Source organism: Strix uralensis, chromosome 17 (genome assembly GCF_047716275.1).
Source record: "Strix uralensis isolate ZFMK-TIS-50842 chromosome 17, bStrUra1, whole genome shotgun sequence".
Lineage (NCBI taxonomy): Eukaryota > Metazoa > Chordata > Aves > Strigiformes > Strigidae > Strix > Strix uralensis.
This window is the reverse complement of record NC_133988.1, coordinates 782,965-1,355,507: the sequence shown is the minus strand read 5'-3', so window position 1 is coordinate 1,355,507 and position 572,543 is coordinate 782,965. Positions and strand designations below refer to the sequence as shown.

The 572,543-nt window shown below is 47.5% G+C and overlaps 7 protein-coding genes, 2 long non-coding RNA genes and 3 pseudogenes across 11 annotated transcripts; 6 read left to right on the top strand and 6 right to left on the bottom strand.

The window, feature by feature from the left end:
• Positions 1 to 69,157: 69,157 nt before the first annotated feature.
• Positions 69,158 to 102,872, bottom strand: LOC141951433 (uncharacterized; annotated as a pseudogene).
• A 54,853-nt stretch (positions 102,873 to 157,725) lies between these two features.
• On the top strand, positions 157,726 to 201,278 carry LOC141951362 (serine-rich coiled-coil domain-containing protein 1-like). The gene is given in 10 exon segments (XM_074887474.1): positions 157,726 to 157,939; positions 157,942 to 158,130; positions 158,133 to 158,177; positions 158,180 to 158,485; positions 158,488 to 158,601; positions 158,604 to 158,627; positions 158,630 to 159,034; positions 161,679 to 161,849; positions 195,125 to 195,324; positions 201,158 to 201,278. Coding segments are annotated over 8 exon segments (1,341 nt in total). The 3' UTR covers positions 161,723 to 161,849; positions 195,125 to 195,324; positions 201,158 to 201,278.
• A 4,795-nt stretch (positions 201,279 to 206,073) lies between these two features.
• Positions 206,074 to 213,628, top strand: LOC141951363 (acrosin-like). Of its 3 annotated transcripts, XM_074887476.1 has the most exons (6): positions 206,074 to 206,265; positions 210,728 to 211,112; positions 211,427 to 211,624; positions 211,960 to 212,225; positions 212,487 to 212,632; positions 213,109 to 213,628. In XM_074887476.1, exons 2-6 carry the CDS (start codon positions 211,027 to 211,029, stop codon positions 213,463 to 213,465), a joined length of 1,053 nt encoding a protein of 350 aa, XP_074743577.1. In that variant the 5' UTR covers positions 206,074 to 206,265; positions 210,728 to 211,026; the 3' UTR covers positions 213,466 to 213,628. The 3 variants fall into 3 exon arrangements, with proteins under 3 accessions (XP_074743577.1, XP_074743579.1, XP_074743576.1); XM_074887478.1 differs by lacking the exon at positions 210,728 to 211,112 and having other exon boundaries at positions 206,075 to 206,265; XM_074887475.1 differs by lacking the exon at positions 206,074 to 206,265 and having other exon boundaries at positions 210,445 to 211,112.
• Positions 213,629 to 215,380: 1,752 nt separating this feature from the next.
• On the top strand, positions 215,381 to 230,075 carry LOC141951432 (acrosin-like). Its single transcript, XM_074887652.1, has 6 exons — positions 215,381 to 215,511; positions 227,461 to 227,553; positions 227,866 to 228,063; positions 228,399 to 228,664; positions 228,926 to 229,071; positions 229,556 to 230,075. Exons 1-6 carry the CDS (start codon positions 215,381 to 215,383, stop codon positions 229,910 to 229,912), a joined length of 1,191 nt encoding a protein of 396 aa, XP_074743753.1. The 3' UTR covers positions 229,913 to 230,075.
• Positions 230,076 to 231,827: 1,752 nt separating this feature from the next.
• LOC141951431 (acrosin-like) lies at positions 231,828 to 246,524 on the top strand. Its single transcript, XM_074887651.1, has 6 exons — positions 231,828 to 231,958; positions 243,910 to 244,002; positions 244,315 to 244,512; positions 244,848 to 245,113; positions 245,375 to 245,520; positions 246,005 to 246,524. Exons 1-6 carry the CDS (start codon positions 231,828 to 231,830, stop codon positions 246,359 to 246,361), a joined length of 1,191 nt encoding a protein of 396 aa, XP_074743752.1. The 3' UTR covers positions 246,362 to 246,524.
• Positions 246,525 to 270,290: 23,766 nt separating this feature from the next.
• Positions 270,291 to 274,220, bottom strand: LOC141951430 (E3 ubiquitin-protein ligase RBBP6-like). The gene is made up of 3 exons (XM_074887650.1): positions 274,055 to 274,220; positions 270,999 to 271,098; positions 270,291 to 270,375 (listed from the first exon to the last, which is right to left on the bottom strand). Exons 1-3 carry the CDS (start codon positions 274,218 to 274,220, stop codon positions 270,291 to 270,293), a joined length of 351 nt encoding a protein of 116 aa, XP_074743751.1.
• LOC141951429 (hydrocephalus-inducing protein homolog) lies at positions 274,219 to 398,135 on the top strand. The gene is made up of 61 exons (XM_074887648.1): positions 274,219 to 274,272; positions 274,577 to 274,690; positions 275,513 to 275,577; positions 279,205 to 279,220; positions 279,444 to 279,587; positions 299,971 to 300,096; positions 301,750 to 301,869; positions 304,119 to 304,253; positions 311,071 to 311,270; positions 317,123 to 317,247; positions 326,891 to 327,084; positions 329,805 to 329,930; positions 333,261 to 333,360; positions 334,520 to 334,638; positions 336,647 to 336,870; positions 341,176 to 341,243; positions 343,192 to 343,427; positions 344,253 to 344,353; positions 345,606 to 345,741; positions 346,242 to 346,406; positions 348,733 to 348,885; positions 350,159 to 350,397; positions 352,559 to 352,814; positions 354,674 to 354,817; positions 356,563 to 356,706; positions 357,560 to 357,873; positions 365,428 to 365,455; positions 365,489 to 365,620; positions 366,614 to 366,730; positions 367,430 to 367,639; positions 368,494 to 368,631; positions 370,316 to 370,493; positions 371,008 to 371,135; positions 371,809 to 371,942; positions 372,973 to 373,109; positions 373,959 to 374,086; positions 374,205 to 374,396; positions 374,787 to 374,936; positions 376,017 to 376,256; positions 376,475 to 376,643; positions 378,015 to 378,185; positions 378,819 to 379,019; positions 379,675 to 379,705; positions 380,160 to 380,286; positions 380,896 to 380,985; positions 381,287 to 381,470; positions 381,949 to 382,090; positions 383,371 to 383,536; positions 384,292 to 384,561; positions 384,968 to 385,067; positions 386,014 to 386,209; positions 386,831 to 386,898; positions 388,956 to 389,162; positions 389,296 to 389,448; positions 390,772 to 390,908; positions 391,263 to 391,709; positions 391,830 to 391,910; positions 392,198 to 392,845; positions 393,801 to 393,967; positions 396,602 to 396,685; positions 397,811 to 398,135. Exons 1-61 carry the CDS (start codon positions 274,219 to 274,221, stop codon positions 398,133 to 398,135), a joined length of 9,894 nt encoding a protein of 3,297 aa, XP_074743749.1.
• Positions 398,136 to 398,272: 137 nt separating this feature from the next.
• Positions 398,273 to 424,491, bottom strand: LOC141951428 (uncharacterized; annotated as a pseudogene).
• Positions 424,492 to 424,504: 13 nt separating this feature from the next.
• On the bottom strand, positions 424,505 to 426,470 carry LOC141951070 (uncharacterized). The gene is made up of 3 exons (XR_012631264.1): positions 426,384 to 426,470; positions 424,980 to 425,192; positions 424,505 to 424,534 (listed from the first exon to the last, which is right to left on the bottom strand). It is a non-coding gene; the product is annotated as an uncharacterized LOC141951070 (long non-coding RNA).
• Positions 426,471 to 438,468: 11,998 nt separating this feature from the next.
• LOC141951427 (serine/threonine-protein kinase pim-1-like) lies at positions 438,469 to 441,142 on the bottom strand (annotated as a pseudogene).
• A 6,071-nt stretch (positions 441,143 to 447,213) lies between these two features.
• On the bottom strand, positions 447,214 to 452,190 carry LOC141951421 (coiled-coil domain-containing protein 183-like). The gene is made up of 13 exons (XM_074887644.1): positions 452,070 to 452,190; positions 451,849 to 451,985; positions 450,993 to 451,160; positions 450,759 to 450,863; positions 450,445 to 450,567; positions 449,938 to 450,051; positions 449,736 to 449,796; positions 449,553 to 449,653; positions 449,126 to 449,286; positions 448,580 to 448,739; positions 448,319 to 448,444; positions 447,982 to 448,066; positions 447,214 to 447,323 (listed from the first exon to the last, which is right to left on the bottom strand). Exons 1-13 carry the CDS (start codon positions 452,188 to 452,190, stop codon positions 447,214 to 447,216), a joined length of 1,572 nt encoding a protein of 523 aa, XP_074743745.1.
• Positions 452,191 to 532,365: 80,175 nt separating this feature from the next.
• Positions 532,366 to 537,743, top strand: LOC141951229 (uncharacterized). The gene is made up of 3 exons (XR_012631299.1): positions 532,366 to 532,436; positions 533,948 to 534,095; positions 536,910 to 537,743. It is a non-coding gene; the product is annotated as an uncharacterized LOC141951229 (long non-coding RNA).
• Positions 537,744 to 572,543: the final 34,800 nt, after the last annotated feature.

The window sequence follows — 572,543 nt, the reverse complement described above, 5'->3', positions numbered from 1 at the left end:
GAAAGGGTTGTCAAGCATGGGCTTGGTAGTGCTAGGTTTACGGTTGGACTCAATGACCTTAAGGGTCTTTTCCAACCTAAATGATTCTGTGACTCTTAAAATTTTGTGCTGTCAAGCCAGAGAAACCAGCGTGTGTGTGGTGTGCGGGCTGCACACCCTCTGTTCAGTGAGCCATGGGGAAAACATGCAGCAAGGCAGTAAGTACCAGAGAAAACCATGCGAGGCGCTGAGCACAGGGTGTCCAGGGCACTGTGTGCTGCTTTCCCTTTTCTCTCTCTGTAAAGGGTTATCTCAGCTGCCTCTCATCTCTTCTCATTGTGGTTCTCCATGTTCTTCTCTTATTTTCTCCACTTGGAAGTGGGGATTAGGGCCACTTACTCCTATTTTCCCCTTCCCTCTGTTCATCCATTCTCTCCTTGGACAACTGGATTCTGAGCAATAAATCCCTGTAGTGTTTTTATCCTGGACACAGCCAGTATGGGGTGTGCTGGTGGAAGGGGCCTGTCCTGGCACCAGTGGGATACAGAAGAGCCATTTCTATTAAAAAGCAGAGCAAGGCTTTGTGTCCTTATTTTCCATCCTCGGGTTTTCCAGTTTTTACCCAAATCCACCAGGTTCTGTTTATTGTCACCTGGAACATTTGCTGAATTTTCTACATTGATCAGACTCGGAGTTGCAGAAAGCTGTTGCAAACAAAACCCCACTGTCACGCTGACAGTGAAAACTCACTTCTCTCAGGCAGCAATAAAAAAGAGGTGACAGAGCTGAGTGCACTGAACATGCACCCATATATACACATGTAACTGTAATTACTGGTATCATTGAAGTGATAGGAATAAAGACCTAGTTAGCAGTGGAGCAGGATCATTAACATAAAAACTACAAGCACAAAAACACACTGAAATGACAAATACAAGGAAGCCGTATGAGATTTGCATTAAATTAGTGACTGAGTGTGAGATGCTATTTAAATGGCAGGTGACTAGAAAATATCTTTCCCTTTTAGTATAAGAGGCTGAAATGTTCATTTTCATGGTAAACAGTAACTACACATTGATTTCTAGCATCTCTGCGAATAGCACTCACAGTACGTGGGGTTGAAGTCACAGAAATCAGAGGACTGGCTTGCCCTACATGTCTCTGAAACTAAGCAGCACAGCTTGAAATTCTTTCATACACTTGTTAAAAAAACTGCAGTGACAACAAGAAAACCAACCACCCTGTGTCTGGGGGTGGTAAATCAATTCACATACAATTATTTGGGAAAGTGATCTGATGAATTATTTCAAACCAGAAACATGTGTGAGGAGGAACATCAGGAGCTTGCAGTGAGCTGAACGTGCCCACTGACTGCTCTGTCACTTGGCAGCACCCTCTACTTCTGCAGAGCAGAGGAACGGGATCATACCTCACTGTTGGATCAAGACAGCAGCCAGAGCCAGTGGAAGAAAGATCTGAGCTCCTTCCTTGGGGGTTTTTCAGACTTTCCTCATACCTCCATCATCTCCACCATAGTCCTACAGTGTCCCCCACCTGCACCTTTTTCTCTATAGGCTGTAGACACGGAATCATAGAATTATTGAGGTTGGAAAAGACCCATAAGAGTGTCGAGTTCAATTGTAAACCTAACACCACCACATCCACCACTGAACCAGGTCCCAGGTGCCAGGTCTGCAAGTCTTTTACATACCTCCAGGCGTGGTGACTCAACCACTTCCCTGGGCAGCCTGTTGCAGCACTTGATAATCACAGATGAAAGTATTAACACAGAAATGGTTTTAGCAGCAAGTGAAGATTTATTAAGGACTAACAGCACTTACTAATTAACAAATTCAAAGATTTACAGAATAATTCAGTAAAATAGGTTATAATTAAAATACCAACTTAACTAGAGATTCAAAGATGACAAGATTCACTCTAACTTACTGTGAGAGACTGAAATGTCCTATGACTGTCTCAAAGCTTGCTTGTGTCTGTGCAAACCTCCAAGAGAAGCTGCTGCGGCCTGTGAATTGGTCTGGGGGATGTCTCCCAGAGAAGCGGGAGTGTATTGAAGGATGCACCGCCCCACTTCTTTGCAGTTGCATTGTCAGACTCGGTAGACAAGCCTCAAAGGGGCAGAGGTGTGCTGAGCTGGCCCCATCCTGTAGCTGTTTGTGGCTCTATTGTGTAGGCCAGACCCCATGCCTGCATGGCTAATGAACTGACAAGAGGCAAATGTTCCTGTCCTGAAGCCAGATGCAACAAAACCTGTGGGGCCAGAGAAAAACAAACTAAAGGTGAGCAGATATGCTAATCAGCAGATAGGATGAACTTAAAAAGACAGCAGAAAATTTTGCTGAGTGTGCATCTACCATCAAAGCCAGATCTGTGTGCACCCACCACCGAAGAACTGAAGACTGAGGACCAACGGGACGCTGCTGGATCCATGGTGGTGACTATTCTTGCAGCCCTATCCCGCATCCTTGCAGCCCTATCCCGCATCCTTGCTTTATTTCTGCCATTTCCTTCCATTCTGTCCTATCGCTACCCCTGTTCACTTCTTTAATAATAAAAACCTGTTTTGGGTATATACGGCATTTGGCCTCATTTGTGTCTTAATCTTGCTCTTGGGATCATATCGAAACCTCCCCCGATATTGGATCAGGACACTTACATGGTACCTTAAATCAATATATACATGCACGCATATTCACAAACACAAAATGTACAGGCAGAAATACTTGGGTCTGTAAAATAAGTGTGTACGCACACTTGTGAAAATAACTGTGTATGCCCAAAGACATTAGCAAGTAGAGAGAGAGAGTGGGTGAAAGAGAAGCTAGCTCAAAGTTAAAATTACCCTTTTCTTGAGTTTGGAGTAAATACAATGCAGCGACATCCCTCAACGGGCAATAATTGAGGCTTGAGGGGATTGACTTCGCCCTGGGCTCCTGTCGGCTCTAATGGCAGATGTTACCTCGAGGAGCTGATACCTGAGAGGCATCCCAGCTCAGGGGAGATGCTGGTCAGAGACCAGCTGCCATCCAGGAGAGCTCAGAGGGTCTCACCTGGGGTCCTGGGCAAGAACTTGCTGGGTGTGCAATTCTCTTATTGTTCTCCCAGGCCCTTAGGAGGTGAGGGGCTGTGTTTTAACGCTCTGTTTAGTGCCATCAGCAGGACTTAACTCCTCAGGTTGGTCTGTGGCCCAGGAGTGGGGGAGGAATCACACTAATCCCCAAGTGGCAGAGGAGCGGGGAGAGGGGGGAATTGCACCACCACAGTGAAGTTCAGGACATCTGAGGAGGCTGAAGAGCAGACACAGCCAAGGCCTTGGTGACTGGCATGAAGCACCAGTGGCAAGCAGAAGACAGAGCTGAGGAGAGGGAGAGGAAAGCGGGGTTGCGGTAGCCCCAGAGGTGTGTGTGGAAGCACCAGTGCTGCGGGGTAGATGTCCAATCACCGAGTGGTGGGCTGTGACATCAGCAGGCGATGGACTGTGACCTCACACCCCTCGAAGCTTTGGGCACCGGCAGAGCCTGGCCCAGTTTGGCTTGAGCCTGGACTCTGGCAGCAAGCCTGAGAGGTCTGAAGGGCCGAGCGAGGCTGATACCAGTGCTGGGTGGTGCTTTGGGGGCTGCCGTCAGCAGCTCTCGGTGCCCATCCCTGAGCCATCCCCTGTGTTTCCCTGGCCCTGCCTGGGTCAGGCAGCCGGGCACCGCCAGGCGCACTTGCACCAGCGGAGGTGAGCTGTGCGGGGAAGCGTCCCCCCCAGGGCAGCCCTGGGGCGGGTGATTGGGCTTGGGGAGCCAGGAGGGTGTCCTTCGCCAGGGGCCTGGGCATTTCTTCCTCCCCTCCCCTCCCCTCCCCTCCCCTCCCCTCCCCTCCCCTCCCCTCCCCTCCCCTCCCCTCCCCTCCCTTCCCCTCCCCGGGACAGCCAGTGACCGGGGCCACTCTCACTTTTGCAGCACGTGACACCCTTTGGTGGCGCTGGCACCAGCAAGAGGGAGCAGCTCCTCGTCCTCAGCACTCCCCAACCTGCTGCGGCACGAGAACATGGCCTCGGAGACAGAGGAGATCTGCCCCATCTGCTGCGACACTCGAGGTGATGTCGCTTATGCGATGCCCTGTTGCCACTGGTTCTGCCTGGGCTGCATCCTGCGCTGGATACAGATGAAACCAGAGTGCCCACTCTGCAGAGGACTGGTGGACTTTGTGCAGTTTTCTGGGCAGGGAAGATCTGGTGGCCACCAGTATGGCATGACACTCCTCGAAGTGTCTCCAGAAGGCAGCAGCCAGGCAGGCCCAGCTCCCAGCCACCGGGCCGAGAACCGCCCCCGTCACCCCACGGCGTCCCCTCCATCTTCTCCGCAGGGGACACTGTCCCCACACGAGCAGGGGGCTGCAGAGCCAGAGGCTGTGGGTGGCCTCCTGCCCGAGGTCTGGGCAGAACTTTTCCAGAGACAAGCGCGTCTCCTTGATCCCGTGCTGGCCTGGCTGCGGCAGGAGCTGTGGATGATACACGAGCCAATGTGGTGGCACACACGTCGTGCAACGGGCAACATTGTGCACGCCCTGTGCGTCAGCGGCCCGGTGGAGGAGGCCCTGGTCCGGGTGCTGCAGCCGGGCCTTGGGGAACGCGCAGCACCTCTGGCCCACGGCATCATCAACATCATCGCGAGCCAGTGCAGCGAGGAGGCCTGGAGGCTGCTGCGCTCCCCGACTGTGGGGGCAGAGGACAACAGACCTGTGGCCAACTCCAGCCCCGTCTTCTTCAGCTGCAGCTGTTCCTGGTGCAGGACTGGCAACACCTCCTCCAGCAGCCATGACAGCTCTAACAGGGAGGAGGAAGCCAGCACATTGGAGGCCACCCTCCACAGGGGTCAAGGCCGCCCCCCATCTGTGCCTGTCCTGGCAGAACAGGAGCAGCCCCAGGAGGAGTCAGGGGAGGTGGTGGCAGCAGGTCCCTCTGCCCGGGGCTGCAGCCACAGCCCCTGCGCTCCCAGGCAGCGCAGCAACTGCTCCAGTGGGAGGCCCAGGCGCGCCCCCAAGAAGAGGGCCCCCGGCCCCCAGGACTCTCCCCAGCCCTGCAAGAGGCCGCCCCGCCGGCAGCACTAGCAGGGCTGCAGCAGGGCTTTATTAACTAGAAAATAAATTCCTGTTTCCCTGACCCTGTCTCTGGGTGCTGCTTTCTCCCCCTTTTCCTGGTGCCTTTCCCTGACAGTTCTTACACCTTCACGGGATTTTAATCTATTACAGTTATGAAGACTTTCTTTTAGAAGGAGCTGTGAGCAGTGGCACGTTCAAGTGCTGGCCTGTGGAGATTCCGGAGGAGTTGTTTGGCCCATCTTTTCACTCCTGGGAACCACGCACCTCTGAGACACAGAGGATGGGATACAGCTTTGACAAATCCTGGGAAAGGAGAACAAGAAAATACTTGTGAATTTATGTCCGCTGGGGTTTCTTCTGCCCCTCCAAGAAATATTTGTTTGGATACAATTTTGGCAGCAGTAGTTTGTGGTATTTTGCACTTATCACTTGTACAACTCTTACGATCAACCAAAAAGCATCTTTTTCAGTTCTGCTTATGTAAAGCTGTCTATTTAAAAACAGAGGAATGCAAGATATTACAAAGAAATGCTGAATGTAAAAGGAAGCAAAGCAAACCCTCAGCCCTCAAGGAGAAAGGCAATAACTGATATTAAGTCCTTTTTAAAATGCTGATTAGGTTTCAAGGTGATACTCTATCCATATGTACAATTGTATGTGCGTAGTAACCGCTGAATAATTACATGATCAATTATCAATTTCTATGTGTACATTTTTGTCACTATCTTATGATAGCATGCAGGGCCTTTTTAAGTTGAGGCAAACTGTAAACTTCACTGAGGGTTTAACGTATAAGCTACTTTGTTTTACCGAAATAACTGAGAGAACAAAGCTCACAGCAGTTTCAGATTTATGGCAGAACTTGGTTGCTATTGATAGAACTTAAGGTAAACAAAGCACAGTGAATTAGAGAAGTTCTAGTCCCACAAAAGACACATCGCTCGGCCTCCCGATGCCCGGGCATTACAGAGCTCCGTGGGCGAGATGCCGGCAGAGGGGAACGGGGCCAGGGAAAAAGCGCTTCGGGTCAGAGCGGGGCTGTGCACGCCCACAGCTCTTTGGGCAGCTCCATTCGAGCTCCAGTGCTTGGGGGGGGCCTCGGAGCCCCTGTCGCAATCCCCCTGCAGAGCACGACCTGTTCTGGCCACGTCCAGACCTTGTGTCTTCCCAGTCACAGCAGTCAAGAATAGAAGGACAAAGTGCTGCCACCGAGCTCTCTTGTGGACCCTCTCTACCTCCTTTCCTTCCTCGTTGTCTCTTCGTTGGCAGAAAAGCCCCTCAGGTCTCCCCGGTTCCCCTGCCTGCCTCCGAGAGGACAGCTGCTCCCTCCTGGAAGGAGTCAACTTTCATGCTGCACTGAGGCCTCTCGGGAAGGCCCTTAACGCACACACCATAAGACCACCAGCAGTTTGCCTGAAGAGCAGAGGATTGTTCAGATCTGTACAGCACCCCACGGGATTTCCTTCCCGCTTCGGTCACCATCATTCTTTGATTCAGCCTTCTAGCTCGCCACCAGCTTCCACAGAGCTGTTCAGCAGTGACTCTGCAACCAAATCCTTTCCCCTCCCTGCACTAGAAGGGTACTTGCAGGTCTCCAACAGGAGGGAAATCCTTCCGGACGATGGACATTGCCCAGGCCCCTTGTCACCCTCCCGTAGAGCACGTGTGATTTTTTTTCTCTCAGAGGTGTATGAGGGGACTCCGGCCCTCAGTCACAGGTACTGCCCTGGGTCCCTGAGCTCTGTGGAGTAAATTCCCTACCAGGAGTTTGCAGTCTCTGCGCAAAAGGATTTCTTGGCTTATACTGCAAGGAGGAAGCTTCAGTTGGTACAGCAGCAATCATGGTGGGCAACGGGACCCAGAATTGGGCAAGGGGAGTGCCCTGTGGCTACTGTTGCAAGACAATCTACAGCAATCTTCATGTCACAACTCCGGAGGTGACACTGAGCGGAACTTGTAAAGAAAAGTAGCTTTGCCACTGGTGTGAACTTTCCCTGGGGAGACTGAGCCGGCTGCGGGGCCAGCGAGGCCTGAAGCACACGGCCATGGCGCTGGGCAGCCGGCCAAGGCCAGCCCGCAAGGAGGGAGGGCTGGGCAAGGGGCTGCCAGGCCCCGGGGGGAAGAAAACGCTCTGGGCCCAGTCCCTAAAGCTGCCCCTCGAGAAAGGGAGAGGAGGAGGAAGCCGACAAATGAGCATGGAGTCTCCCAGGGCAGACGTTAACTGCTAAATTTATTGTGCTGATGGAGCGGGATCAGGGCCAGCACGTGGGGACGGCGCACGGCTGCTCCTGCATCTGCGTCCACGCCGGCTGTAGGGCGTTTGGGCCCGATGTTCCACGCGGGAGCGGTCTCGCATCCGCACGGGCCCACGGCGGCTGGAGCAGCTGCCACTCTCGGGTGCTGGAGAGTTGCAGGAGGACCCCGATGGCAGATGGCTGGCGGTGCTGAGACTGCTGCTCTCAGGTACCGGGGAGCCGTGGGACGTCCCCAGCACTGCCTGACCAGGGGTGCTGCTCTCAGCACTTGGTGCTGGTGTGCAGCTCCTCCCCCGGTGCCTCCTGGGCCGGCTGTAGGGCGTCTGGGCCCGACGTTGGACCCGGGAGCGGTGTCGCATGTGGATGGGCCCAGGTGGGCTGGAGCATATGCTGCCCTCAAGCACCGGGGAGTTGTGGGACGGCCCTGATGCTGCCTGGCTGCCAGTGCTGGGGCTGCTGGTCTCCAGTTCCGGGGATCCGTGGGTTGGCCCAAATGCTGTGTGGCTGCCAGTGCTGGGGCTGCTGGTCTCTGGTGCTGGCGAGCCATGGGACAGTCCCAATCCTGACTGACTGCTGGTGCCAGGGCTGCTGGTCTCTGGTGCCAGCGAGTCCTGGGATGGTCCCGATCCTGACTGGCTGCCGGTATTGGGGCTGCTGGTGTCTGGTGCTGGTGAGCCATGGGACAGCCCAAGTCCTGACTGACTGCTGGTGCCAGGGCTGCTGGTCTCTGGTGCCAGCGAGTCCTGGGATGGTCCCGATCCTGACTGGCTGCCGGTGCTGGGGCTGCTGGTGTCTGGTGCTGGTGAGCCATGGGACAGCCCCGATCCTGAAGAGCTGCTGGTGCTGGGGCTCCTGGTCTCTGGTGCCAGCGAGTCCTGGGATGGTCCCGATCCTGACTGGCTACTGGTTCCAGGACTGCTGGTCTCCAGTGCCGGCGTGTCGTGGGATGGTCCCGATCCTGAGTGGCTACCAGTGCCAGGGCCAGCAATCTCTGAGCTGTCACTGGAGGCTGTAAGGGGAAGTAGGAAGGTCACGGGCATGACCCCCAGGTTCAGGGCAGGAGAGGCCAGAGCAGTGCCCCCAGCCCTCCTGGAGGAGAGAGGCTCTGCCAAGCCCAACCTGGGCACCCGCTGCCAGACCTTGGCCTCAGCCCAGGGGCACTTGGGTGCTTTGCCTCTTACCAGTGCCCTGGCCAGCACAGCTCTCACACTCCCAGCTGGCCGTGATGGTCCTTGAGTCACAGCAGCGCCGGTGGGTGCCCATGGCAGCGCAGGAGCTGCACAGCAGCAGTTGCCAGGACCTGGGGAAGCAAAGGGGTTCATGGCTGTGAGGACAAAGTGACCGCAGCACGGGATTGTGCAGCACAGTTCCTGTTCTCAGTCCTTCTGCTTTGAGCTCTTGGTGAGACAGAGTCCGGGGTGCCGCTTTGGCAACTTACCCCTGTTCCTCTGCCTGCTCCCTGCCTCTGGGACAAAGGCACTCCCGGGCATCGCAGCGTCGGTGCCTCTCGATGAGTGCTCTGTCTGCCTGCCAGTTGTCCCATGATGGCAATCTGATGGAGAAAGGGAAATCGCTGAGCCCCTGCTGCTCTGGCATAAGGCTGATGCAGAGCACCCCTGCTCCTCCCCCCTGCCCGGTTTACAGCTCCTCCAGGAAGCTGAAGTCCAGGCTGATGGGACAGCAGAGGGCCAGGGACTGCAGGGGCAGCCCCTGGCATGTCCCAGGGCTTGCAGCCTCCTGTCCTGTGAGCCAGGCAGGACACCAACCTCAAGGGTATTCGGATGCCCATGGTGAGCATTTCTGGCAGAAACTCATCCCTGTCTCTGCAGAGGGGGCACTGGAAGAAAATACCAGCACACGCAGCCTGGCCCTGCAGTGGAAACATAAGGAGCAAGAGTGAGGCCCTCTTGCTGCCCAGTGCCTGCCGTGCCCTGGGGGCGAGGGAACGGCTCCTACCTGGATGCAGCCCCTATGGAACCAGGCGTGTTTGCAGGCAGGGCACACCATGGTGCGGTAGGACTTTCTGTCCTCCACAGGCTCCAGGCAGATGAGGCAGTTGGTGTCGTTCTCTGGAGCTGCCTCCACCTCCTGCTCTGGGCGGTGCTCCCTGCAGAAGGACCTGGGGGGAAGAGGGAAGGGATGGGTAAGGTGGGAAGGGATGGGTGAGGTGGGAAGTGCTGGGTCCTTCCCCAGTGGGGGCGAGGAGGGCAGAGGTACCACCTGTAGTGAGGAAGGTACTGGGTGACGCATTCACCCTCCACGGCACAGGGAAGATGGAAGCTGCGGTCGCAGCCCTCCTGGAAGCAGGTGATGGTGGCCCCGCTCTCACCACAGACGAAGCATTGCTGGAAAGAGCAGAGCATCCCCCGTCAGCGGCAGCCTCAGCGCCTCCCAGCCAGCCCCACACCTCCGGGGCAGGGCGCAGGATGTGGCCGCTGCTGGGCCACAGCCCACAGATCCACCCGGCGCACGAGGCTCCTGGGCTGGATACAGTCTCTGTGGAGCTGCTGGGAGCAAGGCTTTTGTCTCAGAGCTGCTTGGAAGGGCTGGGATTTCTTTCCTGGGGTCTGGGCTAAGCTCCTCCAAACTTCCTCTGACACAAATCTCCCTGATCTTGTCAGGACCTCACCTTCTGCGCTGCCCGCTTGACTGTGCGGCGAATGTCCTCAGGGAGAAATCCCATGAGTCCTAATTCCTTGTTCTGCTGCTGAAAAAGCTGGTTGGCAAAAAGCTGCAGAAGAGACGAGGAGCTGATGAGGAGAGTGTGGCTGGGAGTGCCTGTGGGCAAGCTGGAGGGAGCCTCGGGGCACTCACCAGGCAAAACAGATGGGCACAGAGCCCTTGCTTCTCCAGTTTGTGCCCGCAGAGATCCGGGTCCGCCACTGCCCGGCCACACAGCACGCACGCTGGAGGGGAGAGAGCAAATGCCAGTGGGAATGAGCACCTCTGCTGGGCCGGGGGAAAAGTCCCTGAGGGATTGTCCCCAGGGGCCTGCTCTGTCCCTGAGGGGCTGGGGGCCGTGGCGAGGAAGGGGCACTGCAGGCACTGCCTCCCCCTGCCGCCACACTCGGCCCCACGCTGACCGCCCTGACAGCCCCTCTGTTGTGCTGCAGGAGGGAAACTTTGCTCTCACCCTGCCCCATTGCGTTGGGGGCCTCTTGTTTCCTTGCAGAAATGGTGCACCGGGGTGTCTCTCCCAGATGCTCCTCGGCTGACTCTGAGGGAGAAGCGGGATGCGGGTCAGCTCTCAGCACAGCCCCAGCACCCCGAGGCGTGGGACCCCCCCTCCTCCCTCGGCAGCCCCCCGCAAGCCCCATCCCTCCCCTGCCCTCTCCTCACCTCCCCAGGTTGCACTGACCACGGCCTGAGCCCAGCGATCCTTTTTATAGGCTTGTCCCTGTGGGTCACAGTGGCCATTGTGACATCAGCACCCCCAAATATGGGCAGGGACGCCCTTGATCTCCTGCCATCTCCTTGGAGACGGCCACTGCCTCACAGTGCCAAGTTGGGGGCCTGAGCCTTCGGCAGGGCTGAAAAAACTGACCCCCCCCCACTGTACCTCAAACGCTTTCCTCCACTTTTGAGGATGGCGCAGAGACCCCCCAAGCACCCCAGGGTGGCCTGGGAGGAGACATTGGGTCTCAGGGAGAGCAGCTCTCTGCTGGAGCCCTACATGGTGTCCCCGGTCCAGCCGCTGTGGATCGGTGAGTGAGGGGGGCCGACGCCAGGACCCCATTTCCCCCATTTCAAGCTCTTGTCACCCTTTGGGAGGCTCGTTGGCCAAGATAGCTGTTGTCTTACCAACTCTTCCATGTTTCCATGTAGATGAGATGCTGCTGGAGGAGAATCCAGAGGAATCAGGGTGGGATCCTGAGAGCACCTGGTTGCTTTCTTCACTTCGCAGAACCATCATGACAATGGTAACAAGCTCCCCCCTCACCAGGACCCTTGTCCGTGGCATCTGCTTGTGCAAGCAAAGGGACCCAGAGGTGGTTGAGCTGCTCAGCCAAGCTCAGCGTGACACATCTTCCACCCCCCCGGTCCTTCCTCCCATAGGCGTTTGGGGAAGATCTTCTGCCTTCTCAGAAGATGGACATTCTCCTTGTGGCCATTGAGGCCTTGACGGCAGAAAACGTCCATGACAGGCAGATGGGCAGCGGCATTGTGGACATAGCCATGAAAGCCCCTGCGTCCTGGCTGAGGGATGTAAGTGCCCCGTGGCTGGATTGTCCTTCCATGTCAAGATGTGTCAAGTCTTGTTCTTCCCTCCTGCCCTATCTTGGCGCTCTTGGGCACCTGAAACCATGTCAAGGCAGCAGGCAGGGATGGGAAGGGCAGCACCATCCTCACCTGTGTCCGCCCCAGGTGCCAAAACTCCTGAGGTTCATCCACAAAAACGTGGAGCACATCTGTGCGGAGCCAGCCCGGCGCAGCCTGGACTCGCTGCTGCTGCTGCTGACCAGGTGGAGCCCCAGGGAGGTGGTCAGGACCCTGCTGGACATCTCTCCAATGTGTGACAGGTACCGACCCTGGCAGCCTTGGGGGCTTGTTCCCCATGGGGAGAGTGGCCCAGAGACACTCTGGCTGCCAGACCCACGGAAAACTGCAGGATATCCCCGAGGAGCAGGGCTCTCCATCTCACCACGCTTCCAATGCTTCAGCCAGAGCTGGCCAAAGCAGAGCCCCTGCCCCATGGGGAACAGCTCCTCAAGCTTCTCCTGCCTCCCTGCGCACCCCAAAATGAGGGGGGTGGGCAGGGCCGGGGTCTGGAGGAGCTGGCCCCTGGGCACGGTGCCGAGGCAGCTCTGCTGACCGAGTTTCTTCTGGCTCGGCAGCGCTGCTGTTGCCATGTGGGAGGTGATGATCTCCGTGCGCTGGGCTTTGCGGAGAGTCTTGTCAGAGCTGCTTGGCGTGCTGCAGGACTGCCAGCTGCACAAGGTGTTCAGCTCCGCTGCAGAGGACTCCTGTATCTACTCCTTGACTGTGAGTGACCATGCTCAGCCCCAGCGCTCTGCCTTCCTCCTCTTCCTCCTCCTCCCAGACCCCCATGCCACACGCTCAGGCCCTACCGATGCTGCTTTAGCCCCACCAAGCCTGTCCCAGCACAGGCAGCACTCTGCCTTCTGCCCTGCCTGCATCCCCCTGCCTGGCACTGGCCCTGGGACAGAGACGTGGGGACTCTGAGGTGGCTTCAAGGGGAGAGGAGACCCTTGTCATGGGCTGTGCTGGGACAGGGGAGGGAGCCCTTCAGCTCTGCTGGTCTCTCACCGCTGTCTCTATTTTAGGTGCTGGTCTTCTCTGAGATTGATGACAAGGAGTTTGCTGACCTGTACAAGGCCCAGAGGTACCTGAGGCATCCCAGCCCAGTGATGCTCTCGCTGGTGCTCACGGGCCTTGTCATACTCTCGAAAAAACCCAAAATGGTGAGCAGGGGGTCGGCAAGGGGAGCCACGTTGGTAGCCAGGGCCTGGGAGATGTGGTGGCTTGGCCCTGGCTGGGAGGATGTGGGGTGACAGCTCCAAGCACCCACCCTTCTCTGGAGGGGGCTGGGGGGTGCCCGGGGGGGGGGATCTTTCACCGCTTCACAAAAAGCAACCAGTGTGTTTCGTACAGGCCAGGAAAATGCCAGTGCTGCTGCCAGACATCATAGAGACCCTGCCGGCTGCCAACACCAATGTCACGGTGAAGGCCCTGGTGGTCATCACCAATGTGATTTGTCTCATGAAGTGGGAAGAGGCCAACCGCATCACTCTGAGGCTGGTGGAGAAACTCCTGCCGCTCTTTGATGATGTAAGGCTGCTGTGGTTGCCTGAGCTGAGGCAATGGGTGAAGGACCTTCAGCCCCAGCCCTGTGGGCAGCATTTGGGCAGGGGAATCCCCCTGGCTCCTCTTGCGTGGTCTTTCGGGGCTCTTCCCACTCCTCTTCCGTGGCCTTTCAAGGCTCCGGGGCCGTTGAGCCGCAGCTGCAGATCTGGCCAATGGCTCCTGCATTCAGGATCCGACCCTGGAGCATCTCCTCTCCCCCCAGCCACGCTAACGCCCCTGCTCCCTGTGGGCAAGGAGCAGCTGGTGCTGAGCTCCCTCTGTCCTCCTCCCTGCCAGGAGTCCAGCCAGGTGCGGGAGCTCTCCATCCGCCTCTTCAAAGAAGTGATGAAGACCGTGGTGGGGAGAAACACAAGAAAAATGGTGAAGAAAATGAAGAGTGTCCTGCTCCCACTGTTATTCCATATGAGTGACCAGAACGAGAGTGTGGCAAAGGTGCAGTGACCAGCGATTGGTGTCGTGGGGAAGGGCGTGCTGACACTACGGGGGTGGCCTGCGAGTGAGGGACAGTGGGATTGTGTGTCACCACAGGGTCCCACTGCACTGGTCCCACCGCCGCTGCCCTCCTTCCTCCCTGCTGCAGAGCTGGAGGGAGAGGTGGGGACCTCACAGCCCACAAGAAAGGTTCCTGGGGCCCCAGCACTAGCAGGGATGGAGAACCTGGCACAGACATTTCTGTGGCCTGTGGCCACCGAGCACATGAGTCCCTATGGGCTTTGTGTGCTTTGAGCCCCAATCCCTGTCCCCCAGGGTGTCGGGGCCAGCTCCCAGAACGCAGGATGGCCCCAGGAATGAAGGGGGATCAAATCCCATGATCACCCCATCCCCCCAGCGTGGAGCCAGGCCCAGAGGAGGAGGATGCCAGGTCTCCTTCCCTGGGCTCTGGTGCCATCTCCCAGCCTCTGCTTTTCTCCGCAGGCTTCCCGGGACACTCTCCGTGCCTGTGCAGACTTCCTGGGGTGGAGGAGGCTCATCTCCCTGGTCGACACAGGGCAGACACATCTGATGAGAGAGTACTTGGTGAGGACAACCCCCAAATGCCCTGGCCGGGCTGGACGAGGGCCGCCCACCGTGCCCCTGGGGACGGCTGTGCCGCTCTGCATCGCTGCCCTGCTCCAGCCCGGCTGCTCCAGCTGCATCCTCCTTCCCTGCCCTCAAGCACGCAGCCCCCAAGGGCTCTTCTCCAGGAGACCCCTGCCCATCTGGGCCCTGGCAGTGGTATGCAGGGGTCTCAGCACCCCCAGCCCCCTCTACCTGTGGCTCTCTCTGGTCCTCAGCCCCACGGGGCTCCTGGCTGGGAGACGGGAATCACTGGGAGGGAACAGGGGTGCTGGCAGGAGGGACTGGTCCGGATGGCTGCGGAGGGTCTGTACCAGCCCCGTGCCCTTGTGCTCCCTCAGATAGCGCACAAGAGTAGCGGGGTGGAAAAATATCTGAACCAGAGCCTGCTGTACCTGGAGAACCCTCAGGCCACTGTGCGAGAGGCAGCTGTCAGGTTCATTGGTGAGTCCCCGGGGACCCATTTCTGGCCACCCGGCCCCAGCCCCCACTGGTGGGCTCGCCGGGGGTCTTGCTGGGTCCCACTGCCCTCGGGTGCTGTCCTTCCTGGAGGTCAGCCCTGCCGAAGGGGAGCAGAGCTCTGACATTAGCTCTGTGCCCCAGGTCTTGCTGCACGGCGTGTGAGGATCCTAAGCCACGAGAGGCTGGAGGAGATCTGTCACGGTGAGTAGAGGCAGTGCTGTGCTGGCTGGGGCTGGTGGGGCAGGGGACAGAGCCTGGGCACCTGGGGGTCTCTGCAGGCAGTCCCCTGGGGGTTCACGTCTGCTCTGTTTCCTTCTCTTGAAGTCCTCCAGCCCTTGGAGAAAGATGCTGAAGCCTCCGTCAGCTCCCTGGCAGCTCAGACCATCCTCATCCTGACATCTCTAGGGCAGAAGCCAAGGTCAGGATGGAGCCTGCGGTCACTGTGGTGCTGGCCCTGCTGAGCCTTGGAGAGATTAAATTCTTCTCAGGAAAATGGCCATATTTGAATACATTTTTTCTTTTCATGACAATGTATGGTCATTGTTATTATTTTAGTTCAGTTATTAAACTGTTCTTACCTCAACCCAGCACTTTCCTCACTTTTACCCTTCCAATTCTCTTCTCCCATCCTGCTGAGGGGGGGGGGGGGATGGTGCTTAGTTGCCAACTGGGGTTAAACCACAACACCAAGGGGCAATTTTGCCTTCTCGAAAAAAAATAAATCACTTTAGGTACCAGCAGTAGCGTTCCCTTACTGGGTGCAAGACAGCAATAGAGAATTAATAGAATCAGAGAATCAGAATAATTCTGGTTGGAAAAAACGTTTTAAGGTCAACGAGTCCGGCCGTTAACCCAACACTGGTGAGCCCACCACTAAGCCACATCCCTAAGCGCCACATCTACACGTCTTTTAAATACCCCCAGGGCTGGTGACTCCACCACTTCCCTGGGCAGTGGGTTCCAGTGCTTGACAACCTTTGCAGTGAAGAAATTTTTCCCGGTTTTAGCTCTGGTGTCCAGAGAACACAATACCAGGGGGGTGAAAGAAGTATCTGACTAGGGACAGAAAGAGGGTGAAAGAGAGGGGGAAGGACCAACAGCAGAAGGACCCTGCCCTGCCGGGGGTCTCTCCTTCCCCCCACAGCTTCTCCCCCCAGTGCCGTGGGCAGCTCCCCGGGCAGGCTGAGTGCTGACCCTGGCCAGCGTCAGAGTCCCTGCCCCTCACACAGCCCCTGGGTGCAGGGACCCTGCTCTGAAGGACAGCCCTGGGCACCCCTGGCTGCACCCCCAGCTGCACCCCCTGCAGCCGTCCCCTGGAGAAGGCAGCCGCCATGGCCTGTCCCTCTGACAGTGCAGCAGGGAAGCCCTGCTCGAGAGCACGTCCTCTTCTCCACAGGAGGGAGATTCCTGGGGCTGTGCCAGCTTCACCAGATCCCTCCACCACCTGCAGCTGCACCGCCCTGCACCCAGAGACTGACTGTGTCAAGAGCCGCAACAATTTCTCCTCCAGTGAGCTCTCAGTGTTCTCCCACTCCTGTCTGCCTTCCCCTCTCTGTGCCCCACTCCTCTGCCCTCTGTGCCTGCAGGCAGTGCCCTCAGCCCTGCTGCCCTTTGCAGAGGAGCTGCTCCTGGGCAGAGCTGGCTCTCTGCCGCGCTGACCACTTGCCTTCAGCTCCCTCCGTCCCAGGAGCCGGCCCAGCTCCGCAGTAGAGGACCAGCCCAAGGCATTTTAATGACCCCTCGGGTGGGTTTGGTGCCGAGTACATGAAACTCAGACAGCGATAAGAAGTTGAAGACACCTCTCAAGGAGTCAAAGTCAGAGGCAAACGCCAAAGTTTCTTGGACCGTTAATGGGTCCCACTAGAGACAGCACTGACAAAGCCTCCCTAGGGGCTGGGCAGAGCAGAAGACTCCTTGAAGAGGTGACACGTAAACAAAGACCAGGAGCCTGCTGGGGCTCCCAGTGCCCCCAAAACTCAGCACAGAGTCAGGGGGTGTCCCAGGTTTGGCACCACTGGGGATTCCCAGGACCTCCGAGCTCTCACCTTTGTAGCTGTTATTAAGGAAACCTGTAACTCTTGTTGTTGCTGCACCTCCAGAGCCCTAAGATCTTCATTTTGTAAAGCTGTCAATCACACCAAGAAGAGCAGGTTTCTGATAGGAAAAAGCCTTGTTGTGAAAGTACAACTGAAAAATCCGTTATTCTCCCGGCACCAGGGCAATGTCTGAGGTCCCAGTGCAGCAGGGGGGTGAAGACAGTGGTCTTTACGTAGGATTTATTACAGAATCCAGAATCACAGAATTATCTAGGTTGGAAAGGACCTTGAAGATCTAGTCCAACCGTTAACCTAGCATTGACAGTTCCCAACTACACCAGATCCCTCAGTGCTGGGTCAACCCGACTCTTAAACACCTCCAGGGATGGGGACTCCACCACCTCCCTGGGCAGCCCATTCCAATGCCTGACTACCCGTTCTGGAAAGAAACGCTTCCTAATATCCAGTCTAAACCTGCCCTGGCGCAACTTGAGGCCATTCCCTCTTGTCCTATCGCTTGTTCCTTGGTTCAAGAGGCTCATCCCCAGCTCTCTGCACCCTCCTTTCAGGGAGTTGTAGAGGGCCATGAGGTCTCCCCTCAGCCTCCTATTCTTCAGACTAAACCCCCCCAGTTCCCTCAGCTGCTCCCCATCAGACCTGTGCTCCAGACCCTTCACCAGCTTCGTTGCCCTTCTCTGGACACGCTCGAGTCATTCAATGGCCTTTTTGGAGTGAGGGGCCCAAAACTGAACACAGTCATCGAGGTGCGGCCTCACCAGTGCTGAGTACAGGGGCAAGATCCCTTCCCTGTCCCTGCTGGCCACACTATGACTGATACAAGCCAGGATGCCATTGGCCTTCTTGGCCACCTGGGCACACTGCTGGCTCCTGTTCAGCCAGCTGTCAATCAACACCCCCAGGTCCCTCTCTTGGCAGAGGTGCAGCATTGTGCAGCCTCTGGATGGGAGCTGGCAAGTTCACAACAGCTCTGCGCTGGGCTAACCACAGTGCAGAGCTGTTGTGAACTTGCCAGCTCCCACCCAGAGGCTGTACAATGCTGCACCTCTGCTAATAAATCCTGCGTAAAGACCACTGTCATAACTCCCCGAGGGGTGAGGGGATGTTAGCCCAGATGTGTCACTGCTGAGCATGGCCATCCTCTGTCCACAATATACACAAGCCCCAGACTGAGAACTCATCGCTTACACCTAAGAACACATGAAAACTTCAGGTTAGTCCATCAGTTAGAAGTTAATCTGCACACAGTTAGTGGCACAGACACAAGTTCAGTGTAAAGGCAGGTAAATCTATAATAACTGGGATCTAAATCCCAGTTAGGTTTATCCCAGGCATATAATGACAGAGCAGCACACACACACCAGGACTTGCAATCCTCAAGCTGTACCCCTGTAATTAACTACCGCAACTTCCTGACATAGTGGGGCTTTAAGTAAGAGCTTTTGAAAAAGTTATCCTTTGACTGAGTGAAGTCTTACCCTAACACGTCTCTAAATGGTGCTATTTTTGGAATGAGAAATGTCACTTCTTTCCCAAAACAGGCCCATCTGAAACTGGTCCTCAGGCAGTGACACATTAGAAGAAAAGCTCTTTTCTCCCTGGGTTTAGCTGGTGTGATAAGTTGCTCAGATTCAGTTTGACCATGTAATTTGCGGACAATTGTTTGAATGGCTTAATACGTTGTGAATCAAAAGAAGAAATTCTACTGTAGGTAATTAAGATGGAATGGGTAATTATTTTTCTCTGTCTGTAAGTTCACTTTCTGAAGAAGGAAGGAGAAAACTGAGCTTTCAAATCCCTCTATTCTTTTTGCCGCAGAAGTAGTCCTCATTTGCACCCACAAATGTTCGCACGTACTTATTTGTATCTTCCCTGGCCAGGCATAGAGTCACTTTGAAAACTGAGCCCACCTAATGAGAGGAGGAAAACAGGAGCTGGTGCTGATCAGAAAACATGCAGCTGCTCTACTGTATCTTTCTTCTACAGGTTTCTCCAAGTACTTGACAAATTTTAAGATCAACAGCAAGAAATGCTAAGGGGCAGGTAGCTGTTGTAAACCATTTTTAAATGTGGGACTTAAAATTTGCCCTGAAAGGCAAAAATTACTTAAGGCACTTGGCTGATGATCAGAGGGTACAAATCAGAAGCCTTAAATACCCAGCCTGTACAAAGCAGCTCTTCCAGCTGGTTATTCCTGACATGTCAGCGACACGTTTGACTGCACTGGTGTCTCTTTATTTGCTCATTTTCTGTAACCTCAGCCTGCCAAACCGTGCATCTGTTTGGGCTGCTGTCAATCACACGTCAGTTTTTATTTTACTTGGCTCAAATCAAAGCTGGTGTTTTGAGAAGAGGTGGGGGGAGAGCACCTGTCAAAGCACTGAAGGCGAGAGAGAAAGGCAGAGACCTAAGAGGTGGGGGAGAAATGGGTTATTTATTATCCATGAAAATGATGCAATATTGTGCGGGGATGCAAAGAGCAGAGAAGTGCAGTGAGAGCGGCGCTGTACTTTTGGGGTGACTTGCTTGTGCCGTTTTAGGAGGTGCAGAAGAGGTGGGGGGCTGAGCTTCAGACTGCAGCGGCGCAAGGAGGTCTAAGCAGAAGGTCAAGGAATAACAATGTAGAAAGGCCAAGGAAAATCCCCCATCTCATTCCCCTTGACAAGCCACTGCTTCGCAGGTGTGAGACTGAAATGTCCTATGACTGTCTCAAAGCTTGCTTGTGTCTGTGCAAACCTCCAAGAGAAGCTGCTGCGGCCTGTGAATTGGTCTGGGGGATGTCTCCCAGAGAAGCGGGAGTGTATTGAAGGATGCACCCCCCCACTTCTTTGCAGTTGCATTGTCCGGACTCTTTAGACAAGCCTCAAAGGGGCAGAGGTGTGCTGAGCTGGCCCCATCCTGTAGCTGTTTGTGGCTCTATTGTGTAGGCCAGACCCCATGCCTGCATGGCTAATGAACTGACAAGAGGCAAATGTTCCTGTCCTGAAGCCAGATGCAACAAAACCTGTGGGACCAGAGAAAAACAAACTCAAGGTGAGCAGATATGCTAATCAGCGGATACGATGAACTTAAAAAGACAGCAGAAAATTTTGCTGAGTGTGCATCTACCATCAAAGCCAGATCTGTGTGCACCTACCACCGAAGAACTGAAGACTGAGGACCAACGGGACGCTGCTGGATCCATGGTGGTGACTATTCTTGCAGCCCTATCCCGCATCCTTGCAGCCCTATCCCGCATCCTTGCTTTATTTCTGCCATTTCCTTCCATTCTGTCCTATCGCTACCCCTGTTCACTTTAATAATAAAAACCTGTTTTGGGTATATACGGCATTTGGCCTCATTTGTGTCTTAATCTCGCTCTTGGGATCATATCGAAACCTCCCCCAACATTGGATCGGGACAGCAGGTCGAATTCAGGGGACGTGAGGATGGTTGTGCTCCCGTGCCCAGAGCTGCTATGCACTGGTCCCCTCTGGCTGGTGCACTGGGGACTCCACAAACACAGCCCAATCTGGGGGCACAGGCTGAAATGGGGGGGGGGGGGTGGGTGCTGGTGTATGAACCGATGCACTGATGTGCCACAGGATGGTGATCCCTTCATGGAGGGAGAGTCGCTGGAAGTGTCTCATTTTACTGGGGTGACACCAGAGCCCCAGATCCACGCTGGCTGCGAGCAGTTTCCATGGCAGTTTATATGAGCTAAAAAAGCCCCCCCCACATCTTGTATTGACTTTGGACTCAGGTGACTTTTCTCCTAATAGGGATTTTTAAACCTGTGTAGGAATTATTTTGCTCACTCTTGAGAGACTTCACAATTTCTCATTCATTGTTTTCAATTCTGAGATGGGATTTTTTCCCCATATTTTGTGTAAAATTCTGAGGAGATGCAATAGCTTTGGAGATTGCTCAAACCTTTTGGGTTTAATGACTGAAATGTCTCCCTCCTGTTTTACTTTTTAAAACTGAGTACCATTTTAATACCAATAATAATAATAAAAAAAAGCTAAAATGAAAATTCACTTCAAATGGAAAATCAAAACAGTTCACTCTGTGTTTTTTTCAGATAAAGTGTGATTGAAGTCAACATGTTCTGAGCAACATCTCACTCATCATGAAATGGCATCTTCTGACAGGACATTTTTTCATAAAATGAGCACTCAGTCTGGGACTCCTGTATAAAGATATTAAATGTGAATATCTGGTGGATCTGAACGTAGAGAGAAGACACAAATTATAGCTAGCGTGGACCAATGATTATTCTTCTTTCCTATGTTAAAACAAAATAACTTATAATCATCCAGAGTAGCCGGAGTCTTCTGCTCAATATCTTCATGAACACAACAGATACAGTTAGAAAGCTGTAGCTGTCTCTTGAAAATAGGGGCAATGAACTGAAACAATTGAACAAAAATAGGTGCCAATAAGAGCTAAGAGACTACGCATTTTTTGGTTCAATGGTCAAATGGAAAAAAAAAATACATTTTGAGTTAACCTGAATTGAAAATTTTTCAATTTTTCCAGTGAAGCAAAAAATTGAAAAAATTAATAGCAGATTGCTTTTCCTTTTAAGCTTTTTTTATTTTCTGTTACATTTCTTTTTCAATGGCTTTTCGGGGAAGTTTCAGAGCCTATTTGATCAACCTCCAGTCTTGTAGTGGAAAAAACAAGTTTTGCCCAAAAGTATTTCATTCATTGCCAAGTGGTATGAGGAAAATTAAGTTAGACCTTCCAGAGGTGTGAATTGCATGAGCTGTGTTCAGAAAATAGTGTTGATTCATTTCAACTGAGAATCAGCCTCCCTATCCTTGAGGGGACCACGTTATTTTCTGCTCTGACACTCTCTGGCGATCGTTCACCAGCGCTGCTCTTCCCAGGGTGTCCTTGCAGACAATTAGTTTGAGGACAAGACTCTTCATTCTGGTTATTGGAGTTCCCAATGAGGTGGCTGTTTTGGGAAACAACTCACAATGGAAATAAACCCGACCAGATGCCAGAGCAGACACCAGGGAATTCTTTAACACTCATTTGTTTGTTGTTTTTTTTTTTCTTCTGCAAAAGAAGCAGATTTAGTTACACCAAAATGTTTGGTGAGTCCATGTTTATGTTACTGAATCTCCCACTTTAAAATATTCTGAAGCGTTTAGAAAGCATAGCTTTGATGTCCGCAGAGCTTTGCTTCTTCAAGTTTCCTTTCAGAAATTGTTTCACATTTACCTAATCTGTCATCAAAAGACTAGGAAGCAAACCAAAACATTCCTTTTCTAGATCACCATAAACCACATTTAATTCAGCATTTCGAGTGCACCAAACATGCAAAAATTTTGATCAAACCTTTAACCTGGTTATGAATCAGCTTTTTCTGAAGTTATGGAATACCTGACCAGCCAAAAGCAAACCCTGTTTTCCACCCAGCTCTGGCCATGGGAACCAGCAGGGCGAAGAGAATTTTGTTTGCTCACTCTAATCCCCGTGCCTAAATCTGCCTGCAGCCCAAACCCAGCTGCCAGGGGGAGAGGGCAAGAAGCCCTGGGGAGTTAATGTCCTCCAAATCTGCCTTCAAAGCCTTGCAGTTTTCCACCACTACCACACTGTTATCCCTTAGCTTAGGCTAGATTTTCTTGCTATCCAAAGAAGCACTCGAGCTTTCTGCAAATCCTGCCTGGCTTTGGTCTTCAGCGTCTCCAGCTCTCTGTGAGGGCCAGGATGGCTTCACGGGCCCCAGGAGATGGTGTGTCCTTCACGGCCCTTGACGGGGCTGAGGCACGAGGAGCTGCAGCTCAGCAGGGACATTTCGCAGTGGACCCCCATGACGCAGGGACACGCGGCAGCGTGACTTCACGGCAGCCCTTGCTCCTGTAACAGGCAGTTCTGTGGCTGCAGGCATGCCCAGATGCCACTAGAAGGATGAACAGTGCTGATTTTCACATAAAAATGTGTTTCCCCAGCAGACTTACTGAATGGCATTTGCCCAAATCCTCCCCCTCCCCCTGATCTCTTCTCCACCCCGACCTGCTCCACTCCCCCATAGCAACACATGGTTTCCTAGCAGATGACTCTCGAATGATGATAATTCACCTGGCATACAACTTATGGCTGAGTTTTATATTAAATGTTCTGTGTGGCCCGGAACATAATAGACTTTGTGAGGCTGACTTTGCAGGCTGACTTTGTTGTGAAAAAAAAAAACCCAACCAAAAGTCACCACTTTGAATTGCATGTGATGTGAGTGCTTTCTTCTCAGTAAATCAAGCTGTTATCTTTCCAAACTCCTTCTCAGCACCCTCCCTTCTTAAATCCTCCAGGCCGTCATCTTTTTGAATATGATATTCCTTAGGGTACATAATTATCGGGAAGTTGCGTACAGAGAGACCTTCTGATTCTGTACCTCGATGGGCTAGTGACATTTCCAAGGGAAACTTAGCTGAACACCACTGTTCTTTGACAAGTTTAATAAGATCTTTATTGTTTGTAAAATAGCCTGACCTTAGCTTTACCCTCACCACCAAGGGGAAGGGGAAGAGATAGCTGGATTATAACAACTCCATGAAATAAAACTAATAAAAATATACTTTAATGGAATCTGTGGGATAGAGAAGCCAAGGACTTGGGTGGTGGCTTCCTCCAATGCACTAGGTGTAGGGCAGGTTAGGAGTTTGGGTCTGGCCTGGCAGATGGTTCTGGGTTCCTCTGCCAGGCTGGGAATCATCTGCCCTAATTTAGGTGTCCAAAAATAAAGGATAAACTCTTAGCTAGTCACTCCAACCTTTCTTTACACTGAGTGGAGAGGAACTGAGACCTTCAAGGATTCATTCACCTCCCCTAATATTAATCAAAACGCTTTCTAGAGTACCTGGGACTGTGATGAAATGATGATAAATACTATGTATAGTTATAATCCAGTGTTTCCTCAGGAAGATGGGCTCAAGCTAGTTTGAGAAATGAGGTCCAGGACTCCTTAGAAATGAAGGCCCAGGTTTTCTTTGGAATGAGAGATAGGCTTTCTTAATATTCAGAGTCTGGATGAGGACTGGAGTCCAAAGACAGTAACATGAGACCAAATAGTCAAGGCACGGAAGTCCAGACTTGTTGAAAATTGGACCAAATAAAACTTGAGTCACTTGGCTGATACGTAATCAGGAACTGGGATCCAACTTATCTTGAAACTTATTCCAGAATTGCAACTTGAGCTCTGAAGCCTAATGTGTCTGGGAGTCCAAAGGAGTTAGGAGTTTTTTAGGTTTTTGAGTAGTTCACCCGATTTCAGGCTTTACAGCCCAGTTTTGCACTTAATGCTCTCCTGAGGTGGCTTCTTCAGCCACAGCTGACATTTGGAAGGATTTTAACTTGCTGCTTTACAGACTGTTTCTTGTTTTGTTTTTGGAGAGGTTTCCTCTTTATAGTATTTAGCATTTACATTGAAAATGGAAGGGGGAGTAAAAGCAGCATTTTGGATTCTCACAAACCAGATGCCTGAAACAAATCATTGCTTCATGGCCAGCTATTAGTGAGCAGGGCTGGATACAGAGACAGTGCAAAACTTCTAAGTCTCTTTGCTGCTCAAAACGTGTTTCTGAGGAGCTTCGCAGCTTTTATTGAGACCCACAGGGATGGGATAAAGTAGCAACAAGCAAGTCGTTGCCCAGCAGCAATCCCGAGAGCAGCAGGAGGCAGAGAAATGAAGAGGAACGGAAGATGTAGGCTCACAGCTCCGCCAGAACAGGCAGTTTTGACCGAGGTACTTGCAGAGAAGCAGAGAGGTGCCAGTCACCAGCATTTGCCATATCAGCTAAAGAGATATATGTCAAAACCAAAGGGGTGGGTGAGTCACATCTGCCTTGGGACCTGCTCTGTATCTGCTGCCATCAGAGGTGTTCTTTAATGACAGGGATAGCAGAGTAGAGATTAGGTTTATGGAGATTGTGCACTGTATAATGATGGGAAGAGATCCAGATATGCTGGAGAACATAGTCTGTGTGCAAGGCCAACATTACAAACTGGAGAATCAAGCTGAAAAACCTAGGATGTGATTGAATAAGGACAAGCATCAAGCCTGCACCTAGGAAGGGCAATCTGTTACTGTGGGATGGAGAACAGCTGGCCTGGCAGATGTTGCGCAGGAAGGGATGGGGAATTTGTAGCTGATGTAAAGCCACATATGATTCAGCCATGCCAGGCATAGAAAAAAAAGTGAATGTAATGGGAAGCATAAGTAACAATATCAGCCACAAGGCACATGGGTGATCCTTCCACCAATAAGGCCACATGTGCATCTAGCTTTTAATGCTGTACTTTAAGTGAACTATGGATTGACAGGAAGGCATTCAGAGGACAGCAACAGGGGTTATCAGCAACCCTCAAAACATGGCATAAAGGTAAAATGAATACATAGGAACTGTTTAACCTGAAGAAGAGATGGCAAAGGTACAATCTTCAAATATGAAAAAGCCAAAGAATAAGGGAAGAACTTATTCTTCATGCTCCTGGTGAACAAGTAAAGAAGAAATGGGCTTAAATTGCAGCAGGAAAGATTCAGGTGAGACATCAGAAAGACTGTCTTTAAAGCTGGTATTGTGGAGTGCTGGAGCTGATTGCCCAGGGAAGGTGCGGAGCTTCCACTGCCGAAAGGCTTCAGGAAGCTACACAATATCTGCCAGGAGTGGTTTAGGCAGCATTTTCTGGCTTGAGGCAGAGGAAAGACCCACCGACTTCCTGAGATCCTTCCCTGCCCCTTTTTCTTTCTTCCACTTTTAAGTTTCTGATATTTCCCAGCTCAGTAGGACTCTCAGACAAAGCACTGCTGTCAGAAAATAAGCTCTTCTCCCCTGTTTATCAGAGTGAGCAAGAAACCATGGCACTATCAGAATTTCAAATGTAATTTTACTCGGTGGTCAGGGCCTGAAATATCTGAGGCTTAAATATGGGCTCAAACCTAGTCATTTTGGTTTTCAAAATTGCCACAAATGCAGATGTCCCTGTGCTGTTAACTGCCCAGTAGAGAGTAACAGGTTTTGTTTAATTTGTGTGCTCTGATGCACAGTTCACACGACATGGTACAGTTCAGGTTAAACACCCAGAAACAGAGGTTACCCACTTCGAATCTGAGCAAAGAGTGGAGCTGTACCTTACTACTGAACTACTAATCTCTTTGTGGACATGAAAAGGATTTTTATTTTAGTTTTGAGATTTTTTTACATCTCTTTTTAACATACAGAGAGCTTCATTCTCTGTTTCCAATTCCTAACTCAGGTACAAACTATTGAAAAAAATGTGGCCAATGAAAGGAGCTCTCACAGCTTCAAAACTATTCCCAGTCCGACCTGGAAGGCCTATGAAACTCCAGGTTGGATAGAGCTCTCTCCCAAATGTTCACACCCTCCCTGTAGAAACATAAAGAATGGAGATCTGAGAGCTGTTCAGCAGATCCAGAGAGGATGTGAATCTGCTTCAGATCTTAGTTATTAGCCCTCAACTTCTAAAGCAAACTATGTGAATGCCTATTTTTAATCTTGGTGTTGCAGCTCTCAGTTTTTATGTTAAAAATGCCAATAAAGCTCATCCCAACAGCACTGGATGAATTTTGCAGAAATACATGGGATTTAGGATTTGAGATCCATGGGAAACACTGGTATTTCTGCCTTAATCTTTTTTCTGGCCATCAAAATAACCTAAAAATAATAGAAATATGATTACAAACACAATAAAAAGCTCAATCTGGAAGATTTCAAAAGTAATGAAAATTCTGACCCTATTCTTTTGCAGCAGTTAAAGCTGCTCACTCCACTCCTGTTGAGTCATTTTGTTTTGATGAAGGCAGACTGCTTCTCGTTCAGCCCATAACAGAAGGTTTAACATCTGAAATTCTACATGTTTCCAACAATAAAGGGATCCTAGAGAATAAAAGTTTAAAAGGAAATGAAAACAAAACCCAAAAGTTGTAATGAGCTGAAAGTCATTCCCAGAGCTGGCTGCTCCGAGAACCTGAATGTGGGCAGCAAAATATCCTCCCTGTTCAACACATTGCTGAAAGGCTGCAGGCTTCGGCTTAGGCCAGGTTTGCCATCAGTACATCACGCATTGATTAAACTTTAGAAGCCACTGCACAGGCTGAAGGTCAGGATCAGAGAGCTACAGCAAACAGCAGCGTCAGGGTCAGTGCTTTTGTGAGACATAGGGAGGCAGGCTGGAAACTGCATGAATGAGCTATTTGACCAGTTCTTCAGAAAACACCACCTATGCCCGGAACAAGAAGGCGGGAACCCACATTACAGCCAGGGCCACAAGAAGCTTATTGGCAAGTCTCCAATCTTCATGGGAGAGATGCAGTTCCTAGCAGCTCTCCTAAGGAGCTGTGGAAGATGCAGTTTCATTGTATCAGCACATTTAAAAATGTCAGTGCCAATTGGAATAAAATGCTACAGTGCTGTAACAGGCACAGTAGTAGTATAATAATAAAAGTAATATTATTATGGAGTTAAGTGCCTACATTAAGACACTGCACTCACAGGGCACAGCTGCTTGAGAAGCTTGTTTCTGCTCGTTGAGTGCCTTTCTTTGAGATGTTAATGCGGATGTGCTGTGCATGGCCCTCAGGGAGGTGTGGACAGTGCTCTGGAAGTGTTAAGTATCATTCTGTTTGTTTTCTGCCACCATCCAGCCCAAGGAATTTGTCATCTCTAGCCTGACCTTTCCTTCCCTGCCCCCACCAGCTTTTCAGGGAGTCTATTTCTCAGCCTCTGTGAACATAATCCCTGCCCCAGAGAGACGGTTCCCCATAGCTCTGGGAAAAGTAGCTTGTCTGTTCTGCATCATTGTCCACAATCCTCTGAAATTCACTGGAATAGCATGTCTGTGGCCAAAATGCATCCTCCTTCCTCCCTCTATGTACCCACTTCCAGGAAAGGAGCAGCAGATGTCCCACAGGCAGCGCTTTCTAGTCACAGCCCAGCTCAGCCCGTGGGCAGTGAGAGGTAGAAAAGAAAAACGGTTAGACTTTGTTTGTAATGCTTGGGGAGATGGACACAAACAGTATTTCTGTTTTAACATTCCCAATAGCTCCCAGGTGTTTTGGCAAAGCAATAGAGGTAGAGCTGAAGAAACAAAGGCAGCAAAATCTAAACCGAAAAAAGTGACTAGCACAAGGTGCAAAGAGATCGTAGCAGTTCTCCCATGTCCTGGTGTGGGAGAAACAGGACAACCACCGTCCATCCTGCAATCTCTACCTGTCAGACCAGCTCTTCTCTCTTCCACAGCTGTAGGTGGAACAAGAAAGGAAGGGGTTGGATGTTGGATGAGCAGCAGCAGAGGCATCTTAGCACTGCCAGCATTCGGCGTTGGAGCGGAGGCATTTGCTGGGTTTAGGGGGGTGGCCTGTATTCAGTACACAACACTTTCTCACCCAGCAAACTCACAATTTATTTGAGAGGATGCCTAGAAAAAAAAAAAAAGTATTCTTTGGTGTGGATATAATGCTAACAGGGCAGACAGCTTTGAAGGGAACATACAGGAGAAACATGTGTGAATATGTTTCACAGGGTTAAGCTGCAAACCCACACACTTCACCAGACAGATAGAAAAAGCACATGGGCTTTGTAGTGAAAAGGGACATGGAGCGTCCTGCTGACCCATGATGGAAAGACCATACTCAACAAGGGGGCTGACTTCTCTGCTATTAGCCCAGCACTTAAGGGCAGGATGCATCTATACTGCATCTCTTCTCCAGGTCAGCGAACTGCTGTTACATGCAAATGTGCCGAGGAAGAGGTCAGCAAAGGAGTAAGTACCAAAGGGCTGCAAGAGAAGGGAGGAGCAATCCAGCTGAATGTCAGGAGCCAAAATGAACCTCAAGTTTTCCAGGCAGAAGGGCTGGCAGCCTGAAAAATGATTCTTAGTTACACCTACAAGATCTGGTGCCAGACACGCAGCTGATGGGATGGCTGGGCACAAAGGAGTGAAATATCGACCGGTGGATTCTTCAAAGACGGGAATAGCAGAGGCCCATCAATCCAAGTCACCAAGGGAAGGAGAGTTATTGTCGTGCACACACTCTCGCTCACACACATACAGAGACTTGCAGTTGCTTTCCCAGTTTGGCTCTAGTCTTCCACTGACTCATAATCCAGCTACTCGATCATTTCTAAGTAAAGGGCTGTCAATGCATCCCACCAGCTTGATCAAAGAAATGCTTCAGTTCCAGATAATCCCACCAAACCTTTCTGTTCATGCAATGCTAAGATCAGGCTGTCTGTGTTCCCTCTGTAGGCACTGGAGCAAGAGATGAGTTTCCCCAGGGGCCAACTGCTCCTTTCCTAACAAAGGCGCTTCAGATATTGTGCTGAGCTGCCCTTGGCATGTCTGGATTTCCCTAGAGAGCCTAGCTGGCCAGCTGAGATGTGGACTTGAGTTGCAGCAGTTGATATTGCTCTTCAAGTGATGGCAGCGGTCCTCATTCAAGAAAATCTCTTTTTCCTGCTCTTTGCCTTTCAAAGTAGCTGCAGGAAAGAGAAATGTTGCTTTGGGGCTACTGCAGTGGCTGTCTCAGAAACCACGGATTCTCTTGGTAGATCTTCCATTGTCTTCTTTTTCTCTGTGTCTCTAGACCCTGCCATAACACAGCATGATGGATGTTCCCTTTTTGCCACCCTTCTTTTGTTTCCTCCATTTGGATGATATTAATGTAAGGCTTCCTCAATGTAACTGCAAAGTTAGAGGCTCTTTTCTAACATTTTGGATGTCACAGCTTTGCTTTGCTAGGATCTGTGATTTTCACAGAAGGTAGCTGTACACTGTCCAAGCACAACAGTCTCTAGTTACCTGCACCACCATCACTGCTCCAGGCCGGGTGTCCTTCTGGGCAAGAAGTCCCACTGTGCAGCAATTTTCCTGTGTTCTAAACATAAGTGTTATTCTAGTGGGATCAGCATACACATATCCTGAAGGGATGTTATCCTCATAAAACAGCTTTTTGATATAAAGTCATGGGAGCAGAATGCCCAAAGTCACCTGACCAATGTGGAGAACTCCACTGACACCAGCCAAATCCACAAGCCACCTTATTTCATTGATCTACAACACTTTCACTGCCAGAGACCTGCAAACGCTACCAAAATGGCAAGATCTGAGCTAAGAAAGACCCAAAGTGCTACTGTCCACCTGACGCCTCCATTGCCTTCTGCTCAGTGAAGGTATTCTGTACTTGTTCAAGCCTACAGAAGCAACAATCGTCCCCAGCCTCATGTCCTCGGACCAAATCTCCATTGGCTCAGCAGTTCAGCAAGGTAGCCACACTCCACTGCCGGGGGAACACGCTGCCATTTAAGACTTGCTGAGCAAGCCCTATAAAAATTAACGCATTTTTGATGGGGAGACAGTAGGGGATGATTAATGAACACAACCAGTGAAAGGGGGGAGGGGGGAATCAGGGGAATAGATTTGCTAAATTGACAGCATATGAGATGTTTGTTCCTGCCTGAAACAGCAAGATTGGCCAGTAACTTGGGTTCATCGAGAAGGCCACGGACCCGTGAATTGTACATCATCTATATTCAGATGTACAGGCTTGTAGGCTCTCTGGTCCAGTGAGCCCAGTAATGAAAGACTTTAGAGCTGCCCGAGATATAAGATCGAGTGCCCTGGTTGTTGTAGCCCTGATAAGATTTTAGATGAGAATTTATTTTGTTAATGACATTTTCAGTGCATAGCTCTCCTGCTCATTCAAGGGTTACCGTGTATGCTTTCTGCAGGAGTGAGAACTTCGAAGGATGTTCAGGAGAGACTTTTATCCCATGAGTAAAAACAGAATAACTGAACAAAGCAAGGGGGTATTTGTTATCATATCATTTGGCCCAAAGAAAGATACAGCATCATGCAAAGCTTGCCCAAAACATTTCTAGTGCTATCACATTATATCACATTATTATATATCACATTATATTATTAGGATATATATCACATTATATCACATTATTTTTTTGCTCAGAAAAGTTAAAAAGGAATCTGCTGAGGCACATATTTTTCCCTCTGCTGTATATTGCTCAAGTGGCTGAAAATTTTCTATCAAATCTTTTTCTCCCCATTTTAGGAACAGACATCTCTTTGGTGGTGAGTGTGTGCAGACCTGTGTTGTTGTTAAGCAGGGGAGCTCAGCTGCTAATTTGTTACTGCAGAGTGTTTCACAATCATGAGGAAAACCTTGTCAACACAAATCCTCACGACTGCTCACACCCCTTCCCCTTCCTCCCTCCAACGGAGGAGGTCCTTGTGTGATGAAGCACAGCCTGGGCCGTGCTGGTGATGGTCCTGGCCATGCTGAAGGCTGTGTGCTGCCTCCTTCCATCCCCATGCTGCATGTTAGTGCTGCTGTCCAATGTTTTCCTGTGTGTTCTGCATGGTTCAGAGGCCTGATAATGGTGCTGCTTGCTCACTCCTGAAAGCAGAACCGATTCCCCCAGGGATGAAAAATTCAAAAAGTAAAACCCACCAGATATTAAAATGTCTTCCACCAAGCAGATCCTTTCTTGACTCCTGGAGGATGGGAATCACTGTCATTTCCCCTGGCCCCATCTCTCGAAGACACCTACCTTCACCTACTGATCGTAGGTTGGGCAGACATTCACATCCACAGGAAGACACCTCTGGGAGGTCGATACTCAGGGGCTGGAGGACTACCCCCTTGCATCTCTTCTTGGCAGTGGCTTTCCTCATTCATTGGGTCTGACATCTGCTATTGATATCAATTATGATAATTAATGAAACATTTCACTGGCTGTGGCTGGCGTTCTGTCAGCAGTTTCCCACTGAAGTCTGGTTGATGGTATTAGTGGTAGCACAGAGGAGTTATTTAGGAAGCTGTACTGGATTAGGGGAGCAGTGGCATCAACAGATCTCATTGCCATTTGTGTTAGGACCTGCTGTGAAAATGCAGATGGGGAGGAGAAGGAACATGTAGAGACATGATGGATGGGGAAGCTGCACTAAAGGGAGGAGCTCTAAGGAAACAGTTTAAGGTCTTCCCCCTCCCTGTTCTACCTGTTTATGAAGTGTCTTACAAAAATTTCACAGTCTTAAGTCCTAGGATTTTCAAACAAGGCCAAGTTCTGGATTTTGATTTGTCTCATCATTGGGCACCTGGATTGCTCAGGCACCAAACTTTCCCCAAGGTGTCTGCCTACATCTTACCTGCACAGAAGCACCCTGGTGACCTAGCCTTGCAAAATCAAGATGCCCAGCTCTTCCTGCAGAGCGATAGACACTGGATGTGCACAGGAGGCATTCAAGGCTGTCCTGTTTTAGGAGGTGTCTAATCATTAGGCTAAGGACAGAGAATTGCATTTCTGCAGCAGAGTATACTTTGAAGTCCCTGGGGTGCTTTTGAGAATACTACACACCATTCCCTGCAGGTCTGTCAAAACTCCCAACCCATTTTTCTGCAGAGAAGCTTCCAGAGGAGACACTGTCCCTTGCCAGCACCACAGTTATTTGTTCCAGAATCTCAGCCAGGCCCTGAGCTGTCCTACTGCTCTTTATATGGCTGGTTTTATGGTCCTTGCAGAGGAGTAATGCACAGTGCAGGACTCCCCTGCATCTCTGAAGAGCTCCCTTGTAAGGAAAGGTTTCAAAAGTGTGCATCGTTCCTCTGGACTCATCCTGGTTAATCTCACTCTCCTATGAAGACAGCCTGCTAAACTGGGTTTGGAGATGTACCTGCCTCTCTGCACTGGGACAGTGGCCCAGAGTGACCGCCTCAGATGGAGACATTTGTGCTGTTGACAATGGGGGTGAAACAAACCCCACGCCTGATGAGGGGTTGTCCTGTGGGACCTGGGTGCAGAGCACTGGGAGCAGTAAGGCACTGCAAGGCTGTGCGTGAGCACTGGGAGGACGAGGTTCATTTATTATTGCTCAGATTATCTGTACAGACTTAGGTTTGGTGCTTTGGTTCCTCTAAAGATGCTCATCAGTTTGCTACTGTATATAAATGAAGAGATTCGGAAGGGGGTCCTCAGACATCAAGGGGTTATGAAGCTCCTTCCATGTCCAGTCAAGGCACTTGTGGGGTTCTCAGTTACGGTCTCCTTCTTGCTATATGAATGTTTGACATTTCATAAGCTGTTTTCTCCTGACAGGCTAATAGAGATAGTTCTGAGTCATTTCCCATGAGAAGTGAGGGAGAGTAGGGAGTCACAGGGGTTTCTGGCTTTTTTTTATGGAAATGTCTTGAAACATGCTAAAAAAAAAAAAAGCCTAAAATTTCAAGCTTGTAACTTCCTTTAAAACTCTCCTGTCCTCAAGACTTCACTGTTGTCTTAAAGTTCTTGTGACCTTTATTTTCTGTCTTTAGTTTCCTAAGTAATAAAACTGTAAGGAGCAATATGGGACCTGGGGGGCTTTTTTTTTCCCCACTTGAGACAGAATGGTATTTGAAGTCACAAGGTGAATGAAGCAAGATTTAAGCTGAAGAGAGTCTGTAGCAGTCCTGGAGCTGACTGATAGCAAAACAAGCAGTCAGTTATTAGAAGACACAAATCACTCTAAAAGATTAAGTACTGAAAATAATAGCCATGCAAACCTTGAAGGAAGGGATGTCAGAGGCAAAGGTCATTAATTGACTGGTGAGATTTTTGGCTACAAGTTACTGGGGAATTATCTTTCTTTTTTTTAAGCAAAGAAAAAAATATATTTGCCTCTATTATCAGTGGCAGTGGTGGTGTATGGTGATTGCTGTTGTTGACTGTTTCTGGGTTCAGCGTTAATTCACTATTCCAGTGGATCCAAAGTAATTATTCTTTCTTGTAATTTCTCTATTTTATTTTATTTATGCATTTGGCATTTCTGTAGTGCTCTTACTCTCTATCTGAACATGAAGCAAGATTAAAAATGATCAACAATTAAGAACTCCGGGAAATAAATGAAGCATATTGAATCTTACAAATTGCCTGTATATGCTCATCGGGTGAGGTGGATGAATGGATCAGGTATCCGGGTAGAAGAAGCATCTTTCAGTGCCCTGTCAGCACACGCAGCAAAACCCTTCACCTTGCCACCACATGGGAATAGTGAAGTCCCAGACAACACTAGAAAACACCCCGGGAGCCAGGCTGAAAAGAAACTAATGAAAAACTCATTTTCACAGTTATTTTTTAAAGTGTCTCTTGAAGTATGAGGCTTCGGAATGGCTTGGGAGTCACACCGACATGGATGTTTGAGGCGTCTCCCTGTTCTCACAGTGCTGTGAATCACACTCACCCTGTTTTGCTGAAGAAATGTAGCCCAAAATCATAGGACCTTGCAAAGCTTTGCTTAGCCTCTGTCCATCAATGCACAGGCATACAGCCATGGTGTATAAATAAGCACAAACATCTACATCCTCCAGACACCCGGAAATTCTTCAAAGGTCTTCTCTTAATTGTTCCCTTCTTATGACATAGTTCTTTGATTTCTGCATCATTTGTCCAAATAGAGATGATCCTTTTGATCCTTGAACCAGTAATTCTGCTCTACACCACACTACATGCTCCATTTTTCAGAAGGAAAGAGAAATATTAGACCAGGACCACTACCCATTGAGGTTAGTACCTTGTGCCGCTGTCGTGGTTTAACCCCAGCCAGCAACTAAGCCTCACACAGCCGCTTGCTCACTCCCCTCCGGTGGGATGGGAGAGAGAATGGGAAGAGTGAAAGTGAGAAAACTCATGGGTTTATATAAAGACAGTTTGATAGGTAAAGCAAAAGCCGCATGCAAGCAAAGCAAAAGAGGGAATTTGATCATTACTTCCCATTGCAGGCAGGTGCTCAGCCATCGCCAGGACAGCCGGGCTCCATCACACGTAACAGTGACTTGGGGAGACAAATGCCATCGCTCCGAACATCTCCCCCTTCTTTCTTCGTCCCCCAGCTTTATGTGCTGAGCATGAGGCCATGTGGGCTGGGACATCCCTGGGGTCAGTCGGGGTCAGCTGTCCCGGCTGTGCCCCCTCCCAGCTCCTTGTGCACCCCCAGCCACTCACTGGTGGGGTGGGGTGAGAGGCAGAAAAGTCCTTGGCTCTGTGTAAGCCCTGCTCAGCGATAACGAAAACATCCCTGTGCTATCAACACCGTTCTCAGCACACATCCAAAACACAGCCCCATACTAGCTACGATGGAGAAGATTAACGCTATCCCAGCCAAAAAGAGCACAGTGCACAGCCAGCATCCCCAGAAACTCCAGATGAAGACATTCAGGAAAACGAATCTACATTATATGCCAAATGCACGAGTTAAACTGCTTTAAACTCTTTTAAACTCTTCTGTATCAACCCTTTTATTCCGAGCTGAAGTGGCATAAATCACTGCAGCACACTCCAGTTCCAGAGGTTTTCTCTTCCCAGTGAAATTGCAGCAAACAGCATGAATTTCTAGGACACTAGCTGCTCTGTAGGGACTCTCCACAGTAAGGCCAAATATTGTGCTTTCACAGTAGAGTAAGCAGCAGAAAGTCACTCTAAAACACATCAAAAATAGCCACATGGAAAAGAAATGTATTATTTGTTCACCCCTTCCCATTCTCTGCATATCAGCCAGCCCAAGGACAAGTGAGCTAAATTTGGGCTGCTCTGCTGCTAAATATGAGTGTTTACACAATGATTTAATGCAGTTCAGCTAATCCACTTGAAATCCCCAACCTTAATTAGTTGCAATTATTAAATAGTGGATTAAATTTCTCAGCACCCCCTGTGGAGATGAACCTTACATGAAAAATCTTTCAGCTGCATCATGTTTGTTCTGCAAATGGCAAACACGAATTTGGGGAGGGAATTGACCAAAAGAAGTCGCAGAATCATAGACTGGTTTGGGGACCTTAAAGATCTTCCAGTCCCAACGCACCAGCCATGGGTAGGGACACCTTCCACTAGCCCAGGTTGCTCAAAGTCCTCCCAAACCTACTTCAGATGTTGGTAAGTAGCACATACTTCGAGATCCAGACAGGTTCTCAGGCTGGCTCCTACAATTTGTTCATATTCTGCTCACTGGGACTGATCGTTTTTCATTACACATTAGCAGTTATTACCTGCCCCACACTCCTTGAACGGGGTTTCCTACTGCTGGTGACAACACACTGACTTTTTCATTCTCCATATGTGCATCTTTGGATTTAATAAGACCTCACATCTCACTCCTGGTTACAATGTGTCATTAGCTGTAATTAGAAGTTAAAAATTAATCATTTTTCTCAGAAACGTGAACAATATAGGTATAATTTCACTCTCATTTTTCCTTTTTATACCACTCAAGGCTTAACCATTTGAATTAAAAAAATTACTTTTTGCTTCACTTCTCATTTAGTCCAATACTCCACTGGTAAAGAGAGAGGAAAAATAGAGAAAGGAAATAGAAACTTCAAAAAATCTTTGTTTTATTTCAATGCAAATCCACTTCAATCTAAATGTGGGTTTTTTTGTTTGTACTGAAACTGAAACTAACCCAGACACTTTTATGAAATATTGAAACACATGGATTACTACACATATTTTTTCTTCTAAAAATGCATATACTGTTTGTAATTCGATTTTTCATTGGTGAATCTTTCAAATCAAAGAAACTTGCCAGCTCCAGAGAGGCATGTGAACAGTAGTTACATATTCATTTATCGTTTCATGCTGTTTGAGCATGTGCTAAATACTTTATAGAACAAATAAAAGATAGGCAGAAATGTTTGCCCCAGAGAAAACAGGAAAAACCCAGGGATTTAAACCAGAATTCCATTCTGTCCCTGTTACAAAGTATTTCCAAACCAAGGCTCCTATCAGTGTGCACACGTTGAATATGAGGCAATTCCCATCAAAGAGAATAAGATCAAATTGCAACACTGGGGCCCATGTACTTGACAGTTATTAGTCCTTAGTCTGAAACATAAAGTATTTTCTATCCTTGCTAATACTGATAAAGTTGGTAATAGATTTGCTCAAATATTCTTCACTGAAAAAAAAATAAATATGGAGGTTGACTGGAGTGACTTCCTAAATCAAGTAGAACTAATTGAATTGTTTTGCCTGGGAAATGTGAAAGCATTTTTGAAAAAATAAAAACAAAAAATGATTTGCTTGTTTTGAATGAATTAAATGTTCCAAGAATGAATTTATTTTCAATTTAATTAAAAAAAAAAAAAAGAAGAAAAGAAAAGAAGATGAAGCAAGGCTGTCTTCTTGTGTTCTTCAGTAGTCTTTGAGGATCATTGCTGGAGAGTGTTGCTGGCACGGTCACAGCAGGGCTGAAGATGCTCCATTGTGGTTGCACTTCAGGTTGGAGATTGCATAAGAGAGCAGCTTTCTTCTCGCCCACAACAAGGATACTTTGGGCCCCTCACTCCAAAAAGGCCATTGAATTACTTGAGCGTGTCCAAAGAAGGACAACGAAGCTGGTGCAGGGTCTGGAGCACAGGTCTGATGGGGAGCAGCTGAGGGAACTGGGGGGGTTTAGTCTGGAGAAGAGGAGGCTGAGGGGAGACCTCATGGCCCTCTACAACTCCCTGAAAGGAGGGTGCAGAGAGGGGGGATGAGTCTCTTTAACCAAGTAGTAAGTGATAGGACAAGAGGGAATGGCCTCAAGTTGCGCCAGGGCAGGTGTAGACTGGATATTAGGAAGCGTTTCTTTCCAGAACGGGTAGTCAGGCGTTGGAATGGGCTGCCCAGGGAGGTGGTGGAGTCCCCATCCCTGGAGGGGTTGAAGAGTAAAGTTGACTTAGCGCTTAGGGATATGCTGTAGTTGGGAACTGTCAGTGTTAGGTCAGTGGTTGGACTGGATGATCTTCAAGGTCTTTTCCAGCCTAGACGATTCTGTGATTCTGTGATTCTGTGATACAGCATCAGTCATTACATTTTTTAAATATATATTATTCTTCCCCACTCATCCTTTTTGTTTCAGTTTCTGCATGAAAAAATGTAAAACATTTGAAAACGTTGTTAAGGGAGGAAAAGAAATCAATGTATATGACCTTCACTTGGCAGCCTTCAAAAGTGGTAAAAAGCATCAGAACCAGGAGGCCTTCAGTGTGTTTAGCTGTGATTTGTAGCTGATCTCCTCAACTCAACTACTCCATGAGTTTCATGCATAATGCAGCAGCAGTTTTGACTGAAGTCAAACAATCTGCTGACAGAATGTAGTGTCAGGCATCTGGGGAGATGTCTAATTAATTATTATAATTGACATCCACACCAGATGTCTGATATATGACGGTCTCTTTGTTGATAAAAGGTTTTGGTAATTCTGTTTGAACAGCATTTTCAGAACAATATGTTTTCCGTTTAGGTCACAAGGAAAAAAATATGATTTTTTTTTTTCAGGAAATTGAATCCTGTCAGATAGCAGCATTCTGTCGTCTTGCCTTCCAACTTCTAACCAGCCTTGAAAACGCATGGGATGAGGGATGCAATGGAAACGCATTCATCAGCACAGTGTTGACCACTGATCACAAGCACTTAGCTGGGAAGTGCAGGATCTGCCATCATCCTTTATTCTCTACAGTCACAAAGAAGAGTAGCTGACCTGACATCTGTAAACAAAATAATAAAAAAGTGAAAACCTCAATCGAAGAGCCACTCTCAAATGGAAAACCGATATGTTAGGCTAACAAAGAAGGTCAACAGCTCTTGAGTTCTTTCAAGTCATTATAATACTTCCAGAGCACCTCATATTGAGAAGGGACAAAGCACACTGTAACCTGAACCTTTTGGCCCCAAATTCAAACCAACTTTCAGCCCAGAAACTTTTAGTAGTAAGAAATAGCTTGCCTAGCTTTCTGCCTTGGTAACCCACATTCTTCTGCATATCTTTAATTTTCTTTTTGGCTTGGACCTGCTGAGAAAAGGTCTTCTTATGGCAAGGACACTCTGGATAGAAGCAGGAAGTATAAGTCCCTCAGAAAATCCAGTTTTATGAGCTTTCCAGAGTATCTGATGGATCTCAGAAGCTCCATTTCAGAAAATTAGCACCTTGCCTTAGGACATGGTTATGCCAACCAGATCTCTGAACTGTTTGAGGTTCATGCACTGCTAATTAACATACTTCAATAACAGAAACTTATCTTTTGCACATGATTTCTTCTACCATACCAGACAATTGATGATGCTCAGATGTTCCTCATGCTTCATGAGTTGGTAGGACCAGCTTCAGCCATCCCCAGAAGCTGTCTTGGGCTCAGACAAGAGGTGACCTTAAAGAAAGCAGAGAGACCACCTACTTCTTTCCATCACTTTAAACTGCTTCGTTTTCTTACAGCCTTATAATAGGTCTATGTGATTTGCGGGGGGGGGAGTGGGGCGGGAGTTAAAAAAGTTCTGCCTGTGCTTATTCCAGATGTGAGTCAGCTCTGATGCAGAAGTCGCAGATTGTCAGGCTAACATGGACCTGCACTTGAGTCAATAAGCACTAATCAGTTTTTAATCCATACTAACTAAAGTCTGGCGATCTGGATGCCTACTTCAATGTAAAGCTTCTTTAAAAAATAAGGCAGTTCACACCTGCACCGATTATTGCTTGCCCAATTCTGGGCACACCAATTATTGACAAAATTTTTGAATCCATCTGGTGGATTTGACCTAAGCTCAGTGTGAGAGCAAGGCATAGTCCGATGAGTGCTTGTAATACATTTGGAGCCATTTAAGAAGTTACCTGCTCTCAGCCCCAAATTGCAGCTGCCTAAGCTGGGACATTGTCTCCGACTCATCCCTTTGGTGCAAAGTATGACAGATTGACTTAAATTGCCTGTTAAAGTTCCCTATCTAGAAGTAACCAAATATGCTGCAGATATTTCAAGGTATTTTGATGCTCAAAGAAGCAAATGGGCTCTAGTCATCGTTTCAAAGTCTGCAAGTGCTAATTTGCATCCTAGAGTCCCAATTTCCTTTCCAGATGTGGCTCGCAGATGCAGGGGTATGCAGGCATCTGACCTCACATAGACACCTGAACAAGAAACGATTTAGTCGGAATTCAGGCACTTGGTATGGGGCTTCATTCTACCTTATTTCAATCATCTGGAATTTAAATGTCTTTTCTTAGCGATTTGTGGAGAGTCCCTTTACAGTTACTGAAGAGAGATTTATAGTTATTATGCTGTACAGTTATATATGTTGTCCCCTATTCTGCATAAGAGTTAAGTGCCTTGATAGTTTTGCATGTTTGTCCCTAAGGGTTTGCATCTCTTCTGGAAATAGCACACAGGCATCTATGTTACCTAGACTTGTGTATGTGTTTTCTGAGGGGGCCAAACTAGACCAAAGCTTAACATGAGAACAAAGCCCTAACATTAAACCAAAGCAAGAATTCACATCCCCCCCAGCATGAAGATGCTGAATTTCGAGTTGAAACAGCACCTTTATGCTGAGTTACTGGCATTGCCTTTGTTGTTTTACAGATACCCTTACTTCCTTAACAGAATAAAGGAAGATAAAGTGCTTGCATGGAGATGTATTCACTTCTGTTCTCTTGGTAGTGATTTGAAACCTTTCACTCCTGTGATGTTAATGTCACTTTTAATATTGCAAATTTGCTAAGGTGCCAAGCAAACAGCATTTAAATAATGTCTTTACAGGACCAGTGTGTGCATGAGTTTTTGGGCGAGGATGGCTGTGGCTTTTTTACCAGCATCCTTGCAAAGCACGTAGTCTGCAGCCTCTTGCTTTAATTTCTGATATAAATGTAAATGGTAATTTTAACATTTTAGATACTAACTTGATTTCACCTGATTTTGGCAAGACACGTGCCATGTTTTTTACAATTTAAAAATCAGGTTTGAAAATGTCAGCTTTCATGAGCAGGCGGGCTGTGTCATTTACAGCACACCGAAGGCATGCGGCAGATAAGGCGAAGCGGGGCTAAGGAGGCATTTAGAGATTATTTGCACCAGAGAAGGCTGCTGAGAGGGAACGGCTAAACTATAGGGAAACTAACTGCCTTAATATGAATATCTAAATGAAATGCTGTTAAACGGCTTCTGACACCACAACTGAATTGCACCTTGGCTACTAGCTGTGCTAAACATTTACTAGTTGGATGCAGCAGATAGCATTAAAGCCTGCAAGTCCCACTCCTGTCTCCATGTAAGAGGTCCACCCACAGTGACAGATAAGCATGGTCTGACCCCATTCGCCATCAGAAACTCCGCTAACATGCACGCAAGGATCGGCCTGAGCTCCTGAGCTCTCCCAGGGATTAAAGGCTCAGCATGTTCAATGCCAAGTCTTGTTTGTTCAGTTAGGATGGATCAAGCCTAGGAGGACTGAGCTCCTAACGCAAGCTGCTGACTTACTTACAGCAACTTATAGTATTATAGTATTTTTTGATATTGCTAAGAATCCTGCTGGCCCAGACTGTTCTGTGGAATTTTACCAAGGACTGCTGTGTCCATCAAAACAAAGCAGTTTACTGTGAAAATCTACCAAGAACTGCAGTGTTCAGCAAAATATCATGGTTTTGTCCTTGGGAAACAGATGTGCTCTGACTAGTTGGGTCTTGGTAATGAGTAAAGATGGTCATATACGGACGGTAGAAGTTCCATTGGTTCTCTTAGATAAGATAGAATGAGTAAACCGGCTGAAAACACTCTTGTTATTCAAGAAATTGGCCAGGAGAACCTGCGCATGCTCCGGGGAAAAGTACAAGGTGAGGAGGACTGTGAGCCTTCCTCCAACAGACCCCGGAGATGCCCCCCAGGAGGCAATGCGCAGGTGCAAAGAGAACATAAACTGCTGACACCAGCCTCTAGAGCTAACCCAGCCTCACTCATGCATATGTATGTGTGTGTTATGTAATCAATGAATATGTATATCCACACTCAGTAAGTTTCTGGTAAAATGTGCTGTTGGGGTGCAAGCTTTGTGGAGAAATCCCCTTGCACCCCGGCCGGAGTAAACATACCTGCTGTATAACTCTATTGGAGTTGTAGAGTCTATTTCCGCAAGTCAACCCCTACTAGGTCCTGCCCCTCCTTGTCACCATCTCCACCTGACTCGTCCTCAAGATGTGGGGGGACAGACAGGTTTGGGGAGGACCTACAGGATTGTGGGGGGGTGGGGGACACGGGGGTGTTTGGGTTGGACCTAGAGGAATGTTTAGAGATGGGGAGTATAGGGGAGTTTTGGTAGGACCTACAGGATGTGAGGGGGTGGGGAATATGGGGGGTTTGTGTAGGACCTACAGAACTGTGTAGGAGTGGGGTATATGGGGGTTTTTGGTAGGACCTACAGAAATGTGTGGGGTTGGGGCACACAGAGGGGTTTGGGTAGGACCTACAGAAATGCAGGTGGCACCAGTGCAGTGAAGGTAGAACCCAGCTCTTGGGGTCACCACCCCTGAGAGCCCTGTGCAGCCCAGGGACATGGAGGCTGCTGCAGGCACAGAGCAGGAGATGGGCTGGGGCAGCTCTTGGGCTGCGTGGGAGGGGCGGTCGCTGCAGGGAGTTGCAGAGGTTTGGGGTTTTTTCTTGTGGTGTGGGAACAGTTTCCGTGTGTTAGAGACACCCAGTGCCCCCTGCTTAGAGTGACAAGCGTTCTCCTTCCCATCAGCTCTTCAGTGATGCATCGAACCAGCAGCTGCTCACCAACAGAATTCAGATTTCCTGGGCCAGGTCGCGGGAGAACTGGAGGTAAGAAAGGCTCCACTTCCTGTGCTGCTCCGGGGTCATTCACAGCTCTGCTCTTTTTTCCCTCGGGGAAAGCAGAGCCTGGGGCAGAGGGTAAAACTCTGCAGGCGTGGGAAGCTTGGCCTTGTGCTGGTGACCCACGGGGTTTGTGTGCTGCTGGTGTCTGGGGTGGAAGGGCTGAGGTGGGGACCCTCTGAAGAGCCCACGCTGCCCCAGACCCAATCTGACAGACCCACAGCAGAGTGCAGCTGTTGCTTTCGTACTTCTCAGCAGCTCTTTGTCCTGCTCCTTCCCAGAGCTTTGACCTGCAGGAGGACAGTGACAGTCTGTCGGATGAAGAGGAGCTGCCCTGAAGAGAAGCCCCCGTCTGCCTCAGCCCTGCACCCTGGGACTGTTCTTCCCTCTGCTCTGGATCTCGGGGGCTACTCAGAGCTGCCCTTGGCAGAGTGAATCTTCTCAGGCCCCGAGAGCTCTGGTGATGTCGTTACTGCAGGTTTCTTCAAGACAAAGCTGGCCAGGAGAGAGAAGCCATGTTTGGACCTGCAGGGCAGGGTCCTGACAAGATGCTTTAATGGTACCTACTGGAGAGAACAGTCACTAAATAACTTCTTGTATAAAGCTTTGAGCTCGCATCCTGCTGCCCTTCTGTCAGCAGGCAGCCCAGTTACTGTCCAGTGCCAGCCCAGCTGCCAGCCCTCGCCATCGCCTTCACAGCCAGCGCTGCCTCTGCCCATCGTCTGCCTCTGCTTAACTTTATAACCTCTGCCCAGCTTATAAAGTTAAGATACACATAGAGAAATACAAGACTTCACCTGATTCTTTTTACTCAAAATGGAACCGTGCTAACAGAGTGTACTGGTTTGGCTGGGATAGTTAATTTCCTTCACAGTAGCTTGCATGGCGCTGTCTTTTGGATTTGTGACCACACCAGCGTGGATAACACTCCGATGCTGTAGCTGTTGCCGAGCGGCGCTTGCACAGCGGCCAGGCCTTCCCTGTGTCTCATGCTGCCCAGCCAGGGAGCAGGCTGGGGTGGTCAAGACTTTGGGAGGGGACCCAGCCAGAACAGCTGACCCCAAGTGACCAGAGGGATATTCCATACCATATGATGTCGTGATCAGCAATGAAAGCTGGGAAAGGAGGAGGAAGGAGGGGACGTTCAGAGTTACGGCGTTTGTCTTCCCAAGTCACCGTTATGTGTGATGGAGCCCTGCTCTCCTGGAGATGGCTGCCTGCCGACAGGGAGTGGTGAAGGAACTCCTTATTTCGTTTTGCTTGTGCGAGCGGCTTTTGATGTACCTATTAAACTGTCTCTGTCTCATCCCACGAGTTTCCACACTTTTACCCTTCCAATTCTCCTTCACCCCCTGCCACCCCCAACCAGGGGGGAGTGAGCGAGTGGCTGGGTGCTGCTGAGCACAGCACATTTCAATTATGTTGATCAAACTTTTAAGGCCAGTGTATTTCCTGCTTAATTTCAGTAGGATGTCAACATCTGATTAACATTGATACTGCATGTTCATCTCAAAATGAAAAATTCTAATTGAATTTGTTTGAAAAGTACCGAAACACTTAACTTTGGGGTGACGTGAGTGACTACATCTGTCAGACCCCTCACAAGGCCTTGTGGAAGTGTTAGTTCTCCCTCACGAATGTCCCACGCTACCTAACACTACAGCAGCACTGGAAAACCCAGACTGAGTTCTTTTCCACCCAAAATGAAACATTTATTTGGATTTTCATAAATATTTTAATGATGCTGGTGCATGGTAGGGAATGTGATATATCCACTCAGTGCCACGTTCTTTGGCTCAGGCGTCTATGAGGTTGTTTCAGAAATGTGTCCCATTATCTGACTCAATTCTTTCTGGCGTGCCATGCCGCCATCAGACTTTCTCCTCAAGGCTTAAAATGGTGTTCCAGGCAGTGGCATGGGACACGGCATGAGTTTCCAACCAACCAGTGGCTGCTTCCACCATTGTAAGCACATAGTGTTTGCCGTGCTAAGTTTGTGGGAGCGTGATATAATCAATGTGCCAGGCCTCCCCATATTTATATTTTGACCATCGTCCTCCATGCCAGATGGGCTTTAACCATTTGGTTGCTTGATCGTAGCACACGTCTCACATTCATGGATTACCTGTGCAATGGTGTCCATGGTTAAGTCCACCCCTTGGTCACGAGCCCATCTATATGTTGCATCTCTTCCCTGATGGCCTGAGGAGTCATGGGCCCAGCGAGCCATAAATTGTTCACCCTTATGTTGCCAGTCCAGATCTACTTGAGACACCTTGATCTTGGCAGCCTGATCCACCTGTTGGTTGTTCTGATGTTCTTCAGTGGCCCGGCTCTTGGGTACATGAGCGTCTACACGACGTACTTTCACAACCAGATTCTCTACTCGAGCAGCAATATCTTGCCATAATTCAGCAGCCCAGACGGGTTTGCCTCTGCGCTGCCAGTTGCTCCGTTTCCACTGCTGTAACGACTCCCACGGCGCATTTCCCACCATCCATGAGTCCGTTCAGAGGTAGAGCACCAGCCACTTTTCTCGCTCAGCGATATCCAAGGCCAGCTGGACAGCTTTCACCTCTGCGAACTGACTCGATTCACCTTCTCCTTCAGCAGCTTCAGTAACCCGTCATGTGGGGCTCCACACAGCTGCCTTCTACCTTCGATGTTTTCCCACAATGTGACAGGACCTGTCAGTAAACAGGACACATCGCTTCTCATTATCTGGTAGCTCAGTATATGGTGGGGCCTCTTCAGCACGTGCTACCTCTTCCTCTGGTGCCATTACAAAATCTTTGCCTTCTGGCCAGTTTGTGATCACTTCCAATATTTCTGGATGGCTGGGGCTCCCCATTCGAGCCCGTTGTGTGATTAATGCGACCCATTTACTCCATGTGGCATCAGTTGCACGGTGTGTAGAGGGGACACTCCCTTTGAACATCCAGCCCAGCACTGGCAGTCGGGGCGCCAGGAGGAGCTGTGCTTCAGTCCCGATCACCTCTGAAGCAGGTCGGACCCCTTCACATGCTGCCAGTATCTCCTTTTCAGTTGGAGTATAGCGGTCTTCTGATCCTCTGTATCCCCAACTCCAAAACCCCAGGGGTCGACCCCGACTCTCCCCTGATGCTCTCTGCCAGAGACTCCAGGTAGGGCCATTCTTCCTGGCTGCAGTGTAGAGCACATTTTTAATAATTTGCCCTACTGGCCTAAGGGCTACTGCATGAACTATTTCCTGCTTAATTTCCTCAAAAGCCTGTCACTGCTCCGGGGCCCATACAAAATCATTCTTTTTCCGAGTCACTTGATAGAGAAGGCTGACAATCTGACTGTAATTTGGAATGTGCAGTCTCCAGAAACACACAACACCCAAGAAAGCTTGTGTTTCCTTTCTGTTATTGGTGGGGACATAGCTGTTATTTTATTAATCACCTCCATTGGAATCTGACGGCGTCCATCTTGCCATTTGACTCCTAAAAACTGGATCTCTTGTGCAGGTCCCTTGACTTTACTATGCTTTATGGCAAAACCGGCTCTCAGAAGGATTTGGATTATTTTCTCCCCTTTCTCAAAAACTTCTTCTGCTGTATTACCCCAAATAATGATGTCATCAATGTACTGTAAATGTTCTGGGGCTTCTCCTTATTCCAGTGCAGCATGGATCAGTCCATGGCAGATGGTGGGGCTGTGTTTCCACCCCTGGGGCAGCCGATTCCAGGTGTGTTGGACACCCCTCCAGGTAAAAGCAAACTGTGGCCTGCACTCTGTTGCCAGAGGGATGGAGAGAAATGCATTGGCAATATCAATCGTGGCGTACCACTTGGCCACCTTCAACTCTAGTTCATATTGCAGTTCCAACATGTCTGGCACGGCAGCACTCAGTGGTGGCGTGACTTCGTTCAGGCCACGATAGTCCACTGTCAATCTCCACTCTCCATTAGACTTTCGCACTGGCCATATGGGGCTGTTAAAGGGGGAGCGCGTCTTGCTGATGACTCCTTGGCTCTCTAGCTGACAAATCAGTTTATGGATAGGAATTACAGAGTCTCATGTGGTGCGGTATTGCCGTCGGTGCACGGTTGTAGTGGCAGTTGGCACCCGTTGTTCTTCAACCCTCAGCAATCCCACAACAGAAGGATCTCTGATAGACCAGGCAACACAGACAGCTGTTTAATTTCTTCTGTTTCCAAGGCAGCTATATCAAAAGCCCACCAATACCCTTTTGGGTCCTTAAAATACCCTCTTTTGAGATAATCTATGCCAAGAATACATGGAGCATCTGGCCATCACAATGGGGTGTTTTTCCCACTCTTTTCCACTTAGGCTCACCTCGGCCTCCAATACAGTCAGCTGTTGAGACCCCCCTGTCACTCCTGAAATACAAATGAGTTCTGCTCCTTTAAAATTTGATGGCATCAGGGTGCATTGCGCACCAGTGTCCACTAGGGCCTTGTACTGCTGGGGGTCAGACGTGCCAGGCCATCGAATCCACAGAGTCCAGTAAACTTGGTTGTCCCTGTCCTCTGCCTGGCTGGAGGCAGGGCCGCTCTAATGTTGATCATAATACTCGCTAATGACAAATGGGTTAGTGTGGTGTGCACGGGTTTCAGCCTCATCTTGATCACTCACTTCTTGTGAATACAAGTCAGGAGTTCTTCTCATAGGATCATGAGCAAAGTTGACCTTTCTCCTCCGTTTGGGCTCTTGATTACTGGAAACCGGAGCAGCATTTCTCCTGAAAGGACCATGTTCTGTACTTGTTCTTCCTTCCAGCTCACATACCCGCTCTTCTAGGAGGTAGGTAGGTTTTCCATCCCATTTCTTCATGTCTTCTCCATGGTCATGCAGGCAATGCCACAGCTTCCCCCATGGTGTGTACCGGTGCTCTCGAGTAGAGAAACGATTGCTCCTAATAGCCAAGATTCTGGTCCGTGCAGGTGGGGAGTAGGACATGTTCTCCTTAAGTTGCTGGACATCTTGAGATAATTTGTTCACAGCTGCCATGATGGGGGAAGAGACACTTTCATCATATTGTTGTAGTCGGTGAGCCAGTTCATTCACTGTTGGTCCCTCTTCGTCTGTCCAGTCCGTTAGTGCTAATGAGCTGGCATATAAGGGTGTGCTCCGTGCAAAAGTCCTCCACATGGGCTGGGTGCATTGGACTTTATCTGGCTCTGTGGGTAGCCGTGCAGCTAGCTCCCTCAAGGATTGAATGCCTCTTTCCATAGTGGTCCACTTACTTGATCGACATGTCAAGTCGTCCTTGAAGGAATACCTCTCCCTCACATTTGACAGAAGTCACTTCTAAGTGACTAAGATTTTGTGTCTCCTTTCCACTGGCTTTGTCAATGCCCCCTTCCCTAGACAGGGATCCCAGCTGCCTCACCTCCCTGCCCTCTAGTTCCATGCCACTGGCCCCGCTATCCCAGCACTGGAGCAGCCAGGTAACGAGTTGCTCAGCTGGCTGGCGGCTGTAATCTTTTCTTATGTCTCGCAACTCACTCAAGGATAAGGATTGGGTGACTACCACTGGCTCGGCCTCCTCCTGCTCTCGTGATGGGCCTGGTTCATCATCACCCTGTACACTGCGAGGGGATTTTTTTGTGTATTTCTTCTTCTGTATGGGAACAACTGACACTGTTGTGGGTTGTTTCTCTGGTTCAGCTGCAGCGCCTGTCCCCGGGCTTGTAGTGGCTGCAGTTTCTGTTACTTGGTTAATCTTAAATAGTAACTTAACCATAAACAAAACCTGAACCACATGCAGGACAACACTAGCTCCAAACATCACAGCAAACATGTTTTTGTCAACATTCCAAAGATATTTGAACTCCCCAAATTTTTCAAACACAACTGTAAATAGCCCCAGGACCAATGACTGCACGCTATCATAGATGAGCATCACATAGTACAACAGAAACAAAACCTTAACCCACCTCTCACGGAAGGTGAGCAACAGCATGGGAAACATGTATTGCAAATGAGGTGATAAGAACTTAAGGAGCCAAGCAATCCACATTTTACCTGTTTTGTTATTATCTCAAACAAAAAGAAAAGCCTTGGTGCCCCATGCTGGGCACTAAAAACTGTGGAGGTTTGAACTCCAGATGCCATGTGGCTGGCTGTTCACCTCCCCCTCCCCCCTCTGGTAAGATAGGGGAGGGACAAAAGAAGAGAATTCATGGGTTGAATAAAAAGAGAGAATTTACTAAATATAACAAGAGAACAACAGTAACAATAGTGAGTCCAAAAAGAAATGGGTAAAACGCAGCAGTGGCTTACCAAGTGCGGCGACCGCCCCCGCCCCCTCCCCCAGCAACAACATGACCCAACGAGCAGACGGTGTGCACGAGAGAGGGAGAGAGACAGCCCGCCCACCTGGGCATGACATCACATGGTATGAAATACTGCAATAAAAACTAACTCCATCCTGGTCAAAACCAGGACAGAAGAGAAGGAGGAAGAGAATGAGACAAACAAGGAGGAGGACCAAGGTCCACCAAGGCCGGGTCATTCTAGACCAGGTATTAAAACCAGTTCTAAAAAGAACCCCAGAAGAGTCATTGTAGTGGGTATCTCTATTCTGAGGGGTGTTGAAGGCCCCATATGCAGACCAGACCCGCTTCATAGGGAAGTCTGCTGCCTCCCTGGGGCCCGCGTCAAGGACCTCAAGGCAAAACTCTCCGCTCTAGTGAGACCCAAGGACTACTACCCTCTCCTGGTTTTTCAGGTAGGTAGTGACGACATTAGCAGGAGAAGTCCTAAAGTGATGAACAGAGATTTCAGGGCCTTGGGAAAACTGATTAAGGGGTTGGGGGCACAAATTGTGTTCTCCTCCATCCCTTCAGTTGTGGGGATGGATGAAGAAGAATACTGGAGAACTCAACAGATGAACTTGTGGCTCCAAGACTGGTGTTACCGTCAGGGCTTTGGATTTTTCAATCCTGGATTGGCATACAGGGCACCAGACCTTTTGGCATTAGACGGAATGCACCTGTCCCAGAGGGGGAAGAGGATCTTGGGGCAGGAGTTAGCTGGGCTCATTGACAGAGCTTTAAACTAGATTTGAAGGGGGAAGGGGGCAAAACATCAGCCCATCTGAAGTGCATGTATACCAATGCACACAGCATGGGTAACAAACAGGAGGAGCTTGAAGCCATGATGAAACAGGAAAATTATGATGTCATGGCTATTACAGAAACATGGTGGGATGTCTCCCATGACTGGAGTGTGCCAATTGATGGCTACAAGCTCTTTAGGAGGGACAGACAAGGAAGGAGAGGCGGTGGGGTGGCGCTGTATGTTAGGGACTGTTATGATTGCCTTGAGCACAAGTGTAGTGAAGACAGGGTAGAGTGTCTTTGCGTTAGAATCAGGGGGAAGGCCAACAGGGCAGATGTTGTAGTTAGGCCACCCACCCATGACAGAGAGGTGGATGAAATTTTCTATAGGTGTTTAGGAGAAATCTCATGATCACTTGCCCTTGTTCTTGTGGGAGACTTTAACTTCCCAGACATCTGCTGGAAATACAACACAGCAGAGCGGGACCAGTCCCAGAGATTCCTGGAATGTGTGGGAGACAAATTCCTGACACAACAGGTGAGAGAACCAACCAGAGAAGGTGCCCTGCTGGATCTCTTCTTTGTCAACAGAGAAGGACTGGTGGATGATGTGGCGGTCGGAGGACGACTAGGGCACAGCGATCACGAAATAATAAGAGTTCTCTATTCTTAGAGAGGCCAGGAGAGGGCTAAGCAGAACTGACGTCCTGGACTTCAGAAGGGCTGACTTTGTCTTGTTTAGGCACCTGCTTGAAAGGATCCCTTGGGAGATGATCCTGAAGGGTATAGGGGTCCAGGAAGGCTGGGCACTCTTTAAGAAGGAAGTGTTAATGGCTCAGGAGCAGGCAGGCCCCAGGTGCTGTAAGAGAAGCCGGCGACAGAGAAGACCCCCCTGGCTGAACAGGGAGCTTTGGTTGCAACTCAGGGAGAAAAGGAGAGTTTACAGCCTTTGGAAGAAGGGACTAACCACTCACAGTGATTACAAAGAGGCTGTGAGGCTATGCAGGGCAGAAATCAGGAGGTCTAAAGCCCAGCTGGAAATTACCCTGGCTTCAGCAATCAAGGATAACAAGAAATGTTTCTATAAGTATGTCAGTAGCAAAAGAAAGACCAGGGAGAGTCTCCATCCCCTGCTAGATGCAGGAGGAAACATGGTAACAAGTGATGAGGAGAAGGCTGAGGTCCTTAATGCCTTCTTTGCCTCAGTCTTTAATAGCAAGACTAGTTGTATTGAGGGAATCCAGCCTCCTCAGCCAGAGGACAGAGACTGGGAGAACGACCCCCCTGCAATCCAGGAGACAGTCAGTGACCTACTGCATCACGTAGACACACACAAGTCTATGGGACCTGATGGGATACACCCGAGGGTGCTGAAGGAGCTGGCTGGGGTGCTCGCCAAGCCGCTTTCCATCATTTCCCAGCAGTCCTGGCTGACCGGGGAGGTCCCAACAGATTGGAAACTGGCCAATGTGACGCCCATCTATAAGAAGGGTCAGAAGGATGATCCAGGAAATTACAGGCCTGTCAGCTTGACGTTGGTGCCCGGGACGCTGATGGAGCAGCTCATCCAGAGTACCATCACACAGCACATGAGGGACAACCAGATGATCAGGCCCAGTCAGCATGGGTTTATGAAAGGCAGGTCCTGCTTGACAAACCTGATCTCCTTCTACGACAGGGTGACCTGCTTATTGGATGAGGGAAAGGCTGTGGATGTAGTTTACCTCGACTTCCGTAAGGCCTTTGACACCGTTTCCCACAGCCTTCTCCTGGCAAAACTGGCTGCTCGAGGCTTGGATGATCGCACGCTTTGCTGGGTAAAAAACTGGCTGGATGGCCGGGCCCAGAGAGTTGTGGTGAACGGAGTTAAATCCAGTTGGTGGTGGCCAGTCACGAGTGGTGTCCCCCAGGGCTCGGTTTTGGGGCCACTCCTGTTTAACATCTTTATTGATGATCTGGACGAGGGGATCGAGTGCACCCTCAGTAAGTTTGCCGACGACACCAAGTTGGGTGGGAGTGTTGATCTGCTCGAGGGTAGGGAGGCTCTGCAGAGAGACCTGGACAGGCTGGAGCGATGGGCTGAGGCCAACTGGATGAGCTTCAATAAGGCCAAATGCCGGGTGCTGCCCTTGGGCCACAACAACCCCCAGCAGCGCTACAGGCTTGGGGAGGAGTGGCTGGAGAGCTGCCAGTCAGAGAGGGACCTGGGGGTGTTGATTGACAGCCGGCTGAACAGGAGCCAGCAGTGTGCCCAGGTGGCCTAGAAGGCCAATGGCATCCTGGCTTGTATCAGAAATAGCGTGGCCAGCAGGGACAGAGAAGGGATCTTGCCCCTGTACTCGACACTGGTGAGGCCGCCCCTCGATGAGTGGGTTCAGTTTTGGGCCCCTCACTCCAAAAAGGCCATTGAATGACTCGAGCGTGTCCAGAGAAGGGCAACGGAGCTGGTGCAGGGTCTGGAGCACAGGTCTGATGGGGAGCGGCTGAGGGAACTGGGGGGGTTTAGTCTGGAGAAGAGGAGGCTGAGGGGAGACCTCGTGGCCCTCTACAACTCCCTGAAAGGAGGGTGCAGAGAGGGGGGATGAATCTCTTGACCCAAGGAACCAGCACCAGGACAAGAGAGAATGGCCTCAAGCTGCGCCAGGGCAGGGTCAGACTGGCTCTTAGGAAGGATTTCTTTGCAGAAGGGGTTGTTGGGCATTGGAATGGGCTGCCCAGGGCAGGGGGGTGTCCCCATCCCTGGAGGGGTTGAAGAGTCGGGTTGACCCAGCGCTGAGGGATCTGGTGGAGTTGGGATCTGTCAGTTTTAGGTCAATGGTTGGACTGGATGATCTTCAAGGTCTTTTCCAACCGAGGTGATTCTGTGATTCTGTGACTAGGAATTTGCCAAGTGAATTTAGTCCAGCAGGGTCCCATTCTGCACTTTTTATGCAGTTTGGCTAAATAGGCTGCAAAGTGGGTTAGTTTAAAACAAAGTAAAACATTTCCATGTCTCTGCACCTCCCAGATAAAATTCCTGGTGTGGAGACTGGCAATCTCGAGCAGTGCCTCGGCACCATCTCCTGGGGATTTTGCTGTTTTACGTGAGACATAGTAACTGCAGAAACCCAAGTAAGCATGTTTTACTAAAAATATTTTTCTTTTTCCTCTCTCACAGCACTAATCAAGTTTCATTAACATTCAAGTACTTACATTATCTATGGAAAGCTACCCTATTACTGAAAAATCACCCCAAAAATATTCTGCTCCCTTTTCTCACTCTCAACTCCAGAAACAGTTCCCCTCACTTTATGAGCTGTCTGATCAAATGGTGCCACTGTTCCTCCTTGTTTTCTTTTGTCAAAGAGAAAAGTTTGACCTATATGAAGTTGTGTCCTCATATTTTCTTTCCAGAAAACTTGATTATGGCTGTAACTGGAGTGCCATGAGCACAGCAAAAGAAAAAGTGTTCACCCCAAACAAGCTGAAGTTGAGTACGGAATAGTCTTTTCGAAATGAGGCTTAACCACTGGAAAAGTTGGGGCAGCTTGACACCAGAATAGGCTATTTTCTAGGAATTATCCCCAGCGTGATGTGCTCAAAAGGAACTCTTCAAAGCCAGTGGTGTTGCTGTACAAGGCACTTTGCAGGATTCAGGTGTTACATACGACAAAAGACTTTCCTTCCTTGTGTGGGAAAACAAAACACCAAAGAAGAGAGGCCAGGTCTTAAAAGACTGTTATTAAAGTTATAAGGTTATAAGCTTATTCTCTTGGGAAACAGAAACTTTAAGTATCAAAAGTTTTCAGTGCATAGAAGAGATTGATACTGAACTAGGTTGCCCTATTCCAGATAGTTTCAGAAACTAGATTTACTCAAATGTGGGGGGATGGGGGGGGGGGGGGGGGGCGCAAACCAGTGGAAGTCACTGTTGGTACCCCAGGAGACTTTCCTTTGTGGGATTTGAGTTCTCTCAGCGCACCAGCAGTGCACGACCCCACTCCATACACAGAAGCTTGTACTCCCCTCGTCAGCCAGCGCTGCAGCGATACACGCATCACACAACACCACTGGAGTACAACCTTCCTACGGCCAAGGAAGTTCTGAAGAGAACAAGAAAAGTTTAAGTATTACCAGATGTCTTCTCCATGTGAAAATATAGACCAAACTTCCATGAAATGGTGCTTGCCTTTGGTCTTTGCTACGTAAAGAGTTGAGCTCTCCTCCATTAATAGACTAACACTAATTCTCTGTGCTCTGAAAGCTGATTGATGAACTAAGGTAAGACTTACTAAGGTAAGACTAAAATAAAGAGTAGGCCTATTCATGCTCAGCTTTTAATCAGTTACAGTACTTACCAGAAAAAGTCAGAAGGCAAAAGGGAAATGATGTCCTAAACCACCATTTTGCTTCGCTGTCCAGAGGAGCTGAAAGAATGACAATACCAAGCCAGTCTCAGTATTGACCAGGAAAAAAATTATTTCCCATTACTTCCAAAGAACTGAAGGTGAACACCTTTATATGTGACAGTATCAAAAAAACCCCTCCTTGCTTGAATTCTTTTTTTTCCCTTCATATCACTCCCATGCTCTTCCTGCTCAGGAAATAATTGATAATCCTGACATAGACAAAGGTGGTACACAAAGTCTGACCCATTTTCTAGCCTACCAACACACAGGCTCAAACTCCAAGAGCTGCAGGAAGCACAGAAATCACCACCCCTTGACCAAAGCAAAAGGAACATGCTTCACTTCTGTACATATTCAAAATCAGTAACCACGGAGTTTGATAACCAAGTCTCCACCTCTGAAGGTGCAATTCTTGGAGTTGCAAAGGCTACCTTAGGGACAGAAAAACAGGGTAAGGGAAGCAGACAACACTTTTGTACATGTATATATAGCTACTCTAATGGCCAGATTATACTGAAAACATCCATTCAAATGACTTCCAGAAAAAACAGGTTGTCACACAGCCTCCAGCTAGCTCAGCAACACTGATAGAATTTTAGTAAATACAAGAATTTAGAAAAACTGGCAATACAGGTGGAAATACAGGGGCATCCCCGAGTGTCACATGGCTTGACTAAGTTGAGAGATTCTACTTCCTAGTTAGCTGCACAGATAACTAAACTAAAATTTACCAGTGATTGAAATAAACTGTTAAATGTTTTGTCACTTGTTATTTAGCAACAAAATCAGAAAGAAGCACAAGTTATTTAAAACTACGAAATATTGTATTTGATAGGGAGAAGAACTCTATCAATCAGCAATTTCAGAGATGTCGAATGGCTGAAGATATTGCTATTACTTCCACACATATGAATCAATAAAGAAATCCTACATGCAACAGTCAAGTAATTCAGCATTCTTCTAATCCTGCGCTTACCTTGCAAATGTTTTCTGGTGAAATAAGAGCTATAAGGCCATTTGATGATTTAATAAACAATCAAACTGTCATTCAAGGCAGCACGATGACATATGAATTTCACTGCAGGCAAGTGCCAGGTTATACACAATGGAAGGAACAATCCAGCTAAACAGGCACATGCTGATGGGTTCTAAAATTAACTGAAACTGTTCAGCAAGGGTCAAGATGAACAGCTGACTGAGAACATCTGCTAAAAATGGAGAAAACCAGACACAACGTTAAGAGAAAGACAAAGAATAAATATTCCAAGTACTGTCCTATTGTTTGACTGTTATACAACTTCACCTTGTATATATTTACTGTCTCCAGCTATGAGACTTCTGCAAAATGAGCAACTAGCACCTACATGAGGCAAGAATCTTCACTGCTGTGCTCTTCTATAGCCCTGAAAGAGATCAGTCCAGGTATCTGGACCACAGATAGCAGAAAATGGAAGATCTCAGGAAGGACAAAGAGGCTCAAAGTATAAAATCCTGACTGTAAAGAGATACTTAGTGATATTGCATTAATTCTTGTTTAGAATTACCTGATCATCACCTGGATTTTACATCTTTCTATTAGAATGAAAAGAGGGAAGAAAGAGGATGACAATACCAAGGATGACAAGGAAATCGAAGTTCTCCTTCACACAGACAGAAGATGAAGACAAAAAGTTGAAGCAATGGAAGAACTGAATGGTTTGTGGATCAGGCTCACTTTGCCACTTTCAAGTTAGAAAGAATAAAGTATCAATCTTTGTTGAAGAGTACAGGGGTAAACTCCATTTTTCCAGCCATGAAACTAGAGAAAAGACAGTATGAGAATCTGATCTTACAAGTCAGATCTACAGAACTGTGCATTATCCTTATGAAAAGACATTTCATGCTCAGACAATCTACTGGATAACAGCAGAGAAAACCATATCAGAGTTTGTTGCCACTGAATTGACTCACAGCACTGTTGTCACATTTAAGTTACTGTCACATAAAGATGAAAGGAAAACTACTTCTACTAAAAAGATTACTAATGACCATTTTTACATTGATATGCATTTTTAAAGGTATCACATTTGGTAAAGCTAAACTGCAACAGGTATTCAAAGTCCCTTTTTTTCCTCTCAAGAAAAACAACTTTAATCTCATGTTTGAGTCAATTCAATTCTTTTTTTCTTCAATCAAACAAAAGACAGAGAGCAGCAGTCCAAGAAAACAAACAGAAAACCCCACTTATAACTTAAATCATGGAATAATTTCAAAAGGACAGTAAAGTTGCAGCTGTACTATCAGAAATAAGCAGCACTTATCTGGCTGTATGAGCAAACTATCACTGCCTCTACAGACCAGCTGGTTGTTGCTGATGAACCAGTATGGCTTGGGGGGAGGGAACAAAAAAAAATAATCTCAGACTCGATGTTAACAGAGAACTTCTGAAAAATTTTTGTGGTCAAGACTATACCAAACCTCAGAAGGCAATCTTGTGAACAAGATATTCTTCCCATGGTGCTAAACACTATATATGTGCAAACAGACTGATAAGGAATTCTTTAAACAAAGATACTTACTGGGACTGTCTTGTTTCATCCATGCCAACAGCAGGTCCTTGTCAATGCAATTTCAGCTCTTCCTGAAAGATGATCAGGACTGTTCCTCAAACAGTGCAAAATCCTATGAAATACAGTCACTGCCTGTGACTTCAGTAAATGCTACGATGATGAAACCAACAGTGTTTTAAATGTTTACTCTGTCACTGATTATAAGCTGAAACCTTACTACATATAGCTGTTCTAGTTGAGCAGAACTGGATGGTTGGAATAAAATGTCAAATGTCTGAGAGTGGGTCACTTTAATAGCAGATTATAATTATTTATGGATATTATAATCCCCAAAGAAAGAATATTTGCTTATAAATTACTTTAGAAGAGTAAATAGAAGACAGTTAAAACCATACAAGTGATGAAAAACATCGTATTTCTCCACATAGTGCCAATTCCTTTTTTTGTCACTTCACAGAATTTGTCATATACTCATTTTTTTTTTCATTAGAAGTTATGGAAGGTATATTGGCCAGCTGAAAAAACAAACTTAAACCATTCCACACAGGCATAGTTCTTACTGCACAATGGATAAATTATGAACACTTCCAAAGACACCATTCCTAAAAAAAAAAAAAAAAAAAAAAAAAGATTCAGACACAAACTTCTTGAACAGTATTTCAGCTTTAATGGAACCAGAACCATAAACCATCAGAACAATTCTATACATCTAGATAAAGACTTCGGAGCATGACTAAGTACCTATTACTTCCTATAGACCTGAAACAATACAGCGTAAATATGTCTTAACTAGAAAATACAAACATGCTTTTGCAAGATTATATCGCTGTTTTTGAGCGTAGTTGTCACTTGAAGACTGGCTGATCACTTTCCTTCTCTTTTTTTCTATAAAGATCTGAAAAAGATGATATTTCAAGAGTTACTCAGCATTTCTTCAGGGACAAATGACATGTATTTCTAGACCCACGTAACCAATAACATGGTTTTTCCCAGAAGCTGTTTTCAGAATGAATTTTGCCTGTTATCAGGTCTCCAGAACAGAGACACCATTTTAGTGCATCATAATAAGCAACAAATGCTGGGAACATACAAAATTCCATTTTTTGCTGAAACAAATATCAAAGTCCAAAGAAAACAGTGATCTGAAAGCAGCTCTCACTTCTTATCTCTAATACTCATTTTGTGAAACAGGAAGTGTTCAGAAAACATATTTTTAGCTTAAATTTCTTTAGCTTTCTGAATTTCCCAGAATTCAGTCTTTAACTTTTCCTTTCACTTCCAAGCTCCTTAGCTTCTTTTGCCCTGCATTCCTGCCATTTTCTTCATCCTCCTGTGGACAGCATTTTGGTTACTGCTGCATCTATTCACACTGTTTACAGAAAAGTCAACAGAATAACTCAGTATGGGCAAATGCTCACCAGAGCAAATGAAAAAGGACTGGACAGAATAAAGAGATGTACTTCTAACAGCCAGAGCACGCTCAGCACTTTAGTTACTGACAAAACCATAAAGCTGGATTTCAGAAACAGTCCATCAAGCCCTGGCCTATAAGACTCTCTATAGGCTGGCTTAGACAGGGCAACGCAATTGAAGCACACGCAGAAGGCTATTTAAACTGTGCTTTGAAAAGCATGGGTGTATCCAAATCCTAAAGTAACCCTAATAGCAGCTGGGCAGAAAAGGAATCAGAAATTACCTCAGGTGCTCACTTGCCCTGCAAAGTTCACTGTACATGCAGACCTTTCTCTTCAGTGTTTCAATCAGGCTATTCCAAATCTATGGATTCCTTCATGGTCTCTATTTCTGTTACCCCTTCATGCTACTCTTAAACGAACACCAACTACTGGAAAAACAAATTAAGACTCAACTGCTGTACTAGAGGAAAAAGTAATAGTCCACAAGCCCAGCTAAGGTATCTAAGAATCCAAATGTGAAGCATCTCCGTGACTACTGTTGGGGTGATACAACAAGTCAGCAGTCACCCGCAGAGAAGAGAGGTGAGAAAACAGAGACAATTAAAGTAACGCATCGGGAAGAAAAGACCAAAAGGAATGGTCAGGTAGAATCAAGAAATAAGTCAGTACTTTCAAACCTCTTCTGCAGTTTGACTCGATCAGGTTTGTTCTGTCCCCCTGATAGTAGTTTATTTTAAGCCAAGATTACAGAAATAGATTACAGCGGACAGAACACTAACCCGCAATCACTTACCGAAGAATCAGGGACATCTAGAGGGCAAGAACTGTCAGATGAACACAGCTTTCTCTTAGCTCATTCTGGCTTGAGCTTCTTTCCTTTGGCACTTTCTGGTTCTGCAGACTTGGGAGAGCTTATTGTTGCCATCAGCTTCTTTGCTACAAGAAAAATTTTATTGTAAATCTTACTGGTTTATGAACCTCAAAATTAATGAATAAAGGTTTAATGAATAAAGGTTTATTAAAACCAGTTTAAAAATGAAACAGATGTAGTCTGAAATTGAAACATAAAAATTCAGAAGTGGTATGTATTTGACTACCACAGTCTTCTATATCCAGAAACAGTTTTCTATAGCTTCAAATGCAAAAGCTTGAAGGACACATTTAAATAGCACCAAAAAATCAATTGGGATTCAGATTTCACTGGATGCTAAATACAACAGGAATTGAAAACAGGGCTTAACTTCTTTGTACTGACAGAAGCACAAGGCTGAGTCAATTTCCTCTATGTACTTGTATAGTTTTATCAGACTAGTACCAGCTCTGTGAAGAGATGAGTGTGTGCATCTTATGAGCTAGAAGGAAAGAAGAGATCCCAAACAATACTAAGTTATGCAAAAAAGGGAAAAAACACAGGACATGGTAATAAAGGTTACAAATCAGACCTCATTTGCTCAAATTAAGTATTTTCAGGGTGAAATTTGGAGTAGTCTGAATTCGGCTTCCATTGATAATGACATGTTGTCCTCATGGAACCACTCTGACAAATGCGGAAAATTTTAAAAATCCCACTATCTTAATTTTAACTGTCCATGTTGAATAGTGACTGACCTTGTTTTAACCAGCCAAATAATAGTGTCTTTTAGAATTTAACACTGGTGATTCCTTGGGCCCTCTGCTAATTTTAATCTTTTTAAAAAAAAACCCCAGTAACTCAGAAATCATGTCTTACTGTAGGAAAGAATAAAAATATATTCTTCAATGGAAAGTCCTAGCAGTTGATTTTCCCAAGGCTATGCTTAAACTTAATGAAATCCATTAATTGCTTCATAGCCAGTTTATTGAAGTCTTCCACATATTTTCAGGAGATACCAGCTTTCAGACTCGGTAGAACTAATCTTCCTCTCCCACATACATACTTCAAAAAACATTAATGCAATTTCCACAGAAACAAAGCAGGAGGTGGGGGAGGGATTGCTTAGAGAACAAGGTCAGATCTGGGTTTGAATTCAACTCCTGAGTTTTTCAGATCAGCAGGTCAAGTTTCTGAAATTGCCTGTAACTGTTTTACTGTAAGCAAAACCAAAGTAACTCAGACATTTTGAGCTTAACATTGCTTTTAGGATCAATTTCTACGCACATATTCCACACTGCATCTTTCCGCTCTACCTGGCTCACCTTTCACACTTAACCTAAACTCTAGAACCATGTGGTCCTTGTAATCCAGTCGGCCTCTTCCACTCTGCAAGATTCAGCAGAGCAGGCCCCAGCTCCGACTCCATTATTTCATAAATGAGGAACAACTGGATGCAGCAGATGTGAGCTTTAACAGCACATACATTAACAGATTACAGTAGAAAAAAGCTATTCTACAATACCCAGATAACATGGAATAAGCCTTATTTATTCTGTACAAACCTTTAGAGTGAATAATAATAGGAGAACTTTGGAAAGAATCTCCAATTTTTTGTAGTGTTCCATCTTTATTTTTAGCTGACATTTTCCTTGAAGTAGATCCTTGCTTTCTTAAGGGGTATTCTTTTCTAAACAACTTTGTAGAAGACATCTGTACAGAAATACAAGATCATTGTTTAAGTTGAAAAATTGACTTATCTTCAAGTTTAATTCCATTTTATTTGACTTCAATGGTATTTTCAAGCTGACATTTTGAGCTTTGCTACTGATACCTCTGTTCATTATACTAATGATACTGCCACAGCAAGCAATGTAGACAACATTATTTTATACCCAAAAGAAAAAAAAATTATCAGTTTCACAGAATACATTTAAGGGGATGAGTAATATAGGAAACAAATAGTTTCTTTTAAAAAAATGATTCAAAGTTTTAGAGTATTTCATTAGATCAGCTGCTCTAGTTATAAAACAGAAGGAAAGCGATGGTGAAAATAAATCTTCTGTCCACCCTTTGAGCCTGCCCATGTTACTACTAAGGCCTAAAATCATATTTTTATAATTGTCATGCATATAGATGACACAAACCTTAGTTTTACTTCAAAAGGAATTGCCTATAACGTGACACATGCTATGAGTATGTTCAAACTAGTCTTCATAACTACTCAGCATGCAACATCCTTCCCTGGGAATCCCTGTACGCTGCAGCCAGTACACGTTCTGGGCAAATACAGACTGACTGTCCTTGGTTAGCTTAGAAAGTTTAGTAGGAAGACAACGTACGTGTTTAAGAATCCTATTAAAATACATAGATAAGGATTAAGATACTGCTGCATAGGAATGTTTGCTCCTTTCACAGGTCCACCTTTAAAGGTGGACCTGTGAAAGGAGAAACTAACTTCAAAATTGAACAAAACCAAACTATTTTCTTGTTGCTTGTAGAAGGTGAATTAGTCATAGCAGGTTTTGCATTTTTCTTGTTCTCACTTTTCACAAAATCCTAAGAAAATAAATATGACAAATTTTAACTAGGATTCTTCTGGAAAGAACAACAATTATCTGTATTAGAGAAGCAGCCACTGTTTAAATGCTAGGACTAACAGTAGGGAGGCATTGGCTAATACTGGATAGAGGTAACTCTTCAAATGTGAATGAAACGCTCAACAAACTTGTGGAAGGAAACTAGAAATGCCTGTGGTCAAACCATTCTGACATTTACTATTTTCTTCTCTCCATTATTTCCTATGCTTTTGTCTTTAAGAGATTTGACAAGCCAACACACAAATTGAAATTAATAAATCTAAGTGTAAATTCAGATTGATGGTGACAAGTATGAAAACCAGGTTGGTAGCACAGTGCCATTGCTAAGCTGTCTTGTAATGACATCTTTATCTTGTGGAGTGGTGCCAAGAGAGTTCAGATAACCAACAGCCATACCAACTGATAACAGCATCAGAACATGGAAAGAGGATTTTGTTCTTTAATTAGAAGGGAGTCTCTGCAAAAGATTTGGTTTTGTTTGTTTCTAAAAAACAAAGGGGTTTTTGTTTTATTTTTTAAAAACTTTGACATGAGCAGTATGTGGTTATTTTAGCACTACAGGTTTCCCCTCAGTCCTTAGTTTTAGTTTTAACAATGCTTTTCAGTTTTAGGAAATTTAAAAACCAAATTGTGTCTTCAGTAGACTTGTAACAGTTAAAGTTACTGAATCATTTTATAATCTATTTCTGTTTGGCATATGTAACATGAAGATAAATATTTAAGATAACATTCAGGTGAATAAAACAGCAATAAGATACTTTTAAAATTAGTTCCATGTTATTGAAAAATTACTTAGCTAAATGTTATCCCATCAGGGTATGAACATCTACACTATGAGAGGATTTATAAATGGATCAGTAAAAGAGTCTTCTCAAACCATGAGTGACTACGTTAGATGAAATATATCCATCTGTAGATAAGGTTCAGTACTTTTTCAGTGCCTTCAGAAGGATGATTATTTTTACACTGACTTTTCCAGCAGCCTAAGAGAATACTGCTCTCAAAGAAAATTGGTTCAAGACATAGGAAATTTAAATCAACTCTGGACATTATTCCAGACTGAAGTGTTCAATTCCAGATGAATTAACTTACACAGCTTTTAACAGCTACTTTTGCAATCCAAGTTTAACAAAATGAGTTTACTGAAGTACTGTTGAACACTAATCACTGAAGTGATCATTTCCCTCAACTATTTTACTAAGAGATTTAAAAAACATCACTTGAGAACACTTGAAGGAGAATGCTAGAAAAGCATCAGACACTTCACTCCCCAGCTGAGACAAACTCACTCAAAATGCAAATGATCCACAGGTCATCTCCCTTATACCCCCCTGTCAGCTGCAGAAGTCCTTAGAAGTACAGAGATTCATAAGCCCCACAAGTAGGATTACAAGTATGTAAGTACCACCACCATGAGGTGTCGGGGTTTCAGAGCCTTTGTAAGTGTCTTGGAGATAGCTGTGTTCGTGCTAGTGCTGCTAAAAGGCAGAGGAAAGAAACGTGCAGTTCAAGGAGGAGCAGAGAAGATTTTTACCAGCCTGAACTGCTGTGAAGCCTTAGTCTCACACATAAACACCCCAGCACACTAGGAAGGCTGGTGCATATATCCTAGCACAGCTGAAGGAATTAAAGAGGAATTAAGGTCTGCAGAAAACAGGGAGGTTCAGGTGCTCGTGCAATTAGTTCTGTATATTCCCTCTAAGTACAAAAAGATCAAAGAAAACACAGACTGGACAAAAAGTCAAAGGAAGTGCTCTTGAAAGTCTGAAATGCATTGATTAAGCCCAGGGGCTTAACTTGTAACTGCCTATTAGAAGAGATTATAATTGATACCAGTGGTTGCTTAAACCAAAAGAAGCAGTTCTAGTGAACTGGTCTGTAATCCTGCAGATCACAGCCAGAGACAGAAGCAAATAGTAAGAGCAAGGAGACAGAAATGTAAAAGGTAAAGAGGAAGTACCTATCAGGGACAAGCGTCCGGAGTCTGGATAAATTGAAATCTATGACTTTATTCAACATAGGCCAGAGATCCACCACCGGGCAGGAGGCGGGGCATGGGGGGGAAGAGGTTTAAATATTCTCTCTATGTATCCTTAGGATCTCGGTGAGAATCAAAAGCATAGGATTTTAACAAATGATCAGAGTAATAAATTGAAAAAGTGCACAACATATTTTGTCAGTTGGTCTAGGTCATACCTCATCCATCTCTTCACTCTTCCTTTTCTTTCTTGGCTTGAGCATTTTAACTGGAACTGGTAAAGTGCTGCCCTGGTGCTTCACCTCCATCTTACTGGGTTGCAGAGCTGTGAACTGCATTTCCATCTCTGGTTTTGGGAACTGACTAGTATTTCCATTTTCTGTGGACACTTCTGAAGAGTGAAGGACAATTGCTGAATGGTCCTGCAAATACATGGAAATTTTAAGAACACAAGTTTTAAAATAACTGAGTTAAAAAACCCATAATACATATCCTTCCCCAGTGGATTGCAAAGTAAGCATTCTATTTTCCAGCTGTTCACTTTCAGAACACTCCTAATTGAAGGAATCTACTTCAACCATAGCAGAGTTTAATGCTTACTTTCTAAATCTTTGTTACATTTAAAAAAATTAACGTTTCTATCCACAATCACAGAACTTGAACTCAGCCTGATACTTTGTTTCCAAGTCATTTTGCTCAAGGGCAGAGACAGTCACAGTTTTCACAAGTAGCAGTAGAAGAATTGACACGACTTTCATCTGAACTCTGCTGCTCCTTAGGAGCTAGGCAGTAGTGGGAGCTTTTGAGAGAAAAGTATAACCTTTCTCTAGCCTATCTTTAAGGAACTCTCCCTTCCCCTTCTACACCAGAGAAGCTGTGTAAGTAACAAGGTCCAACTAGCAAGCTACAAGCCAAATTCAACCTATGAGAGACTTCTACAGCACCACCTCTTCTCTGGAGGAAGAGCAGGCATTAAGGCAGCCCCTGCCCACAAGCTGAAAACCTTGTCTTGTACCTGCTCACAGCCAAACCGCACAGACTGCACAGGGAGGGGGGGACGGAAAAGTCAGTGTGCACAATTCTTCTTCCTCAGCAGCACTTACCTTCCACCATCCACCCAACCTGTTTTTCTTAGCAAAACCAGCAAGTGAGAGCTGTGGTCTTCCCAGCTCCTGCATCTCTGTGGCAGCAGTTTAGCTGCTGGCTAACATACAGGAATGGATTCAGCAGCTGTTTGAATGAAACCTGAAAGACAGGCTGCTGGGGTGGTTGGTGCTTAGAAATTGCAGGTGGCTGCTACTACTGCTGCTGGTGGGGTCCCAAACAGAGCAGCTGCTGTGGCTTCTTGAAGGGCACTCTCCTCCTCTCAAAAAGGAAAGTGATCAAAGCTCATGGAAAGCCCAAAGATAGTCACATTCTTCAACAGGCTCTGCTGGGATTCTGAGTGGGAATACAAGCACCACTGCTTTCCCAAGAATGGAGATGGCTAACACAAACATTTTTCTTTGTAACTGCTACTTCATGAGAGTTAGCAATTAAAAACTTACATAGGAATGGCTAGTGTCGTTAGCAAACAAAGCTACACACAAGAATCCCGCAGTGGAAGAAAGCAAATCCAATTTGCCCTGCTATTGCTTATCCATTTAAAAGGGTTTATTTATTTTTTTTCAAGTGACTTATCTAATAACCAGCCACTTCATAAGCATTGGTGAGAGGTAGGATTTCGAGAGCATGCAGCTGAAGTCAGATAGAGCTATTCATGTGATTATGTTACACATCTTTCATTTCTACCAAAAGCCACTAAATCAGGTGATCTGATCACCAAGAAAGGTATTTGCAGAATAAAACTTTAGAATTGTTCAGACAGCAGGATACATTTCCTTCCCTATTCTGCATTTAGCAAAACCCATACAACTGCATAAAATTTTTAAATTTCAGTTTTGTACCTACCTCACTTAATGAAGAGGCACTGCCAGGGCATCGAGATAATGAATAATTCCCTTTAACTTCATCATATCTAACTGGAATACTTTGTCCAAGTACAGGATTAGTCCTGCTTTGTTTTTCCATAAACTGTAAATATTTAGAATGAGAAAAGATTATGCTAAACTGTAAACCTCAAAATATTTTGATTTTTCTAAAGCTACAATACACAAGCTCACGTGCAGACAGCTAATGAACACTGGGCTGAGAGACAACACAAGCTGAAGGCAGTAACCTCAACTCACGATGCCATCATGAGATGTGCCTGCTGGGTCTCACCAACAGTCCGTCTAGTTCAATATTCTGCCCCAAGAGTGGCAAAGGGAGATGCTATTTAAGGATAATATGTGTGATCCTGGTCACCTTGTCATCTGTCCTCTCCATACTCTCCCAGTATTCTTAGCTGTTGCATTAGAATTGTCAGAGTCTACACCACGGCCTAACCCTCAAAGTATCCATTTAAAAATATATTTATGGATTTCTACTACAAAATTTTTCTAATCCCTGCTGACAGTACCTGTTGCCACCACCTCCAGAAGATTACTAGCTGCTTCATATAGGAATATGTTATTTTAACTGTCTTAAAATTATCTCCTATTAGTTTCATGAAGCGCTGTCCAGTTCTTGCAGGATTTTAGCAAGGACAGTTGTGCCTTCTGTCTACCCATCGCAGCCATGGTTTTGTAAACCTCAGCCCCACAACCCTCTGGTGGCCTTAACCTCTCCTAATCACAGTGCCAGCTTCTTAGCCTCTCCTCACAAGGCAGGAGACACACATTGTCTTGATCACCTTAGATTTTCTTCTATCTCCACTCTATCTTCCCTGAGAATTATTTGACTTCCCCCCAAAACTCTACCCCATTCACTTCACACCATAACAGTTTATCACATGATAATCCTGGTAGTAGCCTCTCCTTATTCATAACATCAAGTACTGTGGCTACTGGCTTGAGGTAAATACTTCAGCACCAACTGTTCACAACAATTCTTCTCTATAACTAATTTTTTAGCAAAAATAACTAATTTTATGGTGCTCTCTTAGCTGCCATTACAAAGCTGTATAAAGCAATAACCATTCTGAGAGCTCCTCTCTACTCCCTCACACATCACAAGCTTTATCTATACGGCACCAGCTGAACTGACGAAGGAGCAAGAACCTGGCCAGTCTTATTTGGCAGTAGACAGGAGAGAGATTAGAGATGAATTTTATCATTCAGTCCAGTTCTGCCCCAAGAGCAGAATCGCATCTTCTAGCAGCCAGGGGAGGGTCTGCTAGGAAATCCATGTTCAGCTCTATTACTTCATTACTAGTTAGCAATGGAGTCACAGAGCATTAATTCAGTTTAACAGGAAAACCACCTCATTAAATACTGCTCATGTACCACACAAAGGTTTGGTCAGAATCAGAAGGCTCAGTACAGGTGCGAGCCTTTTAATTTTTGTTCAGGAAATATGCAAAGTCGATCTTTTCTTTGTGTAAACTTCAAATATTGTTTTGTTTTTAAGTTAGATGCAAGATACTGTTCTGTTCTTGTGAACCCCATATGGGCTGGCAGCTCTAATTACAGAACCATCTCTATTACCACACTATAGGTGGTATCAGGAAAGTTGTTTGAGCTGAAATCCCCTTAGCACTGACATAACCAGAGATGACATCATAAATATTATGTCTTCAAATCTCTAGAACCTGGATTAGTTAACTAGTTTTTTCCCACAGGCACGTAAGTTTTATAGTGTATAGAGAGGTGGCATTCTATTAACTAAAGTACTTCTTTTTCTGAGGGGGAACTTGAAAGAGGGAGAGAGAAGAATGAACAAGAACTCAGAACTAATTGATATAGTTAAAGTACGAAGAACTACAGTAAGTAACTTTTGGGAGATTCCCCACGTTGCTGAAATATATAGTGAGAAAACAACAAAACAAAGAAGTTATTAACAACATATCATTAGTACATACTTTCTATAAATATAACAAACATACCTCTTTGTTTACAGACTGATCTATTTTATCTTGTCCTTCAGGTAAAGGTACTTCTGCCAAAGACTGAAGACTTTTATGGTTAACGCCTTGTTTCAATTCCTTTATAAAGTCATCTTTCTCAGCCAGCTGTTTTCTTAGTTCTTCTGTATCAGTTTCCTCATCCTAATAAACACAGCAAAAATTGCCACAAATTGCAGGATTGGCAAAAGAAATTAACATGTGCATGAGCATCATTACAATTACTCAGTAGCATCTTAGAACTGCAGGCTCAAACAGCCAGCTGTCCAACAAAAAGCCAACAACTTCATGTATGAGTGGCCTCTATTTAAAGTCACGAAAGGTCATAGAACAGCCTGGGAAGATGTCATGCAAAATTTTTATTTTACTCTACTTATGTAGGGCTATAAAAGTTCACCTCCCATTTGTTCATGAAGTTCTTGGTTCTGTGAAAAAGGCAGCAGATGTGATAGTTGTTTCAGATTTCCAGTCCAATCAAATTGCAATCAAATAATCAAATAGACTTGAGTGTTTATTTGAACTACGAAGTTTTTTGAAACTTCAGTTACTGTTACAAATTCAGTTTCAGAGAAGCACAAAGCTTTTTTTATATTAGCTGCAAACAATTTCAATATGTTTGAAATAGAGCCAAAATGTAGTATTTTGCAGAATTAGTGAATAACAAAAGAAAAACAACAGGAAACAACTACAAAAAAATCCCACAGAAACAAGAGAGAGAGAATGCGAGAGGACCTTTCCTGAATCCTTTACTGCAACTTGTTTCAGTTCTGCTATTTCTTTATCTTTTTGTACGGTGTTAGAAGCCAAAGTCTTGGGCTGTACTTCCAAAGCTTCTACTAATTGATCTCTTTCTTCACACCACTTTTGAAGATTGCTGGCCTTTTCTACCAGCTGTGCAGCAAGTCTTCCCTGAATAGGGGAAAGATAGGTTAGAATTGAACACCACTTCTACAAACCATCTGAACTGCTCTGACAGCTTAGTTTGGCATAGTCAGTACTATCTTATGGCCTTAGTAGACTTGAGAGCCTATGTAGATCTTAAAAAGCTCACACAGAACTAGTTTCACTACAAATATACAAAAGCAAACCATGCTTCAAATTAGAAGAAACTGTATCTAAATTTATACTCTTTGAGAAGAGAATTTTTGTCAAGAACCACCACTCCTGCTTGCCCACTTTCTGATTTTATTAGAAAGTCTCAGGCAAGCAAAGTCACAGACAAAGTGAAAGTAGTCCCAAGCTCCTAACACCCCCCTGTACTGACTGCAGGGCCAGAAGGTCATTGCTAACTACTTCTAGATGCAAGTACAGTTTTAGATGGTACAGATTCGTATAATAATTTCATATGCTTAGGAAATTACACCCTTGATACAGTCCAGTGACCAGGCAAGGTATCCACCTTGTTATTAACTATCAGTCACTCTACTTTGAAAGCGATATGGGAGCAAAACCACTAGCATTTTGACCCAGTATTTTTACTGGAAAGATCTAGAAAGAAGCTTTCTTTGTCAACTACTGCTTGCTTCTTCTCTTCCTTCTAAAGCCTCATAGGCTGTCCCCTCCCCCCCCCCCCTTTTTTTTTTTTCAGAAAAACCAAGCAGCAAATCTTGGTTTTCAAGGTATGTTTTCCCAGCTTCATTAAGTAGCAATTCACTTAAGCATAGGTTACGTATTGGTGTTTTACACACAAGATGAAGTTTGAAGAATTCACAGCAAGGCGGTGCTGGTGACAGGATAGAAAGGAACAGGCACTTTCACTTCCATTAGGTATGATGCTTTTTCATTTTGTGACACTCCTGTTCTTCCCTTTTCACATGGAGAAGATCTCATGTAGGCTTTGCCATGTGATAAATGAGGGGATTTGACAAAGGCCAGTTCCCCTCAAGCGCCCACACTGTTAACACCTGACACGAGATCTGCTCTGTACTAAAGACTCCGCTGAGACCTCCAGTCACTTACAATTTCTGCTTGTTGCTCTACACAACGTTTTCTGGCCTCTGAAAATTTTCTCATTTCTCTGTTGTGATGGCTCTCAGCTTCTTTCACTTGACTTATGAGTCTCATTTTTTCCTCCAGCCAGTTCCTTCTATCAGCTTGATACTTTGCCTCATTCTCCTATTTTAGTGGAACCAGAAATAAAGCCATAGGCAGAGATTAAGCAACACAAAAATCCAGATTACCATTAAACACATTACTTTCAAAAAGATAACAGAAATACTAGCACAGTTTTACTCCAGCATATTCCCAAGTGCAAGCATTACATTCTCATTTGTTCTTTTCCATTTAAAAAAATTGTTAGCAGTTTTCAGAACTTATTACTCGGACGGGCATGTCTTCAGGGAACAGACTTTTTTTCCTCTAAAACATGCTCTGGGTAAGTCACAAACACTATTAAAGTTACACCAAAGGTAATGGCAAAAAGACCCTTTTTACTTACAAATTCCCAATCTTTTATATTGCCTTGCAGGACATGTTAGGAAACCTACTTCAAGACTGAAAGGCAAAAAATGCAGCACAATTTGAATGGGAAACAGAGACAGTGTGTAACCAGGAATGTTACTTCAATCCACAGCAACTTTGCCTCCTTCTCTACCACAACCAAACCTCTTGTCAGACATTCTCCCACACAAGACAGGAGGCACCTGAAAAGCTGCCTGGGAAAAAAGTCTGCTTTCTAATCCAAGGAGAATGAAGAGGTGAACCCTCAGCCTAACAGGAAGGGCTTACAGGTCACACAGCAAGCACAAGATCTCTAAAGAGTCTGATTTATTTGCCCAAGCAACTGATGGGAAAAAGGTTTGAAACAATCCAGCTCCTGACATCTGTTCAAGACAATTTTAAGAGGAGTCCAGCTAGAGAAGCACCGTCCATGGCAGCACACCACAGCGAAGGGTGCACCCCACTGTGGGGCATCAGTGATGCTGTGTATTACACAGACACCCATCCAGACTTTGCTGCACTGACGCACTGCAGTTTTTAGAGGTTTCCTTCACCAGTGTAAGAACCGGCCACATCATGCCCTAGCTCTTGAAGATAGTGACACAAAAATAATTTAGACTCCTAAATGAAAGTTATGGTTTTAAACCTAAGTATGAATTACATCACCATGTTTTACCTTCAGTTGTTTTTGCAGCTTTATTAATTCCTCATTTTCATCTCTGTTTTTTCCGTGGCGTTGCTCATCTTTTGCTGCCAGTCACTATTGCTCTGGTTATTCAGCTCTCTGTATTTCTGCTTCCATGCTTCCAGTTCTAGTCAGTACACAAAATGAGGTTATATAACACACAGTTTAAATGTATATTTGACCACATTCACATCCTTCTACTGAAGTTACATGGATTTATCAGCTGTGACCACAAAGGGACAACAGAAGCCTTTACCTGTTAGAAGTTTGTTATGTCCTATATACAATTAACGCCTAAATAACACTCAACAAATCAAAACAGAGATTTAAAGCAGCTATATATATATACACAATACATCCAAAACAATTTTGCCTCCCTGTTCCCTTTGCATGGAGAGATTACCCCGAACTAATCTGTTGGTCTCTTCTAATTTGGCTTCAAGCACTTGACCTTGTTTAATCTGAGTCTGTTCTTGTTCTTCTAATGCCATCCGCAGATCTCCAATTAGTTTTTCCTTTGCACACTGTCCTGATTTGGGCCAGGACAGAGTCAGCTTTCCCTGGGCTGAGAGGGAGCACAGCTGGCGGGTGGTCCCAATGCTCACTGGAGTATTTCCCACCGGTGATGCCGTGCCCAGAGGGTACAGCTGGGCTGGGCTCTCTCTGCCACTGCTGGTTTTGGGTGCAGTCGGGTGCTGCTATGGGGTGGGGGGGGGCGGTTGCCACGCTTGGTAAGACACTGCTGCATTTTACCCATTTTTTTTGACTCACTATTGTTACTGTTGTTTTCTTGTTATATTTAGTAAATTTCTTTCTTTTTATTCAACCTACGAATTTTCTTCTTTTTGTCCCTCCCCTGTTTCACCGGGGAGGGGGGAGGTGAACGGCTGCCACGTGGCGACTGGCTGCCGGCTGAGCTCAAACCTCAACACACACAGATCTGAAAATAAATTTACAGATGAGCCCCCATCCTAGCTCCCACCATTCTCTCCCAAAGTGCCTTCATCACAAGTAATTTCCCCCATTGCCTGAGATCCAAAGCTCTATTAGAAAGAAATAGAGTATCTCTACAGAACTTTCCAAATCCAGAATTCTGAAGTGATTCCCATCAACTTGATTTAGGTGAGCATGTCAGTGTTAACGTCAGACTAAGGCTGGTATTAGATGAGAAACTAACTATTGTTCAACTGCTGAGTGTTTATCAAACCTGCAGAAACTGTTACTGTGCTAGTTCATGTGTCAGTGTTCGATGTTGTTACCATGGCCAGCTAAAGTGGCAAATAAACACCAATATCGAGTAAGTTAACACTGATACAGCAAATCCAGCCTTTCTTTGGGGCTTATGTTTCTTATTCTAAGACTGTTTCTTTGCTTTCAAATATTCCTGCTAATAATGATTCAATAAAAATTAGTTCCTGACTATAACATTTTAATGTCCAGGTTGGAGTTTCTCAGTATTTTAAAATATAAATATGCAAGACTCTCCAAATTAGTTAACATCACAACTCATTATGTTGCCATTCCACACCCAAAAAATGGCACAATAAGGGCTTTTTCTGACCTTTACACGCTTTCTCATACTGTTTGGAGATTTCTTCCAGCTTCTCATTATTCAGCTGCTCCTAAATATCACATTGAAAGCAAATTAAAGAAAACATGTCAAAAACATGTTGAAAGAAACAAATACACATGCTACATATTAGTAGCTTTTCATTCTGAGCCTCAATAAGTATTAAATATTTAAAGACAGTCAAGAATAAATAAGTTTTTCATATATTGAAAGGAGCATTCAAGCTGTCTAAAAAAGTGTTTAGAAGACATTACTCTAACAAAAGAAAAAAGTGTTTCCTGACACATGATCCCATCCACTCCTTGCTACTTCTCAAAGGATTATACACTGCATGTTGAGTAGGGAAAAGGTCCTGAAATGTCAGGCTACTGGGGAAGACATTAATACTTTTTTAAAGCTTAACTTTCAAGCCCGAACTCTTGCAATAGTCTTCTGGATTTTAAGTTCTTGCGATATCCCATGAGGTTCTAAGAAATCCTAGTGCTTCATAACTAAATACTAACAATCAACATTAGTAAAAGTTATTCCATTTTTTCATTTATTTTCCCCAAACTTAATAGAAAACATCTCAGATTTTAAAAAGTCTCTAGAAGTCTGTGCTTTCCTTTTCCAATTAATCCATCTTTTCCTCCCAGAGATGAGCATTTTCCAAAAGTCTGAATTCTGAGGCTTTGCAGTCAGCACAAACAACAACATACGGCTACTGTTGTTATGAAGATTACAAAGTCCTCCTCCATAACCAGGTTAGCTGACTTTTGACAAGCCTTTTTCAAGTGTATCAATAAAATTTACTCCCCCCCTTCAATATCAGTACTAATCCATGTTTTGACCTCCGGGCTTTAGCTCACAGCTCAATGGCAATGGAACTTTAGACTCACTCTCACTCTAAATGGATCGCTGAACGCAGCCTTGGTATGAACCACTTCTAACAGCTGGGGCTTGAGACTTGTGAAAACAGGTTTTACTAACAGAACCCCAAACACACTTGCAGAAGAAACATTTGGCCTGGGGTTACAAACCTCTTTGTGTACTTGCTGAATTTGTTTCTTGGCATCAGAAAGTTTCTCTTTCAAATCTGCATTTTCTTCCTCTTTCCTCTGCAAATCTTTTTTCAAGCTCTGTACAAGGGCAGAGCTCTCAGAAAGATCTTTACGTAGCCTTGTGTTAGAAATGAAGAGACATAAATAACATTAGTGTTACACATCTCAAAGAAACAGCTTTTACACATTAACTCAGGCTCTTTGATGGCTGGTTTTATTCATGAATAGAATCGCAGATCTATCAGCTAAATGACAAGTATTATAATTTTGGATTTCAGCTACTTATTATATGATCCTGAAGTAATAAACCACTCAGATTCACTCTTGAACAGTACAATCTTTTAAAATTCTTGTTTTTAAGCACAGTAGAGTAACCATTTCTACCATTAGGTGTCCTTACACAGTAACAAAAGGGACAAGGTTAATATCAATTAAGTATAAACTTGATATTTACATCCCAGACCTTGTAAGGATCAAAATAAATAAAAATCAAAAGAAAGTAGAAAAACCAATAACATTGTAACAAGTCCTGTTGTTATTAAGTGCTACAAAGTCATTAAGAAGTTTAATGGGTTTATTTTTAAATGGTCATATTTATTTTAAAAAGCTTACAGTAAGTTATCTTGGATTTTTACTTCGCAATTACCTAATAGAAGATATTCTTAAATTCCATAATTAACAATACAAAATAAGGTCTCACAAAAGGAAAACCTTTCAAAGTTTTACAAGCACAGGGTCAGGGATCCCCAGACTTTCATGCTAAATTGTATTTTAGAGCACATGCACGTGCCCACAGATATTGGAACTAAAGAAACCCCAGTCAGAAGGGCTACACAGCATCTTAAAGCCATTTTTACAGGATTGCAATTTCCTTGCCACATAGCAAATATAATCTCTCAGATACATTTAATCTCTTATTTCCTAAAGATTTAAAAAGTAGAGGGGGCTGGGGAAGTTCTACTCTCCTACACCCATTATTCCTTCAAGTTCTTACAGTATACTGTGTTCACCTAGAACAGCTATTACCAAAACCAGCTGTTTACTGTTTAATTACTAGGCTTTTTTTTACTTTCTTCTTTTCCTTTTTACCATTCAGTCCTTTCTAAAGAAATCATTGCCTGCTTTTATACGAGTTACAGGATATAACATTAAACTATGCCATTTCCTCCAAAAAGGGTATGTAACATAATACTATTAGAAATCCCCAAATAATTCATCATTTCCTGTTTCCCCCTACAATAGTTCTGCAGGATTTAGATCGATATTTCTGAAAGAATACACAAACAGGTGAGGAAAACAGAGCTAGCAAAATATGCAAATATAGAAATCAAGTAGTGGATTAAAAGTTCTTAAGCAGTTTGGTTAATAAAGTTGACAAACATGCAAATGGGTTATGTCACAATAAATGGATGTTCACAGAAGGTAGTTTTAACTTGAGTCTGTTCTCAAAGGGCTAGGAATTATCTCATTGTTTACTTACAATTCTATAGATTGTATTTGCTCATCCTCATTTTTCTCCCTTTCTTGAAGAGTGTGTTTCATGTTCTCCAAGCTGTTCATCAACTGCACAACCCCCTCCTTTACATTTGCTTCCTGATCATTTAATTCTTTCAGTTTTTTGTCTGAATTGGCACGTTCCTCTTGCAGAGCTACTGTATTACTTTCCAGATTTAAAATAATAGATTCTTTTTCTTTAAGTACTTCTTCTAACTTTGCTATGCTGTCATCTTTAGCTCTAAAAGCCTCCAAGAGGCATTCAAGCTCTCTTATTTTTCCCTTGGAGCTGGTAACTTCCTCTTCAAACACTGCAATTACTCTGTGATCTTCTGCAGCCTGTTTTCCAAAATCCTGGGTTTTCTTCTGGATGTGCTCTTGTAACTGGTTCATAAGAACTTTTTCATTTGTGGACTGATAATCTTGATTTGCAGTCTCATTTAACTTTATTTTTAGTTGATTATTATAATTCTCAGCATCATCAAGTCCCTTCTTTAAGTCTTCAACTTGTTGAAGTGGTTCTTGAATCTGCTGACTTTTTTGTGAAGAAGCTCTCTCCAGCTCATCTTTCTGAGAGTCTAAGGAATCCTTTAGATGAACTGAATCAATATCCGTAGTGTAAGACTCAAAGTGACATTTATACAACTCATCTACTTTGGACTGCATTGTTTTAATTAGCGGCACTTTATAAATTATATTTTGTTTAGCACCTTCTACTTCATTATTTAGCTGAATCATCTTTTCTTCTTGTTCCCTATTGATAGTTTCTGTTTGTCCAATTCAGAAACAATCTCCTGATGGTCAGCTCGACACTGCTGGAGTTCTGCACCTAAGCCAGAAGCCCTTTCTTCAGAGCAGAGAGCTGGAGATTCAAGGTTTTTATTTGCCCACTGAACTCCTTTTTGTTTTTTTCTCTTCTGCACTGTTCTTCAGGTGCAGCTAGCTGACCTTCCAAGGTTTCCGTTCTTTCCCTCAGTGCTAGTATTTCTGCATAGTTCTCAGTATTACTTGCTTTCACATATTCAGTTCTCTTTTGGTCCAGAGAGTCATCTTCCCAACTCTCCTTCATACCTCCTAAAAAACCAAAAAAACCAAACCAACAGTTCAGGATGATTAAAATCAATAGTACAAGTCACTAGCACTGCCAAATAGCAATTACTACACAGAAAATGGTCACCAGCTGAAAGCCACACCCTTATATCACATGGCTTTTTGAAGTCTTGAAGTAAAGCCCCTCGGAACAGTTTAAAATGCAGTAGGTGCCTCTTAGGCTTACAGACGTGGTTTGCAGCAAGAGGTGTTCAGGAGCCTTAAAGAACATTTTGCCATGGCTATATTCCAGCCTTCTGCTCTGCACCACTACAGAAAAATCTAGCTAGTTTTACTAATGTGTAGTAATATCTATGAGCTAGATAATGTTCACAGTTACGTCTAGTTTCCACTTTCACTGGTTCAACAATCCTTTTAATACAGCCAATCCCCCATTTTACATTTAGAAAAGCAATGGCATTGTACACTTCCCTGAGAATTTTCATTCATACTCAATATGCCCTTACTTTAAAAATTAAGCTAAAAATCCAGCACAAGTGTTTTGCTTAGTGTTTGGGACTTTCTTCTCTTTTTTCAGTTGGTTTCTAAACTAGATACAAGGAGAACTACTTATGCCCACACCTAATGTGTTGCATGTAAGGTTCTCCCAGAAAGATCTACAACATTCCATCACGATCCCAAATTTCCATAAATATTTTATTAGCTTAAGACTGTTTTTTCCCTGAAGTAAAATCATAGGCATTTCACCACCTTCAAACCTGACTCCAGCTGTATTTTACACAAGTGTTTTAGAATCCAACTGTGTCCATTTAGTAACATGCAGGTATGTTTTAGTATTAAAACCAAGCCTGACTATCACTACAGGATTAGGCCATCACAGCTCTGTACTCCAAAGTGATACTATAGATTTCTGTGAGTACTGCAACTTCAGTAAGGTAGAGTTTGGCAGTCATCTCCCTTTGGGAGCATTAAGCACACGGGTACCTGTGTATTGCATGGAAACATCCTCTGAACAGATCCAACAAGTTTATTATAGAGTCACTAACAAAAAGTCGTACTGAAGCATTAGAAATAGTGGTTTCCATCTCAATTCAGGTTTTGGTTTTTAATTATTTTTAGAGGGATCAAATTCTACAGGACACTTTTTTCCTCCTGCTTTTCTGTACCCTTTCTTTTCTGTTCTAATGAGATGTATCAAGTGTTCCTGCTAGGCCAGAGGAAACAGCAGCTTTACTCTGGCTTGTAAAGCCATGCTTCTAAATACTACAAGATTAAAAATTTGGAACTGGGAGATGGTTTTCTCTGAAAGCCTAGTTGTGTGGTCTCAAGAAAACACATCAGACAAAATACTACAAACTCCTAACACTGGACATGAATTTTATATACTTCACTAAAAGGGAGAGGTGCCGAGATGTCTTAAGACATATTTTGCCATCTAAGGTGCCAAGATACAAAAAGTTGCAGAGTTTTGCCCAACAGCTCTAGTGAGAAGGGTATGATCATTCATAAGAGGATTTAGAGGTGATCGAGATGCTTTGTACTGACAACCACAATCATGTAGCAAAGCAGGATAAATACTAGTGCAAGAAGATATGTGATATTCTGTGCAGAAGCTTCGTACGTAGGAAGTACTAAGAAAGGAAAAAATCCCATCCCAAAACATGGGAGGCAAGTCCTAGAGAAGAGTACAAAAACCTGAACCTCAAGACAAGATAACCTATCTTCTCACGAAATAAGCTTTGATCACAGGCCACTAGCATGTCTAAATTCTACAACAAAGCCATTGCAACGTACCTGCGCTCATTTTCCTATTGTACCAAGTATGTTTAACAAGAATGGTTAAATGTAAGTATATATAAGTTTCATCATTACGGAGCATCTAACAACTCAGTTTTTAAATTAGATGCCTTATATTCTCAACAGCCACAAATCAAACATATTTAACATGACTGAAGAGCCTGCTCTTCCCAATAAAAAGACAATCTCAGTGCTGTCATTGATTGGCACTGCTAACTAATTTCTTGTTTGAGAAGAGCTATCACTTCTCTATTTTTTGCTGCTTTAAACAAGTTTCAGTCATGAGATAAGAAACCTATTACTATATAGTATATCGAAGAGTCTACATCAGCTTCAGTTCTCACCCCCTTCCTGTAACATTTATATAGGTGGCACTATCAAATGGTCATGCTAGGATCCAGAATTCATCCCAACCAGAAAAGGTAGAGATAAATCAGAAATGCATCTGGTACAGACAGAAGCTTTTCTTAAGACAGACTTCAAATGACACGTATTTGAACAAGCTGCACAGACATCAGAAGTGCCCTACTGGATGACACACCATCAGTTGACCTTGACCTAGCCTATTATTTTGCCTCCTTCTGCTGCTGTTGGCAGGCCCAGCCACTTCCCACAAACCTTTTCTGACCTAAGACACCTGGGAATGTTGGAGGAACATGAGACAATCAGTCCCTGCCTGACCCTTTCAGTATCTGTGTATGATCCTGTTGGCTGTTAGCTTGTCTAACCACTCCTGGGATCTGAGAATTATCTGTCTCTCTCACCTTCTAGGGCAACAAATACTAGAAGTTCACTACCCATGGCATGAAGTGCTGTGTTCCATAAACTTAAACTGATCTTCTAGATTGAGCATTCCCTTGTTCTTTCACTGCAGTGATGAATGACAGTCCAGCATTCAGTTTATTCACCATCTGTATCCTCAGTTTTCTGTGATCATGTGAACTTGACAAGTCTCCTTTTAACATGTTTTATCCCTCTTTATGGAGATAGATATTTTCTGATCCCTATTTTTAACCTTATTCTCTTTTTCTATCCTATCCTCACCCAAACAATTGCCTGGAAGATCTTCTTACTTGCACCTATTCTGCAGGAAGAAGGCAAGAAAGTGAGGGATACAAAGGGAAGATCTTTCATTCTCCTTTGGCATATGCTTCCCATAGTCCTATGAGAGACTGGAGCCCAGCTCTGTCCTGAAGTCAAGTAAGAGACAGGCAGATCTTACAAATACCATTTTGCACAAGTCAGTCCCATATAGCTCAATCTCACCAAATAATAGACTTTAATGAAATGGATAACATAAGTAGTGGTGTCCTTTTAAGTTTCACCCTCATGCTTGAAGGTCGTCAGCTGTAGCTGGTTTATTCCCCTCATTCTAAAAAGACTGGTAAGCTCACAGATAAAGCAAGGAAAGCAAAAAAGATTGGAAGTGCAAATGTGAGACCTGCACAAAATATGTACCTGTGGACTTAAAATAATTTTACTTGATTCAAGTGAAAAGCTTTTCTCCTTTGCCAGCACTGTCACCTTGCCCAAAGCTGGTGAGTTCACAGCAGCATACAGCACGAAACCCCAAGTTTCACAGTCTGTGCTGTAGGACTGAACAATCAGTAACTCACTGACACCTTTGACGCCTGCGTAGGCAATTTTAAAAAACTTGAGTGGGGGATGCTGCTTTCCCAGAAGTCCACCAACAGCAAGTTTAGTCCAAAAACAACTGTTAAGAAATTGATTAAGAACTACAGCGGAGTCTGCAAGAACATTAACAGATGAGAAAAAGCAGCAGAAAGGAGAGTCTAAAAACTAACTTTTATTTTAAGCATTTAGGAGTGAGCAGTACAGGACCTTCTGCAAAAGATGATATTTACATACCAGTTACTTTGATTTACAGTTTAACACAGTAGATTTTCTCCTCACAACATAATGTTTACACTTCACAATTTTTCGCTTCTGTTCTGGAATAGTAAGCAAGTTTTTTTGGAAGGCCCCCTGTTGAGTGATGGTAGAAATTTTACCTTTCTCTGCAGGTGGCTCTTTTTCCACAATAGGCTTACTTTCAGAGCAATGTTTTCTTCCCACTTCCAATACAGTCTCCTCACAATCCTTGAATTGGCTGCTTTCAATCACTTTGTTAGAGTTCTTTTCTGTGAATTTTCTTTTCATGGTAGTTACAGTGTTGTCCTGTGTTAAAATAAGATCAATTACTTTGAAGTTTTACCAAGTGAGCACTTAAAAGCCTTAGTAATCTTTTAGATGCAAATATTTTTACAAATCTATCTGGGTAACCTGTATAAGGGGTTGTCAGAAGAACAAGTCAGTTACAGCTCAGTTACTCAAGCAAAAAGCAGGTACCCCTTCAGACAGTAATAAGCACAATGTTTTGCACTGTACAGAAAGTAGAGCAAGAGACTAGGAAACTACAAATGCAAAACGAGTTTACCACCTGAAGTATCCAGTGTCGAAAGAGTTGAGGAAATTAATGATTTGCTCAAAGGGCCAATGGTCAGCTCTACAAGTTCACAACTTTCTTCTCATAGTTGGTAGAGCTGGGAGTTTTAACCGCCTTCATCAAAGCCACAGATCATTTTTATCATGACAGATCTGATGCAATTTGAAAGCCCAGTCAGTTCTGTCATACATACTTTATATTTGTATATTTGACTAAGAATGAAGTTTCTTTACTCACAAGATGACACAAGTGCCAAGCCATGCTGGTTGCCAAGGACCAATCACTCATCTAAGTAAATAATTAAAAAAAAATAAATCTGTAGAACAGACCTGAGGTTTGTGGTCACGTTTTAAGTTTCATGCCACAGAGACTCGTCAAAACACTGGACAGAGCTGGAGCCTTTCTCTTGGCAGGAGCAGTGACAGGAAGCAGTCATCACAACTGCCATCACCCTGAGCATTCCTGCTACTGAAAAGCTCAGGTGCTCAGAGGCAGAGAGGGAACAGAAGATTAAGTATGGTCAAAGCCTTCAGTTCACATTGGAAGAGAAAAAGGGATCAGATGCTGCCTAAGTTTAATTTAAAATGTTCTCAGAACTACGTTTCAGGTTACTGGGCATCAGGCTCAAAAAACCACCTAACTGCATGTTTTGATTTTTTTCTAACCTGTATCCATGTAGCCCAGCTAGTCTTCTGGCATTCAGCAGCCAGCAGCAGACTAGCCAGCTGCAAGTTTTATTGATCCCATCAAAAGCAGAGATACCCTGGCCATCCACTCTTAGTTCAAACTCTGCTCAATACATTCACATTATTGCTCTCCCTTAAAAAGTTTGTGTGCATGGTGGTAGTAGGTGGAACACACTGATTTTTGTTGCCAATTTACACAATCACTGTCCTTCTCACTTTAACTTCTAACTTCAATTAAATTTGACCTTTTGCTGCAGCAAAACCTCCTTTCCTTCCTCTTCCATTCAGGCAAAAATAAAAAGACAGTGACATAATCCCTCTCTTCCCACTGCTAAAGTCCTCCCAGTTTGAGTGGCTTTTTTTTTTTCCTTTAGAGTGGCTCTTCACAGTCTCATTGACAGTCCTCCAATAATAACTCCAGACCGCTGCTTCCAGAAGTCTTATTTTCCACACACACCTCCACACACGTTCTGCTGCAACTTTAGTTTCAATGCCAACTTCACCTGCTGCCATTTCAAGAAAGTAGCAATTACTTACAGAAAATTTCAATTTTCCAAAATAGTCAAGTCCATTATAAGCACAGATTTAGATTTTTTTTGTAAACAGAAAATTAAGATGTCTAAGACTTACATAGTCTTTCATGTTTTTTTCTAAACAGGATATCAAATCCTGCAGTCTCATGGTAACATGATCTTTTTGCTCCACGATATCCATTAGTTCTTGAATCCTTTTATTCTGCGTATTCATTTTCTTAGAAAAGAAAGTAGTTCAGTCAGTGTTAAATTCTTGAACTATACGATGCATTTAGAAGCAAGATCAGTTAAGCTAAGCTTGATATAAAAAAGCTAGAGATGTACTACAACAGCATTTTAAGCCACTGAAATTTTGTATTAAAGCAAGTAATTCTGCACAAGGTTTTTTTTGAGAAAGTTACCTCAGTTGGTTCTTTATGCTGCTCAGCAGACTCATCCCATTTAATCATCTGCATTTCAAAGTCTGTAACAGGAAAAGAAGCCTGCATCAAATAAGCAGCCATTACACAGTTTACTCAGGAATCCATTTTTCCAGATCTTCTGGTACTTTAGTAGCTTTTGAATAGACTCATTTCTTTTTGTGTTGGCTTCTACTTGCAGGACACATTTCAAAAGTTCAGGTTGTTTTGAACAGAATTGGGCCCTGCAACCCATATAAAATACAGACCACGTCAAGAGACTTCTGCTGAAATCGTACTATGAGGTATTGCTGCTTTTGTCTATGAATGTTCCACAGAATACCTGAAACCACTGCATCAGCAAAATGTAAAGTGCTGGGATCACGATATAACCATGAAATCACGAATAAATAATGTTGATGTGTCACCCTACAATTCAGAAGTCTTCAACTGACAGTTTTAAGTTTTGTCTTAAAAATGAAATAATCAAGGCCTGTGGAATTGTTCAACCTGAACATACACAAAACAATTGATTATCACCTCTATGCATACGATTTGGTTCCAAAATCCTGCTCAACTGGATTTTACAATGCTCAACTACTATTTTACAGTAGTAATTTCTTTTTTCTGTCACATCACACACACATCCAGCTCACCTTTGGGTTTCTGTGTCAGCTGCTCTTCAGTTTTGATTAGCTGATTGGTTTTCTTTGTCAGTTTTTCTTTGGTCTGAGTTAGTTCAGTGGTAGTTTTGCTCAGCTGTTTTTCAAGCCAACCTGTGGCTTCCTGTGGGTCCTCTAGAGACACCACGTGTCTGTGTGTTTCTTCTGCCTGCTTTTTGATATCAACGACATCATCCTGCAGAGAATCAGTAACGCCCTCAAGATCAATGTAGGTGCCTGGCCCTATGCCATATTCTTCACTCTGAAAGATAATTTATATCCATTTAGAAATAGCAAATAATTACACAATACCCATTATTTCTACTGAAAATTTGGAAGACCATTATGTCCTCAAACATCTAAGCACAGTTAATTCTGACTTTAAAGCCCTCTTGTGGGTTCACAGGCAATTTAATTGCCAGTTTCTGTCTACCTTCACACAGAAGTCTCCAGCATCAAGTAACAGCTACTTTATTTTTAAAGCATTTAATGGCCCACCATCACACTCCCTTTTATATCACCACAAAAACATCCCCTCCAAATTTAATATAAAAGCTAGCATTTTTACCCAATGAGAACACTGAATGAACACAGCAAGCAAACAGTTTTAGAAGGAATACATCTGAAATTTTCAAATATCAGTAAAAGGTTGGGAGGTCAAATAAGTTTGTGGCAACTTATCAAATTAAGTTGTACTTAAAACATTGACTTTATATCTTTCCTCCTTGTTTTTTAAAAACAAATGGTTCCAAACTCAAAGAACCAGCCTCAACCTAAGAGTTTAGTTATGCTTAAGTGTATATACAATTCTCATTGCTTCAGTTGCAGCCACAACAGCCTTAAGAGGAAAAAAGTCTCTGGGACCACTCCAGTACAGTCCATATACAGGGCCTAAGAATTCAGCTTCAAATACCTTAAATAGGCACTTAATGCAACAGTTTATAGCAAAATTGCAGCTTTTCCCCCAGCTTCTTTGTACCAGTAATTTTCACTTTGTGTTGCAGAAATGCAGAAAACCCCAAAGATTCCTAAATGCATATCTGAGGCACAGCAACTACTCCTATTTAACATGATAAATGTATCTTGCTGAGGACACAGTCACACAGCATGCCATTCCTTGAAACCGTTCTTCTAATTCTTGAGACGTACCATCACTATAACAGGTGGTTAGTGAAAGGGATGTTATCAGGGGGATAAAAATACCAGAGGTCCAGCTTGTTCACTGCAAGGCTGATCCTTTAGTTTATTTTCTTCATCCATGTCTTCAAGATAACCATCTACAAGTTCCTTGAAGATTTCCAGGCGCATGTCAGCATCTTCTTCAAGCCGTTCTCGTTCGTAAGAAAGGCACTTACTATAGTAGGGAAAATAAGTCAGATAAAAGCTAGCTAGCAGGAGCTGCTAAGAAGTTATTAGTACAGCTGCCTATAAACAAAGATGGGTTTTTCTTTATTTTGGCAATAATAGAACAATACACAAAATGGTGTTGCTACACCAAAGCAGAAGTGTATTTCCTGCACACACACTCCTGAAGAATGAGGGGGAGACATATATACAGAGATTATGGCTGACACTTAACTACGAGCATTTTTTCTAAGCTTCTAGAGCCAGAATACCCATCCGAAGTATCACTAAGGCTGCAGTAACCAAAGAATTTGCAAGTGTCACTCTTTCTATAGACATCCTATCAAAGCTCTTCTGTTAGGGAGAGCACTGCAGGAACACTGCTGACAGATTACACACACCCCCCTCCACCCCCCCCAAATCAAAGCCTTTCCTACACAGTATTTTTCCTGAACTCATAGTCCAAACACAAACTGATCTATTAACAGAGGCAGGAAGTCTAGCAGAAGAGTGTGGTCTCTTATAGCCAAGAGACAGATTTAAGAAATAAGTGAATTGAATTTCATTGTTTTTAATCATTAACTTTAAAAACCACTCAAAGCTAACTTACTTGAAATATATTTCCAGCTCAGCAAAATATTGGGCAAATTCCTGCATCACCTCTTCACGAATTTGTAGTTCCAGCAGTAACTTATTCTTCTTTTCAGCAATAAGTTTGTTCTTCAACTCTTCTATGAGACTCAGCAGCATCTAGAATTACCATCAGTATTAAGTTTTTTATAAAGAAATGGTTTCCCAGAAGTGAGATTTTTCTCATTCCTCAAACACTACAACACCACTTTACTCTTCCACCTGACAAAAGCTCTTCCAGTTCTTTTATTAGCTGATTCATAAACAGGAAGATTTATGAGTAGAACAAAAGATCTCTTTGGTACTAACACAGCAATTTATAAGTTTGCACAGAGCAGAAATTTGTAAAGAACATCCATTTTATTACAAGAATTGTTGAAGTTGCTTAAACAGGCTTAAGCTCCACAGAATTTGGCTCTTGTTTTCCAGATGCTCATTTTTGGGGCAATATTAATGAAACTTCCATAAAACAGTTTCTAGTCCTCTGTTCCCTCCTGTCTTCCCTAGAAGTGACTGAATTTGCTTAAGTAACAGTTTTCAGCATTTTCTTGTGCATAGAATACAGAGGAACAGTCTGTATTGCTAAAAGCAGGTAATACTTGCTGTGCATTGACAGGAGGAGGAGAGAAAGCCAAATCTGCAATTCTTACTGCTTAGTCTGTATTTAGACACATTATAGAGTTTTCCTACAACAGGCACCACATGATGAGTAATCCCACTTTTAGTTCTTAATGCTGGATTTAGATAGAATAAGGGTGATCAGAAAAAAAAACCCCAAAAAAACCCAGGTGAGATGTTGAAAGAACGCAGAGGGAGCCCAGCCATCATTTAATGCACAAAGGCTCAACTTTATTAGTACTCACACTTCTTTTATATCTACAATAATTAGTTCATACATATTGCAAAAAGCGAGCTCCTTATAGGTTGCTAAGGTTAGATACCTTGGTTGCTAAGGTTAAATACCAATCCCACCCCTTATGATTTCTGCAAGGCCTTCTACATAGTCTTGCTTCTGTTCTTTGTTCTTCTTTGATACTTTTCGGTATTTTCCCATCACGTCGCCGTTGTCAGCAGTTCCTCGGTGCTGTGCCCTTTCTCACGTAGCCAGTTGTTAGCAAACTGCTCCACATCTCCCCCGTTTTCTTTTTGCACTTGTACTAAAAATATTGCAGAGGCAGTCTTCTGCAGGGCCCTTTGCAGAAGACTGACAATACATGGCAACATCAAAAGTACAACCACAATTACCAAGATCACTACCCCTATAGACTTGATCAGAGATATTAACCATCCTGAAAGTCCCCATTCTTTTAACCAGCTTTCAATCCCTAATCCATCTACTTGTTTCAAATTGTGCAGACCTTCTTGCAATTTCCTAATCTTTGCATGGACTGAAGAATAATTGTCTGTCAGGTTCATGCAACACATTCCTTCAAATTCCTCACATCCATGGCCTTGTGCTAAAAGCAAAAAATCAATAGCTGCTCTATCTTGTAATACTGCATGGTTAACACTTTCTACATCTGCTGTAAGCCGATCTAAAATTTCAGAAGTGCGATTAAGCTCATCTTTTGCCCAACATCCTATCTGCTTTGCTAAGTTCATGGCTTTATTAGCCGCTCCTCCTGGCAAAATAGTTGCAACTAACACCTGTGTAAATTCTGTCCAGAATCGTGGCTCTCCTATTCCACTACAATCTAATTCATGTATGGACCGCTGCGTCCTGGTTCTGTTAGTAAGTTTCATCAAGGCAGACATATCTGGGTGAAATAAACTTAGTCGTCCCAGGTAACAGGGACCTCCCTGTGGATGTATCGGTATACCATTCCAGGCTCTGTCACCACATATTAAAAAGATTCCTGTTGGTAGCTCTCTTGCTGTTGTTATGTTGCTACCATTACAGCTTGAATATAGTTGCTCATACACACTACCAGGGTCTAATGCTGAATCTAATGAAGCCCACATCTTCCTGTGTGTATTAAGGTGTTCCTGCCTTGGCAGAAAGCTGACCCATTTTCCAGTTCTTTCAGTTGTTATGCTAGCATTTGCACTTCCAAAAAGTTCTAATTCCTCAGGTGGGGATTCTAATGTTGTATTTAGTGATAATATAAGCTCACACTGATGTTTCCCATCATCCTCTGTATAAGCCGCACTGCATAGTGTCTGATTCACAACATAACTACAAAACTCTCCAGGTTTCCACACTGGAAGTCCAACCAAACAAGTACGGAATGGATGGTTGATACTTCCTAAAGCCAAACAGAGTGATGACTGTCCTGTCAAGTTGGCCAACGTTACCCACACATTTTCCCTTGGCTGACTAAACCTCATCAATGCATCTATTGCTCCACTTAGTGTGAGGAGGTAAAGACAAATTATACCTCTTTGTTTCATTGTTTTACCTTTTTCCCTATTGTTAGATATCGTCTCTGCATCTGTCCTAAGCAAACATGACTAACACTTGTCACCCTAACATTTAACCATTCAATAATTCCCCAAACATCTGACAGCGTTGCCCAGTAAAGTGAATGTCCGAGTAGACTCTCAATCCCCGCTAGAACCGGCTGAATCTTCAGTCGCTGTCGATGAGCTTGTCTCTCCTCTGGTGTCATTGGGAGGTGCGGCAGGTTTCGCCCATCTCGCTGGAACCCATACGGTGCCTGTTGGTGTAGAAACACAAAGATATCCCCTTCCCCATATTACTACTTTAGCTGGTCCTTTCCACAATCCATCTTTTGGATCCTTATAATTTACCCATATCTCTTTCCTTCCCTCACTTACTTTTGCCTTTTCATAATGTAGCATAGCTGGTGGTTGTTCTGCGTCTCCAAATATACACAAGTGATTCATTACAAATAATGTTTTTGCTAATCTTTCTTGTACATCCTGTATTTCCTGATATTTTGCTACATAACGTTTCAAGGTACTATTTGCTCTCTCAACTATGGCCTGTCCTGTGGGAGAATGCGGTATCCCTGTTACATGTTTCACTCCCCACTTGCTTAAAAATCTCTGCATTCGACTTCCAACATATGCTGGTCCATTGTCTGTCTTTATAGTATTCGGGACTCCCATTATTGCAAAACAACATGTTAAATGTCTGATTACCTGTGTGGCCTTTTCCCCACTCTGCGCGGAGGCCCATATATATTTGCTATAAGTATCTATAGTAACATGTACATATTTAAGTCTACCAAAGCTTTGTATGTGAGTCACATCCATTTGCCATACTTCATTAGATTTTGTCCCTCTAGGATTGACTCCTATTCCAATACCAACCCCTTTATTGTGAAAACTACAAACAGGGCATGTTTTTACTATGGCCGTTGCCTCCGCCATTGTGATGCCAAACTGTGTTTTTAGCCCTTTTGCATTCTGGTGGAATATGTCATGTGCTTCTTTTGCCAATTTGTCTTTCGGCATGGGAACATGTACAGCAGTGGATACTAATTTGTCTGCTCGAGCATTACCTTCCCCAAGTCCTATATCCCATTTATGACTCCTAACATGGATTACAGCATACGGTTGTTCCCTTATTTTTATGGCCCTCTGTAATTGTAAGAACAGCTCATAGAGACGCTTATTTTGTACTTCCCTGACTTCTGCATCTTCTATCCTTGCTACTATTCCTGCTACATACATAGAGTCAGTTACAATATTCAATGGCCCATTAAACTTAACCATCGCCCAAACTACTGCCAACAGTTCCAAAGTTTGTAGTGTGTCTTGTGCTGTGGCTTTTAATATCTCGTGTTTCCATGTATTATCTTCCTGCCACGTTATAGCTGCTGTCTGAGATTTCTTTCCTGCATCTGTATAAACTGTGATGGCATTCGGGATCAGCGCCTGTTGTCTTTTTGGCTGTTCAATCCAATGTAATTGCCCTAACCATCTCAAAGGTTCCATAGATAATTGATCAGTTGACAACATCATTGGCCCATTTAACATGGCTTCCTGCAATGCTGTGCTATTTGCCAGGTACCACTGCATGGTTTCCTTCTGCATTGGACAGTATATGAATTGAGGTTCTCTTCCACTTATTTGAATAACTCGCACACGACCTTTCTTTACTAAATTTGCTAGTGCCTCAATTTTTTGAAGTAGAGATTTTGATTGTTGTAATGCTGGCGTGATCCATTCTAGCACCCATGTCTCCCCCGTTTTCTTTTTAGACTGCGTAATAGCTCCGAGCAAATGCTGTGAACCCATCCACACAAGTATGTCCAGGGGGAGCTCAGCGTCTCTCCGACGCACTTGTCCAGAAGTAATACGGTCCATAATCTGTTGTAGCACTCGCTTCTGGTCTGCTGATAAAGACACCACCTGTGCAGGGTCATTTCCTTTTAACAGTGGTCGTAATTGTTGTAAAAGTTCGTTTGGGATGCCCACTATAGGTTTTAGCCATTGTAAATCTCCTAATAGCTTCTGAGCATCATGCAGTGTTGAAATTTCAGGATTAATTGTTAATTTTTGTGGTGTTACTATTTGTTTCATCAAAGACAATCCCAAATACTTCCATGGAGCTGTTTTTTGTATCTTTTCTGGTGCAATTACCAATCTTTGCTTTGCAAGGGTGTTTACAATTTCTTTTATCTGTGCTTCTGTAAATGGTTCTTTCTGTGCAAATAATATATCATCCATATAGTGATAAATTATAACATTAGTCCATTTTTGACGTAATGGCTGTAAGGCTGCATCTACAAAAATCTGACATAAAGTTGGACTATTTCTCATTCCTTGCGGTAAAACTGTCCATTCAAACCGTTGATCTGGCCCTTCTCTATTTATTGTTGGTAAAGTGAAAGCAAATCGGCGCATGTCCTTTTCATGAAGCGGAATCGTAAAGAAACAATCTTTTAAGTCCACAATCAATATAGGCCATTCATAAGGTAACATAGCTGGATTCGGCATACCTGGTTGTAAAGCCCCCATTGGTTCCATTTGTTTGTTTACTTCCCTAAGGTCATGCAAAAGTCGATATTTGCCTGATTTCTTCTTTATGACAAATATCGGAGTATTCCAAGGACTAGTAGATAATCTTAAATGTCCTTGCTGATATTGTTCTTGTACTAGCAAGTGTGCTTGCTCAAGACTTTCCCTTTTTAGTGGCCACTGCTTTACCCATATTGGATCGTCAGATGTCCAAGTTATAGGGATCGGGAAAGTCCAAGCAATGGCCATTAGGATAAATGGTGATCGTTTGTCAAAACTATTCCCATTTGTGCTAACACATCTCTTCCAATTAAACAATTTACCCCTGGAGGTAATTGCACTACAGCAAGCACTGCTGTGACTGTTTGTCCTTCAATTGTTAATTGCAGGGGCGGCGTTCGATTAGCTAAGGTTAAACCACCCACGCCAGTGATGGTAGTGGTATGCTCTTGTAACGGCCAGCCTTGTGGCCAAGAAGAAGGCGACAGTACGCTGGAATCTGCGCCTGTGTCTAACAACCCTTCCACAGTTATTGCGTTACCTTGAAATGACAGGTGAACAGTCTTTCTGGGTCTCGTACTCAGATCCAGTGTTAGCAGGGTCAGGCTTCCTGTAGATCCGAAGCCTTTGTTTCCGCGACTCTCCTCAGTTACTGGTCGTATTGTTTGAGTCACTTGTGGCAGGGGCACCAGCTGTGCAATCCGTTGTCCCTGTGCAATCTTTACTGGTGGATTCAGTGTATATGCCATAATATAGATTTCACCTTCATAATCTGCATCGATAACTCCCGGTAAAACAAATAGTCCACATTGTGATGCCGATGATCTTCCTAATAATAAAGCTCCCATGGCTCTCCCATTAATGATGATAGGTCCTCGTACGTTCGTAGATATTGTTTGAGGATTATTTGTTAACAGGATAACATCTACTGCTGCTGCCAGGTTCAACCCGAGACTTTCCCGGGTGGCGGGCTGAAGGACTGCGCTGCGGCTGCAACTTTCATCGTCGCGCGGCGGCCGGCGAACGCGCTCCGTGTGGAGTTTCCCGACCGTCTGTGGCAAGCCCCCTCATTATGGGAGTTGGATCGGCAAGTTTGACACCATACATTTCTGGCTGTACAACTCTTTCGTACATGCCCTGGAGCTCCACATCGGTAACACCGCAGCTGCCCCTTTTGAGGTGTTTTCACTCTAACTGCTGGCGAGGTCTGGAGAGGCGCAAGGGCTGCCATAACCTGACTTTGAGTAGCCTGAGCCTGTTCTTTCATTCCTTCCCCTAATTTCTTTATTGCCTCTACAAGAAAAGCCTGAGGTCCAGTGGGTATCGATGATGCCTTTTCAAGTGCCTCCTCTATAGTCCAATTTGCCCTTAATGTATTCAGTAAACTTTTTGTAGCAGGATTGCCATTTTGTGAAATACATTGTTTTAAGAGAGCACCCTGCATGTAGATAGGTACTCTTGCTCTTTCAATTGCATTCACCAACTTATCTACAAAACTGCCCAAAGTCTCTTCTCTCCCTTGCTTAATCCCCATATACATTGGAACTCCGCCTGGCTCTTTTACTTGCTCTATGGCTTCCCTCACTAACCTCATTGCCTCTCTCACCTTATCCGGACCGAGCAATGCTTGAGCTTCTACTCTAGCATAAGGTCCTAACCCCATTAATTCATCCATTGTAATCCCTTGTAATGGATCTCCTGCTTGCCGCTGTACCGCTACCGATTCTAATACTCTCGCTTGCCAATGCGCATTAAACAACAACCACTGACTAGGAGAGAAAATTAACTTTGCTATACCCCGACAATCTGCAGGCAAAAGAAGTTGAGTGCTCCAGAGATAATCTAACATTTGACGAACTGGTTCACCAGTAACACCATAAGAACTCACTGTAGAGCGCAATTGTGACAAAAGCTTCCAATCTAATGCCGTAACAGTAGCATTTATTCCACCAGCTGGGTTCGGCTGAAACTGAACTGGAAAAGCCATTGCTGTCGCCATCTGAGTCATCTCCTCATCCCCTTTTTCTAACCCCTCTCGTGCCAATGCATTCCAAGCCCGACACCTTTCTTTAGCGATCTCTATCCCCAGCCCATCTTCTGAGCCAGGAGTAGAATTCTCGCTTTCCGGCGTCACAGTGTGGCTGGACGCGTCAGGGCTACTCAGGGCGGGGGCGGGGGGAGCGGTAGGGAGAACTCGTTCTGAGCTTTCCTGTCCCGTCTCTTCGGAACGTAAAGGTGGTAAAACAAGCTCACGAAACGTAGGCGGTAATGGCCACCTAGTTTCCTCCTCCCCATATCTGGTGTTTTTCTCTTTTGCCGCAACTGCGCCCTGTGCAGCTCTTTTCTCAGCCTGATACCTTAGCAATTCATTATGAACCACCCTCCATAACTTTCCCAACTTTTTCGCTGTCTTATCATCGTTCAATGTTAATTCCCATAATTTATCTCCAAATTTTCGCCATTCCGATAACTCATGAACTACATGTGGATTAATAAAACAACCTTGCTCTACCCCATAAGCTAAAAGCCCCTGAAGATCCTTTTTTACATCTATTCCCTCAACCCGGCGTTGTGTCAGCCAGGATGCAAATAAATCATATGCTGCTTGCCTGTCCATACCTGAATTTTTTCCGTTGCAGCCTTTCCAGGTCTCGGCAGCACGTATCAGCAGGGTTCACCTCTTCTGACACCCAGGGCGCGGGCCTTTTCTCTTATTTCAGTAGCCTTTCGCCGTCCTCGCTGCTTAAGGACCTGAACCACTTTCTCTGGTCTTTATCCTTCGTGGTGCCTTATACGTCCTTTGGCACGTATCACGTCGGGGTCACCATTTGTTGAAAGAACGCAGAGGGAGCCCAGCCATCATTTAATGCACAGAGGCTCAACTTTATTAGTACTCACACTTCTTTTATATCTACAATAATTAGTTCATACATATTGCAAAAAGCGAGCTCCTTATAGGTTGCTAAGGTTAGATACCTTGGTTGCTAAGGTTAAATACCAATCCCACCCCTTATGATTTCTGCAAGGCCTTCTACATAGTCTTGCTTCTGTTCTTTGTTCTTCTTTGATACTTTTCGGTATTTTCCCATCACGTCGCCGTTGTCAGCAGTTCCTCGGTGCTGTGCCCTTTCTCACGTAGCCAGTTGTTAGCAAACTGCTCCACATCGAGAGATGGGGAAAACCAGAATAATACCTTGCTTCAAGACTCCATGCTACGCTAATTCTTAACACAGCCCTGGCACATACCATATACTCTTTTTTCCCAATAAGAGCTGTATTTTCTACATATTTCTGCACTACTTCTTCTCTTGACATATGCTGTTCCTCCCTGTCATTGTCATCTTCGATCACATCTTCTAAGCTCCTGCCCCATGGGGCAGTAACTCTTTTCCTTGAGATTGACATTTTAGTGTGACTAAGTAGTGATGATGTTGTTGCTGATTTCTGGCCAAACAACTGATCTTGGACAAGAACAGATGTGTCCATAGCTAAAACCTACCCAGAAAACAAAGAATAAAGTCTTCAGTATTTTTTAATCCTCTACTGGCACTTCCAAGATAGACCTGTTGCACTTCCCTAGAGGTCTCTGAGCACAGCACTCCCCCAGTCTATCCTCTGCTCAGAGTCACTACTCAGACCAGTTTCCAGCTAGAGTACAGAGGAGGCACTTTAGAGTCCAACCCTTCTTTTGACTGCAGGAACACCAAGTTTCAGTAGCTTGACAACCTACAAGAGGGTTGCCACCTCACGCACCAACAGATTTCTGTATTTCCTATACTCTGAGTTTCTAGTTGCATTACATGAATGCCATCCCACAAACTCTGTTTCTTGAGCAGTTCTATCACCCTCACAGTCTGCTCCTTTTAGTGTTGTACTTAACCTGCTTAGATGAGCCCACATTCTAAAGGCCTGGATCTCTTGTCCTTTGAACATATCTAACTGTCAACAGAAGTTTTCCATGGCTTCCATTAAGGCTGTAGCACTGATCCCCAACACTTTTGTCTTCCAACTCTGCCAGGGTTCTATCCCTGCACTTACTCCTACTCATTCTGCCTAACCTCCACCTTCCCACTGAAGCTCCTGAGGACATAAAGACGACCTTTCAAATTCTCTTTGATGCTCAACCTACATACCTCAGGTGAGCAATATTCCACATAAAGATAGCAGTAGTATATGGGGCAGCTAGACTTGCTCCTAGGTGAGAGCATGTTATGACTACAGAAGAAAAATTCACCCAGATCTCAGGGAATTTCTTCCAAATATAGCAAGTGTCTTGTCAGGCTGGATATTTTACGGGAATTATGGATTTTTAATAGAACATGTTCCCACTCCCACAAAAAAAAATATGTATGTCCCAACAAAGCCTTTTTAAAAGCTTTACAAGGAAATAAAGGCTGACTAGGAGCAATTAGAAAATATGATTGCAACATGAGACAGAAAAATCCAGTAACTAAATTCACATTCTTAGAAGTGACGGAACCTGCTCTTTAAAGGCAAATCAGAAGTACTGATCAAGATAAACTGCAACACACTTACTTTTTGTGCAGTGGCCGAGAACTTTAACACATGGAGTGTTTCATCATATGCTGAAGCTCACTGGCTTATGTTTACCATCACGTATACCTTCCCCTTTGCACTGAAGAATCCTTGAAGGAAATGAGTTAACTTACTCTCCCGAAAGGGTATGTGCTGCTGCGACCTTTAAAGACAAAAGAACAGATGACCAGATGCTTAATAATGTCCAGCCAGTGTAAGAGCTATCCAGCATGAAGACCTAAAAATATTTATTAAAGCAGTAGTCATTAAATCAATTAAAATTGTTTTGGACTAGAGGCAGCTGTTTGTAGAGAGACTGTGTGCTGTTGTGACTGTGGCTTTAGCCATCACCTCAGACAGGCTACAGCAATACAATCGGGGGGAGCACCTAAACTAAGGGAGTGCTCGACCTTTAGCCTTGGGCAGGTCACACAGCCTCATGCTACACCAAACTATACCCCAACCTCTCTCTTCCTTTCACCATTAATGAAGAGAACATGTCTAGTTCTAGGCATGCCGTATCCAACATCAACAGAGATCTCTCTCACTCAGTATCCGGCCTCTGAGAACGGACAATAGCAAGTGCCTAGGCAAGAAAATGAGCACACACCAAACACATGGAGATTATTCTTCAGAACTTTCTTCCTAATCTCCCAGCAGTTTGGCACTTGAATTTAACAGCTGGGGATGTAGTTTATGATGCTTATAGGAAATTTTATGAGAATTCCTAAAACATGACTGAACGCACACTTGCCACCAAATAGGTTGGCTGCATTTTGCACACATAACAGCTATTCAGTTATATGGACAGTGCTACAGAACTCAGGAAGGCAGCGACACTCCTACAGGAGTACATAGACAGCTCATAAGTAGCTTTGCTGCAGGACTGACAGTCCAAAATATTTTAAAGAAATGTACTGCTTCCTATTCAACTTGCAAGGGGCAGGTATTAACACTTAAGAGATCATGCTTCAGAACATTCCTTCTACATTGTTAAAATTCCAAGTTATTAGGATCAGAAAAAGACATTCTGAATACATTAACAGCCCTCTAAGCAGCTGCTAGTTTTAATGCATCCTTCCTATCTGGAAAGAACAGGAAAATAAGACAGACTGTAAATTCACAAAACATAATCAGGAACACACGCTAGCAAAGCTTTTTCATCTTAAGGTGTTACAGACTTTGAACAGGCGTCAGGAACAGTGTTACGGGGTAAGTGAATTTGGCAAAGCACATCAACCAGCAGACTGAGTTCATTTAACTTCTGGGACAGAAACAGATCTGCAAATGAGAACATGTGGAGAAAGCAGTTCCTAGACAGTTATATCCAGCTGTGACTATAGATCGTACTGTCTTTTAGAAAACTAACTTCTTGTATTATTTCACTCTTATTTAGATCCCCAAGCTAGGGCATAAATAGTAGGAAGGCTTTCTTTTGTCTGCATATGGTTAGCTGGATCAGGAGGAGTGTTAAAAGTTATGTCAGTATTTATTAAAAACAGACAATTTTTGTCAAACGGTGCACAGTTATGATAGCACAGCAATATTCTGCTGATGAAAAAAATGTTACACTAGAAGTATGTAGACAGAGTTAGTTCATAAGGAGTAATAAAAGGATAAAAATTTGACTCTTACTATGACACTAGTGAAAAGGGGGTTTTAAACTTATTCCAAAGTTTGTTTCTGTGATAAACCAAGCTCAGAGGAGTAAAGTTAAATTGCTAAAATATATGATAGCATGCTTAAAGGAGATTAGAGCAAAAGAGCAAAACAAGGAAAAGAGAAAAACAAGACAAGTTTAAGGTAACTCTGATAGATCAACAAGTCTACACATCGTTTCTGCCAAAAACTTAGTGTTAGCATTTCATATTTTAAACAATAGCTTTTAAACATTGGAGGCAGTACCTAAAAGTCACAACCAGTTTGCAATTCGTAAAGGACTTACTTTGACCGTTGACAACTCCTAAGTGCGTTAATACACTTGCCCAGAATCAGCAGAGAGGTGTTTGTATTTCCACTCTCTTTCAATCTGTGACCTTCACTGTGGGTCTTGGCATATCTTTCTGAACCAGCAAGATCACACATTGACAGTCTGAAAGCAGATAAGGAAAATTCCCTTTATTTACCTTAGAACATGCACAAATTATTCACTTTTAAAAACGATCACCTTTTTTAGAAGAAGAATTTATTGATCTTCATCTGCACAAACACTTCCATCCTTTTCAATGTTGTTTTCTCAATCAAATTTTACATGACTTCCTGACAAACCTTTTCCCAACACACCTCCTATTTCCCCTCCCCCCCACCATCTCTTCCCTCTGAGGACTCAGAGGAGTTCAGGTGTACAGCGGGCTGACAGAACCTTGTGCTGCACAGAGGGGACAAGGCACAGAACAGCCCTGCAGCCTGATGGCTGGAGGTAGAGGGCCAACAACTGTGTGATGGTAGGAACTGGGGAAACCACCACACAGGCATGAGTTTCTACCAGGAAGCACTGGGCATATAGTGCAGTACCAGTCCACCAACACAGACCATAACTGACAGTTCCCAGTACCAGCACACCAACACAGACCAGAACTGACAGTTCCCAGTACCAGCACACCAACACAGACCAGAACTGACAGTTCCCAGTACCAGCACACCAACACAGACCAGAACTGACAGTTCCCAGTACCAGCACACCAACACAGACCAGAACTGACAGTTCCCAGTACCAGCATACCAACACAGACCTGAACTGACAGTTCCCAGTACCAGTACACCAACACAGACCAGAACTGACAGTTCCATCACAAAGAAGAGAGGGTCTCTGCTCTGAACTTACTCATTGACTCGGGTCACTCGCGGTGCTCCTGAATCTTCAACTTTTAGTATCTTAACTGTGAATATGCTGTGACTAAAAGGAAAAGCTTAAATCAGCAGAGAAGTGATAAAGTAGACGAATACATTCAAAATATTTTTAGCCTCCACAACATCTGTTCAAAACACTGTTGAATCTGTCAACTTCTCTAAGCATATACTCTATCAGATACAAACTTCTAAAGAGATGCTTATGTAGCCTTTATTTTGCTTTCTCCTCAGACAGTTAGATGGAATAAAGCTAAGTGCTTTTGCTTGAAGGAGAGTATTTGATAAAACTGTTAGTTTTTGAACATGTTCATCTTACTGAAGGATTGAATCCTTTTGACTCAAAGCACTGGGTCACACAGTACTAAAGGATGCCAAACCTAGATATCTAGGCCCTGTTAAAGCCTCTTCCCCTCCCAAAAGCCACAACCCATATTTTAGTTCCCCCCTCCTCCCAGACACCATCCTATGCCCAATGTTATTCAGAAAGTTTCTCACCTTCTGCTGGAGAAAGTATTTAGTTTCTTGCTTGTGATACTCTGGTGTTTCAACCCCAGTTTTAGAAGTCTAAAAGCTTCTTTAGAATCAGAAATCTGAACCCACTGCAGATCTTTAGGAAAAACAAACATGGTCATCTTGTAAATATCATTATCAAAAAGAAAGAAGGGATTAGGGGATAACATATGCACACCAAGAACAATACGTTTACTTGAGACATAAGAACATTTTACTAAGCATGCTTCAGACAGAAATTATATGATGACAAAATCAAGATTCTTCCTTCCACGGGAAAGGAAGGGCACATCTATCTCATCATTTCATCCTGTTAGCACACAGAAATATGCTCCATCCAAATTAAGTGAGCAACCTCAGCCCGCGCTCTGAAAAGCCAAAGCACAGGGTCTAATATGAGCATAAAAGCCCTATGTCCATACTCATCAAGGCAGAACTCTACCTGGACAGCTTCTCTGGTTTAGCCTATGATTTTGAGGGCAGGGGGGAAAATCACCCAGACATCTTTCAGGGCTATCAAGTTAAAAAAAATCAGTGAAGAATTCTGTCTGCAGTATGATGACTGTATGTCATCTTGGTATGGGCTCGAGTAAATACCTACAGCCCTACTAATGGAACTTAGAATATGAACATCATGGCCTCTGTTAAACTAGAGGTCACCAAAATTGTACTAGCAAAAATACCAGCTGTGACCAAGAAAAATAAGAAAATCATCAGCTGGTTTTCCTGAATAACATCAGGAACAATCTTATACTTCCAAATGTTATAAAAAGAGATTATGCTGAAGCATAGCTCAAAGCAGATGATTTCCTACTTCATACATTTTCTAGTCTTTGAAGAAATGAAGGAGTTGGGTTTATCATCTGATTCAGCTTTTTGAATCTATACTTTGGCATATGAAAGATAAAAGGAGCAGGCCAAACACCTCCAAAAAAGCCTTTAATCTAGAATTGGTGTCTTGATTGTCCAAAGAACCTCTAACAAATCCAATAGGATTTGAAACCTGTTTTTCCCATGGCCAGAAACAAACACTGAACTGTTAGAGTTCTGCTACCCCCCCGCCTCCCCCAACCCACAACAAATTACATCACAGGCTTGATTAGAGTACTGTAAAATGTAATTTGCAGTCAGACTGAACTTTCTCATATATTCTCTGAAGTGTATCTCTACAGAAAATACTAAAAAATAGAACTGTTGAGCCAATTATAACTATAGGTAAGAATTTGGAGTCTTTTTTTAAGAAAATGGAAAAAACCAAAACACTAAAAAATTTGTCAATTGTTCTCAATATTTCTCCCATTTCAAAGAAATATCAAGGCAGTGGAGTGCACGCAGGCTTTTCAGAGTTACAGTTAAGAATAGAGAGAAAACACTATTAAAGGCACAGATACTTCTGTGATGCAAATTGTTGCCTTTTACACTCAAGGTGGACATTTCTAGTGCCACAGGGAATACAGTTTGGAGTTTTCTAATCTAGAAAGAAACATTATTACAGGAAGACTGACTTTTCAAATTACATGTTTGGCAATTTGCAATGTATTCTAATCACCTTTTACATAAGAACATCCCTTGATGTCTTGAGCAAGGCGTAGTGTTTTTCTTTTCTTGTCATTTGATACAGCAATCGATAGATCATAAAAACATTCATTGTAAATCTCACAAAATGAAACCCACAGAGAAAACTTCACGTCATTTTCCGCAGTTGTGCTAGACTGTTCTTCCAAATCTGCCAAGTACAAAATATTACAACTCAGTATAGACCTTGTAAAATGAACTTCATTCAAAAAATTAATAAGTGAAAACTGGTATTACAGCAGCCTTCTAAAAAGCACTTACCCCAGACAAAAGTCCTTTGGAATTTTTCTCCCCTTTCTTAAATATCTGGAAGTCACGTGCTTACCCTACATATCTGCCAGACACCTAATCTACCACTGCCTTTCCCACTTGCAAATTCTATCAAAACCATGCAGCTTTGTTAGAATTATTCAAGTCTCTTCAACGTCTTTAGAAGACAGAGAATCAAACTGACAAGTACATGACATTCTAACATTTTAAAGCAAACCTAGTATTTAGGTAGTTTTTGAATGGCAGAATTAGGTTTATCTGATTACATACAGGGTCAGGATACCACTAGAGACCACAGCATAAGTAGTACTACTCTCCCTTGCCATAGCTTCATCTCATTTAATGCCTTTCAGGTATACTTCTAACCATTGTATCCTTGTGTTTTCTGGCCAGATAACTTACTCACTGTCCAATTCACAGGCATATAAAAATGTCAAGTAGTCATTTTATTATTAACATAGGCCAGAAGTCAGTTGTTGACCTTAAGAAAGCTTCTTTGCCTGCTTTAATTGCAATTCTTTAATATAAAACATACCCTTACAACCAGCTGGTGCTTTGCTGTTAGTGCTCTCTCGACGGTCTCTCTGCAAAAATGAACAGAGACTTTAAGACACGTCGCTGGCAGGACATCACCAGTTACTGGTGTAACAGCTCCACTGGACAGCAACACAGTGTCGTTGCAATATGCCAATACAAAGATCCCGTATGACGGTTGTTGAATTCTCAAGTGAAACACAGTTCTATTAAAAGGAAGCAGAAACAATGCAGGCATGAAAAGAGTATGAAAAGCTCAGCGGAAAAAAAAAAACAAAACAAAAACCAACAAAAACCCCAAGCATACGTTTAAGGTATTTTTAAACTATATAAATGTCACACCTGCAATTCATTTTCTCTTTCTGACGATGTAAACGGCCTAATACGCAGGCAAATTTGCATGTGTTCCTTAGGCTCCAAACTGCTCCTCTTAAATTAAAAAAATTAAGGAAGTTAGAAATTTGACTAGATTCTTTGCTGGATAGCTAGCATGTTAAGACAGTTTTATTTTCACCAGGCTATTCTGAACAGACTTATTGGATGACAAGGGAAGCAAAAGTAATTCACTACATCAGTTTTCACAAGTGCTCAGGCCCCTGCAGAAGTTTGCTGTGATAACCTAAGAGTTCATAATCTTGCAGCATGTGTGTGTATATATATATACACACACACACATATATACAACATTAAGGCAATTAGAGATCAAGAATGAAACCCACAAAACCATTCTATGATTAAGCTGCTCCAAGCTGGCAATTAGCCTCATTCACAGAAGACTGATGCACCCAATGAAGTATCAATGCAGTGCCACACAACTTAGTCTAATCCTATCTATCTCTTCCAAATTAAAAACACACTAAAGATGCTTTTCATCTTCTCTGTAAAATTCTGATTATTCTTATTGATGCAAAGACTAAGCTTATTAAAAAATATCGAAACAATGCAAACATTAAAGCTTTCTTACCTGGCTTGTGTTTGAGCTTGCACAAACCAAAGAGAGATCTGTTTTAAAACCTTCCACGCTTCCTGGTGCTGTTCTCTGAAGTGGCTCAACACCAGCAGTATAGGATGGTCTGAAAAAGTCCTCCTTATCCAAATCTGGTTCCATCCTGTGAGATAAAATAAAACCCTTTTTTTGCTTTCTGATCACATAACATAAAGCTTCTGAAGTCTCTTATATAAGACAAGTCAATTTGAAACTGATAGCTGCAGTTTCTTTAAGGAGAAAGCTTTCTTTATCCTATTCAAAATTTACATAGCAAGTTTCTGATAGCTGCGGAGAGGCTCTGCAGTGGGGTTCACATCATGATGAAACAAGACCAGCCATCCTTCTTCCAATGCAAAGCAACTGTTTACCAGGGAAAAAGCCCTACACATATACCACAACCTTGGTAAAACCCATGTCTGACAAGGAAGATAGAATTAAAAAAAAAAACCCACCAAACAATCATATTGTTCCCCATCCACTTCTCCATCATCCCATCATAGTGGCCATTTAGAATAAAAGTTCATTGCAAGAGTAACCCAAACTTCATGGTTATCTCTGCAGGACCTGATAAATAAATTGGTATTATAAATATAACACAGTGTAGCTTAATACATGACAGAGTTCAGAGAAATTCTGAAGACTAGCAGATAGTTTTAGCTATTAAAGGGACACTAGAAAATTAGAAGACCTCATGCCAGAGTGCAAGCTAAAGAACTGCTTTTTAGTAATTTTTTCAGTCATTTTACAGATCAGCAATTCATTTATTAATCCAAAATTTAATGATTTTTGTGCATCTCAGAATCTGGGCAGTGAAAATTTGCTATAGAAAATGGAAGTAAATTGATCCAGTGTTGATAGCAGACAGGTAGATTTCAAAATAATCATTAAAAAGTGCATTTTATTTCAAAACATTAGTATATTTTGTCTGCACTCTCCAATTGCTTTTTCCTGTGATGTTACAGATGTGGCTTGGCAGCTTTTGTTATGGATTAAATTTAACTCCTTGGGCTCACAGACTATGACAGCAACTCCCTGGGCTCGTAGACTCACAGACTGTGGCAGCAAGCATCCCAGCAGTTGGACATCTACCACGTGGCCTCCTGCAGTTTTTAAGCTTTGGACAGGATGAGTCAATGGTCTTCTAGTACTACATTCCCATGTCTGTGCTACAGCCATGCAGACACATTTTGTCTCTAAATACTAAGGAGAACACACGGTGTTCATTAAAGCAGCAGACAGACCAGGGCTGGTTCAAAGCCCTTTTGCTCAGAAAAAGCATTGCCTATTAAGCAGCCGTAATATTTTTGTTCCCCGCAGCAAAGAACCTGAAAGATGCCAGCACTTTGGGGTCAGAACAGTTAACAGCTCAGCCTTCCCATCCAGCTTGTAAAAGGCAGATCCAGGACTTCATGAAGCCAGACAAACTTCACCAAGATGCAAATGAGGTAAAGCGATACATAAACTAAGCGGCAATGTTTAATCTACAGTTCTTATTTTTGTCAGACAACTATATGAAAACCAGGAACAACTTGGCCTGAAATACTGACAAAGCTTGAACAAACACTGAGCTGGGAATAAGCTACTGCTGGAAAGAAACATACCTGTGCTGTGCCGATCCAGGAGTGTTATTCATCAGCTACACAAGTCCCAGGGCAAAACTCTTACCAGACCTTGACAGGAAACATATTTGTTAGGTAACTGACAGTTTAATTGGTTTAAATAAGCTTATTTTAAAGTGTGATTTGTCAAGATTATGCTCTCACTCTGCTTTTTTACCCAAGGGGCCAAAGGCAAACATGAAGCTCTGCCAGCCAAGCTGGAATCCAAAGCATTCCTGCGAGCCCCGCACTCCGAGAAGTCAGGTCCCACCACTAACACAGGTCCCAGACAAGGTGCGACTGTCCGTCTGTCTGCACACTGTGTCGGTCACACAGCACCGTCATTCCCTGGGATGTGCTGGGGGAAACGGGCACACTGCCTGCCTGGGGCCACTCCAACGGACTTGTGTGCGGGGAGATGTCCCTGTAATTCTGCTCACGGTGCCAGCAGAGTTCGGAGCTGCAGACACCTTCCGAGGGGGATCCCGACTGGCAACACCAAGCCAAGCGTGTCACTGCACACACACAGCCTGCAGCGCTGCCAGGCAGCACAGGGGCTGGAAAGGCTCCAAACCTCACAGCCGGCAGCTTATAAAACCACAACGCATCAGCGCTTACACTGAAAGAGATTCAAACGGAGCCTGTTCCCTCTGCAGATGCCCGTCTCTCAGCACAAGGCTCCGCAGGTTTCCCGCTCTCACGGACACCGCCGCACGGCCTTGCCATGGCCCCGGCCGCTCCCCGCCGCCCCACAGCAGCACCGGAAAGTTTTCACCACCCCGCCCCCCTCCACAACCTTTCCCCCCCCCCCCCCCCCATAACGCCGGGAGTAACCGCGGCCGCTGTGGGGAGAGGCGGGGGAAGAGGCCTCAGCCCCGCCCGCCACGCAGAGCCCCCAGCACCGCTCCCAGCTCCGCCACCCCCAGGCCGCAACCGCCGCCTCCTTCCCTCCTCCAGCGAGGGCCCGGCAGCCCCGCAACGCCTTCCCGGAGAGCCCCCGCCAGGCCGGGCCAGCCCCGGCACCCACCTCCGCCAGGCGAGGGCCGCGCCGCCGAGCTGCCGCCGAGCTGCCGCCGAGCTGCCCTGTCAACCGCCGCCGCTCCCCAACGGAACCAACGGGCACGGCCGCGGCTTCTCCCCATCGGAGCAACGGCGGAGCGCGGTGAGAGGCGGGGCGGGGCCACGCGGCGGGGCCGGGCCGGGGCGGGGCTGGGCCGGGCCGGTCCGGGGGTAGGTTTCCTGTCAGGAGGCGGCTGCGCTTCGCCCCGGGGCAGTGCTGCCCGGCGCGGGGCTGTCTCCGAGGCTTCTGTGCCGCAGCCCCCGGAGCCCCCAGGGCCCGCCCCCGCAGCGGCAGCACCACCTCGAGTGCCCCGGGAAGGCGCCCTGGCCCCGCCGGGCCCGCCCCGCGGCCTGCCCTCCCCTGCCCGCCTCGCCGCCGGCAGTGCCCGGGCGCTGGGCCCGCCGCTCCGGCAGAGGGGCGCTGTCAGTCCGGGCCGGGCGATGCTCCGGGGTCACAGCGTCCAGGAGCGTCCCCAGCCCCCGCCGGCGGACAACGAGCGGAGCCGGGCACTGGAGGAGCCCGGGCAGGTAACGCGGCCCCGGCCCGGGCGGTGCCGCCGTGCTGAGGAGCCGGGCCGGGCCGCGGCGGCTGGCGGGGGAGGGCGGGGGTGCGGGCGGCGCGGGGGCCGCGCTCCGGGAGCGGCGGGGACGAGCGAGCGCGGCCGGCGCGGGGCGGCGGCGGTAGCGCCTTGGCGGCGGGGCGGGCAGGGCCTCGGTGCCCGCAGGGGTCCCTCGGGGGCCGGCCCGGCCCGGGGCAGAGGCGGCGCCGGCGGGGCCGCGGTGCTGGGGGGGCGCCGGGGCACAGCGAGGGAGCCGGTCGCGCGGCGGCCGCCCCGCTCCCGGGGAGTGAGCTCCGGCCTCGCTGCTGCCGCGGCAGGGGCGGGAGAGCAGAGGCTGTTCGGGGCGTTTCTCCGCCCTGTCTGTGCGGGGCTTTTCCCCTCCGGTGGTCACGGAGCGATCGGCACTGACCCTGCGGGGAGCGGGGGGCTCAGAATGGGGCTGGGGGGGCCGAGGCACCGGCTGTCCTGGGCGGCCTCTGCCCGGCGGGGTTGGGGGCAGGAGCTGCAGGACTGCCCGTGGTTTCCAACAGCAGGCATGGAGAGAAGCTGCAGTACACTTTATTTTCTTACTGCGCACCTTTAGAGCTGCTGGAACTAGAAGGGAGACTCAGAATCTCCTCTGACCCTCTGCTCCGCCCGCGGGGGTTTTCTATCTGGGATAGATTGCACTGGAGGTGTTAAACTCTCCTGGGCACGGGGGTGGGGAGCGAGGCAAGGTCTGCTGGGTGCTTCAAACAAGTCCTCTTGCTCATACTTCAGAAGGAGAGAGAGGAACCTGTTGTAAAAGCAGCTGAGGAATTCATAGAAGTAAAATATTAATGACCTGGAAAAGCTCAGAGAGCAATGATGTTGCGCCTGATCATTCAGGAGGGTTCTTGTCCTCTACAGCTCCTCACTGTGTGTGTTTCTGTAGGACAAATGCAGTTGGTATGAAGGACAGCAGTATTTGTATTTATCTAGCTAGAAGTAGTGATAGCACATAAAATATTTCTGTGTTGTTCATTATCTCTGCAGCGGCTGCTTTAGCCATGATTTTTGAGGCTGATGTAGGACAGAGAATTATTGCAGAAACAGTAACAAATATTTCAAGAATGTTTTCTTAGCAATGGAAATGGGAAGGGCTGACTCAGACCTGGAATAGCCCAGAGGAATGAGGAGCCTTAGAAAAGTCCCCTTAGAGGCGTGATGATGGCTCTTTTCACCCGAAGCTGGTATTCATCTCGGGTATCCCAAACGGAGAGCAACATCCCCTCAACAGGCAGCACTGTCTGGGGAGAGGGTAACACACGGCTGTGCAGGGTCTACTGAGAGCATCTTGTACACACAAGGGATATTTTCTGCACATTGGGGTTCCTTTACCCAATTTTAGTTTTACCCAGTTTTAGTGTGGACTGCAGCGATCCCTGGAGTTTGAAGAACTCCCTGAGTTTGACCTGGAGGATGCCAAAGGCAGTAGCAGCTCTCTGCAGCAGTGAGGTGAGGGAATGGAGTTCCATGGGAAAGGTGTCTGTCAGCCCACAGGGTGAAGTCCTGTGCCCTGGCTGAGGCCCTGCAGGACTGTTGGAATAGCTGGGGCACGTTGGCTTGAGCCAGGCCTGTGTGGGGAGAGCTTGGGGCAGCCTGAGAGGGGATGGACGTGGGGAGCTGGACCAGGAGGAGGACCCGGGACAGAGCACAGGGCACGCACCGGGGCTGGGTTACAGGAGAGAGCGTTGGGGATTTCAGTCTGTTAGTCACAGAAGATGCTGAAAAAGCATCTTGTATCTCCAGATGTCAGCGTGTGTGTGTGTGTGAGCATGGTCTGTCATGCTGCGTCAGCTTCTGGAGATGTCCTGATAGAAGGAGCTGTGTGTTCACCAGGTGTTACAGAGCTTTGAGGCGTGGTGGAGAAGTGAAAGCTGCACAGTTGTTTTTCTGGGGTTGATTAATACAAGTAAAGCACAAGATGAAACAGCGTTTGTGTGTCAGTGAAAGTATTAATGGAAAAAAAACCTGATAGACACTGCAGGTCAAACCAATGAGCAGTGCATGCTTTGTTTTTGGAGTAACTACCAGCTTGCTAGGGGGAAGAACTGAACTCTATCCTCTGTCTTGCAGAAGTTCCTGCTTGTTATAAGGTTCAGTGCTCCAGGTCTTTCCCTTACGAAGCAGTTTTGTGGCACTTGGAGGGGCTCGTCGGGGGGGGGGGGTGGGGAACAAAAGGAAACGTGCACATAAATAATGGCAAGTAGGGGCTGGGTTTGCAGCTTCATTGATTTGGCAGTTTTCTGCAGTAATAGTAAACTTGGGTTGCCTTGATAAAGTAAATATGCTTTTGTATTAGACTTCAGCTGTTGGACGTGCTGGCTGTGTGCCACGGCAGAACTTGTGAGCACTTGAGATGTGCGGTGTGATTTGTGCTTGTGACAGTTGATGTGAACTCCTGTGTTTCAGCAAGGGCCTTTAACACTGAGGTTGTGGAAGGTGCAGCCATAGATGTTACATGCAATTGTATTAAACCCCTGTCGCTGTTCACTAGTTAAACACGTGGTTACTTGTACTTACTGCTTTTGCCTTGTTCTCCCTGCACTGCATGGCAGAGGGTATTGCTGGGGTAATATAAACCCACACACCCTCTGACTGAAGACTATAGTATCATTTTTTCATTGTATGGCGAAAAAATGTTAACATTTCCTACAAAGTCTACTGCTTTTACCTGAAACATGATCTGTCCTGTACAGGATAGTTGTTTTATAGTAAAATACAGTGATAGTGTAAGGGAAAAGAAACCACAGGCAAGCAATAAGTAAAAGCAGAGAAGTCCTGGATGTGGAAAAAGCAAGAAGTTTTTACAATGAGCACTGTAATCTGTTGCATGCATTTTATAATTCTGCAGAAAAACTAAAAAAAAAGAAAAAAAGACCCCAAATACACCATTGAGGTGCATTATAAGGTCTGAATGATGATGTTCTAAGTTGCCTATAGACAGCACTATTTTTTTGCCCTGGGTGTTGCTGTGTAAGCCCCTGTGAGTGCTGAGATATGAATGTGTGATTATTTCCTTCATAGGTGGGAAATGGACTCAGTGTTGTGGTGAAGTCACAGCTGGTTTGTGCTAGAGAAAGGCCGTTGAACTGGAATATGCATCGCAAGTCCCACAGTCTTATCTCAGTGACTTAACTGTGTCAGTGTGGGTTTTTTTATAGTTTGGCGTAGATGTGGAAACTTCCTGCACACCCAGTTGCAGGGTTTGGGTGTAAAGTTATGCAGCATTTTCTCTGTAAAGACTAATACTAGCAGATTATTTTTTCAGTCTAGGAGAAAAAGCTTTTCCTGGATCTTCTTTGGCGTTAAGTTTGAGAGAAAGCAGTTCAACACTCCAGAATGTAAAGTCACTTTTACATTATTTAAGGAAATACCACTTAATTTTGTATAATGCTCCAGCATACAGGAATTTGAGACCCAGCTGGGTCAGTAATGCTTCTGAGGGTCACAGCTGTCTGCCAGTGTGAGGAACCACCTGTGACAGGCTGGGAGGAAGCTTTAAAAAATACTCTTTGCCTGTACATTTTGGTAGTGCGAATCACTGCTTGTGAAAATATATTGACTGGTTCCAGTGCATTTCCAGCTCCAGCTTTCTTCTCTGTTTTTGTTTCCTTCACTCTTGTTTTCTGGGCTCTTCTCTGTTTCTTTGCTGTGCCATCTTGATGGGATCTCTTCAAATGTTTTCATGTGAAAGTAGCAGCTCTCAAGTGATTTACTGATTTTGTATAGTACAGTGAGATGTAGATTTGGGTGAAAGGACAGAAGTATTCAACAGGCTCCTCATCTCTGTGCTGCTTGTGCCATCGTGGTTTGAAGCAGAACCTCTGCAGCAATGACATTTGTGCAGATGATGTTCCCCTGCCATCGTTAGCCGTGCCAGCAGACCTGGGACCCGAGAGAGATGAAGGCACCTGGTAGGGGCAGAAGGCAGTGGGAGGGGTGTGCTGTGCTGGGGTGTGACGGCAGCTTCTGCCCCTCTGCCAGTAGCCAAATAAACCCGCACTGGGGGCTTTGAATTTTGTCAGTGTACTGGGTGACAGTTCCACATTCTACAGTGTCTTCTTGCTCTATTTAGTGCAGTGCCAATCCAGGGGGTGTATTTCTGAACTATCCCGGCTCATTTATTTATTTATTCATTTATTTAAAGTGTTTGGCATTCATTTTTTACTATATGACTGGTGAGTAGAGAGAAGAGCGAAGTTTTCTATGAATTCTTGGAGAAGTTTTGGCCATTTAAGCCTGTGACAGAACTGCTACTGATTTGAATAGGAGCCTTGGTGACTGTTTTAATCAGGTTTTATAACCTTAAAATATGCAGGCTGGATTCTTGATGACCAGCTGAACATGTTGTGGCACACGTACAATGGAAACGGAATAACAGTCCTGCCAAAAATAAGATTGCCTTTCATTTTCTTTATTAACTGTTACCATACTTTAGTCTGTGCAAGAAAAATAATATTTATTCTGCTGTTAACACAGAAATTTTAAATAAGAACCTAATCTATATACTTAAAGGATGAAAGTGCTAACAAGCTGATTTAATTTGCAGTATTCAGAAATACTAATAAGCTGCCTTGGTAAGCAGATTCTTCCAGTGATATATTAATGTTTTTTCTCTTGATATTGCTGAAGGGAGGTGACTGGCAGAAAATGGCAATAGGGAAAATGATGTGGCTTTCTACATATGAATTTAAAGTGATGCTGCAAGTCGATATACATTCTTTCAGATTTGCAGACCTCTCAAATACCTTGAGAGCAGATGGTGCCTTCAGCTGTGGGTGCAGTTCCCCAGTACAAAAGGAGATGTGTTTAAGGAATGTGGGGTGCGAAGGGGGCGCAAGGCTCTGCCTCAGTGGAAGTAGCAAAATAACCTGGTTTTGTTTTGTGGGACTTCTCCAGGGGTTTGTAGCTATAGTTAGTGCAGCGATTGTACTGCAGGTAGAAGACTCAAGCATCACAATTTGTTAGTGTTTTGAACCTATTTTTTTTTTTTTTTTTAACGTAGCAGCTATAGGCTCTGTGAGAAATGTTGGCCCTGTAAGCCAGTGGCAAAACTGCTGCTGATTTTAATGAGGTCTTGCTTATATCCTTAAATAATATTTTAGTATCTGTTTGCTTTGTACAGCATTTATTTTCATCAGGGAATGATTTTCAGAAGTTACTGAGCATGTACTGTTTTGATGGTTTTTGTTACATCATTAAATTCTCGGTACCTCTAAAAATTAGGTTATCAATTTTTTTTCTTACAATGAGTTGAGAGTCTGGAAGAATAGGAATAGGAGCTTTAGAATGGTCAAGACACTGCAAATAAAATTGATGTCAGTTCAGTGTATCTGAAAATAAAGTGTTCTGTACATATGGGCATCTATTCAATACTAATGATAATTATGTAAGGGCACAATATCAGGTGGTAAACAAGGCATTTAGAGTTTTGATGAAGTCCAGCTGGAGCAGAGGTTAAAAAGACCAGGGATGTTAAAGTGATTGCCTGGATTTTAGATTTTCAGAAGTTTACGAATAATGGGAAAGTAGAGGAAGAATATAAGATTTGGGAAAACTGTTTCAAAATAAAATTGAGAAGAGAGTTGTGGAAAACGTGCATGTGGAGTAGATAGGGACGAAGTAAAAGGAATATAGAGAAATTAGCTGTTAAGAGCTGACACCAGAAATGGCTTCTTTTTATCTGCTAATCTTTATTTTATAGTGAGCAAACTCTGGGGCATCTGCTGAGATGAGGAAGAAAAAGACGTAGAGGGGAGGTGGTGGGGAATGAAAGAAAAATCAGCTGTTAAGCCTTTGTTCTACTCCACCACACAAGGGCTGCTAGAAGAAATTCAGGGATCAGTCACATTAGGCACAAGGTAGTCTCGATCCTCTCTAAATCCTCATTTTAAAATTAACATCCCGATCTTGGTCAAATATGTTTTTGGTGGCTGACTGTCTGTGGCAGGTCTCAGCAAATTTCACACCAGTCTTTAGTACTTGCTTATGGCCCTTAAACAGGGTCTAATGTGCAGTTGTTTATTAATGATAGATTTTGTTACAGATTAAACTTTTATCGGGCAGAAATCGGAACCAGAAGCTACAAGGCTGTTTCAGACTGTCAGATCTGCAGCTCTGCTATGCTTTAACGTACAGAAAAGTTAGTTGGAACTTTTTTCATTTAGCGTTTGACATGAGCTAGGAGCATGCAAACAGCCACCTTAGGTGGTGTAGCTAAAGGCCTAATAACTTGATTATCCCTCTGAATCTTCTTTGTCAAGAGACACATCATTTATACCTGTAACGGTTTCAAATTAAGAGTGTTAGCAGATGAAGACAACTAGGGTGTAATAAGACTTGAATGAAGTTTTTAGCTAACCCACCCAGTGAGTTGCTTACAGGGATACATAGTATTCCCTAGACACTGTAAGGATCAACTTTCTGGGGTAAATACTGCGTACATGCTGTGTACATACATACATGTGTAAAATTCAAATGTCCTTTGTGACAGTCAGAAGGTAAGCTGTGGTGCTTTCGGTTGAAAGCTGCGCTCTGTTCTGGATGTAGAACAGGAACAGTGAATGCTTCAGAACAAAGAATTTCTTTCATCTACTTGCTCTAGTACAGTAAAATGCAAACATAAGTTCACAGCTTTTAAAATATACTATCAGATCTCTAAATGCTTAATAACCAGAGGGGAGAAAATAACAAAACAAAAAACTCCTGCTCACCCTGGTTTTAAGGAGGTTAATATGTTGTGGGCGAGATGTTTCTGAAAACTGTGTATTGGCAATTGTGTTGTAGCCTTAGTGCAAGAAGGCCTTAGGGTGATACTGTTCACTAAAGGGTGAGCAAGAAGTGACTGTGGGAAAAGGGTGTCAGAACTCTAGAGTTTGTTTTCTCATGCTTTCATTTGATTTTGGTTGAGATTCTACAGTGTAGCAATTTTATTTTGATTCTATATGCTTTGAAAATAGTCAAGGGAAGAAGAAGTATGTCTAAAGGAATCAATTCTCTACTCATATTAATGATTCTTTTTTTTCCTTATAGTTTGCAATTGCCCAGGACAGACTTCCAAAATGCTGAAGATGAACACCAGAGAAATTGTAAAACTCCTACACAGCACTATATCTTTATGCAGCATTTTCTAAATATAGGCTAAGTCCTTGTCTTAAAGAGTTTGTACAGTTAAAACAAGACTTGACATGACACAGAACAGCTTGAGAGAGGCATGAGAGCTATTGGTGAGGAACTGTGAGGAGCTGAACAACTGTTTCAGGTCAGGGATTTGAGGGAGGCTTGAAAGGGCAGTGAAGATGGCCCACTTCCCCAGTTCAAATAAAAAAAAAAAGGTACAGGAGCTTGAACTCCTTTTGTTGCCCAGGCTTTTGTTTCTGGTTTTCAGAAACCACTGTTTTTTTATAATTTAGATGGTGAAAACAGTAACTATATGAAATCTATGGAGATTTTTTTAGTAGTAAATAATGAAGGAATTAAAAGCTGTTTACAAATATATGCTTCTAGGTCTGGATCCTCAGCTAGTGTTACAGTGCTGCTGCCTTCAGTGGAGCTAAATGCCCCCATTGCTTGTAGCTTCCTTTGAGCCTTGTGTGTGTTGGGCTGAGCAGTGCTGAGGGAAGGAAGGGTGGGATGGGCAGGCAGTGCAATAGGTTTTCAACTACAGTGCCTTTAGCATTTCTCCCTTGGTATATTGTTGGTCTCCTCCATTCCTCTTGAAACTGTTTTTCTGTCTTGGAAGTCAGAAATGAAGCTTGCAAACCCTTGGTAAATTGTGTTGCTCAGAGGACAGATGAAAACACAATATGGTGAAAAGAGCTTATGCTGATTTCCTATGGAAACAAGACTTGCTGTCCTATGTCCTGGTGTACTGTTTGTATATTAATCTGCACCAGATATTTTTGAAGTTGTTGGTTACTTTTGCAGTATTTGTCAAAGGAATGGAAGTCTTAAAAAAAAAAAAAAAAATTATTAAGTTTTGAGAAATTGGAGGAGAGAGACTCCTGTACGGTCTCTGGCTGAGAGAAAAGCTGCCTGGTGAGCTCATTCTATCATCAGTGTCAAAGAGGCAACCTAGAAGAGCTTTGTGTGTGTCCTGGCTGCTGGGAGCGCTTAGACATTAAAATGAACTAACCACAACATGCAAATCTGTAGGTAACTAGGCCTTGTTAGATCTGGTGTATAATTGTATGTGAGAAAAAGCCTGAGTAATTATTCTAAATTTTTTCTTTTTTGTGGTATTCTGGTTTGTTTTGGTTTTGTTTGGTTTTTTCTTTCTTTTGTTGTTCTTTTGTTGGGTTTTTTTTTTTTTTGGAACGGTCTTCCTCCCTCCCCCTGGGTTATTTTTCTATTACCTTTTCTAAAAGCATAGGGTGGAGCACTCATTCAGGGTGTTGGGCTGATGAGAATTGATTTGTTTAAGCCCATAGGCTGTATCCATTTACACCACCTGAAGATCTGGCTTTGTGTTTAATCCTTACCTACCTGAAGTCCTCAAGGAGGCATGTTGTGGATATGGAGCTTTTGTGAAACTCGGCTTTTGACTGAAAAGGTAACAGGTATCGTATATTTGAGTTAGTCTGTTTTCATTGACATCCAACAAACCGATCAGCACAAGCAAAGAAGGCCAGACTTCTTTTTTTTGTGTGGTGTCAGAAAAGGATGGGGAAAGCCCAAACAAACCCTACTGTCAGGGTGCAGATTAATTGTTTTTGCTTTGAACTAATGCCCCTGAGTGCTTGGAAGAACATAAGCCGTGCCACTTAGTGAGCTGTGTGTTGGGCTGCCCACAGTGTACCTGACGGAAAGATCCTGGTTCCAGGCACCAGCTGAAGAGGAGAAGCTGCTGAACTGTGCTCTGTTGCCATTCAACATTTCCCGGGTACCTCTGGCTTTAGGAGGTGAGTTAAAAGTAGAGAAGTAGGAGAAAACTTCAGAGGCAGGCATCTGTTTTTGTGTGCAATAGCAAAACCCCTACCAATGAGTAGTGTGTACAAAATCCAAATATTTGTATTCAGGAGTGGGCAGTCCCACAGAAGTGTTTTAAGTGGCTTGTTGCTCTAGTGGCAATGAACTTAGAAATAAAGCAAGAGAGTCTTTGTGTCAAGAGAGGCTTAACAGACATATGGAATGATAAGTTTCAGTACTTCAGGCTTCTGAGATTTAGAAAACTTCCTACATTTCTGAGCTGTAGCTGATCACAATTTCCTGTGGGGAACATGCAGAATAAATATTAAAGAGAGTAAAAAATAATGATATGGTGTGAGAGTTTGGCACAGTAACAGCAGCAAAACCCTCCTCCTGTGGTTGTTTATTTTGGAAAACAGTTCGGACAGGGCACTACAGTGATTATTCAGAGCGTGTTTCTCTATAAAACCGGGTTTGGTTTGCTCTGTCAGACAGGTGGCATTGCCATGCTCCTGTAAAACCGTTTGCTGAGCTTGTGTGCAGAAAATGCCCCTGTCTGTTGGAATGAACATTTCCCCTGAGACAAACTGGTCTGGGGGTGCAGCAGAGTGACTCGGTGTGAAGCATCCTTCTGAAGCTGGGATTCTTGCTTTTACACTGTGTTAGTTTTGCCTTTGTTCATGTTAGTTGTGCTTCAGTCAGTGCTGGTTGTGCTTCAGTTGGGCTCTGGTTACTGTCTGTGTGTATTAGAAAAACCTTTTATAATTTATCAATTATGAATGATTGTTATTCAGGAAGGTTGTTTTGTGGGCTACTTTATTATCTTGAATATCGCAGACCTGTAATGCTTGGGGAGTTAACAGAGGGGTTTAATGACTCTGTGGCAATAGGAACAGTTACAGGAATGGTGGGAAGAATCCTTGAATGTATTATTTTTATTTCCCTGGAGTTAATCTTCACATATCAAAGTAAATTAACCAGAATATGCTGCTTAGATGTCTTCTGGATTCCCAAGTCAAAAGCCATTCTGAACAAGATGTGATTCTCTCTATTCCCTGTCCTACAACCCTTACTCACAGTGTGCTCCTAGTGAAGTCAGTGTCACTGAACAAAGTGATATTCTACAGATGTTTGGGGTGTTAAGGGAAAGATGCCAGTTACTGTGATATGTAGAGGTGAAATTATTTTAGGAGATATTTTGCCGTGAGGTTTTTTTTCCTCTCTTAACTAGGTTTTTGCCATTTGTTACTTAATGCATGAAGAATGAAGAGGTGTTTCTCCTGGAACGAATGCTAGGTCATAGCCTGTCATATCATTCTGGGAAGATTTTTATAAAGGGTGCAATGTTTTGTCATGAATCTAGTTTTCAAAATCGGTTGAAGACCTCTGAAGACATGTGCTGTGCTCTTAGAATGGAGTATTTGCGTGCCTCGCTTTGTCCATTTAATGCCCTGAGGGTTTTCCTACTGAGTGGCTTTACTGGGGTGTCACGGTCCACTCGGTGGACTCGTGATGGTTCGTTTGCGACGATCTCGAAAGTGCAAAATTAAGGTGACCAACACCAAAGGGGATAGCAGTAATCAAACAGTGAAACTTTATTGGGTTGCCTGTGAAGAGGCACGCGATAGTTAGAGATGGGTGAAAGAAAGGAGAAAAGTAAAGTTAAGTTTAGAGAGAAGAGGGAGAGAGGTTATAGCTACCAGCTCTGATCTCACGATGTCCTAACGGTCCCGGGTCCAGCTGATGCTGCGTCGTCGATCATCGTGGTCCTTGGTGGGGAAGCTTCCAATTTTCATTGTCCAGAAGTCATCTTTTATGCTCAGTAACACACCTTGCTCCACCTCTGCCTCAGGGGTCTCCGCCCTTCTCAGAATTCAATTATCTCATCTCCACCCTTCTCGAACAAGGCCATCGCGCGTGTGCAGGGGGGAGTGTCTGAGGTGTGGTCAGTCTTGGAGGCGGGTAACCTTCAAGCAGGAGGTGGATTTTGGTATTATAATGAAGCAAAGTTCATCTGAGGTTCATGATTTCTTCATCGGTGTTATGGCAACAGTCGCGATCCATCTTTTTGACAATGGCTATGCAATTATCACTAACCGCTCTGGCTAGGCCCAGGTACCGAACAATAGCACAACACTCTTTGTACTGCACGGCTCAGGCACCAAAGAACAGCACTGCACTGCCTGCACCACACGGGTCAGTGCTCAGGAGAACAGCACAGCACTGGCTGTGCCACACAGTTCTGCATTCAGGAGCCTTTGCACCACATTCCGTTCCAGGGGTCGGCAACTGCACTCCGAACAGGCCGTTGTCGGGTACCTCACTGTCCATGTCCCTGATGACAATGTTGAGACAATGCTGATCTTCTGACCGACTCTTACACCACCCCGTGGCTCAACATGGTCGTCAGGACATCGGGATCGCATGGTAGTAGCACAGTAGAGGGAGGAAGAAAGAAATCAAAAGAAAGGGAGAGAGACAGAGAGAGAAGAAAGAAGGGAAATAACAGTGATCAAACAGTAAATTTATGAAATAATTACAATCAAAGCTATTTATATAAAAAAAGAATTAATGGGGTTTTAAAACATCAATTGTTTTGGGGATATCCACATTGGATGGGACATCAAACATAGTGTGTGTGTTCAATACAGACATCAAACGTGTTAACCGATTCATCATTCTCCAGGTTATGACATACAATACTGCTGACAAAACCAAACTTGATCAAAACCAGTATCAAGAGAACCACGATGGGGTGACACAACTTGTTCAGGATGCCTGTAGCAGTAGGCGACCATCCGAAAAGTGTGTCCCACCATCTATGTTCTGCATCCTTTTGCACTCTTTCCAAAACTCAGTGTATTTCTTTTACATTGTGATGAACAGTTATTAAGGTTTTCTGTCCGTTTTCCCTAATTTTTTCCAAAATCTCAATCAAATCTTTGTGTTGTAGTAACTGCTTTACCAAAGTGAGATTCATTCCAATGGGTGTAGGCAGCAATTCATGAATCAACGTGTAATTAGATTGCAAAAGTTGGTAAGATGTGACCGGGGCCGAATAAGAAAAGTCACACCCAATAATCTCAGTAAAATTACAAACACAGAAATTTGAATGATTTTTAGTTTCTACAACTACCTTGTCCACGGATAAAAAATCACAAACAGTCCTCAAACATACACAGCCTTTGCCAATGTATATGAGTACTGTTTCAGGGTTTTCATTAGGATGAATCTCAAAATGACAAATATTTTGTTCAGTATCTAAACAAATATCTTGAGCCTCAATTGCATTGCCTTCACAGATAAATCCTTGTTGTTCTCGCACAATGCAATATTCCAAATTGACAGTTTGCCATTTTTCATCCACCTTTTGGGCCCATACTCTATGCTCAAAAGGACAGAGTATAGCTCCGTTGTGGTTCAACGCTAATGCAAGGACGGGATAAATTGGGTATAGGGTAGCATTATATATAGTAAGCACAAAGGTTGTAGCTGTGTTTGTGATGGGGTCATAGGTAAAGTTTACCAGATTCCACCAGGATTGGAGTTTCTTCTCAAAATCAGTGGCACTGTCCCAAATTATTTTCCGAATTTCAGTGGGGAGTGCCTTCTTCACCTTCTCTTATAATTGAGACGGCTACTGACTGCATCCATACTTGAGCCTGGATACAGCTGAGAGCCAAAGAGAGGTTATTCTGGATCACCCCAAGTACATCTGCAATCAATTCATGATCCTTTACATTTACCTTTTCCCACTTTGGTAATATATTTGACAACAGCCACTGGTTAGTCCCCAAAGCCAATAAAGATGTTCACAAGGGCTGTTGTAAGTTAGCCAAATCACTAATTGAGGTAGCCAATTTGTTCATTATTACCTCTGAATCGATACTATTTAAAACTCCCAATCCTGTTCCCAAAACACTGGTTAGGTCTCTCCATGTTCTTCTTGTGGAAAGAGTTCGTTTTTGCAGCCAGGTTGTCCATCCCTCGTAAGAAGCCTTTAGGAAGGGTGAGCAAGCTGGTTCAATGTCCAAAACATTGTTTTGCATCAGCAATTCAACTCGCTTGAGAGACCATGCCGGGTTAAACAACATTTGTTGTTGGCCTGTATTCCTGATTACATGTGGTCCAATTCCAAAGGTTTTTGGGCTAAGCGCAATAGTTGGTTGGGTAGTAGGTATTACATCTATTTTGAGTTTTCCCCAATATTTAGTGTTATTTTTACCACACATAACTTTATGGGCGTACTGTACAGCAGTCAAATTTAGCCAACAATCTAAGTTTTAATTTTTACATAACAAAATAGGGTCATGTGGTCCAGTTCCATAACTGTTTGTGGGTTCAATGTGGGATTCAGTGATCAATCTGCATCTTATTGGGATGTTATCCCCTTGTACCACCATACTACAGTGGCTAAGTTTGGGAGACGGTCTTTGGGATACTGTCCTAGAGTGCTAGTATGCTTGATGGTAGCTTGGGACCATGGCCATTCTGTATTCTTTTGGTTACAGGTTAGTGGTAAGATGCAGAAAAGTACTACCAATCCAATTAAGTGATTCATGTTATTCTTGGTGTCCCTCGGAGTTCTTCTGCAAGAATAAAACAGAACTTGCCTCTCTGAGGCAAAAATTAAAACCAGACAGAAAATTAGAATGATGGAATTATCCAGCGAGTACTTATCCAATGCTCCTTCCCTAGGGCATTGGAGGCTAACCTCCCACTCATTGTGCTCCCAGAAAGGGAGCCATTCAGTACATCCTTTAAACACTGCATGGGAATCAGTGTATATGTGGACAGGGGGAGTGGTTTGTGCTTTGTGCTGGAAAACACTCCATACTGCAATTAATTCTCCTCTCTGGGCACTCCCTTCTCCCTCTGTTATTATCTGTTCATCAGTAGCAGTGTGGAGAGCTACTGTCCGGTATTGCCACACTTTTCCTTCTCGCTTTGCAGAAGCATCGGTAAACCAAACATTCACTGACTGATCGTGAAAGAAAGGAGGGGCCACCCGAATAACTGAGATAGGTTTGTCTTGGCTGCTGTCCAGGCTCTCTGTTTCTTGGACAGCTAAGTTTTTTAAAGCTCCTTCAGTCACTGGGAAAAGGTTACAATAGTGTTCAATCTGGGAATACCACTTTCGTACTGAGGCTCTCTGGGCCACCCCGTCAGGAGGGGGGGTCCCGCTAGTGACTGCTTTAATAACTTTAAACGGGCCTCTTAGCACGATTGGTTGTTGACGTGTGATCATCTCCACTTCTTGTGAGGGCTTTTGGATCTTTTCTAGGGGAGTTTGCAAACCCAAGTTCTCCAAATGAGAGATTATGTTCTGTTGGGTTGCTATGCCTTCAGCTTTTGGTAGTTTCTCCAGTTTTTGGGCCAAAGCATGGTGAGATAGTGTAGGGGAATGTTTGTATTCCTGAGGCAGATGGATAAAGGTAAATTGTTGACCCTCCCATGTAAAAACAAAACGATCTCTGTCTTCTGGTCGCAAAGGTATCATGAAAAACATATCTTTAACATCTATGATTGCCATGATTGGATGAGCTTTCTCCTGAATTGTTATTACCAGTTCAGCCATGTTAGGGACTCAAATTAGGTGGTCAAATTAGATGGAAATTGAAATCATATCCTGGCTGGAGATGGAACAGAATATATTTCATATTTGTTTGTCTAGGAGTAGGTGCATACAGAGATGAATTTCAGTGTACTCCTCAAGCTGTTCACTATGTTGTGCTGATCTCTGCAGCTCCGTCTGATTGCCAAGGGAAAATAAGCCACGGGTAGGTGTCCCAATCCAATGTTGGGGGAGGTTTCGATACAATCCCAAGAGCGAGATTAAGACACAAACAAGGTCAAATGCCGTATACCCAAAACAGGTTTTTTATTATTAAAGAAGTGAAGGGGGGTAGCGATAGGACAGAATGGAAGGAAAAGGCAGAAATAAAGCAAGGATGCGGGATAGGGCTGCAAGAATAGACACCACCATGGATCCAGCGGCGTCCCGTTGGTCCTCAGTCTTCAGTTCTTCGGTGGTGGGTGCACACGGATCTGGCTTCCGTGGTAGATGCACACAGAGAAAATTTTCTGCTGTCTTTTTAAGTTCATTGTATCGGCTGATTAACATATCTGCTCACCTTTATTTTTTTTTTTTTTTTCCCTCTGGTCCCACAGGTTTTGTTGCATCTGGCTTCAGGGCAGGAACGTTTGCCTCTTGTCAGTTCATTAGCCATGCAGGCATGGGGTCTGGCCTACACAATAGAGCCACAAACAGCTACAGGATGGGGCCAGCTCAGCACACCTCTGCCCCTTTGAGGCTTGTCTACCGAGTCTGACAATGCAACCGCAAAGAAGTGGGGGGTGCATCCTTCAATACACTCCCGCTTCTCTGGGAGACATCCCCCAGACCAATTCACAGGCCGCAGCAGCTTCTCTTGGAGGTTTGCACAGACACAAGCAAGCTTTGAGACAGTCATAGGACATTTCAGTCTCTCACAGTAGGCTTTAAAAGTTTCTGCCGTCGGTGCTGGTGCGACCCTTGGTTCACCGTAAGGATGTGTTGGAGCAGCTTGACAGGGTCGCTGTGCATTGCAGCCTTTGCTGCTGCTTTCCCCTTCTGTCTCTGGTTTGCGATCTGTCTGTTCAGATGGAGCAGCGTGTGGGTCTTCCCTTTCACCAGAACAACCCCAGTCCGGAGATCCTTTGCTTTGGTTGCTCAGCCAAGCAGCTTTGGATTCAGGACCTTCTTTTTTCTCCTGTACCTGAACCAGCAGCTTGCGCAGCAGAGTTTTCCCAGGGAGCAGGTCTCCAGGTCTGTCCCAGCCAGAGGAGCTGTGTGCTTTCCAGCCCGTCCCTCCTTGGGACCCTTGTGCTGGCAGGCTGGTGTCACCCTGTGTGCCTCATTAGCTGCCGGCGTCTCCAGCCCCCCTGGCAGTGGCTGCACCCCTCAGCCAGCGCTGGGCTGTGCTCGGCCTTCACCTCCCCCGACACTGCCCTGCTCTGGCTGCTGGGCAGATCTTGCCAGGGTCGGGACCACAGGAGGAGGGGGTGGCACACCCTGCTCGCAAGGCAAGAGCTTTCTGGCAGCTCCTGGCCATCCTGCGTTCTGGTGCGGAGGAGTTCCTGCAGCTGGAAGGGATGGGATTGCCTGGGATTGCTGGGCAGGAGCAGGCTGTCAGCTCGGGGAGAGCTGAGGAAGGCGACAGCTCCCAGCAGGGTTTTCCATGCTGAAGTGCCTCAGGCATCTCAATCCCATTTTGTCAGTGTCCTGAATGTCATAATATGTCGTTGCAGCTAGTCATGACCTCCTGGGGCTTTTGAGAAAATACTGTCATTACTGAAGAGCTGGGTTAATCCCTCCCTAAATCAATAAGTAATTCAGGCTGTTACTGTGGTTTCAACACTCTTCCCTAGAAAGCACAGACCGAGCGAGTGATGGAGCTCAAGAGAATAATCTACAGGTACAAAATCTGAGAACTAATCCCTGAATTTTTAAATAGTGAATAATTTATTAAGATTTTAAAATATTTAAAGTGTATTTAAAACACCATTTCAGCAACTCTCCCTTCTTTGGACTTTTCTTTCTAATTTTTTTGGTTCAGGATAGAAGTTTCAGGTATCCTGTTATTCCCCCCCACAGGCTGTACGGAAATGAAGTGTTAGTTCAAGACATGAACTTGGTGATGTCACTGCTTGGGTGAGTAAGGCACAGATACCTAAAATATTTTAAATTTCATGGTGGCAACCACTTAAATGTGTGGATTTAAGAGAGAAGGCTGTAGTTAATGTGAATTACTCACACAGCTTGATGGAAGAAATGAGTGCTCTCAGGAAATGCAGTTATCAAGTTTTAAAGATTTTTGTTTTGAAGGATTTTTGCCTCCCCAATATATACATTCTCTAGATCAGTTGTGATGTAAAAAATGCAGTCAAAATAATAGTTGGTTTTTGTGCTTAAAATACATTATCTGTGTTTATTGGTTGTCATTGGCAGTGACACATGGAATGAGGTGTAGCCAGTTTTAAAAAAATAATGCTTTCCAACATGGTCTTCGTGCAGTGGGTGTGTAAACTGGAAGCTTGATGCCAAAGTATGTGGTGAACGTTAAAGTCTGTGTGTTTTCAAGGGAATGCAGGAGAAGTTTATGGAAGTGAAATCCAAGGAGTGTTACCAAGTCTACAGAAATTCTGATGGGAAAATGGTAGGACAGGGAAGGATATTTCTGGGGGGCAGTACCTTATGCTCTTGCTGGACATAAGATTTTGCCCTGCCTGAGCCCAGTGTGCGGGCTGGCTGCATTTTAGGAGTGGCCACGCCAGATCAAAGTTCTGCAGTCACAAAGCATCCTCAAATTAAAATTGATTACAGTTGTGGAAATTAAGAACTGGAATTCTTTGTGAGAGCTGGTTATGGCCGCAGTGCCCAAGATAATACAAATTGCATGAGCTGACAATCTTATCCCGTGAGCTGAGGGAATGCTGCTGATCTTCTCTTTGGTTTTTGAACTTTGATAATCCACTGTCCCACACGGCCAAACAAGGGAGATCTTGTTTTCTGTGTATCAAACAATGGCAACAATTTCTTGGCAGCTGAATTAATTTCAGATTCTGTAACATGACTTCAGATTAACATTAGATTTCTCATGTCTAATGGTATTCTAGCCTCTCAACTCTATTCATAGGAAGAAAAAATCCCGAGGTGTTTGTGTTTTAAATTTGATTTCCCCTGCATTCTTACATAGCATGTGTATGTCCCAGACCCCTTCACAGATAACGATGTGAAAAGCACTGTGGCCATGACTAGCATCACTTCTTTTCAAAAATCAGTTCTTAAACTTTCTGATTCTAGATGAACAAAAAGGTTGTTAGTGTATACGTAATAAGAGGAATTCCATTTCCAAGACTGATCTGTTCTGTATGATAAGATGAAGTCACTCATACAGCGTTCATTTTAATAAGCTAAATGAAACATTGCAGGAGTAGGAAGCAAAGATTTAGGTCACCCCTAAAATACATGAAAAGAAAAGTGACTTACTGAGGTAGTGGGTAACCAATCCCCATTTCACATCGGGGATGAGGCTACAATATGTCTCTGCGTGGGGGAGCACTGAGCAGAAATAAAGGAGGTGTTTTTCCTGCTGTGTATTTCGTTAGTGAGACTGCTTGCTGGGATGAGTCAGGTTGGTTTCGTACATTGAAAAATAGGATGTCAGCTTGTGGAAGTTTTAAAGAAAATGAAGGAAACTTATTCAAGAGTCAGAAAATGTTTTAACCTGGGGAGTTAAAAAAGGTCTGCTTGTTTGAGTTAACAGGAAGAAAAAAGGAACTTGATAAATATAAATAAAAATACGGAAATGTATGTGCAGGTAAGAGGAAGCTTCTTGAAATAGGGTGGTGTTTAGTTAGTAGTTGGAAGTACAAGAGTTTGTATAAAATCTGAAATCTGAATATGAAGGAACTAATTTGTGTGGACTGTTCTATGGGAGGTCTGAAGCAGTGCTCGTCTTGGTGACTCTGTCCCTAAAATCTGTGAACAGAGCTATTTCTGGGATGCATGCTATCACATGGTAAACTTTATTTTAAGATTCTGTGATGGATGGATTAAATAAGCAATCACTTTCAAAGAGTCCGCAGACCAGGTATCTTCTGTTTAACACTAAAATATGTTTAATATGGAAGCATTTGCACTGCTCATGCTGATTATTCTGTCCATTAATTTAATTTTTTTCACAGCTTGGAGTAGGAAAATGATCTAGCCTCTTCATCTTCATGTTCTTGCATATTAGGACTGACTTAAGAAAGCTGATGGAGAGAGTTTAATTAATTTAATTGGTTTCCATGGGACTTAAAAAAATAAATTTAGATAGAGTTCATTTTCTCATAGCAGACTGTTCTGTGTAAGCCTATATATTGAATGAAACTTGTCTTAAAATCTGTTGGAGGAACTTATTTTGATGTGGCCTAAGGGGTAAGATGGCTCAAGTTTTTAGGCTAAAAAGAGGGATCCAGGACCTGAAAAGTGCTTCCTCCATCCTTGGCAGCAGCTGAGGTGCCCCGGGCCACTGCCCAAGTGTCCTCTGGGTTGTCTCCAGGCAGTGCTGGAGAGGGGTTCAGCTGCGGGGCTGCGGCCGCTGCTGGCACAGCTGTCCTGGGTCTGCTCCGGGGACGGCTGGAGGGGTGTCCCCGTGCCCCTGTGCCACAGGCTGTCCTCTGCAGGGCCCCATGGCCAGCCAGTGCTTCTCCTGTGCCTGGGGGATTCCTAAAACCCTGTACTTCCGTTGGGGGAGAGTGCACTTAGAGTCGTGCTGTCCTGAGAATGCTGAGTGAAAAACAGCAGGTGTTTTTCTAACTCAGAAATTGAGCGATTATGGATTTTGCTAACCAGAAATTTGTGTTTCTTCCCCCCACCCCCCCAGCTATGAGGGCAGCTGCTTTCCTTGTTCCCTGCTGGCCTTTTGCCTCTTCCACCCGTGGGTGCCTGCGGTTCCAGTCGCTCCCTGTCCTGTGTCCGCAGCCTGGTCGGGAGGAGCATCACAGACCCTGGCTTGGCTCTGCTTAGGCTTTGCTGGACAAGCCTGGGGTTAGACAGAGCTTCACACTGAATTCACATTGTCGTTATGAAAACGTGCAGCTCATTGGTTCTTCCAGCTAACTGAAGTGAAGGCTGGGTGGCATCTGTTTCATAAAGTCCATCATCATCTGGAGATGAAAGGGGGAAATATTTATACTCTCCTGTATCCCAGTGCATTGGCTTAGTATTTCTGTGGGCGTTCGATGCTGACCTGGAGGTTTATAAGAGAATTTATGCCGCCAGTACATGACTTGAAACTGTTATGAACACGTTTCCATATTGAAGTTTTCTTGGACTCTGGTGGATATCTGAATACCTTACCATAGATTTGAACCCACAGAAAATGAAAGTGAGCTTTACCAGTTTTTTGTCTGAGCTGCCCAGTACAAAGACCCTAACTTAACCAGGTTTCTCTCATTTATTTCCACCATGATTCTCTGTATTTTTAGGACTTCAGTGTATGATATTCTTTCTTTCTTTCTTGGAAACAGTACTTCTGCAAAGAAATCTTTATGCCAAGTTATATTCAAACACATTGACATTTCAAGAGGAAAACAAACTGAAAACGTCTGTAGATAGTTGAGGCGTAGGGTATGTTGTCCCTCGCTGTGCCACAGCTGGATCCTTCAGAAGATTGTTGTGGTCGCATCTCATGGGGTGAAGTGTAGGAAGCACGTGTGGCACGTTTCTTGGCTGACTATGAACTTCTGACTTTCTTGTGTATAGCACAGTCCTAATGCTTTTTTAATATAGGTTTTGCGTGAGTGAGAGTTGATTTTATACTACAGTATCGTAGTGTCATAAGGTATAATTATCAAGCTATAATTAAACTGCTACTGAGTTATATAGTTCAGGGTGATAGGTTATTTCCTTTTGGATTGAGGCCGTTTCTTTCATGTGGTTTCCACGTCTCTGATTTCTTGTTCTTCAAAATATGATTAAAGACTCAGCAGACCTACACAGCTAATGACACAGTGGGAAGTTCAGTATTTTAATGACTTAGAGGCATAAAGCCCCCCCTCCATGTTTATTTCTTCATTAAAAATGTTATTTAATAATCTATGCTAATGAAATATGACAAAAATGAAACCAGAAAATACAGCATCTGTGGCAAAGCTGAAGCTCGGCTGTCCAGGCCATTGCGACTCCAGGGTGTGTTCACAGGCGGTGCTCTGTGCATCAGCTGAACTGCCGGGATGCTGTAACAGGCTGTAGGGGGAGCTCTGGCTCTGACTGAGAGCTGGGCATAAGAGTTGGGGTGGCTGAAGGGTTTGGGGGGGGTGCCCTGTTCTAAGGACTGTCCTTGTTTCTGTCCAGGCAGCTGTAGCAGATGCATTCCCGGACTGGTTTGGATCAACCGCTTCAATACCATATTCCAGTTGGGTTACAGCAAAAGATACGAGGGATCCTCAGCACACTGGTGGTGCCTGTATCAGAAATGGAAACGTGCCCTCAGGGAAAACGTGGATGATGAGTGATAGAGGTAGAGAGGGACAGCAGTGAGGGCTTGTGAGGAGGGAATGGGGAAATCTGGTGTCAAGGAGAGAGTGATGTGCAGGGTGTGTGCCAGGAGGAGCTTGGCGGTGTGTCAGAGGATGGCAGCTGGGCTGCTGACCTTGGGTGATGCTCCGTTTGCCATCTGACAGCTGGACAGCTGCAGCTCTTTGCAGTGACCTGTTCGGCCAGGGACCAGGAGAGGCTTTCAGAGAAGAGGCAGCAGCACCACTGCTAGATGGACAGTCTGACAGTGAGTGCTGCTTTGCTGCTTTTGTTTTTCTGAAAAAGTTTCTGAGCAAATGTGACATACACTGTGTTTGTGCATATATGCTCTGTAAAACGTACATATTTACATCAGCTTCCATCCTTTTGCATACATGATTTCTATGATAAAGGTGTTTGCTACTGCCTGGTGAAAATACTTGTGTGACCCCTTTGACTAAATGTTGGTTTTGGCAAGAGATTTATGCAGTAATGATGACCTTAGAAATTGGTTTAAATTTATTTGATTTTTTTTTTTTAATTTATATTTCCCTGTGAACTATGGTGTAAGTAAAAGTAAGGTGGATTAAAATTTAAGATCAAATCTGTTCTGCTATAAGAATATGTAATGCTTTATTAAAACTAATAGCATATATTTTTCAACTACTTTAAAACCATTTCTATCTCCTTACCACAGCAATAACATTTAGTGCTTACACAGTGCTTGGCCTTTCCAGAAATACTTTACAGATATTAATTAATTGTTTTCTGAGGTTGAAAAAGCCACCCAGTGCAGAATGTGGGCAGGAGCAATGGGGACGGCCAGGCCAGGAGAGCAGAGTGGGCCTTGCTACAACTCGTTATTTCGTGTTGTAAAGATATTGTCAGAGGTGCCAGCCGTCTTTCGTCGTCCATCCCTCCTGATAGCTCTTACCTTGAGGAGTCCACCCTGCGTATTTCTTAACAAATCTCTGACAGTACACCATGAAGTTTTGCCTCCTGTGTACTTTTAGGCCCTCTGAGGTTTTCACTGGAAAACAGCAGATACAGCTATGTTCTCTTAGTATGCCTCAGATGAGGAGTGATTAGCATTTGTGTGGTACCTTCCAGAGAGTGATCTCGGAGTCTAACAAAGTTGGCATGTCCTCATTTTGCAGATATATAAAAAATTAAAGCTCAGAGAAGACAGAATTGGAAATAGCGTATTGGTCACCTGGCAAATAGCTTCTCCTAAAGTGAATGAATAAGATTGTCTTAATATGGAAAGCAGAAATGCTTTGAATTATGAAAAGGAACAAGATTACAGGATTTAAGAGGTGCAGTATATTTCACATCCTATGCTTAAGTCAGAGGAAAGGAAGAGCAAGTATCCATGCATGTCAAATTGGGTTCACAGCAAGAGAGTGCATACACCTGGGAATTGGTGTAGAGAAACAATTGCTACCATTGTTATTTAATTTCATTAGCAGATTGATTAGCAATGGCCAAGTGAGCTGAGTACCAACAGCAAACAATATTGTCAGACCACACCATCACCATTGCTGCGTGCACTTTAGTAGCCCTTTGTTTGTTGAAAGAACGCAGAGGGAGCCCAGCCATCATTTAATGCACAAAGGCTCAACTTTATTAGTACTCACACTTCTTTTATATCTACAATAATTAGTTCATACATATTGCAAAAAGCAAGCTCCTTATAGGTTGCTAAGGTTAGATACCTTGGTTGCTAAGGTTAAATACCAATCCCACCCCTTATGATTTCTGCAAGGCCTTCTACATAGTCTTGCTTCTGTTCTTTGTTCTTCTTTGATACTTTTCGGTATTTTCCCATCACGTCGCCGTTGTCAGCAGTTCCTCGGTGCTGTGCCCTTTCTCACGTAGCCAGTTGTTAGCAAACTGCTCCACATTTGTTAAACTTTGCCAGCAGAGGACCTGGCACAAATCTCTGCTTCAATCCCAGTTCTGTCCCCAAGCCCATTAACGTATGTTCCTCCCGAGCGCTTTAGGAGCACTCAGACACTTCTTCCCAGCGCTTCTTTCGCTGGGACGTTAGAATCAGGGCTGCTGCTGTGACAGATTCTCCTCACCTCCAGCTGCCAGCCGTAGGCACAGCTTTGGTGTTTGCTCCTCTGCCTTTGGTGTGGGGCAGGATAACCCTGTGTGCCCGGGGCTTCTGCAGCAGCTGCCTGGACCGCGGCTTTGCCAAGTTCAAGGGCACTTCTTGTGTGTCTTGGCCCATCCTGTCCAAGGAGAATAGGATGTCACTTCAGTGATCCCACAGGGGCTTGGGGTTGAAAAATCCTATAGGAAAGAGAAGAAGGTGTCAAGTAAGGGGGAGAAAGGCTGATCAAATCAGGAAAGAAGATTCATGTTCAAACGTCTCAGACTTTTTTTTTTCTTAACCTGGTATGAGGTTTTTGTAGAGCAATGTTTGCTACAGTTTCAGGAAATGGTATTGGCATTTAAATATTAAAAAAAAAAAGATTGATTTTTATTTAAAGTATTTTTTTTTACCTTCCAGAAACAGAAACTTCAGTTGATTATGATAAATGACTATTTCCAGAGAAGTCAAATGGACTCAGCTGAGATGAAAATTTTTTTTATTGTCTTTGTCAGATAAGAATAATCAGTCCAGTATGTCTTTGCCTCTTTGCTGTCTTTCACTGCACAACTTAGTAAAGGTTTGGACTTTCTTATTAGGCATTTTGCAAAGCAGGAACACAGATGTGGCTGAAATAGAGCAGTCTGTGGGCTGTTCATTCTCGTGTCCTGCCTCGCGCTGTAAAGAGTGGCAAGGGCTCTGGGAGGAGCTGCAGGTGTGACTCCTACAGAGGCACTGCTTTTATTCCGTGCGCTTCTGAGATCTGCTAAAGCACTGAAAGTTGAGGTTTAACAGAATATTGGAATAGGGTGTTGACATTAAATATTGTGGTCATCAGCATTGTCTTACCCATAAAATTGAACACAGTTTTTGATTCATTCCAAATTCTAGCCTTTGCAGTTGGTAATGGGCAAGGTATCTGCAATCCTTGGTACCCCTCCAACCATGAGAGCTGGGAACAGAAATCACTGTGTTGTAAAGCATCTAGGAATGTCCTAAAATCCCACGGAATTACAGATTTTGTTCACTATGTCAAGCATATTGATTACCCTTAATGGCAGAGGGATTTTTTTTTTTTTTAATTAAAAAGAGACAAGTAAACCCTGAGTGCATAATCAGCATAGAGTATCTTCTGTGTTGGGCTATTTGTGCTTTTGCTTCAAGAGGCAGCTGAGAATAGATGAATGTCTGTTAGAGGCACCTTGTTGTAGTAAAAATCATAACCACCCGGAAAGCTAATGTATAGGAACAGGTTAGTTGTAAGTAAAAGCTCACTTTGTCTTTTAGGTTTTAATATTAGTACACACCTTTGCTTAATTATTCTTTCAAAGTCTTCTCCGTTTTTGTGTGTGGAGCTTTCTCTATGACAGTTTATACTAATGTTTAAGAATTTTTCAGGGAAATAGGGCTGAAGCAGCTAATACAATTTTTTTTTTTTTTTAAAGACCAATCTGAATAGGTATAATTAAACATCTAGTTCATCACCTCAGTAGGCAGCAATTCCACTCATGTTCTTGTGTCTCATTGCACTGTCTGGTGACACGTGGTTAACATGTCAGCTGGACGTTTGATCTGATCTGGTCAGTGGTGAAGTTCCCAAGATTGCCAAGTTCCTGCACTGTTTATATGAATACCAGCAATCCAGTATCACACACAGGCCTATGCTTTTAGTCTTTTCTTGATACAGAGAAACAACTCTGCTTTGTTTTCTGTCTACTCATACTGAGAAACTTAGCTTGGAAACAGAATTTTTTTTTTTTTTTTTTTTTTTCTTGGCAGTTTAGATCTTGAAGGAATGGTAAATACTGTGATCAGAGCAGGAAGTCTGAATTCATCCAGGAAAAATAGTGAAGCTACTTTAACAATATCGCATAGCTTTGGAAAGAACAAAACCCAGGTGTGTTTATGTGTAGTGCTGGGTGTAACAGAATTCTAAGTGTGTATTTCCCACATCAGAAACATCTTTGACTTTTGCAGCTCTGGTATTAATGTTGGAAAAATACAAAGTAGAACTTCTGTGAGTTGTTGGAATAGGGGATAGTGTGCTCTTTGTTTATGCCACATCTTTTCCAGTAAAGAAGAGTAAGTCCAGTGTCTTAGCTGAGGTTGTGCAGGAGACTCCCATCATCAGGTTGTTTAGAATTTGGTGAGGATGGTTACTAAGCTTTCTGTGCAAACGTGCTCATCCCTTGGAAGTGATGTTGATGGCACAGGGGCTAGAGGATTCTCTCCTAACTGGATCAGAGGTTAAAATTACTGTGTGGTTGCCACACTGAGATACAACCCAGCATTTGAACAGTAACAACTGTAATGCTGTAGGAGTTCATCTGCAGGAAGAAAGCCTGCCTGCCTTGGAGTGGCTCCTGTGACATCTGAATTCAGCATGAAGGAATTGCCACTTGGGGAAAATGAACTGGCTTCCAGAAAATGGGTACAGCTGGTAAAAACTCTGCCTAACATTGGTTAGATCCGAATCTGTTACGGTAAAACTGCAATTTACAGTGAGGGAGGCAAGAACAAGGGTTTGAAAGATCTTGCTTAGCTTGTGCTTCAGGTGAAATTAAAATCAGATGATAACCCTTCCCTTTTCTTTTCCTCCTAAAGTATCTGGTATTGTGCTTTTCTTTAAAAGATATTAAAAAAAAAAAATCAAGCGAAATTGTGGCTTGAAAATTGGCATGAAGTTCTCTGTGTGTTATTTACACAGAAATAGCCTCCTAAAGGAAGCCTTATGGCTTTCTACCAGGGATTGTATTTCCTTGTATTTGGTAATTGTAATGTTGTTAATTGAAATATTTTATTTTAATAATCTTACCTAAAATACTTTGCTCTGTGTGTGTGTAACAATTACAGATTTTATGCAATGGGCTATGTTACATTTTGTTACATTTTGGCAAAATGGTGAGTATGGATTTGTTTTTTTCACATTTTAGTGCGTTTTTAAAATTTTTCCTACTGGTGAAGGTCAGGTGGTTAGCTTAACGCTAACTAAGCTTAATATGGCCAAATGGAGGAATCTTCTGGGTTTAATCCCCTGACATGCTTCAGGAAACTTCTGGAATATTTCCTGCTACCCTCAAGATATGGTGGGCCACATTCCTCAGATTTCTAAAATAATCTCTGTGTGGCATTGCAGATGGAGAATAATTTGGGAATAGTTGAACAATCTCCTGGAAATGATGTCTTCTCCATAACCCTTCCTAATCTCCTGGGTGGTTAAATGCCGGCTACGGGGTTCCACCTCTCTGGGCCTATAATGCTTTATGATGACTGCGGTGTTGGAATAATTTTGATACTTTTCAGCCTGGAGAGCAATGGCAGTGAGTTTGCTGTGGGTGTTTTAGCTTTATTGAACTAAAGTGTGACTTAAGACAGGAATTTAGTGGGAAAGAGGGGGCTTCTTGTCATCTCTGCTGCACGTTTGAGGTGGTGTGGAGTGAGCAGTGGGTGAGAATGGCATTTCTGCTGATGTTACTGGTGAAAGGGGAGTGTGTGTAGTAGAAAACTTGTTCTGGGTTACATGTTTGGAGGAGAGAGCGGGGTTTTATGTGACAGCTGCCATCCTGGCTTACACGTGAGTGAGTGAACTGGTCCTGTGAGTTATACTGTGTACCTGCAGTTGTGGCAGATCCCGTTGGTACTGATTATCAGTGGGGATGGGACATGCTGACACCGGTTGGCTGCTTCTTCAGGGAAGGTGAGGTGTGATGTAGAGGCGCAGCTTTCCAACGTGTGTCTTCGGTTTCACAAGTAAAGGGATAAGTAGTCGTATTTCAGAATGTGTTTTGATTTTAAAGATGTGCATTTTTGAGGGGAAGAAGCATCCACATCATCTAACTTCAGTCACAGAACTTGGATTCTTGTGTTAGAAGTCTGTTTTTCCTTTATGGTCGGTGCAGACAGAGAGGCTTCTCTCTAAAGCAATTAAGAACATCTAAATTGGATTACTTCCCTGCTTTGCTCCCTGATGGAGCCCACTGTTCTTCATAGAAGGAGCTTAGGGAAGCTGGATTCGTAATATACTCTTAAGTCAGATATAGTGGAACTCCTCTAACCAACTTAATTACATATATTTGCATTATATGGTGGAAACCACCCAAAAATCAGTATTATCACACTAAGTCTTTCCTTTTCAGTTTAGAAAAACTTTTCCATAAAGCAGTGGTGATCAGCAGCAAGTATTGCAATTACTATGTAATGGTGCTTTCAGAATTTTTTAGGGTAACGTTATTGAAAGTAACAAGCTCCAGATGCCTTTGAACATCTCATTCAGGATGGGATCATGAAATACACTGTTGTGGTATGTGCTTGAAAATATTTATTATGACAAGGAGGCAAAAGGAACCTGGTCAGTTGTAAGGAATATGTGATTGTGTCTCCGCAAAAATGGTCTTAATGGCACCCATGACGCAGGTATTTCAGTTTTGGATGTTTTGCAGTTGAGAGGGAGTGATGGTCAGAGACACTTTTTGAAAAGATGATACGCATGCTTTTGTTTTTATATAAAATAACTAGTTGCCTGATTTCAGTAAAACTTCTCTAGTGTGTGGGTTTTAAGGATGTGTGTACAAGTGTTTGGGTCCGTCTGACTTACTAAGACATTAAAATGGCACCATTTATGGTGAATGGGAGAAGTGCTGCTTTTGGATCTCCATCCCTGACCAGCAGAATTGGCACACAACGTCAAGGATGACTGCAAGCCGCCAGGCTTTCTCCGTGGCTGACAGTTAAGCAGAATTTTTAATAGTTCTGTTGAGCTGTGTAGCATCACCAAAAGAGTTGCTCACTAAGCTGAAACAAAATGTACTGAAATGTAAAAATACATTCTTGGAACTTCTTGCTTCAGTGATTTTCATATGAAATAAGAAATGTTAAAAATCAGTCCCAAGTTGACAGTGTTTATACCATCTGCTGCTCTTGTTCCTCTCAGTAGCATATTCTTAGTGATCTTGATCCAACAGCGGGTGTTTTCCTGCCAAAGAAGTGTGCCGTGGAGAGCAGCAGAATGGCCAGAGACACTTGGGCTGGCGTTGGACAACAGGATTAAATGACAAAATGTCTGTGTAGTCTGTTTGGATTTATATCTCTTTATAATCCCATAATGAAAATAAAAGCAAATATATAAATCAGAGAGTGGTACATTGAGCTGACAACTGCGGCTTGTCAGAAAGGACATGAAATAAAATATTTTAATGAACTGTAACTCTTTCCTGGGAATATTTGGGTTTACAGTAGAGGCAAACATAAATAAAATATTCTTAGAGTAATAACCAGCGATTAGTAGGAGACTGTTAAAACAAGTTGGCAAGCTGTTTGATCTGTCAGTACCCATTTTTGGTACTGCTAACACCGGGTTCGTTTTGGAGAGCATGTTACACAGTTCTTTTAAATTACTGGGGACCATAATCTGCTGGATCGGGTGGTGAAACAGGGCGTAGGGTTGGGTTGCAGTGATGTTTTTGCAGAACACTTTGATGGAATCTGTTTATTTTTTTTTGACAAACAGTTTTAAGGATGTTTTCATCTGTTATTTGGAAACCAATTATTTTAGGATGAAATAAATTAATATATTTTTTAATATAAGTGAAGGCAGATTAGCAGTCCTTTCCGTCTTCAAATTTAAAACACTAGTATTTTCTTGCGAACAGGTATTTTCTGCAAATCACATTTTGACTTTGAAATGTATTACTTCGAGTATGTTTAAATGGAAATGTTCATCCCACATCTGTGGAGTATTCTTTTTTGTTCATTGTTCACAAAACCAGTCAGTCCAATCAGATTCAGTTGTACAGACTGCTCCTGATTTTATGCCAGTCTGTGAAGACAGACCAGGGGCTGACAGGGCTAATGACAGTCTCTTGTGCTCACTCATCCACAGACACTTGCATTTGCAAGTGTAAAACTCAAGCTGTTGTATGTGCAGCTCGTTGCACTCAATATAGATACATTTGCTCAGAAATATTAAAAACGTGCTAGAGATACTTGGGAAATTTAGAAAAAAAACAGGAGAAAGAACGCATTGCAAAATTACTTGGGTCTCACTGATTCTGTCTGGCAACTTTAAAAGCAAAAAGCATGGGCGGGCAGGGAGGATGAAAAGTGTGCAAGCTGTTTTTTCCTGCTTTTTGTTTGGAAATAGTAGAGTTTTGAAAAGCTGGCATCTTTTTTCCAGTGAGGCTTTTTTTTTAATAAGAGTCCCGCAATTTAAGACAGTGTAGTGTTTATTTCATTGTAGATTATCTGTCAATAAGAATTTGGAATGCTCCGTTTACTATTAATATGTACCAGTACAGATATTGCTTACAAAAAAAGATGATGAGTAGCATATTTAATTAAATCTAATGGGGTGATCATATCCTAGTAGTGTGTTTCCAGTTTAGCCTATTGTTAGGAGCTGTTTCACAAGTGTTTGCTCTCTGATGGAAGTTTTGAAATCCCTTTTACGCCTGTGTGAGAATGGTGTGTGAGGCCTCTGAACTGCTCTGCAGAGACAAGCAGGGAGATGAGTCCACTTCCCACAAGCACATTCTCTGTGCAGCACAGGACCAGCCTTCGCAGAGCAGCAACTAGATTCTGATAAAGCCTGAATTATACTGGGTGTGAATGTTTGTACCCTGAGGGCATCTGCCCATCCTGGAAGTGCAGTATCACATCACAGCTGTAAGCACACGTAGCCAGTATTGAGATGGAGAGAACTCTCAAAATGCGATTGAGGGTGGTTTGTAATGTCCTTATTGGGATCTATTTCTGAGTTACTTTTCTCATATTCATTTAGTTTAAAGCTGTGTCTATTAAACTAAGTTGCCTTTTCCTTAAATGCATTTTCACAGCTTCTTGGCTTCTTAAGACAAGAATGAGTGAAAGCCAGATGTCATGTCGTGACCTTCTAGCTGTCTGTGTAGTGCTCCAGATCAGTCATAAAGATGCGTCTGTTGTATCAAATAGATATTTAAAATGCAGTCTAAGCATAGGGATGCGATGGTGAAATGGTGCAGAATCGATAAAGCCAGCGACAGCTCTGGCTGTTGAGCTGCACTGTGCTGCAGCTCTGAGGTAGGAGAGAGCTGGGGTCCGAGTTTCCAGAGGAGAGATACTAGCGGGGTCGCTGTTAAAACATCCCCCTGCAGAGCCCAGCTTGTGTTGAAGATTCAGTTCGTTGCCCTGTAACCCCACAGCCACTCCTCTGCAGGATTCTCCCCCCTCAGCCGATGTCAGCTCTGCTTGGTACAACACCCCGAGCTGTGGGTGGGTCAGGGTGGCCAATGACACCAATTCGATAGCCCGCTGGGGGAAGCACCAGGCTTCTCAAGCACCACTACAATATTTTTATTTGTCTTGATACAGTTGAAAGGCAGATGTTTGAAAGCAAGATCCTCCAGTCCCTGCAATGCTTTGGTGGGGTTAAACCAACTCTGTTTTCAACTGGACAAGAAATGTCTTGGCGACAGGCACTTCAGTCATGGGCTAGAACCCTCCTTCAGAAAGAAGGGGAGTGTTAAAATTAAAGGCCCTGTCACAGTAGGAACCGTTTTTCTGTACAAAGAGGGAGTCTGGGAGGTGGAGTGTTGTTCCTCTGCTATTTCAAACACTCCCTGTCATTGAGGCACATTTTCAAAGGCGTCCATGGGCCTTATTTCAGTATTCGACAGCTGGTGCCTCCTGCATCGTGTTCAAAGAAAAATGGCTTCAGATGGGATAAACTTCTGTCTTCTTAATGAGAGGTGTGAAAAGTAGCTTGTAAACAGGATTGAACATGCCAAAAGAAATGCTTATAAGAATCTTCCCTTTTACTGCAGCCCCAGCATGCGTGCCTCTGTGTGTGTGTGAGGAGAGGCTGGGGGGGTGTAGGATGCAGCGTGCTGATAACAAGCTGTAGTGCTGCCAGAACCAAGGCAGCTGTTGGTGTACTGCTGTGGGATTGGGGTGTGTTTATTTCTTTAAAGTCTCATGAACAGCAGTTTGTAGTTGGCACCACCTGTCAGCTTTTCAGTGACCAGTATGAAATGAGCTGATGCTCCTGGTTTGTTTCTTTGGGTGGAGGTAAGCCTGAGGTATTTATCACCTCTGTTGGCATCTGCTCTTAATACCTGTTTAACAGAGCATCTTGTCTCAGGGACTTCTTTTCTAGTGCATATTAGGTGATGATTACTGGGAGTTCTGTGTTGATTGTTGGGAGTTCTGTGTTGTTACTTCATATCAAACTAGTTGTCAACAAAATACCTTTGAATATTGGAGCATTTTTAAGAAAGAAAAGAACGTGGTAGAATTTGTGTAGCTTTTTTTTTTTCTTCAAGCAATTGCAGTAGAAGCCCTAGAAGCATGGATCTAGAATAAAAAAAAAATAATCGTGTAAACATGTCAAAAAATGAAAGGCAAAGCATTGAAGAAGTGGTCATAGGACTCAGAACTGGCCTTGTTTTGGTTCTGTTGTTCTGACTTACCGAAAATATTCTGAAAATAAGTATTCGGAACAGTAAGTGGAAACATGCATATACTGATTATCCTTAAAGATTCTGTAAAACTGTACAGAAATTTTATTACAGCTGTGCTCATAGAACAGGAAGAGGAAGATGTATCCTCAGGCTATTTTCCTGCAATTTTGGAGCGTTTTTGCCAGACTTCCAACAGTAATGTGATAAAAGCTTCCAGACCTCTCTGTTTGAAAGAGCTCTGTCTTGGGTAATTTTCCTGCCATCCTCAGCATGGGCCAATGGGAGCTGGGGGGGCTGAAGCTTGGCAAGAGCATGTTTGGTTTTTTTTTTCCCCTGCAACTTTCTCTGTCAAATGGCCCTCGAGAAAAATAGCCTTCACTTGTGCCTTAGACCCAGAGCCAGCACATGATTCATCAAATGCATCTGTTATCTAAGTGCAGTGAAAGGTGGGGAAGGAGGGAAGAAAACAGGTGAAAAAAAATGGAGTTTATTTTTTGTGGGTTTTGTGGGGTTTTTGTTTGGTTTTGTTTTGGTGGTGGTGTGGGTGTGTTTTTTTTTTTTTTAATAACCAGTTAAGTTCTCTGATTTGATTTATCCTATGCCCAGATAGCACCCATGCCAGCAGGAAAGGGTGAGGGGGCGGTGAGGCCCCTGGGTGGGAGAGGAGGCCAGAGCCCACCTGGGGAGGCAGGAGGGGTTGAAGTGTCTCTCAGCTGTTGGCTGGGGGATTTGGCAGGCCTGACAGCAAACAGAAAGGGAAATCAATGTTGTGTTTTATTTCTACCCTTAAGAAAGGAAATATTTTAAAAGGAAAAAAAATCAAGAAAAATGATGAATGTATTTCTTTCAGTACTGAAAACAAGGAACAGATTCATACTGCTAGATTTGGTCTGCAATCACCCTTCCTTTACTTTTTGAATATTATTGAGGTACACATGGTTATGACTGAAAGCAGCATGTCTGGCAGCAGTGTGACAGCCGCAGGGATTTCCAGCTGGTGCCCCGGCTGAGTAGGTAAATGGCTTAGGATGCAGGTTGCACCCCCCTGCAGATGTTGTTCTGAGCCCTCTGCAGTTCCAGACTGCACTGCACTCTTCGTGCTGGTCTTAGAGCCCTTCCCTCAGCTGGGCTCGTGTGAAGGATTGCAGCAGAGGAGTGGGGGGCTCCATGGGAATTTCCTTTGCTGAGACATCAGGGCTGGTCTGACCTGTGCTGTTGTGGTTTAGGGCACTGCCAAGCACAGAAGTGTTCTTCTGCCTGGCTGGGGCATTCCTGCCAGGTAGAATTCCCATTTCTTAATTTGAAGGACTCTGTTTCAACAACCCAGTGAAGTTGTGTAAGATGTATTTAACACTTAATAAACAAGCCCTTGAGCTGGCTCATGTATTTTTCCAGTTAATTTAGTACTTTACTAAGCTCAGCTACACTGTTGGTTTCTAAATCTGGTGCATTCGGTGGCTTTTTTTGACCATACAGCACATTTGAAAAGGGTTTTACTAATTGCAGTTCAGTAGTTCAGACCCATTGTATGTTGAGATCACTCTAATTGCATTCTCAGAGCATACACAGAGCTTGATGGTGACACGATTTTTTTTGGTTGAAATTGGTACCTCCCATCTCATCCATGGAAATGCTTTCTATCTGAAACACAGCTGCATTATGATTTGCTATGATAAATGTTAATTGATAAATGAGAGTCAGTGTCTCTTGTTTGAACCTTATTACAGATTCCAAATTAAAACTCAGAAAGCATTTTTCTGGATGCATGAATGGTACAAGGTGTGGGGAAGAATAGGTTTTGGAAAATATGTAAAAGATCCCACAACTGGACAGGCATCATGTCCTTAGCACAGACTGATTCTTGCATTAATCATTAAAGCGAACACTAAAGTGACTCCCATGCTAATGGATTAAAGCAATGCACTTAACAATGTGTATTTCCTGCTCGTTGATGTATGAAAAATCTTTGTTTCCAGCTTTTGTGCACCTATCCAGAAAGGAGGTGATTGGTGTTCCTGCTACATGCAGTTTTGTTGCAGCTCAGAGCTGCAGCTGCCACAAGTTCAGCAAACAGAATCTCCAAGTAAAGATTAAAAGCAGTTTCCGTCTGTGGGAATACAGTAATTCCTGAACTGGGAGAGGTCTGGGGCCCAGTGCTGGTGACCAGATCTCAAAATCATTACACTTCAGCCAGCAGTGGGAGCTCTCTGGAGCTGATTTCTATTTGTGTTCATCTATTAGCTATTATGTGTAACTTCATTTTGCATGGATGATGTAGCTGATGCATGTGAGGTCCACAGTGCCTCACAGTCAGGTCTTACATGTTTACCCGCATTAGGAGAGTGGGAGTACAAATGCACCATGATCAATTTGAAGAGTTACGAAATGACACAGCAGCTCTGATCTGTCAGTCCAGTTCATGATTTCAGTCGTTGTCAGTGCAAGATCTGCTGGATTCATATAAAGGTGTATTTCAACACCAGGTTTATTTAGAAAGGGTAGGAAAGTGAATTTGTACTGATGTATATTCAAACTGTCCTGGCACCAGACTCTTCGGTTGATTTAACTCACCTTAATGCCATAATTCATTAGAACCAACTTCATGGATGTGTGTACAATAAGTGATGGTTTGTACTGAGAAGTGGAAAAGAGCAAGGGTTGTTTTCTGTTTCTTTAACATGTTACAGCACACACAGTTTTGCTAGTCTAGTTCTATGTACATATGGATCTATCTTAAGGTTAATTTTTTTGTGAGATGAACACCTGTAGTTCTGCATATTGGAGCCTGTTGACTTCAGAAAGTACAATTGCATGTGAAATTGTCACACAACCCTTTCCACTTAGTTCTGTTTAAGACTTTTGCAGTGAACAGGGTGCTTTATCCCAGCCTGTGTGATAGCAATGTTGGTTTGAGTTTAATAGGAATGTGTTTAGTACATGTGTTTAGAATGTAATAGGTGTGTTTTCATGGATGTTGACAGTGCTTACGTATTGTATAATGAGCATTGTCTGTTTTAAAGATTAGATAAGAGGATTGCTAGGTTTTAAGAATGGGGGGGAATTGTTTCTGTTACTATTTGGTGCATCAATGTCACTTCCTTATGCCTCTGCATTGTCTATGTTTCTCTGTTCTTACTCTCTTCATTTATTGTAGAATGTGCTTCTTCCAAAAATACTGAAGTCAGAGCCAAAAGAAGGAGTCTAATGTACAGTTAGACAGGGGGGGTTTGCAAGAAATAATTGATCTTTGGCTTCTAGATCTCTTAATCCTTGAGAGCTGTGGGAGTTGTACTGAGGTACTAAACCAAAAAGTGTGAGGTCTGAAATGTAATTGATGTTTAGTTTGGAGGCTGAACTATAAAACAAATTTTTTTAAAAATAAATGGCTCAGCCAAGGATTATTGCTTCAATATATATCAGACTGAAATAAACTAATTTAGCTTAAAAACTATTTTGTTAAGACACAAAATCAGTTTGTTTTATTCTAATTTTTGGTCATTGTTCAGTAAAAAGAAAAGCTTTAAGGTTCCCCTCCGTGTGCAGGAAAAGCCGGGACTGTTGGTACTTCCCTTCTCCCTCAGGTTCCTCGCTGACTTTGGTGAGGCAGGTGACTCTGGGATCCCTCACTGCACTGGGACAGCCTTCTCTTCCTTTTCTCTTGCTGAGTGCATATGTCTGTATTTGGTGCAGAATGGAATAGGAGGGGCTGCTGGGGAGAGTCCTCAGGCCCTTCACCCCCTGTCCGTGAGGCACTGCCTGGCAATCAGCCCTTGTGTCCCATCTCTGCCAGGAAGATGCAGAAGATGTGGAGAGGGAAAACGCAGCCTGCGCCTTCCCTGTCCCTGGCCGCCGGGTCAGACCCCTCTTGGTGGGCGATAGTTGTAGCCTTGCCAGGGGCAGCTGGTGCTTCACCCTGCCCTAAGGCCTTTCTGCCCGCCTGCCCCTTCTGTTCCTGGGTTACTTACCCCTGGAGGAGAACTGTACTCACAGGGAAGATGCTGCATGAAGAGCCAGAGGGCAGGGGCAGGAAGCTGACCATAGAGCAGGGGTGAGCGCTGTCAGGGTTGAAGGAGGTGGAAGGTCTGTGAGCTGAGCACTGCTTGCTGTTTTCCCTGCTAGGCAGCGGACAAGCTTTTTAAAAAGGATTTTACTGGATCCATTTTTACTTCAAAGGGTTACAGCCCACACAGCAAAGCAGTCACTAGTCAAAAAATTGTGTTCAGAAGACCACTTAGAATATGGAATTTAAGGGCATATGAATGAAAGACTAATAAAAATGAATGGATTGTGAGGATGTGGGCTTGGGCTGGAGGAGAAGGAATGGGCGTATGTGGCAGGTGAACAAGGAGGCGGTGGGTGATACGGAGCTGTGGATGAGGTTGTGCTGTTCTAATAATGCCTTCTGTGTCCTTACAATTGATCAAACTGCTGTGGATTTTAGAAGGTGACTCAGGCTTTGTTTCTGTGGTCTAGTCTGTACAGATGTACAAGTGCAGTGTTTGGTTAAATTTGTGCCAGCTCCATTTAAGTGCTGGGATCTGTCCATGGGCAGCTGACAGGAGGTGGATTGGAGATAGCTGAGCTTCAAACATAGAGTGAGGAAAACAGAATTCTGCCTCTGCACTGCTCTGCTAGCAGTAAGGCTTCTTCTCTCTCTCCAGTGCTGTACTCTTTGTTTCTTCTAATATTCCTCACTCTCCTCTCTGTAAGATCACTTTTGTCTGTAAAACTTATTTTCCCGTATCATCATCTTTTTTCCTCTTTTTTTTTCCCCAATCTTCTTCTTTTCCTCAGGGTTCTTGTAGGATTCTTAGCTGTAACCTTTCCTGCTACCTCTGCTGTTTTTGCTTGCTCTCTCGTGATCGATGACTGTGCTTCTGACCTTACTCTTTAATTTCTGCAAACCTGTGTGGCACCCCCCAGAAGTGCCTTTGAGTGGCTGGAGCTGAAACCTGGATGAACAGTTCTTACTTACCTGTTTGCCTTCGGGTGGCCATCATGAGACCGTAGTTGGTGGAACTTGGTCAAGAAACTCTGGTTTTCATTGTAAAGAACCCTAAATAATTACGTGTGCACACCAGTCTGTGTGGACCAGGAACGCAGCAGCATAATGTTCCATACCCTGCTGCTTCATTTATTTATATATTTTTAATTATATTTAAATTTAAAGGTCTGCTTCTAGGAATACTTTTTCCATGACTTTTTATATTCCAACTACACTAATTTATTTCTTCATATGCTGTCCTGTTCTGCTTAATTCTGTAGTAGAACTTATGACAGAAGCTTGCTTAAGAGAAATACAGGTAAGGCCGTGTAGTTCAAAAGTAGTTACTTGTTTTAAAAAAACTTGTAATTTGAACAAGTATCATCTGACAGTACGTACAGTAAAACTTTAAGGTAGTTTGCTCTTTCTCTTTGAAGTAGAGTAAGATTTTGCTTTAGGATATTGGCTTCTTTAGAGCAGTTGAGTACTTTTAGAAGTATTCAGTGTGCACATCTATATATTACTGAGAGTGTGAAGCAGTAATAGATTTATCAGCTGACTGATGCTGATTACAGACATCTCATTCTACAAATAATTTGTTTATTTTCTTTCAGGTAAAAAATGAAGATACAGTAATTTTTCACCTGGTTAAATCCACAGTGTATTAACTTTCTTTGCCAGTATGGATTTTCTGTATCAATATTGATTTTGAGAAGATAGACCTTTTATTTGCTCGTGGAAGAGGCCAAGCAGCACGTACTGACCCATTCCCTCATTCAGACTGCAGCTGGAATTTGGTAGTGAGGCTTGTAATGGACTAAATGAGCTGTCTGAACTTTGCACTCCCTGAATAAGATCCAGCAAGCTTTTTCCTAGTTTTTAGAAGAAAGAAAATGCTGAAAATTGAGATCTTCATGTACTTTGCTGTACAAGAAGTAAATTTAACTTAGGAGATCCACACATAGAGATGTACACACAGTTGCTGAAGTTTTACTCTTTATTTTTAACAATGAATGAATCTGATTGTGTAAATTCCCAAGTTTGTGGGAAATCCCAAATTCCAAAGTTGGAACCTGCTTTAAACTCTGACACTGTTTTGGTGTTTGACCATCAGCGAGAACCTTGTATAACTTTGTCTGAAGTTATCCTCCTGTAATGTCATTGTCTGTAGGGTGGGTGTGTGGCTCAGGTAACACCTACAAACCACCCAGGGTATTTGGATGAGGAAATTCTGAGAAGTCTTTGAATGATGATGATTTTACAAGGTAGTTTGTAAAATAACACTTTGAGGTTTGAGTGCTGTTTCTGTTTGTTTGCTTTTTCTTTGTCTCCTCTTGAAACATTTTTTTTAAATGGTGATAAAATGTGTGCCTCTGCCCTTGTGCAGTTTTTCTAAGTGTATGGGGTTTTGGTTTTTTTTTTTTTTTTTGGTAATAGTCTTTATTGGAGGTTCTTTGTTGCTTGCAAAGTTCATTCTGTATGTCAGTTGAATCTGAATTTAGTTGTAAAACATAAGGCCTTGGTTTGTTCCTGTAAATTGCTGCGTCATCTTGGTTGACTATACTATGAAATCTAGTATTTGGTGAACTCTGTAAGATAACTCTGCTTCAGAACAAGTAGAGAGAGAGAAAGTGTGGTGCCACTGGCTCCTTGTGGACAAGCCCTTTGGAAGCTGCACTTCTGCTTTAGTTCAGGGGGTGGTTAAAGCGCTACAGAGGCTCAGACAAGGCAAAGGCCTCCCAGGTTCTGCCACACAGTTCACACGATCTGCTACGCGCAGGGTTCTCCATCATGCAGTGATGCAGTGGGATATTCACATCAACAAGGCTTTATTAAAATACTTGTCATTTGAATCCAAAGGTAACAGAAAGACAACCTTCAGTTTTTTTCAGGAAAAGCCTGTGTGGTCATTTTATTATCAATTTAACATAGTCTTCTAAACCCAGACTCTGTTGTGGATTTAGTTTTAAGTTGATCTCTACTCAGTAAAATATTTAAACCTATGGTAGATTTTTGCTGCAAACAGTGGCTTAGGTGAGACTTTTCTTTTTCGTGGTTGTTCTCCATTATGAGAAAGTAGAGATGTAAAGGAAACTAGGGGTGTGTTACGTATTAAAGCATCCCTAACTGTCACACCACCCGGTGGGTCCCTTGTCTGCCTCCTGCGGTTCCAGGTTCTGAGGAGTACCAGGAATTTGGATGTTCAGATCATCTAACGTGGTAGGAAGGAGTACTTGAGTGTGTGTTTTATCTTTACCACTTACCTGGAGTAAAACAAGGAAATTTTTTTTTTTTTCGCTTGTTTGGGTTTATTTGAAGGAATAATGTAATTCTAGTAGTGAATCAAAGGCAATTTTTTTACCCATCCCCTGAAGCCGTAGTTATAGGCAAATAATATTGTTTTTATCTGAAGTGTGAACATGTGTACATTGTGAGTGGTACTGGTACAACGAAGTGTTGATTTCAACTATTTCACTTGTTCCGATTTCTGCTGGCATTTAGCTTGTGCCTTAAGTACTTACGGAGCAGCCTTTGATTATTTTCTAAAAAGGGTACTGTTATACTCTTAGAGACGAAGCATTGCAAGTATTAAGTGATTGTGAATGTAGTGTCAGAGGATTAAAGCCCGGAGCTCACTTTCCCTGTGCAGATACAGTGGTTCCTTGTTCTGGTCAGTGTGATGCTGTGGAAGAGACTGATCACTGCAATATCTCCCTGCACAAACTGCCCTGAGATCCTGCTGATGGCCAGGCTGCAGCATCAGGCTTCAAGTCTCTTGATGTGAGTCCTTCTGTTTAAACCCCTCAGGGAAGAAGTGTACCTGTGATAGTGCCTGGAAGAGTTAATTTGTTCAGTTTTGAAATTAGGGCAATTTTTCTCATTGTGCTACTTCCAAGAGCTGTTCTGTTGTTGGTTTACCTTTCATATATGGGAGCTTCTGCTTTTGAGAGGCAAAAAAGTTCACTAGGATTTAAAAAGATCAGTTTTTGTAACACTGATTTCTGATCAGGTGTGCATAGGGAGGTGGCCAAAGGTAATACCAGCAGTGGTGGCTCTGAAAATCTTGGAGTAAAAGGCCTTGTTCACATTTTTTTGTGTTTGATTAAACAGCTTAGAAGGATTTCCTGGTACAGTTATTTGGGTATTAACAAATGGTCAGGCTATTGTAATATGTGTGTTAAGCTCTCTCCAACGTTCAGGTGTAATCAGGATCTTGAAACTGGTATCAGCCCTCTCAGTGATTGGGCCGGGTATATTGGTGGAGTGACACTGAATGTCTGCAGGTGCCTGACTTGTCACACACACATGGCATCTCTGGGCATGCGAAGCAGGTAGAGTCTGCAGGTGTGCAAGGGTCAGCAGGTGTGTATTGTATGAAAAAGGACCCGTCAGTCACACAGTGTGTTCCCTGGGTTTCGATGAGAGCATTTCATTACACCAATGATCCTTCTCCCAGAGACAGAGAAGGTGAAGCACTGGGACACTGTTACCTGCCTAAAGTCACAAGAGACTGGGCAGGAGCTGCCTCTACATCTCATAAATCTCTTGTCCATTTTATGTCCACACAACCACAAGAAGACATTCGTATTGAATTATTGTCTTAAAAACTCTGAAAGTGCTGCTCTGTTGTTACAGGCATTGTATTTCAGAATTTCAGGGGTTTTTAAGCATTAAAATTCTCCATATTCAGAGAAAAGAGGAAAAACCCAGACCCCTTTTTTTCTTGCACCGAAAAAGGCTTTCACACCCAGATGCTAAATCCCGTCCCAGAGCAGATTTTACAGCTCAGTTATTAACCCCTGGAAAAGAATTCACACTGGGAGTGCTGACAGTTCCCTAATTACAGTGATTCCAATAGAACCCGTAATAATAAGGTAGCACCCAAGTTTGCTGAGCTGCTGTGTCAGCTGTCGAACCCAAACTCACAGAAATCTCTTTCTGAGTGGAAATGTGGGGTGATGCCATTCAGGGCTGGTTTGCATCTGCTGTTCTCGGTGAGCACGCTGGCTGATGTATGAAATGGTGTTTCCCTGCTGTTAGGGCTGCCTGGCCTGCTGCTGGAGGCGTGTCTGAACACAGCTGAGGTTATCTCTGCGCCTTTGAAACGAAACCCAGTGCATTCTTAGACTAGATAAACACCAGTGTTATTCTGGGCAATTGAGGAAGGATTAGCAGTGTTAAAAATGGTAATTTTTCTTTTTCCTTAAAAAGATCCTTAAGGCAAACTTCACTTTGAAGCAGCAGTATTTCAGTTACAGCAACACTTGCCCACATGGGGCGGGAAACTGATACACCAGTGACCCAATTTTTCAAGGTCTGTCCACTTTGCATTCTGCTGTGTCATAGTAGCTAAAGATTTTTCCAACTTGTTTACTTTAGACTACAGAAACTATTTAATGGAGTTGGACTTGGTGAGAGCAAGGGCCTTGAGGGGGCATTGCACGTGCGGTGCTGGAAGTTCCCCTGCGGAACAAATCCTTTCCCGGGTGAGCTGCCGTCCAGAAGTGAGCACTGGGTCACGCTGGGTGCTGTAGGCAGATCACAGTCTCTAGGAGCAGCTGATACTTGGACTCTTTTTCTGGGTTGTGAAAACACACTGCCAACACAACACCTGGTAGTGTCAAACCAAACATCTGAGCCTGGATCTTTCTAAGAATTGACCTGATTGAGCTGTAACTGGTAGTCTGGTGTGCTGCAAGACTTTTGGTGTAGGAGAAAGATAGGAAGGGTTGCTGCTAAAAACAAACATCTTCTGTGCTTGATTTTTAAAACATACTTTCAATATGGGATGAAAAAGTACATTTTTAGAGTAATTTTGTGTAGTAAACAGGGCATTTGAGATAATGGTCATGATAGTGTTGATGTGTCTCCAGGGAGCTAATCTTTAACATAACTGCTTCTCTGATGGCTGCTCAGACAATCACATTGATCACTTGAGTGCTGCTGAGACACAGACTGTGCTGCAAGCATTGATCCATGACAGCATGAGAATACTTTGGGTAAGTAGTCATGTATAAAATTAACTTCAGTTTTATTTTTCAAGTGATGTAATGTCAGGAAAATTAGAGAAGTCTTCACCCATAGCAAAAAAAATCAGTTTTATTTCATATTTATTGATTACAGTGTTTTAATTAGCATGACTTCATTTGTAAAAAATTAGCAAAATTATATTTTTTTCCTGAAAGTAAGCAGTTAAGTACTAACTGAAACATAGTTAAATTTCTTTGGCTCTCTTAGAGATGGAAGGACCAAGGTTTTTTTGCAGGTGGATTCATAAACATGGCTGTAATATCTAATAATGCAAAGTCTCTTTTCTTTTACGTTATAAATTAAGACAAATGCCAGTATCTGGTTTTGATGCTACTGGATGTCCTTTCCTGCTAACATTCATTTGGGGGAAAAACGACTGGAAAATGCTTAATAAAGCTTGAAGGCCTGAAGCCATAGGCTGGGGCTCTCCCAGACAGCTGCTGCTTCAGCTGCAGCCATTGAGAACCCTCCGCAGAGCCACCTCGGAAGGGCCAGGCGCTGCCTTGGGCTGGCAGCCGTTTTTAGGCTGTTCTAAAAGCCAGTGGGAGAGCAGTGCTTACCCTGGAGTCCAGGCTGGGAGCGCTGTGTGCAGGTCATTGCTGCTGACCTAAATCCCAGCCCTGGGGTTCAGTGCTGTGCGGTGTGTGTGCTGCACAGCTCAGGGGGCAGCAGGCAGTCACTGGTAGTGCTTTGGGACTGGTACCACCAAAACTGCAGGTCAGGGGGAGACACGAAGGGAAAAGCTCTGCTGTGCCCTGCAGCCACTTACAGCTGCTGTACAGTTTCCTTACTGTTTCTGTTTGCCATGTCCTGATGGCTGTGGTAGTATGGTGTGTGCTATTTAAAGCTGACTGATAAACCAGAACCAACCCCAGGTGTTGCAGAAACCCACTTCTCTTGTCCCTTAATCAGCAGACAAGCCATCGCCGTAATGTGGTGGGACAAAATTTCTTGTCCTTTCATGCTGCATCACAGAGAGAACAATGCAAGAATAGATCTCTCTCAGTTTTTTCAGTACTTCAAGCTAAAATGTCTCAGTTACTTTAAAATGTTCATTTTGAGATGTCAGTGATGATCCATGAGGCTGGGAAGATTCTTAATTTATGAAACCAGTTTGGCTGTCACATCTTACTTTTCAAACTTAATGGATTCAAATTCCAGATTATTTTTCCCTTGCATTCTGAGTCGCTCATTTTAGGTGGCTGAAAGAAAACTAGAAGAAAAGTATCAAAAATTATTAATGTCCAGGTGATAAGGATGTGTTCTTGCCCTTATCTCTTCTCGACACCCCTCACCACCTTTAGCCTCACTTTTTTCTGCTTTCCATGCTTCCAGTTTGAAACTGGGCTTTTTATCTTTTGGCCTGCATTTTCCTCCTGTTGCTCTTTGCTGTGCTCAGATCCTGGTTCTAAAGAGATGGTGAGTCTTATTTTCAGCACTCAATGACTGACAGTGGAATTTCTTTGATGAGGCAAATTGTGCCTGTAGAGTCTGTTCTTTGGCTCTGGCACCAGTACAAGCTTTCCAGAGGGCTCGCTGCTGAATGTGATGCTCATCTCTAGTCTAGACAAAACCTTGGCACCTTTGATTCATTTACTGTCTCTTTTACATTTCCTTCCCTATATAGCCAAACACAGATATTGCTTGGAGTCATGTTTAGAATATTTAGTACAAGCAATTAGAGAGCTTTTTGGCTACTGTCTTTTTATTTTTAGAATCTCTGTGAGGCAGAGTGAGGGAGTTACCTCTGGCGAGTGCAGCTGTCAGCATGTGTTTTAGATTCCATCTGTGGCAGAACTGAATTTCTGCATGGCTCACCAGACCAACCTGCAGCCAGAGGACTGGCTCTAAAGAAATCCATGCTTTTGGTTCCTGAGGTCTTTGACTCAGTTCTGAATATTCTGGCAGCCATAGCCACTGTTATACTAGCAAGTGCTGGTTTTGGGTCAAAAGATGTTGATGCATTTTATTGTCTTCTGTGTAACAGAAAAATCCAAACTATTGAGTAATTAATCTGTGTTTCAGGTAGAGTTCAGTGTTCCTGAACTTGTAAAGCATGGGCACGAAACAAAGCTTCTCCCCGTCCTGAAGTGCAGGTGATGTGCTCACACATTAACCTGAAATGATGGGTAGCTGGGCAAGCAGGGTACAACTGGGTGTAACTCAGCCTCCCTTGTGTAAAGGGGTGAGTTGGGCACTCTGTTATTGTGTGTCCTGTCCTGCCTGGGGCAGTTCTGATTGTGCATTGTGGGCTGTGTTTACAGATGAAGTTCCATACAACCCTTGGTGCTGAATCCTGTCAGGCTGACGTCGTTTCAGCTGCTGTCTGATGTTACCTCCTTGTGGCAACGCTGGGGCCATCCTCTCTTGGGGGCGTTGTAGCTGTGGGCACCTTGGTGCCATCACTGCACCTGGCCTGTTAAGCTCAGACGCTTCTCGGCACAATAAATGTTTCCTCCTTTCCTTGTAGGGAGGCTGTATATATTCTCAGAAGTAGGGGTTGATTTGACATTTTACTCACCAAATTAATAATTATAGCTTAATGAGTTACACTTTCCACTTGGCTTTTCCCATGCAATTTAAAGAGAGGTGATCAGAACAGGAGCTTGTCTGTGGGTTTTTATTTCTCTCAAGTATTTATACCTCCCTTAAATAAAGAGACAAAATAGTTCATGTAGGCCAAAACAGAGCATCAGGGAATTGTTGCCAGCTTCGGAAATGCTTCCTATTCCATATTGTGTTCCTGTACAGTCCGCTGCTAAATGGGGGAATGACTCAAGTAAGCATTCCTGGCCAACCTTACCAGCCTTACCCTCTCTCATTCAACAATATGAATTCACAGAATCACAGACTGGTTTGGGATGGAAGGGACCTTAAAGACCAACCAGTCCCACCCCCCCTGCCCCGGGCAGGGACACCTTCCACTAGCCCAGGTTGCCCAAAGCCCCGTCCAACCTGGCCTTGAACCCTTCCAGGGAGGGGGCAGCCACAGCTTCTCTGGGCAACCTGTGCCAGGGCCTCACCACCCTCACAGGGAAGAATTTCTTTGTTATATCTAAGGCTTCAAAATTCTACGCATGAACTTAAAATATCCATTAGGTTAAAATATTCCTGGTATAATGCATCATAATTCTCTAATAACGCAAGCAATACTTCCCTGCAACGTTCCATCTAGTGTCTCAAGCTGCTTTTAAATGACAAAACTACACTGCCTAAGTATGATCCCCACGTTAAATGAGAGGGATGAGTTCTCATGGGTCCCTTGGTCACAGAGCAGATCATTGCTAAGTATCTGGGTATTTATGTAGTACTTGAGGTAAATGGAAACTGTAATGTACCATCTTTTTGTAAACTTCTGGGTTGAACTTTGTTTTGAATCCTGACATTAACAGAAGTCTGTGTTGTTTTGTGACTACAAAGCTGTGAATTCCCAAAGAGTTGATTCCTAAATCCAGAGGAAAGCAAATGAAATTAGGTGTTTATTTTTCTAGGACTCCTATGAACTTATATGCTTTTTTAAATCTTGTTAGGCAGCTCTGAGTTTGCAGGCTGGTTTCTTCTTTCCCTTTCTGTGCTTGCTTTGTTGGCTTCAGTTTCATGCTTGGACCTTCTCAACCTTCATTTTTCAAAACCAAATGCAGGTCTTTACTATCTGTGTGTAAACTTTGCGCGTGTGGTTCTGGGCATTAGTGCTGTGGCACTTGATTTCCCTGGAGTGTGCTGTAGTCATTGCTGCAGGAATGTGAGCCGCCGTGTTTTGATGTTTGATTAACAACTCATGATCAGAATTTGAGTATATGAATATATTCACTTGTCTTGAGTTTTCTTCTCTGTCATTGTTTTTATTAGTAGGAAGATAGAAATGAGTCTGATAAATCTAGAAATAATTATATTTTCAATATAACAAAGGGGGAATTGCCTGAGCCTTTGCTAAGATTCATGGAAGTCTTAGGTAGAATGTGATAAGTATTATGATTTATTTCTAAATGTAGTATGATTGATTCCTAAAAATGTATTTTTCTTGTAAGTGGTGTCCATTGGAGTACATTAACATATAAAGAAACTAAAGCAATCAGTTTGCAGTTAAAATAGTAAAATTAGGCAGTATTAGGGGTGGTAATTATGAATGTATTTAATATTGAGCCCCACGAGGCACTCGTGTGGTAAAACCTGCAGGGGACAGGAATCATGTGGTTCCCTTTCATTAGAGTTTAGTGAGCTGTGAGTACCTTGCCTGGAGCAGTCAGACAGGATTATAAATTCATTTTGCACCACCAGACTTCTTCCAAGGGGTGAGTTGGGAACTGTTGTTCTCTAATGTTGGGCTTAGGGGAACTTGGAGAAGAGCCTCCTTGCTCCTGTTGCTGTTAATGATCTATTATTTCGTGGTAACTAGTCAACAGCTGCTACAGTGATCTACTACAGTTACCTTATTATTAACCAAAGACCAATCTGTAAATTAGTCTGCCCAACGTTAGGCAAAGCTTTCACTGTTTGCTTTCATGAATACTATTAGACACATTGATTTATTTTATTTTTAAAATCATTTCACTTATCTGGATCCCCCAGAAGAGTTTTCATTGCTCAGCCCTGTTCACTGTGAGGATGTAAGGTGGCCGTGGTCCCTCTGTCTCAGCACTCTGTGTTCAGCAGCGGCTCTAAGCAGACGGTTGGGGAGAAGCAGGAATGGAGCACAGGTATATGGATCTTCAGAGCTGCATGATTAATTTGTTGGAGTTTTATCAATTTTCATTATAATTCATTAAGGGATTTTGTACTTGGTCAGCATAAAGGTGCTAACAAAATCCTGCTTCCATCCACTTCAATTGGGAGTCTCTGTACTAGGAGTGATTAGATCCTACACATCCAAGTGTTGCTTTTGCAAGAGTTAAAGAAGAATTACAGGTGGGGTGACTGAGGCTTGTAGGGATGAAAGGCCAAATGGTTTAAATCAGCGTGAGTCACTTCAGTGGAGCCCATGAGTTTACACCAGATGAGGATTTGGTCCGTGTTAATGCAGTTAAGGTCACACATTCCGCCCGTGACAGAGGTGATCAGTGACCCCAGCCCTTGTTGTCACTGCGGTTGCCATGCACACATCAGAAACAGCACTTGAGACTGAAAAGCAGCCAGGCTGGAATATGTGCAGGAAGCTTTAGCATAAAAAATAAATTGTTGATGACGTGAAGTTGTGATTCTGGAAGATAAGAGGAACAGACCCAGGAGAGCACAGGACAAGTACTCGCAGCTCTGCTGGGACCATGCAGTGCTGAGCCAGCTGTGAGATGGTGCCTGAAGTGAGCAGAGGGACGCGTTTGGGGTGCACTGAGAGAGAGATTTTTAGAAGGAGCACATTAAAGCAGAACTTGAATCTGCACTGGCTGTGCAAATCAACTGGATCGTGCTTTAGAGCCACTTATGGTGTCTTGTGAGCCAGCAGAATATTTTAAGGAAGTTGTTTGGGGTTTTTTGGGGGGTGACCTGATAGAGATGCTTTGAATGCCTGTAGGAATTGTAGCCAATATTGGTGCTTTGCTTCATGCTACCAACACATTTTAAGCAGTGAACAGCACGCCGTGGGTCTGGAGCTAGGGCCGTGTTGTTTCCTGTATTTTCCTGGTGAGAACACCAGCTGGATTCCTCAGCGGTGATCTGTTCCACTCCAATTCCAGAACAAATGACTGTCAAGGAGTCTCTATCTCTCAATGTCCTGGGCTGAGGCAAATGCTAGATCTGCTGCTCTCCAGTGTGCAGATGAGCGAGTGCTCTAGTGGGCACATTACACCTATTTTTCATGCATAAAGAAAAAAGCAGATCCTTGAATACAGCTGAACGTCAAGTTGCTGTCTATAAATGAACACAGCCCATATTTATGACTAAATTCTACTATTTAGTGCGAAGACCAAGCAATTATTTTCCTTAAAGCCTTAATTGAACAAGATTTTCTGCTGTCTCTAAGCATCATAAAAACACAACCATGTGCATCATGAGTGGGGGTGAGAGGAGAGAAGGATGTGAGGGGAGATGGATGCCATTTGATCCTATTGAGTCCTCCCCAGTCACCAGACTACCACCGCCGTGTCCACCAAAGATGTCTCAACATCAGTCAATGTCTTTTTGTCCCGTTATGATATAATTTCCACGTGCACTCAGGGACCTGCGAAAGTCCAATTTACCTGTTAAAAGTGAATAATTCATTGCTGAAGCACGTTTGGGAAAGGTGATCGGGAGTGGATGCCATGACAGGTGAATCACAAAGCAAGCATATACTCTTGGGTACTTCTATTTCCAGGTTATTATTTATACTTGCAACTGTTTCTAATTAAACTGTGAGTGTTGTGAATGCCAGGTGTTGTAGAAATGCACTGTGCACTTCTCCACAATCTGGGTGATACAGGCGAGATACACGGTTTCTCCTCTGTTAAAAACCAACACAACCCACCAAAAACCAGTGACATGGACGTGCCTGCTGCTTCACTGGGGTGTGGTCATTGCCCTGTTTCTGACCTGTTTGTGTCTGATTGGTGACTAGGTGAGGGTTAGTTATTTCTCTTCTTCACACAGTCAGCTTTTTGCCAGTACAGGATCCCAGCTCTTACTGAAGAGTAACTGGCTGCTGGGTGTGTGTAAAGACTGCCAGGAAGTTTGGGTCACTCTGTCCTGGTGTTCTGTACATTATACAGAAGTGCTTTGATAACCTTTGGTGTGATATAGAGGCTTCTGGAGTAGGGAATAATTGTAATGTAGGTAGGGGAGAGCTGTGGCCTCTAGGTTTCTATAGACGAGTTTCCCTGGTTCTCTTAGTAAACCCCTAGTTTACCTGGTACAAGTGGGATAAATTTACACACCCAGTGATAATGACTGAAAGAATGAGTCCCGTGTGACCTGTCTCATGCTAACGTTTGTCTTCTGTCAAATTTAAAGTCAGAAGAGGATATATAGATAACTTATCGCTGGTTTTCTTCTTTGAATGTTTGTTACACTCCTCATCTCATCTCAGCCCTGGGAATGGCAGTTAAGGATTTATGAAATAGCTGTCTGCAACTGGTACAAGACCAGTCAGAATGGGAGATGGACTTTTGAGGGGTGTGTGTCTTCAGGTTTATTTATTGCAAATTTATCTGCCTGTTGCCTCTTATTTCCTGAAAGCACATGAGCATTTGAAAATAAAGATAGGCCTGGGCTGCAGGACACAGGGAACTGAAAGAAATCGCGTGTCTTGCCTTGGGATACCTCAGTGCTTGGATTCTGTGTTCTTTTTTTCCACGTATATAAAAGCTGTTTTGCTGAATTGGTTTTCAGTACAGAAGGAAAAAGTGTGTGGAGTTGTGTGTGTGTGCATGTGTAGACACACATCATTTTTTAAAGGTCTAGCTCCCTATGTTGGGTATTCTTCCTTTGTTTATAAAAACTGTTGAGAAAAGTTAAACTCCAGGCCAGTGCAGACATGGGATTAGTTTATAAAATCTCACACAGCGAATACAGCTGTGGCTGCTGTTCCACAAAAGAAATTCTTGAGCTCTGTACCTCACTGCAAGGGTTACATGCACAAGGAAAGAAAAGGGGAGAGTGTTACTCATAAAAGCAAATGGACCTGTTATGTATTAGAGGGAATTTCACTCATTTCCTTTGCAAAAACCAAATTGTTTCAGTATCAACAATCCCACCTTTCTTAGCTGGTGCCTTCTATTGTGCAGGCATTTGGGTTTGCAAGTATTTTCAGTAAGGCCCTGTTAATCCAGTTACATTATCCTTGATAACAACTAAAGCCCTAAGAATTTATATGCAGGTGTTTGTTTGCTTTTCATGTGGTTTTGTGGGTATTTGTAGTATCCTGGGGTAAATTTAATTTCTAAGTCTAGAGCCAGGTGGTGTATAGAGACTATGTCTGTCCTGTGGTCCTTGCCTCGGGCAGTAGGGTAGGGCTCACTTGAGGGGTGGAGTATGTTCACAGTAAAGATTCACGTGTTAGTCCTGTGTGTTTTGATTTATTATGTGGTTCCTGATTCAAAGCATTAAAGAAAATGTGTCATCTTCCTGAAACTATGAGTGCAGCCTAACAATCATACTGCTGTGGAGGAGAGAGGCAGGGAGCAGATGAGTATTGACGTTCTGCTCTGATAGAAAGTTGAGGCTTTTCAGCTGCATGTGGTGTCATCTCCCAGTTTAAACGTAGATAATTCAGTTTTGTTCTCTGTGTGGAAGATATTGTTTGATATTCTAGGACGTACATCTTTAAGGAGAACATCTTTTAGGAAAGCTTTGTTTAAAGAGTGTTGAGAGGTGGTCGCAGGTTGGTTATTTATAAAGGGAGTGTTTGTGCTGGCCTGTGCATTACAGTTCTCTGAATAAGTAGGTATTGGCTTTCGGTATGTACGTGTAATTATGATAATGGTAATATTCACAAAGAATTTCAAGTCCTAAATGTTGCCTCAAAGGCGATGAGAAATGCCAAAGGCACCGACTCGAAGTCACTGAACAAGCAGCTCCATGGCTCCATCTCCTGGAGTTCCCAACTGACAGCGAGTGTTGCTCCGGCACAGGGTGTGAGGAGCCACTTGGCAGAAGCTGAAATAACAAATACTGGGGTTTGTTTTCCAGCTGGTGCATTGGTGGAGTGGATTTCTCTGGAGACACTGCGGTAATAGTTTGACCATTTAACCTGTTTGAACACTTGCGGGGTTCTTTCTGTCGTTACAGTCACTGTCTGCAAGTTGAGCATTTTGTTTCTTTTGACATGATACAGTCATATATAAAATGTAGAGCTTGTTGTGTAATTCTCACCCTGTACATTTCTGTATTTTATATTCATACAACTGCTGTAGGCAAGATAAAGGCCTAATATTGTATAATTGGATGGTTCCTCCAAAGATCTCCTGTGTGGAAAGAATAAGGCCCAAGTATAAAAAAACTTGGCCTCTTTGTATTCTCCGGCAATTAAATACATGACTTTAAGTTATTTCTGAGATTAATTTGTGTTTTGTAACCTCTTGGTCCAGACGAGTGTGAAAGGAAACTATTTCCATGTGATCAACTTTTAAAATTGCTAATAAGAGAGAAAATGTTTTGTTTGTACTTTGCCTGTTTCTCATTTGCATTGATTCCAGCACAGGAGCTCTGGAACTGAGCTGTAGCCAAGCTCTGCAGGAAGAGCAGGTCCTGAAATAATCCACCATTACTCTGGCTGCAATTAAGTGTTTTCAAAATAGTTTACTCACTTTCCTTCAGTATATCAAACTCTGTCTTGTGTAATGCCAGATGAAAAAATGTGCATCAAAAATCCATTCCATAAAACGCAAAATCTGAATGTCTGTCTAATGCAGCATTGAGTGAAGACTTCAGTTTCAGCAATAACTGGATTTTAGAATTGAAAAGTATTACAAAGTATTGGTTTGTGTATTTGACCAAGATTCAGGTATCTGTACAGAATACTGTGTAGACTATTTTTTGACTGTTCACATTATATGATAATGATGCAAATTATATTTTGTCCTAAACAAGGAGCCTGATCTAATTGAAAGCCTTCTTAGACTCTCACTTTTCCTTGATCCTTCTTCTTTACTTGACTTCTTATTAGTATTCTAAAAACCTCATCATTTTAAGATAGAAGGGGCTTTTTCTTAGGTCCTAGATTGGCTGTAGGATCAGAGTTGTCCAATTTAAATTTGACAGGGTCATCTGGAATGGCATAATACCATTGCAGAGGTGTCTGCTGTTTCCTTTTTCCTCTGTTGCAGCTTTTGAGATGATGCCAGAAGGGATGAGGATGTTAGATACAGAAAATTGGTGGTTTCATAGGGGATATGTAGCTGAATTTCACTCTGTGAGGGTCACTGCTATACAGTGGTAAGCAGAAATAATTGTTAGATGTGAAGACTGAAAGGAAACACCTTCTATTTTGCTCATCTAATAGGACATACATGGCAGTTTATAACCCCTCTGCAATGTGTCAAAAAAATTAAAGATCTTATTTCATTAATTTCTGGGGGTACTTATATCTTGAAATATGTATTATTTTTTTCTGTGTTGCCAGCAGAATTGCCACTTGAAGTGCTAAACTTTGGCACTTTTACACTGCAAAATGTGCATATATATATATAAAATAAACAGTTTATGCAAATATTCAAAATATTAATAAAATATGGACAGTATTCAAATTATTCAAACTGTATATGCACATAAACATTCACATATGCATGTAGACATGGATGTGTACATGGATGTGTGTGTTGTCAGAAATGTCCTCCGATAGCTATTGCAGACCTAGAAGGAGCAGTATATTATAACTGGCTCCTATTTTATGGGTGAGGATTTCTGCTGCTTGGACAGTAGGAGGAATGTTGGCAGTTTATTTGTGCCCTTCCTTCAAGAGGCGAGGAAGGAGGAATGGCTGAATAAATGCCATTTGTTATCTGCAGTTAGAGGCAATGTCTTCTATTAAAACTTGTTACACCTGGAAGGCTAAGGCCGTGAATGTGCACAGGTCAGTTATTAGGAATAATCTCTATTATTGTTTAGACACAGCCTTTGTATTTCCAGTGGAAGTTACAATATGTGCTTTTTGCTCAGTTTTCTGCTTCCTTCTGCCCTCAACTCGGAAAATCTTGTAATTATAAACCCGGCTGGTTTGTTCTCCAGTGAACTGACAGCTGAGGTGTGGGTAGGAAGGGGAATAATGGGAGCAAATGTTTTGTCTGAGCAGAAAATGCCTGTAGTGATTTAATGTATTTTCAACATATTTGGCTCATCTACTGCAGCTGTAAAACTGCATTCTAAAGTGTGTTTTTCAGCAGTCATGATGTCTCCTTAACACGCCAGGAAAAGCCCTCCCCGTCTGTGTGTAACCCTGCGGGGGGTGCATGTCCGTCCCTGTCGGCACACCTGCAGGTGTGCGGTCACACAGGCAAAAACCCGACACACCAGGTCTGGGAGTGGTGAAAGAACCACGAGGGTTTGTAGGGGAGGGTGGAGAAGGCTGCAGGAGGCTTCCCAAGGCCTGTCTGGGCAGACTGAACTGTGGGCAGAGGAGGCAGCGGGTGCAGTGACCCCTGGGTGAGTTCCCAGGGCTCTGCTGCCCTGTGCCGCGGGCTCTGCTCCCGCTCTGGCAGCGGGTGGGTGCGAACCGCCCCAGGGCCAGGGCAGGGGAGCAGCTGCTGGGCATCAGCTCGGCTGCTGGGGGGGTTGTGCTGGGCATGCGGGGGGGTGCCTGGGCCAGCGCCTCTGGCCCACTCAGACTGAGCTCAGCTCGGGGGTTTAGTCTCAGGACCTGGGTGTGGGCTGGGTCGGGTTGGAGCTTGTTATCAGAGATCACCAGTGACTTCTAGGAATTAGTGGTTGTTCCTGAGCTGTTTCTCTCATCTTAAACTACAAAATGGCTTATTGATTCCTGGGGCTTGGGAATGTTGTGGCTGCTTGGCAGTGCATGTTCAGACTGTACCAGCTTTTTAACAAAAAAAAAGTTAACCGTGTAGAAAGTACAGTCCAATGTCTAGTCAGAAATAGTCTCTGAACTTACTTGTTACCCCTTTTTTTCACAGTAATATAACATCTATATAGTTTTATTACTCCTTAAATATTCTGTTCCCATTTTTATACACACTGTATAAATATATATATAAATATATATAGTTCATAGATATTTGTTGTAACCATATAACACACATTAAATTGCTCATTAGATGAATGAATTTGGTTTTGCACTTGATTTATCTAAACAAGGTTTGTACATGACCTGGTTTTTGTTCCTATGTGCTGAACACTTGCAGCTCACGAAGCTGCGCTCTGGCATTGTACCTACAGCCTCTCCTGTTCTTGTGACTATATATCACATGTTTTTATTGCTCCCTCAGTGGTCCTGTCTCTCACAGCAATAGTTTATTATAATCAGAACAAAAAGGAGGTAGAACCGGTATATATTTCAGAAAGATTAATTTTCTTCTAGTACATCTGCTGTGCTGATCAAAGTACGTTTTTTATGGCTTAAATATTTATAAAAAATGCCAAGTGTTTGTGTGTGAAACTTTTCGCTACTTTCAAAAAGCTGCAAAAATAGCTAATTAGAAGCAAGTAAGCTACAAGAGGATTTCAGAGAAGTGTTCAAATGAAACATTAAAGTTCACATCTAGAAACATGATCCCATATTTGACAATGAATTCCTAGAACTTAGAGTTCCTTAGGAAGAATTTTTGGTGGTGCGTATTTTAGCTGGACTGCAGTGCCAGCATTCTCTCTGCTGTAAGGTGACACATACAGCCTTTAGCAGGAACACAGAAAGGGGTTAAAAATCCATCTGAAAGTTCAGTGAAGATTGGAAAATTTAAATCCTCTTTTTTCTTGCAAAAAATCTGAGTATTTAGGAACACAAAATAATGTTTTGTTCTACTCAGATCATGAAAAATCAAGTCTAAGAGAGCTTACAGTTTATAAGACTTGTCCCAAGAACTTACAAAACAAGGACATTTGGGTGATACATTTGTGTATCTTTTGGCATGTGGATTTTATACTGTTACCCAGTGTCATCTCATTGTATAATATATCATACGTAATACTATATCTCTCATCTGTAGAATGTTTTCAGACACATCTTTGCTCAGCTGCTGGGTTTTCAGCGCTGCCTATTGAACATATCTTTGAAATTCTAAAAATCTTAAGTAATGCATACGCAGCAACTTGCAGCTGTACATAAAACTGATGTTGGCATCTCATGTATTTAGGCTGACTTAAAGTCCGTTCAAGTGGACTTTGAGGCTGTATCATTTATATATATATTTTTTCTTTTTTTTTTTTTTCCATCCCAGATTAGTTTATTGGCTGTGAAGAGCCACGGACACTTTGTGCCCTGATGGGGGACTCAGGATCCAGATGATCGACTCTGGTATCTCGGTTGCCAATATTCAGGAGAAGTATGAGCTGGAGACACGACTCCCTCCCTTCCTCACCCTCTTCTGCTGATGCCACTGGTATCCACACCCCCTCCCCATGCAGCACTAACTCCAGCTCAGGGAGCACAGGCAAGCGCCGGAGTATTTTCTGCACTCCTTCCATCAGCTTCCGTAACAGAGAGGGAGTGAGCAGAAGCCTGACTCGGCTGGTCAGAATGTCAACATCTCAAATGGTGCCCAGTCCTCTCGTGGCGTGTTTCAAAAACTGAGCTTAGAGGAACAGGTTAAAAGCAGAGGAAGGCATTCAGTTGGCTTTGGGAGCTCACGTAGCAAGAAGATAACAAGGTCTTTGACAGAGAATTTTGAAGAGGGAAGGAGCCCTCAGCTGATCAGAATGTCTTTATCAATTGCATAACTCTGGGAAAAGTGAGGGTGACGATCCAGGCTTTGCAGAGGCGCAGAGCCGGTACTCTGTCAAACAATCCACACGGAAACTTCTCCCTAAATCTTTTTCATCACACTACGGGTTTTCCAGACCAGTTCGGGAGAGTCAATCCGTTCCCTCTGTGCAGCAATCCAGGTGCTTGCTGGAGGTTAAATCGTACGCAGAAAGTGAACCTGTGATGGCCGAGGCCTCTCCTCCGTGCTCGGCCCAGATGACAGAGGGCATGGGAAGCTCCTTGCAGCCCCCGCTGCTCTCGGGGGACCTCACGGCTGCCCAGGCCCCTCCGGCTTTGTCGCCCTGACAGAGGATTCTGTTTCGGATGTCGATGCTCTGCCCAGCGGCGGGACTGGGGTGCTGCTCACAGAGGGGTTTGGCCACAAGGGCTCTACCTCTCGATCTTCTTTAATCCTGCTGCTGCTGCTGTGAGGAAATGGAGATTGTGGACAGTGCTGGCCATTCTGCTGGTGTATCTGCCGTGAGTCGTGCAAGCTCCTGTAGTGTTGAGTCTAATACCTCATTCAAAACCCCAGCTGCTAATCAAACAGAAGTGGTGTTGCAAGCCAATGAACTACACGTGAGTGATGCCAGGCACATAGGAGAAATTAACTTGGCAAATGCACGTTCAGAAACCTTTGCGTTACAGCGTAGAGAAGAACCAGGGACGCTGGCTTCAAAAGCACAGGGGTTGGGTGGGGGCAGAAATGAAAGCACGGCGTCCAGGCACACGAGAGAGACAATTCCTGGAATGGAGTCTAAGATTGTTCCATGTTCTGAACCCCAGTCCTGTAAAACACAACAGGGCTATGAAACAAACCCTTCTAAAGGTATGTTTTGTGGTCTTTTCATTGGGGGGGGTGGGGGTGGGGGGTGGTTTGCCTCAAGTTCTTCTGTAAGAATTGTTTGGTCATAAAGTGTTTTTGTAGAGCTACAAGTGCTAGCTAGGAAGTTCAAAAGTTACGCATTGTGTCCTCCTCCCAAAATTATAGGAATTAAACAAAAAGTCTATGATTTTTTTGAGCTCCCGTTTTACAGTTTGCTAACACCCCCCAGTGCTGTTCATAGCTATGCCTTCCTGTGGTGGAAAATGAATTCAGAGAGGGAGCACTGCTGCTCCTCTCTTGTTGAGGGCTGGAGCTGGGACTTTTGGGACATGCCTAGTTTGGACTTGAGCCAAATAGTTGCATTGTTTGAGATGGAAACATTGCCAGAGAAATGCACCTTCTTTTAGTCTGGTTATGAAAAATAACACAATTTATCTTGTATTGATCTGGGTTTTGAAATTTCCTGACTCTCTTGCTCTATTGAACTGATGGTCTAGAGTAGCTTGGAGTAGATGTTTCTGTGGCAGAGTGTGAGACGTCCTGTTTCTGCTTCCATCTGAAACAACATTGTGCAAGTTCTCATTATGTGTCATCTGTGAAACGGTAAGAGTTAATTACCATCTAAATTTCACACTGGATCTTTAGCTTATGAAGAGAAATTTGGAAATATTAACAAGATTAAGTGGAGAGGCTTTGCCTAGAAATCCCGGTCTGTAGAGATGCAGATGAACAAAGGCACCAGGCCCTTGAGTGAAGGACACATGTCAGAAGGCATTTATCTCTGACAGTTTATTTTCTCAAACCAACCTAAACACTGGTGCTTTCTTGTGTAATTCTGAGGCTGTATCTGGTGGGCCAGAACTTGTGAGTTAACAAGACTTCATTTCTAGTGTTTGTATTAAAAGATGAAGGAGTGTAAACTCATATGAATTCATACCCATCTTTTTGCTTGGACATTTATCCAGACATGCAGATTATAAGCAATCAAAAGCAATCTTGCTTTTTGAATTGTTTGTCGCTGCAAGGCTTGATTGGATATCTTGTACGTAAATGGCAATATAAAGTCAAATTAATTCACTAACTTAGCTTTCACCAGAAGGGACCTCTTTCCCTCAGAACCTTAGTCAAAATATTTCCCTTGGTGTCTGTTCGCAGTCCTGAGCACTTGGTTGGCTTCCTTGCAGCATTGACTCATCTGGGGTGAGCTCATCCTTTTGAACAGGAGTTACCAGAGGGTACTGCAGAGCAGCCAGGGAGCAGCTCGCAGAGATGGTTGGGAACACACCGGGCATTTGAAACTCCCCCGTTGGCAGTTGGATGTGCACTCTGGTTTTGGAAGGCAGCTCACCGGAGTTGGAACTGTGACAGAGGGATTTTTGTAAATGGGATTCATGTTCACAGAAACACTAGAGCTAATACATAATAGAGCTAATACGTAAAAGTTGATGATTAATTGTTACGGTTTTATAGTGCTGTTCAAAATGCAATTTTTTTTGACTTGTGTGATGAAGAATGTATTTAAAATTAGAAACTGGCCAAGCATACAAAAGGACCATTGAAAAAAGATAAAAAATCCTGCCATATGAAGTGAAAGAAATACAAGAAAAGCTTACATGGCATTCAGTAAGATATGGTTATAAGTAGTTTTATCTGTTACAAACCGACTGGCTTGGACATTTGGTTTTGCTAAAATAGTATTTAAAAACAGATGTGGATGCAAAATATTTGTGTGCATTTTTTAAAATAGATATTTTCTGTAGCAGGATTCATAGCTGATGTCTTTATAGATAGTATTGGAAATGTGACATTAATGTATGAGCAGGTTTGATGTCCCATATATTTCTTAGTATGGCTTTATGTATTTTTATGTGATACGGATTTTTTTGAAAAGTCTTAGAGAAAATGTCTGTTCTCTCACAAAAGGCAGAAGCTAAGATTTTCTGTGTTACATTTCTTATGCTATTATGTTTCTCTCTTTTCCTATCTCTAAATTTGCCCTAATACCTCCAAATGTAATTTTTCCTCCTCTTTCCTAGTGTGTTATTGTTTAATAGCAGTAATTGGGACTGGGATTCAGCCTGCTGGCTGCAGGCTGGGTTTGGGGGGTGTGGGTGCAGAGCTGAGCTGGGAAGGCCAAACAAACCAAAACCAATGTGCATCCCTGTCCTATGCAGTGATAACAAAGCTGTGACCTGGCCCTACAAAACCTGGACTTGCCTAGCTGTGACCTGGCCCTACAAAACCTGGACTTGCCTCTGGACACAGGGTGAGACAGGCTGGGTTGTGGCAGCAGTGGGCCAAGTGATAGTTTCTCTAGTGGATTTTAGAGTTTGGAAATGTCCTAGAATGAGGGAAGAAAGGAAAGGATGGAGCAAGGGTCCCTCTGGATTCTGTGAGGAGCCGTGGACTCGGCTGTAGCGTGCCGAGTGTGCTGGTCACTGGGGGCTGAGCAGTGGCGTGGTGGCCCAGGGGACAGTTTTATCTGGGTGAGCAGGATCTGCTTCCTGCAGAACATGCTCTGTGCCATCGCCTCTCAGCGTAAGCATTTCAAGCAAAGCAGTGTTCCCATTAAGAAAATATTTGTAGAGAGTAGTTCTTTGTAATGATTGCTGGTTCCTTCTCTATTTGTGGTTGACCTTGCCAACAGCTTCAGTCCATACCGAGAAGGCAGATTTGTTGAGAAATGACTGAGATCCCCTTCAGAAGGTACTGCTGGAGGCAGTCGGCTGGTCATAAAACCAAAGGATGGAAATGCAGAAGAGCTTAACAGCCTACGGAAGAGAGAGCAAGCTCATCCTCTTCAGAAGTGAACAGCATGGTGAGTTTTATTTCCATATGCCTAAGTTTTGTTTTTCTGTGATTGGTGTAACTGTAATGAGAAGCAGCAACTTTACAAGTAATGGATGATAATAAAGGGGGGAAAAAAACAACGAGCTGTCTCAGGCTTCCAAAATATGATCCAGGCTCAGCTACAGATATTAAAAAGCCTTTTTTTCAGGACATGATGTTGTGAAAAGGTTTGCATATGCATCTCTCTGAAGAGATTCTTGTCATGCTTTGCTGATTAGCCTGGGGGAGGGAGACTGCAGCAAAATTCAGTGTGACTATTTCTGAGGTTAAATACAGTGAGCTACTGTGTGGCAACACTTGGTTGTTACTGTGGTAGTTGCTTCATGAACTCATGTCTGGTATGAGGGAGATGAGATTTTGATCAGAAATTGGATAGAGAGGATGTTATCTGGAAGGAGGCTGGTTTGAAAGGTCTGAGCGATCCCTTTCGAAACTGGTGACGAGTTTGAATGCTTTCACTCTGAGCACAGGGTACGGAGGAGAGGAAAGGATCTCTTGGACCCTTGAGGGTCCCGAGGACTGGAACAGCTGAGACAGATCAGATAACTGCAGGAGAGGACTTCTGAAACCTCTTCTAGTGAAGCAATAGTAGAAGGAACTGACTGACTGACAAGTTTGTGTGTTCCTATAGCCAGTGAGAATAAACATTTCAAGGTGTGTGTAATTTATACTTACACATGTGCTCTCCAGTGAGTGAAGGAAAGGAAATAGTAAGATTGAACATCTACAGCAATGGCATCTGCTCTTTAGCTTATGGGAATCACTAAAACAACTTTTATGGACATTATTAGATCAAAATATTTTATTCATCATGCTAGCTGAAAAAAGGAGGATTCACTTTGTACTCATATCTGAAAACAGCTTTTCACAGAAAGCAAGAAGCTCCAAGTTTCTTACCCCTGCCTAGAGTTTCTAAACAGATGTGTAAACAAAGGGGCTTTTCTGTTTCAGGTTTATGTAATAGCTGTTATGTTACGATGATGCAAGACCAAACACACCCCCAAGAGACTCAGTGTGAGCACAACTGCTCTTTTGAAGAGAGAGTTTTTTCAGTTTTTCAGAGATGTGAAACTGGTTGGTTCAAACTGATGTTGGATTTCCAGTTACGTGCGCTTTTGGTGGAGTTTTACAGGCTAATGCCAAAACTCAACAACTCCTGCCATTGCTTAGACAACTTTTAGGAGTGTGTGCTGCTTTGGCTGCCCCTAAACGTGGAATCTTCTCTCTCAGCCGAGAAGTCAAGGAAGGCTAAAATTGTCTTCCTTTGTGAGATTTGCCCGTACGAGTTCCTGGTTGGTCATTTAAAAATAGCTTCCCAGAGAAGGAGCTAATTTAGTGTGAAATGCCCTTACGGAACCTGTGGTGGGAAACTGGGGTTTGGAAGTTCCTCAAGAGGATGTGAAGTCTGTGTTTTGCCTCAGTATATCTCACCCCTGAGTCTGAATGTGGCATCCAAATGTTCCTTTGTGGCTGGGCTCACAAATGCTGCTGTGGATGGCAGGAGAAAACGACATCAGCACTGAGCACATTCTGACTGTGTACGGCCGATGCACAGCAGGTTTTTCAGTGTGCCAGTGTCCTGAAGCAGTGCTCACTAAAAACTCACCTGACATGGAGTTACTTGATGTCTTTTACAGAAATGCTTGCCCGTACGCTCACTTTGTGTAACCTGGGCAGATTGGTTTACCTACACTTCAATGACAGGATTATTCTCCTCTTAGCAGTATCAGATTGTGCAGATTGATCAGTATTCACAGATGAATTTTATATTCCCTGAGAGGCAGGAGGCAAATTACTTTTAGGAAGGAAGCCTTACTGATTTCTAGATTGTTGCTAACTTGTCAGATAAAGTAGTACAGTACTGCAAAAATACTTCAAAAGAAACCCCTTGATTTTTTAATACTTTTTTTAATCCACTGGATTAATACACCCAGAGATAGAGCATAGAAATAAAGAGGTAGAATTGCTAAATAGTAGAAGAAACCTTTGTGCTATTCAAGCATATAGGTATAGGATGTTTCTCTGTTTCTGCAGGAAGTTCACATCTAAGTATCAGTGAATAACATTTTTCAAAGCCAGAAAGAACATGATGACATTTGAAGATGCTGTTTCATGTAGGCATGCACCGTGTTACGCAGGTGTAGTTCCTGCCCTAAGAAGCTGGTTAGCTGTGGCTCCAGCCAGTAAACCCGATTTGGGTTGTTAGAGCCAAGCTGTTAGGCAGGTCTCTGTGTTAATGTTAATACTAGGCTGGACTGATGCCATAGGGCTTCATTCTGTTTAGCCCTGTGTTAATGATGGGACTGTGTTAATGATGGGACTAGGAAGGGACAACACAGTAACAGCAGGAAGTCAGCAAAATGTGCATGGGGGTAGGTGGTGATTTGAGTCTCTTCATGTTTTGTGTATGAAATCCACAGGGTTTTTTTTCCAGTTCCATTAGCAAGATCGTCCACAAATTCACAAGTGCTTGCTCATGCTTATTGGTATTACAGTCACAGACCGAGAACTTTTACGTCAAGGTAACTGTGCATGCTTATGCGTGAAGGCAAAATATATCCCAATACATACGGATATCACCTTCTTCTGTTAAGAAAAAACGCTAGATAAAAGCTTTTTTAGTAAAGAGTGAGATATAAGAAGTAGTAAAACAACCAAAACCAACACTACACCCCCTTCCACACACACGCCTTCCACCCCCACCCACCCCCATCCAGAAAGCAAAAGAATAAAAGGAATTAAAAATGGAAGAAACGGAATGTTCATAATAATACGTATCTGAACAGTAAAAAGGCCCCTTCAAAATGCTTCCCACAAGCAATGTTTAGCACCCCAGTAACAGATTGTTACCAGTGAATGATCCTAATGAAGAATAAATACTGGGTAAAGAACTGGAGTTACTAAATGAGGTATTATTAAAAACCTCAACCTAGCTTTCTTGTGTACCTAAAAAAACCATTAGTCACTCCTCTGTGGCTACCCGTATTCATTTTGTTCACTTTTGAAAGGAGATGAACCCCCGGCATTCAAGGGCTGGCGAGTTGATGGGAGGTGGCCGAGGCTCCCTGGCAGGGCAGCGCTGCTGTTCAGTTGTGCTCCCAGGCACCCAGGGAGGGGCAGGAGCTGTGGATGCTGGTTTCTGGCATCATCCAGAGCTCGTGTGAGGAGCTTTGTGGTGTAGAAGATACCCTTTCCTCACAAACTGAAGAAGGTCCTCCAAGACCCTGTTTGCTTTCTTTTCCTTGTTGGCAAGCGGTGTGGGCGGCTTCTGCTGAGGGGCTGGCGGGAGTAAGGAGCCAGAAGAACGGAGGGGGTGCTGGGTTTTCACAGGAGGTGAGAAGAAGAAAAAAAAGATTAGCATCTGAGAAACTGTTCTTCCTCCTAAACAACTTGCTCAGCAGAATATTCTTGCATGATTGGCAGTGCTCTTTTTGAAGGCGATCGATAAAAGCTTGGCTGGGTGGATCTCCTAAATACTGAGAATGTGTATCAAACCTGCAAAGATGGTCAGCACCTCCCCCAAGAGCGGCATTAACTCCTTGAGAGGTGTGGGAAGCAATGATAATCTGGGCAGGAGCAATGCTCCTCATAAATGAGATTTAGGGAAATAAAAAAGTCTTTCAAAGTAACTCTGCAAACATGCCAATTCCGTAGTACTGTAAATAATGACCTGAAACAGCCCCTTGAGATGAACTGCTGAGGTTACTGCTGATGGGTGGTTTCCATCAGAATGGTTTCAAAGCCATCATTCCTGCAGTGACCGATTTCTGCCACAAGATGCCACCATTTCACTACAAATGGTGTCAGACTGTGGCACTCCAGTTACCACAAAAGGTGAAAGCTGAAGTTGAGGACAGGTTTTTGGGACAGTTTAATGTGGATTAGCCTGTGCAGTATAATAGACCCTTTTCAAATGAACGTGGTGATACTGATGCAGTTTAAAGAGATTTATATTGCTGTAGAAACTCTGGTCATGCAAACGTTCCAACTATGAAGTCATCAGTTACAACTTTAAACATTTAGACATAACATATAGACCAGTTAACTGCGTCTCAGCAGATGGATGGCGGCTGTGGCTGAGCTCTCTGCTCTCCAGCCAGGTGGTGCTTTTTTCCCGATGTGTAAGAGAGGCAAAAAGAAAGAAGGAAAATGCAAAGCGGCGTGGTGAAAGACCTGAATGACCTGAAATATGCAGCCCTACAAGACCAATGAAAAGAATGTAAACGTGGGTAGTTGAAATGTAGGAGAGAATTCGAATAACCACATTGAAAAAAATAGGATCTCTTGTATGTCACTACACGTTAAAAAAAAGTTCAGAGGACTGTTGGAGCTCCTAGAGCACACTGCCCAGCCTCAGGACGTGAGCTGCACTGTGCTGTGTGCACACGTGTGTTGTTACTCTGTCAGAAATACGGCTGCACACGTGCAGTGGAACGAGACTGCCCACTGACCTTTGGCTCTCTTGGATGTGTCTTTCTGTCCCTCTGCAATTGTTTACATGGAAAATAACTGCCTGTGTTTGTGAGTGCTCCCTTGCACACACCTGGCTATCAGCACATGTGCCATGTAACTAAAAGAAACCTTATTTTTCTGCTTTTTCCTGTCCTGGTGAACATGCCTCCTGTCCTTTGTCCTGCAGGACTGCATTTCTCTGGGCACTCTCTCGAGCACAGGTCTTTCTTCAGTTTCTCATACTTGAATCTTCTCTAAATGTTGCCTGTTTTTAATTTCTTAAATTCAGCTACAAGTTTCCATCTTTGCAGGTAAAAGTATTTGTTTGCCCTCAGTGCTGCATCATCCCCTTCTTTTGCCGAGAGCAGGGCAGCCTGGCCTGCTTGTGTCAGTCCAACGAGAGCTGCACAGCTGATTTTTCTGGATTGTTGCTCTGCCTGTGCCGTTTCTTTCTTTGCATCTTTCCCACGGCTCCAGTACATGAGATGAAACTGCTTGTTGCCAGTTAAAGGACTTCCATGGCCTAAGGCCATCCCGGCTTTTTCCCCCTCAGCTTTAACAGTGATACAAGTCTTCATTGCCTGCTTGTCAAACTGTCAAGTAGTTGCATTCCTGTTTGCTCCCGCGCTGCCTGTCATGCACTAGCGTAACGGCAGTTACCACAAAAGTCTCTTCATTTGCTTTCTCAAATTTAATCTTATTTTGTTTTGACTTGCCTACTAGTAAGAATACAATACCGAACTAAGATAACTTTTCAAGATGCGTGCTGGTACTGTATTACTGAGGTTTTCTTGCTTATCCATCCCATGCTGACACTTGGTGAAGTGCTAAGGCTTGGACAACAGGCCCAAGCCAGGGTTGACCTATAGATGAATCCTGTATATTTTATAACTGATAACCATTGTGCTAACAGGTCTTATACTAAGTTATAACAAACCACCTAGTCTGATGTAAAAGGTGGAAGTGTTGAAGCCTGAGCAACAGGCCCTGCACCGAAACTGTTAACTCAGTATGTAATCCCTAATGAAATCTGCATGGAGGATGGAGCTGTCTTGGATGTATCTCCGTTCCTTGTATGTGAATAGAACAAGAGAGTCATGGAGGCAGGTGCCTGTCCTCGAGGCCCGATGTGAGACCTTGTGCATAATCCGATCCGATAAGCAGAGAAATTCCCTTAGTTTCTTCCTTGAGCCCTGGCCGGGCTCTGGGGGAACCTAATGTGAAATTTAAACCAGATACTTCCGCTTAAAACAAAGGTGCCAGCTATTCTGGCTTGCTGATTTTTGGCATATAAGGCTGGACCCGCTCACAGCGACTTTGGGTGCCTCACCTATGGTGGACGCCCCACGTAGGATTTCCCACTCGCCGGGAAACGCTCAACAAATCCTCGCTGCACCCGGGGCTGCCCAGCGCCTGCGGGGCTGGATGGTGGGAACGGGTGTGAGTGGGGATGGATCTTTCTTAATCACTGTTCTCTCTCTCAGGTAGTAATGATGTGATGCATTACCCTGTATTTTCCTATTTGTTTAAGTGCACTGTTCTGTCTGTTCTTACTGTATTATTCTGTTATATTATTTAGTTATTTCTAGTAAAATACGCCTGCTCTTTTCACTCTGGTGTCTGAATTTAATTGATATCCCTGATCAGCAAAACACTTGGGCAAAATCTCCTTTTCCTCATGCTTGTACTATGCTTATTACGTGGGGATGCTCTGAGTATCTAACATCTCAGTAAGTATATTTACAATATAAATTAAGAAAAGTATATGCAAACTGCTGTTGGAACGGAGGGAAATATTCCGTGGGCTACTGCAGGGTTCGATATCATAAAGGGAGGGGTTGAATATGTCAGTTAAGCATGAAATTTGTAAAATTAATAAGTGACTACTTTAGTGTAGAGAGGGTTGTCTGAAACAGGGAAGACATAACAAAGGTAAATGGCACAGAAACAGTGAGATGCCAGCAAAAGAGATATTAACTGTAAGTGTTTGAGATTCCTGCTGTATCTCTGGAGGGTGCAGAAAGGCAAAACATAGGTCACTTGAATGGAAACGTGTTATGGCCCCTGCTTGGGATGTCTGTTTATGGTAATTATCTAATTAGCAGGTGGTGTCTAAATTTTACTTAGGTGTCCTGGATATCCTGTGTGAGCAGCTGTACCTGGGTTTTGATACCTCGGTGCTCTGGGGTGACTCAGCAATTAATAGTTGGGCTTCTGGTGTATTTCAGAAATTGTACTTGCAGTGATGGAACAGTTACCCAAACCACTGTGTCCAAATCTGTCCTTGGGTCTGATATTGTACATTATGCAGCAGTGTCCAAATCTGCAGCTCATGAAAGTGCGATCAGTGCTTCTCAAAGATGACTTTACTTTGGATGTTTCCTGAGTAATCTTATTACCAAGCACCAGTTCTAGCCTAGTTGCTACATGATGAAAGAAACAACGGGATCCTGTGCCCCCATGGGCTCCACTGAATGTACATGAAAAGGGCAAAAATGTTTTTTTATGTTCCTCTTCTCTGTGCTGAATAGTATGATATTTTGCTGGTGTCTGATGAAGCACTGATCACGGGTGCAACTGGGCTGACTGCTGGTGTAGAGAGGGTTGAAGTGATTTTCGTATTTGCTCCATGTTGCTGTAACATTATTTTCTTCTGCTCTTTTCTCCTTGAATATGGACTTGACCTTCCGCTTCATACCTTCTGAGAGTCTGTGCTGAGACCATTTGGAAGAGGAGATGTTTATGCAGTCTGTGGCCAACACATTAGGTGGCAGATGTTATTGAAAATACCTGTAGTAGTAATTTGGGCCTTATATTTTTAATTTAGCACGGAGAAAGTGCCTTTCACATACTACTAGCATAAAAAAAAATGGAAATGCCAATTGGGATTTCAGCATTTTGTCTGTGATTTTTAGGTCAAGTCGACTAGAAGCTTTTCAGCTAACCACCCTGTGGGAAATTAAAGTCTGTAGCGTAATATACATTTCTTAACATATTAGGAGCCTGTGAAAATCAGATTGCAGTTGTTAGGCACTTTGAATTAAGTCTTGAGATCAAGTAAGTAACGGAAATTAATTTAGATGTGACTTAATACTTATGCTATGATGTTCTGTGCACTTCTTTAAGGACACAACGATTATAGCCCGAAAAAGGGTAAACTGTTATTGTAACATTGCTGTAATTACTCTGATTGCCTAGAGTTGTGTTAATACAGGCAGAAGGTATGGTGAGTTATTGGCAATTTTAAATTGCAGAGAGGATGGATGTGTTGTTCCCTAGTGACAACAGGACAGAATTAGTTCTTTTAGTTATGTCGTGGGTTAACCCCAGCGGGCAGCTCATCCCCGTGCAGCCGCTCGCTTACAGCCTCCAGCAGGACGGGGAGGGGAATCAGAACGGGAACAGTGCGAGAACTCGAGGGTTGGGATAAAGGCAGTGTAACAGGTAAAGCAAAAGCTGTGCGCACAAGCACACACAAAAGGAATTCCTTCACCAGTTCCCGTCGGCAGGCGGGTGTTGGGCTGTTTCCAGGAAGGCAGGTCTCCATCACGGTGCTTGGGAGGACAGATGCCATAACTGCAAATAGCCCCCTTCTTCCTTCTTCCCCAGCTGTTACTGCTGAGCAGCACACGGTGTGGTGGGGGATACCCCTGGGGTCAGCTGGGGTCAGCTGTCCTGGCTGGGCCCCCTCAGCCTCTCAGTGGTGGGGCAGTGTGAGGGGCAGAAAAGGCCTCGACACTGTGCAAGCACTGCTCAGCGACAGCTCAAACATCCCTCCCTCTGCTCTCAGCACTGCTTGGGGCACAGATGCAAAACACAGCTCCGTGCAAACTACTAGGAAGACACTTAACTCTCTCCCAGCCAAAACCAGTACAAGCTGGGTGTCTGATATTTTCTTGTGAAGTTCTAATGTAAGAGTACTTGCTGTAAGTATTGTCTGAACTAATTTACAGGGACCAGAATTTTAAAACTACAGATAGGTGTCCTCCATAATGTTATGTTTATATTTTATTAATGTAGTACTTGGTGAGTGGAGAGCACTACTGCATGCAAATGCAAAATGTTAATCGACTTGATTCGCTGAGATTTTTGCATACTGCTCTTAGGCTGGAACGTTTAAAACTAAGCCTAATATGACATGATGAGCCTTGAGGGTGCCTTTTTATTACTCCAAGTAAATTAGACTTTTAAAATATGCTACAGCATTGATTTCCTGTTGTAAAATAGTGAAGTTAGTGGTTTCTGTAGCGGGAGGCCGTTGCTGGTTTGTAGAAAGTGGCAGAATTAAATTAATCTCATTCATTTTCCTTTTCCCTGGTGAAACATGACTTACATGATTCCAAGCATTGGTTACTCAAATGTATAAGGAAGACCTTTATATTCAGTGATATAGGCAGTGGGGATTTTACTCAAGTAGTGCACATTGATGTGGGTGAGCTGTGTGCTTGTGCTGTGCCATCGCCGATTGAAAAACCAAAGGCTTGGTTTGTGTGGTCAGTGTTGGCATTAAATCACCACTGCAGTACCAGTAGCCTTTTCTAAAAGTTCACAAAGGCATAGCTATCCACAGTCTTTTGTAATTTCTTAACTATTTGTGGTGGTTTAGGCTCTGCCGGGGTCCGAGACCACGCGGCCGCTGCCCCTCCCCTAGAAAGGGAGTGACATACAAAGCCCCGGGGCTGAGATAAGGAAAGGTTTAATACAACAGTGCGACAGCAACACAACAAACAGCAACAATAGCAATAACAGTAGCAGTGATAACCATGAACAGAGCAAGTTATGTACCGATACAGCAGTGAGAGGAACGGCTGCACAAACGCACGCGCTCACCGATTCCCCCGCGCTTGGGCGCCAGGAGGTGACGTCAGCATGGTATTGAATAACCCGGCTAGAGCTTCCCCCCCACTGCTGGGGAAACTTAACCCTATCCTGGCTAAACCAGGACACCCTCCCATTCCTCTCCTGCTTTTTTCAGTCGTCTTTTTTCCCTTAGAAGCTTCTTTCTCCTCCTAATTTCTATCACTGTTTCCAGCATCTTTCTCACATTTTTGCTACATCCATTTAAAGAGAAGCCCCAAATGTTAAATGAATCCCATATCTAAGCAATATTTACCGTACTGTTTGCCAGTGTAGTCTATTCCACTTACAATTTTTCCTCGTTAGTCAGTCAGTACTTTGCAACGAACAAAGGTTTTCACCACCTGCCCTTGAGTGCTCTCCGCAGTTTCTTGATGTGATTATATTTCTTTCTACTATTCATCACTGTTTTCAGTGTTTGTGTATTCACCACAACATCTCATTTCAGTGCATATTACGTTGCACTAAGTTCACCAGTGCGGAATTGAGCTGGTAATGGAGTTGTCCAGGGACCATACTATGAACTCTGTTTCCAGGCCCAGCGTCCAAGCCCAGCTCAGGCTCTCCTGGCTGTGCCCCAGCTGCCCTGCTGCAGCACAGCCCGTCCCTCTGCACATCCGAACTGCAGGCTGGGAACAGGACGGAGGGGCGGTGCTTCAGGGAAATAGTCGTCCAGCCAAGGCAGAGAGCGGCCTCCTGCCTTTGGTCTGTCCGCGAGTAGGCAACCAAGGCTCAGGACCGTTTATTTCCAGAATGATTGCTGGCTCGTTGAACAAAAGCTCCATTTCAAATATCCTACCACTATTTCTTATGTTTGAAAAATGCTAAAGACCTGTTTCTGGAGGATTAGCAATATGTTAATCTCCCTGTAGAAAGAATGAATTCTGTACGCTCACGGGATGTCTATACAAACTACTGAGGGGAAGAATTCAAAAAAAGGAAGAGCCTTAGGCTAAATTTGAAAAGATATTTAAATGCCATAACTAGTCTTCCTTGATCATTGTTAGTGGATCACAGAAGATAATAAAATACAGGTGAAGTTAAACTTAAATGGCAGAGAAACAGAAAAATCTGTTGGTCTGGAATTCTTTGATTTGATAATAACCTGAGACCTGTTGGATGTAAGACTTGAGATGGCAACGGATAAACCGGTGTAATCTCCGGAAGAGCCTCTGAGAAATACACCCTCTGACAGATGAATCAGGGCTTCAGGACAAGCTGTGGTAGACAATGTGGAAGTTGCAGCAGCCTCATGAGGGGGAAGGTGAGCACAGCACCAGGAGGAGGAGGAGAAAGCATCACGGGTGGCGACGACAGCAACGGCAGCCGCACTGGGTGTAAGGAGAGACTGAGACTTCTCATGCAGTTTTCATGGTTTTATTTTCCTTCTTTCATGATGAGGCTACTAACAAGCACCTCCAAGTCCCCTTGGGGGCTGGCGCGCACCCCAGCTGCTGGCCCGGCCCTGGTTTTGCCGGCTTCTGGCCACCCTAGCGTCGCCGGCGGCGTGGCCGCTTGTGGGCTGAAGAGTCCTGGGAGCAGCTGGCCTTCCTCTTGGGGCGGCGCCGGGGCCCCCCGGGTGAGGAGTCCGTGCCTTGGCCAGCAGCGGAGGGACCGGCCACCGCCTGCCCCAGCTCCTCACGGGGCTCCTCCTGCGCTCTGGGGTCGGGGGCAGGAGTGTCCCCTGGGGCGGCGGCAGGGCCAGGGGTGGCCGCAGGGCTGTGCTCCTGCTCCTCGGCAGCCTGGGAGTCGCGGGGCTCCAGCTGCTGCATGAAGCGCTCCCTGCACCGCTCTGCCACGACGGCGACCAGCTGGCGCACAAACGTCACCGTCCGGTGCTGCAGGAAGGTCTGCAGATTCCGCACCAAGGCCTCCTCGTCCGGCCCGTAGTGGCACAGATGTGCGATGATGTCGGCCTGTACCAAATCCACCAGCCAACAGCGCTCCCTGTACATCTCCAGGAGCTGCTGCCTCAGCCAGGGCATCAGGGGCTCCAGGATCTCCCTGCTGTGCCGGAAAGAGCCCGCCCAGACACGGGGCAGAAAGCCACCCACGGGCACTGGGTCCGCAGCCCGCTGCTCGTCCTGGTGGCTGGCAAGTGATGGACGGGAGGGGCGCCGCCGGAAAGACATGTCCAGAAAATCTTCCTCTGACCGCACAGAGTAGAGGATGTCCTTGACAGTCTGCCTGCAAAGGGGGCACGACGCTTTCCTCTTGGCCCACCGCACAATGCAGCCCAGGCAGAACTGGTGCAGACAGGGGTTCACGTAAGCGGCGCCATCTTGGGTCTCGCCGCAGATGGGGCAGCTCCACTCGCTCTCTTCAGCCATGTTGGCTTGTTGCGGCCGGCTGGGGAGAGCTGAGGACGAGGAGCTGCTCCCCCTCGCTGGCGTCACACGCTGCAAAATGGAGAAAGGCCCCGGTCACTCACTGTCCTGGCAAGGGGAGGAAGAAATGCCCAGGCCCGTGGCGAAGGACACCCTCCGGCTCCCCGAGCGCCTTCACCCACCCCGGGGGGACGCTCCCCCGCACAGCTCACCTCCGCTGCCGCGAGCGCGCCCGGCGGTGCCCGGCTGCCTGACCCAGGCAGGGCCGGGGAAACACAGGGGATGGCTCCGGGACGGGCACCGAGAGCTGCCGACGACAGCCCCCAAAGCACCACCCGGCACCCGGAGCAGCCTCGCTCAACCCTCCAGACCTCGCAGACACGCTCGGCAGGAGTCCAGGCAGGAGCCAGACTGGGCCAGGCGCAGGCAGAGGCTGCAGGGAGGGACGTGAGGTCACATTCCATCGCTCGCTGACGTCACAGCCCACCTCACGGTGACGTGACAGTGGGCCGCCTGTCTCCATGGCGCTTGCCTGTGTCGGGGCCTGACTGGCACCGGCACTTGTGCAGATGGAAAATGTAACCGTTCCCCTGTTCCTTGGACGTAGAAACGAGCCACTCTTCTATGGCTTGTACCTGTTCCATTGCAAGCACGTGTGGTCTAGAGAACACATAGCTGAAGCCCGGCAGATGAGAAGAAGCCGTCAGTAATCCATGTGAGGAAGCTCGAAAGCAGAGGCAGGGTTTGCACAGAAAATGCCCTGGTTATGGCAGAGACACAGTTCTCACTGTCAGAGATTTGTGGAGAGTTGCTCATTAGAGGGAACTGACGCCCAAAAAGGGTTTCTCCGCGTTCCTTTCCCTGGTCATCACATACAGCTTAAGTTAATTTTAAATGGCAGCACAATGGAAAATTCTGTTTGCCTGGAATTCCTCCATTTGATAAGCTGAGAGACGCGTTGAAGTAAGACTTGAGATGGCAATAGCTGGAATAGTAAAATCTCCTGAAAAACCTGTGAGAAATCGACTCTGACGAGTCGTGGCTTCAGGGGAAGCTGTGATGGACAATGCGGAAGTTTCAAAGCTGTTTATAAGAGGGTTTAGCACCAAGTATAGAAGAATAGTTTTTAAAGAAATGGTGGATTGGAAAAGGATTATTGGATTTGCAAAGTTATGCCAAGCTTTGAGGAACAGTTAAAGCCTGGCTTTAACACCCTGCTTTGTGCATTTCCAATCTCTGGCCCGTGGATCACCCCACCCACCTCCAGCTCGCAGAGGGAGAGATCCTGGTGCTCCTTTTTGGGGTAACACTGGCTGTGAAACCAGTGCTGGCACCTGTGAGATCTGAAAGCTTGCCACGGTACCACATTCAATAAAGAGATTAAAGTCTGTGTTTTACCAGACAGCAATGTTTTGGTGTACCATTTCCCCCACACCTCGAATTAACCCCCTCCAGAATTTGCTCTGCTTTCCTGCATTCTCTGCGTTGGTCACGATTTGCTCCTGTCCCAGAGCAGGCAGAAACACCCAGCAGAGACACAGTCCCGGTGCTGTGAGCTAACGGCATGCCAGCCGGGCCAGGAACGTTTGGATCACAGATTTCCCCGAACGGCCCGAGCCTCCGCTCCCTTCCTCCCCACGCGCTGCCCTCTGACCCACGCTCGCTGCTGCCGCGTCTCCCACACGTGGCGCTTGCCTCAGCTCAGCCACCTACGGCCGATTCGGCTTTCCCGTGTGGGCCAAAACGCAGCGCGCAGAGTAATGAGCTGAAGGACAGCACGAGTGTGTGCACCTGGAGTCGTGTGCCACAGCAGCTCTGAGCTGATATGGCAGCAGATGTCACAGCCTCCCCTGACATTCTTGGTCATTCCCAGGTATTGTATATTTGAGTTAGTCTGTTTTCATTGACATCCAAACCTATCAGCTCAAGCACAGAAGGCCAGACTTCTTTTTTTTGGTGTGGTGTCAGAAGAGGATGGGGAAAGCCCAAACAAACCCTACTGTCAGGGTGCAGATTAATTGTTTTTGCTTTGAACTAATGCACCTGAGTGCTTGGAAGAACATAAGCCGTGCCACTTAGTGAGCTGTTTGCGCTATTAAAGCATAAACCTTTGTGCTATTCAAGCATATAGGTATAGGATGTTTCTCTGTTTCTGCAGGAAGTTCACATCTAAGTATCAGTGAATAACATTTTTCAAAGCCAGAAAGAACATGATGACATTTGAAGATGCTGTTTCATGTAGGCATGCACCGTGTTACGCAGGTGTAGTTCCTGCCCTAAGAAGCTGGTTAGCTGTGGCTCCAGCCAGTAAACCCGATTTGGGTTGTTAGAGCCAAGCTGTTAGGCAGGTCTCTGTGTTAATGTTAATACTAGGCTGGACTGATGCCATAGGGCTTCATTCTGTTTAGCCCTGTGTTAATGATGGGACTGTGTTAATGATGGGACTAGGAAGGGACAACACAGTAACAGCAGGAAGTCAGCAAAATGTGCATGGGGGTAGGTGGTGATTTGAGTCTCTTCATGTTTTGTGTATGAAATCCACAGGGTTTTTTTTCCAGTTCCATTAGCAAGATCGTCCACAAATTCACAAGTGCTTGCTCATGCTTATTGGTATTACAGTCACAGACCGAGAACTTTTACGTCAAGGTAACTGTGCATGCTTATGCGTGAAGGCAAAATATATCCCAATACATACGGATATCACCTTCTTCTGTTAAGAAAAAACGCTAGATAAAAGCTTTTTTAGTAAAGAGTGAGATATAAGAAGTAGTAAAACAACCAAAACCAACACTACACCCCCTTCCACACACACGCCTTCCACCCCCACCCACCCCCATCCAGAAAGCAAAAGAATAAAAGGAATTAAAAATGGAAGAAACGGAATGTTCATAATAATACGTATCTGAACAGTAAAAAGGCCCCTTCAAAATGCTTCCCACAAGCAATGTTTAGCACCCCAGTAACAGATTGTTACCAGTGAATGATCCTAATGAAGAATAAATACTGGGTAAAGAACTGGAGTTACTAAATGAGGTATTATTAAAAACCTCAACCTAGCTTTCTTGTGTACCTAAAAAAACCATTAGTCACTCCTCTGTGGCTACCCGTATTCATTTTGTTCACTTTTGAAAGGAGATGAACCCCCGGCATTCAAGGGCTGGCGAGTTGATGGGAGGTGGCCGAGGCTCCCTGGCAGGGCAGCGCTGCTGTTCAGTTGTGCTCCCAGGCACCCAGGGAGGGGCAGGAGCTGTGGATGCTGGTTTCTGGCATCATCCAGAGCTCGTGTGAGGAGCTTTGTGGTGTAGAAGATACCCTTTCCTCACAAACTGAAGAAGGTCCTCCAAGACCCTGTTTGCTTTCTTTTCCTTGTTGGCAAGCGGTGTGGGCGGCTTCTGCTGAGGGGCTGGCGGGAGTAAGGAGCCAGAAGAACGGAGGGGGTGCTGGGTTTTCACAGGAGGTGAGAAGAAGAAAAAAAAGATTAGCATCTGAGAAACTGTTCTTCCTCCTAAACAACTTGCTCAGCAGAATATTCTTGCATGATTGGCAGTGCTCTTTTTGAAGGCGATCGATAAAAGCTTGGCTGGGTGGATCTCCTAAATACTGAGAATGTGTATCAAACCTGCAAAGATGGTCAGCACCTCCCCCAAGAGCGGCATTAACTCCTTGAGAGGTGTGGGAAGCAATGATAATCTGGGCAGGAGCAATGCTCCTCATAAATGAGATTTAGGGAAATAAAAAAGTCTTTCAAAGTAACTCTGCAAACATGCCAATTCCGTAGTACTGTAAATAATGACCTGAAACAGCCCCTTGAGATGAACTGCTGAGGTTACTGCTGATGGGTGGTTTCCATCAGAATGGTTTCAAAGCCATCATTCCTGCAGTGACCGATTTCTGCCACAAGATGCCACCATTTCACTACAAATGGTGTCAGACTGTGGCACTCCAGTTACCACAAAAGGTGAAAGCTGAAGTTGAGGACAGGTTTTTGGGACAGTTTAATGTGGATTAGCCTGTGCAGTATAATAGACCCTTTTCAAATGAACGTGGTGATACTGATGCAGTTTAAAGAGATTTATATTGCTGTAGAAACTCTGGTCATGCAAACGTTCCAACTATGAAGTCATCAGTTACAACTTTAAACATTTAGACATAACATATAGACCAGTTAACTGCGTCTCAGCAGATGGATGGCGGCTGTGGCTGAGCTCTCTGCTCTCCAGCCAGGTGGTGCTTTTTTCCCGATGTGTAAGAGAGGCAAAAAGAAAGAAGGAAAATGCAAAGCGGCGTGGTGAAAGACCTGAATGACCTGAAATATGCAGCCCTACAAGACCAATGAAAAGAATGTAAACGTGGGTAGTTGAAATGTAGGAGAGAATTCGAATAACCACATTGAAAAAAATAGGATCTCTTGTATGTCACTACACGTTAAAAAAAAGTTCAGAGGACTGTTGGAGCTCCTAGAGCACACTGCCCAGCCTCAGGACGTGAGCTGCACTGTGCTGTGTGCACACGTGTGTTGTTACTCTGTCAGAAATGCGGCTGCACACGTGCAGTGGAACGAGACTGCCCACTGACCTTTGGCTCTCTTGGATGTGTCTTTCTGTCCCTCTGCAATTGTTTACATGGAAAATAACTGCCTGTGTTTGTGAGTGCTCCCTTGCACACACCTGGCTATCAGCACATGTGCCATGTAACTAAAAGAAACCTTATTTTTCTGCTTTTTCCTGTCCTGGTGAACATGCCTCCTGTCCTTTGTCCTGCAGGACTGCATTTCTCTGGGCACTCTCTCGAGCACAGGTCTTTCTTCAGTTTCTCATACTTGAATCTTCTCTAAATGTTGCCTGTTTTTAATTTCTTAAATTCAGCTACAAGTTTCCATCTTTGCAGGTAAAAGTATTTGTTTGCCCTCAGTGCTGCATCATCCCCTTCTTTTGCCGAGAGCAGGGCAGCCTGGCCTGCTTGTGTCAGTCCAACGAGAGCTGCACAGCTGATTTTTCTGGATTGTTGCTCTGCCTGTGCCGTTTCTTTCTTTGCATCTTTCCCACGGCTCCAGTACATGAGATGAAACTGCTTGTTGCCAGTTAAAGGACTTCCATGGCCTAAGGCCATCCCGGCTTTTTCCCCCTCAGCTTTAACAGTGATACAAGTCTTCATTGCCTGCTTGTCAAACTGTCAAGTAGTTGCATTCCTGTTTGCTCCCGCGCTGCCTGTCATGCACTAGCGTAACGGCAGTTACCACAAAAGTCTCTTCATTTGCTTTCTCAAATTTAATCTTATTTTGTTTTGACTTGCCTACTAGTAAGAATACAATACCGAACTAAGATAACTTTTCAAGATGCGTGCTGGTACTGTATTACTGAGGTTTTCTTGCTTATCCATCCCATGCTGACACTTGGTGAAGTGCTAAGGCTTGGACAACAGGCCCAAGCCAGGGTTGACCTATAGATGAATCCTGTATATTTTATAACTGATAACCATTGTGCTAACAGGTCTTATACTAAGTTATAACAAACCACCTAGTCTGATGTAAAAGGTGGAAGTGTTGAAGCCTGAGCAACAGGCCCTGCACCGAAACTGTTAACTCAGTATGTAATCCCTAATGAAATCTGCATGGAGGATGGAGCTGTCTTGGATGTATCTCCGTTCCTTGTATGTGAATAGAACAAGAGAGTCATGGAGGCAGGTGCCTGTCCTCGAGGCCCGATGTGAGACCTTGTGCATAATCCGATCCGATAAGCAGAGAAATTCCCTTAGTTTCTTCCTTGAGCCCTGGCCGGGCTCTGGGGGAACCTAATGTGAAATTTAAACCAGATACTTCCGCTTAAAACAAAGGTGCCAGCTATTCTGGCTTGCTGATTTTTGGCATATAAGGCTGGACCCGCTCACAGCGACTTTGGGTGCCTCACCTATGGTGGACGCCCCACGTAGGATTTCCCACTCGCCGGGAAACGCTCAACAAATCCTCGCTGCACCCGGGGCTGCCCAGCGCCTGCGGGGCTGGATGGTGGGAACGGGTGTGAGTGGGGATGGATCTTTCTTAATCACTGTTCTCTCTCTCAGGTAGTAATGATGTGATGCATTACCCTGTATTTTCCTATTTGTTTAAGTGCACTGTTCTGTCTGTTCTTACTGTATTATTCTGTTATATTATTTAGTTATTTCTAGTAAAATACGCCTGCTCTTTTCACTCTGGTGTCTGAATTTAATTGATATCCCTGATCAGCAAAACACTTGGGCAAAATCTCCTTTTCCTCATGCTTGTACTATGCTTATTACGTGGGGATGCTCTGAGTATCTAACATCTCAGTAAGTATATTTACAATATAAATTAAGAAAAGTATATGCAAACTGCTGTTGGAACGGAGGGAAATATTCCGTGGGCTACTGCAGGGTTCGATATCATAAAGGGAGGGGTTGAATATGTCAGTTAAGCATGAAATTTGTAAAATTAATAAGTGACTACTTTAGTGTAGAGAGGGTTGTCTGAAACAGGGAAGACATAACAAAGGTAAATGGCACAGAAACAGTGAGATGCCAGCAAAAGAGATATTAACTGTAAGTGTTTGAGATTCCTGCTGTATCTCTGGAGGGTGCAGAAAGGCAAAACATAGGTCACTTGAATGGAAACGTGTTATGGCCCCTGCTTGGGATGTCTGTTTATGGTAATTATCTAATTAGCAGGTGGTGTCTAAATTTTACTTAGGTGTCCTGGATATCCTGTGTGAGCAGCTGTACCTGGGTTTTGATACCTCGGTGCTCTGGGGTGACTCAGCAATTAATAGTTGGGCTTCTGGTGTATTTCAGAAATTGTACTTGCAGTGATGGAACAGTTACCCAAACCACTGTGTCCAAATCTGTCCTTGGGTCTGATATTGTACATTATGCAGCAGTGTCCAAATCTGCAGCTCATGAAAGTGCGATCAGTGCTTCTCAAAGATGACTTTACTTTGGATGTTTCCTGAGTAATCTTATTACCAAGCACCAGTTCTAGCCTAGTTGCTACATGATGAAAGAAACAACGGGATCCTGTGCCCCCATGGGCTCCACTGAATGTACATGAAAAGGGCAAAAATGTTTTTTTATGTTCCTCTTCTCTGTGCTGAATAGTATGATATTTTGCTGGTGTCTGATGAAGCACTGATCACGGGTGCAACTGGGCTGACTGCTGGTGTAGAGAGGGTTGAAGTGATTTTCGTATTTGCTCCATGTTGCTGTAACATTATTTTCTTCTGCTCTTTTCTCCTTGAATATGGACTTGACCTTCCGCTTCATACCTTCTGAGAGTCTGTGCTGAGACCATTTGGAAGAGGAGATGTTTATGCAGTCTGTGGCCAACACATTAGGTGGCAGATGTTATTGAAAATACCTGTAGTAGTAATTTGGGCCTTATATTTTTAATTTAGCACGGAGAAAGTGCCTTTCACATACTACTAGCATAAAAAAAAATGGAAATGCCAATTGGGATTTCAGCATTTTGTCTGTGATTTTTAGGTCAAGTCGACTAGAAGCTTTTCAGCTAACCACCCTGTGGGAAATTAAAGTCTGTAGCGTAATATACATTTCTTAACATATTAGGAGCCTGTGAAAATCAGATTGCAGTTGTTAGGCACTTTGAATTAAGTCTTGAGATCAAGTAAGTAACGGAAATTAATTTAGATGTGACTTAATACTTATGCTATGATGTTCTGTGCACTTCTTTAAGGACACAACGATTATAGCCCGAAAAAGGGTAAACTGTTATTGTAACATTGCTGTAATTACTCTGATTGCCTAGAGTTGTGTTAATACAGGCAGAAGGTATGGTGAGTTATTGGCAATTTTAAATTGCAGAGAGGATGGATGTGTTGTTCCCTAGTGACAACAGGACAGAATTAGTTCTTTTAGTTATGTCGTGGGTTAACCCCAGCGGGCAGCTCATCCCCGTGCAGCCGCTCGCTTACAGCCTCCAGCAGGACGGGGAGGGGAATCAGAACGGGAACAGTGCGAGAACTCGAGGGTTGGGATAAAGGCAGTGTAACAGGTAAAGCAAAAGCTGTGCGCACAAGCACACACAAAAGGAATTCCTTCACCAGTTCCCGTCGGCAGGCGGGTGTTGGGCTGTTTCCAGGAAGGCAGGTCTCCATCACGGTGCTTGGGAGGACAGATGCCATAACTGCAAATAGCCCCCTTCTTCCTTCTTCCCCAGCTGTTACTGCTGAGCAGCACACGGTGTGGTGGGGGATACCCCTGGGGTCAGCTGGGGTCAGCTGTCCTGGCTGGGCCCCCTCAGCCTCTCAGTGGTGGGGCAGTGTGAGGGGCAGAAAAGGCCTCGACACTGTGCAAGCACTGCTCAGCGACAGCTCAAACATCCCTCCCTCTGCTCTCAGCACTGCTTGGGGCACAGATGCAAAACACAGCTCCGTGCAAACTACTAGGAAGACACTTAACTCTCTCCCAGCCAAAACCAGTACAAGCTGGGTGTCTGATATTTTCTTGTGAAGTTCTAATGTAAGAGTACTTGCTGTAAGTATTGTCTGAACTAATTTACAGGGACCAGAATTTTAAAACTACAGATAGGTGTCCTCCATAATGTTATGTTTATATTTTATTAATGTAGTACTTGGTGAGTGGAGAGCACTACTGCATGCAAATGCAAAATGTTAATCGACTTGATTCGCTGAGATTTTTGCATACTGCTCTTAGGCTGGAACGTTTAAAACTAAGCCTAATATGACATGATGAGCCTTGAGGGTGCCTTTTTATTACTCCAAGTAAATTAGACTTTTAAAATATGCTACAGCATTGATTTCCTGTTGTAAAATAGTGAAGTTAGTGGTTTCTGTAGCGGGAGGCCGTTGCTGGTTTGTAGAAAGTGGCAGAATTAAATTAATCTCATTCATTTTCCTTTTCCCTGGTGAAACATGACTTACATGATTCCAAGCATTGGTTACTCAAATGTATAAGGAAGACCTTTATATTCAGTGATATAGGCAGTGGGGATTTTACTCAAGTAGTGCACATTGATGTGGGTGAGCTGTGTGCTTGTGCTGTGCCATCGCCGATTGAAAAACCAAAGGCTTGGTTTGTGTGGTTAGTGTTGGCATTAAATCACCACTGCAGTACCAGTAGCCTTTTCTAAAAGTTCACAAAGGCATAGCTATCCACAGTCTTTTGTAATTTCCTAACTACTTGCCATAGGTGTCATACAGCCGGTGCTCCTGTACCTTTCTAGACAGCCATGTGTGTGCAGCTGGGGTTTGCAGTGAGTCCATCCGAGCCGGGGGACTGCTCGTGGTACCGGGTATTGAGCGCGGGGGGGTGTCACCCCCACATCAGGCTCCACGCTGCGCAGGGACTGTCCACAACTGCGGTGGTGGTTAGCTGTGTACCCAGACTGGCCTGCCACATCCATCATGTTCTTGCCGGAATGCTTGCAGAATAGTTTTGAATAATGTAGCTCCCCATAATTTTTGGAAGACAGCTGGAGCTTTAGCCATTTTGGATTTAATGCCTCAGCCTCCTCTGCAACGCAGTGATCCAAAGTATATGGAAAGCATTGTTATGTCACCCAGCATACTTCAGAATTGAAATGATTTGCCTTATTTTCAGGAAAAAAATGAATTAAAAGTGGAAATACAAAAGTGTACTTTAGCATCCATCTAAATATTGTTCAGCTCTTAAAAAACCAAGCACTTTCAGGGATAGGGCACATTTTGTTCAAACCTCAGACAATCTCTGCTAGAAGCTTTTAAAGTGTGTGCTTAATTCTGTGAATGTGGTAATACTTGCTTTGGTACTTGCTCAAGGTTTATGAATGAAAAGCAGTATGTGTGACTTGGCAAAATGACTTTTGACATGCTGGCAATGGCTCTTCTGTGCCCTGTCTATGTTTTCTTCTATCAGTGGTTGTTGAGAAGGAAGGGCCTGTTCTTGGTACAGCTTTGGTTAGTGTAACTGAAAGGAAGGAGCATGTGCAGTTCTGATGGAGTAGTGTCACTCTTATGATGTAACACTTGTGCATACCTAATAAAAACAGAAAAGTGGTTATTAAATAGATGGTCTTGATGTTTAAAACGTAATGCTGTGGTACAGTGTCTGCTGAGCACTGTACAGTGTCAGGAATGAGCAGGGAGAGGCACATCTTTGTGAAGTGGTTGGAAACTCTGGGCTCTGACCATTGGCATGGGTTTGCATTACGTAGTTTTTATTTACTGCACATCAGGGAGATCCAAAACATAATGCGTTTGGTCAGAGTGCTATATCACAACACAAATATTTGCTTTTTCACTGAAAAAAAAATATTTATTTCTTGGATAACTGTATGGGGTTTGCAAACTTCCTAGGGCAAGGTAGAAATAGTGTTTTGGTTTTTGAGATGGATGCACAGTTCAGACATAGTTATTTAGATGTCAGATTACAGTCATCATATCAGGTTTTGATCTTTTAGCAATATAATTACATCAGCTATAGTGCACTTTTTTTTGGAAAGTAAAAGGGATTTTTGTTGTATTTATTTTAAATTCAGATAGCCTGCAGATCAATTGCCATCAGTAGCCAGCCAAACTAAAGTGTTGGTGTAATGACCCAGTGATGGTAATTAGGTAGTTGCTGAGTTATTTTGAATGTGATGAACAAGATGTGTGAAGATTCTGTGGTGGGTTTGGAACTCCTCCTGTGTCTATTAACTAAATGTACTAATTTTTTTTGTTAATATTTTAATGGAGGGTAGGAGTGCTGATCTGAGCTGAAACCACTTCAGTGTTTTGTGGTGGCTTTTTTTGGTTTGTTTTGTCTTGGTTTTTTTTGTTTGTTTGTTGTTGGTTTTTTTTTTTCACCAGGAGTGGGACAAATGCAAATGGTATTAAAGAAAAAGTACAAAAAACTTCAGTGCTGGTAGTGGGTCATTACCACAGGTAGTTACAAACTGTAAAACAGAAAGAAATTTGCTTGCTTTTGAAATGTGAACCATCTTCTAAATGTAATAAGGGCACAGAGAAGTACGCTGTGTTGAGAAGTGACCCTACTTGTTTGGAGAGCAAAGCACGGAAAGGCAGCCCTGCAGCTGGGGGTCACCTGGGACCCACTGAAGCCAGGAGCAGGCTGTTGGGTGCTCGGCACGGGGGCTGCAGGGGCTGGTGGTGCTGGGGCCAGTCCTCCAGCCCAGGGGGGCTCTTGCCAGAGCCAGCAGGTTCTGCGGAGGGCAGCGTGCCTGGGCAGCGAGCTCTGGCCCAGCACTGCTCTGCTCTGGGCAGGGGGAGCTGCTTTTGTAGGACAGTGTCACTGGCACAGAGACTCAGACAGGACAGATGCACTTGCTGGGTGTTTTCCTGAGATTTCTGGCACAGCAGACTCCTGCTCCCAAGCAGAAGTTGTCTCCAAGAGTCTGACAAAGTGCCTGTGTAATCCGTTTGTGTTTGTCAGTGCAAGGAAAACAGATTTTTCAGTGTTTTTAATTTGCCTTTAAATAGAGAATAGGAAAAAAGGATCCTAACTATGTATTTTTTGTCAAGACAACAGCTTAGAACCAGAGAAGAGATACTTAGGTAATTTGAATGTTTTATTTTACTCATTAGTGTATCACTGGCAGCAAATTGTGTTTCTGTGTTTAAAAACAATGACATATTTTGTTTTTTAATAGGAAGTGGGCACGCAACTCCTTGAGCATTTTTGAAAGCTTCGCCATTCCCAAATGCCACCTTTAGAGATGTACACGTTACAGAACAGGTTAAACTGTCCCTTCAGTTTTCTGCTTGAAATGTGTCATAACAGTTCAGTTTATTTTGTTCAAAAGCTGTAAATATAAAGATTGTGATGGTAAGTAACAGAGCTTTGTCTCTCTGCCAAAAAGGCACTCAGTAGCGTCTTGCATTGTCACTACAGATTTTGGACAATAAGTTAATAAAAAAGTGAGCAGTACTAATAATGACCATAGCAAAAACTGATTAATAACACACTATAGAGATATCCTAATGGCAATTAAAGTGGGAAGTTCATGTTAGTTTTTAATTTTGCAAGGGAAAAAGACTCACTGAGTAAATGCTTGCTATTCCTCTATGAAACTTCTTGTGAAGGGAGAGCAGCACGAGCCAGAACTGTGGCCTGATTTCACATGTACATCCAACTTCCATCGTGGCTTTGAAGTGTAGAACAGAGAGTCACATGCAGCTGGTTTCTCCATAGCTAGAAAAGTTAGCAACAGAGGGATTTCTGTATTTTCAGAATGACCTTTTGTACTAAGCTACACATTTTCCCCAAAGCATTGTTTAATAGATCTGACACACTAATGGAGTAACTTAAGGTCTGCAGGGAAATGAAATAAAACTTGTCATCTTTTAAACTCTTTTAACCCTGATCTACAGCTTCTGAAAGAGCACTGGGGACGGGGGAAACGGATTTTTGTGGGCTTTGCAGTGAAAGAATAGGTAGCATTATCAAATGAAAAGAGCGTGTTTGTGTTAGTCAAAAATAACCATTGCATGCTTGTGGCTAGGTGTGTTCTTAGGAGCGTTGATGCTTAAGTCACTGAAAGGAAGGAGAAGAAGAATAACGACTAGAGAAGAAGTTAGTATTAAATTGGAATGAAACTAAACAGAAATCATAGGCTACTATAAAGTTAGTCCTCCAGCATTCTGGAGCCGTATTCTGGAAAAGTCCTACAAAACTAAGAGTCCAAGTGCTGTTTCTGTTCTGTTATTTATGTAAGTGAATGGTGTATCTTAATCCAAATTTAAATGAGGAAAAAAAACCACCAGAACTGCTACCAATTTAACTTTATCTTGAAAGTCTTAGTGTGCTTTACCTGAAAAGTTGAGTTGCGAAGGAGCCTGGCTGGTGAGCCGCAGGAGGCGTGTAACACTAGCTTCTGGCTGTGCTTCCTTCAGAACGTGTTTAAAACATGTCTGAGATACAGATGACTGGCCTGTGCTGTGTATTCTCAGTGGATCAAGGAGAATATTGTTTCCATAACAAATTAGTATTTTTGGCTTTTTTTTTGGTGTGAAGAGAGGTGAAGGACTGCTGTGTTCCAATGGTGGGTATAAGTTAGATTCCTTTCTGGCTGATACAGATTTTATTAATGATACGTACTTGTAAATCCTATTGGGTTAAATGGAGCAGTTAGAAGATCAGCATCACAGAACGTCACAGCCATAATTTAGATGCCAAGAGGTTTTTCCTTCATAAATAGACAAGAAGGGCAAAAGAGCAGTCCAGGGTCATGAAAGAATACTTTGAGTGAGATGCATTTACATGGTTATCATGGAGCAATTAGAATCAGAGTCTGTATCTTAATTTCCTTCTCTTTCATAGTTATAGTGTGATGTTGAGTTACAAATCCTTATTCATATTGGTATGCTCAGCCATCGTTTACTGAAAGAACCAGGACAGTAATTAAATTAGGCACACTGCCTTTCTTTATTCCTTTGATTTTATACATACATTGAAATGAAATGTCTTTTTTAATAATATCTGCAAGCAGAAAATAAATGTAATCATAAACATTGTGACAAAACAAAGCATAACATCCTATTTAAAACAATTCTGCATTTTTAGATAGCAAGGTTTAAGTAGGGTGCCAAGTGCTGTTTTTCTGTCCTGTTTTGTGAGTTTACAAAGATCTGGACTGGATGTCTTGCCAAAATGGAAATGTGATGAAAACTTGAGAGGAGCATGCTGTTTCTTCAAAGTTTTCCATGAGTACAGCCAAGAGATTTAGGGACTAAAAGGAGCAATTACGAGCTCACAATTATTCTGCAGAACATCCATAACTCAGTTTATTTAAAAACAACTGCACTTTCCATACAACTTCTGCAGTCATCCTGCTTCAAGGTCAGACTGAAACTGTATGTGTATAAAAAGTGTGAGTTAGTGATGGCTTTTGACATTTTGAAGTATTTATCTCTGGGTTCCTTGTAGCTCTACTCTTGGGTAAAGAAAGGAAGGGTAGTCTAGTAGTTAAAACTTGAGTCTAGGTCTCCCAGGTTGAGCTGGGTTCTTTGATGCAAATTTCCAGTGTTACCATAGTCTATAGTCACTTAATTGACTTGTAGTATGTAGGAACTGGTACTTCTGTCGTCACAGGGATTTGACATTAAAGTTTGAGAGATACGGAAGATACCGTTGGGATGGAGCTGCATTAATAACTAGAGTCATTACAGTCTTTAGGGGCCAGTTATGTTCTATTTTTGCTTCTTCATACATCGTTACTGGAAGTGGAGCAGACTGCAGCATTGCTGTTGCTGGTGTGTCTGCTCCTGTTACTGCTCCTGTTATTTTTGTCTTTCCTTCTGCTGAAAAAATGCCAAAGCAAAATACAAGTTTCTTTATAACAGGAGGAAAAAATACTGCAAAAGCCCACCATACTCATCAACTAAAGCCTGGGCTCAAAACTAAATTACTCTTTAAATCTTTACAAAATTGTACCTACTATCCATCAGTACTCAAAGATTGAGTCATACCTGCTGTAGTGTTTGAAAATATTAGTTAACTTTATAGTTGTGTGTCTTGTACCTGAGTCTCTTGTAATGAGAGAGCCTGTTGTCCCTTCTTTTGTTCCTGTGAGGATTCTGTCAAATACTTAATATTGTTTGGATTTTTTCGATTATTATTTCTGCTTTTACCTTCAACTTCCCTTGATGGGGGGGATGGAATTCACAAATAAATGCCATGCAGGTAAGTAAACCCTGACGGTTGTTGCAGCCTAGTTTCGTCTTTGGAAGGGCGGTCAGTAAGTCGTGAGTGCTTCGGAGGTAGGTCAGGGGTACGTGGGCTTCCTGAGAATGTTTTGGCTTCTCAGAGACCCCCTGAAGAATTCTGTGCTTTGGGTTGTACAGCTTAGCTAGTTTTCTGTAGTATGTTGTAAGAAGGAAATCATACACCTCTCTTTGCCAAAGGAACAATTTGAGATAAACTCTGAAAGGTGACCGTGAAGAAATTTTCTGGTTTTGCCTTCTGTATAAGGCTTATTTTAGGATTGTTCAGTCTGACCTGAAGTGAGTAATGCCCGGCCATCTCCTCACACACCTGATTTCAAAATTCTTCCATGCAACCCTTACTGTAGGGAGCAGCTTTAAAATGAAAGTTTGTCAACTGAGGCTTGGTGTTGGTTTTTTTTTTTTTTTTTTTTTTCCCCATTTCCATAATGTAACATCTTTATGAGAGAGAATCTACTTTCAGTTAAGATTTAAAGGGAAGTGTGGTTGCAGCTGAAAATACTCAGAATGGACTTTAGAGAACAAGCAACAAGCGGTCTGTTGCAGGATGGATAACATATCTACTGATGGATCTCCAGGTGGAGAGTTATGCACAAATTGATATTACACCAAATCTATGGGTATCCATATCATTTTCTTTTTTTCACAGAACTAAGCATTTACCAGTTTGCTATTTAAAGGGTTGTGGAACCATGCGTTAGCCTGTGAAAAGTTGATTGCCAGTGAAGGTTTCTCAACTTCCAAGAGCATAGAGATGAATGGGTAATTTGAGAGCTGCTTGAATCTTGCTCTATGAAAACTTTCTCTTTCACCACAAACAATGGTGAAATTTATGAATTCTTTCAGATTTGCACAAAAAAAGAAAAGCCAGTGTATTCCTGCAGGCAGTGTATTGCATACTGGGAAAAAGGGGCTGCAGTTAGTTATGATGAGTAGTGTGTTTCTAAGGTCACTTAAGCTGCATTTCTTTTCCAGTGCTTTTCCATCCCCTCTGTTTTCAAGCCTTGCAGCTGTGCTGTCCCTGAGGACACTTGTCTGTCTGCGATGCAGCTGCGAGGCTGGGGCAGAGGGAGGGCTGTGCAGGTGGCAGGGAGCCAGCCTGGCACAGGCACACTGAGCTCTAGATGTCCCTAACTCAGCAGGAGGTTGTTGGGCTGCAGGTGGCTTTGAGACATCTGCCTGAACGAGCACGTACGGGAATAAACGGGCAGGTACAAGCTGCAGGCAGACACATTACCCAGAGCCTGCAGGGTGGCTGTGTCGTCATGTGTGTTACTGTGGTTGCTCTGTCAGCTGGCACCTCTTCCATGCCAAACACGCCGTGCCTTTGCTTAGAGGTTTGCACATCAGTGCTGTGGCCCTGGCAGGTCTGATTCTCAGTGCTGTGATGTGAAGGGTCAGTACTGTTATCTGGAGGCTTGTTAGTACAGAAGAATTTAATACCTGGCATGGAAGGGGGGAAGCATTGCAGGGAAACACGGACAGGCAGGCTGAGTCCTTCCACCAGCATCCTGCTTCCTCTTAGCACTGTTCTTCTCATGACTTTGTTGGAGAGGCGGGGCTAGTGGATAGCTTTGAGCCAGCAGATGTTTCTGCACCCGGCCAGAGGTGCAAGATCTCTTTGGGCGTACCTGCTTTTTCATCTTTCACTTGCTGCTTAGATATAGTTTAACACTTTGTCCTATCCTCAAACAGCATGGATATAGAAAACTAAAGAGGAAATGCCCTGTGGTCCCTAGCTCCCCATGCTTGTGGAATAATCTGTTCCTCTGGAGGGACTGAGAAATTATTTAACATCATTAATATTTAGGGTTAAAATTATGTTGTCCTAGGGCAGTTCTCCAAACTACCCAAGTGACACAAGAGCTTAATCTCATTGAGGTAGGCTTTGCAGAGTACACCGGTGCCTTCAAAATGTGATTTATTCATATTAATTAGTGCTCTTTTTGGGGGTGGCAGAGGTAAATTGGTGCCCGTGAAGGGCAAAGTGCTGCTCTTCAAGTTTAGAGAGGCAGCAGAGCAACATGTGAACATCACCACAAATACAGTTAGGGTGAGAGAACCTCAAGAACACCGATGTCCAGTACTTTGTCCCTTGTCTTGCCCTTGAACTGGCGAGTGTATGGAGCAGGGAGCTCTGCCAGCGAGAGGTCCTCTGCACAGCTTCAGTGACACTCCGGTGGTTTCTGCTGCACTGGGGGTTGTGCAGGGCATGGGCAGAGGGATGCATGCTGCTCAGCGAGGAGCACGTGGGGATTTATACAGCAGAGTCAGAATTTTGTACGAATCAAAAATTTTGTCTCCTACTTGATGGAGTGTGGGCTAGCGAAGCACCAGAGTGCTGTAGCTCAGCTGGAAATGCATCAATAGCGCAGTCAGGAGGTGCACGGCACCTTGAAAACCCCTTAGCAAAGAGGCTTTGGGAAATGGTTCTGTAGACCCACCTGCGTTGGGCTTGCAGTGCCCTGCATGCAGAATACCTGTGTGTAGTTGTGGAAGGCTTACGAGTGCTGCCTTTGAACAGCCTCTGCCCCTCTGCTGCTCCATCATCTGCAGGGATGGTGGATCACCCAGTGAGCTGGGACGCAGGTACAAGCCCCTCTGTCAGGGCTGGGCAGTCCTCCTGCTGTGGAGTTGGTTTGAATCTGTTCTTCCCCGGGGTCAGTCTGACTTCAGCGAAGTCACTCCTGATTCAAGGGAGTAACATTGCGGCTAAGCCCTAAATCAAAGGACCATGTGAGTCGTTAGTGGCTGAAATGCCATGTGCCATGGAGCGCTTGCTTGAAAAATGAGCAGTTTCCTATTGTCTTGCCGTCATTTGGGAATGTGCCACAGGATTGGACTGTCAAAAAGTAAATAAATAGCTGACATGTCTCTGTTTATTGGCACTTGCCTTAGAAATAAGAAATGCTAATTTTTCTGTTGGGCAACATTTCCAATTAGTTACTCTTGCTGCTTCTGATGTACACATTTCTGTGTTAGGGCTTCAGCTGCACGGTGTGGGTGTTCTCGTGCCACCCTGTGTTCGGGTGTCCTTGCATTATGGTCTGACAGTCTCTGCCTAATTGGAAACCATTGTGGAACTGACTGGCAATAGACAGGAATACATTTGTGGGTGTCCTTTGGCTTATTAATAGATTATCTTAAAGGAAGAAGGAAGCAAGAAGCATATAAATACATAGCACAGCTTATTCTGTTTGTCCTCTCGCTCTTTTCGCTGTAGCAATACAATATATTCAAGCAATACAAGTTCAGTCTGTAAGGTTTGCCAGATTCATTACTGATGCTCAGTGGAGACTGAATTAATGCTCATTAATATGAAATATGGCAGGCCAATGAGTTATTGCATTACTGAAGTTAAAATTCAGTTGGGCGCTGTTAGATGTTTGGTAGCACACAGAAGCTATTCCAAGTATATTTTTAAGATGACTTTTGCGGGGAGGAGAGGGGCAGAAAATCAAGGCAAATGGCCCTGTGCAAAATGAACCTGGAGCAAAGTGACTGATTTCAAAGCCTCCTGTGAATTGGTGGCTGAGGAAGGCAGGAGAAGGGCCACCCCTTCTCATGGGAAGCTGTCTTCACCCTCCAGTCTCTCCTCTCTTTTCATGGCCCTTATTTGCCAGCCTTTATGATATCCTGGTTCCAGCAGGGAGCTTTCCCTGCTTGACTTGCTACGTTGCCTCGTGCTACAAGGATCTCTTCTTTGCAGTTGTCTGCTGCAAGGAGTTCAGTGAAGTGTTTAGGACTGGTTACGCAGCAAAACCGACACCTGCGTTTGCTGGTGTACTGGGCAGTTAGGGTTGCTGTCACTGTGACAGTAATTAATGTTAGCCTGAGTTTGCAAAGAGCCTGAAATGACACCTCTGAGACACAAGCAGTTCTGTAATTTCATTGGGTGTGAATTCAAATGCCAGTGGTGATACTTTGCAGGCCAGAGGTTGTAACTTATTGCTTCTCGAAGGTGAATAAGAGAAGAGGAACCATTGTACAGTGACAGGTGTTTTCCTTGAAACTGGGAGAGGAGTTGTAGGAAGGATGAAGTTGTATTTTCATGAAAATCTGTAGACTGAAGCTGGTGGGTCTAAAAACAATATTTAAAGCATGGAAGTGATGCAACCCCTCTCTCACCCAGGCATGCTGGTTTAGAAACCTGGTTTGAAACCGTCTAAGGGTTTGCAGTTGCAAAGTAAAACAAGGCTGTAAACGGTTCCAGCTGTACCCGCAGACTGTAAGCAAGTGCCTAGCAGAGCTGGTAACGCAGGGCAGTGCTGCAGTGGAGAACTGCAGCCTGTATCTCCTCCCGAGGGAGGGTGATTCAGCTTGCAAAAGCTCACAGGACTGTGGGTTCACAGCAGCCTGAACAGCCAGCTTCTGCCTGGCACCCCTCTTCCCTTGGCTTTCCCCCCGTTTGGCCCAAGGCTGTGTTCAGCTTGGTGCAAGGTCCCATTCTGGTGGGTCACAGAGTGTGGCTGGAGGGTCAGGGCACTCTGAAGAGCTGAGTCCAGCCTTGTACAGGATGCAGCGTCCCAGGGCGTCCCTGGAGAGGGGGCTCGGCACGCAACGTGAGTGTGCATGAATGGCGAGAGGCAACTTGCTCTCTCAAGGTCATGGTTGTCTCTGTGGCCAAATCCTCGTTGCTTTAGCCTTGCCTTCGTGTACCTGGAGAAGTCCCTTTCCTGGGGCAGGCAGTCCCAGTGCCCCTCCCGGCCCCAGAGCTGGGAAGGTGGCATGTGCTTGCTTCTGGGGGGGTTACACCTGGGGGAGGCATTTATTCCTTGGGCTCTTCTGTACATTGCTGTGGATCCACTTGCTCCTTAGCAATGACAGTGACTTGAAAATGGTTTCCTAATATTTCCCTTAAATACTTCCAACTGTTGAAGTTTCTTTTTTCTTTATCTCCCTGCTGATCTGAACTCCTTGCATCATCCTCTGTCAACCTGGCATCTGGGAGAGAGAAGTAAACATGGCATGCCAAGATGTAACAAGGCAGGCAGCTTTCAAGTAGATTTACAGTGCCTTTGTTACAGTAGTGTGGCCACAGTAACAACAACAACAAAGTAAATAGGATTCTTCATTTGCTAATGCAATGATCTGAGGACCTAAATAGTCCAGGATGTGAAGTACCCAGATAGTAGGTGCTTTAAATTCACATGGGCTGCCCGTACCTTTTATTTTAGATGGCTTAGGCTGCCGGATTGAGTACAAAATTGCTAATTCAGAAAGGCTTGCTGAAGATGAAACGCTCTCCTGAAATGTGATATTTAGTTCTGTAGGTCGTTTGCTGCAGTTTCCTTCCTGGTATTTTACTTTCCAAATACGAGAAGCAAAAGCCCTTCTGCAAGGTCCAGTGTGAATATTTGATATGTCTAGAGAGAAAGATCCTTCTTTATTCTTTCTACATCTTGGCTGTGACAACATCTGTTACAGCAACCTTAAACCCCAGCTGGTGGGTAGCGCTGGGTGTTAGTTGTGTTAAAGCAGTAGCTCTGTGTCTGTGCCTCCTCTGGCTGCCGTAGGGCCCTTCCAGGCTTGGAGGGGGGCGGGTGTGGGAGAGCAAGAAATCCCAAGCACAGAGGAATCTGAATCTGTTCTGGTTAAGAGAGTTTGTTGTGTGCAATTCCTAAATCAAATTATCTGCTTGCTGCTTCAACAATGATAAAAATATCAGAGGACTTCAAAGCACCGAGGAAAAAAGATCAGGACAGCAAGTGAGTGATAAGATGCAGAGCTTCCATCAACTCATGGCTAAGAGAGCTGCTGGAGGTAATGGCTCCTGGCCCTGCTGCAACAGTTTTACCGGTGATTTCAGCGGGGTCAAGGGGTTACTTGCAGCACTGCGATGCCACACCGTCCATCTGGAGATGGATCTGCTCCTCCCTACAGTAAAATGATTTTGGTGATTTGATTTGCCTTCCTACTGCTGAAGGCCAGACAGCTGGGGGGACTGTCTGTCTCTTTTGTGAACAAGCCTATGCTGGGGAGTAGCACAGCTGAGTTTGCTGTGGCAGGGCTGTCCCAGTGTCTCCCATCTGCAGCTCCTGCTACCACCTGCCTCAGTCAGGCATGCTAACAAGGCATCAACCCTGCAGCAGAGAGGAAGCAAAGCTATTTCCCACGTCCCCTGAGGCTAGGTGAGCTGGAAAGGGAACTGAGATTAGACACAGGAAGAACTCTTAAGTCTAGGGTAGAGCTGGAATAGGCTGCTGAGGGCAGGGGTGGAATTGTTAGTGCTTTTAAGTACTTGTCAGACATCTTGCAAGAATAGTTTGGGTGTAGAGCTGAGCCAGTTCTGGGGTGGGGAGATAGATCAGATAGCTTTTTAAGGGTGTGTGTCCCCAGCCTTGTCCCTATAATGCTCTGGGAAGGGGTGGGAAATACACACTTACCCTGCACTCACCTGACATTAGAACAATTCCTGTGTCCAGCTTGTTAAATATTTCACCGAAGACTGAGTGTTGGTCGTGCATGTAGCAAAGTCCTTTTGAAAATGCACCTGAGCGTCCCCTGGCCAGCGTCAGTGAGGTCGCTGCGTTGCTGGGATTGGAGTTAGTGCTGTGGCACAACTGGGTGCTTAGTGGAGCCTTTGATCATCTGCGGTGGTGATCGAAGCGGGTTCTTGTTACTGCTGTAATCCCTTCCATGAAATTGCTCTATTTTGGTGCCTCCGAATCAAAGTATCAGATAATTTTGTCTGGTTCTGCCAGCTTGCTGTGAAAGCAGGTGAATCAATGGGATTGTTTCTTCTTTGCAAGTTAACAGCCCTGTTCAAGTCACGCTGCAGGAATGAAAGGTCACTAAGGTAAAAAGTCCTTTGACATTGTTGGATGCTACTGTTAGAGTCACAGAAAACAGCAGTTTTTCTTCTGCCATGGGATGGTACTGAATGCACTGTGCTGAGATTGTTTCTTTCCCTGCAGGATTATTTCTACCAGCTCACCTGCATCACAGAAAGGGAAAAGTTTATTGTGCCAATCCGAGCTATTGGTGCCCGAGCTATCCTGGACTTCCCTGACCAGCTGAACTTCTCCGTCTGTCCAGTCAAGTACAGCTCCCAGAAAACTCTGCTGGTTCGCAACGTCGGTAACCGGGAGGCTCGCTACCGCATCAGCACTGAGAGGTAAAGGAGCTCGTCTTCTTTGTGCAAAACACTGTTGCATGATAATATGGCTGGTAAACAGTAACAACACGGAACCAGAGCATCTGAGCTGCTGTATTGCAGCCGTAGCTGGAAACGGGCAGGACACGTGGGGTTTGCTGTTGCTTATAGTGTTTAAGCATGACGCAACCTTTGATAAATCTCTGCGTGCTGCAGTGAGGTTTTGTACTGCAGGGGTGTCTCCGACACAGCATCTTGCAAGACTGGTTCTGTTAGATTGAAAGAGCAAGTGAAGGAAGGCAACCTGGCTGCCCGTGGGCTGTGTAAGATGCTGCGTGGCAGGAGACAGCTCTAGGAGCTCGGTTCCTGTAGACCAAACGCGGTGTTATGAAATGGGCAAGCTGTGAGCTGGTGAGAGAGACATTTAAGAATTTACCAGCAGCTGGGTCTTTATTTGCAAGTGCCATTAGAGATCGTAGATCAAAGCAATTGGTATTGAGGCCCTGACAGGAACACTGTGTGGTCCAGGAACTTTGTTTTCCAGTAGGTTTGGTCTGGTCCCTGGGACCAAATATTAAGTAGAATGAGCTTTTAGGTGGAGATGAGCAGACACTGGCTTCAAAACTGCACCACAGCCCCAAAGTAGCATGCTAATGAGGGCACAGGCAAAAGATGCAGCAAGTGTCTGGTGCATGGGTTGGGGGCCTTTTCTTCTAGACCTTTATGTCTCCCAGATTTCCTGGAGAGTGCTCGAATCTGTAGGGATCCAGCTCGCAACCTCCTGATCCTGAGTACCTTCTGAAACGGTTACATACCAGTGTCGGCCAAAGACACCCACGCTCTGGGAGGCTGCAAGCACGTGGTGTTCCGCTGGTCCCAAATCAAATGCCTGACATGAGTTGTGTTGTGGACAGCCTGTCCTGCTCCTTCTGGTCTCAGAAGACAGTCACTGGTTTCCCAGTTTGCTGAATGGGAGAGGGTGATGCAGCTGCAGGGAAACTGGTTCAGTTGGCTGGTAATTCGTGGTCCCGGAGGTCTTGGTGTAGGAGCTGAGGTCAAGAATGCAGCAAAGACCAGCGGTCTGACTTGGTGCACCTGAGTTGCTTCAACTTCTTCTCCAGGAAAACAGGGCTCGAAAGGCTGCTCTTTACTTTTCTCTTGTGAAACGTGAGGGTTCAAGAGGAGCTTCCACCAAAGCCTGGCAAGGTATTTAAGCAGGCTTCTAGGAGGCTATTTAAGGAGGCTGCTTCTTTTCCCTGTGGAAACACGTAGGCAGGAACTTGTAAATCACTGCACAGTTTTCCTCTGGGATCTCCAGATCTAGTTGTTGCCACCAAAATAATTACTCAGTAAAGTCTAGCATCTTTTTGCAATGTACTCTCCAACTCTTCTATTGAATGATACAGCACATGTCAAATCCTGCTTGATATGGATTTTAAGAGTTTCTGAACTTCAGCAATTAAATATTTCAGTCCTGATTTGCAATAAAGAAATGGGAAGCATTGCAAGCGTTTTATTTCAAACTGCACAAAAAATATTCTGAACAACTGGGTTGCATGTGTACAGGGATGGAAAGCTGGTATGATTTCCTTTGTCAGCTGAGGGCATCTGCCATCTCCTCCATTTCATTATGAACTTTTGACAGCCACTTTGAAATTTCAAACAGATGATTTAAACTTTGAATATAAGTAGCATTTTATTCCAATTAAGTTGCCCTGACTTTCATTCACTCTTAAAAGAGTATTTAAAAACACATGCTTGCATGTGAGAGGAGGAGGAGGAGGATGATTAGTGGAGTAGAAGGGAGTGAGAGATCTGTCTAAGCTTAGATCCATCAGGTGACCTCTGTATCCTTTATTCTTTATCTATACAATTTAAACTTCTGTTTTCTGGCCTGAGCATATTCAGGCTCTTGCCCATTCACAAGTCACCAGATGCCACCATTTACTAGTCCATCATGCTGCTCATATCATGTTTCCTTGCTGCTTTTCTCTGGATTTCCTTCTCTGTGGCATCAAGCATAACCCATCTGCTTTCACCTTCAGTGCATTTTTCAGCCCATCTCCAATCCTAACCTTTCCCTTCAGTACTGAGAGCTCAGCTCTTGCATCTGGTCACTTCCTGATGATGTTCCCTGCCAGTTACTCATTTATCTAAAGGCTTTGATGTTTTCTGTTGTGCATTTCCCTCCAGGGAAGAGCTCTTATTTGAAGCCATGGGACCTATTCAGCATCCTTCTGCTGTTCCTGTTCGGAGCTCTCCCTTGCCATGGTTTCTACCAGAAGCATGGCTGCATTTTGACCACTTTTCACGAAGGGAGAAAACCACCAAAGCACTCCCCGTTATGCAGTCTGGCTTTGTGCCTCTCCTCCCTCTGCATGTCCATACCCAGCTCTTAACTGCATAGCATGGTAATAAAAAATAATAATAGCATAAATAGAGAAAGTCTCTTCCTGTTGTCGCATTGTTAAGGCAGGGTAATGAGTTTCTGCTCCATGACATTCACAGAGATAAATGTCATTCCAGTACATTCCAGTTGAAAATGGTGTCTGGAAGCAGATCTCAGTGCAGCACTGCCTTTTCCTGGCTTTGCTGATGTTGTGCTGTGCCATGCTGTGGGGCTAGAGGGGATCAGTCTGAGATAAGATCCATTTAGGAATGTCTCCACCAAGCTCTGAAAGCTCAGGAAATTATCCTGCAAGGCACAGTGCCTCAAACCCCCTTGCATCCCTCCCTGTAGTACCCATACGCTGCATGGAGGCGTGAGATTGGCGAGTTACCATAGAACGTGCAAAGACCATCCAAGGACATGAAAGTAGAGCCTAGGTGCAGTGAAAGAGGGAAATACAGAGCTTGCGAGATGCTGACTCCACACAGGATTTTTCAGCACAGAGATGGAGTCTTGGATGCTTTGACTGTAGCAGACTGGGTTTACTGTAATAGTTATACTGCTTGACTTTGGCTGTTACACCATTACTAAAAGGATAATATATGCTAAGATTAAACGTCCTTTGGTTTTTTTCCTGCAAAAGATCTTAGTGGACAGAAGAGGCAATTCAATCACCAGTAATTTTACTTGGGTTTGGAGGTAGCTTGTAACGAAATCGATTCTCCCAAACTCAAATGATTGTATAATGCACCAGTAGACCAAAGAAAGGTTGGCTGCAGAAGATAAACACGCCACGGCACTTGAAGTGTACTGCAGCCTCCTTGCACACTGCATGTGCCAAAGGTGTGGTTGCAGGAGAACAGGCGGCCTGGTGGTTTGAGAGCCTGGGCCACAGAACTGCCAGCTTTGTTCACTTGTCAGTCGTGTTTCTCAATTCTGTCAGGAGTATTTGGCCTTTGGTATCATCACGGGATGCCCAACTGTCAAGATGGTGAAAGTAAGCAAGATGTAAATGCCAAAATATATCATTATGAAATTGCTTATGAATCTAGTGTTGCTTTCTTTCTGAAGGGCAATAACAGGCAAGATCTCGGCAAGTACTGATGGGCAGGTCTCTCCTAAATTGGTGTGACTAGATAAGTTTATACAAGCTGGGGACTGCAAGGTGCCATTGGGAGATCTGGACTTGTGAAAGTTTAGATGTTGTACAACAAAGCAAACCTACAAATGGACATAGTTAAAAAACATGTCAGAAGAAAACAAGATATTAAAAAACCTCCAAACCTTCTCTTTTGTGTCTTTCAGGAGCAGTAGTGATTCATGAGAAGGGTAGATCTAACAGGATGAGAATTATCCTAAAGAACAGCTCACACTTAATGGATAAAAAGCCAACGTCTATCCCACTAGTGTCATCTCTCGGCAGTGGTTTTCATTTGGCTATGACAATGTGTCAGGGAGGTCTCCTTAGCATCTCTTCTTATCCGTAGGCTGCAGACAACAGCTTAGTGACGGTGACTGAAATTCAGGGGAGTTTAACCATGGAGCTTGCATCTCTGGGTCTTGGAGAACCAGGTCCATGTGAGGGATAACGAGCTCCTGCTACAGCAGTAAGAGAGTTGTCTTGTGGGTACAGCATGGGTTGGGATGTAGGACATGCAGTGTCTGATTTGTGCTCCGTTCCTCAGTCCTGAGAACTGAGTCCTGAACTTGGTTGGATAATTTGAAAATTTCTGATCTTTATCTCTTCTGATAATTTGAAGAGATGAAGATATCTTCAGGAGTGTTATTCCCATCCTGTCCTATCCATCTGAGGGCAGGAGTATGTAGACATGGGGAAGGAGTAGGAAGGTGATGGGATGGGAGGTAGTGCTGAAGTGTTGCCTGGGTTCCCCCTTAACTGGCAGCTTTTCTGTTCTGGCAACATTTCTGAAAAAAAAAAAAAAGGGGAAAAACCCCAAAATCTCTGCCTTTCCCACACCAGGCAATGATCCCACACAAGCCCTGGCAGAGACCTGCAGCAGTCCTGGCATAACCATCAGTGCGGATGCAGGACCGTGTAGAACAGCCCAGTTCTGAGGGTGGTGGTGCCTTGTCTTTCCTTCTCTCTTTCCAGAGTCTCAGGTCCAGCACACAAACATTGCAGGCCCCGTGCTTCGGTGGCAATGCTCTCGCTGGTTGTAATGGGAACAGGTCAGGCCCCTAATTGCAGCGATATCTCCTTAATGAGCAGAAACTCCAGCAATTTCATCAGCTGTCACTACTTACATGAACAAAGTTCAGCTTGCACATGGCTCCAGTTGTTCTCAATATTTTTGTGTGTGTTGCATTCTCTAATCATGGTAAAACTCTCCAGAACATGTTTTTAAGGTGAAAAGTTGACCACCAGCAAAGCACTAAAACCAATAACTTTTGTTTTCTAAGTGGGGCTGTAGACGAGCCATGAAGCCCAGCTGCAGAAGCCTGTTTCACCTGACTTGTCCCTTTGCATTAAAGCACCGAGCTTTGTATCTGTCAGCCAAGAGCTGTTTACCTGGTGACAAATCATAATTGCTCATATTAAATCCAAAGTGCCCCAACACATTTTCATAATTATTTCCAGTGCATTGCACAGAATTTGCCTGGTGGGCCAAGCAAACAGTTATTGAGCTTGGATTACAACCCAGAGTCCCAGATTGCAGTGCTTGTGAATACACAGAAAACCTCCTGTTAAACTCACCTTGATGTGCTCCTGGTAATGGCACTTCATGTAGCCAGGGGTTTAATGGTTCAGGCTGTACATGGGATCCTCCTTCCGTGTCTTGTTTCCATGTTGTTGTATCGCTCTAATCTGTGTTTGCACTTATTCATCTTTTCCTGATTGTTCCTTAGAGCAGCTTTCATTGTAATGCCGATGAAACGTGCCCTTTCTTAGGTAAACTAGGATGTTTCCAAGGTAAAAAAATGAATTCTGCAAATTAAACCATAATTATTCTCTGGTCTTCCAGAAAGACACTTATTCTCCCTGTCTTGATTACTTGGCTGCAGTCTCACTGGGACAGGTAATGCCCTGACATTTGCATCTCTTGAGGTGGAGTTTATAGGTGGCAGGGAAAGACAGATTCCTGAGGAAGTCAGTGTCAAGTTGTGCAGGCAGATAGCTCTCACCCTCTCTGTGCTCCTCAAAACCCATCCTCTGGCTGTATTGCTAGCGGTCGGACTCCTGAGCCTCCCTGCAGAGAAGGGGATGCAGAGTATGGGGGAGATGAGGTCGTTTGACACCACAGGATGTTCGTAGAGCTGGATCTCTTCAGAAGTGAGAGTCAGTAGAGCCATTTCTGATCCTCTATGTTCTGGGTTTTTTCTGCTGACTGTGGCTTGTTTGCTTCTTGCTTGCACAAGTGAGCTGAAGTGGAATAGACTGCAAAAGGAGTATAGTCCCCGAATCGCCCACAGTAGCCCTGATGTGTCTCTGTCTCTGCGTTGCAGCCCCTTCTCTGTGGATCCCTCCATCGGGACTCTTGGGATCGGTGATGCCATGCAAGTAACAGTGGAGTTTCACCCGCTGAAGACCGGGGATCATTCCAGTTCCCTGGTAGTTCACTATGACACAGGTAAGTGCTGGGCGCTGCGTGGTGCACGCTCTCTGCATCCTTCAGAACAGAGCCCTTTCTAAGCAGAATAATGTTAAACTTGCTTTACAAACTACTTCTAAAAGCTTTTCTTTCAAAACCTCTGCACGTTTCAGTGCTTAGAAGGGAGCAGATAAGGGGCAAAGGCTGAGTCTGTTCTGTGTGTCCTGTGTGGCTGTGTGCTGGTCCATCCCTGGTGTCAGCACGGTGTTCTCCACCCAGCACACCCCCGTGACAGTCATCTACCATCATTTCCCGTTGTCGCAGCCACCTTAATTCCCTCTCCAGGTGTGCCTCCCCTGTCCTTTACCTCAGGGAAAAAGTGAGAAATAGTTGGTGTTTAGGGGGTTGTTAAAGTGGATCCCCTCAAGCAGGAATGAGATTTTTGGCAGGCTGTTTTGCTGGGAGTTGCTGAGTGGGGGAAGGAGGAACCTTGATTCTCCATTGCAGTGTGCACATGCAGGTGTGAAGTGTTATTCCTAGACAATGCTCTGTTTGAAGTGTAACGTGGGGAATGCATGTCTCTGTTGGACTCTCTCTAAATGCCCCCTGTCTCTTACACACCTCTGTCCCCTGGACTGCTTCTCCGTTGTCTTGCCACAGACCCTTTTTTTATGTTGCCCTCTACCCACCTACATCCCACACTTCACAGCATCAGGACTGAAGCAGCCAGGACTCGAGGGCTCTTGGGGTTTGGCAGGGAGTGCTCGCTGCCTCCCGAGATAGGTGTAAAATTTATACTAGGGTATGAGAAGCCAAGCTCAGGCCACAGAAATGCTGTCAGCTTTGTAAGTCACTTTAAGAGTAAGTCAGGAAAACTCAAGAGAAGGTGTGATGTTAAAATGCCTCTGTCTGCCTTGGTTCAGCAGAGGTATCTTGTGATGCTGGTCGAGACACTTCCTCAATGCCTGAATGCATTTGGTGTGCATTTTCTCTTGCCTGAAAGAGAGGTTTGTTTTGTCCCTGTTCCTGAACTTCGGTCCTGGGAAGTGTGATGTCCTCACCTGGGTGCTGCTGTGATGCTTTAGCCCAGCAACGAGCATTTTATTGTCTTGAGTTTGTAGAAGTTCTAGAAATGCTCCTGTACCTTCCAAATGCTCTTTGTAGGCTTCTGAGTTATCACAGCTTTGTTTAATATTTTTCAGTCAATGACACATTCACAGAGAATGGTTTGTGCTCGCTCAGAGAAGCTCATTGGTTTGGGTAACACTTTCTTGACAGAACTACTGAAATTTCAGATAGAGAAGGACAAAAGGTGCCTCATTTGTATGCATATAGGGAACCTATAGGATAAACTTCAGAGGATAGATCTTTTTCTGGGTTAGATCAGGGCTAACTACACTAGAGGTTAGGGCTGTGGGGTTTATACCATGTGAAATGAACAGTCCAAGTGAAGAATCCAGGGCCAGGATCTTCACAGCTTGCTTTGAAAACCTGAGTCTTGTTCTTACTGAAACACCTGATTCCTCCATGGTTAATCTTTGCAAAAGTGATTTTCATGAATAGGCCACAGGGACCAAACTATCTGCTGGCTCTGGGATGGGCAACCTCCCCCGGAACATGGTGCAGCCACCTGGGAGATGAAGGCAGGATTCGTTCCTGCCTGTCAGTGCAGCGCTGCAGTTATTTTTCAATAAACCACAGACTGAGAAGGAGAGCAAGGAATAATTAAGGGATTATCTCTCAAACTTTGAAAGCATACAAATAAGTAAAAGGCTGCTGGGATTAATTGCTGAAGTGAAACCAAAACATTTAATCAGTCTTAAAAGCTGCTTGTTGCAGGTGTAGTGCAGAGCAGCAGACAATGTTGCCCAACCCGGCGGGGCGAGCCCTGGCTGATTTGTCCTGCGCTAAGTCAGACTCCCTGTGACTCGCATACAAAAAGCAGCTGGGTTGCTCTTTCAGAGCCACCAACAGACTGTTTCTTATGAAACAGAGGCACTAAGAGCAAAATATCAGTGTAGGGTGTTGGGAGGCATTTTCCTTGCTTTACTGTGTGTCTGTATTGACTTGCTCACAAGTGGCAGCAGTTCTCAGTGAATCACACTGTTGTTAGTGTGACTGACGCAGGATCAGGTGCATGTTGCGTGGCTTTAGTTTTTGCTGAACTTGAGTCAAATCTGTCCCTAGCATTGCTTAAGCAGACATGGAGCTCTTCCCTTTGCCTGCTATTTGGTTGATTTGAATTGTGCGTCCTTTAGACTGTCCTGGTTAGGAGTACAGGTGTTGTCCCCTGGATAGACTGTCTATGTGGTGGTAGTTGTGTTGCTACAAACTTTAGAGATGAGTGTGAAGAAAATGTCTTTGCTGCTAAGAGCATAATGATTTACAATGAAAATTTGACCTTCACTGCTTTACATGTCCAAACTCCTCCATTTCCCCCATGTACATGGATCTGGGTGTGAAAAATCCCAGCTCATACTGAGATGAGGGTGACTTGGGATGTTCTGGGCTACAGCACATCCCTGTTCATCACCTTAACATCAGGTTATGGTATCAGAAGGGGTTTCTGAAGCCTGCATGCCAAGCACACATACGGGTTTGGAAGGGGTTCGGCACTCAGTGCCACTAAAAATCCTGTTGGTGGCTCGGCCCTTCCCAGATGACTTTTAGACCGCCCCATGTGGATGTGGAAAAATAAGTTTGTGAAGTCTAGTCTCAACCAAGTCAGTATTCATAAAGCTTAGATACTCTTTTAGCTCTCAAGCAGTGCTCAAGTGAGATGCCCAAGCTGGTTGCCCTGAGTGCTGCTGTTTGTACATCAGACCCGGTTTGCTGCAGTCGTGATGTTTATTGCAACCTGCCAGTGTAGCACCAGCTTGGCGTGGGAGGGTGAGCTTCGCTCAGGGGCACGTGGTTAAGGAGATGTGTGACAGCTTCCCAGAGCTGTGCCAGAGGTGCAAAACAAACTCAGCAGTCCCGTAGCACCCAGAAACAAGAACATCTGCGTCAGGCACTCCATGCGAGTAAGGGAGGCTGCCAGAGACAGGAGGTGCTGGAGAGATGCTGGGAGTTGTGGAAGGAGGATCGCTTCTCTGCTCAGAGCTCCCTAAATCCTGACTCACATTAGACTCCTGTCTCCGAGAAGTACCTACTGTGGTCTGATGGATGGTCTTCAAGGTGTAGGACCAGATACTGTGCTTGTATGTGGGTACCTGCAGTGCCCACTGGACCCTGTGGCAAGGTGCTAAAACGTGCTTCTAGTCCAGGGGATCTGTTGTGTGGTGCTGAAATTCCTCTGCACAGTTTTTCCCCATCAGTCACCACATCCCTTGGGATCTCTTTGTCAGCGCAGGAAACTTCAGTAATTAGCAAAGCCCCTCTGAGCTTGTACGTGGCTGACAGACTGTACTGAGATGCTTTTATTGCTGCCAGTAGTAAGAGTAATTACACAGGTCATTTCCCTTTGGTGGCTCTGCAAGACTAACCCAGAAGCAAAAGTCTGGGAGCAGGCTCTCGCCCTCTTTGAGGGGAGAGATCAGAGCCAGTACTCGTATGTGAATGTTAGGAGCCAGCATGTCCAAGAAGAGCCAGCCCTCAGGGAGGAATGTCTGCTCCATTACTGTCCTGTCTCCTCTTGGTGCAGAGCCCCAGAAAGCAGCTTCCCCAGAAGAGATGGGCACAGCAATAGTTCTCAGTGGCTTTAGTCCTGCTGGAAGCCTCTAGCCTCGTGCTAAAAGCCTGCTGAGGAACCACCTGGGTATTTGGAAGATTAATACCCTGTTTTCCATTGAATTCCTACACAATTTACGGGGAGGGCTGAGTTCCTGAGCAAAGCTCTCCTCAAGCAAGTCTCAGCTTGTTTGCTGTGGATCACAGACCCAGGCTCAGAACCTTCTTTGTGGCTCTGCGCACCTAGGGCAAGAAGGGAGCGCTCAGCTTCAGCTCCTGGATTAATTACTTCAAGGGCAGGTCGAAGATGTGGGCAGCATCTGCCTCCGGCTCTGTAGTTGTCAATCAGATTGAGTTTTCATGCACTGGGTTGGTTACTGTCCCCATGGGAAGTGGATGAAGTAATGTCTCCCCTCCTGAGCCCTGGGGAGCAAAACTCAATCTCTGCCAGAATCAGGTTATTCGTGTTTGGGAGAAGAGAGCAGCTAAATGTGTTTCTCCAGTGCAGCACAGTGGGAGCTGTAGATGATGTGGAGCTGAGCTTGCCCTGCCCTGGGTCAGGGAAGGCTCTGGCTGCCTCGTTCCCCTGCCTCCGAGCTTTGCTGGCTGGCCCTGACTGTAGGGGTTCCCCAGCATCGCTTCCCCCCATTGCTGCTGGCTGGATGTAGGGCAAAACGTCATCAGCCTCGTGTTACCAGCACTAGGCTGCAGCCTGGAGAAGCAAGCCCTGGCCTGAGAGGTCCCCTCACTGGCAGTGTCCCTCTAGTCTCTCTGGTGTCCCCTCCAGTCCTGCAGGCTGGCTGACAGCTGGGTGCTTAGGCTGGCTGTGCTAAGGGGTTGCTGCAGGGGATTTTGGTACTGAGCACCAGAGAGCTACCGTGAGGTGTGGTTGGGGTTGATCAGTACCTGCCTGTGTGGACTGCCTCTAGAGCTGCCAGCCCTCTGGGTGTCTGGAGTGAGCGTGATGAGCAGGTCGGTGATCCTCGCCATCCTCTCAGCCAGCTTGGATGCCTGTAGGATAGATACGATTTCCTTGGGGCAATGCAAGAAGAAAAAATAGCATTAAAATATTTCCTGGGTAGATCTCAGCTGAATGGGAATTGCTGTCCTTAGTGTGGCAGCAACGCTCAGGGTTACAGGGGGGTATCTGAGGTGGATCCAGGTCTTCACCCTACACAAGATGCCCTGAACCACTGCCCTGAGCAGCCTCTGCCCTTCTTGGTCTAACCACAGACGGCTTTTCTGTGCTGCAGCAGCCTCTGGAGCCATGAGTGGTAACTGCCAGCTTGAGAAAACACTGACATTTCATCTCCAATGGGGAAAATGGGGCATGAGATCACAGGAGAAATGAAGGTATGTGTACAAATGCTGCTGTGGAGCTCTTTAGTCACCTGTGCAATGACAGCGAGTTTGCAGTGATGTATTAGAGCTGTCTGGGTTTGGTGGAGGTGATGGGGGACTGCAGAACTGGGTGTGCTTGGCTGGCAGCAGGGGAAGCAAAGCCTGTGCATCTTGGCCACGGCGATAAACTGGAGTAGGGGCTGCATCGCATTGAAATGGGCCGGGGGAATTGTCAGCTGTGTTAGTGACAGCTCAGCTCCCGCCTGGATCAGCCTGGGCTTGCCAGGTGGGAATGTAAATGTGTCAGGATGCTGAATCCCTTTCCTCAGGTAAAATTGGTGCTGGGTTTGGCTGAACCGGCTTACTTCGGTGAATGAGGCCACCCATGCAAGGGCTTGGCGGTGTGTGAGTGTCACTGTACACACGCAGGAAACTCATGAAATCCCAGCCCTGGCTGTTTATTGGTGTTTGAGGCTGCACAAGTAACTGTAGCGTGGACGTGCCAGCACCTCTGAACATCTCAGCTACCCACAAGGATAAAGCATCCGAGAAAAGCACTGCCTTGCTGTGATAGTCATCTGTGGCTTTGTGTAGGCTTTGGAGAAAACAGCCACCTTTGTAGAGTTCTGTTCTCTTTCCTTTAAGAACCCCCTTTCGACCAAGGGTCTTGTCATCTGTCTTGCAAGGCTGGCATTGCAATCAGTGGCTTCCAGGAACTTGTTTGAAAATGAAATGAAAATCCTCTTGATGTAGTCTCTGGATCAAGCCTTTTCCTTTCTCTTTTTTCTCCTTTGTAATTCCACTGAGGCATGTGGACAGGCAGCAGGGTTTAACTGAGGTTTAGCCCTTGTGCTGCATTTTCCATTCCTGAGATCACTCAGACAAGTTGCTGAGTGTTCTCAGTTTGCACTGACTTCAGCCAGAATGGGGGAGGCTCAGTACTTGTCTGAGCAAACTCTCTACCTCGTTACATACTTGGGTCGTCCCTGTATTGTGCAGGATACCAGGGTGGGAATACCAAAACCATTTTCTGGTTTTAATCTTAGTCTTGTGCCAGTTACAGGGGCTCTGACGTTGCCGTGAGCAGCGTTAAGTTACTGTTGAGCTGAATTCACGGCAACAGACCGTGAGCTTCTGACAGCCACCGCTGTGTGCCACTGCCACTCCAGCCTGCAGTTGTTCATCTTCATGCACTTCTCCACTCCTTCCACAGCAGGCAGATTTATAGTAGCTGCTCACAAGTGCTAAGAGGTGGGGAAATCTTCCACTTCCGAAGCAGCAGCCCCTTTTGAATCCAAAGCTTCCCTGTAGTGCACTAACCGATGTAATTCTTTTTTATTTGTGTTTAGTGCTGGAGATGGTTAGAAACTTACATTGTTCTGTGAGTTTTTAAAGAAGATCCTGTTTCCCATATTCTCCTAAGGTGTAAGCCAGACTGATGCTGTACAAGAGGCTTCTCTAGATTTGCCTTGGGCTATCAGGCATTTAAAAACTTTGCAAAAGGATTTTTCTTTCTGCCTGTCGTAGGTGGTGAGTGCACCTTGTGCTTTTTTTCCTTTGCTTGTGAGAATTCCCAGCAGTGTGGATGGTTTCTGTCAGACTTTTATGTTCTTGTACATCTGCTTCAAAGTGGGTGGAGGGAGTCGTATATTGTAGGCAAAAAAAGTGTAAATAGGAGTTTGTGCAATTCTATGTTGTCTTTGCATCTTAATAGTAGCAGCACTGCAACAGAGCGAGGATTGGTAACTAATACTTTATACAACTGATTGGTTATAGGCTTTTATAGTTCAAATCACTTAGATTGATGGGTGAGTCTAGTTGGTCTCCAAAGTGTTTGTTTCTGTTAAAACAGCCAATAGGTAACAACTGTTTCCTGTCTTTGTTCCCCTTTTCTAGAACTGCTTGTAATAATGATTTTTTCTTACACTGTTTTAGATAAGGCCGTTCTGCTCCTTGCAGAGTATGGCCCCTCTCCAGGGCCTTGTGTTTCAAGAGAGATGATCTGTCACTTTGAGGGTAGATGAAGGGGAATTAAGTTTGTGCTTCATTTGCTTGAGGTTTCTTTGCACAGCTTTGTAGCTCCACAACTCCATAACACCCCTCCGAACAAAAACCCTGCTCCAGCAACCCATGGAGTTGGCTGTGTGGGCACAGACTGGGGTGTATGTACTAGGAGGGTCACTTGGAAGTTAAAAATCTCCTCTGGCTGTTTTGTTCATCCTCAGGCATGCACAGAAACAGACTTCTGCGTGACGCTGCATGCCCCATTTTTAGCACATGAAAGATTTCTGGAAGAACATGGTTTTCATCTCTTTGCAGGTCATCCTTGACCGCAGCTTGTCTACTCTATCATCAGTGGAAATCACTGACATGTTCTGAAGTGTCATTACCGGGGGATGTGTTTCAGGGCAGAACTGACCATTCATTAGCCTCCTTTCCTTGTGGATCGATCAGCATCTGCTGAGAAGCAGAAGAGCAGCTTGAAGGGTCACTGATTTATTAGGTGGTCTATTGGGCATGTCTTTGCCAGGCAATCGGAATGAAAGTTCCTGCACCATTTTCCCCATGGCCAAAAGCAATGTTTCAGCCAGTCAGGTACCCCAGCGTATCGTTACTGTAGTAGCAATAATGGTTAAAAATAGCCCGCGGCATCCTGGGTATGCGGCAGTGGTCTTTCATCATCCGACGGTTTCATCGTCCTTTTCAATACATTCTGCAAAGCTCCTTCATGCTGGGCAGGACAAAGCCTCCATGCTGGCTCCCAGATATTCCTGTGCCAGAGTATTTCATCCTGGAACGAGGCAAACAGCTCTTCCTAAGCACAGTGCAGAGGGGGTGATGGGGAATGCTGTGGGTGCTCGGTCACAGAAGGATGCACGGCGAGAGCCTGACTGCAAGGAGATGACTTAACGTGCAGGAGAGCTGTCTGAAGAGCCTGCAGCCTGTCCTGTGGAGCACTGCTGGCTGGTCACTGCTTTCCACCTCCCTTTTCATCCCATCTGTTGTCTTACGGCTCCTTGCAGGGCCTCTGGGGTAGGGACCCTCTTCTTGACCTGTGCTGTGTGGGCTCAGTGGGTGCTTTGCCGAGGCCGGGGCCACGCTGGGGACTCTGACCGTTACAGCAATACCTGTGGCCACAGTAATGACGAGGATGCTCTGAGCTTTGTTGTAGCCTGGGAATGGTTCTTTGGAAACACCTGTGTTAGCAGCAGCAGTGATTTAGTGGTGAGGTTTATAAACGAGGTCTGGAGTAAATAACGTGATGGTTTAATGATGTCTGAAGGCAGCTCCTGAACACCACCTCGGAGAAGCACTTACAAATGACTGTCGCTGCTCTGCGTTTTGCTCTAGGGCTGGAAATACAAGCGTGGGGACGGACAGACGGCCTTTCTCAGGCCGGCGGAGACTCGGCGCATCTTGTAGGTGAAGCCATTAGCTTCCCAACAGCGAAACAGCTCAGAGCAGTGCTCCTGACTCTGATCTAGTGGTAGCTCTGTGGGAGACGCAGCAAAAACCACATGGTGGGGGGGCTGGATCAGGCTGTAGGTGACTTCTCCAGCTTTCCAGAGGTCGCTTAGCCTGGTGAAGTGGCCCTCCTTCAGGCCAACTTTCAGAAACCGAAGCGGCCTTGAGTCCAGTTTGGGGCCCAGCCCTGGTGCCTCTGAAGCCGTGCTACACCTCAAGGGCCCTGAGAGCAGCTGTTCCACTTTCAGACGGAGCCTGCCCTGGCATCCTAGGGACCAGGCTGGGCACTCAGCTGTGTGCCTTATGTCTATCCACACAAGCCAGGATGCCAGCAGGGAGCTCCCACACCTTTCGTGAGCTTTGAGGCTGCCACTCTTCAAGCCACGGCCTCCAGGGACCCAGCCCTGCTCGGCAAAGGCAACGCAGGTGGCTGGCTCCTGCTTCTCTCCCGTGACTGCCCTGCACGGCCGCATGTGAGCACGGCTCCGCCATACAGCTGCAGAAGGCAGACTGACGAGCTGAGGCCGATCCAGGATTGACCAAAGCCATGGAGAATGGCATGTGGGGCTGAGAGCAGGAGCAGCCTTCTCTGTTTAGGGCTTGCAGTTGCCTGTCGTCGGCCATGTGTACCAGGTGCCACAACCGCCCTTGTCAATGCTGGCCCAGAACAGCAATAGAGCACACAGACAGCAAGGACAGGAAGCCTGCCAGAGGGGGTTGCTGGGGCTGACATGGCCAGTGTGGACAGCGCTGCATCTGTGCTGGAAAGTTGACACTGCTTGGGTCTGCTCGGTTTATTGCACTCGCACATCACTGCTTGCCTGCCGCGGCTGTAACCAGATCGGCTCTGCAACACCCAAAAGTGCGTACTGCCTGTAGTAGTCATGTTCTCTGGTGTATGTTTGTTGGGAAGGACCTGGTGGCAAAGGGCTGCAGAGAGCAGGGGGCAGTGAACTCCCCGAAGAGGCTGTGGTGCCACACTGGGTTTTTTCCTGCTTGCCGTTGGCAGGCGGTGCTGGGGGCTGACGCTGCTGCCTGCCACAGGGCCTGCACACCCCGTCCTGCAAGCCGAGCATTCAGCGGGGTCTGTTGGGGGTGTCCGATCCCAGCTTCTGCCTCCCCTCCTGCTTGGAAACCCCCATGTTGTGGCCCCCCCGCCCCTAGAGACCACCGTGCCCAGCCCCCGGAACCAGCGACACTGTGACATCAGCCCCGTTGCCAAGGGCACCACCGGCACCGCGAGCCCTGTGGGCACTCTGTCAGCTGCTGCACTGGTGGTGACAAGCCCTCGGTTCTGGCAGCTGGCACATGCCACTGGCAGCGATGCGTTTGCTCCCGCTCCTCATCCTGCTGGCCCTGTGCTGGCCTGTGCACGGCACCTGGGACAGCTGTGGGTAAGTGGGCCGAGGCTCTGGGAGGGAGCTTGGGCACCCTGATGGGGTTCCCTGGAGGGTGCCTGCTTGTCCCCCGTGGCCACACAACGGCTTCCCCAGCCCCATGCGGGAGCCTCGGCTCCTTGCAGCACCCGGGCTGCTGGCACAACTCGCCTGCGGGGCTAAAGCAGAAACGGGGGCGGCCGCCCACCCACCCCACGGGGCTCCGTGGCCTCACTGTCCATGCAGCACCTCGTGGGGAGGGCAGACGGCTGACCTTCAGCCGGGACAGCAGCGAGCCATAGAGCAGGATGGTGATGAGTTTCTGGTTACAGGACCTGCGGGCTGCGGCCCATGGCTGCTCACTCCGGCACCTCGCGCGTCGTGGGGGGCACAGACGCCCAGCCAGGGGCCTGGCCCTGGATCGTGAGCATCCAGGATCCCTACGCAGCAGGCACGGGGCACATATGCGGAGGGTCCCTCATCAGCCCGCAGTGGGTCCTCACAGCAGCCCACTGCTTCATCAAGGCCAGGTAAGGAGGGCCAGGAACGGGGATATCCCCCCAGCACTCGCGGGTGCCCCGTGCGCAGCACCACGTGCCACTCCCGTCCCCTTTTCTTGCGGTACACCCAGTGCCTGGGCACTGCAGAGCCCCGCTGAGAGGCTGCTCAGGAGAGGGCTGGGCTCCTGCCACGGCTTCCTACAGCCTCCAGCTCGACACGCCATGAGCCCAAGGCATGCAAGGGCAGTCGCAGCTTCCGTAGTGTGCTTTCCTCTCCCCCGTGTGAAGCATAGGGCAGGGAACTGCTGGGCTGCTGCAGCATGTGGCTCCTCTCCCTCTGAGCCCTCTCCCCATCTGCCTTCCAGGCACATCACCATGTGGCGCGTGGTGATCGGGGCCACCCAGTTGACTCATCTGGGCCCGGAGGCCCAAGTGCGCAACATTAAACGGCTTCTGGTTCACGAACACTACAGTAGTATCTCGGAGGAGAACGATATTGCGCTGCTGGAGTTGGACCAGCCTGTCCAGTGCAGCTACTACGTACAGCTCGCCTGCGTGCCCGACGCCTCCCTGCGAGTGTCCAAGCTGACGACCTGCTACGTTAGTGGCTGGGGGTCCACGACGGCGAGAGGTGAGTTCCCAAAAGTGCTCGTTTCCCGAGTGCGAGCTTGGCACACGGGGAAGGTGGGCTTGGCTTCCTGACAGCAGGGCTGAGAGCCAGAGTGTGGCTGCGGGGTCGTGTGCCCATAGAGACATGGGCCTGGCCCAGGGCCCATGGCCAGACAGAAGGGCAATGCCGGTGCAAAGCCAAGCCCCAGGGAAGGGCTCACCCAGACAGGGCAGGAGACCTGGCAATGAGCTGCTGGGTGTTAATTCCTTTCTGTGCTCACAGCCGCAGGATCAACGGATGTCCTGCAGGAGGCCAAGGTTCACCTCATCAACGTCCGCCTCTGCAACAGCAGCCGGTGGTACGCAGGGGCCGTCCACCCCCACAACCTGTGTGCTGGCTACCTGCAGGGCGGCATCGACACCTGCCAGGTAGGAGCCTGCGACAAGGCAGCGCCCAGCGGCACAGGCAGCCCCGGCACAGCCGCCCAGACACACCCCGGCACGGCCTTTGCCTGGCCAGTTGCCCTCCCACCACTGGGTCCCCACCGCTGTCAGGGCTCACCTCCCCTTCCCCAGCTGCAGGCCCTTGCCCAGGGTCCCACTTGTCCTGGGACTCTGCCCAGAAAGCCCATCCAGCGCTCCTGGCAGCCCCGAGGTCCAGATCCCAATCCCAAAACATCCCTCTTGCACACAGCCAGCATCGCTGTGCAGAGATGCGAGAGAGCCCTACCCCACAGGCTTACTACCCTCTCCCTGACAAGGTGCTGCAGGCCTCAGCACTGAGCAGAGCCTCTCTGTGCAGCGGATGCAGCCCTGGCAGGTGCTGGCAGAGAGAAGGAGCCAGCCCTAGTGCTGCCAGTGGCCACCTGACACCACCTGAACCCTCCCTCTCTCCTCTGCTGCAGGGTGACAGCGGTGGTCCTCTTGTCTGCAAAGATAAGAATGCTGACCACTTCTGGCTTGTTGGGGTGACCAGCTGGGGGAAAGGCTGCGCAAGAGCAAAACAGCCTGGAGTCTACACCTCCACTCAGCACTTTTATGATTGGATCCTGGTGCAGATGGGGCTGCACCCAGCAGCAACGGCTCCTCCAACGCCACGGCCAGTCTTCACATCAACACCCTTTCAGAAGCCGAGGCCAACAACGCAAGCGGGCAGCTCTACGCCCTGTCCATTTCCACTCCAGAAGCTGGCGGAATTCTTTAAGCTGCTGCAGGAGCTCCTGCAGGTCCTGTGGGGGAAAAAGGCTCCAGCAGCAGCATGAGCAGGACCCAGCTCAAGCTGCAGCGCACCGCGACCATCTGCTGGGGCACTGCCTGCTGATCCAAAGGCAGCCTCAGTGTCAAAGGCTGCTCGGTCCTGCCCACACACACAAATGCTCCAGTTGAGCATTCCAGTTGTTGAAATAAAGTTGCTGGTTTTCACCATGCTGCAGTCCAATTCAGTCTCCTGTGCAAGGCAAGGATTCCATGCCCGGCACCTGCAAAATGAGGCTGCAGGCAGCCAGGTCGGGCACAAAGGGAAAGAGTCACTCCGAAGGGCTGGTCAGAGGGGAGGGTGAGGGTGTGGTGGAAGAGGGGGGCGAAAGGTCTTGGGGACAGCAGTTGGAAACGCAAAGTGTCTTACGCCGGCTACTGGTGGGACTCTTGTGTGTGTGTGCGTGTGTGTGTGCGTGTGCACAATGCACCAGTGAACTTGAAACTGGACTCTCTTGTGACACAGGAGACACAGATCTGGAAAGACCCACGGTTTGCCCCGATGACTGGGTAAGGAGCTTGACATCCAGCCATGGATATTACATGGACTTAATTTCCATTCCGTTAGTTGAGGAATCTCTGCACGTGCTGTGCTTATGAATCGAGGGAGTGAAGGTGTGTTTCTGTTTCGCTAGTAAACATCCAATCCTGATCATCTGGAAAGGCAGAAAAGGACTGGCCTGTGCTCATGTTTATGTAAGCGGTGGGTACGAGTACATGGGCGCTGGTAAAGGCATCGCTCTGCCTGTGTCAATCTGTTTTGCCGTTCACATTAATTGTGTAACTCTGTGTGTGTGTTTGTTTACGCGCTCTTTGGACGCAGCAGAACGTGGGAACAGCAGCAGCCACATCCATCAGACTGGGACAGGAGAAGCCTCCGGGGTGTGAGAGTCCACCGGGTTCAGCTCTCGTGGACCTGAAAGGAGAAATCCCCCGTGTTCAGAAGTCTGCTGGATCTGGCTGCTCTGTAACAGAACGGGGAAGGGGGCCCAATGAAACTCTGCAGCAGAGACGATGGTGTGGACAGAGAGGCAGCAGTGCCTGGGCTGTGGAAGCAATGGGGAGGGCTGGCAGCTGGACTGGCACTGGACAGTCACTGGGCTGCCTGCTAACAAAAGGGCAGGAAGGATGCAAGCTCAAAGCTTTATAAAAAAAGTGATTTGGTGTTTGTTTTCTCCAGTAGGTACCATTAAAGCATCTGGGCAGGACCCTTCCCTGCAGGCCCAAGAGTGGCTTAGCTCTCCTGGCAAGCTTTGCCTTGAAGCAGCATGCAGTAACAGCTCAAAGTTTTGATAGCCAGCCAGCCTGTATGCTGGCACAGGAGGATGAGTCCAGATGATCCCCCTGTTCCCACAGAAGCCACAGCTGAAGTAGTTCACACTCCAGACGCTGGCCCGTGAGCCCTGCCCAGGCAGCCGCTCCCTACCTCTTTGGGAGAAGCTGGATTAACTGTTCTGCAGACTGGGCCTCTTCATTTCCTAGTCTGGGTGGAACACAGCAAACAAAGACAAGGCACAGGACTCTCCTGAGCAGTGTCCACTCACACATAGAACACTCAGAATTCACCTACACACAGGTTCTGTCTACAATACGGCTGTAACACCACATCCATATGCCTCAGTCCTCCGGCACAGTCCGTGCGATCCGTGCATTCAAGGCTGGCTTGACACATCCTACAGGAAAGGCTTTTATTAGGCAAGATCTATCATGCCCCAAACCACACCCCTGAACCAGATGAACTTCCCTAGACTGCAGTGGGAGCCCAGACACCTTCTTCAGGTGGACACACCTCGTCATAGCTGCCATGATTTCTACCATGAATGCCAGCAAGGAAGCCCATGTCTGACACTGTACTGATGGAGAACAGCAGGAGGCTGGTCCTGAGGGTATGTGTTCTCTCGCTGATGCTGAGCAGAAAGCATTATGCACTCTGACAGGATGCAGGAGACAGACCACAACCCAGATGACAACAATAATGAGTGCCTAGCTGTCGTTCCTGAGAGGAGGGAATCATCCAGTGATCCGCAGAGGAAGGTGAACAGCTTTGCCAGCAGGTCTGTTTAGACACTGTAGCCCAGAGAAGTACCACAGAACCCTGCAGGCCGAATTACCAATACAAAGGCAGTTACTGACTGTATGGGGGAGGGGAGCCACATAACAGGTTGTGCTCCTTTTCCATCAAGACATCCTGCAATTTTTATCTAGGTACTGCTCCAATCAGCTTTTGAGTTCTTGCTGGGGGAAATGGGCAGTGGGGTAAGGACAGAGTTGGAAGGACATCGCTTGAATAAAATTTAAATGGATCAAATCAGTATTTTTAATTGCTAGCAAAACAAAGAAAAGAACCTGTAAGACAGCATGCAAGGTCAGTAGAGGACCCAGCTATTCATCTGGCAAAATACAGCCCTGAAAGACTAATACTCAAGAACTCATCTGGACCTAACAGATGTATGACATTCCTTCTCAGCCAGGTCAGAATCCTGAGATGTTGAAAGAAGATATACTGGATATACTGAAAGAAGATATCACTGGAAGAGACAAGAAATACAAGGCAGAGTAATCATAAAAAGCACTATACAGGAGAAGTGTCAGCTGGGACCGTTATTTGTCAAACTCTACCAGATCACAGCTGTGACACTACCCTTAGCGTGACACAAGCAGGACCCTTATGGTAATAGGTGCATGGGTGCTCTGGAACCTCTCCTGCCCAGCCGTGTCCCAGAAGTCTGTACACACGAAAACCAAGCTTAGAACGACACAACTTCCCAAGCCCTGCGTTCCTCACAACTTAAAGCCAGGACGCAAAGTCCAGTCCACCTACTCAGGGTCACAAATTAGGTTTCACCTCACTGATCTGAAAGATTCCAGGGCTGAGATTATGCAAAACTAGGGCCTTTTCTTAGCTAGGCTTAGCTATGAGTAGTGCAGACACTGAACATCGCTATAAACATACTAGCAAAAGAGAAGTCATCAGTAGACATGACTTGTAAAGGATAGGAAGACAGAGCTCGTCAAAAGTGCAAAGAGTGATAACAATATACGATACTTTATCACTAGAGATGACAACAGGAAACAACATCTAAACGTCTTGAAACAGCTTGATTTCTGACACAGTGATAAATAGCCAGGTGCCTGCCATGGGAATTGTTCCCTCTCCTTTCACAGGCAGGAGTGGCCTTGGGAGGGGAAGCATTTCCTCCAAACTGCCCGGGCAGGGGAAGGGAAGGTGATCACTGCTGTAGGGCTCGTTCTCTTCAGATCTGATCAAAGCACACTGGGATTTTGACCATTTAATGTAAAGAGCTGTGAATCACGGTATTCTTCTTGTTGTGGTCCTCAGAATCCTGACACTGTGGTCAAACCAAGTTATATTTTCACCTTTCCCAGACTATTAACCCAATCCCAGAATATCGTCAGTGCAACAAACTCTGTATTACCTTATTCATTTAGACCCACAAGATGATATGGCTTAGAGACACAGAATCAATCCACAGAACAAAAAAACAGGCATTATGCGATGCTAATCCCCTTCAGCAAACAGCAGATTAAAAAACCTCCACAGAGTCCATGGCTGCTTTTTGTCCCTTCATGATTTTAGTAGATTTGTTTTCTTCCATTACAGATAGCAGACACTCTGTTCTACAAAGTGTCCCAAACACCCTACATTTTGGTGGGAGGGTTGCTGAGGGGATCAGGGATGAAGGACAGAAATCTACAGGCAGTGAAGCTTCATTAATTCCACTAATCACAGACCAATTTGTTTACAGGAAAGTTTTGTGGTTTGTTTGTTGTTTGCCTTACAAGGGTGAACAGCTGTCCTAATATCTTCTGTGTGTGGAGTAACAGAGGAGCAGCCACTACTGAGAGCGCTCTGCTCAGCCTCAATTCATGAATGGGAAAGTGATTCTGCATTCGACAGCAAGGATAAAACGGAATCCTGCTGTTCAGTGGGAGACAGAATCTAAGTATCCTGTAATATAGTTTGCTACATCACCACATGTCAGGCTTGACTTTCCTAATTTACACCAGTAAATTCTTACAGAAGAATAAATCTTTTCAACTCAAGGCTTCTGATTTACACCAGGGCAAATGGAAGTGCAGGAGGCCCTTCTTATCCTAATAAAATGTGTCAGCTACTGTTAAATGCAGTAATGGCAGATACAATAACATGTTAGTATTGTATCGCAAGATAACAATATCAGCACTGGATTGAAAGGGGAACTCAATTACTGTTTGTTGTTGTCATTTACACCACCATTCTCAAAAATCAATTAATTGGTTGCAGTGCTCTCCAATTCCAGCTGCTTTTTAATTAAAAGAATGAATCAAACCACTACTAAAAAGAAACCAGAAGCACCCACTTTGGGGAAAAAGTTTTCAAAGGATGGCTTTAACATACGCTATTGCGTTCAATTTTAGGTGATACAAGGCCACACAGAAGGTATAATTTCCTTCAGTAAAGTCACACCTGAAACTATATGGGGAGTGTTTTTTCTCCTTCCGTTCCCAGATTCTTCCATGGTACAAGGGTGTTTGGCCGCAGATACATAGTTTGTAGAAGACAGTGCCAACAAAACACCAATCACAATGCAAAGACCCCTTGTCTAAATGATTCTCATTAACATTTAAAAAAAAATTATTCCGTTTTTAAACAAAGACAGCCAGTTTAAAGGTGTTTGGGCTAGAGCTTTCAGCACTATTCTCATTTTCAAGCTGAAGTGCCCTCTGCTGGCCACGATTCCAGGTGCCTTTGCTCATACATTTCGTATGGAACTTTTTCTAAACATCAAACTTCGTTAGAAGAGGGCAGACTCCTATAACAATATATCATTTAACTGTTGAAAATGATTTTCCTTTTTACATCAACAGGATCTGCATTAGGGGAAATTATAAAGGGCATTTAAACTTTGCGCCAAGAATCGAAACTTCGTTGGCTTTGCTCAGGTGCTCTGATTCTGTGGATAGATGACAGGCAGGTGAATGAAGAAGAGAACAGCAAAACAGGTGGACCAGTGCTACAAACACAAAAGAGAAGATTAAGTGTGATGGAACAGAGACTGCAGAAGAGATTCAGCATGGAGATTCAAGAAGAGAGAGCATACAAAATCCATCCAGGAACTAAACCGTTAGGCAGCTACATCCTTCCTCTTCTCCATACTGCAAAATGTAGTTGCTAAAGGGTTTGTGCGGTTTTGGCTGTCACAGCATTCAGAACGACAAAGACAGACGGGCTAAACCCAAATATACAGGGGAAAAGACCCCCCAAACATTCAAAGAGGTTTTGGAAGAGAAAGTATATCCTGGATCAGTGGAGAAAGGGACAAAGAACACAAGTGACCTCAAATTCAGGTCCAAGATGCAACTAGGAGAAAAGAAAGTTAGATATCATTTGAAGGGGGAAAAAAAGAAATTAAAAAGTCAATAAAACCAGACTTTCCATTTGGTTAAATTAGATTTCAGCCCTGAACTTACCTAGGATGGTGAGGTCAGATTTCTCCACATCATTTCTCTGGTCAGCAGATGGGTAGGTCATCCTTTATTTCTCCTTCTGAACCTTCTCTCAATCTACAGATGCCTGTAGACTCGAGAGCTGCTTCCTCTGATTCCCTGACGCTTTGCAGCAATCTAGTTCTTCAGAGCTCAGCGGGGGTAACGGGAGACTTGTCTGTCTTTGAGGACGGAGGACAGCTTCAGCCAAAGAATGTTAGTTTTGTGAAGCAGCAGTAAACTCCTGAGAGGTACCTGCCTGGACCCGAGGAAGAACAAATTACTCCCGAGCTGTTCCATCTTTTCCTGCTCTTACCTTGCCATCCAGATGCTTCGTGAGGAAAACAACGCAGAGGAGACATGTTTTCTTTCCCTTATATACTACAAGCCAAAAATGTGCATTTTTTTTTAGGATAGGGTGTTTCTCTGGTAGAGATGAACAGCAGCACTGAGGCAGTAAGAAGGATCTGTAATGCTGAGAACCACAATTAAAACTTAAAACTGATCTCAGGCTGCCCCTATAAATCTTTCATCTTTCTTACCATTATCATTAGTTAGACTTGTATAATAAAACAAATATCATCTTTCAAAGGGCAGGTGGAGAAATCAGGTTTCATGCTTGCTAACTGAAAGACCTGATAAAGGAGACGAAGTATTAAGATGCATCCAGATCATTAAGTCTTTGTCTTCAAAGGATTTTCGTCATTAGCAAGTTACTTTTCATAGAATTTTTGGGTGCATGTTGAAAATATTTTATTGCCTTCACATTTAACATAAAGCTCAAACACTACAGAAAACTAATTTTCAGTGTTTCGCTAAATCTGAAGCAGTTTTAGGCTATTAGGATCAGTCTCCTAGTGCATTACATGAACTTTAATGTCATCAGTGAGAGGGGGGAGGGATAATCAGGCTTAATAGGCTTAGCCAAAATACAGCCACTGGCATTCAACCACATGCCGATAGTTGCCAGCTTTCTGGATCTCTGAGGCTACTGCACCATCTCCAACGCTACTGTACAATAAATCAACTTTTTAAAAATGTAGCCATAGAACCAAGGTCAAACTGATATCCCCATAGCTAAAATGACCTTGCAATAATCAAAAGATGAACAGGTACCCTTCATTTTTCTGCTGAATTTAGACATGCACATAAAAAGATACTCATTTTAGTTCTGCTTTTCTAGCAATAGGTGGCACTATCAAATGCCACTTTCATAATTATCTACTGTTGCACCATAGCATTCTATATTCCAGTGGAAGAACAGCAAGGAACATGGCTGAGGTTATTTTTCTTTCTGCTTCCCCTAAACAGAACAGCAAATGCACCTTGCAGTTGTTTTGTTTTCTGTTTTAAACTGTAATCATGCTCAAATACATTTTTACACCAGTTAGAAACTTGAGAGAAATATGTTATTGTTTTTTAGAGTATGCTACTTTAGACAAGTGGCAAGCAGATAAACACGCTCCATGCTCCACCAATCTCTATGCTAATATTAATATTTTTAAAAATCATGGTTTTAAAAATAGATGTTCTGTCAGCACCTTCAACCACCTTTTTGTGACCTGTTAAAGTACATAATATCACTACTTTTTCCCTCAATTTCCATATTTTCCCAGATTTGTAGATAATACACACGGTTCGCAAATAACACATCTTCTTAGCTTGCAAAATAAGCACTCTGCTACTCTTCCCCTTCAACTTGTTGACCACCTTTCTCTCTCTTCTTTCTCCAAACTCACCAGTTTCATTCTCTGTGCAACTGCCCGTGCTGCACCTTTCCTTCTCCTGCTCCAGGCATGCTGGCTCTGCAGGCCTGAGTTCAGAAAGATGCTTAACAGCTGCAGCACAGAGTCAGAACCCTGAGCTCAGTATTTTTGAGGCTGATCATGTACAAAACATTGTTTTGGAGATTTGCCACCTCTCCAGTGTAATTTTTGAAGCCCCAACTCTAATAGAACATGCTTCTCACCCGAGCTGTTTGCATAAGGGATAGACTTCATAAGAAAGAAAAGTATACCAGACTGTCTCTTTTGGATTTGAATTTCTTTTGTTTCAAAGTAAAATGCGCTGGAAGCCCAGAAAAAACTTCTGTTTGTCTCAAAGCAAGGAAAGAACTAAACAGCAAAGCTGTTTTCTGAAGTCTTTGGGTTATTATGGCAAAAGCATCAAATCGGTCTTAAAATTGCTACATGCCGTTAGGCAACCTTCTACTTTCTCCACAGATCAGCCACTTCCCTGCAATTTCACAGCACTGTCTAAGGCAAAGTGTGCCCAGACTGCACCGACAGTGAGCTGACACGACACACTTCATGTTCCATTGCCCACTGTCCTTAGCTGTTGGTGACTCAACTGCTGTTCCCACAGAATAACGACACGCTTGGCCTCTGCCTGTGACTCACGTGTTGCTACAGGGCTTCTTTTAACTGAAACACACAGCGTGTACTTTCTGTTTTGGAGCAACAGCCACACATGTGGTAGAGAACTTATTTACAATGCACACAGTGACAAACAGACGGCATCCTAGGAGGAAAAAAAAGGATTTCAATAGATTTTTAAAAAAGTTTTTAATTTACAGTGCAAGTTAAAGGATGCAAACCAAGCAATAAAGCAGATACAACTGACTGTTCTTTTAGAATTGAAAGAAACACTTAAGTGATATTTCTCATTAGCTACATCATTTAAGGTTCATCTTAATTTAGTCCATGGACTGCAAGATTAGAGGATCAATCTTGTCTCTGTTGGTGTAAATGGCCGTGTTTGCTGTGGCTTTGGTCAGTCAGGGTTATTCCTGACTCCAGTGATTTACATAACATCAGACAGAATGTTTTTCCTTTGTTGCCACAGCAATTCACCTGCTACAGGTTCTGCAGTTTTGGGGGAGGCGACTGCTCAAACATCCACTCAATTCCCCCAGAGCTCAGTGACATTGTTCAACAGCTCTGAAATACCGATTGGGTGAACCACGACACTCACGACTTTCTAACAGCAAAAAAATGCAGCGGCTTCCAAAGCACTGCACAAATGGAGAGTGGGAGCAGCGATCTGCACGGCAGCAGGTCTGATCCATGTACACACTGACATGATCAGGAAGTCTGTACAAAATGTGCCTGGAAGTCTTTTTGTAATGCTGATTTCAACTATAAACCTGTCCCTGTCGCTGCAGTATCGGGTGGATTCACGTTATGTTACCTTGTTTTCTGGGTGAAATTAGTATAAAGCAGCTGAAAGAGCTCAGACTATGATATGAATTAAACCCAGACTAACTCTATAGAAAATCTCACGAGATTCTCAGATCTCAGGCATAAACTACAGCACAGCTGCTGTGAAGTGCACACCACATACAGCACCAGGGCCACGCACACACGCCGACACAGCCAGTTCCTTCTGGAAGGAATCCCGCCAGCACAGACTGACGGCGGTGCGCGGTCGCTCCGTGTCAAAGGAAACCGAGCTGCCTACTAGGAAGTGTAATTTGGAGCAGTTGCAGTGTTGATGTGTTGAATCTTTTAGAAACTGGTAGGAGAAAAAGCCAACTGCTAACGAACCAACATAATATGAAGTAAACTAGGATAGGAAGCCAACTGATGATTTAAGCAATAGTTTTCCCAATACAATGTCATGCAAATGCCCTAGAACATAGCAAGGAATCTGCTTTGCTTTCAGAAAGAGCCAAATCCAGTGCCTTTGGTGTAAGAGGCAGCATTCATGTCTAAACTTAGGGCAAGAACATTCTTGCATTTGACAATGCCTTTCTAAGGTCTTGCTGTCATTAAAAAAGACAAATGAATAAAATAAGGCTTTCTGAAATTAGGGAATGCTAGATTATTTTTTATCTAGATTAACTCCCTTATCCCTTCCATGACACAGCTGCACAAATGCTTGTAGTGGCAGAAAGCAAAAGACTAAGATGAAAGGCCAGCTTGGAAAGCAGAGAGGAGAAGACAGATACTACCTTTTTGCAGTAGCAGCGCTGAAACTGTGGCCTGAGACATCTTGCTATTGAAAACTTCAAGTCCTTTTAATCTTGTGCAACATATCTGAAATCAGCCAGAGGTAATGCTGACTGTCCTTGAATTCATCCTGCATTATGCTTACAGAAGCTTAATTAAATTAGCTCTTTGGTGTGCACATGCTCATTACAACTGACTGTACTCTGTGTTTAAAAAACAAACCCAATAATCTTCCTTTGGAAACACATGCTTTCATCAGGTGCACAGGTGATAAATAAAGTAATTTTCAGCAGATTATTGACTTCAGGTTTCTAAGTCAGTTATGTAATTTAGAATTCCAAGCACATACACCAGTGCCCTGAAATCAATCCTGTGGGTCACCACTGTGTCTGTTACAATGCACACTCCCTTTTCGCTGATATACACCTCTGCACCTCCATCCCATCAGAGACAGGCAGCTTTTCACCTCCCCCAGTATAATGCACACGCATTGCCATACTATCAAACCCAAATCCAAGATTTGTTAAATACGCTTCTTTAAAAATCACTGAAACTCTTTCACATCCCATTTAATCTCTGCATTCTTCTTCTCTAAGGGTGAATATAACTTCCCAGTTTCCAGTAGTCTGGAGATAATTCTGGACAAGCCTCTAAGTAATTAGCTGGGGAGCAAACTTTCTTTTTCCATCAGCAATGCTAGTGAGAAAAAAAAAGAAAAATCCTGCGATGCTTTTTGTTAGCTGTAATGGTGGGAAAAGCTGAAAAATTTGTGGTGAGTGTTTGCATGTCAATTAGAATTAAGAAGAAAAACCAGATGATTAGTTATTATTCCTACTATATGTCTCCAAGGTAAATCTAAGCAACAGAAAATGAGAAGTGGAGACAAGATGACTTTAAGAACTGCCAGAAGTGTTTCACGTCCCAGTATACTCACTTGTTTATGGCTCCTTCAGTTCTGCAGGTCAAAGATTCCCAGAAACTTGTAAATCATACTTACCCTAAGTATTGCACATCCCTAAGTGACTACACACCTACAGCCTCTTTGCACTATTTGCTCGAGCCGGTGCTAAATACTCCACTCCTAGGCTAGCAGAAAAGGCAGGTATCTCCGTAGAAACCTGCAGCTTGCTGAAGTGTGTGTGCAGGTGGCACAGAAATATCTACTTCCCACAGGCACTTAACAAGAACATACTTGCTCAATAATTACACACAGTGTAATTTAATTACACACAATGTAATTTAATAAAATATTGCAGTCTGGTAAAGGAGAAGGAAGAGTGCTGAATTTCCCTTTCTTTCCTGATGGTTTGCAGGGAGCCCAGCACAGAGTACCAAGTGCTGAACACGGAACCTTCTGGATGATGCTGGAATTGCTTTCTGCACACGAGCTCTGCTCTCTGCCACGGGAATATCAATGGCAAGACAAATTGTTTTGACCAGCTGAAATAATCTAAGCTTTAATCAACAGTGGTGAAGGACAGTTATATGCTTTGCTTATCCTCGGCATAGTTTCGGGCAGTTTGGAAACAAGTGCTTAATATTAAACAATTCATTTCTTTCCAACAGTCACACAGAGATATTCCCAGAGTCTTATTACTTGAATTTACAGGCAGCAGTATTGCTGAGGTAAAGGACTTTACTCAGCCCCATGGAGTTACAGATGAGGACAGACACTGAAGACTCATCAAGGAAAGCTATTCATTAAAGTTTCAGTGTTTGTTTCACAGCGCCTCTGCCAGCGGTCATTTGTGCAGTGGGAGGTGGGGGGTTAATGCAGCCCCTGCCCCATGCGCCGATACTAATGAAAATTGTCTGGAAGCAACAATCAGCATGTTGATGGGGTGATTGCGCACCAGGTGAAAGAACCCAGTTTTGGGACAACAAACACACACGCACACCCTGACTGCACACCAACACACACACACACACACACACACACACACAGAGACACTCCCTGACTGCACACCAACACACACACTCCCATGGACGGCACTCCTCAGCCTCCTGCTGCCACTGCTCCCAGCCTCTTGCCGCTCCATCCCCTTCAGTTGCTCCACACTGGAACCCTGTCCCAAGCCCACCAGACCCCCCCCACCCCCAGCTAACCCAGCTCAGCCCTAGAGCTACCCTGCAGCTCTGTCCCAGTGACCCCTCTGGCTAACGGGGCGCTGGGGCAGCCAGCTGTGGGCTGGGGAGATGACCAGCCCTGCTTGGAGGGCAGCTCAGTGCAGCCTGGGCTCGGTGCTGGGTGTCCAAGCTGAGGCCTCTTGACAGAAACCCGGACTTGGTCAGGGTGGGACCGTGACACAGCATCATCTCCAGAGCCAGAACAGCTCCCTTCAAACCATGGTCCAGAAGAAGCAAAGGGTGTGCCCCAGTGCCCAGAGATGCCAGCTCAGCTGGAGGTGTGTGGTGCAGCCCTGGGTGGGAACAGAGCTGGGAGCTGCAGCACCATCACGTGCCAGGGGCCGGGAGCGCAGCAAGAGGGGGTTGGGATGGACGGTCCTGGCAGCTTCAGAGGCAGGACCTTGTGCAGCCAGTGCAGAACGGACACGTCTAGGTGGGAAGCAGCTCAGGGTGTGCATGCTTGAGCACGTCCAGGTCCTTCATGACTCTGGGAGGTGGAAATGTGGCCGGCGGTTGGCAGGCCTGGTCCTCTTGTAAGGTCTGTCAGGGGTGCTGGGGCTGATCAGTCAGGGGGGCTGCAAGCACACGCCATCCACAGGACTGAAAGGGTCTCTCTCTCCTCTTGCTCGGGAGCTAGGCCAGCTTCAAGTTCAGCAGGGAATGGCACACGCACGCAGCACTGCCACCCGTAGCTGGCCCTAGACACGGGGTGTTTCCAACTGACGGGTCCCTCTGACCTGTGTTCCCTTCTGCCATCGCTAGCAGCCAGGCCTCTGGAACCACCCCCGCCGGGTACAGAGTGGGGCCACGCAGAAAAGGATTTGGAACTCACGTGTGAGTAGCTCCTTGATCCCCCCTTCTCTCCATTTTCTGTGCTTATACATCCCCCTCATCTTCCCCGACTCCTCCCTTTCTCCGCCCTTATCTCCTCTCACACAAGGGACCCACCCCTGGTTGTTTTTCCCCCTTGCTCCCAGGTTTGCTCCATCTGTGAACACATTTGGTGTTTCAGGTGCTGTTAGTGAGGTCACCTTGGACTTCCATGGCATTCCTCATGCTGTTTCCTGGGTACTGCTGTCCCTGCCAGATTCCTCTCCCTAAAATGACCCCATCTCTTCCTTCAATTATCTGTGAACTGCGGCCATCTCCCACATCATTCCCCCTTAGCCACCTGCCAAATCTGGTGCTGGAAGAGCAGAGAATCCACGGAAGACAAGATGCCTTCTCTCAGGCCACCTTCTGCCTGCTCTGAGCAGATCTGGGGCACCACCTTCAGGCCAACTTTCAGAAACCGAAGCGGCCTTGAGTCCAGTTTGGGGCCCAGCCCTGGTGCCTCTGAAGCCGTGCTACACCTCAAGGGCCCTGAGAGCAGCTGTTCCACTTTCAGACGGAGCCTGCCCTGGCATCCTAGGGACCAGGCTGGGCACTCAGCTGTGTGCCTTATGTCTATCCACACAAGCCAGGATGCCAGCAGGGAGCTCCCACACCTTTCGTGAGCTTTGAGGCTGCCACTCTTCAAGCCACGGCCTCCAGGGACCCAGCCCTGCTCGGCAAAGGCAACGCAGGTGGCTGGCTCCTGCTTCTCTCCCGTGACTGCCCTGCACGGCCGCATGTGAGCACGGCTCCGCCATACAGCTGCAGAAGGCAGACTGACGAGCTGAGGCCGATCCAGGATTGACCAAAGCCATGGAGAATGGCATGTGGGGCTGAGAGCAGGAGCAGCCTTCTCTGTTTAGGGCTTGCAGTTGCCTGTCGTCGGCCATGTGTACCAGGTGCCACAACCGCCCTTGTCAATGCTGGCCCAGAACAGCAATAGAGCACACAGACAGCAAGGACAGGAAGCCTGCCAGAGGGGGTTGCTGGGGCTGACATGGCCAGTGTGGACAGCGCTGCATCTGTGCCGGAAAGTTGACACTGCTTGGGTCTGCTCGGTTTATTGCACTCGCACATCACTGCTTGCCTGCCGCGGCTGTAACCAGATCGGCTCTGCAACACCCAAAAGTGCGTACTGCCTGTAGTAGTCATGTTCTCTGGTGTATGTTTGTTGGGAAGGACCTGGTGGCAAAGGGCTGCAGAGAGCAGGGGGCAGTGAACTCCCCGAAGAGGCTGTGGTGCCACACTGGGTTTTTTCCTGCTCGCCATTGGCAGGCGGTGCTGGGGGCCGACGCTGCTGCCTGCCACAGGGCCTGCACACCCCGTCCCGCAAGCCGAGCATTCAGCGGGGTCTGTCGGGGGTGTCCGATCCCAGCTTCTGCCTCCCCTCCTGCTTGGAAACCCCCATGTTTTCCCCCCCCGCCCCTAGAGACCACCGTGCCCAGCCCCCAGAACCAGCGACACTGTGACATCAGCCCCGTTGCCAAGGGCACCACCGGCACCGCGAGCCCTGTGGGCACTCTGTCAGCTGCTGCACTGGTGGTGACAAGCCCTCGGTTCTGGCAGCTGGCACATGCCACTGGCAGCGATGCGTTTGCTCCCGCTCCTCATCCTGCTGGCCCTGTGCTGGCCTGCGCACGGCGCCTGGGACAGCTGTGGGTAAGTGGCCGAGGCTCTGGGAGGGAGCTTGGCAACCTGATGGGGTTCCCTGGAGGGTGCCTGCTTGTCCCCCGTGGCCACACCACGGCTTCCTCAGCCCCATGCGGGAGCCTCGGCTCCTCGCGGCACCCGGGCTGCTGGCACAACTCACCTGCGGGGCTAAAGCAGAAACGGGGGCGGCCGCCCACCCACCCCACGGGGCTCCGTGGCCTCACTGTCCATGCAGCACCTCGTGGGGAGGGCAGACGGCTGACCTTCAGCCGGGACAGCAGCGAGCCATAGAGCAGGATGGTGATGAGTTTCTGGTTACAGGACCTGCGGGCTGCGGCCCATGGCTGCTCACTCCGGCACCTCGCGCGTCGTGGGGGGCACAGACGCCCAGCCAGGGGCCTGGCCCTGGATCGTGAGCATCCAGGATCCCTACGCAGCAGGCACGGGGCACATATGCGGAGGGTCCCTCATCAGCCCGCAGTGGGTCCTCACAGCAGCCCACTGCTTCATCAAGGCCAGGTAAGGAGGGCCAGGAACGGGGATATCCCCCCAGCACTCGCGGGTGCCCCGTGCGCAGCACCACGTGCCACTCCCATCCCCTTTTCTTGCGGTACACCCAGTGCCTGGGCACTGCAGAGCCCCGCTGAGAGGCTGCTCAGGAGAGGGCTGGGCTCCTGCCACGGCTTCCTACAGCCTCCAGCTCGACACGCCATGAGCCCAAGGCATGCAGGGGCAGTCGCAGCTTCCGTAGTGTGCTTTCCTCTCCCCCATGTGAAGCAGGGGGCAGGGAACTGCTGGGCTGCTGCAGCATGTGGCTCCTCTCCCTCTGAGCCCTCTCCCCATCTGCCTTCCAGGCACATCACCATGTGGCGCGTGGTGATCGGGGCCACCCAGTTGACTCATCTGGGCCCGGAGGCCCAAGTGCGCAACATTAAACGGCTTCTGGTTCACGAACACTACAGTAGTATCTCGGAGGAGAACGATATTGCGCTGCTGGAGTTGGACCAGCCTGTCCAGTGCAGCTACTACGTACAGCTCGCCTGCGTGCCCGACGCCTCCCTGCGAGTGTCCAAGCTGACGACCTGCTACGTTAGTGGCTGGGGGTCCACGACGGCGAGAGGTGAGTTCCCAAAAGTGCTCATTTCCCGAGTGCGAGCTCGGCACACGGGGAAGGTGGGCTTGGCTTCCTGACAGCAGGGCTGAGAGCCAGAGTGTGGCTGCGGGGTCGTGTGCCCATAGAGACATGGGCCTGGCCCAGGGCCCATGGCCAGACAGAAGGGCAACGCTGGTGCAAAGCCAAGCCCCAGGGAAGGGCTCACCCAGACAGGGCAGGAGACCTGGCAATGAGCTGCTGGGTGTTAATTCCTTTCTGTGCTCACAGCCGCAGGATCAACGGATGTCCTGCAGGAGGCCAAGGTTCACCTCATCAACGTCCGCCTCTGCAACAGCAGCCGGTGGTACGCAGGGGCCGTCCACCCCCACAACCTGTGTGCTGGCTACCTGCAGGGCGGCATCGACACCTGCCAGGTAGGAGCCTGCGACAAGGCAGCGCCCAGCGGCACAGGCAGCCCCGGCACAGCCACCCAGACACACCCCGGCACGGCCTTTGCCTGGCCAGTCGCCCTCCCACCGCTGGGTCCCCACCGCTGGCAGGGCTCACCTCCCCTTCCCCAGCTGCAGGCCCTTGCCCAGGGCCCCACTGGTTCCAGAGGCCCAGGACTCTGCCCAGAAAGCCCATCCAGCGCTCCTGGCAGCCCCGAGGTCCAGATCCCAATCCCAAAACATCCCTCTTGCACACAGCCAGCATCGCTGTGCAGAGATGCGAGAGAGCCCTACCCCACAGGCTTACTACCCTCTCCCTGACAAGGTGCTGCAGGCCTCAGCACTGAGCGGAGCCTCTCTGTGCAGCGGATGCAGCCCTGGCAGGTGTTGGCAGAGAGAAGGAGCCAGCCCTAGTGCTGCCAGTGGCCACCTGACACCACCTGAACCCTCCCTCTCTCCTCTGCTGCAGGGTGACAGCGGTGGTCCTCTTGTCTGCAAAGATAAGAATGCTGACCACTTCTGGCTTGTTGGGGTGACCAGCTGGGGGAAAGGCTGCGCAAGAGCAAAACAGCCTGGAGTCTACACCTCCACTCAGCACTTTTATGACTGGATCCTGGTACAGATGGGGCTGCACCCAGCAGCAACGGCTCCTCCAACGCCACAGCCAGTCTTCACATCAACACCCTTTCAGAAGCCGAGGCCAACAACGCAAGCGGGCAGCTCTACGCCCTGTCCATTTCCACGCCAGAAGCTGGCGGAATTCTTTAAGCTGCTGCAGGAGCTCCTGCAGGTCCTGTGGGGGAAAAAGGCTCCAGCAGCAGCATGAGCAGGACCCAGCTCAAGCTGCAGCGCACCGCGACCATCTGCTGGGGCACTGCCTGCTGATCCAAAGGCAGCCTCAGTGTCAAAGGCTGCTCGGTCCTGCCCACACACACAAATGCTCCAGTTGAGCATTCCAGTTGTTGAAATAAAGTTGCTGGTTTTCACCATGCTGCAGTCCAATTCAGTCTCCTGTGCAAGGCAAGGATTCCATGCCCGGCACCTGCAAAATGAGGCTGCAGGCAGCCAGGTCGGGCACAAAGGGAAAGAGTCACTCCGAAGGGCTGGTCAGAGGGGAGGGTGAGGGTGTGGTGGAAGAGGGGGGCGAAAGGTCTTGGGGACAGCAGTTGGAAACGCAAAGTGTCTTACGCCGGCTACTGGTGGGACTCTTGTGTGTGTGTGCGTGTGTGTGTGCGTGTGCACAATGCACCAGTGAACTTGAAACTGGACTCTCTTGTGACACAGGAGACACAGATCTGGAAAGACCCACGGTTTGCCCCGATGACTGGGTAAGGAGCTTGACATCCAGCCATGGATATTACATGGACTTAATTTCCATTCCGTTAGTTGAGGAATCTCTGCACGTGCTGTGCTTATGAATCGAGGGAGTGAAGGTGTGTTTCTGTTTCGCTAGTAAACATCCAATCCTGATCATCTGGAAAGGCAGAAAAGGACTGGCCTGTGCTCATGTTTATGTAAGCGGTGGGTACGAGTACATGGGCGCTGGTAAAGGCATCGCTCTGCCTGTGTCAATCTGTTTTGCCGTTCACATTAATTGTGTAACTCTGTGTGTGTGTTTGTTTACGCGCTCTTTGGACGCAGCAGAACGTGGGAACAGCAGCAGCCACATCCATCAGACTGGGACAGGAGAAGCCTCCGGGGTGTGAGAGTCCACCGGGTTCAGCTCTCGTGGACCTGAAAGGAGAAATCCCCCGTGTTCAGAAGTCTGCTGGATCTGGCTGCTCTGTAACAGAACGGGGAAGGGGGCCCAATGAAACTCTGCAGCAGAGACGATGGTGTGGACAGAGAGGCAGCAGTGCCTGGGCTGTGGAAGCAATGGGGAGGGCTGGCAGCTGGACTGGCACTGGACAGTCACTGGGCTGCCTGCTAACAAAAGGGCAGGAAGGATGCAAGCTCAAAGCTTTATAAAAAAAGTGATTTGGTGTTTGTTTTCTCCAGTAGGTACCATTAAAGCATCTGGGCAGGACCCTTCCCTGCAGGCCCAAGAGTGGCTTAGCTCTCCTGGCAAGCTTTGCCTTGAAGCAGCATGCAGTAACAGCTCAAAGTTTTGATAGCCAGCCAGCCTGTATGCTGGCACAGGAGGATGAGTCCAGATGATCCCCCTGTTCCCACAGAAGCCACAGCTGAAGTAGTTCACACTCCAGACGCTGGCCCGTGAGCCCTGCCCAGGCAGCCGCTCCCTACCTCTTTGGGAGAAGCTGGATTAACTGTTCTGCAGACTGGGCCTCTTCATTTCCTAGTCTGGGTGGAACACAGCAAACAAAGACAAGGCACAGGACTCTCCTGAGCAGTGTCCACTCACACATAGAACACTCAGAATTCACCTACACACAGGTTCTGTCTACAATACGGCTGTAACACCACATCCATATGCCTCAGTCCTCCGGCACAGTCCGTGCGATCCGTGCATTCAAGGCTGGCTTGACACATCCTACAGGAAAGGCTTTTATTAGGCAAGATCTATCATGCCCCAAACCACACCCCTGAACCAGATGAACTTCCCTAGACTGCAGTGGGAGCCCAGACACCTTCTTCAGGTGGACACACCTCGTCATAGCTGCCATGATTTCTACCATGAATGCCAGCAAGGAAGCCCATGTCTGACACTGTACTGATGGAGAACAGCAGGAGGCTGGTCCTGAGGGTATGTGTTCTCTCGCTGATGCTGAGCAGAAAGCATTATGCACTCTGACAGGATGCAGGAGACAGACCACAACCCAGATGACAACAATAATGAGTGCCTAGCTGTCGTTCCTGAGAGGAGGGAATCATCCAGTGATCCGCAGAGGAAGGTGAACAGCTTTGCCAGCAGGTCTGTTTAGACACTGTAGCCCAGAGAAGTACCACAGAACCCTGCAGGCCGAATTACCAATACAAAGGCAGTTACTGACTGTATGGGGGAGGGGAGCCACATAACAGGTTGTGCTCCTTTTCCATCAAGACATCCTGCAATTTTTATCTAGGTACTGCTCCAATCAGCTTTTGAGTTCTTGCTGGGGGAAATGGGCAGTGGGGTAAGGACAGAGTTGGAAGGACATCGCTTGAATAAAATTTAAATGGATCAAATCAGTATTTTTAATTGCTAGCAAAACAAAGAAAAGAACCTGTAAGACAGCATGCAAGGTCAGTAGAGGACCCAGCTATTCATCTGGCAAAATACAGCCCTGAAAGACTAATACTCAAGAACTCATCTGGACCTAACAGATGTATGACATTCCTTCTCAGCCAGGTCAGAATCCTGAGATGTTGAAAGAAGATATACTGGATATACTGAAAGAAGATATCACTGGAAGAGACAAGAAATACAAGGCAGAGTGATCATAAAAAGTACTATACAGGAGAAGTGTCAGCTGGGACCCTTATTTGTCAAACTCCCCCAGATCACAGCTGTGACACTACCCTTACCGTGACACAAGCAGGACCCTTATGGTAATAGGTGCATGGGTGCTCTGGAACCTCTCCTGCCCAGCCGTGTCCCAGAAGTCTGTACACACAAAAAACAAGCTTAGAACGACACAACTTCCCAAGCCCTGCATTCCTCACAACTTAAAGCCAGGACGCAAAGTCCAGTCCACCTACTCAGGGTCACAAATTAGGTTTCACCTCACTGATCTGAAAGATTCCAGGGCTGAGATTATGCAAAACTAGGGCCTTTTCTTAGCTAGGCTTAGCTATGAGTAGTGCAGACACTGAACATCGCTATAAACATACTAGCAAAAGAGAAGTCATCAGTAGACATGACTTGTAAAGGATAGGAAGACAGAGCTCGTCAAAAGTGCAAAGAGTGATAACAATATACGATACTTTATCACTAGAGATGACAACAGGAAACAACATCTAAACGTCTTGAAACAGCTTGATTTCTGACACAGTGATAAATAGCCAGGTGCCTGCCATGGGAATTGTTCCCTCTCCTTTCACAGGCAGGAGTGGCCTTGGGAGGGGAAGCATTTCCTCCAAACTGCCCGGGCAGGGGAAGGGAAGGTGATCACTGCTGTAGGGCTCGTTCTCTTCAGATCTGATCAAAGCACACTGGGATTTTGACCATTTAATGTAAAGAGCTGTGAATCACGGTATTCTTCTTGTTGTGGTCCTCAGAATCCTGACACTGTGGTCAAACCAAGTTATATTTTCACCTTTCCCAGACTATTAACCCAATCCCAGAATATCGTCAGTGCAACAAACTCTGTATTACCTTATTCATTTAGACCCACAAGATGATATGGCTTAGAGACACAGAATCAATCCACAGAACAAAAAAACAGGCATTATGCGATGCTAATCCCCTTCAGCAAACAGCAGATTAAAAAACCTCCACAGAGTCCATGGCTGCTTTTTGTCCCTTCATGATTTTAGTAGATTTGTTTTCTTCCATTACAGATAGCAGACACTCTGTTCTACAAAGTGTCCCAAACACCCTACATTTTGGTGGGAGGGTTGCTGAGGGGATCAGGGATGAAGGACAGAAATCTACAGGCAGTGAAGCTTCATTAATTCCACTAATCACAGACCAATTTGTTTACAGGAAAGTTTTGTGGTTTGTTTGTTGTTTGCCTTACAAGGGTGAACAGCTGTCCTAATATCTTCTGTGTGTGGAGTAACAGAGGAGCAGCCACTACTGAGAGCGCTCTGCTCAGCCTCAATTCATGAATGGGAAAGTGATTCTGCATTCGACAGCAAGGATAAAACGGAATCCTGCTGTTCAGTGGGAGACAGAATCTAAGTATCCTGTAATATAGTTTGCTACATCACCACATGTCAGGCTTGACTTTCCTAATTTACACCAGTAAATTCTTACAGAAGAATAAATCTTTTCAACTCAAGGCTTCTGATTTACACCAGGGCAAATGGAAGTGCAGGAGGCCCTTCTTATCCTAATAAAATGTGTCAGCTACTGTTAAATGCAGTAATGGCAGATACAATAACATGTTAGTATTGTATCGCAAGATAACAATATCAGCACTGGATTGAAAGGGGAACTCAATTACTGTTTGTTGTTGTCATTTACACCACCATTCTCAAAAATCAATTAATTGGTTGCAGTGCTCTCCAATTCCAGCTGCTTTTTAATTAAAAGAATGAATCAAACCACTACTAAAAAGAAACCAGAAGCACCCACTTTGGGGAAAAAGTTTTCAAAGGATGGCTTTAACATACGCTATTGCGTTCAATTTTAGGTGATACAAGGCCACACAGAAGGTATCATTTCCTTCAGTAAAGTCACACCTGAAACTATATGGGGAGTGTTTTTTCTCCTTCCGTTCCCAGATTCTTCCATGGTACAAGGGTGTTTGGCCGCAGATACATAGTTTGTAGAAGACAGTGCCAACAAAACACCAATCACAATGCAAAGACCCCTTGTCTAAATGATTCTCATTAACATTTTAAAAAAAATTATTCCGTTTTTAAACAAAGACAGCCAGTTTAAAGGTGTTTGGGCTAGAGCTTTCAGCACTATTCTCATTTTCAAGCTGAAGTGCCCTCTGCTGGCCACGATTCCAGGTGCCTTTGCTCATACATTTCGTATGGAACTTTTTCTAAACATCAAACTTCGTTAGAAGAGGGCAGACTCCTATAACAATATATCATTTAACTGTTGAAAATGATTTTCCTTTTTACATCAACAGGATCTGCATTAGGGGAAATTATAAAGGGCATTTAAACTTTGCGCCAAGAATCGAAACTTCGTTGGCTTTGCTCAGGTGCTCTGATTCTGTGGATAGATGACAGGCAGGTGAATGAAGAAGAGAACAGCAAAACAGGTGGACCAGTGCTACAAACACAAAAGAGAAGATTAAGTGTGATGGAACAGAGACTGCAGAAGAGATTCAGCATGGAGATTCAAGAAGAGAGAGCATACAAAATCCATCCAGGAACTAAACCGTTAGGCAGCTACATCCTTCCTCTTCTCCATACTGCAAAATGTAGTTGCTAAAGGGTTTGTGCGGTTTTGGCTGTCACAGCATTCAGAACGACAAAGACAGACGGGCTAAACCCAAATATACAGGGGAAAAGACCCCCCAAACATTCAAAGAGGTTTTGGAAGAGAAAGTATATCCTGGATCAGTGGAGAAAGGGACAAAGAACACAAGTGACCTCAAATTCAGGTCCAAGATGCAACTAGGAGAAAAGAAAGTTAGATATCATTTGAAGGGGGAAAAAAAGAAATTAAAAAGTCAATAAAACCAGACTTTCCATTTGGTTAAATTAGATTTCAGCCCTGAACTTACCTAGGATGGTGAGGTCAGATTTCTCCACATCATTTCTCTGGTCAGCAGATGGGTAGGTCATCCTTTATTTCTCCTTCTGAACCTTCTCTCAATCTACAGATGCCTGTAGACTCGAGAGCTGCTTCCTCTGATTCCCTGACGCTTTGCAGCAATCTAGTTCTTCAGAGCTCAGCGGGGGTAACGGGAGACTTGTCTGTCTTTGAGGACGGAGGACAGCTTCAGCCAAAGAATGTTAGTTTTGTGAAGCAGCAGTAAACTCCTGAGAGGTACCTGCCTGGACCCGAGGAAGAACAAATTACTCCCGAGCTGTTCCATCTTTTCCTGCTCTTACCTTGCCATCCAGATGCTTCGTGAGGAAAACAACGCAGAGGAGACATGTTTTCTTTCCCTTATATACTACAAGCCAAAAATGTGCATTTTTTTTTAGGATAGGGTGTTTCTCTGGTAGAGATGAACAGCAGCACTGAGGCAGTAAGAAGGATCTGTAATGCTGAGAACCACAATTAAAACTTAAAACTGATCTCAGGCTGCCCCTATAAATCTTTCATCTTTCTTACCATTATCATTAGTTAGACTTGTATAATAAAACAAATATCATCTTTCAAAGGGCAGGTGGAGAAATCAGGTTTCATGCTTGCTAACTGAAAGACCTGATAAAGGAGACGAAGTATTAAGATGCATCCAGATCATTAAGTCTTTGTCTTCAAAGGATTTTCGTCATTAGCAAGTTACTTTTCATAGAATTTTTGGGTGCATGTTGAAAATATTTTATTGCCTTCACATTTAACATAAAGCTCAAACACTACAGAAAACTAATTTTCAGTGTTTCGCTAAATCTGAAGCAGTTTTAGGCTATTAGGATCAGTCTCCTAGTGCATTACATGAACTTTAATGTCATCAGTGAGAGGGGGGAGGGATAATCAGGCTTAATAGGCTTAGCCAAAATACAGCCACTGGCATTCAACCACATGCCGATAGTTGCCAGCTTTCTGGATCTCTGAGGCTACTGCACCATCTCCAACGCTACTGTACGATAAATCAACTTTTTAAAAATGTAGCCATAGAACCAAGGTCAAACTGATATCCCCATAGCTAAAATGACCTTGCAATAATCAAAAGATGAACAGGTACCCTTCATTTTTCTGCTGAATTTAGACATGCACATAAAAAGATACTCATTTTAGTTCTGCTTTTCTAGCAATAGGTGGCACTATCAAATGCCACTTTCATAATTATCTACTGTTGCACCATAGCATTCTATATTCCAGTGGAAGAACAGCAAGGAACATGGCTGAGGTTATTTTTCTTTCTGCTTCCCCTAAACAGAACAGCAAATGCACCTTGCAGTTGTTTTGTTTTCTGTTTTAAACTGTAATCATGCTCAAATACATTTTTACACCAGTTAGAAACTTGAGAGAAATATGTTATTGTTTTTTAGAGTATGCTACTTTAGACAAGTGGCAAGCAGATAAACACGCTCCATGCTCCACCAATCTCTATGCTAATATTCATATTTTTAAAAATCATGGTTTTAAAAACAGATGTTCTGTCAGCACCTTCAACCACCTTTTTGTGACCTGTTAAAGTACATAATATCACTACTTTTTCCCTCAATTTCCATATTTTCCCAGATTTGTAGATAATACACACGGTTCGCAAATAACACATCTTCTTAGCTTGCAAAATAAGCACTCTGCTACTCTTCCCCTTCAACTTGTTGACCACCTTTCTCTCTCTTCTTTCTCCAAACTCACCAGTTCCATTCTCTGTGCAACTGCCCGTGCTGCACCTTTCCTTCTCCTGCTCCAGGCATGCTGGCTCTGCAGGCCTGAGTTCAGAAAGATGCTTAACAGCTGCAGCACAGAGTCAGAACCCTGAGCTCAGTATTTTTGAGGCTGATCATGTACAAAACATTGTTCTGGAGATTTGCCACTTCTCCAGTGTAATTTTTGAAGCCCCAACTCTAATAGAACATGCTTCTCACCCGAGCTGTTTGCATAAGGGATAGACTTCATAAGAAAGAAAAGTATTCCAGACTAAGTCTCTTTTGGATTTGAATTTCTTTTGTTTCAAAGTAAAATGCGCTGGAAGCCCAGAAAAAACTTCTGTTTGTCTCAAAGCAAGGAAAGAACTAAACAGCAAAGCTGTTTTCTGAAGTCTTTGGGTTATTATGGCAAAAGCATCAAATCGGTCTTAAAATTGCTACATGCCGTTAGGCAACCTTCTACTTTCTCCACAGATCAGCCACTTCCCTGCAATTTCACAGCACTGTCTAAGGCAAAGTGTGCCCAGACTGCACCGACAGTGAGCTGACACGACACACTTCATGTTCCATTGCCCACTGTCCTTAGCTGTTGGTGACTCAACTGCTGTTCCCACAGAATAACGACACGCTTGGCCTCTGCCTGTGACTCACGTGTTGCTACAGGGCTTCTTTTAACTGAAACACACAGCGTGTACTTTCTGTTTTGGAGCAACAGCCACACATGTGGTAGAGAACTTATTTACAATGCACACAGTGACAAACAGACGGCATCCTAGGAGGAAAAAAAAGGATTTCAATAGATTTTTAAAAAAGTTTTTAATTTACAGTGCAAGTTAAAGGATGCAAACCAAGCAATAAAGCAGATACAACTGACTGTTCTTTTAGAATTGAAAGAAACACTTAAGTGATATTTCTCATTAGCTACATCATTTAAGGTTCATCTTAATTTAGTCCATGGACTGCAAGATTAGAGGATCAATCTTGTCTCTGTTGGTGTAAATGGCCGTGTTTGCTGTGGCTTTGGTCAGTCAGGGTTATTCCTGACTCCAGTGATTTACATAACATCAGACAGAATGTTTTTCCTTTGTTGCCACAGCAATTCACCTGCTACAGGTTCTGCAGTTTTGGGGGAGGCGACTGCTCAAACATCCACTCAATTCCCCCAGAGCTCAGTGACATTGTTCAACAGCTCTGAAATACCGATTGGGTGAACCACGACACTCACGACTTTCTAACAGCAAAAAAATGCAGCGGCTTCCAAAGCACTGCACAAATGGAGAGTGGGAGCAGCGATCTGCACGGCAGCAGGTCTGATCCATGTACACACTGACATGACCAGGAAGTCTGTACAAAATGTGCCTGGAAGTCTTTTTGTAATGCTGATTTCAACTATAAACCTGTCCCTGTCGCTGCAGTATCGGGTGGATTCACGTTATGTTACCTTGTTTTCTGGGTGAAATTAGTATAAAGCAGCTGAAAGAGCTCAGACTATGATATGAATTAAACCCAGACTAACTCTATAGAAAATCTCACGAGATTCTCAGATCTCAGGCATAAACTACAGCACAGCTGCTGTGAAGTGCACACCACATACAGCACCAGGGCCACGCACACACGCCGACACAGCCAGTTCCTTCTGGAAGGAATCCCGCCAGCACAGACTGACGGCGGTGCGCGGTCGCTCCGTGTCAAAGGAAACCGAGCTGCCTACTAGGAAGTGTAATTTGGAGCAGTTGCAGTGTTGATGTGTTGAATCTTTTAGAAACTGGTAGGAGAAAAAGCCAACTGCTAACGAACCAACATAATATGAAGTAAACTAGGATAGGAAGCCAACTGATGATTTAAGCAATAGTTTTCCCAATACAATGTCATGCAAATGCCCTAGAACATAGCAAGGAATCTGCTTTGCTTTCAGAAAGAGCCAAATCCAGTGCCTTTGGTGTAAGAGGCAGCATTCATGTCTAAACTTAGGGCAAGAACATTCTTGCATTTGACAATGCCTTTCTAAGGTCTTGCTGTCATTAAAAAAGACAAATGAATAAAATAAGGCTTTCTGAAATTAGGCAATGCTAGATTATTTTTTATCTAGATTAACTCCCTTATCCCTTCCATGACACAGCTGCACAAATGCTTGTAGTGGCAGAAAGCAAAAGACTAAGATGAAAGGCCAGCTTGGAAAGCAGAGAGGAGAAGACAGATACTACCTTTTTGCAGTAGCAGCGCTGAAACTGTGGCCTGAGACATCTTGCTATTGAAAACTTCAAGTCCTTTTAATCTTGTGCAACATATCTGAAATCAGCCAGAGGTAATGCTGACTGTCCTTGAATTCATCCTGCGTTATGCTTACAGAAGCTTAATTAAATTAGCTCTTTGGTGTGCACATGCTCATTACAACTGACTGTACTCTGTGTTTAAAAAACAAACCCAATAATCTTCCTTTGGAAACACATGCTTTCATCAGGTGCACAGGTGATAAATAAAGTAATTTTCAGCAGATTATTGACTTCAGGTTTCTAAGTCAGTTATGTAATTTAGAATTCCAAGCACATACACCAGTGCCCTGAAATCAATCCTGTGGGTCACCACTGTGTCTGTTACAATGCACACTCCCTTTTCGCTGATATACACCTCTGCACCTCCATCCCATCAGAGACAGGCAGCTTTTCACCTCCCCCAGTATAATGCACACGCATTGCCATACTATCAAACCCAAATCCAAGATTTGTTAAATACGCTTCTTTAAAAATCACTGAAACTCTTTCACATCCCATTTAATCTCTGCATTCTTCTTCTCTAAGGGTGAATATAACTTCCCAGTTTCCAGTAGTCTGGAGATAATTCTGGACAAGCCTCTAAGTAATTAGCTGGGGAGCAAACTTTCTTTTTCCATCAGCAATGCTAGTGAGAAAAAAAAAGAAAAATCCTGCGATGCTTTTTGTTAGCTGTAATGGTGGGAAAAGCTGAAAAATTTGTGGTGAGTGTTTGCATGTCAATTAGAATTAAGAAGAAAAACCAGATGATTAGTTATTATTCCTACTATATGTCTCCAAGGTAAATCTAAGCAACAGAAAATGAGAAGTGGAGACAAGATGACTTTAAGAACTGCCAGAAGTGTTTCACGTCCCAGTATACTCACTTGTTTATGGCTCCTTCAGTTCTGCAGGTCAAAGATTCCCAGAAACTTGTAAATCATACTTACCCTAAGTATTGCACATCCCTAAGTGACTACACACCTACAGCCTCTTTGCACTATTTGCTCGAGCCGGTGCTAAATACTCCACTCCTAGGCTAGCAGAAAAGGCAGGTATCTCCGTAGAAACCTGCAGCTTGCTGAAGTGTGTGTGCAGGTGGCACAGAAATATCTACTTCCCACAGGCACTTAACAAGAACATACTTGCTCAATAATTACACACAGTGTAATTTAATTACACACAATGTAATTTAATAAAATATTGCAGTCTGGTAAAGGAGAAGGAAGAGTGCTGAATTTCCCTTTCTTTCCTGATGGTTTGCAGGGAGCCCAGCACAGAGTACCAAGTGCTGAACACGGAACCTTCTGGATGATGCTGGAATTGCTTTCTGCACACGAGCTCTGCTCTCTGCCACGGGAATATCAATGGCAAGACAAATTGTTTTGACCAGCTGAAATAATCTAAGCTTTAATCAACAGTGGTGAAGGACAGTTATATGCTTTGCTTATCCTCGGCATAGTTTCGGGCAGTTTGGAAACAAGTGCTTAATATTAAACAATTCATTTCTTTCCAACAGTCACACAGAGATATTCCCAGAGTCTTATTACTTGAATTTACAGGCAGCAGTATTGCTGAGGTAAAGGACTTTACTCAGCCCCATGGAGTTACAGATGAGGACAGACACTGAAGACTCATCAAGGAAAGCTATTCATTAAAGTTTCAGTGTTTGTTTCACAGCGCCTCTGCCAGCGGTCATTTGTGCAGTGGGAGGTGGGGGGTTAATGCAGCCCCTGCCCCATGCGCCGATACTAATGAAAATTGTCTGGAAGCAACAATCAGCATGTTGATGGGGTGATTGCGCACCAGGTGAAAGAACCCAGTTTTGGGACAACAAACACACACGCACACCCTGACTGCACACCAACACACACACACACACACACACACACACACAGAGACACTCCCTGACTGCACACCAACACACACACTCCCATGGACGGCACTCCTCAGCCTCCTGCTGCCACTGCTCCCAGCCTCTTGCCGCTCCATCCCCTTCAGTTGCTCCACACTGGAACCCTGTCCCAAGCCCACCAGACCCCCCCCACCCCCAGCTAACCCAGCTCAGCCCTAGAGCTACCCTGCAGCTCTGTCCCAGTGACCCCTCTGGCTAACGGGGCGCTGGGGCAGCCAGCTGTGGGCTGGGGAGATGACCAGCCCTGCTTGGAGGGCAGCTCAGTGCAGCCTGGGCTCGGTGCTGGGTGTCCAAGCTGAGGCCTCTTGACAGAAACCCGGACTTGGTCAGGGTGGGACCGTGACACAGCATCATCTCCAGAGCCAGAACAGCTCCCTTCAAACCATGGTCCAGAAGAAGCAAAGGGCGTGCCCCAGTGCCCAGAGATGCCAGCTCAGCTGGAGGTGTGTGGTGCAGCCCTGGGTGGGAACAGAGCTGGGAGCTGCAGCACCATCACGTGCCAGGGGCCGGGAGCGCAGCAAGAGGGGGTTGGGATGGACGGTCCTGGCAGCTTCAGAGGCAGGACCTTGTGCAGCCAGTGCAGAACGGACACGTCTAGGTGGGAAGCAGCTCAGGGTGTGCATGCTTGAGCACGTCCAGGTCCTTCATGACTCCGGGAGGTGGAAATGTGGCCGGCGGTTGGCAGGCCTGGTCCTCTTGTAAGGTCTGTCAGGGGTGCTGGGGCTGATCAGTCAGGGGGGCTGCAAGCACACGCCATCCACAGGACTGAAAGGGTCTCTCTCTCCTCTTGCTCGGGAGCTAGGCCAGCTTCAAGTTCAGCAGGGAATGGCACACGCACGCAGCACTGCCACCCGTAGCTGGCCCTAGACACGGGGTGTTTCCAACTGACGGGTCCCTCTGACCTGTGTTCCCTTCTGCCATCGCTAGCAGCCAGGCCTCTGGAACCACCCCCGCCGGGTACAGAGTGGGGCCACGCAGAAAAGGATTTGGAACTCACGTGTGAGTAGCTCCTTGATCCCCCCTTCTCTCCATTTTCTGTGCTTATACATCCCCCTCATCTTCCCCGACTCCTCCCTTTCTCCGCCCTTATCTCCTCTCACACAAGGGACCCACCCCTGGTTGTTTTTCCCCCTTGCTCCCAGGTTTGCTCCATCTGTGAACACATTTGGTGTTTCAGGTGCTGTTAGTGAGGTCACCTTGGACTTCCATGGCATTCCTCATGCTGTTTCCTGGGTACTGCTGTCCCTGCCAGATTCCTCTCCCTAAAATGACCCCATCTCTTCCTTCAATTATCTGTGAACTGCGGCCATCTCCCACATCATTCCCCCTTAGCCACCTGCCAAATCTGGTGCTGGAAGAGCAGAGAATCCACGGAAGACAAGATGCCTTCTCTCAGGCCACCTTCTGCCTGCTCTGAGCAGATCTGGGGCACCACCTTCAGGCCAACTTTCAGAAACCGAAGCGGCCTTGAGTCCAGTTTGGGGCCCAGCCCTGGTGCCTCTGAAGCCGTGCTACACCTCAAGGGCCCTGAGAGCAGCTGTTCCACTTTCAGACGGAGCCTGCCCTGGCATCCTAGGGACCAGGCTGGGCACTCAGCTGTGTGCCTTATGTCTATCCACACAAGCCAGGATGCCAGCAGGGAGCTCCCACACCTTTCGTGAGCTTTGAGGCTGCCACTCTTCAAGCCACGGCCTCCAGGGACCCAGCCCTGCTCGGCAAAGGCAACGCAGGTGGCTGGCTCCTGCTTCTCTCCCGTGACTGCCCTGCACGGCCGCATGTGAGCACGGCTCCGCCATACAGCTGCAGAAGGCAGACTGACGAGCTGAGGCCGATCCAGGATTGACCAAAGCCATGGAGAATGGCATGTGGGGCTGAGAGCAGGAGCAGCCTTCTCTGTTTAGGGCTTGCAGTTGCCTGTCGTCGGCCATGTGTACCAGGTGCCACAACCGCCCTTGTCAATGCTGGCCCAGAACAGCAATAGAGCACACAGACAGCAAGGACAGGAAGCCTGCCAGAGGGGGTTGCTGGGGCTGACATGGCCAGTGTGGACAGCGCTGCATCTGTGCCGGAAAGTTGACACTGCTTGGGTCTGCTCGGTTTATTGCACTCGCACATCACTGCTTGCCTGCCGCGGCTGTAACCAGATCGGCTCTGCAACACCCAAAAGTGCGTACTGCCTGTAGTAGTCATGTTCTCTGGTGTATGTTTGTTGGGAAGGACCTGGTGGCAAAGGGCTGCAGAGAGCAGGGGGCAGTGAACTCCCCGAAGAGGCTGTGGTGCCACACTGGGTTTTTTCCTGCTCGCCATTGGCAGGCGGTGCTGGGGGCCGACGCTGCTGCCTGCCACAGGGCCTGCACACCCCGTCCCGCAAGCCGAGCATTCAGCGGGGTCTGTCGGGGGTGTCCGATCCCAGCTTCTGCCTCCCCTCCTGCTTGGAAACCCCCATGTTTTCCCCCCCCGCCCCTAGAGACCACCGTGCCCAGCCCCCAGAACCAGCGACACTGTGACATCAGCCCCGTTGCCAAGGGCACCACCGGCACCGCGAGCCCTGTGGGCACTCTGTCAGCTGCTGCACTGGTGGTGACAAGCCCTCGGTTCTGGCAGCTGGCACATGCCACTGGCAGCGATGCGTTTGCTCCCGCTCCTCATCCTGCTGGCCCTGTGCTGGCCTGCGCACGGCGCCTGGGACAGCTGTGGGTAAGTGGCCGAGGCTCTGGGAGGGAGCTTGGCAACCTGATGGGGTTCCCTGGAGGGTGCCTGCTTGTCCCCCGTGGCCACACCACGGCTTCCTCAGCCCCATGCGGGAGCCTCGGCTCCTCGCGGCACCCGGGCTGCTGGCACAACTCACCTGCGGGGCTAAAGCAGAAACGGGGGCGGCCGCCCACCCACCCCACGGGGCTCCGTGGCCTCACTGTCCATGCAGCACCTCGTGGGGAGGGCAGACGGCTGACCTTCAGCCGGGACAGCAGCGAGCCATAGAGCAGGACGGTGATGAGTTTCTGGTTACAGGACCTGCGGGCTGCGGCCCATGGCTGCTCACTCCGGCACCTCGCGCGTCGTGGGGGGCACAGACGCCCAGCCAGGGGCCTGGCCCTGGATCGTGAGCATCCAGGATCCCTACGCAGCAGGCACGGGGCACATATGCGGAGGGTCCCTCATCAGCCCGCAGTGGGTCCTCACAGCAGCCCACTGCTTCATCAAGGCCAGGTAAGGAGGGCCAGGAACGGGGATATCCCCCCAGCACTCGCGGGTGCCCCGTGCGCAGCACCACGTGCCACTCCCATCCCCTTTTCTTGCGGTACACCCAGTGCCTGGGCACTGCAGAGCCCCGCTGAGAGGCTGCTCAGGAGAGGGCTGGGCTCCTGCCACGGCTTCCTACAGCCTCCAGCTCGACACGCCATGAGCCCAAGGCATGCAGGGGCAGTCGCAGCTTCCGTAGTGTGCTTTCCTCTCCCCCATGTGAAGCAGGGGGCAGGGAACTGCTGGGCTGCTGCAGCATGTGGCTCCTCTCCCTCTGAGCCCTCTCCCCATCTGCCTTCCAGGCACATCACCATGTGGCGCGTGGTGATCGGGGCCACCCAGTTGACTCATCTGGGCCCGGAGGCCCAAGTGCGCAACATTAAACGGCTTCTGGTTCACGAACACTACAGTAGTATCTCGGAGGAGAACGATATTGCGCTGCTGGAGTTGGACCAGCCTGTCCAGTGCAGCTACTACGTACAGCTCGCCTGCGTGCCCGACGCCTCCCTGCGAGTGTCCAAGCTGACGACCTGCTACGTTAGTGGCTGGGGGTCCACGACGGCGAGAGGTGAGTTCCCAAAAGTGCTCATTTCCCGAGTGCGAGCTCGGCACACGGGGAAGGTGGGCTTGGCTTCCTGACAGCAGGGCTGAGAGCCAGAGTGCGGCTGTGGGGTCGTGTGCCCATAGAGACATGGGCCTGGCCCAGGGCCCATGGCCAGACAGAAGGGCAACGCCGGTGCAAAGCCAAGCCCCAGGGAAGGGCTCACCCAGACAGGGCAGGAGACCTGGCAATGAGCTGCTGGGTGTTAATTCCTTTCTGTGCTCACAGCCGCAGGATCAACGGATGTCCTGCAGGAGGCCAAGGTTCACCTCATCAACGTCCGCCTCTGCAACAGCAGCCGGTGGTACGCAGGGGCCGTCCACCCCCACAACCTGTGTGCTGGCTACCTGCAGGGCGGCATCGACACCTGCCAGGTAGGAGCCTGCGACAAGGCAGCGCCCAGCGGCACAGGCAGCCCTGGCACAGCCACCCAGACACACCCCGGCACGGCCTTTGCCTGGCCAGTCGCCCTCCCACCGCTGGGTCCCCACCGCTGGCAGGGCTCACCTCCCCTTCCCCAGCTGCAGGCCCTTGCCCAGGGCCCCACTGGTTCCAGAGGCCCGGGACTCTGCCCAGAAAGCCCATCCAGCGCTCCTGGCAGCCCCGAGGTCCAGATCCCAATCCCAAAACATCCCTCTTGCACACAGCCAGCATCGCTGTGCAGAGATGCGAGAGAGCCCTACCCCACAGGCTTACTACCCTCTCCCTGACAAGGTGCTGCAGGCCTCAGCACTGAGCGGAGCCTCTCTGTGCAGCGGATGCAGCCCTGGCAGGTGTTGGCAGAGAGAAGGAGCCAGCCCTAGTGCTGCCAGTGGCCACCTGACACCACCTGAACCCTCCCTCTCTCCTCTGCTGCAGGGTGACAGCGGTGGTCCTCTTGTCTGCAAAGATAAGAATGCTGACCACTTCTGGCTTGTTGGGGTGACCAGCTGGGGGAAAGGCTGCGCAAGAGCAAAACAGCCTGGAGTCTACACCTCCACTCAGCACTTTTATGACTGGATCCTGGTACAGATGGGGCTGCACCCAGCAGCAACGGCTCCTCCAACGCCACAGCCAGTCTTCACATCAACACCCTTTCAGAAGCCGAGGCCAACAACGCAAGCGGGCAGCTCTACGCCCTGTCCATTTCCACGCCAGAAGCTGGCGGAATTCTTTAAGCTGCTGCAGGAGCTCCTGCAGGTCCTGTGGGGGAAAAAGGCTCCAGCAGCAGCATGAGCAGGACCCAGCTCAAGCTGCAGCGCACCGCGACCATCTGCTGGGGCACTGCCTGCTGATCCAAAGGCAGCCTCAGTGTCAAAGGCTGCTCGGTCCTGCCCACACACACAAATGCTCCAGTTGAGCATTCCAGTTGTTGAAATAAAGTTGCTGGTTTTCACCATGCTGCAGTCCAATTCAGTCTCCTGTGCAAGGCAAGGATTCCATGCCCGGCACCTGCAAAATGAGGCTGCAGGCAGCCAGGTCGGGCACAAAGGGAAAGAGTCACTCCGAAGGGCTGGTCAGAGGGGAGGGTGAGGGTGTGGTGGAAGAGGGGGGCGAAAGGTCTTGGGGACAGCAGTTGGAAACGCAAAGTGTCTTACGCCGGCTACTGGTGGGACTCTTGTGTGTGTGTGCGTGTGCACAATGCACCAGTGAACTTGAAACTGGACTCTCTTGTGACACAGGAGACACAGATCTGGAAAGACCCACGGTTTGCCCCGATGACTGGGTAAGGAGCTTGACATCCAGCCATGGATATTACATGGACTTAATTTCCATTCCGTTAGTTGAGGAATCTCTGCACGTGCTGTGCTTATGAATCGAGGGAGTGAAGGTGTGTTTCTGTTTCGCTAGTAAACATCCAATCCTGATCATCTGGAAAGGCAGAAAAGGACTGGCCTGTGCTCATGTTTATGTAAGCGGTGGGTACGAGTACATGGGCGCTGGTAAAGGCATCGCTCTGCCTGTGTCAATCTGTTTTGCCGTTCACATTAATTGTGTAACTCTGTGTGTGTGTTTGTTTACGCGCTCTTTGGACGCAGCAGAACGTGGGAACAGCAGCAGCCACATCCATCAGACTGGGACAGGAGAAGCCTCCGGGGTGTGAGAGTCCACCGGGTTCAGCTCTCGTGGACCTGAAAGGAGAAATCCCCCGTGTTCAGAAGTCTGCTGGATCTGGCTGCTCTGTAACAGAACGGGGAAGGGGGCCCAATGAAACTCTGCAGCAGAGACGATGGTGTGGACAGAGAGGCAGCAGTGCCTGGGCTGTGGAAGCAATGGGGAGGGCTGGCAGCTGGACTGGCACTGGACAGTCACTGGGCTGCCTGCTAACAAAAGGGCAGGAAGGATGCAAGCTCAAAGCTTTATAAAAAAAGTGATTTGGTGTTTGTTTTCTCCAGTAGGTACCATTAAAGCATCTGGGCAGGACCCTTCCCTGCAGGCCCAAGAGTGGCTTAGCTCTCCTGGCAAGCTTTGCCTTGAAGCAGCATGCAGTAACAGCTCAAAGTTTTGATAGCCAGCCAGCCTGTATGCTGGCACAGGAGGATGAGTCCAGATGATCCCCCTGTTCCCACAGAAGCCACAGCTGAAGTAGTTCACACTCCAGACGCTGGCCCGTGAGCCCTGCCCAGGCAGCCGCTCCCTACCTCTTTGGGAGAAGCTGGATTAACTGTTCTGCAGACTGGGCCTCTTCATTTCCTAGTCTGGGTGGAACACAGCAAACAAAGACAAGGCACAGGACTCTCCTGAGCAGTGTCCACTCACACATAGAACACTCAGAATTCACCTACACACAGGTTCTGTCTACAATACGGCTGTAACACCACATCCATATGCCTCAGTCCTCCGGCACAGTCCGTGCGATCCGTGCATTCAAGGCTGGCTTGACACATCCTACAGGAAAGGCTTTTATTAGGCAAGATCTATCATGCCCCAAACCACACCCCTGAACCAGATGAACTTCCCTAGACTGCAGTGGGAGCCCAGACACCTTCTTCAGGTGGACACACCTCGTCATAGCTGCCATGATTTCTACCATGAATGCCAGCAAGGAAGCCCATGTCTGACACTGTACTGATGGAGAACAGCAGGAGGCTGGTCCTGAGGGTATGTGTTCTCTCGCTGATGCTGAGCAGAAAGCATTATGCACTCTGACAGGATGCAGGAGACAGACCACAACCCAGATGACAACAATAATGAGTGCCTAGCTGTCGTTCCTGAGAGGAGGGAATCATCCAGTGATCCGCAGAGGAAGGTGAACAGCTTTGCCAGCAGGTCTGTTTAGACACTGTAGCCCAGAGAAGTACCACAGAACCCTGCAGGCCGAATTACCAATACAAAGGCAGTTACTGACTGTATGGGGGAGGGGAGCCACATAACAGGTTGTGCTCCTTTTCCATCAAGACATCCTGCAATTTTTATCTAGGTACTGCTCCAATCAGCTTTTGAGTTCTTGCTGGGGGAAATGGGCAGTGGGGTAAGGACAGAGTTGGAAGGACATCGCTTGAATAAAATTTAAATGGATCAAATCAGTATTTTTAATTGCTAGCAAAACAAAGAAAAGAACCTGTAAGACAGCATGCAAGGTCAGTAGAGGACCCAGCTATTCATCTGGCAAAATACAGCCCTGAAAGACTAATACTCAAGAACTCATCTGGACCTAACAGATGTATGACATTCCTTCTCAGCCAGGTCAGAATCCTGAGATGTTGAAAGAAGATATACTGGATATACTGAAAGAAGATATCACTGGAAGAGACAAGAAATACAAGGCAGAGTAATCATAAAAAGCACTATACAGGAGAAGTGTCAGCTGGGACCGTTATTTGTCAAACTCTACCAGATCACAGCTGTGACACTACCCTTACCGTGACACAAGCAGGACCCTTATGGTAATAGGTGCATGGGTGCTCTGGAACCTCTCCTGCCCAGCCGTGTCCCAGAAGTCTGTACACACAAAAAACAAGCTTAGAACGACACAACTTCCCAAGCCCTGCGTTCCTCACAACTTAAAGCCAGGACGCAAAGTCCAGTCCACCTACTCAGGGTCACAAATTAGGTTTCACCTCACTGATCTGAAAGATTCCAGGGCTGAGATTATGCAAAACTAGGGCCTTTTCTTAGCTAGGCTTAGCTATGAGTAGTGCAGACACTGAACATCGCTATAAACATACTAGCAAAAGAGAAGTCATCAGTAGACATGACTTGTAAAGGATAGGAAGACAGAGCTCGTCAAAAGTGCAAAGAGTGATAACAATATACGATACTTTATCACTAGAGATGACAACAGGAAACAACATCTAAACGTCTTGAAACAGCTTGATTTCTGACACAGTGATAAATAGCCAGGTGCCTGCCATGGGAATTGTTCCCTCTCCTTTCACAGGCAGGAGTGGCCTTGGGAGGGGAAGCATTTCCTCCAAACTGCCCGGGCAGGGGAAGGGAAGGTGATCACTGCTGTAGGGCTCGTTCTCTTCAGATCTGATCAAAGCACACTGGGATTTTGACCATTTAATGTAAAGAGCTGTGAATCACGGTATTCTTCTTGTTGTGGTCCTCAGAATCCTGACACTGTGGTCAAACCAAGTTATATTTTCACCTTTCCCAGACTATTAACCCAATCCCAGAATATCGTCAGTGCAACAAACTCTGTATTACCTTATTCATTTAGACCCACAAGATGATATGGCTTAGAGACACAGAATCAATCCACAGAACAAAAAAACAGGCATTATGCGATGCTAATCCCCTTCAGCAAACAGCAGATTAAAAAACCTCCACAGAGTCCATGGCTGCTTTTTGTCCCTTCATGATTTTAGTAGATTTGTTTTCTTCCATTACAGATAGCAGACACTCTGTTCTACAAAGTGTCCCAAACACCCTACATTTTGGTGGGAGGGTTGCTGAGGGGATCAGGGATGAAGGACAGAAATCTACAGGCAGTGAAGCTTCATTAATTCCACTAATCACAGACCAATTTGTTTACAGGAAAGTTTTGTGGTTTGTTTGTTGTTTGCCTTACAAGGGTGAACAGCTGTCCTAATATCTTCTGTGTGTGGAGTAACAGAGGAGCAGCCACTACTGAGAGCGCTCTGCTCAGCCTCAATTCATGAATGGGAAAGTGATTCTGCATTCGACAGCAAGGATAAAACGGAATCCTGCTGTTCAGTGGGAGACAGAATCTAAGTATCCTGTAATATAGTTTGCTACATCACCACATGTCAGGCTTGACTTTCCTAATTTACACCAGTAAATTCTTACAGAAGAATAAATCTTTTCAACTCAAGGCTTCTGATTTACACCAGGGCAAATGGAAGTGCAGGAGGCCCTTCTTATCCTAATAAAATGTGTCAGCTACTGTTAAATGCAGTAATGGCAGATACAATAACATGTTAGTATTGTATCGCAAGATAACAATATCAGCACTGGATTGAAAGGGGAACTCAATTACTGTTTGTTGTTGTCATTTACACCACCATTCTCAAAAATCAATTAATTGGTTGCAGTGCTCTCCAATTCCAGCTGCTTTTTAATTAAAAGAATGAATCAAACCACTACTAAAAAGAAATCAGAAGCACCCACTTTGGGGAAAAAGTTTTCAAAGGATGGCTTTAACATACGCTATTGCGTTCAATTTTAGGTGATACAAGGCCACACAGAAGGTATAATTTCCTTCAGTAAAGTCACACCTGAAACTATATGGGGAGTGTTTTTTCTCCTTCCGTTCCCAGATTCTTCCATGGTACAAGGGTGTTTGGCCGCAGATACATAGTTTGTAGAAGACAGTGCCAACAAAACACCAATCACAATGCAAAGACCCCTTGTCTAAATGATTCTCATTAACATTTTAAAAAAAATTATTCCGTTTTTAAACAAAGACAGCCAGTTTAAAGGTGTTTGGGCTAGAGCTTTCAGCACTATTCTCATTTTCAAGCTGAAGTGCCCTCTGCTGGCCACGATTCCAGGTGCCTTTGCTCATACATTTCGTATGGAACTTTTTCTAAACATCAAACTTCGTTAGAAGAGGGCAGACTCCTATAACAATATATCATTTAACTGTTGAAAATGATTTTCCTTTTTACATCAACAGGATCTGCATTAGGGGAAATTATAAAGGGCATTTAAACTTTGCGCCAAGAATCGAAACTTCGTTGGCTTTGCTCAGGTGCTCTGATTCTGTGGATAGATGACAGGCAGGTGAATGAAGAAGAGAACAGCAAAACAGGTGGACCAGTGCTACAAACACAAAAGAGAAGATTAAGTGTGATGGAACAGAGACTGCAGAAGAGATTCAGCATGGAGATTCAAGAAGAGAGAGCATACAAAATCCATCCAGGAACTAAACCGTTAGGCAGCTACATCCTTCCTCTTCTCCATACTGCAAAATGTAGTTGCTAAAGGGTTTGTGCGGTTTTGGCTGTCACAGCATTCAGAACGACAAAGACAGACGGGCTAAACCCAAATATACAGGGGAAAAGACCCCCCAAACATTCAAAGAGGTTTTGGAAGAGAAAGTATATCCTGGATCAGTGGAGAAAGGGACAAAGAACACAAGTGACCTCAAATTCAGGTCCAAGATGCAACTAGGAGAAAAGAAAGTTAGATATCATTTGAAGGGGGAAAAAAAGAAATTAAAAAGTCAATAAAACCAGACTTTCCATTTGGTTAAATTAGATTTCAGCCCTGAACTTACCTAGGATGGTGAGGTCAGATTTCTCCACATCATTTCTCTGGTCAGCAGATGGGTAGGTCATCCTTTATTTCTCCTTCTGAACCTTCTCTCAATCTACAGATGCCTGTAGACTCGAGAGCTGCTTCCTCTGATTCCCTGACGCTTTGCAGCAATCTAGTTCTTCAGAGCTCAGCGGGGGTAACGGGAGACTTGTCTGTCTTTGAGGACGGAGGACAGCTTCAGCCAAAGAATGTTAGTTTTGTGAAGCAGCAGTAAACTCCTGAGAGGTACCTGCCTGGACCCGAGGAAGAACAAATTACTCCCGAGCTGTTCCATCTTTTCCTGCTCTTACCTTGCCATCCAGATGCTTCGTGAGGAAAACAACGCAGAGGAGACATGTTTTCTTTCCCTTATATACTACAAGCCAAAAATGTGCATTTTTTTTAGGATAGGGTGTTTCTCTGGTAGAGATGAACAGCAGCACTGAGGCAGTAAGAAGGATCTGTAATGCTGAGAACCACAATTAAAACTTAAAACTGATCTCAGGCTGCCCCTATAAATCTTTCATCTTTCTTACCATTATCATTAGTTAGACTTGTATAATAAAACAAATATCATCTTTCAAAGGGCAGGTGGAGAAATCAGGTTTCATGCTTGCTAACTGAAAGACCTGATAAAGGAGACGAAGTATTAAGATGCATCCAGATCATTAAGTCTTTGTCTTCAAAGGATTTTCGTCATTAGCAAGTTACTTTTCATAGAATTTTTGGGTGCATGTTGAAAATATTTTATTGCCTTCACATTTAACATAAAGCTCAAACACTACAGAAAACTAATTTTCAGTGTTTCGCTAAATCTGAAGCAGTTTTAGGCTATTAGGATCAGTCTCCTAGTGCATTACATGAACTTTAATGTCATCAGTGAGAGGGGGGAGGGATAATCAGGCTTAATAGGCTTAGCCAAAATACAGCCACTGGCATTCAACCACATGCCGATAGTTGCCAGCTTTCTGGATCTCTGAGGCTACTGCACCATCTCCAACGCTACTGTACGATAAATCAACTTTTTAAAAATGTAGCCATAGAACCAAGGTCAAACTGATATCCCCATAGCTAAAATGACCTTGCAATAATCAAAAGATGAACAGGTACCCTTCATTTTTCTGCTGAATTTAGACATGCACATAAAAAGATACTCATTTTAGTTCTGCTTTTCTAGCAATAGGTGGCACTATCAAATGCCACTTTCATAATTATCTACTGTTGCACCATAGCATTCTATATTCCAGTGGAAGAACAGCAAGGAACATGGCTGAGGTTATTTTTCTTTCTGCTTCCCCTAAACAGAACAGCAAATGCACCTTGCAGTTGTTTTGTTTTCTGTTTTAAACTGTAATCATGCTCAAATACATTTTTACACCAGTTAGAAACTTGAGAGAAATATGTTATTGTTTTTTAGAGTATGCTACTTTAGACAAGTGGCAAGCAGATAAACACGCTCCATGCTCCACCAATCTCTATGCTAATATTAATATTTTTAAAAATCATGGTTTTAAAAATAGATGTTCTGTCAGCACCTTCAACCACCTTTTTGTGACCTGTTAAAGTACATAATATCACTACTTTTTCCCTCAATTTCCATATTTTCCCAGATTTGTAGATAATACACACGGTTCGCAAATAACACATCTTCTTAGCTTGCAAAATAAGCACTCTGCTACTCTTCCCCTTCAACTTGTTGACCACCTTTCTCTCTCTTCTTTCTCCAAACTCACCAGTTCCATTCTCTGTGCAACTGCCCGTGCTGCACCTTTCCTTCTCCTGCTCCAGGCATGCTGGCTCTGCAGGCCTGAGTTCAGAAAGATGCTTAACAGCTGCAGCACAGAGTCAGAACCCTGAGCTCAGTATTTTTGAGGCTGATCATGTACAAAACATTGTTCTGGAGATTTGCCACTTCTCCAGTGTAATTTTTGAAGCCCCAACTCTAATAGAACATGCTTCTCACCCGAGCTGTTTGCATAAGGGATAGACTTCATAAGAAAGAAAAGTATTCCAGACTAAGTCTCTTTTGGATTTGAATTTCTTTTGTTTCAAAGTAAAATGCGCTGGAAGCCCAGAAAAAACTTCTGTTTGTCTCAAAGCAAGGAAAGAACTAAACAGCAAAGCTGTTTTCTGAAGTCTTTGGGTTATTATGGCAAAAGCATCAAATCGGTCTTAAAATTGCTACATGCCGTTAGGCAACCTTCTACTTTCTCCACAGATCAGCCACTTCCCTGCAATTTCACAGCACTGTCTAAGGCAAAGTGTGCCCAGACTGCACCGACAGTGAGCTGACACGACACACTTCATGTTCCATTGCCCACTGTCCTTAGCTGTTGGTGACTCAACTGCTGTTCCCACAGAATAACGACACGCTTGGCCTCTGCCTGTGACTCACGTGTTGCTACAGGGCTTCTTTTAACTGAAACACACAGCGTGTACTTTCTGTTTTGGAGCAACAGCCACACATGTAGTAGAGAACTTATTTACAATGCACACAGTGACAAACAGACGGCATCCTAGGAGGAAAAAAAAGGATTTCAATAGATTTTTTAAAAAGTTTTTAATTTACAGTGCAAGTTAAAGGATGCAAACCAAGCAATAAAGCAGATACAACTGACTGTTCTTTTAGAATTGAAAGAAACACTTAAGTGATATTTCTCATTAGCTACATCATTTAAGGTTCATCTTAATTTAGTCCATGGACTGCAAGATTAGAGGATCAATCTTGTCTCTGTTGGTGTAAATGGCCGTGTTTGCTGTGGCTTTGGTCAGTCAGGGTTATTCCTGACTCCAGTGATTTACATAACATCAGACAGAATGTTTTTCCTTTGTTGCCACAGCAATTCACCTGCTACAGGTTCTGCAGTTTTGGGGGAGGCGACTGCTCAAACATCCACTCAATTCCCCCAGAGCTCAGTGACATTGTTCAACAGCTCTGAAATACCGATTGGGTGAACCACGACACTCACGACTTTCTAACAGCAAAAAAATGCAGCGGCTTCCAAAGCACTGCACAAATGGAGAGTGGGAGCAGCGATCTGCACGGCAGCAGGTCTGATCCATGTACACACTGACATGATCAGGAAGTCTGTACAAAATGTGCCTGGAAGTCTTTTTGTAATGCTGATTTCAACTATAAACCTGTCCCTGTCGCTGCAGTATCGGGTGGATTCACGTTATGTTACCTTGTTTTCTGGGTGAAATTAGTATAAAGCAGCTGAAAGAGCTCAGACTATGATATGAATTAAACCCAGACTAACTCTATAGAAAATCTCACGAGATTCTCAGATCTCAGGCATAAACTACAGCACAGCTGCTGTGAAGTGCACACCACATACAGCACCAGGGCCACGCACACACGCCGACACAGCCAGTTCCTTCTGGAAGGAATCCCGCCAGCACAGACTGACGGCGGTGCGCGGTCGCTCCGTGTCAAAGGAAACCGAGCTGCCTACTAGGAAGTGTAATTTGGAGCAGTTGCAGTGTTGATGTGTTGAATCTTTTAGAAACTGGTAGGAGAAAAAGCCAACTGCTAACGAACCAACATAATATGAAGTAAACTAGGATAGGAAGCCAACTGATGATTTAAGCAATAGTTTTCCCAATACAATGTCATGCAAATGCCCTAGAACATAGCAAGGAATCTGCTTTGCTTTCAGAAAGAGCCAAATCCAGTGCCTTTGGTGTAAGAGGCAGCATTCATGTCTAAACTTAGGGCAAGAACATTCTTGCATTTGACAATGCCTTTCTAAGGTCTTGCTGTCATTAAAAAAGACAAATGAATAAAATAAGGCTTTCTGAAATTAGGCAATGCTAGATTATTTTTTATCTAGATTAACTCCCTTATCCCTTCCATGACACAGCTGCACAAATGCTTGTAGTGGCAGAAAGCAAAAGACTAAGATGAAAGGCCAGCTTGGAAAGCAGAGAGGAGAAGACAGATACTACCTTTTTGCAGTAGCAGCGCTGAAACTGTGGCCTGAGACATCTTGCTATTGAAAACTTCAAGTCCTTTTAATCTTGTGCAACATATCTGAAATCAGCCAGAGGTAATGCTGACTGTCCTTGAATTCATCCTGCATTATGCTTACAGAAGCTTAATTAAATTAGCTGTTTGGTGTGCACATGCTCATTACAACTGACTGTACTCTGTGTTTAAAAAACAAACCCAATAATCTTCCTTTGGAAACACATGCTTTCATCAGGTGCACAGGTGATAAATAAAGTAATTTTCAGCAGATTATTGACTTCAGGTTTGTCAGTCAGTTATGTAATTTAGAATTCCAAGCACATACACCAGTGCCCTGAAATCAATCCTGTGGGTCACCACTGTGTCTGTTACAATGCACACTCCCTTTTCGCTGATATACACCTCTGCACCTCCATCCCATCAGAGACAGGCAGCTTTTCACCTCCCCCAGTATAATGCACACGCATTGCCATACTATCAAACCCAAATCCAAGATTTGTTAAATACGCTTCTTTAAAAATCACTGAAACTCTTTCACATCCCATTTAATCTCTGCATTCTTCTTCTCTAAGGGTGAATATAACTTCCCAGTTTCCAGTAGTCTGGAGATAATTCTGGACAAGCCTCTAAGTAATTAGCTGGGGAGCAAACTTTCTTTTTCCATCAGCAATGCTAGTGAGAAAAAAAAAGAAAAATCCTGCGATGCTTTTTGTTAGCTGTAATGGTGGGAAAAGCTGAAAAATTTGTGGTGAGTGTTTGCATGTCAATTAGAATTAAGAAGAAAAACCAGATGATTAGTTATTATTCCTACTATATGTCTCCAAGGTAAATCTAAGCAACAGAAAATGAGAAGTGGAGACAAGATGACTTTAAGAACTGCCAGAAGTGTTTCACGTCCCAGTATACTCACTTGTTTATGGCTCCTTCAGTTCTGCAGGTCAAAGATTCCCAGAAACTTGTAAATCATACTTACCCTAAGTATTGCACATCCCTAAGTGACTACACACCTACAGCCTCTTTGCACTATTCGCTCGAGCCGGTGCTAAATACTCCACTCCTAGGCTAGCAGAAAAGGCAGGTATCTCCGTAGAAACCTGCAGCTTGCTGAAGTGTGTGTGCAGGTGGCACAGAAATATCTACTTCCCACAGGCACTTAACAAGAACATACTTGCTCAATAATTACACACAGTGTAATTTAATTACACACAATGTAATTTAATAAAATATTGCAGTCTGGTAAAGGAGAAGGAAGAGTGCTGAATTTCCCTTTCTTTCCTGATGGTTTGCAGGGAGCCCAGCACAGAGTACCAAGTGCTGAACACGGAACCTTCTGGATGATGCTGGAATTGCTTTCTGCACACGAGCTCTGCTCTCTGCCACGGGAATATCAATGGCAAGACAAATTGTTTTGACCAGCTGAAATAATCTAAGCTTTAATCAACAGTGGTGAAGGACAGTTACATGCTTTGCTTATCCTCGGCATAGTTTCGGGCAGTTTGGAAACAAGTGCTTAATATTAAACAATTAATTTCTTTCAAACGGTCACACAGAGATATTCCCAGAGTCTTATTACTTGAATTTACAGGCAGCAGTATTGCTGAGGTAAAGGACTTTACTCAGCCCCGTGGAGTTACAGATGAGGACAGACACTGAAGACTCATCAAGGAAAGCTATTCCTACTCTGATTTGATTCACATAAAACACCTGCTGCTGCAAAAGAGCTCTCACGACACCTTGTTGGTTTTGCTTACCCACTCACACAGCAGGTGCTGCTGATTTCCACGAGGATTGGACAGTGTCTCCTGTCACTAGACAGCAGTCCCTCTGGCTGATTGTAAACAAATGGTGCTGATGGGCTCTGAAGGAAGCTTCATTGGTCCTGTCCAGAGGAAGGTTTAAATCTTTTTGAAAAGTGTTTTCTAACATTGCTGAACTGTGTTAGCAAAACAAATTTGCTTGTCCTGGCCGCTCCACTAACTGCTTTCAGGGGCACATTCTCTTTCCACTGAACTCAAAACCAAAACTCTACTGTGTTCCGGGCATCAAGATTTAACTTTAAGTGTTTCCAACACTTGCCCCTTGTCAAAGAGAAACATCTGAGAAATGTGTTTCCTCCTCAGTGTCTACTCTGACATCTAAAAGAGTGAACACAACTTGATGTATTTGCTGGATAGCTGCCAATGTGTCAGAGGTGCATAAACTCGGTCCCAAACTTAATTCTTAATATAAATCAAAATCATTTGTATACTAGAACAGTTATGAAGTAGAAATTCAACCCTCAGAGCAGAGGTGGGTTTTGTTTCTCTGTCACTGAAGCTGAAGCTGGGAGGCAGTGAGAAACAAGGGAATTTTGTGAACACAGGATATTCAACCATATTGAGTAATTAGGCAATCAGATTATTCCTTATATTGCCTTGGCCCAGTGCAGGTATCTCTTGGAATGCCTCTAGAATGATCCAGAAGGGTAGTATCCCAGAAGAACAAACACAAGACGATCCTCAAGAATTTTCTTTACAGACTACCATCAATTTGAGTGTACTGACATTCCAGAAACATTGGTTATTGTCTAGCTGATTTCCAGTGATGTATTTCTATAAGAAATGTGTAATTCAGGGTTTTTATAAAACTGAAATACATTTTAAAAATAGGGTTTCTTAATAAAACACACACTTATTTGAGTTGAATTATATAATTGACTTCTTTAAATATAATCACTGGAATATTAAGCCATGATTGAAAAATCCAAAGCCCTGCCAGTAACACCAGTTCAGGGCCAAAGCAAGCGCACAGACCCAGATTTGCTGTTGGGCTGGACAGGCTGCAAGGCACTCGGGAAAGCCAGCAAGAGAATTCCCTTCCACCACCTTCTGTGTGCCTGCAAAGGACAAGTGTTTGGATTGTTCTGCTGGATGTGGCAAGAATGCTTGTTCAGGGCCAAGCACACGCAGAGCCCCAGGTTTGCTGTTGGGCTGGAGAGGCTGCAAAGCGCTCAGGAAAGCCAGGCAGAGAATACCCTATTCTCATGGACACAGGATTTCTTAAAACAAGCCCATTTATTGGATTTTGAGATGCAGAGGCTATACGAAGATGCAGAGGCTGCGTGGGAAGCGGGGACCTGGCTTCTGTTCGGCTCGTCACGGGGCAGAGGAGGAAGCACAGCACGTACTCCGGCAGGTGCTCCCCGGGGATGCAGGAGTGCCTCGCTGGCGGATCCCCCACGGTGCCCAGCTCTGGTGGAAGACATGCCCGAGGGGTGGTCTCAGGGGCACCAGCAGCAGGCAGTTGGTGATGTTGTTCTTGGGGGTGCTCAGGTGTTCGTAGGTGCCGCCCCATCCCTAGGCTGGACGCAGCCCTGTCAGAAAGGACTTCTTGGGAAGGGCTTGGCAGATGCAGCGGGGGTCCCCACTCGAGGGTTGGCTTGACCCAAGGTGTCATTGGGGTCTGCTTTGCCCTCCCAGTCATCCTCCTCTCCCTCCTCCTCAGCATCGCTGGAGCTTCCCCGCTGGCTGCCGCTGTCACAGTCAGCGCTCCTCCGCCTGCGCAGCCAGTAGAGATCAAGGAGCACGAGCAGGGTTTCGGCAGAGGCCCAAATCCACCAGTGCTGGCAGACAGCAAGGCGCACGCCTTCCGGAATGAGGCCGCATGACTCCTGGCTCCTCTGCTCCATCTGCTCCAATGAAATTCCTAGGAAAGCCACCAGTTTGCAGTCCAGGTTAACGTCTCCCTGTGTACCCACAGGAGATAAACAAAAGAGGAGGTGAAGACAATTTCTCTCCCATATCTCCTCCCAAGTGCTTTGAGGTAACGCTTACACTCAGCACAGGGAGACACAGAAAATCCAGGCACTAGACCTCTTCAGGTTCTGGCCTCCTCACAGCTGTCAGGAGGTGAAGGGTGTCACTGCAGAGAAGCTTCAGTGAAAGAGACACCTGCTCCTCAGCAACTGCTGCCAAATTGTAACTTTCAGTCAACTGTAATCTCTGCCATAGCTGAGCTAATGCCCTACATACAGAACTCCTCTCCCTGCTAATCCCTGGAATCATCCCATCCACCTGGAGAGGGCAGTGGAGATCCTCCTGATTCCTCTAGCCAGCCTGCTCCTCCATTAAGGACATGTAAAGCAGTTACCTGGAAAAGGAACGTCTGCGCTCTGCTCCTTTGGAGTATTTTAGATTCCATCCGTTCCTGAACCATCTGTAAACTCATCGAGTCTGGACTTCTTCTTTTCCCTGTTAAAATAAGTTTGACCTTTATTACAATTACAGCTTGACCTTTATCACAAAAAGACACCAAGAAACAAAACATGGCCAGTATGAGAAAATGCATACTGCTTGCAGATGCAAAGGTGGACATGCTATTTAAGCAAAACCAGTTTAGAATTCCTACAAGTCTTAGGGAAAGTTTTAGGATGACATTCGTCTTGTTTTAGTTTTGCATGTTTGCCGTCTGCACCCAGAAAGTCTATTGGAGCAAACACTCTGTCAGTTTTGCTGATGTCAGATGCACTCGAGTGTAACTGCCGTCCGACAGGCCATCGAAACACAAACATGAAAAACAGCCCAACTTCATTGGGCCAAACCCCCACTCTTCTTTAAGTCTCGTTGTTCTCTGTCAAACTCCTCCCTAGACAAGGGAGGCCAAAGGCACCCTGCTGTGTCAGAAATCGCAGCAGGACCAGGGGAGCGACGGTCCCCCTGTTCTCGGCTCTGGTGAGGCCGCTCCTCAAATACCGTGTTCAGTTTTGGGCCCCTCACTACAAGACAGACAGTGAGGGGCTGGAGTGCGTCCAGAGAAGGGCAACGAAGGTGGTGAAGGGTCTAGAGAGCAAGTCCTGTGAGGAGCGGCTGAGGGAACTGGGGGTGTTTAGCCTGGAGAGAAGGAGGCTGCGGGGAGACCTCATCACCCCCTACAGCTCCCTGAAAGGACGTTGTAGCAAGGTGGGTGTTGGTCTCTTTTCCCAAGTAACAAGCAATAGGAGGAGAAGCAGCGTCCTCCAGTTGCACCAGGGGAGGTTTAGATCAGCTGTTGGGGAACATTTCTCTACTGAAAGGGTTGTCAGCATTGGAACAGGCTGCCCAAGGAGGTGGTTGAGTCACCATCCACGGGTAGATGTGCTGCTGAGGGACATGGTTGAGTGGTGGACTTGGCAGTGTTGGGTTAACGGTTGGACTCGATGATCTTAAAGGTTTTTTCCCAACCTCAGTGTTTCTATGATTCTCCAAAGGAGGTGCTTGTGTCATTGGGATGGCATTTGAATGAGCCATTGGAACTGCTGCTGGTCCTCAAGCTGGTGACGTGTCTGCAGGAGCGGGGGGATATCCTGGAGGAGGGAGAGTGCACCCAGCAGATGGAGGCTGCCCAGGTGGAAACTGAGGAAGAAATGGTTGTGGTGGTACCCCCGGGGGAAGAGGAAGTGTGGGAGGTGGTGGAGGATACAAGGGAGGTGGAGGCACAGGCACAGAGAGCTGTGTTGATGCTGGTAGTGCTGGGGCCTGAGTCCTCTGGGTATGTTCACTGTGCGGGCGTCCTCGATTTGAGCTTCTAAAGAAACCCCAAAACACCAGTCACTGCTTGTTACACTCTGCCCTGATTTTAAAGAGGAAAGTGAATGGAGGAGGAGCGTGGTGGCAAGCACTTCTTGTTCTCAACTTAAGCATTTTTCTCCTGCTTTTTGTTCATTTGAGACTACGCTCATTTCTTGGTCCTCATACTTGCCTTCCACATCCTCACCCCCAACAAATCCCTCACTCTCCCCTTCTTATAGTCAGTTGGGCAACTGTGGCTGAGGCTGCCCGTGCTAAAAGAGACACGTGCCAAGCGCTCTTCTGCCACACCTTGACACGCTTAATACTTCACAGTTCTGATCTTCAAAGTACTGCACAGACATTTACTCATCTTCTCTCAAACTTCTTTTAACATCTTCCGCACACACTTCCTAGGTTGTTGCCTCATGGTGACGTCTTTGGCCCGTTCTTGGCCCTGAATTGTTAGGTTTTGCATACTGAACTTGAGGTTTTAGACAATCTGTGGGATGGACCCTGGTTTTTGTTTTGACTTATCTTTAAGATTTTATACACACAATGCACCCTTACAATCTATCTATAACACAGAGATACCAAAAGGAAGGACTAACGACGCTGCAATAAACCAAAAGAGACTCCTCTCTCTCCAACCGAGAGAAAGCAGCTTGGCTGCTTGAGGTGACTAAATAGTAAAGTAACAGCCTTGCCTTTTCCAATAGTTTGCTCAATCAGTATTATCTAAGTTGTTAAAAAAAGAATATTGGACGCTGATTTCTATTGGGAAATCAACTTCTTCAGCCCTATTCAGCCAATAATCAAGAGGGTGCCTTTCCATCTGATCCTTTAATTATGTTTCATTTATATATGTAATTATGATTTCCTCAGAAAGACTTCATTCTTCAGAGTCCTCTTTTCAATCATGTACTGCAGTTTTATTTTAAATAATCTTCCTGAGAGCACAGATCCCCTTTGTGAAGGCCAATTCAAATTAAGCCATTTAAAAATTAATTACCACATGTATTCTCCACAACGATCTGTGCATACTTATTCCCTTATAAATCAGCTGTTGTGTCCGTTATGTGTTACGGCCTCGTTTAACAGGTTACAAGCAGCAATATATTGAATTTCTGTAGCATACTTACACTTCCCAGTCTGGTCTGCCACTGGCCGAGCGAATTTTGCCAGCTCTCACTGGATGACCTTTTGGCATGGGGAGAGAAAAAAAAATCCCTTTCAGTTTACCTGAAGATAATTTTTTAAGAGAAATTTGTAAGTTACGGTTACTTACCAGTTGTGGGTATCGATCGTCCTTGGTACCCTAGAAGACTCGGCAATGCTGGCTGTCTCAGTCCAGGAACCTGATAGCCCTGGTGAATCAGTGCAAACAGTTGGAAAATAAGCTCTACTAAAATATGAGAATCACTGCATATGGTGGAAGAAAACCTACCTTCTCTTCCCACAAACCGTGCATTGGCAGGGGGGAAGATTGAGGACGTTCCGTGGCAGCCACCAGCGCGGCAGGAGTGGTCAGAGCCACGAGTGCTGGTGGAGGTGCTGGTGGCTGCTGCTGCTGCTGCTGTTGCCTCTGCTTATGGATCATCTGTGCATACCCAGTTCCATTTTTGAAGTTGTTCACAGCCTAGAGGCAGGAAAACATTTACAAAGAGGTAACATGAACCTTCAGTAGCTCGATGAACAAAAGCCTCCACAGAGTAAAATTACTTGTGTATTCCCGTATATACTCTCCATCCTAAAATAAACCAACATACGGATATATTCAGATTAGATGTAAGGAAGAAATTCTTCCCTGTGAGGGTGGTGAGGCCCTGGCACAGGTTGCCCAGAGAAGCTGTGGCTGCCCCCTCCCTGGAAGGGTTCAAGGCCAGGTTGGACGGGGCTTTGGTCAACCTGGGCTAGTGGAAGGTGTCCCTACCCCTGGCAGGGGGTGGCACTGGATGGGCTTTAAAGTCCCTTCCAAGCCAAACCCTTCTGTGATGCATGAACACATCCCATTAAACACCGGTGTTAACGACTGGTAACTCAGACTATCTGTGTGTAAAGCACTCCGGTGTTAACACTGAATTTAAACTGAGGCAATCCTGTTAAACACAAGTGTGACCTGAATTTGCCAGCTTGTCTCTCAAGAGTTGTCAGCTTCTGTAACAACAGGTCATGTATTTACAAAGTAAATTTAGCCTTATTCCATTCAGCCTTGATAAGCAGATGTAAATTAATATTTTCTTCCCTTTCAGCTGACTGACTGACTAGACTTTTCTTACAAACAGTTTATCTAAAAGTCACTGCATTACCTGGCGTAGGCACTTGTTGGCAACTAAAGTATCGGGAGAAACACCTGCTTGATGACATGTTGGGCATGTGTGTTCCTCACGTTCCAGTAATGCTGTTCTAATACCTGGGTATAATCAGAATCATCAAAATAGGTTTTAGCTAAACTAAGGAAATTGTTGGGGTTCTAATTAGTTATAAAAGCCCTTAGATGGTTAATGGGTGAATATGGTCCTGAATTGAGAGCATGAAGCTATAAATGCTCAGCAGTGTAAAAAATTTCTAGTATGCAGGAAATAGCTGCCCAGTTTTGATATTTCACTACTGTAACATTTGAAGACGTAGAGCAGGCCGTGTCTTGATGTTCTGACTAGTCTGTTCTCCACTGTCCAGCACAGTGAGAAGTCACCAACCTCAAGGTTCATGAATAAGACACATCTCCAAAAACCATTAGTAGGTTCAAGTTCTGATGGTTTTAACCAACTCTCCCGTGGAGAAGAATGTGGATTAAATGCCCAACGAGCCATTTGCTGCAGACCACAGTAAGTCACCAGCGTTGGCTCTATAGTTTTGTATGAGAGAAAGGACTGTGCACAAACTCAATGCATTTGATAACTAACACTGTAATCAGCTGCAGCATTACGCACTCTTCTTGTACTCATCCTTCCGCATGGAAAGAGGATTTAACTAGATGCATAAAGAGGGAAAAAAGCCTTCTGCCTTTGTTTTTTCATTTCTACAAGAAGAGTCCTTTCCTATTCAGGGTATACTGAAGTACTAAACAGAGCTGGTAACAAAGGAATTTTATGATCTCTCTGCTTTCAGAAGATCAGGTGTGATGTTTTGAATTAACAAACATGGGAGTAAAACTTACAGTCGTCACAGTAACTGTTTTGACAGCAGGGAATAATAACTGCATCGTCCATGATTCCTTTACAAATGGAACATAAGAGCTCCTCTGGAATAGGGTCGTATGAAGAAAAGGAGGAAGAGGATGGCTCCTTTGGTAAAAAGGGAGGCTTTTCCTTCTTTCCTCTGGCATAAGCTTCCCTGGAGGGGGGATGGGGAAGGAAAAAGAAAAAAAGTTAAAGATGGATAAAGGAGAACTTTCCCAAGCTTTGGATTTTATCCAATGAAGACAGTAGGTGGCATTCTCACTCCACATTAGTCTTCAAAATACAGGCATTTAGTTTAAACTACTTTTCTATAGCCAGAGCACAAGAAAAGGGAGGGGGGAACAATTTTCCTTCTGCAGAACTCTTCCATTCATTGGATCAACTAAGAAATTAGCTCAGACTAGAGAAATCATTTTCTGACAGCTAGAAACCAGGTGAAATGAATCCCACCTCTCCTTTGCCAGAGGGTAAATGTAAATTGCAGGCTCAGAATAAAGTCAGTCTCTGTGTAATTATGTTTTATAAATGCAAGAAGAAGTCTATGTTAGAGCTTCTGCAAAAGGAGATCCATGACGGAAGAACAGAGCTGCTACTGAGTGCATTTTAAAACAGCCACTCTTGTCAGCACACAGCAGGATTTTCTTAGTTTACAGCAACAGGAAAACATCCCTCTGCTTCACACATGGGATCTGATAAATGTCAGAGGGGGAGGGAATCTCAGTCCAACAGCTATTTGTTAAATTCTGCAAGAAGCCTTAGCAAGATAAAACAGAAGCAAAAGCAGCTTGCAAAAAGAATGACTCCACTGTAAACACGACTGAAATGTTTTGCAGAAATACGGATTCTTAGCATACCACAAGCTTAACCAACGTTCAGGGGCGTGAGCAGCAGCACTGCCCTATTTTAATATTAGACATCATCACAGGTTTTAAGGTTAAGATACAATGACAGTGCTTCTTCCCCCGTAATTACAGATGCTGGCCAGCTTGGTGGCATTGCCACTCAGACACTGACACGTGGCTTCTCTCCTTCACTTTTTGGTCAGACCAACTAATTCCATACTCACGCATTAATAATTGGTATTGCATATCTTCCAGTCTTTGTCAGCATTGCACCCTTTGTATTGGGATCTTCCACCTCCACCATGAAACTCCTGGGAATTCCTGTGCTCTTTTTAAGTCTGGGAACAGACTGAAAATTACTGTCCTGTTAAGAAAAGCAATGCAGACATAGCTCATCTTAAGACCCACACTTAAAATGACATTTCAACCACTATTTTGAGCAGTAAAAGCCTTTAATCCTCTCCTTTTACCTAGCCTAAGGGTTGCTCGACTGAAATACTCTTTTTCCTAAATGAATATAGCCAGGATGCTCCAAAGGCTCGAGCAGTGTTCTGAACTCAGTCGACATTCTTTGGCTCAACTTCAGGGTCCTTAAGGGTGAAATATCCCTCAGCTCCCCATCCCCTCAGAGGAGAGGCACAAACCCCCTCCTCCTCCAAAGCGCAGTTCAGAGGGAGAGCTTAATGCAGGGCTCTGGATCGGCCACTGGGGAAACTGATATTCACCACCTACAGGTGAAGGTTGAATTCAGAGCTGATGCACGTATGTTCAGTGAGTAACGTTAAATGGCATGAATACTCAACCAGAGACTTGTGTAATTATAACACGCAAATATTCAATAGATGGGGTCAAGAGAAACGTCATCTTTTTCTACAAGATACTGAAAACTGCAAACTGTCATTAAAAAGAGTTAAGACAAGAAAAATTTCCAGTAACATTGAAATATATAAAAATATACATTAAAGTTCGTAGAGAAAGATCTATGGACATATATAATGACTATGACCTCGAAGAAAGAAAATTTCCCATTGAAAATTCCAGCTTTCCCTGGAATTTTGAAGGGCTTTGCACCACTGCCATAGAACCTCTGTATTTCAGCCCAAGAGAAACAATTCCTAATAGGGGTATTCATGTAACTGCTGCGTAACTGCCAAGGTAAAACCATTAAAAACCAAGTGACACCAGAAGCCCCCCACAATCTTACCCCATTTGTTGGGCAGTTCTTTCTATAGTGGCCGGGTCTTCCGCAGCGAAAGCAAATATAGGATGGTGGAGGTGGACCCAAGGGTTTCTTCACGTAACTGAAAGGTTTTTGGGAAAAAAAGAAAATGGTATGTATGTGTCTCTCTTGTTCCAACAACCATCTCTACAATGTTTCCACAGTCTTCAAAGAACAGGTAGGACTTTGCCAACACTTACTTGATTGGATCGTACTGACGGCAAGACTGGATCATCATAGCTCGTATTTTATCTTCCTCAGAAGCGTTGGCTTCAGCCAGATTGCTGGTCTGTTTAACAGGTAATTATTGGACACGCACATTAGAAACACATTTAAGCTCCCCCAGCCAAAGACTCACCCAACCCTGCAAAAAGCAGCCCAGCAGTAGCTGAGGTTGCACGAAAGCAGCTGCTTCTATGAGCTAGAGTTGTCCCAGAGATGTTCTGGGGAGCCCTTACGCCATCACATGGTGTCTCTGTGCCTGTTAACCTGCTTGGAAGGAGCATTCTTGGGCACTCAAAACCTGAGGCTGTGTTTGTACCTTACATAAGGACTTGTGTAACCAATCCAAATGTCTTCCAAGCAGACTGAAGCTCTGCGTAGAAAAAATTACATTATCCAGTATTTTTAAAAGGATTCTTGACCTCCAGAGTATTTGAAGGAGAAAATCTCCGCTGTACATTTAATTGAGAGAGATGCATGCAAGTATCAGTATTTACATTTTGCAGCATTAAAAGGACATACAACTTAGGAGTCAGGGAAGTTGCTTTTGCTCACTGAAATTCAGCTTTAGACACAGAAGCATTCAGAGGAATCAAGCTTTTTATAATTCCTCAGCAAGACAAAAGATTCTTTCCAGCAGAAATTGGACCATGGTGTGCTGTAGGCAGCCCAAACTGCATGTCCCCTGCCTACTCGCTTCTTCACGGTAAGTGATTTAACTACGGTCAGCACAACCTGCAGGTTTTTTCCTGTTTGCTGTGCCCTTCTAACACACAAATTGTAGTAGAAACCTTATGCAGAACTAGACCTTCAAATTATCGAAGCCAGCTGATTTTTTGTAAGTAGCATTTGTTCAAATGTTCTCATTACACACTAGTCCGGATACCAGCAGGGTCGAAGGGAGGGATGTAAAGGATACGGACCTCCAAGCACCCATCATTCAGAGCAACCACTCATGGTTTTGATTTTATATGCATTCATTCGCAAAAGCAACCCATTAGTTTCAACAGTTTATTAAATGGCTGTTTTATAGACACAACAGTAACATAATCCAGATCAACATCTATGAAACCCCTTCCGTTACCATTTACAGAAAACTTTACAGATACTTGATCAATTTGTTTAAACCCAGACTGTTTACAAGACACATCCAACCCCCACAAACCATTACTAGGCACAGACCATAATTCAAATACGGAATTTCCTACAAGGTAATAATAAAGCAGAAAACTTTTCAACACATTGCCTCCATGCCAAGCCCGTCTGCACCGAGGAGGTTGGACTATATCAGTTTGGAGCTGCTTTACATTACGTTCCTGCATTTTTCTGAAATACGTACATTTTCTCAAAAGCTTAAATGTGTACAGCACTTGGACAGTTTTTCACATTTTAGAGTCAAACTTCACATGAGTTTACAGAACCAAGGACATGTTCAGGGACAGCGCTAATGGAGACCACTTTCTTCTGGTGACTGCCTTCCAAAGTAAGTTGGGCTATTTTCCCCCAAATGTACACAATTTAATTCTGCAGTGAGAGAGGGAAGAAGAGAGTGGGAAGAGATTTCTTGAACTCCAGCCTTTATTTTCAGAAGAAAGAACTAGCCCCTCTGCATGGCCCTGCCTTCTCTATTCTCTAAGACCAGTAATTTGACAGGCTCACACTACGCCTTTTCACAAAGTGCAACCACTAGTGCTTTCCCAGACAAAGTTACACATTGTTGAGGAAAAAATGCAAGCAGTTCCATAGCAAACCATGGCATTACAGCAGCTTCAGAAGGCCACCTCTGCTAATACACTGCACTAACACATTGGGATATTCCTGCAAACAATTAGGCACATTTACACAATTTACAGTCTGCGTTCAAACAAATTAGGGTGTGTTGTCCACTCTCCATAGACTACAAGTTATGAAACTGTGCAGCATTCAGAGAGTGGCTCTATAACTGCAGTGACTAGAAACTCAACAGTAGCCACGCAATTGTCCGTGTTACACAAACGCTTCTATTTTGGCTGTTGCAAACCCCCCCTGAAATGTCCATAACTTGCAGCCAGTTAAATTCTTCTGTGAAAATTGTGTCAGTCTCCAACACAAAATTAACACAAGGTCTGAGAAACAGTAAACAACTCCCGAAGTGCTGCTTCTTTATGTCTTGAAGATGAGCAATAGTGCAACATTACGTTGAGGGGCTCCCCTTCTATCCTCCCAAACTGGGAACTACTCTTTACGGGATACTATGGGAATATACACACATTTTAAAGTTAAAACCAATACTGTAAATTATTAAAAATTAAGTTTTGCTCACATTACAACAGTTATCCAGTTATACCTCACCGTACAAGATTTGAAAATATGAAGCAAGTGGGTTTTGTTGTTGTTGGTGGTGGGTTTTTTTAAGTCTTTGACAAGAATATACACATACCTTAATGAGCTGGGCCAGAGGAGTGGGTGCAGAAGAGTCCTCAATCTGTTCACAAAAAATTAAACACACATTCAAGTTGTAGGATCAGAACATAGCAAAAGTTAACCTCTACTGTAGCCTGAAAGTCTGCACTACATCCTCCGAGTGTCACGGAAAGAGACATGTCCAACCTAATGTAAGTGTATTGGTTCAAAACAAAGTCCACACCTATGACAGCTTCAGAGGGCCAACGTGGTTCATGAGAAGCAGCTAAACTCGGTGCGCTGGGTTTTAGATATTTGCATTTGCAGACAAACTATGAAACTAAACCGTTTCATCGGATAAAACGGAAAGATCAAATGCAGAACTTAGGAATGCCACTTCAGGTAGCAACAACATTTAAACTCACAGCAATCTGTTAGAGACTTTAAGTACTCAGAGGAGGCCAAACAATAGCACTTCAGTTATACAGCTTTAGGAACAAATACCCAAGTATTTCAGGACACGAAAAGGAATCTTAGCTGCACAGAACTGTCCTCAAAATGTATGGGATACGTTGATTTTGGGATTTGTTTGAACCGCCAAGTCAAAAGTAAGAAACAGTACCAAGAGCAACAACAACGGTTTCTCAGTGTGTTTTGATAACATCTTCCCAAACTGTTAGGCAGAGAAAATATTTAAAAACAAAAGCTAAGTGATACAATGTGAAAATGGCAAAAAATACACTCCAAACAGTTTTAATTGCAAGAAACAAAGAGCACATGACAGCCTATACAAACATACTAGCTCTAGACAGACAGATGTAGAACACAGCACCATTGAATTGTGCAAACCTTGAACCTACCTGATCTAAAAACAATCCTACGTTATCTGTACAACACAAAGTCATTCAGGAAATATTCCAGCATATTCAATACGAAACACAATGCATCACTAGGCACAAATACCAATATTCACATTAGAACTGTGCAAATGGTGGCATTACTCAGTTTTCACTGTGCTGTGAATCAAATACACGGTCTCTACAACATATACTATGTCTTACTGCAGAACAGATTAAGTTAATGTTTGGGAGATTAATACGAGGCTACGTTGTTTAGAATTAAGTGCAATGTGTAGAAAAAAAGTGTGAGGTTGTGTTTTTACATACCGCTTTTGGTGTTCCACTCACTGGCTCAGTTCGAGTTCTAGAGGAAGAAATAAAGGTGATGAGAACTTAGAACAAAGCACTTGTACCCAACCAAAAGCAGTGAAAACAGATTATAAAACCTGAACATCAAAACATTATGATCTGATAGTCTAGTGAATGTGGAAATGTATTTGTATACATAAACTGTTCTCTCTTGGCACATTCAGTGCAACTAAAAAAAAAAAAAATCCCATTTCTAGTTTGTCAGCAATTACTGTCCGACTTACAGCTCTAGAACACAACAGTGCCAGAGGAAGTCCTCAGATATTTTGTCTCTGCTGTGTAAGCATCAAAACGATGAAGTCTGTGCTACAGCTTTGTGCTCTTACATAACCAACCATCCAAACAGTGACCCTTGGTCTCTCCTCTGTAGCCAGTATGCCAGAAAGCCAGATTTGAGGCGTAAGAATACCTGCCATATCCCACCCCGCCTCCCCCACATGCAAGACACAGTCAAACACTGACAGACTCTTCTGAGAGGGGAACATGCGTATCTCTCTTTACTGTAAAAGCAATAAAAAGAAGAAAGATACACTTTGAATGCCTCTGTAAACTAATCTCCATTAAAAAAGTTAACACACTGCAACCCCTCACAGACTACAGTGCTTTATGGGTACTTACATAACTCGTGTTTTGCTGGTAGTTTTGACTCCTCTAACAGGGACTCTTCTAACAATCACGGAGGAGTTCTTAGGAATCAGGCTGTTATCATCTGTGTATTCTGAAAACAACACCAATACAGAAGAAAACATTAGTCAGTTCGTAAGAATGTATATTAATATGTAATTACATAGCACTTGAGAGAACCCCTTCACAGACAGAAAAGCAGAATTTTATATGTAACATGGCCCTTCTGTCATCTCAACACACTAACAGGACCTTTCAAGAAGTCTTCAGGTTTGAGAATCAAACACCAGCAGCAAAACCTTTTCCATTCTTTTCAAACACTTTGGATGCCAGCAGCAAAATGGTCTCAGAGGTCACTAAAGGAGAGTCTGCTCATGCCTGAGGTTCTTTCCTGACCTAGCTCAAGTTGCTTTTGCTTCTGTTAGGCTACAAACCCGAGAGATCTTTGGAGAGGAACAAACCACAGCAAAGTCTCACCTGCATAAACCAGAGTCTAAAGTCTGACCAGCTTGCCCTGCAACAAAGCAGGCGCTCGGCTAAAGCATGCAAACTCTGCGCCGCTGCTTTCCGAGCTGTTCACTAAAAACGATTCCCCTGTGCTGCGAGTGCTGGGGACTGACAGAACACAGAAGAGAGCCGCCAGCTCTCTGCTTCTCGGGGCTTCATCCATCGACAGCCACACTGTCAGCTGCTCAGGGCTGTACATGCGAATGCAAACGGAACTGGCAGGGCTAGAATTTGGATCACAGAAACCTGAGGGGTTTTTGAGCTTGCTTTCACACGTAGGGCAGAACTGGCTCCAACTAAAGTGGTGTCTCCTCTCTTAAGCTAATCATCTAGTTTGAAAAAGCCAAAGGGACGTGAATTCTTTCAATTCACTTTTTGCAGAGCAGAGAGACTCAAATGAAATTAATTACGAAGACAAGTCTTCCGAAAAGCCTTTTGAAAGTGTGTGCCTGAAGGTCTCCATGCTTTGCCTTGGCTCACACCGTGTCCGTCTGTTGAAGAGGAGGAGCTACCTGAGACACGTTGACTGAGTGAGCCTCAAATGTAAAGATCTCCCATGAGTGACCTCAAATGTAAAGACGTCTCCATGAGAAGTGTTTATGTATTGTACTTATGCAAGCTGGATATGACTAAATGTTTTAAAGCACTATCAGCAGCCATTCCCTGTAATCTGCCTACAGTCTTAACCATTAAAAGCCCTTACCTTTGCAGGCCGAATCAGAACAATGGCCCGAAAGCCAAAGTTGCTGTGAAAGTACTACTAATGACAAAACCCAAAGCTTTTACAGAAGTCATACCGTGAAACCAACGCCTAGAGCTCTGCTCAAATGGGGAATCTCACCATTACACAGCCACTGTCAGGAAAGGCCTGAGATGGGACTTTTTGATGTTGGAGGAGCTCAAACAGCACTGAGGCTGACAAGCAACGGGGAGATGATGCCAGCTGCAGCTCTGGAAGCCCAAAGCAGCTGTTTCCACCTGCTGAACGGAGTCATACAGAGTGTTCTTTCTGGTCCAGATCACAAACCACTGACTGAGATTTCAGAGGCACAGGATAAGTAACAGTGGCTCCACAAAAAGGCAGGAGTTTGCAACGCCTGTGCCCAGCTGAGGGTTGTGGTAGGTCTGCAGAGGATTGCAGGTGGCAGCACCTCTCCTCGAGGGAGGCTGTGTATATGAGGACAGCAACCAGTGCACTTATTCGCCAGTTCTGCAAGCCTGCAGAGGTCAGCTGGAACATGCACAACAGGTGTATGATGCAGAAAGAGGAATGGGTCCTCTTTTTGTATTTTATGACAATTCATTGACCATTAGAAGAGAAGCATTGACATCTGCCTTCTGAATAGACTGTCCTTGCATGCAGATATATATAGACAGAGAGAGGGATGTTTGTTTTCAGTGTACTTGTGAAGTGCACAGGGAGGAGACCTCCAGCCATCTAATACCAGACTGATAGAAAAATGAATTCCCCTTAGAAGTCAATCAGTACACATTTAAATGGATCAACTGAAAACTGAAGAGTGACAATAACCTGGTGAAGTAAAGGCTTTATTTGCACAGGACACTTATCACGGCACATATTTGTATGTGGGACTTGAAGCATCCCACCAGCTGGGTCACTGAGGCAGAGAATTTGTGGAAGAGGGTTTACAAACAGCGGAGTGCGCTGCTGAGGTAGTTCTGTGAAGGGACCTGACACCTGTTGGCTTTCATACATTTATTTTTCCTTCACGTCAATTAATTGAGTTCATTTTGGTGATGAAATCTGTGTCAATGATGAAATCTGGTGAAGTCAAACAATGTAGACTTAAAAGCTAACTTTTTTGGTTTTAAATAGGAAAGGACTAAAGCTGGAGCATTATTCCTGAAGTCCCTGGAAATGTCTGTTTGCTCGCTTTGAATTTAACAGCTGCCAGCTTAGTCTAACAGCTCTCAGACAAAACTGGCATCTGCCAGCAGGAGCCTGTTCCCCACAGGCAGCAACATCCCATGTAGCTGCGGGGCCTTGGCAACTACCAGTGTCACTCTGCCTCGCCACGACTCCACATCTGCAGATTGAGCAGTGACATCACGCTCAACAGGGCTTCTTTTCACGCTTGTCCAAGCAGAGCTCCGACAGAAATGTTCAACAAAGCTGGAGCCAACACCATTGTTGATTCCTACTCCCTTCTAGCACAAAACTTGTTTTACTGCCAGTGATGGCCAGTAAGTGGCTACTGGGCTTTTGCAAGCACTAGACGTTGCACATCGACCACATAGTCTTCTACGCCCAGATCCATGTCTAACAACAGATCGGAATGGCTCTGTGAGGTCCCCGCACAAGCCACAGCTACCGACGGTGGCCGAATCGCACTGTCCCTTCCCACCCCACTGAATCGCTGGCACCGCTTGCCCTCCTGGTTCCCCGCACGCCGGCGGGACGGGCCCCAGGCTGACTCACGCCGTGTGGGGACAAGCCACAGAGAGCAGAGTGTGGCCCCCGCAGGCTGCGGCCGCCACCAGCCGGGCAGTGCCCGAGGGCCCGTGCCCGCCGCCCCACGCACCTTCTCCGGTCTGGGCATTGGATATCTGCAGCTCGCAGTTGGTCACCTTCAGCTTCTGGTGGCTCATGATCTGGCGCTTCAGGTCGCCGAGGGAGATGTGGAGGCCGCTGAAGGTGACCGTGTCATAGTGCAGCAGGGAGAAGAACTTGTAATGCACGCACGGCATGGCTGATGTTCCACTCACTGGCTTGGTTCGAGTTGTAGAGGAAGAAATAAAGGTGATGAGAACTTAGAACAAAGCACTTGTACCCAACCAAAAGCAGTGAAAACAGATTATAAAACCTAAACACCAAAACATTACGTTCTGATATGTTCATTATGTTCTGATGGTAAGGACTTTGTGAGTCCCAGCTGGGAATGGCCTAACAGGCCCATGTGGGCCCAGGACTCAAAAGATGCTGCAAGTCCATCCCAGAGAATGGGATTTTGCCATCTACGTCCCAGTACAGGCATCCAGAAGGTAACTGCTGCCTTTATGACACTATTCAGCAAAAACGTTTATTTTGTTCGGTGCCTCCAAAGCTTACACCAAGCGAATACGGCCAGTGGGTTCCTCTCTCTCCGAGGGCCATCTATTCAGAAGATGAAAAGCCAGGAAAACAATCCCCCGTCTCCGCAAAAGGAGGCTGGTGCTGTGTGAGGAGCCAGGGCTCTGACACGTGTACATTGACCCTCCTGCTCCGAGGGGGAGCCGCTGCCCACGGCTGGGCCACCCGCCACCCCCCGCTGCGCCTCAGGGACTTCACCTCGAGGAACTGCTCTGGCTTCCACAGTTATTAACCTCAGCTACTACTGCCGTGCTTGTCAGAAACCATGCCGGGACACAACTACTGAACAAAACTGACCCGAGTCAGCAGGCAACATTTTGATGGGGCTTTGGAGCCCAACAATAATTAATTGGTCTCTTCCAACCCCACCAAACCCTTAAGCACACGTACTGTTTTACTCAGGTGATAACCACGGGAAGGAGAGGCCACAGTCTCTCCAAATCACCTCGTATCTTTGCTGAAAAATCTGTAGGACCCCTTCAGCCCTGGCCATCTGACCTCAGTGAGACCACCGCTCACCTTGCCCCATGGATGCACCGCTCACATTCACCTGGGTTTTCTTTCAAAAGCTTCACACTACTTCCTTTACTCTTTGTCTCACCTGACTGTTGAACCTTTGTCTACCCTCACTGTTTGGCTGCTCTGAAACTCACAACCTGCAGCTCTGAAGCCAGACAACAAGGGGAAGGCCTGAGGCCAGCGGCCCCGCTCCCAGCACACGCCGTCACTGCGGCGCAGGGGCCTGGGATGCACAGAGGAGCTGGGTTCAAGGTGCCGACCTGCGCCCAACGGCTCCCCCAGGCCAAACCCCGCACCCAGAACCACCGCTCTGCCCGCGACGAGCGCCGGGAAACACCTTCAGGGCTTCCAGCTGTTTGCGGTGCTCAATTCTGCGTCGTTATTCTTACAGAATCGAAAGGCCGGGGGCCGTGAAACGAGTGCGGCCGCCCAGTTCACCCAGTTCACGCGCAAGGGGTGACCCCGACTGCACCGCAGCCCCTGTGTCCCCTCTGCCACCACCCCCTGGGACCGCGTACGAGTGACAGTGACCAGATCGGCCCCTGGACCTCCCCCCTCTCCCCGGAGCCTGCCCAGACTGGCCCTGGACCCTCCGGAGGCCCCCCTTGAGCTCCTCCCGGCCCCCAGAGCCCACCTAGACCGGCCCTGGGCCCTCCGGAGCCCCCCTGAGCACCCCGCCCAGAGCCCCCCAAGCCCATCCCCGGGCCCCCCGGAGCCCCCCCCGGCCCCACTCACCGTGGCGGCGGGCAGCTCAGGTCGAAGAGCCGGTGCTCCGGGCGCGGCGAGGGGCAGCTCTGCCGAGGAGCCTGTCAGGTCTGGCTCTGGCTCTGGCCACACCTGGCAGCTGCTGGTGGCACTGGTCACCGTGTCCTGGTGCTGCTCGCTGTCTCCTCCTCCTCCCTGATCGCCTCCTCCTCACTGACTGCCTCCTCCTCCTCCTCACTACTCGTTACCTCTTCACTACTCGCCTCCTCTTCCTCCTCACTACTCGCCTCCTCCTCCTCAAATGATCGCCGCTGCCCTGGCACTGCTGGTTGCATCCCAGGCATTACTAGGACACAATGGGGGCGGGGCTTCGCTTGGCCAATGGCGGCAGTGCTGCCCTGGTTGCTAGGATACTGGGAAGGGGCGGGCCTTCGCTCGGCCAATAGCAGCAGTTCTGCTGCCCAGGTTGCTAGGAAACCGGGCAGGGGCGGGGCTTCGCTCGGCCAATGGTGGCAGTGCTGCTGCCCAGGTTGATAGGAGCCGGATGGGGGCGGGGCTTCGCTCGGCCAATGGCGGCAGTGCTGCCCAGCCTTCTTTCTGCCTTTGCTGACTGAAGAATCGCAGTGATGGACAAGGAGCCTGCTGAGGTCCTGACCAGACCGACCCTGACAAAGCCTGGCACTGCCACACAGTGAGAGAGCTGTAAACGTCATTCACAGGAAAAGCTGTGGGGAAAGTCACGAATCATCTCCCATTCTGCAAGCCAAATTCTTGGCTGTTTTCTCACTACTGCTGATTTAACTGTAAATTGCTTCAAAATAACACTTAAATTCTTAACTTTTCACACCAGTAAGCTTTTGGTGCCGTAAGAAAAGCATTGTGCTGAGAAGGCACTAGGAACGTACGGCAATATTTACATATATGCATTTTGTCTTCCCTTAAATGAAGTTATTTTGTAATTTGAAACCTTAGTGGAAGGATTTTTGCTTTTATCCTGATCAGACATTTAAGTGCCAGCCCCCTGCTACAGCTGCAGCAGAAGTATTCAAGCTGTTTCAGCACCAAATTAAACTTTCACTTTCCACTTGGCCGTTATTTATTCCTTCCTCTTTATTTTTATATTTAAACAAACAGTTGAAGTATTTGCTTACTGGGGAAAAACAGTGCTATCCTTCTCCTATTATGATAAGCTACTGATCTGAAGGGCAGAAGGATGAGACCCCCACGAAGTTATTTAGAAGAGTGGCAAGAATTTGAGAGTCATCAGTTGGATGTTCTTTGGCTGTCCAAAACTGAGGAGGGGGAAGAAGACCTACAGGGAGCTCAAGGGAAGCACAAGAGAGCATCTGGGAGCCAGCAGCGTGATGGGGCATAAGACAGCGCTGCACTGCCGTGTGTCAGGCACAGAGTTTTCAGGAACTGCAGAGGAGAGTTAATGCCACTGACGAGAGCACAGCTCGTCTGACGTGGTGGCCCTGCTGGTCCTTCACGTACCGAAAGATGAACTGTCCCTGGAAGAACTGGCGAGGACAGCTGTGGGGATCGCTGGGACATGAGAGATGGACATGCGTGCTGGCATCAGGAGTGCGGGATTTGCTTGGGCCAGAAAAGCAAGTGGGGGAAGAGTGGGGTGACTGCTTTACAGCAGAAGAGGGAAATAACACTTAGCGAGAACAGTTACTATCATTGAAGGGTGTGGGCACCTGAAAAAATGTGACTGCCTGACCCTGAGTAACTTTAAGCTGCAAACTGGAAGAAAACTTCTTAATGCTTAGAAGATCTGGGTTCTGTAAGAGCCTTCCAAGGGAAATAAAGAAAGGAGGAAGCAACCAGCCAACCCCTGACTGCTCACTATGGAGCTCAGTCACCTTTTGGTGGGCCTGGAGATCTCTTCCAGTCTCTCCTTCCTCCAAATTAACTGCCTCTGCAGGCATTGCCTTTCAAGATACGTGTTCCCTCTTCACTTTTTAATTGCTCTGATGTCCTCTTGTTTGAAACACTGAACTGTTGCTGATCAAGTATTTTGATGGCAAAAAGCGCTATGCTGACAGGATCGTTTTACTTGTGAGTTGTGCTTAGGTACCAACTCAGATAATGTGGTTTCATATAGCAAGAATTACACTTTTTAACCAGTTAACAAGCACGGGAAGGACTTTACCATGTTTGAACTCCTCTCCCGTTACCGCTGGCGTTGATGCAGATCCCTTGTGTGCAGAGTTCTGCTGTGGAGAGCCTGGGGCGAGGATCCCCATTACACGGTACCGGTCTGAGGGGTTCATCTCGGATGTTAAAACAATTGCGCTTAGCATCAGTTTGGGTTAGAAAAAAGTTTAAAGGCTTCTGAATTCAATGTTTACACACCTTAGGGTCCTACACTGGTGTATTAAGATAGCTGTCTTTGGGTTGTGTCAGCAGTGCAGGATTTGGCCATTCCCTACACAAGAAAAGCCAGTAACTGTCCATCTAAAACTCTGCCATGTAATTCAGGGTAGGACTGAATGTTGTCAACATAAATCTTATATGAAGAACTACCTCTAGAAATGTTACTACTTCTTTCTGCAAATTAAAATAAACAATAGCTCTTACCATTTTGGAAAAGAAAAAAAAAAAAAGACGACCTTGTTCACAAGAGCAGAAGCCAAAGCATTTGGACAGAGTGGACATGTGCTTGCTACCAGCATTGCCCAGGAAACCCCACCAAGAAATCCCATCAGGTTGGAGTAAATGCCATGTCCTAGAGCGGATACACTGCAGTTAGCCTGCAGTCTTTCAATACCCAAGGATATTCCTTCAAATTTGCAGCACCAACTTCACAATCTATAGAATACTCAGTACACTTCAGCCTCCAAGTCAGTTGTTATTGCAGTGCGATGAGGCCAAAACTGTTGGTCCTTAACAGTGATGAGAAAAAGGATCATTACCACACCACTTCCCAAAATACTGCTACTCTGAAATTTGCCTACACTGCTACAGCTACTGCTTCACTCCAACCTCCCTTAAGACAAAATTTCTGCCATTCTTCTAGTACCTGCTCTAGCCACATGCACAAACAATACTTTCTTATTCCTCATGGATCAAGCTTTTATACTTGACTTGGCTTTTTTACCATCTGTAGTCAGGTTCCTGATAAGCAATAAAGCACCTTGTCTTGCAGGCACTCCCCTCCTCTCCTCACTCTACTCCCATTAAAAGACACACCCACTCTACCCCATGGACAGACCTTGAATCTAAACTAAAAAACAGGTTTTGTTTGAAAACTGTCATTTAAATGGCTCTCCATGGCTGAAGTACTTCTAATGGTCTTATTTCTTCAGCATGAGGTGCCTCTGAAAAGCTTAAAGATTACAAACAATGACCTTACTCATGTTTTGCCCACAGTTTAATTGCACGGAGCGTGAGCCAGAAGTTCTCCTCACTTGGCACTAGATGTAGCATTTCATCGGTAACTCTAAGGAAAAAGTTGAAGGACAGAAGTTCCTAGTAACAGGTACAGGTCTGTTTTATGCTACGCTGGATCAATAGCTTACAGTTTATCATTCAAATCTATGAAAACAAATTTGGATTACTCGCTTTGTAGTATGTTTATAGATTACACATAACATTCCGTATCCCTCCAGGTAACTGGTGCCCTCAACAGCTTTGTCACAGTTTATAGACTATCGCCAACCATTTTTAATAAGGCCTTTCTAGAGGATTCCGACAGCCAGGTTTCTTTCAACAGCCAGGAACAATTAAACCAGTCACTGTTTAACAGTGAGCAAGTTAGGCTTTGGGTATTTTAAATATCTTTATTATTTTTTATGAACTACCACACAGTCTTCCCTATCAAGTGCTCTCCCTATTCACCTGAAGCAGTCTCTGTGGCAAACTGGAACAATACACACACCCTGATCCAAGAAACATGAAATACAGGTCTATCTAAACACACAGCTCCTTGAAACATCTACATTTAAGCCCACTCGCCACCTCCTCAGATCTCAAGTACACAGGAGATAAGTTTATACACCTTGTACAGAAACTGGAGTTGTGTCATGTGCTTTCCAGACCAACTTCAGTAACACTTTCTTCTTAAAGATGTGTAAATATGCTCACCATTTAAGCTCAGTATACATCTCCTATCCAGGCTTCTCAGCTGCCAGTCATCTCCGAGATCAAGATTATCAGAAACAGTTTGCACAGACGGTCTTGCAAACCCCAGATCAATCTTAAGAGGAAAAAAAGTGCCAACCGTGAGTTAGAATGCTGCACTGTTTGTGAACAGCACACCAGTGGGGGACAGTTAGTCAAGTCTAGAAAGAGTGGTTAACATTTGCATTTAGAACTATGTGACTATAGATACATCTCCCAAGAGATTTATTTGCCAAAAAACTCAAGAAAATGGCTTTTTTTTTATTTACAAAACCCTTCATTTACAAAACCCCCTTTCTAAGCTAGGGAAAGGAAGGGGATTTTAAGTTGAAAAAGATTACTCTAAACTTAGAATTTCCATTAAAAGGGAACTTAAAATTAACCATAGAATTCAGACGTAAGTTCAACCACCTAAGCTACACTTCAGCAAAGGAGAGAGCACTTTCTCTATGCAGTAAGCCCTTTTGATCCTGAAGCATCTGGTTCATAGCACAGTCTGAGGCAAGAAAGTTATTCTGTGAATGTCTGCACCAGACAAAGGCCACAAGAAGGTCACGGAACAAGTGACTTCATGAGAGTGGTACCAAGCAGTGACTTGCTCAGGTACTACAGCACGCAGGTCTCCAGTCACCGTGTAAGAGGCAGTCAAGATACAAGGATTCCTGCAGCTGACAAACCCAGGCAGGAGTCACATGAGTACTTTTACTTGTCATTTTCCAGATTGCTTGTCTCATGACCACTTCACTTCTGATTTGCAACAAAGCATTTAGTCTGCTGACATGATTCACACCGTGAACTACCCCATACCCATCCCTCTGTCGAAAGCCAGCTGGTCAGAGCTGGGAGGAGTCAGCAAGGACCCTGCCTCTGCTCCCACTCTGCACAGTCCCTGGGAGATAGGTGCCGTTCCAGCAGGCTCCCCCGCTCTAAGCACAGGGCAGAAAGGGGCGTCTCTGATGTCCCCCCACCTGCCAAACTCCCTGGGGGCTTATTTTCCTATCAGCTCCCATTTTACTGCAGCGTCTTCTCCTGGGATCGGCTCTGGCCAGGCTGTTTAATTACAGTTTCCTAAATACACTCTAAGGTACCAATAACCTTGTAAAACAGCATGGTCACAGCTCCCTGGAGAAGTTCTCCTGTTCCAAAGGAAGAACAAAAGCAAAACGCTTACCTCAAAGCCATCAAACTCAAACTTGACAACTGGTACAGACGCATCTTCAACTGCCTGTAAAGGAGCGGATGACTGTGTAAGAAAATATTTTTTGCTACTTTCATGTTCTTCCTAAACTGTGATAAACTACAGAATTTACACTGCTAAACTACTTAGTATAATGACCGAGTTGCTTCCAAACCAAAAAAAATTGTTAGTAAGTTACAAGCAGTATGGCACTAGTACGGTCTAATACTGGCTTTAAAAAGTTCCTTAGCCAAGAGATTCAGAGGCTGATCCTGTGCTGTAATGAACCAGCAGTGCACAACGAGCCATCAGTGTCAGTGCTGGTAAGGCACTTACCTTGGCCGTGAGGAAGAAAAGTCAGAGATTTCTGTCGCTATCTTACCACTGGTTAACATCCAGAGAAATCAAAAAAGTTCTGTCCACACCTTCAGCATGCACTAGTCTTCCTTATTTTGATTTTCTACCGTGCCTGAGGGGCTGTCAGATACCTTACGGGACAGTTTTCAGTGCTGCAGACCCCTTGTCAGAACGGTGCCGCAGCCCACTGAGAGTCTGTTCTCAGGGGACAGTCATCCCAGCAAAGGCTCATTCGCTGTGCACATGAAGTCTGTCCAAATGTCTGCACGAGGAAGACCAGGCTAAGAGGAACACTTCTCAGGAGCTCAGTGTCACAGGCGAGGTGCCCAATACATCACCCAGGGGTGATTTTACAAAGCAGTTTGCACGTTCACAGCGCAGCCCCTACTCACTTGATGTCAAGCTGACAGCGTGCGTCCCTTCCGCAACGTCTGGGGCTGAGTGGCCAGAGAGGAACAGGACCAGGGCAGAATGAACTAGAGGTCCTAAAGCACATCCAGAGGGACACCACGGCAAAGGCGCTGACAGAAGTCTTTCCACATCACCTTTAACTGCCTTAGCTTTCAGGCTGCCCCTTCTTCTTCCTGCCCCTTACTAGACCTAAGATTAAGGCAAGGCTCCTAGGGACAACCCTGCTTTCTGATACAGCTGACTCATTCTCAAACCACGGGCAGGGGAGAAGTGTACTGATACAAGGAAATGATCACCTGCTTTGCACCTTATTTACTTATAGCAACTTATAGCAACTTATAATGATTTCTGAATATTGCTTAATAATCCTGCTTGCCCTGACTGTTCTGTGAAAGCTTACCAAGGGCTACTGCTACTGTGTTCATCAAAACAAAGCAGTTTTCTGTGGAAGCTTAGCAAGAACTACAATGTTCAGCAAAAATAAGAGACATGTCCTTGGAAAGCAGATGGGTTCTAGCAAGTTTAGTCTTTGTAGTGGATAGATAGCCATGTATGGGCAGTAGAAATTAATAGACTGGTGCTTTTAGATAAGATAGAGGTGGTAAACCAGTGGGAACCACTCTTGTTCAAGAAATTGGCCAAGAGAATCTGCACATGCTCCGAGGAAAAGTACAAGGTGAGGAGGACTGTGAGCCTTCCTCCAACAGACCCCCAGAGACGCCCCCCAGGAGGCAATGCGCAGGTGCAAAGAGAACATAAACTGCTGACACCAGCCTCTAGAGCTAACCCAGCCTCACTTATGCATATGGATATTTGTGTTATGTGATCCAATGAATATGTATATCCACACTCTAGAAGTTTCTGGTAAAATGTGCTGTTGGGGTGCAAGCTTTGTGGAGAAATCCCCTTGCACCCTGGTGCCAGACTGGTGCTTTATAAATCTCTGCGAGTTGTAGAGTCTGTTTCTGCGAACCAGGTCAAACAGAAATTCTGGGCTAAAACTGGGGGATTTGGTGGCCAAACATCGATCTGGGGACCAAGGGCCATTTTGGGGTGAAAAGGGGGGGTTTGGGATTACGGGGACTCACCCCGCAGCACCCAGCTGAGGGTGGCCCCGGTGATGGTGGAGGCGCCGTCCCCCACCCCCACGGCGTCCCAGCACTGGTACTGGAGGCCGTTGGAGCTGATGCTCTTGGGGTACCCCTGGAGCAGCAGCACCCACGGGGGGGGATGGGACACAGGTACCCCTGGGACCCCAAGGAATCCCAAATCCCCCCTGCATCCCACCCAAACTGCATTTGCCACCCCCAGGTCCCTCCAAAACACCCTCAGCCCCCCCAACCCTCCCCAACCTCATTAGTACCCCCCCCCCCCAGATCCTAATGGCCCCCCAGTTCGCCATTTTACCCCCCAAAACCCCAAATATCTGCCCGGGACCCTACCAACCCACCCCTAGGACTCCCTGAAGCCCCATTAGCCCCCCCAGGAGACCCCCAGTACCCCAATAACACCCCCCAAGCACCAAGACCCTCCCCCAGACCCAAATACCTCCCTCAAGACACCCCCAGAACCCCAATATCTGCCCCAGAACTCCCTCCAGGATGTCCCCATTCCCCCCCCCCTCGGACACCAATATCTCCCACAAGACCCCCCCCCGAGGACCCCAATAACCCTCCCAAACCCCTCCAGGACCCCACCCCCCCCCGACTCCATTACACTCCCTCTAGGACCCAGATAACCCCCCCAGGGCCCCAATAACCCCCACAACTCCCACAGAATCCCAATAACACACCCCCAATAATCCCCCCAGGTCCCCAATCCCCCCTCACGGCACAGGCAGGAGTGTGGGCAGGTGCTGGGAGGGGACAACGTGCTGGAGCCCCCCCGGGGATCCCCCTGGCCCCCACAGGGCCTACTTCCTGCTGACAGTCTGCCAGGGCTCTATGGTCTGCAGTGGGGCAGCCTAGGCAGGAGGTCCTCCAGCTCTCTGGGGTCTGCACTGAGGGATGTTCCAGGCAGAGGTTTGGTTCACCCAGCAAGTGGGAATTCCTCCTTTTAAAACACTCGCTTTGTTCTGGATGGCTGAAGGAATTTTTCTCCTGCAAAGGTGGCACCAGAACCAGCACCAGCCCCAGAGCCATCACTAGAGGTGGTGTCCCCGGCCTAGCAGTGGGTGAGTGCAGGGGCTGGGGCCGATTTCCCTGGAGGGGGTGGTGGGATCGCTGGGGAAGGGAAAGCTTTGGTCTAAAAACCCAATTAATTTTTCATGGTTCTGAATTTTTTTTCAAGAAAAAGGTTTGTTGTCACAGTTGGGGCTGTTCAGACATTCTGATGTGTGACTGTGCTTGTCCTTTTACCTTGAACTTGGTGGGTTTTGCTGTCTGTAAGGGTCTGTTGTGTCTGCGGGGTTTATCTGTCGGGTTACCCCAGGGAAAGTGAATTTTAGCCCTTTATTTTTACTACAAGTGTGAAAGCAGTGACACATTTCATATTTTCTGCTCTGTGTGGTGATTTGGGCTGGGTGGGTTCAGACTGATGAAACCCCTCAGAGTGGTGCTTCAGAGGGTGCCAGTCACCAGAGCCAAGAGGTGCTGATCACAAACCGGCATTAAGCCCGAGGGCGAGAGCTGGCCCAGGCGGGCTCTTGCCTTCGGGCTGTGGGACAGTTTTTCCCAGCTCGGAGGTGCTGGGAGAGATGTGGGGGGGTGAGCAGGGGGGTGTGCTGGAGCCCAGCCCCTTTGCAGAGCCCTGCTGCTCCTCTGGCTTTCTGGACAAAGTTCAGTTTCTGAGCTGAGCTTCTAATTTGCACCTTTCCCAAAAAAAAAAAATCCTGTTTGTTTCAAGTTGGAACGACCTGCTCCGCTTTCAGAAAAGTATCTCTTGACATCTGCAGGCAGAGCAGAATGAAGAAGTAATTGAAAAGTAATTAAAGGACAAGTTTCTGTGTGCTGGGATCCTGGGAGTGCTTCTGGTTGGGAAATCCGGCAGCACCACTTGCTCTGAGCCTGCAAACAGCCGGCAGAGCTCCTGCTGTGGGTGGCACTGCTTCAGCCTCCCCCTTCAGCTGCTCCTTCACCTCCACCTCTCTGCTCTGCACCAGCTCTGCATGAAATAGTCGCTTTTCACTGCCTGTGGCTGTGGGTTGCTGTAAACGTGATGTAACTGGTTGCCACCGTGTTTCTTTTCAAGCTTGTCCCGCCCGATGTGCTGTCAGTCTGCAGATCGTCACCTCGTTCCTAGGTGAGTGTTGGGGCTTCTCCTGGGGTCTCCTGTGCATCTTCTTAAATGTTGACAAAATGCCTGTGTGGAAATAGAATTAATCATCAGAATAATTGATAAGGAAGAATTAATCAAGATTTAAACAAAATAAGTCTCCTGTCCAGAGCACCAGTGTAGTTCATCTTGCCTGTTTTTTCTTCCTGTCACCTTCAAGCTCCTGTTCAGTTCTGCTGTGCCCTGCATCTCTGCTTGTTCTCATCCCCATTTCATGTAGGCAGGCAGACCGACTTCCTCCTCCTCCTTTTCCCTGGTTTTGTCCTTGTGAAATCTGTTTTCTGTAACTGCCTGGTCTTCATGGAAACACATTTAGAAACTGCTCTTGCAGGTTCCCCCCTTTCAGGAGGTGCCTGTGGCTGCAGGGATGCCGTGTGAAGCAGGTGGGACAGGGCTGGCGTCTGCTCCGGGTCGGGGTTTGCACCCCTCGGGTGCTGCGGAGAGGCAGGGTGCTGTGGGCTCGTGGCGGTCGCTCGGGTTTGGAGCAGAACCTGGTCTTTGGGGAAAATGTGAGTTTTCCTGAAGTGACTCCCTGTCCCTAAGGCTGGCTGGTGGCCTGCAGCCGGTGTGTGCCCTGTGCCGGGGAGCTGGCCGGGGGGCTGTCAGGGGAGCCGAGAGGTCTGACAGCACCTTCCTGGGGCGCTGGCTGGGACAGGCTGGGGAGGGCTTGAGCTTTGTGTGTGGTGGGCAGGGGAGGCCATGCAGCAGGTGGAGCTGGCTCGTCTGATCGACCTTTTGAGGCAATTCCAGTTGTTGTTTTATGTTTTAGGACAGTTAACTGAAATCTTGTTTTATAAGTAATTGCTGATCGATATGAAAAATGCAACACCTCAGAATGGCAGTACTCAGAGGGGGGCTGCATCTGGATCCAGGGGATGCTCCTCTGTCCTTAGAACTTAAGGAAGGAAGCTTGCAGGTGTCAGTAGTGCTGCTGCTGAGGGGATTGGGTTTTCCAGAGCTGGGGAGCTGATTCTCACCCTGTCTATACTGCGTCTGCACTGTGAAAGCTTGTGCACAGTAATGCCTTGCTGTCTGTGCCTTCTGTTTCAGAGCTCTGCTGTCAGTTCTTGAATACCCTGCTCTGGTTACTGTTGTCATGGTCCTGTTTTCCTTCATCCTTCACTGACCTTGCTGAGCAACAGGCATCTGAAGGTGGTGATGAAAATGTGATGGATCAGGAGAGGCAGCAGCACCACTGGCAGTGAGAGAGTTTGTCAGGTGTTCAGTGTCACAGGAGAAGCAGCTGAGAGGTTTCAGAATGGTGATCTGTTTGAAGAGGGGTCACACAGGGTCACCAGGACACCATGAAGTTTAATTTTGTGTTATAAAGGGATTTTCCACTCTAAACCTCAGGCAAGTAGCAGGTATTTCTTGATATATTAAAAGCAGTTAGAATTTCCTCTGCTACTTGTGCCATTACCAGGTGTTGAAGTGGCAGCTGACAACCCCAGAGGTCTTGCTTCTGTCTCACCATCTTCCACATCACACCATCTGTTCCTGTGTGGTTCGGCTGTGTGCATTGCTGAAGTGCCTGCACACATTCCTCTCTATCCCATTGTTTCCTACAGGAAAAATGGAATTGGGAACAGTCGCACTTGGGGGATTCCATCCTGGGCAGGCAATGGGATGTGCCTGAAACTGTAGTTTGACTGTGTGGGGAATTATTGTGTAGAAAAGCCCTTGGTTAGTGGAATAATTCTCTGTTGGAATAAATCTGACTCTGGGCAGCGGAATGGGATATTTACCCTGTGACACAGAGGTACCTCTCGGGCAAAGCCAAATACTAAGAGATTTTTTTTATGAATGTTCATTGTCATTCTGATTTCATGCTGTCTGAACTATTTTGTCGAATCCTGACTGTTCTCCCCAGCTGTCCATCACCCACTCTCATGTTTTGATGGCTCGTGTCACAGACAGCCTGGTAAAAAGATCTTGGTTATTTTCTCTTTCCTTTTTTTCCCCTTTGAGAAGTCTCATGAACTTTTTGCAGCTGTCCTGACTCTCCTCCCCTGTCCTCCCTGGGCAGCAGTGTGGCAGTTAGAGCTGCCCCCCCCGGGAGGAGGTGTGCTCTGCTGGCTGTTAAAGAGTTGGCAGCGCTGTGCTCTGTGCTCATCTCCAAAGCTTCTCTGTTCCCCCTGGGCAGTGGATTTTAGTGTTCTACCATTCCGAGTACAGTAACATCTGTACAGATACAAAACCTCTAGTTCATGGATTGGGTTCATGAAGCCCTGATTCTTTTAATCTCCTTCGGAAGCTCTATTGCCCCACATTTTCTCTCTCCCCTCTTCTCTGTCAAACTGTTTCACAGCTGGCCTTCTTCCCCAGGCTTTGCCTCGTCCCCTGGTCAGACTCGAGCTGTTCAGTTCCTGCAGGCCCAGCGGCTGTTGGGGGATCTGAGCTGCTCAGAGACAGCAGGGCCTGATCTCTAAAGGAAGCAGATTTTGTGGTCTGACTCTGATCTTGCTGAAGCTGCTTTTGTCACCCTTTCAGAAACCAACCGAGGGCTGAATCAGAGCTGGCCGTTTGCTGAAGGTACCAAAGAACACGGGGTTTGGAGGCCAATGCCTAATCCCATGGACAACCTTAATGCTGTTTCTTTGGTAACTTGTCGGAGGTATTTTATTGTGGGTTTTGTGTAAGATGCTATAAAGCAATCCCATGCAGCTGGAAGCCAGAGGCAAGACTATTTATTTCAGAGCTTTGAAGATCTCTACTCCTGGGACAGCTGTCTCGCTGCTGCAGTGGTTGGGTTTTATTTTGCTTTGGAAAAACTGAACAAAAATTTTCGTTCCATTTCCTTTTCCCTGAGGTGGGAGAATTCCTGGAAGTCTCCAAATCGAGTTAAGGGGTGTCTTCATCTTTTTTGCCTGGGCTGGACTGAGTGCAGCTCCCAGAAGGCCGGGGTTTGGAAGGCTGGGACCGCTGACCCGACCAGTCCGAGAGGATCCTGACAGCAGGGCTGGGCTGCAGATGTGGCTGCAGGTACTGCGGGGAGATGCTGGGTGTCTGGGTGGGCTGACCTGGCTGGTTTGGTTGTTTTGAGGGCGCTGTACTCTCTGCACCAGCTGCTAATAAGGTGTTTTCTGTCGGCAGGGCTGGTGGCCCATCGGTCTGTGTTCTCAGAGATGAGCCCACAGGAGTCCCTCGCTGGGGCTTGGCTGCAGAGAGCTCTGTGGTGTCTTGACAGTGTTTGACATTTCCCAGACAATGCTTAAACCTGCCAGTTGACGCTGTTTAACACTCTCCTCTGTAAGAGCCTTCCAGCGGGGATGCCTATCAACTCTGGCTTTCCCTTCAAAGAATTGTTACCAAAAGCTGCTGTATCTTTGTCACTTGCCAGATGCCACCAATGAATCTCTACTTTTGTTGCTTTGTGCTTTTACATGTTGCCTTTAATTAGGATGTGTGCTCGTCTGTCCAGGGGCTGGTGGGCAGCTCTCTGGTGACCAAATCCCAGAGAAAAGAAGGGGGTTTACTGTAATACCTCTTGTACTTGAAGGAACAATCCTTTAGCCCAGGTGTCTTTGGATGTGTCTTTTGGGAGGGGGATACCAGGCCTCCAAATCCAGCAGTTCGTCAGTTTATTCTTTGTCCTGTTTGTGTTTTGCTTCTGGCCCTTAATCTGCAGCAGCAGATTGGGGCTGCGTGATGCACAGAGGTTCAGGGCAGGGTCACCTGTTCCTCCAGGACAGGATCTGCTGATTCAGCTCAGTATTTTAAGCAAGATGGAGCCGAATGAATCCTCATTGTAGCAAGAGCTGGTAGCCAGGATGGATGAGGAGTTCATTCACAGTTACTGAAACACTGAAGGAAATTCGATTTGTACATTTAAAATTGCTTTCTTAACCAGTGTTTAGCGTCTTGGGGTCTCAAGGGTTAAAATACCTCTGGCACCTTGGATCAATCTATGGGGATTTAAAAGTGCTCTGGATTAAACAGGCAAATGAGTTAAACTGCATTTAGCTGATTCCCTGGCTGTGAATAATCCAGCCAACCCTGTGCTGAAGACATCTGGGGCTCGTCTGCTGTTCGTAGTGGAGGTTTCGGACCCTTTCTCAAAGATGTCACCGGTCTGTAAGTTACGGCTTTACTGACCAGAAGGTAGGAGGCACTTTGGGAGTGGCCCCTTGTGATGGAGACTGGAGACCTCTGCTCTTCTGTCCTGGACGTCAGGCAGTGGCTTTCACAGTGGTCCCATCTCTCAGCTCAGCTCTGCTTTCTGTCCTTAGGATACAGCTTTGATTTGCCAGGGCTGAGTGAACTGGGACATCCCCTACTGCAGATCTGCACGAGACATACCCCTCTAGCAAGGTACAGGACAACCTTACAAATACAGAAAGCTAAACCTCCCACTAATTACTCAACGGGAATGCAGCAGGCAGAGCTTTTTGTCTAGATTGCATCCGTGCTGCTGTTAGCTTCAGGAACCCAGTGCTTCCAGCCCTGCATCTTCCTCCCTGTTCTCCCCCATGCCCTGGGCAGATCTCTGTTTCAGGGTTGGCCCTGCTGTTCCATGAGCTGTGCCCTCTAGGTGTGGTTATCAAGTGTGAGGACAGACTTTGGGTGCTGCGCTGTGTTGTTGCAGTGGTTGTGTCAGTCAGATGTGGACAAGTCCCAAGTGCAGATGTGTGGTGACAAGTGCCCGTTATTTGGCCCTGACTGCAGGAAGAACTGAACCCCTTCAGCCTTCTCAGTCTGGGTGGCAATGAGTGATGGAAAGCAGTTGCATACTTTCAAGGGATCAGTGAAAGGAGGATCCTTTGCTCTGCTCCCTCAACTAAAATGCTCTGCTGGCAAGCAGCAGCTCTGGGTTTGCCTTGATTTTTGCAGTGACTGCTTGTTGTGTTTAGTCTACTGTGCTGTTATAAGCAGTCTCCCTGCGAGCGAGAAACTTGTGAGTGGCTGAGCTGAGATTTCCAGGTTCCTGATCAGAGGAAAGGCTGTCCCAGCCACATTGGAGTTGGGTTCCTGACTGCATCGCGATAGAAAAGATTATTCATCTAGTGGGAAAAAAAACCCAAGCCAGAACTGCTGTTTTATCGAGTGTTTGACATACCTTAGCTGAGGAGATCTTGGCACTCAGTACGAGTTACAGCTCTGCTTTTCTGAGCCCATGAGCTGGGCTCACTTACAGCTGGCCTGACTCTCAGGAATGCTGCCTGCTTTCTGACTTTTCCTGCCCCGTGGGCCTTGGGGGCTTCAGGAACCCTTTTCCTCCTTTCCTTCCCATCAGCCCATTTACCACATGCTCTACTATCAGGTTGTTTGGGACTCTGGCCTCTCTTCAGTATTTTCTGGCTGAACCACTTTGGTTTGTCCAAGCAACTGTCTGTCTGGATGTCCATCTCTGACTTGCTCTGTCTGTACTCAGCTGACAGACCAGGAAGTGGAACAGGCATCGTCCCTTCCCAGTTAACGCCCTCCTACCACTGCAGGGAGCTCCGGGTGGTGTTGGGGGACCAGACCTTACCATTCCTATAACGTAGGTGACCCTGACTGAGACTGGGACGTGCCCTGTCTGTGTCACTGCTCCAACCATCACCTTTAGTTTTTCCAGGAAAGAGAAGCACAAAGAGATGTAGCACCAAAAAAATGAATCTCTTCCTCCCGACTTTGTGACGAGAGCCAGTTCAGCCAGAATCACTGACATGCTGCCCTCTCCTCTTCTGGCTGGCACAAGTCTGGCAGCCTGTGTCTCCAAGGGCTTCTTACTGAAAAGGCCCCGGGGCAGACGTTAGCACTTTAAAGTACTTGGAGCAGACACAAGTCTGCACCAATTTGTTGCAATCACCCATATTTAAAGGCAAGTGGTACCTTTTATTTCCATGGGATTATTGGTCCATGGCACATCTGGCACTCCTATGCACAAGGTCGATGACCTCCCTGCCTTTCTGCTGTACGCTGGCTTTGGCTTTTATCCTTGGTATGAAGCAACTGGCATTTTGGTCTCAGCAGATGGCTACTTAAAAACAAAAACCCACTCAAACCAGGAGACTTTCTCTTCTTTTCCAGGAGCCAAGGACTTTGAAGGCACGTGCTGAGGTTCACTTCCAGAACAAAGGCTGCAGGGTCACAACACACAGTATCTCTTGGAGCCTGTGCTGTAGCTGAGGACAAACGTCTGGTAACTTAAAAGGCAGGTAAAAGTTTATTGTGATCCAGAGAGGTGGGGAATCTCCATCCTGGGAGATGTTTCACACTGCTGGACACATCCCTGCACAATCTGTTTGAACTTTGAAATTGTCTGTTTTGTGCAGAGGGGTTGGACCAGAGACATCCAAAATCTCTTCCTCCTAAATTTTTCCATGTTTCTGTGCCTGATCCTGCTGATGACCCATGCAGTCTGCTTTACGAGGAGTGAAGGGAAGAGAAAAAGCATTAGAAAACATGAAGAAATGTATCAGTATTGCTGTCTGCTGCAAGCTGTGCCAGGGAGCAGACGCTAGCTGCCTTTTCTCTTCTAGATGAATTTATTTGACTGGAAAAACAGCTGCTGTTGCTGTGAAGTGTCCAGATGAACCTGTACATAGACCTGGGGCAAGTGGGAATGTCGAGGGGGGAATTTGAGAAGGCAGGGAGCCCATGCTGGCAGCAGCCCCTGCCCGGCCCGGGGACCAAGCAGAGCTCTGGGAGCGATGTGCTGGGGAGGAGCTCCTTGTACTGCTTCTTTCCTCAAGAGCAGCTGTTTCAGGCTTACCTGGATTATGACCATGATGAGAGAGCGTTTCTTGTTGGGCGTGCATCTCCAGGAGGGGTTGCACTTGATATCTGACCTTTGTTTTCATTTCATACCAGGTGTTTCTAGGCCTCGAAATTTTTCTGTGGGCTCAAGGGGACAGTTAAGTCAAGGAGGAGGAGCGTAGGGAGACAGGATGTGTGCAAGGGTTGTGCTTTTGTGTCGTAGCTTTTGTGAGAGACAGACAAGCTTTGTGGGCCAAGAACAGCAGGACTAATGATGGGCATTTCTGGAGGGTTGTGTGCCTTCAGAGCTCTCGGCAAATGTCAGCCAGTTTGTCTGCTGCCCTGCAAATGCTGCTCGCTGGGAAGGAGAAATCTGACTGTCCCAAGTGAATGCTTCTCCCCAGCTGCTTTTCAGCTCACTTTGCCAGAGAGACTAAAAAAAGGGCTGCCCTTATGTGCACGGACTGTGGATTGCACAGAGATACAGCCCAGCAAGCTTGAAATCATGGAGGGGCCAGTCCGACCTCCCCAGGCCCTCTCCTGAGTTCAGGGCAGGGAGGGACCAGTGTGTCCAACGAGGCAGAAAAGCTCTCTGAGCTGTGGAGAGGAAGGAAGCTAAGCCCAGGGATGGAAGGTGCCATTATAGACTCAGATGTCCTGTCTGAAGGGAGGTTGGCTACCTCATCTGCTGCCTCTGCCTGGGGAGGGAGGGCTTGCATACCAGCAGAGGAGGGAGCTGTGTTGTGCCAGCAGCTGGAGCCTCCCAGAGTCAGCCTGCAAAGCTGTCACTGCTCTTGCTCATGGAGAAGAAGTGTTACTCACAAGGAGGCTTCCTGAGCAGTCTCCTTGCTGGGCTAGTTACCCAGATCTGCTCCATAAGGAGGTTCATCAGCTCCCCTGCAGCCCAGCTATTCCTTGGGAAGGTGTGATGTAGCTGGCTTGGTTAATCCCAGATGTATTTTAATGAGATACCATTTGTAAAAGGAGTTCCCAGTGCTGGTGAGACCAGACAGGGAAAAAAAAAAAAGTTTCCAAACAGGTTTGGAAACCTCTGTCTTCTAGTGATAGGAAAATTAAACAGAAGCCATCTTTCTGCGTTCATCCCAGCGAGGTACTGTGAACCTGTCTGGGAGAAATCAGCATCCAGTTCCTGATTAAAAAGGTGGGAGCAACAGCCAGGGAGGGTTAAAAGAAGGTATGTGCCTTGAGGCTGTGCTAAAGGGAAACCCTAGATATTTGTTTCTCAGTCAGAAGTTCAGCTGATGGATGCCTCTAGAAGGTCCTGGTGCCTGGACATGATTTTACTTGCCCTGCTCTGTTTTTCTTCAGAGATGGAGGATGCTGAGGGCTGAAGGCACCAGCTGGGTGCTTGGTGCCCTTCCATTTTCCTCTTCAAGGTTTTTAGGTGGGTGGCCAAGGCAGGAGGCAGGCAGCTGTTGATTTGCAGAAACAGACTCTACAACTCAGAGAGAGTTATACAGCAGGTATGTTTACTCCGGTGCCGGGGTGCAAGGGGATTTCTCCACAAAGCTTGCACCCCAACAGCACATTTTACCAGAAACTTCTAGAGTGTGGATATACATATTCATTGGATCACATAACACAGATATCCATATGCATAAGTGAGGTTGGGTTAGCTTTTATCTTTTAATTTTTTTATCCTCATTTTTTGTTTTTTAATGTGGCTACTGTCTTGTCTTCTAAAATCCCAGCTGTTTTAAATGATATCAGTGGCTTGGCAGATTCATTCTTTCAGGCCTTTGGTGCTCCCTGCACAGACCGATCAGCGTTTCTGATCAACCGGTCTGATTTCACAAGTGGCTCCACTCCTGCTTTGTGTTTTGAAGGGTTTTCCCCTCTGCTTTTGAGGCCGTATGCTTATTACAGAGCTGTTTTTTCATGAGTGGGAAGGTTTCTCTCAAGGAGAATCTGCAGATGTTTGGGGCTGGTTTTGTTCCTGGCTCTTTGATTCATGGTAGTTCTTGGGATGTGTGAAGGATGGGAAGAGGTTCAAAGGAAGAACCCGAGGAGCTGGTTTAACAGTTCAGCTTGGATGATGTCTATGTTGAAAATGAAAACCTACCCCTCTGCTCCCACTGCCAAAATGTGATGTGCTGGGAGTCAGCATGCAGACCTCAATCATGTCAAAGCTGTGGAGTCTGACAGTACTTCCACGGCAGAGAGCAGAGGCTCTTTTGTGGGGTGCACTAGGTGCCCTGTTTAAAAATCATAAAGCCCTGGCTCAGGTTCCAGCCCAGGACGGCCTCTGTGTGGCTGTTCTTTAACAAAACGCCCAGTTTTTGTGGCAAAAGACTTTCGGATACAAATGCAGTCAAATATTTGACTAATCCAGCAATTGCTTTGGGATTTTGCTTGAGTTCAAACTCAGCAATTGTGGCTGTTGTGTGGTTGTATTAAGCCTATGAAGGCAACTGCCCAGAGCAGGTAAAGCCACATTCCACTTTGCCTTTTTTCTTGATGCCTGCTCACATTGTAACTTCCTCCCCCAGCAGAGCTGGTGCCTTCAGGCTGCCCCAGCACCTCTTGGCACAGCCCGTGTGCTGCAGGGAGCTGCAGCCAGTGGCCTGGCAGTGGCAAGGAGACCAGCTTGTCCCTTCAGTGCTTCACAAGGCATAAAGAAAGCAAGCTGCTCCTTTCCCAGAACTGCTTCTGAACACGCTTTGTAGCTGCTGTGACTGTGCCTGGGGCTCCTGTGGGCTGAGGCTGAAATGCATGTCACAGGCTGGGTTTGTCCCTTCCCTGTGTCCCACTTACAACTCTTGTTTTTTCTAATCTTCCTCTCCTTTACTTCAAATCACAGAACCAGATGTTGGTGTTTGCAAGTGCCCTGCAGGAGAGGTACTGGACCTGCTGGGGCTTTGGATGACCAATTTGCTGTGAAACCAGGAGCCAAGGAGACCTGTCCCACTGCAAATGGAGCTGCCAAGTGATGCCAGAAGCTGCAAATGCCAACCAAGCTGTGGTGGACCAGGTAAAGCACATTGTTTTTTTTCTTGTCCTGGAGAAGTTGGAGGGAAGGACCACTTGTGGCATTTAGCGTGGTCCTTGGAGCTGACCATGGGAGGATCTTGCTGGGCTGTGGGTGCTCGGGTATTGCCATGGTTTTAAATGCATGAGATGTCCAGTGGTAGAGAGCTGCCATGTGCTTGGGCTCTGAAGGAGGCTCTGTGCCCTCCTTGGGTGGAGGAGAGGAGGGCCTGGTGCTCCCCAGCCTGTGGTGCCCCGTGGCACTGGGTGGGATGGAGAGTGCCCTGGCAGGACCCTGCCAGCTGAGGAGAAGAGCTGGGTGTGGAGGAGGAGAGACTGACCCCTGCTCTGCCTCTGTGACTGTGAAGGCCACTAAGCCCTGCTCCTACAGTGCGCTGGTACTGCAGCATGTTTCTGCCCTCAATATGGTGGGGACTTAGGTGGTTTTTAGCTGCCAGAGGAAACACAAGGCCAGGAGAGTTGGGATTAAGGTAGAGTGAGCCCCAGAACTATCGAAGCATCCTGTAACTGTGTAGGTGATCAGTGCCCTTGACAACTGTCCACTTTCTTGTTTAGGCTGAGATGCCTAAGGGCAGTACCCTGCTGAGTCAGGCCTGAACCTCCATCCAGAATGGACCCATCTTCCTGTGGCATTGTCTCCTGGCAGTCACAGCCTCACAGTTACTGCCTTGCTAACCTCCATGTCAGAGATTCCCCTTGAGCTGTGATTAACTTCTTGAGGCTTGTAAATTTTCTTCTGCATTTACACAAAGACAGCTGGCTGGATTTAATGGTTTCATAGTATTACAGAAAAAGAAAAGCTAAGAGGCATTACATTTGTTGGGGCCAAGGACTTTGCTTTGTTTCAAAAAGCAGTGGGGAAAAACGAGTTTACTCTTTTTGGATTTCATGGTTGCACCGCTAATGTCAGGGTGTGCAAAATGTAGGCATTTGAGATACTGTCTTGATTTAGAAAAGGAGTAGAGAACCAGCTCAGGGTTTGGAAGTGAGATGTAAAATAAACAGAAAGTGAGGAAAAAAATTGATTCCGAACATGGGAATAAAAAGGGAGAAAGCAAACCCAGGGCTGTGTGTTGAGGTGTGTGCTACCAAAAAGATCAATGTTCTCCCCTGCAATATGGGATTGCATTGCTCAGGGGAAGGCAGGACAAACATGGTTAAAAGGAGCCAACTTTATTTCCCTTCTTTCTCAGAAGAAAACAAGTACAAACCCTGCTTGGATTAGAGAGGATTATGGACTGCCCGTTGGGGAATTCATGATTGGAACTTCATGATGATGCAGTTGGGTAAGTGATCTCACTGCAGTTATTTGGTAGGAGACCTTTTGATAGCATCTAAAAGAGTTTGAGTGTCGCAGTCAGTCCCTTCGTTGAGCACTGGAGTTCTTCCTTCATGGGTTAAAACGGGGGAAGGGAATGCTCCCACGGATGGTGTAAACTGTCTGTGCCAGCAGTGCCCTCCTCTCCCTGGGGCCTCACTGCAGCCCTTGTCTTTGCCTTTGCTGCAGCTCCGTGTCCTCTGCAAGACACCAGCTGTGCCCAGTTACTCTGTGGGTTCGATCTGGTGAGTGCAGCACTGATGCCAGGAAAGATGTTTCTGATGTGCCTGTGTCACCCCCCAGTGGCTCTGGTCCTGGTGTCCAGAAGCTGGGCAGTGCCTTTGCTGGGGCTTTGTCTCGGAGCCTGCAGCAGGGCTGTGGGGGGATGCAGGCTGTCCTTCTGGCACTGCAGCAAGAGAGAGGTTAATAATGCCACACGCCTGCTGCTGCCCTTGGCTGTATGCTCATGTGTTTCTGCAGGAGGATGAGAGCTGTCAGCAGCATTTTCCAGGGGATGGGGGAAGGATTTTCAGCCCTGTAGAGCGGCTCCCTGCATGAACCAACAGTTCCCTGTGCCTCTGAAGAGAGCAGGGCCAGCAGCCTGCTTCGGTCAGACCCTGCTAGGATGGAGGAGGGTGGCTTGTCTGAAGTGCTGAGGGGGCTGGGTTGCTTCTGTGCTGGGCGGTGTGTCAGTGTGATCCCCTCTCCACGCCCTGGGCTGCTCCACATGTGTCCTCTTGGAGTCAGAAACGCAGGAAGCCAGCTGAGAGCCAAGTGTGATTTGGGAATGATGGCTCCAAGCTGAGCTTACTGGTGACAGTTGGATATTGTGCAGGAAAGCAGAGGGGAGCTCATGGGGCAGAGAGAGTGTTGGCAAGGGAAGAGGGGCTTGTTGGTCCCTGAGGGAGCAGAGATGGGTATGTCCAACCTCAGGAGTGGAGAGGGGGCAGCAATATAAACTCCGTACATCCTCGTGGTGATATTTCACCACCCGTTTCACCTCAGTGGTGAAATTTCAGCTTCTGGGCTCTCTTTTTGAAAGCGTTGGTCTCCCCTGGGGACAGATGGCTGATGCTTCCTTTTGTGGCTGGCTTGCAAGCCTTCTTGGAACCGATAAGCCCGGTTCATTGGGAAGAAACCCGGAAGAGACTTGGTCCTCCCTCGACTTCCCTGTCTCAGCTGCACCTGTGTACCTGGGCAGGGAGCTCTGTGAGAGGGGGGGTCTGTCTGAGAACTTTCCATCTCCAGGCATGGTGAGGCCCAGGACTGGGTCAGAGAGTGGAACGGGGTCAGCAAGGGACTGTCTGTAGCCGCTTCCCCGTGCCGGGGTAACGCATCCGGGGCTGCGGCTGTGCTGGAGCCGGGCGGGTGTGCTGGAGGTGGTTTCAGGGCCTGCTTGCTGTGCTCACTGGGTGCTTTTGGTGCTGAGCATCCCTGTCCCCTCTGCCCCTGTGTCACAGAGCTGTCCCCCCCGCCCCCCATTGTGTCCTCGCCGTTGCCATGGCAGTGTTGGGGCTGCCCAGTGCCGGGATGCCCAGTTGCCCTGGCAACGGGGACAACAGCCTGTCTGGCATCGGGGATCCTCCTGTGAGTGTGTCCCCACAGCCCCTGCAGAGAGGGAGAGGTGGGGGATGCTGGGGAGCGGTGTCTGCGTCCCCTTCCCGGCCGAAAGCCAGAGGGCGGCTCTGGGTGCTGGTGCTGTCGGGTGGCTCAGCCACGGGCAGGCGGGGGGGGGCTTGGGAGCGGGGCGGAGCAGGGACCCGGGCTGCAGAGGAGTTCGGGGGGGGGGGTGACCCCCCTGCCCCACGCCGCAGGGCTGGGGGCATCCCTTGTGCGACATGGGGGTGCCTGGGGCAGGGGGGTGCCCGGGGTAGGGGGCCCTCAGTCCTGCATTTGAAATCCGTAGGGATTTTCTGAGCAGCAGTTCCTGCGTACGTCCAGGGAAAGGAGTGGTGGGCTTGGCAGTGCTAGGTCTACAGTTTCACTTGATGATCTTAAAGGTCTTTTCCAGCCTAAACGATTCTATGAAATGTGGTCCAGATGCCAGAAAAAGAGTAAATAAAAAAGGGAGATGCAAAGTTGGCAAGCCAGGATAGCAGAGATCGGATGCTGGGAAGGGGAAAATGGTGCTGTAAATACTTAAGGCAGGAGCCACAGCAGTAAATGATAGTATTTGGAGCTGGGGACTCTCCAGCAGACCCTTGGAAGGGACCCTTGGTGCATCTCACTGTCAGCTGACAGATGAAGTTCATGAAAAGAAATAGTTGTGGCTCGTGGGACTGCACCCACAGCAAAAAGCTTTTTTGGTTCAGGGAATATTTTTATGGAGTTTTACTTCTATGAATCTTAACTCTGCCACTTAAATATGGTCTAATCATGAAACAGTGTGGGGTGGCCTTATGTTCTCCGCTAGGAAGGATGCCACAGCCTGGAGACACAGGTGTATCCTTTGGGTCTGCTGTGAATGGGACTCTAGATTTTCAAAGTCTCATTGTTACACCTGCCAGGTTTGCCTAGTCATGGCCACTAGGAAGATTCATCGGTCCATGGGATCCTCCAGAATGGCTGATGGACTCCAGAGTAAGGTGGCAGTACGTCGTTATCCGAAGCTGGTCAGAGAGGCAGAGCAGCGTGTGCCTGTAAGTACCTGCTGGGGGCTGGGTAGGAGCTGGGTTAAGGCTGGAAGCTGCCCCTGTCCCTCCTCTGCCTTCCCCTCCTGTTGTCAGGGTGCTGTGGAGCCAGGCACCACCTCCCCACCTCTTTGCTGCTGTGCTTCTGTTGGAGGGGGCTGTCATGGTGCAGTGGGGGGTGGACTGTGTTGCTTCAGGGTCAGGGTCTTGCCTGAACGTGCCAGTGGAGCCGAGATAAAGGAATTACTGGGCATTGCACGGGAACAGCTGAAGCACAAACGTGCTTCCTTCCGTCCTCTTTGCTGTGTGGGCAGTAACATCTTCTGTCACGTGGGCATACCTGCCAGTGCTGCTCTGGCCACACCGCTGGGCAGCTGGGCATGTGGTGGGCTGCTCAAACCGCCTGGAGTCTTGACAGGACACGGCTGTCCCAGATAGAATAGCTTCCAAAAGAGTTGTTTCATGGTATCTCGTGTCCTGTGTGGAGCACAGATGCAGCCCTGCAAACAGCAGTGGATTCAGGGCGATTCCTCCTTCCCACCCACAACTGTCCCCTTTGCTGGCTGGAGCTCCCTTCACTGGAGGTGACCCAGTGCTGAGGCTCTGTCAAGGAGACATCTCTGTATCCTTCTGTGGAGGGGTCTGTGAGGCCAGAACAGAGAGAAAACAAGTGCTAATGGAAAAGAAATAACGAAAACTTGGACCCATTCCTCTCCACCTCAGTCTTGGCACAACACTGCTTTTCTGCTTTCCTCTGACTCACCCAGCAGTGCCATCTCCACCTGCGTGTTGGCTGTGAGCACTGTGCAAGGGTGGAGTTAGGGGATTTCTGATAACTCCTCCCCGCTCTCTTCAAAGGTCTCTGGCTCAATCCAGCAAAACTCAAGAGGGAACAAATACCCGAAGAGCAGAAATCCCCAAACATGTCACATCACCTCATGAAGGAGAAGCTAATGGGACAGAGCCACTTGCTTAGAGCGTGTGTATTCCGCTCTATATCATTAATTTACTGATGTTAAATATTTCAGCAGGTAATTTACGGGACTTCCAGGACTATCCTAGTGGCTGTGATCACAAATTACTCATCAGTGGCACTTGAACAAGAAAGTCTTTCTGCAGAAAGGCATTTCTATAGCTCTTGCTGGTGTTTTGCATTTCAGCTGACTCCCTCTGCCTTCCTGAAGGAGATGTCTCTTACCACCAAGCAGAGGCTGGCCAGCACCCGGGAGATGAGGCGGCCCCGGATTACCCAGCTTCTAGACATGGGTGAAGCCTCCCATCACAAGGTAGCCTTTTCCTGCCCTTTTCCTTGCTGCTTGATGTGACATTTGAAGAGGGTGTGAGTTTGTGACAGGCGTGCCTCCGGCTCATCTGAATACCTCAGTGACTAGGGCCTGTTGTCTTTTCAAACTGCTGGTGGTGGTGGAGTTCCTTCTGCTGGGGAAAGGTAGAATGTTTTTCCCTGGTGAGAGGTTGGAAGTCCTGATCTGCACTAAGTCAATATAAATAACCTCTGCTGAAGTTGGTGGGTTTTGCTGGAGTTTAGCTGATACTGGGGGAAGGCTGGGGCAGGCCACAAGGGCTCAAGCTTGCCATTTTCCATCCTCCTGGTGAAATAGCCACCTCGTGCTTTGGTGTAGTCACTGTCAAATGCTTGGGGTCATGGGACTCCCTCAACGGTGGCAGCATTGCCCCTTGAAGGCTGAGGGCCTATAGAAATTACTCGAGATTTAACAAAACCAAGTGCATTAATGTTTTGGGTTGGAACAATGTGTGGGACCTTTACAGGGTGTTAGATTTTGCAGGCTGCCAGATATACAGGGGAATGGCCCTGGGCAGAGGGGAGTGGAAGTGCGTTCTCTGGATCAGTGGTTACTTAGATGTATGTTTAAGCTGCTTTTCTCACAGGACTGCTCACTATAGCACACAGTCCAAACAGGTGGATCGCTGAGGTAGGCTGTTGAGTGGAAAATTGCCAGCAAGAGACCTGTAACCAATCGGTTAAGGATTGCCCTAGGCAGCACAGGAGACTGGGAACGCATCAGATGAGCGCACACATAACTGGCAGCGTGCTGCAGCCACGAGCTGCCGTGTGAGCGTGGCTCCTGTGGAGCAGCAGGAGGCCTGCCTGGGTCTTTTGAGTGGGAACAGTGCAGCTGGGAGAGGGGAGACAAAGCAGGGAGGAATTTTCTCAAGTATTGCCTCTGCTCTGTGAACATTTGCTGTTCGTGTATAGTTTCAGACAGGCTTCTGCAGTGGTATTACATGAAATGGCAATAATGGAATACAATAAAGCATCTATTTAAAGCCTGTGGAAAAAGGAGATACCAAGTCCAGTCTTACTGAAGTTGCCCAGTAATGCTGAGAAAAGAGCTAAACCTTACCACTATCCAGCATTCACCTCCTTTGTCTTTTTCCCAACTACTGTGTTACCTTCTTTTTAGCCTTACCTCCTCTGGTAGTGTTGTCTTCTAACTGGTTTCTAGGCTCTCTATCAAAAAAGATATTTAGGGATGTGTGGGACTCGGTCTCTCTGTCTCAGAGTAAAGATCATCCCAAAATTGTTTCCCATGGAGTCTCGTGTAAATTCTTGGGTTTCGCTTGCTCCATGAGTGCTCGTGGCTCTTCCAGGAAGTGCTCTGGAGCTGTGTGACCATGTCAGCACAGGGCTCTGCTGGCAGTAAGCGCTGCCTTGCATTCTGGAGAAGGAAACCTGGAGGAACACCCGCCAAAAGAGCTTCTTAGCTTGAGCCTGCTCAGTGTGGTCCAGAAACTTTTGATCAGCTCAGAACACAGGTGGGGGGCTGTTTCCCTAGCGTGAGCTGCATGGACATACTCACCAAGAGACTGTACTCCACTGGAGATTGGTGTAGGATTCTTTCATGAATCTTTCTCCCAGCAGCTGACCCTCCTCTCACCGCTCTGTCTTGCCTCTCCAGTTCTCAGCTGTTGACCTGGAACAGAGCTTGTTTCAGCCTTTTCCTTCAGAGGTGGTATTTCAGAACTACGTCCCCTTCAAGGTCTACGAAGTGCCACTGATTCTGAGGAACACTGACAAGGTAAGTGCTGGGATGCGAAGGTTTAACACTGTGCTGGAAGAGGAGAGCAGTGTAATTCCTGTGGTTTACAGCATAACAAGTTATCTGCTGCAGCACAGCACACCCAGAATAAAATGTCTCACCACCTTTATTCTGCAAGATGGTGGAAATCTTCCCATGCTGGGGATTCTCCCCTTGATTTTGGCCACGCATTGGTGGTATGTAACGCAAAGGAGCTTTTCTAGTCGGCGTCCTTCCCCTTGAAAGCCCTGGATTGATGGGAACATTGAGGGTTGTACAGTTCTTACCTGCTCTCCTGCTTTACCTCGAGTGTGCACCATGTGCTGGTGGCTCCCTGGTTAATCTCGGTTTCTGGCAGGGCACCTCTGCCTCTCACAGCCTGTTTAGCTGCCTCTGTGCAGCTCACTGTCAAGGCCCAGAGCTTGAGCCTTCTCCATGCTGGAGGAAGTTATGGTTAGTGGCATTATCACTCCAGGAAGGGTGTTTTGAAGCAGCAGGGGAAATGGACTGATTTAGCAGAAGCAGTGGGAGGCCTTTAGGTGCCACTTTAGGCTCCTGCTGAGCTTAATGCAGTTCTGCTCAGGTTTTTCTAAGCAACGTGGCTCTCTGCTTTCCCTTCGGAGAACCACAGCACATCCAGAGTAATGTTCTCTTGAAGGTCACCACCTTTACTTGAAAAAATTGTGATCGTTTTGAGATTTCCCAGGAGAGTTGAGAAGGGAGAAGTTGAAAAATGCCAGCAATGTTGTTGCACTGTAAAGAGGAAAATTGAGACCTTTTGAATTTTGGCAGGGGAAACGTTTGCTTCAATGAGGCATGTGCCAAGAGCAGCTGGTGGGAAAAGGCAGGAGGGAGGAAAGGAGCTGAGTGGGAAAGTGCTCTGGGAGAGAACATTGTACACACAAGGGTTTCTCTTGACATGTAAGAGTAAGTGTGCTGGAAGCAGAGAATGTTCAGAAAAAGAAAGGTGTAATTAAAGATACTGTTCTGTAATGAAGAGTAAGATGTGTACGTGAGAGGAGGGCAGGACGGGCAGAGGGAAGTGTCCCTGAGAGCACGTGAATTAATCCCCCCTCCAAATCTACCAGTCTTGTTGGAAAACAAACAAGTGGACAAAAAAAGCTGTCAGGGCATGTTGCAGGTGGGGGAACAGCAAGAGAAGTCAAAGTATATTCTGAGATAACAGGTTTTGACAGGGACGTGGTTGGAAATGGAAGACCCTTTGGCAAAGACAGTTGCAGGGTGGTCCCTCAGTTATTCCTGGAGAGTCCTGCGCCATTCCTGGCCTGGCGTTTAGCTTGGGAATACTGGAAAGAGCAGCGTGGGTGCCCCTGTCCAAGGGAGACCATTTATGGGGTCCACGCTGATTCTGGGCCCTGGCAGGATGGATTCCATCCTGGTGTATTAGGTGCATGTACCTCTGTAAGGAACTGAAGGAATTGATGCCTCAAACATTCATCGACAGAGAAAACCTCCAGGACAAGCTGTGGCCTTTGTGATTAGTCTAAGGAATGTCACCCGAGGGAGCAGGAGTGTATGGAAGGCTGCACCCCCCACTCCCTTGCAGTTGTACTGACAAACTCCTAATGTGGGCCTCAGAGGGGGGAAACTGAGTGGAACCAAAAGTTTCCCCTCAAGCACAAAGACCGCTAATCCCTGGCTGCACTGTGTAAGCCCGGTACTGTGTGGCTCTGTTGTGTAAGCCAGACACCATGCTTGCCTTGCTAACAACTTCGTGCCTTCACCGTTGAAGAGGCAACAAGGCCTGACAAGAGGTGAGCATTTCTGCCCCAGAAGCAGAAGTATGTTAATCAGCTGATAAGATGAACTGAAACTTTGCTGTGTGTGCACCCACCGCCCAAGATGGTCGGACCTGAGACAACGCTGGATCCAGGGGTGCTGATCCAGATTTCTTTGACTCTCTTTCTCACCTTTCTACTTCTTTCCTTTCTTTTCTTTCTTATAGATTTATAAGAGATCACATTGCTTATTATCCTTTTCCAAGTTTAAATTGTTTTCTACTGCAAGTAAAATATTTTAACCGGTCATTTGGTGTCGTTTCACCTTAATTTAACCCAAGGGGATCACGGAACTGTTGTGACTTCCTGGGCTTCCAGCCCGGGTTGTGACAACCTCAAAAGTGCTTTGGAAAGGTGGTTAACGCGGGATGTCCCCAGGGCATGGCCAGGTATTTTCTCCTCATGTTTCCATATGAGTGGCAAAATCATAGTTTCCTGTCTTTCCTGCAGGTTCCTCGGCTGGTGAAGGTTGTCTTGGAGACGTCACCTTACTTCAAGTTGACCAGCCCCGGTGGTGTGTGCTGTAAGGTAGCACCTGGCATGTGTTCAACTTTCCAAATCCAGTTCACCCCTGAGGAGAACAAGGTGAGACTGGAGGTCCAGAGAGGTTGGTGCCTTCAGTGGAAGCTGAACCTGCAGGGCTGGATTCAGAACAGGGCATCTGCTGTGGGTTTTGAGGACTGTCCTGGTTCCAGTGGGGTTGCCCTGGATCTAGAACCGGGGGAAACTCTTTCTCCATGGTGAAGATTATGCTCTCATAGGCTGGAGTCTCTTATGTGTTTCAGACCATTTTTATCCTTCAGTGATGGAACATTTAATGTCATGTCTGCTGGTTTCAGAGATAAGAGAGTCTGCCGTCTGTGGTGGGGCGGCCTCCCAAGGTGTTGGTTTCTGGTATCTGTTCAGTGCTGTGTGATTATGGGTTTGCTCCACTAACGGTAGATACAGAGGTCTGTTTAAAAGTGACCTGTTATTTGGAAGACCCAAAGTGAGCCTGATCAGAGTGGGGACCGCCACCTTTGAAAACTGGAGTCACCTTAATGCCTAGCGTGTTGGACACGGTAGCGAGACAGCGGAACATTATGTCTGAAGTCATCGCGGTTTTTACGCACTGGTTATAGCCCACAGCCTGCTGTGGGGTCTGCTCCAGGCTGTGGTCGGGCAGTCTGCAGCTGGTCCCCTCTTGGCACTGCAGGATGCTGTTAGCTGCTGCAGCAGGGACTGACGGGCTGTGCTTTCCCTCCCTGCGCTTCCTTGAGCGTTTGCGAGGGAAGATGCACGTGGAACAGTAGGAAAATGGCAGGGTGGGGTGTGGATGTTTATCCATCTCTACCCAATGGTAGGGGTTTAATTATTATGGAAAATACTAGAGGAACAAATAGATCCAGAGAGCTTTTCTGTTTCCCATCGGGCAGCCACTTCCCTGCCTCACCCTGGACTGGAGCAAAGATGGTGCTTTTCCATGCCCTCTGTTTTCAAGCCTTGCAGCTGTGCTGTCCCTGAGGACACTTGTCTGTCTGCGATGCAGATGCGAGGCTGCGGCAGAAGGAGGGCTGTGCAGGTGGCAGGGAGCCAGCCTGGCACAGGCACACTGAGCTCTAGATGTCCCTAACTCAGCAGGAGGTTGTTGGGCTGCAGGTGGCTTTGAGACATCTGCCTGAACGAGCACGTACGGGAATAAACGGGCAGGTACAAGCTGCAGGCAGACACATTACCCAGAGCCTGCAGGGTGGCTGTGTCGTCATGTGTGTTACTGTGGTTGCTCTGTCAGCTGGCACCTCTTCCATGCCAAACACACCGTGCCTTTGCTTAGAGGTTTGCACATCAGTGCTGTGGCCCTGGCAGGTCTGATTCTCAGTGCTGTGATGTGAAGGGTCAGTACTGTTATCTGGAGGCTTGTTAGTACAGAAGAATTTAATACCTGGCATGGAAGGGGGGAAGCATTGCAGGGAAACACGGACAGGCAGGCTGAGTCCTTCCACCAGCATCCTGCTTCCTCTTAGCACTGTTCTTCTCATGACTTTGTTGGAGAGGCGGGGCTAGTGGATAGCTTTGAGCCAGCAGATGTTTCTGCACCCGGCCAGAGGTGCAAGATCTCTTTGGGCGTACCTGCTTTTTCATCTTTCACTTGCTGCTTAGATATAGTTTAACACTTTGTCCTATCCTCAAACAGCATGGATATAGAAAACTAAAGAGGAAATGCCCTGTGGTCCCTAGCTCCCCATGCTTGTGAAATAATCTGTTCCTCTGCAGGGACTGAGAAATTATTTAACAACATCAATATTTAGGGTTAAAATTATGTTGTCCTAGGGCAGTTCTCCAAACTACCCAAGTGACACAAGAGCTTAATCTAATTGAAGCAAGTTTTGAAAAGTACACCGGTGCCTTCAAAATGTGATTTATTCATATTAATTAGTGCTCTTTTTGGGGGTGGCAGAGGTAAATTGGTGCCCATGAAGGGCAAAATGCTGCTCTTCAAGTTTAGAGAGTCAGCAGAGCAACACGTGAACATCACCACAAATACAGTTAGGGTGAGAGAACCTCAAGAACACCGATGTCCAATACTTTGTCCCTTGTCTTGCCCTTGAACTGGCGAGTGTATGGAGCAGGGAGCTCTGCCAGCGAGAGGTCCTCTGCACAGCTCCAGTGACACTCCGGTGGTTTCTGCTGCACTGGGGGTTGTGCAGGGCATGGGCAGAGGGATGCATGCTGCTCAGCGAGGAGCACGTGGGGATTTATACAGCAGAGTCAGAATTTTGTACGAATCGAACATTTTGTCTCGTACTTGATGGAGTGTGGGCCAGCGAAGTACCAGAGTGCTGTAGCTCAGCTAGAAATGTGTCACTAGTGCAGTCAGGAGGTGCACGGCACCTTGAAAACCCCTTAGCAAAGAGGCTTTGGGAAATGGCTCTGTAGAGCCACCTGCATTGGGCTTGCAGTGGCTTGCATGCAGAGTACCTGTGTGTAGTTGTGGAAGGCTTACGAGTGCTGCCTTTGAACAGCCTCTGCCCCTCTGCTGCTCCATCATCTGCAGGGATGGTGGATCACCCAGTGAGCTGGGACGCAGGTACAAGCCCCTCTGTCAGGGCTGGGCAGTCCTCCTGCTGTGGAGTTGGTTTGAATCTGTTCTTCCCCGGGGTTAGTCTGACTTCAGCGAAGTCACTCCTGATTCAAGGGAGTAAAATTGTGGCTAAACCCTAAATAAAGGGACCGTGTGAGTCGTTAGTGGCTGAAATGCCATGTGCCATGGAGTGCTTGCTTGAAAAATGAGCAGTATCCTATTTTCTTGCAGTCATTTGGGAATGTGCCACAGGATTGGACTGTCAGAAAGTAAATAAATAGCTGACATGTCTCTCTGTTTATTGGCACTTGCCTTAGAAATAAGAAATGCTAATTTTTCTGTTGGGCAACGTTTCCAATTAGTTACTCTTGCTGCTTCTGATGTACACATTTCTGTGTTAGGGCTTCAGCTGCACGGTGTGGGTGTTCTCGTGCCACCCTGTGTTTGGGTGTCCTTGCATTATGGTCTGACAGTCTCTGTCTAATTGGAAACCATTGTGGAACTGACTGGCAATAGACAGGAATACATTTGTGGGTGTCCTTTGGCTTATTAATAGATTATCTTAAAGGAAGAAGGAAGCAAGAAGCATATAAATACATAGCACAGCTTATTCTGTTTGTCCTCTCGCTCTTTTCGCTGTAGCAATACAATATATTCAAGCAATACAATTCAGTCTGTAAGGTTTGCCAAATTCATTACTGATGCTCAGTGGAGACTGAATTAATGCTCATTAATATGAAATATGACAGGCCGATGAGTTATTGCATTACTGAAGTTAAAATTCAGTCGGGCGCTGTTAGATGTTTGGTAGCACACAGAAGCTATTCCAAGTACACTTTTAAGATGACTTTTGCGGGGAGGAGAGGGGCAGAAAATCAAGGCAAATGGCCCTGTGCAAAATGAACCTGGAGCAAAGTGACTGATTTCAAAGCCTCCTGTGAATTGGTGGCTGAGGAAGGCAGGAGAAGGGCCACCCCTTCTCATGGGAAGCTGTCTTCACCCTCCAGTCTCTCCTCTCTTTTCATGGCCCTTATTTGCCAGCCTTTATGATATCCTGGTTTCAGCAGGGAGCTTTCCCTGCTTGACTTGCTACGTTGCCTCGTGCTACAAGGATCTCTTCTTTGCAGTTGTCTGCTGCAAGGAGTTCAGTGAAGTGTTTAGGACTGGTTACGCAGCAAAACCGACACCTGCGTTTGCTGGTGTACTGGGCAGTTAGGGTTGCTGTCACTGTGACAGTAATTAATGTTAGCCTGAGTTTGCAAAGAGCCTGAAATGACACCTCTGAGACACAAGCAGTTCTTTAATTTCATTGGGTGTGAATTCAAATGCCAGTGGGGATACTTTGCAGGCCAGAGGTTGTAACTTATTGCTTCTGGAAGGTGAATAAGAGAAGAGGAACCATTGTACAGTGGGAGGTGTTTTCCTTGAAACTGGGAGAGGAGTTGTAGGAAGGATGAAGTTGTATTTTCATGAAAATCCGTAGACTGAACCTGGTGGGTCTAAAAACAATCTTTAAAGCATGGAAGTGATGCAACCCCTCTCTCACCCAGGCATGCTTATTTAGAAACCTGGTTTGAAACCGTCTAAGGGTTTGCAGTTGCAAAGTAAAACAAGGCTGTAAACGGTTCCAGCTGTACCCGCAGACTGTAAGCAAGTGCCTAGCAGAGCTGGTAACGCAGGGCAGTGCTGCAGTGGAGAACTGCAGCCTGTATCTCCTCCCGAGGGAGGGTGATTCAGCTTGCAAAAGCTCACGGGACTGTGGGTTCACAGCAGCCTGAACAGCCAGCTTCTGCCTGGCACCCCTCTTCCCTTGGCTTTCCCCTCGTTTGGCCTGAGGCTGCGTTCAGCTTGGTGCAAGGTCCCATTCTGGTGGGTCACAGAGTGTGGCTGGAGGGTCAGGGCACTCTGAAGAGCTGAGTCCAGCCTTGTACAGGATGCAGCGTCCCAGGGCGTCCCTGGAGAGGGGGCTCGGCACGCAACGTGAGTGTGCATGAATGGCGAGAGGCAACTTGCTCTCTCAAGGGTCGTGTTTGTCTCTGTGGCCAAATCGTCGTTGCTTTAGCCTTGCCTTCGTGTACCTGGAGAAGTCCCTTTCCTGGGGCAGGCAGTCCCAGTGCCCCTCCCGGCCCCAGAGCTGGGAAGGTGGCATGTGCTTGCTTCTGGGGGGGTTACACCTGGGGGAGGCATTTATTCCTTGGGCTCTTATGTACATTGCTGTGGATCCACTTGCTCCTTAGCAATGACAGTGACTTGAAAATGGTTTCCTATTATTTTCCTTAAATACTTCCAACTGTTGAAGTTTCTTTTTTCTTTATCTCCCTGCTGATCTGAACTCCTCGCATCATCCTCTGTCAACCTGGCATCTGGGAGAGAGAAGTAAATATGGCATGCCAAGATTTAACAAGGCAGGCAGCTTTCAAGTGGATTTACAGTGCCTTTGTTACAGTAGTGTGGCCACAGTAACAACAACAACAACAACAAAGTAAATAGGATTCTTCATTTGCTAATGCAGTTTCTGAGGATCTAAATAGTCCAGGATGTGAAGTACCCAGATAGTAGGTGCTTTAAATTCACATGGGCTGCCCGTACCTTTTATTTTAGATGGCTTAGGCTGCAGGATTGAGTACAAAATTGCTAATTCAGAAAGGCTTGCTGAAGATGAAACGCTCTCCTGAAATGTGATAATTCAGTTCTGTAGGTCGCTTGCTGCAGTTTTCTTCCTGGTATTTTACTTTCCAAATACGAGAAGCAAAAGCCCTTCTGCAAGGTCCAGTGTGAATATTTGATATGTCTAGAGAGAAAGATCCTTCTTTATTCTTTCTACATCTTGGCTGTGACAACATCTGTTACAGCAACCTTAAGCCCCAGCTGGTGGGTAGCGCTGGGTGTTAGTTGTGTTAAAGCAGTAGCTCTGTGTCTGTGCCTCCTCTGGCTGCCGTAGGGCCCTTCCAGGCTTGGAGGGGGCGGGTGTGGGAGAGCAAGAAATCCCAAGCACAGAGGAATCTGAATCTGTTCTGGTTAAGAGAGTTTGTTGTGTGCAATTCCTAAATCAAATTATCTGCTTGCTGCTTCAACAATGATAAAAATATCAGAGGACTTCAAAGCACCGAGGAAAAAAGATCAGGACAGCAAGTGAGTGATAAGATGCAGCGCTTCCGTCAACTCATGGCTAAGAGAGCTGCTGGAGGTAATGGCTCCTGGCCCTGCTGCAACAGTTTTACCGGTGATTTCAGCGGGGTCAAGGGGTTACTTGCAGCACTGCGATGCCACACCGTCCATCTGGAGATGGATCTGCTCCTCCCTACAGTAAAATGATTTTGGTGATTTGATTTGCCTTCCTACTGCTGAAGGCCAGACAGCTGGGGGGACTGTCTGTCTCTTTTGTGAACAAGCCTATGCTGGGGAGTAGCACAGCTGAGTTTGCTGTGGCAGGGCTGTCCCAGTGTCTCCCATCTGCAGCTCCTGCTACCACCTGCCTCAGTCAGGCATGCTAACAAGGCATCAACCCTGCAGCAGAGAGGAAGCAAAGCTATTTCCCACATCCCCTGAGGCTAGGTGAGCTGGAAAGGGAACTGAGATTAGACACAGGAAGAACTCTTAAGTCTAGGGTAGAGCTGGAATAGGCTGCTGAGGGCAGGGGTGGAATTGTTAGTGCTTTTAAGTACTTGTCAGACATCTTGCAAGAATAGTTTGGGTGTAGAGCTGAGCCAGTTCTGGGGTGGGGAGATAGATCAGATAGCTTTTTAAGGGTGTGTGTCCCCAGCCTTGTCCCTATAATGCTCTGGGAAGGGGTGGGAAATACACACTTACCCTGCACTCACCTGACATTAGAACAATTCCTGTGTCCAGCTTGTTAAATATTTCACCGAAGACTGAGTGTTGGTCGTGCATGTGGCAAAGTCCTTTTGAAAATGCACCTGAGCGTCCCCTGGCCAGCGTCAGTGAGGTCGCTGCGTTGCTGGGATTGGAGTTAGTGCTGTGGCACAACTGGGTGCTTAGTGGAGCCTTTGATCATCTGCGGTGGTGATCGAAGCGGGTTCTTGTTACTGCTGTAATCCCTTCCATGAAATTGCTCTATTTTGGTGCCTCCGAATCAAAGTATCAGATAATTTTGTCTGGTTCTGCCAGCTTGCTGTGAAAGCAGGTGAATCAATGGGATTGTTTCTTCTTTGCAAGTTAACAGCCCTGTTCAAGTCACGCTGCAGGAATGAAAGGTCACTAAGGTAAAAAGTCCTTTGACATTGTTGGATGCTACTGTTAGAGTCACAGAAAACAGCAGTTTTTCTTCTGCCATGGGATGGTACTGAATGCACTGTGCTGAGATTGTTTCTTTCCCTGCAGGATTATTTCTACCAGCTCACCTGCATCACAGAAAGGGAAAAGTTTATTGTGCCAATCCGAGCTATTGGTGCCCGAGCTATCCTGGACTTCCCTGACCAGCTGAACTTCTCCATCTGTCCAGTCAAGTACAGCTCCCAGAAAACTCTGCTGGTTCGCAACGTCGGTAACCGGGAGGCTCGCTACCGCATCAGCACTGAGAGGTAAAGGAGCTCGTCTTCTTTGTGCAAAACACTGTTGCATGATAACATGGTTGGTAACAACACGGAACCAGAGCATCTGAGCTGCTGTATTGCAGCCGTAGCTGGAAACGGGCAGGACACGTGGGGTTTGCTGTTGCTTATAGTGTTTAAGCATGACGCAACCTTTGATAAAACTCTGCGTGCTGCAGCGAGGTTTTGTACTGCAGGGGTGTCTCCAACACAGCATCTCGCAAGAGTGGTTCTGTTAGATTGAAAGAGCAAATGAAGGAAGGCAACCTGGCTGCCCGTGGGCTGTGTAAGATGCTGCGTGGCAGGAGACAGCTCTGGGAGCTCGGTTCCTGTAGACCAAACGCGTTGTCAAGAAATGGGCAAGCTGTGAGCTGGTGAGAGAGACATTTAAGAATTTACCAGCAGCTGGGTCTTTATTTGCAAGTGCCATTAGAGATCGTAGATCAAAGCAATTGGTATTGAGGCCCTGACAGGAACACTGTGTGGTCCAGGAACTTTGTTTTCCAGTAGGTTTGGTCTGGTCCCTGGGACCAAATATTAAGCAGAATGAGCTTTTAGGTGGAGATGAGCAGACACTGGCTTCAAAACTGCACCACAGCCCCAAAGCAACATGCTAATGAGGGCACAGGCAAAAGATGCAGCAAGTGTCTGGTGCATGGGTTGGGGGCCTTTTCTTCTAGAGCTTTATCTCTCCCAGATTTCCTGGAGAGTGCTCGAATCTGTAGGGATCCAGCTCACAACCTCCTGATCCTGAGTACCTTCTGAAACGGTTACATACCAGTGTCGGCCAAAGACACCCACGCTCTGGGAGGCTGCAAGCACGTGGTGTTCCGGTGGTCCCGAATCAAATGCCTGACATGAGTTGTGTTGTGGACAGCCTGTCCTGCTCCTTTTGGTCTCAGAAGACAGTCACCGGTTTCCCAGTTTGCTGAACGGGAGAGGGTGGTGCAGCTGCAGGGAGACTGGTTCAATTGGCTGATAATTCATGGTGAGTTGCTTGGTCCCGGAGGTCTTGGTGTAGGAGCTGAGGTCAAGAATGCAGCAAAGACCAGTGGTCTGACTTGGTGCATCTGAGTTGCTTCAACTTCTTCTCCAGGAAAACAGGGCTCAAAAGGCTGCTCTTTACTTTTCTCTTGTGAAACGTGAGGGTTCAAGAGGAGCTTCCACCAAAGCCTGGCAAGGTATTTAAGCAGGCTTCTAGGATGCTATTTAAGGAGGCTGCTTCTTTTCCCTCTGGAAACACGTAGGCAGGAACTTGTAAATCACTGCACAGTTTTCCTCTGAGATCTCCAGATCTAGTTGTTGCCACCAAAATAAATACTCAGTAAAAGTCTAGCATATTTTTGCAATGTACTCTCCAGCAATTCTATTGAGTGATACAGCACATGTCAAATCCTGCTTGATATGGATTTTAAGAGCTTCTGAACTTCAGCAATTAAATATTTCGGTCCTGATTTGCAATAAAGAAATGGGAAGCATTGCAAACGTTTTATTTCAAACTACACAAAAAAATATTCTGAACAACTGGGTTGCATGTGTACAGGGATGGAAAGCTGGTATGATTTCCTTTGTCAGCTGAGGGCATCTGCCATCTCCTCCATTTCATTATGAACTTTTGAAAGCCACTTTGAAATTTCAAACAGATTTAAATCTTTGAATATAAGTAGCATTTTATTCTAATTAAGTTGTCCTGACTTTCGTTCAGATTTCTTTTTAAATACTCTTAAAAGAGTATTTAAAAACACATGCTTGCATGTGAGATGAGGAGGAGGATGATTAGTGGCGTAGAAGGGAGTGAGAGATCTGTCTAAGCTTAGATCCATCAGGTGACCTCTGTATCCTTTATTCTCTATCTAAACAATTTAAACTTGTGTTTTCTGGCCTGAGCATATTCAGGCTCTTGCCCATTCACAAGTCAGCTGCAGATGCCACCATTTCCTAGTCCATCGTGCTGCTCATATCATGTTTCCTTGCAGCTTTTCTCTGGATTTCCTTCTCTGTGGCACCAAGCATAACCTGTTTGCCTTCACCTTCAGTGCATTTTCCAGCCCATCTCCAATCCTAACCTTTTCCCTCAGTACTGAGAGCTCAGCTCTTGCATCTGGTCACTTCATGATGATGTTCCCTGCCTGTTACTCATTTATCTAAAGGCTTTGACGTTTTCTGTTGTGCATTTCCCTCCAGGGAAGAGCTCTTAAGTGAAGCCATGGAGCCAATTCAGCATCCTTCTGCTGTTCCCTGTTTGGAGATCTCCCTTGCCATGGTTTCTACCAGAAGCATGGCTGCATTTTGACCACTTTTTCATGAAGGGAGAAAACCACCAAAGCACTCCCCGTTATGCAGTCTGGCTTTGTGCCTCTCCTCCCTCTGCATGTCCATACCCAGCTCTTAACTGCATAGCATGGTAATAAAAAATAAGAATAGTATAAATAGAGAAAGTCTCTTCGTGTTGTCGTATTGTTAAGGCAGGACAATGAGTTTCTGCTCCATGACATTCACAGAGATAAATGTCATTCCAGTACATTCCAGTTGAAAATGGTGTCTGGAAGCAGATCTCAGTGCAGCACTGCCTTTTCCTGACATTGCTGACGTGCTATGCCATGCTATGGGGCTAGAGGGGATCAATCCGAGATAAGATCCATTTAGGAATGTCCCCACCAAGCTCTGAAAGCTCAGGAAATTATCCTGCGAGGCACAGTGCCTCGAGCCCCCTTGCATCCCTCCCTGTAGTACTCATACGCTACCTGGAGGCGTGAGATTGGCCAGTTACCATAGGACGTGCAAAGACCATCCAAGGACATGAAAGTAGAGCCTAGGTGCAGTGAAAGAGGGAAATACAGAGCTTGCGAGATGCTGACTCCACACAGAATTTCTCAGCACAGAGATGGAGTCTTGGATGCTTTGACTGTAGCAGACTGGGTTTACTGGAATAGTTATACTGCTTGACTTTGGCTGTTATACCATTACTAAAAACTAATATATGCTAAGATTAAACGACCTTTGGTTTTTTTCCTGCAATAGATCTTAGTGGACAGAAGAGGCAATTCAATCACCAGTAATTTTACTGTCTTCCTTGGGTGTGGAGGTAGCTTGTAATGAAATCAATTCTCCCAAACTCAAATGATTGTATAATGCACCAGTAGACCAGAGAAAGGTTGGCTGCAGAAGATAAACACGCCACGGCACTTGAAGTGTACTGCAGCCTCCTTCCACACTGCATGTGCCAAAGGTGTGGTTGCAGGAGAACAGGCGGCATGGTGGTTTGAGAGCCTGGGCCACAGAACTGCCAGCTTTGTTCACTTGTCAGTCGTGTTTCTCAATTCTGTCAGGAGTATTTGGCCTTTGGTATCATCATGGGATGCCCAACTGTCAAGATGGTGAAAGTAAGCAAGATGTAAATGCCAAAATATATCATTATGAAATTGCTTACAAATCTAGTGTTGCTTTCTTTCTGAAGGGCAATAACAGGCAAGATCTCGGCAAGTACTGATGGGCAGGTCTCTCCTACATTGGTGTGGCTAGATAAGTTTATACAAGCTGGGGACTGCAAGGTGCCATTGGGAGATCTGGACTTGTGAAAGTTTAGATGTCGTACAACAAAGAAAACCTACAAATGGACATAGTTAAAAAGCATGTCAGAAGAAAACGAGCTATTAAAAAACCTCCAAGCCTTATCTTTCGTGTCTTTCAGGAGCAGTAGGGATTCATTAGAAGGGTAGATCTAACAGGATGAGAATTATCCTAAAGAACAGCTCACACTTAATGGATAAAAAGCCAACGTCTATCCCGCTAGCATCATCTCTCAGCAGTGGTTTTCATTTGGCTATGACAATGTGTCAGGGATGTCTCCTTAGCATCTCTTCTTATCTGTAGGCTGCAGACAACAGCTTAGTGACGGTGACTGAAATTCAGGGGAGTTAAGTTTAACCATGGAGCTTGCATCTCTGGGTCTTGGAGAACCAGGTCCATGTGAGGAATAACGAGCTCCTGCTACAGCAGTAAGAGAGTTGTCTTGTGGGTACAGCATGGGGTGGGATGTAGGACATGCAGTGTCTGATTTGTGCTCCGTTCCTCAGTCCTGAGAACTGAGTCCTGAACTTGGTTGGATCCTCTTCTTCTGATAATTTGAAGAGATGAAGATATCTTCAGGAGTGTTCTTCCCATCCTATCCCATCCATCTGAGGGCAGGAGTATGTAGACATGGGGAAGGAGTAGGAAGGTGATGGGATGGGAGGTAGTGCTGAAGTGTTGCCCGGGATCCCCCTTAACTGGCAGCTTTTCTGTTCTGGCAACATTTCTGAAACAAAAAAAAAAAAAAAGGAAAAACCCAAAATCTCTGCCTTTCCCACACCAGGCAATGATCCCACCCAAGCCCTGGCAGAGACCTGCAGCAGTCCTGGCTTAACCATCAGTGCGGATGCAGGACCGTGTAGAACAGCCCAGTTCTGAGGCTGGTGGTGCCTTGTCTTCCCTCCGCTCTCTCCAGGGTCTCAGGTCCAGCACACAAACATTGCAGGCCCCGTGCTTCGGTGGCAATGCTCTTGCTGGTTGTAATGGGAGCAGGTCAGGCCCCTAATTGCAGCGATATCTCCTTAATGAGCAGAAACTCCAGCAATTTCATCAGCTGTCACTACTTACATGAACAAAGTTCAGCTTGCGCATGGCTCCAGTTGTTCTCAATATTTTTGTGTGTGTTGCATTCTCTAATCATGGTAAAACTCTCCAGAACATGTTTTTAAGGTGAAAAGTTGACCACCAGCAAAGCACTAAACCCAATAACTTTTGTTTTCTAAGTGGGGCTGTAGAAGAGCCATGAAGCCCAGCTGCAGAAGCCTGTTTCACCTGACTTGTCCCTTTGCCTTAAAGCACTGAGTTTTGTGTCTGTCAGCCAAGAGCCGTTTACCCGGTGACAAATCATAATTGCTCATATTAAATCCAAAGTACCCCAACACATTTTCATAATTATTTCCAATGCATTGCACAGAATTTGCCTGGTGGGCCAAGCAAACAGTTATTGAGCTTGGATTACAACCCAGAGTCCCAGATTGCAGTGCTTGTGAATACACAGAAAACCTCCTGTTAAACTCGCCTTGATGTGCTCCTGGTAATGGCACTTCATGTAGCCAGGGGTTTAATGGTTCAGGATGTAAATGGGATCCTCCTTCCGTGTCTTGTTTCCATGTTGTTGTATCGCTCTAATCTGCGTTTGTACTTATTCATCTTTTCCTGATTGTTCCTTTTCTTAGAGCAGCTTTCATTGTAATGCCGATGAAACGTGCCCTTTCTTAGGCTAAACTAGGATGTTTTCAAGGTAAAAAAACGAATTCTGCAATTTAAACCACAATTATTCTCTGGTCTTCCAGAAAGACACTTATCCTCCCTGTCTGATTCCTAGGCTGCAGTCTCACTGGGACAGGTAATGCCCTGACATTTGCATCTCTTGAGGTGGAGTTTATAGGTGGCAGGGAAAGACAGATTCCTGAGGAAGTCAGTGTCAAGTTGTGCAGGCAGATAGCTCTCACCCTCTCTGTGCTCCTCAAAACCCATCCTCTGGCTGTATTGCTAGCGGTCGGACTCCTGAGCCTCCCTGCAGAGAAGGGGATGCAGAGTATGGGGGAGATGAGGTCGTTTGACACCACAGGATGTTCGTAGAGCTGGATCTCTTCAGAAGTGAGAGTCAGTAGAGCCATTTCTGATCCTCTATGTTCTGGGTTTTTTCTGCTGACTGTGGCTTGTTTGCTTCTTGCTTGCACAAGTGAGCTGAAGTGGAATAGACTGCAAAAGGAGTATAGTCCCCGAATCGCCCACAGTAGCCCTGATGTGTCTCTGTCTCTGCGTTGCAGCCCCTTCTCTGTGGATCCCTCCATCGGGACTCTTGGGATTGGCGATGCCATACAAGTAACAGTGGAGTTTCACCCGCTGAAGACCGGGGATCATTCCAGTTCCCTGGTAGTTCACTATGACACAGGTAAGTGCTGGGCGCTGCGTGGTGCACGCTCTCTGCATCCTTCAGAACAGAGCCCTTTCTAAGCAGAATAATGTTAAACTTGCTTTGCAAACTACTTCTAAAAGCTTTTCTTTCAAAACCGCTGCACGTTTCAGTGCTTAGAAGGGAGCAGATAAGGGGCAAAGGCTGAGTCTGTTCTGTGTGTCCCGTGTGGCTGTGTGCTGGTCCATCCCTGGTGTCAGCACGGTGTTCTCCACCCAGCACGCCCCCCGTGTCAGTCATCTACCATCATTTCCCATTGCCGCAGCCACCTTAATTCCCTCTCCAGGTGTGCCTCCCCTGTCCTTTACCTCAGGGAAAAAGTGACAAATAGTTGGTGTTTAGGGGGTTGTTAAAGTGGATCCCCTCAAGCAGGAATGAGATTTTTGGCAGGCTGTTTTGCTGGGAGTTGCTGAGTGGAGGAAGGAGGAACCTTGATTCTCCATTGCAGTGTGCACATGCAGGTGTGAAGTGTTATTCCTAGACAATGCTCTGTTTGAAGTGTAACGTGGGGAATGCATGTCTCTGTCGGACTCTCTCTAAATGCCCCCTGTCTCTTACACACCTCTGTCCCCTGGACTGCTTCTCCGTTGTCTTGCCACAGACCCTTTTTTTTATGTTGCCCTCTACCCACCTACATCCCACACTTCACAGCATCAGGACTGAAGCAGCCAGGACTTGAGGGCTCTTGGGGTTTGGCAGGGAGTGCTCGCTGCCTCCCAAGATAGGTATAAAATTTATACTAGGGTATGAGAAGCCAAGCTCAGGCCACAGAAATGCTGTCAGCTTTATAAGTCACTTAAGAGTAAGTTGGAAAAACTCAAAAAAAAGGTGTGATGTTAAAATGCTTCTGTCTGCCTTGGTTCAGCAGAGGTATCTTGTGATGCTGGTCGAGACACTTCCTCAATGCCTGAATGCATTTGGTGTGCATTTTCTCTTGCCTGAAAGAGAGGTTTGTTTTGTCCCTGTTCCTGAACTTCGGTCCTGGGAAGTGTGATGTCCTCACCTGGGTGCTGCTGTGATGCTTTAGCCCAGCAACGAGCATTTTATTGTCTTGAGTTTGTAGAAGTTCTAGAAATGCTCCTGTACCTTCCAAATGCTCTTTGTAGGCTTCTGAGTTATCACAGCTTTGTTTAATATTTTTCAGTCAATGACACATTCACAGAGAATGGTTTGTGCTCGCTCAGAGAAGCTCATTGGTTTGGGTAACACTTTCTTGACAGAACTACTGAAATTTCAGAGAACGACAAAAGGTGCCTCATTTGTATGCATATAGGGAACCTATAGGATAAACTTCAGAGGGACAGATGTTTTTCTGGGTTAGATCAGGGCTAACTACCCTAGAGGTTAGGGCTGTGGGGTTCATACCATGTGAAATAAACAGTCCAAGTGAAGAATCCAGGGCCAGGATCTTCACAGCTTGCTTTGAAAACCTGAGTCTTGTTCTTACTGAAACACCTGATTCCTCCAAGGTTAATCTTTGCAAAAGTGATTTTCATGGATAGGCCACAGGGACCAAACTATCTGCTGGCTCTGGGATAGGCAACCTCCCCGGAACATGGTGCAGCCACCTGGGAGATGAAGGCAGGATTCGTTCCTGCCTGTCAGTACAGCGCTGCAGTTATTTTTCAATAAACCACAGACTGAGAAGGAGAGCAAGGAATAATTAAGGGATTATCTCTCAAACTTTGAAGCATACAAATAAGTAAAAGGCTGCTGAGATTAATTGCTGAAGTGAAACCAAAACATTTAATCAGTCTTAAAAGCTGCTTGTTGCAGGTGTAGTGCAGAGCAGCAGACAATGTTGCCCAACCCGGCGGGGCGAGCCCTGGCTGATTTGTCCTGCGCTAAGTCAGACTCCCTGTGACTCGCATACAGAAAGCAGCTGGGTTGCTCTTTCAGAGCCACCAACAGACTGTTTCTTATGAAACAGAGGCACTAAGAGCAAAATATCAGTGTAGGGTGTTGGGAGGCATTTTCCTTGCTTTACTGTGTGTCTGTATTGACTTGCTCACAAGTGGCAGCAGTTCTCAGTGAATCACACTGTTGTTAGTGTGACTGACGCAGGATCAGGTGCATGTTGCGTGGGTTTAGTTTTTGCTGAACTTGAGTCAAATCTGTCCCTAGCATTGCTTAAGCAGACATGGAGCTCTTCCCTTTGCCTGCTATTTGGTTGATTTGAATTGTGCGTCCTTTAGACTGTCCTGGTTAGGAGTACAGGTGTTGTCCCCTGGATAGACTGTCTATGTGGTGGTAGTCGTGTTGCGACAAACTTTACAGGTGAGTGTGAAAAAAATGTCTTTGCTGCTAAGAGCATAATGATTTACAATGAAAATTTGACCTTCACTGCTTTACATGTCCAAACTCCTCCATTTCCCCCATGTACATGGGTCTGGGTGTGAAAAATCCCAGCTCATACTCCAGCTGGGAATGTAAACGTGTCGGGATGCTGAATCCCTGTCTTCGGGTAAAATTGGTGCTGGGTTTGGCTGAACCAGCTTACTTTGGTAAATGAGGCCACCCATGCAAGGGCTTGGTGGTGTGTTAGTGGTCCTGTACACATGCAGGAAACTCATGAAATCCCAGCCCTGGTTGTTTACTGCTGTTTGGGGTTGAATAAGTAACTGTAGCGTGGACGTGCCAGCACCTCTGAACATCTCAGCTACCCACAAGGATAAAGCATCCGAGAAAAGCACTGCCTTGCTGTGATAGTCATCTGTGGTTTTGTGTAGGCTTTGGAGAAAACCACCACCTTTGCAGAGCTCTGTTCTCTTTCCTTTAAGAACCCCCTTTCGACCAAGGATCTTGTCATCTGTCTTGCAAGGCTGGCATTGCAATCAGTGGCTTCCAGGAACTTGTTTGAAAATGAAATGAAAATCCTCTTGATGTAGTCTCTGGATCAAGCCTTTTCCTTTCTCTTTTTTCTCCTTTGTAAATCCACTGAGGCATGTGGACAGGCAGCAGTGTTTAATTGAGGTTTAGCCCTTGTTGTGCTGCATTTTCCATTCCTGAGATCACTCAGACAAGTTGCTGAGTGTTCTCAGTTTGCACTGACTTCAGCCAGAATGGAGGAGGCTCAGTACTTGTCTGAGCAAACTCTCTGCCTCGTTACATACTTGAGTCGTCCCTGTATTGTGCAGGATACCAGGGTGGGAATACCAAAACCATTTTCTGGTTTTAATCTTAGTCTTGTGCCAGTTACAGGGGCTCTGACGTTGCCGTGAGCAGCGTTAAGTTACTGTTGAGCTGAATTCACGGCAACAGACCGTGAGCTTCTGACAGCCACCGCTGTGTGCCACTGCCACTCCAGCCTGCAGTTGTTCATCTTCATGCACTTCTCCACTCCTTCCACAGCAGGCAGATTTATAGTAGCTGCTCACAAGTGCTAAGAGGTGGGGAAATCTTCCACTTCCGAAGCAGCAGCCCCTTTTGAATCCAAAGCTTCCCTGTAGTGCACTAACCGATGTAATTCTTTTTTATTTGTGTTTAGTGCTGGAGATGGTTAGAAACTTACATTGTTCTGTGAGTTTTTAAAGAAGATCCTGTTTCCCATATTCTCCTAAGGTGTAAGCCAGACTGATGCTGTACAAGAGGCTTCTCTAGATTTGCCTTGGGCTATCAGGCATTTAAAAACTTTGCAAAAGGATTTTTCTTTCTGCCTGTCGTAGGTGGTGAGTGCACCTTGTGCTTTTTTTCCTTTGCTTGTGAGAATTCCCAGCAGTGTGGATGGTTTCTGTCAGACTTTTATGTTCTTGTACATCTGCTTCAAAGTGGGTGGAGGGAGTCGTATATTGTAGGCAAAAAAAGTGTAAATAGGAGTTTGTGCAATTCTATGTTGTCTTTGCATCTTAATAGTAGCAGCACTGCAACAGAGCGAGGATTGGTAACTAATACTTTATACAACTGATTGGTTATAGGCTTTTATAGTTCAAATCACTTAGATTGATGGGTGAGTCTAGTTGGTCTCCAAAGTGTTTGTTTCTGTTAAAACAGCCAATAGGTAACAACTGTTTCCTGTCTTTGTTCCCCTTTTCTAGAACTGCTTGTAATAATGATTTTTTCTTACACTGTTTTAGATAAGGCCGTTCTGCTCCTTGCAGAGTATGGCCCCTCTCCAGGGCCTTGTGTTTCAAGAGAGATGATCTGCCACTTTGAGGGTAGATGAAGGGGAATTAAGTTTGTGCTTCATTTGCTTGAGGTTTCTTCGCACAGCTTTGTAGCTCCACAACTCCATAACACCCCTCCGAACAAAAACCCTGCTCCAGCAACCCATGGAGTTGGCTGTGTGGGCACAGACTGGGGTGTATGTACTAGGAGGGTCACTTGGAAGTTAAAAATCTCCTCTGGCTGTTTTGTTCATCCTCAGGCATGCACAGAAACAGACTTCTGCGTGACGCTGCATACCCCATTTTTAGCACATGAAAGATTTCTGGAAGAACATGGTTTTCATCTCTTTGCAGGTCATCCTTGACCGCAGCTTGTCTACTCTATCATCAGTGGAAATCACTGACATGTTCTGAAGTGTCATTACCGGGGGATGTGTTTCAGGGCAGAACTGACCATTCATTAGCCTCCTTTCCTTGTGGATCGATCAGCATCTGCTGAGAAGCAGAAGAGCAGCTTGAAGGGTCACTGATTTATTAGGTGGTCTATTGGGCATGTCTTTGCCAGGCAATCGGAATGAAAGTTCCTGCACCATTTTCCCCATGGCCAAAAGCAATGTTTCAGCCAGTCAGGTACCCCAGCGTATCGTTACTGTAGTAGCAATAATGGTTAAAAATAGCCCGCGGCATCCTGGGTATGCGGCAGTGGTCTTTCATCATCTGACTGTTTCATCGTCCTTTTCAATACATTCTGCAAAGCTCCTTCATGCTGGGCAGGACAAAGCCTCCGTGCTGGCTCCCAGATATTCCTGTGCTGGAGTATTTCATCCTGGAACGAGGCAAACAGCTCTTCCTAAGCACAGTGCAGAGGGGTGATGGGGAATGCTGTGGGTGCTCGGTCACAGAAGGATGCACAGCGAGAGCCTGACTGCAAGGAGATGACTTAACGTGCAGGAGAGCTGTCTGGAGAGCCTGCAGCCTGTCCTGTGGAGCACTGCTGGCTGGTCACTGCTCTCCACCTCCCTTTTCATCCCCATCTATTGTCTTACGGCTCCTTGCAGGGCCTCTGGGGTAGAGACCCTCTTCTTGCACTGTGCTGCGTGGGCTCAGTGGGTGCTTTGCCGAGGCCGGGGCCGTGCTGGGGACTCTGACCGTTACAGCAATACCTGTGGCCACAGTAATGACGAGGATGCTCTGAGCTTTGTTGTAGCCTGGGAATGGTTCTTTGGAAACACCTGTGTTAGCAGCAGCAGTTATTTAGTGGTGAGGTTTATAAACGAGGTCTGGAGTAAATAACGTGATGGTTTAATGAGTCTGAAGGCAGTTCCTGAACACCACCTCGGAGAAGCACTTACAAATGACTGTCGCTGCTCTGCGTTTTGCTCTAGGGCTGGAAATACAAGCGTGGGGACGGACAGACGGCCTTTCTCAGGCCGGCGGAGACTCGGTGCATCTTGTAGGTGAAGCCATTAGCTTCCCAACAGCGAAACAGCTCAGAGCAGTGCTCCTGACTCTGATCTAGTGGTAGCTCTGTGGGAGACGCAGCAAAAACCACATGGTGGGGGGGCTGGATCAGGCTGTAGGTGACTTCTCCAGCTTTCCAGAGATCACTTAGCCTGGTGAAGTGACTCGCTTCTCCGGCGGTGAAGTGGTAACAGAGACCTCTGCACGCTGTTTGAAAAACAAGGATATGCCGGCAGTGGAGGCAGCTGGGTATGATAGTAGCAGGAGCAAAAGAATTACTTATCATAGGTCGATATGGGGGTACAGTAACATCCTTTTGAGTGAAGAGCTCTGCTTTCATTGCTTGCTCGTATTTTCAGTGAAAAAGCAGCAGGACCTGTCTCTCTCCAGCTGCGTTCATAGAAGAGATGAGAGCAAGGCACTGTCTTCCGACAAACTGGGCAAATGAAATTACACTTGCTTTCCATGCTACCTAAATATTCCAAATTTGACTGTCATTCACTCCTAAAAAGATTTAAAATCCAAATTCAGCAGAGAGGGAGACACAGGGATAGAGGAAGAATATGTCTTGGTGAAGACAAAATGCATCAGGGTGCTGTTTTGTTTCTGTTCAGTCCAATCAATCTGGGTACCAGCTTCCTAATGTTTAGAGCGGTAATCAATGAAGGAAAGTACCAGCTGTGAATACTAGGAAAGCGTTCTTCATAAAACCTGAAATTTGTTTTGAAATCTTGTGCAAGGGTTTGCTCATCCATTCATTGAGCTATACTTTCAGGCTAAACAAAATCTGTCTTTCTGTTTAAGAACAGTTTGTACTGCTCTGAAAATTATTCCCCCTTGCACCAGGGTGATCATGTAGTATTAGAAGAATTCAGAAAGATGTTTTAGCTGTTCTGTAAATTCTCTCTTTGTCTGTTTCCCTGCACAACAGGAGCCCCACAGAGGATGACCCAATGCTAGATTTCTTACTTCAAGATAGTGAAAAGTTATCGTGGTGTGCTCAGATACCTGTGTCCGTAGTCACGCAGATGGATGCTGGGATAAAACACAGTGGTGTTTCTGCTGTGTCAAAGAGCATCGCTCAGGAGTGCACAACCCAAAGCGTCTGCTCTACTGCTCTATAAAAAGTCTAGCTTTTAATTTCAAGTTCAGGCATTGCTTTGTTCAGGTTGCAGAGAGAAAGCTGTGTCCTGCCACCTGTAGGAAATGTATCAAAAACATGTAAGAATGAGAGAATTGACAACCTGTAATAAGCTCATGTTGTGTAAATAACAATAGGGCAGACACATCTAGATTCAGTAAATGTGCTTTCATGGCAGCCAAGCATCCCAAACCACACGCCATGGACATTACCCTGTCAAGCGAAATACCTAGTGCTACGTCACTGTTACAGTACAGAGGGTTTTTTTAAAAAACTTATATATTAAACAGCCAAGAGTCTTAAATGAAATGTCACATCTAATTTGACACCAAGACATGAAGCCTGCAGCCGCCCGTGGCCGACCCTGGCAGGTCCGCTCTCTGTGTCAGCTCATCGGCCTGGCAGACGGATCCATGGCTTCCTCCTGACTCACTGGCAGCTGTGCACGCTCTCCTGGACCCAGAGATTTGTGGGTTTATGTATTCAGAATGATGCCGAACGCTCTCTGTGGTAGAAGGTGCTCCGGCAAACCCTCCAGCCTTCAGAAGAGTCCTGGGTGCCTGCAGCCAGGAGCGCAGGGGTGGCTGCGTCCCCAGCTCCTCCCCGGGAGAGCAGCAATAGGGGATGTTTAGCAAATTGTGTAGAAACAGGCAGTGCATATGCTTTCTCCCTCATGGGCTCTAGAGTTAGCATTTTTCTGTGCTGGAGGCTTTATTCTCATCGCTGCTTAATAGCTTCTGATGGCTTTATCTTCAAAGAATTTGTCCAGTTGCTCTCTGGATTTACAGCTGTTAGCCTCTACAGCCTCCTGTGGCAGTGTGTTCCAAAGGAAGGAGTACTCCCTGGAAAAGTACTACCACTTTTGTGTAATTTCTGACTAATAACATTATTTCAGGCCCTCAGGTTCCTGTTTTATGACAAATAGTGACCAATTTTTCCTTATTCACGTTTCCCAGGCCATTCATGCTTTTACAAACCTCTCCCATCTATCTCCCATATGATTTCTAGGATGAGGAGTCCTATTCAATCTTCTTATAAAAGCTGCTTCATACTTTTAATTGTTCCTTCTGCCCTTCTCTATTTAGCTTCAAATGCTTCAGCTTGTTTTTTGAGATCAGAACTATACCCAGTATTTCAAGACGCATGTGGCCATGGGTTTAGACAGTGAGACGATGATAGTTTTCGTGGTGTTTATTTTGCAGTAGTTTGTCATCTTGATCGTTGTAGAGCGCTGGCTTGTGTTTCCATAAACCCGAGCTCGAAGCACTGTGCATGTCTCCCATTTCTTGGCTCCTGGCTCCTTTGCTTGCCAATATATGCCAAGGACTCAGTGGAGGGAGAGGCAATGCTTATAAAGCATACCCACCTCTGTAACCCTCCTGAACATCAGTTATTTCTGTATGCCAAGTTGTCCATTATAGAAAGCAGATTGTCCAGTCATTGTAAACATTGCTGCTGTCCTCGCAACGTAACTCGTCTCTGGCCACAAATCCCTACCACTCCAGACTCCCTTAAGAGCAGAGAAATTGAGGCTATACAGGCATGAAGGCTGAATTCTCGTTGTGTGGAGATGAGTGGAATGACTCTAGAGATCTACTGTTTTAAGGGTGAGTCTTGCTTCATTCCCCAGTGTCCCCCCAAAAGAGGGGACTCCTTTTTTTTTTTTTTTCCCTGGAATGAATGTGATTCTGCTGTGTTGTGTCTGGCTTAGGATTTCAGGAGTCCACCCAGCGCACATCCAGCTCTCTCCCTGTGTTGTTGCACGGTAGCCGTTTAAAGGCAGGTCCGTTCTCTGGCTGCCTTGCTGTGACCTGTGCAGTGAGGAGGACGCTCTGCCTTTGCAGAGGGATGCTCTCCAGGCTATGGCCGGGTTGCTGCACTTGTCCGTTGGGGCTGGCTCTGAGGCTTTAAGCACCACCGCACAGAAATGCCATTTCTAGAGAGCATGTCTGATGTTTGCTGTTTGCATCTCACCTGGGAAACACTTGCCTGCAAGAGAAAGAGTGGGCTTGGTACTGAAGTTTGAGTTCATTTGACTCCCAGGAGTTACTTGGCTGGGAAGAAGGGAGGTTTGAAGCTCTGGAAATGAGGGAGCCTGTGGTGGGAGTCTGTTCGGGAGGGTGACGTGCTGGCAGGTACTCCAGCAAGGCTCCAGTCGTTAGTCAGTTGATGTGCACAGCCCGGGACACTCTCCTCTTCAGCTGGGTCTGAGGTGGAAAGCAAAGATGCCCTCGCTCTGGTCGTTCAATGGCTTGGGAAGATGCAGCGTAGACCTGCAGACTCAGGCATAAGCAACAGGGTCCCGGCTGAGGAAATGAGCTTGCAGGACTGTAATGGGCAGGTTGGGGTGGGCCATGCCCCACCAGTCTCATTTTGACATGTCTTCACAAACCCACAGCAAGTGAGGGCGCTGCTTCTGCAACACAGTGAAGCTCTCTTCTGTGTCCCATCCTGCCCTGGGCTGTCACTTGTTCCTCTGAACCTCCATTTCCTGCCCACGTGCCCCCAGACATCTTTGCTTGTCAGCAACAAGGGGTCAGGAGAGACACAACATTGGGCAAGCCCTGACTGAGGTGGGACTCCTCAGAGTCACCCGAATGACTTGGATGCAGAATTGCCTGTGACTTGATTGGGATGGCAACCCAAAGGCCACCTGGGCACATCTGAAAAATCTCACTGTGACCTTGGGGATAAATCTCTACAAACACACCCAGAAATAAGGTGCTGACGGTGGTGCCCAGGACATCCTCATTCTGTACACGGGCAGCTGTCAGGATGTGATAAATGTGCTGATCTGTGGAACTGCTAATACAGGTAAAAGCTGTAACAATTTCTTCTGTTACTGGTGGCTTGCTTTGTTCCTCGTACTTCCATCAGCAAGTGAGATGAGCAAAGACTCCCCTCTGCTTTTTTCCAGGTGAAGATATTCACACAAGCCTTTATGGAGCAGCTGTAGATGTCAACATCAGGCTGGCCAGGAGCTCCCTGACAGTTGAGAAGACTTACCTCACGCTGTCAAACCACAGATCTGTGGTCATCCACAATCGGAGTGAAATCATAGTCCACTTCCAGTGGAAGGCTTTTGTTACTCAGGAAGAGGAAGATTATCAGAAGCTGAGGTTTGTTCCAAAGATTCATTTCAGTAAGATACACTGCCCAAGGGTAAAACTAACGTATGGCCTCAAGGGGTGTTGGTGCATTGAATGGTTTAGGACAAGTAAACCATCTAGGGCATCAGGTTACGTGTCCCTGGAGCTCAGTGCCTCCCATTCCAGCTCCATCCATACTCCAGCTGAGGATGGTGTTTTGGGAAGGAAAGGCTGATTGCAATGACTGGATTTCCTCAGAGAGCAAATTTGCTTTGTGGGAGCACCAAACCACTGAGGTCCAGAGACCCCTGGCTATGGAGGGTCCATGAGGCTGAGGAGAGTGTCAGCACTCGTTACCTGGGACTGCACTGAGTAGCAGCACTTAACATAGCTGCAGGGAGCATAACTGATACGATATTCACTGCAGCTTCTTCCACTCCAGCTTTGATAAGGTGTCAGGCTCCTTCTCCAGTAATGTGCAGGTGAAGTGCTTCGTTGGCCCAGCAAGTTGAGGCCATCCTGCTGTAGGATGTTGAATTGCCTTGCACTGTCCTGGTTTCCAGCACAACGAGGTATTTCTACCCTTCCTCAGAGACTGGGGAGAATTCAGAGGTGAAGGGTTCTGCAGGGAAGGTAGGGCAGCACAGGACAGAGCGCATTTGGGCTGCAGCAGCCTGTGTCTTCATGGTGCTGAGAGATGGGGCAGGTTCTTCAAAGGGTGTCTGTGGTGAAGCTTTGAAATTCCCATTTCAGGCAGCAGAGAAACACTTATAGCCCGGGGAGATGAACTGGAAATGACACTTAAAAGTTTGAGTGATTAAGGGAACCCTTGTGGGACTTTTCAGACTTGCATGGGTGTAGGTGCATAGGAGTTAGCTCATAGCGGATCAGGAAACTGCCTTAAACTGGAACACATTTTAAGGGCTTCTGAGCCAATAAAGATCAACATAATTAGGTCAAAAATGCCTTGAAGGCCAAAACTAGTTTTCCACTGTTCGCTATTTTTAATTACACAATGTGTGACTTCCATGCAAGCTCAGTGCATTAAAAGAAAATCTCATTACCTTCTCTGGGCACTTGCCTGGACCATTCCTTTACCGCTCTCCTCTCGCCTGCCTGTCTCAGATTGGACCCTGAGTGATCCTCTTTCCCCTCAGAGGCAACCAGGTTTCCCCACAGTTCACTTCAACCTGATTCTTTTCCAATTACATTTGATCTCGTGCCAGATTATGTCCTAGAGTCTGATCAGGATGTTTTTTTCCTCCTACTTGCAATCTCAGGGATGGTCATAGCTCCAAGGCCACTGTCCTGCTGTCAGAGAAGCTTTTGAGATCTCAGAGCAGAGAGGACTTTTTCCATGAGAGGAGGCAGTGCAGGACCCTGCTCTGGGCTGTGACCCCAGAAGACCTGGATCATTAGAAGGTCTATCCAGGGGTTTGCTCTGTCTCCCTCCTGCAGGACTTTCTGGGATGTAATGGTGGAATTATTGTCTGTTGATGGAGGTTGAGTTGAGGGTTGCTCATCGGTGGCTGGAAGCCCTCCTCAGCGCAGCACTGTAGGTCAGCCATGGAGAAACATTTCCCACTGCACTGCAGGGGGAGGGAGCCAAAGCAAGTGGTTTTGGCGCTGGTGCCAGCCTTGGCCTGAGGCTCTGTCTGTGTACAGCTAGTAACGTCCATGACCGTATTTCCTTTTGAACTGTATTTGAATTTAGCTGGGTGATGATTGCTATCCTGTTTATACTACATTGCCTCGATCTGCTACACATGGAGCCTTCCACTCATCCCCCCAGAGTTGTCACCTGCTGGTTCTTCATGGCCAGGGACTGGAGCATGCAGAGGGGACAGCGATATGCCAGCTAGGAAACAACTGCTCTGTAGCCGTGCTCCCTTATCTCTTGGTTGTGATCTTTAAACACTAGAATGATTTCTGCTACAGCTACCAAGTGAGGGAGAGATTAACTGCGTCAAAGCCCTACAGAGATGGCCAAAAAGAGGAAAAAGATAAGGTGGTTCAAGGCTAGACATAAGGGTTTGGATTCAGAGATGCTGGTCCAGACTTCTGTAGTGGGTGATGCTAGGCAAAGTCCCTTCCCCTCTCAGGGCCTCTGTTTCCATGCATATAAAGCCATTGGTTTCACCAAAGGGATGCGATGCCTGAATTCATTGGTTTGCTTTTACAGTGCTCTGGGATCCTCTGGTGGAAGGTGGGACAGGGCACAGAGAGCACATTTAGCTTGCTTATCCCTGCAGGTCCAAAGGGGAAGAAAAGAGTGATGCCAGTAGCCTGCAGCTGAAACCCAGCTGCGTCTCCCCTTGCCAGTGAAGCCCTGCAGTGGGTGCTCCTTCATCTTGATCTGCCTCCCCCAAGCAGCTCTGTGGTAGGAAAAGCCAGTTGGGGTTGTTGGTGGATTCTCCATCAGTTGTGGCAGAGACTTTGAGCCGGGAGGCTCTCGAGGGCTGCTGGCTTTCAGAAACCTCTTCTGAGCTTGTAAGCATGGAGTAAAACTACGTGCCGTGCCAGCGAACAGCAAGTGATAATCTGATCCGTGTGGACCCTGCGGCTTGGGGTCAGCCCCTTGCTGAGCTGCTGCTGTTCCTCCCCGAGCGCTTTGCTGCCCCTGCGCTCACACGAGTCTCTGCAAATACGTTGCTCATTAAATTATCTGCTTGGTTTGTCTCTCCCCGTGGCTGCAGGCTGCAGAGGCAGAAAGAGGACGAGATGGATCGTTGTCTGAGGGAGTGCAAGGTGGAGCCCGCTCTCCGAGAATGCTGTTCCCTTCTCTCCCGCCCCTCCCAGAACCAGCGGGCAAAGGCGCAAGGAGACTCCATGCTTTTCTCCGACGATGTGTTCACCCTTGAGCCGCTGGTAAGCGATAGCTGAGAACCTCCCTTCCTTCTCCTCCCTGGCTGAGGTCCCTGCATCAGCTGGCTTGATGTGCCGAGAGAAAACACCAGGTTTCTAGTGAGGCTGCGAGTTTGTTGCAAAAAGCATTTCTGTGGGCTCCTGACAGAGCGAGAGGCTGCCTAAAGCTGGGCTCTGCTGCAAGGGCTATAAATTAAGGGCACTTCATAAGTGTCCTTACACTGTTGAGAGCTATCGATAATTATGAGTAAGGGCACAGCTTACACGTAGCGTATGGGGGTTAACAAAGGATATCAGAGCACTCTCAGTTCACATATTGACCTGAGAAATGAAATGGTCCTCTGTGGAAAGGAGGCCAAATTCAACCCGTTTGATCACAGACATACCAATCTCTTCACATAACCTGGATGGATACCACAGCTGAATCTCCCTTCCAGTGTCACCTGTGAGCCTGGACACAAGGCTGGCAGGTTTAAACGGACTTTTTGAGTTTCACTGCACATAGGTACAGAAATTTTTTTGCTTTTTCTGTTTACGCAAGCAAAACCCCATATCCTTCAATCAGCCAGAGCCCTGGTTCTGAGTATTTGCATGGTCTGAGATGAAGAATGCCCACTGTCCGAGCAATGCAAAATCCCTTTTCATCTTGGAGTAAATCCTAGGATAATCTCAACCTCTTCTTCCTTTTAAAATAGGTGAAACTATTTTTTTTTTATTTTCAAGGAAGGGAATCATCTTCTCAGTTACTCCTATATCCCATATAAGGCTGAGAGCCACCAGTGTTGTCACAGCTGCAGTTTCACACCACTGTAGCTGACAGCAGCATGATGTGACCAAGAGGTTGTGTCAGAGTGGTGGGGATATTGTAGAGAGTGGGAGCCGATCAGCTGAGCATTAAGAGCACCCTGTGGTGTGTCAGAGCTGGTTTTGGAGTGTGTCCCAGGGCTCCTGCTGCTTTACAGTCGGACTGTGTCTCCACAACTAGCTTAGCCTGCTCTTGAGCTCCTGAAGTGCGTTGAGGTGAGGTCCAGAAGTCCGGCTGCCCACAGCGCCGAGTCCTGGTGCTCCATGTAGTGACATACGGACATAAAGTGTAGCCTGGCCTCAACTCTCGAGTGGAAACCTTTCCTGAATGGCTGTGTTAATGTTACGCAGTTTGCTCTGGGACTGAATATAAGTGGGCTACTGCGTGAGTCTCTCCCCTTCTGTATTGTCCAGCATTATCAACCTTTTGATTTCCATTAATTCCATTATTTATGGAACAACCAGGTTCACATTCAGTTTTACTCGTGCCTGTCTTTCCCCCTGGCATATGGGTGTCTTTACATCAAATGGTAGTAAGTATTTTCTCCTCTTTATCAAATGTAGAATCTAAAAAACCACTGCTGCTGGCTTCCACAGCCTTCTCTCCAGTGACAGCCCTGTAACTTCTAGCTTGGGCAGACACCCTTCTTGCACTGCCATGTAAATCTGCTGGAGAGGCCCCCCAGAGATGGGACCTTGCTGCCTCAGACCTTCTGGCCAAAAGTGGCTGCTCTCTTCTTCCCACCTCTCACCCGTGATGTGTGGGAGCTCCCCACAGAAATAATGAAACCCTTGTAACAGGTGACTGGAGGAAATAATTGCTTCCAGAGGTTAAGAAGCTGGTGGAGAGAGAGTAATCTTGGAAACGCTTTCTGGGTGGGATGGCTTTGCAGGGTTTGTGCAGAAGCTTTGCTGTGCCAGTGGACCATTAGCTGCCAGTATTTTCAGGTGCTGCGATCTGTAGAAGCTGCAGCAGGTCACTTCAGTCTGTATAGGGTTAACTTGATGATGAAAATAATAACAAAAAAGAGGAGGCATGATTTTGGAATTACCATGTGACCGAGAACATTTTGAGCAGTCATCCAAGCCTGTGGGAAACAAGCTGATACACAGCTCTGACTTTCTGAGCACATCTCAAATTTGGTTTATTTTTGCATCTACACATGGTATGTCAGCAGAGGCAGCTGTGATGGAGGCCCAGGTGGCTGCCAAAGGACAAAGTCCTTGCTGTTTGCTGCATCCTCCCCGCCACAGCTCGGCTGTAAGTCACATTGCAGACCCATGGGAGCTGACCCCTTGGAAATGGCAACCAGAGGAGAGGGAGGACGAGGACTTGTTACTGTTACACTGACCTTGACAAGTCATCGCTGTCCTGTCCTTGCCTGGTAGTGACTGCTCAGTGTCACGTGTGAGCTCTGAGTTGATGGAGGTGGTCTTCAAGATGTCCAGGTTACGAAGGTGCTACTGTTGTTGATCCAGAGGTTGGGCCAGGAGCTAACAGTGTTGTTTGTTGCTGCAAATCTGCACCTCAGCTGGGGAACCAAGCTGTTCCCCATCCAGATGAGAGGCTACTGCAGAGCACTTTGGTTTTTGGCGGAAGGCACCATCTCCAGTGGGAGCCGTGGTCCATCCCACAGCTCCCTGTGGGTTCAGTTATTTATGGAAAGAGGCAGATGTTGGCTTTGGCACTGCCTTTCTCCTAAGTGCCCTGAGCTGACAGGGTGCACTTTGAGTGTCATTTTAGTACTTCTTTTGCCAGCTCTGCCTTTTGTTTCTTTGACTGCTTTGAGCAGTGATTTCTTTCCATTGCCTTCCCCCTCTGCAAAGCAAAGCAGGTGATTTGGCCAGCAGTTGGTGGTGCCCAGCTTTTCAAGACCAGCTTTTTCTTACTCAAACTGGTGGAGATGTAGCAGATTCTCTGCATGTATTTATGGTTGGGCTCTTGCAGAGAGACCACTTGTGTAGCTGTGAGTCACGGTGTGCCATCCCCTCCCGTATCACCTTGCTTTATGCTGTAGCAAAGCCAGGGTACGACAGCTGGAGTGGTTGTGCTGTACCATCATACATCCACCATCTGTATTTTATGCCACCTGCCAGTTGCAGCCTGTCTGAGGCCAGAAGTGTTTCAGCCAGAAGTGTTGCAATACCATGTTCACAGCACTGCATAGTTTTACATCTGTCCTGGTTACCATCCATGGTGGTTCTCCATGCTCTGACTCAACTGCCATCCTATAGAGAACACGTAGCCCAGGCAGACCGCTGGCTCCTGAGGTGCTACTGGAGTGTGAGCCAGTTTAGTTGCTTCGTTATAGCCCTAATTTAACAAAACACCTCTACCAGATGCCAGTAAAGGTAAGAGACTTAGAAAGTTTTTTTGCAGCTGCTTCCAAACTCCCATAAATTTTGTTGATAAGTGTTGGCTGTTCCCTGCTCTTCATTGATGCTCTAAATAAAGGCTACAGGGCTGTGCTTGAAAACAAGAAATGTGACGTTTGAAGATAAATGGTTTGCTGTCTCCTTCTGTTTCAGGAGGGAGATATCTGGCCAAATTCCTCAGCTGAAATTAATGTGATCTTTAGACCGCGAGAAGCCAGAGTCTATCAACAAACGGTCTACTGCGACATCTCAGGTATGGCTCCTTTCTCCTGCTTCTGTTGCCCACAGTGGAGGCGCAAGTAGTCTTGCAGCCCACTCGGTTCTCATGTAGTTGGTAGAAAGGATCAGTGGTCAGCAGGGTGCTGGCACGTGCCCACTGTCCCTGCGGTTTCCAGGTGGTCTCCTATCCAAGGCCAGCCCTCAGGATGTGTGGCTATCACCGATCCCAGAACAACTAAGGCAGTGAAGGGATAAGTTTTCATGCCGTGGGTTTGCCAGCATTTGCTCTGCTGCCAGGTGCCTGTAGAGGCCAAAGAGCTACAGTGGCCAGGATTCAGGCACTTGAGGCTGCTCCAGTGGGTCAGAGCATCCTTCAGACAAAGATCCCACACTGTCATCTTAGCAGGCTTATGGAAGAAAATGAGCATCTTAGAGTTTAGCTATAAGCCTTGCAGTCTCAGTTCCTTTGCAGCAAGGGGTGTGTGTATTAGCAGTATGTTTATGGCTTCTCTGACCTCAGCAGTGAGGTTTTCCATAACTGTTCAGCATGCTTCAGGTAAGGTGTCTTTACAAAGCTGAGCTCTCGGTATCATGGTGGGCATAGGTGAGTGCTTCTCTCTGGAGATCACGAAGCCCTGTCTTATTTAGGTGCCGCTGCAGGAGGTGAGCCCCGGAGCCCCGGGCACGGAGCTGTGTGTCAGGCACGGGCAGTGGCTGAGATGCTCTGCCTGCTGGAGGCAGCTCTCAGACGTGCATATCGCCGTTAGCAGGGAGCTTCGCCTTGCCTGGGCTCGTACTTCTCGGCTCCTGTGCTCTTGTCTCCGATTGCATCAGTATAGATGGCGTATTTTTATCTTCAGTTCTGTTTCATGAGCTTTGTGCCTTCACTGAATGGATTTCAGAGCTCATCTAAGCACATGGGAAGAAATTCAGAGATTGTGTTTTAAACTCAGCATCGCTTTTTCAGGGTGCAAACTGATGGCTAAATGAGAAACCAGCCTGAGGGGTTGGTTAGAAATTAGAAGCCAGCCCCAAGGCATATCTCTTGAGGGAAGGGAAGAGTCCTGTATCTCCTCCTGGAGCACCTAGAGCTGGTCCCATCCAGCCCCGAGTCAGGGACTAGCACTGAGGCAGCCTGGACAGTCCAGGATAACAGAGGGAATTACTGTACTGAAGTGGAAATCTCTCCCCAGGCCGCGAGACCAGGCTGCCCCTGCGCATCAAAGGGAAAGGCATAGGGCCTCGGCTCCGCTTCAGCTTTGAGCAGCTGGACATCGGGAAGGTTTTTGTTGGATTAGAGCACAGCTATGAGGTGAGCAGTCGGGATTCTGAGGGGCTGGGGGGGATCCTGATGGCTCCCAGGGCAGCAGTGAACCTCGTGGACCTGTGGGATTCTGGCAACTCGGGTCATTGTGAGTAGGGAGTACTTGACATACTAGTCAAATTCGGGGGCTTTCCCAGAATCTGGATACTTCTGATGGGATCTGAAAGGTGTGTATGTTGTTTGTGAAGTCTTAATCCCTGCTTTTTGTCAACCTTCCTTGGAGATCAGGTGGGAGGCTTCATGTGAAAAAATACCCCCTTGACCCATGAAAGCAGCACTGGGACAAAAAGATAAATATTCAGAGGCTTTTGTTCCAGCCCTGGATGCAATGCACCTTTGTACCCGGGCTGTTAAAAAGCAGCTGGAACAAATTTACTGTGTTTGAACTCCAGTCCACTGCAGCCAGTTTTCGGTTAAGTGCGTGCTGCCGGTTCCTGGGAGTTGGAGGAAAGCTGTCCAGCCTCTGGCTCAGAGCTGTGTCTTGCAATGGAACTGGGAGTGCTTTCCCTTGCTGACCAGTCTCTCGCCACTCTTCAGATTTGCTGCATCTCTATGAAGAGCAAAGCATTTCTGGAAATGAAGCAAAGGAATTTTCTACATATTTGCCTCCCCCTGCCAGTGGTGTCAAGTCTTCTGCAAAAAAATAAGATAGGGCAACTGAAAGAGGTAGAAAATGAGGCAATACTTTCGAAAGCTTGACTGTGGCAGGGAAGGACACATTAAGGTGTTTTCTTACCAAAATATTGTGCTCTCTATGCATTTGTAATGGTGATACTTTATTGATTACCTTTTTATTATTTTCATGACTTGAGAAAATGTGACTAAGTAGATGATACTGTTAGTGCTGTACTAAGCAGCTAGACTGGAGGTAAACCTCAGCTCAGCGTTGGATCCCTAAGTGCAATTTGTAACTGAGGTGTAAAAGACAAGAGAGGAGAGAGTAGTTTTCAGGTTACCCTTGCAGAGCTTGAATACGTGAATATTTTTAACAGCAACTGCAAAATTAAAAAATAAGGGACATCTCTCTGCTTCTGTCTCAATTTTTCTACCAGGTTTTACAAGGACAAAAGTTAGGGAAAAGAAATCCAAAGCAGATAGTTAAGTCCATGGAAATGGCAGGATTTCACCCCGCAGCAATCAGAACCTTTACCGCTTTGCTTCGGGTGGGTTTGTTGGTGCCTGACAGCGTGCTGGTACTCGCAGCAGCTGTGGGCATTTCTCGCCCAGCATGAGAAGAGCTGACTCTCAACAAGTGCTGCGGGATTGTGTCACTTGATCGAGGCAGTAGATCTCTCAAGTGTTCAACAAAATACGGCTTAGTTCTAAATTTGCAGTTTATTCTGATAACGGTAAAGTCTTAGATGGTGGCTATGAATATTTAGGAAAGAGAAATTCTTTGGAATAGATGGAGCTGCTGTGCACCGCACGCTCATCCTTTCCTGACACGTCTGTTTGAGCAAAGACTAAGAAAGTATCCCATTAAAGAAAAAATGAGAAAACTAAATTACATACCGTAGCAGAGTTGGGGAGTGCTTCTGAAGTTGGTTATAGTGCTGCCCTGAGGTGTCTTCTACATGCAGTAAACTTGTTGGCTGCAATGTGTTCTGCCCTCGGCAGGATCGGACTCGTCAGGAGCAGAATCAGTTGTGTGATGATTCACTAGTAATGCTGCAACTGCCCTTCCTTGCTCTTAGGGACAGGTCTGAATAGACTTGGTGATGCTGAGCAGCTCCTCTGCACTGCAAGTCGAAGTGGGCTGCTCTGTGTCAGTGGAATAAACCCCGAGTGACTGTTTCTATGAAGCTGTCACTGCTTTGTATGAAAAACCCAAAGGCAGAACTTGTCCTGTTGCATTTTCTTTGGCTTCTGCCAAGCAGCAGCACACAGCATCTTCTGCTTTTTACAGACGTTAATTGCTTAATCAGAAGACAAATCAGCCTTCTGTAAGAAAGGAAGATTCCTTATGTATTTCCATTTTGCTTTCTTGCTGCTGCAGGTGGTCCTGTTTAACAAAGGAGCCATCGACGCTGTCTTCAACTTGGTCCCTCCAGCTACAGCTCTGGGCTCCTGCTTCACCTTCCTCCCCCAGGAGGGCATCATTTTGCCGGATGGGCTGCAAGTCATCCGGATCTCCTTCAGTTCCACCATCCTGGGGGAGTTCACAGAAGAATTCAGGTTCAGTGTGAACGGATCCCCTGAGCCTGTGACCTTGACTATCAGGTGAGGAGGGTTATAGGAGCTTGGTGGGCACATCTGTAGCTGTCTCTGGGTAATCATCTCCCACCTACTTCATTTTAGGATGAAAGAGAGAAAAAAAGATGTTGTCTAAGGTCTTAGTCTTGGCTCGGATCCTAGCATCCCCACACTAAGAGCCAGGGCTTTTTAATCTTGACTTCAGTTTGAACCTTGCAGTTGCAGCAGCAAATGAAGTGTAATTGTCTGTGAGAGGAAATCATAGAATTGTAGAATAGTTTGTGTTGGAAGGGACCTTTAAAGGTCATTTAGTCCAACCCCTCTGCAATGTGCAGGGACGTCATCGACTCGATCAGGTTGTTCAGAGCCCCGTCCAACCTGACCTTGGATGTTTCCAGGGATGGGGCATCTACCACTGCTCTGGGCAACCTGTGCCAGTGTCTTACCACCCTCACTGTAAAATATTTTTTCCTTTATAACTAGTCTGAATCTTCCCTCTTTAAGTTTAAAACCATTACCCCTTCTCTTATTATGACAGGTCCTACTAAAAATCCAGTTCAAATCTTTCTTATAAGCCCCCCTGAAGTATTGAAAGGTCTCCCCGGAGCCTTCTCTTCCCCAGGATGAACAACCCCAACTCTCTGGGCCTGTCCTCACAGGAAAGGTGTTCCATCCCTCTGATCATTCTTGTGGCCTCCTCTGGACCCGCTCCAACAGGTCCATGTCTTCTGTGTGCTGAGGACCCCAGAGCTGGACACAGCACTGCAGGGGGGGTCTCACCAGAGTGGAGTAGAGGGGCAGGATCAGCTCCCTCGACCTGCTGCCACCTGTGACCATGACTCCTGTGCTCTCAATACCCAGTTTAACTTTCAAAGTCTTGGGTTCCTCTGGGAAGCAGCTTTGCCTTCATGGTTGAGGTGGGTGGCTCTGTGACTTTCCAGGACGCTGTTTGCACAGAATTTGGAAGCAGTAGGTTCTCACACGTCTCTGTGTGAGGGCCCCGGGGCTTTAAGTGACTACCCATGCTGGAAAACAGTTTGACTGGAGGTGGTACAGGAAAGGTGTGGGACTGCTGCCCAGTCCGGGTACCCAGGAACTGGAGTGACTCCTTCCTACAGGTAGCTCATTCGTCCTTGGGCCACGGCAGACAGTGGGATGGCATCAGCTTTGGGCGGTAGATGGTCTGGGCCACCGCCCCTGAACACACAGCAAGGCCAGCAGGGCTTTGGGGATGGGCCAGCCTGGGTGACTGCAGCCAGAGGCAGTGTTTTTAAAATCCTCTGTTAATAATCCATCCCAAATGGGTAGCAGCAGCCTCAGCATCACCTCTCATGCTCATGGGTTGGGACAAGCTGTCCTCTGTGCAGCCAGCGCTGTGGTACCTCCTCTCTGCAGCCAGAGCAGTGCTGACGCGGGAGACGGGGAGCTCTGCGGCAGGTGCTGTCACACGGACTCGGGCATCATCCCATGGGCTGGTGCCACGGCAAAAGATAATCCTCACCAAGCAAAGGGGAGAAGGGGGAAAAAAAGCTGATGACAGGAGAGGCAAAGCTCACTTCTCAAGACTGCAGCAGCATGCAAACTTGTCCCAGCTGGTCTTTAACGACGGGCTGGTGGGATGACGTGGTGTAGGCAGGAAGGCTGGTGCTGGGTGCTCTGGAGCTGTGGGGCTGGCTGTGCCTCCTCAGCAACCAGCTTCCTGGGCTGGTGCTGCTGGGAGGCACTAGACAAAGGCAGTAAAGCAGTGGGAGGAATCTGCGGTTGACTTTACCAATAAGGTGAGGGAAATAGATAAAAAAGAACAAAAAGGGTATTACTTTGCAAGAGAAGAGTGGTGAGTAGGTCTGTTGACCTCAGTAGAGAAACAATTACGTTGGCTTTGTGTTTGGAGGGAAAGTGCTGCTTTTTTTGGAAATCAAGAGGGAACATTTCACAATCAAATAATTTATTCTCCTCTGTCCCTCCCCCAAATTGGTCATGGGGTGTTATTGCATGAGCAGCTTTCTCCTTGAGCAAGGGCAGGTTTTGCTGGTAAGGCTGCACTTATCACAGGTAGAATACAGTACTGCTGCCTCTGCCCCGCAGTGGCCTTGCTCCTGGGGAAGGAAGGAAGGAGCTGTCAGAGGGATGGTTGTGTTTTGGCTTCCCCACAGCCAAATGAAGTGGTCCTTTTTTCCCCAGTGATGCCCTGGCTCCCAGTGCCCAGCACGCCCTCCCCTTCTCTGGCCACTCGCTGCCCTGTTTGGCCAGCACCCTCCTGGGCTCAGTGCAGACCTTCTGTCTCAGTGAAAGAGGATTGCTGGTCCTTTTTTATTTATTTCTTCCCCATCCTTGTACTCCTCCTCCCTGGATGGTGGCTCCTATGCAGCCCATCTGATGGCACCCCAGCACACCTGCCTGTTCCCATGCAGCTGTCCCTCAGCAGCAATTCCCATTGCAGTCCTCTCCTCCCTGAGATGGCATCTGCCTCCTTGAGCTCTGTCTTGCCTTTTTCAAGGTTCTCTCTCCAGCCCTTCTGTCATTCTCCAGCCCCACAGCTCAAGCTGTTTGTTTTCAAATGCTCTTGAGATGTCCACCCACCAGCTCCAGCTGAGCCTCCCTCTTCGGAAGGTTTTGTGCACTGGATTTCGTCCTCCGTGGAGAAAAGCTTCTGGTTCTTTTGAACGGAGGCAAGCTGGCTGGTGGGACACTGGGCTGCAAAGGAAGGAACGGGGATGAGAGTTCAAGCAGTTCCTCTCCCGCCTTGTGTTATCCTTCCTACTCTGCCAGGACCCTGATCTCCCTTCACACATGCATTACTCAATGCAACTGTAAAACACAGTTGTTGCCAAAACCACTGCCTTTTCCCCCATTCTCTTGCAAGCTGTACTGTTATCAGCTCTGGGTTGGCTCCTTGGCTGAGCCTTCTGGACAGTCATTCCAGTTTAACTTCCTAGAGCACAGATTCGGTGCACTCAGCAGAAATGGCAGTCATTTCCCCACTTGCCTGGCAAGGCTCATCCTTGGCAGTTTCCTGGTGTCATCCCCAGTCGTGGCTGGTTTGGAGGTAGTTTTCCATCATCTCCTGACAAATGCTGTGACAGAAAGCGTGTCTGCTCCCTTTGCTCCATCTAGAGTAAGCTGTTAGGGCTTGGGAGGTCAAGTCTGGTTGTGTGAGGTCCCTGGAGAAGGAACTTCACCATCAGCAGGGATTTGGTACCTGACTCATTCTTAGGAGCTGATTCAGCTGCAAGAATCGAGAAGTAGTGTTGGATTGAAACTCCTGAAAGTCAGTTTTTGAGTGCTCTTTGACTGTGCAGTCAGAAGGTGCCAAGACCATAGGTGATTATTCGTTACTTAGAAACCAACCTTACGAGGTGCTGGATGCTTGTTTCTTTGGTGTTTGGAAAGGGATGCTGGAAATGGGACAGCACGGATGGACGCAGGTCCCTCCTGCGGGATGCTGGGGTCTGTTCATGTGCAGAACATGTGGATAATGACAGTGGCAGTCCTGTGAATAAAATGAGAAGGCACTGTTCACTGTGGCCCTTGATTTTTAACTGAGGCAGAGCTGACATTGATTGTCATCAACCATGAAGTCAATTACTGAATGTTGTGCAGCTTCAAGTACTGATTTCAGTGGATGTGAGTGAGTTTTGGAGTTTGGAGCCTGTCTGCTGAGTTTAAGGATGGGCGAGGTGGTGTGGTGGGTTCAGGACACCCGTGTTCGGCGGTTTAAGACTGTTGCTCTTGGATGTGTCAGCTGGTGCACTGGTGATAAGCTGATACTTCCCTCCAAGATTCAACTGTCCGCTGTGTAGAACTGTTGCTGCTCTTCTCAATGGATGTTGGGGCTCCCCTGGATTCATGCCCCAAAGTCCTGCATGTGTAATGATTGTGTGGATCAGGTCTTCTGAGGAAGGTGTTCATATACTCCATGGAAACACCAGTTCCGGCTAAGAAATACCAAAGCAGGGAACCTGTGGCTGGGAAGGCTGGTTACAATGAGTCCCCTTTTGTGTGGACACCTCTGTCCATCACATTACGGGTGGGGAAACCGAGGCACAGAGCCATCACGTGTTCAGGGACCTTCATGGGGCCAGCAGCAGCGTGGGGGCACACCCTGCCATGGTGTCCTGAGCCTCAGCAGCAGCTGTTGGCTGCTGACCACTTTGCTTTGGCTGCCTGCTGTCCACATGGGTGCTGTGCTGAGCACAGGGGTGACAGGTTGATTTGAAACCCACCGTGGTTCCGAGAGCAGCTTTTACCCACCCGAGCGGTAAGGAAAGCTGAACGCTTTGCCATTCTCTCTAACCGAGCCAACACCTCCTCTGCCTGTCTTTGTCCTTGCAGGGGCTGTGTCATTGGACCGACTTTTCATTTCAACGTCCCTGCCCTCCACTTCGGTGATGTCTCCTTTGGTGAGTGTGCCCTGGGCTTGGGCCATGGGTTGAGAGCTCTGTGAATTACCAAAATGGAGCACTTTAACATAAGATTATCTGTCACTTGTGTTCCTCCATAGCAGCCTTCAGGGTGTTAAAGCCAGGGCTGCTGGTTGCTTAGGCGGTCTTGTGCCATCGTGAGATCAAATAGGACCAAAGGAATAGAAAGTCAGTAATTTCTGGTGTCCTCGTAGTCTGTTCAGCCCCAATCTCCCAATCCTTGGCAGCAGAATGACTGTGAAAGTCCTTGTCCCAGAAGGGCCCAGGGGATGGGACTGCAGCAGAAGGGAGTTTAAGCCACATACTGGCCTGTAGCTGCTCTGGGTAAATGTTCCTGTTGCAAGGCAAGGATACCATTTACCTGCCTGACCTTCAGTGCGAGATGTTAATTAACGCTGTGAGGGCCCCTCGTCGTCACCCACCAGGTAACATGCCCAAGCCCTGAATCAGGCACTGATGTCCTCGGACCATGGGCTCCTCCTTCCCCACCACAAGCCCAGCTCTGCTGACAGAGCCGGGGGCTGAGCATCCAGAGCGTCTCCATTGAAACGCAGATTCTGGTTCTCCATCTCAGTCTCACAAAAGGCTTTTTACTGAGATGATCTGCAGTTTAAATGTGAAATCAATTGTGGATTGACTGAAGGGCCATTATCATTCTGTGCCCAGGATGCCTCTGTGTTTTCAAGCTGTTCATGGACTTTTTAAGAAGACTCATTACCTTTCCTGAGCCGCTTCTCCCCTCCCTCCATCACCACTCTGCCACTTCTTTATTTTCTTTTGAATAAAACAACAAGAAACACACCAGGCAGAAATGTGGTTATGTAATAGGAGATTCATCCTCCTTAATCTCATTTCATTAATAAGGCCTTTCCAGCTGAAGGCAGCTATTGTATTTTTGCTTCTTTTAACTGCGCTGCTGACTGTTGACCTGTGTCTGGCGACTTTGGTCTTGTTTGGGACTGTGAAGTCTGTGTTTGTCCTTTTTGTGCCCCTCCTGCCTCCCTGCTGGAGTAACTGCTGGAGGTGGGCAGTGGTCACTGTTGTTGGACATGGAGAAACTCCCTGCTGTGGCTGCAGTTGGTTTTTCTCCCCGTCTGTATTCAAACGACGCTTGGTAAGCAGGCCACAGGAGATGTCTCCTTCTCGCAGAGCTGGCCAGCCAAGCCAGATGTCCACGCCAGAGCAGGTCTCTGCAGAACACCCCACCAGGTGTGGTTGTGTCACTGGTTTTCCATGAGGGAAGGCGAGTATCACAGCTAAAGTGATGTCGACCTTTGCGGGCCAGTGTGCAGTGTGGAAGCCATGTCCCATTCGTTAGGGAAGGTGGAACATGGCTCCTGCTGATTTCTGAGCAAGCATCAGGTTTGCCTCCAGTGCGGTGGGCTGGGAGTTGTCATGTGCTCAGTCTGGTAGCCCCAGACAGGAGATGCCTTAAGGATCCTGCCTAGAGAAACTGAGTTAGAGTGCTTTGCATCATGCTGTCGTTCCCAGTTTCATCCTTCCTTTCTTTTACCGTAGCTTCTCCTCGATGACTTTATATACTGAAAACTGTAGGAGTGTTCGCAGAGTTCACAGGGCATTTTACGGGTTGAATTTTCAGAATAAATGGTCTGTCTGGATGGACACTTGTAAGTGAGAACTAATTGGTGCTGGTTTGGGGGCAGGTGAGAGAGCTCCTCACAGTTAGAGAGAGAGAAACTTGTGGTGTTCAGCATCGCTAAGAGTGGGCATTTCCAAGGAAGCAATCTCTGTCATCAGCGTAAAAGGGAACTTAAGTGACAATTAATTCCTTGCGTAGCTTCTCAGTTAGCTGTACTTCAGATTGAAAAGAGCTGAACTCCAAACCCAGTTTTATCATAACAGGCTATTCACACCAGGAATCACAGGACAGTTGGTGCATAAATTCATATTTGTGTCATTTTCCCAGGCTTTCCTCACACCTTGTCGTGTCGCCTCACTAACACCTCCTTGGTGCCCCTGACCTTCAACCTTCGCATTCCTGGGGACGGCTTGGGAGAGCCCAGTGTCAGCAGTTCTGTTCAGATGTCAGACAACACTCGCCTACTCCGGAGAAAGGGAGCCCAACATCGCCTCAGGCCAACCGAATTTACCATAAAGCCCCGCAGAGGGACCGTCCGCCCCCTGGGATTCCTGGATATCCAGGTATGGGAAGAATCCAGCCATACGTGCTCAGCGGGTGGAGCTGGAGCTTCTCTGAGGGATGAGAGGGCTTTAGCACTGCTAGCTTTGAGTTTAACGCGGGTAAGATACCTGCACTAGTGTTAGGCTTTTGTTAGCTGCGTTACTCCGGGGCTTTTCTGAAGGACCACTGCTTTGTTTCCAAAATCGTAAGCTGAAGATCATGTACCGTATGGTCAAGGACAGAAGCCATTCATATGTTTTTGAGAGCTGCTTTGAGCAGTTTCTTTGATTTAAAGTGGGCAGAGGAAGGATAAGGACAGAAGGTGGCTGTTAAAAAGAGAGATGTCATTGTATAAAGCAGTTTGCTTTTCTTCCCGGTCTTATTTCTCCTCTCCTGATGAGCAGAATGGGTTGTATTCACTGCGGTGATCTCCAGTGGGGACTGGAAAAGCTCTGGCAGCCATGAACTGCACAGCACCTGCTGGGCTGCATTTTGCCCTCAGCTTCCCAACGTAAAGCTGAATGTTGAAGTCAACAGATTGCCTCTGCATTTATGCTGTTGTAGTTGAGATTAAAAATTAGTCCCTTAATTTTAATACAGTGGTGAGTAGAGCATTAATCTAATCGTGCTTACGTATGCCCTGGTAAGTGCAAGGTGTATTTAACAAAGCAGATTTGTCAGAAGGCTTTTGTTACTCCCAGCAACTGTGCTCTGTACATGGACCAGCAGAAGAGTTAGGGCAAAATCCTCCCTTTCCTGCCCGTGGAACGAGAACCGGAGGACAGCACACGTGAACGATGGCTTTTGGGAGTGATGAAGTGTTTGATGCTCTTCTCTTGCCCCAGGTCACCCTGTGTTCCAACACTGTGAAGAGCTACGAGCTGGCACTGGTGGTGGACGTGTGCGGTGTTGGCAAGGCGGTGTCGGCGCTGCTCCTCACAGCCAGGTATCGGCGCTTTCCTTGCAGCTCGTCGTCTCTCCTCGTGCATCCAGCACCACGCTGCCTTGCACGTGGTTTGCTGGCTGCATCTCCAAATGACAAGTGTTGCTTAATGAGCTAGTTCTGCCCAGCTAGGTGTGAGACCGGCAGTGTTCTGAAAGCAGCACCTGTGCTCCACAGGCAGGCATGGCCCTGAGCCTTTTTCTAAGGGGAACAGTAATTATATTCATTATGGGCCTGGTTTTTGGTGCTTGAGGTGTAATAAATTTCCAAAGGGCCATCTTTCCTCCTTCCTGCAAGTGGTGGACTTGTGCTGGGTTGCAACCAAACTACAACATTCATTTGGGCCGCAGTGAGCAGCCTGCTGAGAGCTGGTGTCTGGGTCAGTTAATGAAGGTGCATGCGAATGGGAAAGGGGCTTATGGCAGGACTGGTGAGGGAAAGCTCAAAGCACGATCTTATGAAGGGGAAAATAGTCCTTGATGTGGAAGGTGAGCTCAGGTTTCTCTGCTTCCCTCTGGTTCTTTTGAGCATTAATGTTCTCAGACTGAAGCCAAAAGTTGTTCTTGCTGCAGCCAGGTTCAATGCTGTTGTGCTGCAGTGGGTGTCGGTTTAATTCCAAGAGGGATGAGTTCACTGTGCTGTTCCCTCTCCCAGGCAGAGTCATCCAGTCAGTGCCTGGGCTGCAGTTTTGTAAAACAAGTGCAAATGGGGACAGACAGTGCATGGAGCCGTGGGGGTGCAGGAGCTGGGAGAGGGTGATCCCCCACTGCCTAAGGCAGGGGGTGGCTTGTGCCCTCCATCACTGGGGCAAAGGGCTGAGTTCTCAGGCAGGGCAACAGCGGTGTGGGAGAGGAGGGAGTCGTTTTCACTGAGACACAGGAGTCTTGTGCTCTTTGCGCCTTGGTGAGCGCTGGTCCTCGGTGGGAAGGCTCCCCCAGAGCTCACGCCTTGCTGGGACTGTTGGGAGGGTCCTTGCAAGCCTCCTGGGCCAAAGAGTGGGCAGAGCTGATCAGGCAGCTCTGGGACAGGGCACTATGTGCTACCTGGGCACTTGGCGAGGCTGAGTCCCAGGGTTTTGCCCCACCTTTACAGGAGGTGGTTGAGTCAGAAGAAGTTAAAGGCGATTTATCGCTGTAGGGGTATTAAGTGTCTATTTGACAGATGTGTTATGCTCTATTTCATGCTACTTGGGGAGTAAACGACCTCTACATTCTCTCGGTATCTCTAATTCCCTCTTGGTCATCTCTTTGCCTAGATGCGTGGTTCCTCCACTGCGAGCGCTCAACCCCGTCGTGATGTTTGGACGGTGCTTTCTAAAATTCCCTTATCAGCAGATGCTGACCCTTGTGAACGACAGCGATCTTCCAGGCTGCTACAGGGTTCTCCCTCAGGTTTGGCATTGCATCCGCCTCCTGCCCTCAGATGTTATCAAGGGGTTTATCAGGGAAAAAAGGGGTTTTGGATAAGACCTTGCTGGTTTATATTCAAACCTAAAGGTTGCTGAGAAGAGGAAGCTACCTGAATATAAACTTCAGGAAGCAGTTAAATAGGAACCTACCTGAATATAAACTTCAGGAAGCAGTTTAAACTTTTTAGGAAGCAGTTTATATTCTAGTCTTTGGGGTGCTTTCATGCAGGAGAACATAGAGGGTTGTGAAAAGCTGCTGCAAGGAGGCTGCCAGCACAGGAGTGGGTGTTTGTAGGTGCAGCAGCTTTTGGCCCCCCTGAGGACGCTAAGCCCATACAAGTCTTGCATCTTGCTTTGTACCTTTCTGCTTTCTCCTGGGGATTTTTGAAAATGTGTGTGAATTGCCATTGTGTAGATGTTGAGGAGTTCAAAGTTTCCTCAAAGGTCACTCCTGTGTGTTGCATTTGACTCTGTCCCTTACAGGAACACAAGGAGGACGCTTCTGTGTGGTACTCCAGCCCCGTGCCGTGGGGGATTGTCCAGCCTCGCGGCTCAGTGGAGGTCCCATTGACCCTGGAGGCCCAGGTGACAGGAGAGCAGGACACTGTTGCTCATGTTGCAGTGTTTGGGAGTGAAGAATCCCCTCTGGTGAGTTCCAGGGGACGTGGGCCTTTGTGCGACTCATCTTGGTGGGCTGTGAAGCGTAAGGCAGGGTTGCTAATTCCGGGGATCCTTCCCGGGAAAGCAAGAACTTGTAATATATGCTGGTGTGGACAAGGAAAGAAGGAGTTTGTGGCATACGCAACAGCTAATGCCTGTGAAACAAAGAGCTTCACTCCACAGTCAGAACTGAGTATAACTGTTCAGCAGGGATTCTTTATTCGCAGCTGGGCAGCGCTGGGGATCGCTCCACCATGAGTGCCACACTTACTAACAAAACTCTCTGACTAATATACACAAAAAGCATACACATGCATCAGCTTCCTAGAAAAGACAGTCTTATGCTAATGGGTTCTTAGAACTCATTTACATAGTCTAAGCGTGCATAGTAAAAATAGAGTGAGGGTCTTCTCCCCCCCTTGGTGGTCCACATCATCTTCCTCACACTGTCTGCTAGCTGAACTTTAGGTTTCCCATGTCCGTACATGGTCATGGAGTGACCTCATCCCTCCTTCGGCTCCTGTTTGTTTCGAGGGGGTTGGTTTAAACCAGCTTCCAGTCGCTTTTCTTGACACTGGCGTCTTCTCAGGCGCTTGTCTTGCATTTTTAGGTCCCTGTTATCAGGGATGTACTCAGGGAGTTTGCCAGACTGTGCAAGGCCTGTTTTATCTCCACTAGGCAAGGAGTTACAGGTTTCAAGATGTTTTACAAGTGGGTAAGATGTCAGAGGGTAGGTAGGAAAAGAGTATAAATGAAATTATATACATTGCAGTAAAATACGAGAAAAATAAAAGCTAGTGAAACACAAGTGATGGTTAACGTTAAAACTAAACGTCCTACTTTACTGGTTTCTATACATTAACAAGGTCAGGAGGTCTTGTAATTTCAAGTATACTTGCAGCCACTTCCCTTCACCTAGAGAAGAGGAAGGATGTATCATCCTAGGTGGTAATCTAAGTGTCCGACACAGCATTTAATTACGGTAGGTCAGACGGGATAAGAAGGCCAGTCTGAAGCCCAGAACAACCCCTGGGTCTCGTACTCTGCTGTGCTGTTAGATGAACAGCACTGGTGCTTCGTTAGGCCTTTTGTTCAGGAGCACGCAGGGACGTCCCTGAATCCTGCTAAAGCAAGCGCTGTGTGAGAGGCCATGCTGAAAGTCAGGCCCATCACTCTGAGAAACATCCATCGTATCTCTTTGCCAGAGCCCCAGCCAAAGACTCATGAGTCTCCGCACCGCTTGCACCTGGAGCACAGAGACTCTTTTTTCTACTAAGTTTGGAAATGGATGAGGCAAAGCATTCCTGGACTAAAGCCTCCTGAAAGATGATGTTCACATTCAGGCATACACAACAGCAGCAATGACAACAAAATGTAGGCAAGAGAATGTTGTCTGTAGTGTCCTGGCTTCATCTAGCTGAAATCGAGAACAAATATAGTTAATTAAACTTTAATTTAAAATGATATCAACTTTTGAAGCAGCTGTTTCAAAACGTCTTCTCCTCTCTCTGGGCATGAAAGAGGATGTCAGAGGGTTCCTGGGAACCTTAAGCTTTCTGTAACAAAGAAAGGCTGACATTTTGAAAGTAGTTACAGGGATTTAGACTTTTAATAGAACAAGTGGAAATGATGCTGCTAAATCTCCTGAATGCCTCATGAATGTTTTTAATGATGTGAGGAGGTGGTTTAGCCAAGGGATCCACATTCCTCCTCCAATAGTCTGTGCCAGTTCTGCAAGAACAGAACTTTTGGGTCTCAGACTGTCAAAAGAAAACAATACTGCTTGAATGATGTAATTAATAATTAATGCCCATTATCCACATAATACCAGGAATACACGTATGTGCAAATCAGAGGCGACTAACTTGCGTGATCTCTACTCTAAAGGGCCTGCTTTGCCTCTGACTTGTGCTGGCTTTCACAGGTGTAGCTTTGGGACTAAAGTCCCTGTCCAAGTGTGCTGTGCAGCAGCAGAAGTCAGGGAGGGTGGTCTGGGGCAAGACTGAGCAGTAAAAGGAGTGAGAGCAGGCACAAGGTAGAGGAAGGAGAGTTAACAGTGTGGAGGAGGTGTGAAAAACCAAACACGGGAAACAGGATTTCTTTATCCCCTGATAACAGGAGCTTGTGGCTTTCAGATGGGATCAGTCCAGATCCCACACTTGCTCCAGGCCTTCTGTTTCGGTTTTACAACACTGAAAAAACTTCAAACAGCCATAATTATCCCCCAGTCTAGGAGTACCCTTAGAGCTGTCTAATCATTTTAAACTTTCTCTCTTGGTTTTTTTTGATCTTTCCTACCCTCTTTCTGGAGCAGAAAATCCATTTAGTGAGCACTGGAGAAGGACCAGTTGTCTGTGTGCATCCAAGTAAGATAAATTTTGGCAGTATCCAAGTTATACAAGATGCTTCCCGAACTCTCCGCCTCTCCAATCAGAGTGTCATCCCTGCATCCTTCAGGGCAAAGATGGTAAGTATCTGTGGGGCTATTTTCTAACAAAAATGACTGTCAAGCAACCTGTGACTTGATTTTTATATGCAACATTTGCATACCACTGTATGATTGAGAAAGCAACGTATTCCATCCCAATGCAGCAAGAGGAGCCTGGCTCTGGGGGCAGTTTTAGCTGGGGGACCCCTCAGTAAAACAGAGAATTTGCATAGATGTTTGAGCAGAAATGAGTCTGGATCATTTTTGCAAGTTCTCCCTTTATTTTGGGGAAGGTATTTATCTCTAAGCGTCATGTGTTTGGAGCTCTGAGACCAAGAGAACGCTGTGGCCCTTTGCTCCTGAAAGGGCATGGGTTTCCGCACGGTTTCCCTGTTAGATCTGCATTTGCTTTCTGTCGAACTGCTGTTAATGATAGAGACTAGGGTGTGAGGTCTGTCCTCAAACTGCTCGCAGTGAGGTGAGTTTCACACCTACTGGGGGTCAAACCAGCTGGTTTGTTGCACAAGAATGTACATGTAAGGGTCGTGTACCTACGGTGGACTCTGTCGCATTGCAGAGCACCTCTGGAGACTGGCTGCAGAAAAAGGCTCTTTAATTCATGGAGGCTGCGTAGTGTGAGAAGCTGCATAGCCAAGGGAGGTTGGGTTGCTGCCTGGCAGGGGGAGCAGGGCTGATGCAGCCAGGACAGGCTCGTGTGCTGAGGCTGGGTGGGGTGTGCTCCCCACTGGAGGGGGGATCTGTGAGGGGCTTGAAAACGGGTTCAGAGGAGGTTTGTTCTTCTCCGTGCTAGGTGGGTCAGACTTCTGGGGCTGGTTAGCCCAGACCTGGCACTGTGGACTTGGTGTTGTGGATGGAGCATCAGGCAGTGTGTGAGAGTACAGGCTCAGCCTCCTGGGCCAAGGAGGGGGCTGAATTTCCCTCGTGCTGCTTTTCCAGCTGTTTGGGGGATAAATGTAACCTCAAAGTGGGGGATTCCCAGGGCAGCTTGCTTTGATTCCACAATGAAAACCTGCTTTCCATCTCTGCAGAGAGCAAGCCACCTGGGGTGGGTGGTATTGGTGTGTGAATGATGGGGTTTGTGTGCTCATACCAGGCACTGACCTGCAGAGCTGCTCAGGCACTGCTGTCCCGGTCCCTCCCTCCCCGGGCAGCTTGCGGTATACCCAGGGGGCTCACAGGGTATATCGGCCTCTGCATTGCCCCATAACTTTAGTCCTTCCTTTTCCTGCACCCCACAAGAGACCAGGGTCCATGGTTTCCATGCTAAGTTAGTGTTTGGCTTGTCTTACAGGCTGACAAATGCTCGCGCTGGAGGATTGAACCCAGTGAAGGAGTGATTCCCCCCGAGACAGAGGTGTCTGTGTCTGTCATAGCGAACTTGGATGACACGGAGAAATTCAAGGACGAGGTGAACCTGTTCATAGAGAACAGCCACACCTACGTTATCCCCGTCCGGGCTGTTGGCATTGGCACCACGATTGTCACCGACAAACCCTTTGCGCCGGAGCTCAACTTGGGACCCCACTTCAGGTAGGGGATCTCTCAGCGTCTGCTTCTGCCGTGGGCTCAGCAAGAAGGAGTTTTGCTGTAGTCCTTCAGGCTAGTTGTTCTTCAGTGCTCAAGGTCCTGGCTCTGTTTTCCTGAAGCCACAGGGCTTCCTTTAGAAACCTTCTATGGCCATTTGAAAGTTGTTAGATACCCTCAAAAGCCACCAAAATAGAAACCAGCTGTTAAATTGTCACTGACTTGTCTTTAGTTATAATACATATATTTCCTCACTTTTTCAAATAAAGATTTGGAGGAAAACAGCAGGTCCTGGAAGCCTCTGGGTGGAAAATGCTACATTACAAGTATAAACATATTTCCCTTTGCGATAATGTTGCTTGTTTTTCCCTTCACTATGGAGTATCATCTCGCAACAGCGGAAAACCTTGGTGGTAGCTTGTTAGCAGGTCCTTGACTAAATTAATGGTGCTGTTTTGTTTGCCCTCTGCCTGCAGTCCTGGAGGAGCAGCAGAATTTCTTTGCCCCGTACCATCCCTCAGTTTGCTCGCCTTCCCCATCTCCCCTGCCAGGCTGCTCTTTATTAGACACAGTCACTCTTTCCTCGTTTCTCCCACCTTTCCTCGGTGTCACTGCCACAGCGGCAGCCTGAGGCGCGGGCAGGCGAGGGTGGCTGCAGGACCAGCTCTGAAAGGGAGAGGAGGAGAAGTCCACTGAGTTTGGGTGGGATAAATGGAAAGTGTAATTAAAGAGCTTAGCTCAAAGGAGGGGATTCACTGGTCCTAACGCCTGTGTCTGAAACCAGGCGTGTTCCCGTAAATGGGAGACAAATAAGCCTTTTCAGAGTGCTGCCTGCCTTGTGTGGGAGACCTCTTGGGACAGGAAGAATAGTCTTCTCGAGGTGCCTGTTCCTTTCCCTGGCTGCAAAGAGGGTCCACGGTGCTCCAATACCTAAATTTTGGGGTAGATAGAGCAGGTTGATCCTACTCTTTAGGATAGACTTTGGGGGTTCAAATACACATGCACAAGCCACCTACATAAGCAGGGACATTGCAGGGAGGTTGGCGCTTGTCCAGCGTGTCCTGTGCTCTGTGCAGCCACAAATTGGGTACCCAACGGAGCGGACAATGTCAGTGTGATTCGTGTCATCGTCCTCTGCCCCCCTTCATGTCTTGGTCTGCAGACTCTGGAGCTGTTGCCATTGCTGTCGGCTGCAGAGCTGCCGCCAGGTGAGCTGAGATGGGACCCAGGTAACATCTCAGATGAGTTGGGCTTTCCCAGAGCCACAAATTCTGCATCCACCCAGAGCTTCTCCAGGCTTTCATCTGTGCTGTCCACCACATAAACCATTTCACACTAAGCTCGTACGCATCATGTTTTGACAGTCTGTTTCAAAGACTGGTTTGTTCTACACTCTCAGGTCTGTATTTAGCTGCTTGTGGCAGACATGCATTTTGTAAGCCGTGTATTCTGTCCTTTTCAAAAAACCAGTAACTGTTCCAGGAACAATTCATGTCCTGGTCATGCTCAGGTTTATAGAGGATAAAATAATTACTCCAGACTAGCCTGCAGTTAGTGTTTCTTTACATGAAGAAATCAATTTCCATTGAATATTCATCTTGGTTTATATCTAGCTCTCGTTATTCATCTCTCGTTGTTGCTCTGTCCCCTCAGCAGCCAGACCTGGTCTTGCTGCCATGTTTGTATTGGGGAAACTTCTGTTGATCCTATGTTCTCACAGTGCATTTATCTTCCTAAACCACAAAACCAGCTGCACTGTTCAGGCAAAGGATGACATGTTGGGGGGTGATGAGGGTTGGATGCTCCCTAAGGGATGGGGGGTGAGGGGATAACGTGGGTGCCAGGGCAGGGGCCCCGCCAGCGAGGCAAGGGGTGCCCAGGTTACTGGAGGGTCTCTAGGCTGGTGATGCTCTGTCTGCAGCAGCTGAGATGATGATCTTCATGCAGCTCTTCCTTGCTGTACGCAAACAGAGCAGCTGCTGGATGCTGATAAACTTAGGGGCAACCAAGGTCTGGCTTTTGCTGAAGCTTTGAGCTAGGTCAGCCTTTTTGGAGGTGCTTTTATTGCTGAGTGTGCAGTCAGATAACGCCATCAGGGTGCTGAAGCTGGGTGACCGCTGAGAGATAGCAGCTCCCATGACATTTTCCATCTCTTTTTCTCTTCCAGCCTGGATCCCTGCTGTTACCACTTCAAGATAACAAACAAAGGACGGCGCACCCGTTGGCTCTACTGGTCAACAGAAGGTTTTGGCCAGTTTCACCAGCGCGATCGTGTCCCTGCTGTCAGCACCACCAAGGGCCAAGGTTCCTCCCAGAGCCCCAGACCTGCCTGCCCTGTGTTTAAGGTTCAACCGCAGAGGGTGGAGCTGATGCCGGGCAAGACTATGGAGATGGTGCTGGAAGGCTTCTCCAGCACTCCCCAGGTGAGGTCCCCCCCGAGGGCTGAGCCTTCCCCATCAGGAGCAAGTGCTTTCAAGAGCCACAAGTTACCATGGCAGCACCAGCTGCTTTCCTCCCTGGCCACCATCAGCTCCTAAGGCTTTTTCATGTTTCCATGGCTACCGTAAACCCAACCTGCTGATACCAAAACACGGGCTGAAGGAAACATTGCTGATTCAGGGGCAAATGGCAGGTTACAAGGTGTCATGTGCTGAGGCAGAAAGGAAGGGCAGAGAAATAAGTTACACTTAGACTAGGAGCACAGGCAGAAAGTAAATAAAAAAGTGCAAAGTAATGTATCTGGGGGAAGCAGTGAGTAAAACAAAACACCTGTGAAGGGAGGGAGTGTCTGGGAGTAGCATCATTTTTCCTCTGTAGACAAACATGGGCAGAGGGCTTGTCTAGGACTGAGTCCTGGAGCAGAAAAATGAACAGTGTGTCAGCTGTAGTGATCGGGGTGATGTTCATCCATGTGGGAAACTGTTCGCAGGGATCATTATAATTGACAGCTTGGCCTTTGTCAATATTTCCATAACAGCTCGCCCCAGTCTCTCAGCCAGTCCCGGGGTCCCAAGGGCAGGCAGGTCTCGCAGCACCCTTGGATGGCAGCTCAGAGGGGGAGATTTCAGCAGGATCACTGGGTGTTCTCCTCCCTGGACCCTTCTTTCCAGGGAAATCCAACTCTGCAGAGAAGCTGCCAGCTAACCCTGGTGTACATTCCCTTTCTCCAAGACCGCTGACCACAGATATTTAGGTGAATGTGGAATAAATCTACATCAAGCTCCTGCTGAAACTTGTGTTTTGAAAGGTGTTTGAAAGGATTGCCTTGGTGGTAGCTTGAGGAATACTCGATTACTCACCTAGCTGACTGTGATGGGACTGTCCCTGTGCAGTTCGTTTTGCTGAAACGGGGAAAAGGTACCAGAAAGGAAATAAAGTGACCAGGGTGCAGGTGAGGCTGTCTTGCCTGGAAAGCCGAAAGGGGATCTGTGAGCTGAGCTGTGGCTACCTGCCTCCTGCAGTCAAAGCCAAGACCCTGGGAGTGGGCTTTCCACCTTCCTCGGGTCTTGAGAACTTAATACTCTTGAGGTTGGTCAGAAGCCCAACTCCCTGCATTGCACACGCAACATGGATGATTTTGAGTCTGTAGACTCCGAGGAGGAGTTGGGTTGTGGTGTTGTATCAGAGGGAAGAGTGAGAAGTGAAGGGAGGAATTTGGGGAACTGAAACCATGAGAAATCAGGAAAAAGTCTTAAGTGTAAGAACATCCAGCTTAAGCAGAGGGTTTTCATGTGAACTGCAAGACATCTCTTTCCTGGGGAGGTTTCTTTTAAAACCAGCTCTAGGAGGGCACGGTACCTGCTAGGAATGAGTGGGCCCCTCTTTACCTGAAGGCCGTCTGGCTATTTGGGTTTTTCCCATGGATCCTGTCCACTAAGCTTCCAAGGGAGGGTTTGCTAGCATTGGCCCTTGTATCACCTGTTTTCCTTAATATAGTTGTATTATTATTTTTTTTTTAAATCAGTTCCTACAGCTTTCTATAAGTATTATGCTTGGCAGTGGTACAAATCAAAACAGTAATCATTTGGGGCAGGGACTATTACAATTGTAGGCAGCACATGACTCACAAGGGCTTTTTGTGGATAGTGGGGTGTAGCATTACGGACGTTTGAGAGCAGAATAAATGGGATGCAGCATAAAAAGAAAAGGGGACTGCTGAGGAGCCCAGTGGCTGTAACTTGATGGCGGTAATACGGTCTCTGGCTGGGTGGGTAGCAAATGCAGTGCGTTTTCGGGATGCCCTGCTGGCCCCCGCTGAGTGACGGGTGACTCCTCCGTGCAGGTGGTGAAGGAGCGGCTGCTGTGCCACACCGTCGTGGGGAGCAAGGCAGGGAAGGCACAGATAAAGCAAGTGGATGTCACGTGTGAGTTCATTGCTCCCGTCCTGCAGATGTCCTCCAGAGAAATCACTTTCCGGGTGGAGAAGGTAAGTCTCTGGATTTCATCCTGGCATTGAAGAGCATGGCTGATGACTGAAAGCCTGGTGGGGGTGTGTGCTTGTGTTCAAAGGAGGAAGTTAAATGGCTTCTCCAAGTCCGTGGGACTTTGACTATTGAGCTGAGCTGGACCAAGATTTTGCCATTAACACTGAGATCAATATTTCGCTCCTCTGGGATTGGGAGCAGTCCCACCAGCTGTATTCTGCCTTCATGATGTGGAGACAGAATTGAGCTGCTGAGCCAAGGGCACAGGGCGAGATGTGTGGGACCCACGAGAACAGCGTGGGCTTTGCACAGGCACCTCGTGTGCTGGGGCTGCAGGTGGGCGAGCAGAGTGCTGCAGCTGAGCGATGCTAAACCCCCTCCTCACCCGTCCTGAGGTGCTTCATAAAGTAAGTGAAGATGTTTTTAGAGATGGGACTGGTGTTTAACTTCACCCAAGTAAAACTGAGATAACAGCTGCTCTGCCGAGGGGGATCATGGCTACTTCTAGAGAGACACCAGTTCCTGTACTCGGTGTGAAGGGAGGTTTTTGGGGATCCTCCAAGGCTCAGTGATGTCTGAACACTGATCCTGTAGGGAAGCTGAGAAGAACTGAGATTCCTGTCAGCTCCTCAGGCTGATGAGAAAAACCTGTCATCTCTTGTCTCTCTCTGCGTTCTCTGCTGTTGGTATGGATGCTAGCTCTTTGCAATTCCCCAAGCTTCACCTTCTTCAAAGGACCCGCAGACATCCTTCAGCTGCAGTGACGATAACACCAGCGCAAAGCAGATGCCCTTTAGCCTCTGGATCCTGACTCCTGCATCACCTTTCACTCTCCCGTGAGGTATCTGAAAAAGAGAAGATATTTCATTATTTAGTTTCTGTGTTTTCAGGTCTCTCCTCTGGTTCCCAGGCTTCCAGAGAAGCACAGAATCCTGTGAGCAGGCAGTTCGGGTTTAATTAGAAGCTTTTCAGCTCTCCCTGATGTCTGCCTGTGGTCTGCTTGATGCCATGCGCTCTGATTTATCGAGTGTTACGACGCTGCAGCTGTTTGATATCGATACATCCAGAACCAGTTTCCCAAACACTGTCTAGTTGATATAAACCATACAGGAAGCCCAGAGCAATGCATAAACAGGAAGAAATAGCTTAGGCAGAGCTGAGCTTTGAGGCTACAGACAGCTTGTCACTGGAGCAGGGGCAGCAGGACACCTGTTGCAGCCCGACTGTTGAGGTTTCTAGCTGGCTGTATGTGCCTGTAGATGTTCAAAGCTAACCTTAGGCTGCTGCAGGCTCTCCACTGTGGGCCAAATCCTGCTCGCTTTTCTCCTCTGACCAGCATCACTGCTTTTATGAGGCTACTAGAGCTGATAAGGTTGTAAGAAATTACTGTATGTGAGTGAAAATCATCTTGTGCCATTCTTCTCGAGGGAGGATACAAAACTGGAGACAAGTGGTCTGGGTTCACTTTCTGCTATTGATCTTGTTCATGCAGCTGCCTCCTCGCGGGGTCCTATTCCCTCCTCTGTATGCAAGAGTGTTTCCCTGTCCCCGGGGGATGCTGTGGTTTCTAAATATGAAAGGCATCAGATATACTTAGAGAAAAACCACCTAGAAGGGTAGAAACTAATAAAAATAGTAAATAGAGGTGTATGCCCTTTGGGGTTGAAAAACTTGAAATGCATCAGAAAGGGAAGGAGTTCCATGGCCACTTCACGTTGTTTTTTTCCCTCGTGTCCTGTTTCTGTAGCAACCCAGTGATGTCCTAACTCTGCAGTACCAGCCTCTTTCTTTAAGAAACGCGTCCTCCCTGCCACTCAGCATTGTCCTGGCCTTAGAGCAGCCCTTCTTAATCTGCGGTGCAGACCAGCAGCCCCTCTCTGCAGACGTTCAGGTGAGCAGCCGTGGGCCTTCCTGCTGGTGGGGTTTGAAGAGGGGGGAGTGTGGTGGTACGTTTCTGTTGGGAGGTCCTCTAGTAGAGAAGTTTATTCTTTAGACTCAGTGGTAGACTGGCCTGAACTAAATCAGATTTGAAACGAGCTGCTGAAGGAAATGAAATATCATCTGAACTGGGGAAATACATCCTGGCTCTAAGACGTGAGGAGAGGGGAGCCCGCAGCTAGGTCTGGGCAAGCCGTGTAGTAAAGGTGTCTCTTGGAGGCCATCGAGCTCTCCAGCAGCCGTTCTCAGATAACCTCAGGAGGAGCTTGCTTTCTTCAAGGGCAGCCCTGCTTTCAGGAAGGCTGAGGAAGCTTCTCCAGCTGCTGCCTGGCCCCTGCCCTGTTGTTGGTGAAGGTGTTGGACATGGGCTCTGCTAAACGCTTGTTGTAGGCATGGCCACCACTTCTGTGCTGTGCCAGTGACTAGCTCCTGCAAGGGTGAGGCTGCAGTGCCATGCTGCTTGTGCCGTGAGGGTAAAGGAGTTCCTCTAGAGCTGGGGCAAAAGGCCCTGGTGTGCCAGAGTGCTGATTTAGTTGTGTATTTAGCACATCGCTTCTGTGGGTCCCGAATTCAGCAGAAGAATATTTATTTTCCTCGTGTATTGATGCAGAGCACAGTGAGATGAGCCTGAGATAGTCTCAGACAAGAGCGTGGTGGGGCTTGCAGTCAGGCGCACACTGTGAAGGAAACGCAGGATGAACTGAGAAGCCTACGCTGGGGTCACACGTTGAACATTTACACGTTTCGTGCTGCCAGACCTTGGGACTTCATCACACTGGTGATTAATACTCTTCATTTCCTTGCAGCCCGTGAAGCTGGAGATAGGGGAGGAACTTCATCTCTCCATCAGATTTAACCCTGCTTATGAAGAGGATTTGTGTAGCCGGGTAGTAGAGAAGGTTCTGAAGATACGATTTCTTGAGCACCCTCATGAGGAGCAGGTCACCGTTCGGGGAGAAGTCTACTTTCCGAATCTCCATATCCAGCCCACGGCCCTGGACTTTGGCTGCATCTTGAACGACACTGAAGGTGTGCGTTACATCGAGATGACCAACCGCAGCCCACTTCTTGTCCAGTACCACTGGGCGTTCCTGATGGACAGCCGCGTGAGCCAGATGAGGTATGTGCCCCTTCGCTCTCTCCTTGCAGCTCTTCTCCTTCCTCGTGTCCTGTTTGTGCTTTGCAAAGACCAAGGTTATTTGCCTGTGATCTGACAAATTGCTTGCAACTTTCCCTGTGGGAGTAACACCTACCAGCCGTGGTCAGGCTTAGGTGCTCAGGGAATAAGTGATCTCCACCAGTTTGACACTGGGAAGGAGACAACGTTCTCCAGCCAAGCTGGGGCTGTGAGATGCTACCAACACTTTTTGCATCGTCCATAGCCTAGAGTCCTGCTTTATTTCTGGAGCTACAAACCTATACTTAGGCACTGGGACAAGCAGATATATGATTTTTCTTTCCTGCCAACCCTACGTGTTGTCATTTTACACTAAGAACCTACACAGGCACTGCCACCAGAACGATATGCTGCTGCCCCAGTCTCTTGCTGCTGCTTTGCTGTAGCCCCCATACTGGTTCCCCTGGGAAGGAAGGCTGGTATTGGAAAGCTGCTTTCTCAGACCTTTGTGGCCTGAGGCAAACACCACACCGGTGAAGTGAATTTTCATCTGTTAAACTGCTCATCACATTCTCCAAACAGCTATTTAGTGTTTTACAGGGAAACGGCAGGTTCTGCTGCAGCTTTGGGTACAGCTGTAGGTGTTGGTGGGAGCACTTGTCTGAACGTCCATGGGAAGCGGGGCCATCCAGCGCTGGGCTGTGGTTTCCAAGCCCAAGAGCAATCTTGCAGTCGTGCTGGAGCACATTTATAAACACATTCCCAGCAGTTCCTCCCGCTGTGGCCTCTCTGCATAGCACAAAAGTCTAGTCTGGGCAGTTTTAATTACAGTAGCAAATGGTTTTTCCATAATGCCCTAGGAAACTGAGCAAAGTTAACCATTGTGCGTTGAAGTGCTGCCATTACAAATAATAGAGATCATCAATAAACAGGTTTGTTTAGAGAACTGGGATCTGGCTCAGAGGACACAACCTACTGGGAACTGGAGATTAGCTATGGCTATGAGGAGAGCTTGGGGGAGAAGACCTGGGCGCTGGGGTAGCCTGTTCACAGCCGGATCTTACCGAGTAACAACCAGTCTTTAGTGTGGCCCTTCTTGATGCACGGCACCTTCAAGAACAGACACTAAAATGCAGAGGAAAGCCCGCAAAAGCAGGTGGAGGGAGGTGGGCAGGGAAGAAGGAGCAGAGCTGTAAGCTCTGCTTGGAGGCCCCATCATCTCCTGGTAAACTAGATTAGGGTTTAATTGCAAGCTAGAGGGAAAATCTAATTTTGATGATAGAACAATGCATATGTTTTATAATAACAGAGAAGCAAGCACGTTACAGCAAAGCCTGTGTGGAATTAATTTCTTCTGGGGCCACTTGCTGGCCAGTTGCCTGTTTATCTTTACTCTTTCCTTTTTTTAGAACCAATTTAGGTTTTTGGAAATGTGAATGCTGAATCAGTTTTCAGCTTTTAATTACCCCGTCTCCACCTGAACTGGCTTAGGACCTGAGCCTGCAGGTGCTTGTTCTTCCAGGGGATGCTGAGTCACCCAACTCTGCTGAGTCGGTAGCAGTTGAGGGTCCTGAGCATCTGGCAGGATAGCAGCCTCTGCTCCGAAGGGTTTGGCATAGCCCCTTCACTGGCTCGTTAGCACTGGGGATGTTGTGGCAGCTCCCTTTTCTGCTCTGTATATTAATTAAGCAGAAATGTACTTTCTGTGGGTCCCTCAGCAGACACCATGTGATTCTCCGTGGCAGAGCTGGAAATGAAGATGGTCTCCAAGCTATTAAGACCTCAAGTTGCTCATTAAGAGCCTGGCAGAAGGGCAGCATGTCAGATATTATTTCTGGTCCACATTAAGCACTGTTAGTATTCTAAATTTTCAGATCAAACTCACCCAGTCTGACATCGAGGGAATCAAACATCAGGTCTCATGAAGGTGAGATCAATAGAGTTTAACCATCCCTCCATCTGACCTTGCTGGAGCCGATCATCAGAGACTGCCACCATCAATCAGACACACACGTTTATTTTGGCCAGGAGAGAAAAATGTTGTTCCTCTGCCTGGACAAGACTGTGTGCTTAGATCTTTTTTTCTTCTAATTGTTCAACCTATTTTTCCTACTTACCCTTTAATCACTGCTGCTACTTTGAGCAGAGCAATCATATAAGCAACACAGTCCAACCATTGCTGTGTGGTTGGACGTGCCCAACTCACGCCAACCCATGTCCCTTCTCTGGCACTGCTGAGCCATAAATCTCTCATGGTTACTCTTCTTCTAGACCTCTACATGGTTAGAGACAGACTGAGAATACGTTCTCCTCACCCTTTGGGCCTTTGATAGCTCAAAGCTGAGTTAAGCCTTTGCACCAAGATGTTTTCTGCAGCGTTGGAATGGGTCACCAGAGTCACCCAGCAGGAGACAGTAGGTCTGGACTCAAATTCGGACATTTTATCATATTTCTTACCTTAAAGGTTTCTTCCTGAAAGACTGATTTGTCCCCCTTTCTAAGGGCAGTATCCAGCTCCTCAGCTTTGTTTGGGTTTCCCATCAAAAGGAAGACATTAAATCCCAAAGGATATACAAGGATTTTTTTTGAGACCTGTGACAAAGGCTGCCAAAGGCTCATCCCCAAACTTCGCTGTTCTCTAGAGTTTTCATCCTCTGTTAAGGACCTGTGCCTTGTCATTTACGTTGAGTGTGGCTGTTCCTGCATCACCTCTTTGTCCCCTTCACGCGAGACACGTTTCCTCCCTGGGACAGAGCTGACACACACCAATCAGTCCGTGTGCCAGGATGGATCAGCAGGGAGCTCTGCACCTCTGTGGCACGTGTCAGACCCCCTCTGTGTATTGATCTGGCGTGTCTGGAGAGTGGGAACTTCGTAACTACAAATCCAGCATAATGCATTGCCAGTACATTCTTTGGGGAAAGGCTTTGATGAGCTAAACATGTAGAAAATGACTCCTTTCCATCCAGGATTTTCTCGGCCAATGTGTTTTGAACCAACCAGGAGCCTTTCTCCTCCCAAGTGGATCTTCCTACAGCATTAGTAACTTCTCATTCCTCCGCCCTCTCTCCTTCCATGTCCCCTGGCAGGTTGCAGTGCAGGGACCCTGCGAGCCAGATCCCAGCCTTGTTACTGACCAGAAAACCCCAACTCTCTGTTATATTTGATGGGGTTTCTGCTTTGTTGTTTTTGTAACAAGGAAGAAATGGAAAATGCAGGCAGTGAAAAACAGTGCAAGGCAAAAATCTGACAGCAGTCCTCTGTCAGCCAGCGGAGGGGAGAGGTAGCAACAGCAGCAGCGAGCATGTACATCCGAAATGCACCCATCCACCATGCCCCTGGTGCTGGGGAGTCTCAGATGGGTGACAGTAGACCATACCCCCTCCGCATCCCCCCAGTGCCATCAGCTCCTCGGGGCAGTACGTTTTGGGCTTTGGTAGCCCCATGGGTGCTGCTTTCCCTGCTTAAATCCCGTGGGTAAGGTAGAAAAGGGCTGAGTCGTGATGGAAATGTGCTGCTGAATGCGGCCTTTAGCTCCGTGTGGTTTGGCAGCAGCAGAGAAGCGTTTTGCTTGGTGTAAGGGAGAAGTGGCCTCTTATTTCTTAGAGATGGAGTGTCTTGGCGCAAGGACTGGTGCCAGGCAGGCTTCACCTCTGGGGTGGCAGTGCGGCTGCTGTGAACAGCTGATGGAGAGGCTCTGTGCTTGTGGACAGAGACACTGGGGTGCTGGAGCAAGGGAGACCTGGAAATTTGCTGCCTGTTGCACCCAGAGAGAATGAAAAGTAAATAAAATGATTGCCAGGGAGGGGTTTGGAGCCAGGCGTAAGCGAGCATATGCTGTTACCAAGTCTATCTTAGAGACATAAACCTGCATACTAGGTGTGGCACAGTGATGCTTTATCGGGACAAAGGTTGCGGGGGTGATGATTTTCTATTTGCAACATGTCTGTAAGCTTCTTTCTTCTCTGCTGTCACCATGCACCCTCCATCTCCGTGCCTTTTCCAGCACAGTGCTGCTCTTTTCCCAGCTCACGTGCTGGCGAGTCAGCCAGCCTACCCCAGGCCTGGGCATGGCACCTTCTGGTTGCGCTCCTGGTAGCCTGACTGCAGGTTTGAGACAGCTTCTGCTGCCCCAGGGCTTCTGACCGCCCATTACGCTGTCGCACACCTGGAGGACTTTCACCTGGGCCATTGCAGTGGAGGTTGGAGCCCAGAACAGCTGCGTGAGAATTGCTTTAACTATTCCTCTTGGGTTTTCTGAGGCTCAGCCTCCTCCTTTGCACAGGGTGACAGACTCTGAGAGCTGTCCTTCGCCTTGGGGACTGGGGAGCAGCCCCAGGCTGTTGGAGGAGAAGATTGAGGGTAGGGAAGGCGAAGGAGAAAGCATTGGTTGGGTGAAAAGTGCTGCACGTCCTACCCAAGGTGCTGTCGGGCAGCTGACTGTCTCAGGACAAAGTGTGGGAGGTGTCCCTGTGTCACCCACGCCCCGAGCAGGCTGCGGTGGGATGGGGGTTGCCTTCTGGTTTTGTAGCCGGTCAGCAAACGCTGTCTGGAAGGTGACGACGTCTTGCTCTGTCAGCGATGTTCAGCTAGCAAACCTGGGGAGCAGCTGACTTCTGTCTTTGCTTTCTGGACATCTTCATTACCCGGGGCACGCAGCGGGAACCCGAGGTATGTTTGCACTGCAAACAGCATCCTTCTCCCTGTAAATGATGTTACGCCCGTGCGGCCTGGATGGCTCCTCCTTTAATTCCCTCTGGGCAGGAGGCTGCTGCTCAAGGCCGGTCTCTGCAGAGCTTCAATGTTTATGAAACAAAATGTTGATTTTTTTTTTAATTTTTCTGTTGTTCATGGGAACGGCTTGCTGTCATAGCCTGGATGAGGTAGAGCGAGAGCATCGATTCAGGGACTGCTGCTGTTGCTTCCCCGTCATCTCTCTGGCAGAGCATTGAGTAGTGAAGCCACCAGATGAAATCTGGGGGGCAGGATGGGCTATTTATAGTCCTCTTTATTTGCTGACCTGCTGTCACTGCATGTGGCAATGAGGAGTACGGTGACAAAATTTTCCAGACCTTGTTTCTCGTAATTTCTCCAGCTGTTTCTCACCCTTCACTCTTTTCCTGCTTCCAGCAAGCTGTGCATCAAACAGCTTTCCTTAAGGGAAAATCCCTCTGAATGCACTGGCGTCGCTCTGCCCAAGAGTGCCGTCTCTAGTATCGCTGTGCTCTTTCCTGGTGCATCCCTGTCTTCAGAGGGTAGGTGAGAAATCTTTAAACTCTTAGGAGAAGAGGCTCAAGCCAAATTTGAATCTAGGTGCCAAATCTTCACATCTTTTTGGGTGTAAATCTGCACAGGGGATTTTTGTGCTGATTCATTCTAGTCCAAGGTGCTGCCTAGTGCAGAGGTGATGGAGAGCCCAGCTTCCCTGCTGGTCCCATCATCACCCCTGAGCTGGCTGCTGCTGAGACAGGGATTGGCAGCAAAAACCCTTCCAGAGAATGGGGATTTTGTCCTGCATGAGGCTGGACACTCACAAGACAGTGAAACTGGTGCTCATCCTTCTGTACAGCCACTCTTTCTCCCCGAGAGGCTGATATTGGGATGGTGGATGGGCAGGATGGGTTTTGGGTGGGTTTCAGATCTCTTGCTGCTGACTGACTGGTTTAAGGCAGACGAGAATACCAGTCAGGGAGATCATTTCCCAAAACACCATCCTGTATTTGTTTTTCAGAAAGAGTGGGATCTGCCTGGCATGTGCCAGTGCTCTGTTTTCCTCTTGTATCACCGAGGAGACAAGAGACTGTCCCGGCATGGAGCAGAAGCAATGCTTGCTGTTCCTCTAAAAGCCGGAGCCAGTATTTTGGTCCCACAATGGTTTCTTTGCCAATGTTTTCTTTGGCCACAGCCACCAGCTCCATGTGCTCTAGGTGAGGAGCCACTCCATGCTGTGATAGACTCTGTTAAATGAGCCTGTTATAAAAAAATCTTCTCTTATCCACCTGGTCCATCTCTTCCTCCCTGAAAACAGCCACAGTGGGAAGACCTGCTGTTACTACTGCCATTGTAGCTCTGCAGGAGCATTGATTCATAGAATATCTCAAGTTGGAAGGGACCCATAAGGATCATCATTCCTAGATCTCTTGGGGGTTGTGAGGCACAGAGCCTCTAATCCAGAAATGGAAACCAGCCTTAAATGATGAGCTGCAAAGCTAGAGACAAATACTCATTTGGGAGCACGTCGTTAAAGGCACTGAGTTCCCGGCTGGGAATGAAGCACCCACATTGCTGTAAAAGATGGACCTCGTTTGCCCTCGGGAACACTTGCAGATAGGCATGGTGACAGGCAGGCATGGTTCCAGTGTGTCCCTCCATGGGGCATCAGAAGGGTGAACAGAGTTACTGTGAGCACCTGCTGCAATTTGAAACAGGGAATGTAGTCTGAGTCACTGGGAATGTTTGAAAATGTTAAACCGAACACTTTTTAGTGACACATGTTGGTCAAACTATCAACTCAGTCCTGTCAGTAAGATGAGCTGTTGAACTGCTTTGCTGAATCATTTGCCAAATTGGTCCTCAAATGGTTTGTGTTTAGAAGCTGCTGGGGAGGTGATCGTGCCGTTGGTAAGTGCCACATCGGTTATAGCCTTGTTTCAGCAGGGCTGCTGCCCTTTTAGCGCGAGGTGCGGTTGGAGCCGTTGTTTCACAACCAGGGAATACCGGTGGCACAGCAGGAGCTGAAGCTTGTCATCGGCCTTTGCTGTGTATTGATTAAAAATGACCAAAGCTTCCTTCCCCAGAGCACCAGTCGCTGCTGCTTCGGTGCTCCTCAGGGATCAATGGGCTGTTCAGTTGTGAGTCTCTGCCTGGAGTTGCTCAGCGTGTCTTTCCACACTGCCCCGCGTGTGTGGGGGTGTCATGCCGGGCTCCGTGGGTGCCCCCGCACGGTGCTGGGCTCTGTCGGGGTTAGGGCACAGCAGGCTCCGGGCTCCATCCCTGCTCCTGCCTTACGGCGCTTGGAGAAAGCCTCGGGCATTGCTGCTTGCTTGTGCTGACCTGCAGCTGCGGGTGGGTGTCAGGGGAAATATTCCGGATTAGCACCTGGTGGAGCTGCAGAAGTTCTGGCTTTGGCCCTCTGGGTGGGGGAGGCACAGTCCGCAGCTGTGGGTGCTTTCAGGAGGGCACTGGTGGGTCTGCACTGGCTTGTTGCTGTCCGGATCTGCCCCTTTGTGTCTCAGGTTCACCTTTTTGCACAGTTTGTGTGTCTCTTCCTTTCCTGCTGTGCTTTTTACCTCCCTACAGGGCTTTCACCTGTGTCCTCTTCCATTTCTCCTTGCAGCCAGTTGCCAGCTGCCTGCGCTGCCGCTATACCAGCATCATCCCTAGGCAGCCCCATATGCTGACCTGCTCCATCCTGGTTTCGGAGCTGCTGGGTCAGACCCGTTACTGAGTTCACAGCACCAGTGCCCACCCGGGGGCCGCATCCTGCTGAGGAGCTGTTCGTGCAGGCTTCCCTCCCTCCCACTGCAGGTCCACAATCAAAGTTATGTTATTTTCCAGGTTCAGCCCTCCAGTACCTAAATTTTTCATCAAACCCCAACCATCAAAGGAGGAGGGAGCCTGGTCCAAGCGCTCGGTGTCTGCAGGGAGCAGCTGCAGGGATGGAGGTGTGGAGGAACCAGCCAAAGCCCTGGGAGCCGCAGGGGATCCTGCCCAAGAGCCAGCAGATGCAGATGACTCCCTGGAAGCAAAGGTAGATTTTCTTGTACACCTACCGCTTGCATTGCCTCCCCCAGCTTGCCACCAAAAAGCCATGCTTGTGCCAATCCCCCTTTTTGCTGCCCTGCTGTCATGTGCCCTGAGGGCGGGCTGGGCAGCAGGGCCAGTGGCTGGACACGGGGCTTCTGGGGAGGGAGAAATCAGATAGTTTTGCTTGGAGAAGCCCACTCAGATCCTACGGACCTATGCTGAGTTTGGGTTTTTTTGGCTTGTTTTTACACTGTAAAATGAGGCTTTTATCTGCACCATGATGTGAAGGCCTCCAGTTTCCTTCCTGTATCAAGCTGTGCCAAGTACTGTGATCTCCATGTACCACCTTCTCAACCCCAGCTGGAGCTGCCTGTTTTTATGTCTCTGCCTTCACCCAAGACCTGCAGTATTGCAGAGATGGCCACAGAGCTGTCTTTGATAAAATGAGACTTTGCAAAGTCATTGTCTCTTCCTCCTGGCATGGAAAATGGCCTTTGGTCTGCTGACCTTCCTGGTGAACCTCGGTGCTTTGGAGCTTGATGTCCGTGCTAGTGGGAACTGGTGCCTTGTTCTGCATTGTGTGGGACAGAGGCTGCTCCTGGGGCAAAAAAAAGGATGCAGGAAAGCATGGGAAGTTCTGAAAGCACTGGCGTTGGCGTTAAGTTCAAGGAGAGGGATTGCATCTGCTCACATCCAAATACCGGTCATTTTAACACTATAACGGCACATTTTTTCTGAATCAGGAGAAATGATACCCTGTAGACGTAAAGAATAGTGTGGCTGAATGTTTTCGGATAGAAGGGTGGAATCATCTTTATTTCCTGCTTTGTTGCCATGTATGCAGAAATAAACCAAAGAAATTCAAGTAGATATGGCTAAGTAGGATCCAAAAGTGCTTCAAAGGATATGTCTGGATTGCAGCTCATCTTCCTGCAGCAGAGTGGTCTCACCCAGACCAGCCAGCTGCTCACTGCAGCCCACGGTGCTTGTTTTCCAGCTCCTGCCATCCACTGCTGCGGAGCTGGAAGGTGCTGTGGAGACTCAGAGCCTGGTGGGGATCAACAAACTGATGCAGCTTGTGGAGGCAGAGCCCGTCATCTTGGGAATGGAGGAGGTAAGTGGGAATCCATCTTGTGCCACGTTTCCAGTGTGGCAAGCAGTTATGTAGCTCCCCCCCCTCCCACTGGTGGCCCTCGATGCTGCTCGCAGAGTGGCCTCACGTCCCTCCAAGCCCATCGCACAGCGCTGCTGAAGCAACTGGTCACTGGAGAGGCCACGCAGGACATGTCGTAGGGTTGACCTGTGCAGCAGCTGTGGAGGGCATTATTCATCTCTTTGCTAATCAAGGGGTCAACAGGAAATTTCTGCAGTAGCTTTTGCTGTAGCATCTTGAGAGAGCGCAGCATGCAAATCGGAGAGAGCGAAAAGCATCAGGAGTCAGATGAGCTGGGCTGGAGTCCTCCCCCCCAGCTCTAAGGGCTTTCACCTCCGAATACTGTGTTTCTCTTAAGGCAGTAAAAGGTGCTTTTAAAGGCAAGTTCTGCAGTGAAGAGAATTTCTTGCTGCCAGGAGACAGCCCAAATTACTTTAATATGTAGTGTATTAATTAATGCGTTAGTGAGTATGGGAGAAGATTTTTCCTGTGGCCCCTCCACTGGTAAGTGGAATGGATACAGGATGAGATTAGGGTGATTTTGCCTGTGTTTGAGGAAGAGCCCCCTCCAGCCACGTCTGTACTTCACTCCAAGCCGTGGCTGCTCTTCTGCATCAATTTCCATGCTCGACATCTTGATCTCTCCTCGCCTACCTCCAGGTTTTCGATGTCCTGCCGCTCTACGGTGTGCTGCAGCCAGGCGAGAGCCAGCGGGTCATGTTCACCTTCTTTGGCCACACAAATATCGTCGCCCGTGTCATGGCGCTGTGCAGGGTGGAGGGAGGCCCGACCTACGAGATCACGCTGAGTGGGGAGGCTTCGCTCATCAACTACCTCCTAGACGTCACGGAGATCGATTGCGGGCTGCAGGTACCGCACGCTTCTCTTGGCAGAGGTCCTTGTCGTGAAACCATCACCGGCGGGTTGCCACCCACCTAGGGCTAGGGCTCTCTCCCCTTCCCAACTACTTTGTTGGCTCTATGGCTTGAAAGTACAACCTTGGAGTGGTATATCCTGCATTCAAGCTGTTTTTAATGGCCATCTCCACCCCTCTCCAGCCGGGAATTCCTCCTTCTCAAGGTAACTAACACCGCCTCCTGGGGCAGGCAGGGTCCCAGTGGTGATCTCCAGAGGGACGTGCCCCAAGACATCCATCTGCTGATCCACTCCTAAAGCCTGAGGTCCAAGGAGGTGCTCTCTTTTGATGTTCTTGATTAATCAGCAAAATAAACCAGGGAGGAAGTTAACTTGGGCTTCCCAGTCACTGTAGCTGGAAAGAATGTCCTAGAATAATCCCCACTTCTTTTTGGTTAAAAACCCCACAGATATTTCCAGCTGTTGCCCTGTCTCCCATTTTGCTGTCACTGCAGGTGCTTTTTCTTCTGCAATGTCTTGATGCCACCTCCTTTGTTCCAGCTGGGTGTGAGATGACACCATGAGGTGCAGAGAGCTTGTCTCCTCCTTGGTTTCCTTATGACTGATCTCTGTGGTTGGCACTGCCCCTCTGCATGCCGCCATCAGTATCTGTTCCTGTGTAGGGCTAAGGGGTGCCCTGTGGTGGTGGCTTCCCCAGGTTAACCTGGGAGACTTAAGTGCCCGTACCTCCTCTGCCTCTGCTTTTCTCCTGTGTTGAGTTCATTTGCTCGCATCCCAATGAAAGCAGAAGGAGGTTCCCAGTATCAGGCCTGTGCCTTCAGCTTCCCACTCCTCTGTCCTCTCTTCAGCTGTTTAACAAAGTCACCGAAGCAGAGGTCACCCTGCAGAACAGCGGGAAGATGGGATTCACCTACGTGGTGCTAAGGCCCAGCGCGGGCACCGCAGACAGCCCTCTGCCCGGCGTGCCCCTGGTCCTGCCCAGCACGGTGAGTATGGAGGTGGCGTGAGTGATTGACCCTGGCTCTGGGTCAGGCTGCCCAGGAGGGGGTTGTAGGGGAAAAAAACAAAATTAAAAAAAAAGAAAACAACCCACAAAAGCAGACAGGGGAGACAGGGCTGTAAGCAGCTGCTGCTGGGGGGCAGGGAGGGTCAAGCAAGCGTGGTCCTAATCGACGCCTTCACGGCCTTTGCCGGCGGGTGACCCTGCTGTCACACAGCAGCCACCGGCCGGAGGCACCAGCGCTTCGGGGGCTCTGGGGACCCCAACTGCTGAGTGCTCCGGCTGTGCGGGCACTGGGGCTGGACTGTGCCAGCTCTCCTGAGAGTCACCTTTCCCAGGGTGTGTGGTTGGACAGGGCTTACTCCTTGTCCCTGCCTGTAGCCCACCCTGCCAGCCCCCTGCCAGCACTGAGCGGGACTTAAATGCTCTCACTTGGGCATGAAGCTGCTTTGCCAGAAATTGTAGCAGCCCCTGTACCGGTCCCCCACTCCCCCAGCTTTGCTGCTCCGCAGCAGCTTTGTGGGGCAGTGAGGGGGCCAGGCAGGAGCAGGGCTGGAACAGTGAGGAGAGGAGTGTGCAGCATCCCACCATCCCAACTTCTCAGTCCTGTGTGGCTGTCTTTGGGCTGGAGCAGCATTCCTGTCTAGTCCCTTTTTGTAGTGGGAAGAGGAAGCCAAAGGTGTTCACATTTCCTCATGCCTGTCTCCTACAAGGGGTGACACACTGATGCCCTCTTGCTGCGAGCTTCCAAAGACCCAGCTCTGCTCGGACCCGCGCAGTCAGTTGCTGTGACAGCCCCATTGGCGCTGGCAGCTTGGCAGGGCTGGCTTTCGCTGCAGCTGTGTTCTGCGCTGCACCAGGGGCTCAGGGGACCAAGTGGCAGGATCTGTCCCACTCAGCAGCTTCTCCCTGCAGCATGAAGGGGAGTGAGGAGCCGAGGGTCCAGCCCAGTGTGCAGAGGGCGAGCCGAGGAAAGCTGTGGCTGTGTCCCTCACCCAGGGCTCTGTTGCTGTCTGCTTGCATTTGCTCTCAGCCTGGCTGGCGGGAGCCTAGCCTGGGGCTCGGGCAGCCTTTCTGGAAGCCCGGAGAGGAGGTGCCCTTCCTGGCAACACCTTTCCTAGATCTCGTCCTAGTCTCTGCTCCTGCCTTTCCAGAGATGCATGTTTGCAGATCACCATGAGCCTGGGTAGGCTCACACACCCCCGGTGTAACTGCACAGGCAGGAGGTGTTTGGCTGGGATCATTATAAGGGGTCAGGCCCTTCAACACCAGCCTGGGAACCGCTGATGTGCTGTGGCAGGAGCTGCTGGCCATGCTGAGAGTGTGGGCACTTCACTTATTTTGCATAGTGGCTGGTAAAAGAGCTTTTATTTCTTCAGTCTGGCTCTTGCTAGCAGAGGGTAAACACCGCTAGGGGCAGAGCTGTGCTCATGCTGAGCAAGGGGTGGTCTGTGGGTCTGTCCTGGGGGAATGCATCCCTATGAGCCCTCTGAAGGACCTGGTGTAGGAGACTTCAGCTTCTGGGTACAAGAAAGCTAGAAGGCAATGTTGTCTGATACTTTCTTATATATGAGAACCTGCCTTCTCTTCTCAGCATATCTGTCGTCTGAGCCATCCCTCCACCAAACCCTCTTTGGTTCATTCCCTCCCTCTTCTCCCACACCCTGCAGGGTTACGTTGGACCTGGCCAGGAGCAAGTCCTGAAAGTCTATTACCTGCCAGGAGTGCCTGGAGCCTTCTGCAGGACTTTCCAGATCCAAGTGGGTCACCTAGAACCAGAAGAAATCTCCCTGAAAGGAGAGGGGAGCTTTCCCAGGATCTACTTGGACCTGCCCAGGAACATCAAAGGTGAGCACGGCCTGTCTGCTCCCCAGGAGGGTCCCCTGTTTCTCCCCCATGTCAGATGCCCGTAGGGCAGCTCACACCTGCCTCCACCGAGCCTGGAGGTTTCAGGGCTGTCAGACCAACACTCAACCCCCTGGTTGCTTCCTGAGGCTCTGGCAGATGAGCCTGCGTGGGCTTTGCCCCATGAACCATCCTGCAGAGCTTGCCAGCATGTGTCGGAGTCCTGGGAAGGTGGTGGCTGGACAGAAATGCTCGGGAAAGCTGAGCACAGGCTGGCAGGGATTTTGGCAGGATTGGATTTGCGTCACATTGCAGGGGATGAGATGCTCCTATGTGGGGAGGAAGATGGGTGGGAATGAACATCAGGGTTGATAGAGGAAACGCAGCATCTACTTTCCATACATTGCTTGAGGAGGGTGTTTCTGGGAGAGGCCAGAATCGGGGAAGTGGGGCTTCCCAGCTTAAATGGGAATGGCGCTGTGCCACGCTTCTATTTGTGGATGTTTTCTTCCTTCAGGAAATGAAAAATATGAGAAGGTCCTCAAGGAGGTGATAGAAAAGATGGAAGACAGCCAGAGAGAGGAAGCAGTTGTTCTGGGGGAGGCTGTGGCCACGGAGCCACCCCCAGATCCCTTGGACGCCGTGGTGAGAATGGCTGCTGCCCCGTTTGACGCGTGCCACCCTCCCCCGGTGTCATTTGGTCCCCTGCTGCCCGCAGCAGGCTTCCCGGTGCCCTGCTGGCACTTGGGACCTCCCTGCCCAACCTGCCCATGATCCTGCATCAGCTCAGCATTGCCCCCGGGGCTGCCCCAGGGAGAGATCCTGAAGACCCTGCTCAAGTGATTGAATTTATGGTACTTTGGGATGGAGATGTAGGTCATCACTGGGGTATTTGCTGCTCACAACCCAAGCCCTGCCAGGTTTGCAGAGCTTAATAGCAGCAGCCTGACTGTGCCCTGGGACTGTGCTGCCAGGGCTGACCTCTAAGAGACAGCAGCGTTATTGTGGCTCCCTTTACAAGAGAGCTTTTGTCCAAGCTGCTCTGGCACTGGCTGGGGGCAGGCAAAGACTTGGAGCTCTGGAAGGTTCCTGGCTTGTCTGTCTGTTTGTCTGGCCAGATCAGCTTTTGTAACAGTGACTGGGCAGGCGAAGATACTGGAGTTCATTGCCCTTGAGATGAGGCCCTGGCTAAGAGAGCAGGAGGTGTCACAGACACTGAGCAGCGAGACAGAAGGACCCCATCACCCCTCTCAACACAAGCAGGGGGGAGCCTTGGGAAGGACCGTTGCTAACCAGCCTCTGCCTTTCCTTCCCTCAGCTGGACCCTCGGCTGCAGATGCAGATGGAGCAGATGCTGATGGAGGAACATGCCCTGGAGCAGCAGAAAGCTCTCACCTCTGGTCCCCCAGAGGTCACTGCCTTTGACCAGCACGCTCGTCGGAGGCTTCTCAAGTTAGTAGGGCCTCCTGTACCCTATCTCCAGGTGCCCCAAGGGTAACACCCAGCAGTGCACCCCTGCTCCTGAGAGGTCCTTGTGTCTGCAGAGCTGGGGATAGTGGGGACTTCAGAAAGGGCCTGATCCTGGTAGCTTTGACATGCTCCCTGTGAGCAGCTGAGTGTCCTCACTTCCACAGAGCCACCCTGAGCTTTGGAGGTACTCAGCTCCCCACAGGTGCTGGGTCCTGCTCTTAGGGCTGAGGGGGTCCAGTGCAGAGCATCAAGCCCTTCAGAGAGCACCAACACCATCCCTGCTGACCAGCTCTGAAAGAGGCAACTCAAAGCTGGCATCTTTGTTCCAGCTAACAGACCACACTGAGCAAAAAGAGTAGGGAACACCCTTGACAAACCCTAAATCAGGTGGCTTGGATGCTGGTGGGACTGCAGGGCTTGCCTTGGTAACTTCCCTCTGCTCCTTCATGAGGAGGCACGGGCATGGTAGGCTCCAGTTCAGGAAGATGCTCTGCAAAACAGATCAGGTATGTGCTTTCCCAAGTGTGATTGCTCTGGAAAAGGACCCTCCCGTGAATCTTGTAGGTGATGATTACTGCATTTGTTGGTGCTGCTTTAGGGACAGATCTGGTTGCAGAGCAGTGAAGATTTCCTGTGCAGGCGAGTCTTATGACAAGGTCCTGAAGCCGTTTCAGGCTGGGGCTGTACACCAGGCTTAGCAGTTTCATTGAGACCAGTGGAGGTCCACTGGACTTATCTACTTTCTGCTTTCTGTAGCAGAGGAGCTGTGACCAGTATTCATTTTAAACTACTTTTATTTTAAGGTCCCACTGGTAGCTGATAAAACCTAGGTCCTATGCTCCTCGTGACTTACCAAAGTCTTATTACCAGGTGGTCAGACCTTGGGTTTCATGGGCTTGAGTTGAGTTTTTACAGCAGTGAATCCAGAAATACTCACTTTGTTTGCATCTTCCATGCTCCTGGAAATGTAGCCAGGCTGTGGTTTAAGGACTGTCCTTACTCCTCCTTTCAGAGCTGAGCTGCCCGAGTACCTCCTGGACTTTGGGTACGTGATTCTCGGTAACACCCCCACGCACGTCATGAGGATCACCAACACCGGGCAGTTCCCTGTGTCCTTCCGCGCTGATAGACGGGTCCTGCATGACACAGGTAACCAGTGCTGGAGAGACTTCACGTGGGCTTGAAGGAGCTGTCTCTGACAGATTAGCTTAAGCCACTGGACATGGGGAGTTTTTTTGAGTGCTTGTATGTATAACTTTTTCCTCCTTGGGACCCTCTGCCTGGTGCTTTAGAGCCTGAGTTCTCCTGGCCAGCAGTGCTCAGAGACCCGGCCTGCCCATGCCTGCCCTAACACATCCCTGCAGGGGCTGGATGGGCTGATCACCTTGGTCACCTCTCAGCATCTTCTGCTCTTGGCTACCATGAGCATCACCTGATGGGCACTCCATGGGCTTGTGTTGCAAACAGATGGACGCTTTGTGGTTTGGAAGTGCTTTGTTTAAAGTTCATAATGCCATTAGCACTTCTGTTCAGCCTCTATAGAGAAGACAGCCTGTGAGGCCCTCTGTTGTATCAAAACAGGCTTTCGAAACAGGCCTTGACGTAAGGCTGCAGTACCAGCAAACGGTGACTCGCTGTGTCTGAAGGGTGATCAGGTGCCTCCTCTAAATTGTTTTTCAGGGAGTGCCATGGCATGGGGGAATCTTAGTTGGAAATTCTCCTTTGGAGAGGTCTGTGCATCCTTCCCTGGGATGCCTAGTGAAGGAATGGTTGGAGCTCCTCAACTGAGATGTTTCCTTTTTACCCTGTGGGTCTTGGATTCTGGCTGTGAAAGCCCTTTCTCCTTGTGTGGTGACAAGGGAGAAGGAGTGGCAGTCTTCTCCACAGGTACAAAGGGGTCCTTTGCAGAGCTGCCAGCCAGGACATATGGCTCCAACGTGCTTGTGACACGTTCATGTCGATTGTGTATCTCAGCTGCTTTATTTTCATCTGTTCAAGGTTTCAGTGTGGATCTGGACCACGTGAAGCACCTGCTCTGCTGCGAGACCAAGGTGTTTGAAGTGCGCTTCGACCCACAGAGCGCCAACCTGCCCCTGGGAGAGGTGGACGTGCTCCTGCCCATCAAGGTACCTACGGTGTGCTTCCTCACCCCGCTGTGCCCGTGCACCTCTCGGGGCAGGTGGAGAGTCGGTGACAGAGCAGATGTCACCGGGGCTCTCAGCTGGATGCTCTGTCCTTCCCTAGGTAGCAGGAGGCCCCACGTTCCACGTCCGCCTCCATGCCAGCGTGGCCATGCCATCCCTCTGCGTCTCCAGGGACAGACTGGAGTTCTCCACTCTCCAGTGTGGGCAGTGCCAGGAAGAAACTGTCCAGCTCCACAATCAGCAACAGGTCCCCTGTAACTGGCTCATCACTATCAATGAGCCTGTTAAGAAGGTAAAGCACAGACAATGTGTAACACGTAACTTCTCGGTTGGGTTTTCTTTGCCTCTCTTGCCCTTTCTGCCCCTGTGGCTGCGTGAGCACTTGGGCTACAGCTCATCTGAGAAGGCTTCGGGTACAGAGCAAGGCTGGCTCACCTGGACCTGTGCATTAGCTGGTGCTTCACTTCTCTGTCAGGTTCCCCCGTTCCTCCTCTTCTGAGGATGGTGCCTCCCCGTCTGCCTGTCCTGCCTGTTTTCCCTCCAGTTCTAGGCCAGAGGTGGCCTCGGCTGGTTTGGCTGTGGGTGCCCTCAGCACCATGACGGTGTCTCAGAGCACTGCAGGAACCGAGGGTCTGTCCTCACAGACCGAGGAGACCTCACACAATTGTTTTTTTGTTCTCAGGTGGACAGACATTGGCTAGCGAGGAGGCGTCAGAAGGTGCCCCAGAAGTTGAAGGCCCAGCCCTGTGTCTTTGAGGCGCTGCCCTCGGCTGGAGCCCTCGCTCCAGGACAGCGCTGCAACGTGCGAGTCAGGTTTTCACCCACAGAAGAGGTGAGATCAGCGAGTGTCACCCCCAAGAGGTCTGGCAGGGCAGTGTGGTAACGAGAGCCCAGCACAGGGAGGAGGAGACGGCGTTTGCCTCCACAGAGAGCTTTCTGCAAGCCCCGTACCCACTGTGCCTCAGTTTCCCCTGCAGCACACTCTTCTGAGAGGGGCTTTGAAATCCCCTGGGGAGCTTGCTTAGCATCAGGGCACGGTGGGGTGGCTGCCTCTCGGCGCATGGGGGGAAATCTGCCTGTTTGCCCTGATCTCCCCCTTGCATGGGCCTGTTTGAGGCTGCAATGCCCTGGTGCAGAGCAGCTGGCGCGCTCGCAGGGGATAACCCTGGAAGGGCCAATCTAGGCAAGTCCTGCTGCTGGTACCAGCAGACAAAACAGCCACCAGGCACCTTCCTGGGCACGGCAGGACAGTCGCCTGGAGTGGTGTGCTGCCAGCAGTCCCTGTGGCTCTGGCCCAGCCTGCCTCCACGTTCCCAGGCAGTCTGGGAGTCAGCTGAAATGATGGGGAGTTCCCAAAGGCAGTTTGCCTGTGGCCGCCATGACTTGGAAACTGGCAGTGGGTAACAGGATGGACACAAGTGCTTCCGTGCCTGGAAACAGTCCCAGGGATGTTTTAATTGCTGTAGAGGTGTAACCATCTTGTGTCTGGCTTTGACCAGAGCCAAACACTGAGCAGAGAAGACGACCCTTATTTCTAGCCAGTGCGAGCTCATCTGCCTCATTCATCGAGCTGATGTTTGCCTGATGCAGCAGTGCCAGGACTGTGTCTGGGCAACATAACCCTGAGGACCTTTCTCATGAGCATCACACTCCCTCGTGACTAGGTGAAAACATCTGATAGTGCATTTTAGATTCATCTGACACCCAAATATCCAGTTACACTTCACACCAGGATTCATCCCAGTTACTCAGAGCCAGCATGCAGATGCTGTAGCCCCTGCTGGAAGTAAATATCTGTTTTCCATTCCCCTTAGAGGTACTGGTGACACCCCTGCCTTGGGGCAAGAGTTGAACTTGAGGCCCTGTCAGCTGGGACTTCATGGAGGAGTTTTCTGTGCTTCTCTCTTTTCAGAAGTCCTACAGAAGTGAGCTGAAGATTAACATTTTCCAGAGCAGCCAGGACCTCCAGCTGCAGGTCTCGGGGCGTGGGCTGGAGCCACAGCTGGAGTTCAGCCCCCCAGTGCTCGAGCTGGGACCGTTGCTGCCATACAGCTGTGGAGCAGAGGGGGCAGTGGTGGTGAAGAACCCATGCGAGTTCCCCATCGAGTTTTACTCGCTGGAGTTTGACCAGCAGTACCTTGCTGAGGAGCAGGTGAGAGGGAAGGTCTGGTCCCCATGTGCACGGTCCCGTAGCTTCACAGTGCTCCAGCATTCCTAGGTTCCTGCCAGGGAGATGGAGACAGTCCCTAGGGCAAAGTCTGGTGGCATTTCAGGGTTAGCCAGCTCTGCTGGCAGACTGTGGAGGGGCTTGTATAGTCCGTGTTGTTAGAAACACGTCCTGCATATGGCTTCTCTTCCCTACATGCACAGATCCTGCAGACGCTTAAAGACTATGATTGCCGCAACACCTTATTGCTGCCTCCGCGTGCCCCGGGTGAGAAGCTGCCCCCTGAGGTGCTGGAATATTATCAGGACCAGAAGAGGCTGCAGGATGAGCAGACGAAGTCCAAGACTGGGGAACCAGCAGACCAGGACAACGGTGAGGGTTTGGCATTGGCTGTCCTGAGTGTGGACACAGCGGGGAGTCCAACCCGCACGCCCCAAGCTCTCCATGGGAAGCCCAGGCTTTTAGCAGCCACCCATTCCCCAGCTTGGTGGAGGAATTCCAGCGTGAAGGTCTGTGGCTTGTAACACGCATCCCCTACCAGCCCTGAGTGCAGCCAAAGCAAGCTCATATCTGCCTACCATGGACCGGGGAGATAATCATGTTGTCCTCTTGTGTCCCCTAACCACAAAAAATAGGATTGGATGAGTTCTTCAGCCAGCAGGACCAGGTCTAATACCACCAGATATCTTATATTTGCTCCTTCCCAGCACCAAAAGCACAAACTCAAAATCCCCCCGAGGGCAGAGACAGCCTGGACAGACTTCTCCTTGGGAAACTTTCCATCTTTTGCACGTGGCCGTGCAAAGTGGCAAATGGCAAAGAGCAGATTGCCTGGCCATGTCCACCCTCTTCTTCCCTCCCCGTGTCCTTCCTCCTCAGCAAACTTTGAAGATGTCCAGTCTCTGTCAGATCAAGGAAGAAAGTCCTCTGCTGGGATCATTCACACTGTCTCATCCCAGAGCTCATTCATTTTCCCCTCCGTGTTTGATGAAAGCCAGTCCAACAAGGTGGACTCTAAATCTGAATGCGGAGGAGGAGGAAGGTGTTGAGAAAAGACAGGGGATGGGTAATGTTGCAGACAGGGCAGGGACAAGTGAGAGGCCAGAGAGGTTCTCCCCAGTTTTGCCAAATGAGCACCTTTTCCCCCGGGAGCTGCTGGGATCAGGATGATGCTGTTCCCTTTCCTAGGCAGGGCAGCGCGCTCTCTGTCCTGCGTGACACTGCAAGCCGAGATGGCTTTTGGTGACCTCCTAAGGGCAAAGGTGGGAGCTCTTTGCAAATGCTGTTATGGTGAATTCAGAGCCCAGCTACATCTCCTGGTATAATACTCCTAAAGCATCCAGCTTTTGGATAATCGCTTGATCCGCAAATGGAGCCTCTCCCTCGGGACGGTGTAAAATGCCTGGTTCTGCCTGTCCCCCCCTTACTCAGCAGGACCTGGGACCAAACTCCCATGAGGACCATGTTGACAGGGCATGGGAGATTTGGCCCAGTCCTTTTAGGTATTGCCAAATGCTTGCTCTTTCCTCTTTCTGCCACCCCATTTCCCATACTCTGAACAGGCACCTTGACCACCCTCTAGGGCAGACCCTGATCTGCACAAGCCTAAAGGAGAGGCATAGTGAGACCTCGGTGTGGTGTTGGTTTCAGCAGAGTCTTCTCTCCCAGGATCTGAGGGGATGGGAAGGATGATCAGGATCATAGGTAGGCAGGAGGCTGACTGTTCTATCTGGTTCTGCACAGCAGAGCATCGGCAGAGCATCACCAGCAGCAAGGCAGCCGCGGGAGAACTGGCCGACAGCCCTGTCTATAGGGCCATCGCCCGCCACCTTGGCATCGATATCTCTGCAGAGGGGCGCGCGGCCCGAAACCGCAGAGGGATCGTTGTCATCATCCATGGGGCACCCCTGACAGGTAGGTGAGCCGCAGCCCATGGCTGCAAGGAGGGGGGAAGCAGGAGAGACACATCCTGGTGGGCCGTGGTGCTTGGTTGACCTGTTGAAGCAAAGCAAGGTAAGCCGCAGCTCTGCTGGTACATGAAATGGTCCCAGGCCTTCACCAGCTGGGGCAAGGGCTGTGGCTCACCCTGTGTCCACACAGCTAGGCTATCGTTCCCCCACACAGGGTGGCCATGTCCCCGTTGCTTCGTGGGAGCACAGTGCCTAGTGCCCGTGTTGCCTCATGGGAGCAGTCTCTCACCCACGCTGACCCCCAGACCGTGCCCAGACGTTGTCTGAGGCAGCGCACAGGCTGGCGAACGCTCTGAGTGGTGGCAGGACAGGGCTCGAAACAATGTTCTGGCCCAGGGTTGAGGTCACCATGAGGGACAAAGTGCTCAGCTGGATGTGAGGTGGACGTGATCCTCCTGGCTCTAGAGGACAACGCTTCTAGCCATGCTCAACTACCTCCCTCACGGTCTCCCCTAAAGGGGCACTTGATTTCCGACTGTCCTTGAAACTTTGAAATCCTGTCTGGGGACTTTCTAGAGCCTGTCCCTGGAAATGCTTCACGTGCAAGTGTCACCAAGCAGTCTTCCTCTCTCTCAAGGAAAGACAGCGACAGCGGTTGCCCTGTCCAAATATTACGGCGCTGCCTGCTTGTCCATCGACACCGTGGTGAGAGAAGCCATCTCGGACAGGAGAAGCTCAGCAGGGCTGCGCGCCCGGGAGCTGTGCATCAGGGCTGCCATCAAGCAGAGCTGCAAGGAGGCAGAGGATGCTGGTAAGGAGAAACGCTGGACCCAGAGCAGTGCTTCAGAAACCCACCATGACCATCCACTTCTGCTTGCTCCAGAGAGGAAGGCTGACAGCCCTTGGGTCTCCTAGGGAACATGAGTGCAGCATGTAGAAATGCAAAGCCATTTCGTAAAGCATCTCATGTTATTAAAAAAATAATCTCTGTTTTAAGGGCTCAGACAGGGGCACTTTTACTGCCTCTGGGCTTCTCAGCCCATACTCCTTTTCCTAGGAGTGGTGAAGCACACCTGTATTTTTCTCAGGGTTTTTTTATATTTCCTCAAAGCTGAATCCAGCTGGCTCCTTGTGGCCATCAGGCAGAACTGCTGCCCACTTTAACAACGAAGCAGCCCTCTGAAGCTGCTCATTAAGTACTAGACAACTGACTCTGAGTGTGGCTTCAGAAACATGAGAGGAAGGGAAGAATAACCTCCCAGAGTTTCAGATGAGACATGCTGCAGATGAGCTCTTTTCTCCAGAGGTTTTCCTATACACACTGTCAGGTCACGCAGCTCGTGCATGTGGTGCTGTTCTCCACCTGAGACCAGAGACTTTTAGAAAACCTGGTTGGGCAGTTGGTGCCCCGCGCTCTGCAGGGTGAGGCCAGACCCTGGTTCTGGTGGGGGAAGTTTTGCATTGCTCAGCTTTGAACCTGGTTGGGTTGGGAGCTGGTGGAAGGAAGAAGGGTCTGGGCCCCAGGTGGGGTTATCCCATGCAGAGAATTTAGCTCCAGTGGAGATGGGGGATGCAGCTGGGGCAGGGCTGCATGTTACCATCTCCATGTGAGAATGCAGGATGGGTGCAAGGTACAGAAATGATGCTCCTGGAGGGTGGAGCCTTGGCTTGATCCATAGGGGAGCTACTGTGCAGTGTCACCTGCGTGCACATTTGTGAGGAGGGACGCAGAGCTGTGCCTTAAAAACTCTCTGGCTTTAAAATCCAGTATCAGATGGTGTGCTTTAACATGCTAATAAGAGAAGCAGGGCAGGAGCTGCTTCTGGAGATGGGTGCTGCTAGTGCCCAGCAGGCTGGGGAGCAATGGCCGTGTCCCTGCCAGGGCGCAGGGCTGTGCCCGTTGGGGTGGAAGGTGCCTGCTTGCTCCCCACTGAGCGTCTGTCCCCTCCACAGGTCACAACGCAGATGCGTCCCTCAGCCTGCAGTTCGGCACCAAGGCCAAGCACAGCCTAGACATGAGACGGTCCAGCTCTGTGGACAAACTCAGCCTGCGGTCCAGCTCTGTGGGCAAACTCAGCCTGCGGTCTGTCAGGTCCCGAGGCCAGGTGAGCGCTGCGGCGGGCAAGAAGACGACAGATGGCCCCACCCCCCAATCCCAGAAACAGCATCTGATGGATCTGACAGGCTCCCAGGTGAAGCACGATCTGCACTGGTTAATGCCTGGGACCTTTCTGTTGCCTCTGAGAAGTGAAGGAGCCGCTTCCAGTGGAGGCTCTGCATCACCCACAGCCTGGTGCGGGGGTCTATAGTGCAGAGAGCCAGCTGGGCAGGCTGGGCATGGCTCGGGGTGGGAATGAAACCCTGTGCTCTGGCAGAAAAACTCTGCGGCATCTTAACAGATTGTTGGCAAAGTGCAGTCCTGGCTAACGTGGCTGCAGCGGTGGGCAAAGCTGCGGGATGCTGCGCTGGGGGCTTGCGAGCTTGGGTCTCTGCTGGCCATGGATGCACCCTCCTGCGTGGTCCCCTGGAGCTGCTGGCCTGCAGTTTTGTTCTAGTCTCCTGCTAGTGAGAAACCCCAGCTCCAAGCCCAGCAGTTGGAATTGTTTGGGGGTTTCCAAAGTGGTTGATTTTTCTTGTGGTGTTCAACATTGCAGGGCTCATCAAGTTCTCACCACTCTCCCCTTCCCTGCGTTCCTGCGCAGCGAGGGCTGAGCATCAGTGGCAGCACATCAGGAGAGATGGGCTTTAGGAGCTGCGTGCTGCCCGAGGAGCTGCTGGTGGCCATCCTCTCTGAAAGGCTGCAGGTACGTGGGGTGGGGGCAAATGGTACGTTCTTGCTACAGGGAGACAGGCAGCGAGGTACAATTCAGAGAGGAGGAGGGCTGTGCCTGCTCTTGGAGGAGTCCTGGGCTGCGTGCAGGGATCCATGGGTGAAGCTGCAGATGACATAAATTGGCAGAGCATGGGGAAAGATCAGAGCTTGTCTGAGCTGCTGCACTTGGAACTGTGATGGCTGGTGATCTCTGACATCAGGCTTTAGTGACTAGCTGAGAGCCCAATGCGTGCGACAGCTGACTTTCTCTTCCTTTTCGACTTTATCTGCAGCTGAGTGACTGCTACCAGGGAGTGGTGTTTGATGGCCTGGAGACCCCCTTTGCATGCAACACGGCATCTGCTCTCCTCTGCCTGCTCAAAGCTGTCAGAAATCGGCCTCACATCTATTTTGTGAACCTGTTCCAGGATTATGCTTCTTGGAAAGCCAGGGAGATGGCCGCAAAAGAGCAGGAAGGTGAGACTCTTCGTCTCCGTAACTCTGAAATCTTCTCTCTCAAGCCCTCAGCCTTACCCGTGTGTATCTGGGTTACCAGCAGAACTTGTAAGAGATGTTTTTATTAATCCTTCCACCTTCTGCCTCGGTGTAGCCAGCACTCAGCTCACAGTTGCTTAAAATACAGCAATGCTGAGGCTGCCCTCAGTCTCTAACATTAAAGCTTGGGCACAAGTGCAAGCTGTTGTGGCTCAATAACTAATCACTGGCCAGCTGTCCACAGTGCTGGTGCATGTGAGCCAGGCAAGGCATGGGAACTCACTGACCAGCGATAGTTTGGGGGCTTATCTGAATTCTGAAGCAGGGATGTGAGCTCGCCAGTATCTCCTGGCAGGATGATAGGCTGGGTCAGGACAGAGTTGTGAATCCTGGCAGCTCACCCAGAGCAGCAAGCTCTGCTTGCAGGCACTGATGGTTTCTTCTCTGGTCTGTGCTGAAGGACGGGAGCGGGAAGAAGCTGCCAGGAGGGAGAAAGCACGTCTCTGGGAGATGGAAGAGGACGAGTATGATGCCCTCACCGAGGAGGAGAAAATTCACTTTGATAACAGTATACTGCAAGTCAAGCGTGAGAGGAAGAAAAGGTCTGTAAGCCTTCTATGGGTGCCTCCCCAGGATAGTGTCCCCAAAGGGTTTCCCTGCTCCGGAGACCTTGATTGTGCTCAGAGGGGTTACCAAGGCCAAAAGCATTAATTACCAGCAGCACAAGGATTGCCAGTTCCACCTCCCTGGTTCCCAGGAGAGGAGAGACCTTCCTCCGGTGAGATGAGAACATCTTCTCTCCGTTTTAGTGGTGAGCCCTTCGGCTTCGACACTGGCTGCAGGGAGCTGGGCTCTGTGCTTCCCTTGCCACTGTGCTTACCAGTGTCTCTAAGTTAATTATGTTCTTTCTCATCTTCATCGCCCTTCTTCACCAAACCAGAGGGGTTGTGGTGTGGGTTGGTGTGAGGCGCAGCTGTGCTGGCTTGGTTTGGATCCCAGTCCTGCCGTAGGTGAGGCCCTTGCACTGCTGAGCTCCCAGGGTTTTCCTTACTGAGTGACACCAGCCACAAAATCTGGTGTCTCTTAGGCTCACCTTCAGCTGCAGCAGCAGGTGAGCCTGGGAGAAGCTCTGATCCAGCAAAGCAGCCCTGTTCAAGAGGATACACAGGATAAGCTTAAGCCTCTATTAACCCCTGCCTGAAACTTGGGGAGGGACTTGCTTAAAGCAAGCCTGTGTTTTAGCACTTCTTTCAGCCCCAGCTGAAGTTTGTTTCCCTGGGAGGAGATCACTAGGGCTGCTTCAAACTGTGATTTCCAGGACAGGCAGCACAAGTTTCCCATGGTCCCAGCTGGGTTCCAGCAGGAAGCCTGGTTGTTTGGAGCCTGTTTTGCAGGAGGGCAGTTACTGCAGCCTTTGCTTTCTGATTGGTATGGCTAGTCTCACTAAGGAGCAGGCTGTGCCCAGGGAGAAGGGCTGGATAAGCCAAGTATTGGTGCAGGGATAAGCAGGTGTTAGTGATTGGTGAGCTGGTTTAGTGATTTGTTAGCTGGATATTGAGAGCTTCAGGCTCCAGTGTGGAGCAATGGTGGATCAGTCTTTGGCAGCATGCTGGAGGTGTCCAGGTGGACCTTATTGGAGAAGTAGTGCAATTTAGACCTTGTGACAGCAAAGCCTAGATTTGGCAGGCCCTGGAGGTCCCCTCCCACTTCCCTCACTTTGGATGTCCCAGCCTCCCCAGGTTGAGGGAAGTCCACAGAGCTGGTCTAACAGTTGTGCCTGGCCTTAGGGTTAGTGAATGAAGTGTGGGACCAGCTGGGATTGCAGCGAGCCCAGATTTCTGGCGGTGACTCTCGGGGATGTTTTCTGTTTGTCTTGCTGAAGGGAGATGGAGCGGCTGGCTCGAGAGCTTGAGGAAAAGCAGCGGTGGGAGCTAGAACGCTTGAGGGAGGAAGAATTGCTGAAGAAGTTGTCTAAGTGGGCCAAGAGAAAGCTTGGAAAAGACAAAGAAAATGCTTCAAGGAAGAAAAGCCATCCTGGAGTCAGGCAGGTGGGTGGTTGTGTTTATAGAGATGAGTGAAAGCCCTGGGGACCCTCCTGCTGAGCCGTACCATTCCTGGCGAAGCCAGCAGCCCCCCGCAGTGCTGGGGGTGGGTACCTGGCCGTCAGCAACACACGGGGCTGTGCTGGGAAACAGCAGCCAGTGTTTGATCGTGCTGCTGCTTCACCAGGGGTATTTTCACATGGGTTTGTTGGGTAGAGCTGTTCTTCTAGGGTCATGCTGCCTTTGAGTCATGGCTTCACATAACTCCAAGCCTTAGATAGTTTTAGTCCAGCATTTCTCCCCATTCTGCATGTGACTTACACCTCTGAGCCATGACCCGCCTGGGATGTGGTCTTTTGCTACCTGACTGGCAGGAGATACCACCAGGCCCTTTAGGTATTCATTAGCAGCCAGACTTCCCAAAGTGTCAGCCAGACACAGGGATGGATGCTCAGCACACCAGAAACGTGCCCGGAGGACTGCACAGGAGTAAGGGGGTGTCTTAAGGTCCCTGTCTGGGTTGGGGAAGCTGTTCTGTTTCTCAGCTGGTTTGCAGGACTCCTCATCAGTCTGGTGCTGGGGAGTTTAGTTTCAGTTGAGCTCAACTGGGTACCAGCTGCGTTCTGAATTGGGATTTGTAGAGCACCTAGCACAGGTCTCAGATGAGGCGTGGGGTGCTATTGCAAAGATCGCCGCTGTCCTACAGCATTTGAGTTGGTGCTTTGAAATGCTCACCGCTTTGTCCTGCTCCTCCTGCCCAGAACACGAACGCATCCACTAGCAACACCAGCGCATCCACCGGCAACCTGTCCGATGTCACCAAGGGGGGAGAGAAGAAGGGATCTGCAAAGGAGCACGCAGACTCTCTTGCAAGTGACAAGGAAGATAAGAAAAAGCAGAGCAAGGCTCCCCCGACAGATGCCTGCCCAGTGGAGGTTGTGCAACCTGCAGACCCAGAACAGGGGGAAACCAAAACCGAGGCGCAGAGTGACAGCGAGAAGAACTTGGCCCTGAGGTTTAAGATCTACGAGGCATCGCAGAGGGATGTCACACATATTTTGTCATCCTGGGACAGGGCTCAGGGTATCCTGCTGTCCCCTCTGAACCAAGAGGTGGTGCAGCACCAAGTACAAGGCCAGCGCCGGCATTTATCCAGGCAGGGGAGCCAGAAGGACAGAGAGAACGAGCATCTGGAAAAACTGAAGGCTCTTGAGGACTCCGAGTTATCTGGGCTGGAAGGGGAAGGTGCGGAAGGGTCAGCCAGAGGCCAGGACATCGGGGTGCCCTGCTTGGACATCCAGGTGCTGAGCTCTGCAGATGTGACTGGGGCGATTCTGGAGAGCGGCAAGCTGCCAGCGGCAGAGCAGGTAAAGCCCTTGTGAGGCTCAGATGCTGAGCCTGCCGTGGTCTGGGCCCTGGTGCATTGTGTCCCACCAGGTGACAACAGCACATACCCTTGTCCAGGCCACTGATGATGTTCCACAATGGCTTCACAGCAGCCACGTGGCTGGGGAAGTTCTTGCCATCCCCCAGATGGGTGGGAAGAGGGAGGGCTCTCTGTTGGAACATCCTCTCTGTTTGGAGAGTTTCCCAGTCTGGAAATCATTAAAAATGGTCCCAGGGCAGGGCAACTCCTGGTCATTGTTTCCTTCAGCTGAGTCACTCAGAGTTGAGATTTCTCTCTAGGTCCCACTTGTAGGTCCTGGCACTGCTCTGGAGCCTGCCCACCCCACTGTGCACAAAAAAGCACTGTACTCCATCTAAATAAAAAAACCCATTGCCAAAAGCTGAGTGCCTTTCAGAAAGTGTGAGGATGAAGGCCACGGGAGTATAAACTGGGTTTTCTCTTGTGCTTTAGATCCTGGATGACCTGGGACTGGGTCCCTCGGGGCCTCCCATTCCACCTACTGCTTTTTACTCTGTGATCCGCTACCCGGAGAAGCGGATGGTCCCTGCAGCAGGAGAAGCCCTCGAGCACTTCGCCTTTGTGGTGCCAGAAAGTGCCACTGCAGAAGAAGGAAAGAAGGAAACCAGAAGTTTCTTGGATGTCCCCGTTGTGCCTGCAGTGAAGGTGCCAGGGCAGGGGCCAGGCTGGGTGGGGGCATGGGGGGCAGGTGGGATGGAAGAGGATCACTGTGGAAGCGCAGTGAAGACATGACGGGGCCCCGTGTCTGCAGGCATCCCTCCTGTCTGTTTAAAAGAGACAGCTCTGCTTGAGACATCGGGCAGTTCTGTGAGATGAGAGAAAAAAAAATCAGCTAAAACCTTCAACTTCCCTTGAGGAGAGGGTCCTGGGGAGGGAGGGGTGTTGTTAGCGAAACAAAGTCCCATAAGGAAGACCAAATCCATGGGCAGAGGGGGTTGGTGGTTTATTCTCCCTCCTGTCTGTTACCAAACCTGCAGCTTTCTCTCCAGGATGGGGGTGTCTCGGGGCAGGTCTCACCTCTCTCCCTTTCCTCTCTCCCTTTCTGTGAAGGTGTCAGAGGAGCAGGTCACGCCAAGCGGGGTCCAGTCGGGGAAGGAGAAAGCCGCGGGCAGGCGGAAGGCTGTGAGGCAGAAGCGGAGCTCCAGCCGGGGCAGGAGGGGTCTCCAGGCGCCGGGCACGGGAGCACCCACGCGGCCCCCCGACGCGCACCAAAGCGACATGGACAGGGTCCCATCCCGGGGGAAATATGTCAGGTGAGCTGTGAGGGAGGAGGTGATCCCTCTGCTTCACATCCATCTTGCCAAACGGGCTCCATCATCCCCAGCTCCGCAGGGACCCTCTGCCGGTGCCTCCACGGGATGGCGAGTCCATGAGCCTCCTCCTTCTCTCGTTTGCTCGTTAGCAATGTCTGAAGCCTCCTCTTTAATTGCCAGGCTGAGCAGCTGCCGGTGGATAGTGCCTGCCCACGGGGAGGTGGAACTGAAGGTCCAGTTCAGCTCCACGGTGCCGGGGCAGTTTGACCAGACGCTGCATTTTGAGGTCCTGGGGACAAAGCGACTGTACCAGGTGCACTGCAGGGGTACCTGCCTGTATCCCACCGTCAGCCAGGACCCACGGTAAGGCTGGGGCGTGGGAGCCTCCCCCACTGCTCCCCCCTGAGCTCAGAGCCAGGGCTGCCCCTTGTGCCCCAGTGACCTTCTGGCTTGGGCAGAGCATGCGGCCTGAGCCGCCCAGCATCTCTTCCGTGCTTGGAGCTGGGAACCAGTACTGGTACTATGGGAGACCTCGGCTGGTCCGAGGGATCAGAATGTAAGTTTGATATTGACCTTGAGCAGATAACCACGTACCCTGAAGAGGCGTGAATGTCCTGAGAGGAGCTGCGTAAACAAGAGTAAGGAACTGCCAGACTGGAACTGCCTGACCGTCAGCAAGGAGAGGAAGGGTATCGAGGTTGCAGCAGAGAAGAGCTCATCCAACCATGAACTGTTAGTCTGTAATTAAACCAATCAGATATGGACACGTACTCTTCATAAAGTTATAAAAAGGCTTGTTAGAACAATAAAGTAGCCACGTTTGCACAATTCGGTGTTTGTCGTGTCCGTCTCAACAACGACAGTGGGGGGCACTGGGATGGTTACTGGGACATACTGCAGGGCACTGGCACATACTGGGATATATTGGGGAGTGGTAGGATAGTCACTGGGACATACTGGGGGCATTGGGAGGGTTACTGGGATGTATTGTAGGGCACTGGGACATACTGGCGCGCACTGGGGTGGTTACTGGGACGTACTGTAGGTTACTGGGACGTACTGGGATATATTAGGGAGTGCTAAGAGGGTCACTGGGACATACTGGGGACACTGGGTGTCGCGGTTGATGGTATTGACACGGCGATGGTTTAGCAGGAAATCTGGATTTATTAATCACTAACAGCAATTTATCATTACAAAATAATTCAGAGATGCTGAAAGAAAGAAAAGCGACTGATTCACAGACTCTGAACTGCCCAGATTCACACTCCCTCCCTCACCGGTGCCTTCACTGACCCATCGATCCCTGCGCATCCACCAACGGACAGACACCCGGAAACGAGGGTCCGTCCCCCCATGAGCAGAGACCGAGCGGGTGACAGAGCAGCGAGCTCAGAGAACATTTCCCTCCTCTCGAGGGCAGAGCCAATCCTCCCGAGGCCTCGGCATTCCCCCGCGGGCCATCCCTGAGCGCCGAGCGGGGGCACCTCGCCCCGGCCTGCCCTCAGCTCTGGCAGCAGACAACACCTCCAGGGTTTGGTCCCTGCGAGGCTCCAGCTCAGGGCAGATGCTGGTCACAGGCCGCTGGGATCCAGGGGAGCTCCAAGGGTCTCCCTGGGGGGCGCAGTTTAGAGGGTCCAAGATCATTGACTTTTGCCAGGTCCCTTCTGGTGCTGCCCAGCAGCTGCACAAGAACTTGGTGAATGTGCAGCTCTGTTCTTGTTCCCATCTGGCCCCACCCCAGCCCAGGTGTGCCCGGCCCTGAGGAGATGAGGGGCCGTTAGAGCCGATCCCCAGCAGGCGGGAGGGCAGGAGCCAGGCTCGGTGACATTCTCAGTCCTTATCTCCACAGACGGGGCACAGCTGGGGTAGGTGGGGGGAATCACACCCAGCACCAAGCACCTGACCAGGAGGGGCAGGGAGGGGTGAGAATTGCACCCCCACACCCAGTTATCCCAGTTGTTGAGACAGGAGACAGCAACAGTCACAAACGAGCTGCCGGAGCGTCACAGGAGCTCATGGCACTGGCACCAAGTCCAAGTGCGCTCTCTGCCAGCCCCGTGCCCTGTCCCTGCGCCAGCCCCCCACTGCAGAGGATTCCCTCGGACCAACGGGATCGAGCAGCTCCCCACCCCTGCCCCTTCCCTGCTCCCAATGAACACCGCCCCAGCACACCCGCTCCTCTGAGCTCCTCACCCAGCGCAGAGCCCAGCCAGTGCCCCAGGAACAGCACTGCGATGGTTCCAGCAGCGTCGCCGCCGTCCCTCTGCAGGACGGGCCGTGGCCTTGGGTGAGCCGCGGCTGATGGCACCGAGGGACTCCTGGTGTGGGGCTCTGCCTGGCTTTTGGAAGGACAGAGGGCAAGAGGCTGATCCAGGGTAATTCAGGTGGTGTAACAGAAGGAAAATAGGCCCCTTCGAACCACATTAACACTTCATATTTAAAGTCACGTGGGTTGTTTGGTTTTAAATTATCCTACTCAGGCCTGAACGCTCAGGCCAGCAAAACCCCTCTGCACCCCACAGCTTGTTCCCCTCACACAGCACCAGAGCACCTTTCACAGCAGTAACTGATTGCCGCGGTTCTCCAGAAGCACTTTTGCTCTGAGGCTCACGACATCACCCTAGAGAGTCACTATAGCTGATAACAAAGGGGTCCCACCGCCCCGCGTACCCGGGGGGGCGGGCAGGGCCGGGCAGCGATCCCCGCTCCAACCATCCGCTGCCCTCCCCGCTCTCTCCTGCAGCGGGGCAAGAAAACCCAACCCCAGCGCCGGGAAAGCGCTGCCCGGAGCGGGAGCAGCAGTTCAGTTCCCCCCCGGCCCAAACTCACAGACACGCCCGCAACGAGTTTCGTACTTCTACCCGCCCCCCCGCGGCACCTCCACTCGCGGTCAGCACCGAGGGCATGGACGGGGCGTGTGGCGGCACCGGCACCGGCTGCCCGAGCGACGGTGGGGCGGAAGGGCCGTGCCGGGGGCGGGGAACAAGCTTCCCCGAGCGCGCTGAGCCCGGCTCCGAGAGCCTCGGCCGGCGCCTCGACGGCCCCAGCTGTCCCAGCGGGCTGCCCCTGACCTCCCCGTGCAGGACGGGCTGCGGCACCGGGGACCGATCCCGGGACAGGCAGCGCCGTCGGGGGTCGGTCCCGGGACGGGCAGCAACACACCGGGGTTCGGTCACAGGGCGGGCAGCGAGGCACTGGGGGCAGTCCCGCGGCGGGCTTGGAGTCACCGGGGACCGGTGCCGGGGCGGGGAGTGCGGCACTGGGGTCCAGAACCGGGGCGGGCAGAGAGGCACCAGGGGCCGGTGCCGGGACGGGCAGCGAAGCACAAGGTTTCGGTCCCGCGGCGGACAGCGAGGCACCGGGAGCAGTCCCGGGACAGGCAGCGCCGTCGAGGTCCGGTCCCGGGGCAGGCAGCAAGGCACCGGGGGCCGGTCGCGGGGCGGGCTGGGAGGCACCGGGGACCGGTGCCGGGGCGGGTAGCGCGGCACCGGCGTCCAGAACCGGGGCGGGCAGAGAGGCACCGGGGGCGGTCCCGGGGCGGGCAACAAGGCAGCTGGGGTCGGTCACAGGGTGGGCTGGGAGGCACCGGTGTCCGGTCCTGGGGCGGGCAGCACCGTCGGAGTCCGGTCCCGGGGCGGGCAGGGAAGCATCCGGGGCGGTCCCGGAGCGGGCACCAAGGCAGCGGGGGCCGGTCCCGGGGCGGGCAGAGAGGTACCAGGGGCCGGTCCCGGGGTGGGCTGGAAGGCACCGGGGACCGGTGCCGGAGCGGGTAGCGTGGCACCGGGGTCCAGAACCGGGGCGGGCAGACAGGCACCGGGGGCGGTCCCGGGGCAGGCAACAAGGCAGCGGGGGTCGGTCCCGGGGCGCTCAGCGCCTTACCGGGGGAGGTCCCGAGACGGGCAGCGCGGCACCGGGGGCCGGTCGCGGGGGGGGCTTGGAGGCATCGGGGGCGGTCCCGGGGCAGGCAGCGAGGTACCGGCGGCCGGTTCCGGGGCGCGCAGAGAGGCACCGGGGGCCGGTCCCGGGGCGGCCTGGGAGGCACCGGGAGCGGTGCCGGGGCGGCCTGGGAGGCACCGGGGTCCAGAACGGGGGCGGGCAGAGAGGCACCCGAGGCGGGCAACAAGGCAGCGGGGTCGGTCACACGGCGGGCTGGGAGGCACCGGGGGCCGGTGCCGGGGCGGGGAGCGCGGCACCGCGGTCCAGAACCGGGGCGGGCAGAGAGGCACCGGGGGCGGTCCCGGGGCGGGCTGGGAGGCACTGGGGTCTGGTCCCGGGGCGGGCAGCGCGGCACCGGGGGCCACTCACAGGGCGGGCAGCGCGGTACCGGTGTCCGTTCCCGGGGCGTGATGGGAGTCACCGGGGTTCGGTCCCGGGGCGCTCAGCGCCTTACTGGGGGCGGTCCCGAGACAGGCAACGCGGCTTCGGAGGCCGGACCCGGGGCGGGCAGCGCGGCACCGGGGTTAGATACCGGGGCGGGCAGCGCGGCACCGGGGGCCGGGCGCCCCCCCCCGCCCCGCTCCCCCCTTCAGCAGGTCCTTGCCCACCATCTCGGGCCGCAGCTGCTGCAGACGCACTAGCCGGGCCGCAGCTGGAGCCCGAGGCCACGGACCGCGGCGAGCAGGAGGGCGACCGGGCGGCGGAGGAAGAGCAGGAGTCCTCGTCGGGGCGGGCTGCGGGGGGAGCCGGGCGCGGGCAGGTCCTTGTCCTCCAGCCGCAGAGCAGCAGCGGGTCGCGCTGCCACCCCACGGCCCGGCCCTACCGCATCCCCCGGGCGGCCCCGGGACCCCGCGCCGGGTCTCTGCTCCCAGCGCCGGCAGCGAAAGTTTCTGTTTCCCAGCGGGTGGCTCGGCGGCGCGGGGACCTGCCTCGGCGGCCTCAACCCCGCGCAAAACCCGCCTGCGCGCCGCGGGAGCGTTATCTCCGGGGAAGGAGGAGGGGGAAAACACAGACGACAACAGCAACAATGGCAGCGACAAAAAACCGGCGAGACCCCCCCCTTCGCCTTCCCCGCTTGCCACAGCCTCCCCCCGCCGCCCCCGCCTAAACAAAGACCCGACCTACACCGCGGACTGAGCAAACCCGGCGGAGGCGGCGGAGCGCGGGTCCGCGGGAGCGGTTTGTCCGTCCTGCTGCTGCCCAGAGCCCGAGCGCGCCCCCCCGGAACCGCCACCCCCCGCCCTACAGCGCCCCCGCGGTCCCGCCAGAAAACCTTCCTCATTCAGCTGAAAAAGGAGCATCGGAGCCGCCCGGGGCCCTTCTCCGGGGCCGAAACGGAGCCCGACACCCCCGGGCGGGGCTAATGAACCCCCGCGCCGCAGGCAGAGGGTGCTCGGCGCCGGCTGCCCTCAGCTCCCCGCAGAGCCGGGACCATCCCCAGCCGGGGGGGCCGCAGGCTGCTGGCGCCTTCCCCCGCCAGCCCAGCCCTCCCCGCAGAGTTCCCGCACCCCAAACGCTGCTGCTGCTCCCGGCACATCGCGGGGGAATAAAGCAACAGCGGGTCCGTCGCAGGGGCCGTAAATACCCGGGGGCTGCTTCTCTGCGCCTATTTAACTCGCCAGGTGTCTTTAATTAAACTCGCCGTTGTGTTTCCATCTCCCCCCGCCCCCCCTTGTTTCAGCTCCGCCTGACGAGAGATGCGAGACGCGCCGCGGAGCTCCAGGAAAGCAAACGGAGACTGGTCCGTCCGTCCCTAAACACGGTCCGTTTGGGAAAAGGGAATTCTGCTCTCGAGCAGCTGCAGGAAAGGAGAAGCCCCGTGTTCTTCTCCCCCTAAAAGCCCTGATCCTTGTTTCAAATCCTCGGAGCCGATTCTGCAGGACCGTCACTGAGCGAGGGGCGGGGCCGAGCCCCGGGAAACCCGTTTGTCCCGCGCTAAACCCGACCTAAGCCGGGACGGCACCGCGCTGGAGTTTAGTCCTGACGCCCCCCAGCCGCTGCCACGGCGAGGCAAGCGGGGCTTGGGGGTCTTTTTCTGGCCGCGACCAGGCACGGCGCGACCGCCAGCCCAGCCGCGGCACGGCCCGGCCCGGCGGGCAGAGCGGGGGGGCCGGGGACACCCCCGGACCGTCCGTGACCGGCGGAGCTGCGGCGCCGGAGCGGTCATCGGTCCCCGGCGGCAGCGCGGAAGACGAGCCCCGGGGGGTGCGGAGCGAAGCGCGGAGGGGTCGGGGGCCAGACCTCGGTAGGGGGGGGAGGCCGCGCTGCGACGGGCGGCAGCTGCGCGGGGTTTCTGGCTCCTCGGTCCTTTTTCCGCGCTGTCAACGAGTCCGTGCGGGCGTTCGTGCGCGCTTCGCGGAGGCTGCGGGTTCGGTTTCTATCAAATCGCTCCCTTTCCGCACGCCAGCGCCTTTCCGCTCTGAACGACACAGCAGGAGGCGCCGACGAAGTCAGTCCGCGCGTTGTTCTCCGCGGAGATGGCGAGCGCGCAGCAGGAATTCACGGAGCGGCTGTTGGATGAAAAACAGCGTGCGGGAGGTTTCTCCCCGTTTCTTCTTGTTTTCGGAGCCCAGCGGCGGGCACCGCGGCTGCGCTGGCGGCCAGGGGAAGGCGGCCCCCCCGCCGCCCCACCGCGTCCTGCGGCGGAGCCGCCGCGGCCGCGGAGCAGCTCTGGGGAAGCGCCCGCGCGGTGCGAGGGTCTCTGCGGCGGAGAGGGAAGGGGGTGGGCGTGGGGGGAAGGGGGGGGTGTGGGGGGAGGGGGTGGTGCCACGCGTTGGGGGTGCGGGGCTTGGCTGGGGGCCCCCCGAGGGCTGCGCGGAGCCGAGGGCCGGGGGCGGGGGGACGGGGGGACGGGTACCGCCGTGGCCGGGGGTGCTCCGCGAGAGGGGAGAGTTTTTGGGGGAGAGGCGCGTTATTCCCGGAGCGTGCGGGGCGGGCGCGGAACGCGCAGGGGCTCGGCTCCGCGGCTGTGCGCTTCCGTCACCGCCCGCCACAGCCCGGCCTAAACGGCCCCGGTTCGGTTACGCGCCCGCGGTATCTCAGCGAGCGCCCCCAGCACCGTGTTTTGGGGAGGGGAAGGCGGGCGGACACGCCGGCTGGGGGGAATTCCCGATTTCTGCGCCCCCCCCCCCCGTCCCGCGTCCGCCGTCTCCCGGCGCACCGGAGGGTGTCCCCGGCTCGGACGCCGCTTTACTCTGCGCTGGGCCCTGCGGAACGGCCCCGCGGGGCGGGGGGGGGGGTGTCCCTCGGCGGGGGCAGGCGGGAGGGGGAGGCCAGGCCGGGCAGGGGGCCCCGGGCTGGTCCTGTCGGGGCCGAGAGCGGAGCGGGGGGGCTCTCGCGGGACACCCCCGATGGGGGGGGCTGCGCCTGGTCCGAGCCCTCTCTCTGACAAGTAACACAGGGATGGGTGGGGGCGCTACTCAGCGGACGTAGGAGAGATCCCTGAAATCCTGGACGGTGAGACACAGCACGAGGAAAATGGGGAGAATTGGGGCTGTTGTAGCGAGAGGCTGTTGGTCCGCGGGGCTCTTAATCCAAGACTGCGCCGTGGTGCCAGTGCGTGCGGCTGGATGTTTCTCTCTGGGGGTTGCTGTAGCAAAACTCTTAAAACACGGTCCGCCGAGGGATTAAAAACGGCGTAAAACTGGCGTAGGAAAAAGGGGCACTGAGAGTAGGGCCGCGGTACGCGGGGCCGCCCGTCCCGGCTGGTCCCGTCGGGCGGCGCGTCCCCGGCACCGGCGGTTCCTGGGCGCCGGGCCCGGCCCGGGGGTGCCCCCCCGACCCCCCCTTCCGCGCTGACTGCGCCTCCGCGGACGCCGCGTTGCGCCCCCCAGGGAGACCCTTGGAGCTCCCCTGGATCCCAGCGGCCTGTGACCAGCATCTGCCCTGAGCTGGAGCCTCGCAGGGACCAGACCCTGGAGGTGTCGTCTGCTGCCAGAGCTGAGGGCAGGCCGGGGCGAGGTGCCCCCGCTCGGGGCTCAGGGATGGCCCGCGGGGGAATGCCGAGGCCTCGGGAGGATTGGCTCTGCCCTCGAGAGGAGGGAAATGTTCTCTGAGCTCGCTGCTCTGTCACCCGCTCGGTCTCCGCTCATGGGGGGACGGACCCTCGTTTCCGGGTGTCTGTCCGTTGGTGGATGCGCAGGGATCGATGGGTCAGGGAAGGCACCGGTGAGGGAGGGAGTGTGAATCTGGGCAGTTCAGAGTCTGTGAATCAGTCGCTTTTCTTTCTTTCAGCATCTCTGAATTATTTTGTAATGATAAATTGCTGTTAGTGATTAATAAATCCAGATTTCCTGCTAAACCATCACCGTGTCAATACTTTCATCTGCGACACCCAGAGCCCCCCAGTATGTCCCAGTGACTCGCCTAGCGCTCCCAAACTTATCCCAGTATGTCCCAGTAACACTCCCAGTGCCCCCAGTATGTCCAGTGGCCCCCAGTATATCCCAGTAACTCTCCTAGCACTCCCCAATTATCCCACTATGCCCCAGTGCCCTGCAATACATCCCAGTGCGCCCCAATATGTCCCAGTGCCCCCTAGTACATAGCAGCGACCCTCCAGAGCCCCCCACTATGTGCCAGTGACTCTCCTAGCGCTCCCCAGTATATCCCAGTATGTCCCACTGCCCTGCAGTAAGTACCAGTAACCATCCCAGTGACCCTCACTGGGTACCAGTGACCTTCCTAGTGCTCCCCAATATATCCCAGTGCCCTCCAGTATGTCCCAATGACCCCCTTAGTGCTCCCTAATATATCCCAGTATGTCCCAGTGAAGTGCTAAGGCTTGGACAACCAGCCCAAGCCAGAGCTGACCTATAGATGAATCCTGTATATTTTATAACTGATAACCATTGTGCTAACAGTTATTACACTAAGTTATAACAAACCACCTGTCCTGATGTAAAAGGTGGGAATACTGAAGCCTGAGCAACAGGCCCTGAACTGAAACTGCTAACTCTGTATGTAGTCATTAGTGAAATATGCATAGAAGATGTAGCTTAAACATCATAAAACATGTCTATCTTGAATGTATCCTTCTTTGTGTGTGTGAGCAAGGTAACAGGGTCACAGAGACAGTTGTCTGGCTTTGTGACCTGGTGTGTGACCTTGCTCATAAATCAACTCGATAAACAGGGAAACTCCCTGAGCTTCTCCCTTGAGCCCTGGCCAGGCTCTGGGGGGAACCTAACGTGAGATGAAAACCAGATGTTTCCGCTTAAAACAAAGGTGTCAGCTATTCTGCCTTGCTGATTTTTGGGTATATAAGGCCGGACCCGCTCACAGCGACTCTGGGTCCCTCACCTACAGGTGGACGCCCCGCGTAGGATTTCCCACTCGCCGGGACAGGCTCAACAAATCCTCACTGCACCCGGGGCTGCCCAGCGACTGCGGGTCTGGGTGGTGGGAACGGGTGTGAGTGGGGATGGATCTTCCTTAATCACTGTTCTCTCTCTCAGGTAGTAATGATGTGATGCATTACCCTGTATTTTCCTGTTTGAGTGCACTGTTCTGTCTTTTCTTACTGTATGTTTTCTGTATTATTCTGTTATATTATTTAGTTATTTCTAGTAAAATACGCCTGCTCTTTTCACTCTGGTGTCTGAGTTTAATTGATATCCCCAATTACCAAAACACCCAGTGCCCTACAATACGTCCCAGTAAAACTCGTAATGTCCCCAGTATGTCCCAGTGACCCTCCTAGCACTCCCCAATATATCCTAGTATGTCTCAGTGCCCTGCAGTATATCCCAGTAAGTCTCCCAGTGCCCCCAGTATGTCCCCATGCCTCCCAGTATATGCCAATAACTCTTCTAGCACTCCCCAATATATTCAAGCATGTCCCAGAGCCCTGCAGTACATCCCAGTAACCACCCCAGTATCTCCCAGTGCTCCCCAGTACATCCCAGCAACCCTCCCAATGCCCCCACTATGTGCCAGTGACTCTCCTAGCGCTCCCCAATATATCCCAGTATGGCCCAGTGCCCTGCAGTATGTCTGCGCTTGCAGGTGGGGGGGTGCGAATGCTGAGTACAGCCGTGAGCGATTCCTCCAGTAGAGCTGTTGTGAGTTTTTAAGTCCGTCCTCATTGATGCTTGAGAATCGAGGTAAGGACAGGGAGGGACGACTCACCCATGATGGTCACAGGCAAAAGACTCATTAAGGGAAGAAGAAGAACATCAATTTAAGTTAAACACCACCACCAGTTAATTTTCCAATCAGAGTAGGACAGTAAGAAATACAACCACATCTTAAAAACACCTTCCCCCCACCCCTCCATTCTTCCCGGGCTCAGCTTTGCTCCCGATTTCTCTCCCTCTTCCTCCCCAGTGGCGCAGGGGGGCAGGGGATGAGGACTGAGGTCAGTTTGTCACCTGCTGTCCCTGCTGCTCCCTCCTCAGGGGAGGACTCCTCGCACTCTTCCCCTGCTCCAGTGTGGGCTCCCTCCCACGGCAGACAGTCCTCCACGAACCTTCTCCAGCAGGAGCCCTGCCCAGGGGCTGCAGCTCCTCCTGAGCTGACCCAGCCTGCGTCCCTCCGGTGTGTCACAGCCCCCCGGGGTGAGCTGCCCTCAGAGTCACGGTGTTCTTTGGGCACAGCCCCTGCTCCGGCCTGGGGTCCTCCCCGGGCTGCAGGTGGCATGTGCTCCCCCGGTGACCTCCACAGGCGCAGGGCACAGCCTGCCCTCTCCCCATGGGGTGCAGGGGGGTCTCTGCTCCAGTGTGCCTTGCCCCCCTCCTCCTCCTTTCTGCCACTGACCTCGGTGTTTGCAGAGGTGTCTCACAGCTCCTCCTCACCACTCCCACTCTTCCTCCCAGGTTTCTCTTCTTAAGTGCATTATCACAGAGGTGCAGCCACCATCACTAATTGGCTCGGCCTTGGCCAGAGGTGGGTCCAACTTGGAGCCAGGGGAGCCTCGAAGCTTCTCACGGGGGGCCACAACTGTAGCCCCCTCCCCTGCTACCAACCCCCTGTCACACACACACAAACCCAACACACATGACCACAGCCAGCCGTGTCCCTCTTCTCCTCTACAGCTGGCAAGGACTGAAGGTTACTAGTGAAAGCACAGATGCCCTGAGTACCAGCACAGCTCTTCCGTCCATCTGATAACCCTGCCCTGTACCCTCAGCCCTCCGGCTCGCTCCTACACACCAGCTGGTCTAGTTCCTGTGCACACACACGCACTGACACATTTACCCAACGGACGCTCCACACCCACACATTCCCCACATGCCAGCGTGAGCCTGTGCCCAATACCCTGCCTGGACCCAGGACCTCCTGCTCACCAGTCGCCCCCCCTTGAAATTTGTTAAGACGTGACATCCCCAGCACTTCTCCCTGCTGTCTGTGGGAGATGTAATCACTTTGGCTCCCCAGAGGCAGCACCAGGCCCACGGGCTGTGACCTGCAGTCCTGCTTCGTGTGCTGCTGCCACAACTTGCTCACTTTACTCATCCCAGTTCCTCCAGTAGCTGCACCCGGGGCACACCTACTGGTCCTGGTCCCAGCGGCTGGAGCTGAGACCCTCACTGTCACCTGTGCCCTTTGCTGGCACCCAGACCCTAACCCACTCCCATCACTGGCACGATAGACGGGATCTGATCCAGAACCGTCCCAACTTGGTCAACTTCCCAAATGCTGTGTGCGTGTGTTGGATCTTAGGCGAGGTGGGATCCACCTGGAGAGTCCATCTCTGGAACTTCGGGCACCACCCCCCCACCCCCCCGGCAGCACGGCCTGGAGCCGGCCGAGGGCTCTGGCAGGCCGGGCTGGGGCTCCCTTCCCGGTGCGGGACAGGCCTCCCCGGCCCCGGCAGGTCCCCTCCGAGCCCCCCCAACCCCGCGGTTCCACGCGGGCTGACATCGCCCCCGCCGCCACCTCCCGCTTTGGCCGGTCGGGGCTGGGTTCCCGGTGCCCTCTCGAGACCCCCCGGGCTGCCCTCAGGCTGCTCTCGCAGCCACTCACTGACAGCAGATCAGCCGCCTAGGGAAGCGAACCAGCGCTTGCTGTGCTGAGGCTGGAAGGGAGGAAAAACCCCCCCTCCTGCCCCCCCATCCCCACCCTGTGCTCCCCCCTTCGCTGGGGTAACGCCCCCACTGCCCTCTCTGCCCCGCCAGCAGCTGCGGATAGAGCTCGAGAGGAGCTTGGAACAGCTTCCTTGGGCCAGTGAAAACTGGGGTCACCTTCTCCCTAAACCACGTATTTACCTACCGCCTGCTTTTTGCTACTGAATCACAGAATCCTTCAGGTTGGAAAAGACCCTCGGGGTCATCAAGGCCAACCCTCAGCCTGACTCTACAAAGTTCTCCCCTACAGCTCATCCAAACGGCCCTTAAACACACCCAGGGATGGGGACAAAAAATGGTGAAAAAGTGCAGTCCTGCAAAATTTCTTTTATAAAAATAATTTTTAAAATCTCTGTCACTAGGAGATGCTTCCAAATCCAACAGAACTAATGCACCCCCATTCCCCACAGCAAAACATGGCACATTTCTGGGCAGACAAGAAAGGAACCCCGAGAGCTGTCCCTCTGCAGGACACGGCGGCTCAGGGAGGGGACCCGGGTTCCCAGTCTCTGCTCCCAGCACAGCAGCTTCGGGGTCCCTGAGCCCAGCTGCTACGGAGCAAGACAGCTCTGGGGGAAGGTCCGACAGCTCCCGGCTGCTCTTCGCACAGCACCCAACAGAGTCCTGCTCGGCTGTTGGGTCTCGTGCTGGCTGTGCCTGCAGGAGGGACGCCTGGAAGAGGCAAAAGGCCGAGCTCAGACAAGCCCCCAGCGCCAGGCCCAGCCGCAGCTCCACGGCTCCGGCTGCACCTTCTACCTCCAGCCCTGACTGACGCTGTGTCCTTGTGCCGCAGGGAGCAGCAGGTTCCCAGAGTCCCCTGAGCCGAGCTCAGATGAGCAACAATTCAAGTTTCTACTGGTTACACCAGGCAGTGAAGAACTGCTCTGCAGGGTCTGGCTTAAAAACCTGACAGCTAGCACACGGAAAGGGAGCAAACCCTCATTTTTCCTAACTTTAGAGTGTTTCACAAATGAGCAGAGTGTAACTCGATGAGGACTGCCGAGGCCTTGACAATCCTCAAACTCTACCATCTCCTGGCAACACGGGGTGGTGCCTGCTGGGCTTTTGGTGGGACAGACCCCGCTGCTCCCACCCCCCGGGAGGTTTGCCCTGCGGTGCAGCCACAGCAGCTCTGGCATGTTGCCCTCTGCCTGCTCTGGAGAGTGGGAGACGCCAGCACTGGGAGCAGCGCTCGGGGCTTTGCTGTTTTGGGGGAAACAGCTCAGGTCAGAGGCTCTCCTCTGTTCTCAAAGTGACACGAGCTTTGCCAAGGGCCGTGTTCCCCATGGGAATGCCACCCCCAACCTCAGGCTGGGAATATGAAAATATTCTCTTGGCATGTGAACTCAAACAACAGAAGCAATTCCTAAAGGAGTTCTGTGGCTTATGGAACCTGCTACATTTGAATTACAGTACCAAGGTCTGTCAACATAAAGCCAAACCAGATAAAGAAGGGGACCCTAATCTGCTAAGCATCGAGAGCAGACTAGATGTGAAACCCAGACAGCCAGCCCTGCAAAGGGAATTTCTTTCAATCTCTTTCCCACCATGCCTGACCTTTAGGCAAGTCAGAGACTAGACCCAGGTGAATGATGTTGTTTGGCCATGGCCAACAGATGTGTCTGACGGGGCCCTCCCAGCACTGCTGCACTCACCTCCTGACAGCCAGACAGAACTCGGGCTGTAGAGTTGTGCAAAGTTGTGCCCATCAGTACGGGCACAGCAGCTTTTGATGAGAGCTTTCCTACTCCTCACCTGGTTCTGCAACTCAGCTCATCAGTGACTGCAGCGAGCCCAAGACTCCTCCTGCGAAGAAAACGCAAGGATTTCTTTTTAGTCCCCAGTCTGGTCAGGGCCATGGTCTGTACTCAACTTCTATTGGGTCTATACTGGGGGGCTGCTGCCACTGGGATTTGCCATCGTTCCTCCGTATGGCCAGACCCTCCTCCCACCAAGTAAGACTCTGTTCTCACCTCTCTAGAAGCAGGGATCTAGTGCTGGTCAGAAAGGGAAAATCCTCGTGCATCTGGCAGTGACCAACAACATCTCTTCAGTCTCCTCCGTTCACGTTCCACCTGCAGGTCAGACAGGAGAAAGGGTCACAGAAAGCTGCCACCAAACAAGGGGCGAAAGGACCTCTGGACATCACGGCAGGGAGATTTCTGCTCAGAGACTGGAACTGCACCAGAGAACAGCGAGGGCAAAAAGCACTCGAAGTAGACTATGGAAGAGAAAGAGCAAGAGGAAACAGTTCCTGACAAGATAGTGACAAATGTGTGCGTATGGGGACACTGGGGCAAGAAGGGTGGTACTGGAGTGAATGTGCATTTGTGAAGGCAATGGGGTGGGAGAAGAGAGAGAAAATACCAAAGTGTGTGTCCACAGGGGAAAGTGGGAGAGGGAAGGAAACAAGCAGAGGACTCCAAAGTGCTGTCTGAGGAATTGTGTTGTGTTCCAGAGGACCGTGAGGCTTTGCAGAGGCAGTGAAAGCCGGTTTTACCTGCTCAAGAGTCCTCCTGAGCTCAGCAATGAGTTGCTTCAGCTCCTTCTTCTCAAGTTCCAGCCTTGCAACCGCTTGCTGCAGACGTTCCAGCCGCTGTGACAGGAGTCTCTTCTCCGAGAGCCATGAGAGCTGCTCCCCTTCTGCAGCAGCCTGCTGGGTACAGAGAGGGGATTACGTGAGCTGCTGCCACATCAGGGTTGGAAGGGCCAGAATCAACAAGTCTGGGAGAGTGACCAGCCCAAGGCATGGACAGTGCTAAGTCCCTTCTCCTCCTGTCCACAGGCCAAGACAACACACTCTCTCCCTAGGGGCCCTCCTCCAGATCACCTTGGAGAAATCCACACAAATTTGCCTTCTTGCTTTTTGAACCACAGCACAAGGACGTCCTGAATGCACAAGGAAGCCGTTAACCAGATCAGGCAATGAGACCAATTCAATTCCTTTCAATACACTGGAAAAGCTGTACCTCAGAAGTCTAAATCTCCGAGAGCATCCTCTAAGCACCATCAGTGCACCTGCTGTTCAGCCATTGTGATACGATTCTACTAAGTTTATGTACTGGGTCTGGCTGAGCCGGAATTGGTTTTCCCCTGTAGCAGCCCTCATGGTGCTGTGTTATGTTGGGAGCTGGCAGGGTGTTGATAGCACACTGGTGCTGTGGCTACTGCTGAGTGGTGCTTACACAGCACCAAGGCTCTTTCTGACATTTCCCCCCCACAGTGGGACAGGGTGGGCAAGATCTTGGGAGGGGACACAACCAGGACAGCTGACCCCAACTGACCAAAGGGATATTCCAGACCATATGACGTCTGCTCAGTATAAAGCTGGGAAAAAGGAGGAAGGGGGGGGGGGGGGTCACCCTTGGTCCTCCGAGGCAAACACTATGAGTATTGGAGCCCTGCTTCCTGAGAAGGCCCGACATCGCCTGTTCATGGGAAGTAGAGAATAAATCTGTTTTCTTTTTTTTTTGCTTCCACACACGGACCTTTGCTTCATTTTGCTTATATTAAAACTGTTTTTGTTTTACCCACAAGGGTTGGGTTTTTTTTCTATCTTATTTTCTTTCCACTCTTTGCCCTGTTGAGAAAAAAAGGGGAAGTGGGGGGAAGTGATAGAGCGACTTGGTGGGTACCTGGCATTTAGCCAAGGTCAAACCACAACAGTTTAGTACATTACTCTCGCTCAATTGTGCCCTTTCCTTTCCATGCCAAATCCTAACCACAACACGTTGGCTAGGTTTGCCCAGGTAAGAGAGAACCAATTACCCATCCCCAGCTTTTGCACCTGAGGTAATTTTAACAGCAAGCTCCGTAGTTCCTTCAGTAGTTCTGGGCTTGACAGAAAACATTCTAGCAGGTGAATGGTCTCCGGCCGGAGCTATACAGACAGGCAAACCTGCTGGCTGCAAGCATGGCTTCTCTGGCCAAGCAGGTCATGTATTTGTAGGAATATATATTCCTATATCTTTATGGGAAACACCTTTAGAATCCTTCAGAGATGATGAAACCGGCCCGTGTCCCTCTCTGAAACCATTCTCTGCAGGATGGCTATTTCTTCCCTCAGAGTCCCACTGGCCTATCTGCCTTTTTGCCCTTCTCTGAACTTCTGGGATGTTCTTCTGGGGAGGAGCCACCAGAACTGCAGCCAGGATTTAAAGTCCAGACTAAGCATGATCTAGGCAGTGGCACGATGATGTTCTCTCTATTAGGGAGGAAGGGAAGAGAGAACAACCCTGACATTTGATTTCCCATTTTGGGGTTGGGGGTTTTTTTGGACCTCTACTGTGTAGTGTTTTCATGGTACCATCCTCCAGAACCGCACTGTGCCCTCTCGAAGGAGGGATGGTCAGAGCACAGACTGTCATTCTGTGTTTCAGATCAGGACTGGCTGTCCCCTTGCAGGCAGACATATTTATCTGGCTCAGCACTTTTGTTCTCAAATGTCTCTATTTTTTTCCCACTGTCTGCTCTCAGTGGTAATGTTGAACAGCTTTCTATTATTAGCAAACTTTTGTATTCTCACCCCTTTTTTCTGATCCAGATATTTAGAAATCTAAATACGGATTTGGACACAAATAATAGCCCGAACCATGCAATGTAAATAGAGACAAGTTTGAAAATTACTTTGACTTAAGCTTCAAGGGGAGAAATCGTCAAAATAGAGGAAAATAAACACCCTGAATCTTAACTGAATTTTATATGACTACAGCATCTTTCCCTACTTATTCAGAGGGATGTAACTGGAAAAGTTAAACTAAAAAACAGCCACTGATTTAAACAATATTCTTCTGCTCTTATGGTGGTCTGTGGTCTCTCCACAAAGTCTGTGATATTGGTCATGTCAATGATCTCTCCTTTCTGGACTGTCTTCTCTTACCCAAGGTGATGACCCTGCTAATTCAGCTTACCTGGCCTGGCAGGAAAGCAAGTCTGGGAAACAGGAATGATGAACGGAAGGGGAAAATGAGGGAAGCTTGGTTGGCATTTGCATATTCTCTGCCTTCTCAGATCTGGACTGCACTTGTACAAGACCACCTAAAATCAGATCTCCACTGGAAAAAGTTGCTCCTTAAAATTATTAACAGAAGGCCAAAAAATATGTAAGAAATGGCTCTTCATGGCATCTGCCATCCTCACCAGGACATCCTTTCTGTGCTTCTCAGTGGTCTCAAGTTTCCTTTCCAAAGGTGCCACCTCTTGATGTAGAGTCACAGTCTCCTTCTTTAGAGCAGCAGCCTCCTCCTGCAAGGCACTTTGTAGAGAGTTCTTCCTGTGTTCTGCCATCTGTGTCTCTGCAGCAGGAAAGGTGAAGGAGAAGATGACAAGCAAAGCAAAACCAAACTGATTTGCATCCTACAGAGAAAACACCATTTTCTTACCTGCCTGTCTGTGTTTTCCAGGCCCTAAGCCCACAAGGACTTTCAAAGCACACATAAATAAAGGAAACTTCCAGGCAGAGAACAAAAGAAGAATGAGAGTGGCAAGGTTCAGGAGAATATGAAAATGTGCTTGCTCTTCTGTGAGTTGAAAGGGCAGGGCTAAGGGCATGGCAGCACATCACCCACAGTGTGAGAAGCAGGTAGCACTGACATCAGTGAAACACGGGCAGAGACAGGAGGTGAGAGTCAGATCTAGCATCCTAAAGGAAAAGGAAGAAGAAGCAAAAGTGAAGACTGACTGTGACACAGTTCATTGACCAGGAAGACTTAAGAGACTTTACAGAAAAAAACAGATCTGTCAACGTTGTGCTTGAAGATGCGCTTTGGTATTTGTTCGAAAGAACAAAGCTAGGGGAATATGTTGTGCACTGACAGGAAAAGGAAGAAAGGAAATATTCAGTGGTACTAGGACAACGGCAAGGAAAAAACCACTGAGCATCACACCAGTACTGAGACCTGAAGCAAGGATGACTACAGATATACAGGACTAAAACTAAACTAATACACTAAACTAATAGACAGGAACTAAGGATGGAAAGAACTGACTAGTGGGACAAGCAGGATCCATCCAATGGCAGAATTTCAAGTACATAAGCTTTATCATATGTAACATATGTAGTAAAAACTATGAATGTTCCAGAAAAAAGCAGTGATCCAAGGCCTAGAAAACTCTCTGAAAAATGATCAGCAGTTCCATCTCAGAGAGGGAACATGAAGAAATATTGAACAGGTAAAGGCTCTACATGAGCAGGCGACAGCCTGTGAGGGAGGCAACGAGCAATGCCCACACCTCCCTGTTCCTGCAGTCTGGGACAAGGAAAACACAACAATGAAATAAAAACCCAATTCTGATGTGGAGACTGGGAAAGCAATGACAGAGAAAGGAGAAGGAATGTCTGTCCAGCTATAATAGAGAGAGGCCAATAGCCCTGGAGGCTCTGGGATGGCCTGGAGATTAGAGGAAAAGGCAACCAGCTACATGTGAAAACCAGTTTATAAACACAACATGAACATGTTACCAAAGGCTACGGAAGTAAAAAATTGTGTTTTCTATGGCTGTGAGCTCAGACACCAAATCAGTATCGGCAAGAAAACAGGTAAGAAGGATGCAGAAGCATGAGGTACCAGAGAACGAGGAAAAGCAGCAGAAGGAAGGATGCAATACCACAGGAACTTAACACTGAACTCATGCTCTGTGAGTCTGCCATGTAAGAGGAAAAGGAAGTCGATAAAGACAAGGCTTTTTGAGGTTGGTGCTTTTAAAGACCATACAGAGAAGGATACTGTGAGGCATCACGCTACACCTACTTAGCAGTGACATGGACCTGAAAGGCACCACCTCTGCACATTATCACCAGTCACACAGCCAGATGCACTGCCAGACACTGGATCTTTCTCTACAAAAATCTTTCCCTGGTAGTTCTATCAATAAGTCTCAGGCTTGTTGTTTTTCTCCTCTTCCCATCTCTGGGCACTGCATTTTTCCTCTGCGTGGTATCAGAGACCCCCACTGGTGAGACAGGATGGGGTCAGTGGGTTGGAAAAGGGAAGTTGTACCTTCCTGGCTTTGAGCCAACTGTTTCTGCAGCTCTTGATTGCAGGCACTGAAATACTCCTTCTCAGCTTGCCTCTTGCTCAGCTCCAGCTCCGAGTCCTGTATCTTCTTCCTTGCATCCTTCTGGAAGAGGTAAGAAGAGAAGCATCACCTCACAGAGCCACTGCTGGCGGGAGACAAAGAGGTACAAACACACAGGCAGAAACAGCCAAGGTGGGAGGGGGCAGCTGGGCAGTAATGGTACATGGGATGGGGATTCTCCTTTCCCCCGTCGCAGCAAGCCAACCTGGCCCACAAGAATTTACATCCATTCTGGCTTTGGCACTCTGCTTGTCAGTTCAGTGCAGCAGCAGGATGGGATTTCTGGGTGCACTAGACACAAGTTACCAGATCTTGCTGAGTCTGCTCCAGGTGCTGATGCAGGTCTCGTAGGGCTGCAGCCACTCTGTCCACTGTGAGCTCTGCAGGGAGGTCCCTCGCCTGGGAAACAGCTGGGCCCCAGGCATGACCCTGTTCTGGAGAGAGAAGCCATTCTGTTGCAAGCTTTAACCGAAAAGGTCTCCAACAAACAAGGCCTCTTTATGCACAGGAGGAGGTGGCAGTGCCTTTGACGTCGTCCTAGAGCTCGTGTTACAGCAAGACGTGTGTCCCAGGCTAACATTATTTTGATGACCACTAATGTCAGCACTGCCTCAAGGAAGGACACACGTGCCCTGGGACTTGGGCCCTATTTCATTCTGATGCTGGTCATTTCTCCACATACAAACACGGACTTGTCTCTGCAGAGATGTCAGGCTTCCAAGACTTCCCAAGGCTTGAATCAGCCTAAACTGACAGGACAGGTCTGTCACATCAGGATTACAAAGAACCACCCCCCTGCACCTGCTCCCCTATACCCGCCTACAGACCTGTGAACCCAGCCCCACACTTGCCTGAACTCCAAGGGACTAAGTCTCTGCTGTCACAGACCGTGCGCTGGAGAACCAAGTGCAGTTTGTCCAGCTGGGATCGGGCTTCGCGGGGGGCACTGTTGGCCTGCTGACACCCCGTGGCCAATGCCTGTGCTCTGCTCTCTGTGCTACAGAGCCTCAAACACAGTTCAGACACCTCAGCCTCCAGCACGCGCAGAGAGTTCCTCGAGCACCGTTTGCCTGCTTGGGACTCCTCCAGATCCTGCAGCAGCTGCTCCTCCCGAGCTGCCAGGCCAGCCTCCTCCTGCAGCAACTGCACCTGTAACACAGACGCACAGCGCTCAGGGACAGTGCTGCTGCTGAGGAACAGAGCGGGATAGAGGAAGGGGCCAAGGAGGAATTACTTCAAGCCAAAAACCACACTGGAAACAGAACGCACGAGGGCAAGGATTCAAACTGAGCAAAACAAGCTACAAACAGGTACCTGGAGGCTAAGGGGCCTGAAGGAAGTTTCCCCATCCCCAAAGGAACGGTCACACTGTCAGGTTTTCGTGCTTTCCAACCTCAGAAATGAAGGTTCCTGTGTGTGTGAGGGTGCGAGGGGCTGGCTGGCAGGGTGAGGTGGCAGATGAAGCATTCCTGTATGGAGAGTGGGGCTGCCAGGGACGCTTGAGATTAGAAGCAAAGGGGAGACAATCGGCACCCCTCATGGGGCACCTCCCCAATGCCAGCTGAACGGCCGAGCCGGGAGTGCTCCCACAGACTGCCATAACCAATGCTGTCTCACCAGACTGCTCAGGGCCTGGCAGGGGCAGAAACACCATCTGGGGACAACATCTGGAACAGAGATACTGAGAAGCTCCAAAGGAGTCTTCAATGCCATGAACCATGAGAGAACCAGGGAAAACCCAGGCAGAACACAGCAGGTCCAGCCTCAGTGTGCAGTCTCTGGGCAGACCACAGAAGGAGTGCATGTTGTTGGGAGGGAAAACAAGTTGAGGCCTACAAGCTGAAGGTGGTATTCTATGTCCCTGGAGAAGAGGATGCTAGTGCACAGGTCACCTGGTTGTTGAGCTCTTGTATTTCTCTTCTGTGGTCTGAATGGAGCTGCTCGGCCTGGTGAAGAGCAGAAGGAAGCTGAGACACCTTGTTGTGCTGGGCAAGGTTGTTTTCTTCCAGGGTTTTGAGGCTCAGTTCCTTCTCTTCCAGAGACAGAGTCAGCCTGAAAGTCAGAGCAACTCATTACTACATGGTATAAAACATTTAATAAACTCTTAGGACTTCCACCACCAAAGGGGAAAAATGATTTGTCTGCTGAGGTTTGTCTGAACAACTAGGCTGCTTGTTCAGTCCTCAGCCAGGTTGGCAACCACACCCAAGCACGTGCCCACTACACTTTTTTCCACAGAAGAAAGGTGAATTATTGGCTAAATACCCTATTTTTTTTGAGATGGGAATGTGAATAGAAACACCACAAAGTCTTGAAATGAAGACATTAGGGCAGAGGAAAATTTTTCTTTTGACTAATGAGACTCCAAGGGAGAGGTTTTGTCAATAATGAAGAGACATCTTCTTCCCCTAACTTGTCCTGGTAGGAACAGCAGCAACTGACAGCCAGGTGATCTTTGGGGAGTTTCACAAGACTTGCAGCACCCATATTACTTTCAGCTAGAGAAATGAAGGCTGATACCAGAAGCAGTAATGGAGGTTTGGAAGAAATACTCAGATCCTTATATAACATGCCAGATCCCTCATGGGGGAAGCAAGAGGGCACGGCCTTTTACTTCTCTTCTTCAATGAAGGTGTGTGTTGAAGGCTGGCAAGACTTTACCAGGTGAAGTACCCTACCTACCCTTCATCTTCTTTCTTGCGTTCCTTGGACAGTCAGTAACATCTGTAACTGTTGAGGCGGGCAGGGACCCTGCTCAAGCCCTTCCAGACACCCGTTGGGATTTTTTGAGGAATGAGGAAACAGATGGCAATAAGAAACATGCTTATTTCTTGGGTGCCTCAGAGGGGAATCTGGCTTAGTTCAAAATCATGGTTTTAACCAAAGGTATCAGGATGGAAGACTGACACAGATCCCAAATGTTTAAAATTTACTAGACCCAAGACAGAGCTGATGGATGTATCTAGCTCATTACACTGCAGCTCGTTCAGCCTCCTTTGGTGTGTTTCAGGTTTGAAACCCCTGAAAGTTTCATTTAACAGCATTAACATGCCGACCTAACAAAACAACACCTCATTTTAAGGAAAGGACTACTCCAAAAGCGACTGTCTTCAGAAACACTGTAACTGAAGGATTAAAAGAAAATGAAACACCACATCAAGAGAATGAAACATATCTGCATGGATAGTTCAGAATTCTGCTTTTTATGAAATGCTGCCAGAGCCAGTTGGATATGTGAAGATCTGAAAGAGGGAATCCATTAAACAGAACAGAGAGTTTCACAGACTTTCATTTACCTGGCTTTTTCATTCTCTAGGACCTTCAACGAAGCCTGAAATTCTGTGTTGTGATGCTCCACTTCTCATCAACTCCTTTCCCCCTCCAAAGACTGCAAACACACTTGCAGCTCCTTGTTCTGATGTTCTACCTTCTCCCATTGACTCCTCTTCTCCTCCAGGATCTTCTGGACGTGCACAACCTCCAGCACCTTCTGCCTTGACAGTTCCTGTGCCTCACTCGGATCTTGCTGAGCTTTGTGGCCAATCACTTGCTGGGACTCTTTGGAGGCTGCTAGTTGAGATGTCAACTCTTCCACCTCAAGTAAAACACAACAAAGCAGTCAAAGACTACAGCTTGCCACTGTTAGCCATATCAGCCATATCATATACTGTGAGGAAAGGGAAAGAACAACTTTCAATTTCACCCTTCCATGAAAGTACCAGATTCACAATGGATACAGCTGGCTTGTTTAAAAATCTAAGTGGGTCACCATGTTCATCTGAAAAAGCACCTTAAAAAACAAGGCTAGCAGTACCAGGCCAGCAGAAATCCATTCTGATGAGTGCTGGCAAACAGGCACAAAGAGCAGCCCATCTGTCCAAGGCAGCAGCTGGCCGGTCAGTCTCCTTCAGCCCAGCTGAGATAGACACCACAGTGTGATGGCAGCCAGAGGGACTCACCCCATCCCCTGCTGCTCTGCCATGGGGAGAGACCACCTGGCTGATGACTGGAGTAGCTATTGCTGTTTCACTCACCTGGTTTTGTAGAGCATCCCTCTGCTGAAGGAGGACATTAATTTCTTCTTTCATTATTTTGATTTCTTCCTTGTGCTTCTTCTCCACTGCCTTGATCTTACTCTGAGTTTCCTGCAGCTCTGCTTGCAGTTTTTCTGTGATGTTCTGCAAACACAAATGGAGAGCAAGCTGCTGGGACCTGCCATCAGGTCCAGCTTTCTCTTCTTTCTGTCTCAAAATCACATTCATTCAGCCACTTCTGCTTTTCTACCCAGCTCTGCTTCCACTGTAACACTTCCTTCCTGTTGCTGATCTCTGGAGCTCATCAGGCTCTGTGCTTTCAGTGCCTGCACCAGTCCCTGCCTCCTCAGTCACAGCACTTAGGTTTTATTTCCTTGTTACTGCCCTTCACTCTGTTACCTGGGTCTCTCAGCCTCTCTCAGCTTACGTCCAGTTGCCAACGGCCTGTTCCTTCAACCCACCCTACTAGTCAGACTTACCTGCCCATCCTCGCGCTGCTCTTTCACCTCCTGCCTGAGCTGCTCCAGCTGCTGGTGCTGGTTGGCTTCTCTTAGCTCTCCCTGAGGCTGAAGTAGTGTCTCTAATAAAGCACTCTTCTCATGCTCCTTTTCTTGCAGGACCTGCACAGAAACAAGGAGAAGACAGGTTTAAACTTCCCACACAGAATTTGTGTGGCAAGGCTCCAACACCGACGGGCTGACGCGTTCTCAAAGCGCTGTGTTGCTGCTCTCCCAGGCCCTTCTCTGCCCACTTGCAGACACAGCTTCCTAAGTGAGACTGGCCGTATGAACATGGTCCAGCCACAGTCCCCCTGTGATTGAACCTCCAACAAACATCTAACAGGAAAATGTGTGGCACTTCTCAAATGTCTCGCCTTGCTGGTGAGGGTGTCCCTCATCTTCTGCTGTGTCCTGTTTGTCTTTCAATAGCAACTTTTACACCTAGTTAGCAGCAGAGAAAATGCAGGGCTGCCAGAGGGCTGAAGCAAGCAGCTCCTTCAGAAAACTCCTGTATTCCAAGTGGGGTTTGGTGAAAATTACTTCATTTTTAAGGTATTCATTAGACTTTGGTAAAGTACTGACATGACAGGGACACACTGACATCTCTGAGCACTGCCCTGGCATTTCAATACTTGTAGACACAGTTGGGGGTACTGCTGTTCCCAGGCAGACTCCGTGAAGAGGACTTTGGGTGGGACACAAGGAGGACTCTCACTGTGTGACAGGGTTGCACAGATCTGGGCACAAAAGAGCTTACCAGCAAGTGACTTAAAACAGCCCAGAAGACACCCCTGTTTTACTGCTCAGAAATATTTCAGAGGAGTCTTGAAAATTGTTTTTCTTTTGTCAACAATCCTGCCATGCCCCCCTGTCCCCCCCAAACAAAAACCCCATCCTCATGGGGATTCAGTCCTACAAATTCCGTTTGGTCTTTAATGGAGTTAAGGTTATAAGCATGTATCAGTACAGATCAAAGGAGGCTGTTAAGAGAACTGTGAAGATACTCTGAGGTAAGTCTTAAAAAACCAATAGCAGCACAAAAATCTCAACTGAAAGGTGATGCTTCTGCCTGGCTTCCTCTGACAGGTCTCACTCCTAGTCCCAAAGATAACCCTGCTTGCCTTTCACCTCACCAAATTCAATGTAGAAAGCATGTAGGGCATGCTCCACACAGCCCGACATCCAGACATCTCCCACGGCTCTAGCCTTGCAAAAAAGCTACACAAATTCTCCTTTCACAGTCTGTACCTCTTGCTTGGCATTTTCGACTCTGGTTCGTTCCTCCTCTTGTTGAGCTCGCGTGGTAGCAACTTTCTGCTTCATATCAAACAGCTTCTCCTCGTGCTCCCCTTCTGTCTCTGCCCTCTCTTTTTCCCATTGCTCCAGTATCTTCTGCAGCTCTGAATGATGCCCTTCCCACTCGCTTGCCTGAGGAGTGGAGGGAAAGACTTCAAGGTGAAGTCCCAGCCACGCTCCTCAAAACAAACGTGAAGCTTCATCCCTCTCACAACCCCCCACCTCAACAGTGCACAACAATGGCTTTGTGCTCTCCATAAATCACGTCCTGTCAAGGAACTTAAAAGGTGGGTCAGCAGGTGGATGAATCATAGAATCATTTAGGTTGGAAAGACCTTTAAGAACATTGAGTCCAACCATTATGAAAAGGAGATGTTACCTTCCTCTCTCCATGGCTGCCTGTTTCCTAGCACCTGTCTCCTCAGGATTTCTCTCTATTCTTAGAGTCTATTTTCAAAGCTCACATCCCTTTCCATCAGTGAAAAGATGTAGATGAACTGCAGGGTGAGAAAGAGACCGGTACCCTGATGCCCCAGTCACAAGACAGGCCACGAACGGAAGTACCAGGAACAAGGGGCCTGTTCCACATGCGTCAAGCCCAGAGATAACACCTCTGACGACAGTGACAGGACAGAAAGAAAGGGAGAAAGTTCCCGTGACTGCAGTTGGCAGCAATGTGAGGAGTCTACTTCATGGCAGACAGGAGTCTGTAAGATCCTACCCCTTTTCTGACAGGCTTTGGGTGGCACCCAACCTCCAGCTAAACTCGCCTTAGGCCCACACTGAATCTGTGGCTGCTTCTACTGTCCTGGCAGAGTCCTGGGGGTCTTCACATGCCTTCAAGTACAAGGTTTAGGGTTAGGGGTTAGGGAGAATAGGGGATAGGGTTAGGGGTTGGGATAAGGGGTTAGGGGCTAGGGGTTGGGGTTAAGATTAGGGGTTAGGGCTGAGGGTTGGGGGTTAGGGGGTAGGGAGGAGGGGGAGGGGTTCGGGGTTGGGGTTAGGAGCTGGCGGTAAGAGGTAGGGATTAGGGGTTGGGGTTAGGGGTGGGGTTAGGGATCAGGGGTCAGGTTTAGGCGTTAGCATTAGGCGTAAGGGTTAGGTGTAGGGGTGAGGGGTCAGGGATTAGGGGTTTGGGGTTAGGGTTACGGGTTAGGGGCTAGGGGTAGGAGGTTGGTGTTAGGGGTTGGGGGTTAGGGTTATGGGGTTAGGGGTCAGGATTATCTGCTTGGCCCAGCAAGGTGTGACCTATGACAGATGGTTTCTCCCATTTCACACACTCAGGCTATTACTCTTCTAAAGCCAGCCCACAAAGCTTGCTTGAAGAATTCAGAAGTATATTGTTTCCTACCAGATCTTGTAGGAGCTGGTTTATTTCCATTTCATGATCAGCTTGCTGCAGTTTGAGGGTATTGTTACACTGCTGTTCCGTCTGCAAGAGCTGTTGTGCCATGTCTTCCCGTTCCTGCCTCATTAGAGATCGCTCTGCTTCCAGCTCACACTGAAGGCACTTCACTTCCCCTGCAAACAGGACAAACGGCAAGATTCAGAGTCTACACAATGGTTCTGACTTCACTGACCTTACGCCATCTGAACTCCAGTGCAGGAGAGATCTGCCTCCATCTCCTTCACTCCTCAGAAGCACTGCGGACACAGAGCTATTTTTATACCATCTTCCCTAGCAGGGGGATCACCAGAGACAGGAGGCTCTCACCTTGTATCACCTCCTTGGCCTGCGTGACTGTGTGAAGTTGGATTTCCAGCTGACTCCTGGTGATCTCCAGCTGAGAGAAGTGCTGCTGAGCTTCAAACAGGCTGGATTCCAGCGTCTCCTTCACTGACCTGTGAGTTGTGAGTACAGAGAGAAATGAGTTTGTTGCTCCTGACACCCACTGAGAGTTATTCCAGTAAGAAGTCATTCAAGATCCCTAACCCTGAGTACAGAAAATGGGTTGCAAGGAAACTTGTATACAGAAAGCATATTTCTGCCATTTAAAATAGCAATGCCGGCCCCTCCGGGGGATGCCCAGGCTTTGCTTATGACCCAGCATAACACAGAAAGCCCAGCTGAATTTGATCTCAACGGCCAAATCTGGAATTGCTGTTGGCTGACACACGGGTAGCTGTGCCCAGAGTCTGGGCCAACAAGCAAAAGCCCGGGCTCTGCTCACAGCCCTCAGCTCATCAGCGCTTCCAAGCTGCTCTGCAGGGGGACAGAACAAGACTATTTCCCTGGGTGACTTTTTGAATGCTGTTCACAGTGTAGCTATAGGTAAGTAACTTTCCAGACTCCTTGTATTTAAAAGGGACTCAAGAAATACATCAGATGATATAGTAGGATCTCTCGCTTGGAGCAGCACTCGTAAGAAATCTGAACTAGATTCTATCTGAACAAGGACCACTGAAAGGAGAGACAGGCAGCCTTCAGTTTCAACTGTTGAAAGTTCAAGAGAAAAACTTGCTGCTTTTCTCTAAGTGTTGCTAACTAAGGAGACAGTAGCCCAAGTGACTTGTTGCTCTCTAAAATGGAAGCTGTAGTACTGCAGAGCCAAATTCTTACAGCCACAGACTTCAACCAACTGCTGCGTATGACACGCAGGGTTCTGGAATCAGGAGCTGAAGTGACCTCCCTGATCTAACACAGCGCCCTGTGTGCCAGGTTCCCACAACACACAGCACTGCCTCACTAGGACGGGGGTGCCATAAAAACCACAGCAGTAGAATTTCACTGCTTGGATGGACAATGGAGGGCGTATCTTCAAGGAGAACAAGCACATATTTCTGATTGTGCCAATCTCTGGCAGTCCAAAGCAAATATGCTCCATTTTAGGATAAATAGAATCAGTCTCTAAAACAGAACAGAAAAGATGGAGTCCAAAACTGTGACAACAAAAGGCTCTTGAGAACAACATCTGGCAAGAACAGTTGCTGAATTTTTATCTATTGTCAAAGGTTCTTCAGAACTAATTTATCTTCTCAAAAAATAATGTATCCCTTTTCAAAAAAATTTTTAAAAAGGAGATGAACATTTAATAGTTTAGTAACAGCCCAATAACTGACCTAACATAACTCAGCTGGATCAAATAAGAGAAGCTGGAGCTCAGAAGAAGCAGCAGCTCTCAAGAAACACACTGAGTCAAAATGGGTGTTTATCAGCCATCCTAACGACATACTCTGGAGTAATAAAGTGTAAAAGTCAAGAAACATGAAAAACAATGTCTAAAACATCATTTGTACAGCTCTGCAAGTTCAGGAGTCTTCTAAAAAACACCTACAAGGATGACAAACAACTCCATTTTTTTTTTCTGAGCAGAACTTATCACATATGACCTTAGAAAGGCAGAAGGACAGAATCTTGCTCCTTCTCTGTGTAACTTCTCCACATCTGTCTCTAAACAGCAGGTGGTAAGGAGTACAGGACACAGACATCAGTGATGGGCAAGAATCCTCAGAGACGTGAGGATTCAAAAGAGGTTTCCCAGCTGCTGGAGTAACCAGCCCTGGGTCCTGCACCACAGTAACAAGAGTTACCTTCCAACCAGAAGGCCCTCGAGATCTGCAGCACCAGCCTCTGGCTCCACCCTAGATGGCAGTGTCCTACTCACAACGTCTGCATGGAACAGCCATCGACAGCCAAACTACTTGATAAGGACAGATCTATGTTCAAATGCATAGAACAAGAAACCAAAACCAGAGAGAAACTTCAGTTTCAGTAAACGCCTGCAGGGTTTAATTATTGCTCAACTCAGAGCCAAGCTGCCTTGCTTTGGACACACAGGAATGTGCAGGGGGACATAAACCTGAGCCCGAGGCCCAGGAGATGTTTGCTAGTTTGAGCTGTCAGGAAAACAACGTTAAAATCATAGTATACTTTTTTTCATTTTGCTCAAGATTCTTTCATTTTCTGCCCGTGGAAGGTGAAAACATTTGAAAAGCACACAGGATGCAATAAATCCTCGTGGAATGATTACCACCTTTATAATTACAGCCATTATATAATGTCCTGCCTAGGGTTTCCTCCCCGCCCTTACCTGGCCTCTGCCAGCTGCTCTGACAGGCCTTGTCTGTCCCGCTGCAGGGCTGCCAGTCGCACCTCTAGGGCAGCCTCCTCATGCTCCAGGAACTCCTTCTCTTTGGACACCGTGGCCAGTGCATGCCCCTGGCGAGAGGACTCCTGGCACAGCTGCTCCAGACCGCTGCGAGCTGACTCTTGCTGGTGGTAAACCTGAAAGCAGGACAAAAGGCAGTTAGAGCCCTTTCTCTGGAGTTCTGTGCAGAGCCAGCCAGTGCCACTTCTGCCTCAGCTGGAGGAGAAAGAGCTCCTGTACTGCGGGCTGGAAGTTTAAGAGCATCTGCTCCATACCACGCTAATACCCTGGGCTGCCAAAAGGCACTGGGACTGTTAACTTGGAAGTGATGAGTAAGGCCACGCTGGGCTGCCTGCGACCACACAGCCCCTTCACAGCAAACATAAATACGCCAGACTACGTGTTTGCACGCAAAAATACGGCACCTTCCAGAACTGCCACCTTGCAAACTGGAATTCTATCAGAATCTATCCCAGTGCTGGAAATTTTCAGAAAAGTTTGAGCAAAAGCAACTTTGCTCGCTGAAGAAAGTGAAAATACACGTGGTTTGTCCTTCTGGAAAAAAAGAAAAAGATCCAAGTGCATTGGCTGCAATGAGGTGATGCTGGGCAGGGAAACAGCCCTTGGGGTGATCTATGAAAGTCTGGCTGATGCGGCCAAAGAGATGGTAGACTCTATTCCTACAGTAGTTCATGTCAACAACACTATTTGCTTGTTTCACACAAAGAAGTTGTCTAATATACCTTGCTGGTAGTCAAACTTGAAGATTAACCATGATTTTTTAGCTTTTTTCTTCAATATAACACCTCTGCTGGGTATTTGCCAAACATACCGTGGACTCCAAGACTGACTATCTAACAGAGAACAGACCCTCAGAAACAAACAATTCTCTCAAAGTTATCTCATAATACCCAAGATTGTACATTATGAAACTGACATTTAAATGATGACAAACTCCATGGTCTCCTTCAGTGACATGATTCTCCCAAGCTCTTTTTCCAGGGTATCAAAATCAGTTAGTCCAGAGTGAAGAGTCTTGTGTGATCACCTCTTTCTCATCTTCCTCAAAGCCTGAAGAGGCTCTAACAGCTCACAGAATCATAGAAGCATTTAGGTTGGAAAAGACCTCTAAGATCATCAAGTCCAACTGTTAACCCAACACTGCCAAGCCCTCCACTAAGCCATGTCCCTAAGCACCACATCGACATGGCTTTTAAATACCTCCAGGGATGGTGACTCAACCACTTCCCCGGACAGCCTGTTCCAAGGCCTGACAACCCTTTCCATGAAGAAATTTTTCCTAATATCCAACCTAAACCTCCCCTGATGCAACTTGAGTCCTTTTTCTCTCATCCTATTGCTTGTTACTTGTGAAAAGAGACCAACACCCACCTTGCCACAACCTCTCAGGTAGTTGTAGAGGGCGATGAGGTCTCCCCTCAGCCTCCTCTTCTCCAGACTAAACCCCCCCAGTTCCCTCAGCCGCTCCCCATCAGACCTGTGCTCCAGACCCTGCACCAGCTCCGTTGCCCTTCTCTGGACACGCTCGAGTCATTCAATGGCCTTTTTGGAGTGAGGGGCCCAAACTGAACACAGTATTCAAGGTGCAGCTTCACCAGTGCTGAGCACAGGGGGACAATCCCTGCCCTAGTCCTGCTGGCCACACTAGTTCTGACACAAGCCAGGATGCCATTGGCCTTCTTGGCCACCTGGGCACACTGCCAGCTCATAATCAGCCAGCTGCTGACCAGCACCCCCAGGTCCTTTTCCCCAGGCATATTTCCAGCCACAAAGTTGCATGTATGTCTTAAAATACAATTTCAACAATTTCAAGGTCTCATTCCCGTTCTTAGCAGTACAAGACAGCAGACACTGACCTGCAGCTTTGTTCCACTCTCCAGGCTCCAACAAATGGAGTTTTGAAAGTTGCAGATTCGCAAGAAAAAGCATAAATAGAAACACGCAACCCCGGGTTTTTTTGACTCAGAAAAAGGGTGAAGAGCTACGCTGTTTGCTTCTTTTGCCACATGGGAGAGTAGCAGCTTCACTCAGATTCATGGGCAAGACAAATCATCTCTCTGCAGCTTATCAAAAGCCAAAAAAGAGGCCACCACAGGCAAGTGGATTGAAGTCATCTGTAGCAGCAGAGGACAACCGAGAGAACTGCAGAACAGCTCTGCCAGCCACCAACACATTTCCAAAAGGCAGTAAACAAAGCTTCTGACCCCAGCACTACCAAGTGTCTCCTTGACAAAACCACCGCAGAATCCAACAGACTGAGCTTCACCGAGCCGAGCAGCCAAAAGCCCACCCGGAAAGCACCAGGTGTTTGGTCTCACCTGACTGAGCTGCTCTTGGTTTCTGCCTTCTCCTCTGCCAGTATCCTCAGCTCTTCCCGCAGCCCCTCCCGTTGCTCCTCCACTTTCTTCAGCAGCTGCTCCAGGTGGGCTTTCTCTGCACTGAGCTCTTCATCTGCTCTTTCACACAAGCTCAGCTTCTCCTGGTCAGAGATCCTTACTCTCTCCAGCTCAGCCACTTTACCCGACAGAACTTCATTCTCTTGCTCCAGCTGCAGTCACAGAAGCACAGAGGAAATGAAATACAGTGAGATTTACCATGGAGAAGGTTTGGCTTTGACAGAAAAAGGAACATTTCCATATTCAGGCAGTCATACGTCTGAAGGCAAGAAGTCTGAAAAGCAGAAGCAGCTGCAGACAAACACTTGCCAAGATCTTTGGCAACTGCTCACCTGCGACACAAGTTTGTTCAGTCGCACTTTATCCAGTGCAAGAGCTTCACTGACACTGCTCATCTGCGCTGCTGCAACGTGTAGATCAGCTACTTCAGCACTCAGCTTATTCTGAGCCCCTCTCAACTCTGCTACTGACTGCTCTGCCTGAAGAGACAAAAGAACAACATGAAAGCAGAGACAAGAAAATCCCTGACTTTAAGCAGCGACTCCAGATCCCCTTTGGTGTCTCTGACACACCCCCCGCCCAGCGCTCCCAATAACCACGTGGGGACTGACCGCACCAAGGAGCCTGTGTGGTCTGATCTCCCTTTTCCAAGAAGGAGAACAACACTGTCACTGTCTTCTACTGACAGAAACAGCACCTGTGCTGGTCTTGCTATCACAACTCCCTCTCCCACAAGTTCTGCTAGGAATAAGGTGACCACACCTTCTCCAGGGCCATGGTAAGCTCATGCTTCTCTTGCCTCAGCAGATCCCTCTGAAGGTGCGATTCCTCCAGTGTCTCTCTTGCAACTACCAGCTCACTCTCTAATAAAGAATGTTTTTCTTCAAGTGCAGCTAAGTCCTTCAGCCTATGAGAAGGGGAAAGACAAACAAGTTTTTAATGTAAAAACAGTCTCATTTCCAAAACCAAGATTACATACTATTTCTGAGATATGGCAGTTGGAACGATTTGCAACAGCTTTCTATTTACCCCCAAAGAATGCTGCAATTTCCTGCCTAGCGCTGCATCAGTCTTTGTCACTGACCCAGGTGAAACATTCATCATTGAGAAAGTAAAACGAGCTTCCAGAAATCACAGGTTTCCAAAAAGTTCAGGTGCTCTCAACAGCTTCCTGCCTGTTAGCTCTCTCTCTCCTTTTTGATACATTAGATACCAGACTTTCCAAAGTTCTTCTTTGCATAAGACAGACTTTTAAAGCCCAGATTAACATTCTCTCCATTATTCTTGCCTGTGGCAACAAAACGATGAAAGAGCCTGCAATCTATTTGGGGAGATCTGTATGAATTTCCAATCCAATAACCATAAGATGACAGGATGATTCAGGCTGGCAGGGACCCCAGGAGGCCTCTAGCCCAATCTTCAGCTCAAAGCACCTGGGGTCAGCTATGGGATCAGTCCAGGTTGCTCAAGGCTCGATCCACTTGGGGCTTCCAAATTCCCAGGGATGGAATCTGCACAACCTTTCGAGCAACCTGTTCTGCTGCAGGATTGCCTTCATGGTTCCATTTTTTGTTCTCCTTAAATCCAGCCTGAACCTCTGTTGTTTCACCTTAGGCCTGCCATCAACTACTCTGGTCAGCTTTGGAATGATTTTTTTCAAGGGCCATAAAGAAAGTACAAGGAGGCACCTCTGCTGTGTGTCAGCAGGGAGCCAGCCCTGCCCACGGGCTCCCTTCACCAGTCTGTGCTACACATGCTGAGCAGACAAAATCCGTTCTTTTAGGGGGGCCTCTCACCGTTCGGCAGCACCCACCCCTGCCCAGAGGAAGCTTTAATGCTCACAGGAGCTCCTGGTCACGACGTGCTCTCTCCATCCTCTGCTGCTGCTCCACCCTCTCCCCCTGGGCTGCATCTTCCCTCAGCTGCAGCTCAGTGTTACTCTGATGCAGACACGAGGCTTCTTGCTCCGTCTCTTCAAGCTGTTGCTGTAGCTCTGCCCTGGTTTTCTCGAGGTTTGCACAGTCACTGCAGAGACAAGGCTCAGTCAGAAGAATGAACAGGCCTGAAGAGTCACGGATGCCATTCCAGTCACTCCAGGCTGGCGCTGTGGGCAGCACGGTAAGGAAGAACTTGCCCTTCCCCTCACAAGGTCACTGGAGAGGGACAGAGGAAGGCAGGCAGGCTTTTGCCTTCATTCACTGAGAAGCTGTGGCTAGGAAAGGGCCCCCAAAGAACAGAATTCAGAGAAGCAGCACATCGAGAGGGAGGCGTCTTGTATTCCAACGTCGCTCTGAGTCTCCGAGACAGCCTTAGGATTCACAGTAGAGCAGGAAAAGCAGTGACAGGAGGATGCTGAAGTGCCAAACAGGGACATACACGGGGAGGGCAGGCGAGTTCTTTGCCCGTAACAGCTCTGAACTGCCAGAACTGGAAGCAGATTGCCTCCAGAACGCAGGAGGAGGAGGGAACACTCACCTTCTGAATGCTTCTACCAGAGACTGCAGGTGCTGCTGGTGGCTGCTGGCCGTCTGGCATTCCTGCTCCAGTTGCTCGAGGCTTTGCTGCAGCTTCCGGCACTTCTCCTCCTGCTGCCTGTGCTGGTGCAGCAGGAAACTGATAGAGTCCTGCCTGGCAGAGAGCTCTTCTTTTGGGGCCTGCAAGGAATGGGCAGGGAAAAGCACAAACAGCAATAAGGAGCAGGGAAGATGGCTCCTGGTAGCTGTGAGAGAAGCAAGCAGCGAGACAGCTCACCTGAAGGCAAAAGTTGTGATGAGGGGGTGGAGATCAAAGAGAGAAAAGCAGCAGAACACAGAGCTGGTGAGACTGGTGAGGTGATACAGTACCAAGAGTGGGATGGCTAGAAAGAAACTGGCTAAGGGAATGGAAAGGTTTCAAGATAAGCAAGGCATCAGCAGCTGAGCCTGCGGCCAGTGGTGAAGGCAAGGAGAAATTCTCACCTGTGTTGCTCCTCTCCTCCTTGCCAGCGCTTCCTGAACCAACACAAAGGCACGCTCTGCATCAACGGAGCTCAGACAAGAGAGGACGTTGATAGACTCTGCCTGCTGGGAGCTGTCAGCGACCACGCTGGCACATTCATCTAACACCACCTGAAAGCCCACATCAAGCTGTTACTCTCTGCTCATTCTACTTGATTTTCTTTGTCTATTTCTCCTTTTCCCCCCACTTCACCCTAGAGTCATTAAAAACTCAATTCTCTCATTTCTTCAGTCAACAAAGAAGTTTTGTCCCTGCGGTCACAAGTGCTCCAGGGGTTTCTGAATACAGCTACTACAAACAAGAAGAAACAAGTGTGAAGTGGCTGGAGGCTGCCTGAACGCTCAGTTTCTTGAAGCTCTCATGAATGATTTTAGTCTCCTTCAGCTTCTTAGAGCCACGGAGATGAGGAGCACCAGGTCAACACTGGAAATAGCAATGAAAGGAAATATTAATGCTACCCAGGGAAGAAGGAAGCTGAGGAATACTGGAAAACAGCAATGAAAAAGCTAATGTTTATTCTGAGCAGTAGCACAAGAGGATAAAAATGACTACATAAGGGGAAAGAACTGATTTTGTGAGAAGCTGTGTAAAACATCTGATGATTAAACCCCCCTCCCTAGAGTGAGGTTTAGGACTAAGCTAAAGTTAGCCCTAAACAGTTAGATCAGTTGCAATTCTGGGGAGATAATAATGGTCAGTGAATGCAGAGTGAAGGAGCAGAGTTGGCAAGCGCATTGATTCAGTCAGTGACCTTTTATAAAAATCTAAAGAACAAGAGAGTCATTGCTCAAGGAGGTGGGAGAAGCCTCCAGGCAACACTAGAACACAAATGTCAAGTAGCCAACTCAAAGCATAGTCAAATAGAGACCTTACGGGAAAGGCAAAGGTACGGAAACTTCTAGTGACTTAGCTCAAGTGTCACAGGACAGCCAACTCAGAAGTTAGAGCAGGTTTGATGTCAGAAAAGTGGTATAATAATTAAACAGCCAGTGGCAGTTAACACAGACAGTATAAAACATATATATCTATTCCCTGGGCCAGTCGTTTGCCTTCCTCAAGTACTTTTAAATCAAATTACAGGGATGTGGTCCCAACTCTGTACTCACCTCTGTTATATCTTTTATCAGCTTTTGGAGGGAAAGATTCTCTTCTTTGACACTTTTAGTCAATGAAGCTTCATATTCTTTCTCTAACCGACTTGCTTCCTGAGAATAGAATAAGCAAAGGGTGGGTGGGGAAGAGCTGCTCCCCTCTGCAGCATTCCCAGCCTCAGCAGCATCGTCGTGCTGATAAACCTCAGCCCTAGTGATTCCAGTGTATCCCTTCCCACATCTATTGAACTCCTTCTTTGCTAAAACTAAGAAGAGAAAGACCAACAGCTGGTTTTCACAGGCTGCTATGAAGCTTCAATTCCAAGGAACTTTGATCCCTAGAGATTTAGTCACAGGCAGAATAGCACTGGTGCAACCCCCGGAACTGTCTGCAGCTCCCCCGCCACTGCCTGCCCCTGGGCTGACTCACACGTGCCTGATGCTCCCACACATCAGCGTCCTCACCGCTCTTTCTCTTGAGGAAACCACACCCCTTTGTGCTAAAGCTGGAGAGCAACCATTGGGCCATCTCCCAAATAAAGGTAAAACATACTAGAATCTCCACAGTGTTGTTAAGTGTTTTCACGGTCTTCTCCTTCTCCTCGTTCTGCTTCTGAGACTGTACGAGCAAGGCTGAGAGCTCCGTCCCCCTGAGAAGAGAAGGTCCACGTGCCATTCCAAAAGCATCGCACACCAGCACCCGCTGAGGAGCTAAGCAGCTCCCAGAAGCACAGCAGAGAAAGTTCAGCCCAGAAAATACAGCAAAGGCAGCGTTCATCTCTACAGGTTAACATGCCTGATGTTGCAAAATGGCCCTTCCTGCCCCAAAGGACTTCTGCACTCAGTCTGGTAAGGAACTGTCAGTGCAGAGGGGCTTAGGATGGCCCTGGGCAAATCCCTCCCAACTCCTCTGCACAGCCCTGGGGGTACCAAGGGCTGTACAAGAGACACAGCTCTCTTTATGCTGGTCACAACTTCTCACCAAGAATCAGGTAACAGCAAAAACACTGTAATACACTGTGATCTCTTTTCCAGTCTTGTCTTACAAAAGCTTCTGTCGGTCAGACGTGTTTTTCTACCCATGCTGTTGAAGGCCATAGCTTGGCTAGGGACAGAAACAAGGCTGTGCAGAATGGGTGGGTTTTAAACGTGAACACAGCCCGCCTGTGAATCCAAGAAGCAGCCACAAAAGGTAATGTTGGTAACAGCAAAGTTTAAAACACATTTACCTGTCCTGAAGCTCCTTCTTCTCCAGGTCCCCCTTGACTTGTAAGGGCATCACTTCCCAAGTCTTCTGGCTTGTTTCCTGTCCTGCTTGCTGCTGTGCCTGACCCTTTAGGACAGGTCTGCCCAGACTGACGGGCTCCCAGAGCTGCACGCCAGAGTTCAGGTGGGAGCAGTTTACAAGTACAGAGCCCAAAAGCCTCCTCTGCTCTGCCTTCAGCTCGGACACATCTCTGCAGAAGGATCAAGAAAGAGATCATACTCACACCACCATCTTTATCAGCTGACTCACTTCTGAAGCACGTTAATGGTGCAGCAGTAAAAGCTGGCAGGAAAGATGACATCTTTGCTGGGGACAAATCACCCATCTGACACTTTGGGATCGGGACACATCCTGATAGTTGAGCAATGGGTCCATTTGACGGGTTGAGGAGTGAGGCTATTTTCTCCTCAGAGATAAGAAGAAACATATGGAACAGCCAAAAGGCTTCAAGAATTAACTAGTAGGTCAGGGCATACCCTGCACATTGAGGGAAGCTTACAGCCAAGTAAGGTAAATGGCTGACAGCAACTCACAGTTTGAAACTGCATGACAGGAGAAACCTCCTGGGGTGAGTCCCCCAGATTCAGCTCTAGTGGGACTGAAAGGAGAAATCCCCCGTGCTCAGCAGTGCCCTGGCTGCTCCCTGACAGAATGGGGAAGGAAACCCAGAGAAACTCTGCAGCAGAGATCACGATGGGCAGAGGCAGCACTGGCTGTGAAGGCGATGGCGAGGGCTGGCAGCTGGACTGGCACTGGACAGTAACTGGGCTGCCTGCTGACAGAAGGGCAGCAGCACGCGAGCTCAGAGCTTTATACAAAAAGTTATTTAGTGATTGTTCTCTCCAGTAGGTACCATTAAAGCATCTTGGCAGGACCCTGCCCTGCAGGCCCAAACATGGCTTCTCTCTCCTGGCCAGCTTTGCCTTGAAGAAACCTGCAGTAATGACATCCCCAGAGCTCTCGGGGCCTGAGAAGATTCACTCTGCCAAGGGCAGCTCTGAGTAGCCCCAGAGATCCAGAGCAGAGGGAAGAACAGTCCCAGGGTGCAGGGCTGAGGCAGACGGGGGCTTCTCTTCAGGGCAGCTCCTCTTCCCCCAACAGACTGTCACCCTCCTCCTGCAGGTCAAAGCTCTGGGAAGGAGCAGGACAAAGAGCTGATGAGAAGTACGAAAGCAACAGCTGCACTCTGCTGTGGGTCTGTCAGATTGGGTCTGGGGCAGCGTGGGCTCTTCAGAGGGTCCCCACCTCAGCCCTTCCACCCCAGACACCAGCAGCACACAAACCCCGTGGGTCACCAGCACAAGGCCAAGCTTCCCACGCCTGCAGAGTTTTACCCTCTGCCCCAGGCTCTGCTTTCCCCGAGGGAAAAAAGAGCAGAGCTGCGAATGACCCCGGAGCAGCGCAGGAAGTGGAGACTTTCTTACCTCCAGTTCTCCCGCAACCTCGCCCAGGAAATCTGAATTCTGTTGGTGAGCAGCTGCTGGTTCGATGCATCACTGAGGAGCTGATGGGAAGGAGAATGTTTGTCACTCTAAGCAGGGGGCACTGGGTGTCTGGAACACACGGAAACTGTTCCCACACCCCAAGAAAAAACCCCAAACCTCTGCAACTCCCTGCAGTGACCACCCCTCACATGCAGCCCAAGAGCTGCCCCAGCCCATCTCCTGCTCTGTGCCTGCAGCAGCCTCCATGTCCCTGGGCTGCACAGGGCTCTCAGGGGTGGTGACCCCAAGAGCTGGATTCTACCTTCACTGCACTGGTGCCACCTGCACTTCTGTAGGTCCTACCCAAACCCCTCTGTGTGCCCCAACCCCACACATTCCTGTAGGTCCTACCAAAACTCCCCTATACTCCCCATCTCTACACATTCATGTAGGTCCTACCCACCCCCCCATAGCCAAACTTTGCATATTCCTGTAGGTCCTACCAAAACCCTCCATATTCTCCATTTCTAAACATTCCTGTAGGTCCTGCCCAAACCGCCCTGTCCCACCATACCTCAAGGACAAGCCAGGTAGAGGCAGTGACGAGGAGGGGCAGGACCTAGTAGGGGTCATTTCCTGTGGTGTTTTTTTTTTTTTTTTTAAAGTATATCATGACATCATGGCCGGCAGTGGTGTCACACTCCTCCGCCACTTCTCCCTTGTGAGTGTTGCCCTCCGTGGTGACGTCACGGCCGTGCTGGGGCTCTGCGGAGGGAGGGCTTTGCCCCTGGGGTGGGAGGCGATGATGTGATGTGACATCACATGCCCCCCCCCCGCCCCCCACCCCCCCGACGCTGCGGGGGCCCCTTTGGGCCTGGAGACCCCCCTGAGGCTGGGCCCCACGCCCTGAACCCTCGCCACCGCCAGTGCCCAGGTGAGGGGGGGACGGAGGGTTCGGGGAGGGGGGGGGCAGATTGGGGGGGCTGGGGGGTAGATTGGAGGCTCTGGGGGGGGCATGGGGCAGGACAGGGATTTTGGGAGGGCACATTGGGGGCTCTGGGGAGCAGATTGGGGGTTCTGGGGGGCACCACGGGGCAGGGTGGGGGTTCGGGGGGGCTGTGGGTCAGACCCCCCCTATAACTCCCATTCTCCTCCCCCTCCCAGGCAGCCTCCCCACCCCCCATAGCCACCGTGGGGTGAACAGAGCCCACCGTGAGTCTGAACCCCCTGCTGTGGGTTCGGTTCCCCCTCCCCCTCCCCGCCGTGGGTGTGGAGGGGGAGGAGCGGATGGAGCATTTGGGGCTGGGGGCCTACACCCCCGCGGGGCTGGTGCAAAACTTCCTCCGGTTCCTGCACCTCCACGTGGGGCTGCCCTGGTGGGGGCCATGGCTGTTGGTGAGCGGGGGGGCGCTCTGTGGGGCTGGGGGAGATCTCTGTGGGGCTGAGGGGGGATCTATGGGATCGGGGGGTGTCTGTGGGTTGGGGTGTCTCTGTGGGTCCGTGAAACGTCCCTGTGGAGGTTCATGTGGTGGGGATTTGTGGGGGCTGCCTCGGGGCAGGTGTGGGGGGGCTCCCTGGGGGCTGCCCCTGACCCCCCCGTCACCCCCCAGGGACGCTGGGCCCCGCCTGGCCTCGCTGCCACCGCTGGTGCGTGGGCAGTGCGAGGCCGCCCGCCTGCCCGCACCCCCCCGCCTCCAGCGGCTCCGCCAGCGCCGGGCCTGCGGGGGGGCTGAATCCGCGCGACCCGCATTCGGGGCGCTCGCCGGGACATCCCGGCCCCCGGTGCCCCCCGGGAAGGACGGGGAAGGGAACGGCGACAAGGAGAAAGGGAAGAGGGGAGGGAGGACCCCAACCCCCCCCCCCCGAGCCGCCGTGTTCACACCCCCCGGGCGGGGTGAGGCCGCGACGCGGGCGTGACGCCACCCCCGAGGTCCGCCCCCCCACCCCAGGTCCCCCCCTACCCACCTTCCCGCCTCACCTGAGCCCGCAGGGCCCGGAGGAGCGGCCAAAGCCGCGGGGCCGCCGCCGCCGCCATCATGGTGGCCCTGAGGGGAGCGGGGAGAAGGGGCGAGACTAAAGGGAGACGGCTCCGCGCAGGCGCGAAGGGGCGGGTCCTGCGACGCCGCGTCCTCCATGGAGAGTGTGGGCATTGCCAGGGCAGGGGCGGGGCCAGTAGGGCGCATGCGCATGACGCGGAGGATAAGTGCTGAGCAACGCCGAGGCCGCCATGGGGAGTGTAGGCATTGCCAGGGCAGGGGCGGGGCCGGGCCATCGGGGTGCATGCGCAGGACTCGGAGGGGGGTGCGGAGCGACGCCGCGGCCGCCATGGCGGGTGAGGGCAGCCCGTTCGGGGGCGAGCGGCGGCAGGGCGGGAAGGCTCTTTCCTCCCCTCAGCAGCCGCCGCCGCTGTCGTTGTGGAGGCGGCGCTGGTCGGGGCGGGCGCTGCCGCCGCTGCCCCCTCCTCTCCCCCCCTTCCTTCCCGCCAGCCCCTGAGGTAGGCAGGGGCTTCCCGCTGGGCGCCCCCTCCCCCCGCGCTGGGGACGGGGGTCCCCGAGTTCTCCCTGGTACCCCCGGACCCTCACGCACCCCCGTTCCCCCCCCTCCCGGGGACCCCTCTGACAGGGCACTTGGGAACGGGGGACGGGACCCCCCCCCCCCACTGGGTTCCCCCCCACCAGGGGCGTTTTGGGGGACAGGACCCCTCGGGGACCCCAGGTGAGGGGTGCGCCCCCATTAGAGTCACTGCTGCCCCGTTAACTCGTTATTTTCGCCATCCCCCCCCCCCAATTTCCCTTTTTCTCCCCGTTTCTCACCCCTCAGGTGATGGTGGAAGAGGCCGAGCCCAGCGCCCCCGTCCCGGCGGAGGGGGCTCCACACACACCCCGGGGGGGCCCCCCCATCCCGGAGGCCTCTGAGGGGCCCCCCGAGATCCTGAGGGCTCCCCCCACACCACGGGGTCCTCCCAGGGGTGCCCCCCCATCGCGGACCGCTCCGAGGGGGCACGCCCCGACCCAGGGGGGGTCCCCCCGAACCCTGGGGGGCAGCGAGGGGCCCCCCCGCCCAATCTCGGGGCGCTGCGTGCGGCACTGGAGGTGGCTCTGACCCAGGACCCCGGGGAGGCGATGCTGGCTGAGCTGAGCCCAATTTTGGGGGTCCCCCGGCCCCCCCGAGACAAGTGTCAGCACCTGGATGGGGCCCAGCTGCTGTGTGACAGCCTGTGCCTGGTGTGGGGGAGGGGGGGCCCAAAATGCAGGAGGGGGACACCCAAAATTACGAGGGGGCACCCGAAATGGAGGGGGCACTCAAAATATGGGGGAATGAGGTGGGAGGGGGAGTGGGGGGATGTGGGGGTGCAGTGGGGGTTTGGGGGCTCCCCCGACCCTCCCTGTCCCCCCCCAGGTGCCGAGGGGCAGCCACAGGGTTTGGGGGGGCTGCGGACGGCGCTCAGCACCCTGGAGAAGTACGGCTGGAACCTGCTGCAGCCCGGCCCCCCCGGCACTGCCACACCGTCCACTTCGGGAACCCCGTCTGCTGCGGCACCGTCAACGCCGTGCAGGTACCCCAAAACCCGCAGGACCCCAAAACCTCAAGGAGCCCAATCCTCCCGTATCACCCCAATATATACCCCACAGAATCCCAATTTCCCTCTCTAGCATCCCAGTATTTTGCTAACTGAGAGGGTTACTGGGACATACTGCAGGGCACTGGGCCATACTGGGGAGTACTGGGAGGGGCAGTGGGACGTGCTGAGGGACACTTTGATGTACTGGGATGCACTGGGAGGACTCTGACTCTCCCCCTGCCCTCCCCCCAAGAACCAGCACCGAAACCCCCGTTCTTCACTGACATCCTGGCGGGGGGGCTGAAGTGAGCGGGGACTGGGAGGGACTGGGGGGAACTGGGAGGGACTGGGGAGAGCACACAGCTATACTGGGAGGGACTGGGAGGAGGTTGGGCTGCACTGGGAGGGGTGGGTGGGGCACTGGGCTATACTGGGGGTGCCCAGGGATGTACAGGGAGGGGCGGAGTGGGGGTGTCACTGGTTCATACTGGTCTGTACTGCTGTGAACTGGGAGCGGCTCCTCTTCCCGCCCCCAGGGGCTGCTGGTGGCTGATTCGCTGCCAATAACAGATGGGGAAGGCCCACAGGTACGGGGCTGGGGTGGGCTCTATAGGGGCTGGGGGGGCTGTAGAGGGGCTCTGTAGGGGCTGGGGGTGCTATAGGGGGGCTCTGTAGGGGCTGTGAGTGCTCTATGGGGCATCTGTAGGGTTGGGGGGGCCATAGGGGGTACTGGGGGGTCCCTAGGGGCTGGAGGGTCTGTAGAGGGGCTGGAGGGCCTGGGGGGGGCTCCTGGGGTCACATGTGGGTCTGTAGGGCCCCTATAGAGCCCCTATAGATCCTGAGAGTGTCCCCCCGCCCCCTACCTCCTCCAGGCGGACCCCCCAACCAGCCCCATGGGGGGACCCCAGGGTACAGCCCCCCCAACCCCCCCGATCCCCTATGGGGGATTACGGGGATCTATAGGGTCCCTCACCCTCTTTTCTTCCTCTCCAGCGCTATAGGGGCCCCCCCGACTCTGGAGCTGCCCCCCAACACCAGCAGCGCGGTGGGGGCTGTGCCTGCGCCTCCCGCACCTTCCTGAACCCCGGCCCCAGCGTCCTCTGCGGGGTCTGTGACTGCCCCCCCCCTCGCCAATGGCCCCCCCAGCCCCCAGGTCAGTTTGGGTGGTCCCCGCCCTTCCTGGGGGGGTCCCCGAGTTTTGGGGGTGACCCCAAGCCCTGACCCCCCCACCTCTTTTTTACTGCAGAGCTGGTAGTGACCCCACTGCACCTTCTGCAACCAGGGCTCGGGGTGCGTCTGTGATGTCTGTCACCGCTCTGGGGGGGTTCCCTGCCCCCCCGAACCCCGCCGTGTCTCCCCAACACCCCCCGGCCTTTGGGGGGGCGACTGACCCCCCCCTCGCCCTCACCCCTTCTCAGGAGGCTGAGGGGCGGCGGCAGGAGCAGCTGCGGGAGGAGGGGCAGCGCATGGTCGCCCTGGTCAGGGTGAGCTGGGGCGGGGCCTGGGGGGGTCTGGAGGTGCCAGGGGGTTCGGGGGGGGGGGGGTCTTGGGGTACCACGGGGGGTCTGGGGGTCTCTGGGAATCCTCAGGGGGTGCTGGGGGTGTCCTGGGGGTGCTGGGGGTGGTCCTGGAGGGGTCTGGGGGTGATGGCAGGGGTCTGGGGGGGCTCTAGGGATCCTGGGAGTGTTCTAGGGGTGCCAGGAGGGGTCCTAGGGGGGGTCTGGGGGTTCTGGGGGGGTTGTGGAGGGGTCTGGAGGGTCTGGGGGTCCTGGGGGAGTCTGGGGGGTGTGGGGGTGCCAGGACACATTTGAAATTTCTGAATTTGGAAATTTGGAAACGTCAGAACTTTAGATTTGAATTTTCCAAATTCCAAATTTGAAATGTCTGGGTTATGGAATGTTGGAATCTTGAATTTGAAAATGACAAATTTTGAAATGTCTGCATCTTGAATTGGACATTTCTGAAATCTGAAATTTCTGGCTTTCAAAATTTGGAAATCTCTGAACTTTAGATTTGAATTTTCTGAATTCTAAATCTGAGCTGTCCGGGTTTTGGAATGTCGGTAGTCTGAATTTGAAAGTGCTGTATTTTGAAATGCCAGGATGTTGAATTAAAAATGTCTGGAATCTGAAGTTTCCGCATTTCCAGATTTGGACCCCTCCGAGCTGTCCGTTTGTCCTGCCGGTGCTCTGTCCGTGCCGTTCCTGCAGGGCCCATCCCGGGACGCGGTAAGGAGCTGGACACCCCCCGCAGCAACTCAGGGAGTGCCGGGAGCTCCTGCCTGGCCAGACACACAGCTGGGGGTGCTGGTGCTGCTCCCTCTCCTCGGCCGTGGGCTGAGATTTAAATCTCTCCCTCACTGAGGTGCCTTTCTCCCGCCGCCAGCAAACGGAGAAACCTTTCCCGCCTGTGCAGAGCGTCCTGGGAATAACTTGAGGCGCAGCGGCCGTGCTGCTGAAGCCTGAGCACAGGCTGTTCCCTCTTTATTCCAGAGGCGGGGACAGGGACCTCCCTGGGGCGACTCCTCTGCTCGGGGGAAAGGCGCGCTCCGAGGAGCAGCCTCGCCAAGACCCCGCTGCTCTTCTCGCACGGAGTGTGGAGCCCTGCACGGGAGTGTGACACCTGAAATAAAGACTCTGGAGACCAAGGTGAGTTTGGAGAGGAGATACTGCTTTATCCCGTGCAGGGGAAGAGTCCACAGGTCAAGCACTCGGCACAAAAGAACTTTGGAGTGTTCATACACCCCAGACTACATGGTTACACCTTTACTGCAGTGAGTATTGGTTAATTACTTATCGCTTGTACCCCTCGGTGGGGAGTGACGTGCTCGCTCTGATTTAAAGTGACAGTGGGGTTTTAATTGTCTGCGCCAGTTCAAAGGGTGAGGGTCTGTGTCCGGGCAGGTTCTTAAACTGATTTAAGTAAAACAATTTTAATGAGCTTCCATGTTCCAGGGTGTTTCTCCTCTCCAAGGACGGTAGCTCCTTACTAGAATTTCCTTGCTGACTGTTTGAAGGACAGCCTGACCTGTCTGATGTGTCCAATCTGTCCTTGTATTTGATGAGAAACACTTGCATGGACAATAAATGTCCCCTGTGACCTTGGGGGTGATGAGAAGCCTTTGTGGGGCCTGCAGGGGGCCATGAGAAGCAGTCTTGCGGCTGATGGTTCCCGGTAAACAATACATTCTCTCCCAGGGGTAGCAAGCACATAAAATTTAAGCAACTCTGAGTAAGGCCTCTTGTTCAGGGTACCCAATACAGCCTGGTGTATGCAAACACTGCGTTCCCTCTGGTAACGCTTTCTGTCACAAATATTCCCTCTCTCAGAGGTGCCCTTTCTGACAGGAGGGGACAGCACAGACCAAGGACACTGATGGAGAAAGGGGAATGGGAAAAACACGTCACCAGGAGAGCTTCTGCTGCTGGGGTTGGGAAAGCGCCTGATTCCAGGTGCCTCTTCCTCCTCTCTCTCAGTGTCTGTGCAGGGGCTGTTCTTGGGAACAGCGTCACTGTGCTGGTGGTGACACCAGCGTCGCCACAGCCCGATGTATTTCTGGTGGATTTGAGCAGCTCGGAGATGTGCTGTGCTTCCATCAACCCGCCCGGGCTGCTGGCCAGCTTCCTGACGGGGGACGGACCATCTCTGCTCAGGACTGCACGGCTCAGCTCCATTTCCTTGGATCTCGTGCAGTCTGCGAGTGTTACCCGCTGGCCACCGTGTCCTACAGTCAGTCCCTGGCCATGTGTCACCCCATGCTCTGTACAGGCTGATGAGCTGGAAGGTGTTTTCCCCGCTGGCAGCCGGCTCTGGGCTTGGGGCACTGACTGGTTTCACAATCATCACAGACTTCTCAAGCCAGTTGAAGGGTTGTGGCCCAGCCCAGTTGACCACTTCTGTGATGTGATGTCTCTGCTGGACATACCATGAGGCACAAGCAGTCACTTCCTGAATAAATGGGGATAAACTGGGAAAAAAACCCCACAGATGTCAGAACCCCCCCCAAACTTCCCAGGTGACGTGGGACTGGGACCCTGCCAGCCTGCAGGGCACTGCCATCCCTCTCGTGCCCTGAGGAGAAACCTCACCACAGGGGTGGCCAGCAGCCACTGGGCCTTAATGGTGCCAGGTGTGGGCAGAGAGGGACAGGGTCTGCTGTCACCAGTGTCCCCGGGCTGTGGGGACATGGGGACGTCCTGCTCCTGAGGGAAACGTGCGATGGCCCTGCTGAATTAGCAGCCGCCTCACACGGTCAGGCCGCCGGCAGGGCCTTGCCCCACAGGAGTCAGGTCCTGAGGAGATGCCTCAGCTTCCCCTGTTTGCAAAGGGCAGGGCAATGGCAGGAGGGGAGCTGGCTGTCCCTCGGGGTGTCACAGGTGGGGGGGGTCATCGGAAAAGGGATAATTACTCCCCCCAGCTCAGCCTCCTGGCCAGGGTGGCTCTTGCCATCCCCTCAGGGTCAGGTCCCAGCTTGGCAGGATCATGGCTCCTGCCAAGCATTCAGGGAGAGGCTTGGAGAGCCTTTCAGGACACAGGAGGATTGGAAGCACTCAAAAAAGGGATGAAAAATTAAAAAGCAGGTGCATTTCTGCAAAACCAGCCTGTTTTGGGTGGACAGGGCTGACAGCAAAGGGCAGCACAGGCTCGTCGCTGGCGCCTCACCACAGGGCCTGGCCTGGCACCTGGGTGCTTTGCCCTGACCCAACCTGTTCCTGCTCCTTCCCTCACCGTCGGCTGCTCTCGGGGTACAGGGAGATATTTCGGGGGGCAGAGTGAGCCCAAGACCGTGGCAACGAGCCCGGGATCTCTGACAGCTTTTGATTTTGAATGAGAATGAAAACAGAAGAGTCAGTTCCTTTTCCCATCTCAAAGCTGAAGCAGAGAAGAGAAACTTAAGAACTGATAAAAAGTAGAGCATTTCGAGGTACCCAGCTGCAGGGAGATCACTGCCCTCCTGGTCAGGGGTGCAGTGTTGGACTAGCAAAGTTTCCAGAAAGGTGCTGGTTCATCCTGGGTGGAAACACTGTTCCTTCCACCAGAGTTAAAAACCTGTGGGCTGCAAGGTGTGACAAACAGGGTTATTGCAAATCACTTCATCCCGTAACACAGCTGCAGACTTTGAGAGATAGAACCATCCTGCATCAGAGCGGGAGCCCTCAGTGTCAGCGGGAGGCTGAGCACGCCAGAGAGTCTGTCCGTCTGTCCTGGAGTCATGGCCAGTCACACTCCATCTTCTCGTGCTTCATTTATTGGCTTTATTGAAGACTTTGGAAACACCCTGCTAGAGCAGCAGGAGAGTGACCCCTCCACCCTGGCAAGGGAAGGGGGCTCATTGTCTCCACGCTGCCCTCATCCTGCTCCTCTCTCCAAAAGGAGAGAAACCCCCCCCAGAGGATGGGGGAAAAGGGCTGAAATCCAAGTCCTCGGCATCCTCAGCTGTGCTTCGATTGCCGTCAGGTCTCAGCTGGTGACGGCAGGAGCCAACCTGGGCCCAACTGAGCCAAATTTATGTGTTTGGGGGGATCTACACACACCCATGTGCACACATAGGGACGCTACAGCGAGTGATTACTACGAGTAGTAGCCTGGCACCGAGATCACGGCTGGCGTGGCACACCCGTGCCACGCGGGTGGCAGCACGGGGACGGTTTCCTTTGGGGTGGGTGCTGATGGCTTACGAGGCCACGCGCGTGTGCCGGGGGCCCGGCCCTGCCTGCCCGTTTCGGGGAGCTGGGGCAAGAGGAAGACTTTTGGCAGGGGTTGACCTGAAATGACATTTTGCTGCTCTGTTTTTCTCACAGCTTCTGCAGCGGGGTGAGATCTCCGTCCCTGCAGCCGTTGAGATGCACACGCGTGCCGGGGTGTCACTGCAGGTTCACTGAAGCGGCTGCTTCAATGTGAAACAGGAGCAGCTGTTCCATTGTTTGGGTTGCTTAACCCCCTCCTAACTGTAATAAACACAGTGATCAGGGACACAGAAATATTACCCTGGAGAAAGGGGACCAAAAGCTTGGAAAAGGATGAAAGAATCACATTGATTATTCCTTTAAAAAATATGTTTCCTTAGCTGAAGCTGCTAAATTTGACTCAACTTTACACGCTGGAAAGGTTTTGCAGTTGTTGTTTGTTTGTTTGTCTGTTTTACAGTGAATAAAGTGGTTTTTTCCTCATCAAAACCCCCACCAACTCTCAGGCCGAGTGATGCAGTTTCGACATGTCACGCAGGCAGGGTTAGCGCAGATCCCACTCTCAGGAAGGTCGGTGTAAACCCCAACACATGAGACTCTGGTCTGGAGCGGGGCTACAGGTGCCTGACACCAGCACCTGGCCGCCCCCACTGTCACAGCACGGGGTTTGTTTTTCAGAGGAGGGCTGGGAAGGGACAGGCTTCACCCCGGGTTCATGCTGAGGGGGGTGCAGGGCTTTAGTCTCAACTCCTGGAGCACTAAATCCCCTGCCTGGGGGATGTGGGGCCATCAGGGGTTTAAGGCTGGGAGCTCCTCTGCGGCTGGTCCCAGCCTAAGGAGGGGTAGGGCAGGGAAAGGCAGGTGAGCCCAAGCTCCACCGCAGAAGATCTGCAGCAGGTTGGGGCTCCGTGCCTCAGTTTCCCCACCTGCCCTGTGCAGGTGGTGCTGTTGCCACACACGCCATCAGCAAAAAGCCTTTGGAGACCGACTTCCACCGGGATTCATTACTGGGGGGCGGAGCTGCGGGACACCTGGTTTGCTGATAATTCACCCCATCCTAAGGCAGGTGTTTAAAATAGCTCCTGTGCCTCACTGTGCTGAGAAGGGCCAAAGGGTTTCAGACGCCGCCTCGGGGGCAGCTGGATGTTCTCCTTGCGGCAGGACGTGGGCTGAGATGCCACCTCCGAGTCTCCAGCTCTGCGGGTCCCTGCGGCGAGCCCGGCCCCCGCTCCCCAGGGGGTTTTTCTCCTTGGTGCTCATCTGCGTTGTTCCAGCTGTGTCAGGGGTTTGGCTGTTGCTCATCTCTCAGTCCCAGACAGGGACGTGCAAAACACAACCCTCGCTGTTGCTGTGGCTGCAGGCTGCCCTGGCCAGTCCTCTCTGCATCACCAAGCACCTTTGCTGGGGATGGGTGGGTACAGGAAGCCACAGGTGTGATGAGTGCTGGCCCTTTGCAAGTCCTCAGCCATCCACGGGACTCTGGTACTCCCAGAATGGGAGGTCCAACAGTCTGAAATCTCATCCTGCTCCTGCTTCATCGTTTTTTTCTGCTTTCTGAAATGTGGGTCCTTCCCCTGCTGACAGCAGGGAGCAATAAAAAGTTGTGAAATAGAGGTGGGAGTGCGATGTTGGCTCCAAATCGCTTCCTGCTGGAAAACTCCTGCCTCTTCATCCTCTCCTATCACAGCTGACAGCCCCAAAGGGCAGCGAACATCTCCCTGTCAAGGAGAAATGAGGGGTGAAAAGGCCTTTTCCTTTCCCCCAGCCCCTGTGCCACAATGCGATGATGTGGAGGGGAGCAACGGGCATCGGCTGCCCATCTTCAGGTCTCCTGTCACACCTACCGTGGTCCTGTCCCCGTGGCAGAGGTCTGGGACATGACTCTGGTGGCTCTCAGCCCCGTGAAGGCGTTACTGCACAGGAAGGCGGGTGCACGGGGATCAAACACGCACCGATCCTTTCCCAACACCCAACCTTGGATACACCCCGTCACCCTGGCAGGACAAAACGGTACCCGGGCAGCGGGATCTTGCCGGGGTACACGATGGCACCGTTCGCCTCCTGCAGCACAAGCCTGGCAGGGACAAAATCATCAGCAACAGGTGGAAACAAAGTGACTACCAGCGCCCCAGCCCCGCGCCCGACCTGCTCAGCCTTTCTGCGGCGAGTTTTCTAAGGAACACCGCAGCAGTCAGCCAGCGTTTACGGGCAGGGGGGGCTGAGCTCAGCCCGCAGCCGGGGCAGCCGCCAGAGCGTTTCGGTGGTGCCGAGGGGGACGGCGGCCACCCGAGGGGTTCAGGCTCCTCGCGGTAGCAGGCAGCGTGGCAGGGAGGTTTGCTTTGTGTAAGAGCAGCTTCCCTGATGGTCCGGGGGGAAAAGTGAGTGAGAGAGGAGGTTAAATACAAACCACGTCTCAAAACAGGCCTAAACTTTGAAGGCGTGTGGAGCTGCGCTTCCTGCTTGTAGCAGCCCTGAGGAGATGAAAGATGCAGCTGAGTTTAAAAAAAAAAAAAACAAAAAAGCAAAACAAACAAACAGAGTTAAGGCTTTCTGCTGAAGACGGAGGCACAGCAGTGACACAGCACACCGGGTCACCCCACGAGGCTGGGACGTGGCTCCAGGACCCCCCATTCCCTCGCACAGCAGCCCCCTGGCTCGGACAGCGGTGCTGGCAAGCCCGGGGTGAGCCAGGGAGAGGGACTGCTGCCAGGGCACGGGGGGTTTAAGCAAGAAAGCCCTGGGGCAAGAAAAGGAAAGGATGGTCCTGTTGTCTGAGATCTGGGGGACTTGCAAATTAACCTGCAGAAGGGGAAACGTGCCCCTTCCTTGGGGCAGACACAGCCCTGTGTGCGCAGCGCAGCAGGTGCGCCATGAGGTCAAGCAGGAACAGGGCTTCAAAATTCAGCACACTAATTAAAAAAAAAAAATCCCAAGTGGAAACAAAAAACAAAACCAACACCCCCAAAGCCGGAGCACCGCAGAGCTGGGAAGTGGGGTTTGACAGGGTGGAGGGTAAAAGCTCGAGCGAAGCGTTACCGCTGCTGACTGATAGCGACCGACTTCTCGTAATCCCAAGATCAACTTCCTCTCGCTCCGCGTTCGCCGCAGCCGAGCTGGAGGTGGTCACAGCCCGCCGGTGGCTTTCTTCACCCCCGGCACCCAACACTTGCTCCACGCCAACAGCGCCGGAGCAACAGGATCTGCCTGACTGAAAATTAATGTGGCTGACAACACCCGGCCTTTCACAAGGTCACTTTGATGGTTGTTCCCTCGCCGTCCCCAGCACACGCTCTGCACCAGCCTGTGGGTGAACGGAAACGCAAAGGGCTCCACAGCCCTTCGATCCCTCCCAGACCTGCCAGGAGCTGTTGGCCCTGGAAACACCCCGCCGAGGGATGGGTCCAGCCTTCCCCATGGGGCTGTCGCTGGCTGGTCCTGGCTGATGTGGCTCAGCGAGCCTTTGGGGTTAGTCTCAGCTGGCGACAAACGGGCAGTACCCGCAGTAGCCCCGCAGTAGCCACGCGACGGTCTGGCCACCGGTACCCAGCACGCTCGCAGCATCCTTCATCCCGCCCCGCAGTAAAGGGATGTCTCCATCACGTCAAGTGGTTTGTTTTTATTTAAAACTGCATTAAAAAAATATAAGATTTCTGAATTTCCCTGTACAATACGAACTATTAAGAAAAAACCCGCCAGCTAAAACATATAAAGACTTGACAGCGCAGACAGCCCAGAGCAGCTCCCCCCTCCCCAGCCCCAAACAAGACACCCGCGGGGAAAACCAAAACACCTGGCAAGGGAACAAGAGCAACCAGAACTCTGTACAGAGAGAGCTGGGGAGCAGGCAGCCGCTCCGCACCCCGCCAGCCAGAAACACTGTGGGTGGGGATGGGCACGGGGCAGACACGGAGGGAAGGCCCGAACAGAAAACCGGGGGGGGCAGCAGCTGTGGGAGCAAGCGTGGGTTGGAAACCCACGGGAATTATAAATAAATAAATAAGTTATCCTGCTGGCTAGAACTCTCTCTTTAATAAACAAATCCATGAAAATAAATTGGAAACAAAAACTGGAAAAAAGAAAAAAAGGTAAAACATTGTCACTATTAACAACTGTACATCAAACTTCGCTCCTGTATAACTGAACACATTTACAGCTCTGTTGGTTTGCATTGTTTGTGCATTCGTGAGGGCACCGGGAAGCAAAGAAACCCAGAAAATCCAGGCGAGGTGGAGGCACGGGAGGTGAGGGATCACCCGCTTGGCTCCCAGGTGTCTTCTGACCTGTTTTCTTTTTGAAAGGGGAAGAGGAAGTCTATACCCAGGCGAGTCTTGGAAAAGCAGCAGTGTAGGGAAATTCAAGTATTTCCTCCAGCACAGCCCAGATCTCAGCTGAAGGCACTTGAGCATGGTGACAGTGGAGGCGGCAGCCATTCGGCCACTGTTTTTCCCCCGTTGAAGCTTCTCTTGCAATAAGGTCTCCGATCCTCTCGCCATCCCGAATTCAGGTGGTCAGGGAGATGTTTGGGAGCCACCAAAACCAGACGGTTTGCAATAAGGTCTCTTCTCTCCACCAATAACAGAACCAAAACCAAAAAAAAAAAAAAAATTACTGGCAAGACCAGCAAATGACACAGGGTCATTCAGATGGAGCCCAGGACAGCTGGGTTGGATGGTGGCCACCAGCACTTGGAAGATCAGTCTCCAGCCCAGCTTCGGGACAGGATGTGCGTGTTCCCGATGATCTCTGCTCAGTGCTACGGTGGTGAGGAAGCCTGGTCTTCTTTGCTTCTTATGGCCAGGAGAAGCCTGGAGCTGTTATGTGCCAGGGTCCCGGGCCAAACCGTCCAGGTGGGGTCTCTGCCATCTCCTAGGGCAGGTGAATACCTCGCAGCCAGGAGTGGTTGAAAATGTCCTCCAGATATGGTCTGTCTGAAGGCTGCGAGGACAAACACCACCCAATGAGATGCTGGCACTCTGGGGAGAGAAACCAGACACCGCCAGTCAGAGAAGGCTCCTGTCCACCTTCCACCCCCGTCCGCAGTGCCCAGGACATGCTGGGTGTGCTCAGAGCTACCCCCAAACCTCCCGATCCAGGAGCTGTTTTGGAGGAGAGCAGGATGGCAGGACACGTGCCACCTCCCCCCACCAACCCCGGGAGATCACCCTCCTCATGTGCCACCTCCCCCAGCTAAACACGGGAGATCACCCTCCTCCACAGCCGTAAGAGCAGGGATGCTCGTGCACCCGGTGCCATCTCCCAAACCCGCTGCCCGCCACGAAGCCGGGGACCCACCGAGGGAGATCGGCTGGCGGAAGAAGAGCTGTCCCCTGATGATGTCCTCATCCTGCTCGAAGGGGACGTCCCCGCAGACCATGTCATAGAGCAGGATGCCCAGGGACCACACTGTTGTGAATGCCCGTGGTAGCGGTGGTAGCAGACCCACTCCGGCGGGCTGTACTCTCATGTTCCTACGGGAGACAGGTGGAGCTCGTCAGGCGGATGCTGCCCGCTCCCGGATCCTCACCCGAGCGTCCTTGGGGACATGGGGGCTGCACCGCTGGTGGGGGGGACGACGCATGGTGTGACCTGCCGCCCCCTCGCCAACACGGGACTCTTGTTTACAAACTTTGGGTTGTAAAAAAAAGCCGCTGGTGCTGGAAGAGGGCAGCACGGGCCTGGGGAAGGCCTGACTGTTACGTGCAAAAAAAAAAAAAAACCCAAAACCCATGGGTGGGGAAAAACCACACCTTTCCCCCCTGCCTTAGCCCAAAAAAAATTTTTAAAAAGCCAAGGCAAACAAGGGGAGTGGAGCAGCCCAAGCCCTTCCACGCCTGCAAACCAAACTGGCCAGCATACAGGTTCCCGCCCCACCGCCTCTGCTACCCCCACGGGTGTTTGTTTCTGTCAGGCTGGCTCCCCCCACCCCAGCCCCGGGCAGGTGGGTGGCAGTGGCTGGGAGCCGGCTCCCATTTCACAACATCCGCCCCGTGCCAAAAACAACTTGGCAGCCGGCTGAGTAATTAATTCCGCCCCCTCCAAAGGGGGAACCGGTGTCCGGTCAGGCTGGGCCATGCAGTGCCGGGAGCATCGCCCCGGCTGTGGGCTCACCGGCAAATTTGGTGTAGGCCGTGTCCTGGAGGAAGGTGCCACAGCCGAAGTCGATGAGCTTGAGCTCACCGCTGGCGAGGTCGATGATGATGTTCTCCGCCTTGATGTCCCGGTGCAGGACACCGCAGGCGTTGCAGTGTCGCACGGCTTCCAGTACCTGCCGGAACAGCCCCTGCGCCACCTCCTCTGACAAGGATCCCCTCTCGATGGTGAAGTCAAAGAGATCCTGCGCGAGCTCCAGACGAACCAGCACCAGCATGAAGCCGTCCAGCAGCTCGAACCAGTCGAGGAGGCAGATGACACCGTGGAAGCCGGAGGAGCCCACCGCGTTCAGCAACACGATCTCCATCGGCGCTCGAGTGCCGCTGGGCTGCGGGGGGACCGTGATGCCATCAGGTCTGGTAGCCCCTGCCCGGGATGTTCCAGTGCCCCCCGCCTGACCCCACAGGTGCCCGGGCATCCCCCCTGCCAAGGCGAAGTTCCAGTGCCCCCCCGCCCGGCCACCCCAGTACTGGACAGCCCCTCACCCGGGATGCTCCGCGTCCCCCAGTGACTCCACACCTGCTCCCCCTGCGGTGTCCCAGTTTCCGTCCTCTCGGGCCTCGCCTTATCCCCCACCTTGTGACGCCCCGGTTTCTCCCGGTAGCCCCGGTCACTCACCAGCTCACCCCATGCTGTGACACGTTCCCGGGCCACGTGCTTGATGGCCACCTGCATGCCAAGGGGAGTGGCGGGATGAGCCTCCCCCTCCTCCTTCTCCTCCCCCCCTCCGCTCTGCCACCTTCCCCGCCACTTACCGGGATGCCATCGGAGAGGCGGATGCCCGAGTACACGGAGCCGTAGCCGCTGCTCCCCAGTAGCTGCCCCTCCCGGTACAGCTTCTCCAGCCGCCCCTTCTCCTTCCCTGTGGGCCAGACCGGGCCGTCACCGCCCTGCCCCGGCCACCCCCCCCGCCCCCTGCCGAACCGGGCCCAGCCAAACCGGCCCGTCCCGCTCTGACCTGGTGGTGGTTTGGCCACATGCAGCCCCCCGCCGCTCCCGGGACGTCGACGGGCCGGCGAGGGGATCTTCGGGAGCGGCACCCCGACCCCCTCGCCCGATTCCGGGGCCGGGCTCGGCACCTCCCGAACCGGACCGGGCACCGGTGGCTCGGTGCCGGCACTTGGGCTGCCAAGTGGCTGCGGGCGGGCGGGGGAGCCCGGGGAGAAGGAGGAGGAGGAGGAGACGGAGGAGACAGAGACGGAGGCGGCGGCGGGGCGGGGAGGGAGCGGCCTCGGCACAGCAGCCCCCCGCCGGCCCCGGGGGGAGCGGGGGCCAGGGCCGGGCCAGGCAGAGCTGGGGGGCGGTGCTGCCACGCCAGGCCCAGCCGCGCCGGCCCATCCAGCGGCGCCACCGCCAATAGGGCGAGAGCCGCGGGGCAGGGACGAGGCAGTGGGGCCCGGTGCGGCGGGAAGGGGAAGGGGCCAGAGGGGCGTGGGGGGGGTCGGGGGCGAGAAACGCCAGGAGAGCCAAACCGCTGCTGCCGGCCATCACTCGTCCGCTGCCCGACTGCCTGGCCACGGGGCTGTTGCCCAGGGAGCCCCGAAGCGTTCCGCGGTTGCCACGGCTCGCAGGATGCAAACTGGGGGGGGGGGGGGCACGGGCAGGGGGTGCAGGCAGGGGGCACGGGCAGGGGGTACGGGCAGGGGGTATGGGCAGGCTTGGCCCAGCCCTGCCACCAGCCCGGGATCGGGCCCACGGGCACGCTGCCTGCTCGCCCTGACCGGCTGCTCTCTCTGCCGGGCCGGCAGAACCGGCCGGCTGGCAGCCACGGAGCTCCTCTTCCTCCCGCATCTGCGCCAAAATCCCCATGTTTTATTGCCTTGTTCTTCACTTTATTGTTTTATTCCTGCGATCTCACAACTTCCCGGTGGAGCCCGTCCCGCCCTCCCGCCCCACGCTGCCGTTACTTCACCGCTGGCAAACCGCTGCCTGAACTTTTCCCTCTTCTAGTAAAAGTGGCGACTCCAGCTGGGGACTCGTGACTAACAATCCTTTTAAAATTTTTTTTTCCTCAGAAGTCACTGTCTGAGATGCTTCCCCGAGTTCCAGAGATAAGATAATTTCCTGGATGGGGGTCTCTGATTACTGAGAGGAGGGTGCTCAGAGCCCCCACAGCACGGAGCAGACCGGCACATCGGGGCCAGAAAGAGGACAGGAAAAGTCGATGCGACATGCAGAGAGCTTTGGGGCACGTGCACACACACACACTGCCTGGAGACACACGTGGGTACAAAGAGAAGGGGCGATGCACACCCGCAGCGTGCGCACACCCGCACTGTGAGACACACGTGGAACACAGAGTGCAACACGTGGTGTTCACACACAGCCCGAGTGTGCACACACACACGCTGCAGCACACGGAATGCACCCACCCGCATGCCCCACACGCACCCTGCGTGCACCCGCCCCTGCGCCCACCCGCGAGCTCACAGCACACCCCAGCGATGCACACGCTCGCACAACGCCCCTCCCACGGGGGCACGCGCAAACTGTGCACTCCTCTCCCTGCAGCAGGCTTTCCAGCAGTTTCTTAGGGGTTTTTCCCCCCGCCGCTTCTTAAATACCTTCTCCCAGAGGCACGACCACCAGTGCTGATGGGCTCAGCCTTGGCCAGCAGCGGGGCCGACTTGGGGCTGGGGAAGCTCCCAGCAGCTTCTCACAGGAGCCGTCCCTGTAGCCCCTCGGCCGCTGCCAAAATGCCCCACACCAACCCAGCCCAGCCCCAAACTGCATTTCCCCCATCGCCCGCTGTTAAGGGATGCTAGTGCTAAAAAGAGAGGGTTCTTTGAATAGGTCGTATTTAATAGATTAGAGAAAAACAAATAAAAAAGCAAATGTGCTGAATTTATAAACCTTTTCTTCTTCTCTAAGCATAAGTTGGGAGGGAGGTTGAACTTGGGAGAATCCAGAAGGGACTCCTATCCACTTGCTAGCTAATTATCACACTACACCTACCCACTACTCTGAACAGAAAAAGGAAAGAGAAACAGCCCAACGGGGAGGGAATTGCGCTTAGTGTGCTGTGGCAGAAGCACAAGGTCAGTACGAAAGATGCTGCTCAAGAACACGCTCTTCACTGTTGGCATTTTTGATCTGACCCAGCGTTACCTGACTTCATACGCTGATCAGGATGTTATAAATGAGCTCAGACTCATTCAGATTTTAAAAACTTAACTCCAAATTTATTGTTTGAATAAAGACAAGCAAACAGCGCTGGGTGTGTCGGGAGTCTCTGCTCTACCAGGACACACACACACACCAAAACCGATTCCTTTTATAATGTATCCTTATACATATTCATGAGGATGGGTGTGTTCCCTGAGGGGTCTGCGAAGTCAATTTTCGGGGGCTTTTCTCGGGTTTTTTCATTTATGGAGGATGACTCAGCACGGCTGATGTCCGAGCACAGGTGCGATTGCAGACATAGTATCAATGAGTCCAGACATGACACTGTCTGGTCCGATGAAGACGGCTATTTTAACTGCCCTCTAACAGCAATTGATCTTAACAACAAGAACTATGGACATAACATCTTATTGCCTAAAAAAATACAAAAGCATTTAGGAACTCCATACATAAGGGAATTACATTTTATCACTCACATGGGCACGAATCAGATAAACATCTCTCACATCTCCTGACTAGAAGCAGTACTATCTTACCCGAGAAAATAACCACCTGTAACCAGTTTACAAGAAAATCTATTCAGACTATCCATGAAACAGTGTGATTCTTCCAGCTCTGATAACAGACTGGTACACAAAACAGTTCAGTTAACAGGCAACAGTCCTCTCCAGCAGATGGAGGTTTGCCTGTTCTTTAGAGTTCAGCTACCTATTGCTATTTAAACAATTAATTTGTTGTTTTTAAAATAGGTTAAGTACACCAGAACACACAAACAAACAAATCAAGCAAACAAAAAAAAAAACATTAATGGGGAAAAACATCAGGTTTTACCTTTACAAGTAAATCCAGTACCACCAACTGAAACTGTATCTCTGGAACGCCCCTCACTGTGTGCCCTCCTGCAGCTTCACACCGCAGCAGGTCTCTTCTCAACCTCAGGGTCTGCAACGGACATGGAAAACCACAGCACTGCCAACTCAGAGCAGAGGCTCCAGGCTCTCACCTCTGAAGCAAAACCCTTCAAACCTACACTGACACACTTTATGCAAAATCTACCAGCAATCCAAAAAGCTCAGTGCACCCTAAAAACAACACCTGGCTGCTATTGTTACCGATGTGGCTGGTCATGGATTATAAAGAACAGAAACCCAGGGTCTGGGAGCATCGCTTCACCGTGGGTGCATCCCAGAAACACACGGTCACAGAGACCCTTGCACCTCTGTCCTGTGCTCCTGCACCAGAAATAATTCTGCCAGTTCCTTCCTCTCTATACCCGGCGCCAACCAGGGCATTAACTCTTGCTTCCTCAAGCAGTTACACTCTTACCTTGGTTAAAGGGTTCTAACAGCCATCCCATGTCAGACTCCAGCCCCCATCTCCAGACAGCCTGGCAGATGGTGTTCTGGAGGGTAATGCCGGGTGTCTGCTGTGAGTCTGACATCAGCATTCCCTAGAGACAACTCCCCGCAGCTTTTAAAAATCCGCTAAAATATACATAGTCCAGTTATACTGAGAAGGGACGAGAAAACTGATCCTTTATTCAATCTCACTATTGCCCAAAATGCAATTTCCACATGGATTTGGCGCCCAGAAACACCTATTTTATTCTAATTTCTTTTTAACTCTACTTTGCACGCTTTCAATTTTATCCTTCGCGCATTTTCTCCCTCTCCCATGAACACGCACAGACTCTCAGCAGACACCTCCCTCCCCAGCGCGCAGCCACGACCGAGCGCTGCCCGGAGCGGCCCCGAGGGCGGGCGCGGGCCCCGCTCAGACGGGCCCCCTCGGCGCGGAGCCCGGCGCCGGCCCCGCGTGTCGCTCCGCGCCCGCTCACGGACCAGCCCCCCTCCCCCTCGCTGCGGGCGCGAGCGCAGCCTGACCGTGGGGCGGGAGGTGCCGGGGGAGCCCCGGCGCGATCCGGGCTGTCCCTGTCTGCCGCCAGCTCGGCCGGGGCTGGAAGCTGCTCCCCCGCCTCGGGGCCGCGGCGCCGGGGCGCGCCGGGACGGGCGGCACCGGCTCGCCCCGCGCCCCGCGGCCGGCAGCTGCCCCGCCCCGCCACGCGCCCCCCCCGCGCCTGCCGCCCCTCCCGCGGGCGTGTGTGTCGGCGTGTCGGGGGGCGGGAGCACGCGCGGTCCGGGTGTGCGTGCGCGGGTGTGACTGTGTCCGGGGGTCGCTGGGTGTACGCGTGGGACTGTGCCTGCGCGTGGGGGGGCTGTGGGAGCGCGGACGGGGGCTGCGGCGGGTGAGAAAGTGCGTGTGCGACGGCGCGAGTGGGGCGCGGGGCCGTGTGGGGTCTGTGGGGGTGTCGGCGTCAGGGTGCGGGTGATCCCGCGCCCACGGGAGCGCGCACGGGTGTCGCGCCCCGGTGCCTGCGTGTGCGCGTGTCTCAGTGTGCGCCTGCGCGGGTGCGTGAGCACACGCTGTCTGTGCGCGGGGCTCTGCGCCTGCCCGGTCCCGGTGCCCGTGTGCCTCCGCCCCTGCGCGACTGTGCCGCTGCGCCTGCGGCGGGGGGTGGCGGCCGCGTCTCCCGGGGCCGGTCGCGCGTGGCCGTGGCCGTGTCTCGGCTCCGGGCGGGGCCGGGACTCCGCGGGCGGGGGCGCGTCCGCGCACGGTCCCCGCGCCGCTGCCGCCGGGCGCTCTCCAGGGTGCTGAAGCGGCGCTGCCCGCGCTGCCCGCGCTGCCTGCACACCACCAGCAGAGATGGCCGGTCAGCAGGAAGGGGGGTGCTGGGCAGGTGTTTTGTTTCTTAACGGCACCTCTCTGAGCACGGCCTGGCTGAGGTTCTTCAAAGCCTGGGTGTGCTGAGCGTGGGCAGTGTCAGCGTGGCCCGGCACCACCCACCCCCGCTGTCTGCTTTGCCCCCTGGTTTGCAGAGTATGTTCAGGTTTCTACTGCCATGGCTGGGCAGCTCCTGGCAGCAGAGGATTCCCTGAGCCACAGCCTGGCTGTGGTGGGCACGCGAGAAGGGGACAGGGCTGGGAGGTGGGTGGGTGGGTGTAATTCTAGGGTGCTCTTTAATTGCAGAAGAGCCCGCCTAGACGACTGTCGAATCGGGGAAGCTCCGTTAGATGCGTTCACTGGCACGTGACGCTTTCTCTGGAGCTTCCTTTAAAACACACAAGTTGTTCTGTATTTGGGCACTGTCATCCCCGCACCTGCAGTCACACAAAACCCACCACGAACATTTGGGGTGACCTGCCAGTCTGCCGAGAGGCTTGGCAGAAAGAGCTGTTCCTTGCCCCCGTGGTGGTGTCAGCACGAAGCACAGGGACCAAGTCGGAAGGGCAGGGAAAGCTCACTCTGATGCTGATGGCCCCTGGGGAGCTGGAGGAGGTGCCACTCTCGGGGGCCTCCAGCTGGGACCACAGGTCCCTGGCAGCAGCCCTCAGCGTTGGCTGCACTTGGGAACCAGCAGCACCCCCGGTTCTCTGCCTTTGCAGAGGAGACGCTGCGGCCTCCACGGTTGGGTGTCTGTGAGCCATCGACAGGGCTGGGGATCCCATCCTGGAGCCAAAGGCTTGCTGCAGCATCCTCTGCTGGCCTGGGGAACCTTGGGTCAGCCCTTCCCTCCAGGCACCTCCCTGCAGCCCAGAGGTTGTCCCCGACGCTCGCTCGGATTTCAGGGGGACGAGTCGCACAATGTGTGTACAGGGAGCAGGGGAGGGAAGAGGCACGAAGGGTCCACGCCAGGTCAGACAGCCCAGGCGAGGGGCTTCACCTCCGCTTCGGCTCTCCCTTTCCAAGGCAGGCTCTGCCCTTCCACTCCCACGCACGCACACGAAGACGCACCCCCCCCCCCGAGATCCAGTACCTGTCCAGGCCTCAGCCCCTGCCCCACGTTTCCCCAGAGCTGCCTTGGGCAGACACCAGCCCACGGGGCTCCTAGAGCTGTCTGGGGGGGCAGAGGTGCCAGGAAGGACCAAGGGGGAGAAAGCCAGCCTGCCCCCAGCTCTGCTCTGTCTGGGAAAGCTGAGCCCGGCCCAGCCCATCCCCACCTCTGCGGGGAGAGCAGCTGGGCGGGCGAGGGGCAGGGGGATGGGGCTGCCTCCAAACCCAGCTCAGCACCCCTCAGGGGTTGACCCTGCTGCGTTCTGGCTGACAGAAGTGACCGAGGAGCTCCCGGTCCAGCTCTACTGTAGGCTTGGGAGAAATGACAAAGACCTGCTGTATTAAGCCTAAGAACACCTGCTGTATTAAGAAAAAGGGTACAATGGGTGGTCGGGGGCATCCGAAGCAGGAGTGGTCGGAGGCATCCAGAGCTCCTGTGCGTAGAGCAACCGCTACTTCTTGCCATGTTTCTTGCTGGTTTCAATCAGGCGCAGCCCCTGCTTCTTGATGTCTTCCCGGGTGAGGACAAGGTCGTGGTCTTGATCATCAAAAGCAGGGGGGTCTGGAGGAGAGAGCAGAGAGAAGCAGGCTGGGGAGGGTCTGCGGGGCCACCTCCACTGTGCCCGTGTCCCCGGGGAGATCTGGCCCGTTTTGGAGGGCTGGTGGCATCCCAGAGAGCCCTGTGCCAGGCCCTCGGGCACAGGCACTGCTGACGGGCTCTTCCAGCCCAGCATCCCAGGGTGACCTGCAGGACCTGGGGATGCCACTGCTGGGGTCCATCCCCAACACTGCAGGGGCTTCCCATGAAGGTCTGGAGCTGCGGGGCGGTGGGTTCACCTCCGCTTTGGTATAAAAGGGCGGTGAGCTGCCAAAAGCTCCTTGTCTGCTCCAAGAGCATCTAATCAGAGGAGGCCCCAGGCAGAGCCAAGCACTAGTTCTTCTTCACAGCCAGAGAAGGGGACTTTGAAGACGAGGGCCCCCTCCTTGCCCCGCAGCATCTCTCCTTGTTTCTGCTGGGGCTCAGCGCTTACCACCCCACCGGTTGCCATCGTTCTCCCACATCCCCACCTAAAGCCACCCCCCGTGCTCAAAGCCTTGGAGACAAGGTCTGGAGGCAACTCCTGGATCGGGGTCTGCTGGGACAGTGGGGCGCTCAGAACTCCCCATGGACAGGGGCTGGGACAGTCGCTGGGGGAAGTGTCCCCGCTGTGCTCTCTTACTCTCTGTCTCCTCCAAGGAAATCTTCAGGTTCTGGGGATCCTCCGCCATCGTCTTCTCCAGGAGGTTTCTGACCTTCACAAAAGCCTGTGAAAGACACTCTGGGTTAAGTGCTGAAGGGGAGGGGGGTGTTCCAAGCCCAGGGGTGCTCCACCTCCATGTCCCCCTGTGGGGGACACCCCACAGCACCCAGTGCCACTTGGGGCTGAGCTGCTCCACAGCTCTTCCCTGGGGCCACCTCCATCCTCCCAGCTGGGAGGACAGCTGGGATGGCCACCTGGGAGAGCCCTGTGCGGGTCCCCAAAGACCACCGCAGGGATGGAGCCCCCACACACGCACCTTGTCGTCCTCATCGAGGCTGTGGCTGTTGCGGGGCAGGCTGTCCACACGCTGCACCAGGTACTGCAGCCTCTGCCTACAGTGCTGGAGCTTCTCGTGCACCCCCTGGGCCTTGGCAGAAGAGTCCTGGAATCAGAGAGAGAACAACCCCCTTGGTGGGAAGAAGAGCCTCTTGGGGTGACAGTGGCCGCACCAAGCGTCACCGCGCTGCACCCCCAAGCACCGGCTGGAGCCGTGGTCACCCCCGCACCGCACGGGTACCTGGCCGGGCACGGTGATGCCACGCAGAAGGACAACAAGGTTGTTGGTGGCATTTTCAATCTGGAACAGCAGATCCTCGTCCCTCAGCATCTGGGCTCGCATCTGCTCCCGCCGAGCCTCCTCCTGCTGCAACTTCCTCCTCAGCTCCTCCTCCAGCTTCCTGCAGCCAAACACATTCACATCCATACAACTGCATAGGGGTGCAGAGACACCCCACATCTGTTGCCAAAACTGCTCGTCTCGCCCCCCGCACCGCCTGCAGAGCAGAGATGTTGCCTGCAACCCAACCCCACGCTGCTGGTCCCACTCCCCATGCCAGGCAAGGAGCAAGGGTCCTCCTGCTGCCACCCACAGTGGGAGCTTTGGGTGCTCTGCCAGGACCAGCGCTGGGGGAGCACTCTGCTCAGAAATCCTCCCAGAGCAGGAGGGGTGGGTGGCTGCAGTGGGACGGAGGAAGGGGCGCCCTGTTGGGACACCCAGGATGCCCATGTCCCTCCTCCAAGGGTGGTAGCCCAGTTGGCACGACTGTCCCAAGGCCAGCAGCACCTGTGGGTGTTGGGGGGCTGGCGAAACTTCAGCTCAGCGTGCTCCAGCTCCAGCTTCCTCAGCGTGTCCTTCAGTGCCTGCTCCTTCTCCTTGCACTGCTGGAGATACTGCTCCAGCTCCGCCGAGGACTTCTGCTGTGCCAGGAACCTGCCAGCCATGCCCTGGCCAGGGAAGAGCACAAGGACTCAGCCCGTGGCACTCCTGGAGGGTACAGGAGCCGGGCCGTGGCCTCGGGGAGGTTTCTGCACCACAGACTGCTGCAGGTTCATGGCATGGAGAACAGCAGCTCCATCCCTGCCTGCACAAGAGGGAGTCTGGGGTGCTGCAGGGGCGGAGGAGAGCAGAGAACCCCGCAAGGACACAAAGGTCTCGGCTCCCCAGGGCTGGCGCAGCCCTGCGTTTTAACGGAGATGGGTTTTTACGTTACCCAGAGGTGGGAGCATGGCACCGCAGCCTTGGCCTTCTCCATCTTTGTGGCGACCCAGGCCTCGTGCTCTATCTGGGACTTGGTGGCCTCCAGTTGGGTGCCTGGGGTGGGAGGGAAGCGTCAGGGAATGCTGCCTGCAGCTGTGCCCACGTCCCACCCCCGTGCACCCCGCCAGGCACTCACCCGCAAGAGGGTCCTGCAGGTGCAGGTTCGAGAAGTCCGTGGCGAGGTTGTGCCCGGCTTGCTGCAAGAACGTTCAGTGTCACCCCCGAGCTGCTGGCACCCTGGGGGAGCTGGCCCAGCAGGCCCCCCACCCACGGGGAGCTCGGCACTGGTGCCTGTCACCTGCCCACAACCCTGCCTGTGCCGGGTCCCCGCAGCTCACCTCTCTCAGATGCCTTTCCCTGCCTTCCTCCACGTGCCCCTCCTGCGCAGCCTGGGAGCGGTACCTGAACTCTCTGTCCGCCCGCAGCTGGGTTTCCACCTTCTTCAGGTCCTCCTGCAGCGTATCAGAGAAGGGAGAAGTGACTGCCAAAGCCAGAATGGACCTTTGGGAGCCGGCTGAGCTTCTGGGGTGACCAGTGTCAAAAAGGACAACCCCCCCACACCACCTAACCAGGCTGGGAAGGAGAGTGGGCCAGGAGGGCTGGAGGATGGGAGCGTGATGTGCACGTTGCCTTCACCGTGGCTGGTGCTTCAGGGAGGCTGTCCCCAGCCCCAGGGCAGTCTGGCCCAAGAGTGAGACCCAGGAGGAGCTCTAGAGGCATGTGGGTGCTGTGGGCAAGCCCAGCTGAGTCTCTGTTGCAGGAAGACTCCCCAGCCAGGGCACATGGTGCCGTCTGTGGGCTCTGGAGTATGGGAAAGGGCCCCAAGGTTCCCCGGACCATCTCACCTTGGTTGCAGCAGCAGCTCTGAGGGCATCCGCAGCCATGAGCTCCACGTCTTCCAGCTCCCCATCGTACAGCTCGGCTGTCCCACACAGGAGGTCCAGGTGCGGAGGCAGGTGGGCCAGCTCCTGGGACACAGGGAGTCACAGCACCTCACCCCACTGAGTCCCAGGGGTCCCCTGCACTGTGACAGGGGGTGGAGGGGAGCAGGAGGACCTGGCTGATGCAGCAGGGCATCCCACCAGAGCAGCCCCTTGGACACCTTGTTGCCTTGGCAGGGGGAGCAGGTGGGAGGATGGCACAGTGAGGAGGAGCTCACCTTTCTCAGGACATCCCGCACCTCCAGGTACAGGGCGGTCACCTTCTGTCCAGCGTGGACTTTCATGAGCATCTTCTCGATGCTGTTCTCCAGCTGGCGAACCACCTGGGGCAGAGACGGGAGGGGGGACACGGGGTGACCCTGCGTGCCGAGCCTGGAACCCACCCGGGGGGTGCAGGGCTTGGATGAAGGCCCCCCACGGGTGCTGCCACCCCAGGAAGGGGCCCTGGGTACCTGCAGCTGCTCCTGGTGCTGCTTGTCCTGCTTCTCGACAGCCTGCAGCCACCGCAGCCGCCTCTGCAGCTCGTCCCGGGCTCGGCTCCGCTGCCTTACTTGGTACAGCAGCATGTTGCAGGTGTTAACCCGGGCATAGATTTCGGCCTGGAGCTTCTCCTGGGCCACCTGGATGGACATGGGAGCGTTGGCCAGGCTGGAGGCAGGGCTCGCTGGGCACCTTCTCGCAGGAGAAGGGTCCTGTCTGGAAAACTGCCCCGGAGGTAGAGCCACAGATGTCGGGACGTTGCTCCGGGATATCGTCGCTCCCTTGGCAGGACGGGTTCTGGGAGAGCTTTGCTCTAGGGGGCTGGTTGGGCTAAGGCGGAGGTGGGCATGTGCTGAGGGCAGCGCTGGGTCGGGCTTAGGGGCTCTGCATAGCGCAGACCTGGGGCTGGGCACCAATAAAATCCATCAATTGGTGCCCCAGATGTGGCTGCTGGCAGAGAGCGGTGGCACCGCCCTGTCCCTGCAAGAGGGCCCCGGGGAAAGGCAGCTCCGTGGGGCCAGCGCCCCTTGTCCCCACGGCCTTACAGCCAGGTCATAACCTGGGGACAGGCAGGGAAGGGCAGAGACAGCTTCTCTCTCCCAGGGACGCAGCTGGAGCCTGCAGGAAGCCGGGCAGCCCTGGGGACACGCAGGCTGGGACGGCCAGGAGCTGTGCTGGGGCCAAGGATCTGCTCAGGGAGCTCCCCACCTGGGGACGGTCACATTCTCTGGCTGCCCAGTGCTGCCTGCTCCTGGAGAGGAGCGGTGGGGGAGCTGGCTCTGCAGGGCCAGCACAGGCAGGGGCACAGCAGGCGGGACATGCCGGTACCTTCTGGACGCCGCTCGGGGCACGGACATCCCTCACCGCCTCACGCAGGTGTGCGAGAAGCTCTCTCTTCTGGTGGAGCTCTTCCTCGCAGAACTGCAGGGTAGCCTTCTTCTCTTGCTCTGGAGGACACGAAGGTACTGTTGGTACCACGCAGGACGAGGGGGGGACCGAGAGCCCCCTGCCCGCCCTGGGCCGTCCCCGCCAAACCCAAGGGGCAGCACCTTGCGAGGCGATGATGGTGCGCAGCTCCTGGGCGTGCTGGCTGAGCTTTGCCTTCCGGCCCTGTATGGAGCTGGTGCTCCTGCCTCGGCCCTTCAGCCCCGCCGCGCGTGTGGCAGCCATCGCAGCTCCTCGCGCACTGGAGACAGCCCGGGCTGTGACCATGGGTATAGCCGAGCTCCCTGTGCCCGGTAACCGTCGCCGGGGCACGGAACAGTCATGATCATTTATGAAGTCATAATCAGTTACCAAGCTCTCCGGAGCAGCCGAAGGCAGGGCGGGCAGGGGAGATCCCCGCTCTCCTTCCCATCACCATGGCTACGGCAGCTGCAACCCGCCCAGCCGGGGGAGCCCCCCAAGCCCAACCAGAAACAGGGAGAGGAGGATTTCAGGGAAAACAGCTGCACGCCTGTATCCAAACACAGCAGCGGCGCTCTCCTGGGAGCTGCCAGCTTGTTTCAAATGCCCAGAGGCATCTCCCTAGATACGCACCTTTGGAAATGTCAGCGCATCAGTCAGGAAACGGTGGTGCAGGGAGTTACGCTCCGATTGAAACAGGCAGGAGCAAACCAGCTGCCAGCACTGATGTTTATTTTGATGCGCGCCGTGCACTCTTGTGAACTACAAATAGGGCAGGAAATGCAAGCGTGTACATGTGTTTGTTCATCAATCAAACCAAGCTCCCGCTGCCGGAGAAAATCCCGAACGTTTGACTTGCAGAAAAAGACTTTAGAAGGAAACTGCCTTCCTAGCACCACGCTTGCAAACCAGCTTAGATTAAGTTTCTGTAATTCAAGATCTTCAACCTGCAGCCACCCTGTTGTGCTGCAGGTGCTGAACACAGAAACCAAGGAAACAACTCCCCACCTGGCTTAGTCTTCCCAGGAAGACCATGTTGCCAAAGACGACGTGCAAGCTCATAGCCAGCAGAAGTCAGTGCTAACTGCAGAGCTGCGTGGGAAAGTGCCTGTTTGCCCCTTCCCCACCTGCCTTCTGCCAGAGTGGGAGCTACATACAAGTGTTCCAAGCACCCAAATGAACAGTTTTGGTCTGTAACCCATCCAGTGATAGACATCAACCAGCTTTTCAGAACTATTAGATTATCATAAGAATATATTATGAAAGTCAAAAGGAAATTGCCTGGTTTCTACCATAATCAATCTTCATTGGCTGTAAGATAATGTAAACCAGTCCGTTAGGGAAACAGACCGAGACAGATATCCAAGAGCCCTGCAGAACACCCCTCTAGACCCAAAGCCTCACTTCCCAAAATTACAGGCCAAAGACAAGTCAGAAATGACTCAGTGCTTCACCTTCTCAAGGGGCACAAAGCACAGTTCCGTACACACAACCACACAAGCTGCTTTTCCAGCAAAGCCTCGTGCTTCACACCTGGGTCTCTTCCGCACACTTGTTTACAGCAGGTGATGTGTAACAACACCCCTCTTAAAAACCACTAACCCACTGTTGTTCTGGTAGTTCTGACCCTCTCATGACTCAGCCTCAATGAGCTGGGTCAGAATGACCCCCAACATGCAGGCACAGATGCAGACCCAGACTACCTGGCCATGCGCCACTGGCACTGAGGCTCCAGCCAGGCCAGTGGCAAGAGGAACATAATTTCCTCATGCCAAAGCTTAACTGTGCTATTACAACCTGATGGAGCATGTGGTAAATAATGAAAAGGAAAGGAGGAAAAGGGTTCCTGAAGCCCCCAAGGCCCACGGGGCAGGAAAAGTCAGAAAGCAGGCAGCATTCCTGAGAGTCAGGCCAGCTGTAAGTGAGCCCAGCTCATGGGCTCAGAAAAGCAGAGCTGTAACTCGTACTGAGTGCCAAGATCTGCTCAGCTAAGGTATGTCAAACACTCGATAAAACAGCAGTTCTGGTTTGGGGTTTTTTTTCCCACTGGATGAATAATCTTTTCTATCGGGATGCAGTCAGGAACCCAACTCCAATGTGGCTGGGACAGCCTTTCCTCTGATCAGGAACCTGGAAATCTCAGCTCAGCCACTCACAAGTTTCTCGCTCACAGGGAGACTGCTTATAACAGCGCAGCAGATTAAACACAACAAGCAGTCACTGCAAAAATCAAGGCAAACCCAGATCTGCTGCTTGCCAGCAGAGCATTTTAGTTGAGGGAGCAGAGCAAAGGATCCTCCTTTCACTGATCCCTTGAAAGTATGCAACTGCTTTCCATCACTCATCTCCACCCAGACTGAGAAGGCTGAAGGGGTTCAGTTCTTCCTGCAGTCAGGGCCAAATAACGGGCACTTGTCACCACACATCTGCACTTGGGACTTGTCCACATCTGACTGACACAACCACTGCAATAACACAGCGCAACACCCAAAGTCTGTCCTAACACTTGATAACCACACCTAGAGGGCACAGCTCATGGAACAGCAGGGCCAACCCTGAAACAGAGATCTGCCCAGGGCATGGGGGAGAACGGGGAGGAAGATGCAGGGCTGGAAGCACTGGGTTCCTGAAGCTAACAGCAGCACGGATGCAATCTAGACAAAAAGCTCTGCCTGCTGCATTCCCATTGAGTAATTAGTGGGAGGTTTAGCTTTCTGTATTTGTAAGGTTGTCCTGTACCTTGCTAGAGGGGTATGTCTCGTGCAGATGTGCAGTAGGGGATGTCCCAGTTCACTCAGCCCTGGCAAATCAAAGCTGTATCCTAATGACAGAAAGCAGAGCTGAGCTGAGAGATGGGACCAGTGTGAAAGCCACTGCCTGACGTCCAGGACAGAAGAGCAGAGGTCTCCAGTCTCCATCACAAGGGGCCACTCCCAAAGTGCCTCCTACCTTCTGGTCGGTAAAGCCGTAACTTACAGACCGGTGACATCTTTGAGAAAGGGTCCGAAACCTCCACTGCGAACAGCAGACGAGCCCCAGATGTCTTCAGCACAGGGTTGGCTGGATTGTTCACAGCCAGGGAATCAGCTAAGTGCTGTTTAACTCATTTGCCTGTTTAATCCAGAGCACTTTTATATCCCCATAGATTGATCCAAGGTGCCAGGGGTATTTTAACCCTTGAGACCCCAAGATGCTAAACACTGGTTAAGAAAGCAATTTTAAATGTACAAATCGAATTTCCTTCAGTGTTTCAGTAACTGTGAATGAACTCCTCATCCATCCTGGCTACCAGCTCTTGCTACAAGGAGGATTCATTCGGCTCCATCTTGCTTAAAATACTGAGCTGAATCAGCAGATCCTGTCCTGGAGGAACAGGTGACCCTGCCCTGAACCTCTGTGCATCACGCAGCCCCAATCTGCCACTGCAGATTAAGGGCCAGAAGCAAAACACAAACAGGACAAAGAATAAACTGACGAACTGCTGGATTTGGAGGCCTGGTATCCCCCTCCCAAAAGACACATCCAAAGACACCTGGGCTAAAGGATTGTTCCTTCAAGTACAAGAGGTAATACAGTAAACTCCCTTCTTTTCTCTGGGATTTGGTCACCAGAGAGCTGCCCATCAGCCCCTGGACAGACGAGCACACATCCTAATTAAAGGCAACATGTAAAAGCACAAAGCAACAAAAGTAGAGATTCATTGGTGGCATCTGGCAAGTGACAAAGATACAGCAGCTTTTGGTAACAATTCTTTGAAGGGAAAGCCAGAGTTGATAGGCATCCCCGCTGGAAGGCTCTTACAGAGGAGAGTGTTAAACAGCGTCAACTGGCAGGTTTAAGCACTGTCTGGGAAATGTCAAACACTGCCAAGATACCACAGAGCTCTCTGCAGCCAAGCCCCAGCGAGGGACTCCTGTGGGCTCATCTCTGAGAACACAGACTGATGGGCCACCAGCCCTGCCGACAGAAAACACCTTATTAGCAGCTGGTGCAGAGACTACAGCGCCCTCAAAACAACCAAACCAGCCAGGTCAGCCCACCCAGACACCCAGCATCTCCCCGCAGTACCTGCAGCCACATCTGCAGCCCAGCCCTGCTGTCAGGATCCTCTCGGACTGGTCGGGTCAGCGCTCCCAGCCTTCCAAACCCCGGCCCTCTGGGAGCTGCACTCAGCCCAGCCCAGGCAAAAAAGATGAAGACACCCCTTAACTCGATTTGGAGACTTCCAGGAATTCTCCCACCTCAGGGAAAAGGAAATGGAACGAAAGTGTTTGTTCAGTTTTTCCAAAGCAAAATAAAACCCAACCACTGCAGCAGCGAGACAGCTGTCCCAGGAGTAGAGATCTTCAAAGCTCTGAAATAAATAGTCTTGCCTCTGGCTTCCAGCTGCATGGGATTGCTTTATAGCACCTTACACAAAACCCACAATAAAATGCCTCTGACAAGTTACCAAAGAAACAGCATTAAGGTTGTCCATGGGATTAGGCATTGGCCTCCAAACCCCGTGTTCTTTGGTACCTTCAGCAAACGGCCAGCTCTGATTCAGCCCTCGGTTGGTTTCTGAAAGGGTGACAAAAGCAGCTTCAGCAAGATCAGAGTCAGACCACAAAATCTGCTTCCTTTAGAGATCAGGCCCTGCTGTCTCTGAGCAGCTCAGATCCCCCAACAGCCGCTGGGCCTGCAGGAACTGAACAGCTCGAGTCTGACCAGGGGACGAGGCAAGGCCTGGGGAAGAAGGGCAGCTGTGAAACAGTCTGACAGAGAAGAGGGGAGAGAGAAAATGTGGGGCAATAGAGCTTCCGAAGGAGATTAAAAGAATCAGGGCTTCACGAACCCAATCCATGAACTAGAGGTTTTGTATCTGTACAGATGTTACTGTACTCAGAATGGCAGAACACTAAAATCCACTGCCCAGGGGGAACAGAGAAGCTTTGGAGATGAGCACAGAGCACAGCGCTGCCAACTCTTTAACAGCCAGCAGAGCACACCTCCTCCCGGGGGGGCAGCTCTAACTGCCACACTGCTGCAGTGAGGACAGGGGAGGAGAGTCAGGACAGCTGCAAAAAGTTCATGAGACTTCTCAAAGGGGAAAAAAAGGAAAGAGAAAATAAACAAGATCTTTTTACCAGGCTGTCTGTGACAAAAGCCATCAAAACATGAGAGTGGGTGATGGACAGCTGGGGAGAACAGTCAGGATTCGACAAAACAGTTCAGGCAGCATGAAATCAGAATGAAAATGAAAATTCGTCAAAAAAATCTCTAAATATTTTGCTTTGCCCGAGAGGTACCTCTGTGTCACAGGGCAAATATCCCATTCCACTGCCCAGATGCAGACCAAGACCACTCCTCTCCTGAAGGCGACTGCCACAGCCCCGAGGCAGGGTGAGGATGGACACCATCTATTCTCCAGCTGGTGAACCTGGGGAAGAGCAGCTCCCTCTGCTCCCACACACTGACTTTGGCAGGTATTCGAGTGGGCTGTGCTGCTCACGGTCATGTATGGCAGGATGGGCTCATGGGCTTGTCAGAGCCACAGCGGAAGCTAAATCCAAAGCTCAGCCACCCTGACCTTCCTCATCTGCTCTGGTTCCATAGAGGTACTGCGAGTTTTGAAAATAACTCCACATGGCTCCCCTTTTGTGCCAGGGATCCTGTCTTCATTAGGGTTTTCCCTCTTTCCTTAAGGAAAAAGGAAAGGGCAGGGGGGAGACAGAGCAACTTGTTTCCCATCCGCAGGGAGCATTTGCTCAGCCCTCCAGCACTGGGAGGCAAATTATCTCTTGGTGCAAGGGCACAGAGTTCAGCACAGTTCTGCCAGCAAAGAGCTTGGCCCAGGTCTCCCTTCTTGATCCCTGCTTTCTAACAAGCATCCCATTGCTGAGCCAGGATTTAAAAACGGGGCACCTACACAGCTGAGGAGACCCAGGCTCCCACTCCCTCCTCCTGCCTTCCACAGTGTACCTAACACCCAGGAAAAATAAGATCTGGGAGTCATCAGACATAATATCTCATTTATTCCTTACAGCTGACCCTGTTCTTTTCCCCATACCATTATGGTCAAAACACAAGGTAATTAGTGTCCCCCCTGCGGGTACATTCTCCACAAGGTTTTGAAGGGCCGCTCGGAAGCAGAGCTCCATCTAAATGGAGCCAGCTCTGAGATCTGCATCCCAAAGCTCAGTGGGAAGTGGGCAAGCCAAGTCCTTGACAAAAAGTCAGTCTTCCCCAAGAAGCCACCTAGGACACAATTTCCATGCCCTCTGCCCTCTGCTCTAGCAATTCCCTTTGTCACATCAAAGGTCTGCGTTGTCGGACGGTGCAATTCGACAAACTGCTCCCTCTTGTTGCTTTACAGCACTCCTGCTGTCACAGTATTGCCTCCAAAGCTCCCTGTTTCCCAACCCGAGCAAGGCTGCCCCAGCATTCAATCATCAGAGAACAGGTTTACCTGACACTTTACAGTCAGCTCCGGCACAGATCGCGCCCTGCACACTTTATGGTGCTACTGGAAGCTGGTGGCTACGGTTCAGGTAGCTGTGCATTTGGACAGGCACAGCCTCGTCCCACTGCCACAGCCCCGCACTCGGTCCCCTGAGCCTGAAGGCACATTCTTCATTGCCCTCCGAGTCCCAAACTCCAGAAGTTCCCATTCTTTCCTTTCTCCAGACCTCCATGTGCCCAGGCACTCTGCAGCATTTGAAACGATCATCACCCGCTCAGATCCCTGCTTTACTGCCTGCACTGTGCCCCATCCCCTGACTCAGGCCGACACAGCCCTCCCCTCCTTTTACTGCCCGAGAGCCCTGAGTAACCCACCAGCACTGGGCTCACCTCTGTTTGAGAGAGCCCTCTCCTTCCCCCAGCTTGCTACAGCCACCTTTCTAGCTCCCCTAGAGAGCAGAGTTCAGCCAAAAGCATGCAGCTTTCCTCATGTTCTTCTGGAAAGCAGTTGCATCCCAGATCCAGCGGTGATCCCACACATTTCACAAGACCAGCTCTGCTGTGACAGCCCAGAACTAGATGTCTGTTCCACACTAACACAGGGGGGATGTAGTCCCCAACTAGTACCCCCAGCACACAGCAGTAACAGACAATTCTTAAATAATTCCCATTTCTTCTTAGCAAGGAGGGGTGTGTTTTCTTACAACACCTTTCCAGCCAGCTCACTACAGCATATCAGTGCTCTACACTTAACTCACTTCCCAGTACTTGCTGACACATCACGCTGGGAACAGATTTCCTGGGTCAGAAAAATCAGAGCCAGGTAAGATTCATTTGCTTTAATGTCCTGTCTCAAGAACTCCTTGTGCGAGGACTGCATGGTTAAAACTGATGCCAGGTTTAGGGTACGGGATGTCCCACTGGGGCTCACGGATGGGTCAGCAGCAGAGGGTGTCACCAATTTCCAGAGCTGTGGCTGCCCTGACCGAGTACCAGACCCAGCCACAAGCACTGTAGTAGCATAAAAGAGACAATCCCTGACCCAGAATAATCATGAACTGTGTTATCAGCATGAACTCAGATGAAGACTCAGTTTTCGCCATGAACTACTTTATCCTTAAGGATCACAAAAATTGAGCAGACCAACTTCAGACAAAAGGCCAAGGCTAGAAAGGGACACCCTAAGACACAGTCAGAGAGACCCTGGCTGTAGTGAGGGAATAAACAAGTCAGACAGAAGTATAACACCTCTGCCGTTTACCTTCCAGAAATCCTCAACAACAGAGAATTATTCCAGTAACCAAGGGCTTTTCTACACAATAACCTCTGCAGCCTGGGGCCATGCAGCCGTGCATTCGAGTACATGCACACCCAGTGTGTGCAGGCTGGCAGCTCAAACCTTTGCATACTTCTCTCTTCATTGCTGCTGAAACATTTTGACTCCCCAACCCTACACTCTGGTTCTGCAACAATTCCCCACACAGTCAAACTACAGTTTCAGGCACATCCCATTGCCTGCCCAGGATGGAATCCCCCAAGTGTATTTATCGGTGGCTGTGCTAACACAGATGTACTCCGGTTTTTGAACTGTGCGGATGGTCGGATGACACTTAAATCAATATCATGTGGCAGTTTTATTTCCCCAGCCTTAGACACAATCTGTCCATTGTGCTAGTGCTATTTGTGACTTAAATGAATGCAAAAATTTATAGGTGCATCTCAAAAGTGCTGCTTCCTTTAATCATGCCAGATAAAGGAATCCCTGCCTTATGCAAAGCAGGAGTGTCATCTGGTTAATGGGAAGATACTTAGCAGGTGCAAGCTGCATGAATCCTTCATTTAAATGACTGCATTTACAGTCCTAATCGGACGAAGGAAACCATGGGCCGGCAAGAAGGCTGCCAAAAAGAAAATGTCCTCCATTGGGTACACTCTGGCAGGATGAGGGTAATTTTCATAGTCTGTAGTGTAACGGTGTAATATTTTATTCATTTCTTCTGCCATTGCTCAATTTATTGCCACAGCCTGACACCACATGGTGGCCTGGCTGTTTGGGGACATCATCAGATGCTGCAGAGATCACGGTGCCAATCACCCTCTCAATAAGAAGTATCAGAGATGTTGTTGGGATTACACTGGGTGTGTGAACCTTAACTCCATGGCCAAGAGATGTGCAGATTAGCGTGCAAAGTGTGCAGATCTCCTAGGCTCTCTCAGTGGGGAAATGCCCTTAATGTGGCCTCCGCTCTCAAACTGCAGTCTCCTGTGCTGAGACAGTCACCAGGAGCTGGGAGGCCATCACCTTCCTTCCCAGGAGATTCTAACAAATGCATCAGCAGAGAGATGCTGAGGTACTCACCCCGTGACCATAGAAACTCAACCCTCTCCTGGTGAAGAGCAAGTCTACTTTTGACAGTCTTTCATATTCACTTTTTCTGAAAGCCAAGAGAAGGACTGTTTACAAAATGTGAACAGTGTCAGAAAGAACATCCAAATTCACAAGCTGGTTCTGTTTCAAAGGATTCAAAATGACTTTGTGAAAGAACCAACATGCTAAAATATTCTGATGATCTTTTTCCTTAAGAAGAAATGAGGATATCTCAGGTGTACCAAAAACTGTGTTTTATCAAACACATTTCTTAGAGCCATTCGAGTAATACTTTGGTATATCCAGCAGTAGACCCACAGCTACAAATAGTTTATGAAACACCTGAGGATAAGAAGTGTTCTGTCAGTATGAAAGTACAATGTAAACAATCATTAAGATATATTGTGCTGTCTGATCTCCAGACGAGCCACTTTAAAAACACTGAGCCTCTCATCTTCCAGGAAATCAAAAGCTCATTTAAATACCAGGACCCACTGAGCGCAGTTCAAACAACATACATCTCTGCACAAAAAGAGGTTCACTCATGCAACACAAAGGAATGCAGTTTTACAAAACTACATGAGAATTAAATCCACAATGCATCCTGTGCTCTGTTTGACAAGTGATAATTAACTGCTGACAATATAATTTTAGTTTTGATGCAAACTTGTTTTTCATTAAAAACTAATCAAGGAACGTTTCCATGGGGTGGGACGGCCTCCTACAAGGCAGGAGTGTTCATAGTTCAGTGACTCTGCTCACACATTTACCTCCTGCTGAACATGCATCCTGCAGGGGAAACCAAAGGGTCAGATCTTCTTCCCAGTGACGTTGGGAGATTTTTTTATCAACTCCAACAGCTTTGGATCTGATGGATACAATGCCTCAGGCAGTGCTATTGATAAGGAGGTGCTTTGTCAACTATACTAATTTTCAGAAAATGCAAATTCAGGGACTCAAGACAACTCCCTGGAAGGCAGCCCTTCCCTTGAGAGGGGGAGGTTTAGCTCTTTCCAAGAATGATCATGTGTATCTTGTTTCAGAGTGACCAGGGTACAGTATTACTGTGCTTGTGTCAGAGAATTACACCGTGGGGTAGTGGGGGCAAAATAAGAATGAAAGCAGCTGCGTTTCCTTTGAGAGTCTGGGGTACATCTTGGCATGACCTGGTTGACATTCAATGCATAGGTCAGAGCTCCAGCTTCCAGAGAGGAAAACAGACATCCCAAAGACCACTCTGAACCTTCAAAGGACTGCAAAGGTCATTATCCTTGGGCTCAGCTTTAATGCTGTAACTTCTCATGGGATGGAGTCCTTCTCTAGGCTGCCTGCCTCAAGGTGGGAGCACTAAGTGTAGAGCTGCCCTCCCTCCCTCCTGAACCTGGTCTTGCTGTTCACGAGGTGTCCTCTGCATCGGGAAATATTGTCCTGCTCTTCTGAAGGATCAGGACAGCACATACAATCCATTCTGCTCATAGCTGATGATGATGCTCATTCAAAAATGGAAAGAATACCATTAGGGTGATGTAGAAAGTCAAATTACCCAGATCATAGAGAGAGGCTGTGGCAGAGACTTGAAAAGAATTGAAGACTCATTAACTTGCAGATTTCACCACTAGACACTACTCCTATCTTCTGGGTTTCCAAACGTGCAAGTGTTGCTATAGTAAATTATGATTCTCAAAGGTTAATTTGTAATAAGGCAGCTAATGTATGTTATTTAAACAATTATTATTAAAAACATATTTGAGGTTTATAATATAATAGGTAATTATCTGTTCCAGAACAGTTACAACAATGCAGCACATCCTTGTCTTCAGTGATCTGCTGGTATTTGTTTAACCTATAACAACATTCTTATTAAACCTAAATTAAATGGATGTAATTCAAGGTATCACAGCAAATTTCGAGAAAAACAGCTCTGGCTGAACTGAGTTTCTCTCCATGCTAGTTAGAGCTGCCCGTTATGTTAATGTGACTTGACCCAAAAGTCTTGAGGTCCGCCAGAGCCTACTCTTCAGCTGCAGAGAGCAGTGGTCAGGCTCAATACCTGTTAGACTTAAAGCTCAGGCCCAAGCCAATGTAATCACCCACTGTCTGTGCAACCAACCAGGTCTCTGCATGAGCCACGGTGATATTTTCCAGAAGTGCAAGAAGTTGTCACCAGCTGCAGGACTTTGATGGATCTCTGAGTGTCTAAATTTTTCTGATCTGGCTATGATGATGGATCATCACTCCATTCAGAGACATCTGGAGGGTGTAATGCTGTTGCAGGGAGAGCGAAGCAGTGGCAAAGCCCTTCTCCCATGCCGTGGCATAGAACATCCACCAAACAAGTGGTTGCTGATGAGGAGAAGGGGTAAATTTTTTCCAAGTCCTGCCTCCCACTTGTTTGTCCTGTCGTGACCCCATCAAAAGCTGTCAGTGAGACCATGACAGTTTAAACCAGCTGATATGGTTCTGCTTTCTCAGCCTGAAGTCTTTCTAAGGTGGTTTTTTTCCCACAATAATATCTCTTTCATGGGTGATTTGTAAGATCATTATAAGATCACAAAACACTGGGGAGTATGTTAATGTGGTTCAGCGTGTAATCCAGGATAATATCATTGAAAAGAATTGCATTTTTGTCTACAGTTGAGGCTGCAAATGGGAGCTCCTTCTTCTTCTGTATTAATATCCATAGTTGAATTAATATTTCCCTTCCTATAATCTTGTGTAAATTTACCAAAATGTTCATACTGATTAATAACAGCCCCATTTTCTACAATGTCCATAGGTAGGGTTTTTTGATCTTTCATACATATATTTTGAAGAATTGGGGCTGCTGTTTGAATCTCAAACAAATAATCAGTTCCCTCACATTTGCATGAATCAAAGAGCACTTGTAACTCACAATGTTTAACCTGTTTTTCTCCATATGAACAAGAACTTGGTAGCTGAAAGGGAGTGCTGAGAAGTGTCACAGCTCACTTCTGACCTCACTGTCCATCGGTGGTGTTTCAGTGTCGTCACTGCTGGCTTGCAGCCTGGATCTACCCTAGCAAAAGGCCTGGACCAGGCACCTCAACCAGTGTCACGCGAAGAGACGTGATAAAGATGAAGTCGTGTGCTCTCCTTCCTTAGTCTGTTGTGTGTTTAATTTAAGATATGCACCCACTCCTGTGGCCGTTGTGAGCCTGAGGATGGTAAATGAGCCCACACTGAGTTCTGTACAGACAGCTAGACTACTATCGGTTTGTTAGGCTCTGTGACTATAGAGTAGACATATCCTTTGTCCATAAATGATGAAACACTTTCAGATTCTCAACTGGAAAGCATCCAAGATAGACTAAAAGGTTTCTCGGGCATCTTTTTTTGGTACCAGAATTTCCACTCCTCCTTCCTAAACTGCTTCTCGTCTCTCTAATGCAAATCCTATCAATCCACGAACTGTCCAAGCCAACATTCATACAGCTCCTCCCTATTGATTCATCATTGATACTGTAAGGCGATCCAGTGATATATCAGGTGATCAGGGAAGACTTTATTCTGTCCTTGCTCTAAAAAAGCAGAAGGATGTTTTACATTTCTCATATTCTGCGGAAAAAACCGTTTGAATTGTAAGCCAAAGATGCCCACTTGACAGATGGTTTCCTGGCCATGTTGCAGTATCTGAGATGTGTTCAAACTCACCAGATTGCATCCTGTTGACTAACAGGTTCCCACTTAGATGCCTTGGGACCAAGAGATACGGAACTTGATATTTAAGGATCTCTGAGCAGAAACACACCTGCATAAATCTAATTAGCAACAGGCAGGTAATGCTGACAGAAAAGTCTCTAGCAATTGCAGGGAGCTTGTTTACTGAAAGTTGCACTGCAAGGTCTGAAAGACAAGACTTTTACTGAGGTAGGTCCAGGAAGCATGAGAGCTTAGTGAATGCCAGAGGCCAAGCCTGATGGGAGGTTACTAATGTTCCGAATGCATTTTAGAGGAAAGCCTGGAAGTCTGCAAATGTAAGGAACAGGTAAAGGAGGTCAGGCCAAAACCTTACTGGTATAACCTTTGGTGAGACCTGAAGACAGTGCGGTTTGGTTGTGGAGATTAACTGTGCAGATCTTCTGACACAAGGTGGAGAATTTGGAAATACAAGGACACAAGGAAGGTTTCTGATGTATCTGTTTTTATACATGTTGAAATACCAGTAAAACTTCCCTATGTGCTTTTTTCTTGTTTAGTTCCTTACCTCCTACACAAAAGTCTCCAGAAAGGCTAAAACGGAGCACTTCCCTCAATCTCAGTATCCCCTGGAAGGTTACAGCTATGTAGACTGAGGGTTGAGGATGTGTAGAGCAGGCAAGAATCAATAACTGAAGTTAATGAGAACTGAGAATATTTAGGATTGAAAATCCCAGCCCAGACTGGCATGTAAGCAGCAGTTAATTGTATGTCCCTGTCACAAGCTCCCATCGCAATGGGAACTTTTTCTGGTCAAAGCTGCAGCTTGCCTATTAAGCTTTTAAAGCTTTGCCTCTGTCTAGGCCTCCTTAGCTGCCCACAGAAGTCAAACCTCTCCTTCCATAGGATCCACCAGCAGAGGGGATCACAGTTCTTCCTCTTTCTCATCCTCAATTCAATTAATATGCTTTACAGAGACAGACAGATTACACGTGTTCTTATCCTGCTTGGCCAGAAGGAAGTTTCCTTCCTCCTTGGGGAGAGATACGCATCTCTGAAGGAAACATGAAGCGAGGTTGCTTAGCTGCATTCTGTGAAGGTTGCTAAAAGATTTCCAAAACGGATCAGGATTCCATTGGAGACCTGGGAAGTGGCACGAATATTTATGCATAGGAGATCCTTTTCTTTACAATGCTGTGTGCTGGATGGTGACATACTAATGCTAACAGCAAGCTTCAGTGCTAAATTAATTTGAACAACGATCAGCGAGAAAGTCATTCTTGAATTGTAGGAAAGGATATGTTATCAGAGGAGGTAATTCACAAATTAAAGCCTGTTTTTCATGCCAAGATCTCCATCAGACTTTAGTTCTGAGCAAAGGGAAAGTTTCATGTCAAGTTTCAGTATCTTCCCCATGCATTATTCACCCTGTTTCTGAGCCAGCAGTCAGGCCAGCTTCACTAAAGGGACTCATCTGTGGTTAATACTGAATTCTGTGAGAGTATTCCTGAACTCAGGAACTTGGTGGTAAAACTCTGCTATGTCAGAGCTTTCATTCTCCAAGAACCACTAGAAAAAAAGAATGTCAAAATTCACCCACTGCATCGTTACTAGTGGATCTCAATGTACTTAGCAAAGGTCTTACTTCTTATTTTAATTACAGAAGAGCAGAAGTACAGAGAAATTCAGTGGGAGTCAGGATGCCACAAACAGGTTGATGGCACATCTACAGACAGGACATTTCTCTTGATGCAGAGGTGGTGCTGTCAGCCCGTGTGCTGAAATGTGCGGATACACGCAGTGCAGTGGGAGGTGTGTCTGGCTTCTGACCCCTCGGTGTGAGCGTTCTCAAAGGGTGCAGGAATCTTTGTTTCAGTAAGAAAAAGATGGCATTTATCCATGGCAGATTAACTGTAATGATTTTTGTATTTGGCAAATTATATGTGAGTTGATTTAGGAAAAATAGTTTCTGTATCTTTGTGATATAACTGTATTAATATCGATGCTGTTCACCCTATAGAAGCCTTTGGATGCATACTGCAGTTCAGTTTTGCAGACTAAAGCAGCCTCACTTTGCTTGTTTCTCTCCAAATAACCTGACATTTTAAGGAAGAAAGTTCACATGCTTAATGATGCAATGAAATGGAAACAAAAAAATACCATTATAAGAGATCCTAAGGGACAAGTTTTTTGCACCTTATGTCCTCTTCTCAGTACTGTCCACAAATATCCTCTTCATCTGCAGCCAGTCCTCTGTGATCGCTTTTGAGTTTTGGTCCCTTTTTAAAAATTGTTGGCAGGACTTATGCACACATCTGGGCATCCTAAAAGAAACAGCAGGAGATGTCAGACAGTTCAGTCTTATTTTAGCTGTCTCAACTTCATCCACACATTTGTTTCTCAGTTCCCTGTTTATCTATTAAAGGAAACTCCTTACAGGCTTAAGGAGTTAATTTTGTTATTTGGGCTATGACATTACAGAAAATACCCAAAATTAATCACAAAGAATAAATTGTGGTATACTAGGAATGAGATGGTATTGAACAGAATGAATAGAAATCCTTGCAAGTATTGATATAAAAATGATAACTGTTACATTGCTTCTGTAGTGAGGGTGAATTCCTATAGGTTTGTAGTTCTGTTTGGTCAGGAAGCGGAGGGAGATTGAGTCAAGTACAGAATCATGTCTCTCTAAGTCTGAGATATCAGTACAGAAAGCTAATACAGGGCATGCACTTACTCATCGTTGCATTATGGTAGCAGAACTAGGTTTTGGTTGTCAATGACTGTAGCTCTGGCACTGAAATAAATCCTAAGGTCTACATCTGAGTTAACTGTTTTAGTAGAGCACAAAGATGCAAGGACAGGATTCCCCTGTTTGAGAGGTGTCTCTTTGAGATGAATCTCACCTGGGGTCCAACTTTGGCTGCCTACTAGTTAAGAGAGCTACATCTAAGCTAGTATTCCAGACCCTGAAATGGGAAATGAGAGACAACAGATGCTTTGCATGGGGGGGTGGGGGGATGGGATGTCTGTGTTGCCAGGCAGGAACTATAAATACTTGGTGAAGCCAAGTCACTCTCTATCCCTCTACAGGGATCGTGGAGAAACATAATATTCCAGACCAACCACTGAAATAAATTTATGATATCAACTGAAATTTAGACTCCCTGCAACATCCGCTCCACACTGAAAATTGCTCAAATTTACAATCAGAGCAGTGTAGGTGTAAGGTGTGTACTTACTGTGGGTGCAGTGCAGATACCAGAGCCTGGAACATCCAAAAGTGAGGCTGAGCCTTGGAGTTCTAAAACATCAGAAACATCTTTGTATCAGCTGGTGGCAGTCAATAAACAGGACCAGCTAATGCAGATATCTGTAGTATGCCAGGACTATTCATTCAGCCCTGGACTTGCTGATGGTGACCCTCCTTCCAGAATCAAGTGGGGAGCAGATTTAGGACCAGACAGGTTCTTCCAGCAGTTCTGTGCCATCCCAGTCTTCCTCTGTCTCATGACAGGCACACCTGTGTCTGCTAAGGCCTGCTCTGCACAGAATGTGCTTTTTTGCTGGATTCTGAGATGCACTGAGGAAAACGTGTGACCAGGAGAGGCTGCAGGAACCACTCTAGCAGCACCATACTCCTAGCTGTTAATTTTCCAGGGTGCTCCTTTGGCCCAGATAGAGGATTGCTGCAAATAGAGCTGGGAGGGGACACCTTAAATATGCCCTATTAATCCATCAGATTTTCTAATCTAATCTCTTTATAATGTTAACAGCCTTAAGGGAACTCCCTTTTCCATCTGTTACCTATAACGAAAATTAAAGGGAGGTAGTACAGAGTTTGACATCTCTTGTTTTAATGGTAGATCAGGGTCAGTGCATCGGTCTGTGGTGTCCATGTGCGGGTGGATTGTCTGCTTTGCATCTGGCCAGGGATGAAGTGGAACGTGGTGCAAAGTCTCCTCCTGTGATGGGAAGAAATTCAGGAGTATATCCCTGTACATTAGTGATATCCCACTTTCTTCATTTGGGGAAGGATTGGGAAAAAACTTCTGCTGCTAATACATAGGTCTGGATTCATTCAGTATATCATTGGAATCCCTCTGACCTCCGAAAGATCTTGTAAAGTTTTATGTAGGTCAGAGACTTCATGGGATTGGGAGAAAAGCATCAGAGGAAGCAGATAGCCACCGGCAGAAATAAGTTGAGATGTGCAGGCAATGAGAATGTGTTTTATTTTTCTCCATACTGTCAGAAATGATTGTCTTGGATCAATCCAAGCACACTTCATAACCTGTAGAGAGGAGTTTGTTAGATTTATTTTCTTAGCCTGCTTGTTCAAGCCTGTTATTAATCCCCTCGTCAGTTGAACTCACTGGAAGAAAAGATACCTTCTTAAAGAGATTTTAGGCTGAAAATAAATGCCTCATTAAGTTAAACATATTAACCTGAAAACAGTATTCATGTCAAACAGACTAATGAATTCCATCATGGGAAGCACACAGTGGAACCTGCAGGGGCTCAGGTGGTGGTTTGGTGCCCTTCACAACTCCCACGCACCCACACACTCCCACCTGTGCTGAGAGGTGAGGAAGGGGAGGGCAAGGCTCAGAGCGATGCCTTCCTCACATACAGTTAATTCACATGGCATGTCAGGTGCTAGTCAACTCTTTGCTGAAAGAGTATTTAGGCAGCACAGGTACTTTGTGTGCTAGGATAGCTTTCTCCAGAGACTGGGAGCTACACAGATTTGCCCAGTCTCTTTTGGGTGGTAGGGGAAAATCACCCTGTCATTTGTAAAAGCAGTTTTGCTACTTTTGCCCTTCCCGAGGCAGATGAGCATTCATTAAAAAGGATGTTTCTCACTAGCACATACCCTTGCATAATGCTTCCAAGCCCACCACCCCCCTCCCAGACATGCATTCAAACAAGTGCAAATACTGTTACCACCTGCTCTAGAAGTACGGTCCTGTGATCCTTGTAGTCATGCAGAGAATGCACAGGCTACATTTAAGCTGCCTTTATGCACAATACAGGAGAGGAATCCAAAGCTCAGCCAGGGTAACTGCAGCACCCGTACTACCCAGATGGAGAGTCCCGTCCTCAAGCAACTGGCAGGACAGAGCAGAGAAGCACAGCACAGTTCCTGCCTGTTACACTTGCTTGTGAAAGAATTTTCCTGTGCCTCAGTTTCCCACATTGTTTGGTTAAGGTGCTTAGAATGGGACTAAATCTGTAAACTACCCAGTGGAGGGGCTGGGATCTCACTGAAAACATCTCTGATTTACCAGATTAAAAGACTTACTGGTGAGTGGTTGTTTCCCTGTTCCTGTACAGCTGGGGCGATGGCTCTTGACATGGATTTGCTCCCCCATATGGGAGCTAAGCACCTCACAGGCATAGCTAGTCATATATTTTTAAGAGTTTGAGGAGTGAAGACAAATTCACTTGTGTTTTCCAGAGGTCAGGGACATCACATATGTCCTTGGCTACAGTCCTGAACAGCGTGGTGGGTGACATTAGGAAGCCAGTTTCAGAGCAGGGAAAAGAGCCAGCACAGAGCCCTAGGTTAGTCAGTACACACACAGGTAGCCTTCCCTTCTCTGGAGCTGATGTACCACATTAATATTCCAGCGACAGCTCCTCCGGCCCATCTTCCCTCCCTAACACTGAGCACTTAACTGAAGATCTGATTGGAATGCAGCTCAGAAAAGTCTCATGTAATTCACCCAAATCAAGATAGAAGTAGCCAGGAGAGGATGAAGAGAATGACAGCAACAATCTCATACTAGTGAGCTATTGTCTTTAGAGGTGTTTAATTGAAGGCTTCTACAAAATATGCTCCAAACTTAATGCTTCATATAGGAAAAATGCAAAGCTATGAGTTGGTAAAAGGATATGTGACATTTTAATAGGGAGGCAGACTGGCCGTGATCCTTCCCCTGAAAGGTATGAATGACAGTCTTCACTTTCCCTTCGTGTCAGAGGGTATGACCCTATAAATTCATAGTGAAGTGGGCTCTGACACGATGTTATGAAGGTCTCTAAAAATCGAGGCACTTTGTGCTCCCTCCAAGTGGTTCAGTCTCTGATCATTCCTCTGCCACAGCAGAGCTCTTCTTGTAAAGGGAAGGGGTCATTAATATGCTTTGCTCTTCCAAGTCCCCACAGAAGCAAATCGACAGAGCCACTTGTCTGAACAAGCTTCAAGCGTCTGGCTTGTGTTCCATGAAAATCTGGGCAATTGGATAGTGGCAGTGCCACACATGCACAGCTCAGCCCAGCTTCACACCTGCTGTCTCTCCTACCCCTCTCGGCAGTTTCCCTCTCTTTGCTCTGTGTCATTCAGTCAGCAGGAGCTATAAGGAAGCCACAGAGCTGTGGAAACCTGACATGAAGTCAAGTGTGGCACCTGAGGCACGGACTCTCCCTTGAAGTGCAGAAGGAAAATCCTTTATTATTAAAATGGTACATACTTATGCTCTCGCTACCTTAGCTCTGACTTCATGATAAGCAAATCAGCAGCTAGACGGTCATCAACGCTCTTACCCCACAAACAGTTCCATACCATACAGGCAGTCTCGGTGCTGCCAGTTTCTTCACCACACTAGCACAGCCTGGTACCTCTCTTCCAAGGCCTGTTTCTCCTCCAAACCTTCCTGCTTCTCCAGGCCAGTGCAGAGTAGAGCTGACGCTTCTCCAAGCCAGCACAGGACAGAGCTCCTGCCTGGCTCCCCAAGCAGAGTTCTCCCAAGCAGAGCTCTCCACCTTCACCAATCTCCCCAAACAGAGCTCACCCAGCAGAGCTGACCAACTGATGTCCACTTGGCTCTTAAGTACTGAATCTCCCCCAGCTGTGCAGGGCTGACAGCCCAATGCCTACTTGCCTCTTAATCATTGACCAGTAACACATGATTTGACTCAACATATTGAATCTCCCACAGCTGTGCAGAGCTGACACTCCCACAGTCAAGGACAAATTGCTGTTGATTTTATTCGACGAATCTCTGACCAGTGTGCCAGAACCCAAGCCTGCCCTCTTCCACAGTGTTTTTCCCTCTGGACCATATGTGGAGTGGGCTGACCAGAAAGGCTGTGAGGGTTTGGAGCAGACAGTGGGGCTCAGACTGACCTTTCTCTAGGGCCAGCAGCAATGTAACTGGTTTCTGCCAACTGGCATGCCAAATTTAAATACTGTCTCTTAGCACAGAGCAGATATAACCCATATATATCTCCATATATCACCATATAGATGGCATTGTCTATGCTTATTACCCAGAAAGGGCCAGGGGCTGTTCCCTGGCCTTGACCCCAACTGAAACATCCATGAGGTCAAACTCTTAGTCTCCAAACTAGTGGCTGTATTGAAACTGCTGTCAGGGAAGGGGGCAGGACATTAGGTAAAAATGCTTCACCGTGCCATGTCGCAGGAGACTGAAACTGCACTGGGACTGTACAGTTGAGTCACACAGTGCAGTTTCAGTGGTCCAGACCCACACCCTGATACTGGGATTGACACGTGTTGAGGTGCTGATGCCAGCATCTCACCCCACCTCTCTAGGGAGCTAAACCTAGAACTGGGCCGGCCCGCTCCAGCCCCTTCTGCAGCCGTCCCTGGGATATCCACATGGGTGGCGGGAGCTCTGCTGGGTTAGTGTGTGTGGCGGGGTTTTGGCAGTGGAGGAGGGGGGTTACAGTGGTGACCCCTTGTGAGAAGCTTCTCAAAGCCCCTGCTGGCTCCAAGTCGGACCTGGCTCTGTGCCGAGGCAATTAGCGACGGTGGCTGCGCCTCTGATAATGTGTTTAAGAAGGGGAACCTCGGAGGAGTAGTTGGGAGTTGTGAGGAGGAGTTGCGAGAAGGACACCTATGTGAACACGAGGTCAGTGGAAGAAAGGGGGGGGGGGGGTGCCAGAGCAGAGACCCCCCTCAGCCCGTGTGGAGAGGGCAGGCTGTGCCCACAGCCCACGGAGGTCACTGATGGAGCAGCTGCCCTCCGGAAGCCGGTGGGGAACCTCACGCTGGAGCAGGGGGCTGCGCCTGGAGAAGGCCAGGACTGTGAGGGAAGAAGCCCTCGTTGTTGTAGTTCGGCACTGGGAGGACTGCAACACGCAGGGGGGACCCACGCCGTGGCAGCACAGGAAGCTGGAGGGGAGGAGGTAGAGAAATGGGGAGCAAAGCTGAGCCTGTGAAGAAGGCAGGGGTGGGGGGAAGGTGTTTTCAAAATGTGGTAATGCTTCTCACTGTCCTACTCTGTCTGTTAAGTGTTGTTGTTAGTCTCTGTATTAAATTGTTCTTCTTCTTCCCTTAATGAGTCTGTCTTTTGCCCCTGACAGTAATGGGTGAGTCATCCCTCTCTGTCATTACCTCGATTCCCGAGCCTTCTGCTTTATTTTCTCCTTCCCAGCCCTGAGGGGGAAGGGGTGAGGGAGCAGTTGCCTTCTGAGCTCAAACCAGGACAGGAGCCCTGTTGGCCTCAGTGTCCAGATGAGCGTACGCACACGTGTTCTTCCCACCGGAGGCATCTCCTGTTGCCAGAAGGCTGAGAGCGGCCAGTCCAGCAGCCAGAGATGCTGGCAGAAGGGACAAGCAGACAAGCAGGAGGTGGTTTTGCTGCAGTGTTTCCTTGGTTGCAAAAAGGTGTTCACCTGAGCTGCTGAGCTGATAGAGGGCCCAGTGGAGCTGCCTAAAGTGGCAGAACATGACTTTATTACATATTGAGTTACACAACTCTTCATAGTTAGGCAAAGTATTGCTTTCATCCCACCACGGTTTAATTTACCCCTCGCTCTCCAAGTGATTAGCCATTTAGTACTTGCTAATATATCTGATTTCCACAGGCTCTAGGTGATGTTTTTAAAAAAAGCAAAAAAAGAATTGAACCTTCCATGCAAAATATCCTTTTGAGAAATGAAGTAACTATCTCCAAGGCCTGACTGAATTACACTCTTATCAACTGAAGGGAAATAATCCACTTGCAACATGAAATACAAGCGGAATGAAAAGCCTTTGCAAGTTGCAATGGAAGAAGAACACAGTGTGAGTCTCAAATATCCATATCCATCCATTTATCCATATGCGAAAATACATTTTTCTTGGAATCATTCCTTCTTTCAATATATAATAAAGTTTCTCAGTTGCTCACCCTTCCACCCTCCTTCTAATAGAATAAAATGGAAATAATCTCTCTATTTGCAAAAGTCCTGAGAAGAGAGTTCAGATTGTTTGGAGCTCGGCAGGACCACCTTCTACGGATGTTGATGAGATTTCTTCTTTGTTTTGTGGGAGAACAGTTGTATTTGCTGAATTATGCTTTGGTGTTTAAATTAATTCTCACTATTTGGACTTTCCAGCACAGCTATGTAGAAACCCTCAGTCAAGATATTCTCAAAACACTGCCTTTCTCCATGATTTTGCTTCTCCTTGTAAATACAAAAAGCCTGAAGGAAGAAATGGGTTTATAAGTAAAAGCCACAGTCCGCATGGATTCCCTTCTGGGAAGGTTAATTCAGGTTTCTGATTAAAGACTGGTTTCTGTCTCTTCCTTTCTCTTCCCTGCTAAAGAGAGTCTTTTATCCTTTGTAATAGAGCTATTGAGTACCGTCAGGTTGAATCACTGGAACAACTCTCCTTAGAGCAAATAGAGAGTGAAAGTTAGTCCGGATAATGGCTGGGCAAAGATCTGCCTTGCCTGGCCAGCCAGGGCAGAACTGGCCAAGCCCTTCTCCAAAAATGAGGACTTACATCCACCGCTGAGCCCAGTATCCCTGTGCTCCCAGAGCTCATGTTTTAGTTAACGGTATAGGAAGCTGAACAGGGTGGGACTTGATGCTCGTCTCCAGATGGCATTTGTGGTTTGCTTTCCTATTTAATTTCTGTTTTTATTTCATGTAACCATCATGAAGCAGTTTTATCTCATTTTCATCTTTCAGTCCAGAGATCTGGAGAAACTGAGAATGACATCACTTCTGCAAATAGCAAGTGTAATTCTGTAGCGAAAGGTGGTCAGAGTATTTCTTGGTGACAGTGTCAGATGTAGCCATTACACCGGGCAGGTAGGAGACCCCCGCAGATTTGTGGCACCCGGCAGGTCGGTGACACCCAGCAGGTGTGCAGCACCCTGCGGGTACGCGGCAGCTGGAGCCATTCACAGCCCGCCCCGTCCCGGTTCCGCTCGCAGAGCTGCAGCCCAGCTGCCCTCCCCCATAGTCCCTGCACACGCTGCTTTTCTTGACGCTTGTGACCCTTTTTTAAATTTCTCCCTTTTTAAAAATTATTATTATTACTTACTCTCCATATGAGAACTGCAAAGGGCTTTGTGACCCAGAGTGGAAGGCAGAAACCATCTCCTTGCTGAGTTTCCAGGATGCCGGGATCACAGCACGAATTATACAGGTTTTGCTATCCAGGCACAAAGCGAGGGATGGACTGCAATAAGCCCACCCAGGCACCATTGCAACAGGGGTAGATCTTGCATTAACAAGAACTTGCAGTGGGTTTTATGCCTAGAACAAGGAAACTAAATTCACAGATAAATGAAACTGATTAAACAAGCTACTATAAAAATTAAAGCTTTCCTTGTTTGTTTAGGGTTTTTTTGATGAGTGAGGGTTTTTTTGTAGCTTTGGTTGTGTTTTGGTTTGTTCTTTTTCAGTACTGCAACAAATCTGCAAACAGATTTGCAAACTGCTGCTGTGTTTAAAAACAGCACTGCAAACTGCAGCGTTGGCCTCGCCTTTAGCCCCACATGTAACAAACTTTTATCACTGGGCTTTTGAAAGGCTCCAGAAGAGCGTGTGCCAAGAACTGCACACTCCAGCCACCCTCACGGCCAAGTCTCTTACATCAGCAAGGTGTGACAGGTGTGTGAGAGATGATTCGTGCCCGTGTGAGTGATAAAATGTAATTCCCTTATGTATGGAGTTCCTAAATGCTTTTGTATTTTTTTAGGCAATAAGATGTTATGTCCATAGCTCCTGTTGTTAAGATCAGTTGCTGTTAGAGGGCAGTTAAAATAGCCGTCTTCATCGGACCAGACAGTGTCATGTCTGGACTCATTGATACTATGTCTGCAATCGCACCTGTGCTCGGACATCAGCCGTGCTGAGTCATCTCCATAAATGGGAAAACCCAAGAAAAGTCCCCTCGAAAAGAAAATTGTTACAACTTCGCAGACCCCTCAGGGAACACACCCATCCTCATGAAAATGTATAAGGATACATTATAAAAGGAATCAGTTTTGTTGTGTGTGTCCTGGTAGAGCAGAGACTCCCGGCACACCCAGCGCTGTTTGCTTGTCTTTATTCGAACAATAAATTTGGAGTTAAGTTTTTAAAATCTGAATGAGTCTGAGCTCATTTATAACAGGTGTAGTTGATGGGAGCCCTCTGGTATCGCACCCCATCTTCCCTTCAGCACTGCAGAAATTGTCCTCGCGTGGACAAGACTGCAAGACTTGCAGTCTGCGAGAGCTTTGTGCCCGCTGAAGGACTTCCTGAGGCACACGTGAAGAGAACCCTTCTCCAGGGCGCACACATCAGGCCATGGTGGCAGCTGGTTGCATGAAGATTTTAAAGCAACCAGTTAGAGAACTGAGGTCCTGCTGAGCCTCCCATACAGCCAGGATCAGTGTTCGGTGTCTGAGGTGTGTGGAGGGGACAGATCATCGGGTTTGCTGTTGTCTGCTCCTGAAGTCAACCATCTCAATGGCCTGGACAGTCCCAGCAGGGAGCAAAGAGCATTAACCCTTACTAAGATGGACTCCACTTAGAATGTCTTATATTGGTGCTGCCCAATTGGCTATAAGTGGTATTTATCACTTGGGGTTTGGGGGTTTTTTCTGCTCCCATAAACTGATGCACACACTTTGGGTGTTTGGCACACAGCTGCCTTATTCTGTGTAAATACACAGCACATAACTAAGGAGCAGTGGTGAGGTCAGAGCCAAGCCTTCTCTGAGGCAGCTTTAATGACCTGAAGAGCTCCAGTGCTCCCAGATGGCAACTGCTGGTGCACCACAAGACATCTGCTAATGAAATTTTAACAGCTGCAACTGGAATCTAAATCACAGATTCCAAGATGCACCAAATGGAACGTGAATGCATCGCGTGCTCGGGACTCCACGGTCAGCTGTAATTCCTAAGAGCTTTTCTGTTGTAATAAAAAAGTGGTGTGTCAAGGCACCTGGGATTACTAATGAAACCTCTCAACACACGACCCATTAGACTCATTTACACAGAAGTGGAGTCTGCAAACCCGCGCAGCACATTATCGCAGGGAGGGATGTGTGCACACAGACAGGTTCTGTGTGTGATTGCAGTGCACATCAGTGAATAGCTCTGCTCCAAGGAAAAGCAACGGGATATGGGGACGCCACAGGGACTGCTGTGCAGGGAAATTGCATGTCAGGGAAACCAGAACAGATCTCCCAGAAATGTGGAATGGCTGCCTCGTCTTTACTCACATGCACAATAAATAAACGGAGGGCATGGGGAGATTTAAAAAAGCTGTAAACCCATTATCTGCTAATGTTATTAATAGCATTCCTGACAGACGCCTTTAGGCAGCAAGGAAGCATTGCTAAGGGCATTCAGCACTGCAGGAGTTGGACGTATTTAGGCCATTTAAAACAATCTGGTTTTTATCTGTTCTTTTATAATCAACTCTGTAAAGATTGGGATCTAAGGTTGTATTTAGCATCATACTGATCCAGGATTCCTACTAACCAGGGCCTTTGGCAGGCATTTACATAAATGCAAGTCGAGTGGCTGGGAGTCATCAAGTTTTGTCCGATTGCCATGGTAACATTTTACAACTGCTGTTTGCTGCTGTAACAACAGCTTGCAAGGTGGTGGAGAGTTGTCCTCCATGAGTTTTCTAGCTGTTCTGACTTCATTTGTTGAATTATCCAGTAATTCATTACAAATAAATTTCATTGGACGTTTTGCCAATATTTTTCATCAAAAATGACATGAAGACAAATACTGTCATTATTTGTCCAGCTGTGCAGCTACATTTAAATTCTCTGCAGGACTGAACCCGTTATCAGAGCTAAATAACACTGATAATAAAAGGGATATCTCTCCACTACAGTGCATCCAGTGTCAACACATGCACCTAAGCAATATGAAAACCCTTCTGTGTTGATTTAATAACCCTCCACACCCACTTTGTTCAGATGCAGACTTGCTCTATAATCTTCCAATTGAACATTTTTTCAGCAAAAAACAGCCATTTTTTAAAAGCAAAACATTTCACAACAGCATGCTGAATTTGGTGAATTCGTATTTCAGGAGGGGAAAAGAAATAGTCAGGCTGTTCAATAATACATCAATATCCTGTTCCCAGGTTGTCAAAACAAAACATTTTTATTTGTATTTCAAGTGACTTTTTGTTTAGAAGTATCTTTGTTTTACAACATAAATATTCCTTTAAAAATATGTAACCAGCTTGGAACATTTCTCTCTCATAAAACAAAATAGCTTCATTATCCCCAAATGCCTTTTTTTAACACTCGCAGGACTTGCATTTACATTTTTACTTTTACACTCTTCAGCAGCAGAAAACAAACTTGCTAGGAAATGGAATACATGAATTGAGCCCATTTCTTGCAGCTCTGGGGAAGTGCCTGCAGAAGAAACTGTAGCAATCACAAGTTGAGTGTTAACACAGCAGCTTGCCAGTGCTTTTCCTCCCTGGACTGAGAGGAGTAACAGCTCGCAGTTGTTGCTTTGTAGCAGACTGGCACTCCAGGAGGAGGAGGGGGGCTGGCCACAAGCTTGTCCAGCACAGGGCAGAATCCACCTCGACTGCTCAGATCCTGCACTGCCAGAGATGAGAAAGACAAGACACTGCAGCATCCTTAGTGGTTCTTTGTACCATGAGACTATTCAAGAACCTCTCCAGCCTGTCTCTGATTTACAGCTCTGCTTCCTGTGCTCCTCCTCAGCACTGGCGAGCAGAAAAGAGCTGTAAATCAGTTAAGTCCAAGGCTGTCACTGTCCCAGCCCCAGACAGGGACTGCTGTTGCACTCTTACTTAGGTAACTTGTCCGTGGATGTCTCTCCAGGTAGGGAATTTAGAGAGGTTCATGAGATAATGGGAAATTTTAATATATATAATCCTCCAAAAATAATCACCTTCATTCTAAACTTTAATGGATCTGCTCCCCTACCCCCCACATGAACATCCACCTCCCTAGATCTGTGTGACTCCAAGGACAGGACATTCCTGCTCCTGCCTGGTTACATATGACCAAAGCTGCCTGCTTTGGCTCTGATTCAATCAGCCTCTGAGATTAGACTGAGATTAAATATTTTGTGTGTGTTTTAAGGAGAAATATTAATTGAACTTTATTATAGGTTTAATGCTTCAGTCTCAATTTGCATTTTAAAAGGCGTGATCTCATCCACTTGCAGAATACTGCTTTTTGTGTTTACCACTTAGAATTGGTTCCATGTTTGATAGGTTATAATTAAAGTAGGCACATTAAGGATTTAATAGTGCTTCTTATTGTTAAGAAGGATTAAAGGAGTGTTAGAATTCATACTTTAAATTAATGACTTTGATTAAACGAGGGCTTGAGGGGATCCTTCGATACTGACTCCTGTTCTGACCTTAGGAAAGTCACCTGGGCCCAGGACCTGTTCTCAGTAGGGTAAAGCTCCCTCCTAACTAAGCGCGTTTTACAGATTTGGGTTTAACTCCTTTGCATCTTGGTCAGTTCTCTTCCTAAAAGCTGGTGACTAGGAGATTCCTGCTGTGTGAAGCGAGGCCTTTTCCAGCCCCATTAGAACAGTAGATTGGCAGGATTGAGCCCAGATTCCCACGTTTTGTAAGCCTAACTAACTTTGGATTTCTCACGTTGCTCCTGTTTGAAGAAATCTGACCCTCTGTCACAATGCACACATTTCTTTCTGAAAGTCTTTGACTCATATTAACAGTGAGTGGCAAATATGTTCCAACTGCAGAGCAGGGACCTGGGTTTTAGGGTCAGCGTGCTGGAGATTTCTTGGAGTTTTATCTTATAAAGTACTAAGTGCATCATCTGACTTGAGCAGCAGTGATGGGAAAGAGTTCATTTGTGTCTTGGTGCCTGATTGCATCATGAATGTGCAACTGTTTCATTAAAATAGGGAAAATTTCAACTTTGCTCTTTAGAAAAGAGTTCTATGAACTATGAACCATGAAATACTTTCTTGTTCAGTCATTTCTGGCACATGCTATATTTTCTGCAGGATTCATCCAGAAATGGTGGCAAATCTTCAGCTCTGATGTGAGAGTGTACCCCAAAGGGGAAAATCCTGCCTAACACTGAGAGCACTGAAAAGGGAATGTTTTAAATCAGTTCAACAAAAAGCAGTGAGATCTTTCAGCTTGAAACGTGTCAACCTGTTTCTCTTCATTTAGAAAATGTCTCACTGAAACGCTTCTGGAGTTTAAGTTCAATAACAAACATTCGCTTTCCATCACAGTTTCGGATGAAAACAAAGTATTGAAACATGGGGATCTGCCACAGAATAGGAATCCCATATATTGCTCAGCTTTAACCATATGGCTTCTGCTTCATACTCAGAGAATTTGAATTGTGCAATGAGAGAGTAATGAATTAGGAACAGCTACTCCGTAGAGTGAATAGCAAATGCTCTTCTTTCCCTTGTTATCCCTCTTCTCCTCCAAATGTAGAGGTGAAGAGTGAATGGTGTTCACATCATGAGGGCTTCAATAGGACAACATGGTGTGGAGCCGTGGGCTGGCTTTCTGTGCATCAATTTCTATGGCAAAATGAAAATCTAGCCTGGTAGAAACAATGACTCAAACAGCTTTTCAGAAATCAGACAAACATCTGTAGCTCTGAGTCACCTCTTGTTTAGGCTAGGGTAAATCAGGAATCATTTTTTGAAATCCATCTTGTATCATTAGTACAAGTCAGAGATGTCCCCTGGGAAGATCTCTGCTGCTTCATACCAGGGTCTTGCTCAGGCCAGGATCTGGAACAGGGAACTCAGCTGGGGGCAAAGATATATGAGCTGGAGAGGTTTTTTCTGTTGCTGGTCAAGCTGCCCCTGTTCATAGGCTGCCAATCACACACCTCTCAAGCAGTTTCCTGAAAAAGGGAAAGCTTTGCTGGTGTGTAAGTGGTAGCTACATGTGATCGAAGATGTGTTTTGGGTCAAAAAACCCCATCTGCCAATCCCCAAGTAACTGATGGTCAGATCAGCTCCCTGGTAGAACACAAATTGCCAGTGCTCTTGCTCCTAGACCAGTATCTTCTCGCACATGCAGACTAGTCTGTCAGCTACAGTAAATTGGTGCAGACACATGGGAGTTGACTGAGTGATGCTGATTTACATCGGCTGAAGACTGTCGTGGTCTGACATCCTCCTTTTTTTCCTTTGAGGGCCATAGGCTGGATGACTGTCTGTTACTGTCTGCCATTGAATTATTCATCTCCAATAAGGGTTGAATTAAAATTTCATAAGACAGTTGTATAATACTGGAATGCAAGCTAATAGCAGAGAATGTCTTTTCCGAGATTTGTAAGGGATGTAGCATGATCCTTTACCTGTAACCAGTCTTGTTAACTCTACTGATCAATTTTACCATGATCATCCAGTTTGTGGAACTAATCTTTATGTCTCTACCTATGAAAAAAACAGTTGTTTGAGGACTATAGGATTTGTCCCTGTTTTAGTCACAACCTGAGCTATTTGTCACTCATCACAACTGTTCAAGTGGATGAAGAGTGTTATTAAAGTTTCTTGTAAAAAATGCACCATAACCACATATGTATTAAAAGCAGAATGCTAAGCATGGTTATTAATTAACTTATTAAGTTATGGTACAGTTAATTTTTAAAAGATATTTGCCCAGTTTTACCAGTGCTGAATGTAAATATGTCTCTTCCGCAGAGCTACTTAACTTTAATTTTGTACCTAATATACCTTCAGCGTTTATTCAAAATGCAGTCGTTATTAACTTTGATATGAAGTATGCTTTTGGAATTGCAAAAAAAGAAATTCATTTCACCTGCCTACAGAAGCCTTCCCAGCTGACTTTGTGCAGATGCTGGGTAGGCATGTCTGGAGTAGGTTAAAAAAAAAAGGCAGTTGCCACCTGGCCAAGAGCATAACTTTCAAATGGACATGAAGTGAAACTTCAAAGAAGACATGTGCTGGGGCAGAAGCCGGGTTCAAAACATGCAGACAGGAGCAGCTGCCTGGCCGTGGGTCCGAGGTTGTCCCTGCCCCCAGGGACACGGGCTGTGTTGGAGTAAAACTCAGCAGTGCATTCGGACCCAGGAATCGCAAGGTGCCTCTTCTTGCCCCCTAGAAACAAACTATCTTTGATCCTTTTTATGCCCTAAGCCATGCCAGAGCACCTCCACCTTTTAATGAATGGCACCTTTTTCTTTCCAGGTTTTCCACGTATTGGTTGCCAGCAAGAGATCCCTACAGCAGCATGATCCATTTCTAGTGCCAGCTTTATAGCCTGACAGATAAAACTGGCAAGCCAAAGCAAATACCTGTCAGTACCATAAAACTGTTGACTCTGCAATTCTCTTGGACTGCTGTTTGTGAAGAGAGGCGAAAGAATAGCTCAGGCACTATTTCACAGCCCTGTAGATTCATGAGTTAATATGTAGGATCATGAAATGGACACATAGTAGAGTCCTAAGAAAGATTATGCAAGAATGGGGGGAGTTATAACCCTGTCTTTTGACGGAAAGATAGCACAGAAAGGGAAACTCAGCACTTGGACCCCTGCCGTAAAGGTTTGCTCCTTCGCTTCGTAAATCAAGATGGTTCCAATCTCCATAAAGGAGATTTAGTTCAAATTCAGCCTTTGCCATGAATTTTTGCCAGCTTTTCTTTTGATCTAATAATTTCCCCCCAACCCATCTGTTTGACCGTGTCTCTCAAATCCAACCAATTCCTGTTCAGTGAGGGGACCATTTCTCCAGCACAAAGCTGAGGCTGCCTTAATCCCAGGGAAGCTGGTGGTGAGATGCTGAAAGGAGCCAACAGAGCTTTGTTGGCAATGAGAGTAAAGAACAGGCTTAGTCAGCCTCCTTAGTCATTTACCCTCCCCCTTGCAGCTATTAGCTGCACCTTGGACTCAGAGATGAGATTTTTCTAATGAAATTTTAGATGACAAAGAGCTGGTTGCTTGATTCTGAGTTGGACACCTCTGCATTACTGCCAGTGGGGAGAAACAGGCACCTCCAGGGGTAATTCATAGAATAGAATCATAGAACAGTTTAGGTTGGAAGGGACCTTAAAGATCATCTAGTTCCCCTCTGCCACAGGCAGGGACACCTTCCACTAGCCCAGGTTGCCCAAAGCCCCGTCCAACCTGGCCTTGAACCCTTCCAGGGAGGGGGCAGCCACAGCTTCTCTGGGCAACCTGTGCCAGTGTCTCACCACCCTCACAGGGAAGAATTTCTTCCTTAGATCTAATCTGAATCTGCCTTCTTCCAGTTTAAATCCATTACCCCTCATCCTATCCCTATCCCCCTGATCAAGAGTCCCTCTCCCTTTCCTGTAGCCCCTTTCAGTCCTGGAAGGCCACTCTAAGGTCTCCCCAGAGCCTTCTCTTCTCCAGCTGAACCCCCTCAACCTGTCCTCACAGGGGAGCTGCTCCAGCCCCCTGAGCATCTTCGTGGCCTCCTCTGGCCCAACTTGAGCAGGTTCATGTCCTTCTGATGTTGGTGCCCCCAGAGCTGGACCCAGCACTGCAGGGGGGTCTCAGGAGAGCAGAGCAGAGGAAGAGAATCCCCCCCTCACCCTGCTGCCCACACTGCTTTGGATGCAGCCCAGGACACAGTTGGCTTTCTGGGCTGTGAGTGCACGTTGCTGGCTCACAGTCAGTTTTCCACCCACCAACACCCCCAGGTCCTTCTCCTTGGGGCTGCTCTCAACCCACTCATCACCCAGCCTGTGTTTGTGCTTAGGATTGCCCCGACCCATGGGCAGAACCTTGCACTTGGCCTTGTTGTACTTCATGAGGTTGGCACATCCCACCTCTCCAGCCTGTCCAGGTCCCTCTGGATGACATTCCTTCCCTTCAGTGTGTGACCGCATCACACAGGTTGGTGTTGTTGGTGAACTTGCTGAGGGTGCCTCGATCCCACTGTCCATGTTGCTGACAAAGCTGTTAAACAGCGCCAGTGCCAACCCTGACCCCTGAGGAACAGCACTCATCACCGCTCTCCACTTGGATATCGAGACATTGACCACAACTCTTTGAGTGAGACCATCCAGCCAATTCCTTATACACTGAGTGGTCCATCTGTCAAATCCATGTCTCTCCAGTTTAGAGACAAGGATGTCGTGTGAGACAGTGTCAAAAGCTTTCATCTGACCTGCCTTAGGTACCTGTCATAGGATGAGGTGAATGTCCTGTTGGATATGTCTGTGTCCCTCCACTGAGTGCAGGAGGAAGCTTGGGACACCAGCTCAGTTATAAACACCTTCAGTTATCCAGCTCTGTTAGGTCAGGCTGTTCACAGCCGAGCTGTTCAAGGTAGCTGTCAGTGGAAGGGGCCGTGGGCTTCATGCAGAATAGAACCACTGCAGTCACAGCAGTGACAGCTTGTGTTCATGGGAAGGTACCAGCCACATTCTCCTCCTCCCATGTCAGATGGCTTTGGAGCTTGTGCTAAGCCAATTCATACATACCTGAGAGTCTGTCTAATGATGATGTGCAGTCTGAACTTCAGAGTTGAACCTAAACTTGAGAGAGAGTGTAGACCCACAGAGGGGACAAGAAACCTGTAACAGGTACACTGGCTTCACACTGTGCTCTGCACTAGAGTTCAGCAGTGAAAACATGGGAAAAAAGAGCTGAGAGGTACGTGGAGCTGGGAGGTACACAGAACATCAGGTTATTTTACGGTGATATTTTTGTTCGTTAACTCTCTGATCTTTCCACGTGCTGCCATCTGTAGAAAGCACACATTGTACATATGGGATTTTTATTCATGCTGTTGGGGGAGCTAGATTATTTCCTGCTATATCAGCTCCTTCCCTTCAATATTCAGGAAGAAAGACAGCTTTCTGTAGTGCATTCTTACTGGAGTTTCAAAATAATGTTCCTTTTCCTGTTGTTTTTCTGCATTTCTGTTTCATAAACATTGTTTTTCATCACCCTTATGTTCCCCGTTGCTTCTATCCTGATTCACACCATGTAGGCCCTTGCTGGAACCACTGTTGTCAATAGAGCTGTTCAAATAAAGATAAAACCAATTTGGGAGTCAACATCAGGCCAGACTCTGCTGAGGTAAACCAGAGCTGAGCCAGCCTGTGGATGTGTGCCAGTGGGGAGCCTGGTGCAGGCTGGCTTTGTTACACTTATGTTAACCCCTATTCTAAGGAATTCAAAGGACCACAGAGACTCTCTGTCCAGATGTAAAAATGAAATGACAGTGTGCTTCAGAAGGGACCATTGTTCATCCAGGAATGCGTTGGTTGGTTCAGTGGTGACTACGCTCCAAGCTTAAACTGTCCCAGGCATTTAGAAAAGGAGCTGTGGAAATACCAGGCAATGCGAGGGTGAACCTTCTGAGAAGGTGTGTAGCCTACAAGAACTTCCCCGTCTTGGAAATTGTAACAATGATGGGAATGGATTCTTCTGGGCACCTCTGGGAGAAAAGCAGCTAGACTCTCTGAAAGCCATTGTCTGCTTGGATTTCATCCTCCTGCCACGAGTATTTAATTGCACTGCTGCGAGGCCAGACCGCTTTTCCCACCCAGCAATGACACAGAGGAGCAGTAATCTTGACAAAATCTAAATAGAGGTATTTCTAGTAAACTGGAGCAGAAAACAATGACCAAGACAGTTTTTTCAGAGTCCATAAATTTATGTGCTGATAAATTACTTCAGAAAGTGCATTGCACAGACACAGGATCCTAATTCACAAGGGGGAGCTGGTGATAATGACTTCACAGGTTGTTGCTACCGGGGCATAGCAAGTCTGTTTTTCTCTTTTATGGCTATCCGTTCTCAGGAATGCATCCATCAGGAAAAAAATCCTTTCTAAATGTTGAATTTATTTGATGGCCAGCCAAGTGCCAGTGCCACATTGGCTGAAGCATGTGGCTCAGTAGCTAATATATAGATTAACAAAACCTTCCTGCTCTGTTTCTTCCTCTTTGCTGGAGACAGCTGGTGGAGCTCTGGACAGCCTGCCATTCATTCATAACAATCTTCTTGGCTCACAGGGTGACAAATTCCATTCTATCTTTCATCCCAGCTCTTCCAAGAATTAGTAGAGAAACTTTGTGGTGCTTGACTATGGTCCTCTTTGAGATCATTTTAGGTGATTAAATGGTGGATGAGCAGTCACTTCTGATTATTCAGACCTTCTGCCACTGCCTTGGATGGTATTCTTCAAACGATACCCTTGGGGACTAGGAAGAATGTTGGCATTACTGTTGCATTCACTGCTGGTTTTTCTTAATTAATAGCTCTAGTTTTGGACTCGTCTCCACAAAAAAGCTCTCCTTGAGCAAAATGGTGTTTAAAACTCAAGATAGTTTGTTCATCAGCAGGGTGTAATGTCCAAAAGCACTGAGAAAACAGCACTTCTGAGCTGTTAATCAGACGGCTCTGCTGATGCTGTTATTTTGGACTGCTGATCCAACCCCCCAGCAGCACGCAGCAGTGGGTCACCCTGTGTGAAGCCAGCCCAGCTTCGCGCCGTAGCATGAGAGAAATACCTTCAGCCCAGCACTGCAGTGGCCTCTCCTCCCCTTACTGGTAAGAGATGTAATAAGCTGGATGTGCAGCTCTACCAGCTGAATGCATCCAAAATTCATGACTCAAAAATCCTAAAATTGGCTTTAACAAATCATGAGTTTAATTTTTCTTTTATCTGATTTTTCAGCGGTAGTTTGACATTTTTCTTCTTCACCTTCTCCTTGTGTCTGGTCACCTGTATACATTTTTCTGCTGATCTGGGTGGGCTGTGAGAAGCTTGTCTTTTATAAAGGAAAGCTGAGGCTTCCATGTACACAGAGAAATGAGGAACTGAGGAATGATGATATGTATCATTATCAGGAGACTTGTAAGAAAATAATGGTAGCTGACTGGTAGATTTAAGAAGATGTTTACAAGATAAATAACAGCAATAAGATTATTAGATCCACTGACTTAGAAATAAGAACAGATATATTTTCTCACCCAGGAGAGGACACACTTTATGTCAGCTTCCAGTTTCGTGTACACATGGCTACTTGTCAGCACTGGGTGTGAGGTTTATCTCTCTGCCTTCCACCTCTTTGAGCAGGGCAGCTTTGTTTCATGCATTTGCAAGCCAAGTGAAGCATTGGTATTAGCTCCTGCTCCTGCTGCTGCTTGTCAGGATGGGGTGAAGGGTGGGGTGGAGACAGGTGAAGAACAGAGCCAGGGCTGTTGAGCCACAAGCCCAATTCCTACTGCTCAGTTGGTGGCTATCCAAGCACAGCCTCCGTAGCGCAGAAAACGGACTGTGGCGCTCCGCTGGCCTGCTCAGCACTTTGTGCTTACGCACAGAACTCTCTGTTAACAGGTCAAGTAGGTCCTAGATCTGTGCCCAAGCCAATGTTCTATTAAATCACAGCTGTATGACAAAATGAAATCTCAGCTCAGCGTGAGCCAGAACTGAATTCTCTTGTTTCAGAAAGATCAGAACCTCAGGCTATTTTTTATCCTTGTTGTTGCTGCTTCGAAAATCTTTGAAGCAAAAGTCAGTGACCCATCATCCTTGTATGAATTCATTTGCTTGCTGCTGTTCAGTGCTAACATAGGACTGATTTCTCAAGGCCTAAAAATTTCTGAATCATCCTTGTTTTGCCTGCAGCCTGCTCTTCTCCTCCCCAAAAAACTGTCAGGTAAATGAAATTATCTCCATTATGTGGATGAGCAAAGAATATGAAGATTGTTCAAATGTTGTAGAAATCACTAGTTTATTGCTACTACATCTTGGGGATAGGTCTATACTTGCTGGAGCAATAAGTAAGATTAAATATGTATTTTTAACATAGCAAATGTGTTATATGTATGTACTGTATTGACTTTATGTGGCATTGTTTTGCTCTGGTCCCTCAACCACTGGACTCTGGGATTGTTCTGTTCCATCCTACTTTCTGCCTCAGCTCCTTTTCATTAACTTGTCCACCACGGGATTAAAAAACTTGTGAGATTTCATGATCACACTTTTCAGCCTCACAGGGTTAGCCTGAAGAAGAAACTGCTCTTGAAAGGAGTAGAACCTCAGGCTTTTTTTACTGTTTTTGCTAAAAAGCCTTGAAAACAGACTGGCAGAGTCAGAAGGGCATGCTGACCTTGGGCTTCAAAGAGAACTTCTCTGCAGGGTCCTTCAAGGGTGTGCAGAGAGGGGCATAGCAGGACTCTGCACTTTGTGATGGTGTTTTCACCACTCACTGTAGGCCTGCAGTAAAAAGTGTGTGAAAAGAATCAAAGTACAACCATCATAAATAGTTTCTGGCAACTCCTTTCAGGTACTCCAAAGTTCATGGGATAGCCTCAGAATTCTCCAACTTGTTTAGATTTGCCTTAGTGTTGAGTTTTGTGTTACATTACTCTAAGACCAACCTCTGGAGTTGGATAGTAAAGAGATTAAAGTGAAATGCAAGTTGATCTTGTGCTCAGGTGGCCAGAATATCTGAACCTACTCTGTCTTCTGACATGTTACAAATAGTAATTAATCCTCACTTCAACACTATCAGCCTCATTGCTCACGTAGGAAAATAGTGGCAGGAAAGTTTAAGTTCACATGGAAGTGCCCATCATAACTGACTTACTCCAAGGGTTTCCGCTGGGCCCCTGGAGCTGAAAGACCTCTGTCATCTCTGGCATGACTTACCGTGCTGGCAACCAAGGAGGGACAGATATTTTCAAAGGTCTGAACAGGGAAACAGGTATTCCACTCCCACAGCTTTTCAGTGGGAGAGAAGAGAGATGTGAAAGGGACACGCAAAGCAAACTGTCCAGATTTTTAGAAACTGGAACTGAACTCACTCACTCTCTTGAGGAATCACATGGAATTTCCTTAAACTTTCAGACTTGGTCTTTCAAAGCAACCATGTTGGACCCTGTATATCCACCTGATGAAATTAATTTCTTGCTAATATCCCCATAGGGGACAGAGGCTCCTTAGCTCACAGGCATCACTGCTGAAGATCCATATGAACATCTTTCAGAAATATTTAAGCAGGGAAAAGGGAGAAAGGAGGCCAAGGCATTTTGAGAAAACCAGAGCAGCATTGCCTGGCAGACTATGGCCTCAGTGCCATTCATCTACCTGATTTTATAGCCTTGCTTAATGATGAGCTGTGATGTTTGATGAAGCCGTGAATCGATCTGAGATGACAGACTGATAGGGACGTATCAGGCGGAAGATAAATCTCCCTGACTGGCAGTCCTCAAAGTGGAGAGAGCTCTTCCTTTTCTCCACACGTTGTGCCCTTGCCAGCTGCAATTCAGGCTCGGGCTTTGGTCTTTTGGATGTAAGAGTAGAAAACCCTGATAAATATGTGAAAGGGAGGCTTCTTAGCAATCTCTGGGCTTTGTGGGCAGTGGCAGGTCTGACTGTGCATCAGCACAGAGGCCACATCCTGCTAAGGTCTTCGCGTTCAGTGACAGAGAAGTGGTGTATCATAGGAAAACAGGCATAGGGAAGTTTTGGATGAAGCACTATCAAAGCAGCTCATTTCAGTAAGATCAGTGCTCTTCCATTTCAATAAAATAATATTGCCATGACAGTATAAGAATTCAGAGCAATCAATCAGCATTTCCCAGTCTTATCTCCAACAGTGTTTGCTGTCAGAGACTTAATCACGTTGTGTTTTATTATGTTGTGTTAGCGTGACTCTTCAAAGTAAAATGTACCACCTCTAAAACTCAGAATATGAGAATAAGATACAGAATTTCTGAATGCCATTATTGTGGGGAAAGATGGTGTAAAAGGCAAAGCAAATTAAGATTGTTCAATTTAGAAGGGAGAGTGGAACCAGCAAATGGAGTTATTGGTTATAAATGGATTAAAAAATCTGAAGTTAGAGCTTTCATTTTTATGTGTGGGGGTTGGACCATCTCACTTGGAGTCATGTAAATTATCTGGCTTGTTGGAGAAGGTACTTGTGAAAGTCTCTCGATCGTATGAAGCAGGACTTGAACGAAGTATCTGTAACAGTCTCCCTTTGCTATAAAATTGCTGAACTAGAACACAGCCAACAAATTCTGAGGTAGCGCAGTAAAAACCAGGATCAGATTATTGTGCTTAAGAAGTCAAAGCAAGAACCTGGGGTATGAGCAGAGAGGAAAATATCTCCTGAGAGTATCTGCATTATGCAGCCAGCCTGCCCTGAGTCAAAGCAGAACTGCAGCATTATTCTCAGTAAAAATAAATGAGTATTTTCTCCATGGCTCCAGATTGTAGTCAGACAAGCCTGAAACACCCCAGAGGCCCCTCTTGCCAGACACCATGAAATGACCCCTCTCTGAAAAGCCGTATTACTCCACCATGTTCTGAGCTGAACACTTAAATTAGTTCAGGGCCCTTTGGCAGTTTCATATTTAACTGCTGGTCTGAAATGTTTCTGTCGTGCAGCCTGTAGATATATAGCTGATATTCTGAGAAATGTTAGTGTGTTGTACTGCTATATACTGCCCCATTTCCACTGCTGATAAATAAATGACAGTCTGTGTTATAGCATATAAACTCTCATGTTTATGGAGATTGTGAGAGAGACTGGTATGCAAAGTCAAAGGGAAATATCTCTTTCTAATAACGATCCAAATGTCTCTCTAACTCATAGTTTTACAATCGGCAAGTTATTAGCTACTTCAGACAGAATTGCTGTCAGTGTTACATGGATGCTTGTGCTGGGAGACAGTTGAACACCCGTTTCAGTCCACCAAGAGGGACTGTTATCTTACAGACATGGATTTGTTCCTTGGAAGGAAGGAGAGGAGACTGTGGAATGCAGATTAACTTACAGCATGGGTGAAATAGGGATAGTTGGTGGCAAAAGTAAAGGAAGGAGCAAAATAGTGTCTGTCTTAATGCACCTTTCTACACCTGTATTTTGAAAGGTTTTCCTAAATATTTTTCCTTTAGTATTTTAATATTTAATTAAAAGCATCATCATCATAGTAACAACCACAAGATGGGGGTGTTTCTGGCTGACTTGGTAATAACTCTGTGCTCAGCTAATAAACTTCAGTGCTGAATATTCCAACACCATCTTTTAGAATTTATTTTGTCTATGATATGGTTATTGCATCCCATAAACAAGAAGCATCCTCAAGTTACCATTATAATAAAACTGTTACGATGCACTGCTTTTTATATAGGAATTATGGAATGTGCTTTTGCATGACTGAAAATTTATATATTTAGTTCACAGATTTATATGCAGGTGTTTTGCTGGCATTTTCAAGTGCAAAACTACCGTGCTAACGTATGTGAACACACCTTAGTGTGCCATGATGGTCCTGTACTAGGCAGGTACACAAAGTAGATGCCATATAGTTAGGTATGTCCTTTGGAATCCTTTAGGGAGAAAGCCTTGGTTTAGAGATAATGCAGATTGTTATTATTTCCTGAATAAACAGCAGATTTCCTCCACCCAGGCTTGCTTCCTTCCAGTGAGCAAGATGAGAAAAAGTAGAACACGTCCTATTAGTAACTGTTTGGATATGTTGAATGTTTTTCATACACTTTGCAAACTGAGTGCTAATGCTATAGTTGCTTTATTGCCCCAGATAGCTTTTATTTAAGCCAACTGGGAAAGAAAGAAGACAGAAGGGTGTTTTGCTGATTAGGGATATCAATTAGACACCAGAGTGAAAAGAGCAGGCGTATTTTACTAGAAATAACTAAATAATATAACAGAATAATACAGAAAACATACAGTAAGAAAAGACAGAACAGTGCACTTAAACAAATAGGAAAATACAGGGTAATGCATCATATCATTGCTACCTGAGCAAGAGAATAGTGATTAAGGAAGATCCATCCCCACTCACACCCGTTCCCACCACCCAGACCCGCAGTCGCTGGGCAGCCCCGGTTACAGCGAGGATTTGTTGAGCCTGTCCCGGCGAGTGGGAAATCCTACGCGGGGCGTCCACCCGTAGGTGAGGGACCCAAAGCTGTGAGCGGGTCTGGCCTTATATACCCAAAAATCAGCAAGGCAGAATAGCTGGCACCTTTGTTTTAAGCGGAAATACCTGGTTTAAATTTCACATTAGGTTCACCCAGAGCCCGGCCAGGGGTCAAGGGAGAAGCTCAGGGATTTTCTTTGCTTCTCTGATCAGGTTATGCGCAAGGTCTCACATCAGGCCTGGAGGACAGGCACCTGTCTCCATGACTCTGTTATTCTATTCACATACAAAGGAAGGGAAAGATACATTCAAGATGGCTCCATCCTCCATGCAGATTTCATTAGGGATCACATACTGGATTAGCAGTTTCGGCTCAGGGCCTGTTGCTCAGGCTTCAACACTTCCACCTTTTACATCAGAGTAGGTGGTTTGTTATAACTTAGTATAATACCTGTTAGCACAATGGTTATTGGTTATAAAATATACAGGATTCATCTATAGGTCAGCTCTGGCTTGGGCCTATTGTCTAAGCCTTAGCACTTCAAAGAGAAAAAATTATTCCATCAAGGAAGGAGTGTGTGACCCTTGAACTAATTTTGATGTGCCAGGTGGCCTTCACTTGAGACTGTGAGGTGAATGAAATCATGGGGGGAGCTTTAGGACCCGCATTAGAGCTCAGGAGAGAGGTGCTTAGGGTGTGTGCGGAGGGGCAGCAGTGCCCTGTGAGCAGCCCTGGGGTGCACAGCGGGAGAGCAGAGCCCTCTCCCCACCACTCTCACTGCTCCAGCCATCTCGTTTCAGAGCCTGGGAGGGACTGTGGAGCCCTTTGGGCAGCCCTGCCTTCCCTGCCTGCTGTGTGCAGACACCCTCACCCACCCTTCACCTCAGGATCAGTCTGCACGATATCCATACGTCCTGCCAGCTGTCTAGGGAGCTGCTTTCTACAAATTCTCAGCCCGTGGGAGGAGCTCTGGGTACCAGGGATGAAATCGGTAAGAGTTCTGGACAGGAAAAGAACAGCCTCCCACATTCACTTGCACCCCTCTCATATGCTTTGTGACGAGGTACATCAAATTCAAAATGTCTGAATTCAGGAAAGTAAATTCATGGGGATCCTCCAGTCTGGCAGGCTGTTCAGTGGCAGGGCTGCAAGGTGGGTGCTGAGGCAGAAAACTGCCTCATGCACAGAGGGTGGAATTGCTGTGACAGTGGAGAAACCACCAAGAGCTTTGCACTCCTGAGCTCTACTCCTCATCGCTCTCAGGTCCTCCACGCCAGACCCAAAATGGGGCCAGGACCTGGCCAAATGAGAGACCCTTCCCACTTGCACTGGTGGGAACGGCAAAATGCGAGGCTGTGGAAACCCCCGTCCTGGGGGTATGAGGGTGTGACGTGGAGCGTCTGCGCTGCACCCAGCAGTGTCACTGGGGAGCAGAGGGGAGCTCCTGCCCGGTCAAATCCTGGAGCATCACTGATTCCTCTGTCATCCGCTGATGAAACTGAGGAATAACTCAGGCTCAGCATGTTTCATCTGCATGAGGTAACCGGAGGGAGAGGAAATCTCTGTCTGCTGGTGAAGGAGAGAGCGTATAGGAGCAGTGAGAGCCTCATGTGCATTAACCTTTCCACCCAAGATTGCTTGAGTGACGTTTTATGTGTAACCACAACTTACTGTGAACTCACAAGTGGTTAGAGAGTAAAATTGAATTGAGCACACAGGAAATCAAAGAGGGTCAAAGAGAGTTGCAAATGGGAAAGTATTGTCTGTAAGGGTACCCCAGGGAAGTAATTAGACCAAAAATTCTGGGTGGGATACAGCTGATGGCATTATTTTTTATTGTGAACAGCCTCAATTATTTGATCCCAGCCTTTGTGCTGCCTGTGTACATACAGTTACTTGAAGTTGAGTGAGCCCACTGGTATTCAAATCGCCTTCCAGAGTAACACAGTATTATAAATTTGCTTTGAAGTTCGACACAATGCTTTTTCCCAACTTTTTTTTTTTTGGTATAAAATTACCTTTTCTTAAAAAAAAAAAAATCATGAAAACCAAAAGCTGGGGCGGAGGGTGTAAAAAGGTTCAAGGTTTTATTTTTCCTTCCATTTGCGCTCCTCTGCAGCCTCTTTCTATCACTTTCTGTCCATTTTAAATGGGAAAAAGGAGAAAAGGAAAACAACGATCAGTTAAAAAGGACACATGAAATGGAAGATATTTGCAAAATTGTGCAAACGTTAATTATTTTTTGTAGGAGTCTGGGCCACGCTGGAGGGAAGTTAGTGCAGGCAGAAGGATGCAAGGACGAAGACAAGGCCAGCAAAATAAGGTTGGCAAAAACATACAAGATAGCAGATAAGTGAGAAACACCTGTGGTCAGCAAAAGCACACAAGTCTGAGCAAAACAGGGTATGAGATAAGGGAGTTTTTGGCAAGTTTTGGGCTTTACGTGCTAATTGCAATTAACCAATGCAAATGCTTGTAGAGGCGCATGAACAGCACGTGTAGATAACCTGTAGCCTATTAGAAGATAGATGAGTGTGTGTACGGAACTGAGTAGAATATAAATGTAACCAGGATTGGGAAATAAAGGTGGACGATCTGATCATCACATTGGTGTTGTGTCATTCCTGTTCCTGCATGGAGAAAAAAGGACCCCGGCTAATGGTGACCCTGACAATTTTTTTCATTACAGTTTATGGAATTTTGCAATCCCTTCTCCCTCATCCTCTTTTTTTTTTTTTTTTTTTCCCATTAACTGTACATGTGCAAGACCCCCAGCCCCCAGAAAGATGAGGTCAAGCAGTTAATTCAGTGTCAGAGCAAAGAGCACCATCAGCCTATTTGCCGGGTGCAGGAAGGATCTGAAAGTATCCCAGCCGCAAGCAGGGCCCTCCAGCTGCTGTAACCACCCAGGCTGTGACCAACAGCAAAACTCCCAGGAAAGCAAAATTATTTGTTCTTGCCCTCCGTTTGCTGTGTCAATTAATTGTGTGTGGATAGAGTGCCTGGATGTGTATTAGAAAGCAGTCAGTGTGTCTAGAGATACCACTTTTAAACTAGAAATCCTTGGCTATTCATCCTTGCAGTATTCATAAGAAAGACTCACCCAAGTGGCTACTGGCTGTCTAAAGAGGATTTATTTTTCTATAAAAAAAAAAATCGCTGTCTCTCCTGCAAACACTGTATAAAATAGTGGCCTGTCACTTACCGTCTTGCTTTACAATGCTTTTCTGGTACACTTTACACCAAACAATAAAGAGGGCAAACATGGGAAAAAACAATAGGTGTGAATGTCACTGCTGCAGGCTACAGAACAGGCAGAAGGGAGACGTGGAGGGACTCTGTAACAGGTTAATAAAATCCAATATGCTACATGATGTGTTTTTAAGTACACTGTACTTGTTGTGGTCCGGTGGGGAAAGTCTGGGATGGGGAGTTCAAAGGCATCATTCTGTCAGCCTGTGGAAGTGCTCTGCAACTTCAGCAATTCGTGTAACGGTTTTGTACTTTGTTTTCTTGTGCATGTACGTGGTTTAGTGCTGCTTAGTCTCCTTTGAGAGTGAGCAGTGAAAACCACAGCATAGTTTAGGGTTTGGAGGAAATATTTCAATCAGTATTTCAAAACTAAGTGCCAATTTTCATTTAGTTGAGACTTAAAATGTCATTTTGCGTTTTTTTTGTTCCAATAAAGCAATATAGAAACTAACTTGAGCAGAAACTTCATGATAGCTAATTTGCTGTCATTATTTTCATAAGCCATGTAATTTGACTTTTAAAATTTTATTTAGTTAAAAAAAAGGAAAGATAATTTAAAAAATAAATTCAAAATGGAAATAGTAATTTATTTTCATAATTTCAAAATTATACTGAAAATACATATCTTGTGTCTAGCATTATCTCTGAGAGGACTGAACTGTTTCATTAGAAATTGTATCTTCCCATAACAGAAAATTTTTAAAATGCTTTAATATATGCCTTTCACTGAAACCACAGCTTTCCACGGGAGCTTTTGCTGTTCAGGACCCCAGTCTGCACTGCCATAAGCATTGTTTCATTCCAGCAGTAAGAAATGTTTTCTGGCTGTGAGAATGGTCACACACACAAACATATTTCAGGAAGGACTCTTCCACACCCTCCATCCACACACAGAATATAGTCTGGGCAGAACCAAGAGCCGACTCGGTACATCCATGGTTGCACACATAGGGTGGGGGCATCGTCATACAGGCAGCAGAGCCTGTCTGTCACTCCTCATCCCTCCCCCATGAAGTGTTACAGACAGTAATTTGCTGGCCCCGCTCCCTGCTGTGTCCTCGCAGGTCTAGATAGGAGCTCCCTGGCACAGAGGTTGTTTCTCTGCTCCGTGCATGTGCAATGCCAAGCACAACTGCACATGAACGTGGCTCTGGAGCTCCTGGCTGTGCTGCAGGAACTGGGATGCTAGTAATAGTCTTGGTATAACTCCACATCTGTTTTTGGCCAAGAGAAGCAGTACAGCCTAGATGATGAGACATCCATCAGCGGTCTAGACTACACTCCCAGTTCTGAAATTACTGTCGAGTGATTTTTATTCAAATTAACTCATTTCTTCTCAACTTATTACCTTCTTAAAGTATATGGGCAGTTCTTTAAAAGTGTTTGGGTGTCTGATACAAAACTGGGAGGAGCAGTTGATACACCAGAAGGTTGTGCTGCCATTCAGAGTGTTATAAATCCAGAGGCAGAACCAGAATATAATTTTATAAATTTATTGGAATAAGAAGAAGCAAACCAGCGCTGGGTACGCTGGGGAGCCGGGGGGGGGTGTCCGCTCTGCACTGACGCACGCTATACAGGGCTATGCCACTTCCTTTTATAGTCTTTCCTAATACATATTCACAAAATGGGCATATTTTTCCCAAAAAGTTTCCACCTCTAGGCTGCGCAGGTGTAACAGAGCTTCCCGAACCTTCTCCTAGTCTGCACATGCGTAGTAGAGCTTCTTGAACTTTCTCGGATCTTCTGGTGTTGTCAGGGACTCAATGCAGGGGTCTTTCAGGTGTTTTTCCACTCCCCCTTTGCCCATGCACAACAACAGGCCTCATATCATAGTCTGCAGTTACAGAAAAAAACTTCCAACCGATTTAACAACGAAAACTACGGCAACTTCTCTTTAACACATATACATTGCAAAATGCTTGCGGCACATTTGTCACTAAAGGTCACTATATTTCATAACATGAATCACTATTACATTCCTCACTAGAGGGACCACAACAGGCTGGAGAAATGGGCATAGAGGCACCTCGCGGAGTTCAGCAAAGGGATTTTATTTGGCCATTCCTGATCCTCATGCTTGACAATGAAGTGTACATAGAGGAGGTGGAATAAGGAAACAGAACAGGCCCTAGGAAAACAAAGCAAGGTGAAAGTTTTGGGTGTCCTGATGCCAGCAGTCGAATGCTGCCCACACTTTGGTGTTTGGAGGGCAACGGAAGAGCCTGGCATTGCAGATGAATCATGGCAGGCTAATATTGCTACAAATCACGAGAGATGTGCTTTCAGCGCTGATGGTGTGATGAAAATCTTCAAAGTGATTTATCACATGGTTTATCCATCTCACCTCCCTTGCTCTCCAGCACGTAAATCACTGTAGCCATTCAAGGGGACAGGCAGCTTCAGCGTTCAAAGTCATTCACAGCTGCTCAGGGCACATCCACCACCAAGATCAGCAAATGTATTAACAGTCTGCTCAGAGCAACCAGCTGCCTCCTCCCTCCTCCTGTACCTCGTGCACACTTTTCCTGCCCTCTCATGCACACGCCGAGAGTTTATTGTAGGTATGGAGGGTTTAACAGTAGTAGCTCAACTCCAGGGAGAAGGACAATTATAGTTTATGTTGTTCTGGTGACTCTTTATAGGTGGGAAGTAATGACACTGGAAAGCCTCAGAGCAGTGGGTATGTGCACGGTGGGTTTATGTAAGAACGTAGCGACTGTCACGTCCCTTCTTGCCATGTCTCCCATCAGCTAACACATTGTGCTCCTGTACTGTAAGATGCACAATTTTATCTGTCCATATATAAAAAAATACATCCCTTTGAGGGGGATTCCTCTGCCCTAAGTTATATGTTTATTTTTTAAGTGTGTAAACATGAGCTAATGACCGTAAACTCGTAGAGTCAGTGGGAATAAATAGGCTCCAGCAATGGGAAGTTGTTCCCATAGTCAGAGAGCTGCCTCAGTTGGGTCAAAATAATTTAATTTTGAAGATAGCACTGACTCCAGAGGAAGCCTGGAGTAAGTAGCAGATACATGGACAGGTCCCTGTTAGGCATCTAAAATGAGAGGAGATTAATTCCGATTATTTTCTGAATGCTTTTCTTGGACTTCACTTGTAATTTTCTACCAGTGTTTTTCAAGGAGAATGAAAACCCACCCAAGGAGCGCTACACCTGCTAAAAGGGTGGGTGAATAATGATTTAATTACTGCCAGTGCACGGTCTGTACTCACTTGAAGGCAGCACTGGAAGGAGTTGCCAGCTGCCTACTTTGGCTTCCCAATTAATAAAGGGTAAATGATACTTAGATGCTGCTGTGCCTTGGGTTGGTCCTTGGACGCTGACGTTCCTTGCCTCGCTGTTGGTGGTTCAGATATCCAGCCTTGTCTTTCAGCAATGACTATCCCAGAAGATAATTCAACTGTTGCTGCATAGACTCCTGGATTTTTAAAGGTACATGAAAGCATTGTGCCGTCAACAAACACGTCTATCACTGTGGCTACAGCACAGTGTGATGTGATTCATATCAGTTCTCATTAATCTGAAAAAAAAAATAAGCTTTGAAAACATTAGGGAAAAGTATTAATCAAATAATCATTTGAAAATGTGCCGCAAAATAAATCTAAAGCATTTATATGACTAATGTTATTTGACCAGTTTGAGTGATCAGCGGCAAATTTGCAGATCATCAAATATGAGTTTCAGAGCCCTACAGAATCAAATTTTTCTATTTGATTGACTGACTAATGAGCTGTTACCACCAGGCTGGGCATGTATTGACATTCCCAGCCTGTCCAGTAACTGCTGGGCTCTAGTCAACATGAAAGGAAATGTTTATACAACCTCTGCAAAACTGAAATGCCAAGTTGAACGCACTTGCAGGGCTGTTTGAACAGCATGGGTTACCTCTGCTCGTACCTCTTCCTCACAGGTACACACAGCACCATCTCGAGGAGGCTTTCCCACCCACTCCCAGGGCTGGAGGTCTCGCAGAGCATTGTAAAGTGGGTCCCTGGGGTCTAATTTCCCCCTTGCAGCTACAAGTGTTACACCAGCGGTAACCCTGTTGGGCCAGACCCTGAGCTGGGGGAAGGCAGTGCAGAGTTGGCTTAAACACCAGCTCCAGGTCCTTTATGGCAGATGCTGCCATCACTGCCTGCTGCCTCGGCAGGTGGGGTTTGCAGCCTGCTGAGCCTGGTTTAAGGGAGTTTTGTCTCACCACCACTCCAAGCCTGTGCTCTTTGGACCAGGCAGCTTTCATTCAATTAGAGAGCTGCTCTGTTAAAGCCTTACCAGTCCTGACTTTGATTACTTTTTTCTTTATGAAAAGCCACAATCAAAATGAGATCCAAACAGTGTATAATGCTGTGCAAAGATCAAAAGACCCTGCCTACCCCAGGGACTGCATTTTCTAAGTATGGGTTATGACACACAGAAACACAACGGCTAAACTAAGTCTTGCAACAGGTTTGGGGTAGGGCAGAGAGTCAGGCCTGTGCCCTGGGCCCAGGGCCAGACATGGTATTTAGTACGAAGAAGCTAGCAGGCAAGAGTTTTCCAGATCCAGGCAGTTATCCAACATGCCCAAGATTTCCTGATGTGTTATAAGTAAGGATACCTTAGCCAGAAACCCCGCTTACTGATATCTTGGTAAGAACCAGCTTGTGCGTTGAAAATTCAGACTCAGAGCTTTTTCAGCAGCTGAACTTCTGAAAATGCCCGTTGGCTGTTCAGTGCTAAACAACGGCACGTATTTATCAACTGAAAACCATACGCTGCTGGATTAGCAATTAAACCTTGCTGATTTATACTTCCCAGTGCTAAGGGGCAGGAAACAGCTCCGTCTCCACATGTAGTTCTGCTGGCTTTCCAAACTGGCCTTCATGCTTCAAATCAAATCATCTCCAAAACAGCGTGGTCTTTGAAAAAATACAGCAGTGCAGAGTTATTCTGGCTGCAGTTGTGTGTGTTTCAGTGCCTCCCGTTTTGGTTTGCAAAGCAGCTGGTTGTGTTGGAAACAAACATATGCTTCATTTAAAGAAGTAACCAAGTGCTTTTATGTTTAATTTTTGGCCAAGTTTATGTAAAATTAATTGCATCACATGTTCTGTGTATCTTTTAATTGCAAAACCAATTAACTTTAAAATGTTCTGCTTTGTAGTTCTCCTAATGGATGGCACAATTTTAATTGGCTTTACAAAATCCATCTTTTGTTGAAACTGGGCAGGCAGCCATACTCAGTTATCTTCTGGAAGTGAGTTCCCTTCAGCTGAGCCAGTTTCAAGCAGCTGATGCACTGATGTTATTTTACAGGCATGTTTTTTGGGTGAGCATCTGTAAAGAGGCTATACAGCCCTTCAAGAGGAAATGCTGGGTTCCTTGGGAGAAGCGTGGCTGGCTGTTTGAGGTTGCTGGCATTTGAAGCTGGAAAGGCTGATTCCTGTGGACAAAACTTCCATCACTGGTGTTTGATTGCCATGACAGCAATGTCCAGAGCTGTCTCCAGCTTTCTGAGCAGTGCAGGAGCAGGGACTGTACCTGGGGATGGTTGCTGGGATGAAGAGCTGTTGGGGAGACCCTGGTGAGCAGGACTTGCTCCTGCCTGGGCGACTGGGTGACTGATCCTGCTGGGGGTCCCCGCTCCTCTGGCAGAAGAACTTGCAAACCCAGATCCTTCCTTTGGCATTAGCAGACGTGTGGCTCTTGGGGGCTGTGGCACAAGTAAAGTGGAGAGGAGAGCCATGACTGCTTCTTCTGCCTTGTCCTGCTGCCTTTACTAACACCCCATAATTAGAGCCAGCCCTGACAGTGCTGGGCTTTATAAAGGACACTTCTGCCCTTCTAGACCTTGGGAAGCAAAGGATGGAGTCCTACAGCAACATCCTTCCTTATTCCAGGGCTGGAAAGACAGATGGCCAGAAGACCCTGTAGCAAAGGTTTGCTAGCAGCCAGCCTTTCTCTGGCTAGTAGAGATCATGGGGGGAAGAGCTGTCAGGGAGAACCTCAGACATCTGACATCGCATCGTGATATCCTCTATGAGCTGAGCTGATTTGATTTTACAGCTATAAGGAAAAAATTAATACTCAGCATATAAGTGAAGGGTTTCCTTTTAAAAAAAGTTCTGAAACGTTTTGCAATTTGCGCTGCTGTTGTCTTCAAATAGGGCTTATTATTTTGTTATCTGAAGATTTTCACACTATTTTCTTCTGTCATATGTCAGGGTTTTGACTTTTGTTTTTATAATTAAGACCAACAATAGAAAAATAAAGCTTTGCAGCTTGGTGGTAGCTTGGAAAATGTGTCACTGCTGCAGAAATTTATTTTGTTTCCTGAGTTTCTGTCCCTTTGCCAAAGTTTGGGGATATTTTGGTGTTTGAGATAGTGTGTTGGGGGAAATTATTTATTTAAGGAAAAGAAGGAGAGAAGAAAGGGGAAAACTCCAGCCTCATTCTATTATTATTGAGATAGGTAAAACCAACAGAAGAAAAAACTCTCCAGAATATGAAATAGTATATGCTTTTATTAAAAAAAGAAGTTAAAAATCAAGTTATTTTAAAAGACCCCCAATATTTCAGCCTTACTGCACTTGTCCATCCACATAAGATCCTCTTTATCTTCTGAGTGAGGCAGGTCTGATCCCTTCTTTCTCCTGGGCTGAACACAGGGCACACATGGGATCTCCCCCCTCTTCCTTCTCACCTCTATCCCAGGCGCCCGTAGGAACCAGGCTGTCTTTGAGACCTACATCCCCTCCCAGACTTGATGGATAGTGGCCGGTGGATTCACCCACGCACACCTGCACACACACAATCATCACATAAGCCTCCTTTGGTTAGAAAGCCAAGAGAATAATAACAGGTATTTGAATAACCAGATCGTTCCACCTGTTCTCTGATTACCCCCCAGCGAACAACGAGGTCAGACACCCCTGCTCACAGTTTGAGCCTTGTTATCTCACACTCCTTCTAACACAGGGATAACCGTAGTGCTTTTAGAGAAGCCAGTCCTGATGGATACTGCAAGATCAAAATCAATCAGGACTCTGACATAGAAAATGAATCTGTCCTCCCAAAAAAGAAGGTCCATCCAGTTCAGAACCGTGACCGTCATTTCTGAAGGGTGCATGTGCAGCCAGCTCCATCCCTTCTGGGGGGGCCTACGGCAGGGCAGACATCCCGTTCCTGCTCTGGAGGAGCTTGACTGGGCCCCCATGAATCCCCTGCCCAGGAGGCCTGGTACCCCCCAGCCCTGGCACGGGGGAGGCCGAGCTGTCCTGTTCCACAGCAGCCTGTGGTGCAGGATCTCTGAAAGCAGAGCCCCGGGCTCCCTTGGGTGCTGCACAGATCCACAGTGCAGGCAGCAGATGGTTGCCTTAGTGTCACCCCTCTGCTCCCATCCTCGTGGCTAGCGAACTGGAAATGTTCTGCCCTTGGCCTTCCCTGGAGACACACTGCATTCTTGAAAATGCCAACAGAAAGCTGTGACTCTTTCTTCCCTCAAAGTGGACAGGTTACAGAAATGTGAGTCCTCAAAGAAGCGTTGCAATTGCATCGTCTTGGTAGAGCTCCCGGGATTTATGTCACCAGCACAAAGATCCCAGCCCTGTTTTGCCCAAGACTCTTGGCTTTGAGAGCTGAAAATTGCCTGTGCAGAAATACCAGGACAGTTGCCAGTACTGGGCCTTGCTGAGACCCCGGGCTCCCCGGCTGCTGAATGCCACAGAGGAGCAGGCAGCTCGCGTGGCTTGTTACCACGGTGTCCCTTTATGAGCATCACTCACCCGTGTGTGTCTGCACAGGCCAGGTTTTTTTCCCCCTTTCTCCTGCAGCCATTTAATTGGTTCTGCCCATACGTTTTGCTATAACTGACATTGCTGTCAGCGTGAGAGGTCAGTGATTGACTCTGCCCTGGCTTCAGGGCTAGACAAATGCAGAGGCCATGGTCCCTTTCACATCCATCTGCATACCCGCACAAGGATCCTTCTCCCTTATTTTCTCTTTACTTCTCTTTTTTGGATATAAATTTATTCCAGGAGAACATTTCTGTCAGCTCCACTTCATTCATGTCTCCCAGCAGCAGATTACTCAGCCTCAGCTGGGCAATTCATTGGTTTTTATTAATTAATTATTTTTGTAATGTGGCATGAGCCCTTTTTTATCTGTGCCCAACCGCTGAGCTGAAGTAAAGTGCTTCATGGAAGAACGGATCACCTGTTAGTGAGGGCTAATCTGTGGGTCACTAGTTTGGACTGAATAAATAGACATTAAAGTACAAGCTGAACCCCACACCCGTGCACACTAACCTCCTCTATTGGTGGTGCTCTGCTCTCCCAGTCCAAGCTTAGTCATTACTGAGCAGGTGTCCACAAATGTCGGTGGCTGCTTGGTTCTCCAGGCTGCTCCAGGAGCTGCTGGGATCACAGGCTGGCAAAGGCAGGAGGCAAGGGCTAGGAGCCAGCCTTTCCATTTATTTAATAGAACAAATGGAAAGGAATGGACAAAGATGGGCAGAAATGGTTGGCTTGGATATGTGGGATCCCGAGCCAGCAAATGGGCTTTGCTAATAAAATCTGGTTCATATAGCTCGTTAGGGCTCCTGGTGTTAGCTCCATCTGTTACCCCGTGGGGTCTGCAGGTTTATCTCACGTATTCTGGCTGGAGGGGGTATCAGGGAGAAGTAGGCAGAGAAGAACCCAGCTGAAATACCAGCAGTTTGAACCTGCAAGTTTTAAAATGGGATTAAAAAATCTTGTTTACAGCAGCCACTCAAAAGCATCATTAAGCTGTGGGACTTGGTAGGGCACAACATTTGAGGATTCTCAGCACTTCACAAAAAAACCAATGGATGGCCCAAGGAGGCCCCAGCTGTATTCCCTGTCTGCCACTGCCCTTCTGCACCCCGTGGCTCAGCTGCTGCACCTCCTTTCACATGTCTGTTTGTGCTGGAGACCTTTGGAGGCAAGAAGTGCCTCTCTCCATGGATTTGTAGGGCACCCGGTATGATGGGTTTTAAATTGGTTCCTGGGTGCTACAGGAATATGGACATAAGTAACGTAAAAAAGCATTTGATTGAATAATGTGTTTATCTGCTGTTCTGAGAGACACAAATAAATGCTATAGGCTTATAGATTAAAGTGCCTGATGGAAAGTTGGAAAAGTGTTGACCTAGAGAGCTCACTCTGAGTCACCATCATGGGGACTGATCCTGCTGCCTCTCTCCAAGGACCCTGAAAAACACGTGTCCTGGGTCTCGTTCCTGCTTGCAGTCCCTGTGGGGCTTTAGTTGTTCTTTGATCCAGAATGGCCCTTTCCTCAGTGCTGGCATCTTGGGCAGTCACTCCCATAGTAGTGAGAGTGCCCTGCAAACAAAGATTTGTCTCTGCTGTCCACACTCTTTTTGACGACTGAACTTCAGTGGTGTCTAATAGACCCAGCTGAGATCGTGGCTGTCCTGTAGTGGGTGCTGCAGTGTGGGGAAGAACAGTCCTCACCCTAACGAGCAGTGATCTAGGCAGAGCAGGTTGTGAAGCAGAGTGGATTAGAAGACTCCCTGGTATTTTCAACTTCAGCAAACAACTGAAGATCAGGGTATCTTGGTGTGTTGGAAAAGTACAAATATTTCCCTTTCTGATGTTTGGCATTTTGAAAGAAACTTGATTTTCTGTTTGAGTTTTTTGATGTGGAAAGCAGATGGATTTGGTGAAAAATTCCCTTTCATAAAGAGAAAATTAAATTTAGAAAGGATTTTTGTTGGAACATTTTCAACCTCAGTGGAAGGTGGGAATTCTCAATCATCTCATCCTTTAGGGGACAAGATATAGACAGGGAGGGACCATGAGAGGACTAGGAAAATGAGATAAGAGATATACACTGGACTTTTAGAGAAGTTTATAGCTGTGAAGTGTATGACAAAAACTGAAGGCTCCTGGTGTTTTACTCTGTCCCGTTGCCCCATGAAATTAACAGCCAGTAAATTTAAAACTAATAAAAAGGCTGTTTATCTTCCCTCTGTGTAGAGCTAGCCTGTATAATTTGTTATCATCTGGAGCCAGACCTTGCAGTTAGATTGGTAAAAGGGTTGGATAACTTTATGGCCAGTATTGACATAACATGTAGGTTATCAAACCTCTGCCTCAGAGCATCAGCTGGGGGCTGCTAGAAGCTGTGACATGGCCAGGAAAAAGGCTCCATCTGTTCATGCCCTGTTCCTGTGCTCTCCTCCGAGCATCACTCCCCGCAGGGACAGAGAGGGGATTAGCCGAGGGGAGTCTCTGCTTTGACCCAGCCCCACTGTTAGGAGCTGAGCTGATGGCAGCAGGAGGTCACCAGTGAGCTGTTCCACTTCCCCTGACAGGACTGTGTAAGAAACTTTTATTATCTTATGGAAGGGTTGTCTCAACGTGCTGTAGCAGCAGAGGTGTTACACCAGCCAGGATGTATTGCCAGCCCAGTGCAGTGTTGGGCAGTCTCTCTTTTTTTCTCTGATAGGAATTGATTTTGATTCCCAGGTAACTCAACCAATTACAGGAGGGCTGAGAGTAGAGCTGGCTGAGGAGTCTCCATCAAAACATGTTACATTTAAGAAGGTGTTAGCAAGAAAAAAAATACCTGATTTTATTTTTGTTGAGGTTGTTCAACGTTTACTGAAAGGATGAGATCTACTTTTTATGTAACCCTCATCCAAAAAAAACCCAACCTGGAAAACAAAAAACCTCTCCAACAGTCAAGTGCCTTAAAACAAACAGTCAGTTGTCCTACTTCATGAAAAAGAAAACAGTGAGGGTTTTTTTTTTTTTCAACTGATGTTATAAAAAATAATTTTTCTCTCCCAATTACAATAGTCTTTAAAAACCCCAGGCTTTATCTCTGTACAATTGTCCTTTCGTGTAAGCCACTGTCTCGTCAATTTGAACTTTGCTTTGAAGACTGAGAAGATGCCACCACTGTCACTCTGGCGAGGGGAGCCTGGGACAGCAGTGGGTTCCAGTGGGTTCCCCAAAGGTCCAGTGACAAAAGCTGGCTGAATAATATCTTGAATTCTTCAACAGTTTTAATAACTGAAAAAATAGTTGTTTCAAGTTGAAGAGATTTTTTTTTTCCTAAGTCTTTTTCTTACAGATTGAGGTACTGTTTTCATTTCTTGTAGGTAAAATGCAAGGACATTTGTAAACAGAACAAAACAGTTCTTTGAACTGAGAAAAAGTAAACAGTTTTGCCTGTATAAAGTCACACTAAATCATTCATAGTCTGCCACATTTTCTTTCTCACTGCAAGTTAGTGAAGCAGTAACAGAGACCTCTTGCTCTCCCCAAATCTGCATTTTGGTCATGAATCAGTTCTGTAACTGTTGACAGCAAAACTTCAAAAATAAGACTGCAGTAGAGAAATCTGTTGATCATGTACATGGGCCTCTTTACTAGTGTGTGCGTGAACACGGATTTGAGATGCTGCAAATGCTGATTTATTTTCTGGAATGTTGCTGGAATTGTCCACGACTGTAGAGGAAGCTGGTGGCATCTTGACCCGGGCACTAGAAATTACATAAAGGAGTTGGGAATTTGCAGAGCAGGTTTTCCGAGGACAGTCTTATCATACTATAATCACCTTCAATATGCAACTAATTGATAATCAGGTTGAATTAGCCAACTGCTCTGGACAGGCTGGTTTGCCTCTGTTTGTCCCATAATACAAACCTCAGCTTTTGTGTTTTGGAGCAAACCTTTGTGGTGTCTCCAGTTTAGTATAAATCTGTCTGCCCATATAATTCATATCATATGATATCATATCGTAATATATAATATAGTATCATATCATATCGTATCATATCATCATATCATATCTGATATATATCATACATCATACATCATATATCATATCATATCTCTCAATGGCAAAGAAGGTTCACATCCATCCTCCTGATGGTCACCTGGCTTGTCTGAATTATCTTTATGGGTTTCTTTTGGGTTTGGTTTGGTTTTGATTTTCTGGCTTTGTTTGGTTTGTTTTTTTTTTCTATAGGCTGCATGTCCTTGTTTTTATATTCACAGCTGTTTTGGCAACATTTTTCTTACTCCCAAGTGGTTAAAACAGTTTCCTTTCTTTAAAGAGCTGTGGGGAGAAAACTTGAAAGCCATCTATTTTATCCTAAATGGCACTAATTAATTTTCTCTCTACTGTTTTACTCACTTTGCTTATTTTAAAAATCAAGTATTTGTGGGTCTGATGTTGGTTTCACTTAAGCTGCTGCGGAGTCAGGAGTTGCCTCCATTAATGCCAGCAGTTAATGTAAAGTTTGAGATTGAAACAAGAACCTACGTGGCATTCATAATGCTATCAGTGGGGTGCTGTTCAGCTTTGTTTCTCTTCTGTACTGAACTGAAAACCATGAAGACGACTTGCCTTAAATAATTTGTAAAGGCATTTTTAAGAGAATGCAGAAGAAAAAGCAAGCAGCCTTAATGAGTCTCTTTATTTGAAAGTCAAGAATGTCAGCAGCCAACGAACCTTGCTTTATAACTTAAAGATAGAAGTGCTAAGAAGAGAATTTCTTTGAATATTTTAAGTACAGCTGACCAGCTTCTTATTTATATATATAAGCTGGTTTTTTATCCCTCTGACAATATGAGGGTGTTTTAAAGGAAAAGTAATTTTTTTTGGTGCTCACTGTAAGGCTTTCTTGAGCCACTAGAATGGCAGACAGCAGTATTCAAGCAGTAAAAATTCATGAGCCAGGCCTTGCCCAAAAATTAAGAAGAGACTAAAAATCGGGGGATCCATAAACAAATATTTAGAGTTCTTCATTTTTGTCTGGAGTCATGAGGATGCTTCCAAGTCAGCCTTCCAGTTTATTTTCCCTGCAATATAAAGATCCAGAAACCTAGTTATGGTTGGTTTCTTTCTCTGTGAAAATAGAAAATTTCAGATCATGTGGCTTCCAGAAATGGAAGATAAGTATCTACCATTAGCTATGGGTTTCATGATAAGAGCTGTATTAGTTTGACATTACAGCTATCTACAAGTAAATGATTTTCACACTTCCTACCTTATTAATGATGTTGTCTTTCAAGATAGGATTTGTCCGTAAAAACACACTTTGCAAGTCTCCGTGTTCTCCCAGAGGAGCAAAATAACTATCCCCAAGCTTGAGCTTTTAAGAAGCCTGCTCCATATTACCATACTAAGCAATGTTTTGAAAGAGCAAATGATGAGTTGGTGGAGAGGCAGGACAAGACATACAATCGATGTCTCATCTGCTCAAACAAGATTACAGGTTCCATCTGCAGTTAGCTCAAATGTGATGCAGGATGATCTGGCTGGCGCAGCAGGGGCTGATGTAGATGTGTCCAGGGCAGTGTTTCAGAAACCAGACTGCCTGGCAGGTTAACGAGGAGGGCATTTAGCTGGCTGTTACCATCAGTGAGCCTGAGGAACAGGTACCAATCAGGAAACGGAGCTGCAAAAGCGGCCATGGCTTCTCATGCACAGAGGTAGTTTTTCCAAAAAGGGACTTGGCCTCCAAGATGGATCTGGTGTTGAAATATTCCAGCTGAAGCATGTCTGTCAGGTTAAGGGAACTATATCTGTTGTTTCGTTTCCCTTCTCTGAAGAAGTGAACACCCTGATCAGACTGCAGAGAAGCTATGCTGGACACGGAGGATTTTTCAGAGCTGCTCACACTTCAGGGTTTCTCTCATGGAGCCTCCCTAGTCTTTGTGTCTTTTACTACAAAAGGTGTCCAAATCTGAAATGCTTTTTCAGATCTGTTAGTCTGACCTGGGGATAGTTAGTGGAAAATTCAGGTTGTGGCTAGCTCGGTTTTGAATCAGGAGCCAGCTTATCAGTTCAAAGACCCCATTCATCAAATGGTTCATGTCTGGAGCAGTCACGCAGCCCTGGAAAAGGCCCTTGGGTCTACAGCTGTTCAAAGGTTTTTTCTGGGCTGTGCTAAAGGTCACCCCCAGCCAATGTCGATGCAGATGGTCATTCAGGTTGCGGAGGAGAAGGCAGATGGATGTGATGTTTATTACATCTCTCCCGTACACTAGTTGGTTGTAAAACTACAGCATCTGAGCCATCCTAGTCTGATGAGTAAGTCTGCTCTGGCAGCACTTTTTCTTGCTCAGTGCTTGGCGATTGATGAAATCAAACTTAATTTTAAAAAACCCAAACCCATGTCTGGTATCAATGTAAAAATATATCAAACTCATGTACTAACAGTACAGACTAGAGGCAGATGCAGTAAAAGGAACAGACATTGGAGGCTGGAGGCAGAGGAGATGGAAGTTCTACAAAAAGTGTTATATATAAAGTGGATTGATCTCCCCCACCCCCGATGCCCAAAGAGATTAAAAAGAGAACAGGATGTGAATTGAGGTATGAGACTGACTGTACTGAAAACATTATGATGGTGGGGACAGGTGTAGAGCAAATCAAAGAACAGCAAACACAATGAATGTGAGCACAACCGCTGCCTGTACTAGGAAAGATGGGCAGCACACTACCCATGAGGACAGGACCACCTGAGACAAGTCTGGTCAAATATGAGAGATGGCATTACACATCTGTCTGGGTTTGTAAAGACAGAATAAAATGAGAGGAATGAGAAGAAAAGGAGAGGGGCAGCAATATATGTGCATGTGTTCAGGGATGATTATTTTCAATATCTAGTTCTTGTGACTGCAGAGATGAAGTGCTAAGGCTTCGACCATAGGCCCAAGCCAGAGTTGACCTATAGATGAATCCTGTACATTTTATAACTGATAACCATTGTGCTAACAGGTCTTATACTAAATTATAACAAACCACCTACTCTGATGTAGAAGGTGGAAGTGTTGAAGCCTGAGCAACAGGCCCTGAGCCGAAACTGTTAACTCAGTATGAATGAAATCTGCATGGAGGATGCAGCTACCTTGAATGTATCTTTCTGTTCCTTGTATGTGAATAGAACAACAGAGTCACAGAGGCAGGTCTCTGTCTCCAAGACCTGATGTGATGAATGTATCTTCCCCTTCCTTTGTATATGAATAGGGTAACAGAGTCATGGAGGCAGGTGCCTGTCTCCAAGACCTGATGTGAGACCTTGTGCATAATCCGATCAGATAAGCAGAGGAATTCCCTTAGTTTCTTCCTTGAGCCCTGGCCAGGCTCTGGGGGAAACCTAATGTGAAATTTAAACCAGATATTTCCACTTAAAACAAAGGTGCCAGCTATTCTGGCTTACTGATTTTTAGGTATATAAGGCCAGACCCGCTCACAGCGACTTTGGGTCCCTCACCTACGGGTGGACGCCCCACGTAGGATTTCCCACTTGCCGGGAAAGGCTCAACAAATCCTCACTGCACCCGGGGCTGCCCAGCGACTGCGGGTCTGGATGATGGTAAAGTGTGCAAGTGGTGATGTATCTTTCTTAATCACTATTCTCTCGCTCAAGTAGCAATGATGTGATGCATTACCCTGTATTTTCCTATTTGAGTGCACTGTTCTGTCTTTTCTTACTGTATGTTTTCTGTATTATTCTGTTATATTATTTAGTTATTTCTAGTAAAATACGCCTGCTCTTTTCACTCTGGTGTCTGAGTTTAATTGATATCCCTGATCAGCAAAACAAGAGAAGAGCTTGGTAATATGACCCAAAATGCTTAAGACAGTGCCTATTCTTATCTTGTGGTCTGGGAATTCAGAGCTTTGAAAGACTTAATTTAACAAATTACTAGAGGACTGAAAGAATTTTTTTCCCACAGAAGAGGTCACTTGAAACTATGTCATAAGCTGAACACCGTGCTTTGGGGGATAGTTTGCTGTTATGCTACTGTTGAATTCTATATTCTTTTTTAGGTAATTTTGGATTTCTAGAGATTACACTCCCAGTAACACAATAGGAAATGAATGGTTTATTCATTACACCGTTCTGTGTAATTCTAGACCTGGGGATACAATCTCCCTAGAATACAATATAGCTCTGCACAGCACAGGGAGAGAGCTCCAGGCTTGCTGATATCCCTGTTCCATCCACTGAGACCCAGGTCTTTGTGGCAGCTGATTCAAATATAATGAATCTCAGGAGATTCAGATCTAACTTTGGCAAGCGTAATATGTAAGATTACTCGGAAGGCTTCCTTGGAAATTCATTCTTTGGCAGAATTTAAGGATCAACATCAAATGTGTGAAGAAAGTGTCTACCTTCCACCCTAGGTGGAACATTTGACTTTGGGCACACATGACTGCAATAAATGTGCCTCATGTTCCTTTTCTTTAAAGACCAGTCTTCATAGTTGGATTTCCTGGTGTGCATGGCTGCCCATGATGATATCTCTGGCCAGGAAACTCAGCCTCCAGAAAGAAAAGAGTGTGTAAATCATGGCAGGTCCAAACTAAAAGATGTAATGTGACAAAGCTTCTGGGTCTTGTGATGTCTGAATCCATGCACCAAATCTCAGGACACAACTGACTTTTCTCTGGGGTGCACATGGGCCCTGAAATTCTTCCAGGAGCTGGTGATATTTCAAGATACTTCTCAAGATAAATCAGCACATTCTGTTAGATGGGAACCAGAAGTGGGAGGGAAAAATTGCTTGTAATGTAAAGTCATATCCAAGACAGACTAATGGAAGAGAACTTTGCATCATATAAGCATATCATAAGTATACAGGAGGCAAATATTCCCTGGCTGTACAGACCCCAGCTGCTCTCCACATGTTCATCCAGTGATTATCCAAGATTTTAATTTTTGCATCTTTGAGATAAGATGTAGTTCCCATGGTTTAAATTCCCAATTTCAAGAATCATCGCTCCCACTCGACAGAATTACTGACCTAGGTTAATATTATAGCTGCTGAGACAAAGAGCAAAACAATGAAATTATAACAAATTATGAATGTTGGATGAACCATGAAAATTCATCCCTGCCTTAATGAAACATGGGGGTAAACACAATCAAGTTTAATAACTCTAGCATGTGAGAATCAAAGTTATGAAGGACTATTTATCATTGAGATCCTGACAGTAAATGGAAAATGCAATAATATCCATGCTCCATAATAACAGGGTACTTTATCTGTTTGTTTGTTATTAAATCACCCATCCTGAACCTTGTTCATTGCTTACCCATGATTTTGGTGGATGATGACCCATAACCTGCCATTCAAGATGGTGTGAAATTATTTCAACCCTTGCAAATACAGGGAGTTATATTTGAAATCACTGGGTTAAATCCCTCACTGAAGGCTGCATCTCTGAAACCTTGCTCTGTGTTGACTTTATCATTATATGCTCAGATAACTTCATGCTTAACAGGTAGTTTGACTGCTGAATTTAATCTGGTACATGCATGCTGTACACTTAACCAAGAGTGCTCATAGTAGTGGGGATCTGGGGGTAGAATCTCAATTATTGTCAGCATCCAGGACTTCTGGAGGATTCCCCAGCGCATGGTGCAGCTGCAGTTGGTGACCACTGGGAATCCTCTGATCAGATATAGGTCCCCCCACTGCTCCCCAGTCCCCTCTTCAGTCAGTGGGGAATATGGGCACCTTATAATGCAAGTCACCCAGATGGATGAATTCTGCCTCTGCAGAGCTGTGTGTGTCTGCTGCCTAATGGAACAGAAAACGTGGCTCTCTGGGGTGTGGGTGTTGACCTTGTAGATGACCGTTAAATGGTGTTAATCCCATCCTTTATGCTTTTTCCTGCAGGCCCCTTTGGGCAGTGGTTGTATGAATATGTGGTTAGAGCAGCCTTCCCCATGGTGTTCAGTGGTTATGTTGGTGCCATTGACAAATGGTATGAGATACTTCATGAGGATTTGAATTATGCAGGAAACTGTATCCACATTCTGCTAATAAAATGGTTAGAAAGGTGCAGCTGTGACTTAAGGCTACTTTACAATCCTTTGGTTTTGAGCTCCCTTCTGCTGAAGTCAGGACTCCAGCAGTGATCAGATAGCAAAAGTTTGAAGGATTGGGCACTTGAGCATGGACTACTGGCTTTGCCTTTGCTGTAGCTCCAGTAAATTCCACCGGGAATTCTCAAATTCATTATCCTTCTTGAAGATCAGGACTTCTGACTGCTGTAGAATTGCTGAGGGGCTTCCAATATTATCAAGGACCTCCCAGCATCCTAAATTGGACCTGGAGCCAGGGAGAAATATCTTACTGTGGGGTGAATGAGAAGAGCCTGGATGTGGAAGTGGACCCCTTCTGTACAGTGCTGAGCTGCCGTCCTGTGCAAGAGCCATGGGGCAGTTTCCCACATCATGAGATTCACACAGATTAACTCAGTAATGAGCCGAGTAGAGAAGCCTGCGTAGCACAGTAACTGGTTTCTCTGTCACACAGCCATCCTCAGTGATTTTAAACTTTAGATGAAACTGGGAGACTTGTCAGTAGACCTCTAAATCTGAATTTTCCTCTCCATTTGGTACTTGCAGCTCCCTTTAATAAAGGAGAGGCAGTTAAAAACATCCAGAGCCGTGACTTGAAAAGATATGTTCCCTCAACAGGCATTGCTACCGATCTGATCGGAGCAGCCAGCCACTACCTCTTTGGAGAGAAGCCTCTGGCTGCAGTGATCTGTGTTGCAGTTAAACTTCCAGCTGTGCACGAATGGAGAGTGGGATCTGCCCCACTTGTTTCATACTCTGTTTTCACAGCTATAGCTATTTCCAGAAATTGCATGGGCACATGATGGTAAAAGCCCAACTGTGTTGAAGTGAAGGATGTCACCGAAATAAGGATTTCATCACCACTGCTTGGTTCAGCTGAACTCCTGGAGAGACCCTGGAATAATTCAGGCCATTTAGGAGACCTGTGCATTTACATACTCCCTTAAACTCTGTACACATCAGCTAAAGAAAAAAAATCCCTTCTGACTCTCCTGTGTTAGTACCGTGTTTCCTGTAAATTGACCATTGGGTGTTCGTTCTCCATTTGCACCCTCAGGCAACTGCTGGGGACTGGGTGCAGCACTCATCACTGTCCCGGGCCACCAGCCATGCTGGTACCAGCCACCTCTGTGCCATGCTCTTCCGTGTCAGGTTGTCCTTACTGCTGTGCCTAGACGCTGTGCAGCCACTCCTGCACCGATATGGAGCAAACAGAGATGCAACCAGTCCCACCCTGAGGTGGAGAGAGGCGGTGGCATGCTAAAGGAAGACAGAGGCTCTTTGAAACTGGGGGATGTTCTGTATTCTTATTATTCCATATGCTTTCAGATCACCACAGATGCCTTTGTACCAGGGTAGCAATTTAAAACAGCCCTGAGTGGTATTGTAGCTTGCCAGGTCCCAGCAACCACTGAATATGGAAGAGCAAATGTTCCTTCATCGTTGAGCAGAGGATGAAATCTGCCCCTGAATAAAGTTTGCCTTGAACTCTGTTTCCCCTGTTTTACACTTCATCTGGGGTTTTTGTTGTTGTTTTGTTTGGCTTTTCTTCCCCTCTTCACACAATAAATGTTTAATGAGTGCTCTAAGCATTCAGGCATCATGAAGTTTCAAAAGTTCTCATGTTCACTGCATTTAAAACCCAAATCAAATGAAAAAAAATTACTGCTGGAAGGCAAATCCATTTTACTCCGTCATAAATGGCCAGTGTGACATGCAAAACAAAGGGACTTGATGAGTGGAGCAGTTGAGACAATAGCAGCAGGGAGATCTTATTTGTGGGAGTCACAGATGGAAGAAATAATTTACTTGTATTCTGATTAGCAACAACAGCAACAAAAGCTGCACACGCAGCTGTTGTTGTGCCTGCCCTCCCATCTCTTAATACAGTAACTCCTGATAATATTTCATTGCTTAGTCAGCAGTTCCTGGAAACTACGCCTTGGCCCACCTCAGCATCGAGGACTTCAGACCTGGCCGTAACCAAAAGAGAGTGAAAGAGCTGCAAACTTTTACATCTTCCAACTTCTGGACGGTGGCAGATTTATTTGAGTAAAGGTACCAGCTGTATACATGGGTAAAATGTGTAGATGGCTAAATGTCCCTGCTGAAGAAGAAAGTCATAGCTTAGATTTGGCTTGCAGATGCCTCTCTGTCTCCTAGTAGAAGATATCTCCCTAAAAAGATCAGGGATTCAATATAACAGAGTATGTTGGGAGCGACCAGAGTGCTCACTCTCATACTGATTTTTTCTGGGGCTGATGGTTTTGTCAGAGTCAGAAGTGATAAAGCTGGTTGGGCAGACCTTTGATTTATTTATTTTTCTTCTCCCTTTCTGTCCCATAGAGGGCAGTTGCTCGGCTCCACTGCATTTTTTGCAGCTATCTCGAGGACTGAAGGGGCCTCTCATTTTTCCAGGATTATATATTGACCTTCGTTTCTCCTTGCACCATCTTGCCTGTCTATGGCTTCTCCTCTTCCAGCCTGAGGACTGCTCTTCTCCTGTACAGGCTCTAATGGCCTTGGTACTCACTTCTTTGAGTACCTTTGCAGAATCACTTCATGGAGAAAGCCATTTGGGAGAGATGAAACCCTCCTCAGAAACAGCTGATCACAACGGCCTAAACGCCACAGTGAATATTATCCTTACTATGAGCAGGTTTTTATTGCTTGCTGGCCTTGTCACATGGACTCCAATTGATTGCCAAACACGCAGCTGTCAGAGTTGGGGTAAATATCCTACACTGATTTTTCTCAGCAAATGGAGCTTTGTCCTGAGGCTAGAGATCTCTGTTGTTTTGAGATACTTTTGTCTGGCTCTGCATCCCTCATTTGATGGATATCTCTGGATGTTACTTCTGCTTGTCTTTGTAGCAATTTCTTTCATTCCTCTTTGCAAATAAAGACTGTATATTTATATCCTAATAGTCTTGCTTGACTTGGGAGACTATTAAGAAGTGACATCCTCTTTCATTTCTGATCTCTTGCTCCTGTCAGAGAAGAAACAAGTGAGCTGGGAGGAAGTCCTTGAGTTTCATGGTGCTAGTAATCAGTCATGACTTCTCCAGGTTATCTGTGATAGCTGTGCATCTCTTAGGAGGACAGGTTAAGAGCATGTCTGACATGACACTGAAATGAGTTGTGTACCGCTACAAAGACTTTCTTTGTACAAGCTCAGACATTTTACACCTGTTCCATTTCTGCATGCCCAAGATCACCAGTAATGATTATCTTTTTCCACTAAATCTTGATTAAGTTTCTCTCTCCTCATTCCCTGTGATTAACCAATGAAGCATTATCTCCTTCCTTTCCTATGTCCATGCATTGGGGAAATTGCTGAGCAACAAAGCATAGACCTTCAGGAAGGAGTGTACAGAATACCTCTACAGATAGCCACGGGGGCTAAAAGCCATCAGAGGATCCTTCCCTGCCATTGCTAATATTGATGCAAGCTAATTCTCATGCCAACAGTCCACTGACTGTCAAAGGGCTTGAAAACTTTGGATCGTAAGTTTGCCATGTCAGATGTTCTGTGGAAGAGAGAGAGATCTGAAGAACTGGTGTAGCTGGGCAAGCTGGCTCGCAGACCTCCAGATACTGGGGGCCTGCTGGGAGGTGGGTGGTGTGACCTCTGCACATCCAGAAAAACAGCAGTGCTGCTTGTGTTGTAGATTTGTTTCAACCCATATTGTAAAAAGTCCTTTAAGTTCAAACCTCTTCCCACTAAAACTGACACCCTCCCTTTTGTCTGTGGTCGATCAGTGAAGCTTTCTCTCTCCTTTTCTTCATTCATACAGTATGGAAGTTGTTAAACAGTGAACCACAGAGATAGAGGAATGGAATCAAGGAAAACCAATGGCAATATTTCAGAAATTCCAGCTATCCAGAATTGTTTGATAAAATCATGGTTCTTGGTTTGATTACCAAGATCATCAAAACTAACTGTCCATTTTGACACAGACTGTCCTATTGTGTGTTGGATTTTCAGTATTATTCCCTTTAATGCTTATTAAAATGAATGTAATACAAAAATCAATGAATGAAATACAAAGTATAACAGACATAAAATAACTTAGATATCGGTAATAAAACAGAAACGTATGAAATACCTTAAATTTGCTCTGTATCCAAGCAATGCTTGTAGTTATGCCAGGTTCTGTGGGATCACCACTATTTGATCACCTTGAAGAGACTAATAATTTGTTGTTTCTAGTGAAAAGTCTGCTCAGTACAATTTTTATTGAATATCCACCTATCTGGGTTGACGGAACTGTCAGAATTGCAGTTCTTTGAGAAAGTTCTTTTCAAACTTAGGACAAACAAATAAAGACTTTCAAAGAAGCAGCAGAGCTCTGAAGGCAGAGAAGCGTAACCAGGGTGAGTGGATGTCTCCCAGATGACATGATCTCATCCTGAGCAGAATCTGTAAAACGACACCGACAGCTTCGGAGCTGTTAGAGCTTTGCTCAGAGAAACTGCTCCTCTCCCAGCATTAATGCTTCTCCAAGGGAAGCATAAAGCCAGGAGCAATTGTGGAGAAGCAGGCAACCTTTCCAAACACATTGCTACCCACAAGGTGCTGAATGAAGAGTACGTCCCTGCAGTCCAACTGAATCGAGGATGGAATCAAGATAAAACAGCCTGCTGACTCTGTTCCCTTAAACTCCACACTACTTCTTGTCTCTCCTGGACCAGCTGAATATAAAATCTTCCTCTTCACACCTTGTGGAGGTTCTAGCTGTCATTCCAGACTTTGGGATGTCTGTACCTTTGCCCAGGTCTCACGTCCACAAACAGATAACCACCAAGCTACAGTGAGCCCTTCCATGATACCTGCTTCCATGTGCTGCTAATCATGACCATGACTACAGACAGCTTTTGTTAACCCGAGTAGTTATTGAGCCAGGCAATGTGAAACTCAGCATCAGCTAATTGTCCCCTGTTCCCTCAGGTTCTCAGGGTGATTCAGAAATTTTGCTGAATTTGGGGATGTTGCAGCCTTACGATGCACCTTATCAAAGCAAGTTCCAAGTTTGCATGGGTACATCTGTATTCGCTTTAGTCAGGATGGAGGGACTGGAGTGTAGATTTATTACAGGCAGCGCTTTCCCTGGGACAAAGTGGAGGTGACTGCAGAGTGCAATGGCAAAGAGGAAGGTGGGGAACCTCAGACACTATTCATAAAGGTAATTTTAAACAAATTTTAACAAGGGATAGCATAGAAAGATCCTCAGCCACCTTTTGCTTTGTGTAATCTCAGGAGACAAGGCACAACCCTCTTCTGAGTACACTGCATTAAACCATGGACCAGTGCCTACACAGCCGCATTGTGATTTCCTTTATGTCTTTTTTTCCTCCCTTTCTCAAATTAGAATTATCTAGAGAAGCTGTAACCTTAAGCAAAACTTAAGCATTTAAGTGCTTCATCAGACAGAAGGATGGTGTCCCAGAGGATGCCACAAGGAGAGAATCTTATTAAAGCAAATACTCTGTCCCTACAAGAGTGCTTGCTCTGCAGTAAATTCCTCTCCTAAGCCCACTACAGTGAGCTCATGGTTGTTTCTTAATCATACAGCAGAAACTTTCCCTAACACACCTTCCAAAATACGCTCTTATCTTTGATTTGTGATATACCCACAGCTTTTTAATCAAATACTTGTCATTGTCCTGCTTCTTTTTTTTTTTTTTTTTGCTTTTTTTCTTTTTGAGTCTTTAGGATGTATTTAGATTCCATCCAACTTTTTTTATAGCCACAGGAACTGGAAATTCAATTTCTTGGCTGTGCTATGACTTGCCTATAATCACAGGACTCTGAAATCTGATGCTTTAAAGGCCCTCACCAGCTATTACAAAGCAAGCAAAAACTGGTTGGTTTTTTGTTATTGTTGTTGATTACCCACAGCTTCCCTGCATGTTAGTTGGTCCCGCCATCTCTTCCTAGATGAGTCCTTAAAATGGGCTGTTTTGGAGCCACATCACTCATGGCTCCTTGGCCCATCTAAAGCCCCCGGTGGTGTGAAGGCTCCAGATCCCAGAGGGAATGTGTTTCAGCAGGCTCAGCCCCGTGGGAGGTCATCAGGATTGATTCCCACCCGCTAGAATTTGGCTAGAGGGAAATAATGGGAAATATTATTTAGGGTCTTATTTTTACCCTTGTTTGCATCATGCTGAGCCAAATTATAGAAGCAATGTGAAAATCAGGCAGTCTTTATTCTGCTCCATGCATTGAGTACAATAGCAACTTTTTTCCGTTAACTCTTAAAACCTCTGCTAACTTTTCAGAACAGCTTCTATATTTTCCAATCATTTTTCCAATTTTTCATTATTGTTTTGTCCTATCTATAAAGAAGGATGAGAATTAAAACACATAAAAACTTCAATTTCTGCAGTATGGATCTATTGGTAGATAAAAACCTGCAACAAATCATTAATTCAAGATGTAGTTTGAGATGCTGTTGTGAAGATGCCACAGTGACACTGAAGCACAGACAATTCATGGGATTTTCAGTCTAGCACAGATAACTGGATAGCAGCTGAACAGCCGTCTAGCCAGCTCTGGATGTATCACTGAACAGCTGAAAACTCTGACTTTCCAGAAGGGCTTCCATTGATGAAGTGTAGATGAGACAAAACCCTGCTCAGAGGCATCTCCAAGGGCCCTTTGTCCCTCCAGCTAAATTCCCTCATCTTCTTCCCCATCTGTAACCTGAACAGAAAGTGTCTATTAGCACCTGGGTGCCCTTTTTTGGGGAATGCTTTGAAATCTCTAGCAGAATTTTCTAAAGATGAACTTGTGTAGAAATTCATCCTCTGGGTGGTGTGGCATAATAGAACCCAGAAAACTTGCATTTAACTTGATTATTTTCCCCTTATACACACACTTTTCTGGACATCAGTGCTGTACTGAAGTTCTTCAGTCTCTGCCTTCGTCTCCCTGAACCTTCTGCCAGTATTATATCTTTTCCTGGTCTGATTTGTATATGGAGGCTCTATAGGGGGAGGTAATAGCTCTTTTGAGACAGAAAAGAGGCTTTTTGTAATGATGGAGCATCCATTGCTGTGATTGGCAGGGTGTGTTTCAGTGTTTTGCAATACTGACTATAATCTCTTATTTGATTTCATCCTCCTCCTTCAGATAACAGAAAATCATAGAAACCACTTAGCTTTAACTGCAGAAGAACAGCCAGACACCTCTCCAGTCAAGAAACACACACAAGACCTGTGCTGGATGGCTTTCTTAACAGAACGCTACACAGGATTTTAAAATGTGGGCTTTGTTGTGTTAATTATGCTGTTTATCTGAAATGGTGCATAAAAATGAACTTTTATAAGTGTGTGTATATATATCTCACCCTGATAGTCATATTTAGAGAAAAAGAATGAAGGAGAAAACATTCTAAAGGCCTGTGCTGCTGTATAAACACTGCAATGAGTGTTATCAGCGGTAGCTGTAGATGAATTGTACTTTGCAGGTCGTAGATTCACTAATTTGCGAAGGGCCAAAGCAAACCTTCTGCACTGGGTGCTCACAGGTCCAGACTCCAGTTTAATGCCCTCTCTTTGGGCACGGCTCGGACAGGGCTATCTGGGGCTCCAAACCCCAGTCTCCAGGTGGGCAGAGGTGGAATCGGGTCCTTAGCAGGGCAATACTGGAAGTTGCTTTTGAAGCAAAGGTGGCAGGCTGGGGAACCCCTCTTGAATGTAAAACTGGTAGCACAGGCTGGCAGCAGCAGCTTCTACCCGCTGCTGTGGCAGGGCAGGCTTCATCCGAATAGAATGCATTATTTTACCTCTATTACCTGAACATTAGTGGTCCTGAATAAAACTGGGGGTCCCAGAGTGCTGAACCCAATGTGAATATACCATAGCGGGGAGCTACTGTCTGCAGGAGCTTGGACTTTGACTAGCAAGACAGCAAAGGCAAAGAGGAGGCAAGGTGATGCTCTCCAGATCACACAGCAGGGCAGGGGCAGGGCTGGCTTTTGAACCAGTCTTCCTTTCCCTGCTTCACTGGGGGTGACATCGCCACTCTTAGCTGGCAGATTAAACCTCTCTGAAAAAGCTCTGAGCTAACGAGCAACATCATAAGGGGACGTGAGTATCTGCAGCTGAAATTCATTCTGGCTGAAGTCTGTGCTGTTCTTAATTTCTCTAAAACCTGTAAACTGAATTGTGTGCCCTTGAAGGCCAGCCCTGAAGCTCACCAGTGTGACAAGAAGCCCTTCAGTTTATGATGTAGGCATTGGCATAGGTGCACACAATTAATTTTTGAACAGTTCGGTTCGATATAATATAGTTAGAATAATTACAAAATTCAGTTATAATACAATCAGGATTTCAGTGTCTGGGTCTTGTGTGAGCTATGGGATAAAAGTCATGCAGTGAGAATGAGAGTGGGAGAACTTAAATAACATCACTTCTGATAAAATAAGGAATTAGTTTGCATTTTCACCTTCCATTCTCTTAAAAAATGCTCAAATTGAACTGACACACTCCCCTGAATCTTGCAAAAATGTAGGAAATAAGCAAATATAAGAAGTTTAATATCATGGCTCTGTTCCCTGCTATGAGAGTTGTTCATGCTGCTTGTATTAGAAGACTAGGCTTTCTCTATCTGTAGTCAAAGAGAAAAATACTTTCTTCAGCAGCTGACTTAGAGTATATGAGTAAATCATATGTGAATCTGATATTGTTAGCCAAGATTTGTAGACTTATGTGGTTTGGGGCAATTACATAGAAGTAAAGAAAACCAACTACACGTTGGGTGATTCTTTTATTCACTTGAACCACCAACCGTTCGAGGTCCATCCATCACAGCAACATGCTCCATTCAGATAATCATGCAATGCAAGAAGAAACCATTTGAGGTATAAATCTGAAAATGTGGGCTAGGTAATATGATCTGCAGATAAATTAAAATTGCTTTGAATAGCTGAGCTGTACATAATAATAAATGCTGGCTAAGGACAGGTGAACAATAAGGAATAAGCAACTAAAACTCTTTCTGGAAACTAGTGAAAGAAGTTTTCTCCCTTGCTTCTGAGATAAGCAGCAAATTAAACCAGGGTAACTTCAACTGTTACCAATGATCAGGTTAGTGCCATTGCTCCGGGAGAGGATACAAGTACTTCCACCCCAGGCACCCAGGAGGTGGTGAAGGGGAAACAGAGCGTTACCCAGGCCTCTGGTGAGGGACTTCTGAAAACTGTGTTGCAACACCCCCATTTTGAGGAAGCCAGGAGTTTTAATCTGACTGTGTGACCTGCCTATATACTCCAGCAGAGCAAGGGGCTAAAACCTGCTGCCAGAGGCCTAAGGTAAGGACAGAGCTGCTAACCCATCTCTCTGGTCCCTGGGTGGTTCCTGTCTTGCCTTCAGGCTTTAAGAAAGTTTCTAGATGATTCATGCAGCTGGGACAAATCCTCATACAGGGTTTAAGTTCTCTCTTTAGAAAGGCCAGCTGCTCTGACAGCAGAGGAATCTTGGTTAGAGATGTCAGGAGGTTGGAGATGTCATTGCTATAGAACTACTTCAAATTGCAATTGCTGAAGAGCTGAAAATAGCTGTAGCAGATGGTGAGGGTGCAGCTACAAATACTGAGTCTGGCAGGTGCTTTCATAGCTAAAACACTTTCTGGTCACCCAGCTAAAAAATGGTCTTGTGGGAATAAGATGTTTCCAGGAAGCATCAGCTCCTAGGAGAATAGCAAAAGGCAGCCCTCCGGCCATGCGGGGATGCTGGGGTGAATGCTGTTGTGTGGACTGCTTGTCCCTTCGTGATCTTCCCTCAGACTGTGATTTCTGGGGGGAAAAAAAGTGTGGTATGTAGGAGGAGAGCCAAGGTACCAAAGTCACAGATCTCATGGGGTTTTGCAGTTGAGGGTCATCTACTTTCAGGACAGCCCTGGCATTTCTCACAATAGCTGTATGGCTCTTTGGGGGTTCTGGAGGTACCAATATGATGCAGACTCCTCCTCTTCTGGTAATGTGAAGTGCAAAGCTGTCCCCCTTAAAATAATCCTGTAAATCCTGAACTCCTGGGGAGCCTTGCACCAGAGGAGCCCTGCTGCCAGGGGGGGCTAAGCCTGAAGCAAACATAGGCAGAATGCGTTAGCACAAAGCCCTGCTCACTGGGTATGTTTTATCTCATTTTTGTTCAGGGTATTAGCACACAGGAAGCCATTTTTTTGACAGATTGGTTGATGCATGGTAACTTGTTAAGCTACAGTAACTCTATTTCATATCTGAGTCTTTGTATTACTTGAATGTTTTTTGAGACCTACAGCAGGTCACGGGGAAATGCTAATAGCATTCACACGGTGTATTGCACACTATGCAGGTATGAAGTTCAGATTCAGCAGCTGCAACCCTAATCTTGTAATAAAAGGCACCTGGACATCAAGCAGTCCTTTGGCTTCAAATTGCAGTGCTGCAATAAAGACACCAATTTAGCCCTGGTGAAACAGTTTTGCTTATCACAATACTTATAGTATTCCCTGCAGCTACTTATGGAAAACAGCAAGTCAATGGGTAACATTATAGAGTGGAGATAACTGGCAATTTAACAAAAGAGGTTCCCTCAATGGAGAACTCAAACACTTTTGTGGGATTTGGTGTCTTTTGATCCTATGGAATTGTCCCTGAAAACACGTGTCATCTGTCAACATCCTCTATGTAAGAGGAGGAAAAAAAATAGCCTGAAACGTACAATATGGCACTACCAACTCATTTCCCTACTTCTCTTGGGATAAGGTAGAGATGAGGGGGCTATTTCTACCTGCTGGTTTCCTGGCTAGAGGGTGGAGTATCAGATGTAGCAGTAATTTCCAGTATAGTGTCTGTGGTACGTTTCAATTCCTCTTGTTGACCATTGGATTTTACTCCACTTCCCTGGGGAATACTCATGTGCAAGTCTAAAGTCAGACAGCAAGTCTAGATTCCCTGGAAAAGGATTTTCATGTGGGGGAACTGCTTTCAAAATTTCTGGGTTAGCATAAAATGGAGTGTCAGTTGCTGCAAAAATTCTGGATGTGAACCGTTGTGATAATTAACTAATGGTCTGCCTGAAGACAAAACAGAGCTTCCCAGCTCTGAGACTGAAAAGGAAGAGGAAGAAACTTTCCTACCAGTAGGAGAAAGGGTAGCAAGGAAAAGGTCTTGCCTAAAGGGGCCTTTAACTGCAGCTTTGGGACGGAGCTGGGAGTCCAGCCCAGGCTGCCAGCCAGTTCACGCCCACATGCTGCAAACGCGAGTCTGCCCGATTCCCCAGGTCAGTGCTCAGCATCCTCCCTCCAGAGTTTCAGCTCTGCCTCTCTTCAGTCCAGAGGATGTCTCTTCCTGACACCTCCACATGGTACTTCTTAATGGGTCAGAGTGAAAAGCAGCGTGAAAAAAATTGTCACTGACTTAATGACCTTTTCTCCTAAAGGCTAGAAAACAGGGTCTGAAATCTGGCATTAATGTCCTTCTGTGGTCAGTTGGAGAGGTCACTGGAAAGCAGCCAGTTGGATTGCTAGGTCAGGGCTGATCCAGTCCCATAGCTGTGAGAAGGTGGCACTGCTTCTGATCCCTGTTCCCACCCCGTATGATGCTGTGTTCTCTGCTATTGTTGCTGCTCAGGACAAGCTCTTCAGTAGCCTGGGTAGCTTCGGAGTATGAGGCTGTCTGGCTCTCACTTATGCCAGTCGTCTCTCTAATATTGGGTAGTAAAGGAGTTTCCAAGCCCTAACTGCCAAGGCTACTTTTACTGTGGTCATTGCAAATGATAAACCCAGCCACAGAAAACATTTTCAAAGAAAAACCTATTCTTGCAGTGTCTGTCCTGTCCCTGCTGTGGAGGCCGGCAGGATCAGCTCTTCAGGGGGCTCTCCAGCACGGTATTACCCTTCAGCTTGCTGTAATATGTCACTGCCTTGAAGGGCCTGGATTTAAATGTAGTGTTCGGAGACAAACCTGTGTGGCAAAGAAAGCCTAAAGTTTAATTTGCCTAGAACCAACCAGCTGTTAAGAAAGCATCAGAGAAAGAAGACGGTGGGCAAGTGGCAGGGGTGGGGAGGGAGGAGAAGTCAAACTTCCTGCAGTTGAGGCTGTGAGGATGCAGGGATCCCCATAGCATGAAAACTTTCTCGTGAGAGGTGTCTCAGGGCAGACTGCACCAGGTTTCTTTCCCTTGCATCAGAAAAGCAGGAATCTGGGCTCTACAGTTGCTGCTGAACCTCCCCTGGGAAAGCAGAGGAAGGAGTCCCCATCCCTGGAGGGGTTGAAGAGTCGGGTTGACACAGCGCTGAGGGATCTGGTGGAGTTGGGAACGGTCAGGGTGAGGTTCATGGTTGGACTGGAGGAGCTTCAAGGGCTTTTCCAGCCGAGATGATTCTGTGATTCTGTGAATGCTGATCCTGCTGGGAAACCTATTTCCTCCATACGCAAAGACTAAGGCACTGCATGAATTTTCTGTTATTTTACATCCTTGTGACGCTGAGTAGGATGTAATTTGATGAGGGTGCTGCTAAGACCCTGCTTTGAAGGAGTTGCAAGTTGAGTTTGACGGGCTCTCCCAGCTGGCAGTGGAAAGGAGAGGTGTGAGTCATGCACGGAGAAGTGGCACCACCAGTTCAGGACATCCTGACCCTGTGCAGGGCAGGTAGCTCGTGGCGCGGGCTGGGGAGCACAGAGGTGTGTTTTCATTGTAGAATCAAAGCTGTAAAAGCCTGGCTAGGTGCGGGGAAGCAGCTCTTACAGCAACCCATGCCTTTTTCATTAAAGCAAAGGAAATAAAGAAAATTAGCAGCCTGAAGTGGCTTTTTGTTGTTGGGTGTTTCTTTATTAATTGAAGATTTCTTAAGAAATCAAGTGTCAGCCTTTAAGGAGATTGGATCAAAGCTTGAGTTTCAAGTGCCGCTTCAGATGGCGAAGTGATGGGTGAGCAGTTGGTGTGGCTCTTTTCTGAATGCACGAGGAGCCTTATTTGTGGAAACAGGATTTGTGGAGATAAATTCCCCGAGTGCATGGAACTAATGTGTGTCTCTGAACACAGATGAATTTGTGGCCAAGCCTGTGACTATGTATGGCTCAAGTCTGTCTTTATTTGGAAACTGTGAAGGACACCAAATGTGGCAAGACAAGGGTGGCTGTGGGTTCCCCTTCCACTTCATACTGTTCATCTGTCATCAACTGACAAGTGATAGGCAATAGGACTTAATTTTTTACTCTCTAGATGGGTGTTAACTGCTACATATGTAGTGGGGAGTACTGATGGAGCAGATGGACCCTCTGTCCATCGAGCAATCCGCTTGTCCTGTTTGTGTGCTCCTTTGCACGGGCTGCCTGGGGTAACACTCGCTGATGTGCAAGATCTGCCTCCAAAGCACAAGACTGATTGTTGGGCTCAAGGCTATTTAGTTAAAACAGTGATTCCAGTAATTTCAGCATCTTAAAATTCAGCCTCAAGGATGTCTTACTGGCAACTGGGTTGGATCCTTAAATGACCAGGGAGTGAATATGGACTAAATACCTTGAACTATGTAGAGGCAGGCAGGTGATTTACAATTTTCTGTGGAGAGAATAGTCTTCCTGTGTTGGGTCTCAGCACCCATTTTTCAAACAGTAGGGTTGAAATTCAGGGAACTTGGTGACTAGCTCTGGATTCTTTTCTAGTGCTGATCACCCCCTTCCCTAATGGCTGTATTTTAAGGGTGGTGGGTGGCTGCAGGCAGCACACTTCCAGCTTTCAAACCAAGGTTCCCCAGCTGTCATGCAGCCCACCGACTGGAGTGTTAAACTTCCATGGAGAATATAAGTCTCCACGAACAACTGTCCTTTCCTGGAGAGCTGTTAACAACAAACTAACTCTGTAGAGCTGCTGCAGGGATGGCTGTCTTGCTCAATTCATGTCTTGCCTCTCTGGCTGCCATTTGAACTATAGTGATAAGGGGAGGGTGTCATGACTGCAGGGATTTTTCCATACTGAACCATAAATCCCTTCTGTGGGCATCATCGTGCTGTATGACTGCTCCATTTAAGCTGCACTTGCTCAACTAGCATTTGTCCCTCTGGACTTAGCATTTTACACTTGTCTGCATTAAATTGCATTTACTGGCTGAGTCACATAAAGATGCAAATCCTCTGGAATCCGAGTGTCTTGTGTTTGCTCTCAGTGGGAGGAGTAGCAGAGTGATACAAACATATTATTTCTTTCCAAGCTGTTACGAATCTCTTCTGACCTAAACTATGAAAAAACATCTGAAGGTGTCACTGTTTTTTTTTTTCCATTTACTTGAATGTGAATGTTCTGGGATGTAGATCCCACTCAGACCCCAGCTATAAATCCAGTCTGGGCTCCAGTCTTTGCTAGGGATATTCTTTTGCTTCCATCACAATACCCAGGAGGGGAACCTGTTGTACTAGCTTCTAAATATTCACTGTAAGCAATTCCTCAACCACAGGAGGCTGTAATATAACTAAATCTGGAAGGATTAGCCTTGAATTGCAGGTGGAAATCTGGGACTAAGCAAACTAGCAGCTTGCCTGGGGTTGTGTGGCAGCTTTATAGGATTGTTAGTTTAATACTCACTCGAGTAGCTCTGTATTGTGGCACAGGTTGCAAAATAGTTTGTGGAACAGGTAGTTCACCTGGAGACTGTTCTGTGCCATCCAGCAGTTCCCAATCCATGTGGACATAGTCCAGACAAGAGTTGGGCTAGTCCTAACTTCAGAGGCAGAAGCAAAGTTGGGAACGGGGCCTTCAGAGTCTGACTCCACTGCTGCCTTCAAATGATTGTAAACTTTATAGTTTAGGGATTTTGGATCACTCATGTTGGATTACATGGCTGCTGCACATTTTCATGCCTGAAACCAAGACTGTCTGAGGACAAGTGAGATTTTGGGAGTATGATGTATGTAACACCAGCTCAGTGTCCAGGAGCAGTTAAAGACTATCAAATGTTAGGCATTAAAAAATGAATAATGAAATAGAGTACATCCTTATGTCACTGTATAAATCTGGGGTTTGAACTTTGAACTTCTCGTGCAGTTCGTCTTCCCGCATCTGAAAATAGGAATATTAGTTCAGGAAGAGGAGGACAAGAAGGACCATATGCCAGTCAGAGAGGGACCTGGGGGTGTTGATTGACAGCTGGCTGAACATGAGCCAGCAGTGTGCCCAGGTGGCCAAGAAGGCCAATGCCATCCTGGCCTGTATCAGAAATAGTGTGGCCAGCAGGGACAGGGAAGGGATCTTACCCCTGGACTCGGCACTGGTGAGGCCACACCTTGATGAGTGGGTTCAGTTTTGGGCCCCTCACTCCAAAAAGGCCATTGAATGACTCGAGCGTGTCCAGAGAAGGGCAACGGAGCTGGTGCAGGGTCTGGAGCACAGGTCTGATGGGGAGCGGCTGAGGGAACTGGGGGGGTTTAGTCTGGAGAAGAGGAGGCTGAGGGGAGACCTCATGGCCCTCTACAACTCCCTGAAAGGAGGGTGCAGAGAGCGGGGATGAGTCTCTTGAGCCAAGGAACCAGCACCAGGACAAGAGGGAATGGCCTCAAGCTGCGCCAGGGCAGGGTCAGACTGGCTCTTAGGAAGTATTTCTTTGCAGAAGGGGTTGTTGGGCGTTGGAATGGGCTGCCCAGGGCAGGGGGGGAGTCCCCATCCCTGGAGGGGTTGAAGAGTCGGGTTGACCCAGCGCTGAGGGATCTGGTGGAGTTGGGAACGGTCAGGGTGAGGTTCATGGTTGGACTGGAGGAGCTTCAAGGTCTTTTCCAACCTGGATGATTCTGTGATTCTGTGAAGGTGACTGTGCTCTGCAGTGGTTTCATTCTACAACAGCCATCTAGGCTTGGATTCAGCTTGGCAAAAGAGGACTTTGGGGGTAAAGGTGTTCTACAGAGATCAATGATGAAAGTCTGCAGAGTCAAGTATGGTCTGGAGGTGCTGGACACAATAGCTGTTGTCTTCTAGCACAAGGACTGGGAGCTATCAAATGAAGTTAGTAGCAGCCAAGTTCAAAACAGACAAGAAGCAAGACCTGTGGAAGTGCTTGACAAAAAGGTACTGTTTGTGCAACAACTGCGTACAGGCTGGAGGACAACTGGGCAGCAATTGGAGACAGATCCATTTAGGATCCACTTAGCTCAGAGTTTATGCCTCAGTCCTTCCCAAAGGACTGCCGTGTGGATTATGTGTGGATGCAGCTTTGACAGGGCTGGGGTCTGCCCTAACACCCAGCACCCTGTGCACTGTCGGGTTGTTTTCCTTCTTGCCGTAGGGACCATTGATGCGTAGCTATGTTAGCAAGTCTGTTAAATAACACTTTCCAGAACCAACTCCCTGCTGAAGTGCTAAGGCTTGGACAACAGGCCCAAGCCTGAGTTGACCTATAGATGAATCCTGTCTATTTTATAACTGATAACCATTGTGCTAGTAGGTATTGTACTAAGTTATAACAACCCACTTATGCTGGTGTAAAAAGTGCTAAAGTATTGAAATACTGCAGCCTGAACAACAGGCCCCAAGCTGAAGCTGCTAACTTAGCATGTAGTCATTAGTGAAATATGTAAACTCGCTAGTGAAAGACAAAACACAATCAGTAGAGAGGAGAGAATGTATCCGACTTTCCTTTCGCAGCCTTCTTCAAGGCTGAGAACCCAAGTATTTGGCCTTGTTAGAAACTCCCTTGGTCTCCCCCCCCGAGCCCTGGCCAAGCTTTGGGTGGAATCCAACAGGAGAATGAAACCAGAAACTTTCCGCTCAAAACAGAGGTGCCAGCTATTCTGGCTTGTCAATCTCTAGTATATAAGGCTGGACCCGCTCACAGCGACTTTGGATGCCTCACCTATGGGTGGACGCACCGCGTAGGATTTCCCACTTGCCGGGACTGGCTCTCCAAATCCTCGCTGTAACCGGGGCTCCCCAGCATCTGTGGATCTGGATGATGATGATTATATATGCAAGTGGTGATGTATTTCTCTTAATTACTATTCTCTCTCTCTCTCGTGTAGTAATGATTTGATGCATTACTCTGTTTGTTGCTTTAAGTGCACTATTCTGCTTCTTCTTACTGCATGTTCTCTGTATTACGCTGTTACATTACCTGGTTATCACTAGTAAGGTACGCCTACTCTCTTCACTCTGGTGTCCGAGTTTAATTGGTATCCTTAATCAGCAAAACACCTGCTCACACACACACACCCCCTGGCGCCTCCTTCAACCATGGAGATGTTCTTTCTGTCTCGTGAGGACTGCATAAAGCAGCTCTGCACTTTCTGACAATAACTTGCAATTCTTAATCACTCCTAGGAATTACAACTTTTCTCTGGTTTATGCCTCCTCAACTCTAGCTGAGGACAGGAGCTGTTTCATATTTAAAGAGTATTATATCTGGATTGGTCTCCTGGGGAGCTGTTGGTCTTGAAGGCTGAGGTTTAAGTCTTTGCACCACTAATTAGATCAGGAAAATAACTAGGAAGATGTAAGCAGAAGGTTTGTAGGAGTGTGTTAACAAACATGTCTTCTCTTGCTTTAAGAGTAGTATAGTGGGCCTGCTGTGATTCGGAAGCATTCATTTCTTAGGGAGATAAAGAAGAGGAAGAGAAATAATTGTGTTTTTATCCCTAGATGTTTCTTCTACAGTAACGCAACAAGAGAAGGAAGTGGAAAGTATGAGTCCAAAGATTACACTTGATTTAAAAGCAGAGAAGTTCCTTGACTGGGAGACCTGACAGAGCTGGCAAGGGGAAGAGGTCATGACTACAGTTTCATTAAGCTTTTACTTTGAAATTGCTCTTAGTGACAACAGGAGACTTCAGTTTACCCCACGTAGACTGATTAAATGTCATGATAGTTTGTTTAAATGTATTTAGGCACCAGGGTTGACAGCTCCTTGGAGCAGTCAAGCAGAGGACCCACAAGGGACGTGTAACTCTGCTAGTTGTAAGTGTGTACGGGACCTAGCTCAAGAGGTAACTATGAAAGAGCCATTCAGTTGTAGAGACCAAATGTACTCAAATTCAATGCTTCACAGTAATGAAACAGCCAAAAAATCCATTAAGACTACACTGTTGATGGGGTTTTCTTTCTGAAGTGGAGAAAGCTTGTTAACAGGGAATGAGGAGGAGGGGCAGGGGGTAAAAGGCTTGCAGGAGGCTTGGAGACTGTTGAAAGACATTGTGTGAGCAGTTCAGAGTAAATGTTTTACCACCTATCAAAACCATAGCTAAAATACTTTCCAGAGAACAGCAGTGTGGTTAAACAGCAGAGTAATGAATGCTTTTAGAAGTGGAGGAAAAAACATGTCCCTTGAAGAAACGGAAGGCTCTTAAAGAACTTATCTATAGTTGGATAATATCAAAGGGTTAAAAGCTAGAAAACAGACAGAAAGAATGATAGAAAGTTATTCACAAGGTTGTTAAAATGCAGCCTGAGAAGATGTCTTATGGAAGATGTCCCAAGGCTACGTGATTGGAGAGAAAATATCCAATGTGTACGGAGTTGCTATTTATGTTACTTCTCTTCTATATGGGAGGATTTATTAAGGAGAGTGGGCCTCACCCATTTGCAGAGAAAGGATGGTTCTAGTGGAGGGCAGGTGATGATGATAATATAAAACTTCTTTTAACCTGGGAAAAGTAAAAACGTAGTGAGAAGCAGGCTGTGAGGGCTTTTTTTGTTGGAGCTTTTTACAGTACTTGGAAGTAGTTAGGTTTAAATGATTCAGTCTGCCTATTGTGCTCCTCATGACAGTGCTTTCTGAGCATATGGTTGTTAGTTTCTTCATCTTGTGAAGTCACTTAAGACCTGACAGAAAGCTGCTGCTCGCTGAGGTGTGACTGTATCTGTTCCCTGCTGCCCTACTGGTGCTTCACTGGAGTGAAGATAATTAGAAATGACACATCGCTGTGGGTACTGGAGTTCTTCCTTTATGCTCATTTGATACCTAAGTCTAGCCTGGTTTAAGCCCTCATAGGGAAGCTGAAGTAGGCTGATGCTGAAACCTTGAGTCTGGTTCTGGACTTGTCCAGGGTCAGAGGGGTTCAGAGCAGAGAGGGGAGCGGGTGGGCTTCAGCTTGTGGTTTCTGTGTACAGAAGAGCAAGCATTTGAACTTTCTTCAGCAAACTGTACCAAATCCACTTTTGATCCCTGTTACAACTCTTCTCCCACAATTTTCCCAGACTCTTGTCTTGAACTCCATGCTACTGTGCGAGTGTATCTAGTGCATGCTCTCACTCTTATTCAGGAGAGAGCTGTGTGCAATGGATGAGATGTTATGGCATGTCGGGGGAGGCAGCGGGTCTGCCTCTAGTCTAACTGAAGAAGAATTTAACCTTGAAGACATTCCAGTGTATCCATGAGAGGCCAGAAAGTCCCGAGAAGTGCCATGGAAACAAGATTAGAGAACTAAGATAAGAAGAACTGTCCTGACGATTCAGGCGAGAAACTATCACCCAATCGTGAACTGTTAGTTACTAAAGTAAACCAATCCTGTATGAACACCTACTTTGAAGAAGGTTATAAAAAAGCTTGTTAAAACAATAAAGGGGCTTTTGCAGCCATTTTGGTCGCTTTCACACAATCTGATGTTTGTCGTGTCCGTCTCAACTGCGACAAATGGTGACCCCGACGTGATAAATTAGAGCGACGTGATAAATTAGAGCGACGTGATTGATTAGAGCAACGTGATTAGAGCGAAGTGGTCATTTAAAGGAGAAGTATAATGGCGGCGGGAAGAGCCGCGGAGACGGAGCCCGGTGTAGCTGAGAGCAGAGGGAATCTGCCTGGTCCGGACCTGAATTTCGACACCTAAAAAGGTGAGCCACCGGGAACGGGACTGTAATTATGGGGCAGTCATTAACAAAGGAAGAGGAGACAATTTTGTCTACCTGGAAAGCCCTATTAAAAAGAAAGGGGGTTAAAACCTCAGAACAAAGCCTGAAAAAGATTTTGCTATGGAGTAAGATGCAAGGCTTTGAAGCCACAACAGTTACTGCATTCAGTGTGAGTGCATGGCAAGCAGTAGGATTGAAAATATTGGATGAGGTCTCTAAAGGACAAAAAGAGGCATGTGAGTTGGCAACCACATGGCGCTTATTGAGTGAAACCTTAAAGGAATGGAAGATAGAGCGTGAGGCCTCTGATGGGAAACTAACAGACATTCGACCTGAAGACAATGACGGGGAGGACTGTGGCAAAGGGACAAAGGCAGTGGATACCTCAGCCTCAGGAATAGCAGGCAGGAAACCCCTCACGGGCAAAAGCAGATCGCGCCCTCGCCCACCTCCTCCTCCTCCACCATTAAATATTTTGCGGGGCGATGAGGAGCCCCCCCCACCTAGTGGTGCAGCGGCGGCCCCTAGCGGCGCAGCAGCAGAAGGGGTGATTCCATCAGCCCCCCCCCCGAGGAGGAAAATAGGGCGGGTAACACAGAGCCAGAGAGCGAGAGCGAAAATGAAAGTGAGGGAGAAGAAGCTTTAACCACGGCTTTACAAACTCTACATATCACAGATAAACCCATGGTGAAGAAAGCCCAGCCATGGACTCTCCCTCCATCCACAGTAACTGTAATTCCAAGGTCCCCTGATCGATTTTGGGAGGGAGTTAGAAAGTATGCTGCTGAGGCTGGCAACTGGGATCTGGTTGAACGCCTCAGCCCATACTCTCCAACCCCGGCATGTCCAAAGCCTGTAGATATAGCAGCAGAGGCTTATGGTGCATTCCCTGTTTATAAAGCTGTTGCAGGCACAAATGAGCATGATGAGCACAATCCGATCAGTTGGAAGGTGGTGCAGGATTTGCAGAATAAAGCACAGAAATTTGGAATCAATTCTCCTGAGGTGATGCAACTTATTCGAATAATCAGCACAGATTTGTTGTGTCCATATGATGTTACACATCTCGCACAAGTGCTGTTTCAGCCAGTACAATTACAAGTGTTTCAATCTACTTGGAGGCAGATGGCACGTGCAGCCGCGCAGAATAATTTACGACTACCACAGGATGACCCAAGACTAAACATTAGAGAGGATACTTTGCTTAGTGAAGGGCCATTTAGTAATACTCAACTGCAGGCCACTTGGCCCCCTATTATATTGGAACAATCTCAACAGGAGGGACTCACCGCATTGAGAAAGACAATGGAATTACGAGGTCTAAGTGCCCTTTTGGTTGGAAGATCTAGTAGCACTTCGAATGGATTAATTGTGCATGTAGGAATTATTGATGCTGATTTTACTGAACAAATTTGTGCTATGATTTCTACTCCTTATCCACCTGTAACGATTCCAAAAGGCACTCTCATTGCTCAACTTGTTCCTTTTTTGAGTTGTGTCCCAAAAGCAGAACAGCGACTGCGAGGCGATGGAGGCTTCGGTTCTACAGGACCCCCTCAAGTGTGCTGGTCTCAGACTGTCTCATCATCTCGACCACATATGACGTGCACGCTGTCAAATCATGGACATTCACCGACTACAGTAAGGCTTGCGGGGCTCCTAGATACGGGCGCCGATGTGACTATTATTTCTAACTATCTGTGGCCATCCACCTGGCCAACAGAGGATGTGGACACAGGGGTAGTGGGGCTGGGAGGCTCCGCACGAGCAAGAACAGCAGCTACGGCAATTCTGATCACCAATCCTGAGGGCCAACAAGCAGTCGTTAAACCATATGTGACAGCAGCTCCCCTCAATCTATGGGGGAGAGATTGCTTGTCACAGTGGGGGGTGAAGATTACTACGGATTTTTAACGGGGGCCACTGTGCTGCAGGGTGTTAGGCAACCCACGCTTGTTTTAACTTGGTTAACGAATAACCCTGTGTGGGTGGATCAGTGGCCCCTACCAATGGAGAAATTAAAGGCCCTGCAAGAATTGGTGGCAGAACAGCTAGCTGCTGGACACATTGAACCCTCTCAGAGCCCCTGGAATACTCCAGTGTTTGTGATAAAAAAGAAATCAGGAAAATGGCGATTTTTGCATGACCTGCGGCAGATCAATGCTGTCATGGCCACGATGGGGGCTCTACAACCAGGCATGCCTTCACCGGCCATGATCCCTCAAGATTGGGAAATCATTGTCATGGATCTCAAGGATTGTTTTTTTACAATACCATTAGCCTTTCAAGACAGAGAAAAATTTGCATTCTCTGTGCCTTCTGTCAATCATGCAGAACCTGCAAAAAGATATCAATGGAAAGTTCTGCCGCAGGGCATGAAAAATTCACCAACAATTTGTCAATGGTTTGTGGCACAAGCTTTGTCACCTGTAAGGGAAAGATTCCCTACCAGTTATTGTTACCATTACATGGATGACATCCTGTTAGCATCAAACAACAAGGAGCAGTTGAATGACATGGAGAATGTGACTAGAAATTCATTACAACACTATGGATTAGTTATCGCCCCTGAAAAGGTGCAGAAAGTAGAACCCTGGAAGTATTTAGGACTAACAGTCACAGGTAGGCAGGTAATGCCTCAACCTGTGAAACTTAACCTTGAAGTTAAAACCCTTAATGATGTACAGAAGTTAATGGGATCTCTGAATTGGATTAGACCCTATCTCGGACTGACCAATTCACAACTGCAACCTTTATTGGAATTATTAAAAAATTCCAATGATCCAACAGAACCCAGAGTATTAACTGAGGAAGCATTAAAGGTAATTCACATGGTGGAACGATCTATACATGAGAAATTTGTTTCTCGAATAGATCTGTCTCAATTGGTGCAACTCTTTGTACTAATTGACAAAACTGTACCATTTGGTGCTTTGGTGCAGTGGAATTCTGAGTGGGATGACCCACTGCACATTCTAGAATGGATGTTTCTGTCATTCCGATCACGAAAAACTGCTCCTGGACTGTTTGAGCTTATTGCTGATGTAATCATAAAAGCCAGAAAACGATGTACAGAACTAACAGGGCGTGACCCAGCTAAGATTGTTTTACCTGTTCAAAATTGGTATTTTGAATGGTGCTTGGCAAATAATTATGAACTACAGGCGACCATGGCGGGTTTTCAAGGACAGGTGTCATATCACCTGCCGTCACACCCGCTACTGAAATTTGCCCGAGAAATACCATTTGGTCAAAAAAATTTAAGCCGCCCAGAACCAGTGAACGGCCCTACTGTTTTTACAGATGGCTCAGGAAAAACAGGTAAAGCAGCAGTAGTATGGTATGAAAACAACAACTGGAACAACAAAGTAGTATATCAAAATGGTTCTCCACAAGTAGTAGAGCTACGTGCAATGGCTGTTGTTTTTTCTATTTTTTCTGTTCCTGTAAATATTGTAACTGACTCAGCATATGTAGCTAACTTAGTTTCTAGACTAGACAAAGTAGTTTTGACCATGTCAGACAATCAATTATTATTTGATGTACTTTTAGAACTCTGGAAAAGTATTCAACTACGGACAGAACCTTATTTTATCATGCACATCCGTAGTCATACCACTTTACCAGGATTTTATACAGAAGGTAATGCCAGAGCGGATGCTCTTGTTTCCGCTATGGCTCTTAATACTGTTCCTAACATTAAGCAACAAGCTGTATTATCACATCAATTTTTTCACCAAGGATATCGAGCTTTACGACGGCAGTTCGGCTTGTCTCATGCGGAAACTCGGTCTATTGTAGCCGCCTGCCCTGACTGCCAAGGAACTCACACACCAGTGTATTTTGGTACTAACCCCAGAGGTATGCAGGCTTTACAGATTTGGCAAAGTGATGTTACTCACATAAATGAATTTGGCCAACAGAAGTATGTTCATGTTTCCATTGATACTTATTCTCATGCCTTAGTAGCAACAGCACATAACGGGGAGACAGGAAAAGATGTAGTTCGACACTTCCAAAAGGCTTTCTCTATGCTTGGGGTACCACGCCAAATAAAAACGGACAATGGCCCAGCATACATTTCACAGAAGGTTCAAACATTTTTTAATTTGTGGGGTGTTACTCATGTTACAGGAATTCCCCATTCCCCAACAGGACAAGCAATTGTTGAGCGTGCACATAGTACGTTGAAGCGGCAGCTTCAAAAACAAAAAGGTGGAATGATTGGGGAACCACCACAGGCATGTTTAGATAAAGCAGTTTATGTTCTTAACTTTCTCCATTACGGGGATAATTCTTCTTTACCTCCTCTTTTTCAGCATTTCTCTTCTCTTTTTTCAAAACAGGATTTGCAAAAAGACATCAAAGTGCATGTTAGAGATCTAATTACTGGCCAGTGGAGTGGACCATGTGAATTATTAACCTGGGGCAGGGGTTATGCTTGTGTCTCTACAGATGCCGGCCCTCGCTGGGTTCCTGCTCGGTGTGTTCGGCCTGTGCTGGAACCTGCATCAGGCTGAAGGATGGGTAGTTCCACAACCCAAACAGAATGTCTGGGTGACTCTGCATTGAAAAAACTAACAAAGTTGGGATGTTGGCTTAGCAAACAGACTAACGCTACTTCTTTAGCTTTAAGTGGTCTTTTAACTGATGTTGATAGTGTTAGACATGCTACTTTACAGAACAGGGCTGCAATTGACTTTTTGCTTTTAGCGCAAGGACATGGATGTGAAGATTTTGAAGGAATGTGTTGCATGAATTTGTCTGACCACTCAGAATCTATTTTTAAAAGTATACAGCAGCTGAAGGATGGTGTGAGGCGTCTAACAGAAGAGGACGGATTGGATTGGCTTACAAGGATGTTTAAAGGATGGGGACTTTCTGGATGGTTGATATCTCTGGTCAAAACTGTGGGGGTCATGATCTTGGTAATTGTGACTGTGCTTTGATGTTGCCATGTCTTGTCAGTCTTCTGCAAAGGGCCCTGCAGAAGACTGCTTCTGCAATATTTCTAGCACAAATACAAAAAGGGGGAATTGTCGGGGGAGGCAGCGGGTCTGCCTCTAGTCTAACTGAAGAAGAATTTAACCTTGAAGACATTCCAGTGTATCCATGAGAGGCCAGAAAGTCCCGAGAAGTGCCATGGAAACAAGATTAGAGAACTAAGATAAGAAGAACTGTCCTGACGATTCAGGCGAGAAACTATCACCCAATCGTGAACTGTTAGTTACTAAAGTAAACCAATCCTGTATGAACACCTACTTTGAAGAAGGTTATAAAAAAGCTTGTTAAAACAATAAAGGGGCTTTTGCAGCCATTTTGGTCGCTTTCACACAATCTGATGTTTGTCGTGTCCGTCTCAACTGCGACAATGGCAGGAGTTGCTTTTTTCAAGCTACAACTTGAGAACATGAATTGGAAGTTATTTTGGTTTTGCACTGTTATGTTCAGTATGGTCCTGAGGTGTAGGTGCTGGGTTCAGGTTCTCAAACTGGCTCCCCAGAAAGACCCTTTCCTGTGCCATGGGGAGGAAGAGTCTCAAAGAATAGAGCTGCAGTCTCTAGTGCTTGTCTCAAAGCTGTTTCTATTCTGAACCACTGAATATGGAAAATCACCTGCTTCTTCCTGACAGTCAGGGAAAACAGACTTTGCTCTGAGGTGGTTTTAATTGCTTTCCTTGTTCTGATGATGGAACAGCAGAGCCTTCCATCTCTGCTTCTGCAGTGCCGTGAGTATCCACACTTTGGTTTCCATTCCTGTTTCTGCCTCCTCTGAGGCTGTGGTCATGGCTAAGTTGCCTCCTTACAGCATACCTTTTTCTCTGAAGTCTCTTATTTTTCACGTCATCTTAAAAACACTGCTGCAGGAGGCATGCTTCCCTCCTCTTCCTGCCAGGTTGCATTCCAACCTTCATGGCAGCAAGTGTCTTCAGAGGGAAGTTCATTTGGCCTTCACCACCTTGAGATGTATCATTCCCTGGAGCTGCCTTCTTCTCACCATCAACTGCCTTAATGTGAGTTAGTTCAGACTTAAACACAAAGGGTTGTATTCATCTGCTCTAGCTTGGACATCTGGAAGTTATTTAAGTCTACTCTCAGTCAACATAAATGATGCCCAGTTGAGCCAGATTTAATACAGTGGATTTACCAAGTTCTTCTATTTCAAGAGAAAAGAAAAACTTCAGGCTTAACTTAAGGTTTACAAGTTTCTGTAGAGAAGTCTGATTGCAGATGTAGTTTTGCAGGATTCAGTAATAGAGTTAATATTTTTCTGAAAAATATTTTGTACACTATGACCTTTACTCTCAATGGAAGGCAAACTATAGATCACCTCTTTAATGTGGTGCCATTTGAAACATTTGTCTTTTCAAACTGGGACAAATAGTAAATTGGCATTTAGGACACTCAAGGATCCATTTGTTGTGTGCCACAGCAAGACAGAATCTGCTGGAGGCTGCAAAATACCCCCCTGAATCGAAAAGTTGAATGTCAAGCTTAACTTTTACCATTCTGCAGAACAGAAGGCATTTTTAGCCCCCTGTACTTCCAACTTGCAGGGCAAGCAAATTGGATACCTCTTTATTTTATTTGGTAATTTGTAAAGATTATTTCTGTCCTCTCTATTTTTTTTACTTTTTCTCTCAAAGGTGTAAAGTTTTATTCTGTGCTGCAAATGGGCTGCAGACTGAGATGAAAAGAGGACAATTTTGATAGAAATGCATAAGCCAGAAAAGAAAGAGAAATTGAAAGTGTTAAACAGTAAAAGTAAAGAGGCAGATTTTTATTTAATAACCCCTAAATGATGTATGTAAAAGCTCTGAAAACACTGTTAATTATGGGTGGAAAAAAGCCACAGTTCCTGTCCTTACAATGTCTGTTTAGCATGATGGACACCTTTATAGAAAACACTATTCTCCTATAAGCTTTTATTCCAAAACAACAGTTTTCCCTGTCAGGGTGCAATTATTCCTGTCTAGTGAAGGTGACTGTTCAGAATCTTGGTTTTCTGTTTCATTTTACTGCCCTGTTTCACAGCAGGGGTAAATGTGCTGATAAAGAGGATGGTCAAGGTTTCAGGTGTCAAGCTAGAGCCTGAATTTGGGTCACCTTTCTTACCGCGATCCCCTGTGGCTTTTGGCCAAGGCAGCTGGTCTGCTTTGGCCACAACCCCAGTTCTTTAGGTGCCTCACATTCCCAAGGCATCTGTGGGAGTCAGGGAAGCCTAAATTCCCATGCAGGCACCTGGTGCCTTCAGAGGATTCAGCTTTCTGTGCCTCGGGAAGCTGTACCTGTATTCCTCGTCTGCCCAGTCTTATTTTGCATGGAAATAAAATGAGCTTGTCTTTTCTCCACAACTTGAGTTGTCCTTGCCTGTCCTTGAGCACTTTGAGCCTGTTTGGCCCTTCTGGGAAAGGGATCGTATTCCTCAGATGAAGCATAACGCTCCTTCACGTTTTCTGTGCTCTCTTTACAAATGACAGCCTGGAGTTTTCAACCTTATTATTAACTACAAAACCCAGTGATTAGATGCAGCAAAGTCGTTTATTATTTGCTCAATGCTCTCAGGGAGATGAGACATTGCAGGAACCAATAGAGAGCTAAGCTCAACAGTAACAATTCTCCTTTGCCTGTCTATAACTTTACTTTTTGACTAAGTTGCAGATCTTACATCTTTTACGAGGGTGAGAAAAGGATACAAACAGTTTAGCAACCTGTTTCTATTGTCTATCTGCTGAGGAAGTTTCTTTTCTGTGGCAAGATGGATGATGATGCCTGGACTCTTTTGATCCTCCCTGCAAAGGGATTAATCTCATTCTTTAGTTCTCCTTGCTAGGGATGAAGTCAAGGATGGAGTTAAATAGTTTGATGGGTGGCAAATAAGCTCCTGAACTCCATTCTCCTTACCGAGCAGGAATCCAGTTAAGGTTATCTGAGAATAAAAATGATCCCATGCTGTCCTGGCTGTGTTTGGGTCCTTTTCCTGACAGCCATGTCTGCGTTACAGGAGAGAATAATTTGCATTCAGTTCTCTTCTTTGCCTCTTTTCTTCATAGAGTAGCTAAGATAAAAACTGGGCCAAAATAATGTTCTCTTAGCCATTTTAATCTTAGAGTGGCGAGAAGCCCTGAGTGGGATCAGTGCAGTCACTCTTCCAGTGGGAGCTGCAGCTCCCAGTCCAGACCTCCAGCAATTACTGGGTCCTTCCTCTTACTCTGAGCAATACCAAATCCATGGCACTCATCTCCATGTAGAAGGACAGCAGCAAGTCCATGCCTCTAATTCAGCACAGGATCAGTTCTGGATATTAAAGCAATGGCATTGCCCCTGAATAGGTATGAATATTATTTTTAGTAAGTAGTGGTTTAATTTCCAGCTTGGCCTTTACTAACACAAGGAGTGACCCTTCATCACAGTCTTCCTCCGAGTAATGGGGTTACTCTTGTTGGATATGACTCAGCTGGGAGAAGCACCTCTGCCTTTTGACCCTACTGAAATAATCATGGGGAGAAAATGAACAGTTCCTCAGAAAATTGAAGCCCACGTGTCCCTTGCTAACTTGGAGGACCTGCAACCCGTGAATCTTTGTTAAGGCACAATCATTTAAAAGTCCTAAAAGTGGGTCCTGATGCCGGAGATAGCTTTGCAGAAATGATGATGATGTATGGAGGTCAAGTCCAAAGCTAACAATGGAGAGGAGGAGGCTGCAGGGGCACAAGGGGACCAGTTTATTAACGCTGCTGCTGCTATTTTCTGTGAAAGGTCTGAGTACCTTCAGCCTCATTGATCTGAATGGTCAGTGTTTCTCAATCTGCCCTAGTCTCAAGGGATCAAGCTTCCCCACTCTTCTCTCTAGGGTGGAGGGGGTGGTTGGAGCTACAAAATACTTAATAGTATGGAGATTTTTGCCCTGTGCAGTCTGGCTTCTCAGCTTTGGCAGTCGCACGTTGTGCTCCTCTGTTTCTCTGCCCCAAACTTTCAACTGTCCACTTTTATTTCCTCTGGTGATGGGATTCCAGTAAGCTCTGTAGCAACAGACAACCGAGAAGAGGGACCCTGTGTGTTTTCTAGCTAAGAAAAGGGTGTATGTAAGCTCACTGCCACACCTGAAGCTCTGCATTAATTCCATCTATATCCCCACCACAGGGAAAATCAAAATTGTTGTTCACACTTAAACACCGACAGTCAACCAGCTCTGAGAAAATGTCTGTAATGAACCAGCCTTTTCATTGTGCTCCCCGTACATTCACCTACCTGACCTCACAGAGACCTGGAAGTTGCTAGAAGTTCCTAAAGAGGGTATTACTCCCCTCTTCCCTGCTGCTGCTGGGAAGTCTAGAGTTAGAAAGACTATTACATTTTGTCACTGTTTTATAAAAATGTTATGGGCTTGAACACTTACAGTGAGACTTCACGCTATTATTGCAGAAGTGTTTAAAATGTTCTGAGGTGCTTTTAGGTGCCAAAAAAATTTAGTTGACAAAATAATAATAAATCCAGATCTAGCTAACACTTTCAATGAACATAAAAGCTCTGACTGAAATTCCCTTTACCTCTCCGTTCACCCTGTGACGTCTGTCTTTCCTTGCGGCTTTGTTCCACACTAAAGCTGTAATTTATAAGTTCTGAATCTCTATTATGTAAAACAAGGAGAGTTAATTTTTGGAGCTTTCTGAGACTTATCCTTTGTAAGTGAACTGTGGTACAAAAATCCAATAAAAACTTAGATGTTTTAATTTATAGTAAAGCTTCTGCACGCCACTCTGGGAATGTAAAGCAGTCCTGGCATGGTCATTAATTACGTGCATAGTTACTGTAAAATAGTCTCATCCTAAGACAGAACGGGAGTCAAAGTCCTTTTTATTTGTTGGGGTGGGGAGCTGTGTAGATCTGCTTTAAGCTGGAATACAGTTCTCCCCACCCAGTCTCTAATCTCCTCATCATAGCTTGAATATCCAGAGTCCTCTGCTTAAATATTTCCGGCTAGAGAATGTGATATGATACGGAGCGGTTGCACCTGAGTTGTAACAAAAGAAACCCGTGTCAAGCATTCAGGTGTCGTTATGAACTTGGAAACTGCAGATCACTGCAGTGCAGCTCCAAAGGCATTTCTCTGGCTGCATTAAAGGGCTTGGAATGACATCTTCAAAATCCAGAAGAACATACAGCTTTTTACTTTACAGTGTGATTAATGACTCTAGGAACAAGTTTTTAAGCTTGATCTCCAGATGGAAGAATATTAAAAATATTGATTTATTGTGGCTTCTTGTGTGAACTTTGCTCAAATTGGACTGCTGAGCTGCTTGAGCCAATTTTGCTGTCAGCGTGGTCACTCAGTCCATGAGTCTTAGCAATTCTGCTGTGAGTTCTTCCCTATAGCACTTTGGGGAAAATATCAGTTCTTTGCAATGTTTGAGGATTTTAAAAACAATATAAAGAAAATCCCATTCACACGTATGGGAACTGTCAGTCATAGCATCGCTGTGAAATCCAACTGCAGGCACAAGGACACCAACTCTGACTTCTACCAAAAAAAAAAAAAAATTTAAAACATCTTCCTTTGTTTGGAAGACAGACAGAAAAAGCTATCGAGGGTGTAAATCACTGTCATTTGTTAAATCTGCTCAGGGCTCTGTCCTCAGCTGGTACCAGTTAAAGTCCTGTGCACCCAGATTAAGTTGCAATAATTCAAGAGGAGGATCTTTAATTAAGCAGAAAATAGTGATCATAAAACTCTGTTCCTATATGTACCTGTTCTAGGCTCATCTGCACATGTGATGGTGTCCTAGAAAGTCTGAGTCCCTAAAATAAGAAAAAAACTTCCATTAGTTGTTTAATGAGCTTTAAACATTGTTATAAAAACTTCTTCACTCATCAGCATCTTTTGTTCTCAGAAATGTATTAAGTTGGGGATCTCAGGAAGGTGTCTGATCCACTGTCCTGCCCCTGCAGCCCAGCTCTGGGAGCCTGCCCAGGCCATGAACATCTGCTGCCTCTTCAGAACACAGATTCTGGTGCCCCCCTGTCCCTGGCCTTCAGAAAGTTTTCCAAAGTCTGAGCTGATTTTCTTCCTGCAGTCTCAGCACATTCTTATTATTTCTACCCTGGGCATCAGAAACAGTTATGATCCTGTTCATATTAATACCTCTAAGCTGGTGCTTTCATCAGGTCAGAAAAACTCCCCGTGTTTTTTTCAGATGGAGAGCAGCAACAGCTTCTGGCTAAGGCCCAGCTCAGGACCCAGGTGTGAAAATGAACAGCAGTTCAGGACCAGAGCAGCTCTAGTTCTCGGTGGGAGGTGAAAGGTGATGGTCTCTTCCAGGCGTGATTCTCTGCAGCTTCTCCTTTCCTTCTCTCAGTGCTGTGCTGGTAGTTAATCAAATATATTGTTCCTCTATGCCTCAGAGCAGTGTCTTTCCTCTACAGACTTCCCCTTTCTAATTTTCCTTCAGTCCTTCATCATATTCAGCCTGGAGTGAATATCTCAAAGACTTTATCATCTGAGCCTGTTGGGGTTCTGGGGCAAAGTCCTTCCCTCTGTAACAGAATAAATCCCATAAAACCAGTGGAGATAAATGAGGGAGCTAACCGTGATGGCCCTGGGTCCCCACTGTGTGGGCAGCTGGAAGTCCCACCATGGTAGGGGGTGATGCTGGAGCCAGCTCCAACATCTGGTGAAGGATGACCCAGCCTGGGGCCAGGAGGGAGGAGGACTGGAGACCCCAGATTTGGCAGGTCTCATGCTCTTCTCTCTCAGTTGCAGCATCTCCTGGGGTCTCCCTGTCTGTCAGGCAGGTGGAGAAACCCCCCTGCAGATGAACAGGTGCTGATGAACACCGTGGTGGCTGATCAGATCAGTGTCCTGCTGAGATGGGAAGGAAGTGGGCCTTGTGTAAATGCCAGGCTGAACTGTGGGCCACCAGCATGTGCCTCAAGTGTAGTTCTCCTACCATAAATAAAAGTAGCACCAATAGCCCGGGAAGATTTTCAGAGGATGAAAGAATAAATGGATAAAGCAATTACAGAAAAAGGCAAATTAAAGTATTAGAGCTTGACGGGCTCCTTATTTTTTCCCCTCTTCTCTTTGAATTACTTTTCACTCTTAATTTCCTTACATCAGATTACAGCCCGGTCATCTGCCAGTGATGACAATCTCACTTGGGCACCTGTCCTGGTTGCTGCCACACGGTGCTGCCGTGCGGGGGGACGCCGTCTGCGTGCCGGGGGGGATGGGGAGACCTGTATTTCACCCGATTATCAGCACCATGCTTTAATTTTCCTGGCACATTGCTGTAACCTGGACGTAGGCTGGGGATTGCAAAAATATAAAACAAAATTAAAGCCTAAAAAGCTAGCTGTGTGATAATGAATGAGATACTGCTGACCCGTGGGCTTTCTCTCTCTTCCGGATAATTACAGAGGAATGACTGTATAAATCTTAGTTGGATTTCCTGCTCCTTTTTCTCTTGGAAATGGATGGCTCTGTTGTGTTTCTGTTCCCCAGGCTGGAGGATTGTTTTAATTTAAATGCAACTTTACGATGCTTTGCTGCTGTAACAAGTAGAATTAAAAAAACCCCACACCAAACAACAAAGAAAGAGAGTGAAGCTTTTAGATAACTTATCATTTATCACACTAGCTGGTAACTGCTGTTCTTGTGTCTGAACTGCAGTTTGTTACACTGCCTGAATGCAGTTCCCAGCAAGCTCTTGCCAAAGGCTTTGGATTTCTTCTTTGGCTTTCTCTGGTCCAAGGGCAATACTCCCCAAATTGTCTCTTCCGGTTGATTGACATTTTGGGGGACAGCACGTTGGCAGACCTGGTCACGTTATGGCTGAGGGTGTCTTTATACAGTGGTGGCTTCTGTACTCTTCTGTTGCTCCCCTGAGTTTGAGGGATCCCAGCACCTCCCCTCAGCCAGGCGGGCAGAGGCAGGGCTTGCACCCAGGCTGCTGCAAACAGCAGCTTCTCCATGGGGGTGGTAAAAGACGTGGTACTTGAGGGTTTTTCTTCTGGAATTCAGTAATTATCTTTGATCTTTTAATATCAGTGTTAAGCAGTTAGGCTCCAACACCTACCTTGTACTGGTGTCTCTCACCCAATGTTTCATCACTGTATTAAATACAATATATTTAATATATGTTAATATATTATATACATTTTCATCCTCTGTTTTAGCCCAGCTTTGCAAGTGATTGCACCAACTCCTGGCCTCAAAGTATCTCCCTTAAACCTGTTAAAGAAAAACCTCTGGACTTCTTGCAATGTTCCTTATTAAGACTAAGAATTACGACACTGCTCTGCAGCCCTCTCCCCCCTCTCAGCACGTGATGTGTTACCCAGAGAGACCTTTTCCCTCGCCCGGGAGGGGAAGACAAATACTATAATCAGGTGCAGGATGAGCCTGGGGCGTAAAACAGCGTCTCTTCATACAAGATTTGTAGTTGTGGAGTGCTGCTGCGGGCCCTGCTAATCCACTCGCTCCTTATTAGGAACTTCTGGGCAGTTTTACTGCAAACTGCTACTTTTAAGTGGGGCTTGCTCAGGCAGAGGCAGGACAGCAAGTGCAAGAGGAGCCTGACAAGGCTTTGGCAGCTGGGAAATGCAGAACTGAATTGCAGCTGGGATGCTGGGAGGAGAGAGTAACCCAGAAATGCCAGAGAATGTGGGATTTTGGTGAGCACCAAATGAAATTTGTTTGCAGGCTGGATGCAGACAAGAGCCTGCTCAAATGGCAAGGCTGGCCAAGGGTAATGCTTTCAGCTTCAGCATCCTGAGGATTTTAGGCTCCCAGCAGTGTTTGTTTGTGTGACACTCTTCAGATGAAGCTGCCTTCAGGTTTTGGCACCCAAGGCCATGGCTCAAGGCAAGTCCATTATGTATGGCCTGAATTCCCTGCTTTGGGCTCAGATTAGATTGCATTAAATCCCAGTGTAGGCACTCTTCAGTGTGGTTTAATTCAGTGTATCTTCAGATTCAGCATTAAACTGAATCAAATCAGTGCTGTTCTGATTCCGAATAAGAAAGTGCCTGTGAGAGGCCTTAATATCAGTTTGAGTAACCACTTCGAAGTTACACCTTTAATTCATTTAAATTTTTGAAGTGCTTAAAAGCTTGTCTACACATCGTTTGTGAATGCTTTCCTTATCTAGGATGCTCTGTCTGATGGAAAAGAAATTGGATACAGGTTGGGTAGGAGAGGGTGGATAAAGGCTGGTTGGTTTTGTGGTGCTGTCAAGTTTTATTTTAAATTGCTTTAGGGTGTTTTCTTGATAGTTTTCCATTAAAGCAAAATGAAATGCTAGCATTTCTGGTCTAAGCAACTGCAGAGGAAAACTTTGTATATGTACATATACCTATGAATGTAAAATCTCTAAAAGCAGATACCACAATTTTTTGAAGCATTTGATTCTAAGTTTATTTCTTGATTGTGAGGAGCATAAACAAGTTTTCTAAACACACAGAGGCCCCTAAACCCTCTGAAACAAACTCTTCATAATCCTTTCACAGGCTTCTGTTCTGCAAAACTTACCATCTAATCAATATGACCAGATTCTACTTAATTAACAACACTGAACCAAAAAGCCAGGATCATCCCAGACTGGGTGGTAACTCTCTGCAGATGCCTGAGGGAAACTTCTGCTGATGGAAGGCATCACAGCTCCCACTTCCACTCCTAAACAGACACACCAAAGGCTGTAATTTCTTGTTTCCTAACAATATTCTCTCTGCATCTGCAGCTGAAGTTCTGGCTGTGAAACATCCAGAACCTGTTCATTGCATTTAAAAGATAACTGTAGAATAGATAACAACATGTAGAACATAAGTCTGTGTGTGTGTCTGAATAAGGAAAAGCTTCTTATATAATCCATTAGCAAGCTGCTGGTCTGCAGTTTCTTGGTAATGAGATAAAGAGCAGGCATGGAACACCTTTCCCACAGTAGCTGCGAATGCTCCCATGTGTTCTTCCCTCTTAAGTTGTATTTGCTTGTTGCTGCTGGTGGAATAACATCCCATTAGTAAGGAAAACCTGAAGAAGCCACGAAGGGCAGCAGTGTCCAGGACTGAGGGCCTTGAAGGAACTGCACCTGGGCTCCTTTTTGGGGAGGGGAGGATAAAAAAAGGTATAAAGTGCAGATCCCAGGCAGAGGAACCCCTCCTGACCTGCTGCTAAAGCTCTCCAAGAGGAAAGACTTTTCTGTATCTTCTGACCCAGCAACCTGGTTAGATCCAAAGCCTTCTTCAGAGCTCAAAGCATTCCCTCTTCATTCCATTCTAACCGGTGAAGCTGTCAGGTCCAGTTGATTATTTCTTTTCTTTCACTACTCCTTTTCTGGAGGAGTTCATGTATTTAAAAGCTATGTTGTCTTATTTACTACAGAAACAAGGACACTTCAACTAAAGATGAATGCTATGTGTGAAGGGAAGGAAGACCAAAGTCTGTTTAGTGAAGAATCTCTTCCTTTACCTTTCCTTAAATCCCTCTATTTCTTTTTAGCCCCCATGACTAGCTGCCTCTTCACTCAGAATATCTGCTGTTTCCATAGGGAGTCTCTTGGCCAGGAGCATGTTCTTTCCTTCAAGCAACAAACCAGAGAATTGAGCGAAAGAGCATCTCTAGAAAATGGTTTTTCTCTTTCCTTGACCTAAACTCAAATTGCATGCAACAGGCTCCTGAAGGCAGTGAAATGTTCCCCTTCCAGCCTTCTCTTTCCCGTTCCCTGTCCCTAGTCTGGGTCCTTGCCTCCTTGCTCAGTTTGGATCCAATTCTGCTCTAGCTTAGCTGAGCCTGGAAGCAGTGCCTACAGCTTTAGAGCTGGGGATGCACTTCAAGGTTACAGCCTGCTACCTCCTCTGGGACAAGGAACTTGCTGGCCTGCTGTGGCTGTAGGAGTAGTTCTGGCTGTTAGAGCTCCACAGTAAACCAAGCACTGATACAGAGAAATGATTACTTGTTTTGAGACTTATTTACTTATAGAAAACTGCTTAACAACTTATTTACTCACTTATAGCAACTTATAGTATTACTTATAGTATTTTTGAATATTGCTAAGAATCCTGCTTGCCCAGACTGTTCTGTGGGATTTTACCAAGGACTGCTGTGTCCATCAAAACAAAGCAGTTTACTGTGAAAATCTACCAAGAACTGCAGTGTTCAGCAAAATATCATGTTTTTGTCCTTGGGAAACAGATGTGCTCTAACTAGTTGGGTCTTGGTAATGAGTAAAGATGGTCATATATGGATGGTAGAAGTTCCATTGGTTCTCTTAGATAAGATAGAATGAGTAAACTGACTGAAAACCACTCTTGTTATTCAAGAAATTGGCCAAGAGAATCTGCACATGCTCCGGGGAGAAGTACAGGGTGAGGAGGACTGTGAGCCTTCCTCCCAAAGATCCCTGAAGACGCCCCCCAGGAGGCAATGCGCAGGTGCAAAGAGAACACAAACTGCTGACACCAGCCTCTAGAGCTAACCCAGCCTCACTTATGCATATGGATATTTGTTATGTGATCCAATGAATATGTATATCCACACTCTAGAAGTTTCTGGTAAAATGTGCTGTTGGGGTGCAAGCTTTGTGGAGAAATCCCCTTGCACCCCGGTGCCGGAGTAAACATACCTGCTGTATAACTCTATTCGAGTTGTAGAGTCTGTTTTCTGCAAGTCAGCACCCCCTCCCTTTGGGGGTCACATATGATAGCTGGTGCACACAGCCAGACACCTTGCATGGGGTGTCAGGTGGAATTGCCCTTGACTTTAGGGAGCTGAAGGACAATACAGATTTTGGTAGAAGTGCGCAGCTTTTGCATGCTGGTATCTGCTTCAGTTTCCCCATGCTTCTTCAGCAGTTTTGGGGATTCTGTGTTTTTGTGGGGCCACCCAGCTCTAGGGCAGCCTTTGCTTCCCAGCCCATGGCATCTCAGGAGTCTAATGCCTCCAGTTCCGATAGCATCACCCGTAGGAGGTGTCTCCCAACTACTCCATCAAATTTCCCTTTTTCTCTCCCCTCTCCACTTGACTGGTAATTTAGCTTTAAAACGGATACTAACATCTCATTCCTTTGTTTGGTTCTGGGGATATTGTGGCTTTGTATCCTTCTGGTGTTGGGATCCTTCCTGCCCAACTACCATCCTTCATGTCAGCAGTGACCTGCTAGGGCAGAGTCATTAAAAATTTAATGCTGCATTTTCTATGATCTGTAGCTTCCTTCAGGCAATGGTTTTAACAGGGTCTCTGCCAGCCTGTGACTGATGTGTTGCTCCACAGAAGTTGGAGTGATGCATGGATTTCCTCGAGCAGAGTGCCCTCGCTTGTCCCATCCTTGGCTGCACATCTGAAGTGACGTGAAGCTGCAGGGAAGTGATTTTCCTTGTGCTCTCCAGCAACCAGTGGAGACACAAAAAGCTCTTCAGAGAGTTTGGAGATGTGAAGGAGCATCTGATAGATGTGACGGTTTCCAAGTACCGTGAGCCTGACACCACTTTGTTAGAGGAGTTAAGAGGAAGGGCAGAGCCTGAGCGATCAGCTGTGATCAAAGATGTGACCTGGGGTGGACCAGCATCTGCTTTAGACAGATAATTCAGGAACGTGTGGGGAGAAATCCACCCACTGCCAGCTTCTCTGTGGCAGCTTTCCCATCTCTCATTACCAGATTCATCATCATCGGAGTCTAGTGATGAGGAAGGCAGATGAGACCTAAAAGTAATTATTTCAAAAAATCTGGGGAACGCTGCCCTTTGGGAGTCTGTCATACAGTTGAGCTACATGATGCTACAGAACTTGGTCCTTTAATTTCTACTTCCCTGGGACAAATATATAAAGGCTGGAGCTGGTGGGTGGAGGGAGAGGAGGTTTCTCTGTTTCATCTTGCAGCCATCCTTGAGCCCCCTTAGGTTAGACACAGTCCAATCCCCACTTTAAAGGCAGCTTTGGAAAACTTTCCCACAGATGCTTACAGCCAAGATTGCTTCAAATCCACTCTGTCCCACTTCATTTCACATAATTAGGAGCCGTGACTTCCTTGACCTGCCTCTTCGTGTCTTGAAACGAGATTTTTCAAAGCAGCAACCCACCAAGGAGAAATTGACAGCAAACTGATGATCCATGTGGGATGGCTCTGACCTCCGGCTATTAAAGGATTGACCAACTTCTTGCTAAATTCACTTAATCTTCCTTTTTCCCCTATCACTTTTTTAAAAAAATAAAAGGACTTATGCTTAAGGAGAAATACAAATCCACTTATGTATTCAGCACCCACCTTCCCTTTGTTTACTGTAATCATTTTTGCATCCTGTGATCCTGAATCAGGTCTGAACTCAGAGGAAAGGGCAGAGCTGGGTATCAGCTACAGGTGCAAAAATGCTGGGCTTGAATCAGACCAAAGTCTCCCGCACACTGCAGCAAACTTATGGCAGGGAGAAAATGGAACAGAGTTCCCAGTTGAGGGGGGTCTTGTCTGGGCGCAAAGCCATCCTTTCTGGAAACTAAAGAGAACAGCAGAGGCTTGAACTTCTGGGGGGCAATGAAGCTAATTGTGGCTCAGGTACAGACCCAAGATGTAAGAAACATGTGATTTCTTTTGATCTGACCTTAGGCAAATTGATTTTGGAGTTCTGCCTTCATGCAGAAGAGTGTGAGCCTCAGACATTTGACCCTTTTCTTACACTCCTCTGCTACTTCACTATCTGCATCTCCAGCCTCGGCAAGGCAGTGACCTCCCCACGCATACGTGGGGATATGAGCCCAGGTTAGTGCACCACGGCTGAAGATGTACCTTTTAGGAGCACTGCACCGAAAAGAGCATTACTGAGAAATGGGGAGCACCCTTGGGTGACAGGCTGTGGCTCAGTGCTGGGAATGGGGAGCTCTGGTCACTCCTGTCTCACCCCAGCCCTCCGAGACCTCGAACTGGGTGCCAGTGCTACAGGGACCTGGAAACCTTCTTGAAATCTGCCTTAAACACTTCCTGCAGGCACAGAAAAGAAATATATCAAGCACATTACCTAAAATTAGCAGCAGCAGCAGTTTATGTTGCATATAAAATTAATCTGATTGGATTTTAAAGAGAGAGGCTTATAATAAACAAGGCTGGGGCTGTTTACAAACCTCACTGCAATATAATTATATTTTTCAGCATGAGTTGAGCGCCTCAAGAGTGGCTGGTCCAGTGGCAGCTTTATTATATTCAGCAAGTCCTAATGAATAGGGAGCAGATTGTAAAATATTGTATATTTTTATTGTTATTCATGCAGGTGAGAGGTTTGCAGCAAGGAGTCACTGGCTTTATTGCTCTAGGTTCTCGGGGAAGAGACAAGTGCTTTGCCAAGATTCAGAAATGAGCTGCTGTCAAGGAAGGAGGAGAGACAGGTCTGCTCCAGCCTGAGCTTCATTGTTTCATGGCAGGGGAGGTGCCATGGGGATGAATTTGACCTTCAGGTCACCGTGGACCAATTTCATGCCCTGTGCAGCTCCATGGACTTCCCAGCTGAACTGTGCTGCCGGTGCTGAGGTTAACCCCACCCCAGAGTGTTACAGCAGCCCACCGGGCATCGTGTCAAGCTCTGGGCTGTGACCTCGCGCTCCTCAGCCTCCCGTACAAACACCCAGGTGTTTCCACTGGGTCGTCTGTCAGGTGGGACAAGGTATGACCAGTTTTTCCCAGTGTGAGCATGGCCCTGGGGAAAATCAGACCAGTTTGGCCCTTTAGATCACACCTGCAATTGGAAGTGGGAAGGATTTGGTAATGACCTGTTGGTGACTACACTGTGATGGGCAGGATGAAATGAGGGACAAATCCTGTGCGGTGGTGCTCCCCGTCTGTGAATGCGTATGTGGGTGTGCGTGCACACCTTAGAGCAATTCCCTATGGTTGAATTTCCAGGAGAGAAACTGTGCCAGAAGAGAGAAATTTCAGTGTTGGCTGTTCCTTGCTGGCTTGCGTGCAGTCTGGAAAGACGTTTATTCCAGTTTGACCTGTAACGGGAGAGCCTGGGGAGGGCAGAGCCTTGAGCAAGCAAATGTTCAGGTGTTTCTTACAACCTTCTGCCAGTTGCTGGAAGAGTAGCAAAGATTCATACGCAGGGATTGCAGGTAAAATGCAAGCTGCAAATATACACGCACATAAAATTGTGCTTGTCTGCATTTTATTTTTGTTTTAATGAGTGTTAATAGTAAAGTGGTAGAGGATGGCAAAGGTTTTCTTCCTCAGGTGTTAAAATGGGAAGCAATTAAGGCTGTTAAAAGTTGCCGTAGTGGCAGGATAAAGACGGTTTGGGAAGGTGAGTTGTTTTTTCAATCTGGTATGAGGAATAGCTTCTTCATTACTCTCATTTGCCAGAGCTGGGACAGTTTTATATCTGTGCAGCAGAACAGTGAGCAAGCTTTGTGTATATGTGCACAGCTTTGTACTGTCTATTGGGGCTGGGGACCCCGGTTAGAGACATGCCTGCAGGATGGGTGGACACATGGATGTGCAGGCAACCAGCAGGAGCAGGAGGCTGCAGTTGGAGTGGGGTTGCAGATGTCCCTTTCCCTGTGCTTCTACCCAGACTGGCTGCACCCAACCCAGCACGGTGTAGGGACACTTCAGGCTCATGCCCACCTTGTCCCCTGGTCTGGGGATGAGGGTCACATGTGGCTCCCTACATGCTCATCCAGAAGCAGCATCGATAAGCACAGAACTACAACCTGGTGTTTTTCTAATTTTTTCCTCTCTCCAAACTGTTCTCAAGGCATCAGATTCAACTGGGTGGAATTTGTAGTAATTTTAAAAAGTTATTTTCCAAGGAGCTTTTGAAGGAGTAGGTTTGAGCTGGCTCAGGGGATAGGGAGTGAGGGGCTTTGAGTTATATGTAACGAGAAGATCCAGTTTCTTGCCGTGTAACACCTCTTACTGGGAATTCAGCAAATTGGCTTCAGTACTGACTGGAAGCTTTTTGTGGGTGGCTCTCTGTTACCTGACACTTTGGCTTTGCAGTCAGGGTAGTGGGGCAAAATGAGTTCAGGTCTTAGACCTGCAACTGATTGTCTGGCCAACACCAGGCACGTTTCCCAGCCTGAGCTCTCTGTAATTCCCGAGGTGGTGTCTCTGCCAAATCTAAGCTGATCTGAATATGGGTGCTGTTGTCCCACTCTGCCAGCACATTTCCTTCTGGCACAAGCTTTCCATCCAAAGCAGTTTCAGCTCACTGAATTATCAGGAAATCAGCCTGACAAGGGGTGGATGGTTTCTGAGGGCTTGGTGGGGCTGGGAGGGCAGTGCTGTCAGCCAGCTGTGCACGTGGGGGGTAGAGCAAGGAAACGTGCTTGGGGAACAGTCCAGCACTTCAGATGAGATTTGTTGACAAGTTGGACTTCAGAGCTTGACCTAGTCATCCAAGGCTAGACAGGCCTCTCCGGAGGGCTCTTGCTCTAATGTTGACAAGTGTTAACGACAGGTCAGAAGAATTGCCCTCTAACTGTCCTTATTTCTCTCCATTAACTACAGAGAGAAGCAAGTCAACTAGCTCAGTCTTAATTCAATTTTAAAATGCTCAAAACCAAGCAAGGCAAACCTTTCCAGGGGGATCCAGCATTTGTGACTTTGCTGCTGAAAACCGGCTCCACTTTCTGTAGCCATGGCAGAAATCCCCTCCTTAGCTCACTAAATCCACTGTCTTCAGATGTGTTTTGTAGCGTGCAGTTTTGCCCAGAGGCTCTGAGGGAGAGGTTCCTCGGTGAAAGACATGTGGGATAAATTTTAGCATCCCAGTGAAATCCTGAGGAACGTTTGCTCCTTTGTCTCTAAAGCTTTGCAGTGCGGGCTGGGCTGCTGTCTCCTGCACTCCAAAGAGACTTACGTCAGCAGTGACGTGTGCAACCAGGCCAAAATTACTAAAATTACTAAAAATCGGCCCAAATAGCCAGTGTTACTGGAAAAAGACTTCTTAAAGGCCCTGATTTTCAGAGGGTCAGTGTTTGAAACTGTCTTAGCACCATACCCCACCTGGTGAATATCCGAGAAGCTACATACACCATCTACCTGGGGGGTCAATCCACCGCTGCCGTTGGTTGTTACTAACGTGCTGCTGAATTAAATGGGGTGTAGACCCAAGCACTTGTCCAAGTACCCCAAGATCTCTAAACACCTTGGTTGCTCTCTGCCATCGCTTACCTTCCCCAGAAAACACCAAAGCCCTGGTCAGGAGGCAGCAGAGGCTGTTCCCAAGGCAGCGTGGATGATGGGTGGTGGCAGAGTGTGGGCAGAGGCTGCGCAGTGCTGCAGGATCTCAGGGCAGAGAGGGAGAGAAGTCTCTGGCCTGTTTTATTTGCTATTACAGAGTAAGCCGTTAGGATAAAGTAATGTTATTCAGCTTGCTGGAAGGGAGGGAGAGGAGGAAGCTGTTAAAATATGCGTTACAATATTCCACCCCAGCATACCAAATTGGAGGAGAGAGAGAATCTGGTTTTACTTTTCATAAAACCTCTCAGCTGTTTAATACAGTTGAATCCCACAATCTCAAAGCTTTAGCACAGAGTGAAGAGTTTCACTCTTCCTAGGGCAGCGCAGAGGTTAATCAGTTGTTCTTTGCCTCGTGCACTGAGATCCGTAGAGGGCAGGAGTGTGTGACAAGCTGTGCTGTTTGATTCCTGTGACTCCGACTGCAAATGATTTCCTAGCCTCAGGTTGCATGTTCCCTCTTCAAACATCTGGATTTGGATGGGCTTTTGGTTTTGTCTCTTTTTTCCCCTCCTATTCACACTTAAGAATATCCTGGTTGCGGTTGCTGCCCTGCTGTCTGAAGATGGCACTGCAGCATCTCGCAAGCCGAATCCCCAGTATGAGCATCTCCCCCCAGCTCCTTCCAGCCCTAACGACTGTGGGGACTGACAGTCCAACTGCCAACAGCAGAGAGAAACGTGTGAGCTTGGGAGGGAGGTGGGGTGCTTGGACACGAGCTGGGCAAAATCTGTCAGTGCTTCAGCAAAGAAGGGAAAAGCAGAAGATTGTGGATAAAGCTGGAGAACTGTGAATTCAGCTGAGGTGCTGCTTCCTCCTCCTCTCAACCCCTTAATAACGCTTTGCTGCGGGTGGGATGCTGAAGCACCTGATCTGGGTATAAGGCCAAATTCATCACGGGTGCAAACTGGCTCTGACCCTCCGACTTTGCTGCTTATGTCTGCTGGCTGAGGCTCCAGCACTATGAACTTACTTAAAATAAAAAAGGGATGTGGTGGTGAGTGGGAAAGAAGGGAAATTCCCATTGACTGAGATGATTTAAATGATAAAATTAAAACACTGCGGACACTTCTGTGGTTTGCAGCAGCTGCTGGTGAGTTTCTTGGATTCTGCGTTGTGTGGGCAGAGGGGCATTGCTTTTCAGCTGGTGAAAAGGAGTCTGAGAAAATGCAGGCAAATACTAAAAAATAAAAGGAAAATAAGAAAATGGATGTATGGAGTGGGTGTGTAACTCAAGTGTGGGGAGTGAGGCTTATGCTGTAGAGCTCGTCTCCAGTTATGCAGGGGCTGTTAGCAAGGGGAGGGCAGTGTCACAGAAATGGTTTGCAGGATCCTGGATAAATCTGTGGAGAAATGGAAAAAGAGGAGGGAAGCTGCTGCTGTTCTTTGCACACACAGCTCTGAAATACCTTCATCTCCTCCCACCTGGTCTGGTATAAATAGCTGCTCCGTAGACTCCTGCAGGGCCAGTTCTCCAGGCAGCAGGAGGGATGGGAACCTGCTCGCTGGCTTCTCGCCATGCTTAAGAAACATGGGTACGTTGCTCTCCCGCTCACACTAGTCCACAGGCTCCCCATTAACTCCGGTTAGAAATGAGCCGGGGTGGACTTTACCCCCAGCAGCGCTACAGGCTTGGGGAGGAGTGGCTGGAGAGCTGCCAGTCAGAGAGGGACCTGGGGGTGTTGATTGACAGCTGGCTGAACATGAGCCAGCAGTGTGCCCAGGTGGCCAAGAAGGCCAATGCCATCCTGGCTTGTATCAGAAATAGCGTGGCCAGCAGGGACAGGGAAGGGATCTGACCCCTGTGCTCGGCACTGGTGAGGCCGCCCCTCGATGAGTGGGTTCAGTTTTGGGCCCCTCACTCCAAAAAGGCCATTGAATGACTCGAGCGTGTCCAGAGAAGGGCAACGGAGCTGGTGCAGGGTCTGGAGCACAGGTGTGATGGGGAGCGGCTGAGGGAACTGGGGGGGTTTAGTCTGGAGAAGAGGAGGCTGAGGGGAGACCTCATCACCCTCTACAACTCCCTGAAAGGAGGGTGCAGAGAGGGGGGATGAGTCTCTTGACCCAAGGAACAAGTGCCAGGACAAGACAAGGTCTGTCCCAGCCTGACGTCTCCCTCTGTCGATACAGATGCTGTTAACTCTTCTCCTGCTTTGGGGTGAGGCAAATTTTATTGAGCAGATAGTCCCTTTACTGAAGGGAGCTGTGAGACAGTGTTTCCCCTCTCACATCCAGCCAGCCAGCCTTCCCCACAGGGCTGCCCATCCCCAGGGCTGCGGAGGCAGCAAGGGCCAGCCAGCCTATTCATTTCAGTGGAGACACGCTTACAATCAGACCTGCTCACTCTGAAGTGATTAGGAAGAATTATCTCAGATTTGTTTGTTTTATTCACTGTAGACCTCTGTATTTCTCTTTTCTTTCTAGCCATTGATTTGAACTCCGGACATTACGTCGTGGTGAAATCTAAGTTCTTATCCAGGCTCCATCGTTCTTATGTTTAGCCATCTCATAGACATCCTGTCGTTTGTTACTAGGAATTTAGCCGTGAAGTCTTTCAGAGAGATGTCAGCCCTGGGGGGAAGCATGGCCTCAAGTGACAGAGTTAGAGCCGCAAAGAGATTTTGCACTGACAAGGGGACAAAGTCTAAATTTTACATCCTTCAAAACACAGCTCATACCGAACCCTATTTAACAGGTGCCTCCATCCCATCGCAGCTGTTTGTCTCCAGGAGAAACCGGGTTAGTATTTTGCTTTAGACAGAGAAGGTTAGAAAATCACCTTCAAGAAATCATTGAAGGCTTTAAATCCGAAGCAGAGAAAGTAGCTCCTTCTTGTGCTAAGCAAGCACCTAAATCCTGGAGGCAGCATTTGCCAAGAACCTCAGCCAGGACAGGTCTGTGAGTCTGATTCGGAGATCCGTGCTTTCATACCAGGCAACACGGGGAAGATATGGTATTTGTGTCCCTGGGGCTCTAGCATTAGGGATTCATTTGGCCTGGAAGAAAGAGATTTGAACCAGGGTCCCACAACAGACTTAAAGCAAGAAAACTGTCTTTTACTTCAGGTTCTGATTTGTTTGATGTGTAGGTACCTCTGGGGGATTCCCAGCTGTCACCGTAAACTCGGATAAATCAAAGAGTGTGGATAAAGGAGGGAGGAAAGGAAATTTTTTGTTGTTTTGCACTGTTAGGGAAACAAAGACCTCTGAAGCTTTCTTTAGTGTTTTTAAATCAGAGATCTGTTCTTGGTTTGGGGTTTGTTTTTTTGAGTAAACAAGCAGATGTGATCATTTGCTCTATAACTTCAGGTTCAAATGTGCACTGATGACAATGTGTTTTTCACTGCAAAATGATACATTACTAACAAATCAGATTTAGGTATCTTGTTCTGGGATACGCTCTGTGCTCTTGCCGTGGGAGTTCTCATGCAAATAAGAGGTTTTCAGCCTGGACCACAGCTACTCCTGGGGAGATTTCCAGGACAGGCCTATTAGGGAGCCTGGATTTGCTGCTGGTCAATCAAAGTCCTTCCCAGACCTCAGGAAATGCTCAGCTTGGAGCTGTCGCTGAAATGGGTATGTTCCCGCGAAAGGGGACCAGTTTTGACAAATAGTCGCTTTCCAGCAATCATCTATATTATTTGTAAAAAATTAATTAAGAAAGTATCTAATAAATGATGTCTCAATCTCCTGAGCCACCTCAGAGCAGTGGTGCTTTGATTTCCCCCAGCTTGGAGGAGCCCTCCTTTGCCTCCTGTGTAGTGGCCAAGCCTTTCCCTGCTCATTCCCATTTATCTTTGCCACAGACAGGGAGGAATCATCAGTCAGTGCTCAGAGCTCAGTGACTGATACCAACAGGCCATTGATTGTGTTTAACAGACAGGAATTTTGTCGCTGGCTCTCCCCTTAGGTTTTCAAGTCATTTCTGCATTTTGCTCAGTCTCTTGCCCTTGTCTCCTTACCATTAATTACACATTCACTCTGTCTGATCATCTTACTCTCCATAAAGCAGGCACATCTCTGGCTGACTGGAAAATAAATCACTAGCTCAAGGAGGGGGAAAAAAAGGGGGGGGAGGGCAGACCACGAGACTGTGTCCTGGCCTCTGTGGAGTCAGGAGACTCTTCTTTATCTGTCCTTTCCACAAAAACCATACCATATCGCTCTATGTTTTGGATTTTGTACCTCTATCTTGTGTTTTCTCTCTCTTTCTCTCCATATCTTTGTTTTTATCCATAACAGCCAAGGCATAGGCATATAGGCATCATATTTTCCCACTTCTCTGATATGATCTGCCAGAACAGAAATGTTCTAGCTGAGAAACTTCCTGAGAAGCTCAGCACTAATATAAGAGGCAACTGCTTGATACGGCAGCTGAAATAAAATTGCTTTTTCTGGGAAGAAACGTTCTTCTGCAAAAGAGAGAGTGCTTGAGTTGATGCATCCGGAAATAAGATTAGATTGTTGTCAGGGAACTTGACATATTTTGTTGATCACAACGAAAGCTAAGGCAACCAAGAAAGAGTCAACAGAGGAGCAGCTTGCACCTGAAGAGCTCAGCATGCCTTATGGTAACTGCTACCAGCACAGGGCTGTTCCTCCTGTCTTCTTGGGGTGGAGGGGTGCCCACCTCAGAAGAAGAGGTTTGAGGGGGAGAAGAGCAGATGGGCTTCATGAAAAGCTTATGCTGTGTTGCAGAACACTCAGTCCCAGTGGGAGTTTCAAGTCTAAGCCCTAGAAGGAGTTGAAGTACTGTGATATGGGGTGTTTGCTCTGAATGTTCAGTTCAAACCCAGAGCAGCAGAAGTCACACGGGAGATAAAGGGCTCAGTTCAGCGGACTCGAATGAGGAGGGTATTTTAGCTAGACTTGAGAGATCTGGCTTGAAAAGAATCCTCCTTTAGCCAAAGAAAATCTGAGAAACCTCACAGTATTTTTCGTACAGAATCCAATAAGAGATGCAAAAGCTGCTTCTTGCAAGGTTTGCTGATTTTGCTGTGAATATTTCACAGAACTGCAAGAGGGCAAAACTCACATCTTAAATCTAATTTTTAAGGTTGAAAGCCTCTTTACAACTTTTTATGAGTATGAGGGTTAAATGAATGGTGATCTTGTCTTTAGTTTGGCTTTTGCCAGCTTGGAATTGACCAGTGATTTTCTGTCTTCAGGGTAAGGATGGTTTTATTCCCTATGAATTTAACATACAGTGGAGATTTTAGAGAAAGAGAGTTATCAGTATCTTTGCAATACTGTGTTGTTGGGATGATGAGACTTCCTCTTACATCCCAGCTCAAGATCAGGTGAGACCCTAAAGTAAGATCAGTCAACATTTATTCTAGCTTGTGTACCTCAAAAAAAAATACGTCTGTGAAAGTCCTGAAAGTATTTCTGGGGAAACGCAGCTTATGCCTAAAATATCTTCTATAAAAGCACAAGATCAAGTAATTTTTCATTATAAAATTCCAGATTTTGCTAGCTTTCCTGGTGCAAAGAGAGGTTTATCAGGTGACCCCCATGTCATCGGCAGAGCTCTGCCTGGCTGGGTGGACAGCTTGAAAAATAGTTCTGAGAGGTATGAATGTCCCCATTCATCCAAAGGATGTTAGTGCTGAAATGTGGTCACCTGGAGAGCGGGGGCACTTCCACTCTCACACTGCAGCCGGAGGGTGAGGGCAGGGCTACAGGACAAGATACTTTTCTCCAGGATCTGGGATTACTCCCATGCCCTCAGACCATCATGCAGTTTTCTAGCTGACTTAGGTTTAAATACTCTGAATAAAAATCTCAAAAGTTAATTTATTTATGGAGAGTATGTGACCAGTGCAATCTGGAAACAAGGAAATAACCAGCTCTGAGATGGCTCCATATGAAATGTAAAAAAGCTATTAAATATCCTCTTTAAACACAGCGGAATAAGCCAGTGAGAACGATGTGTCTCCTGACAGCTCAGGTAGGAAACAATTCCTGAGGCCAGTGAGCTGTGAAAGACTCATGTTTCCTCCCATTTAATTGCCCTGTAAAAATATGAAGCGAATAGTGCACTTTCCAAAGGTCACCCAAAAAATAGTAAAATCAACAAAATCCTTCCAGCTGGGATTCCTCCCCCTCCTTCTCTGAAAAGATGTAGACGGATGTGTCGAGGGCAGTCCTGTACCTTCTCCCAGGTCGGAGTAGCTGCCCTGTGGCTCTTTGCCCTGCCTGCCCTGCTGATTTGTATGGCTTGAGACTCTAGGTATGGCCCAGAGAAAGGCTCTGGAGCTGCCCATGGGGTGTTTGGCTCTGCAGGTAAGAGCGACATACCCACAGAAATCACCAGAAGGCCGAGAAACGGCAATGGGCATTACTGTGAAATGCAGCATCAAGTCATCTACTGGGCAGCCTTGGAGAAGGACCAGCAGGGACTGGCTGCCAGGGTCTTGTGAAGAGTTTATCTCATTATCAGAGGTGGTTTGTGCACAGGCGCGCAGGGATGTGTGTGCTCACCCGTGCGTGGTGATGGGGAAGAGGGGAGGCAGTGCCTGAAGGACTTTCCCTAGCCAGAGGTGGCTAGTCAAGCCGTGATCTGAGCATCCACCAAAAGCCACCCCACAACTGAACTGGGAATGAGTGCCTGAGGGATAGCGGCCGGAGGAGCTGCTCCCCTGGGGGGCGGTGGCTGTACTTCTCCCAGAAGGGGCATATTTGAAGAACAGGACTGACCAAGCCCTCCCCAGGGCTCTGACCGTGTGTCTTGTATCCAGCTGGCCAGATGTTCTGCCACCTAAGCCATGCCTCCCTCCGCATAATTTCTCCTGCTACTACCCGATTTCTCTTAATCTGCTGCTTATCTTGGATTTCCTACAAGATGAACTCTCAGGTACCTCTGTTGTGCTGTTACTTCCCACCCTGATTGATTTATGGGTATAGACATGTTTTTTTTTTCCTTAATGGAAAGCTGATCACCCCCACTACCCACTGCAAGTGATAGACTTTATCCCTGATCAATGGTGCACAAGTAAAGGAGGAATATAAGGGGAGATGGATGTGCAGATTTGGCCTGGGCGGTGTAAGGGGACAATGAGAAGCCAAGGAGTAGAGCTCAGGTACCTAAAGTCTTAGTCAAATCTTTGCTGTATCCCTTTTCCTGCTCCTTGTCATTTGTTATTTCATTGCATCATTGTTCCATGAAGTCGGAAACACCTGAAGCCTCCTCTGCTGTTCATATGTGCTTAATCTTCAACAGGAATGCAGGGAAAATCCATGAACTGTTACTCCTGAGGCATGAAAAGGAAAGAAAATTACCTTTGAATTACCTAGAGTTGTACCAGAATGAGTATTACAGAGTCCATGTGAAAAATCCAAGCAAGATGTCAGGTGGATTCAGGAGGTATTTGCAGAGTCACTGGACTTAATGTTTCCTAGGATGGGTTGCTAAATAAAATTATTTGTATCTTAATGGATGTTGCCAGTGGAAGCATTGAGAATCATTTTCTCTCTTACAAAACTAATTTCATTAATCTTTTTCTTAGTCAATTAGCAAAAAACTCTGCTATTAATATTAACCAATACAAGCCTGGAAGGTCCTCTACTTAGTAGAGAGATGATCAGAAGAAAATGGTACTGTTAATCATCTTTTAAAGGGCACCAGATGTTCACAAACTCAACAACTGAGAGCCTACACTTGTGTTTTGGTTTTCAAATTATGACATGCGATTTTAGAACAATTTGTAGTATAATTAGAACTGGTTAATTAAAGTGTGACTTGCTTTCAACATCAAACTGCATTTGTGCTTTGGATTTGGAACCTGGGTGCTGTCTGGGTGGGCTTGAGCCCAGTAGCTGGTTTGCAGGGGTAGTCAGCATCCTCAGGTGCCAGGATGAAATCAAGTGCTCCAGAAAGCCCCTATTCAGACTGCTGTGCCATGAAAAGAGCCAGCCACATTTTTTGATAGCTTCTAATTACTCTATTTAATTTCTGGGGAAAACGTGATCAGGTACTATGAGTCTTTCCCCTCTTCATGCAGCAGGTACATGCACACATAAATGCTTTCCTTGCCTTACTGGAAATGGAAACGCTCTTTTTTGTTCTAGCAATAACCCTGATGGGCAAAGGTTCAGACCTTTGCTGGTAATTCAGGAAGGATCTGCTGTAGTGTTCCTTTTTATGTGATTTTAATGTGAGCAAGGTTTTCTTTTCTGTGCTTGTTTACTCAATGCAGTACCACGTGTCTGTTCTGCAGCTCCATACGAAAATTGTCAGTCTGGTCTGGGTAAAGACCCAGTTTAAGCCCTCATGGCTCATTTGGGCTGCATGGTAAAGGCAGACCAGAGTCATAGAGCCAGTCTGGCTGGATCTTAGATTCACAGCCTGCTTCCCCTCAAAATATGGTTAAATGGGATAACCAGGGTCAAGGATAAAGCAAACTCTGAGACTCTAGCAACTTAATGTAATGTCTCTAATTGAAAATCTTGTCAGATGTCTCTCTCATTAGGCGTGCAAGCATTGACATTAGTAACAATGCAATTATATTAATCCACATCTTAATGTAAGCAGCAAAATGTTGGAACTTTATGGTATTTATAAAAGAATTTATTTCACTCTGGGAAGCTTTTCTATGCTCTTACTGAAAATTGACATGCCTAGACCAAAACTAGCTCTGGCTTGACTGTGGGCTTTAGTGCTACACTTACAGTATTGACAACAGACTATAACAATATTCCAGCCTCAATGTTTCCTTAAATATGGGTCTTCACCTCTCACCACCTCCCCTTCCCTCAGCAAATAAAATCTGTAACTTTTGTAACCAGTTCCTCACAAGAGAGAATGAATGTTGAGGATATTTTTCCACTCATCGTTTCCTTAGCAATTAGGAGTGGTGAATAAAGTCAGCAAAGTCACATCTTGTCTCCATACATCTCCCTTGACTCTGTAAACTGCTTGAATCAAATCGTCTGTTAGCGAATTGTTGGGACATTTACCAGAGTAGCAGATGTAGCTGGGACATAGCTGGAAGAGTCATCAGCAGGTGCATCTCATCTTCTCATTCCTAAATGTTCAACTTCATAATGTGCTGGGATGCTGCAGCTCCAGCACAGGTGTGTGCTCCCTGCGTGCCCGGGAATACACTGCAGAGTGGTGGCGTACTTCTGAATGCAGGTTCCAGCACCACTAACCCTTGCTAGCCCACCCGGACTGCATCTGACTTATAGAACCCATATGGACACGGGCCTGAAAGAGAAATGGAGTCAGTGCCACTGTGTTTTGGGTAGTCTCTGGTTTGTAACTCTGCACTTTTGCTCAGCGTACAATCTATAGGGAAAATCAAGTGCTTGAGAAACCCCACAGGCAGAAGGAGTGCCAACTTCTGTGGCTGTAGGGGAGATCTCAGGATGTTTGGATGTTGTTCTGATTTTGTGGTTGTGTGCATACCCAGCGCCATCACTGTGATATCTGGAGGACCTTGCTGATGGAGGTTAAACTGCTGTGACAATTTAGGAAGAGTTTAGAGAATTTAATCTGGGATTTAGCATCTTGCGTGGCAAGGATTCACTTCAACTGATGTGAGATAGCAGCAGCATGAATGTCTATGGTTGAGCTAGCCAGGTCCTGGGGTGCCTTTACAGACAGTGGAAAGAAATGGGCACAGAGAGGAAGAGAATCACATCTCCACTTCCAGACATAGACTTTTGGTCAGGATGGTGAGTGGCCTCAGTTCCACTGTCTGTATTTCCTCTGGGATGTACCTACGCAGAGAGGTACTGCGACGGTTAGATCAGATACAGCTATTTAAATTCCTGTGAATTCTGCCCAACTCCAGGAAAGAGTTCACTGCATGGATGTTCATCAAATGAGGTTTTAGGCATTTATTTGAGGGACACCTTCAGAGATCAGGTCAGCCTGCCAATCACCTGATCTGAGTCATCCTCTGGAAATAGCTGTCTATATCCATTGACTACAAAGGGATCGTGTGCTCCAAACTTAATCTCAAATAGATTACATGGAATAAATCCAGACACCTGTATTTTTGGCTCCCTATCTGGCCATGACTGTTTTCATTCTCCATCATTTTGTCCACCTTGTTGCTTGAATACATGATCTACGCATATCGAGAATACCTATCAAGTGCTCTAATGTTGACAGTGACATTCCTTAGACTATAAAGGGAGAGGGAAATTTATCTTATTGAACTTCAGCTGTTAGTCATCTAATCTAACCTCCTCATTCAAGCTTCACTATCTGACAGTGGTGTGATGCCAGTGCCTCCCTGGTTCTGAGATAGGTGTCCGATCTAGGCGGGATCAGTCACCCTCTGGAAGCGTCCCTCTGCCTGCACTGACAATAGAGCCAGGTTTGCTGGAGGAGATTAGATGTTTAACTGGCAAGCAAGCAATCTGAGTACAGTAAAGCCACCCTCTGCCTCTTAGATTGCAGGTCATCTGTTTGTTGTACATTGGTATCTTGCCTGGCACAGCAGGATTCGAGTACATGAGTAGAACTCCTGTATCTTAACGTGCAAGTGATAGCAATAACGTAATAATTATACTGAACTCCAGAAACTGTATATAGCACAGGAGGTGTGCAGATCCTGGCGGTATCCCTAGTATTCATTAGTCATGCAATTACACCTTTTTCTCCTTCCTTCGTCTTTGAGATTGTACAAGGTTCATTTTAAAATACCCAAGAAAATGATCAAAAATGAGTATACAAGTTAGTCCTGAAACAACATGTCCAGCTGTTTCCTTCAGCCCATGCTGTAAATGAGCCTGATCGTTCTCAGAGAAAATGCCACCAGTACAACCTTAACTTATCAAGTTGCAAATGCCAGTGCTGTAACAACGGAATTTAACATGGGGAGGTGTTGAACAGCAGGTTACTGCAAGTTCAGCTCAAAAAGAAACCCTTCACTGCTATTAACAATTTTACTGTTCTGTGAAAAAAGAAGGAGATCAAATAGTCATTACCTGAATTGGCCAGCAAATGCAAGACTAGAGACCAGGCAGTTTTTAGTAGGTCAGCCATCTATTTAAAGTAATTTGAATTATCTAAGGATAATTGAAATCCAGTGTTCATCCATTACTTTCACTTTTGGGTCTTAAATGATTATATCCATAGCTCTGCCTCACATTTATTTGGTGACCTATGAGACCTTCAGCTTTCCCATCTGTAATAGGTCACAGTATTATTTTCCATCAGATTATAACATATGTAGTCACAGGTTCTTCAAATGCAATTGGCTTGGCTGTGTGACAGCTGGAAGGAAAGCTGTTGCCTCAGTCTTATCTGGGGCTATTTATATTCAGCTCTGCAGCTTAACACTCTTTATTTTATTGGTGTTGCTCTGCTTACCAAGAAAAAAAAAAGCAGTCCTCTTTTGCATGGGAGTACTGGTTTCTTGTTTTCCAACATGAGACACAACACCATTGGCTTTGTGAAAAAATGTGCAGTGTTGCAGTGTATGTGTTAGTCACTTGGAAACAAGGTAAGAAAGATTTTACACTGTCCACAAGTTTCACCAGGAGACTCATTTTTTCAAATGAGAGATCTGAAGGCAGTTAGCATTTGATTTAGCCCACAACAGACGACTTACGCAATAAAGTGCATTCAACTTTTATTGCCACCTCTTAAAAGTGAGCAATTAAAGGAAAGAAAGAAAATCGGGTCATATTACAATCAACCACAGCTGTACAGTTGACACATTTCCCTGCAAAGCTGTGATATTGATGATGGAGCATTTTACTTTGGTCCCATGAACAACATTCACAACCACCTGCATCACTGGCGTAGAGCAGAAGTTTCTTTTTGCATTTCTCAGTTAATCTTTTTTTTTTGTGGTGGGTTGCCCAGTCAAGATATAGCTTCAGGACTGGTGTATCTTTAGAGAGTTTTAAGTGTGTGCTAAGGTGGAAAATCTCTGATGCCACTCCAGCTAGATTTTTGGGACTGCAGCAAGGAGCTTCAGGCAAGAGTACAGAGGTGCCTAAACCTGAGCTGCTGTGTGCGGATGGCTCAGCTCATCTTGGTCACGACAGCATGAGCTGTGTTAGCTCAGTGCCAAAAACTGGACTAAGGAGTGCTGGGGACATCGCTGGGTTTGCAGGCCTGGAGTATGGTAGTCTGCACACCACTTCCTTGAACAGCATCCTTTCCATAGCTTTGCGGGAGAATGTTGGGAACTGGATGATTTTAGTGAGAGCTGCACACGGAGGTGGGCAGAGACAGCCCGTGGCTTCAGCTGGTTGGGGCTGACCTGAGGGTCAGCCCTGTGTGTCGGTGGAGGAGAAGCTTACAGGTTCATAGCAGAGCTAACTAGATCCTCAGCTCCATCAAACAAGCGTTGCTGCTGATGGAAGGGACCTTTTTTTTTACCGGGTGCAGTGGGTCCCAGCATAGGGACAGACAGTGAAAACATCCCTTGCTCCCTCCCCCCGTGGGGCTCTAAATGGCGTTGGTGGGCTGGGATGTGTGGCAGCATTGGCGTGAAGACCCACTGAGTGAGTGTATGCCTTAACTTCCATTTGTCTCACACAGCTTATGGAGAGGGAGGGGAAACAGTTTTAAAAATGAATAGGGAGATTTATTTCTTTTTTCTTCATTTTATCACAAGAGCTTGTGCTATCAAAGGAATCTGTCATTTGGGCCATCTCTCTCCTTGCCAGTCCCGCAGCAGCACGACTGGAGAGAGGAAGAAGCAAGTGCATGTGTATCAGCTGAACTACTGCTATCTGAGGGTGTGTCATAGGGGTTGTAGCTCTCTTTTGGGTTTGTTTGGTTTGGTTTTGTTTTCTCCTGGAAGGGAAAATAGATAAAATATTTTATTTGAATTTATGCTGATGGAGATATTATTATTTGGGCAAGATCCATCACTGACTCCTGTAATTCCACAGAGGTCTGGCACAACAGCAACTTACTAAACAAGCAAGACAATACAGTATGATTTTATTAGCTACTGAACTTTAGAAGCCCATGATATTCAGAAAGCTGAAGAATAGTCAATTTCTCACAAGTTTCTCCTGAGATGATCAGTAAAATCTGAGCATTTTGTCTACAGGACCAGGGGTATTTTGTCAGCAGCCTTAGAAGATATGAACTATTATTACTTTTTCTTCCTTTAGGGATAAAAGACACAGAGATTACATATATCTATAGTCTGTGTTAGGCCTAAGCTTGAGCTCATCCTCAGCTCAAAATATAGCTGGCAACCACAGGATATGGATGGAAGGACGCCTGTGCTCAGACAGGAGCTATCACCAGATGTCTCTGTCTGTGGAGCAGACACTTGTATCTGAGCTAGGTGTCCAGATTGCCCTTAGAGTCAAAGAATAGGAATGGAATAAAACTGAGGTTAGAAACCATAGGTGAGAAAGTGCTATCTTACAGAAAATTTGCTATCTCTTAGACCTTCCTTTCCTCTCTTCATAAGGTCTTTCCCCCTTAGTAAATTCTTCATGTGCTTAAAGCTTAAAACATTTTAGAGGATGACATTATTTCCATGTTATTGAAGAAATAAATTGGGCCATGAAGAAGTAGTAACTATCCTGAGGTGATAGTACTGGTCAGTGTCAGCTTGGAGACTGAAACTTCTGACTTTCTCCTTGGGACTTAGATCTTACAGAGCACTTGGGCAACTTCTTGTCCTGCAAGGATTCATCAGATTGCACCAATGCTTTGGAGCTCTGGCTCCTTTCGCAACTGACCCCACAGGCTCAGTCCTGCCTCTTGACTGCCATGCTTGGCACTGTCAGGGCAAAGGGAGACCATCCAGCCTTGATCAGGAAAATACTTGGCATTTGGCCAAACCAGACCATTGCAGGATCAGGAGTGAACCCCGACAGGACACACAAGGGTTAACTGTGCTGCTTGCTGGAGTTAGCAAAGCCTTCTCACCCATGCTTTCCTGACGGACTTTAATGTAATCCATGTCAAGAGGTTTGGCCAAGATTGTCTGAGCTTCATCATTTCTGAACACTTACCAGGTCCTTCAGGAGCACTTTGTGCAGGAGTAAAATTCGGGGGCCATTAAGTTTCCCATTAGATCTCAAGAAGACAGGCTATCATTGGGGCAAATGAGTCATAGCACATGATTTCTGGGGTTTTTTGGTTGTTTTTTGTTTGGTGTTTTTTGTTTGGTTTTTTTTTTTTTTTTAAATGTAAGATTTATTAAGGACTCCAAAACTCCAGACAAAAGGAGTTTCTTTTCCTACTATTGCAGAAGAAATCAAAAGGTTAATCCTTGCAGGGTTTCAGACTATTGTGTTGATTGCTCCAGATTTTGTGAATCTTTTTGTTTATAGAAAACTTGAGAAATCATACGGAAGTGGTAAGTGTTGCAAAATGTCCATGTCTCCCTCTACTCTCTCATATACTTTATCCATCTTCGTCTTTCCCTGTACTTCTACATTTTCTATTTTTGTACAAAATAGAAGTGAAAAACAGAGTAAAAAAGGTTTGAAGTTAAATGTTGTAACTGCCAAATGATTCTTCGCATGGGATTTAAACACCTCTCTCTGCCCTGTGGCTTGCAGGCCATGTGACACTATTGATATACCAATATCATGGGATCACCACGGTGACCTGCAAGATGGAGATGCAAACCACAGGAACAAGAAGTCTCATGAGATGGGCAGGCAAAGCTGAAGTCAAACTTTTCACTTCACTGTGACAAAACAAAATGAAGCACATCAAAATAGACTTTCATTCCAGAATAAAGGGAAAAGCTAGTTCAATTTGGGGGATTTTTTGCTGTTGATCTGGGGTGATAAAAAGAAAAGGATATTGTGGAGTTTTGTGTCACTATAGTAATGACAACCACGTTTCACTACCAACTTCTCTACAGAGATATTTCTTCAGCATGGGCTTTGCTGTACTATTTCTGTACTTTATCATGGAGTTCGTTATGCTCAGGTCTCATCCAGTGAGTCTGACCAGCTCTTGAAAGGCACATCACCTCCAGAACTTCAGTAATCTGTTGAATTTAGAAGGCAATTATTTTGATATGTAAATGAAATGATGGGAGGAAAAAGGTACCAGTTTTGAAATACAGTCAAGGTCAAAGATAAAAAAGGTTTCTCATCTACTCTCCAATAATTGTTTTTTAAATGATGCCCTTGGCATGGGATACATGGCTGTTTCCTTAGCTAACTGCAGGAAAAGCCTCTTGTACCATTACCCCCAAGGCTGGGAGGAAGGTCATGTAATTCACTTCTGCAATGGCAAAAAAATGGTGGTAAAATCTCTATTGAGTGCACTTAATGGCTCGACAGATTATTAACGAGATATGGAGCTTTTCAAATCTAATTCCCTAGGTTTAAATCCAAGACCTGTCAGCAGCTGGAGAAAGACCTGAGGAAAATTAGTTCTCGGCCCAGCTCCTGGAAGATGAAAAGCTGCACAACAGTTGGCACTACTTAGCGCTTGTGTTGGCCCTCTGCTCTGAAATACCAGACCCAGAATGGGACAGGGAGAAGTGAACTAAAGCTGTGGGGACCAGCCGCGCCCTCACCCACACACCCACCCTGCTCCTCAGAGAGCATCCCATCTTGGGTGTCCCATCCGGAGCTCCCCAGCTAAGTCGGTCCCTAATCGGGGCAGCTGCTGCCCCGGCAAAGAGCACAAGGGGATCCCAAACCTTATGGTTTCAGTTGACTGAGAAAGGGTGGAAAAAGAAACCCAGGCACAGCAGGGAGAGAGCCAGAGAGGGAGAGGCAGGACCCACTGTCTGACCCTCTTCTGTCCTCCCTGCCTGCCTTCTCCTCCTGTCCTGCCTTGTGCTGGCCTCTGCTTCCGCTCTCCACCTCTCACCAGCTGTAAACCTGCCTGGAAATTATCGCAAGGTGCATTTTCCCCTTGTATTCATGATACTAATTTTACCACTTGGGGTAGCCTGGATCCTGCTCTGAGATGTATTTCCCAGCAGTGACTCCATCTTAGTGTAAAACCCAATTAGGATAGTAAATAAAGTTCAATATCATACATGGAGTTTCATTTGTCAGTGGCACTTAATCACTCAGTTTGGGCTCAGGCCAGCCTCCAGATCCAATCTGGAAAGCTGGAAGAGAGCAGGATGATGTCTACAGCACTCCGGTCCCTCGAGTGGTCCAGCCCCATTTCAGCCCTGCCTAGGTCCCCTACCCTGGGTGGTCCCACAGCGCCCTGCTTCGTCACTTTTTCTCAGTGATCTATCACACCAGCTCTGCCTTTATTGATAAAAGAAACAAATACAGAACTTGGTGCACATCCTGAGCCAGAGCTTTCTGCTCCCTGAAATCCTCTGGCAAGGGGAGAGGTATCAAACTGATCTCAGTCACGCTAGGACAGGCTGGAGTGTGTTAGGCATCCGTCTAATTGGCTGCTCTTATCCTGTGCTAATACTACTCTTCTTTGGAGTCTTTTACCTTTAAATAGTAAGCATTATCTGTAAAACAAGCAAATAAGTCAAAATCCTCTCTAAAAGCTACTACACCATGTTTAAGAGTGGGCAGTCCACTGCATTAATGAAAGTGAATGTCCAATCTCTTCTTTCTCCATGAATCTTCTTTAATTCACTGAGGGCATGTAGGATTTCCAGTAAGTGGTCATTCAATAATTTCTTCATTTCCAAAGAGGCAGAAGTCTGACCAGCAATGCAAGCTATGGCACTGGCTCACTGAACAGAGCTTAGATTTCAGATTATGGGAGAAGAGGGAGCAATTGTTAGGTCAAGGGAAATACCTTTCTGGCAAAGGCGTATAAATGTCATTCAGCTTGCAAACATTAAACCAAGGTTCTAGGAAGTCCTGGGATTTGTTTCAAAATCACGATGCTCTACAACATTTGCAGGTTCTTTTTACTTGACCTTTATTTTCTGAAGCTTTATGCAGCAGGCACTTCATCCTACTTTACTGAAGCGTTCCAGAAATTAAGTATCTAGCCTATGCCCTTTATAGACTGTAGAAAGAAACAAGCACAGCCTGATCCACCTGCCTTAGAAATGTGTCCTGTCTTAGAGGGGAATGAAAGATGATAGGATAGGAGTCCTGCTGACCATGTTAGACTAGCTGCTTAAATTTAAAATTAATCCTACACTGACATTTTTTTATTAGTATTAGTTTAGTCCAACTAGGTCTGATGCTGGAGACAAATTTCTCTCAGAGCTGTTTTCAAGCCAAGCAGCAATATTAGACAACATGTTTCTTTAGAATAAATTGTCTATTTATGCATAGGACTGCAGCAATATGAGAGAATATGATTCAACAGCAAAAGATCTGCGCAGGTATTTCTCACTTCCAGTTTAATTCTGTTCAAGCTTATCCCAGATGTCTACACTTCTTAGGAGTGTGTTATTAAAAGACAGTAACAGAAGCCAAAAAGGCTCTTGGAGTGGTTAGGAGATTAGAATAAGGGTCTTGCAGGGGTGTTTCACTTTTGCCTCAATCCAGAGCTCCTGGACCCATCTGTAAATAAAAGTGTATCTCTTCTGTCAATGCAGTCTGTTCCTTTGGGGTTTTCTCACAGGTCTGTAGAGTATTTAAAAAAAAATAAAAATACACACAGCTGTAATATTGGTATTTTGGGAAGATCCATGGGAGGTCTGAGGGGCTCAGTCCTGGCTGTGAATGAAGGGCAGCTGAAGCATGGGGGTCAGCTCCTAGGACAGAGACCCGGGATGGGTCTGTAAACTCTGATGATGTGCCAAGGAGGTTGAGCTGTGAGATGAATTTTTGATTTAGCAGGTTTAAAAGCTAATGGGATTCAAGAGTTAGACCAAGATAGCATACAGCTATCCAGCCACGAAGAATGGAGCAAGGCTCAGTTAGTACCATAATAGAATCTTAAAGAAAAAAAGAAAAAAAAAAAAACCCCAGAAGGAAAGATTTTCTTTTATTTGCATCAGGATGGAAGGAAAATAGATTTTCTTG

Excerpts from the sequence above, each read along its gene's own strand:
- LOC141951363 (XM_074887476.1), top strand. The coding sequence starts at position 211,027 with ATGCCACTGGCAGCGATGCGTTTGCTCCCGCTCCTCATCCTGCTGGCC. Across the intron at positions 211,113-211,426 it reads GGCACCTGGGACAGCTGTGG|GACCTGCGGGCTGCGGCCCA; the intron begins GTAAGTGGGCCG and ends TTCTGGTTACAG. Across the intron at positions 211,625-211,959 it reads CACTGCTTCATCAAGGCCAG|GCACATCACCATGTGGCGCG; the intron begins GTAAGGAGGGCC and ends TCTGCCTTCCAG.
- LOC141951431 (XM_074887651.1), top strand. The coding sequence starts at position 231,828 with ATGCACTCTGACAGGATGCAGGAGACAGACCACAACCCAGATGACAAC. Across the intron at positions 231,959-243,909 it reads GTGAACAGCTTTGCCAGCAG|CTGGCACATGCCACTGGCAG; the intron begins GTCTGTTTAGAC and ends CGGTTCTGGCAG. Across the intron at positions 244,513-244,847 it reads CACTGCTTCATCAAGGCCAG|GCACATCACCATGTGGCGCG; the intron begins GTAAGGAGGGCC and ends TCTGCCTTCCAG.
- LOC141951430 (XM_074887650.1), bottom strand. The coding sequence starts at position 274,220 with ATGCCGTGCGTGCATTACAAGTTCTTCTCCCTGCTGCACTATGACACG. Across the intron at positions 271,099-274,054 it reads CAATGCCCAGACCGGAGAAG|AATACACAGATGATAACAGC; the intron begins GTGCGTGGGGCG and ends TGTTGTTTTCAG. Across the intron at positions 270,376-270,998 it reads ACCAGCAAAACACGAGTTAT|AACTCGAACTGAGCCAGTGA; the intron begins GTAAGTACCCAT and ends TTCTTCCTCTAG.
- LOC141951421 (XM_074887644.1), bottom strand. The coding sequence starts at position 452,190 with ATGGCTGCCACACGCGCGGCGGGGCTGAAGGGCCGAGGCAGGAGCACC. Across the intron at positions 451,161-451,848 it reads CCCCGAGCGGCGTCCAGAAG|GTGGCCCAGGAGAAGCTCCA; the intron begins GTACCGGCATGT and ends ATGTCCATCCAG. Across the intron at positions 450,864-450,992 it reads AGCACCAGGAGCAGCTGCAG|GTGGTTCGCCAGCTGGAGAA; the intron begins GTACCCAGGGCC and ends TCTCTGCCCCAG.
- LOC141951432 (XM_074887652.1), top strand. The coding sequence starts at position 215,381 with ATGCACTCTGACAGGATGCAGGAGACAGACCACAACCCAGATGACAAC. Across the intron at positions 227,554-227,865 it reads GGCGCCTGGGACAGCTGTGG|GACCTGCGGGCTGCGGCCCA; the intron begins GTAAGTGGCCGA and ends TTCTGGTTACAG. Across the intron at positions 229,072-229,555 it reads GCGGCATCGACACCTGCCAG|GGTGACAGCGGTGGTCCTCT; the intron begins GTAGGAGCCTGC and ends CCTCTGCTGCAG.
- LOC141951429 (XM_074887648.1), top strand. The coding sequence starts at position 274,219 with ATGGCTGATGTTCCACTCACTGGCTTGGTTCGAGTTGTAGAGGAAGAA. Across the intron at positions 367,640-368,493 it reads AGATCGATTGCGGGCTGCAG|CTGTTTAACAAAGTCACCGA; the intron begins GTACCGCACGCT and ends TCCTCTCTTCAG. Across the intron at positions 380,986-381,286 it reads TCCTCTCTGAAAGGCTGCAG|CTGAGTGACTGCTACCAGGG; the intron begins GTACGTGGGGTG and ends CTTTATCTGCAG.